Source organism: Pseudonaja textilis, chromosome 1, assembly GCF_049901715.1.
Source record: "Pseudonaja textilis isolate UNSWEBS1 chromosome 1, rPseTex1.2, whole genome shotgun sequence".
Classification (NCBI taxonomy): domain Eukaryota; kingdom Metazoa; phylum Chordata; class Lepidosauria; order Squamata; family Elapidae; genus Pseudonaja; species Pseudonaja textilis.
Window position 1 is genome coordinate 197,525,258 of NC_141990.1, and position 576,716 is coordinate 198,101,973.

The 576,716-nt window shown below is 38.8% G+C and overlaps 4 protein-coding genes, 1 long non-coding RNA gene and 1 pseudogene across 20 annotated transcripts; 2 read left to right on the plus strand and 4 right to left on the minus strand.

Moving 5' to 3' along the window:
- Window positions 1-118,725: 118,725 nt before the first annotated feature.
- On the minus strand, window positions 118,726-125,292 carry LOC113434197 (dual specificity mitogen-activated protein kinase kinase 2 pseudogene; annotated as a pseudogene).
- Window positions 125,293-231,958: 106,666 nt separating this feature from the next.
- Window positions 231,959-245,171, minus strand: ARL6IP6 (ARF like GTPase 6 interacting protein 6). Of its 3 annotated transcripts, none has more exons than XM_026697218.2 (5): window positions 244,950-245,171; window positions 244,737-244,851; window positions 241,368-241,418; window positions 240,308-240,440; window positions 231,959-233,304 (listed from the first exon to the last, which is right to left on the minus strand). In XM_026697218.2, exons 1-5 carry the CDS (start codon window positions 244,974-244,976, stop codon window positions 233,211-233,213), a joined length of 420 nt encoding a protein of 139 aa, XP_026553003.1. In that variant the 5' UTR covers window positions 244,977-245,171; the 3' UTR covers window positions 231,959-233,210. The 3 variants fall into 3 exon arrangements, with proteins under 3 accessions (XP_026553003.1, XP_087776329.1, XP_026553002.1); XM_087920203.1 differs by having other exon boundaries at window positions 241,368-241,412; window positions 244,689-244,851; XM_026697217.2 differs by having other exon boundaries at window positions 244,689-244,851.
- Window positions 245,172-245,344: 173 nt separating this feature from the next.
- On the plus strand, window positions 245,345-282,282 carry PRPF40A (pre-mRNA processing factor 40A). Of its 3 annotated transcripts, XM_026697216.2 has the most exons (27): window positions 245,345-246,215; window positions 249,153-249,290; window positions 252,084-252,164; window positions 256,279-256,309; window positions 257,813-257,835; window positions 262,325-262,399; window positions 262,489-262,599; window positions 262,887-263,007; window positions 264,878-264,902; window positions 265,656-265,952; window positions 267,168-267,276; window positions 267,939-268,003; window positions 268,106-268,270; window positions 269,281-269,389; window positions 269,834-269,984; window positions 271,293-271,426; window positions 271,804-271,918; window positions 272,067-272,158; window positions 272,331-272,447; window positions 274,017-274,154; window positions 276,243-276,338; window positions 277,305-277,391; window positions 277,487-277,583; window positions 277,693-277,754; window positions 278,753-278,881; window positions 279,382-279,444; window positions 281,035-282,282. In XM_026697216.2, the coding sequence occupies exons 1-27, from the start codon at window positions 245,787-245,789 to the stop codon at window positions 281,125-281,127; spliced, it is 3,153 nt and encodes a 1,050-aa protein (XP_026553001.1). In that variant the 5' UTR covers window positions 245,345-245,786; the 3' UTR covers window positions 281,128-282,282. The 3 variants fall into 3 exon arrangements, with proteins under 3 accessions (XP_026553001.1, XP_087776327.1, XP_087776326.1); XM_087920201.1 differs by lacking the exons at window positions 245,345-246,215; window positions 249,153-249,290 and adding an exon at window positions 250,811-250,940; XM_087920200.1 differs by lacking the exons at window positions 245,345-246,215; window positions 249,153-249,290 and adding an exon at window positions 251,271-251,516.
- A 12,208-nt stretch (window positions 282,283-294,490) lies between these two features.
- Window positions 294,491-485,887, minus strand: FMNL2 (formin like 2). 9 transcript variants are annotated; one of them, XM_087920207.1, is made up of 28 exons: window positions 485,080-485,887; window positions 371,561-371,644; window positions 358,672-358,752; window positions 357,611-357,687; window positions 354,465-354,548; window positions 352,439-352,591; window positions 344,958-345,066; window positions 343,509-343,585; window positions 343,026-343,119; window positions 336,339-336,413; window positions 334,028-334,138; window positions 328,848-328,997; window positions 326,244-326,345; window positions 325,198-325,489; window positions 323,070-323,261; window positions 317,460-317,480; window positions 314,404-314,528; window positions 313,664-313,863; window positions 312,533-312,767; window positions 311,473-311,541; window positions 311,280-311,360; window positions 309,577-309,706; window positions 308,007-308,170; window positions 306,607-306,708; window positions 305,319-305,417; window positions 303,679-303,802; window positions 300,166-300,212; window positions 294,491-297,037 (listed from the first exon to the last, which is right to left on the minus strand). In XM_087920207.1, exons 1-28 carry the CDS (start codon window positions 485,194-485,196, stop codon window positions 296,999-297,001), a joined length of 3,234 nt encoding a protein of 1,077 aa, XP_087776333.1. In that variant the 5' UTR covers window positions 485,197-485,887; the 3' UTR covers window positions 294,491-296,998. The 9 variants fall into 9 exon arrangements, with proteins under 9 accessions (XP_087776333.1, XP_087776331.1, XP_026553005.1 ...); XM_087920205.1 differs by having other exon boundaries at window positions 300,119-300,212; XM_087920206.1 differs by lacking the exon at window positions 300,166-300,212 and adding an exon at window positions 302,071-302,204 and having other exon boundaries at window positions 296,963-297,037.
- Window positions 485,888-505,772: 19,885 nt separating this feature from the next.
- LOC148127987 (uncharacterized) lies at window positions 505,773-544,084 on the minus strand. Its single transcript, XR_015741277.1, has 3 exons — window positions 544,071-544,084; window positions 534,580-534,627; window positions 505,773-506,234 (listed from the first exon to the last, which is right to left on the minus strand). It is a non-coding gene; the product is annotated as an uncharacterized LOC148127987 (long non-coding RNA).
- A 607-nt stretch (window positions 544,085-544,691) lies between these two features.
- On the plus strand, window positions 544,692-567,031 carry STAM2 (signal transducing adaptor molecule 2). 4 transcript variants are annotated; one of them, XM_026697224.2, is made up of 14 exons: window positions 544,692-544,942; window positions 551,193-551,277; window positions 552,791-552,866; window positions 553,144-553,239; window positions 554,911-555,057; window positions 556,123-556,192; window positions 558,189-558,309; window positions 559,687-559,781; window positions 560,822-560,898; window positions 561,059-561,146; window positions 561,354-561,408; window positions 561,904-562,054; window positions 564,512-564,663; window positions 564,760-567,031. In XM_026697224.2, exons 1-14 carry the CDS (start codon window positions 544,903-544,905, stop codon window positions 564,980-564,982), a joined length of 1,476 nt encoding a protein of 491 aa, XP_026553009.1. In that variant the 5' UTR covers window positions 544,692-544,902; the 3' UTR covers window positions 564,983-567,031. The 4 variants fall into 4 exon arrangements, with proteins under 4 accessions (XP_026553009.1, XP_026553008.1, XP_087776337.1 ...); XM_026697223.2 differs by having other exon boundaries at window positions 544,716-544,942; window positions 558,117-558,309; XM_087920211.1 differs by lacking the exon at window positions 544,692-544,942 and adding an exon at window positions 550,214-550,445 and having other exon boundaries at window positions 558,117-558,309.
- The last annotated feature ends 9,685 nt before the right edge of the window (window positions 567,032-576,716 follow it).

Below are 576,716 nucleotides of genomic sequence, written 5' to 3' on the forward strand. Positions count from 1 at the left end.
CAACGTTGAGTCTATCATGACTGAACTGCTGGCAGTCATCAGAATTAGCCTGCAATACTGCATTCTAACTATTGTGCCACCACAGCTCTTAACGATTTATGATAGTTGCAGTATCCCAGAATCATGTGACTGCTTTTTGTGACTTTCTGGCAAGTACAATCAATGGAAAAGCCAGATTCACTTAACAACTGAGTTATTAAACAACTACAGTGATTCACTTAACAACTGTGGCAAGAAAGGTCGTAAAATGAGACAAAACTCACTTAATAATTGTCTTGCCTAGCAACCAAAATTTTGGGCTCAATTGTAGTCATAAGTTGAGGAATGCCTGTTTATTTATCTTGATTTTCTCAAAAGTGTACAACCATGGAGAATGACGTTGGAGGTGGAAATTATGCAGGAAATGACTGGGAAATATCAATGATATTTTTGGATTCACTGATATACCATTCCATGCACAGATCAACAATATACTCTGTATATTATTAGTTCCCATACACTGACAGTACTACTCATTCTTGCTGGCTTTTGGCTGATTGAATTTTCAGTCCAGAACACATGCTCCTCTGCAACATAACATTTGCAGGAGCCCTGGTAGTGCAGTGATTAGAATGCAGTATTGGAGGCTAACTCTGCCCACAGTCTGGAGTTCGATCCTGAGCTCAACTCAGCCTTCCGTCCTTCTGAGATTGGAAAAAAAGAAGACCCAGATTGTTGGGGGCAATATGCAAACACTGTAAACTGTCCAGAGGGCACTATAGAGTATTATGGGACAGTATGTAAATCTAAGTGTTAATTGCTATTGCTATTAGTTAGGCTTTAAAATGATTAACTTTTGTTTAAAGATGAAGCTGAACTTACCTAACAAACAGATTGTTCCCTTTAACTTCACAGCTAGAAAAGAAATCAAAGGGAAAGCATTCAGTAAGATTGGAGGTCATTAAAGGTAAAGCAGCAAAATTAGCATTTCAGTTAAATCCAATGTAATTGGATGGAAATCTTATACATTTGAACCCATCAAGATAATGTACATGTGACTAAATGTACCTTGTTGTGCCAGCACAAACCTATACAAGTTTATTCAGAAATAAGTCTGAATTTTGCAAAGTTGAGTCCCAAGATGTATGCTACTAGTGATGTGACAGTGTAGATTAGCTTAGTGAGGAAACCAGTGGATTCATACCTGTTTTAGCTTTGATTTTTGAATAAGCTACAACTTGTAGTGACACATAAATCATAATTTACAGACATGATGGTTGAACTTATTCATCAGACTAAACCATCAAGCAGTTTGTTTGGTTTGGGTTTTTTGTGTGTGCTGTGTGAATTAGTCAATGCACAACTTTCCCTCAGCTAATTTAGTTTTCTTTTTTCAGCAGTGGCCACAGAAGTGCCTCCAGAAAACTTTTAAGCTTGGGGCTACTATCACTTCCAATCTGATTGTTCATTCTATAGCAATTGATGTTCAGGGAACACAAAGCATTTGAACCTAAGGATTCCCTCTATTTATTATGAAATTTATTTGCTGCCCATCCCATGTCCAACAATTCTGGACAGTTTACATCAAAAGTATTTTTTTAAAAAACATTAAAACCATTAATTATAAAATAAAACAACAGATAAATTTAGCATTGTAAATAGCCATTAATTCAACCATCTTCATGACTTTCTCTTGCCCCTTTTAAATTTTCCTAAACCAGTGATCTTGTAAAAGAATATATGAATCTCACACACTAATCAATAGATACTTGCTTGAATCTGCTTTGAATGTATTACTAACCCATTTGGGTGTGTGTGTGTGTATGTGACGCAAAGTTGTAATGTTGTGAGACAAAGTGTCATCTCTCTCCCCACCCCCCACCCCATGCTATTCATAACGTCAAAACCATTTAACAAAAAAGGAAGCTTAATTTTATTACATGTGTCAGTGAAACTGAAGAGGAGGAATTGTTTTGGCTTTCCTGAATATAGTTATTACCCGGTACAGACACAGAAGCAGTTAGTTATAGACAAAGCACAACATTTTTTTCTCCAAGACAAACCTAAACAACTACATTCTTTCCTAATGTATTTTATAAAATTTCATGTTTTCCACAATGTTTCGCCACATCATCATCTAATTTTGGAAATCTTGGTGCGATTTATAGGGAACCAGTAAAAATAATCTACAGTGAAAGAAAATAGCTGACCTAGACAACTCGGGGTTGGTGGGGGAATGGTGAACCAGCAGGCATTTTACCTAAGGGTCTCAATTGAAGATCAATTGATTGATTAAGGCATCACGTTGATGTCAACTCTTAAAGACCTCATAGGTTTTCTTAATGACAATCTGTCCCTAATCTCATCTTTTAGGGTTTCTGATGGTGCAGTCGTTGCCACTGAACTGTAACTGAATCCATCCAGATATGTGTTTCAAGTGTGCGGTTTTTCAGTGATGCAAAGGAGTAGGCAGATCTTGTGATCAGAAAGTTATGCATAGAATCCACACCATGTGCTGTTAGTCCTATAAAAGTAAAAGTATGCGAATAAATTATTGCACCTTATATAAAATCTACACACTGGGGGGGGGGGCGAAACAGCACCTACTAGGTCAACCTATACTTATCCTTGTCAGAGTATTGAAATAACTTGGACTAACCCTCACTGCTGCCAATGTAAACAACATTCATTTATAGGAACCATATTTTTATTCCCACTTTAGAAATACAGGCTTTTAAACTAACTAACCATTCAGAAATCAGCCATGCTTCTAAAAAAAAGGTAGCCCTCAATTTACAATTATCCCTTTAGTGACAACTTGAAGATACAACCGAGTGAAAAGAGTGACTTATGGCCAATCCTCGCACGTACGACCGTCACAGCAACCCCATGGTCATGTGATCACATTTGGGGGCTTAGCAGTTGGCATGTATTTAGGACAGTGGCAGCCTTCCCAGCCTGTTTCAACAAGCCAAGTCAATCTGGGGAATCCAGATTCACTTAATATGTGTTTGATTCATTTAACAACTGCGGAGATTCCCTGAGCCACTGGGGGTGGGGGGGGAAGGTAGTAAAATCAAGTGTGATTCACTTAATCCCTTGCTTAGCAATGGAAATCCGAGTGCAAAATTGTGGCTGTTTAAGTTGAGGTTTACTTGTACTACTATCTCTATTTATGGTTATTAAAATTATAGCGACCGGGGGAGTCTTTTGGGGACAGGAAAGAAAGGTTTAAAAAGAAAAAAAAAAAACAAGGCATAGGAGAATAGCCTAATGAAAAGGAGTCTGACTTCTTGCCAGGCTGTCAGTTATTCAAAGCATAAAATTGGCTTGCAATGAGAAGCTGCTGAAAGATCTTTTGGACTGAGCTGGAGATGAATGCTGAGAATCTAGAAGGGGTTCCGAAAGAAGAATACAGTCGCCTCTGTTTGTGTTATCGGTGATTATCAGAGCATCACTCCTTCAAACAATGCATGCAGCGCAAAGCTTCGAACCTCTTGAAATTGCAAATGAAGAGTGAGAAAGCCAGTATTGCTTTAACCTATGATTTTGGGATGTTTGTGAGGCAATGAATAGGAAAGAGGCGAGAAAAGCAATCAAACAGCATGTGCATCGCCATCCATTTCTTCCAGGGCTCTGTCTGTGCACATATTTCTGCTCTTCTTAGCTTCTTTTTTTCTCTCTTAAACCTCTGAATACTAGTGGAAAAACTGCTGCTGGAAAAATGTTATAAATGCTGGATGCTGGTGGAAAATTTACTGTTTTATAACATTTCCAACTTGACTTCAGTTAGTCTCCAAGTTTTTGCCCTTTTTTGAGAAAAAGAATGAAAAGAGATTTGTTTCCACCCATCCCAGAATAAAAATAACCACACCACCTGTCACTGTTTAGTCATGAAAATGGAAGAAATCATTTCATTATAAGACAAAGACAAATGAAAAAGGAGACAGAGGAGAGAGTCAGGATGCCATTCTAGAGGAAGTAAAATGTAAAAAGACGTGCATTATCTTTTGGTACAGTTATCCTGAACTGTAAATGGCATAGTATCATTTAGGAAGGCTAAATGTTCTTTAATGCCACAGGAGTAATAAACTAGCCATGCTTTCGGTAAGGAAAAGAAGAGGTATCAAAAATGTAGTATCAGTGTATCCAAGCAGTAGAAATCCTTCCCATGAGAAAGGAGGGAGGGAGGGAGGGAGGGAGGAAGGAAGGAAGGAAGGAAGGAAGGAAGGAAGGAAGGAAGGAAGGAAGGAAGGAAGGAAGGAAGGAAGGAAGGAAGGAAAAGGGAGAGGGAAGGAAGAAAGGAAATGTAAAACAGTTTGCAGGCATTTTTTTATTTTTATTTTTGTAAACTATCAAATTGCCAGATGACATTAGAGCAGAATTGTAATCTACTGTTGTTTAAATTGGAAAACTTTGCTATGAAAATGATTCAAAGACTGTTTATAATTACAGTGGCAGTTTGCCGTTTCTCCTCCACAGCCCAGAGATTAATCTTGTTTGTTGCTGCTGCTGCTATTATTATTATTATTGATGTTGTTGTTGTTGTTGTTGTTGTTGTTTAGCATCTATTTATAATTTAGTGACTGATAACGGGAAGTAATGAGGCTGGTGCAAATTCATTCTCTTTTTCTCTTAGTCACTCACTCCCCCAGGATGCCAAAAACCTTTCCCTTTTGATATACCAGATTGTTAACAAAACTGAAAGTCACTGTAAATTTTGGAAAATAAACATGTGCTACATAAAGATGTCATTTCAATCAACCAGATGAAATTAATTCATAATATAATCAACGCATCTACCATCACAACTGAAAGGAAAAATTAAAAGAAGTGGATATTTCTTGGTTTTCGAAATATCTGTGGTTTGTGATAGTAATAATAGGGAGAAAATGCTAGGGAAAAAGTAGTGTCCTTGGTGTTCTCTAAGCTTTCTTGCAGACGTTTCATTACCAAACTAGGTAGCATCATCAGTGCAAGGACACCCCCACACACACACAGTTCAACTCTGAGCTACAATACTGTCATCTACCTGTAGGGGGAAAGTGTTTATCTCACAGTAGGATTTGTTTCTTTCAGCCATTCAACTGGCCCATTAAGCTTCAGCTGACTTTTTGCATGGAATGTGTCGTATCACCAATACGGACAAAAGACATGAGGCAGTGACTTGAGTTCAGCTCATTTATTAGTAGGAAACACAAGTGAAGTCAGTGGGGAAAAGCCGTGGCTTAAATGGATCTGGTGCCAGGCACGGCAGCCAATGACAACCGTTCGAATCGCCCGCGATCGGCTCAGCCAATCACGGTCGATTCCGAACGGCCAATCAGTGCCGCGCGCTCGACCAATCCGGTGGCTGAGCACTTTGACCAATCCGGGCTGCCGGATTTCAAGAATGGAAATGTCCATACAGAACACCCCTCCCCTCTTGGTCCGGTCCTACGTAACGTAGTCCCGTAAGTAGGCGGGGCTCCGTACTTGCCGACTGGACCTGCGCAGATCAGTTGTTTCCTGGCTGCCGGCTGGTTCAGTTGGGATCTTTGTCGCTCTCCGCCTCGATGATGGAAACACCTGGAAGGGTGAGTCGGGCCTCTCGCCGTAGCTCCCTCCTGGTCTACCCGGGCTGGTTGAGCTGCTGGCTCCGCTGCTCCCGCTCAGGCTTTCCGGGCTGGTTGAGCTGGCTTGGCTGCTCCCACTCGGGCTTCCTGGGTCGGTTGAGCTGGCTTGGCTGCTCCTGCTTGGGCTTCCCGGGCTGGTTGAGCTGGCTCGGCTGCTGCTTCCAGGCGAGGCTTCGAGTGGGTCACTCTCTGGTGCTTCGGATGGTGAGTACTGTTGGTTCCTTTTTGGGTGGTTTTGTCTTTCTTGTTCTTTGGGGCTTTCCCTCCCCTCTTGGTTGGTGTCTTGGCAGTTCCCCTCTGTTTCTGGTGCTTGCGTGTCGGTTGTATTTCCCGCGGTGGTTCTCGACCTTAACTGGTCGATGTGCCGTTTCCATGCTCGCCCGTCAGTAGTTAGTAGTCGGTACGAATGGGGACCCGTTACCTGGGTTATTGTTGCCGGTATCCAGAGAGGGTCCCCGGTGAGGTTTTTTGCGTAGACGGTGTCTCCAGGTGCGAATGTCTGGTGCTTGCTGGTGGAGTCGGGGGGCTTCTCTGGGTTGTATGTGGGGTGCAGGTGGTTGAGTGGTGATCGCAGTTTTCTTCCCATCAGCAGCTCCGCTGGGCTCTTGTTTGTTGTTGTATTCGGGGTTATGTGCTGTATGAGTAGCATCCTGTTGATCTTGTCCTGTATGTCCCCGGTTTCGATTTTTTGGATGGTCCTTTTCGTGAATTGGACCATTTTCTTCGCCCTTCCGTTCGCCGCCGGGTGAGCTGGTGCCGTTAATGCGTGTCGGATCCCTCGTTCCGCTAGGAATCTTTCGAAGGGTAGTGCGGTGAACTGGGGGCCGTTGTCCGATACGATGACAACTGAGAGGCCATGGGTTGCGAAGAGTTTGCTGAGCTCTTTGATGATGGCTTCTGTGGTGGTTGTCCTCATGTTGCTTACCTCCAGCCAGTTGGAGTAAGCGTCTACCGTCACCAGGAAGGTGTGTCCCCTGGTAGATCCCGCGAAATCTATATGAATCCGGGACCATGGCCCTCTGGGGGTTTCCCATTCTAGGATCGGGGCGGTGGGGGGGCTTGGTCTGGATTCTTGGCACTGCTTGCAGGAGGCCACCCAGGCTTCGATTTCTTTGTCCATCCCTGGCCACCAGGCATGACTTCTGGCCAGGGCTTTTGTCCTAACGATGCCAGGGTGCCCCTCATGCAACATGCCCAGGACTTTTTTTTGCAGTTTCTCCGGAACTATGACTCTATCCCCCCATAGTAGACAACCCTTTTGCGTGAAAAGTTCTGTTTGGCAATTCCGGAAAGCTCTGAATTGTTCATCCTCGTCCCTTTCCGGCCACCCTTTTTCCACCCATCTTAGAACCCGCGCCAGACGTTTGTCTTTATTTGTTGCCAGGGCAATGTCTGACGCGGTTAGGGGGAGGTTGGGTAAAGTCTCTATGCTCAGGGTGGATGTGGTGGGTGCTGGGTCAGCATCCAGGGTGGGCAATGGCATGCGGCTCAGTGCATCCGCGTGTGGGATTGACTTACCGGGGCGGTGGTTTAGCCGGTAATTGTGGGCGGCGAGGAATTCGGACCACCTTGTCATCCTTGGAGATAGGATGTTTGGGGTGGCCCTGTCCCCCACCAGTATTCCGAGCAACGGTTTGTGATCTGTGATGATGGAGAAAGTCCTGCCGTAAAGGTATTCGTGGAACTTCTTTACGGCTGCGATGATTGCCAGGGCCTCTTTATCCAGTTGGCTGTAATTCCTTTCTGGTTTTGAAAGAGTCCTTGAAAAGAAAGCGATGGGTGCTTCTTTTCCGTCGGCGAGGGTGTGGCTGAGGACGGCTCCGACGCCGAAGGGGGATGCGTCTCAAGTTACCGTGATGGGTAGTGTCTCGCTGTATTGGATGAGAACAGCGTCCGACGTGAGCAGGTCTTTTGTTTTGTTGAATGCGTCTTCTTCTCATCTTCCCCAAGTCCAGGTGGCTGCCTTATCGAGCAGCCTATGCAACGGTTCCGCCGTGGTTGCCTTTTGGGGCAGGAAAACATTATAGAAGTTAATCAACCCCAGGAACACTTGTAATTCGGTTTTGTTTCTGGGTCTTGGGGCTTCCTTGATGGCTTTGATTTTTCCCTCGGTTGGGTGGATTCCGTGCTGGTCTAGGAGGTACCCTAGGAATTCAACTCGTGTTGTGCGCAGTTGGCATTTCTCTCTCTTGACTTTTAGCCCTGCATCTTTGAACCTTTGCAGTACCTCCCTCAGGCGGCTTTCCAGTTGTTTTTGGTCGGCCGCTGATACCAGCACGTCATCAAAATAGGGCACTACCCCTCTTATTCCCTGGAGAAGCCTCTCCATTAAACTTTGGAACACCCCCGGGGCTACGCTGACTCCGAACTGGAGTCTCTTGCAGCGAAATGCTCCGCGGTGGGTGACTATGGTCTGCGCTTCCGCGGTTTCCTCGTCGACCGGCAGTTGCTGGTAAGCTTGGGCCAGGTCGAGTTTGGCGAAAACCTTGCCCCCCCCAGTGAGTGTAGAAGGTGCTGCACTACTGGGACGGGGTAGGAGCTTTGTTGCAGAGCACGATTGAGGGTGGCCTTATAGTCCCCACAGATTCTCACTGAGCCGTCTGGTTTCACTGGGGTGACTATAGGGGTCTCCCATCTAGCATGGTTCGAGTACTCCCTGTTCGATGAGCTTATTTAATTGCTCATCGATTTTGGGCTGGAGGGCAAAGGGTACTCGCCGGGGCTTGAGGCGGATTGGGGCAATGGTGGGGTCTAGGCTGAAGGTTATCAGGGCCCCTCGGTACTTGCCTAGGCTGCCATCGAAGACCTCTTGGAAATCCCGCATGAGCTGCTCCTCCCAGTCTGCCTCGGCGACGTGGTTGGTGCCGGTCACCTCTATTCCCAATGGTGTGAACCATTGGAGTCCCAGGAGGCTGGGGCGGTCCTTCTTGACGACGGTCAGGGGGAGTATTTCGGTGTGCCCTTTAAACGTGACTTTGAAATGTCCGATTCCTACCACGGGGGTGCGGTTCCCTTGGTAGTCCTTGAGGATGAGTTTCTGGCTTTCCAGCTCGCGCCGCTGTATGGAGGGCACTAGACACTTGATTTCCCGCCATGCGACCATGGATAGGTAGGACCCAGAGTCCACTTCCATCTTGCAGGGGCGGTCTTCAATGGCAACCTCCACGTGGACCTTTCGGCCATCCCAGTTGGAGGAATGGCCGACGATGATCATCTGGTGTGTTTCCTCGTGTTGGCGGGTCTCGTTGAAACGGCGGCTCCTTGCTTCCCGGCTCCATCGGCTCTCGGGGTTTCGGCCTCGGTTTCTCGGTGGGGGTGCTGTCGCGTCTCCTTGGGCTGCAGTCTCGGCGCCGGGGGCTGTAGTTCTGCTTGAAACGGCAGACCTTGGCGATGTGGCCCCGCTTGTCGCAATGCCGGCATATCGCATCAAAGAACCGGCATTCCGACTGCGGGTGTTCGCCGCCACAACCGGCACACTGGAACTTCGATTTGCGGCTCCGCTGCTCGCGCCGGTCGTGCCCTGCCTGCAATCGGTGGATGTCTTCCTCGTCGTCCTCGGATTCGGAGGGGGAGTCGAGATCGCCGTGGTGTGTAGATGCAGTCGCTCTGCGGTCGGTCTCGGGTAGTCTCTTGGGGGTCGGAGCCATCTCGGTCGTGGCTGGGCGCTCCGCGGTGCTGGTTTGCCACATTCGGGCCGCTGATCTCCGGGTCGCTTCTGCTGCGGCGGCCTCGGCGAGGGCGTCAGTGAGGGAAATGTCCCCCCTTGTCATGAGCCAGCTCTGTAAGACGGAGTCCTTGAGGCCGAGGATGACGCAGTCTTGCAGGGCTTCGTCGAGGTTGGTGAACCTGCACAGGCCCCCGAGATCCCTGAGATCAGCCATGAAATCACTGATACTCTCGCCCTCTCTTTGATCGCGTCGGTAGAATTCGTGCCGGCGGATAAGGGTAGGCACGGCTGGCGCGTAGTGACTTCGCAACAGGGGTTCGAGATCGGCCCAGTCCATGGTCTTCACGTCGAGGGGCTTGGCGAGGGCTTTTGCCATTTTAAACACTGCGGGCCCGCAGTGAGTCAGGAAGACGGCCCGTTTCTTCTGCCCATTCGCGTCCTTGAGATTGCTGCTCTCCAAGAACATGAGGAATCTATCTATGTAGGATTCCCAGTCCTCAGCAGCTTGGTTGAAGGGAGCGGGTGGCACGTTGCCGCTGGCCATGTTGCCGGTTGCGGTTCTGTGAGCCACGTGCGGTGTGGGACTCGTTTCAAAATCCCACCCTCGTCGCCAGTGTCGTATCGCCAATACGGACAAAAGACACGAGGCAGTGACTTGAGTTCAGCTCATTTATTAGTAGGAAACACAAGTGAAGTCAGTGGGGAAAAGCCGCGGCTTAAATGGATCTGGTGCCAGGCGCGGCGGCCAATGACAACCGTTCGAATCGCCCGCGATCAGCTCAGCCAATCGCGGTCGATTCCGAACGGCCAATCAGTGCCGCGCGCTCGACCAATCCGGTGGCTGCGCGCTTTGACCAATCCGGGCTGCCGGATTTCGAGAATGGAAATGTCCATACAGAACAGAATGGCTTAACCGTGATTTCCAGGAGCCTTCCTATGAGGGTGAGTTTTACCATAGGGACAGCTCCTTCCTACAGATGATGACAACTGTCAGTGCTCATCAGTTAAAGCAGTTCTTCTCAAAGTGCTTAGAGCAAAAGTAAACGTATTTCAGACACAGAATCCAAGAGACATTGCCTCTTTAAATCTTTTTGCTGGCAATTCTTCAACAGGTACCTGTTCTTTGACAGCTGATGGAAAGAAAATCCTTGATTGCAGGTTTCAGGTGTACCATGGGGGCAACAATAAAGAACAGAGCAGTCACCGGGCATTTCTATCACTGAGGGCTGTGAGAATAACTTTAAGGAACAGAAAGAAGAACAGCCACCAAGATAATGGTCAGAGAAATTAAACCTGAGTCCAAACTAAAAATGTAATTTGAGAAAACATCCGACTTGACCTCCCCATACCACCACCACCCATCATTCCCTTGAAGATAAAGGCAGAGAGTGGGAAGGCATTTTTAGATTGTCAAGGTTCTGTTAGTATAACCCTATAATAAATATTAGTATTAGTTGGTTTCCTAACCTGGTCTACCTCAAAGGGCTGATACTACATTGCCTTTTCCTACCTTGGAGACTCTCAGAAGCATATCTAAAGGAATCTCCAGCATCTTTGACCCTCTTGTAGTAAACAATTTCTTGTAGTACACAATAAACAACATGAACCTTCTAGTGTGCAACACTTCCATTAGCACAACTAACTTCCTGACTGTATCTTTGTTAAAATGTAAAGTTGTGCAGAAATGAGATGAATTCTATTGTTCAGTTCAATTGCTTCAGCCAAAACAGTTTCGTAATTGTAATATTGGGTTGGCTGCCCATTCAAGAAATGAAAACCTGCGTCTTGAGGAATTGAAAATCAAGAATTATTGAGAAAGGGTGAAAAACTATACGCCTGTCAACATTTCTCCCTTTCACATCACCCAAACTAACATTTTATTAATTTTATCATTGCTTTCCTGATCTAACTGATCCATCAGGCCACTGTTACATATATTTAATATGTATTTAAGCAGTTGATCCAAACCACATTCTTTACTAGCACTGATGATGTTGCTTAGTTTGGGTAATGAAACATTTGCAAGAAAGCAGCCAAGCTCAGAGATCACCAAGGTCTCCGCATTTTAACTTTGAACTACAAATATTCTTCTTTATTGGCAGTCAATCCATATAAAAAGGGCACGATCTGCTTTGTATTCATTATTTAATCTATCTATCAAGCCTTACATTACAGAGTAGCAAAAAGGCAATAATTCAACAACTCATTTTCTAGAAAGGGGAGCTCCGGATGAAGGGTCAAAATAGAATCCATTTGTGCATTTGTTCATTTGAATTGTATCTGCAAGCTCCTTTTGAGCCATGAAACTATCCTGTGGGGGCCTTTTCCCAACAGAGGTTTTCATTTCTCCCAAATTTGTTCCAGACAAGGGCTCTTCAAGTTTGCATATCAGGAGAGTAGGAGCAGCTACAGTAAAAGCAGCAGCATTATCTTGATACCACTCAAATATCCTGTTTTTCACGTGAGTTCCTGTCAGTGAAGAGCAGGGTCTCCAAACTTGGCAACTTTAAGACTTGTGGATGTCAGAGGAGGGCGGGGCTGGCCTCACGACGATATGGCGTGCTATCTTAAGGATTCGAGATCGCCGCCGATATCTTTGCTCCTGGATGGTCCAGATGGATCTAAACTGTCCTGAAGAGACGGTGAATGTAAAGAGCGCATCCTGTTGATCCCAGGGTTACCAGAAATTCCCTGGTAGATCCAGGAGAAGCTCTTTTTGCCAGTGGCAAAGAGGCAGCCATTAAAGCTGCTGAAGTTGGGACAGCTCCAAAATGGAAGAGAACGGAAAGAGAAAGTGTGCTGGTTTGGTGAGAGTTTTTCTTTATTTTAAGACTTGAAAGAACACCCTAAGGAAAAGAAAGAATTTGTAAAATCTAAGACAGAAGTGGTTAAGCGATGATTTTAAACAGGAAGTCAAAATTAATATTTCTTTTTTTTAGTGCTGGATTTTTCACTTTGAAACTGGACTGGTTTTCTTTTTTACCTTACTTTTTCTTTGTTGTCTTTTTTCCTTTTTTTTTCTTTATAATATTCTAGGCTAGAGACTCCCTTTCAGTTTTCTTTTTTCCTTTAAGTCTTTTCTTCATTTTTAATTAATTTTTTTATTACATTTTGTTTGGAAAAGGAAGGGGAAAGTGAGAGTGGAGGAAAATTTGTAACACTGCCAACTAGAGGCTTAGAAATATTGTTTCTTTTTTCTTTCTTTTCGACCAGACAAAGCTGTTTGATAAGATAGAGGGAAGAGCACGGGAGAGTGTTATTGCAGGTGCTCCTCTGGGTTTCTATCAGTGGCTGGAGTCTGTTGTTGAAACTTACAGAAAAGAAGAAAGAAGACAATAAGACTCTAGAGAAGAGAGTTATAAAATTGTCTGGAACTTAACAAAAAGCCTTGAATAACTAAATAAATGCAGTGTATTCCTTCTCTTTACTTTTCTTTTTTTTTTACGTTGGGCTATTCTCCACTTCAACAAACCCCCTCCTTACTAGTCTATTATTTTTGATAGTTATTTGGACCTTTGGCCTTTTGGAATTTGCTTTTTGTTCTCTTTTTGCTTTTGGAATCTATTTTTTATTTTTGCATCTTATTTTAAAGGGAAAATTTTAGTATTAATTTTTTCTTTTTCTTTTTAAGGGAGTAGTCTTTTTCTCTCCCTTTTTCTCTCCCTTTCCAGTTCTTTATTCACCTTCTATATTGGCTTTTTTTTGTGGCTCTTTTTTTCCCCTTTTTATTCTTGAGACCTTTTAATTGGATTAAGGTGTTGAAGAACCTGAAGAACTTTATTTCTTTTTTTCTCTTGCCACCCACAATACTTAACAAGTTTTCCATTTTCTGTTTATGGTTTTTTCTTCTCTTTTTTGGATTTTTCTCACTATTTAACCAATTGATTGGATTAAGGTCTACAAGAACCTGAAGAAATTTTTCTTTTACTCTGTTTCCTGTTTACCTCATTATTTTTACTTGAAATTACAATTGGTCATTACATGAGTGGATTAAGGTCTAGAAGAACCTGAAGATTTTGAATTGTTTGAAATGAGCAGGAAGCTAATCGGGACTGGTTCTTCAATTCCTACTTCTTCCTCTTCACCAATATAGACAATGTTACAACAAGAAAAACAACAGGAAAAGGTGACGCTGCAGATGATAATGCAAGGAATTCAAAACATACAAGCAAGAACAGAGAACACTGAAAAGAGAACAGAGAACATTGAACAAAGAACAGGGAAAACCAATGAAAAGGTGGAGAATATTCAACAAATGATGATGAAGTATGATTCCAAAAAATTGAAGAAGATAAACAAGAGATAAGAAAATTGGAGATATTGATGGCAGATTAACTGTGGTTGAACAAGATAAAAGTGGGATGCTGAGACGGGAGATGGACAGATCAGAATTTTATCTTAGATACCAAAACATAGAGGAAGAAAAGGGACAACACTTGGAAGAGATAATGACAGGAATCTTGGCTGAAGCTCTGGAAATAACCAAAGAGAAGATGATGGATCAAATAGATGAGGTCTTTCGAGTTTTCACAAGATACACAATGAGAAATAGTTTACCAAGAAAAGTTCACATTAGATTTACAAAGAAAGCTATTAAAATGCAAATATTGCAGGTCGCAAGAGAGAAAACATTGAAATATAAAGATAAGGAGATTGTGGTTCTAAAACAAGTACCCAGAAGAGTGAGAGATGAGAAGAGAGTATCGATTCTTGACTAAAATACTACTCAAAAAAGAGGTGAACTATAGATGATTGATACCAGAAGGTTTAATGTTTACATGGCAAGAACAGAGGCACAGAACTGATTCAATACAGAATACTTCAGAGGGAAGGAGGAGGAGACAGAAAAAGAAATGTCATTAATTGAATTCCAAGAGGACTGTCAAGCAGAAATTGAAAAAAAAGAAGGTGCAGTAGGCAGAAAGGTGGAAGCTAGAGAACATCGAGAGCCAAGATCAACTAGAGCTGCAAAACCTACTTATAAAGTATAATCATGGAAGAGAAAAAATTGATTACAATTATAATATAAATGGACTTAATTCAGCTGTTAAAAGAAGGAAAACTTTCCATAAACTAGAGAAATTAAAATTTCATATAATCTTCCTACAAGAAGTACATATTAAAAAACAATATGAACAATTGTTGATACAGCCAAAGCTAGGGAAAATATTTACTACTTTGGCACAATGCAAGAAAAGAGGAGTGGTTTTATATATCAAAGACACTATCCCAGCAAAATTGATCCACACAGATGATGATGGAAGACTTTTAATGGTGGAAATAACAGACAACAATATAAAAATGCTCCTAAGCAATCTATGCCCCAAATAAAAATCAAGAAGAATTTTATAGAAAACTACACATGAAAATAATTGATCTGGACTATGTTAATATCTGTATGATGGGAGACTTCAATGGAATTGTAGAATAAATTGGACTATAAAACACAGAAAACAGCAAAGCAAAGCAGAAAGACTCTCCCTAGATGCTTTTTCAAAATAATAGATGAAATAAATTTAAAAGATGCATGGAGAGCAAGAAACTCTAAGACCAAACAATATACCTTCTATTCAAATAGACATTCATCATGGTCCAGAATAGATATGATATGGATGTCAACAGAATTGATTACTAATCTCCTAGAAATAGATATTGAAACAAGTACCTGGGCAGATCACAACCCAATGACAATTAAATGGAAAGGACAAAGAAGAAGATCTAGATGGACGTTAAATAACACTATACTAAAAGAAAAAGACTTTACACAGATAATGGAGAAAGAACTGACTTTTTTCTTTAAAGAAAATAAAAAAGAAGACACATCAATGCAGAATGTATGGGATACATATGCCAGAGACTTGATAATAAACTACACAAGGAAAAGAAATAATACGAAAAGACTAGCCTCTAAGACATTAGGGGATGAGTATAAAGGACTTGAAAAAGAGTTACAGAAAATGCCACAGAAAAAGGACATTAAGTTAAAAATGGATACAATTAAACATAAAAGAAGATTAATGGAAAAAGAAGAATTAGCACAGAAAATCAGAGGTGCGAAGCAGAACTATTTTGAAGATGCAAATAAACCAGGTAGATGGTTAGCATATAAACTGAGAAAGGAGAAAGAATCAAGGAAAATATTGCAATTAATAGATGATCAAGGCCAAGTTTGCTATGGAAGTAAAGAGAAGAAGAAAATCATATGAGATTATCGTGGGAAACTATACACACAAGAGAATATTGATGATGGAAGAGTTAAACAGTACTTACAGAATGCTAACCTACCCTAGATACCTAAAGAGATTGAAATAATGTTAGAAAGCAATATAACGATGATGGAGTTAACGGAAGCACTCAAGAAGCAAAATAATGGAAAGGCACCAGGCCCAGATGGACTTCCAGAGGAATCTTATAAGACATTACAAGACTCGTCGAATCTTCCATTCTTAGAAGTTATGAATGAAGTTATGTCAAAGAAGAGGATACCAAATCATGGTCAGAAGCTTATATTACACTTGTCCCAAAGGAGGATGCCGACCCACTACAAATCAAGAACTATAGACCTATTTCCCTATTAACCTCAGATTATAAAATTTTTGCTTCAATATTGGCAGAAAGACTCAAAAAATACCTAAATAACTTTATTCATCCTGATCAAAATGGATTTCTGCCAAAGAGACAAATTAAAGACAACATGAGAATAATTTTGGATACTTTGGAATATTATGTTGCACATCCTGAAAAACAAATGGCTTTGATATTTTTAGATGCACAGAAGGCCTTTGACAATGTGAATTGGCGATTTATGTTATTACAGCTGGAGCAGATGGGCTTTGGTAAAAAAATTATCCTATGCAATAGAAGCTATATATCATAAGCAAACGGCAAAGGTAAAGATAGAGGGAGAACTGACGAATTCTATTGACATAAGAAAAGGAACAAGACGAGGCTGGCCACTGTCACCTCTGTTGTTTGTGTTAACTTTGGAAGTGCTAAATAGAAATATTAGAGAAAAAAAGGATATAAAAGGGATGAAAATTAAAAAGGAAGAATTTAAATTGCAAGCATTTGCGGATGATCTGGTTTTTATTTTAGAAGATCCATTAGAAACAGCATCAAAACTGATAGAAAAGATAGAGGTATATGGAAAGGTAGCTGGTCTGAAAATAAATAAAGATAAAACAAAGATTTTGACAAAGAATATGTTATTAAGACAAAAGGAAGAATTGGAGGATATTTTGAAAATTCAGGTCACAAATAAGATCAAGTATTTGGGGATACATTTGACAGCAAGATGTAGCACACTTAAAGAGAATAATTATATTAAACTCAAGCAACAGATAGCAACAGATTTGACGAAATGGGAAAACTTACAATTATCATTAATAGGGAGAATATCAACAATCAAGATGAATATATTACCCAGAATTTTATATTTGTTTCAAACAATTCCAATCAGGCTAGGGAAAGATTACTTTGAAGATTTAAATAAAATTGTTTTGAAATATATATGGCAGGGTAAGAAAACGAGAATAAAACTAAAACTTTTGCAAGAAGCTAGAATAAGAGGAGGATTCGGTTTGCCTAATTGGCAATTGTACAATCAAGCTATAAATCTGATGTAGGTTAGGGAATGTATAACATTAAGAAATACTAGATTGCTGACATAAGAAGAACATGATTTGTTGTTGGGGTGGCATGCCTTCCTATGGTACAAGGGAATTAAAACACAGGGGTACTTTAGAAGACATTATATACGGGAAGCTCTGTGGTTAAATTGGGAGAAGACTAAAAGGCAATGTTATTTGAAAATTCCAGTCTGGTTATCGACTATTGAAACACTTTCGTATCCTATAATATACAAAAAGGAACAAACAGTTAGATATGGTGAAATATTGAATGAAAGGGGTGAACTTAAATCTATACAAAAATTACAGGAACAAGGTATAAAGATGAATTGGTTTTCATATACGCAAATATGTTCTAGATATGACAAAGATTCTAAAACAGAAGGTTTCTATGATAAATTGACTGATTTAGATAAGATCTTGACAGGTACTGATGAAAAGGTGATTAAAAAATTCTACGGATATTTATTAGAAATTAAGCTAGAAGAAGAACAAGTCAAAGAAACAATGATTGCTTGAGGGGAAATTTTTGGATATGGGATTGATTTAGAGAAATGGCAAAAATTGTGGTCGCAAAATTATAAAATGACAATGTCAACAGCATATAAAGAAAAATTGTATAAGATGTTTTACAGGTGGCATCTACCCTCAACAAGAATAGCAAGAATGTTCAAGAACAAATCTGAAAAATGTTGGAAATGTCATCAGATACCTGGCTCATATTACCATATGTGGTGGACGTGCGTGGATGCTTAAAAATATTGGACTAAAATCCACACATGGTTAAAAAAAATGCCAAAAAAACACATAGACTTGAAACCAGAGATATTTTTATTGGGAATTTTTCCCGAAATATACAGTATGGAATTGAAATATTTGATTGTAAATGTATTAACAGCGGCTAGGATTGTATTTGCTAAAAACTGGAAAAATGAGAAAATACCAACGCAGGAGGAAGTTATTAAGAAAATAATGGAATGTGCTGAAATGAGTAGATTGACATTTGAAATCAGAGAACAAGAAGATAAACAATTTTATAAGATTTGGGATTTATTTTATCAATGGTTAGACATGGTAAATGGTAAAACATGGTAATGAAATATGTAAATTTTTAGAATATAAAGAATATATAAAGATGTATTATTTTTATCATAATTATAAATAAATATAGGATAGAGTTGGGATGATAATATGAATTGTCACAAAATAAATCAATTAAAATATGGATTATCTCACAAAACATTAATGAATAATAGTATAGTCAAATGATTGATTAATAATGATATCACTGTATTTAGGAATAGTTGATAGATAATATGAGAATATATACAAGTAATTGTAAGTGATAACTATGAAGTGGATGCACAAAACAATTTGTAAACCAACCGACACACTGTATGTATATATCTGGAAGATGGCTTGATGTTTTTATGTTGTGTTTGTCTATGTTTGTCTAAAAAAATAATAAAACTTAAAAAAAAAAAAGACTTGTGGATTTCAACTCCCAGAATTCCACAGCCAGCCATCTTTGGAGACCCCTGGTGAAGAGAGTCAAACCATCCTTTGCAAATTCTTTGCTCCAGCCATTCTAGCACACGTTAAACGTATTTGCTGGTGTTCCAGATCCATACAAAACAGTTTTCCATTAATTTACTATATGTTTCCTAAAATACATGCACCTGTATTTCTGTTTGCTTTGAAAGAAAAAAAGATTAGATATACTCTGTGAATAGCAGGCCTTTGATACAAAAGGACAAACAATTTCCTAACAGGAGGTTAAAAAAAGGTGGCTTATTTGATCTCCCATGCCCCATATTAGAAATTATTTTGCTCCAACCAGGGGCTCCTCAGGGGAGTGGACTTTAATATCTATAAGTTTAGAAGTTTGTTATAACGAATACTAACATTTTTAATGCCCATTAATTATAACTACCTGTAGCAGAGTTCAAAGGGTGATAGAAGTCATCAGTTTAGGAAGTTAGGAAATTATACTAACTCAATATGCTTGGATTCATTAATCCAGGACATTTGCCTGCTAAGAACTGCTGGAAAAATATTCATTCGCAATATCAAGTGTTTTTTTAGAACCTAGGAAGTTGAATCTGGACCCTAGGTAGGTTAAGAACCTTACAGTAAATTGAAATCACATTGAGTTAAGTATTTAGGTAGAATAATGCAAAGCTCTAACGATGCAAGCAATTCCTTCAGCAGAGATGGATAACACTGATGGGCAAATTATAATATTGTCCAAAAGCTCTGCCCCTTATAATCATTCTCAGATTGAGAATTTAGTGCACTAACTTTTATGATGCTTGGCATATTCATCAGTCTGTAAGAAATATATCAAAAAGAGGTGGATTATCTCCTTCATCTGCTATTAATGAAGCCAGAGAATAGCTCTAATGCACTAGCTGTGCAAAGAATTTGTTTAAATCATTGGGAAATTAAATGGTGTGAGATCAAGGTCTCAAATTAAGACATCATGTTTTAATTGGGTTTTAATTCTTTTGTAATGTTAATGTTAATATCCATTAACCATATCCATGGTTGCACATAATTAACAAGGGGCCTGATCAAGGACATAATAAATGGTAAGTATATTTCTCAAGGTGAAGCAATACAATTCCTTTAAGTCATAAGTTTTGCTCAGTAAGAGCTACTTTCTTGAAAATGTCCTTCAGAGTCTGATGGTTACATATTCAGACTGAGGATTAAGCTAGTGAATAAAGGCTTCACTCAGGTCCGCTTCCAAGGAGGGAAAAACAGTTTGTTCCTATTGGCTGAGCCGGCTGACAGCTCGCTATAAAAGGCGCGTTGTCGGCCACTCTTTCCTGGGTTTTGCTTGTTGCAAATAGTTTTATCGAAGATCTCTGTCTCTTCTATCAACACCCTATTCAACACTGATCATTTAAGGAAGTCAGCTCAAATGAACAATATGTTTTATCTATTTTGTACAAATAACTGTTTAATATAAAGAGGCCCAAATAAATACAGAAGCAGTCAATTCTTCTAATGCATAGCCCCAAATCAGCCTTTCTCTGTTAAATTAAAATATCTAATACACAGCACAGTTCTTTTGCCAGCATTTATAGAGATTTGGTTGGTTTTCAAAGAGAGTTTTCAAAGGAACCTAACTCTGTGTTTTAAACTGATCAGCCGAGCCATTTATAATGTGTCATGAGGATCTGCAATATTTTCCTTTGAGATTCCTCACTTGATGGAAAGCAGTGATGCCAGCATCTTTCCATTAATAGTGCCAGACTAAAGATATATTCTTGCTGCCTCAAGCAGCAGCAATCAGCAGCTCTTGTTAAAGCAACTTTTTAAAAGGCTGGCTGCCCTAGTCCCTTAGGCCAATATTTGCTTTTATTTACATTTATCCTCCATGTGTGGGGGCACAGCAATTGCTGCACTCTGTTTAATAAAAGCTAGGGGCTTTTATTCGCCGTGTATTAACATGCATTTATTAATATGTACCCAATAAACTGAGAACTGTACTTTCCATTAATATGTCTGTACGTCAAGCAGGACTGGAGCTTTATAGCCAATTTTCAATCAAATACACAATTTAGTATCCTGATCGTTTTTCCTTTCTTAAAATTTCTACATGCCCACAGAACATATAACTGCAGAAGATAATTGCAGACTTTATAACACAGTCAGGTTTTTCAAAAAGAGAATGTGGATGTAACATCCAATTTTTAAAAGCAAGAACTTTTTAAAAGGAGATAACTAACAACAATAGCAAGGAGTAAATCAGCATCCAAATTGGGGAGGGAGATTTTTATTCTGCCCTTTTTTTTCATGTACAGCTCAAGGTGGTGAACAAACCTAATATTTCTTTCTCTTACTTTTTCCCACAATAACCCTGTGAGGTGGATTGGGCTGAGGCAGAGTGAGAGGCCCAAGATCACCCAGCTGGCTTTGAACCTAAGGCAGGACTAGAATTCACAGTCTTATATTTCTATGCCAGCAGCTTAACCAATATACTTATGTCTCTATAGATATATGTACACACACTCATTATCATATACATACAAACAGCATGTCTATTTCCAGCAAAAGGATACAAGCGCACAAAGGACTGCTTACTCCAAAAAGGATCATGTTTCTTGTGTTCTCTCATAGATGTTCCTGAAATGACACCATGAAAAAGGCTTCTATTGCTGATCTTAATCCCCAGGCAGCTCTGTATAGGAACAAATAATCCTTAGAAATCCTTGGTACTAAGATATTTAAAGTTTTAAACCAAGAGTCAGCATTTTCACTTGGTCCAGAAATAAATATAAAGCCAACTGCGCCAATGTAAAGATTAGACATTATTATCTGGAGATATCAGATTAAATTCTTGTTCTAATTTGTTTTGGGGCAGTTATAAAACAAAGCGCCACGAAGGGGTCAAAGTTTCAACAAAGTTTGAGGTATACTAATCTATACTATAGCTATACTACAGTATATTCCATTAAGTCATGATTAATTTCTCACTCAAGGCTCAAACTATTCCTTTTTGGACATATGATGCAAAGACCTCGCTCTCTGGAGAAGGCTGTAATGTTGAGAAAGGTGGGAAGGAGGAAAAAAGGACAACCAGCAGGAACTCTGTTGCAGTGGTTATGAGTGAACATTTGGGAGATTTGAACAAACAGGTTAAGGATAGACTGTCATAGAGAAATTCTATCTGTGCGATCACTAGGAGGTGAACATGACTAGATGGCACACAATCAAATCAGAGTTTAAATATGCTCTTGAGAACTAGGATGTAATTGCTGGGGTTATACATAAAGCTAAACCACAAGCATTGTTTATAAAATGCAAAGGCTGGCTTCACCTATTGCGCTGTTCATATGCAAAGCAAATAAACCATATGGCGAAGGGTATGATCCCTGCCTGTAGAACTCCTACCCTCCACCTATGATACTCATCTCCACATGAAAGGACACCTGTCTGGCTTGAAGGAAAGCATTTGGCTACTGCATTTCAGGACAATAGCTCCTTCTGAATGTCTCCAAATACAGTTCTAGACTAGAGAAAACAGAAACTTAGAAAAAGAAAGTCAAGTCTTGCAATAGCACTGGGGTGAGAAGTAGCCTTCTGTGATATTCTGGTTAATTCATGGAACCACTTTCTTTTCTATTAACAATCAATAAAATCAATAAGTCAACAATCAACAATCAATAAATAAAAGAACACACATACACACACACACACACACACACACACACACACACATCTTGCTCTGCTATCTCATGGTGTTAGATGGGGAGGGATGTGCGAATAAAAGTATGTGAAGGCCATTTCAGCTGCATATCTAAAGCAGGTACCTACTGTAGCTTGGGCAGCAGTGATATATTGGAGATAGACGATCATTTTAGTAACAATGGCAATGACACTATTTCATACTGAGCAGAAGAAAGCAATGATAAATCACTCTTATCACCCATGGATAGAAAATTCTTGGAGAAAATCTCACAGCATTACTATTTGAGCCAGGCGCTGCCTATCCTGTACTTATGCATTTGGTTTTTCCTGCCTAAGTTCAGGATCTTATTCTTCTCCCCACTGAATTGCAACTTATTGGATAAGGCCCAATGTGCAAATCTGTCAAGATCCTTTGGAATCTTGAGTCTATCCTCCAAATTGTTAACAATTCCCTCCAGCTTGGTGTCATCTGCAAATTTGATGAACACCCCTTCCATCCCCTCATCTTAGCCATTTATGAAGATGTTGAAGAGCCCAGAACCTTGAGGTTCCTCACTGCATGCTTCCATCCACGTAGAAGTGGTTCCATTGAGGATCACAGGCAGAGGGCGGTTGGTTATGGATGGTGCTCTCTATCCCACATGGTTTTATTTTACCAAGAAGTAGGCTGTGGTGTACATCATCAAATGCTAGTCTAGTTTATCAAATATCACTGATTTCAAGAGTTGACCAATTATTTCTTAAAGGTATTGCCTTCTTTTTTTCATTTGTTTTATTTATATAACATGTAAAAATTCAATTTCAATCAAACAGTGTGTTGTCTGGATATAATTATTTTTAAGGAAATAATAAAAATGTTTACAATAATATTCAATTAAAGGTTTGCCTTCTATTCATAGATCTGTAGGACTACCTACTTTTTAATCATTCCTCCCCACTACCCAAGGGGCAAATTGGAGATTAAGTAGCCAAATATTGAAGAGAGGGAAAATAATAATAATTTAAAAAGCACTGAATCATCCTTGGGAGTGCATTTTTCATGGGTTTTCTCCTTTTTGACTAACTTTCCAATGTCCACATCTGCTGTAAATGTTGCTGCAAAATATTGGGTGTCAACATGATTTCAGGTCAGTAAGAACTCCTTAATTATGAAACTTCTCAGGAACATCTTATGTCACATCTTTTCATGCTTTCTTGTGAATTGGCTCACAATCAAAAGCTAAGTGTTGTTCAAACCCCTTTGTTCAAAAATACTGGCATTGAAGACGACACATTCTCCTTAGAGAAACTCACTTGGAGGCTTGGTTTGTCTGCTTTGCCTCGGAGAACGAAGCAGAAATGAAGAGATGATTATTGTGGACAGTATGGAACGACATTGTGCAATTATTAGAAGGAGGGTATAAAATGGTTAATGTAGCAGGCAGCTGGTGAAATTGTTGACATGGCTGTGTTCCCTTTTCCACCATGGACAATAGTTATGCTTGCTTTCAGTGATGTTGGCAAGCTTTGTATCTGATTGGCACCATGACAAAAGTGAATCTATTACATCATCCCTGTTTAGCTAGGATCGCTCCCTGAAGGTCAAAAAGTGGGGATGAACTGAGAAAAGGAAGAACTTAATGATGGTGGCAAATGCTCAGGAGTGAATCTTCTGAAAGGTTTAGTTGGAGTCTCTTCAGAGAATATAATTCACTGCAAACACTGTTTTTATGCCAGGCATTGAATGGTTCTTACATGTTTTTCCTTCAGAACCTTCTTCCAGGTCCCCTTCTTATTCCTTTTACAACAATCAGACGGAAAATAAGAGTCACAAGCATTGCTATTTTGATACATATTATCAGGGGTGGGCATCAAAAATCTCAGCAAAGGGTCCCCTGCCCAGTTGCTTGGTGGGCGTGGCCATAGTGGGTGTGGCCTAGTTGGCCTCCTGCACCGTGGCGAGGGTGGCAGGACATTTTTGCCCTCCCCACCTGTTATTCAGCAGGTTCTGACCAGTTCTGGATAACTGGTAGCAGGAATTTTGAGTAGTTTGGAGAACCAGTGATAACCTTCCCCAGGAGTGAGGTGGGAATGGAGATTTTGCAGTATCCTTCCCCTGCCAAGACCACCAAGCCACACCCACCAAGCCATGCCCTGCCACCAAGCCACGCCCACAGAACCAGTAGTAAAAAAATTTGAACCCCACCACTGCCCCCTGGTTCTGGAGGCTTTCCTTGAGTCTCCATGCAGGTGAAAACGGCCTCCCCAGGCTCTGGAGGCTTTCTGGAAGCCGAAAACAGGCCCGTTTCCAGCCTTCCTGAACTTCCGGGAGGCCCGTTTTTCGCCCTCCCCAAGCCTCCATGCGTACCCTACACTTACCTGCATCCGAAACGGGTCACGTGGGGACTCCTGGGAGGGGCAGGGAGGGTGGGACCAGCAGGAGAGTGATTTGGGGTTCTTCAAACTGTGCAGAATCTTTAGGTCGGGGCTCTCCCGAACCCCTGAGAACCGCAGCAGCCCACCCCTGCATACTATTTTTAATGAAGCAGATTGAACAGGACTAATCCAGACATCAGGGAACCTGAGGGCTGCTTAGGTGGCACTGATGGGATATAATGAGCAGATTGGTTTCTGGTTCACCCGTAAGATTGCTCCTGCCTGCGTAGGCAGAGCAAAGCTTTTCACTCCTTGTCACTTCGAGATGACAAGCACAAGGGTCAGCAGGATGAACAAGGTGGGAGGAAAATTCCTTTTTAGTGCTGAGAGGAAAGCATCCTATTCTTAGCAGAATGCAAATACACAATTATTGCTCCTAAAGTTGGCTGCAAGCTAAGACCTCCCTAGCCCAACTAAACATCATGTCCCTTCACCTATAAACACAGGCAGAGATATGCAAGTTGCCTTCTGATGCTAAAAAGTAAGGGTAGGATTTACTTTTCCTGTTTTTTAAAAAAACCATTATATAGGAGTTGTAAGTTGGACTCATACTGAATCTCCATCACCATGAAAAAACTCTGAGTGACCGTAGTAAAGCCTTTTAAAGATCTCACGCAGGCCTGGTTTAAAAAAAACCTTTTCATTCTGGCTTGATGAGAAATAGAAAACTTAATGATTTATAAAATGAAATTTAACATGTTCTTTATTATATCCTTTGCCCTCTTTGGAATTATTACTGTGTTTGAGTTAGAAAGGCAGAGTCTAACATATACTGTAAAATTGAACAAATGGCTTCTATTCTGTACCTATTTAGTCCATGTGTTCCTTTCAAGGTAAGCAATTACTGCGACATGCAAAAAGGAATAAGAAATAGTAAGACAAAAATTGAAATAAGAAAAGGAAATACACTGTAGTTAAATCTGTTTTGCACCCACAGGATTAACTATACTTCTCTACAGCTTTCTGTCTCTGCATACTGTACCTCAGCCAGGGAATTTTGGTGGGTGGGGTCTAGGAGAAGAGCCTTCTCTTCCATTGCTCCTCCATTTTGGATAATCTCCCCCCCTGAGGTCAGCTCCATTGGTCCTGACCTTCTGCTAGAGCTTAAAGACCTGGCTCTATCCGTTGGCTTGGATTTTACCCTGAAAATATACCCTTCTAGTATATTCATATACTATGTACATTGCCTTTTACTCTTAAATTAATAAAATATATGCAGCCATTACAAAGTTAAACAAAGGAAGCCAATTCAGCATAGAGGTAAAGGCACCAAACCAGAAACCAGGAGAGTTTTGAGTTCTAGTCATACCTGAGGTATGAAGGCCACCTTGGTGACAATGGGCCAGTCAACATACCTTAGAGCAGGAGTCTCCAACCTTGGCACCTTTAAGACTGGTGGACTTCAACTCCCAGAGTTCCTAAGCCATCAAAACAAAGCTGGCTGAGGAACTCTAGGAGTTGAGGTCTACCAGTCTTAAAGTTGCCAAAGTTGGAGACCCCTGCCTTAGAGAGTTTTGTTATGGGGAAAATAGAAGGAGGAAGAAGTATTATGTTGGGCTGCCTTGAGTTATTTATAAAAATAATAAAGACCAGATAAAAAAGTCTTTATTAAAAAGTGCCCTGTGATCCCAGGAAAAGCATAGTTTTTACAGCAAAACTATAAACTCAGTAGAGGACCTGTTGTGGCTGTTGAATTGGATTTTACTTGAGTGGGTGCTATCTGGCTCTTTTTATTTTTGCTTTAATGAATTTGTTGGCAGGATGAAGCATTTTCTTATTTTATGGGTATTGTTAATTTGTTGGCATGCAGAAGCTTTTCTATATAAAATATTCAGGACATAAAATAATACTAGAACTACATTTGTCATACCTAAATTGATTTTACCCTGAAAATCTCTTATTTGTTCTAATAGTTCAATTAAAATTCATGCTACATATCATTTATATTATTATGAAGATTTCCATTTATATTGGGAGGGTTTTCCCCAAGAACTTAAAGCAATTTACATTGGGATCTCCCCTAAATTTATTCTTATTTTTAATAGTAATTTTATTACGATTTATTATGACAGTGAAAACTAATAGAAGCCAGGCGCCATCGGCCAGGGAATCCTGGTGGACAAGACCTAGGAAAAAAGCCTTTTGGAACATTGTGTGCTCCCCGCAGAGGCGGTATCCAGCAAGTTCTGACCAGTTCTGGAGAACGGTAGTGGAAATTTTGGGTAGTTCAGAGAACCGGCAAATTCCACCTTTCTGACTGGAGATTTTACAGTATCCTTCCCCTGCCATGCCCACCAAGCCATGCCCACAGAACCGGTAGTAAAAAAATTGAATCCCACCTCTGGCGCCCCCCGCCGAGGATATCAGCTCCATCACTCCTGACCTTCCATAAGAGCTTAATGACTGGCTTTGTCAGTTGGCTTTGAGTTTTAATGGAGGGGAGGGATTCACATTGTGTGTGGTTGGCAGACTAATTAACAAATGCCACAGCCTACTCCTTCCCTATCTTTTATCTTAGTTGAGTAATTTATCTTTTTATATTATTTAGTTCACATTGTGTATAGGTTTTTGTACTATTTTATCTTTTTAATATTGTAAACCATCCAGAGTTATCCTGTGGTAAAATGGGTAATATTTAATAAACACTACTAAATAATAAAAGTTAGAAGAATAAAAGGAAAGAGTAAAAGGTACACAAAAGAACGAAAATAGTAAAGAAAAGGAAGAGAAACCTATAAGAATGACTTCACACCTTCATCACAACTATAAACAACTTTAGTAACTTTACTTTCTCTCAAAATACAACAAATGATCTCTTCTTCCTATATTCCATCTTTATCTATAAAGAAACCCATAAAACAACTTCCGGTTTGCAAGGCTTCAGCAGTGGCAGGGATTCGCGATTCCACGCGATCCCTGCTGCGCTCGCTGCCGAGGTGCCTCCGATCCATCTGGATTTGGAGGATATAGCTGCCCCTTAGAGGCAGCTGAAGATAGTGGGGATCCGGACAGGGGTTTGGGGGTGTTGCAGACCCCCTCCCCAGCCAGAAAAACCCCCTTTTCCCAAGGCAGTGGAGCAGTGGTCAGCAATGGCCGCCACAAAGAAGCCAGCAGCTGGACAAGATCGTGCAGGAGGAAGAAGGTGAAAGTTTTTTTTTTCTGGCTGAACTGGTCAAAGAGGAGCTTTTAAAGCCTGGAGATTTGCTTTTTTTATTGCTACATTGTTTCCCAGAAAGATTGTGCAAGCGGCGAGAAAGCTGTGAAAGGGAAAGTTATTTCTTCTCACTCTCCTTCCCTACAGAATAGCAGACGGAAATCTGGAAATCCAGCTTGGGCAAGAAGGTAAATAAACCTAAAAATAAAAGCCAAGGGGATAAAAGATTTTGGAACATTGGAACTAAAAATCCAAGCTTATTGCTATAAGTGGGAAGGAAGAGGTAAAAAACTTATTCTAAGACTCTATTGAAGAAGACTGCTTGAAGTTTTTAAGATTAGAAATTAATGACAATAAGGCTTCTAAAAAATCATTTTGAAATTGTTTAATTGAATCTCACCGCAGGAGGGGGGGGGGAGAAGAAGGAGAAGAAGAAGGAAGTGTTAACGGAATAGTTTGTGCTGATTTGGATTGTTTTGTGACTTTCTGACTTTGGGATTTTGGGGGGACTATTCCTTGAAGGACTAAAAACATTTGGGTTGCTCTTTTAAAAAATAAATAAATAAATAATAATAAAAAATGGCATTATCTGTGCAAGAATTACAAATAGAATTTCAAAAGCTACAGCAAGAGAAACAAGAAGGTAAGGGCTCTCTTGGATCTATCTTTTGTTTTTTGGAAATGGCGATTTCTACATACCAAGAAATACAAGAACAAGAGGACTGGGATGAAGAAGGAGAAGCCATCTTTAATGGACAAAAAATCATAACTGAAAAGAACAAGGGGGAAAAGAAAATGGAGAATTCAGAACCCAAAAAAAAACAACCAAGAAAGGGAAAAATAAGATGAAAAATCGATACAATGCCAGAAAGCAACAGAAAAGAGAAACACAACAGAGAGGGACAATTCAAAAAGTGGAATTTGAGACATGGGGGGGCAAAAAGGTCAAAAAGATCAGAATTGATAAGAAAGGAAGGGAAAAAGGAAAGAGAAGCCATAAAGGTTTAAAACAAGATGAAAAAAAAAGAGGCTTTTTTCAGAGATAAAGGGTAAAATTTAAATTAAAAAAATATGATTCTGCAAAAATACATAAGATTGTATTGTAGATATTAGCATTTGAAATTGAGTCAGAAAATTGAAATATTATATGAGTTAATAATGTATTAAAGGGAATATATAAAATGTTTAAGAGTAAATAATAGAGTTTAATTTTCTGTGGAATGTTGTTTTGATCATACTATAAACTTAAGCTTTACTTTTTGTTTTATTATGTTACTTTGTGCTAAGCAGAATCAGTATGGAAAGTATATATTATTTTAAGTATCAAATTTAGGGGAAAGATACAAGTTGTCATGCTTCAACCAGTGATTACAGGAGAAATATTGTATTGTAAAGAAAAAATAAATAGATAATTGAAGAAAACAGACAAAAGATACAGGTATAATTATTTAAAATGAGATAAAATAAATATAATAGAATTATGAGAGTGAATAGAGAAGAGAAAATATATAGAAAACACGGAATGTTAATTAAGATATGAGGTAGTGTATTGAGTGAGTATGAACTTGATTTATGTCTGTATAAAAAAGGTAACCTGGGGTAAGCCGCTTTCCCAAAAGAAGTTTTAGGTATTTTGTTCTGTGTTTTGTATGTCCATGTTTGAAATTTTAGAAGAATGTAAGAAGACTGTTGGAAGAGAATAATGAAATTGTAGATAAGACAGAAAATGTATATAATCTAAAGTAAAAGAAATATAATTTGAATAATAGAAGGAAAGGGAGAAACAAAGAGAAGCTGGACAGATAAGGTAAATATATATATTAAATTGTGTTTCTATGGAAATGTGATAATTTGGAATTATTCTGTCTTTAAATAAGGTGTTTTTATTGAAGTGTTTTATTGATTTCCTCAGAAAAGATCTCTTATGTTATTACATTCTATGCTTTGTTTGTGTATTGTTCTGTAAAATTAATAAAATTTGTTTAAAAAAAAAAAAAGAAACCCATAAAACATTGCCATTTCAGTCCTGACATTAGCAAAAGTCCATTAATGGTTACCAAAGATAACAAGATATCTAATTTTATCTTTCATCAAAGAAAACAACTTTATACTCCTTCCTTCTGTTTCTAATAATCTCAAACTTTAGTCCACTTAAATAGTGCTGAAGAGGTTCATTTCTTTTCAATTTTTTTCTTTTGTCCTGTGTCACAATTTTTTTAAAGCTTTAACAAGCCTTTTTTGTAAATCCAATATAGGAAAATTATCCAAACAGGTCACTTGCTTGGTTCGTTGCTTGTACAGTGTATCCCTTTTAATTATTAAGACATCAGCCATTTTGTTTTGTATGTCCACGACGTCTTTTTCCATGTTATTCTTGCAGCCTGACATTTTAAAATCCACTTTCAACTTAGTTTCAACTCAGATGGACATCACTGACTCTTCAGGTAGAACTTGTTCCTCTTTCATAATAGCTTTTAGATACAACGTATCCATAAAGGCAGGTACTATTAAAGTTAACCTCGGGATCTATTGTTCAAAAATATATTTCATTATGTCCAATGTTAACATATTGTTAATGTTGGATATATAAGGGTCTCCTGCTTAACAGGGGATTGGATGACTTTGTCCCAGGCGCTTTCTTGAAGCCAAATTAATTTACAGGATTCTTGTAATCAGCATCAATGAACAAACAAATGAACCAACAAACCAACCAACTAATCAGAATAGAGTTGGAAGGTCTTGAGCGGGGGGTGTTTTTGTTCCTAGGAAGCTTCCCTGAGGCACAGGAAGGCAAAAAATTAGCTCGGGGGCAGGCAGCACCCCCCTGTGCTCCATTTTTGGGCCTTCTGGGCCTCAGGGAAGCCTCTGGGAATGATTTTGCTACCAGAAGGCTTCCTTGGGGTCCAGGAAGGCAAAAAATGGAGCACAGGGGGACGCAGCTTCCCCTGCCATCCCCAGTGCTTCTTTTTGCCTCCTGGGCCTCAGGGAAGTCTGCTGGGTGAAGCAGTAAGACAGAGAGGGGGATCCCAGCACAGCTGATCATCAGAACAGCTGATCATCAGAACAGCTGATCATTGGGAGGGGAAAAAAAGAAATACTTAAGGAGTGACTGGGCAGGGGAAAATGCAGTCAGCGATGTCGCTCATGTACATGATGTTGTGCATGTGTGATAAGGACTGACTGGGTGGGGAGGGGAGGAGCAGGCAGAGAGGGGCCAGCCAGGGGCACAATTTGCCAGTTCTCCAAACTGCACAGAATCATAACAACCGGTTCTATGGAACCAGTCTGAACTGGTAGAATCCCACCCCTGCATCTTTTGTATATGCAAGCAATGTCATGACTCTCCTTTCATCCTATGCCACCTCCCCCAATTCCACCCATCCACCCCTGCAGATACCTCTGTCAAGAGGACTCTACAGGAGCTTGAATAGTAGAGACTCTGCTACTTATACTGAGTTGTGAGAATAACTTTGAGAGATAGGATAAAGAGCTCCAGTCTACTGTAAACAATGTTCTGATAACAAAAGTTCAAAACAAGAATGGGGATGAAGAAAGCATCTCAGAAAGAACCCTCCCTAGTTTTCTGTAAAGTAAAAGCAGAGGAGAGAAAAGTACTTTCAGGCTTGTAAGATTCTGTTAGTGTAACCTCACAATAAAGGGAGTCTTGGTACCCATGGTTTTAGTTTACTATCTGGATTTCCTCAAAGGGCTTACACTGCCAACCCAGGGTTTCTAGAGAAAAATCATCTGTGAATGTAATTATCACACAGATCTTGGGCATTGTACATTCTCAAAACGTGCTACTATTCTTCTAGTACTGCTGAAACAAACAACCTACCTCAGAGATTAAAGCCAATAAAATCTGAAAAAACACCTATTGTCCAGATGTTTTGTGGCCAAATTATTCTGCAATTTCTCAAAGACCAAAGCATAATATTGTTCTGGGAAGAATAGTAGTGCTGCCCAGAATGAAAATTTCTTTGCATTGCTACATAATGAAAAACCAAGTGATATATCTAAAATAATATCTTTTGGCACTGGGTGCTGGCTCCATATTAATCATTATTCCAGCCTTGTGGAAATTGAATTTCAATCTCTTCATTTAAGACCCAGGTTTTAATTGCAAAAATATTATTACGAACGCACTTGTTTTGACAGTGCTATTATCTTTCTCATATGAAGCAAAGACTTGTTCATTATTCCATGGCTTAGGAATTTTTATTTATTTATTTAATAAGGTTTGCAGATAATTTGCTAGCTCACCCTCATTTATTATTGCAGATAAATTTTCTTTAATTAATAGTCTTTTCTTTGATCAATGCATTTAACTTTTTGTAATTAACCAAATTCCATCAATCAATACAGACTGGTGTAATAATCTTATTGCAGATGTAAAAATAACTGCATGCACCAGACTGTAACTATTAGTAATCACACGTACACACAAAGATAAAAAAAGAACAAGCCCGCTCCATGACTGAAATAGAGATTTCTGCTATAAAGCAAAATTCTGCCTTCCTTTCTGCCCCTTAGGAGAACTTCTCAGCTGGTCTCTTGAAAAATCAGCAGACAAACAGTTGCACGTTTTATAGGGTTATGCATGCTTTGAAAATGACTCAAAGAAATGCTTTAGGATGTGAGAACCAGTACTATCCTCCTGATATTTATTAAAGCAATTCATCTTTTTTCAGGTTCTATGCAAGAGAGAGAGAGAGAGAGTGAGAGAGAAAGGAAGAAAGGGAGGGAGGGAGAGCGAGAGCGAGAGAGGCTGCTTTAATGAGCTCCTTGTGAAAGCAGTGACTTTTTTTGTTTTGTTTGCCGTTTTGAAACAACACATGCTACCTTTAACAAATACCAGGGAAGTGCTGGACTCTAAAGCATTTCTTCTGAATTATTTTCAGAATCACACAGACTTACTGTTTTCTTCTTCTGTCAACAAGTTTAAGGCATCATTTAAGCTGAAGACTGTTGATAATTAACAAATAAATAAGATTTGGGTGACTGAATACTGCTCTACTGTGCATCTCAAGGTCAGATGCATTCTATAAACTCTCAGTGAATTATCTTTATCTTTTCTTTGAATTGCTGTGGCACCTGACCTCTGGGACATCATTATTTCCCAAGGTGAAATTGGCTCCAACCTTGTAGATCTTCTGCAAGACCCTCAAAACTTGGATGTGCTATCAAGTCTGGGGTCGCAAGGAAGTGTTGAAGTTGTTAAATGATGGCTCTCTGTATAAGTGTAGGTGGTATTGACACTCCTTGTATTTTTTTTAAACAAGTTTTATTCAATTTTTCCAAAACAAAAAGAAATAAAAAAGCTCTTTTCGGTGTACAACATAATTCCGGATCACCACTTTTACATGCAAATATGACAGTAATTATCTATTCATTTTCTACATTCAACTTCCTATTTTATCCATTTTTAATTCTCCAACTCTTACGTAAGAAAAGGAATATATTAATCCTGTTCACTAATATTACTTTCATTCTAAATATCTTCTCAGTTCATTTCAATTTACTTTAAATATTTCTTAAACATTAACATTTCTTTTAAGCATGGCCTTTTCCATAATACTCTTTTCTCATTTAAGTCATTAATAATTCCCATACCTTCATACTTGTTAACTTTTAATTCTTTTACCTCTCAGGTTTGCAATTCCATCGCATACTCTTTCCATAAATTCTAAATTTATACAAGCTTTACACACAAAACATGGATTTCCCCTCCTCTTTTACTAATTTGGGAGTGTCACCTCAGTGGTTTGAATATACCTTAATTCCCTCATCTTAATTCCCAATATACATTTATTTTAATTATAATACTAATTCCCTAAAAAAGAACTACATAACATTGTACTTTTCAGTCAGATTTCGCAATATATTTTCCCCTTTTACTTCCAGAGTTTTATTTATAATACCAAAAGAAAAATAGCAGAAAGAAAAGCAATTAATCCATTTAGGTAGTCCTGGTCACTGATATTAATCTGATTTTAAACATCCTTGCAATTCATTTCAGTTATTTCAATATATATAATAAACATTAACCTTTTTTGTAACATTAAAAAGAAGAACATACATTCATCTATTAAAAAAAATATATCAATGCCTTTCCCCCTCTTAATGATCTATATTCCCCTATTATCTAAATAACTTGTAATTGCAAATACATTCCTATTACCCCTCATATCAATGCAGAATCCCCTTTCTTAATCATTAACCATTCATTATCCCTATGTATTCTAAATAAACAATTTTTCCCATTATTTTACAATTCCCATATTTCTTTCTTTCCTGTTCCTGTTCCTCATTACCTCTCTTCCCTTTTATTTTTCCAATCCTTTTCTCCCTCTGATTTATATCCCTCTCCCTCTTTATATCTTCCTTCCCCCTTTTATTTTTCTGCTGTTTCTTCCTGTCTTTCCCACTTTTACAGGTATTCCCCTTTTTAGCTACTTTTTGGAATGTCCTGTTTTTAACCCCCCCTTCTCTTTGTTGTATTCTTTGCATTGATTGTCTATTTAAAATGGCTTCTTCTTGATCTAACTCCTCCTTCTCTGAAGTTTCTTCTTCATGTTCTTCAATCGCCATTTCCATGGCTTTTAACACTGAGCAAAATGATTGACCTCTTGCATCTAGTAGTTCTTTCATATTTTTAAGCATCATTTTTCATTCCCACAGAGATATCATCACTGCACATTCTTGTATCTTATAATTTTAAAATCCACAAGGCAGCTTCTCTTTTTCTTTTTTCTTCTTCAGGCTTTCTGCATTCACAACTATTCCAACACTGGGTTTATACCAAAGTCACCAAATTAGTCCAACAGTTCATCTTTTCTTACCTTTTCTTTAATTCTAGTTCAGCTTTCACTTTCTGGGGTACTTATTTTGTTGTTTCAATATTTCCTTTTCATTGTATTGAATCAAGTTCATAGAGAAACAGAAGTTTTTTCTTTATATTTTCCAGTTTAATTTTTTGTCCACAAGATGGCACTCTCCATTATACAAAGTCCTCACCCTTTTTTCCCCTCCCCCTGTTTTATTGTTAGGGGCTTTCCAAGCCTCAATATTCCAAAATAATCAAGTCTCCAATTTGTTTTTTTTAATACTTTCTTTTTAATACTCTAAAATCCAGCTTTAGTTTATGCCTGTTTGTTGCCAATGTATTTTAATTCAATTTATTTAAGTTTCTTGTTCCAGTTTCTTCCTCTCCCAGTTCAAAGCCCCATTCAGCTGTCAAAGTTATTTGCTCTCTTTTTTTCCTTTCCTTTTTAATTCCACCATTTTCTTTTGTTTCTTAAAAATTCTTAAAGCATCAATCCTGGGGCACCTTTTATTTAGTTGTTGCACCAAATTGTCCCGGTTCTTATGTTGTCACATCTCCTTCTTCACTCCTGCACAAATCTTAGTCCAGCTGAGTCATCCTCTTCAGGGTGGCCATTTTGGACTGCTCGGTCATCTTTGGGGGGGGGAATGCCAAGCTCAGAGGGGAGAGATGCGGCTCCCCTCAACCTGGCTGGCAGCTTCCCCTTACTCCACCACCCCTCCAAGGCAGCTTCAGCCCCTAACCACAATGAGTGGTGCTCTCTGACCAAAGAGCACGGACCGAAGCCACGAACAGTCATGGTCCCCGGTCTGTCAGCGAGGAGGTCTTAACCGGAAGTCCCCCACTTCTTGTATTTTTGTTATTGTACTTCATAACAGTGGTTTTATCTGGCCTTTTAAGTGATTTTTTTTTAAAAAAAATCATAGGTTATAATTTTAGTTATGTTTTAGCTATGTATGCTGTCCAGAGTGACATGCAAGTGAGATGAGTGGTTCATATAAATTTAATAAATACATACATACATAAAGTTCAGCTTTATTTCAATCTTTGGTTTAAATAAGTCCTATATATGGCCTAAGATGAGAAGGTCAGCAACACAATAATCACTTGAGTCAATGGACTAGTGTTCCGCCATTGTCTGCTGAAGCAAATGTTCATTGATGTCCATTAAATAGTGAACAAGATTTATTTTTTGAGCCCAGCCACACACGCATGCATGAGAAAATCTATGCTACTGATACCAGTTTCAGGAGAAGCGGTGAACTTGGACTGATTCGTCAAACAATAGATTTAGGAGCAAGATCCACGATTGCCTTAAAATCAGGCAAAATGCAGATCTAGGAGACAACTGTGAAATCTGAAGTCTACTAAATCATGTAGTGTCATAAGATTGTCTTATTCTCCAAAGCAGCAGAAGGCCGGACAAGAACTAATGGGCAGAAGCTAGCCAAAGAGAGATCCAGCCTCGAACTAAGGAGAAATTTTCTGACAATGAGAATAATTAATCAATGGAATAACTTGCCTCCAAGAATTATGAATGGTCTATCACTGGAGGTTTTTAAAAATAGACAAGCATTTAACTGGGAAGATGTAAGATCTCCTGCCTTGAGCAGGGGGCTAGATTAGAAGACCACTGCCATCCCTTCCATGAGTCTATGTTCTATAATATATAAGCATTTAAAAAGATGCATCTTTAATTTCTTCCTTTAATTGAAGGAAGAATTGGTGATTGAAGAAAGGGAGTGGGGTGGAAACAGTATTGCAACTGAATGTGAAAATTTTCCTGCAGCACAGAACGTCCCCAATCCTACATTCGGAGGCAGACTTCACTGTACAAATGTATTTGTGCTGCAAAGGAAATGAAAACCTTAATTAAATGTTTTTAATTTCAGACTCCAGGATTCCATTTCCAAGTTAGCTTGCATTAACTGAAGTTGGATACAGGCTTTCTGTTTTCCAAGCAGATCGTATTTTTATTGCCCTGTGCTATAGCATCTAAATATACGAAAGAGACGCACACACCCATATCTAGAGATACCGAGATATAAATAATAGGGAGTAAATTGTTATACTGTAATATGCAAGTTGGTGGAACTCAGACTTATTTGATGCCACCATCTCTAGAGCTCAGAAACTGGGGAGGGACATCCTACTGAAATTGGCATTCTTCTCGTAGGATGATGAAAGATACATGTAAGAGAGAAAACCCTGGCTTCTTTAAACGCCATCACACATCAGTCGATCAATTTTCAAGTAAAATCTGTAAAAGTAAAAGACGAAGGATGGGAGGGGCACTTTCAGACTTGCAAGATTCTATTAACGTGAGCTTACAATAAAGATAGCGTGAGCGCTCATAGCTGTGCTTCTTGCCTGGACTACCTCATAAAGTTAACACCACAGGCAAGCATTTTACTTTTGATGCCAAGAAGCAGAATTCCCAGCTGCCCCCAACGCCATCCCCTTTCCCAAGAATTTAGATGTCTGCATTGATAGCATAAGTGATGGGGATGCAGTTGGCCCTCCTTCTGGTTTGGGTACAGAAGATTGCATGAAAATTGCGTGCAAAAGAAGATAGCAATAGTAAAAGCACTTAGACTTATACACTGTTTCACAATGCTTTACAGCCCTGTCTAAGCAGTTTACAGAATCAGCATATTTGACCCCAGTATTCTGGGTCCTCATTTTACCCACCTCGGAAAGATGGAAAGCTGAGTCAACCTTGAGCCAGTGAGAATCAAACTGCCAAATTGCAGTCAGCCGGCAGTCAGCAGAAGTAGCCTGCAATACTGTATTCTAACCACTGCGCCACTGTGGCTCTTCAAGGATGCATCTTTCCTTGAAACAAAATGATGAAGTAAGGCTGATCCATCTCACTTCAAGCTCCAAGACTGACCACATTGCCTTTGATACTGAATGTAACATACTGAGGACTGAGCCCACTTTGGACAAGCCTAGCATTTTATTTAACCAGATCCTTACAGTACTGTTATTTTGGTCATTCTCCTATTAGCAATTTCGAGCATCTTCTAGATTATTTAAATACAATGGTAAACCAACTACACAAGAGTCAGGCTTTGTTATCACTTCAATGGTGACTGGGTATTATTTTGAAGATGCTGTACATCTTCAGTGGACAGAGCCTATTGTTTTCTCCACAGATGCTAGCCTGTGGAGCAGCATGGTGCTTTAATTTACCCAACAACTCCGGTTAACTTAGTTAAAGCACCATGCTGTTTTGTGAAATGCTATCTGTAGATTGATTTAATGAAATTCCTACCTAATCATATTGCTTTGCTGAGGCTTTGTCTAGCCCTATAAAATATCATTTTATATTAAATTGGGAAATGCTCTGATGATTATTAAATAAAACTCACATCAAATAAATATAGTCATTCCTAACCCTTTCCCCATTTCTGTTTTCTCATCTTCCACCAGTTTTGAACCTCTTATCCTACATTCATCCTTCAAGCCCTACAAAGCATGCAAATCCTTTCTCATTCCATTTCCTTGGGACATTCAAATCTGCATTTAAAATTGACGCACGGAAGACAAAAAAAAATTGGTTCTCAGAACACTTTGTAGTCTTATACAACATTTACATTTTGTATAATTTAAAAGTTATAAGGAACATCTTGAACAGCAGTGTATCAGCTATGAATATAATTAATCTTCTGCTCTTTGTGAATCTATATTTATATTTTTGAATCTGATATTTCAAAAAGTGGTGAGGGAAAAAAAGTATTTCTCACAGTCTCTGGAATTCAGTTTTGCATAATTATTATTTCTTCTGTTCAGTTATATTTTACTTTTTCTCAGTGTTTTTCAAACTTGGCAACTTTAAGATGTGTAGACTTCAATTTTCAGAATTGGGCATGCTGGGTAGGGAATTCTGGAAGTTTATTTATTTATTTATCTAGCATCTGGCATAACATATGGCAGTAGAAAATATATTAATATTTGATCTAAATTAAAAACACATTAAAATTTGAATGTTAAAAAGATCTATATTCAGACACTAATGTCTATGCCATCTAATCTTTTTCTGTTTATCTGGAAAAAATCAAATACTGGACCATTATATATCCTTAGCTTACAATTGGTCACAATCAGTTGATCTACAATCTGATGTGACCCCCACAATCACACTGAGGGAAGGATGATATACACCATTTATACAGCATGCATCATGGCAAGCACCATGTAAGATGTGAATCCTTTTCAGGATTGTCCATTGCTGGTGCGGTAGCTCAAAATCTGGCACCTTTTATGTGGGATCATCTATGTATTGGATTGCTTGGGCATTCCTCAACCCAACTAGCTTTCCATTGGGAGTCTGTCAGGATTCCGGTACTAAACCCCATTTAATCATGAGTCTCAAGCCAAACTTCCAAAACTTTATTGGGAGTTAATAGGTCCGGCCTGCGTGCCGACTCTGAAGCACATCAATCATTGTCACCCTTGACCCTAGTTTTCCCCCATGCCCGGGTATATCGTAATTCGTATTCTCCAATGGGACACATCCATAGCCAAGAGTCATCAATCACGCTCTCCAGTTAGAATTTTGCACGGCAGAAACTTCGGTCACCTAGTTACTATCTTTGAAAACATTTATGGAATGCAGTTTCAGTCTGCATTGCTCCCCCCTCCTTTTCTGTTGGCAACTCTAAAAGACCATAGAAATATTTTATGAATTGACAGAGTCAATGTTAAAGTTGTGTTAAAGATGTTGTGCAAGTGCCAGTGGGGGCTTCTTAGATTTGAGCCTTCCAATGGATAATGTCATTGTGAACTGATAAGAGGCAGTTGTTCATAATTTTTCTGTATTTTCTCAATAGTATGGCTTGCTTTTACAGAGCTGCTATGTGGCGCAGAACAGGAAGTTAAAAAATAAGAGTGGTTTGACACATCCACTGATGTTTTGATACCTCATGAGTATCATTGAGTGTGAAGTCTACTGGTATGGCAGGTGTTAAGCCATAAAGGGACACAATATTTCAGTTCTAGTGCTGATGTTCTGAGGGTGGCAGCTAAAGCTCCCCGTTTAGTTCCACTTAATTTCTGGAATATGTTGTCACTAAGTATAATTTTTGCTGCCATGTTGTTTAGATGTATCTTATAGGAGAGAGCTCAGTGCCATGTTTCTCCAAGATACTTTGCATAAGAGTTGTAGGGGAATGAGTTGTTTAAGTAAGTCTTTGGGGCTTTGTTTGTTAGTTTGTTATTAAGATAGAAGCAGGTATTTACCATTTTGCTGCGACTAGGAATTCAGTCAGTGAAAAATTCACTGACTGAATTCACAATTCAGCCTTCAGTCAGTGAAAAATTTTCACACGCTCTTCAGTTCATTGGAGAAGAGACTGTCTGCCATCTCCATCTTGCACTCCATCTTGCACTGCTGTGGCCAAATCATCGAGGTAACCCAGCACTGATGATTTGTGGGAATTGAAATCCACATTCTGAAAGTTGCCAATGTTGAAAAACACTACTCTATACAGTTAAGGTTATAGATACCAGGGTGCTGTTCTATAATGTAATATTCCATACATGCAATGATAGTTCCTCACCTCTTTTCTGAAACCTCCTCATTTTTGCCCTTAAAGTAAGGCAGCTATATTACCACTGAAAGATTTATGGGCCCAGTTTAAAGTTAAGAAAAATGTTTGACAACAGAACAGTGTATTTAAGAGTAAGAGTATCTGGAACAAAAGCCTGAGTTCCGGGAAAGAAAAGAGACAATCCCCCACCCCATTCAAAGGGATAGGGAAATCATTTTGGAAAATGTCTGGCACAGATAAACACTATAGAACAAACCTAACAGAAAAAACACACTGAAATTCAGGCCTCCTAAAGCTAAATACATAGCAAAAGCTTTCCAGAAACACTTGAGAAGAATGTGTGGAGGATTTAAAAGGTTCAGAGTTGTTTACCAAAGGTGAAGGGCGCAGACAGGGAGCTGAAAGGGACTGCATATTAAGCCATTTGCTTTCAAATGAGTTGGGGTTGTGGGGTTGTTGTTGTTGTTTTGACGGATTGTCTGATTTTAGCTTCAACAGTTATGGGGGTGGGAAGAACCACTAAAGCAGAAACACTTACATAGTGAGCCTAGGCCATCTGGTACTCTAATGTAACAGAATTCCAAAGCATTGCATTGATTCTTACAGGTATTGTGTCAGGTCTAGTGCACTCTATATCACAACACCTGATTATTTATTCGACTTTTATCCCACTTTTATTACAAGTTGCTCAAGGCAACAGACATACCTTTAAACTTCTTCCTCCTCCTATTTTCCCCACAACAATCCTGTGAGGTAGTGTTCTGGCCTGCCACCGGTCAGCAGAGCTGGTGGCAATGAGGAGGTTGGGGAGGAACACGGGCCAGTCCTGCAATCTGGGGAAGGCTCTGACGAGTGCTCTGCGGCGGAGGCAGAGTTGAGGCCTGGGCCGCCTGACAGTTATCAGGTACCTTCGGAGTTGGAGATCAGTAGGAAAGAAGAACAGCTGGAGCCTGTTCCCAGTGTGCACATGCACAGTGCTGCCGGGAGAAGGGAACAGTTAAGGAACAAGGATCGACTCGGGAGTAAAGGCTCAGGCAGACGGTGAATGGACTCTCCCATAGGGAATAAAGAGAAGGAAAAGGGAAGTAGTGTTTGCAGGAGACAATTAGTTTAATTCATTAGGGTGAAAATCTATTCCTGACTTCTTGCCAAGTAATTGCTGCTACAGTGTGGCATTTGGAAGATATCGCCTGGCAACTCTCCAAGCTTGATAAAGGTCTATAGTGGTCTAGACCACTTGCCTGCCTTCACCCCAGCCTCCCATGTGGCCAAGCTCCCTGCCAAGCCTTTCTTCGCCATTCTCTGCTGCCTCCCACATGGCCCAACTACCTGCCTGCCTGGTAAGCCTTCCTTCACCTCTTTGCCAGTGCAAACGGCCTGCAGCTGCTGCCTCTTTGCCAGTATGATGGGCCTGCAGCCACTGCTACTTTGCTGGTGCGAGCAGCCTACAGCCGGTGCCCCTTTGCCTGCCTGAACTGGCAACGAGGCGGCAGCTTCAGGCCATTCACGCCGGCAAAGAGACAGCAGCTGCAGGCCGCTCATGCCAGCAAAGAGGCGACAGTGGCAGGCCAGTGACTCAAGACTAGCGTCTCGGAGATGTGCACCAACAAAGACTGGAAGTTGCCGCTCACTGTTTGCTGCTGCAAAAATCTTTTTAAATATCCTGACTGTCGGGCAGCAAGACCCAGCAAGACAAGAGGTATCAGAGAATCACTGTTGCTGTTACTGTACAAAAGTAAGTCTAAGGCTCCAGCCATCACCACCACCACTTCAGTCCACCTGTGCCGCCCCACCTTGCCTTGAGTGACATCGAGTTGGCCATGCCCACTCAGTCACATGACCCCTACCCAGCCACGCCTATCCAGCCATTAGGAAGTTTAGAAAGTTATGATGCCAGGGAAAATTCTATGCATTTTCATGTACAGTTTGCTCCACACAAGAGTTGTGCCATCCTTATTCTGTTCATACACAATCAGAAGTGGCACATCTTGAAGGCATATTTTATTCTTTATTTACTGTTTTTGAGAATTAAATACAAATGCCACCATTTTTGTTAACTTGATCATGGTTCCCCCCCTTTAAATATCAGGCTTTGAATTTTTTGTTTTCTTTCCCTGGATGATCATTTTCTTTTTATAACAGACTTTTTATCAATTTAAACTGTTTTCTCGTGAGGAATAATACCAGAAAATGTAGGCCTACCGCTTGAAATATATTTCTTTTAAATTACAGCAGGGGATCAGAAGCCATAGCCTTAGGACTGCAAAGTTTAATATGACCTCCCTCTTTCCAAAAGTAGCCATAAATAGCAGTAAGGCAAAGGAAGAAATTAAAAGTATATGAAATACAAAGAGAGTTATAAACAGTTATATTGACTGTAGTTAATTGAATTACAATATAATTACGTGTTAAATGGGTTGCAATCCAATTAAACCTATTTTGTTTTGTTTTTTTATCTTGCTCTGTCTATAAGACCTTGCTGTGGCCTTATCAACCTTTTGAGCCACAGCCTCTAGTAATCTTCTCAAAGGTCAAACATGGTGGCTGCCTTCAACAAACTTGCCACTCCTGACTTATATAATTGGCTGTCACATTGCACAAACATAATGCCACTCTGTTCCTGGACATTCTGCAAATAAGGACTAGAAATTGATTTGGATTTTAATGCCTCCTGCAGCTGTGCTTACAATTCTGAAGCCTGTTGAGGTTAATAGTAAGGTCAATGCCTTCTGAGACCCCGTAATTTGAGCAATTTTTATTGGGAGGTGATTTACCAAACTCTGGGACTTTGGATTGATTTACATACCCATAAGGCATCCACTAAACACTACATAACATGAGGCTGGGCCTTGTCAGAACTAATGCCACAAGTATTATATGTCTCTGCAAGTGGGATAGAGCTTCTCAGTTCAATCAGCCCTAAATAATCAATGCAAAGGCCATGCTTCAAAAAAACATTTCGTTACTGGAAAATACACACATAAACAAATAAGCTTGTAACCAACATATTAAATGGCCTTATTCTGATTTGCTTGGTAAATGAAATTTTGTATTATTGTCCTCAAGAATTTGCAAGGTCAGTAAAAAACTTTGATGTGAAATTACAAGTGCTTTCTGGCAACTATTAAAACTATAGTCCAAGACTATCTTCTTACTCATTTAGCAGACAACACATTTGAAGTGGCTCTGACAAAATGTGTAGCACTTCAATTGAAAATCAAGTATAGAATAAGAACAAGCCTGAGATTTCTTGGTATCCCCAACTTAATATAAATTGACCAGAGGAATTGAAACTGCTTTAAGTATTTTACAGCATTTGCTTATCTGTCCAATTACAATGTCTCTGATATTTTTAGCCAAGAATGCCACATCTCCTCATGTGTAGATTGAATTTGACCACAAAGTTATAGTTTCTTTTGTTGCCTACTTTTTTTATGGAATCTAAGGAATTATGTCTAGGATCTTCTGCATTTACAAAATGTGCTCTGGGGTTGTTACATTCCTTCTCATCAATAAAGAATGATATGCAATCCTAGGTTCAGGTCTCTTGTTCAGATGTAGTTCTCCCTACAACGAATCTTGCTTATTATGTGACTCTTTTGGGACACCCTCATAAATAATATGTTAGAAAGTGAATCTCACTGTTGTTACTTTAATAGCTATCCATATAATAGAATAACGAGGAGTAATCCCATTAATTTGCATATCAAAACTTCTGGAACCAAATTGAGTAAATTCAGGGTACACTAAAACCAAAAAGGCTTTTAAAAATAAATACTGCTTGGATTGTTGTAAGCTCACACACCATTCCTTCACTTTCAGATGTCAGTATATACTGATATTCCTTCTGCTGATAAGGTTCACCATAATTTATAATGAAAAATTCTTGATGAGTAAAGGATTAATGGTCCTCCTGAAGATACCTGTCACCATTCCAACCAAATTCTCTGTCCTGAATTCAGCACTGAAAGACAAAGTCCATCCAAGTAAGAATTTATTAGAAAAGTCATGTTGGCACATCTGGGGAAAATCCAAATCTGAATTCCTGCATTTCCTCCCCTACACTAAAACTCACACCCTGACCCTATTGATGACCCTTAAGTCACACCCTCCAATCGACCTCAATTCTGAACTTCCTCCAAGTCTAGTCACACCCCTCTAAACTCCAGTGACCTGGCCTTGAGCTCCAGCGAAATAATGTTGTTGTGGCTATCCTCCCTTTTCACTACTCTCCCGTTTTCCCACAGCATGCCCATCCCCCCCTTGTGGCAGCCCTAAATCTGAATCAAGATGGATCCAGGGCTGACAATACCATTAGTTGCTGAGGTCCTTTTTGTTGTGTCAGTCACAATTTGTGGAATGCCTTGCCCCAGAGATGCCTCGCTCTCCTTCTTTGTCTATGTTCAGACCTTATGGAAACAACTGAGAAGCTACCTATGATCAGGAAAAGCAGAACACACATAATGATTCATGCCTTGCAACACACTGCACAGGTTGATGATGACCTCTTGTTCTTGGTGTTGTTCCCCCCCCCCCAAGTGATTAAGGAGCTTCTTTCCACATCAGGGACAAATAGAAATCAATGGGGCCAGCTTGTTTCTCTCTGTTTTTCAGAATTCCTGAAGAAGTCTTCTCAGGACTTAGAAAAAGCTGTCCAATGACATCTTTATGATCTTAGTTTTAAATTGTGTTTAAGTGTTTTAGTGTTGTTTTCAATCTGTTATGATGGCTTCAATGTTCACTTTACATTTTTATGATGTTGCTGATGATTTATTTTGATATGTTACAAGCTGCCTTGATGGCTTCAGCCCAAAATGAATACAAGGAATTAAATAAAAGCTGCAATAACATCTTGAGAGGAAAAAGTCATCTGTTCACATACCTTTGCATGAACATAGTTTTCCTTTTGAGGGCATCTTCCCAATGTGACAATCACATTGCCCTTGGGGCCAAGGACCCATTTATTTCTACACAAATGGAGTGTAGTACAATTAGCCTTTTGCTATACTGAGTCATGTGCCAATCTACTTGGCTTCGAAGAAGGAATAGGAAAGACTTGGTCTTGTTCTTCTTTTTAAAAAAATCAATAAGCAAAATTGTAGGCTGTGAATCTGTTTTCCCAACTCCTAGTCCAAAACACACGGACAGCATTGGACCAGGAAGGGTTGGAAGGACCTTATATAGCCTGTCGAGACCATGTTAAGAAAATATGGAAGCAAACCAAAGCATCTTTGTATGTTGGAGTAAATAATAATTAAAAAAAACACATACACAAAGAAAAAATGCAGTTGTTGAATCTCAGATAAGCACAATATAGCTAGAAAAAAAAGTTAATCCCTTAATTCCCCAAGGATAAAAAAAATCTAAAAGCCTGATATGCGTCTTCTTGTGATGTCATTACCTTACTGTTTTATCCTATGTATGCCTGTTACTGAAATTTCTTTTTAGAAGAGTTGTCCTTGTGTTATTGAACATTTGTCTACTCTTATTCTAAGTCATTTTATAAGTTAACATGTGTGAACGTTTAGTAAGTGTCAATTAAATCATGCTGTCATCTGTTAAGAAATCTCTCATAAATCACTAGGTAATTGTTGCAATTGCAGTAATAGCACTTAAACTTGTATATTGCCCCATAGTGCCTTACAACACTCTCTGGGTAGCTTACAATGTCAGCATATTGCTCCCAACAATCTGCGTCCTCATTTTATCAACCTTAGAAGGATGGAAGGCTGAGTTAAACTTAACTCCCATCAGGATTTAACTTCAGACTGTGGGCATAGTTTGCCTTCAATACTGCATTCTGACCACTAGGCCACCACAGTTCTAGATTCATGAAAGAGGAATTTTCTGGATTTGCTAAAAATCATTGTGAGGGATATGACAACAAGGTATTTTTGCATTCAGTGTTCTTTTGTAAACAGAGAGGAGCAATAGAATGGTGTCTATTGAATAAAAATTCATCACCAAGATTCTCCAATGCAATTTTATTTGAAGGTTAAGGTGCACAGACGGCTGGCTCTAAGCCAGTTTTTAAAAATCCTGTCCAGTTGGAGACACTTTGGCAACAGCGTGCAATGTATTCAGCCCAGACTGCAGGCTACCACTTATTTCCATTAGGCAGCTCCCCTGTTTTGTGACCTCCTACCTTTCTTTCCAGAAAAGTAACTGGCAAAACTGATTGCAGGCAAATCTTCCGGGACATAGAAACATTTATATGCATGAGCGTGTAGCTCATAGATTATTTGGAAGCAGGGAAATGCCTCTTTCTGCCTCAAGTACCTGGGAAATTTGGTGGAATGCTGGAATTGTACTTCTTTTTAAAAAAAAAAAATAGAGAAAAGGTAGATGAAGGAAACTAAGAAAGAAACATAATAATTTAGCTTTATTATTCTTTATTGGCCAGGTATGATTGGACACACAAGGAATTTGTCTTTGGTGCATATGCTCTCAGTGTACAATAAAAAGAAAAAGATACAACACTTAGAGATAGTCATAGGTTACTAATAAGCAATCAAATCATATTAGGAAACAAATGAAAGAACATAAATTATAAAGATACAAGCAACACGGTTATAGTCATAAGTGGGAACAAATAGGTACTAGGAAGTGTTATTATAATCTAGTAATAGAGGAATAATAGTAATACAGCCTTAGTAAACAATTTGACAGTGTTGTGGGAATTAGTTGTTTAGCAGAGTGATGGCCTTCAGGGAAAAACTGTCCTTGTGTCTAGTTGTTCTGGTGTGTAATACCCTATAGTATTGTTTTGAAGATAGAAGTTGAAACAATTTATGTCCAGGATTTGAGACGTCTGTAAATATTTTCACAGCCCTCTTTTTGACTCATGCAGTATAATTAAGAATAAAACATTTCTTTGGGATTTCAAACAAGCTATGATTGACTAATGAACCAGCATTACACTGACTATGCCATGCAACAGTCAGAACAAAGGTCTGAAAGAGGGTTTCCCTCAGAGGTGATATTCGGCAGGTTCTGACCAGTTCTGGAGAACCGGTAGTGGAAATTTTGAGTAGTTTGGAGAACCGGCAAATACCACCTCTGACTGGCCCCGCCCCCATCTATTCACTGCCTCCCGAGTCCCAGTTGATTGTCTGGGTCTTCTTTTGTTGCCCTGCACAGGAGAACAGAGCTGGAAAGAAGGTTAGTGGGGTGAGGAGGGAATAGAGATTTTATAGTATCCTTCCCTTGTCATGCCCACCAAGCTACCCCCAACAAGCTATGCCCACAGAAGCAGTAGTAAAAAAATTTGCATCCCACCACTGGTTTCTCTAACTGTGAGGGGCACATTCTTCAGGTAGGTACAGACAAACTCCAGGGGAGATGTGGAAAACCTTTTAGATACACTTTTCCAATAACATTATCTTTCACAAAGTTTCATTTTATTAGTTTTGTTGTTCATTTGTGTTCATTTTCATGTTTGGATTTTTAGGGGAAGTATGTACATTAAGATTACAGTCAGGAGAGGTATGAGGGGAAAAGGTTGAAGAACCCTTGGTCTAAAACACGGGTGTCAAACTCGATCGGGTCACGTGACATCACGTGACGTACAGTATCGCTATGTTTTTTGCCTTTGCAGAGACAGGGTGGGCGTGGCCTGTGTGTGATGCACACGGGCCGCCAGTTTGACAGCTCCGGTCTGAAAGGTACTAGAACTAAGCACTGGCTCAGATGAAGGAGTGGACTTCACGCTGCAATGTCATCAGCTAACTGCTGAGATTAGCCTACCACAAGATGAATCCCAAACAGGCAGGAGTACTTGGGATCAGATAGTCTCCAAGGTGCTTCTTCAAAAGGCCACTGGACTTCCTTTGTTTTTCCTTGAAGATGTTTCACTTCCCATCCAAGAAGCTTCACGGAGAACATATATCTTCATTTGGATGAGAAGCGAAACGTCTTCAAGGAAAAACAAAGAAAGTCCAGTGGCCCTTTGAAAAAGCACCTTTGGGACAACCATGACCTGGATGACTGAGAATCTCCATAGACTTTGTGATCAGATAACAGGAAAAGATGCACTTGGGAAACAAAGTGGACAAATGCACTCTGGGGTCACTTGGAAGCTGGAGGAGAGATCAACAGAAGGCAACAACATCCATTTCTGGTCCCTATACAGACAGTTGCCTGCTCATTCTGCAGACAGGGCAACTGGGAAACAGGGATGAAGCTCATCCAATGCACCCTTTGGGGCCTTGATAAAGTAGCTTCCGGAATGGAGACTGAGGAAACATGCTTATTCTACCACAGTCTCAATTATCAATCCCAAAAAGCCTGCAGTATTTCCTGGGGCCGAGGGAATCCCATATGCGTGAGGCTCTTTATTTTCCCATCCAATAAGTACTTTTTACTGCCCTCAACTTCCTTTGGATTCTTCTTAGACGCTTCCAAACAAAGCCCTGGCTACAGCCACCCGCCATTTTAACTTGCACATAATGGCTTGCATGGGACAGAGATTCTTCTCAATAAAGATTAAGAGGCTTTTCATTCTTTTGAAATTAACGAAAACAATATTGCAAGAAGATATTTGAGGGCATAGTGGGATCCCTAAGCAGCACATTGTCCTAACCTGGAACAATAATTTTTACTTAACATGGTTTCTAACTAAATCATATTGTATTTATGACATAGTAGGTGTAACTCTCCTATTTTTGTGAATATGACATGAAACAAAGTCCCCCTAGCAAAAGTTTTATCTCATTTTCGAGCAACTGCACAGTGGACTACCACAAAATCATTTCAGATATATGTAAAAAGGAGCCTTGTGTCAAAATTTAACAGTGCTGAACAAATCCAGGCACATCCATCTGAATCTTCGCCATAATGAAATGAAAAATACATATACCTACTGAGAAAAATTAGGACCACAGTCTTGCAAATTTCCATTCATATCAGTACACCGCTTATATGGCACCATGCTATGCGAGCCAGCTGCTTCTTTCTGGGTGGGGAGAAGAGAAGCGAGAGGTGGTCAGATCTAATCCTTTTGTTTGATAAGCATCTGAACAAATTCCACTCTTGTCGTCTTTTTATTGCTATCTTGATGTAAGACCTGAACCATCTATCTTGAGGTGGATTTAGCGTGAAAGATTCTTAAACTGAGTGCACAGAATGTTCTCTTCCACTTCTGAAGTCTTTTCTCCTTTCATCTCTTAGGAGGGCTCTGAGAGTTGGCAAGAAGCTTGTCATTTGCTCTGGATTAAGGAACACCTTCAGACGCTTCTCTCGTTAAATAGGACGTTGAATACTCCCCCTGGGAACATATCCTTTTTGACAAGCCTCAAAGCCTGTATGTGCTAAAGCCACAATCTGGCTCCCCGGTTCTTAAATCAAGGTGACTTATATTTTCTTTGTCTAAGATGTTCTAATCCAGTACGTTGCTCAGACACACATTGTTAATATATGTGTGAGTGCAAATATGGGCACGTTCTTCTATAGGTGGCTTTCCTCTGTTGTTTGTTATTTAAACCATTTTATCTTACGGGCATTCAAATGATGCATCTGGCTAAAATGCCCAGCAATCATTCTGAAAGTGTGAGTGTTGTTCTTTTTAAAAACAGACTTCTGTTTTGAATTTCTCTCTATAAGAATACATTGGAGATTGAATATGTGTACCAATAAGAGCCTTGTAACAGAGCTATGAAGTGTATTATTACCTACTTTCAGCGAAATGTTTACATTAATTCAACCAATCCGCATGTGGTTTCTAATTGGATTTGTCAACTTGTTCTGAATTCTATCCTTAGATAGAAGCCAGCTTCATTGCATTCAACAAGGCCTCCAAGAAGCAACTGCGGAACTGCAGCCTGAAGATCAGATGGGAGAGAACTTCTAAATGGTCATAATTTGATTTTCTGTTGGATTAAGATATGTGCTATTTTCTAGGAAAAAGAAAATCCATTTCAATTCAACCTCTTAAGCACTCTAAGAGAGAGACTTGATAATCACAAAGCACACCTACATTCGCTGCCATTATTATGAGCTAATCTAATCAATTAAATATATAAATGATTTCATGTGAAAGAGTATTTGTCACTGGCTCTTTTTGTTTTGCTGCTGTTATTCTGGTACTGTTATCATCTACACAATAATATCAGCAACAACACAACAGAGAAATGCAGTGGACCAACATTAAACACGCTCTGTCTAATTACTTAATAAGATTTAATCTGTTTCTTTCCTGGAGATGAAAGATAAATGACGTGTTTCAGTTTAGATTTCCTTTTAGATTACCATACTTGTCCCATGTGACATAGATGAATAATGCAACGTTTTCCACTACCCTAACAAAATACAAATCACCCTAGGGCAAAGGCAAATCAATTCTGTGTCGTTCCATTTAAAACATACCCATGCGCAGAATGTTTTACTTTCACCACCGTCGTAATTTAGCCATATTTAGATTGATATTTGGACAGGAGGGAGGAAAGGTTATCATTGTTCATATGCAAGTATTTAGTAATTAATTTCTCTAGAGCCTTCCCAGTTTACGTACTGGTAAGTTCCTATGAACCATACAGGGCGGAACAGAAGCAAAACACGGGGAGAGGAAGATTTCTGAAGTCATTAGCTATTTGTGCATTATTAGGAATGGTTAGTTTGACACCTAAGTGCTGATGGTGGCTTCATTGCTTTCAAATCTTCTCATGAAGCTAGCAACATACAAGGCACTTTTCTTTAAGTAAGACAAGGATGATGCAGAAACCTGCCCAACAAACACAACACCACGTGTTGAAGCAACAATCATATCCAGCTAAATAATGAAACCACTGCAAGAAAAACAACCGAGAACCCAGCAGTTCAAGCACAAACTACATATATTCTCTACGATTGGAGCACAATAATTGCTGATCAAGGTCCCGGGAGAACTGCTCTGATTCATTTCTATTTCCCCCATACAACTTTTCTTTTATACTGATCATGATGAATGGTAGAAAAGTTAAATATAACTTTACTTCTAGCCAAGATTTAGTGTTCCTGTCTCGGCTTGATGACAAACACATAAAGGGCCCAAGACACCTACGGACCTAATGATTTTTAATTTGAGAGATACCAAACTGTGATTAGTAGGATTCATATGTACGTTATAGGTGGATGATATTCTTTTCTTTCGAACAAAGCAAACTATTTAAACTGATTAAATAAAATTAATCAATCTATCCACTGCAGAGAGGCTGGACCTGTTAGCTCGGTCTGACTCTGGTCATTGATAGAACCGGATGGTTTTCAGAGTGAGTTGGGGCTTGATCCTGCAGATCTGCCACATGGCCATCCAGGGGTTGGCTGCTGCGGGTTCGCAGGGGCTCGGGAGAGCCCCTAGCTAAGATTCTGTGCAGTTCGGGAAACCCCCAAATCCCACTCCTGGCTGGCCCCGCCCTGCCTACCCCCTCCCCTCCCAGGAGTCCCAAGCGGTTCGTTTTGGATGCAGGTAAGTGCAGGGCATTCGCAGAGGCTTGGGAGGGTGAAAAACGGGCCTCCCGGAAGTTTGAGAATGCCAAAAATGGGCCTGTTTCTAGCTTCCAGAGAGGCTCCGGAGCCCAGGGAAGCTGTTTTCACCCTCCCAGAGGCTCAAGGAAAGCCTCCGGAGCCCAGGAAGGGCAAAAACACCCCCCCGCTGTGGTGCAGGAAGCTGACTAGGCCACGCCCACCATGGCCACGCCACCCAGCAACCAGTCAGAGAAGCCATTGCTAAAAATTTTGAAGCTCACCCCTGGGCCCATCTGAGGCCTCAGTCACTGCTTGGAATAGAAGGGCAGCAAGATCAGATTATGCCTATATGACCTTTCCCCTCTCATGGAAGCCATAACTCTCATGGAATGTTGAACGGGGGATTGTACTAGAAAACCTCCCGCATCCCTTCCAAATCTGTTATTCTGTTATTCCCAATGATTTACAGAAAGCTGAGGGAGTTGAAAAGAGAGAAGATTGCTGGTGCTCTATTTACATTTACTCGTGCCTAGTCATCTCCTAGCTCCACTATCGCAATGTACTCTATGCGGAATTACCCTTGAAGTGTATCCAGTCCACAGCTCCTGCAAAAGGCAACAATGGGGGAAGTTATGTGTGTTTCTTATAGAACACATGTTACACCTCTGCTCCATGAGATACCTTGATTAATTTGTTTCTGGGTCCAATTCAATAAGCTGGTTTAAAGTTCTACATGGCATTAAACTGGGTTATCTCTCCCAGCAGGTAGATCTTTCCATCCTACCATATCTAGTAGAGTTGCCAAGCGATGGGTTCTGTCATTTAGAGAGCTACATTTGGCAGGCTGCAAGTAGAGGGCCTTCTCAGCTGTGGCACCTTCAATGTGGACTATTCTCTTCCCTGAGGTTAGATTGGCAGCATCTCTCCTGACTTCCTGAAAATCCCTTAAGACCTGGTTGTGCCATCGTGTCTGGGAACTGGCAGATAAGTAAAATGACTCCATTACTACTGAAATCTCCTCACCATTTTTTCTCTTTTCTAACTGTATCTTTATTGTTTTCAATAATTATTATTGTAATTGGTGTATTACTGTTTTTTTTAGCTTTGTTGTACACCACCTGTTTGTTTTGTGAGATGGACTGCTGTATAAACTTGAATACAATAAATAACTTTAGTCAGCTGACAGGTTTGCTAAACACTTTCCCAATTTACAGCGCAAACCTTTTAAGTTACACAGATATTGCCTCAAGTGGCTAAATCTTATATATGCAGTATGGGCGGAGAGGGGAGAGATAAGGGTTCCTAACAATCCCTTTTTCTTGCCATGGTATAGACCAGGGATAATCACTTGCCAATAGAGGCCTTGGGAAGGGTTTTCATTTTCATCCATGAAGCGTCCTTTAAAATCCTACATACTTTGGGCAGAGACAGTTGTCATTTTAATCCTTTAACCTTCCTAAAAACCTTTAAACTATCATAACAGAGACAAATAACAGAGCTATAAACTTCAAGTATAAGCGCTCCAGTTGTATCCCATTGTGTCTCCTGTCATTCTTGCAATTTTTTTGAAGAGATCCGTATACCATTTTTAGCTAGGTTATCATTCAAATTATCTGATTTCAAGCTATTTAGGCCATCAGTGCAGTGATGGTATAAAAACTGATGTTGCATGTTCTTAATTCTCTAATTAAAAAAGGATACTCAGAAAAGAAACCCAATGAATTTTAGTTGGTATGTTCCCGAGTGGTGAAAGTCGCCTTTACTCTTGCTTACTTGCTAAGTCTCCTGAGATGGCATTGAGAAGAAAATTCAGTCCTAACCATTTATGATCTTCAAGAAGCTTCTTCAGTTCATTAACTGAAGAACCTTCTTGGGTGAGAAGCAAAATGTCTTCAAGAAAAAACAAAAGCCAGTTGCCTTTTGAAAAAGTACCTTTGGGACAATCATGAAGAATCGATCAAGAAAAGATTGGACTGCCATTTGTCAGAAATGATGTAGGGTCTCCCGCTTGGGTGGGGGGTTGGACTAGATGACCTATAAGGTCCCTTCCAGCTCTGATTATCTATTATCTGTTATCTGGATGACTGAGAATGTCCTTAGACAGATAGCTTTACTGGAATCTTACGTGTTCCTGGATCAATTCAAAGAGCTTATTCTGGTGTTTAAATGTATGTTTAATGGACATTGAATCATCCTATCTAAAGTAATTGAAGTGTGAAGGACTGGAGCCAAATCTATTTTCTCTAGCAAAGTTCTTAGCACTTAAGGATTTCTTAAACACATCAGCAGTAGTGTCTAGCAATCACTGCTATATGAACAAATACAAATCACAATGCCTTCTGCATCTCTTCTTTCAAGAGTAGTTCAACCCTATTTAATGCCAGTGGAGTCATTTCACTGAGATATGATGAAGTACTAATAAATAATATTTTTTACTTACACATAAATCCTTGATTTTTGTTAGCTATGTGTCAGGAATTTTCATCTTAAAATATGATATGGGGAAGCAGGCTGAAAGCCAGAAGATATGAGGTTACCATGGTTCAGAAAAAAAGAAAGAAAACCTCTTCCATTTTATATTGCCTACTATCCAGAGGTGGTATTCAGCAGGTTCTGACCAGTTCTGGAGAACCGGTAGCAGAAATTTTGAGTAGTTCAGAGAACCAGCAAATACCACCTCTGACTGGCCCCACCCCCACCTATTCTCTGCCACCTGAGTCCCAACTGATTGGCTGGGTCTTGTTTTGTTGTCCTACACAGGAGAACAGAGCTGGAAAGCAGGTTAGTGGGGTGGGAAGGGAAGGGAATGGGGATTATGCAGTATCCTTCCCTCAGGAGTGGGGAGGGAATAGGGATTTTGCAGTATCCTTTCCCTGCCACGCCCACCAAGCCATGCCATGCCAACTAAGCCATGCCCACAGAACTGGTAGTAAAAAAAAATTGAATCCCACCACTGCTACTATTCAAAAATAAATGGGGAGAGGATCAGATATTTCGCTGTGAGTACAACTACAAGAAAGATTATGGGAAAATGTGCTAACTACCATTTAGTCAACTAAATAAGAATTTCTAAGGAAGAGTTGGATAGCCCGTTTTATTTTCAAAGTACATGTGAAGATTATGTACATAGAGAAATGCAGTAGTTCAAGCTGAATTTTCTAACTCTGTTAAATATTTAAAAATTAAATACAGATCAAATATTCATGGAATTCCATGTCTTCGTTTATTTGATAAATCCACTTACAGAGCCTCAGTCAAGATTACAACTCTAGGCTATTTGCAAAGTACAGATAAATGTGGCTAAAGCAACAAGGAAAGACAAATCAAATCGCTGACCAATAAAAGTTCTGAACCCACACTGGAGGAAAAACAAAATCATAAAAAATATTACAAAGGAGTAGAGTCACAAGCCCCCCTGCCCCAGGGCCTGATGAAAAAAAATAGGTCTCAATGGATTTCTGAAAAACAACAGGAACGTAGCTGTGAGGACTTTAAAGGAAAACAATGTTCCAAAGTACAAGGCAGCATCAGAAATTATCTATTTCCAGGGTCCCATCAACTGGCATTGCTTCATTTATGATACCTGGAGCATCTGGTCCTGCCAGATCTTACTGTAGAAGCAGAAGCAACCAATCCTGTAAATATCCAAGCATAAAAGGCTTTAGAGGTGACAATCATCACCTGAAATTGCACCCAGATGCCAACAGGGGTTAGTGCAACTTATGAAATAAAGAAAAATTATGCAGATGCATAACTATTCGCTTTGCTGCATTCTGGACCAACTGTAGCATTCAAATAGTCTAAGGGTACCTCCATGTAGAATGTATCACCTGGCTTAACCACAAGAAGGTCTCCCCATCCAGAAAATAACAATTCTGGATCATTCTTCTAGATATATCAGCAATGTGAGCAAGGCTAATTTTCCAGTTCTGTAATCTCTTTGTTCAGTTTATATCTGACCACCTCTAAAATGGATCTGGGATAATCACTTATTGTAGGATTAGTTAAGGAGCTTGTTAGTAGACAGCCTGCAAGGATATTGGAATAAGGGAGAGGGCAAGTCAGAAGTGTGTGTGTAAGAGAGAAAAAAATGACATTTTAGAATTTGGATAGGATAATAAAAGATGTAACATTGTGGGAAAACAAAGCATGCATGCAAACCTAGAGTCAAGGAACATGAAGATCAAGAGGCTCTACTTGACACAGCTTTGTCCTGAAGAAAAGAAGCTTAAAAAACACTAAAAAATGAAATAATCAGCTTAGCAGAGCAAACTGAGGAAATATAAAGGAATCAGAGCCAGAGGTAGTATTCAGCAGGTTCTGGCCAGTTCTGGACAACTGGTAGCGGAAATTTTGAGTAGTTTGGAGAACCGGAAAATCCCACCTCTGACTGGCCCCACCCCCATCTATTCTCTGCCTCCCGAGTCCCAGCTGATCAGCTGGGTCTTCTTTTGTTGTTCTGCACAGGAGAACAGAGCTGGAAAGCAGGTTAGTGGAGTGGGGAGGGAATGGGGATTTTGCAGTATCTTTCCCCTGCCACACCCACCAAGCCACACCCACAGAACAGATAGTAATTTTTTCTGAATTCCACCACTGAATCAGAGCCAGACAATTAAAATGAAATAGAAAGACTACTCAAGAGCAGCCAAGAAAGACAAAAGAAACAGTCAGGAAAATGGCAGAAAGATTTATTTATTTATTTGTCAATCGCTTACAAAATAATAGGTATAAGTATAAACATGAGTAAGAATACAGAAAATAGGTACAATTAAATGGGGACGATAGGACAGGGACGGGAGGCACGATGGTGCACTTATGCACGCCCCTTACAGACCTCTTAGGAATGGGGTGAGGTCAATAGTGGATAGTTTGAGGTTAAAGGAGTGGGGGTTAGAGGATGTAACAACAGAGTCAGGTAGTGCATTCCAGGCATTGACCACTCTGTTGCTGAAGTCGTACTTTCTGCAATCAAGTTTGGAGTGGTTAACACTGAGTTTGTATCTTTTGTGTGCTCTTATATTATTGCGGTTGAAGCTGAAGTAGTCATTGACTTGTAGAACATTGCAGCAGATAATTTTGTGTACTACGCTTAAGTCCAACCATAGGCGATGTAGTTCAAGATTGTCCAAGCCCAAAATTTCAATTCTGGTGATATAGGGTATTCTGTTGCGAGCAGAGGAGTATAATACACTTCTCGTGAAATACTTCAGGACTTGCTCAATTGTATTAATGTCTGATATACAGTGTGGATTCCAGACCGATGAGCTGTATTCGAATATTGGTCTAGCAAAGGTTTTGTATGCCCTAGTTAGCAATTCAATATTTCCAGAGGAGAAGCTTCATAAGATTAGATTTACAACTCTTAATGCCTTGTTGGCAATGCTGTTACAGTGAGCTCTAGTGCTTAGATCATTAGATATGAGTACTCCTAGGTCCTTGACAGAGTGAGGGTCATCAATGAGGTCATATCCGCCGGGTTTGTATTTGGTGTACAGATTTTTTTTACCAATGTGATTACAGAGTGATTACTTGTGAGTTGGTGGTAAAGGTTACTACATGAAGTGGTTTCTTCCCCCTTGCTGGAGATTCTCACACAGATAGTCATGGTAGTGAATCCTGCAGTGTGCAAGAATTTGGATATGAGGATCTCTTTGGTCACTTCCAACTCTGTAGTTCTATAGGTCATCTCGGAAAGCACATTGGGACTGGCAGAGAGGAGGCACTGAGATAGCAGGGGACAAATGGCACGGGAGGGGATGGACAGAAATTGGCACCAGAGGTACATGTCTCCCTATCTGAGTGATTGTTGTTTAGGGCTTTTTCTTTATTACTGATTCAGGGGTTTAAATTATGTGTTCTGTTGCTTTACTGGTTAGGAAGAGTTTGTCCTTGTCTGGTCTCAGAGGTGTGAGTTAATCAAGTTTTCTGTTTGAACACACAGTTAATCTCTCCATTTTTAAACTGCAGGAGAGGATTATCCAATGGATGAGAATAAATTCGTAGGAGCTAGAATAGGTTTTGCTTGGCAGATCTCAATGGAACAGCAACTTTTGAAGATAGAAATGGAAGGGTTACAGGCTGTGCTAAAATTACATTTCATGGTTATATTTTATTAAGCAGGTCTATGTAGTTTTTTGAACTGAGGACTAATTACAGACTTTCTACAAAGCTGTTACTAAATATCCAAGTGAAAATCAGTTGAAGGCTGCTGTTGTTTTCCATCCTGGTTTTTTTTTTTCCAGAAAACCAGGAATACTTTGTTGTATACAAGACAAACTACAAGTGTCAACGAACTTCCAGGTTCCCTTGTTGTGCCATTCTGTTATTGACTGTAAACCCAGACAGTGCATTACAAACATTTTCCACAATATAGTCCATTACTATGGATGTATGCCTCTTTGCTGACAGCTGTCAGAGATCTAATGCTTCCAATCGCTAAAAGTGTACTTTGGTTATATCATGTTAAAAGCATGAATTATTCCTGCCAAATTTAAGGAAGCCTTTCCTCAAATCCAGGTTCTCTCCTCAACTTATGCACTTTTTGTAGTACAATCCTCACTCTGCGACTCAAAGGAGAAGTTTGCTCTTGGTCAAAAGCAGGTGACACGGTTCTTCAAATCTGAAGGGCAAAGAACGCTTTAAAGCAGGCGTCCCCAACCACCGATACTATGGGCCAGGACTGGTCCATGCATGGCCTGTTAGGAACTGAGCTGTGCTAGCAAGCAAAGCTTCATCTGTGTGTGCATGGGATCTAGGTTGCACATGAAACCATTCTTCCCCCTCCCGCTGTCCGTGGAAGACCATTTTTCTTCCAAAGCTGGTCCCTGGTGCCAGAAAGGTTGGGGAATGTTGCTTTAGAGCACATAGATTTGTTTCTTTCTCTTTTTTTCCCCAGTTTTTTTGCTGCAGGTGTTAAAGCTGGATGAACAATCTTGGGGACAGATACAGCTGCTTTAAGAAGTTTCTGGCAAATGCCATATAAATGCTCCTATGTACTCTTGAATATCTTTGATGATCCACGTTTGAAGGGCTTCGCTGCCCTTGTGTGGCTTAGCCTTTGAGGAAGGGTCACAGAGTTTGCCGAAGGTCCTGTGTCGACTCCTTGATCTTCTTTATTTTTCCATTTGTTTTTCAGCTCAAATTTTTTTTTTTGTTTAGACTTTTTAATGGCCAATGAGGACGAGAAGACAAGATAAAATAAAGCTGTGACGGCAATCCCCTAAAACAGAGCAGGCAGTGAAATAAAATAGAGTAAAATACAGAGCTTGGAAAACTCTGCAACTTAATTTGACAGCTTTGCTTTCCCCACTCAATGGTAATAAACATCCTTTATTGCAGTGACCGACCAGAATTAGATTAATAGTCCAATTAGGTAGATGTATACTACAATGTTTGATAACACGCCCTATTCTGAAAAGGTGCTGAGGGTTGGAAGAAGAAGAAAGGTGCTAGTAATGACAAACCCAATTCTGGTCTTTCAAAAAAATGAGATCAGAAGGCTCAGAGCATAAATTGCAAATCATTTGGATGGTGTTGGGGAAAGGACAATACTTCAGCATAACTACAGCTATAACAACTTCAGTAATTTATGAACAGAGCCCAACCCCCAACCCCCAAAAGGCTTAAGTAGTCTGATTGCATAAGAATCTAACAACTGAGTCATAGAACTCTGGAAAAGTGGAACAGTTTCAAAACGCCATGTAAGAAGTTTTATATCAAAATATATTGTATTCTTTACACTGTTGGAAGAAATGTCCATCTGGGTTCAGTTCCAAGTGGGTAGAAAGATGCTGGAAATGATGGAGGCTGTTTGGAAAGATGGTTTAATGATGGACAGAACTACATGGTTCGAGGTCCTGAGCAATTGAGCACATATACCCTCACTTGGGCTTTGAACTTGCTTCCTGTTCCTGTGAAAGAAATGTATTCTGATTGGTTGTCAGACTCCCATGCAGGGGTAACTTTGTAGGTTGTCTTGAGTCCCAGGCTTGGCTGAATCTTGCTGGGGGACGATGTAATAGAGAGGGCTGTGTTCTGAAAGGGTGTAGGGAAATTCCTATTATGGCTTAATGGCTTTGTCCTGATTGGATCTTGAGTGAGGGCTAATCCTATTATCCTGGAGCTGAAGGCCTTTTGTCTTGTGGATAGGATGGCCCAGTCTTTCTGGAGCTATTAACAAAGGTGGGGGCTGCTTTCCAAGAGCATTTTTCTCCTTTTCTCATCCAGGGAGGCAGAGGTGATATTCAGCAGGTTCTGACCAGTTCTGGAGAACCAGTAGTGGAATTTTTGAATAGTTCAGAGAACCAGCAAATACCACCTCTGACTGGAGATTTTACAGTATCCTTCCCCTGCCATACCCACCAAGCCACGCCCGCAGAACCGGTAGTAAAAAATTTTTGAATCCCACCACTGCAGGGAGGTAAAATATTCTGCCTTTTTAATATTTCCTAGAATATTTCATTCTTCTATGAGAGAGGTAGGTGCTAACTTTCTACAATACTGTTTCCATCTTCCCTTAAAACGTGAACAGAATCCACAATGGACTGAGAATCAGTGTCTCTACTAGATAACTGACAGTTGAGCCAAAACTAAATAAATCAAGTAAAAATCAGATAAGTTAATCAAGTAAAAATAGCAAACAGCCCAAATTATTTTTCTGACAACCGGAATTCTCAAAAACTGTGGAAGCCTAATATAGTTACCTCTGTGTTAGGCCAGATCTTTGGCTTTCCCTATACTAATTTATGAGCTGTTGTAGCTTCATTTCTTTGCAATGAATCTGAAGGAAATAATTCCCCATTGTCCTCTGCAAGATAATTAGATAATATTTAATGTCTAGACATCCTGGTTAAGTGCAACTGGGAATGTAGCGAATGACTTTTCTGTCTCTAATTTCTGGACATTTGTTTTCTTTTAGCAAACGTCATGGAGGGTGTTGGTTGCTACTTATTTTAAGAGCAAAACCTATTAAAAGATGCACAAGGCTCCCTAATTGTAAACCTGTGGTTGCTACAATCAACAAACTGAAAGACGATTCTGGTTTCTATGTGTGCCTGTTTTCCACCCTATCTGTGTAATAAGTGTCCCGACTGGAGCTAACAGTTAAGGCAAACATGATACACAAACTATTTTTTAGCACATAATTAGTTATTGGCACTGGCCAAAGCTATTACAGCATTTGCAGAGCAAATATTCTTTTTTATTTCAGGGCAGCCATGATGCCACAATTACTCTGACCTCTTTATGTACTAATCTATGCAAACTGCACTATAATGCCCACATTGTTTGTGTGACTCTGTGCGTGTGTGTGTGTGTGTGTGTGTGTAATCCTTAGCAAACATTCCATAAAATGGTCAAATAACAATCCTAAGTATTCAATAATAAAATGCTTTTAAGTTTTCAGAGTAAACCAAGTGAGATTTTCAGCCATTTTTTTTCTACAGCAATCATGTTCAAGTTTTCATTCATGGGAGGTAAACATGCTCTAACCTGTGGGTTATTTACACATCCGTTTCAAGAGGATACAATGCAACAGCAAACTTTCCTGGGCCAAGCAATAAAAGATCTTACCAAATCAGAGGAATTAATAGAGAAGCATCAGAAGGAGAAAGCTTCATCCAATCATGGCATTGGCCACATAGTGACTTGCATTCACACCAGGGGGCAATGTTCCTGTGAACATGTAGGCAACCAGAAGAAAGATAAGATCTAGCAAAGGTGTCCAACTTTAAGACTTCTGGTCAAGGTTGGATACCCCGATTTACAACCTTAATTGAAATAATCCTTAAAGTTACCTATTAGATATGGGACAATAGGATCAGTCATTTTTGCTATCTCAGACTCAAAGTTCATTCCTTGAGCGTCCCCATCTAAGGCAAAGAGTGTGGTCTTGAAGTTGAATCCTCTTAAGTGGGCCTTAAAGACTGTTTGTTTTTCCTTTCTTTTTTTTTAATAGAAAAAGCATTAGAAATTTGCAGAGAAACCAAACGTAAGCTGAATGTACTTGGGTTTTTTAATGCTTTGGTTGAAAGCTCACAAAAAGATTGCTTTTTCAGACATTCAAAAATCCCCGAATGATTTGCAGAAAGAGTCAGGCCAGAGAGAATCAGTATATCAACTGGCTCTCAAAAAAACAGAAAAAGAGAATGAATGAATGAATATAAATGAATAACAAAACAGATTAGCCAGCTTGAGATTCCTTCTAATTCTTTTAATAATGGCATTAACTATTAAATGGCTATCTTTAAAATTACTATATTATTTGTAATGGTAACCATATCATGTTGTGAGATTTACATTTAGACATTCCTGACATTGTATCATCCAGCTAATTAACCTCAACAATGTTCTTAAGGGATAAGAAAGGAGAATGGGAAAGGGATAATGTTTTTAATGAAGAATATTTTATTCATACATTTCATTTGGCTGCTGTGAACATAAGAACTCTCTCAAGGCATTCATCACCAAGCCAATCTTTACAGCATATTTAATTTTATGTGGCAATTTAATGAAGGATAAAATAAGTATAGGATGTCAATCACGTATAATAGCTTTGAAACAACAGGATATTGCCATATATTTTCTCCACTGAATTTTTAACCTTACCAATAGCATGTTTCTGAAGAAAAAGAAAATTGCTTTGGGTATCCCTAATGTGCGTTAGCTTTTGGCCATCCATGTGCTGCTAAAATATCTCCTCCCAGTGAAGGAATGCAAAAACCAGAAATGTTAAGAAGATTATATCCCAAATGAAGACAAATATACATATCCCAGGATAATGTTGCAGGACCCAATCTGGGTCAGTCACTGGGATCAGAAGTTTAGTCTTCCAAGTGCAGAAAACTAAACCTCTAGCCTGGATGATCCGGCCAAATTGGATCCTCCATATTTTCAGGATTCCTTGAGGTTGGATCATTTTAGTAGCAATCCAAAAACGCAGTCCCCCCCATTCTTTCTCTCTCACACACACACACAGACATAAACACCCACAAACACACCCGCACACACTAATATCGATGAAGCAGACGCAGAGATTTAAATGAGACGCATAATTTATTTGCATTAAAAATCTAATCATCTAAAAACCTGTCTGAGAGAAGGGAGGCCCCTGCTAAATAGCAATTGAGCCCAAATTTTCTGAAACCTTGCTGTTAAGTGAATCCCTGCGGTTGTTACATCAGTAACATGGTTGTGAAGTAAATCTAGCTTCCCCACTGACTTCGCTTGTCAGAAGATTACAAAAGGTGGTTACATGACCTTGGGACACGGCAACCGTCATAAATATGAATCAGTTGTTAAGTGTTAGAATTTTTATCACGTGACCATGGGGATGCTGCAACAGTCCATAAGGGTCATAAATCACTTGTTTCAGTGCTTTTATAACTTCAAACGTAGGTCACTCAATGAATGTAGTAGCTATTTCTTCCTATGTATCAAATTCACCATTAAAAATATTTCCCCAAAATAACATCTTAGAATTCTTTTATTGGCCAAGTGTGATTGGACACATAAGGAATTTGTCTTGGTGCAAATGCTTTCAGTGTACATAAAAGAAAAGATACATTCGTCAAGAGTTCAGAATCATAAGGTATAACACTTAATAATAGTCATAGGGTACAATAAGCAATCAAATCATACTAGGAAACAGTCAATATAAATTGTAAGGATACAAGCGACAAAGTTACAGTCATACAGTCACAAGTGGGAGGGGATGGGCGATACGGAGTGATGAGAAGATTAATAGTAATAGTAGTGAAGACTTTGTAATAGTTGAACAGTGTTGAGGGAATTATCTGTTTAACAGAGTGATGGCTTTCAGGGGAAAAACTGTTCTTGTGTCTAGTTGTTCTGGTGTGCAGTGCTCTATAGCATCATTTTGAGGGTAGGAGTTGAAACAGTTTATGTCTGGGATGTGAGGGGTCTGTAAATATTTTCACAGCCCTCTTTTTGACTCGTGCAGTGTACAGGTCCTTAATGGAAGGCAGGTTGGTAGTAATTGTTTTTTCCGCAGTCCTAATTATCCTCTGAAGTCCCTGTCTGTCCTGTTGGGTTGCAGAACCAAACCAGACAGTTATAGATGTGCACATTGCAGACTCAATAATTCTTCTGTATCCTCTTTCCAAAATGTATGCATTTTAAACAGATAGGCAACCCTAGGGACACAAATCGCAAGCAGCCTTATCTTTTGTTTAAAAAAAAAGAAAAGATTGTTGGTTTTAGGAAACATTCTTACTTTTGTCTTTTGGTTACATCTTGAGAGCTCCAAAACATGAGCTATACGTATTGTTTCACCACAGCCCAAGTAGTCATTTATTTTCATCCCAACGATGATGACCGCACGACTTCCAAATATAAACAGATGCCTGTCCCAATTTAAAACTTCATATCCCATCCACCCTCCACAGGATTCTAGGCCATTCGCAGCAATAATCAAAACATTTCACTAAAGACAAAAAGGTAGAATGTAAAACAGCAGAGTTAAACACTGGGGTAGCAAGAGAAAAATATTAATAATAATGAAACTGCATTTGATAAAATAGCAAGAAAAAAATCTATTCCTAAAGAAAGACCCTCTTATCTTGCAGAGGGGAAAAAAAAGACTGGTAAAAGCAGGTTAGAGCAGGAAAATGTTTCTAACGATGAATAGCAATTATAGCAATTGCTGTACACACACACACACACACACACACACACACACACACACACACACACACACTGACTGGGGGGAACATTACTTTTAAAGCCAGATAAATCAAAGGAAATTGCATAAAAGGAGTATTACTTGGTGAAATATGTGAACTCAGTTGCCTATTTTTAGATGGAAGAGGGGTAGAGGAGGGAAACAGCCAGGAAGATAGAGAGGAAACTAAAGTAATCAGAATAAGAAAACAGACCAGTTTTTATTGATCTATAATCATAAGCAGGAAAAGTAATAATGTAAATAATACCTAGTGAAAAGTCAGTTAATAAAGGGCAGACTATTCCCCCAAGCGATGTTCCCCTTTATTGGAGGAAAAAGATGTTTATGCCATAAGGATTTTGCTGGACTAGCTTTGTATCTCAAAAACAATAATGGATGGTATCCCACAGTGGTGGGATTCAAAATTTTTTACTACTGGTTCGGTGGGTGTGGCTTGGTGGGCATGGCAGAGGAAGGATACTGCAAAATCTCCATTCTCTCTCCATCCCACTAACCTGCTTTCCAGCTCCATTGTCCTGTGCAGGGCAACAAAAGAAGGCCCAGCCGATCAGCTAGGACTCGGGAGGCAGAGAACAGAAGGGGCGGGGCCAGTCAGAGGTGGTATTTGCTGGTTCTCCAAACTACTCAAAATTTCTGCTACCAGTTCTCCAGCAATGGTCAAAACCTGCTGAATACCACCTCTGGTATCCCATCATCAGGACTAAAGCCAACACAGTACACAGAATGGGATAGGACAGTATAAAATTTTGTGAAAGCCCTTATAGTATTTCATATGAGCACCTTAACATTGACTACCTTGACTTAGTTAAATGTGTTTTGCAATTATAGCCAATACACACATGTCAGGAGCAGTGGTGGGATTCAAAATTTTTTACTACTGGTTCTGTGGGCGTGGCTTAGTGGGCATGGCAGGGGAAGGATACTGCAAAATCTCCAGTCAGAGGTGGGATTTGCTGGTTCTCCAAACTACTCAAAATTTCTGCTACCGGTTCTCCAGAACTAGTCAGAACCTGCTGAGTACCACCTCTGGTCAGGAGGCTAGGGAGTTATTCCCTGTACCTTTCTATCTGTTATCTGCACTAAACGTTTCTTGACAGAGTTTTATGCGGAGCTGGATATCTTCCATAAGAAGCTGAAGAGTCCATCAGAATCCTAAGCTCCATTAAAACAGAGTCAACTGTAGTTCAAAACTGACTAAAAGAGGAATGTTTTAACTACATGAAGAAATAGACAATTGCAGAATCCAGTCTGGGTCATTCACTGGGATAATCTTCTGAGATTTCTGACTCATGCTGGAGCCCATCTTCAAGGAACTTCTCTCTAGCAGAGTGTGTCATAAGTTCGAAAGCTTGAAAGATTAAACCCTGGTCCTGATGAAAGACCCAGATTGGATCCTACAACATTATCCTGGGACATGTCTATTCACCTTCATTCAAAAGAGACAATTGCCAATTCTCCTCTGACATCTCAGGGCTTCTATATCTGGGTTGCCCAAATCCAGACAGTTACTAGAAGGAAGCAAAGGGATATAGAAATCCTACTTCTTTGCTCCAAACTAGGAATCAGGCAGAGCTTCTGCAAGTCAAGGATGGACTTCTTTATGGATTGAGTTGTGTCATTGCTTACTTTAAATTAGTGTTATTTTGATATATCCATAATACTGTGTAAGTACAGTACCTCTGTTAATGTTCTGCTGGCACAGAAGACTTTATTGTCTGAATATTCCAAAACTCTAAACACCGAGCATGGCATCGTACCATTAAAAAGATTTCTGAATGCCCTATCCTAATCCTTTTTAAATAAATCTAAGGATATTTAAAACAAAAGCAAGAACAGAACATTCTGTGTCATTCTTTAAAAGATACTGCCAATTAATTCACTTCACTTACAAGGGTCTTCCTGGAACAGAAGCTCAAGATTTTGGATATTTTTACTCCTTCTATAAAAACCCATCAAACATGATGACATTAATCTAATACCAAGTACTCAGTCAACAGATTTACAGGAAACTATATCTCATGCACCATCCTTAAATATTGAATTTCTGAGGTGAGACAATGAAAAATAAATTCCTACCTATTATTGGTTAAGTGTGACACAGTGGTAGGATTCAATTTTTTTTTACTACTGGTTCAGTGGGTGTGGCTTGATGGGTGTGGCAGGGGAAGGATACTGCAAAATCTCCATTCCCTCCCCACCAAACACTAACCTGCTTTCCAGCTCCGTTCTCCTGTGCAGGGCAACAAAAGAAGACCCAGCCAATCAGCTGGGAGTCAGGAGGCAGAGAATACATGGGGGTGGGGCCAGTCAGAGGTGGTATTTGCCAGTTCTCTGAACTACTCAAAATTTCCGCTACCGGTTCTCCAGAACTGGTCAGAACCTGCGGAATGCCACCTCTGGTGTGAGAATATAAGGAGAATGTAGAACAGATGGTGAAGCTTTCATTCTTTGTCATACAGGGTTAAAGACTGCTTTGTCATACAGGGTTAAAGACTGCTACATTGCTTACAGTACAGAGGGCAAGATTTTTCAAGCACTAGTTGCATTTTTCGAAAACAGAGCTGAAGTAGAGAAGTCATGGTAGCCACCTTATTTATTTATGTATTTATTTCAGCTGTGCAAACTATTGGAGGAGGACTTTCATTAAGGTCTATGACAATTCGCCGCAGCCAACTTGCCATGACCAACTTGCTGCAGAACAATTCGCTGTGGCCAGCTCACCACTGGGCAACTTGCCAAGGGACAAGAGTAATAGAATCATTAAAGAAAGGATACAAAAGGAGGGACAGAATGAAATGTGAATGGCAAACATTTTAAAAAATTAAATTTATTTTAAATAATTAAATAGAATTGTTACATTGTCCCGCAGCGAGTTGTCCCATGCCGAGTTGGCCATGGTGAGTTGTCCCGCTGCAAGATGGCTATAATGAGTCTACTGTGAGGAGTTGGCCATGGCAAGTTGGCTGGAGCAAGTTGTCCCATTCCCCTTTCATCAGAGGCCTTTTCCTGGTTCTCCTTTATTCTCTTTCCCGCCCCCAAGGAACTTATGTAAAGAAAAATTAGAGGTTGCAATATTATGTACCCTACCTTGAGTTGTATAAAATAAAGTCAGGATAAGAATAAAAGAAATAGTGGTTTTTTTAAAGAACATTGCATAGCCAATGGAGCCTAGTTAATAGGAATAAGTTGACATATTTTCTTGAAACGCAAGTTATTAAGTGACTCAAAAGTTATACAAAGAAATTTAACACCTTCACCTTGCTTTTGAATGCATTCAGATAATTTTAGAGACGGGAAATAGGTTTCTAATCCTACTCCTAATACTCTCTATGGTGGAACTCCAAGGAGAAAAAGAGCTCCATTGCTAATTTTATATTGCATTTATTTTGTTTATATGTTTATTTATAGCCCATCTTTATTATGTTTACAAATCCCTCAAGGCGGCGAACATATCCAATACACCTTCCTCTTATGTATCCCACAACAACCACTCTGTGAGATTGTTGTAATGACGAGGCAGTCCAGGTGTTTGATCATGATCAAATGAATCATGATGAACTTTATTGGAGTCTAGTCTTACATTTATACACATTTTTAGTAATCCTCTAACATTGGTTAACTTTAGTTTCTGCTCAACTTTAGTTACTGTTTAGCATAGTAATTAACACAATTAATTATCTCTAGTTAAAGTCTAACATATGTTTACTTCCTCTCTCTAATCCTTCTTTACTTTAGTGATTTTGTTTGCCTGAGTTGTATTTGCTTTGGAACCTTCATTACCTGAGGTTTTCCATCAAGATAATAATATTCCTGCAATTACAACTCTACATGAGATAAGTTGGGCTGAGAAATAATGACTGGCCCTGAACCTGTAGAAATAAGAGGGTTGAAGTCTCAAAGCTCTTTTCCCAGAAGCTCCTCCTTACTCTAGTTCCAACTTTTTTTGGGGGGGGGGGTGTTCTTTAGATGAGGCCCCTGGCAACCGCCAAGACTAATCCATGAAGTTTTCTTGACAAGATTTCAACAAGGACTTGCCATTGTCTCCTTCCTAGGGCTAAGAGAGAAGGACTGGCTCAAAATCACCCAGATGGCTTTATGCCAAAGGCAAAACTAGAACTCACCAACTTGCAGTTTGTAACCTGATGCTTTGACCACTAGACAGACTGGCTGATTTGGTGTGGTTGTTCTGGTTTACCTGTTTGGACATTATAGCCATCATATTTTCATCCAAGAAGATCCCATCAGTTGATGTCTTCCCTATAATCTCAGCATCTGCGATAGTAATCCAGGAAATGCTGTGCCTTACTGGAAAGTAAACACACACACAAAAACTGATAAAAAGGAAATTAAAATCTATAGTAATACCTCGTGACCTTGACAAGGCATGTAATTAGGGAAAATTGCTCCCCTCATTTGGGGGAATAGATCAATCTCACCAGAAGTGGACAATGCTGACTTTATTTTTTTTAAAAACAGGAAAAAAGAAACCTTTTTAATTTTAAATAGCCAAATACAAAATTTGTGATGGCGAACTAGAGAAAAATGTAGAGCAGATAAAATTTCAGGGAGGTGGGGGGAAAAATCTTCAAATAATCTCCAATGGGAAAAAAAAACATAAAGGAAAATATAAAGTTTTGACAAAACACCATCTGATGCTCCTAGTTTAGAGGCAACTTTATTGTAAAGCAGTGCCAGCTGCAGGAAATCATGCAATTTACCGAATATGTACAGAGAACATAAATACTACAGATAATAAAACCTTAACTAGCAGACACAGAGAAAGAAATAATGCAGATCTTAACTAATCTTTTCCTATTCCTCTAGGGAACAGGCTAGCCTTGAATCAAACTCCTTTTTAAATTCAACTAGACAGTCCATACTCTGTTAGATTATTGTTTCAGGGATATTTCTCTATCTAAACAGAGCAATAAAATTACCGGGGGTGGGGCCAAAGCAGTGGGAGTAGGAATAACTTCTGATTTCCTGCCAGCTTCCCCATTAATTTTCCTTATAGGAATCTGGCTGGGAGTATTGAAAATTCCCTTCCCTATTCCTATCTTTCCCTTTTCCTTCCCTTCCCAGCTGGCTGTTGCTGAGGGAGGGAGGGAGGGAGGGAGGGATTGCAAGACTGGCTGGGAAACTGTCACAGAATATTGAAAATGAAGATCGCATGACCACAACAGCAGCCAATAGCACTGAAACAGCCACAACTTTTCCAAATTTTATTCTCCTGGGAGTCACGAGTGCCAGATTTTGGAGCCAGATTTTAGCCCATTTGTGGCATTTTGGTTCAAAAGGTGTTGCCTATAATGCACCATTTTGCCTCTCTGAAATCTCAGCTTGATATTTTCAGCCATTTCTCTATCTTCCTATCAAGATGCTTTTGAATGTTCTGTCTTCTAATATACTAACAAGTCCACTCAAAATTTTGTTATCAAAAAAGTGAGATAAGATTCCTTCTGCCTCTTTATCAAATTGATAATATAATGAACATAAAATACCCATGACTGATCCTTGCTTGTTGATAAAATTCTGCCAATTTAATAAGAGCTACTGATTAGCATTCTTTGGACATGATTTTCACACCAAGGCTATATCTATGAAACGGCAATGTCATTCAGTTCATACTTGACTGGCTTACTCATCAACATGTCATATGAAACTTTGTCAAATTAGCATTCTCACTATTGAAAAAGTTACTTGATTAAAATTTGAGATAAAATTAGTCTGTTAATGACAAATTCATACCAGCCTTACCAAATTACTGCATTTTCAAGATCTTATTTGTCATTCCCATTATGATCTGTTTAGATCTTTCCAGGTAAATAATTTGAGACTGACAATCTGAGACGAATTGAACTGTGCTTTGCTGGATCCTCCTTTTCTCTCTTTTTGAACGAGGGGAAACATTTGCCCTCCAATCTGTGGCACTTCACCAACTCTCACAAGGGTTTGCTTGCACCATCACTTAGTTCCTTCAGCACTCTAAGAAGCAGTTCACCTAATCGTGGAGATTTGTACTCATTTGAAATGAAAAGTTGTTTCCTGACTATGTTTCTAAATCTCAGGCTTCGAACCTGACCTTTTATCCTACTCTTTACCAGGGGAGGGCTTCAAAAATTTTAGCAACAAGTTATCTGCCCATTTGCTGGGTGGGCGTGGCCATGGTGGGCGTGGCCTAGTCGGCCCCCTGCACCTCGGGGGGGCATTTTTGCCCTCCCTGGGCTCCTGAGGCTCTCTGAAAGCCAGAAACGGGCCCATTTCTGGCCTTCCTGAACTTCCAGGAGGCCCGTTTTTCTCCCTCCCTGAACCTCCACACAGACCCTGCACTTACCTGCATCCAAAACGAGCCGTGTGGGGACTTCTGGGAGGGGCGGGATGGGTTGGTGGGGCCAGCCAGGAGTGGGATTTGGAGGTTCTCCAAACTGTGGAGAATCTTAGCTAGAGGATCTCCCAAACCCCTGCAAACCGCCCCCCCCGCAGTGGTCCACCCCTGCTTTTTACACTTACTGATGGACTGCATACCAAAATAGCAGTTCTTCCTCTTACCATTTTGCCTCCTTCACTGAGCATTTTTTTATTTTCTTTTATTTTGAACATATCTAACACTTTTGTTACTCTTCACAAAGTCTGCTAACCTCAGCCCATTCTGACTTTCCTACAGTTCAAGGCAACCTACCTTTCTTGGTCAGCTAGCCCTCTTTCTATTTTCTGTATCATACTTTATTTTCAGGCTTCGCTAAGTCATATTGGTTTCTTCTGCTGTTTTCCATTTGTGTTCTTGCGCAGAACATTTACAGTTGTGTGTTTATCTTCTTTAGGTTCCCCCACCCATCCTGAATTCCTATTAGTTTCTCTTGCCCCAGGTCTATTAATTATTGCTTTTTGGAGGGGCCAAAGTAAATGGTACACATTTAGTTTTTCCTTAGATTCCAGAGTTTTAGCTGAACACGTCACTATCTCCTATCCAGCTAGTTTACTTACTTTCTCAACTAAGTCTTTTCTACTGATTAGTATCAAGTCAAGGATAGCTTTCTCACTTGTGCCCCTCACCACTTTCTAAATGAAAAATGTGTCAGCAAGACATGTGAAGACTTCTCTGGAAGGACTATCCTGGGTAGAGTTTATCTCTCAACAGAAATCAGGATGCTGAAATTTTTCCTGACTGCAGTCTTTTTAAAATATATGTGCAATTTGCTTTTGCAAAGTATAATCCCCATGTTCTGCTTAGTTGAGTCATGCTTGTGTTGGTTCCTCTACCTATTTTAACTTGGGTGCTCTCTACGGCACTCACTTGAATTTCTAAGCAGGAATGGATATTTTTAATATGTGCAACTCCTATTCCCTTTCTACTGCTTCTGTTCTTTTTGAGCAAACAGTATTGATAAGCCTATTGCAGTCATGGGTATCGACCTAGATGTGTCTTAATTAAGTCTCATTTTTATTTTCTGTACAATGAGGTCAAGCTTACTACATCCCATATCTTGAGCTGAAGATTTCTTACCTTCATTTAGACTGTCTTATTCAGAATTGTTTAGTCTGACTGTCTACAACTCTCCATAACATTAACAGGGCCATAACTCTGTGGCCGAGCATATTTCCACTAGTTCTATGACAAAAACTGCCTTCCAATTTCCCAAAAGCATTCTTTCTTCCCAAAAGAGGCATTTATTTTTCTACATTCTTTATGAGTTGTAGATAGGATGCTGGTTTTGTAAGCAATTTTTTTCCCTCTCAACTACACATCTTTTCACTGCTCTGCAGCAAGGCTAAATTCAGATCCAGATTCAAAGAACAAAAGATGATTTAGGGTATACATGAACATGTACATTTCACCCTCACTGCTATCTCCTTAAAATAACTACGTCCTTTCCGGGGGCAGCACGGTTACTGCTGCATGAACCCAAGAAAATATCCGGCTGCTTTGAGTTGCTGAGAGGCATGCAATGTAACTCATCTGTTCTCTTTATGACAGGGGTCCCCAACCACTGATCTGCAGATTGCTACTGGTCTGTGGCCGGTTGGCAACCGAGCTATGCAAGCAGCAGGCAAGAGCAGAAAGCTCCAAGGAGTGGTGCATGTATGAAACCATCCCCTCCTCCTCAGTGGTGGGATTCAAATTTTTTACTAATGGTTCTGTGGGTGTGGCTTGGTGGGCATGGCAGGGGAAGGATACGTAAAATCTCCAGTCAGAGGTGGAATTTGCCGGTTCTCCAAACTACTCAAAATTTCCGCTACCGGTTCTCCAGAACTGGTCAGAACCTGCTCAATACCACCTCTGCTCCTCCTGCCATTGCTCCTGCTGGTCCGTGGAGCTGGAAAGGTTAACCACACTTCAAACAAAATTGCCTAATACCAGGAAGCCAAGTGGACAGAAACCCCACGTGGTTTCCTCTGCTGTTTTCATGTTTTGTCATGCATAATCATTGCAAAGGTAGGGAAGGCAATAGTCTGATCCTGGCAAAAAATAAGGCAAAATCCAAAACCATACTAAGCCTTTTTGTTTTGTTTTTGTTTTTCACAAAACCAGATTTTCCCCCGAACAACTCCCCTCTCAGTCCCAAAGCACTCTACAGCTGTTCTGGAATATTATCCATCCATTAAAAATATATATTTGAGGTTAAGATGAAGGTGGGTGAGAAGAAATAAGTCCTCTTTATTGTCTTGGGGAAAACATTTCAACCAACCTGGGGAGACATGATTGCAGTGTTCCAATATTTGAGGGGCTGCTACAGAGAGGAAGGGGATCAAGCTATTTTCTAAGGCACCCAAAGACCAGACAAGGAATAATGGATAGAAACTGATCAAGGAGAGATTCGATCTAGAAATAAGAAGAAATTTTCTGACAACAATCAACCAATGGAACAGCTTGCCCTCGTAAGTTGTGGGAGCTTCGTTACTGGAGGCTTTTAAGAAATGATTGGACTGCCAACTGTCAGAAATGGTGTAGGGTCTCCTGTTTGGGTGAGGGGGGGTTGGACTAGATGGCCTACAAGGTCCCTTCCAACTCTGTTAATCTGTAATCTGTTGAGAACACCATGAGCTAATTGGAAACACCCACATATTCCTTTGGTCTGTTGTTTACGATTAGGTCATATACATTTGAACGGCATATTTTATACTCTATTCATATATTTTATCACTGAGGTATAGGATTTTGTTTTATGCAATTTTTCACCTTCTTGGAAAGAAACTGATTGTATGAATCTGATTTTGTTCATAGAGTTTTCTCACATTACATTATGTTGTATTTGCGAATGGTGGGAAATTTCTTGCTCCCCTCCTCCCCTCCGCTGCCATTGCCTTGATAGGCTGCTCAAGAAGTGATTACATATTACATTCCCCTCTCTCTCTTTCTCTCTTTCTGTCGTGTGTCATGCCCAAAGCAGAGAGAAATGAAAAAATAAGTTATAACTTCCCTAACAATTTAATTAAAAATCTGATGCCAGCTGCTGTGTTATTAAAAACCATTTTAATTAACACAACTAGTCCCTCAAAACCTGTCTCTGCAAAGCTCTTCAGGGAGTGAGTCCCTTTTCCCTCCCCTTCCAAATAAAACCTGACTCACAAGACAGAAAAGCTGCATTCAGCGCATCATTTTGTTCCCATCAAGTTTATGCTGGGAGGAAAAATGTGAAGATAGGACTGATCACTTTCTCTTGGCATGTTTTTCCATACCATCTATCACAGCAAGCCAGAATGTTATTAGAATTGCTTTAGCAGGGTGCGCACCTGTGGTAAAATGTGAGGTAAAATGGCAGCTGAATTCAAAATCATGGAAGTAACTGTGGCTATAACTCAAAGGAAAATAGAATAGTTGTTGGAGATGGTTTATTAGACATAAATTTTAAATGGTAAAATGCACTCATGTGACGCTTTTGCAGCTTACGACTATCAACATCCACAACCTCGAACAGATTTATATGGATTATTTGTAAAACTAATTATAAAGTTTGGGGGAGTTCTAGTGAGGATTAATGGCAAATTTGATGCCCTGAAGGAACAAATTTTGGCCAGTGAAGTCTCTCCGGAAAAAAAGAGAGATTGTGAGATCTCCCATTTGCACTTCAGATAGCTGCTCCTTGTGGGTAGACTGCAAGAACTTTTGTTGTCAGCTTGTGAGTCAAGTGGCTGGAAGTTGAGGGATTTAAATCAGAGCTCATGGTGGTAATCCAATCTTTATGGACATGAGGTTCACTGTGCTTAATTTCTTAATCACTTTCAGAAATGGTTTCTTAGCTGTTTTGTAGCTATTAGAAATCTTTGGAATGACCTGTTTTATAGCATCAAATAATAACACCAAATCAATATCATGGCACATTATGTTGAAAGAAGGAAGAGGTGGTTTACAAGTAATTTCAGAGTTCCATTACTCCTATAATAAGCTTTCAACACATACTTTTCTTTCCACTTGGAAATGATAGTTCCCATCATCAGTTCTATATGAAGAACAAGAAAACTAATGGCTATGTGTTATTATGCATATCAAATAATAAAACATGGCAATGAGTTTAATCATCTCCTAAGAGAGAGACATCTATTCCACCACACTTGGTTGACATCTCCTTCCATCATTCCACCACACTTGGTTGACATCTGCAGAGAGAAAAGATTCTTGGAAGCTGACTATTATTTAGCATATGATGAGAACATGGCAGAAGAGAAGTAAATGTATACACACAGTCCATGTAATTATATCTAAAACATCTATGCGGGTATGGCAGTGGCCTCATAACTGGATGCTCAATTCAGCTATCCAGGTAATCGCCTCTGACATTGCTTCATGCAGATCTTCTAGTGAACCAGAGAACACACATTGTGGGCTATCTTGCAAATTGATGATCACTGGCAACAAACAATGGAAGACACTGAAAGAATAAGAACCCCCAGAAATAGTGAGATATTTGTTTGTTGTCTTGCTAACAAATGCTGAAATCAACAATCCATGACAATTGTGGAACCAGTTCAAAATGTAGTGTCTGAAGATTTCATCCAAATCAAAAGGAGAGTTATAAGTGATGTTAATATTTTGATTAGTGAGAAGAATTAGTGAGAACAAGCTCTTCTGTATTTCCAGGACAAACATGAGAACTTCAGGAATACACTTGAAGGCATAACTTTCGAAAAACAACAAATGGTACAAGTAGTCAAAATGGTATGATGATCTGCAATACAACAAGGACAACAATCAGGATTTTCTACTAGACAAAAGAGCTTATTGAATAAATAACCAAACAGCAGTCTATGAATATGTGTGTAACTGCTTCCAATCTTTCTTTGATAATTTTAATTGATGCACCAGGAGGAAATGGAAATCACCAATTTGATCCTCTATAGTTAGGAGACATGGAGATGTTGTTATTACTATGCTATCATCTGGTATTGCAGCAACATTGGTGCCTGATGGTAGAACAGTGTATTCAAGATTCAAGATACCCCTCAAAGTGAATGAAAATGCTCTTTGTAATTTCCAAAAACCCTCTGATATTGCAAATCTGTTTTGACACGCAAGACCTTTTGTCTGGGATCAGAGCCTCATGACTAGGAGAGAGAGCTTTGAAGCCATAGACCAGACTCTTCTAAAAAATGCGGCTTTATGGGGACATTTAACCATTTACTGTAGGGATTTCTGCTAGCTTCTATCAGTTATGAAAAGAGAAAATGATGCTGACGTGAAAAATTCATGCATCAAAAAAGAAGCTTTGTCACATTTCAGTTGAAGAGAAACATGCGACTGAGTGAGAGGGAAGGAAGACATTCTGAGTTCTTATTTGATGTTGGAGAAAACAAAATTCAGAAAGATCAAAATATTGAAAAAGAATTACTTCAAGAGACGATTCTGCAAGCAAGATCTATGGAAGAATGTATAGATTTTATTTACACCTGACATTCAACAATCCTGTAGAGCTGTTTTCAAAGAATTCTGTTTTGGTCCCTCAGTTAAATGATAAAAATCAATTTCACATGCATTAGACATATCCCTGGAATGATGAAATGTTTCTTTAATGCTGTCAGTGAAGGAATTAAGGCCATCTTCCAACAGAATTCCTTGATTCACTTGAACTGTCTGGATTGCCACCATATAAATTAGAATTGCTCTCCCATCATTTTAATGAGGAATTTGGATCTGCCAAGACTTTGCAGTGAATACAGGCTGCAAAATGACCACAGAAGAACTCTACAAGAATCTCATTGTGGCAAAGATAGTGAATTTTTTAAAAACAACATTTTTTTCATGATTTCAAGAATTATACTCAAGTTATCAGAAGGTGAAGATGTTCCTGTTTAGCAGCCATAGTTCCCCACACAGTCATTCTTTTATTTCACTATACATAAGTGTAAGACGAAACCATGGAGATTGCATAGATTTTATCTGAAGAAACCAGTAGTCATGAAACCATGGTCAACAATATGCTGCTTTAAGCTGAGGGGGGGAAAACGAAAATATTGAAGTATTCTTAAAGAATGACAGATCAACTACAAATGTTTTCATGAAAAGCATTCTTTGTTAAATGAAAAGAACCCATACTTGTCTTGCGGTGGATCTTTCTTCTTTAAAAAAATATTTTCTTTAATTTTAAAACCCAAACAATGACAACCTATCTGTGGTCATTCGGTTTCTCTGTTTAGGTAAGGAAATATCTCTGAGTTGCAGGTTGTCTAGTTTACAGAATATATCACTGAGTAGCACTTGGTTATAGTAACAACGAAGCCCCTGGGAAAAATGTTCAGAGGTCATGACATATCTACCATATATATATATACAAAGATCAAAACCATACAGGCCATGGTTTTCTCTGTGACATTCTACAAAAGTGAAAGTTGGACTTTGAAGAAACAAGAAAGAGTATTGATGCTTTTGAACTTTGGTGTTGTCAAGTATTTCTGAGAGTAACATGGATAGCCAAGAAAACAAGCACGTGGATCATAGAACAACTCAAGAGTTCTCATTAGAGATACAAATACTCAAATTATCATCAGCAGAAGTACTAGTTATGAAACTTTTATCCTCATAACAGAGCATAGTGATTAGATTGCTGGAAAAATATAAGATTCAAGCAATAAGCAGGAGTATTGCAGCAAACTGATTTTCATACTGCAAATGAGAAACCACATTTATTGTTCCCTCCTGTGGTTTTAAAATGAATTATCTGTTATTAGCTTTTTTTTTATTTAGTACATAAATATGTTTGAAGATAGGAATAAATAGCCTGCATCCCTACAGTATGTATGACCTGAAATTCTCTTTTCGATGCTTCAGTTTCCTGTCATTTTGAAGTGGGAAACATATGAAAAGTGTCGTATAAACCCTGAAACAGCAATAAAAGGGGTGGGGCAGAAATCCTTAGAAGTACCACAAAATCCTGCTCCGGCCACATTCACTTGCACTCTATCAGTGCAATAGAAAGAATAAATGACTATTACACTGTATCAGTCTGCTTAATTGTAAAATTATTTATTGATTAAGGTGACTGATATCCTTCTATGAACTATGATATGGTTTTTTCAGTGTTTCTTTTTCTTTTCCATGTACAAATAGTCCCTGAAGTTTTGACCACAACTGAACACAAAATTTCCATTGCTAAACAAGACAGCTGTTAGTTGTGCCTCATTTTATGATCTTTCTTGCCATAGTTGTTAAGTGAATCACTACAGTTGTTAAGTTAGTAACACAATTATTAAATGAATCTCACTTCCCCACTGACTTTGCTTGTCAGAAGGTCACGAAAGGGGATCATATGACTCAGGACACTGCAACCGTCATAAATACATGCCAGTTGCCAAGTGCCCAAATTTGATCATGTGACCATGGGGGGTGCTGCAATGGACATAAGTGTGAAAAATGGTCATAAGTCACTTTTCTCAATGCCTTTGAGCAATCACTAGATGAATAGTTTTAAATTGAGGGTTACCTGTATAAAAATAAAATAATAATAATATTAAAGGGGATGTTTTATTCCAATTGTTTGAAATATAAAACAACTCAGTTTAATTTACTTGCAGCAATTCAATTCATGCGAGTGAACTGTGTATTTTTCTTTAAAAAGAGTTAGAAATGAATAATGAAACCTCAGTCCTCACAAGTTAAACAGTTATACTTTAACCTCAAATGTTATACCTTTTGTGTGACAGTTTAGCGTTTTATATTCCTTTTCATAAATCCAAGAGCACTATTTTAAATACCAACCATTTAGCAAAGCTATTAACACTTTTAGTCATTTCCAAAACAAAATCTAAGTAAAAACATGACGCATGTACCACATTCCATCTTTTAGACCAAGTTTCTAAAATGAGAAACAGCATAATAGAGAAACCTGGCTCAGATCAGGGCCATGGACATTAAAGTGAAGTTGAGCAATGTTTCTCATTCATCCAAATATTAAATATTATAGCTCCATAACACAAGTGGCAATTCTTACTGAAGCCAAGAGTTTTTCTCATTTCCGTTCACAAGCAGAACAAGAATCAAATTATATTTGAAATTTGATTAGGCAGCGTGTTGTATCATTAGATTAAGGTAATTTTAAAATCAGACAGCATAAAAAATAGATCCACAGGGATTAAATCGAGCCAGAATTCAGCACCAAGATACGGAACTTAAGTCTGTAAGTTGCAAGTTCTCACTTCTGGTCCATTAATTTATTTTAAGTGCAAATCAAAATGGCTGCAATGTTTAGTTTGTTTTTGTTTTACATGCAAAATGTTCCTCCCAATGTCATTGGGGAGAGTAAGAGGAATTGCATGGGGAAGAAACCTTGTATGAGCAATGTAGTATGGAAAATTGGATCATTCTACGTCGAATCCCTATTACTGAGTGTAAAGCCAACTCAGTATCAAAGACTATGTCTAGTTCATTAATTTTCCTTTATAATAATAAATAGCTACCACTCCCTTTTATTGAATATAGAATGGAGAGGAAGCAGAGGTGGTATTCAGCAGGTTCTGACCAGTTCTGGAGAATCAGTAGTGGAAATTTTAAGTAGTTCAGAGAACTGGCAAATACCACTCCTGACTGGTCCCGCCCCCATCTCTTCTCTGCCTCCTGAGTCCCAGCTGATTGGCTGGGTCTTCTTTTGCACAGGAGAACGGAGCTGGAAAGCAGGTTAGTGGGGTGGGGAGGGAATGGGGATTTTGCAGTAACCTTCTCCCTGGAGTGGGGAGGGAATGAAGATTTTGCAGTATCCTTCCCCTGCCACGCCCACCAAGCCACGCCCACAGAACCAGTAGTAAAAAAAATTTGAATCCCATCACTGAGAGGAAGAGTATTGAAGGATGGAAATGAGACCTCCTCTTTGATCCTAAGACATCAATAATGAAGAAAGCTTCATTATTTGCACAGCCTTGCCTTGTTGTCATGCAAGAATGTGAAACAATGGTAGAAAAGGAGACCATCCATAAGTGGCACATAAGATAAGATAACCTTTATTGTCATTTTTGTGGGCATATTGGCACACATTAAAAATGAAATTCTGTTGCCTGCTCTCAAAGTGTACACATACATAACACCCATTTGGACATGCTATACATACATACATACATACATACATACATACATACAGTACATACATACATACATATGTATATACCTACATCCTAACATATACATAAGCATTAATCACTGTCCATCTTGAATACACAATAGAAAGAGGAAGCATGAACTACATATAGAAATTCCCAGTCTTCACATGAAACCATCATAGAATAGGAATGTGAAAGATTTCTCTGAAATTCTGGAGAGGTGCTTTGAATAAAAATGGGCGAGATGGAGATATAGGCTGACCTTACATAAAGCACTTCCGATTTTTAGACCGAGAGTTGAGAATCTGAAGGTTCATAACTGTAAGAATTGCATTCCAAAACATCTGGAGACTATCAGGTTGCTGATTTTTCAACAGGCCACCCTTACTCATGCAATAGTGATTAACTCATAATAGACCTGTTTTCTTGCACAACATGATTTAAATGAATCTCTGCTGTTTTTTAATTAAATCGTAACAAGAGTTCTTTTCTTTTGCGTAATCATTCCTATACTTCATTTCATCATTTTCTCCTGTTTGGTTTTGCATTGCTTAACTACTGCTTCTGTTTACAAAATTTACAATTCAGTCGCCTTTTCTCAGTAAAGATTTAAAGAAACACTACCATACTTTAGAGAGAAAAGTGTCCAGAATATTAAACTATTGGTCAGGCACCTGCTTTTCTCAGTATTCCTGTAGCTGATTTTTGAAGACACCACAGAACTTGAAACACAACTCAAATCATAAAATGATTTCAGAAAAGGTTTTGGAATATCTAGACATGTGATGGCAAACCTATGGCATGCGTGCCAAAGGTGGCATGCAGAGCCCTCTCTCTGGGCACACGAACTATCGCCCCAGCTGAACTTCACCATGCATGTGCCCACCAGTGGTGGGATTCAAATTTTTTTACTACCGGTTCTGTGGGCATGGCTTGGTGGGCGTAGCAGAGGAAGGATACTGTAAAATCTCCAGTCAAAGGTGGCATTTGCCAGTTTTCCAAACTACTCAAAATTTCCGCTACCGGTTCTCCAGAACTAGTCAGAACCTACTGAATACCACCTCTGCCACACAACCTCCTTCCACCATCCAGCTGGTCTTCACATGCATGGGAGTTGCATGTGCATGCGAAGGGGGCCTGGGTGTACATGTGGGAGTTGCACACGCATGCGCGGGGATGGGATGAATGTGCGGGAGTCACGTGCCCATGTGTGGGGGTTGCACACACATGTGTGGGAGAATGGGGGTTCGCATGTATGCACAGGGTGCAGGGGGTCACGTGTGTGAGGGTCATGGGGTTGTGCATGTGGGGGGCGTGCACGATGCATTTGGGGGATGCGCATGCACGCTTTGGGCATTTGCTGCCAAAAAGGTTGGCCATCACTGATCTAGACATTTTCTGAGAGAAGCAAAGCAGAAAGTTTTCCATAGTTGACTATTCAGTCAGAAGGACACAGATGTCTTTACACTTTAATATTTGATATAACTGAAAAGATTTCCATGAAATTATAACTTCTTTTTATGGTATATTAGATTTTCAAATGGGGTATCAGAGAAAAGAGAATATCCAGTTAGACATTCCAGCTTCAGAGCAGAAACTGGCACTAGGTAAATATCTAAGACTATTCTCTACTCTCGCTTTCTCCCTTCTTATCCCACACAGGAACTAAAAAAGGAAACGATGCTCACTGACATGCAGGCTCTTTCCCTTTCTTTTTTTAATTCCTGGGCTATGAAAGTATGGGTCTGTGGCAACCTTATATTCACAGCAGAAACTCAGGAAGGAAATAAATATTGCCAAAGATTGCCAAGCAGCTGGAGTACTTGGCTGAATGTAGTTTGCTGCTGTTGCAGCCCAGTTAGCTTGCTGGGTCAATGGATGTTCAGTTTCTGTGTGCTTGGCCAGCCCAACAGCTTTTTTTTAAAAAAATAAAAAATTTAAAAAATCAGCAAAAAGCAATAACCAGCTGTATCCCATTATTTAAAATGGGAACAGATGGTGAAGAGCCCCTGCAGTTGACAGAGAATGAAGAAAGAGCAGCTGCAACTTCCAACAGTTTCCTTGTGTAACAGCAGAATGGCAAAGGCAATGTGGCATGGAGGGGGACTACCATGACCTTATCATCCCTCACAGATGATGAGGTCATTGCCAATTTGCTGTGTGAGGCGTCCTTCTCCTCATTCTGCTATAATACTCAGAGTAGCTTAGAATCACCAACATAAAAGGGATGACAGAATGGAATGCAACAACTTTGAACAAAGATTTAAAACCATGGGGAGGGTTACCGTTCATGAACAGAGTGCATGTTTTGCCTGGAGTTCATCGCAAGATTATTGCTGGTAACTTCTAGGATGTGTGGAAAAGTATGTTGTTTAAAATGCTAGAAAAGTCATGAGCCAATGGGATTGGAATAAGACAGTTTCATACGTGCTACCCTGCTTTTTTCATATGATACCTTCAAGGTCAAAGAGGAAAGATTTCCTCATACGATGCACAAAGAAATGAATGTGATAGAAAAATCTCTCATAAAATCTCTCATTTTCCTAGTGGAAAAAAATGTGATCAGTTTTTGGAGAAGAGAGCTATAATAAGAGCCTTGGATAATTAAACGAAGTGCAGTGTGCTCGTTTTACTTTTTCTAAGTTGTGCTATCCCTCCTCACCAGCTTTATTGTATTTCATTTTATCTTTTTTTTTCTTGTAATAACTATTTGGGTTTTTGGCTTTGTTGGAGCTTGTCTTTGGTTTTCTTTTTTTCTTTGGAAGTCCAATCTCTACGTTTGATTTTTATTTTAAAGGGAAAGACTTTAAGTATTAATTAATGTGGTTTTTTTAAGGGAATAGCCTTTTTTTTCCTTTCCTGGTATTTTTGTTTTTTCATCTACTTTTCTGGTTTATTCTTATGCACTCTTTTCTATTTGAGACCTTTCAATTGGATTAAGGTGTTGAAGAACCTGAATAATTTTTCCTTTTCCTTTTTTTTTCCCAAGCCTTTTTCTTCATCTAACTATTGATTGGATTAAGGTATACAAGGACTTGAAGAAATTTTGTCCTCCCTTTTTTAAAAAAAAATCATTATTATTGGGCTTCTTTTTTCTACTATTTTTATTTTGAACTATAATTGGTTACCTCACAATTGGATTAAAGTTTAGAAGAACCTGAAGATTTTGAACTGTTTAAAATGAGTAGGAAATTTACAGCTTCTGGTTCTTTAACTTCTACTTCTTCCTCTCCACCATCTGGAGGACAACGTTCAATACAGACAATGTTAAAGCAAGAAAAAGAACAAGAAAAAGTGACTCTGCAGATGATTATGCAAGGAATTCAAAATATTCAAGCAAGATCAGAGAATATTGAACAAAGAACAGAGAACATTGAACAAAGAACAGAGAACATTGAACAAAGAACAGAGAACATTGAACAAAGAACAGGGAAAACTGATGAAAAAGTGGAGAACATCCAACAAATGATGTTGAAGTATGATGAGAGATTCCAAAAAATTGAAGAAGAAGATAAACAAAGAGACAAGAAGATTGGAGATATTGATAATAGATTAACGGTGGTTGAACAATATAAAAGTGGTATGTTGAAATGGGAGATGGATAGATCAGAATTCTATCTTAGATTCCAAAATGTAGAGGAAGAAAAAGGACAAAACCTAGCTGAGATAATGATAGAAATACTGGCTGAATCTTTGGAAATAACTCAAGAGAAGATGATGGATGGAATAGATGAGGTTTTTCGAGTTTTCACAAGACATGTGGTGAGAAATAGCTTACCAAGAGAAGTTCGCATTGGATTTACAAAGAAAGCCATTAAAACACAAATATTCCAAGTGGCAAAAGAGAAAACTTTGAAATATAAAGACAAGGAGATTGTGGTCTTGAAACAAATACCCAGAAGAGTGAGAGAGATGAGAAGAGAATACCAATTCCTGACTAAAATGCTACTTTAAAAAGAGGTGAATTATAGATGGCTAATTCCAGAAGGATTAATGTTCACATGGCAAGAACAGAGACATAGAATTGACTCAATTGAGAAAGCGGAATTATTTTATACATAATTTTTTGGAGGGAAAGAGGAAGAGGCAGAAAAAGAGATCTCACTAATTGAATTCCAAGAGGACTGCCAAATGGCGACTGAAAAAGAAGAAGGTGCAGTAGGTGGAAAGGTGGAAGCCAAAGGACAATGTGAACTAAGATCTACGAGAGCTGCTAAACTTAACTACAAGATATAACCATGGAAGAGAAAAAATTGCTTACAATTAATATAAATGAACTTAACTCAGCCGTTAAAAGAAGGAAAACCTTTCATAAATTACAGAAATTAAAATTTGATATAATTTATCTACAAGAAGTACATATTAAAAAACAATATGAAGAATTGTTGATACAGCCAAAATTAGGGAAAATATTTACTTCCTTGACACAATGTAAGAAAACAGGAGTGGTTTTATATATTAAAGAGACCGCCCCAGCAAAATTGATTTATACCTATGATGATGGAAGAATACTAATGGTGGAAATAATGGACAATAATACGAAAACACTCCTGATTGCAATCTATGCTCCGAATGACAAACAAGAAGAATTCTACATATGAAAATAATTGAACTAAACTATGCTAATATAGTTATGATGGGAGATTTTAATGGAATTGTAGACAATAAATTGGACTATACAGCACAGAAAACAATAAAGCAAAACAGAAAGACTCTCCCTAAATCTTTTTTTAAAATGGTAGATGAAATAAACTTAAAAGATACATGGAGAGAAAGAAATGCTAAAACTAAACAATACACCTTCTATTGAAATAGACACTTATCCTGGTCCAGAATAGATATGATATGGATGTCAACAGAATTAATAACTAATATTCAAGAAATAAATATTGAAACAAGTACTTGGGCAGATTACAATCCAATGACAATTAAATGGAAAGGACAAAAAAGAAGATCTAGATGGACATTAAATAATACTATTTTAAAGGAAAAAGACTTCACACAGTGGATGGAGAAAGAATTGGATTTTTACTTTAGAGAAAACAAAAAAGAAGACATTATATACGGGAGTCTCTGTGGTTAAACTGGGAGAAGATTAAAAGACAACGTTATTTGAAAATTCCAGTCTGGCTATTGACTATTGAAGCATTTTCTTATCCTATAATATACAAAAAGGAACAAACAGTTAGATATGGTGAAATATTGAATGAAAGGGGTGAAATCAAATCTATACAAAAACTAGAGGAACAAGGTATAAAGATGAATTGGTTTTCATATGCACAAATACATCCAAGGTATGATAAAGATTCTAAAATGGAAGGTTCCTATGATAAATTGACTGATTTAGATAAGATTTTGACAGGTACTGATGAAAAGGTGATTAAAAAACTGTATGGATATTTATTAGAAATTAAATTAGAAGAAGAACAAGTTAAAGAAACTATGATTGCTTGGGGGAAGAATTTTGGATTTGGGATCGATTTAGAGAAATGGCAAAAATTGTGGTCTTAAAATTATAAAATGACAATGTCAACAGCATATAAAGAAAATTTGTATAACATGTTTTACAGGTGGCATTTCCCCTTGACAAGAATAGCAAGAATGTTCAAGAATAAATCTGAAAAATGTTGGAAATGTCATCAGACACCTGGCTCATATTACCATATGTGGTGGACTTGTGCGGATGCTAAAAAATACTGGACTAAAATCCACATGTGGTTGGAAAAAATGACAAAAAAACATATAGACTTGAAACCAGAGATATTTTTATTGGGAATTTTACCTGAAATATATAGATAGTAAAGATTTGAAATACCTGATTGTAAATATATTAACAGCGGCTAGGATTGTATTTGCTAAAAACTGGAAAAATGAGAAAATACCATCACAGGAGGAAATCATTAAGAAAATATTGGAATGTGCTGAAATGAGTAGATTGACATTTGAAATTAGAGAACAAGAGGATAAACAATTTTATAAAATTTGGGATCTTTTCTATCAATGGTTAGACAATAAAATACAGTAATGAAATATGTAGACTTTTAGAAAATAATAAATATATAAAGATGTACTTCTTTCTTATTATATCTACAAAATGATTTTAGGATAGATTTGGGATGATAATATGAACTGTTACAAAATAAACTAAGTAAATTATGATTATCCTGTAAAACATGAATGAATAAAAGTATAGTCAAATAATTGATTAATAATGATACTAAGGTATTTAATTTTTGATTGAAAATATGAGATTATATGCAATGTAATTGTAATTGAAGACTACGAAATGGAAGCACAAAACAATTTGTAAACCAACCGGCACACTGTATGTACACATATGGAAGATAGCTTGATGTTTTTATTTTTGTTTGTTTATGTTTGTTTTTAAAAACCAATAAAAAATTTAAAAAAAAAATCTCTCATAAAGAGGGAGCTGTGCAACAAGAAGCCTATTTAAATATTTTTTTCAGATTTAATATAATGAAATAAAGTTTTGGTAGAATGAAATAAAAATACTGTTAGCATTACAAAATAACAAACTATGGCTGCCCTACAAGTTTAATAAATTATTATTAGCACCAAATTGTGCAGAAGAGATTACACCCGTACCACTGCTAAGAGTAGAGAAGTTTTGTTTCATTTAAAAGAAATGCATAAGAAATTGGTTCTTTGTTGAAATACAAGCCAGAGAAAACATTGGCAGGAGCCACCATTTTCTGTCCCACTGCTCATACTTCTAATCAGGTTATTACTAAAGAAATTTCTTTTAATAAAATTCTCTTTGCAATCATTTTTAACCTTGAACATTATGTCCCAGAATCCATTTTCTTTGAAGCTGATGGAGAAAACAGATTGAGGATCTGTTCTAATATGTAAAAGATGCGAGTCTCTTATTAGCTTCAGAAACATGTTCTATATCTAATATTTATTCCCATTTTCCTATTTTCAGGTGGCAAACAATCAGACAAGTTAATTTTTTAAAGGTTGCCACAATAATTTAGCACTCAACCTGTCTTCAGAAAATCAAATACATGGGCTTTCATATAAGTAATTGCAGAACTGTTCATAGATATCATTGGGTGGGACTGAAACACAGGATTAGGTTGGATTTGATTCTAACTTTTAACCAGGTTAAGTGACTTTCTAAGCATTCCTACGGCCATCTCCTATTTCTTGCTACTGTCTCAAATTTCTCTCTATATATTATCCTATAGTCCAAGGGTCTTCAAACGTGGCAAGTTTAAGACTTGTGGACTTCAACTCCCAGAATTCCTGAGCTAACATGACTGGAGGAGGAATTCTGGGAGTTGAAGTCCACAAGTCTTAAAGCTGTCAAGTTTGAAGACCCCAGCTATAATCTATTTTTTCCTCCACCATTACAGGTAGTCTTACAGTCACATGTCACAATGGTTGTTTGGTGGAACAACTCACTTAATGATTCCCCCATCTCTGCTCTCCTAAGTGAATCATTCAATGAACCTGTGGGTCATTAAATGGAACACAGAGTGACTTAGTGATGAGGGAAGTCTTTGGAGGCCAAGCACAGGCCAAGACTGTCTGCCCTAGGTCTCTCAAGGCCTCCCTTACCCTAAAGCTCTCCCCTGGTCTTAAGTATGATTCCAATCCTATTCAGGCTATACATCTTCCTCCTCATTTACCATTCGAAGAGCTCTGAGACCGTCCAGATTGTTGGAATGGATTGCTTCTTCACACAGCCAAATGACACAATTCCAGAAGTGATTAGCATTTTATCTTGTCCACAAAACAGTGGACACTTCTAGGTCACTGCCATGAGGACAAATTGCTCCATTTTGCTACTTAAATAGGTTGGCAAAACTTCTGCAGCTCTGTGAAGACTTTGTTAAGGCAGTGAAATCGAGTAGTTTGTCTCATGGCTACCATTTTGTCTCCAATCACAAGTGGACAAAATGGTGGCCATTTCTGACTCACCGCTGCATTGCCCAAGGACACTTGGCCTGCCCTCCTTTCCCAATAGGAGGCCTGGGAGAGCTTTAACGGATAAGTGCAATGGGTGATGGCCATGTGGGGAGCAGGCCCAAGTGCTGCAAGATCTTGGGGTGGAATGTGGGGGAGAGAAGTGAAGGGTGGTGCAGTTCCTGTGATTGTTCATAAGGACAAAAGACTGTGGGGGTGCTACAACCAACATAACTTTGAAACGAGGTCATATATACCTTTTGGAGAAGTCCGTCATAACCTTGTTCATTAAATGATTGTTCATGGATATGATAGGATGGGACTCTAAAACACAGGACCATGTTTTGAGGACTATCTCTATTCATTTATTTATACATACATGTGTGGTTCCTAATAAATGGGGAGAGAATAAGCAGGGATGGGATCCGACAGGGTTAACTACTGGTTTGGTGATTTACAAGGATCAGTGATTTACTATGTGCTTCCCTGCACGCTGCCGGCAGGCGCCTGTAAATCATCAGCAGCCTGGTGCCTGGGCAGCTGAGCAGCACTGCATGCCGAGAAGCAGCCTTTGAAAAAGTACTATTTTCCAGCTTTTTTAACTGCAGCTGTGCCTCGCACAGCAGCTGAGGTTAAAAAAGCAGGAAATAATGGTCAGATAAGAGCCCGGATGGGTGGGTGGGCAAAAACATCAGCTGATATAGAACTGGTTCTATGTCTGCTGCTCTTCAGAGCTACCAGTTCTACAGAAGTGGACAGAACTGGTAGAAACCCACCCCTGAGAATAAGCCATGGAAAAGAGATGGGAAAAATGGACAAGTTGGCAAATGTGCAGGCAAATATTACATTCTTTTCTGAACAGAGACATCCATAGAATCCAGAGGCTCTGTCCAAGTGATGAAATGGGTAATGGGATAACACTCAACACTCTACCCATGTTCATGTGACATTGTGATGCACATACAAAATGGTTGGAGTCAATGTTATCACTCAATGATATATCATTAACCTTTGTTGTCCCCAGTGCAGACACCCACAGTTTTGGAGGTGGTCATAATAAAGTGACCATATGTAGAATTAGTCCATTCTGTCATTAATTCATGATACAGATTTAATCTTGACTATCATTCAAAAATGTACGAAGTGAAGCTATAAACATAGCCTTCATGATTGCTCTATGTATTAAAAACTGGGATAATTTTTTTAAAAAAATATTTAATAACTAACAAATAGATTTTATTTGAATCAGAGTCGGTGATAGAAGAATTGTCTCAATACCAATAAACCTAAGATTATCATTCACACCAAGTTTGAAAAGCTTGTGATACCCAGCAGATCTATGTGTATCTGCAGGTATCATATTTAGATCAGTGTTTTCCTCTATAGCAATGTATCAATAATTGATGTTTTTATTGTTATTGTTTTATATTGCAAAGTACCAATGCACATTTGTGAAAATCTTTGAGGGGTTTTGATTACCATTTTTCCACTATTTGTTGTCATGTTTTTAATAACACGGTCATTTTATGTTTTATAGCAACTTAAAAAGCTGTCAAATACTATTCTGGTTATTGATCCATCTCTTCAAGTATTGTCAACATTGACTGACAGTATCTCTACAGAGTGTCAGATAGCAATTCTTCTAGTCACATTTTATATCACACAAACAGCTTGCCTCTGACTATCTATTCTTTTAAATATCTCTCCTTCTGCAAAACTATATACAGATGCTGTGCCATTTATATAAGGATAATTATTATTTAAATGTTAGCTAAATATTATTGAACAGAAATAGTAACACTCACAGCGGCTCTCAATTAGCTTGGACACCTCTTGTTCTGCAGCATGAGATATTATTCTCCTATGTTTTTCCCCAAAGCAATTAATTCATAAGAAACACCAGTTGTTGCTACACAGATACTGCTTTTGCAATTAAGAAATTAAGTGAAAAAGTTAATATCATTTCTGATATCCTTTCTCCGGGAAAGTGAAGGGGGTCATTGAATTTTCTGGCAGGGAGTAGATGTGGAAAATCTTTTTAGTGCTTTCAAAATCATAGTAAATATCAAATTAGGAACGGGAGGAGGTAAAGGAGATCATCTCAGAGGGCCATGCTTCTAAAGATTGCGAGTGCAACTGCTGGAACCAATCTAATTTCATTGCTAAATTAAACACGTTGATTGCCTCTGGAGTCTCTCTGGGCCTGAGGAAAGGAGTGCCTTTTTCCTTAACTGTCAAAATGGCAATCTATAGCACATCATAATCAAGGGATGACACATTCTTTAGCATGATTTGTTTACAGAATACTGGTTCTCCAGAACTTAACTATTTCAACAAAGCATCCAGAAGTGCTATTCAGCAGGTTCTAACCAGTTCTGGAGAACTGGTAGTGGAAATTTTGAGTAGTTCAGAGAACCAGCAAATACTACCTCTGTCTGGCCCCGCCCCTATCTATTCTCTGCCTCCCAAGTCCCAGCTGATTGGCTGGGTCTTCTTTTGTTGCCCTGCACAGGAGAACGGAGTTGGAAAGCAAGTCGGTGGGGTGGGGAGGGAATGGAAATTGTGCAGTAGCTTTCCCCCAAGAGTGGGGAGGAAATGGAGATTTTACAGTATCCTTCCCCTGCCAACACCCACCAAGCCACATCACACCCACCAAGCCACACCCACAGAACCAGTAGTAAAAAAATTTTAATCCCACCACTGAAAACATTCCTTTGATATTCAGTTTATGTATAATAAGGTTTCCAAGTTTGGAACAAAGACTCTCATTAGAAAGCAACCAGCTCTGTAGAAAAGTATCTGAAATTCCCTGTCTGCGGGGACGAGCAAAGGGCCAGGAAGGGTAGCTCACATATTTTGTGGATTTTGTTCATGCAGCTGTATCAACAAGATAAAATTACAAAGTTTCTAATGTATCCATTCTGCACTGGCAAGTGTTTAAGACTCTGCCACCAGAGGACATTTTCATTTCTAGATCTGAATCAGAAATATGGCAGGTATCTCTTATTTCCAATGAAAACAGTGCTGCTGTTTTAATAAACCTTCACTGTAAAGATTTTTCTTCCTGATGGATTATGCTTAAAAACAGGCAACGATTTTTTGGGGCAGGCTCAGAGAGAGAAAATACTACAGTTGCTCTAAAAACAGGTTGGGGCATCTATGACTCTCCAGGTGTTACCAATCAACCAGTAAACTTAGTTGCAATTAGCATTTATATGCATGTAACGATGTTTGATCATGATGCAAACTCTTTAATGACATAAATATTAAAAACACCACTGGCTATAGCAAACCTCCTTCCCAGGCAGAAGGAAATCAACAACTAGCAGATGACCTGAATGTGTTTTACTGCAGGTTTGAAAGGAAACTACAGCCACCTATCTCCACAACCCACATCTCAAACACACCAACAACAGCTCAGCCCCCTACAACTGATCCCAACCCATTGGGTTCACAACCTCTGGTGATCACAGAAAAAGAAGTGCAAGATCTATTTCACAGACAAAAACCAGGAAAAGCACCGGGGCCAGACAAGATAACTCCTTCTTGCTTAAAAGTCTGTGCTGACCAATTGGCCCCCATCTTCACTCGAATCTTCAATAAATCGCTATATTGTGCTATGTTCCTTCTTGCTTCAAATGCTCTACTATCATCCTAGTGCCAAAGAAGCCCTCCATCAGGGAACTGAATGACTGCAGACCAGTTGCTCTAACATCTGTAGTTATGAAAATCTTTGAAAGGCTTGTGCTGTCCCACCTGAAAACCATCACGGATCCGCTGTTAGATCCCATGCAGTTTGCATACCGAGTAAATAGATCGACAGATGATGCTGTTAACATGGCTCTGCATGACATCCTACAACACCTTGAATCTCCAAATACCTATGCAAGGGTCCTCTTTGTAGACTTCAGTTCAGCATTCAATACCATCATTCCAGACATTCTCCCAACTAAACTAATCCAGCTAGCGTAACCTGAACACACTTATAAGTGGATCATAAGCAGTGGTGGGATTCAAATTTTTACTACCAATTCTGTGGGGGTGGCTTGGTGGGCATGCAGGGGAAGGATACTGTAAAATCTCCAGTCAGATGTGGTATTTGCCTGATTCTCTGAACTATTCAAAATTTCCATTACCGGTTCTCCAGAACTGGTCAGAACCTGCTGAATACCACCTCTGATCATAAGCTTCCTAACAAACAGCAGGTGAAGCTAGGCAGAATCACATCTGATACCTGTACAATTAGCACACACACACATACACACACCAGGCTGTGTGCTTTATCCACTTCTCTTCTCCCTATATACCAATGACTGCATCTCAAACAATCCATCTATTAAAATACTGAAGTTTGCAGATGATACAACAGTGATTGGTCTCATTCAAGACAACGACGAATCCACATACAGACAGGAGGTTGTACAACTTGCCTCATGGTGTAACTGGAACAATCTGGAACTGAACACACTTAAAAGCATAGAAATGGTGGTAGACTATAGGAGAAACCCTCCCATTCTACCACCCCTTACAATACTGGACAACACAGTATCAACAGTAAGACCTTCAAATTTCTAGGTTCTATCATATCTCAAGACCTAAAATGGACACCTAACATCAAAAACATCATCAAAAAAACACAACAAAGAATGTTCTTTCTGCACCAACTCAGAAATCTCAAACTGCCCAAGGAGCTGCTGATACAGTTCTACAGAGGAATGATTGAGTCTGTCATCTGCACCTCTATAAACTGTCTGGTTTGGTTCTGCAACCCAACAAGACAGACACAGACTCCAGAGAGTTATTAGGACTGCAGAAAAAACAATTACTACCAACCTGCCTTCAATCGAGGACCTGTATATTGCACAAGTCAAAAAGAGGGCTATGAAAATATTTACAGACCCCTCACATTCTGGACATAAACTGTTTCAACTCCTACCCTCAAAATGATGCTATAGAGCACTGCACACCAGAACAACTAGACACAAGGACAGTCCACACTTTCCAACTATTTACAAAGTCTACATTACTATTGCTATCAATCTTCTCATCACTCCTTATCACCCATCCCCTCCCACTTGTAACTGTATGACTGTAACTTTGTTGCTTGTATCCTTACGATCTATACTGACTGTTTCCTAGTATGATTTGATTGCTTATTGTATCCTATGACTATTGTTAAGTGTTGTACCTGATGATTCGTGATTCTTCATGAATGTATCTTTTCTTTTATTGTACACTGAAAGCGTTTGCACCAAGACAAATTCCTTGTGTGTCCATTCACACTTGGCCAATAAAGAATTCTATTCTATTCTATTCTATATTGTGGTAATTGTTCAATCCTTAAATAAATGCTCATCAAAACTGATTCATTTATAACTATTTTACATAGACACACACATGACAAATCATCACATTTAAATTGGGCAGATTACTTCAAAATAGTTTCCATCTGATGTGTTAGTAACAACATCTGATGTGCAGAGATTTTATATTTCAAATATGCTGTTTAAATAATAATTGATCAACTGAATTGTCAAAGAGAAATTAACTATGATATGTCTCCTGGCAAAGTGTGAGTTTGTATTTTATCTCAAGAGTGATAGAATCAATGTGGGATATAATCTGTAGTTCCACAATAAAATGTATCAGATGAACAGAAATGATTGTTTTTAATTGCAAAGATATGACTAAAATTAATTTAGATAAAAAGAATATCAGCTTCTCCATTCTTCTGAATCCAGTTTAAAACTCATCCAAGATTGACCACAGCTGGATTTACAATGTTCCTAAAGGCTTACAAAAATATTTAACTCGCACTCTCAAGTGTATTGTGTGTATAACAGTTGTATATAAAGTAATGGAGGTATTTATATATCTAAGTTGAAATCCTACGATTATGAGGATTTAAGTCCTACACACATTATAATGTTGGCCTTGGTTTTGACAATTTTCATATACAGTATACATTGACACTTTTTTTCCTTCGGTCAATTATATCCAGTACTCAGAAACATCCTGGATAAGTTTCTGCAGATTTTTTGACAAGGTTTTTAAAGAAGTGGGTTGCCATTGCCTAGGGCTGAGAGAGTAACTAGCCCAAGATTACACAGCTAGCTTTGTGCCTAAGGCAGGACCAGGACTCACAGGCTCCTAGTTCCTAGCCTAGGGCCTTAACTATTACACAAAATTGGCTTGTAAAGAACCATCAGTTCTGTATTTGTCCTCCTCTCTTTTGGCCAACAACTGAGCAGAAAGGAGAGCCAACCAATAAGATGTGAGAATAAGGAAGATAATCTTGGAAATATGCAAGAGCCATCAACTAAACAAAAGGACCTGAAACATAGTTTAAGTCTATAACTAAGACATAATAGTTAGAAGCACTTCAGGCACTCTTCCTAATTCACTGGAATATACAAGAATACAACCCAACCCAACTTGCATCGTTCTGTTTTTATAGACTATCTCAATAAAAAATATTCTTTGCTTTCCTGTGGAACAGATTTTCTAGTCTAGTCTAAGTAGTGAGAGAAGAGAAGAGAAGAGAAGAGAAGAGAAGAGAAGAGAAGAGAAGAGAAGAGAAGAGAAGAGAAGAGAAGAGAAGAGAAGAGAAGAGATGAGATATTGGCAGGAGACATGGGGTGCTTTTAAACGGCTTTTCCCAATTCACTAAAAATAATGGGAATTTACAGAAACGTTGCACGATGAAAAGTGCAACATAGTCTAATTAAGCTGTTTATCTGGAACAAACATTTTGCTAAAAGCCCACACAAGATTATTAAGAAATTAATATTTAACATTTTGCTAAAAGCCCACACAAGATTATTAAGAAATTATTTTATTGGTCCAAATTGTATAATCACAGTCAGCAAGAAGAAAGATGGGTGAAAAATCAATAAGTCTCAAAACTGGCACAAGAATTCAACCTAATGTTTGCTTCACTGCTAACCAGCAGATTCAATTTGTCTTCCTATGATCTACCAAGTTCTGCAGTTGCTCCTTCTTTCAAGTCATCCAAGGACGGGTATATTATTCAATTCAATCAAGCTTCAGACAACAGAATACTCTCAAAAGAATGAACAAAATCGGGTATCACTCACAGTATGACTTTGTTCACTTTCCTGCGGGTTCTACAAAAATTGAAAGTCCCCAAAATCTTAGTGGGAGGAGAGGTCCCTCTTTTTCCTAAGGTAAATTGTTGCTCCATTAACAGAAAAGTTAAATGAAAGACTGTTACTTTTTGCAATCCCGGAAGCTGATTATATTTCCCATTTCTACTTATTTCTACTGTGCATAGTAGCAAACTCACTGAGGAGGCTGCCCTGGCAGAAAAAGTAAAATGTGGCCATAGATGTAAGGCATTTAAAATAAGATGATTGTTAAAATCAATTTGTTTAGATAAAACTCCACATAAGCACTTAGCTTGCATAGATAAGAATGAAAAGGACAATACAGATGGAAGCCTCCCTAGAAAGCTGCACTTTCTACATCTCTACCTGTCAACCTTTGGGTCAGCTAAATTGTATTCATGTATTGCAGAAGAAAGTAGACAAGACAAGAAATGTCCATTTTGCATGTCATGTTGCCCCATAATTAAAGCATTTTAATGATATCTCTATGACATTTAAGTGCTGGATTTCTACTGCTCCACTAAATGTGGAGTCTGACCTGTGAATGATTAAAAGAAAAATTTGGTAGGTAATTTGACATTGCAGGAGATTAAAAAGAAGATAACGCTTCCACTGAGCTCTAATGTTTAATATGACAGAAAGTGAAAGCTCTTAATTTGAGAGGAACTAATCATAAATGAAATAAGAATTATAAAATTCTTGGTGCTCTCTGAGCTTGGTTATTTGCTTGCAATATGATGATGTTACTGAGTTAGGCAATGAAATGTCTGCAAATAAACAACCAAGTTGAGAGAGGAGCAAGAACTTTAAAGTTCAACCCTCAGCTATGTATATTTTCTTCTATTGAAATCAAAATTAGTTTTTGTCCTGGCTTTATTTGCTCTTTGCAATGTAGGAACAAAGGTCAAGGCAACCTTTAGCTTGGAAAAAATACTGAATTAAAAGAGGAGGCTCTGGTTTCCAGTATGCTTCTGGGTTCAATTCAAGGTGCTGGTTGTTACCTATAAAGTACTTCTTGAGGCTTTGTCTCTTCTCAGTTGTCTCTACCTCTCCTATCAGGTCTGGCAGGGGTTGCTTGCTACCAGTTCTGTCTGTCACAGAGTCTCACCTAGAAAGGGAATCTTTTCTGCCATGATACCTGTTTTTGGAACATCATCCTCTTTAAGACTAGGTTGGCCCTGATCCTGTTCACTTTCATAAGGCCTTAAAGAAGTGGCTATGCCACTGGGTATGGGAGTCGGGACCTGTTTGACAGAGCCCATGAGATGGTTACATTGATGGGTGTTTGTAGTTTTATCTCAGCTGTGTTTATTCCTAAGGTGGCTTTTAATTAGTTGCCCAGAGACACTATGACAAGGCGGGCCGTGATAGAAAAGTCAATAAATAAATAAGGGATGGAGACCACAAGAAAAAGAGCATTACTGATACCGCCCCACAATGCCAAATTCTAGTGGAGAGTAGATGGCCCTTTAAATAAATAAATAAAAACAGCTTGGTGAGTCTAAACAGAATTACCTAATCCCTGGCAGCCAATAAGAGGAAAAGGTGAGAAAAGTTATGTCAGATTTTGGTGGGAAAGTCCTCTCTGGCTCCACAGAAGGCTGGTGGGGAAGGAGAAACCAGTTTTTAGTGAAGGGATGATGGCCACCAGCAGGGTTTATCTTCCAACTGCTGGTCACCCACAAGCACAATTACCTCCGGACTGAAGGGCCTCAGAAGAGGACTGGTTTAACCCTGAAGGCACCTTTTTTCCTCATTAAAGTATAAGAATGGCAAGTATACAGTATAAGGATGGGGAGAAGTATAGATTATTTTGTTAAATGTTTTAATATTTTATTAAAATATTTAATATGTTTTATTGTTATTATTAATTTCTTTCATTAAATTTATTTTAAAATACTTTTAATAGAGCAAAAAGAAAACAGAATCCCATCATTGTTTCCAAACGGTTTTTTCCCCTCCTCCAGCGATGCTTAAACGTACTTGAAATATAAAAAGCAAGGGTGGTATTTTGTCAGAGCAATCTCATCAGAGTGTACAGTTAACAATAAAAGAAAAAGATGACAAACAAACCAATTAATGAAGAATGATAGACTGAACTTTATAAATTTAACACTAGTAATTTAGGGAGAGGGTCATGATCAGCTTTGAAGAACTGCTCTTTGAAATGTTATTATCTATAAAATGATGTGAGGAACAGCTGTTGCAGTAATGCCTTGTTGCACTTTCCAAACTAATTGCAGACACTGGAAGAAATTAATTTCTTAGACAATTTAAGAGGATGTAATACACTTCAATAATTAGAATCAGATGGGATCTTTGATTTGCTCTTAGACTCAAAAGAAGTAGCATCTTCTGATAGTTTGGTACTAATTAAGATGATCGGCCACCTTCAATTTCGCAAGAGTGCTGTATGAGGGGGAGTTATTTTATTTATTTGTTTGTCGAACATGTACAAGAAAACAAGTATAGGTATGAACATAAACATGAACAAAGGAAATAAATACAGCTAAAAAGGGACAGTAAGACAGGGACGGTAGGCACGCTGATGCACTTATGCACACCCCCTTTAAGGAACCAGCGATATCGAGCAGGAGGGAAATCAGGAGATTCAGGCAGTTCAATTGAGTATGAAGATTTATTGCAGGCTTAAGCTGTGTATAAGAATCTGAACTACTAACGGTCAAAGGAAATCAGTGGATTAAGAATAGAAAAAAAATCAAGGCGGGCTGGACTTAGATATCTTGTGGGACGCTCTGGGACTCAGGATGTGTTTGATTCCACCCTTGGGGTCAGCCTGGACATCTCCTAGAAGCAGCCCCTGAAGGAAAAAAAAATATGTTCATAAAACAAAATAAAAACTTATTACAAAAAAAAAGAAAAAGAAAAAAAAAACAAGAGTCATCTACAACAGGGGCCCCTGACCTTTTGGGCACCAGGGACCAGTTTTGTGGGTAGAGGTTTTTCTGTGGACTGGAGAGGACATGGTCTTGCATGTTGCCTGCATCCTGCATGTGCACAGATGGACCTTTGCTTATTGGCATGGCCTGCTTTGTGGTGCGTCACCATTGGTGGGACTCAACTCATTTAACAACCGGTTCGTCCTAATGACCAAGTGGGCATGGCTGGGGGGAGGGTGTCATATGACTGAGTGGGCATGGCCAACTCGATGTCACAGCAAGGTGGGGGCTCTTCAATTATGTTAATCAAGTGACGGAGGAGTTCTTGGATTTAGAGCTGGATTGAAACCTTGAGGAAAGCAGAGCACACTGGGAAATTTTGGGAGTTGAAATCCATATATCCTAAAGTTGCCAAGGTTAAGTAATGCTGATTTAACCAAAGTAGATTCAGCACTTTAATATATCCTTTTCCTGAGGAGTCTCTCTCCCCCATCAGCTGTAATTGGTGAATTGGGCAAGGGAATTATTACTGTATTACCTGGTTATGATTTTTAATTGCTTTTACATGTCTTACTATACCAGACCCAGTCATCTGCCTTGAGCGGGTTTTTTTTTCCCCTCAGCCAGACAAACAGCTGTTTTCTTTAGCCATACCTTAGCTCAGCTCTGGAGAAAGAGGAACTTGTGTGTATACTCCATGTACTTCCTGTGTTTCTCTATAAGATATAAATCTAGATTTACACATCGTGAGGAAATAGCCACTCTCTGTGTCCATGGGCATTCCCAGAAATCCCTAGGGGTAGCAAAAGATATAACACTCACACTTGCTTCTTGAAACTAGGATATCTGGCTAATGATCATAAGAAATGGATGAGTACAAGTAACTGTCACAGCCAGAAATGTAGGCTAATACAGCAATGCTTTTTTTAGACATTATCATTCTTGGTGTAGATTCATGGAGTGTTTTCCCATTGGAAAAATGCATTTTGGGTGTATTCGCTCAGCTGCCTGTTCAAACATTTAAGTCTTCCCTTATCCTGGCATCCTGAAATGGTCAAATCCAATAAATGCTTTGCTACTTGAGTCTCCTGATTGTATAAATTAGGCTGAGGTGACACAAAACCTGATTTGTGAGAAATTGCCTTATTTAGATTTGATCAACGCGAGAGTCTTAATCATGGCAACTCTTTGTTTCTTTAATTTGTTTTCTTGCATTTCCATCATGAGCAAAAACTAGTCTGACACACTGTTGCTCTACCAATGCTGAAAGTGTTGACAGTGGTGTACACATAATAAAACAAGAAAGTTTCATGAAGGGCGAGATGTTCTGTTAGCATGATGTGTGTGCAAATGTGACATCTTTTGTCTCTTCTGCCAGAAAGGTTGTTGAATTTTGGGGTGATGGGAATTTTTGAATATTTAGATTCCCTTTTCATCTAGCTTCTAGCATCTGAAGTGGTTTTCTCTTCATTGTTAATTTATCTTTTTCATTAGTGAGCATGATGTCCAATCTTCCAGAGTGGACAGATTTGTTTGCTCCTACAAACATGCTTCCTTCAAAAATAAGTGCCAAATTAGATTTTATTTTTTACCAGCAGTTAATACACAGGGAATATTTGACAATGTGGATTCCACTTTCTGAAATGCTTCTTGATCTGCCTTAAGCTACCATGCGAATAGCCAACTGAGATGCTACTGGAATGGGAGTGACACTAGCTGAGCCACTGACCTATAGAATATATTTCATTCAGGGACAGATTTGATGGAACAAGTCACCACCGACAGTGAATAGATTACTGATTGGCTGTCCTTGACATTTACAAAGTGGCAGCAGTGTAGAAATTATAGTTATAGTTATATAGTTATAATTATGTACTGTTGGAAGGAAAACCCATCTGGTTCAATCCCAAGCTAGGAGAAAGGTACTGGAAACAAAATGGAGGCTGAAGGCTGATTGGAAAGAAAGGTTCTCTTTGAAGAAGCAGAACCACCAACTACATGTGATTCTGGACAGCTGACAAAATGGAGTTGAGAGTGGGTGGGTTTTATACCTTCTTTGGGCTTTGTATTTGAGCTTCCTGTTCCTGTGCAAGAACATGACTGTTATGTCCCTGGAACTCTAGGAGTTCCCACTCAGGTCCGTTCACATTGCGGGGGCGGTTTTCCCCCTCGCTCATTGGTTGGCTCTCCCCAGCAGCCAGCTATAAAAGCAGGCTGCGGGGTCCAACCAGTTGCTGATCGCTGCGAGCCAGTTCCAGGCTTGGCAAGCACGGTCAGTCCTTTATTGCTATAATAAAGTATTTGTTGCACTCATGCTCTGGTTCAGCCTCTCATTACCCAACTTAACACTGGCGACGAGGGTGGGATGGCTACCAGAAGCACCATGCAACCGCTGAGTCACTAGCCGCTGATCCGCAGCCAGAGAGAGCGATCGGCCGGCGATAAGAGCAACGCTGATCAGAGAGAGAGCGGTCAGCAAGCAATGAGAGCGAACGCTGAGCCGCCGGCAGAGAAAGCGGTCAGCAAGCAACGAGAAGCGAACGCTGATCCGCAGCCAGAGAAAGCGGTCAGCCATAAACGAAAGTGAGAAGCGTCTGTAGCCGCTTGTTAGCCCAGCTACAGGAAAAGTGAAGCGCTGCGAGCCGCAGCCGCTCGTTGTTTAGGCGCGAAATTCAAACGGCTGTCATTTGAATTTCAAACCTAAAAGGTACAGCGTGGTGCTGTAAGTCAAGTCACTGACGCCCACGCAGGCGCGAATTTCAAAACACTGCCAACGGCTGCCAGCCTAACCTTGTGCTAGCCCAGAGAGAGAGACAGGATTGTGAACAAGCCTCTCCAGAGCTGAAATCACTTGCCTGCCACAGGCACTAGAAACCCTTTTGCTGCTGCCCCAGAGAGATTTCACCCACAGATTGTACAACCGATTTCATCACTATGAATTCCAATCCAGTCTTCCGAGCGTTCAAACCGGATGAGGAGAAGTGGGAATCATACAAGAACCGCTTTAACCATTACATCGACGCAATTGGACTGGCTGATGCTGGGGAGCACCGGAAAAAATCATATTTCCTGATCTACTGTGGAGCCATCGTCTTTGACACTGCCACAGCTCTCGTGGCTCCACGTGAGTTAAAAAAACGTTCCATGGTCTGAATTGTTAGAAATCCTTACTAACCACTATTCTCCCAGACCTTCACAGATTGCCAGGCGATTCACCTTCCGTATGAGGAAGCAATCAGACAAAGAGACCATCAACCAGTACATGGCCGCCCTCAGGACAGCAGCACTCCATTGTGGGTTTGGGACCTACCTGGAGGATATGCTCCTCGATCAACTAGTCTGCGGGGTCAAGGATCTCCACCTCCAAAGGCGCCTACTCGCTAAGAAGGACCTCAACCTCGCACAAGCCGTCGAGGAGGCCCTGGCAGCAGAACTGGCAGCACACTCAGCCGCCGAAATCCATGGCCCAACTCCCAAGCTAACGACAGTTCCAGTCCACTCCGAGGAGGTGGTAGCAGAGGAAGCCCCTAGTGATGAAAACGACATCCACCGCCTCACCAACGCCAGGCATCCGCAGGTAGGAGCCAAGCATGAAAACATCGGTCCACCCAAGCACATCACCCTGTGCCTAGCCTGTGGTGGATCTCATCCGAGGGCCGCCTGCAAATTCAAAGGAGCCACCTGCAACACCTGCCACAAAAGGGGGCACATCGCGAGAGTCTGCCAAGCCCCTCAAAACTCAGCACAAAGACACCCCCCCTTCTCACACTCTGGACCTCAGAGGCAAGTATTGAACTGTCGCACTCACCACCATGCCAAGCGCACTTGCCATACCATTAGTAAAATCTCTCTCTCCGTTTTGTTAGAAGGTAAACCGTGCCGCATGGAGGTTGACACAGGGTCAGCGCTCTCAATTATCTCGTGGAGCACCCTCAAGAGGCTACAGCCCAGCCTATCAACAAGCCGGCTCCAGAAGTGCCAGTTTAGCCTGAAGGACTACCAGGGGAGGATCATTCCTGTAATCGGCAGAGGCAAGTTCCTTGTCAATTTTAAAGCTTTCAAAGGTCACCTACCTCTAGTGGTAGTTAACGGCAATCTCCCCACACTCTTGGGGCTCGATTGGTTTCCCCATCTCGGCCTAGGGCTAACAGGAGTCCATGCTGTCTCAGCCTCTGACACTGACTCCTTATTCGCTGATTACTCAGATGTATTCAGCGATGAGCTGGGGTGTTATAAGAGTACCCCTATCTCATTCTCAGTCGACCCCCAGGCAGTCCCAATCAGGCTAAAACCGCGTAGAGTCCCATTCGCTATTCGGCCAAAACTAGATGCAGAATTGGATAAACTATTAAAACAAGGGGTCATTGAGCCAACAGATTTTGCCAAATGGGAGACGCCCATTGTCACACCCCTCAAAAAAGACGGTAGCCTGAGAATTTGCTCGGACTACAAGACCACAATTAATAAGTTTTTACAAGTTAGCGCTTACCCAGTGCCCGTCATTCAGCATTTATTACACACTTTTGAACCTGGCAGCATTTTTGCCAAATTGGACATGTCTCAAGCGTATCAACAGTTCCCTGTTGACAGCCAAACAGCGGAACTCCAGACCATTGTCACCCACAGGGGTGCTTTCCGGTGCAAGCGTCTCCAATTTGGCGTAAGTGTTGCCCCAGGCATTTTTCAATCCCTCATGGAGCGGATTTTGCAGGGCCTCCCTGGTGTAGTACCCTACTTCGACGACATCTTAGTCTCGGCCAGGGACAGACCCCAACTCTTCCAGAGAGTTCGAGCAGTATTAGAGAGGTTCAGACAGCATGGCCTCAAATTAAAAAAAGAAAAATGTGCCATTGCCACTAGACAGGTGGACTTTCTGGGTTATAAAATTGACGCCTCAGGCATTCACCCCCTGGAGTCCAAGGTTAAGGCAATTCATGAGGCACCCACTCCAACCTCCAAAACTGAACTGCAGGCCTTCTTGGGGCTATTGAACTTTTACGCGTCCTTCCTGCCCCATAAAGCATCAGTGGCAGAACCCCTACACAGACTGTTGGATAAAAAATCGCCTTGGCACTGGGGTCACAAAGAAGACTCCGCTTTTCGCGCCGTCAAATCACTACTCACGTCAGAGGCGGTACTTATTCAGTTCGATCCCAACCTTCCATTAGTGCTAGCAGCAGACGCATCCCCTTTTGGAATTGGGGCAGTATTAAGCCACAGGCTCCCCAATGGCTCCGAGGCTCCCATTGCTTTTTTCTCCAGGACGCTCTCTGCAACAGAGCGAAATTATAGCCAGATCGATAAGGAAGCTCTAGCAGCTGTTGCAGCAGTGAAGAAATTTCACGAATTTCTTTTTGGCCACTTTTTCGAGTTGGTCATGGATCACAAGCCTCTCCTGGGTCTACTAGCTGGGGACAAACAGACCCCTCAAGTCCTTTCTCCTAGAATGACGAGATGGACCCTTTTCCTAGCGGCATACTCGTATAGACTCATACACCGCCCAGGTAAAACATTGTCCCACGCTGACGCCCTCAGCCGCTGCCCCTTGCCGGCTCCAGCTGAAGACCCTGCTCCAGTCCACGCTCTTTTTGAGGTCACACAATTGGACCTCCCCATCACTGCCCTTGACATTGCTGCTAAAACCAAGGCAGACAAAACAATCGCCCAGGTACTGGACTGGGTGAGGAGGGGGTGGCCGGGCAGTGATGTTGAAAACAAATTTACACCTTTCAAGACCCGCCTGCAGGAATTATCCAGTTTGCAGGGCTGTTTGCTGTGGGGCACTCGAGTGGTCATCCTGACCTCACTGCGTACCCGAGTTCTGGAGGCGTTGCACGAGGGGCACCCTGGCATCGTCATAATGAAGGCATTAGCACGCAGTTACGTATGGTGGCCGGGCCTCGACGAGGACATCATCAGATGGGTAAGCTCCTGCAATCCCTGCCAGGAATCCCGTCCAGCCCCTCCTATTGCCACCCCTACTAAGTGGGAAAGCGCCAGCGCTCCGTGGTCCAGAATTCACATCGACCTAGCCGGCCCATTGCATGGGAAAATGTTCCTAGTGGTTGTGGATTCCTACTCTAAATGGATTGACGTGGCACAGCTATCCACGACCACTACACTAGCAATCACCAAGGTATTAACCCGCCTGTTTGTAACACACGGGCTGCCTGACTCCATTGTTTCCGACAATGGCCCACAGTTCGCATCAACTGAGTTCAGCCGTTTCGCTGCCAACCTGGGCATCCGCCACATTTTCACGGCCCCATTTCATCCTGCCAGTAACGGATTGGCTGAAAGGGCCGTCAGGACCACTAAAGAAGCCCTAGCTAGGTTCAGCAAGGATGACTGGCACCACAAACTCTCGCGTTTCCTGATGAGCCAGCACTCAACTCCGTGCTCAGTCACCAATAAGTCCCCAGCTGAGCTCCTGATGGGCAGGCGCCTGAGGACTGTATTGGACAGACTTCACCCACATTACTGCCCTGACTCTCCCCTCGCTTCCACATCGGGGGTTAGACATTTTATCTTACAGGAACCCGTATTCGCGAGGAACTTCGCTGGAGACCCTCTGTGGATCCCGGGCGAGATCGTGGCCATCACCGGACCCAGGTCATATCGAGTCAGACTGGAGGATGGCCGAGTATGGAGAAGGCACCTGGACCAGCTGCGAAGGCGTCACAGCACCCTCGTCAGCAGTGACCCAGAATTACAAACCGGAGCGGGGCCTCAGCATCAACCCCACATCAACATCAATCCCAGTGACCTGCTCACACCAGCAGCTGTTCCAGGGTATCCGAACACGGACAGCGGCGTCCAGATGGCTGACCAGTCCGAACCAGTCAACGGGAGCACATCCCCAGTAACCAGCCCTACGAGTCCCGGGCCGACCCGAACCGAGGGGCGCGTTAGTGACACTCTACCGGTTCTGCCTTCCCCTACAGACTCTGAACTGACAGACAACCCACCAGAGTTGCGCCGTTCCGGGCACCAGCATAAACCTCCTGCCTACCTCAAAGACTATGTGTGTTCGCATCTGGGGGGAAGGGGTGTTATGTCCCTGGAACTCTAGGAGTTCCCACTCAGGTCCGTTCACATTGCGGGGCGGTTTTCCCCTCGCTCATTGGTTGGCTCTCCCCAGCAGCCAGCTATAAAAGCAGGCTGCGGGGTCCAACCAGTTGCTGATCGCTGCGAGCCAGTTCCAGGCTTGGCAAGCACGGTCAGTCCTTTATTGCTATAATAAAGTATTTGTTGCACTCATGCTCTGGTTCAGCCTCTCATTACCCAACTTAACAATGACCTTTAATATTCTATTGGCTGTTGACATATTCCTATCGGGTCATGGCTGGCTCTATAGGCAAAAGGGGAAATGCAAATCCTAGGTGCTTGTCTGAGCTAATTTTGTTTGTTGCTTATCTGAATTTTTGTCTTGACCCAGTCTTTCTGAATGGATTGCCATTCAGAATTATTCAGAATAATTATAGCATTTACTGATTGCAGGACAACACGTGAGCAGCCATAAACCCACTCCTCCACACAATAACAAGCAAACATTTTCATACCTTATACTGAAAAGTATAAGTAACATTTTATTTTGTTTTGTTTTTAAAAAGATCTTAGATTGCTGGGGTTTTTGTTTTATAGTGCCTAATTAGCTTGAAAGGTATCTTTACTTTTCTTGTGATCCTCTAATAAAGTGTTTCTCAACCACAGCAATTTTAACAGGTGTGGACTTCAACTCCCAGAACTGGAATGCTGGCTGGGGAACTCTGGCAGTTGAAGTCCACCCATTGCTCTAGTACAGGGGTGTCAAACACAAGACCGGATATGGCCCACAATGTGGTCAGATCCAGGCCACACAGCCAATTGTCCTGGAAATGGTAAGGGACTAGCCCGTATCACTTTGGCCTGGGCCATCCCATCCCATTAAGTGTGCAGGCAGGCAGGAGACAGTGGGTGCATGCACGCACAGGCCCAACCACACCATCCTGGTAGGTGCATGTTTGTGCCCACTGCCTTCTACCTGCACATGCGTTGTGGGCCGGTCCCTTACCATTTCCAGGACAGCCGTGCTTACCGGCCTTTCAGGTGTGTGCATTGGGGGAGGCGTCTGGCAACAGGAGTTCCGCAGCTGGCCCTCCAAAAAGCAGGTGTGGTGGTGGCAGCACCGGCAGCAGGCAAAGTCATGGAAGAGGCACGTGATGCAGATCACTGGATGCACCTGCTCCATCCTATGTGGTGCATCCATCAGGCTGGATTGCATGCCTCTCCCCTGCACCTCTGCCTTCAGCTACTGCCACTGCCACCAGCCAAGACACCATCGGCCTATCTATTCCTCCCATCTGTTTTGGCTTGTGTTGGAGAGCAGGTCACCACTGGTCACCTCCTCAGTCCCCTCATGGGTCTTGCCCTTGGCCTGCATGCGGAGCATGTTCCCCTTGCTCATCTGACACACTTCGGCACTGCTGTGGGACGCTGCCATCACTGAGGCCACCAGCAGCTTGTGCAGATCCATTAGGCTGTAGCTGTCACTGCCTGGAGCACCAGGCCCACCCAGCACAGAGGCAAAGTGGTCAGCTAGAAAGGCTGAGTAGAGGTGGTAGAGCATATCCAGCAGAGAAGGCAAAAGATGGCCACCGCAAGTGGGGAAAGCCAAATCTCCATTGGCATCATGGCCACCACTGTCAGCCAGGATCACGTGCCTCCCCCCATCTCTGCTGCGTCTGGCAGCCATGGCACTGATAGGGATCTGGCTTTCCCAGCTGACAGTGGCTTTCCCTGCAGAGTATGGCTGGACCTGGCCATGCACTACCATCTCTATTTGGCCTTTCTAGCTGGCTGCTTTTCCTCCTTCAGCCTTTGCGGATCTGCTGAGCGGTGGCGATGGCAGCCCACAGCGGGCCCAAGTTGCATCAGGTGCGTGAAGGAAATGCACTCCATACACAGGCCAAGGACAAGACCCGCAAGGGGGCTGAGAAGATGACCAGTGGTGACCTGCTCTTCAACCACAAGCCAAAACAGACAGTGAGATGGAGTAAGCATGTCCAGCAGTCCACATGGACAGCCAGCCCAGTGGTGGCAGTGGTCTCTGGAGCTGCAGCATGCGCTAGCTAAGGAGTTGGTGGCCTGTGGCTATAGCTGGAAACCATCCTCCCCTCGCACAAAAAGGGCGGCGAACTTATGGTAGCCGATGGTTTCCTGCTGTAGCTGCCCTGCCCCCTGCCTCACCTCACCTCATCCCACAGAATGGGTCTTCTGCCCCCCCCAGCTCCCCACTGGAGACTGCTGGATTCCCTCCCCAACCCAACCGGTCCCCACAGGCATCACCCGCATGAGTGATGTCAAACCTGCCACAGACCTGGACCATGCCGTCAGTTGCCTTGACTATATCCCTCCTGACGCCCAACCCTCAGAAGATAACTACAATGCTGATCTTCCCTCAGTGAAATTGAGTTTGACACCCCTGCTCTAGCAGAATAGAGATAAATTATTTCTTTGGGCTATTTGGGAGCTGGGATGAAACTCTTGTACTTCAAATGACTAGAAAACAATGAAACGATACACCAGTGGACTTTTTAAAAAAGTAATAAAGTGTGCTGCTCAAGGAAAGAAACACAGCATTAAAAAAAAAACTGCCAAGTTTCAAACTAGTGAAGATCCACATGCCTGGTAAATCTTGCAACCACGGCTAAGAAAGACCTAAAACATAAATTGCAGCAACCCTTATTAAGGAAAAGCTGAGAAAATGAAAGAAAGATATTTTTCTTATTATTTTAAATCTGTTTATTGCTGGTTCACGTTCATATATTTTCATTTAAATACTTCAACCTTTGGAAATAAAAATGTACACATATTTAAACAAGCACACACACCTGAAAGTATATGTGTCCAGTAAGACCCACCTACCAAAATGAAAACAATTAGCATTTGGTTTCCTGGCCTAGAAAATTGGAAAGGCCGAACGGCATTGGATTTGACCAACCCTTTCTTAGGGGTCCAATAAAGGAGAATGTTTGTAACTCAGGGTTATAACTGTGGGCTCCTTGGTGTTCTCTGAGTTGTTTTCTTGCAGACATTTTATTATCCAAACTAAGTAACATCATCAGTGCGAGTGTGCTTTCTTAACTAAGAACTTTCTTAAACAACCTTAAAATGCAGCACTACAATGGGATAATAACATCAAGCCTCAACCGTTTACTTTTACATAACAGTATAAACTAGTAATTCCTATCTAATTGGTAAAACCCAAAATCAAAGTTCCATCTCAAGCACAAAGTCCAGAAGTGACTATTTGACTTTCAAGATGTATTCAATTTATAATGCCCAGCATTCCCAGTGAACATCTGCTAGCTAGGAAGTATGGAAGACCAAGGAATGTTGAGAAGGTATTTTCTCCTAAGAAAGATGTACAAATTGTGGTTGTTAATTTGTACTATATGTGAATCTATTTGAACTTCAAAAAAACCAGGTTGTAAATCACTTTAAAAATACATTTTATTTAATAACTATAATAATAACAGAGGCTGCGATGGCTCAGCAGTTAAAGATTCAGAGCTTGTCAGCAGGAAAGTTGACTACTTGGGTTCACCAATGTGCAACAGGATGAGCTCTTGTTACTTGCTCCAGTCCTGTCCATCTATCAGTCCGAAAGCATACAAATGCAAGTAGGGCATAAGGATGCAAGTAGATAAATAGGTACCACTTCAGTGGGAAAGTAACAGTGTTCCATGCACTTTTGGTGTATAGTCATGCTTGCCATATGATATGACCATGGAAATGTCGTCGGACAATGCTGGCTCTCTTGGCTAAAAAAAATTGAGGTAAGCATCCCTTTCTAGAGTCAGACATGATTGGACAGAGGAAACTTTTACCTTTACCTTATAATAAAAACATGAGAGACAGCTTGGTGTTATAGTTTAAGACACTGACTTAGAGATCAAGAGACTAGGAATTCTAGTCTTGCCTAGAATCCAAAGCCAACTGGATTATTTTGGCCCAGTCACTTTTTCCCAGCCCTAGGAAGAAAGCAATGGCAAACCACTTCTGAAAATCTTGCCAAGAAAACTGCTTGGACATATTCAAGCTATCACCAACAGTCACTCAATAATGACTTGAAGGCACATACATACAAAAGCAGTAATGTGGCAACAATAAATTAAAGGAGGACACAATTCTTATTAATATTTTTTTCTCAGCCAATTATACTTGTTTACAATTGGTTCTTGGATCAGTACTCAGTTTTGGCTTTAAAGATTATAAAAATGTCTATGGAACTTCTCAGAAGAGAGTAGGGATAGCTCATAGACACCAACGGAAGCCACAAAAGGAACAACTATTAAGATATAAGTGTGTAGGAAAGAAGGATATAGAGAGTGATGAATACCACCTCTGATTATAATTCATTCCTGTTAAGTATGGTCGGTGGGTCCCATAAGAACGAGGGTTGAGTAGTGAACAAACAGCTCTTTATTTAACAGGAAGAATTCTGAGACAAAAACCCTAGCGCGCGGCAGCTCTTCTTATAGAGCTGGCCGTGGCTAGGCAGCCAATGACAGTTCTTTGAGTTTGCCGCGCTTGGTTTTAGCCAATCGCGGCAAACCCTATACGAGCTAATCAAGGGTGTTTAAGATGTCCAATCACGGTCCGGCTTTTCTGGACCAATAGGAATGCAGGTCTTCAAGCCAGCTAATATGGAACAATTCCCATTAACAAGTAACAATATAAGCAATCACCATTAACTATACTTACTGCTTTTCTTCCATCTAAGCTCACTGATCACAACATCATAGTCTGGATCCTCAGAAACATTAAAATCATTTTCCCCACAAGCCAACATTTCTCAACAGTTATCTTAAGAACTTCCACCAGAATTAGGTGAATTCTCCAAATCAATAATTCCCTTTTTAAGCCCAGTAAGCCTTTTGCTCCCTTCGCAACATGTTTTTTTTTTATTTACACGAAGCACAAATTACAGGTTGCGATTGGTCTTCCAGCCCAAGCCCTGATGTCCTCCTACCTGGTTTACTGGTCCATGTTAATATGTACAAGCCACTGCTGAGCTTGGTAAATATCTCAAAGTTCCAGGAAAACTATTATGCAGCCTGGCCTTGAGTACTATCTAGTTTCAGCATCTTACTTTATGTTACTAAAATGCTATTAATCTTTAATTTGAGCTTTATGCTGTATATTCTGTGTTATTGTTCTGGGATACATTAGAAAAAAAGATATTTGTCTCAATCCTGAGTGTTTCGTACACATCATTGGTACTTTTCTGATCCTTTTGTAGTTCTGCAAAGTCTATCGGCTTGATGCAGCAGGCAAGACCTATTCAGAATATTGAACTATGAAGATTTTAAACTAGTCTATATTTAATGAGCTATCTATATTAGATAAGATTAGCCACGATCCCCATCTATACTCCCAGACATATACTACTGTAGGAGATTCTCATATGTACAGTATCTCTGTAAAATTGCATCAGTGACTTGTATCACTTATTTATATAGTAATTTTAGAGCTTTAGAACTCTCCACACTATGACTTTCAAACTGTAATTTATATGCTGATAATCCCGGTTACTGCTCTGTTGCTTGGAGTTAGCCGTACATTATTTGCACAAAAGTAAATGAAACGCCCTGTAAGTTATAAAGCAAAAAGAGATTTAAATTGCCTGACAGCTAAGTTGGCAAGTGAGAACTGTTTCTCTCTGGCCTAGGAGAAATTATTGATTTTCATTGGTTTTGTGTCATACAGGCTATAACTGTTGTTTTATACAGCCGTACTTTTTAAATAACTTCTTAGAATCCAGCACAAGCTTTCATTAGAATTGTCTGTTCAGAATATGTCCAATAAAATAAATGCACACTTCATATCAAAGCTAAATACATCTTTCCCCAGGCAAAAGTGAGTCTGCTTTGGCACTACATGTTCGTGGACCCAGGCTTTCTCAAACACCTTTAAATTCAGAGTGCTACACTGCAGTCCTACAACACAATATAATCTAATAAAGCCCAGTTGATGTATTCAAAGGCTTAGCCAAACAATGCCCTACCATTATATTATAATGGTAGATACAATTCTTCTCATGACATCACCAACACTTTACCTGAAATAATTAACAATGATCAGATCAAAAGATACCTAACACCAAAAGTCTACTTTTATTTTTGTAAAACTGTGCATTTTTAAAATAATCCTATTTCTTTGCTGAAAAAAAAAAGAATTAGTATTATAATTATAGAATTGGAAGAACTGAATGAATCTCATTCCACCTATTGACCATGCAGTGGATGGGAGACTATTGCTTTTTAGGTAAATGCTTCCACCACTGAACTACTGAACTACTTTTACTACTAGGAACTTTCTCTTAAAATCCTGTCTCACAAATAGGGTATTACAAATAATCAGTGGTGGGATTCAAATTGGTTTACCACGATGGGCGTGGCTTGGCGGGCATGCTTTGCACGTGCATGCGTGCTTTGTGCATGCATGTGGCAAACACACGCTTTGCGCGCACACATGCAGAGGCTTTCCTATTGACCTTTCCCTGCACTCTCCCTGTGTCTTTAACAGCTGATGCATGGCAATCCGCTGTGCCCCGCAATGCAGCTGAGCTTCAAAAGCAGGAAATAAAGGTCAGTATGGAAACAGGGCAAGTGGGTGGGCCCAGCAGCTGATCGTTGGAGTGAACTGATTGGCTCCCAGATGATCTTTGGAGTTACTGGTTTGGCCCGGTTTGAATCCCACCCCTGCAACTAATTTAACTTCTTGTTGAGTTAAGACATATCAATAAGTCAAATTGTAAAGCACACAAAAAGTACGTAACAGATATAAGCTTTCTAAACTCTTTATTCACTAATGTATTGACAGGTGCACAGAGACATGTACCAACATATACACATAAATATACACTTATACAAACCCCTGCTATGAGAAATTAGATCACAACTATGTCCCTATTATGAGAAGTAAAATATAATAAGTCTACTGCATATCTGGGGTTTATTCTTATTTGTGCATTTTTCTAAGTAATTAAATGGTTCCTCTGTGATTATTCAGTTCTGGGTTAACATTCTACTTTAAATGAGGTGGACAAAATTGCCATGCTAATATCCCAAATAACAATGAAGTTTCCCACCATTTTGACTTAGGAAACACATAAAGCAAACTGTCATATAAAGTGCAAGATAAGTAAGTTTAATGCAGTTAAGGAGCACAGAAAACTGAATTCTGCCTGCCTGATGAAAACCAGACTCTGTCTATCTATCTGATGAAACCTCACCCATTTTCTGCCTTGGTTGCACCCACAAAGTGCAATCTCCAACCTTCAGAAAACAGATAACCCCTGTTACAAATTGAATTGTGATTGTTATTATTATTTCTTTTAAATCTGTTTCAGCCATCCCAAGCTACTTGAATTAAAGAAAAAGCTAATTGTAACTGTCCATGAAAGAAAGAAAAAAGTCTATCCTAAGAATATGGAAAAGGAAGCACAGCCAAGGAATCAGATTTATTCTGGGTTTTTTTTTTTTAAGTGGCAGATTATGTAGATCTATTGGTAATAAATGCTATAAATAGACTTAATGTTTTGCTTTACAGAATTATTCACTGAGTACATTTTAGCAGATGCCTATTATCAATCGATCTGGAAGGCAATTCTTCACTTACTTCACACAGAAATTCACTTCAAATAAGAATCAGACAAAAGTAAATCTAAGTGGCAGTAGATTATTTGATTTAAAAATTGTACATTATGCTCGAATGCTACCAATGACAAATTCATAATTGTCACCTAAACTTGGATCATACCAGGAGGCAGTATGGCTTTTCATGCTGACTGAGTCTTTCCCTCTCTTATTATGTAGTTTTTTGGACATAAAGAACCTAAAATAATATTAATTATGTTGCATGTTAATACAATATTTCCTTCCTGGGCACAAGTTCATTAAGATCTAAAGTATACTGATAATCTCTAAGACCAAAGATTAGTTGTGATTAATAAGTAGGTTTGTTAGGAATATAAGTCACCTAACAGGTATTTGGGTTAGAAATATATAAACCAGGATAAACACTTTAAAACTGTATCTTTAAGAAAATGCAAAACTGTAATTAGGTGTGATTTCTCAAACGGCCATAAAATGGAGCCAGAAATCTGGGTTGTTTCAGTCTGAGTCTCAGAAGAGAGTGTGAGTGTATCTCCGTTTCCTTCTGTTGGACAATATTGCCATTTCAATTTCTCCTGAAATTGAAAGAGCTCTCAGTGGCTTACATACATCATCTCAAAGCCCCTTTTTTAGTAGGTTTGAACTTTCTCCTCTTAGCATTCTCCATAACTGTGCTACAATAATTTACAGCCCTTGGGAATAGTGAGATTAGACACTGTTTAACACCATATTTCTTTTAGAAAATGAAATAAAGTTTGTAATTAGAATTGTTATCAAGTTTATCTGAAATTCAGCAAAAAGACCTACACTTGCTGAGTTACTTTGTTACTGCAAACTTTGTGCACTGTTTATTTACTACAACTATCTCAATGAAATCTTAAAATATCACAGTCAAAATCTATTGCCAAACCTATCAGTGGGCACATCCATGTACCTACATAGGACAAGAAAAAATGCATAGTGATGAAATCTAATAGAACTGCACAACTCACAAATGTTGAGCAGAAGGACATATCTATATTGTTGAGACAAATATTTATATTGTCCTTGTGACAAATATCCAAATCAGATTTTCTCCAGAGAAAAATAATCCCCAAAACTATAATATCTCCTACTTTAAGATGTTTATGACTTGGCACTGCATACTGCCACTTTTATGTGCTCCTTATACTATATCTTTTGCTATTAAAAGGATGCTTATATAGGAATAAGAGTGATAAGGCTCAACTTAGGTTATTGAAACTCTATTGTATCAGACAGAGAGAACCAAAGGAAGCACAGCTGAGAAATCAGCTCCATCTGTCTTCTCCTTCCATGTAGTGATTTCATTCTATTTTATTCTATCTACGGTAATTCCTTTTATTTTCAGATTGGATCCTGCAACATTATCCTGGGACACGGATATAGGTAATCCTTGACCTACATCAGTTTGTTTAGTCAGTGTTCAAAGTTACAATAGCACTAAAACAAGGTGATTTATGACAATTTTTCACATTTATGACCATTGCAATATCCCCATAGTCACGTGATCAGAATTCAGACGCTTGGCAACTGCTTCGTGTTTATGATGATTACACTGTTCCAGGATCATGTGATCAACATCTGCAACCTTCTGACAAATAAAATCAATGAGGAAGCCAGATTCATTTAACAACCATGTTACTAACTTAACCGCAGTGATTCACTTAACAACTGTGGCAGGAAAGGTCATAAAATTGGGCGAAACTCACATATCAAATGTCTCACTTTGCCACATAATTTTTGGGCTCAATTGTGGCCCTAAGTCAAGGACTAACTGTATTTGCTTTCATTCATGATTTCATTCTACCTGATTGTAATAGAAAGAGTGAAAAAGCCTGGACCACTTCTCTTCTGTCTGACTTAGCAGACAGAAGCAGCATTTTATTCTTTCTTGAGCTGGTTCTACTTTCTTATAAGGTCTATGTAATAATCAATTTAAAAATACATTTAAATTTTTTCTAAGTTGGAATCCCCAAAATTTTTTAAAAGCATTATAAAAATGCTTTTAAAAAGTAACATCTTCCAGAATTTTATATAAATGTAATAACATATGGACTGGTTTTCATAAGAGTAAATTTATTGACCTAAAACAAAAGCTCTTATGATTGTATTTCCTCTGGCTGCTTTCTCAATTGACATAATATTTCATTTCCTTCTATCTTCCTTTTGCTCCCTCTTAGTCTTTATTATTATTTTTCTGTCAATTCAAACAGAACAAATTAACATAATGTAATGATGAGGAGATTCCTTAATTTGTTTTTTTTATCACCCAATAAGATGTTTGTTATATATATTTTTGCTTCTAAATTCAGAGGCTTCTTCCATTCTTTATTGCTTAGGATTTGATATCAAATTGTTCTACATTACTCACTAATTTATACTCAGTTGGTTTTGTGAACAACCTCATAATGTGAAAAAATAGATTTTGATGTAAAAATGTTTGTTGTAAGAAAGAAATCAGTGAGATTTGAAATATTGGTTATTTTTGCTATAACATTTCAAAAAGATGTGAAAGTATATAATTAAATACTATACTCAGGAAAGTTACTGAAAACAGAACTATTAGGAACTGAAGTTTGATGAAGGTTGTAAAAACACTTAGAGGCAATTAAAAGACCACACTATAATGGATAAGTAGCCAAGGAGAAATTTGTTTTGTGAGAGTTACACTGTAGTACTAGAGGTTTTGTGAGTTTAAAGAGTTTACAGTAGCCAATTGTCCTAAACCTGGATAATAAATTACTGATGATGAAGCTTTTCTTACTCTTCTAACTTGACCAAATGTATTAGTAAATGAAGAAGACCTACTCAACGATACATTACTGTCTTTTTAAGAGAACAAGTGGTAAAACTGTTTCATTCTATTATTAGCTCTTGGGTTGTGGTTAAGATAATTTAAGACTTAAAATAATGCTATCACTGTGACTCTTACATAGTTTATGGAAACTAAAAAATGTTGTGTTCATTTTAATTGCCTGATTCATAAATAGCTGTTGCCTTTTTTAATTAACTGAATATCTTTCATATAAACAGCATGAATCCAAAATTAGCTGTATCATATTTCCACTGAAATTAATGAGTATAAGGACATAACTAACTTGACCACTGATGACAATAGGATAAATATTTAGCTAATGTAGCCTTGATCATCTATTATAACCCAGTATAGTTACAATGGATTACATTCCACAGGACAACTCTTGATCATCTCATGGCTTGACTTCAGCAATGCACTATATATGGGGCTACCTTCAACTCCACCACAAAACTCCACCTGATACTGAATGCAGTAGTTCAGAGAGTAATAGGTCTACTTCAGTATGTCCATGTAACATTTTGTTTTGCAAGCTCCACTGGCTGCCAGTTTCATTACAGGTCTAATTCAAGATGCTGGTCATTACCTATAAAATGCTATATGGCATAGGTCCTTGTTACTTGGGGATCGCCTATCTCCCATAGTATTCACCCAACCAATTTGATCTTGAAAGGTTGGTGTGATCTATGTTTCTTTCATTAAACGATGTCAGGACACTGGGAGTGCGGCTTCTCTGTACCTCTGAAATGAGGTTCCTTCCAAGATCTGGCTGGGCCCCATGATGCTGTTGTTTAGAAGGGCTGTGAAGACCTGGTTCTTCACTCAAGCCTTTGGGAAGGAAGAGGGGATACCTTGCCTTTGTTTCTATCTGATCTGTTGTTCTTACCATTGGAATTGGAATTTCTTTTAATTTTTCCATTTTAAAAAATGGGCTAAAATTGAGTCTAATCATATAGTGAGTCATCTTGTGACCTCAACTACTTACAATCAAAATTTCAAACTGGACTGTGATTAAGTCAAGGACCACCTGTAACAACTTTCCTGAATTTGCCTATGATGATGCCTCCTCTGATCCCTTTAAAGGTTATCCTTTTAAAAAGTACAAATAAAAAGTTTACCAACTTGTAGCTCCTTTGTATTTTCTTTAATTCAATTTCTATACCCCTCCATACCACATTTGTAATATGGGCAGCTCACATAATTAAAAACAACCAAATAACAATTAATACATAATTAGTAACATTTATTGATAATTATTAATAAGTATACATTTTAAAGTAGAACAATATGATCAGTTTAATATGGTCTGCTCAGAAAGCCCCAAGTAGCAGATGTGATTTCTGGATACATTTCAAGAGCAAGGAATCCTGTAAAACAGAGGTGGTATTCAGCAGGTTCTGACCAGTTCTGGAGAACCAGTAACGGAAATTTTGAGTAGTTCGGAGAACCGGAAAATCCCACCTCTGACTGGAGATTTACCAGTATCCGTCCCCTGTCACGCCCACCAAGCCACGCCCACAGAACCAGTAGTAAAAAAAATTTGAATCCCACCACTGCTGTAAAAAGTTATATGCCAATGCCCCTGAGATGTAACCCACTCACTATCACTTTCCGCAATCTGCCCTTATAGATGATTTGGAATTGCCTCAGTCCCAGGAATCCAGATGAATTAGCTAGATAACGGTATATCAGCACAGGGTATCCACTAAAGCCAATAATTTTTTTTGCTTGTTCTCATTTCAAAATTGGAATTTTGTGAGACTTTGCTGTGACTTCACTGTTGAGTCAGCTGGCTTCACCATTGTGGTGTTGACTTGATTCCTATACAGTGCATTTTACCTTTAAATGGGAAAAAATAGAAAATATTGTGGAAACCTATTAGACATTCTGCAAATAGTATGTATTTGTGTGTGTGTTCTCAGCTTCTAACTGCTTTCTTTAAAAGTTTCAGGGTTTTTTTGTTTTTAAAAAATACTCTGCTTGTTCTCCTAAACAACTCATGTGTATCTTAACCTGTCAAGAAATCTCAAATATTCCTGAGAGGGCATAACTTTCCATTAGTTTAAAAAAAAAACTCCTGAAAGCATAAACGCTCATGCTTTTCACAATAAATATTTTTTTAAAAAACCTTTATCTTAAATAAAGGAGATTATTGCCTTCTTTGAACAGATCATATCCAAAACAGTGGTTTCATGAAAAGGATTGTTTAAATAAATTGTCAAAATTCAAAATATTTAAATGAAAGAAAGTCAACAATTTTAAGTAAAACCTATGATGGGATAAAGCAAAGAATCAAAAGGTAGACTCTGGGAAATGAAAAAGGATTGCAAGAAAGTTTCTGACTATCTTAATTACATATTGCTTATCTAATGAATTACTGAATTACTACCAAAATAATTAGATTATTCCTGCTTTATATATGAAATATAGGGTATAATAACAGGAAGGATCTCATTTCAAATTTGCCACTCATTTCAGATTGCTATTTAGAGTGGCTGCTTCCTTTTGTCAAATGGACAAAGCGACCATTACTCCGCACTACAGCAGGAAAAGAAATCTGTGTTCACATAGTTCCAAAATGATGCTGTCTGACCCCTTCAGCTGGGAAAGGCCAGTACATTCCCAAGCCTTTAAATCAAAGTCAACAATTTCAGCAGGTTCTGACCAGTTCTGGAGAACCCGTAGCGGAAATTTTGAGTAGTTCAGAGAACCGGCCAATACCACCTCTGACTGGAAATTTTACAGTATCCTTCCCCTGCCATGTCCACCAAGCCACGCCCACAGAACCAGTAGTAAAAAAAAAAATTGAATCCCACCACTGCTTTAAATATTGGACTTTTTTAAAGAAACAAAATATTTTCCAAATTTCTTCTTCAGATTATATGCCTGTTACCAAAACTGAAATCTATTCAATCCTTGCAACGAATTCACATCAAGCTGATGCACCACTATCTGCCCATTATTCATTTCCTGATTGGCTGTGTGAAATTCTGTAGCCTGGGATAATTTACAATGTGGTAATGCAATGCAATAAATTCTATAAAGCACTTTATCTGTCAAGCTTCTCAAAGGCACTGTACAAATAAGATTTAAAAGAAAACCCTTGTTTTAAATTTTATAAGGAATCAAGTACCACAGAAGGGAGGGGGGAACCCCACAGTGAAAGTTGACATGAATGATATGTTATTTTAGTATCAATTGCTCTATTATTTTTGTATCACTTCAGTGCTTCTTTGAAGTGCCTAATTCATAAGTTCTATCATTAAGGAACTGCAGTCATCCACCATAGCCTTTCTTAAACCTACACATATAAATATGTCAATAAGCTCATGTGGCATGCAGAGCTCAAGACAGATTCAGATCCTCTCAGGCTATAAAAAGAACTTCTTGTCAATAGGCCTTGTTGAGTCTCAGAGGAAAAAGAGAAACAGAGGAAAAAAGATGGGTTGGTAGCTAGACAGAGAGGACCAACACTCTAGTCTTTCTGATTTGAGACATTCAAGCTTCTATTCCAAGGATTCCATTGTTTGGTTGACCAATATGTGTAGAGCAGGGGACAACTCACAAACTATGTTATCTTGCATAGCCGGCCGGCAAAATCCACCTCTTCCACCTCGGCGTGCTTGATGAAGGTGTGATTCATCAGAATCTTTAGATCTGCCCGTTCAGCAGGCTTTTTAATTAAGCATTTATTTACAAACTTGGGTGAATTCTTGGGTGATAAACCCCAGTCAGCAGTTTTGGAAATGGCTCGTTCACAATTTAGTCAAACAATTCAAAAATGGCTATGGAGGGGTGGCTGTCCATCCCGTGACCACCAACAGGGCGTCCTGGGGGCCTGGGCTGCGGAGAGATGCTGTGGGTCTTCCCTTTGGCCCCATCAACTATGGGACGACCAAAGATCACTTCCAGTTCCTTGCCATTGGGCAGGGGGATGGGATACCATCCGATGGACAGCTCCACCAGGGAGAGGCCCATGCTCCAGATGTCCAACTGAATGGAATAATGAGTGCCTTGTAAACGTTTAAGAGACATATAGGACTGGGTGCTCACAAAGGAATTGGATCTAGAGAATTATCTAGAGCATCTAGATGCTAATACAATGTAACAAAGCATTGACTCAGTGGGTGATTTTTCATTTTGCTTCAAGAAAGCCCTGAAAGAAGCATGTTAAGGTTCTGACAAGATTAATTCAGTTTTTTTCATTTTTAATAACCAAGGACTCAAAAAAAATTCCAAAGACATCAGTACATTACTACCATTACCACCATAAATTTAGCTATTCAGAATATACATTAAGAGGGTGGGCAATGCATCATATCTCTTGGTTTAAAAAAGTACATCTATAGCCATGTTATATTACTTTCTTGATGTTACTCTTTATTTTTGCATAGCACTTACTTATTTACAGATAGACTCGGGTTATAACTGTAAAGGAGATTGCCCATTACAGTTGTAATTCATAATGGTCATAAAGTATGTCAGTCATGTGACCAACCTAATTTTAAGACTTTTTTTTTTTTTTTTGCAGAAGTCAGTATCAAGCTCATAGTTTGGTATGAGGCTGGTTTTACCAAAACAGGAAGTAACTACGGTACCAGTTTTCAGTAACCATAGGATACTGCAAACAGCTGTAAATGCAGCCTGATTGCCAAACACCAGAAGTATGGTCATGTGACCATGGGGGGGCGAACAACCACCAGAACTTTGAATCTGGGTCATAAATAGACCCCAGGTAGTTCCAGCACAACTTTGAATGGGCCGTGAGTGATTGCTCATTACTACCTATATACTTGAAAAAAATACTATTACCCTAGTGTATAAAAGAATATTTTTGTTGAAACTAGTAATAGTTTCTGTATGATATTACACATATTCTGAAACATACTGTGAAAAGCATGCATTAGTTAGAATGTATACATAATCCTGAATTTGGGCACGCTCTAGACATACAGGTTACTTTTTTTTCAGAATTCTTCCGCTGATATGGTTATTGCTGAGAATTTTGGGAATCAAAGTTTACACATCTGGGAAAGTTGGGAAAATAGGAGAAGATGGATATAATAAGTACCACCAGTATTCCTACTAAAAAAGAAAAAACTGTAAACATTTGTTGAGTTCATTTTTAAATGGATATATTTTTAAATAATAATTTTATTAAGGTAAAAAACTAATATAAACAAAAAAAGTAAAAAAGAATGAAAAATAGTGCCAAAAATAAAAGAAAAAATAGAAAGCAAAGAAATAATTAGAAAATAGTAGAGAAAAAGAAAAGGAATATATTAAGAAACAGCAAACAATTTCAGTAACCTGGCATCTTCTCTACAAATGCAATAAAAGACCTCTTCTTCCCATATCTCATCTCTTATCAATAAACAGATTCCTAAAGCCTCATCATTCAATCTTCATTAGCCAAACACTCTAGCAGACTCCCTACTTCGGTGGGTCACCAGCCATCAGTTTAGTGATCCCAATAATTCTCTATGGTGGATTACAAGCATGACGTTGCAATGGAATCGTTTTATTATTTATCCCTTCCTACAAGATCAGCATGTTAGCCATATTATCTTTGAGATATGGTCAGTAAATAGAAACAATTTGGTTTACTGGACCAAAGGTTTCAGGCTTATTCTTCTCCCTAACACCACTCAAAATCAATTCAGTTAATTGTGAATGTTTTCTTATAAGGGCACATCAAGCAGTTCACCTAGAAGACGGGCAAAGTTTGGTAGTGAATGCAGTTCACATGTGTGTAAAGGGTGTCCCTTATCCTACCACAGAGTCGTATCTCATTAGTGTTGTTAGGCATTAGAGGAATGATATAGTCAGGTTATGGGGTCCTAAAGCATTTTATATATTTATGAAATTTATATGCCACTCATCTCACTGATACAGAAACTCCAGGCCATATCAGTATAATATAATAAATACAATATAATAAATTATGTTCTATAATTTCTGTATCCAACAATTATTTCATTCAGAAGGGAAATAATAAGATGGCTTTTTATTCCATCACTTGATTTAAAAAAAACGCTTTGCCTCTTTGGGAGAATAAGATGCTACATATTTTACCGTATGTTAGAATTTCCTCCATGTATAAATATGGTTTTCTTGGATAGAGACCATTAAGATCCTGAATCAGTGTTTGCTGGCTCACAGCCCCTGAATTTTAATAAAAGGCTCTGTCAAACATCTTTTGGATTAATTTTTTCTAAAGGGAATTCTAAACGTTTGAGTTATCTTTCAAATATAAAAGGCTTCTGTATGAAATTCCTTTCTTGCATTCATTAATGAACCACAAATATATTTTCTTATGTTGCAGAACATTTCAACCACCAGATTTTGTTACCTAAAGTATATGATGATGCTGTCTGTCCTTGCAGCAATTAAAGCTGTCACTGCAACTACTCTGGATAAGATTGGATTAGCTTTCTTCATTACACCTGAAAACTGACGACTAGGTTGGAGGGGTAGAACAGCCAGTGAATTTGCCTCTCACTAGGGTCTGCTGTCTGAGCAACCATCTCCCTTTGCCTGCAGGATGATAAAGCCAGCATGGAAATTGCACGGATCAGCAAAATGAGCCAAAGTTAAGTTACTTGGGGACTATGAACTTATATTCCATAAAGTTATGACAGTTTTTATTTGCAGCTGTCTCATTAGAAAGACTTCTCCATTAGACAAGTTTAATTGTGCATTTAAACATGACAGTAAATTACAAAGGAAATTAGGTTGCCTGGTAAAAATCAACAAAGTTTATTACTTTTCTAAAGTTTGCTTTTAAGTGGTGTTTCTGCATCGGTTCCCAATGTGAGCCATTGTCATAATATATAATATTTCATTTATCATGGAAGCCAAAGCATGGTAGTCTTGGAAACAATAGTTAAACTCCCTTCTAATCTCTTTTGGAAATTGCTTTTGAGCTAATAGGAGTCTTTGCATCCTCAATTCTTACAGCCCTGGGAGAATTGCCTTCAGTCTTTAGTGAAAGAAGTTTAAAATACAAATTTAAAGATTTAAGGACTTTTTTCTATAATAAACAGAAAAAGGGTGGTCAAAATGTTGATTTTTATCATATAACTAACAGACTAGGTGTCCAGATAAATTTGAAATAAGATTTTAGAAATAATTATAAGGGTCCTTCCTGTGGGAGGAAAAATGCTTTTGTTTTAAATTCTTTATAAAAAAAACCAAGGGACTTTGAAGGCTGGATACTGGAGTGGAATAGAAGGAACTTAATATTATAATTAAATGAGAGCACTTATATTTGAAACAAAATGTTTTAATATTGGACATATTGAAGGATATTTTTAAATGGATCCAGAAGTTAATTTTAAGATGTGCCTGTCTCTACAGAGAGGCTATCTTTTAAAGATGTCATGAAAGAAGAACAGGTTTTACCAAGCAAGACTGAGACTTATCTGAAAGTGGATTTAGAAACCACAGGTTATTAGAATGATATGGAAAAATATGCTACACTAGCCACACACAAAAAACTGCTTGCTGTCTTAATAATTAAAAGAAATATAAAAATAATAAACCAATTGAGTGACCTGGATGATCTTCCCTATATCAGATTTATAGAAGAGGCTTTTTAAAGCTTTGAAGAATTTGTAAGAAGAGACAAAGAAAAAAATGAAAAGAAATTAAATTTTAAAACAGGAGTAAAGATCAATCTTGTTAGAAATTTTAAAAAAGGAAAATAAAGATGGTTTATTTGATCAAAATTAAAATAGAGATCTTACTATTTCTGGCAACCCTCAATGGCCTTTTATTGATCAGGACTGAAATTACACAGTTTTTAAAGGATCCGTTTATAGATAAAAGATGAGATATGAGAAGAAGAGATCATTTGTTGTATTTTACGAGAAGGTGATAAGTTACTAAAATTGTTTATATTTGTTGCGATTAAGGGGGAAATAATTTCTTTATATATTTAATTTCTTTATATATTTCATTTCTTTTTATTTACTATATGTACTATTTTTCTTTCTTTTCTATTTTTTTCCTGTTTTCTTTCTAGCATCTTTTTCGTTTTCTTTTTTTAGTTATTTTTTTAGGGGCGCAGTGACTTAGCAGTTAAAGTGCTGGGCTTATCAGTCTGGAAGGTTGGCAATTCAAGATCCAAGCACCACAAGATGAGTTAAGCTCCTGCCCTTGCCCAAGCTCCTGCCAACATAGCAATTTGAAAAAAATGCATATACAAGTAGATAAATAGATATCACTTTGGTGGGAAGATTCCATGTGCCTCAGCATATAGTCATGCTGGCCACATGACCATGAAAGAGTCTTCGAACAGTGTTGGCTCCCTCAGTTAGGAAATGGAGATGAGCACTACCCCATAGAATCAGACATGACTGGACAGGGGAAACTGTTACCTTTATCTATTAATTTTTTAATTGTTGTGGTCACAATTTTTAATAAAGTTACTATTTTTTTTTAAAAAAAAAAAGCTTAATATTTTTTTCTGAAATGGTCAACAAATTGATTAATATAAATTTAATAAATTATTATATGCTTATCCTGCCTTTTTTTTAAATATAAACACACCTCCTGCCTCTCATTATTCCCATAACAACAAGCCTGTGAGGCTGATTGGGCTAAAATTGACTGGCCCCAAGCATCCTACTGGCTTTCACGCCACAAGAAGACAACAGTTCACATCTCTAGGTCAGCACCTTAAGCACCACAAACTGGTTCTCTATGACAGATAAATAAATAAAATGCAGTTTATTGTTTAAAAATAGAAAGACAATAAGGTATTCTTCTACTGAATTTATTTCTCCAAGCCTCCATGCCTCCTAATCTCTAAAAGCAGTTTTAGGAAATGTCCGACAGCCAAGTCAGACGAAGCAAAAATACAGAATGCCTCCACAGAGCACCTTATGCTTTCCTAGCTGCCAAACAAGGAAAAAGGGATTTTCTATCAAAGAATGTGTTTGTCTCAGACTTAGTGGGTTAAATGAAAAGAAAGAAAATAAGTGTTGAACTTATCATTCCTATTAGAGCCCATGCTCCGGAGGGAATATAAGATTTATATCGGTGCCTTAAGCTTGATCTTGCCCGTACAGCTTTGAAAGGATTTGATTTATATTAGAAACTTCACAGCACGTATTATCAACAAAATGTAAATATAACTGAGTATTTTATGAATACAGTTGGAAAGGTAAGTTGTGAAGAAAAGTAGTTTTGATTTTAGTAGAAGAGTAGTTGTGCCAAGTGCAATTCAAAAACTGAAGTATTGAAAACACTCCATAAATCAGCCAGTACCCTACAAATTAATTGACAACTGCTCCCATTATTTTCATCCCATCACTTGGAGTCAAAAAGTTTCAAACACGTTGAAGGTTCTCTGCTGGTTAAAAAAAAACCCTGTCATACATCTATTTTCTGAGAGAAACAGATAAATGATAGGGACTATAAGGAAATTTCTTCCTGATCTTTGGCCATTACAGATAGTCTTGTTTAACATCCACAATGGTCATTCAGTTACTACAATGCTAAACAAGGGCTACTTACAATCATACAGTAGTTGTGGCTACTGCAGCATCCCCACAATGATATGATTGCAATTCATGCGCTAGGCAACTGACTCACAGTTACAACACCATAGCTTCCCATCTTCTGGAGTCCATTTAAGCTCTCGCCGACTGCTTCAGTGACTCCATTCCGCCACCTCACTCTCTGAATCTAAAGCATACAATAATATATAAGTAGCATTGCCAAAGAAATATTTAAAGAGGAACCAAACACATGAACAAAAAGGCTGCAGATAGTCCTGACTGCAAGAGTGAAAGGCAAACATCTAGTTCCAGCCTGGTAGCCAGGAAAAGGGCGTTTTAAAGTCAGGTTGCCTTAACAGAGAAGGTTCTCTGCTATCCATGGAACCCTGAGCAGATCCTAAATTTCAGTATTCAATAGGCTGTTCCACAACTACCAGAGACTTAAGCCAACAAAAGCCTTTAAGTCCTCAGTGAAACCTTGCAGTCAGGCCATAGGCAACCAGAGCAGGTTTTTTAAGACCAGCGTTATGTGGTGGTGATCCCACTGTCCTACTGCCACAGTCTGTACTTGCCACAGCTTTTGCATAATCTTTAAGGCATTTAGGCACATTGTGGTAATCAAAACCCATTCCTCAGTAGTATGTATGTTATCAATGGAATGGGCTACCATGGGCAAGATATTTTTGTCTCACTCGGCCATCATTCCAGCTGTGGAATCACGGCTACCTGGAATCACAGGGTCAGTGCACTTTTAACTATCAATGCCATGAGAGTCTGGAGGGACAGAGATCAACCCGTGAGTATACCAAAGCTGCAGAATTGTATCTTATTTAGAGTCAGAAGCTTTCTGACGTCTCATATTCTTGAGCCACCAATTCATGGTGCCTCCATTCAACTTCAGTTTATTAACTCTCATCCAGGCAATTTCAGGCTCCAGATGCTATTTCAATATCTGCCTCGCAAGAAAAATGTCATCACACAAATCAGCTGGTGTGACTTTGGGAAAATCACTCTCTCTCTCAGCCCAACCCACTTCAAAGGGTTGTTCTTATGGGGAAAATAGGAGGAGGAAGGTGTATTAGAGAGGTTTGCCACCTTGACTTATTTATAAAAATAATAAAGGCAGGATACAAACAAACAAATAAATAAAACTATCCTATTTTGTAGTCCAAGAAATACAATCATTTAATCAAACATTCATTAGTCTGTCTCTAAGAAACCACTGCCTGAGAAGAGGAGGTATGATCATACAATCTTCTCAGTGTAATATATATGCCACACCATTGAGGAATGGGTTTCATATAATAATTACCAATGCAAGTAGTATACGTAAACCAAGATATCAAGGTTAAGTAATGGCATGAACATTAATGAGGAAAAATAATGATAAACAATGCAATGGTTAAACTTAATCCATTAATGTGGAATCCATGCTTATGGACAATGGTCATTTCTATACGGTTGGAATATTTTTAGGCATGAGAAGGTTGGGCTACTGACCATAGCCTCAGAAGGTCCATATTTTAAGTATAAATGATATAAACAGTGCTGCCCTAGGCATATTTATTTTGAAGTGGTCCCCGGGGTACCATAGAGCATTTTCTTAGATAAATTTTGTGCCTACTATGAGATTTCATAACTATCACTAATATCAAGACCTGTTTGAGGGTACAAATGTCTGAAGTAACAAAAGAGCATCTCTTGTAATCATGCATCTCTGTATTTGGGAATATGGAACAGACACAATATGAACCATCTGCTGCTGAGCATCTGGTCAATATTTGGACCAATTCCATTTTAAACAAGTGTAATGTCTTTTTTTTTAATCCCAAGCTATTAATCACAACATTTTCTATACAATAAAATCTGTTTTTGTTTGTTTTCAAAACTGAATTTTTGAAAAAGATATATTTAGAACTGCATTTGCTATTTTTCTAATGAGTAATCCTTTAGAACTGGTGCTGTGTGATCAATCCTAATTAACTATTTTTAGAGCTTTTCACACTTTGCTATTCTTGTCACTGCAAAGTGAGCCAAAGTGAACACTGTCATATAAAAAGAGGGGTTTTAAAGCATTACTTTCTGATTAATCAAAATTGCATGTCATAATTCATTGAGCTTCACCAAATAAATCTGATCCAAATGTAAAAACATGAAATCTTTAAACTTTTAAATAACTCGAGGTAAGATGTAATAGAGTCATATTTCTGTTATATGGCCTTGACGATTTGTGAATTTTCCACTTGTGAAATATTTACCAGACCATTTTTCATAGCATTATGCAATGTGCTTTCAACTTCATGTGTCAGTATATCCAATGGAAAAAACAAAATATCATCAAAAGAACAAAATCACTATTGTGCTTTAAACCTAGCAATTATCTAGGATTAATATCAATACAATTGAAGAGGAGAAGGAGAAAAATGGTATGCCGGGGAACAGGAAAAATTAATTTACAGACACTTTGTGGGGGGAGGGGAGAGAATAGAAACTTCCTTCCTAATCACAATTTTGTCCATTAATGTTTTGATGCAGAGAAAAGGAGACTAATGATTCCTCTCTTCATGCTGTGAACCTGGGTTAGTGCATAGTATTAAGTGCGATCCAGTTAACTGTCAATTAAGCAAACCACAATTATGAGAAATCTCTCAGGGATGCATCCAATCTTAAAAGCTCTGCCCCCATCAAAAAAAGACATATGACTCTGTATGTATGCCAGTTTGGAAAGAGACTCTATAATATGCATCACCACCAAAACTGGAAGAGAGTTGCCCTGAATTTAGAAATATTCTGCAGATTAGCTTTTTAGCGTAGACCATGGAATAGTGTTTCAACTTCTGTAGCAAGAGTGTTAACGGACTTCAAACTACAATTTATACAGCAAAATATAATATTTTGAATTTATCCAAATTTGTTACATTTGTTTAGAAAAGGACTGTCAAAAGCAGCACTTTATTGAAAAAGTAATAAGGATAACATGTCTTGAAAATATGTTTTTATAATTTATTACATTTACTACGCTTGGGGGAAGAAAATACTGGATTATATAAATATGACTGTGCAACAAAACCTACAATTTTCAGACGATAATATTTCCTTGAATATACCCAGTACTTGGAATTTGACAACTGGGCAAAGTACATGAATTCTACATACCCTTGGTATGGTCAAAAGATTGATATTGCATCACTGGAAAGATAAATGATGGCCTCATTCACTCAGTGGGTTGCACTTGCCACATTTGAGCTGATTGCCAAGACTAGAGCATGGGGGTCAAACTTGCAGCATCATGTTGCCATCATGTGACATTTCACATTTTTCCCTTCACAGAGCTGGGGTAGGTGTGGCCTGCGCATGACGCATCTGGCCCGTGGGCCACCAATTTGACATCCCTTGTCTAGAGACTTAGACTTTGTATGGACAAGTATAATGAAATATTGAACACATTTATGCAAAATACAGTAGGCTAAAAAAGAACTATAGTTGTACAAATGTATTAGAAATACATATTTTGGAGGGGTTCATCTTAAAAAGCAATAGAAATAAATAGAATAAAAGATTAGCTTTGTAAATACAATTAGTCCTTAACTTATGACCGCAGCTGAATCCAACATTTCTTTTTTTTTTTGAAAATTTTATTGATTTTTTAAAAACAAAGAACATAAAAACATCTTTTTTTGAAAGCAGCCTGATCCCGGGTTACATCTCTTCATGCAGACACAAATTCAAGTTCATGTTCATTTTTGTATTCCATTCCATTTTACATTTTCTATATAATTTCTCCTCTCTTTCAACTTTCTTAGTTTTATTTTATTTATATCATCTCAATTTAAATCATCATGCTTATATTCTTTGTCTGTCCTGTTTCAGCTATCTATTATCTTTTCTCATTAAGCAAAATTTCTCCTGTGATCACTAACTGAAGTATGACGCCTTTATATCTTTCCCCTAAAATTATAACACTTAATGTAATACATAATTTCCGTTCGGATTCTGTTTGGTACATTCTAAAATTACACAATGTATTTTTTTAAAAAAGAAAAAAAATTGTAAATATATAACATAATTAAAACAACAATCCATACCAATTCAATTCTATCATTAATATTAATATTCATTTAAATCTTGAACATTTTACACATTACTTTTCAAATAAGTATCCTACTTCTATGGAAGCACTTATACTTCCCTCCCACTTCACTTATATTTTATAAAACATTGAGTAGTTAAAATGTTCCCATTCCTTCCTAATTCAATTCTCTCATTTATTTCATTTATTTTCACTAAATTACACAGACTATTTTATTCCTCTTTTTAATCATATGTTGTTTCGAATGTCCTAACATTATTTCTATTACAAATATAACAATACAATCTTATGTACCTTTACAGAATCCCATTTTTCAGTTAAATTTTCACCCATTATCTCTGAATAAATCCTGTTTCTTTACATCTAGCTCCAGATCTTTGTAAGTTCTCTTCCCTTTCTTCTTCTCCTCTCTCCCCTTTTTACCCCTGTCTCTCCACCTCCATTTCCCTCTTCTGTATTCCCCCTTTCTGTTATTTTCCAACATTATATCCCCTTTTCACATTATTTTTCCCTTTTTGGCTGTTTTTTTAGGTCTTAAATTCTCCATTCTCTTTCCCCGTGTTCCCCTTTCTTCCCCAAATAGAATTACTTGTTCATTAAAAATGGCTTCTTCTTTATCCCAATCTTCTTGTTGCGCATTCCTTTCTTGCTGTTTCTTGTAAACACCAATCGCCATTTCTAAGAATTGAGAAGTAGAGCCAAAAGAGCTCTTCCCTTCTTGTTCCTCTTCTTTATATTTTTTAAATTCGATTTTCAGTTCATTCAGTCCATCCAGAAGTAATGCCATTGTAGAATGTTTTTTTAAGCCAATTATTTTTAGTCAATCAGTCAAATATGATTTCCAAAAGTCCCAAAGTCACCAAACAATCCAAATGCACACAAGCTGTTTCTTTTAACACTTTCTTCTTTTTTCACTTTCTCTTCTTGGGGTTTCTATTTCATTGCAAAATTCCAGTTAAAATGTATCCTTTAGAAGTCTTGTTAAGATTTAACTTTAAGTTCTTTTAAATTCCAAGCAGTCTCCTCCTTCCAAGTCCTGCTCTTATTCTTTTCCTCTCCCTTCCCACTTATAACAAAAAAAAGAAGCTTTTTTAATATTCAGAAATCTTTATTGTCCCTTTGGCATTTAATTAGTGCCAAAGTGGATTTTTCCGATTTCTTTATTCAGATCTTCTCGTTATCAGCGTGAAGAAGGAGAGTGGAAAAAAAACTTTCCCTTTTCACTTTCGTTCGCTACTTCTGACTCTTCTTTGGGAGCGATGTATCTTTTGCAAAAATTAAATTCCAGGGTACCTTAATTGTTGCTTTTTGTCCTGGGCAGCCAAAACCTTTCACTTCTTAACTTCCTCCTGCACTTTCTTTTCCGGCTGAGTGCTTCTTTGAGGCGGCCATTTCTGACCGCTGCTCTTACTGCCTTCGGAAAAGGGAGTTTAGCCAGCCTAGGAGGAAAGGTGCAGCTTCCCTCAACCCTGCCAGGTCTCCCGTATCTTCACCACCTCTATGGGGTGGCTTAGCCCCGAAGCCGGCTGGCTCGGGGCACTCCAGCAGCGAGCGCAGGCAGAAACCGCACACGATCGCGGATTCCTGCCTGCTGCCGAAGCGCTACAAACCGGAACTCCCCAACTGAATCCAAAATTTTTGTTGCTGAGCGAAACATTTATTAGATAAATTTTGCCCCATTTTACAACTTTTCTTGCCACAGTTGTTCAGTGAATCACTGCAGTTGTTAAATTAGTAACACGGTTGCTAAGTGAATCTGGCTTCCCCATTGACTTTGCTTATCAGAAGGTCGCAAAAGGTGATCACATGATCTCAGGACACTGCAATAGCCATAAATATGGGTCAGTTGCCAGGGATTTCAATTTTGATGATATGATCATGGGGAAGTGTGAAAAACAATCATAAATCACTTTTTTCAGTGCTGTTGTAATTTTGAATGGTCGCTGATGTAAATCGAGAATTACCTGTAACACTTTTGATTTTTTTTTTTTCAGAAGGGAAAAGCAGTAGGAACATGCAGCTTCATAAGACTGGGGTTTTTAAAAAAACACTTAAATGTTTATTCCAGTCATATAGAGCACTACACACCAGAACAACTAGACACAAGGACAGTTTTTTCCCAAAAGCCATCACTCTGCTAAAAAAATAATTCCATCAACACTGTTCAACTGTCTGCACTGCTATTACTGTTAATCTTCTCATCACTCCTTATCACCCATCCCCTCCCACTTGTGACTGTATGGCTGTAACTTTGTCGATTGTATCCTTACAGTGTATATTGTATCCTTACTGTTTCCTACTATGATTTGATTGCTTATTGTACCCTATGACTATTAAGGGTTGTACCGTATGATTCTTGTCTCTTGATGAATGTATCTTTTCTTTTATGTACACTGAGAGCATTTGCACCAAGACAAATTCCTTTTGAGTCCAATCACACTTGGCCAATAAAGAATTCTATCTATCTTTTATGAAATAGAAGTGTCAAAGGACTACCTATTCATCACCTTTTGTCCAAACAAAGCAGTACAAGCAGCAAGGAATATCTTTTGTTTTGACAACTTTAATCTGTAAGGGCAAGGGAGAAGAAGGGAAAGATTACATAAGCTTATAAGCTGTAGGAAATACAGTTGACATATTGAATTCAACACCATGACCAAAAGAAATACCCTAACTATAAGAAATATTCATAAATTGAGGAGCATTTGTTTTTAAACACTACACATCTTCTTTTATTGCCAGATTATTTGCTACTGCCCAATAAATGCAAGTTGGGTTTTAGTGGGTTACCTTATCGCAGGAAATAACTATGAAGTGAATTTATTACTTTGCTCACTCACAGATATGTTATATGTAAGAGTGCAGAAATTAAATGTTTCCAGTGCTAAATTAAAAAGTGGGAGAGAGAATACTGATAACAATGCATTTCTAACATAATGTCTTTGAAAATAACTATGTATCTTATTCTTCCCATACCATAAAAAAGCATGCCAACCTAGTTGAAGGCCATGCCCTTCTAAAGTTAATAGTCTTTTATGTTTCAAATTGATCCATTTTTCCACCCATGTACAGTAAGTACCGAGGCCTGGTAGTACAATTCCCAATCTGGCAGCCCAAAGCCTCCTCTTTTTTTGGAGTCTTGCAACATTTTCAAACCTATTCTTTCTTTTTTCCTTAGCCAGATATATCTTAATATTATTTTATTTAATTTCTCAAAATATTTTCCCCAATTGTATTGGAATTGTTTGGAATAAATAGAATAGCCTTGGTAGAATATTCATTTTTATGGTAGCTATTCTTCCTGTTAATGACAGTTGCAAATCTTTCCATTTCTCCAAATCTAGTTTAAGTTGTTGCGTCAGTTTCATATAATTATCCTCTTTAATTGTTGTACATTTTGCTGTTAGCTGTATTCCTAAGTATTTCACTTTTTTTACTATCTGCAATCAATTCTTTCCATCAACTCTCTTTTTTGTGTATCGGTAAGATTTTTAATTTAAATCCTTGTCTTGTTTTTGTTACTTTCAATCCAGCAACTTCCCCATACTCTTCTATCTTTCTTATTAACTTCGGTCCTGTTTCTAATGAGTCTTCTAATATAAAGACGAAGTCATCTGCAAATGCCTGTAGCTTGTATTTCTCTTTTTTTTTTATTTCCATTCCTTTTATTTTTTTAACCAACTTTTTGTTGATCTTAACATTTAATACCAGCTTTTTAGACTTCTACTTACTGTTCCCTTATTGCTTCCACAAGCAAGCCTTCAAATCTATATTTTTAAAATCTGCAAGAATCCAAACGCTAAATGATGTTATGCTGTCCATATTTTTGTTAAGAGCAGTTTGTACTATAAATATAACTTATTGCAATTTTGAAAAATACAAATATGTGTATAATATATCCTGCATGTATAAGTGTTTCAAAAGCAATTAATTTTTAAATTACATGAAGCAAGCTCACTACATCTTTTCTTGCTTGTTTACAGGATTTTAAAAAATTAAAAAAATGACAATGGGTATTTTGTTTTAATTTAGAGTTGCACAGCATTCTGACTAAAAAGCTTTTAAAAGTCTACCCTGGCAAGATTTTTTAAACTCAAATAACCAATATTTATGCCTGCAGTGTTTAAAAAAAAAAATACCAAAAGGATATCTAAAGGCCTGTGACAGTTAAAAGCTCTTCCTTCAAATTCTACAACAAAAAGTGGCATGTTTATCCATCAAAGCAGAAATGTTTCTTTGTATCTAAAAAAAGAGCAAAAATGGATCAGTGCCATTCAACTGATGCCAGAAAAGTGATGGAAATACATAGATTACTTACTTATTAACAGGATTGGCTTGTTCCTCCCAAGACATTCTTTTCTATTTTGCCTCAGTGATTTGCTCTTTAAATTTGTCCTCTTACTGAGTTGATAGAATTGTCTAGAATAATAGGTTGCTAGATTCGTCTACTATTCTCCTAAGGCAGGGGTAGGCTGCTGGAGGTTTCGAGGGGTTCAGGAGAGCCCCTAGCTAAGATTCTGTGCAGTTTTGAGAACCCCCAAATCCTATCCTGGCTGGCCCTGCCCACTCCACCCTACCCCTCCCAGGAGTCCACACGCATTTTGGATGTTGGTAAGCGCAGGGCACATGCAGTGGCTTGGGAAGGCCAGAAATGGGCCTGTTTCCAGCTTCCAGAGAGCTTCCGGAGCCCAGAGAGGCCATGTTTACCCTCCCGGAAGCAGCCTTGGTGTTCTCTAAGCTTGTTTACTTGCAGATGTGTTATTATCTAAGTAGATAACATCACAAATGTGACAAAATGTGGGCTTGCTCCCTGTTTATATACAGCAGCTTGATCTCCCAGTTTTGGTGGAGGAGTGGTTTTCTTCTTGGTAATTCCTTGATTAAGGCATTGTTTTCTGCTTAATTGTTTGCCTAGTGCAGGGGTAGGGAAACTTGGCTCTTTTATCACTAATGGACTTCAACTCCCAGAATTCCTGAGTGAGCCATAAAAGGTTCCCCATCCCTGGCCCACTGCTTTTTCAGTTGTAGGGGAAATCAATTTGTCCTACGTTTGTATATTAAACAGTCCCATTCAAGTCAAAAATTGATTTCCCCCACACCTGGAAAAACCAGTAGGCCAGGAATGGGGAACCTTTTATGGCTCACTCAGGAATTCTGGGAGTTTCCCTACCCCTGACCTAATGTTTATCCCTGCTTATTTGGATGCTGGCTGCTGAAGATGATACATTATAGTCTTTTTATTTTTATTTTTTTCTTAGCTTTTTTTAATACCTCTTTTGAATTATGTATATTTATAGTCTATCTCATAGTCTCTGTTGATGACTCTGTACACCAAGCTTCCTGGAATTTTTGGATTTGGATTGGTCTAAAATGCTAATCATTTTCTGGTCGAAATTGTGGTTGAGTCTGTCCATGTGCTGTAAGATTAAAGAGCTTTCATTGTGTCTGCTGACTGCTATTTAGTGTTCATGATGCGCTCTACTAGTCTATATAAACAGAGAATAAACCCCACACTTATTCTTTGCACTTGAACTATTCAGATTAATAGTATATTCAGATGAGCCAGCCAGCCAGCCAGAGACAGACACACACACACACAAACGCACACACAAAGAATCCACAAGGGTAAATTTGAGCCATGTTTGATGAAACCAGCGGTTGCCTGATCTGCCATTCAAACAATTACTTCTTTGCACTTAAGTGTAATGAAATCCTGTAGTTACCTGAGCCAGAAAGAGAGACAGAAACAGAGAGAAGACCCCAATGGTAAACTCAGACCAAATTTGATGAAACCAGTTATTGCATAATCTGCCACTCAAAACATCTACTTCTTTGAATTCAAAAGTATGCAGACGTCTACCTCATGTTTCTATACTAACTGGATACCTTATAAGCATTACTTTAAAGCAGTTGTGCAAAGGTCTAATGACTATTTTCTAATGAATCAATCTTAGGAGCCTGTTAGATTGTTGCCAAGGGAAATAAATCCCTTCCTATTCTGATATTTAATCTTTATATGAATGGAGGTTTAAAACTTTTTTAATCCCTGCATGACAGAATGTTGAATTAGCAGGTTTTATTCTTATGCATTAATAACTAAAGTGTTTATTTTACAAGAAAAGCTTGTTCAGGGAAGAGAACAAATAGCAACATAAAAATGATTAAACCAACTTGACCTTAATTCTAAAATGGACCATCATCTGTGGTATAACAAATCCAAAATATATATTCTAGTCCTCCATAGCAAAACTTTCTTTCTTTCTTTCCATCTATCTATCTATCTATCTATCTATCTATCTATCTATCTATCTATCTATCTATCTCTATCTATCTATCTATCTATCTATCTATCTATCTATCTATCTATCTATCTACCTATCTATCTATCTACAATGGACAAACACACATACATAGATGCACACACACACAAAACTATAGAAAGGTAAAGTCTGCAGGCAGAAATATATTCATAATGGATGAAGAAGTAAACCCTGTAACTACAAAGTAAGATTTCCTTTTAGCCACTTTTATCTCTCCAGTCATAAAGAGGGAGATATAGCAATGAGAGCTCCCTATAAGGGCTTTCCCTAAAAATTCAGAACTTCTGCTTAAAATACTAAATTATTTAGTGATAAATTTCTGAAATCATCAAATGTAATCCATCATCAAGCAACATTTTAACTTATTCTATTGTCCTCATTTCCAATTTAGATTCTAACGTTCATGTTTAGATCTGCTCTCTAGTGACCAAAATCATTCAAAGTACTATCAATAATTTATTAAAAAGTATTATCTGTATTTAGTCTCACAGATCCACTTTTCCCAAGAAATCATCCTTTTAAAGGAGAACTGTTGAAACATAATTACATACATCCCATATTTCACTACCATTTACTTTCTCTCGCTTCAATATGTTAAGTATTTCCATCCCTAATTCAAATTTTGAAACATAACATGTTTCATGAATATTGTTCCCATTTCTAAACATCCCTCTGTATTATTTTGTATGGCCTACCAGTGCTTAGATGCTAGAAACATGCTCCCAAATTAAATGGTACAAGAAAGGAAAATTATGCAGTTGAATGAGTCTCATCCTTTTGCCAAACATATGTAAATTAAGATAGCATATTGTTTACTATATGGCACAGAAGTAGTACATTTAAGTAAGCCAAATATTTTTTTAATTGCTACTAAGCTACTTCATGGTTATTTCAGGATCTAAAATGTACAACAAGTACTTGTAACTGGTTAATTTAATACAATGGTATTAAGTCTTAAGTAACAACCATACAGATCATATTGCCATGCCATGATAAAAAGTCAATTTATTTATTTATTATTTATTTAAATAAGTAAAAAAAGCAATCAATCCACATGTAGAGCATATCAACATGTCTTCAATCCAGGATCTTAAGTTGTAAAAGATGACATTTAATTTCATTGTATGAGAAGCAACGATAATAAAGTAAAGTAAACTAAAAAAACATGAACATGTCTTCGAACAATAGTATAGGAGACAGGGAAAGTCTGTCTCTAGAAACTATTATATTTATAATATAACACCATTTTATTTGCATTTTTTTGTATTGTATTTGCTGGCTTGTTTTCATTTATGTTTTTGTACATAGTTGTGTTTTAATGGTATTCATATATTTTAAATACTTGTAGTTTTAAGAAAAGTAACAAAATATATAATTTAAAATAAAAACCTAGAGCAAGTACAAAATGTATGAGTCAGAATCCCTTGCAGCATATATTTCTTCTAGGATAAAAAAGCTGAAACCAATCTTTATTATACATTGTCTGGCGTATCCAACATTCTTGAAGAATAACATTTTTAATTTGACCTTAACATCATATGATACTAATTTAACATTTTCTAAAAACCCAGCTCTTTGATATGTTAAAACAAAATATTCCAGCTCATTATTCTAAACTATCTGCAAATTATCCATATCTACCATTGTCTGTGAATAAAAATTAATTATAACTTCAGGAACTGCAAAAAAATTTCCAGTTGCATTAGGAACTTTAGACACAGCTAATTTATCTGGTCCAAACTATACTGTCAAAAGTTGCTTTAATGGCATATATTGCTATTGAGCACTCTCAGTAAGTCCAATTTGTTTTAATAAAACACCAAATGCTTTGAAAAATAGATTGGAAATAAGATGCCCTCAAGTATTATCTCCTGTTATTCACACTGAACTCCAGAAAAATGATTTGTCAGAAATTTAAAGATTAGATTATTCCACAGTAACTTTATTGTGAGAGCATGGATGAAGTTTAAATCTTCTTTCCAAAGTATTTTGAATAGGTTTTTCCTATTTTACTACACTGAATCGTGACTAAAACTGGAATCAAGGCTTCACAAATATATTAAAGAAATAAGGTCATAACTTCCTAGTTTTAGTCAAAATAGTTTTTAAACAAATTATTAGAATTTCCAAAAGTAATCTTATATATATATATATATATATATATATATATATATATATATATATATATATATATATATATATATAAAGTGTGTGTGTGTGTGTGTGTGTGTGCGCGCGCGCGCGCGTGTGTGTGCATTTGTGTGTTTGTGTGTGTTCCAGTATAACTCTGGAAGGCCATGAGCAATTTTAACCAAACATGGTACACAGTTGACTTACCCTCTGGAAAAAAATATTGTGAAGGTAAGACACCCCTAACACCCCTCGGTGGTGTGTGTGTGTGTTGCAGCATAACTCTGGAATGCCTAGGCTGCTAAAATGAAAAGAAATGAATTATATCTATAGTGTCAAATCACAGTACTTTTGACAGTGATAGTGTGCATTTTGGATTCAAGTTCTGTTAAGATACAGCCTGTTGTGCCTTAAAATGGCTTCTACTGTACAGCACAGTGGAATTGCCATGGTAACGGCTTCACAATTCTCCACAAGGGGGCTCCCTCTGGTAAGGGGGATTGGTTCTTAAAACAACAACAACAACAAACACCCTAGGCCCTCAGCTTCAAGCAAAGAGGGCAAGTTGTCAGGGGAAGTGCCTGCTAATGCAGATAATCACCTCAAAGGCTGTTCCCTGTAGAATTTTTCCAAGGCTGTTAGCCAGGGCAATTAGTTCTCTAATTTTCACCACAGTGGTTGAGGTAACAGGGCCAGGTACAAGTGTCTTTTTCTTACATTTACTGTATTGTATTCCACAATAATATATTTCATTGCTGTAATGATGCCACCAAGGAAACGTCAGTTGATTGGCCAAGTGCAATCAAACGCAAAAAAAATGAAACACCAGTGTAGACAAGAAACTCCCAAGGAGAAGAATAGAAGTCTTGCGATACAGCACGAGAGAACTACTACATCTAGAGCTTCAGAGACAATACAACAGCGTGATTCCCAACTACAGGACAAGTCTATCGATACCATCCTATGAGATTGTCAATTTCCCACCAGAGTTCCTAAATTCACTTGATCCGGCAGGATTACCACCACATCGTCTTTTACTTAAAGTGGGAGCTCCAATTATTTTACTAAGAAACCTCAACCTGCCAAAACTTTGCAATGGCACAAGGCTGTGTGTAAAGAAGATGCTGGGCAATGTAATGGAAGTGACTATCTTAACAGGAAGAGAGAGGGTGAAACAGTTTTTATCCCACGAATACCACTCATTCTGATGGATCTTCCTTTTAACTTTAAGAGACTGTGATTTCCAGTAAGACTTGCATTCTCCATCACGATCAAAAAGTCACAGGGTCAGTCTATTAAATACTGAGGAGTGGATTTGAGATCACCATGTTTCTCCCACGGACAACTTTATATTGCTTGCTCAAGGGTGGGTTCACCCATGAATTTATTTATTCTTGCTCCTGAAGGTGAAAATAAAAGTGTTTATAATCAAGTTTTGTGTTAAATTAATATTAGAGTGAATTTGGGAAACATTTCACTTTATAATTTGTATACTCTACTTATACTTTTAAAACCCTGTAAATAAAATTACTTTGATTTGACACTATAGATATAATTTATTCCTTTTCCTGTCTAATACAGGATTGAGATAAATAAATACCCTGGCAACACTGGGTTATCCGCTAGTAGATTTATAAAAATATAAAGCCAGTGCTATAACTGAAATTTGGGGAAAACTGCCATCTTAGTATTACTACAGTTAATGACACAAGACATCTAATAATATGCATCTACTTTGGAATATTTATTTTACAGGCATTTATTCCTACCTGGGGAGATTTTTAACCATTTATTTATATAAATCTAGCATAAATAATTAATACCTAACCAACAAAGAAAATTTTCTAGACATAATAATTCCAAGATATTTAAATGAACCCATTTTTAAATGTCAATGCACATTTTAACAACCAATAAGAAATATATGGAATTTATTCCAATTGTAATGTAACCTAAAACTTTGCCAAAGTATGGTGTAATATCAGGGGTGGGATTCTACCAGTTCACATCTATTCACTAGAACCAGTTGTTAATGTTCTAAGCAATTTGGAGAACCGGTTGTTAGAAGAAATTACTGGCCTAATTTTGTAGGGAAGGCAGAAAGGAAGCATTCTGGTGTTGCTTACAGAAACTTTCTCTCTGTTAACCCTTATTACATTCTTGGCAGGAACATCTCTGTCATCATCTGTCTCAGGAACATCTCTGGAGTTGTTTTTCCCCTCCTTTGCTGGTACTTTGCTTGTGTGGAGTGACCATTCAAAGTTACAGTGGCACTGAAAAAAGTTACTTATGACCATTCTTCACACTTACGACTGTTGCAGCATCTCCACAGTCATGAGAGGCCAGGCGAGGAGATGCATGTCTCGATGTGAGTGATATTGAGTTGGCCCCACCCAGCCAATAAAATGACCACAAAGCCATGCCCACCAACTTAGCCATGCCCACAGAACTGGTTGTTAAAAAATTTGAATCCCACCCCTGTGAAATATGCATACATTTTGATAAAGAATAACAGTAAGTATTAGTGAATGATAAAGTACCAGCATATTATAATTTATATTTCATTCTAACAACTCATATAACTGAAATATGTTTTGACTGTTTAATAAAATAGAGTAATGTTGCCATTGCAAATTAAATAAAGGAAGTGCAAATGGCACATCCATAACTTTTGAGTAGCATCTTAACAGATAAAGAATCAATTCAGTTTATGGTAACTTTTGCTAATGGGTTAACATACTACATTTCAATCTCAATAACAAAACTAAAAAGTAAACCTAACTCAACCAAAATACATTTCCAAAATTTGATCTACATCATGCTGTTTTAGCATCCAGTTAGAAAACCACCACCAAATCTGATCCATCAAAGTCTGAACCTAAACCAACTAACAATCCAATATAGTCTAATCTAATATAGATTACTCTTTAATAAAGCCAGATTGTGCCAGAGGAGCTGTTGGAGACGATATAGTTTACAACCTATGAGACATTGTTGTGACCATATTTTTTATATCTCCATTGGGTAATAACTTTACATCTCCAGTGGATAATAACTTTCAAATTCCATGGAATTTTTTCCTAGTTCCAAATTTTAGATACAAAAAATTCATTTTAAGAAAGAGAATTATTTTATTTATATTCTGTTTTTCCATATGAATTGGTTGTGTATTTGATCAGGGTTTTTTTTTTGTTTTCTTTATGAATTAGTTACAGTTTATTGTGTTTTATTTTATACTTCACCTTTACTATACTTATTTTTTTCTTTTGTTATAGATTAAAAAGCAATGGCATATTTAAAAATAATTAATTGCAATGTTATTTAGAACTACTTCTTAAAAACAAAGGATAGCATGACCAAATCCTAATTTGATGAGAAACATGTGGAATCAAGATGTCTATATTCCAGAGTTACTTTGAATATACTGCACATGTACAAAAAGCAGAAGGAATCACATCTAGATACAAAAACCAATTGCCTAAGCCAGTCTAACTCAACCTGAATGCCCTCCAAAGGGATGGATTTGAGCTCCTGGCATTCCCCAACTATTGCTGAAAATTCTGAGAGTTGAAATCCACGCCAAAATGTCATGCCATTTTTGGAAACACTAGATTTAGATTCATAACCAGAATGAGCTTGCCTTTGGAGATACTGTATGCCAATTAGCTTTAGGGAGATGAAGTTAGTTGTGTATTTAGAAAAAGGACTTAACAGTTACAATAGATACAGCAATGTAAAGTAGAACATTACTAGAACATTTGGATAACCCAATCATCCTCAATTTTCCATTATTTTCAATGTCTTTAGAATAGAAAACAGGGATGACATGGCATATAGATATTTACTACCTAGTATATTTTTGGATGGTGCATTTCTTGCCCTGATATGGAATAAACTCTTAATGGACTCACTGTCACTTGCAAATATCTCAAGTGGAGAAATGTGACATATCCAGCAGAAGTTGTCAGATAGCAACACCTTCTTCTTGAAAGCGGCATGTAAATTACATATCTGGATTGTCAATAAAAATGCAAATTCTCTGGTCAGACTGTCACCATAGTAATCCTGCATTCTAACCAAGTAGTCCTCTCTTGTCTTAAAAAAAATCAGGAAGGAAATCTGATGATAAGTCTCGATGTTAGTCATATAAAAGAGTCAAAGAGTAGATTTGTTGTCATTAAAAATAAATAAATATGGGGAGGAAATAAGGCCTAAAAACATGGATCTGATTTTATTTTATTTTTTAAATTTTCCATTTTTTTCTTTAATAAAATAGAGAGGGAAAATTAAGAGAAAATATCTTCAAAATAAAATAGAAAAAAACAAGATAAATTGTATTTAGCTCCATTTAGATAATTTTTATGTAACCGTTGCAACTGTCCTCTCTAATTTATGCCTATAGGCAACTGATGCATGAAACACGAGTAACATCAGCTCTTCCAATCCACTGGATAATTGGGACCATGGATTTGTTCTTTCAAATGTTGAAGAACTAATCTGCTCATAATAATTAGTGACACAAGGAATCCATTTCCATAGTCCAGCTGTCAATTTCCATGTAGCAGTTGTGTAGTTCAAAACAGTGCATATTTGAAAATATTAAACTTCATTTCAAAGCCAAAAGTAATATATGTAATTAATTCTTCTCACAATTTAATAACTTTAGGATACTGAAAAAAACATATTTTAATGAAGAATTATTCTGGATGCATCTCCAAGCAACAGAGTGATTCCTGTTTATAAAACACAATAAGGGTTCAATACGTCTGAAGAAAAATGTTGCTGACATGGCTTTTGCTATTAATAGCAAAAGCCAAGTTCTGACATGGCTTTTGCTATTAAGGTTAAAAGATTTTTCCCATTATTTAGGTAAAATGGGTCTCTAATTCCTTACTCTATTCAGTCTTTAAAATCTGCATATTAAATTGACTTATTTATCACAGATATTTATAAAGACTGGTGATAACTTTGTTCTGGTAGGAATGAATTATTGCTTCTAATAACTTAGATGTCTCTGAGGTTGAAAATGCTACTAGTTTGAAAAAAGATGCCAATAAATGTTGTAACTGCAAACATTGCCAGTGGATGGCAACTGACAAATTTTAACACAGGAAATGTGCCTAACCTCATGTACAGTTCCCAGCATCTCTCCAGATCTTCCATAAACAAAAATTAAATAAATTTATTCAATTAATTATTGCATGTATAAATATTCTAAAGTGCTTAGGAGGAGAATTTTTACTAAATAAAGACATCTGAACTTACTATGATGGTATAATTTCACTTGGCGGAAGCTTAAATCCTTATCTTTAAATGCCAATTGTCTTTTTTTAAAGTTTTTTGGAATAAATCAAAATAGTGCATTGAATTTTTGAAAAATATTTTAGTCGTGTGTGTGTGTGTGTGTGTGTGTGTGTGTGTGTTGTATGTATGTGTGAATATTTTATATATATATGGCATTCGGCTTTGTTCGAGTATTTTCCCACGTCATTGTAGTTGTGCTTTTAAAGTTGTAGCAATATTTCACAGAATCTCATCTGCCATCATCAGGCTTCTGTATATGTAAGTACCATGAAAACTTGAAAATATATATATATATATATATATATATATATATATATATATATATATATATATATATATATATATAAATATAAATATAAATATAAATATAATATATATATATATTCCTTGCAAAATATAAAGTTTTAAGAGTATTTATTCTACCTCAAGGAGAAATATTTATTAACTCCCATGCATCAATAATCAGTGTTACTATTAGAGAAACAGAAAAAGAAACTTGGAATAAGAATATCCAAAAATTGGTGTTCTTTTAATTAAAGTATGAATAATCAAGTCTTAACCTACAGCACAGTACCAACTTAGACGAATTAATAGAATATCCTGTATTTTGGGACTTTAAACAGATATAACAAAGCTGAAACTGAAGTATGAGATTTAGAGATAAACAATAAAATATCATCAGCATAATACCAGTATAAATTTAAACATTTTATTGGGTTATAAGATAAAATACAAAAGTAAGTTGGGAGACACTGGAGGGCTGGAGATGTGGAGGGACTGGGATAGAAAAGAAGAAATGTTGACTTCCGACTCCTTCTGTTTCAGTACATTAAAGCATTAACATCAAATCACATTTTTTTGTTTTTCCATAGTAATATAAACTAGCCATTTCTATAAAAACATATCAATCTAATCAGTAAAACCCAAAATCAAAGTTTCATTTTTTTTTTCCACTTCTAGCACAAAGTTCAGAAGTGGTCTCCATGTGGAAACAAAAATACTTATATTCTTTTGTTTAACCAAAATGGTCAATTTAGCCATTTCTGTCAACTCCATCTGTAGCCATTCGTCCATACTGGGAATCAAAATGTCCAGGAGGTTCCATTTTTGTGCATACAATATTCTTGCTGCTGTCATATGTAACATCAACAATTTTTTTCTGCAGGTCTTTTTCCATTAAACCCAAAAGAAAAGTTTCTGGTTTCATTTTTATTTTTGTTTTAAGAATTTTCTGTATTATAATATTAATCTTACTCCAAAATTTCTTTGCTTTATTACAGGTCCACCATAATGATAAAAAGTTCCTTTTTTGCTTTTACACTTCCAACATTCATTTGAAAAACCTTTGTACATTCTAGATAACTTATCCAGCATTAAATACCAGTGATAGATCATCTTATAAAATTTTTCTTTTAAATTATAGTTTAGTGTAAAGCTTAAACCTTTCATCCACATGTTTTCCCACTGTTCAAGCATCACATTATATCTAAAATGTAGGAAGAACTTACTTCTCCTTCTTCATAAAGGAGATGGGGGGGGAAACATAAGAGATGTTTAGTTTTATTTCTTAAATATGTGTAAGAAGTGAAATTGACAGATGAGTTCACTCCTTCGATGATGAGGTATATACACTCTGCAGCTCAGGACCATTTCTAACTTTTTTACTGGATATATTGAATATATTCTAGGTTTCAGACCTGGCACAGAAAATATAGTGAAAATACATGTCAAGGTTAAATAATATACTGTGGCATGTCAAAATGACCAATATGACATTTCTATTTCCAAAATACTGAATTAAGACAAATAAATTCCAGGAAAAAAAAACATTTTTTCTTGTGTACGAGCAGAATGCAATTGACGTCAAAAACCTGCAAATACTAAAATAGCTGTTGGTCACATTTGAAAATGGAAATCAGACACAATGTTAGCAATCCTTTTTTTTCCAAGTGTCTCAGCTAGTCTCCTAATGCGAACACCCAAGTAGACTCAATCTGTCAGAGACAACTGCCAGATTAAACATTCTGATTCTAAAGAAATAAGGACAAATGTCCAGATATCTAAATAGAGATAAGTGAAATAACAAAAAAAATACACTGACATCATTTTATTATCCACCTAGCTGTCATGCCCCTGTTGGCATCTGATTTGGAGGGAGAGGCTGAGCAGCTGACAGGGAGTGGGAGTATGGCTCTGTTGGCCAGGGAGTGGGCGTGTTGTGGAAGAAACTGGGGAGGGGCAAAGGAGGGCTGGGCAGAGCAGGAGAGAGGTAGCGCAAGGGAGAGAGAATTCGGAGGAAGACCCAGGCCCACCCCTCTTCATCCTAGGGCACGCAGGGAGGAACAGAGAAGGGAGCAACATGAGTTGTGTGGCTTAAATTAGATCTTCACCTGCACAATGTTGGTTAAACAAAGATTTATCAAGGCATTTTTTCCAAAGTACTTCAAGCACAGCAACATGGCAAGCTTTGTGAATATATATGGTTTCCATACGTTAGTCCAGGTTGACTCTGGCATTGTTATACAGGAAAGAAATGGCTGTTGACTTTCAACAGTCTTATTTCAAGCAATGTCAGTGTTGTAGATTGAGCAATGAGAGGCTAGACCAGGGCATGGATGCAACAAGACTTTATTTGGGAAATAAAGGACTGGACGTGTTAGCTCTGCCTGGAGCAGGCTTCCAACGAACAGTGGCTGACCGAACCCTGCAGCTGGCTTTTATAGCCGGCTGTCGAGGGTAGCCAGCCAATGAGGGGCAGCAAACGCCCCCGCAGCATGAACGGACCTGGGTGGGAACTTTGGCAAGTTCCAGGGACATAACAGTCAGGAAGATGTACTTGAACATTTTAAAAGCAAGATTTCTTCTTCAAGGCCTGAAGAAAATAAAATTTGTCATAGAGACCTGTCTAAAATTCTAAATAATCTGAAAATTGGAATTAAACAGGAAACAGTGTAGAGTTTCTGCACTGAAGAGACAAAACAAATCTCCTAATGGGAGGAAACAGACCTGAATGCAAAACATTTACAACAGCAACTGATTATTCAAAAGACTATGACATTTATTGCTACTGTTCTGAATAACCAGCTTTGGCCTACTACTTCTGAATACCAGTAGGCCTGCAAATTGCAACATTTCAGCAAACAGAGCCAGCCGAACTATTGTAAAAAGATTTCACACAATAGAAATGATGGTTTAAAGCATTATTATGACAGTAAGAATTTTAGAAAGGGGCCTGTTATTCCAGAAACCAATGTGGATACTATTTTAGATTCAAAATACAGTTCTGGCAATATAATAATAGATGGTGGTTCTGAAAATTACTGTGTCCTATAATTCAGGAAAATACAGAAGTTGAATCAACTGCCATTTCATCTGGTGATTCTATGATTCTTCCACTAGAGATACATATTGACTAATGTCTAATGAACTAATGTTCAGTTAAAAATATCATTCAACCTTACAGGAGAAGACCTATTCTTAGTGATAGTTTCTATACTTAGATAAATGATTTCACAAAATATCAACTAACCTGGAAAAATGGAACTTCTCCATTATTTTGAGAGTATAAACGCAGTTTAGAATATTTTCAGGACAGCAGCTGAGCATAGGTTTAGAACTTCTGGTTGATTTTTTTTCCAAAATTCCATACAATGAACCAAACAGATCATATCAGTAATACAAAAATAACAAGAGAATTTAAATTATGAAAAGCAACAGTAATCACAAGTGTCCCTAATTCAAAGAACAATTTTATCTTCCCAAAGAAAATAAGTAGTTTCTTCAATATACACTAGCATTATTTTATAGAAACCCAGGTTCAGAAAGAATGAGTACACCAGAATCAGTTCTCCCGTGCTAGATAATTCATTAGAAGAGGAACTCCTCACAAGTCCTTTGGATCCTCAATCCAAAGCAAATTTGTTCCTCTGGAGCTAGTGACAGAAACTGAAGCCAGTGAAACTACTTTAATTTATTTTTGCAAATTTGCTCCTGTGCTGATGGACACTAATGTTTCATTGCCCGTTAAAGAGCCGGTTTGATGTAGTGGTGAAGCTGTTGAACTAGAAGCTGGGAGATTGTCAGTTCCATTTTTTTTTCCCTTAAGTACAGATGCCAGTAGGGTGATTTCATTTATTATATCAATTTTGAGGCCATCTCACTCCTTCTGCTTTTGGGCAGTTTACACATCAAAAATAAAATAAAACAAAAAACATCAAAGAGGAGGGGAAAGATACCTAACTGAAACCAAAATCCTAAAATCAAGTAGCCAATAACCAACAAGAAGGCTCATTCCCCATTCTAGTCTGGAGCTTGGGAGAATAATCAGGTCTTAGGCAGTTTACAGAGGTCAGGCTGATGGGATCAGTATGAATCGCTTGAAGAAGATATTATTCCACATGAAAACACACTTTTTATGCCCCCATTAGGTGACATTGCTTAATATAGGTAATCTTCTTATGATTACACTTGGAACCAGAATCTCAGTTGTTTAGCGAACATTCTAAATTAAGTGGTCATTAAGGAAGGTGTCCACATGATCACATTGCTCCCTGATTGCAATCCTGGGTCTCAATTGTGATTGTTGAGCAGCCACACAGGTTGTTAGGTGGACAGAGTGAAAGAGCTACCTACTAAGGCAGGGTGCAGAAAGACAGCTTGAATAGCTGGCATCTGAATTTCGTTTCTGTAGCTCATTGCAGGAATTCCCGCTCCCCTCTGTGCACAAAAGAGAACTTCTGTGTGGGGCTGGAGAAACGAAGCTTAAATACCAAAGATCCAAGCTTTGTTTTTGCAACCCAATGAAGTATTCTTCCTCTCCTCCTGCACAGAGGAAAAATAAAATCCTCTGGCAGGGAGCAGCCACTTGCAACCTTTCTTGTTAGCTTCACCACTGATTTTCTGGGGAAGCCAGCCCAGGAAATTGCAAATGGGGATCATGTGATTGCAGAATGCATGGCAACCGGTTATAAGTACAAACAGATTGCCAAGCACCTAGATCATGATCTTGTAACTGTGGGAGGAGACCAGTTCTTCAGTTCTGACTCAATGGTGGGGAATGGAAGGATTTATACTCCTTGCATAAATCCGGTCCAGCTGTCTGCAAGGAATATAAATCCTTCCATTCCCCACTGTCCTATCAGAGCTGAAGAAGCTTCTTGGATGAGAAGTGGAATGTCTTCAAAGAAAAAAACCCAGAAAGCCCAGTTGCCTCTTCAAAAAAGCACCTTTGGGATAACCTTTACAAGCTTTTACAACGCTGAATAGTCATTAAACAACCAGTTTAAGTTATGGGATACCTGTAGATAGGAACTGGAGTGTGCTACTTTGGCTCGGTCAGTTTCTTTCAGCTTAACCCATCTCACAGTTTAGTTGCTGTTTAGGGTGGGGGAAGAGATGGAAAAATTATATTCACCTAGAGTTGCATAAGTAAAAGCAGAATATAAATCTAATAAAAATAATAGTTGCTGAACAACTAACCAAACAAGAGTTGACAACTAAACCTCAACTGACAATGATACCTCAATTAACCTTGATAAAAGAACAAGTCTGAGCATATATCTCTCATTCCAAGCAAGGATGTGCCTCCCTGAATGAAGCAAATATAGTACAGCACTCAGGATAAAGACATACTGAATCATATCCACTATCACGAACATCATCATCTCTTTTTTCTGAAAAGCATCATGCAAACAAATATTAATCACAAAATTGTCAATGACAATCTAACCGAGAACATAGACTATAAAAGCAACAAGTGAAACAAAATTCATTTGATAGGTGGAAAAAAATCAAGACGTTTAAAAAACCCTTTTTAATCTGTACTATAAACCCCACACATTTTATTCAAAATTGTATATACAATCCCAAATAATTAAATAAAGTCTTTTTAGGAATGGTCAGACAGAGAAATTGGGGTCACATATAATCTCAGGCCACTTTTTGCTGAAGAATTACTGAACGTTTATGACAAGGTTTCTAGCCTTTTGTGATGGAAAAGGCATAAAAGATACAATGCAAGCTCTAAAATAAAATTAATTAAAACTCCACTCCTGAACATCTGAGGGAAAAAGAACAATGAGCATGACACTCTTTCGTCCACTTTGCATCTTATTTCTCCTCACTGTAGCTCCATCTGCCTTAAACATTGTTAAATGTATTCCCGCCCTCTCTCCGCACCCTACAGACACATTTATGCTAAATGCTCTTTTATTTTTTTACGTTTTCTCAAGGGCATTCAAATAATAAAGGGAGGAAACAGCTCTCATGTCCATCATCTCAGGCAGCTTCAAGTTTACCCCACACTCCACTCCTTCAACCAACCTGATCATGCAAAATTCCAACAGGCACTATAGCCCAATGTGGGAGGGAGGGAAAGCGGGGGAGAAGCCACTGGCAGTGCTATTCTTATGCCACCTTCTCCTTACTTCTGCTTCTAATGCACACACTGCTCTGAAGTTTTAGTGTCGACTACATTTTATATGAAACCAAACATGCCAACCCTATCCTGAATTGTGCATTCCAAATTGTAAAGGAAAGAAAAAGCAAGGGGTTCCTACACATATGTCTTTGTTTTTATTTTATTTTATTTTATTTGTAACGTGTATATATAGGCAGTATTCAAAAATAATCAATGCCTTCAGTGCCAGCTCAGAAGCTCAGATGCTCAAAAGGAAAAATTAGCATATCTTTTACTGGATTAAAAAACTAACATCAGACGCATAACACAGGGAGCTTGCACCAGTATTTAAACACTTGAATGATGTTACTGGTACTTTATTGTTTGCATAAGTATAAGCAATCAGTGACTAATCAAGAGTTAGTAGAATAACTTCATATTCTTCATAGAATATCCAGCAATAGTGAGAATGCTGGCAGCATAGATGAAAAGGGATCTATGTCAGGATGTTCCTTTGTGGATACACAGATATGCACAACCTGAGTACCCAGACTTTTAAAGCCATGAGTTTTAGCTTTCAGATACAAGTCAAATTTGTTACAGCATACAATTGTCCTTATGTCAAAAAAAAGGAGCAAATGTTGAAATAATATAACCAAGGATGTTAAGTTTGAGCAATGAGAGGCTGAACCAGAGCATGAGTGCAACAATACTTTATTATAACAATAAAGGGCTGACCGTGCTTGCCACGCCAGGAACTGGCTCGCAGCAATCAGCAACTGGTTGGACCCCGCAGCCTGCTTTTATAGCTGGCTGCTGGGGAGAACCAGCCGTTCTGAGGAGCGGCCATATATTGATTGAGCTCAAATCCTCCTGGCAAATCTGCAGAGGGCCTGGGGAATAGTGGTTAGTGAGAATTTCAAGAACTCAGACCACGGGAACGTTTTTCAACTCAGTGAGTGGACCTATCAGACGGTGGCTCCGAGATTAGGAAATACGATTTTTTTCCGATGCTCCCCGCATCCGCCAGGCCAACTGCATCATATAATGATTGAAGCGTTCTTATCGATTCCCACTTCTCCTGGGTTTGAACGCCGGAAAGACTGGATTGGAACTCATGGTGCTGGGACCTGTTGAACAACCTGAGGAAAATCTCTCTGGGGCAGCACAATGTTTTAGTGCCGTGGTGGGCAAGTGATTTCCAGCTCAGAGAGGCTGTTTGCAATCCTCTCTTTCTCTGGGTTAACCATCGTTAGGTTGTTAGCCATTGATGGCGTTTGATTCGCGCCTGGGGCCAGTGACTGGCTACAGCGCTGTGTGTACCTTTAGGTTTGAAATTCAAATGACAACCTGAATTTTTGATACTGATCGCGAGCCTCACTTTCCTGTCTGGGCTACAAGTGGCTACAGACGCTTCAACTCTCGACTGACTGCTCTCTGGCTGAGGATCAGCGTCGCTTATCGCTGCTGGCGCTTCTGTCAGAGGATCAGCTTGCTTTTGTTTGCTCTTTTGTTGTCATCCTGGCTGCAGATGCGCTGCGGTTATGGTGCTTCTGGTAGCCATCCCATCCTCGTCACCAGTGTTAAGTTTGAGCAATGAGTGAACTGAGGCAACAATACTTTTATAACAATAAAGGACTGACCCCGCAGAACTGGCTCGAGCAATCAGCAACTGGTTGGACCCCGCAGCCTGCTTTTATAGCTGGCTGCTGGGGAGAACCAGCCAATGAGGAAAGGGGAAGAACGCCCACTCAAAGTGAGTGGACCTGAGTGAGAACTCCTAGAGTTCTCAGGACATAACAAAGGACAACTAAAGTTTAATGATTAATTTAAATTCAATTTATTACAGGTAAGGGAGAGGAAATCCAATTTATTTGATGCAGGCCCTACCCAGTAATTTTCAGACTCGGGGCCCAGCAGGGCATTCAAAGATTGAGCACAGCACTCTTGATCTAGAAAAAGATGTACAGCCCATGCCTTAGGGGCTGACCATTAAGTAAAATAGCACACAAGAAAACAGCTTCTGCCCATGGTTCTAATATGCAAGAAGAAATTTTTTGCTGGTTCTAGCAAAAAATTCATAGCCTTAAGAACGCCTTTTTCATCCTTTGGAAGGAAATAGTCCTATTTTTTTCAACTATAAGCACAATAGTTGATCTGGACAGATCAGGTAAAAATATTTTTGTTCTTTTGATACAGAATTTGAGATAAGAGTAATAGATAAATCCAAAAGTCTAGTAATTTTAGAAAGAACCTAAGAGGTGGAAAGTCTTCAGTACATATCTGTTGCCTAGTATCTGCATCTTCAAATGGGGATTGCATGGTAGAAAAACAACCCCAGGTCCAAAATCACCAAATAGCTATTTAATTGTGCCAAGTGAAGAATCAAGAGCTAGTAGATTATTCCCTATAGAAAAGTCCAGAAGTAGTGAGAATATTGGCAGGAAAAAAGGATGTCATAGAATGGCCTTCCATGAGGCATATGTATATATCCAATGATCACATCTGAAAAATATCATCTTGACCGACTTGAGTAATGGGAAATCAGATACGTGTATGTGAATCATTTTTTTCATAATGAGAATTATACGAATAAAATAAAATTGTCCATCCCATTTGCGGAAAGAATTGGGTAGAAGAAATGCAGGCCTTGGACTAGTTTCAGATTTCCATTTACTTAGATTTACTAATAAGACTGCAGTATGTTTAGGGTGAACTTTTCATAATCCCAGGTATTGATAGGGAACTCTGTAGGAGTTAATAATTTTCCTTTATTAATCACAAGATGTACCTTAGCAAGCAGAGAAATTATCTGCAGGGTTTGTGAAAAGATAAAGTTCAGCCTATTAGCACAGAGTCTAGCTGCAATTATATGAACAAATAGAACAGGGATGTGTAAATAGAAGTCCAAGTGCATCTTAAAGCGCTGGATGGGGAAGTGAAATGGGCCTGTCATTATGGCACTGTCTTTTCTGGAAAATGAATGCTAAAACAGAGGATGACTAAGAATTAAATGGGAGCTAAATTGGAGTAAATGGATACTAATGGTTTGGATCAGCTCCCTCCCTCCTCAGAATTAATGAAGCTAATTTACTCATTAGGCTCTTAGTATATTGTTATGGTAAGGACATGTAACTTTCTGTAGACCATATTTGCTCTTAATCTCTGAGATGCTCACTGGGGTGTGTTCTCCAAAATGTAGATAAACACAAAATGAGCTGGGCTAAAAAAATATGTTGAATTTCATTTAATTTTACATCTAATGTTAATTAATTTGTAAGTACAACTATTTAATTATCTTCCCTCTTGGCCATATTAAAAATAGTAATTTAGTAACATTTTAGAATGTATTATCTCAGGCTTTGGGAGAGATTCATAAAGTTCAGGAGTTTCAGATATGGCTTATTGCTATCCCCACCTAAATCTATATAATCAGCCCAGTGTGGCCCATTGTATGCCTGCACTTACAAAAATATATTTAACAGGCAGAAAAGTGAGAGACATAATTCTAACAAACTTTAATTGGGCTCATCCTTGTAGACTTGGCTTGGCTTTCAGAATGGTCACCTTATTGATCTGTAGTACAAACAAAGTTGTGTTCACTCACAAACATCATCAGCTAGCTGAAGAAAGAACCAATGAATAATAGGAACAGAACCTAGTCAATCATGGTAGAACCTCAATAGTGAATGACATAAGTAGCTGGAGTGACTTATGAGCAAGACAGCTTGGCTTGTTCATTGCCTTCCTTCTTTTACATTTTCAGAGAAAAGAGTCATGACACTTCAAATCAGATTAGTCCCAGAACATGACATAATTACAAATTCTCCAAATTATAATTTATCATACATAAAAGTTCTTGACGGAAAAAGAAAACCAAGGACAAATATTTTTCTAGAGGACCATAGCTTAGTTTGACTACCTTAATGGTTTTAAAAGAAAAGTGAATTTGTGATTATTTCAAATTGTTCAGGTACTCTTTGAAGATTTTGAACAAAAAGGACCATTTTTTGATAGTTTGCTCAAACAGATAGATTATTGGAGCAAAAAAAATCCAATTGTTTGTGAATATAAATCTGAAGGAGAATCTAGATATTTTAACTGATGTAAACCTATTTGGGAAAATTTATTTTCTCAGATATTAAGATGAAAATAATAACTATAATAAAACCAGGTACTTTTCTAAGGATGGACACCCCATATCTGTGTATACCTCTCCAATGCCCCATTTAAAACCTCCACCAGTTTGAATACATAATTATTAATTGATGATAACTCCCTAAATCTAATGGTGTTAGGAAATTAGACTAAGCAGACAAACAGTAATCTAAAATAAAATATTAGATAACTGAGAAAATTTAATTGTAAAACATGGATAAGATTGATGGTTGTTGGCAATACAATCTCGGAAAATATATTTAGGATACTGAAGGAGCAACAAAGAATTATAAAAGATATGACTAGTACAACTACCGCTATTATGAAAACAGAAAGAAAAATGGCATCAACAGTAACACTATCTACCCCCACAGTAACATCAACCCAAAAAAGATTGAAGGGATGTTGGCGTCAGAAAAATCCATGACCCAAACCAATATGCAGTCAGTTCAAACTACATTATTAGCTATTCAAAGCACAATGTTGGCAATGCAGGAGTCAGTGTCTAAAAATCATACAGAAAGTAAAGCAGAAAGAGAAACAATGAAAGAAGAATTTAAAAATGAGCTAGGAGAAATGAGAAGTGAAGTGAAGAATCTGGATGGAAAGATAGGCCAGATACAGGAATTGATTAAAATAAATGAAGAGAAGATTAAAGAGATTGAAAAATTAGCTGACCAAATGGAAAAGAAGTTGGAAGGCATGGAACAAAAAATTATGCAACAGAACAAAGAGACAAATGAGACCCTGATTCATCTTGAGTTGGATAAGGCCTCCTACTATCTAAGGTTCCAGAACGTAGTGGAAGAGAGGGGTGAGAATTTACTATTGGTGATGGCAAAGATATTGGCAGAGCTTTTGAATAGAGATGAGAAGGAGATGGTGAATGGGCTGGATGATGTATATAGAGTGTATACAAGTTATGAGAGACGTCACAGATTACCCCAAGAAGTGCATATTAGATTCACAAGGAGGCGAGTGAAAGATATAATTTATAGAATTACAAGAGATGAAGGAATAAAATATAAAGACAGAGAAGTGATTGTTCTAAAGCAGATTCCAAGAAGAGTTCGCGAGCAGAGGAGAGATTATCGATTTCTCACGCATTATCTAAATTTTAAAAATATACCTTTTAGATGGATCATTCCAGAGGGCATCTTAGTAATATGGAAGGAGAAAAGAGTGAGAATAGATAGTCTGTCTAAAGCTCAAGGATTTTTTGATCAAATAGGAGGAATAGAAGAAGAATCGAGTAGCAGAGATGATCATGAGGCTTCAAGTCAAGAAGAGTTACAACTTAGAAGCAGGGGGAGAGATAGGGAGAAGAAGGAGGTGAAGAGATACCTGGAAGAGAAGAAATAGGGGTGAGGACTAGAAGTCAAACAACAAGTAAAAATACGGAAAGATAGAAGTGAGAAGGGAAATGGATAAAGGAGTGAATTTAATATCTATAAATATTAATGGGTTAAATGATCCAGTTAAGAGGAAAAGAGTATTTTTTAAGTTAGAAAAACAAAGAGCTGATATGATTTCTATTCAAGAGGTTCATATTAAGACACGTAATCAAGGATATTTAGTGAATAAAAAACTGGGGAAAATGTATTCAGCATTGGCAGAAGAGAAAAAAAGAGGATAGTACTATATATAAAAGAGAACATAGCTTCAAAATTGATTTATAAAGATGAATTGGGAAGAATAGTAATGATAGAGGTGGTAATACAAAATAAAAAGACATTATTAGAGGGGATATATGCCCCCAATAAAAATCAAAGTGAATTTTACAAAATTTTATATGAGAAGTTAATAGAATTTGGTAACTCGAGAATTTGTATCATAGGAGATTACAATGTAATAACAAACAATAGCCAAGATTATGCCTGTGGACAAAGACAACATAAGAAACGGAATACATTGCCTAAGAAATTTCTAGAGATGGTTGAAGAATTAGAACTTGTGGATGTGTGGAGGAAGAGAAACCCAGGAATATCACAGTCTACTTTCTACTCCAGCCCACACAAATCGTGGTCCAGGATCGATATGGCTTGGGTAAATAGTGAGTTATGTAAGGAGATTCAGGATATAAAGATTTTGGCTAATACGTGGGCTGATCATAATCCGGTATAATATGGAAAAATAGTCTCTATAAAAAAGGTAGATGGACACTCAATTCACAACTATTGAAGGAGGAAGAATATATTCAAAAAGTTAGGGAAGAACTGACCAGCTTTTTCAAATTTAATAAGAAACAGGATACCTCATTGCAGAATCTATGGGATACTATGAAGGCATATCTAAGGGGAACATCGATAGCTTTTACAGCAAGTAGAAATAAGGAAAGAGAGAGGAAGCGGAAAGCTCTAATAAAAAGAATAGAGAAAATGGAAAATAAGCAAATGGAAACCCCGGGGGAACGAGCAAATTAGAAATGAATTAGCGCTAGTTAAACATGAAATGAATATTTTAGACCAAGAGAATTAATTAAAAAATATTATATACAAAACAAAATTATTTTGAGCACGCAAATAAATCTGGTAGGTGGCTGGCATATAAATTAAGAAAAGAAAACCAGAAAAGAACGATATATCAATTAGAGGATAAAAATGGAATAATAGAGACAGACCTGGAGAAAAAAAAGGAAATCGCAAGAGAATATTTTGAGGATCTTTATAAACAAGAGGATCTTTATAAACAAGACTTAAATAAAATAGAAGAATATTTGAATGAAGGAACTCTGTACCCTTTATTGGATGATAAAAAAGAGCTGCTTAATAGAGTGATAACTTTAGATGAATTAAAGGCAGCAATTCAAAACAAAAAAGAAACAAAACACCAGGGCCAGATGGGGTAACAAATGAATTATATAAAGAGATAGGTGCCACACTAGAGAGTATGCTATTAGAGGTCTGCAATGAGGTATTATTGGAAGCAAAAATTCCAGAATCATGGAAGGAAGCTTACATAACATTGATTCCGAAAGAGGGTGCAGATGCCAACCAAATAAAGAATTATAGAAAGATTATAAAATTTTTATGGCAATAATGGCAAAAAGATTAAAGAAAGTACTTAGCAACAAAATTCATTCGGATCAAAATGGCTTTCTTCCCATGAGGCAGATTAGATATAATACAAGAATAATAATAGACATATTAGAATATTATGAAAAACATCCAGGAAACCAAGTGGCCTTGGTCTTCCTGGATGCGCAGAAAGCTTTCGATAATTTAAATTGGGACTTTATGAAGAAACAGATTAACTTGATGGACTTTGGAGGTAATTTTGTAAAAATGTTAAATGCAATTTATGCTATGCAAAAGGCTAACGTATTATTAAATGGAGAAATTACTAAATCATTAAAGATAAGGAAGGGTGTCAGACAGGGATGCCCTCTTTCACCTCTGCTTTTCATAACAATTTTAGAAACTTTGTTGGATAGAATTAGATTAAATAAAAAAATCAAAGGAACCAAATTTAAAAGTCAAGAGTATAAATTACAGGCCTTCGCAGATGATATGGTATTTGTCATAGAAGACCCAATAGACTCGGGGCCAGTTTACTAAATGAAATAGATAAATTCAGTAAACTAGCAGGATTAAAAATTAATAAGGAAAAAACTAAAATGCTAATTAAAAATTTACCAAATAGTAAACACAAAAAATTGGAAGAAAAGATGGGATTACAAATTGTAAATAAGATCAAATATTTAGGCATCTGGTTAAGAGCTAGAACATTAAATCTGCGGGAGGACAAGTATACCCAATTACTGAAAAAGATTGAAAAGGATTTGGAAAATTGGAATAAGATGCAAATTTCATTATTAGGCAGAATAGCAACAATCAAAATGAATGTTCTACCCAAAATACGATATCTATTTCAAACAATTCCGATATTATTGGATAAAAAAATATTTAAAGAATTAGATAAAATTGTGATGAAATTTATTTGGGCAGAGAAAAAAATGAGAATAAAAAAATACATTTACAAGATAACAAAAGCAGATGTGGATTTGGACTCCCTGCCTGGGAGATCTATTATAAAGCAGTGGCATTAGTATGGATAAAAGATTGGATCAATTTGTGGAACAATAGAATTCTAAAATTGGAGGGCCACGACTTACAATTAGGGTGGCACGCATTTTTGTGGAACCCAAATAGCCAAAACAATCTATACTTTACTAGACATGGATTCTGAAAGTCATTAATTAAAATTTGGGCTGACATCAGAAGAAATTATTATCCCAAAATTCCGAGGTGGTTTTCAATGATGGAGGCAGTGTTCCACTTAAATACGATGGATATCAAGTAAAAAACTGAAGTACCATCAAATATTACATAAAGAGGGAAGAATTAAAATGATACAGGAACTTGAAGCTCTAGGGATAGTCATTGATAATTGGTCATATTTCCAAGTAAAATTGAGATATAATAAAGATGTAAAGGAATATGGAATTGAGGCAAAAGATACGCATTTAGACAAAATATTCTCAAGTTCTGAGAAAGGGTTGATTTCTAAACTATATAATTATATATTAGAACATGAAACAGCTGAGAGAATCGTGAAAGGACCTATGTTAGCCTGGAAAAAATTTTTTGATCACAGTATAGATCTGGATGACTGGGAAGAAATTTGGCAAAAAAATCTCGTACTAACTAAATCAGTGGCACATAAGGAGAATTTGTACAAAATGATGTATAGATGGCATCTGGCACCCTCTAGATTGGCCAAAATATTCCCAACAGCAAACCCATGCTGTTGGAAATGCAAAGGTAAATTTGGTACTTATTTCCATCTAGGGTGGACCTGTCCTGAGACAAAGAAATATTGGTTAAAAATAAAAGAGTGGATAGAAGAAATTATAGAGTGTGGGCTGGAGTGGAAATCTGAACTGTTCTTGTTGGGAATGATTAAAGGGGATTATACCACTAAAGTAAGATATCTGACCATCCACTTATTGACAGCGGCACGGATTTCATTAGCACAATATTGGAAGAATCCAAATGTACCACCGATACATATTACTATTCAAAAAATGTATGAGTGTGCCCAATTGGAGACGCTCACGCTCAAAATCAATGGGAAGGAGGACACAGATTATTATAGGATATGGGACAAATGGTACAACTGGGTAAACCATAAAGGGAAAACACGTAAATGAACCCTAGAAACAAATTATATGCAACTGTCTTTATGAAATGTACAAGAATAACAAAGGTGTTAAATATTCTTTTCTTTTATATAATTATTACTATATTCACTATATTTTATTATTTAAAAAGTATGAAATATATTATTATTTATTATGAATTAATAAATAGTTATAATCCAATGAGAAGATTAGTAAAGTATTGCAAGTTATGTAGTCAAATCTGAGACGTATTAGTTATGATTATCAGGATGTATCAAATTTGATATCAAATGTAAAGAGGAATGTGCTATGTACACACTATTGGTTTTGTATTTTCAAATGTTTTTAATTCTTGTAAATAAAGTTTAAAATTTTTGTGTGTATGTATGTATATGTATATGTATGTATGTATGTATGTATATATATTTGTGTGTGTCTGTGTGTGTGTGTGTGTGTGTGTGTGTGTGTGTATGTATGTATGTATATATCCTCCAACATACCAAAGACATACCATTAAAATTCAATGGCAAAAAGATAGATTTTCAGGGGAACTTTTGCCCTTTAGTATTAAGGGTGAAAATAGTAGCAGGAAGGCAGCAGGAGTCAATCCCTGAAAAATAACTAAAACGTGTACTTGAGCTCATTGCTTTAACACTGAAAACTGGCTGCATTAATTAGGACAGTTTCGTGGGATTTGGCCAGTTAGGTTTAAGAGTGAGAACAGAAGTCTTTTCCCTCCTAAAGGCCTTCTGGCCCCATTCTTCGATCAAACCAAAAGCACAAAATCAATTTATATAGACGGAGTCAAGTGAATTCTTCATTGATAATAGCTGGAATCAGAAGAAGGATAGAAAAGAGGGAAGAAGCAATAAAGTCTCTTAGGTGGTCAAAGTTAAGGGTTCTGCTAGTGGTATCATCATGAAAGCCACCAACCTTTCTACCTTGATTTTCCTTGTTTTTTTCTCAAGACAACATATACAGTATACAATTCTCTTATCTAGTTGTTCCAAACAACAATCCTGTGAGGCAGGTTGCATTAACAGATGGTGACTGGCCCAAAGTCCCCCAGGGAGTTCTCCATCAAATAAAATGTGGATTTGGGTCTCTCCAGTCCAAAGCCAGCACTTTAACTATGACATTACACTGGCTGGCATCAATCCTACATGAATGACAAATGAACAGAGAGCAATATATGTCTCCGTGGATGCTTTCAGAAAGGCAGTTTTCGCAGCTTTTAATTTTAAAAAAGTATTTTTGTGCAAGTCTGTGGTCGTTTCCTCTTTCGTGCATTTTCTGTGGTAAGAAAAAAAAAAGGGGGAGAAAGTGGTCGGAAAATATGAAAGGGTTCCAAAGGCAGATGGCATTAAACACTGTAAAATTCTGTGAATCAGACAGAAAGCCTCAACTAGAAGTGCTCCATTTTAAAATAAAATGTCTGGGATCATAAGCTATTTCAATTAAGAACGATAATGGAAAGAAAGGTTGACTTTTGCTTCTCTTTCCCTCCCACCCCAAGTTCTGCAACCAGCATCTCACCAAAACACACACACACACACACACACACACACACACAATTTCAGGAGACAGGAGGAAAGAATTCACCTGCTGAGAGAGCAGGAAATGGAGCTCAAAATCTAACTCAGAACAAGTCTCAGTGTCCCCCCCAAGGATTCTTCACGCCCCTTTGGGAAAGTGCTCTGGCTTTCCAAGAAAATATTTTTGGGATACAAGAGAACATACAGAAGAGGATGGCAAAGATGCCATCTGTACTCATCCTTTTGTGAGGATGTTTAAACAGAAACCATCTAAGAGTGAATTATGGAGGCAGCTAAATTTATAGCAGTGTCAGTTATTTTAATTTGTTATTTTGTTTATTATGTATTTACTAGCTTTATATCGCTCTTTATTGGGGAGCACAACTAATGTTCCTACCTCCAATTTTCCCCACACTGTGGACGTCTGAGCTATGAGAAAATGAATACAAATTTCCCAGTTTAATAAGCTTAACCGTTACCTCATACCTATACTCACATTTTATATGGCTATAAGGAAAGAACATATGTTATGCTTTTGTTTTATATTCATTGATTCTGTGCGATTCTATTCTTTTTCCACCCAGTTACTTCATCTGTAAAAGCATGTTCAAATCATGCTCAGAAATCTTAAAATTCTATTAAATGTTCCTAATGTTGCATATATACTTCTAAGAAAATAATGTACATGCGATTTCTGAGCAGGTATTTTGTTTTAGATGCCCTGTTGTTATCAGAATTATATTATTTTGAAAGCCTGTTGCACTTGTTTTATGTTTTTACTTCTCTTCCTTAATCATCCGATTTACAATTATCGACTTGGCAAAAATCTGGTCACATAAGCATTTCAGTGAAAGAAGGTCAGGTCACAATTTTATTGTTAATAAGCCATAGGGCACTTTGTAGAAGAGCGAGCTAAATTGTCCTTGTTGTTTTCATTTGGTATTATGTCACATTTTCATAAGAAGCAGTCTTTCAGGTGAGCTCTGCAACCCACCTCACCTCACTGTCACTATTGCTCCTTGAATTGATTTTCTTCCAGTTCTAACAGCTTCATGAGGACACACAACCTTTCCCCACCTCCCCCCAAATTGTGATACTGGAGCTCCATGGAATTTTGAGGCCAAGCCAATCATTTCCCCATTAGTAGGATCTCCTGGGCTATAGTAGGGTAGAAGGCCATTTGTTAGCTTGCTTATCACAATGAAAACTACCACAACGAAAGAAAGATACTAAGTAAGATAGATTTTAAGAGATATATTTTTCACTTCCCCATCAGTTGGCTGAAGAAGTGCTGGTTGGTTGATCTGGAGTTATTCCTAGGCCCGTATAAAAAGTGATTCTGGGTATTTGGGAACACAGGAAAGTTTTAATGGCAGCTCTACAAAGCTTAGATATCCAAGTTACTTTTTTTAAAAAAAAATCCACACATACACACACGAACAAAAAGCATCAATTACTAGGGAAACAAAAACTACATTTTAAATTCAAATATAATTTCATATTTATACACATGCTACACACACACATACATACATACATATATTCATATATATTTGAAATTCAATGAAGTGTGAAATATAAGGGATAAAAACTAAAGGATCTAATTTAAATCTAAGGGATAATATGTTCTGATTGCCTAATTAATCTGCATAGTGTAAAATCATATTAAGTCAGAAAAAGTTCAGTTTTCAAGCACCTTTCATGCAAATATTCTCCAATTAGCAAACTGCCTCCCCTTACCTATGTAAGTTCATATATCTATATCATATATCATATTTATTGAGTTCATATATCTTTTTTTTTCTTTAAAATTCAAAGGAGGTATTGGCAATGATATTTCAAAATGGGGGGGGGGGGATATTTCTTCCTCCAGTTTTATCCCCACAGTGAATCTTAACCATTACACAGGTCTTGTCCTGAGAAATGCAAAATCAAAACTCTATCCCATCCAGGTGAGAACTAAATCAGAAATGGCAAAAGTTCAAAGTAAACTTTAGTTTAGTTTTACATTACTATATTAAATTTCAGAGGGAAAAATGTAATGGACAACTTTTGTATTTCACAGGAACCCTATTTCACATGAGTGACATCACTGAGCTGGCCCTCAATAGGTACAGCACAAGTATCTGCAGTGGGAATTCAGTGCATGCATGCAAAGGTTTCCATGTAATCAGAATGCTGCAAGATTGATTTTGTACCAGTTTTCCTGCTGTGGACAATATCACTGTAGTCATGGAGACAGCTCTTCAGTGATGTCACCAGTGGGACTTCAAAGGGGGAGGGGTTGCCCAACGTTCTTCATCTGTTTATTTATATTCACAAAATCTGACATGAACATGGTTAAATGCGGAGTCAGTTTTGCCTAAAAAGCCCCAAAAGCCATTTACTGTCTAAATGTAAATAATGATGGAATGTATCAAATGCTTATATCTTCATAAAGCACATATCCTCTCTGTCAAACAGTATGCTTTTTTATGGTGAGATGCTGACATTTAATGGAAAGCATTGTATTTGCTTGTCTAGTTTTTAAAAAATCGATGATTGATTGCAATACTGTTTTGTCTCCCCTGTGCTGTATCTTATTTAATTTAAAAGTTCATTTTTTCATGCTATTTATGATGGAGGAGGGGAAGGACAAGGCATCCATTTTGTCCTTATAATAATTCTCAGGAATGTTGTTTTGTTGCCTGAGGCAAAGATCAGGACTCTGTCCATCAATCCCACCTCTGCAAGTTAACTTGTCTCCTAAACGTTGCTTCAGTAATAATGATCATCCTCCATCAAATCTGATGAGAGGATCTGAATTAGAAATATAGGTCTGGTTGTTTGCAATAACAAACATTGTCTTTTGAAAATGGGCAGAGAACTATCATTGCCAATACCTCCACTGGAGCTGTTTTTAAAGTGGACATGCTAGAATTATTTTACCAAAGGCATTTTGCTTGCATGTTGTCTCACTAAATGCACACACAATTTATACCCTACCCTGACAGTAGTTCAAGAGAGTTTGGCTAGGATTTAAAGGAACTTTGGGCTCCATTTAGCATTCTCTAGTTGAGCTACTAATTGCCACATTTCCAAAGTACAAAGAATAATCACCCATAATAACCAACTTGCTTCAGCAGAATCAGACAAGTCTGGCATTTTTATTTTTTAAAAAATGTATTGATTACCTACAATAGTGTCCTGTGCAATTTGCCTAACCTTCTCCAAAGCAAACTGAATATCTGAAATATTGTCTTTCATTCAAGAAAGAAGGCACAACCTTCCCATGTCCAAACAAGCTATAGAATAGACTAAACAGAAGCCAAGATATCGCCCTTGAGACTTTTCAGAAATTGAAGATAACTGTCTTTAAATAGTTAGTGTATCCTATCCAGCTATCATCTATTTTTTACTCTCCCATCCCATTTCATCTATTTATTTCTCTTGCTTATAAGTCTAAGAGTAAAGACTATTTATTTTGTAAGCCATCTAGGGAGGCCCCCTTTTCCTTTAAACTAGAACGCTCATTTAAAATCCGATGAAAGAAAGAAAGAAAGAAAGAAAGAAAGAAAGAAAGAAAGAAAGAAAGAAAGAAAGAAAGAAAGAAAGAAAGAAAGAAAGAAAGAAAGAAAGACAGACTTCAATTTCTAGGTAAACTTGCAATCCATAAAACAATAGAGACAAATGAAAATAATGTAAGCCTGTATTAATAATCATAATAACACTAACAGAAAACACTTAAGATAGTAGACTTTACGGTAGATCCTGACTGCAACTATTAAAAGATATCTGGTACTGAAAGCAGTTCCCCCTCTCCCTCCTGGCTTCTTTTCCAAAGTGAATGAATTCCAAATTATTGCAAAGACACTTTTTCATCTCTCTCCATAATGTGCTTCTCCTACCTCAGAGCATGTTCCCCCTGCAGATTCTCATGTGTGGTAGTGTGTTCTTTGTACAAAGAACAGTAATACATTCCATAATTTCTAATTTATTTGGATATTCAATTGTAATCTCAAACCTAGGGCTATCATATCAAGATTATAAAAATCTGGATGATGATTTGACAAGATACAAAGATACAGAACACTATAAATTTTTGCTGTAATTTAGTGATTATCCAGTTTTTTGCAGCCATGATAGGTACCACTACACAATTCTATACTTGGAGAGAAACTCTGATGGGTTTTGTTCTGACTGCAATACACAGCAAGTTTTAGCAAAAGATCTTCTGCCACCTTTAGTTTTTAGAAATGTTCTGCAAAAAATCCAGAATGTTATTTAAAAAAAAACTGGAGTGAAAATAGAACACCATCAAAGAAAAGGAAAGTGTTGTTTCTCCCATTTTTTAAATTTCCTGTCAAATGAAAGTAATCTAAAAGCATTATGGTCATTTTATTTACTTGAGAGAGTGGGGTAAATCTGTCCATTACATTAGTGCTCTGAAGGTGATGTCATCAGTTCTATTCTTTAAAAAGCACTACCCTGTATTTTTTTCCAACTTACTATTAATTTTTGTAAAGATGGCAAACATAAGATAATAGAATTATGTCTGACCATGTTTGTTGTAAAGAAGATAGATTATTGCAAATGTTCACCATGGTTAATGAACATTGTTAAATAAACTTGATTCATATTTACAATAACATGACCCAGTGATTTTTTTCATCTGATTTTTTGATAGTTTCCTCCTCAAAATATACTAAATATAGAAAATATACTTTCAGGATGATGCCAATCTTTATGCTTCTTTTTTTAAAACTCAGATTAATAGGGAAATGAGAAAATGCATTTAGAATTGCACACAGAAAAACTGGTATAAAACAGAAAAAGAACAGTTCATGACTGAATGTTGCAATGCTAAGTTGGAAAAAACTATAAAACAATGCTTCAAGCAAGGAAATGCATTTTTACAATAGCTCTGGATCCTTCCAAAATTATTTGGAAGCACAGCCAGAACCTCTTTCCTATTCATTAAAAAAAGTCTAACGTTTTTATATTTCCAAGCTAGTATGAAAATAAACGATGCCATTGCTTCAAAAGTTGCATTAACTTTAATGAGTTGATTCTTTAAAACAGGCTCATGCTGGAGCCTGAAAAATCAGTTTCCTTTAAAGAACAGGTGATGTGTGGTGTGAAATATTTTGAAATGTGCACAACCTTAAGTTTTGCCACTGTCGCACTGCTATATTGTATAGTATATGGTACAGAATCATCATTTCACATTGAGGAATTTATAATAAATATATCATTTATTATAGACAATGTCTGGTAATTTGCAGAGATGGTGCTCTATATCTTTAAGAATTCAATCAACATTGCCTTTACTTCAGAATGAAGACGTCAAAGATCAAGGATATGTGACACAGCAGAGAAGAATAGAAGGAAATTAACGAAAATTCCTAACTGATCACAAACCCTTCAACATTGTTCTTGATTTGATTCAATGCTGTTGTTGCTGGGTTTTGATACAGTACAGTTCATCCCAGGTTGGCAAGCCAGAGCCCATAAGCTACACTAAGTTGATAAGCCCCCCCTTTTTTGTAAGGGAGTTTTCCTGTCCAAACTGTATATTAAAATTCATGGGCAAATGGCTAAATACAGTAATTAGAAGCACGAGTTTGTTCTGGCATTTTTCAGAAAGAAAAGGGTGAAATAGATGCATTTAATCTTTCCTTTCCATCTTGTCCACGTTAGCTGTAAAATAGGGTACTGTGGTCCTAGCACTTCTAGAGGTATATAATGTGCACTTCCTGGTGGCAGAAGGCTATGGAAATACACACATCTGATATCTGTATTCTGAATCAGTGGTCGTCAACCAGTGGTCCAGGGACCACTGGTAGTCCGTGAGAAAATTTTGGTGGTCTGCAGAGAAATGTCTCTCCAAAGCAGCCCCCAAAGCAATTAATCCAGGCTGTGCAGGAACACAAGGCTATGCTGCCCACATGGCCCACCTACCCGCTGGCCCACACCCTTCAGCCAAGCGCAAAGCTTGAGTAGAGCCACGCGAGCTGGAACTGGAAGGTAAGGCCAATGGCAGGGGAGGGAAATCCGCCCCAGGGTGGCTTGCTTACGTTGGTGGGAAAGTCGGTCCCATATTCCAGAGCTGCAGCAGTCACAGGACTGGCCCTTTGGTCATCCCGGAGCAGTTCCTCCAAGTCCATGGCAGGCCGGTGCACCCGGGTGAAGGAGCAACTGCTCTGAGATGACCAAAGGCTAAGTCCTGTGACTACTGAAGCTCTGGAATATGGGACCGACTTTCTCACCAACGTCAGCAAGCCACCGTCAGTCAAAATTTATAGTAGTGGTCTGTGGGATTTAAAATTATGATTTTGATGGTCCCTGAGGTCCAAAAGGTTGGCGACCCCTGTTCTAAATACCTTTTCCAATCTGATCTTACCCAAAGGTTTTAGATTGTAAAACTTATCACTTTCAGTTAGGGTGGACGATGCTAATGAAACTCAGTATAAAACAAAAAATCAGCAATCAGGCTGTTTGGCAAATCTAGCTAAATTGTGTAGGATTAAGTTATTGGTAATATAAACAGCCACATTACTTTTATCATATCAGTCCCGCAAATTCTATGATATGGACTTGTCCAATCCACAATGCTATCATACAATCTTCTACAATTGACTGCACATTAAAAAAAAAAGATCATTGAAATTTCATCTTTTAGTAACATAATGAGATTTCAATGTTATCATGCAAAATTTCACAAAAGATCACAAAACCTTAGCTATTCATTTTATTTTAATGGATACAGACACATTATCATGCCCTTGGTAGACTCTGACTCTGAGGGAGAGGAGAAACAGCTGACAGGGAGTGGAGGTGTGGCTTCAGAGGTTGTGGAGGAGGCTGGGGAAGGGCAGAGGCTGGCTGGGCAGTCAGAGGAAGAACCAGGGCCATCCTCTCTGCAACCTAGGACACGCAGGGAGGAATGGAAAAGGAAACAACTTGGCTTACGAGAGAGGTAGCGGCCATGATCCTCCTCATTGGTTGCAGCTGGGGAGACTAGTATATAAGAGAGAGGATTATAACACAATGTTGCCAGAAGCAAAGTGTGCATTATTTTGGGTTAAAGTTATCTTGGCTGACATCTTTTCAACAGACTGTGACTTGTTATCTCCTTGAATTTGGTAATTACTTATCCTGGTCCATTGTGGAAATTTCATCATTAAGTTTGGATTATATTGCTTTCTTTTGAAGACTATTTTTGAGTACATTTTATCTCCAACTGAGAATTGTTGAACAGTGGGGCCAAGTTGGAGGCATTAAAGGTTATTTATTGACGTTTTGGATTTTGTTACATTTGGGTTATACTCTGGGTCATCACATACATTTTGAAGACTGGTAGGCATCAAATTATTGAACTCTTCTACATACCATATTTTTAAAAAAAATTTTTAGGAAGTAGTTTACACTGATTAGCCTTTTTAAAGCATGTATTATGCCCTGTTCACAGAGAAAAAGGATGACATGAAGGGGTGGGATTCTACCAGTTCACACCAAATCTCAAGAACCAGTTGTTAACATTCTAAGCAGTTCGGAGAACTGGTTGTTAGAAGAAATTACTGGCCTAATCCTGTAAGGAAGGCAGGAAGGAAACATCCTGGTGTTGCTTACAGAAACTGCCTCTCCGTTAACTCTTATTACATTCTTGGCAGGACTAGACTTCCTGTCTCAGGAACTTGTCTGGAGTTTTTTTCCCCTCCTTTGCTGGTACTGTGTTTGTGTGGAATGACCATTTAAAGTTACAATGGCACTGAAAAAAGTAACTTATGACCATTTTTCACCCTTACAACTGCTTCAGCATCCCCACAGTCATGAGAGGCCAGGCAAGGAGATGCGTGTCTCGATGTAGAATATAGAATGGACCACATCCAGCCAATAACATGACCACCAAGCCATGACCACCCAGTCATATGACCACCAAGCCACACCCACCACCTAAGCCACACCCACAGAATCGGTTGTTAAAAATTTTGAATCCCACCCTTGATGACATGTATATTCTGAATGTAGCAGGAAACAAAATAGTCCAATTTATTCCATTGTAGTAAATAAGAGTTCCATTAAGTTCTGATTTCTCTGCCAGGAAAAAAAAAATTTACATCTATGAGCAAAGTTAGTACTACCAGTCCAGGACTCACATTTTGCATACCAATGAAATGCCTTTGTGTTTGTTTCTTTTAAATTCCAGTTTAATATGTTCTTTGAAAATGCTTTCCCTCACTTGTTACCTATAAGATATTTTGGGCTTTCAAACCCTTGGATTTGTACCTTACACTCTGAGAGTTGTAATCTGAATACATCTGGTTAACACTAATTTGAGGCTGGTTGATCTGGAGTACTATAGATTGGTAAAGTGCGGTTCTAATCAGGAATGTTTTGTCCGGTGGTGGGTTTCAAAATAGTTTACCACTGGTTCGGTGGCCGTGGCTTGGTGGAAGCGCTTTGTGCGTGCACCAAATGCACACTTTGCATAGGCGCAGAGGCTTTTCGACTCACCTCCTGCAATCCTGCACTCTCCCTGTCGCTTCAGCAGCTGACACGCCGCAATCTGCTCTGCCATGCAAAGCAGCTGCACTCCAAAAGCAGGGAACAAAGGTCAGTAGGGGAACCGAGGCGGGCGGGTGGGCCCAACAGCAGCTCCTCAGAGAGAACCGGTTTAGTTTCTGTTGATCTTCAGCACTACTGGTACGGCAGAACCGGGCAGAACTGGTAGAATACCACCACTGGTTTCCTCCTACAAGTTAGATTTCAAAAATAGAAATCATAACATGTTTCACGTTAACTTTAGGATCCCCAAATTAGGGTAGTGGGGGTGCATCAGTTATGAGGAGCGCTCATTTCTCTTCCCTTAGAATGCAGTATTGCATTTGCAGGCAAATTCTGCTGGCTTCTGACTGCCAGCTGTTTGGCAGTTCGATTCTCACTGGCTCAAGGTTGACTCAGCCTTCCATCCTTCTGAGGTTGATAAAATGAGGAGCCAGATTGTTGGGGACAATAGGCTGACTCTGTAAAACAGCTTAGAGGGGGCTGTAAAGCACGATGGAGCAGTATGTAAGTCTAAGTGCTATTGCTAGTGCTATTCCTTCTCAGGTTCCTCCACTACCTATATTTCATTAAATTCAAGTAACCCTCAATTTATGACCACAACTGAGCTCAAATGTCTGTTGCTAAGCAAGACAATTAAGTGAATTTTGCCCCATTTTATGACCTTTCTTGCAATAGTTGTTAAGGGAATCATTGCAGTTATTAAGTTAGTAACACAATTGTTAAGTGTATCTGGCTTCTGTTATATATTGCATACTTGTAGTACTGCATTCTGATTGGTCCGCCAATGCTGCCTATTGATTGGTCCATCCTGAATACTTGAATACTGTTTTGTAATTGGTCCGCCTGACGGCGGGAAGTTTAAGGAGCCGTCATTGGCCGCGAGCCACGAGCAGCCGCTATAAAAGAGGCTGCCGTGGCTCCGGTTTGGTTGAAGTTACTGAGAGCAAATAAAGAGCTGAATTCACACTGGCCTCGAGTCAGATCTTTTCCCGTGACAGAACAGCTTCTCTATTGACTTAGCTTGTCAGAAGGTCACATAAGGTGATTTCATGACCCTGGGACACTGCAACTGTCATAGCCATAAATCAGTGCCAAGCCTCTGAATTTTGATCACGTGGCCATGGGAATGCTGCAACAGTCATAAGTGTGAAAACCAGTCATAAGTCATTTTTGTCAGTGCCGTTGTAACTTCAAATGATCACTAAATAAACTGTTATAAATTGAGGACTACCTGTACTAAAAGTGGGTTTCTACGAGATATCTAGTGTAGCCCAAGTAACTTTCTACTCATGAAATGATTTATTTTTTTCCTTTCCCTCTTCTAAATATGCTCCATAAGGTTCTTTTTGAAATAAATATCAGGCCCATGACATATAAGAAAAATGGATCTCCACTGGAGATCCATTTTCTTGCAGAAAATGACTTTAATGCCATGCCTTCCTTTTTTAAAGGCAAAGACTTTAAAATTGTGGTTACAAATGGAATATAATATTATAGATAGATAGATAGATAGATAGATAGATAGATAGATAGATAGATAGATAGATAGATAGATAGATCCACTTCTTAAACAACATAATACCTTTGTAGTCCCTCTGAATAGAGCTGTAGGAAGACTTGTTTTCATCTGTAGGAAGACTTGTTGGATTCAAATTTTCATTATTAGGAGAAAAAATCTAATTCATTTAACGTGATGCTTGGAGTAGCAGCACTAAACTGAATATACGGATGAAACTCAAAAAATTAGAATATCGTGCAAAAGTTCATTTATTTCAGTAATGCAACTTAAAAGGTGAAACTAATATATTAGACTCATTACATGCAAAGAAAGATAGGTCAAGCCGTGCTGTGTCGTAATTGAGATGATTATGGCTTACAGCTCATGAAAACCCCAAATCCACACTCTTAGAAAATTAGAATATTATATACAATCAATAAAACAAGGATTGTACATAGAACAATATCGGACTTCTGAAAAGTATAAGTATGCATATGTACTCAGTGTATGGGCCAGATCTAAGCACTCTGCAGGCCGGATCCAACTCCCTGGTCTTGAGTTTGACACCCCTGTTTTAGAGGTGTGTATTGGAAGAGATGCTCTCACAAGTATCAGGATGCTAAGTGTCCTCAATACTAGGTACCAATGTGCCCATATTTCTTTTAACTTTCAGCAGACTTCCTGTCCTTTTCTAGTTAGCTGTCCTGTGGAAAATGCAAAGGCCCAGCCTCCAGAAACATCTACGGCTGTACTTTTGAATTCCACGTAGGTGCCATAGATACTCTCAGAAAACAAAACTGGTGGGAGACTACAACTGGGCATTTGTAGTAGGGCCAGTAGTGGTCTCTAGAAGAGACAACATTCAATAAGAGGTTGAAAGTTGCTGTCTTTAGAAATTACAGACAATGTCAGGGAGCAACATCACCACTTGCTTTCTGATAATTTTATATTTTATGAGTGGCAGCATCTACTGTGTATTCATTATGTGAATGGGCAAGCCCTGTGGCCCATTCCTTTCTTCACTGCCTGCCCTTGCTTCTGGCTTCTACTCATTCATGGAAGAAAATTGTCAAATGATTATTTCTATCTCTTTGGACCCGCTTTCACTCCAGCTGCCAGCTTTATAGTCTCATGCTATGCCTAAATGAGCATGCCAGCCTTAAGCACTTCCTTCTCTCAGGCATTTAAAAAAAAAAACCTTGCCGAATAACCAACAGCAAAAGGTGCCAATTCATCTCCACAATACTTGCCTAATGCTCAGAATTACAGAGCTGATGGAGGGAAGAAGAATGTCAAATAAGACGTCATATCCCAAAAGGTATAAAAGAGACATTTTCAGCCAAGGGGCAGCAAACAAAATGAAAGAGTGAATAGAATAATGGAAACAAGGAACAAAAGAAATATCTCTCTTGCCATTCACTTTGATTGATCCACGGAGTAGCTCAAATGGTAAGTCTGATGCTGCAAAATCCAGATACACAGGGCTTCTAAGGCATCCTGCTAAATAAGGGTAGCTTGGTGTATTTTTTTCTCTTTGAATCCATAACTGAATTAATTATTCTGGAAAAGACAAGAAGTTTGACCCTCTTAATAAAACAGGCTACAGAATGGGCAATGAAGGATCATTTGCTGCCCTTTTCTTATGCAGTGGTGGAGATCTTATAACCTTACCTCAACTGTTTGCTTGACCACGCTTTCCAGCATTCCTCACCATTCCTCATCAATGCCGTTGAACTTCAGTGATGTTTATCCCTGGGCTTGCTGGGATTGTAACTGAAGTTCAACGGCATTGGAGGACAATATTGATACCCATTTAGCTTTCCAGCAGGCCATGAAGAGGTGGCTCTTTCCCCCAGATGTTGGGTTAAGAATGCTGTTTAGTCTGGTGCCTGAGAGGCGAAAAGTACTTTGGTTTTCAGTTATGCTTTTATGGATTGTGGTGAGCTGCCTAGAACCATTATATGAGATAGGCATCCATGTCACAACTGAAAATAAATACATAAATAGATAAACATCTTCCCACCTTTGTTATAACAGCTAGAAACAATCTGCAATATAATGAGATCCACATGACATGTTAAAATATATTGACTTTCCCCACTTGATTCATTATCACAAATCAGGATCTTTGCACATGCACACTTAAGAAGCTACTTCTTAAGCTGGAATGTAGCTCTGTGTATGTATAAAAGCCTCAATCTCTGCATAGAATCGTTGGTTCTGGCTAAGAGCATTTTTATTCATGCCAGGTTTGCTACCATTGTAAAATAACAACAGAATAACAGAAAAAGACAATGTAGGATGTAGACAAAAAGGGGAAGGCTGAAAACAACATGAGCCTCCTTTTTTACACTCCCACATCCACAATGTGGACTCAGATTTGATTTCAGTGCAGCATTAATCATAGAGAAAACGTGTCTACATAGGTGATCATTAGGAGTGGACAATGACTTGATAGACATAGTCAATCATTCACAGCATTACATTGATGATTATAATTGGTTAAAATGCATCGTTCAAAAGCTTAGACAGAGTGAGGGCAGTGTTTATTATCTCTCTCTGACATACCCTCCTTTTTCATGAGCAAAATTCAACATTGATGAATTGTTACATTTAGAAAGCAAATATATTTTGCCTGATTGCTTTTCTTAATAATCAGAAATATGACTTCCTTTTTCTAACCAATATATGAAGATAAAAATTGTTTTTTGTCATAACTTATAGTCCAAGATAAAAAGGACTGACCATATTCATTATTTTAATATTAATTCTCTATTCTTGTCATATTCTTATCATATTAGTATACATATTATTTCTATTACTATAATATTTCTCTCTTCTTTACAGATTCAATTCTAGTAACATATTTTCTGTATTTCAATAATCTAATAATTATTTCTAGCTTTGATATTTTTTCTCAAGCCATTGATAAAATAATTCCCATATCTGATAATATTCAGTTTGTTCCTTCTCTTTAATTGCAAGTTTTAATCTGTTCATTTCTGCACATAATAGTATTTTATTAGATCCGCTTCTGTCGGATGTAAAAGTAGTTACTATTAACAGTACCTATTAAACAATTCAGCAGCTTATATCAAGGAACCCATTCATGCCTGTGTACCTGGGCCTATTACAGAGTTAAGCTAGCACTATTCTGTGGCTATAGGATCAGCAATATGAACAGCAACCATGTGGGAAATTAAGATCCTTCTGTCGCCATAGCAGATACACTTGCCAAACATATTACTTTTCCTCTGCAGTCCTTTGTGGACAGTAAATGAAAAGAAATGGAGGACATCCAGTCTGCAGCGCTTTGGGGTAGGCAGGAATCCGTGACTGAGCGTGGTTTCTGCCTGTGCTCACTGCCCGAGTGCCCTGAGCCACTCGGCTTCAGGGCTAGCCACCTCCGTAGAAGGTGGCGAAGACAGGGGGGATCTGGCAGGGTCGTGAGATATCGCACCTCTCTTCCCTAGCCGGCTAAACCCCCTTTTCCGAAGGCAGCTGAGCGGCGGTCAGAAATGGCCGCCACAGAGAAGCGCTCAGCCGGAAAAAGAAAGTGCAGGAGAAGCTGTGAAGAAGTGAAAGTGTTTTTTGCTGACCAGGATAAAGCAACAGCAGGCCGGATCCAACTCCTGGTCTTGAGTTTGACACCCCTGTTTTAGAGGCGTGTATTGGAAGAGATGCTCTCACAAGTATCAGGATGCTAAGTGTCCCTCAATACTAGGTACCAATGTGCCCATTGATGTTTCTTTTAACTTTCAGCAGGCTTCCTGTCCTTTTCTAGTTAGCTGTCCTGTGGAAAATGCAAAGGTCCAGCCTCCAGAAACATCTACAGCTGTACTTTTGAATTCCACGTAGGTGCCATAGATACTCTCAGAAAACAAAAATGGTGGGAGACTACAACTGGGCATTTGTAGTAGGGCCAGTAGTGGTCTCTAGAAGAGACAACACTCAATAAGAGGTTGAAAGTTGCTGTCTTTACAGACGATTTCAGGGGGCAACATCACCACTTGCTTTCTGATAATTTTATATTTTATGAGTGGCAGCATCTACTGTGTATTCATTATGTGAATGGACAAGCCCTGTGGCCCATTCCTTTCTTCACTGCCTGCCCTTGCTTCTGGCTTCTACTCATTCATGGAAGAAAATTGTCAAATGATTATTTCTATCTCTTTGGACCCGCTTTCACTCCAGCTGCCAGCTTTATAGTCTCATGCTATGCCTAAATGAGCATGCCAGCCTTAAGCACTTTCTTCTCTTAGGCATTTAAAAAAAAAACCCTTGCCGAATAACCAACAGCAAAAGGTGCCAATTCATCTCCACAATACTTGCCTAATGCTCAGAATTACAGAGCTGATGGAGGGAAGAAGAATGTCAAATAAGACGTCATATCCCAAAAGGTATAAAAGAGACATTTTCAGCCAAGGGCAGCAAACAAAATGAAAGAGTGAATAGAATAATGGAAACAAGGAACAAAAGAAATATCTCTCTTGCCATTCACTTTGATTGATCCACGGAGTAGCTCAAATGGTAAGTCTGATGCTGCAAAATCCAGATACACAGGGCTTCTAAGGCATCCTGCTAAATAAGGGTAGCTTGGTGTATTTTTTTCTCTTTGAATCCATAACTGAATTAATTATTCTGGAAAAGACAAGAAGTTTGACCCTCTTAATAGAACAGGCTACAGAATGGGCAATGAAGGATCATTTGCTGCCCTTTTCTTATGCAGTGGTGGAGATCTTATAACCTTACCTCAACTGTTTGCTTGACCACGCTTTCCAGCATTCCTCACCATTCCTCATCAATGCCGTTGAACTTCAGTGATGTTTATCACTGGGCTTGCTGGGATTGTAACTGAAGTTCAACGGCACTGGAGGACAATATTGATACCCATTTAGCTTTCCAGCAGGCCATGAAGAGGTGGCTCTTTCCCCCAGATGTTGGGTTATGACTAGAATGCTGTTTAGTCTGGTGCCTGAGAGGCGAAAAGTACTTTGGTTTTCAGTTATGCTTTTATGGATTGTGGTGAGCTGCCTAGAACCATTATATGAGATAGGCATCCATGTCACAACTGAAAATAAATACATAAATAGATAAACATCTTCCCACCTTTGTTATAACAGCTAGAAACAATCTGCAATATAATGAGATCCACATGACATGTTAAAATATATTGACTTTCCCCACTTGATTCATTATCACAAAGCAGGATCTTTGCACATGCACACTTTTAGACATAAGAAGCTACTTCTTAAGCTAGAATGTAGCTCTGTGTATGTATAAAAGCCTCAATCTCTGCAAAGAATCGTTGGTTCTGGCTAAGAGCATTTTTATTCATGCCAGGTTTGCTACCATTGTAAAATAACAACAGAATAACAGAAAAAGACAATGTAGAATGTAGGCAAAAAGGGGAAGGCTGAAAACAACATGAGCCTCCTTTTTTACACTCCCACATCCATAATGTGGACTCAGATTTGATTTCAGTGCAGCATTAATCATAGAGAAAACGTGTCTACATAGGTGATCATTAGGAGTGGACAATGACTTGATAGACATAGCCAATCATTCACAGCATTACATTGATGATTATAATTGGTTAAAATGCATCGTTCAAAAGCTTAGACAGACTGAGGGCAATGTTTATTATCTCTCTCTGACATATCCTCCTTTTTCATGAGCAAAATTCAACATTGATGAATTGTTACATTTAGAAAGCAAATATATTTTGCCTGATTGCTTTTCTTAATAATCAGAAATATGACTTCCTTTTTCTAACCAATATATGAAGATAAAAATTGTTTTTTGTCATAACTTATAGTCCAAGATAAAAAGGACTGACCATATTCATTATTTTAATATTAATTCTCTATTCTTGTCATATTCTTATCATATTAGTATACATATTATTTCTATTACTATAATATTTCTCTTCTTTACAGATTCAATTCTAGTAACATATTTTCTGTATTTCAATAATCTAATAATTATTTCTAGCTTTGATATTTTTTCTCAAGCCATTGATAAAATAATTCCCATATCTGATAATATTCAGTTTGTTCCTTCTCTTTAATTGCAAGTTTTAATCTGTTCATTTCTGCACATAATAGTATTTTATTAGATCCGCTTCTGTCGGATGTAAAAGTAGTTACTATTAACAGTAGCTATTAAAAAATTCAGCAGCTTATATCAAGGAACCCATTCATGCCTGTGTACCTGGGCCTATTACAGAGTTAAGCTAGCACTATTCTGTGGCTATAGGATCAGCAATATGAACAGCAACCATGTGGGAAATTAAGATCCTTCTGTCGCCATAGCAGATACACTTGCCAAACATATTACTTTTCCTCTGCAGTCCTTTGTGGACAGTAAATGAAAAGAAATGGAGGACATCCGGTCTGCAGCGCTTCGGGGTAGGCAGGAATCCGTGACTGAGCGTGGTTTCTGCCTGTGCTCACTGCCCGAGTGCCCTGAGCCACTCGGCTTCAGGGCTAGCCACCTCCGTAGAAGGTGGCGAAGACAGGGGGGATCTGGCAGGGTCGTGAGATATCGCACCTCTCTTCCCTAGCCGGCTAAACCCCCTTTTCCGAAGGCAGCTGAGCGGCGGTCAGAAATGGCCGCCACAGAGAAGCGCTCAGCCGGAAAAAGAAAGTGCAGGAGAAGCTGTGAAGAAGTGAAAGTGTTTTTTGCTGACCAGGATAAAGCAACAGCGAAAGTACCCTGGAACTTAAAATTTGCCAAAGATACATCATTTCCAGAGATTTACAAGTGGCGAATGGAAGTTTAAAAGGGAAAGTTTTTCTTTCTTTTCACTCTCCTTCCTAACGTGACAGCGAATAGAACCGCAAGAGAAATTGGAAAACCCGCATTGGAGGTAATTAAATGCTAAAAGGATAAGGATTTCTGAACATTTTTTTAATTAAAACCTTTTTTGCTGTAAGTGGGAAGGGAGAGGGGGGGAAATTGGAGCAGAATTTGAAAGTAAGGGGGAGATTGCCTAGAATTTTAAAGAGCTATTAAATATTAACAAGACTTCTAAAAGATACATTTCAACTGGAACTTTGTGACTAAACAGTAACCCCAGAAAGAGAAAGGGAAGAAAGAAGAAAGTACTAAAAGAAACAGCTTATTTGGATTGTTTGGTGATTTTGGAACTTTTGGGAACTATCTTTGATTAAAAGCACTTGGGTGGTTGTTTTGGAAAAACTTTTTCTCTCTACAATGGCATCACATGTGGATGAATTGAAAATTGAATACCAAAAATACAAAAAAGAAGAACAAGAAGGGAAAGATTCTCTTGGCATTCTTTTTCAATTTTTAGAAATGGCGGTTTGCACTTATGAAAAACCGACTGAGCAACAGGATGACTGGGATAAAGAAGAAGCCATCTTTGATGAACAAGTGATTCTATTTGTGGAAGGAAAGGAGAAAGAGGAAAAGAAAAAGGGGACTTTAAGATTTGAAAAAACAACCAAAAAAGAGAAAAATAAGGTGAAAAGTGGATACAACGTTAGAAAACAACAGAAAGGGGGAAAGCAAAAGAAGAAAAGGGAGGTGGGGAGAAAAGGGGGTAAAAAGGGCAAGGAGAAGAATAAGCAAGGGAGAAAGGAAGGGATGAGAAGCCTCAATGGTGGGGAGCAAGATGTAAAGAAACAAAATTCTTTTAGAGACAATGGGTAAACTTAATTGAAAAAGGGATTCTGCAAAGGTACATAAGATTGTATTCTTATATTTGTATTCAGAAATAATGTTAGAAAATTGGAAACAACATGTAATAAAAAATGGGATAAAATATTTAGTGTAATTTAGTGAAATTTTTGTGAAGAAAAAGAAGGTAATGAAATAAATGAGAGAATTGAAGTAGGAGAAATGGGAACATTTTAATGAAATAATGATTTAAAATATGTGATGTGAGGGGGAAATAACTATGGAAAGTATAAGTGTTCCCATAAAAGTATGATATTTAATTGAAAAGTAATGTGTAAAGTGTTTAAGATATAAATGAATATTAATATTAATGATTAGATTTGTATTGGCATTAATAGTTGTTTTAATTATATCATATACATATAAAAAAAAATTTCTATAAAAAACATTGTGTAATTTTAGAATGTACTAAACAGAATCCCAATGAAAGTTATGTATTATATTAAGTATTATAAATTTAGGGGAAAGAGTTAAAGGCGTCATACTCCAATCAGTGTACAGGAGAAGTTTTGTTTAAGGAGAAAAGATAAATGGATAGCTGGAAACAGAACAGACAAAGAATAATAAGTGTTATGATTTGAACTGAGATGAGATAAATAAAATAAAACTAAGAAAGTTAAAAGAGGTGAGAAGATATATAGAAAATTGAAAATGGTAATAAGATATGGAATGGTATATAAAATGAATATGAATTTGAATTTGTGTCTGTACGAAGAGTTGTAACCCGGGATCAAGCAGCTTTTAGAAAAGATGTTCTATGTTTTTATATTTTATGTTTTGTTTGTTTGTGTATTGTCTTTGAAAATCAATAAAATTGTTTTTTAAAAAAAGAAAAGAAATAGAAAGAAACTTGTAGAGAAACAAAAACAATTCTGGTGAACAAGTGGCAACTTTTCTCAAAGATTGCCAACAGCTTTAAAAAAATAATGTCCCAGGAAACATGTACTAGTCATAAAAGAAGAAAGGGGGAAAAGCAAAGCGCTGACTCTGTATTTTGAGCATTAAAAAATAAAATGGAATTATGGCTATTATTTTATTTTATTTCTGTAATTTTATTTAGTGAGTTACAATTTTTCTGTGTCTCTCAGCAATTACCCATAGCCTTTGACTTATGACCATGATAAAACCTGCTCATTAGTCATAAGTTGTGGCAGTTGTAAATTGGATCACTCACATGACCAACCCGATTTTATGAACCTTTTTTTTTTGTTTTGTGGCTGTCATTAAGCAAACACAGCAGTTGTTAAAGTTTGCTAGGGGGCATTTTTTGCCGAAAACCAGAAGTAAAAACAAGTTTTTAGCAAAAACATAGTAAAATGCGCCCAAATTGCAGTCATATAACCATGGGGGAAGGACGGCTTTCAGGAACTTGGGAACCAGATCTTAAACACTTTTGGGCAGGGGTGGGATTCAAATTTCTTAACAACCAGTTCTGTGGGTGTGGCCTAATTTGTGGGTGTGACTTGGTGGTTATGTAACTGGGTGGATGTGGCTTGCTGACTGGGCATGGCTTGGTGGTCATGTGGTTAGGTGGGCATAGCTTGTATGTAAATATTATAAATATTTATGCAAATATTGATTTTTTTTATTTAAAAAGAGCAACTTTTACCCCAGATCAGGCAAAGCAGGCATGCAGATTGAATTGCTCACAGAATCACTTAGAGATCTATCTATCTGCAATCAACTACCTCAGTCTGTCACTGAAAAGCTTCAGTCCTAAGGAAGGTTCAGCTCTGCTTTTAGATTAGCTAGAAAGCAAGAAATCCAAGAATTTCCTACTTTCTAGCTAATCTAAATCTCCTGGCAGAGCAGAACAGCTGATGGTCGGAAAAAAAGAAAGGAAAAATAGCAACTTACCAAAGCAGGCAAGTTGGGTGGCTCGCATGCCAGGTAAAGAGTGAGTGGGCGGGGAGGGGCGGGATCAGCCAGTGGAGCGATTTGCCAGTTCTCCGAACTGGAGACAATCGTGGGTGCAGCAATTGCAAGAAATCATCAGCTGTGCCGCCTGGGCAGCTGAAAAGCACTGCGTGCAAGTGTGCAGCATTTGAAAATCCTCTTGTTTCCTGCTTTTTCAACCTCAGCTGTGCCATGCAAAGCAGCTGAAGAGGGAAAATCAGGGAATAAAGGACAGCCTAGAGCCCGGGCAGGTGAGTGGGCCAAACCCCAAACTGGTTCGGTGTCAGCTGCTCTTCACAGCTACAGGTTCTATAGAACCGAGCCGAACCGGTAGCATCCCACCCCTGCTTTTGAGGGAGTCCATTGTAACTTCAAACGGTCACTAAACAACCAGTTCTAAGTTGAGGACTAGCTGTATAAAAACAAATTTCCCTCCATTTAAAACATGGATTGACAATAAAAGTAAAATTAAGCATCAAGCAATAGGAAAACAAATGGTGGGAACAGAAGAATCGGGTTGGGAAACATGAGAAAAGGAAGATCAAGATTTTATTCTCCCAAATTGCAAAGCCGAGTGAAATTGATATATTCCAATACATTCAATTGACATTCAATTGACAATCCAAGGCACACTCCTGGAGAAGCCATTCAGAGAAGCACTTGTCATCTGGCAACTAAGAAATAACCACAATTGACTAGCTCAGCTGAGAAAGATCTCCAAGAGAGTGAACAATTTGCTTAATGGCAGCTGAAGAACTTTTCAAATATGATAAAAGTTTTTTTTTTTAAGTTTGTTTAGCAACTTGTGTTTTTGTTGCCTACAATTGAATTCTGGGATACAGAATGTTAAGCTACTTAACATTTGTATGCATTATTTCTTACCTGTTTTTGTTTCAGAGGCAAGATGAGGAGAAAAGAAGAACTTACCAGGCAGACTGAAAATCAGGACCACCATTAAGCATTTGTTTTAAATCTCTCCATAAATTATGGATATTCCTGAAAATCATGAAGATCGGTTCCCAATTGAACTGAGATTTTTTTTTTAAAAAGAAGAAATTAAGGAACAAGAGAATAAAATAAAAAATGAGCTCAAAAGAGAAAGAACTGGAAGAGAAACAATCTTAAACTACATACAAAAACAGCAAGTTAAAGGGTTTGCTGACCTGGATAGAATATCTTAGGATTCTATACCAAACAAGGCATATGCAAAGACAGAAGAAGGCCAAAAAAACCAAGGAAGAGAGGAGGAGGAGGAGGAGGAGGAGGTGGTGGTGGTGGAGGAGGAGATAGATAGATTTACAGTAGTCATCAGTTAATGCCACTATTGGGACCAGGACCTTGATTGCTAAGTAAAGCAGTCACTAAGTGGAAAATCACAAGACTACAACCATGCTTACAATTTTACTTCAGCTTTCCTTTGTCTTCGCTCCCAAGAACCAGCAAGACCCAAAACCCAAAGCCACTCAGTCTTTGTTCAACAACATTTTCTTTATTCTCCTGAAACAGTTTTTGTTTTGTGGACACAAACAGGTCTGCTTCACCAGTGATATGGCTGGTGATGCAGTCAGCGGTTGGGAGTTGGCCAGCTCTTATTGGACACATTAAGCTGCCCTCCATGCACTGGGAACTGCCTACATGGTTATTTGGCCTGGGCCACAGAAAAGACAAAATGCCAATCTTTCACAGAAGTATCTCTCCGACTAGCACCCTGAGAGCCATTTTAATAGCACCCCTCAAGTCTTACCAAGATTACTTGTAAAAGTGACTTAGCACTGTTTATAGCAGGGGTCTTCAAACATGACAGCTTTAAGACTTGTGGACTTCAACTCCCAGAATTCCTCCTCCAGTCATGTTAGCTCAGGAATTCTAGGAGTTGAAGTCCACAAGTCTTAAACTTGCCAAGTTTGAAGACCTTTGGTTTATAGACACAACACTTGTGATCTGATTTTTAAATATAGGACCAACAATGTCTTGACAAAACATTAGTGTTGCGCCACACAAAAGGACAAACTAGAAATAGACCTGGGTTTGTCATCATTGGGTCCATTACAGTTTTTTTGCTATTTCTGTTAAGAAGAGATGCCCACAAGGTCATACTTTTGACTATTTTTACAATTTGAAGGAATGACGTTTTGCCTATTCCATTTCAGTTTTGGCAAGACTAGATACTGCTTTACCTGAGCTCAGAAATAGACTCCTTGGTAGCATTGACCAGCAGATTGAGGGCCATCCACCCTCCACTTTTCACCTTTTCACTTTTCATTAAAGGTTTATACCTGTAGCTTCTCAGTTGATTTATCTGACAATCCACTTGTTTTCAAGTTTATCCATGGTATTCTCAGAAGTATTTTCTAATTGTTTTTGACATAACATGGCCAAGGAAAGTACTCATCAAAAGACCTGGAATATAGTCCTCAAAAATCTGAATTTGACCTTACTTCAGGGGAGCAAACTCAAGAAAAGAAACTAACTGAATATTGTACCACAGCTGTATCAAGCTACTTGGGTCAGATAATTTGACAGCAACAGGAGTTGGATCTCAAAAAGTGAAGAACAATAATTGCCTTTGTCTGACTGTTAAGGGCAGTATAAGAAACATAAGCCTTTGTACAGTCAGAGATGCAAAATACTATCCCCCAATATTTGAAGCATGTGAACTTTGAATGCTGACAAGAGTAAGGAACAAAAGCATTGAGTGCACATTTGGTGACTGATATTCTCCTTTGTACTCCTATTTCTGTAGCTAGCATGTGTGCACAGAAATTTGTCTTTGATAGATTTTTGTCAAAAATTACCCTTTCTCCATACCGCCTGTCTTAACAAAGGACATTTGATAATAGATCATAAGAATTAGTTAGAGTCTTGAATTGTTAGAAAAGAAGAGCTTGTATGAGTCCTTTTAAGAAGTTGCAAAATAGAAGGGCGCCAACAAAAGACACAAAAGAAGCTCAGTGATACTGCAGTGGAAAGGGCAAAAGTCACAAAAGAGAAAGAATAGATAGAATTTCAAAAATGAAGAAGAAGGGAGCTGACCTTCAGGATTTCACAGCTAGGCTTGAGACAACTCCAAATACAGAGAGGTATCCAGGCAGTTTTTTTTTTTTTTAATTTAGAACATGGGGGATTAAAAAGATATTGAAAATAATCACTTGCAGGTATGTGCCCTTCAAAAAATTCAATCTGCCAATGTAGGGATCTCAATAATGTCCTTACGTCACCCTGATACAGTGCAGCTTGTGGTTGCTTAGTAACAAGAAAAAGAAGTCAGAGATCTGTGTGGTATTTTCCTGATGCCCAAGGCTCCCTTTTTTTCTCACCAACAAGGGCCAGCCAACCTGTGGGATGGGTTCTGGCATTTTCAAAGTGGGAAGGAATGACCCTGAAACCCTGCTGCCAGGCACGGGTGATGATTCTTATTATAGGAACCAAAGATTGACTTGGTATAAAGTAATGATCTACATTCTGAGGCCAGCATGGAGGGCACAAAATATATGATCTATTATATATACTGTACATAATATGTGGCGTTCGCAATAGACTGAAGCCGAAGTCTTCACTCCGGTCCGTGTTTCCAGCGGGAACACGGACCGTTCCTATTGGCTGATGCCGTTTGACAGCCGGCTATAAAAGGGAGCTGTCAAATGGCATCAGCTGTTGCCCGCCAGCTGGCTGCCTTCTTAGCGGGGTAGCCGCGGCAACCCTTTATTGTTTCAATAAAGTAACAGCTGAAGTTCGCTCTGAGTTTGCCTCAGGTTATTCCGCCACTCTACAACACTGGTGACGAGGGCGGAATCCCTATAAGAGGCAACCGGGCAAAGAATCGCTGAGCGAAGTCACTACAAAAAGAGCCGAAGTCACTACCGAGCTGATTGTCATTTTAAGAGCTACTGTCACTATTCGTGAGCGCGAATTTCAACTTTCTTTGAAAGACATGGCACCGCTGAGTCGAGATGACTTCAAACCCTGCATTGCTGCCTTTCAGACTGACAGTGGAAACATGGGAGTCCTACAGAAACCAATTTGACTGTTTCCTGGATGCCATAGACCTTGCTGACATTTCTGACCATAGGAAAAAGTCCTACTTTTTAAGTTTTTGCGGAGCCACAGTGTTTGACACTGCTATGGCATTATTGGGTCCATGTTCAGTTAAGACTGTTCCTTGGGAAGAATTGCAGGAAATTCTTTCCAACCACTATTCCCCTAAGCCATCCCAAATTGCCAGGCGTCATGCTTTTAGGAGACGGATTCAGGCTGAGGGAGAGACTATTAGTGGGTACATGGCTGCCCTACGAACAGCCGCCTTGCATTGAGGGTTTAGAGACTATGTGGAAGACATGCTATTAGACCAACTAGTTAGTGGAGTCAGGGATTTAAGGCTACAAAGGCGTCTACTGGCTAAAAGAGATTTAACCCTTAAAATAGCAATTGAAGAGTCTCAAGCTGCTGAACTATCTGCGCTTTCAGCAGCAGAAATTCAGGGAAATCCAATTAGCCAGAGTAGCTCAGCCATCCATTACAATGAAGCCTCCACAGAAGAAGGCTATGAAGAGGCTAATGATGTAAATTGCCTCAGGCAGCAAAAAAAAAAAACAGTCAAAGGGAGAACAGGCCAAACCCCAATCTACCTCCACGGCATCAGCCCATTTGTCTAAGCTGTGGGGGAAACCACCTCAGGGCATCCTGCAAGTTCAGGAATGCCATTTCTCTGAAATGCCAAAGAAAGGGTCATTTAGCCAGGGTCTGTCAAATAGGAAAGACTTTTGCCCAAAAGCCTCAGACAACCCAACATTTCCAAAAACAAGTTGAAGACTGTTTTACCTGCTATCAAGCCAAGCTGACTCACAAAGGCTCTAACAAAATTAGTGTTTTTGTCTCTATAGAAGGAAAACCTTGCAGGATAGAAGTTGACACAGGCTCAGCACTGTCCATCATCTCCTGGAGCACCTTAAAAAAGCTACTTCCCAGAATGACTAAGAAGAAGCTTCTCAGCTGCCAGTTAACCCTACGTAACTACCAAGGCAGAACCATCCCAGTCATCAGAAAAGGCAAGTTTTTGGTACAATTTCAACATTTTAAAGGTCACTTGCCTTTAGTGGTAGTGGATAGTGCCCTCCCTAGCCTGTTGGGGTTATAATGGTTCCTGCCCTTGGCCTCCATATAAGCGGAATCCACTCTATTACAAATGCTGAAGTGGATACCTTGTTTAATGACTATGCTGATGTGTTCAGCGAGGGGCTGGGCTGTTATTCAGGAACCCCAATATCTTTCAACTTGGACCCTCAGGCAGTACCAATTCTTTTAAAGCCTCGAAGGGTACCATTTGCAATCCGCCCCAAATTAGACATTGAGCTGGACAAATTAATTAAACAAGGTGTATTGGAGCCTGTGGACTTTGCAAAATGGGAAACCCCAATAGTGACACCCCTGAAGAAAGATGTGGGCATGAGAATCTGCGCTGATTACAAAACATCATTGAACAGATATTTACAAATCAGCACCTGTCCAGTCCCTGTTATCCAGCACCTTCTACATTCTTTTGAGCCAGGAACCATTTTCGCAAAATTAGACATGTCACAGGCCTATCAACAGTTCCCTGTTGATGACACAGCCGCTGAACTACAAACTATTGTAACGCACAGGGGCGCTTTCAAATGTAGGCGCCTCCAATTTGGCATAAGTGTAGCCCCAGGAATTTTCCAATCCTTAATGGAAAGACTTTTTCAAGGATTACCGGGCGTAGTTCCGTACTTTGATGACATTTTAATATCTGCTCCTGACAAGCCTCAGTTACTGCAAAGAGTCAGAGGAGTCCTCGATCGTTTCAGACAGCATGGCCTTAAGTTAAAGAAAGACAGGTGCACTATTGCCACCCCACAGGTAGAATTTTTGGGATACAGAATTGATGCCTCTGGTATTCACCCAATTGAATCCAAAGTAAGGGCTATTCACGAGGCACCCACGCCAACTAACAAAACTGAGCTCCAGGCCTGTTTAGGACTTCTTAACTTTTACACTTCATTCTTGCCTCACAAAGCTTCCGTTGCAGAGCCTCTGCACAGACTCTTGGACAAGCAATCCCCCTGGCATTGGGGACCTAGGGAAGCCCATGCCTTCCACGCTGTCAAATCATTACTTACATCCAATGCTGTCCTGATACAATTTAATGAACATTTACCTTTAGCTTTAGCAGCAGATGCTTTTCCTTTTGGCATAGGTGCTGTTTTAAGTCATAGGCAGCCTAACGGTTCTGAGGCACCCATTGCCTTTTTCTCCAGAACTTTTTCCCCAGCTGAGCGCAATTACAGCCAAATTGACAAGGAGGCTTTGGCTGCAGTTGCTTCTGTCAAAAAATTCCATGAGTTTCTATATGAACACTATTTTGAGTTGATCACGGATCACAAGCCTCTGTTAGGACTTCTGTCTGGCAAAAGCAAACTCCTCAGATTTTGTCTCCAAGAATGACCAGGTGGACCTTATTTCTGGCTGCCTATTCCTATACACTGATTCATCATCCTGGCAAGAGTCTATGCCACGCTGATGCTCTCAGTCGCTGCCCAGTGCCTGTTCCTGTGGAAGATCCTGCACCAACTAATGCTGTTTTCCAGTGATCTCAAACTCCCCATAACTGCCCCTGATATCGTTGCCCACTCTTCCAGGAACAAGGTAATCACCCAAGTTCTTGACTAGGTGGGAAGGGGGTGGCCAGCAATTCCTTATGCCCCTGAATTCCTGTCTTTCAAAATTCGCCAGTCTATCCTTGCAAGTCTGTTTCCTTTGGGGAACTAGGGTAGTTATCCCTTCTAAGTTGCAAGACTCAGTTTTAAAGGTCCTGCATTAAGGCCATCCTGGCATTGTCAGGATGAAGGCCCTGGCTTGCAGTTATGTATGGTGGGCAGGCATGGATGCTCAGATTACAAGTTCGGTGAATGCTTGTCAGCCATGCCAAGCTACCAGACCTTCTCCATCCACATCCACTCCAGGTAGGTGGGAAGATTCTGGGGCCCCTTGGTCCCGGGTGCATATTGTTCTGGCTGGCCCTGTTCATGGGCGTACATTCCTGGTAATGGTGGATTCTTTTTCTAAATGGGTAGAACTGATGACCACCACAACATCACAAGCTGTCACTAAGGCTCTATCAAGGATATTTGCTACCCATGGCCTCCCTAACACCATTGTGTCTGATAACGACCCCCAGTTTACTTCCTGTGAGTTTGAGGTTTTCCTAGACAACCTAGGAATAAGGCATGCACTTACAGCTCCTTTTCATCCTGCCAGTAATGGCCTGGCTGAAAGGGCAGTCAGATCAGTTAAGGAGGCCCTGGCAAGGTTTGGGCCTATAGATTGGCACTCTAGGCTTGCTAAGTACCTCCTGACCCAGCACACAACCCCCTGTGCCACCACTAATAAGTCTCCAGCTGAACTTCTCATGGGTAGATGCCTGAGGAACATCCTAGACAGACTCCATCCACATTATGCCCCAGTCACACCCCTAGGGTCAAAAAGCCAGGCAAGGGAGTTCTCTTAGAATGACTAGGTCTATGTTTGGAACTATGCGGGACACCCTTTGTGGATGCCTGGGCAAACTGTGGCAGTAACTGGTCCTAAGTCTTACAGGGTCCTACTGCAAGACGGGTGCATCTGGCACCGCCATATCGACCAGCTTAGAAGGCGTTGGGGTGCGTTTGCAGATGGCCCTCAAGACATTCCTGCAACAGAGAAACTGCCGGCGCCTACAGAAACTTCCCTCGGATCCGACAAAAACGTAAGCCTACTTGAACTGCCATCGGTCCCTCGCTCAGAGATGCCTGAAGCCAAGACGCCAGCTTCGTTGGCACCAGAAGTTGCCCAGCAAGCAGAGAAGTTCCTTCCAGCAGCAGCTTCGTTGGGACTTAGAAGATCTGGCCGCCTGCGCGAGCACCCGAGTTATCTAAAGGACTACACATGCTCCGTTCTGGGGGAAAGGAGTGTGGCATTCGCAATAGACTAAGCCGAAGTCTTCACTCCGGTCCGTGTTTCCAGTGGGAACATGGACCGTTCCTATTGGCTGATGCCGTTTGACAGCCGGCTATAAAAGGGAGCTGTCAAACGGCATCAGCTGCAGCCGCGGCAACCCTTTATTGTTACAATAAAGTAACAGCTGAAGTTCGCTCCGAGTTTGCCTCAGGTTATTCCACCGCTCTACAACATAATAGATGCTAGTTCTTTTTTTTCCAATAAAACCTCTTCCCTTTAGGTCCTTTTGGTTTCCTTTATTTGGAGAAAAGTTTGCTGACTATTTTGTAACTTTTAGGTTGGTCATAATAAAAACATGATGCTGTCCATCTTTTGAATTAAAAAAAAATACTGGACTGACTGCAAAGCTCATCAATTTGCTTTTCTGTCATGTGTTAAATCACACCTTGAATTAATCTTATTAAATTCAGTTTATTCCATTCCTTGCTGATGGACAAAATCATTTAAGAGACAGAATCATTTTGCTTAAGAGTAGAAACTTTTTGGACAAATATCAGCTTGTTAAAAGTTCTTTCAAATTCAAAACTACAACGGTACGCTTGGATTTTGCTTCAGAAATTCGTGTGTGTGAACAGCTTGTTCCCATTTCAAGTCACAGTCCTTTGCAATCACAGTTGGTTATTCAATAAATTACCTTAACGCAGCCAAAGCCACATCATGAGCTCAGCTAGGAAAGAAGCAGCATGAAAAGATCAAATTTAAATAATGGTTCTCACAGCACTGAGTTTGCTCCTTGACTGTAGAGTTGGGAAGACAAATAATAGAACTGGGCCTGCATTTAAAAAAAAGCATGACAAAAGAAACTGTTTAAAAATGCATTAATGGCACACCATTACAAAACAGTGGAGAAAGCCCCTGTCCAAAATGCTAGATAAAATAATTGGGTACCTTAGTTTTAATAACAAACATGATAGAGGAGTAAATGTTAAAAGCATGCAGTCAGACGTTATAGATCAGTTCCTATTTTATTTTTTTTTAATGTGATGCAGTCAAGTCAATGCAATTGATTAGCTACTCTCTCGCATTACTGGGTGACAGAGTCATGACAGAGTCACTAAAGAATCAATACCAACCTCTAGGGAAGGATAGCTGAGGACTAAAAAAATGCCTTGAACCTCCCTCGATGGCTCTCCTGGGACACAACCCCTGGGAAAGCAGCATCAAGTTTGCACTCATAATGCTCCGAAAGCAAAAGCTCTGAAAGGGGGAATGACAAGAGTACCAGATCAAGCATCTTGCAAACACCCAAGTGCCCTGATCTCCCAGGAGGCCACTACACCCGCCTGAATCATGGCACACCTAGAATCAGTGTGGTTGATCGATTATAAAATGAGGATGAGAAGAAGAAGAAAATAAACAAAGAACTAAAACTATGGAGTCCTTGGTAATCTCTGAGCTTGGCTGTTTGCTCACAGGACTCCACAGTTTATATATTTATTATTTTATTTATTTATTTATTATTTGTCAAAAGCTTACAATACAACAGAAACAAGAATAAACATAAGCTTTAATACAAGAAATAGGAACAAATAATTGGGAACAATAGGACAGGGACGGTAGGGACGATTGGCGCTTATGCACACCCCTTACAGACCTCCTAGGAATGGGGTGAGGTCAATTGACGTTAGTTTGAGGGTAAAGGAGTGGCGGTTTGAGCAGGTGACAACAGAAGTGCAGGTAGCGAGTTTCAGACCTTGACCACTCTGTTGCTGAAATCGTACTTCCTGCAATCAATTTTGGAGTGGTTTACATTTAGTTTATATCTGTTGTGTGCTCTTGTGTTGTTGTTGATAAAGCTGAAATATTCATTAACTGGTAAGATATTGTAACATATGATTTTAATTCATGAGTTCAACCCTGAGCTACATATATTCTCTTCTATTGAAAGGAGTAAAAATCCCACTTTCAAACCAAAATACAGGAAGCCAATGGATGTTTAACTCTGGCCATAGATCTGTCAGGGGAATTTCCCCATCCATCCTGAGATGAACTATGTATCCAGAAATTCCTCATTCCACCTCACCTCTAAACTTAAACATGCTTTGGACCTGCCTCACTTTTTCTAGCTACAGAATGGGGACAATAATACCTACTTATCTTACCAGGCTATTGCAAGCTGTATAAAATGGGACTATGCAGTACTTTAAAAGGATCTTGACAAGGTCTCAATGGACTATATTGCTCTAGAAAGAAATCCTATTTTTTTAAAAAGCAGGATCAAGCAATAGGGATAAAAAAAAGATACAATAGAAACATATTTGTCTTAACTGTATGCTTTCAGTTGCACACTTGGTTAAAACGTGCAGTATTACTAGCATTTAAAGCCTGAAGATAGTGCTTGACCAAAGTTCAGCGCTACATTTTTGTAAATTTACATATTCTGTAAACACACATTATGAAAAAATGGTAATTCGGTGATATTTTTCTGCCGTTTTGAATAGCTAGCCTCCAGTCAGAGATTAGGAAAATTGAATTATCTGCCCCACTGAAATACCACGTGCTACCCAACAGGCAAAGAAAAGATGGTGAAGCAAAAAATCATTCAGGGAGGATTAGATTAACATTTATGCTACTCTCCTCCTCCCACACAATGCACCATTCTTGAAAAATGCCGCCACAGGCTATTATTAAACATGAAACATTTACTAGCATAATGAATAAATACGGTACTTATGAACTCCAGTAATGATGATGATGATCTTTACAGTGCATTTAGAAAATATTCCATCAGCACCAGGAAAAGCTTCTGACAACAAGATGAAAGTGATTCTTAAACATTAACAAAGGATAGCTGCAAACAGGCTTCGTTTCTCTTTGTGCACCCGACCATCTTCACCACAAAGTTGTCAGAGACCATTTCAGTTGCCAGTTATACATCTTAAGAGAACAATGCTTCCCACTGCCAAGCTCTTAATATTTCCATCCTTTCATTCAAGTTATCAGAACCAAAATCTTTCTGTGAACATGCAGGTCTGATTGGCCAGGATGTGACTTTCAACCAAGAAACTTAACCGATTGTTTGTTCTATCTTTTAAATATCAGCCTGTGTCCTTCATGATGAGCATCACAAGAAGCTAAATGGATTTGTTATTAACAAGATTTTCTCAACCACACCATATTTATATACTTAGCAGTGGTCAAAACTGCTACGTTCTGATCAATGTCTACAACCCCCACCCCCAAGACAAAGGGATCTTCCTCAAACATCCTTTGCATTCCCTAAAATCTATTTTTTTTATCTGCACAATCCCACAGCACCATCTGTGTTCAGCAGCTAAGCTGTTTATTTCTATTCCAGAGTGACGGATGTAAAACAGTACTATAAGTAAACTTTTTGCAGAACTTGTGAGCCATCCAATCAGTGGTGGGATTGGTGGGCATGGCATGGCTTGGTGGGCATGGCAGAGGAAGGATTCTGTAAAATCTCCATTCCCTCTCCACTCCTTACTGCAAAATCCCATTCCCTCCCCACCCTACTAACCTGCTTTCCAGCTCCGTTCTCCTGTGTAGGGCAACAAAAGAAGACCCAGCCGATCAGCTGGGACTTGGGAGGCAGAGAATAGATGGGGGCAGGGCCAGTCAGAGGGGATATTTGCCAGTTCTCTGAACTACTCAAAATGTCCGCTACCCGTTCTCCAGAATTGGTCAGAACCTGCTGAATACCAGCTCTGCATCTGATTCTCCAATGGGTGAGAACTCTTGCTTCTTCCTAGTTATTGGCCCCTAACCAGTCTCCCTCCCTCCCCATAAAGGCTCAGCTATGGTGTTTTTCAGATCTTTTCCATGAAAGTAAGACATAATAGCTTGGTGGTTTTACAACTCCCTTTCACTGAAATTGCTCAATCTCCAGAGTACTGAATCTTTACAGAAAAAAAAATGAATGGGAGGGCAGAGTATTGATTGAATGCTGTTATTTGTGCCATCTCATCAATTGCAGACAGCAATTATTGTCTCCTCGGTATTTTGAAGTTAGCAGCACTGAATTTCATCACCAGTGAACTTAAAACTTCTTTTGAGGTACTGGGTAGCAGAAATGCTGGAAGCATTGAAAAGCTCCAATAGGAGATTTCCATTTTATCAAAAACAGGCCACCACTTTACATGATTCAAAATAGGCCAAGAAATATTCACACACTACTCAGGTATGTCATTTTTCAAGGTATAATGCATTGTCTAGGTCATAATAGGCAGGAAGATTTGTCTATCACTTCTGTAAGGAAACCATCACCACTATTTTGTAAGTCAATTTTCCTGTCTTCTCCCTCCCTCCATTTTACCCTTTAAGTACAATTTCTCAAATGCGTACGTTACAAGAATATTGTTTGTTTCATTTTTCTTTCCAAATACATCATATCTAGGACAGGATTGTCCAATAGATCAAGATATCACTGCATATAAAAATGCTCACACTCTCACTGAGCAATACAATAAGACAGAGGTATAGGTAAAAACAATCTTGGTGTAAAGAAAATCAACATAATATATACATTAAATCTCATTTACAAATGGCAAATAAAGTGATGGAATATCGTGTGTTTGTCCAGTGAGCATTCAAAATTAACTTTGTCTGAGTCAATGATCATCTAATTGAAGGTCATGTGTGTTAGATCTGAGAGGATGGTTCAAGAACGGAGGCAAGACTCAGATAGCAACAACAGCTCTTTATTAGTGACTTCAGATCTGAGCAACTAATCCCAGCCGCAGCAACCCCTTATATAGGGCTGGCTGCAGCTAGGCAGCCAATGAAGGCGATTTGAGTTTGCAGGGCCAATCGCAGCAGCCCGTTTACTGGCCAATCGCATCAGTCTATGGTGACCAATCACGATTGGCTATCAGCAGGCCAATCAGGTTTGCAGGCTTTGAGCCTGCTAGTCCGGAGCAATGTGCTTTGACAACAAAAATACCTTTACTGTCTGCCTTCTCAAATGCCACTGAATTGGGGATGGTAGAGATTTCATATTGTGGCAAGAATAGCCACCGACAACGCAGACAGCCCGCAAACACCGCAAAAAGTCACTAATAAAAAAACCAGAGGGGGGGGGAAACCTCAAGCAATAAACAAACAGGAAAAGAAAATCCTAAAACACAAACCGAACACCCCCAAGCCAAAATAAACCAGCAATACTCACCGGTAGACGATGAACCATTGGCAGACGAACAACCCGGAGCTTCACCTGGAAGGAGCAGCCAAGCCAGTTCAACCAGCCTGGAAAGACCAGACGGGAACAGCGGAACTGGCAGCTCAACCAGCCCGGGTAGACCGGGAGGGAGCTACCGCAGTAGGCCCGGCTCACCCTTCCAGGCGGTTCCATCAAGAGGGATGAGAGAGGAGAGGAGTCCATCCAAACCGGTCGAAAACCAAACATCAACTGAACCACGCAGGTCAAATAGGCAGGTACGAAGCCCCGCCTATTTGCGCGACTACATGACCACATTACATAGGACTGAACCAAGAGGGGAGGGGTGTTCTATATTAACATACTCCAAAAGCTGAAATCTGATTGGTCCACACAGACCGCATCCCGATTGGTCTACTGAACGGCCGTGATTGGCTTCCTAAGAATCAACCGCAATTGGCCAAGCCGATTGCGGGAGATTCAAAGTCCTGACATTGGCCGAAAAGCCGCGAGCAATCCCTATATGAAGGGCTGCCGCGGCTCCAAGATCTTGTACAGATCTTAACATAAAATACAGAGCTTGAAGTGCACTGGTCTCGCGTCTCTTTTGTACCCGATCTAACAATTACACTTGCGACAAAGGGAATGGTGGTCATTTAATGTTTTATAGTAGCTATTTGCTCTGTATCTCTCCTTTGGCACACACACACACCCACTAGAATGTGCAGCACTAGCTGCAAGAAAGATAAAGTCTTACATCTTCATTCTTATGGCTATCACATTTTATACTATCAGTTCATTCTCTGTTTAATAATAGACTAGCCAAACTAGAAAAATCTGATCTTAAGATCCCTAATGCCCAAAGTAATTTACCATTAACCTCCCTATTGTTTCCCTATTGCCCCTTAGTTATGACAACTACTGCTAATGCACACAGACGTACACTTAGCTCTTATTGTTAACAAAATGGATAAAGGAGGCTACCACTTTGTCTGCTTTAAGCAGGGCCAGTCTCAGAGTGCACAGATGGTAAATGCCAGTTCTGCCTTCAAAAAGCGACAGGCTGCCAGTCAATAAGGAGACAGCAGGCACAGCAATGCAATCAATCCATTGCTTTCAAAGACACCCAGACACTCTGACTTCAGTGGAAGACTGTTATTAAATGAAGTAGGCCTTAACTAAAAAGAGAAAAAGATTTTTCTCTCCACAAAATGCCTGCTACACTTTGTTTCCTTGAGGATTCTTGGTAACAAGCACTAATTTGATTTATTAGAAAGGCTGAAAAGCACAGATTCAAACCATCATAACTCTCCTGCATCGTTCAAGAATGCTCAGACTCAAGCATAGTATTTACGATGCAATGATGAAAATCAGCATTGAAAGGAAAAAAGTGTGCACTGTTTTGCCTTGTAATATGCATTTTTTTGGCTTGTTTCTAAGTTAAAAAGCTTCATAACTGCAATCCAACTGTTGTATTCCTGAGGAGGCTGGCAGGTACTAGAGAAATAGTCTAAGAAAGAATTAAGAAGCCATACCCACCAACCAGTGGTGGGATTCAAATATTTTTACTACCAGTTCTGTGGCCATAGCTTGGTGGGTGTGGCAGGGGAAGGATACTGTAAAATCTCTAGTCAGGGGTGGTATTTGCAAGTTCTCTGAACTACTCAAAATTTCTGCTACTGGTTCTCCAGAACTGGTCAGAACCTGCTAAATACCACCTCTTCCACCAACACTTTTAACAATTATGCCACCTTCCCCAACTTGGCCATCTTCATATATACCAGAACAATAACTAGGCAAGGAATTGGTGATGTTGTCCCAACACACCAGACAGGATACCAAGATAGATAAGACTGCATTGATCATGTCTTGGAGGAAGAGTTGTCACAGCATGGGACAAGTACACACCACAACTCAAAAGAGAATCCAGTTTAGAACTTGAAACTAATTGGTCCTTCCTGCTCCTGTTTAACAATTTAAGATTGTTTTGAAAATGATTTCATGCAATGAATTGGATTTGTGGTAATTGCCATTATTTAAATATTATATGCATGATTTTTTGCAGTATAAATTTTATTTCACCGTCTAATGAAATGTGTAGAAGACATGGTTAATTAAGCAATAAAGAAAAGCCATAAATAAGGTAAAACCCACTCTGGAAAAATACCTGAGGTAGGCAACAATTTTACAATCAACAATTCCTCATAATATTTATGCAGCAATTAATCATTAGGAAACTTGTTCATTAATTAACTGCTGATTTTAACACCAGATGCGCTATTATTTTGTGGGGGGGAACCCTTTTAATTAAAATATATTATAGCCACCACAAATAAGAAAATATGATTCTGCTATTACATATATTATAATCCACACAGAGGTGGTATTCAGCAGGGTCTGACCAGTTCTGGAGAACTGGCAGCAGAAATTTTGAGGAGTTCAGAGAACTGGCAAATATCACCTCTGACTGGAGATTTTACAGTATCCTTTCCCTGCCATGCCCACCAAACCATGCCCACAGAACCAGTAGTAAAAAAAAAATGAATCCTACCACACCTATATATGTGTGAGTGTGCGTATGTGTGCAATTTTCTCAAGACTAATTTAGTCTATACATATACAAATATACTCCTATTGCTAGGCCAAATTACTGTTGAGAAAAATCTAGATTTCCTTGTAAATATAAGAAATGAGTAATAATTTATAATCAGGGTGCCTACAGAATAGAATAGAATAGAATAGAATAGAATAGAATAGAATAGAATAGAATAGAATAGAATAGAATTCTTTATTGGCCAAGTGTAATTGTTCACACAAGGAATTTGTCTTGGTGCATATGCTCTCAGTATACATAAAGAAAAGATACATTCATTAAGAATCAAGAATCATAATGTACAACACTTAATGATAGTCATAGGGTACAATCAACAATCAAATCATACTAGGAAACAATCAGTATAATTCGTAAGGATACAAGCGACAAAGTTACAGTCTTACACTCACAAGTGGGAGGGGATGGGTGATAAGGAGTGATGTGAAGATTAACAGTAATAGATAGTAGTGCACATTTTGTAAATAGTTGGGCAGTGTTGAGGGAATTATTTGTTTAGCAGAGTGATGGTTTTGGGGGGAAAACTGTTCTTATGTCTAGTTGTTCTGGTGTGCAGTGGTTAGACAGCTACTCTCTCTCTAGAATAATCATCAATCTTTGGGGTGGGGGGAGATTACTGAGAACTTTTCTTCCAGGCAGTTTGTGAATTTGTCAATGTCGTAATAAGAAAGCAGTGCAAAAGAGAAGAATCCCACACATTCTTACTGCAGAAGATGAATTTTGGGGGCTGAAAGCCATATTTTATTTTTCTACTCTGCATGAAAAGTACAGAGATGGCTGGTGACATTATGACCTGGTAGATTTGTGTGTGTGTGTGTGTGTGTCTGTCTGTCTGTCTGTCTGTCTGTGTCTGTGTGTGGTGTTTGGGCTTAGAGAGCATATTAATGCTTTAAGTCTCCTTGAAGTAGCACTGGTATCTTAAGCATTCCAGAGATTTCAGGCATCCATTCTACTCTTTAAATCCCTTCAAATGGACAAAAGGAGGTTTGGAGAAATCAAGATATTTTGTGAGCTGCAGTGGATTTCCTAAGCATTGGCAAAGCTTAGGGCAGCCATTTGATTCACTCAAATCGGCCTCCCTCGAGCAAAACAGAACTCAAATATTAGTCCCATTTACTCTGGTGAACTCTAGGGACACTAATGGGTTGCTGGCAGGATCATATGAGGCATTCAGTGCATGAGTTTAGTCAGTTACTTTACTGGGATTTTGAACCTATTTTCCCTCCTCTGCTTGCTGGTTACTTTGTATTCCTCTCTTCAAATAAAGATATTACTAAATATAAGAGAAGAATTCAGAGAAGAATTCAGAGATATGAATTCTTCTGATTTTGCACTGTCTATTTTCCAGGAAATTTTTCCACAGTCTTTCTTGGCTTCTCACTTAATAGAATCTTGAACAATACATACACATAAAGAAAATGCAAGGGATATAGTACTGGATGCTGCAAATTACAATCAATTTTTACTGTATAGCTTTATTCCATTATTCCAAACATTAAATGCAATTACAGACATGAATATAAAGAGAAGCATCCTCCCTTGCTCTCTGCTGATGATCAATGGCGTTTTTCCACAGACCACGAAAATCAGAATAATATTGTCTTTTATACTACCTTTATAAAAGGTCACACAAAAATGGAAAATAATATAAGTTGTACTTTAGCTCTTCAAGTTATTTTTCATGTTGCAATGTCATAAATATCTGTCACAGGTATCAGGGGATTTTTAGTCTTAAAAAAAGGTTGTCTCTTGGTCCAAAGTAAAATGATACCTACAGGATAAGAATAGATAATGTACTACCCAGTCAGACTTTTTGACTTATAATGCCCAGAGTCCTTTGCCATTGATCTTGCTGGAGTGTCTGAAACATCAAGGTCAAGTTTACCCCTGCCATAAGACAAGATAAATAGCCTCAAGTGAATTCATCTTATAGTTGCTGGGAATGACATCCTAAGGACCTCGATCGCCTTCTTCACCTGTGGATAGGGGGGAAAAAACTCGATTGATTTTTGTCTGTTTGATTTCAGTCCTTCAGCAGTAGTAATGATTTTTTTAAAAAGAACATATGGAAGACTAAAAGAAAACAGGAAGTCTCTACCATTAATTACTTTAAAAGCCCATTGTTAATCTCATTAATATAAATAAGTCCAAGCATACTGAATTTCTATCAGCACAGCAGTACTATTATTCATCTCCCTCAGCTTCTTATATTAAATAACACGTCACCTTTTCCATATAGATGCTATTTAGTCCAGACTTTTAGTAAACCAGCAGTCTTCCTTGTTGTTCTTCTTATTCTGAGTCCCAATTCAATTTATTTATTTTTTTGCCATTGTTCAATGACACATTCAGGTACTGCTTTAATCTGGGGTGACATGATTAATGCTTGTAACAGGAGGGCATTGTTTTATTTAATCTACAGGGGATTGCTTTATTTAATGCATGGTGAAGGATGGAATTTTAAAAAAAATATTTACATTCTTTTCCTGCCCAGCCCTCAATATCTGTATCTGCTCTGTATCAGAAGATGTAAAAGGAATGGAGCAGAAAGAGTAAGCACTTAGTAACTTTTGCTTTTCTTCCTTAGTCTTCCTTAGTCAGGAATACAAAACATCCCATTCTTTTTTTTTAAAAAAAAACAAATTTTATTAGCTTTTACAAAACAATACACAAACAAACAAAGCATAGAATATAATAACATAAAGGATTTTTTCTGGAAAGACCAATAGAACATCTTATTTAAAAACAGAATAAATCCAAATTATCACATACAAACACAATTTAATATATATATTTACATTATTTGTTCAACTTCATATCTTATCCCAGCTTCTCTTTATTTCTCCCTTTCATTCTATTATTCAAATTATATTTCTTACTAAAAAAAAATTATTCCTTTTCAAGGACAATACACAAACAAAACATAAAACATAAAAACATAAAACATCTTTTCTGAAAGTTGCTTGATCCCGGGTTAAAACTCTTCGTACAGACACAAATTCAAAAACCATATTCATTTTATATACCATTCCATATCTTATTGCCATTTTCAATTTTCTATATAGCTTCTTCCCTCTTTTAACTTTCTTAGTTTTATTTTATTTATCTCATCTCAGTTCAAATCATAATACTTGTCATTCTTTGTCTGTTCTATTTCCAGCTATCCATTCATCTTTTCTCTTTGAACAAAACTTCTCCTGTACACTGATTGGAGTATGACGCCTTTAACTCTTTCCCCTAACTTAATAATACTTAATATAACACATAACTTGTGTTGGGATTCTGTTTAGTATATTCTAAAATTACACAATGTATTTTATAAGAAAAAACAACAACAACAACAAAGGAACAAATTTATAGGTATATAATGTAGCTAGGGCCCCTATCAATGCCATTAAAAAATTAATCATACATATTAATACTCATTTATATCTTAAGCATTTTATTCTAAATATACATATAAAAACACAATCTTATGTACCTTACAGAATCCCTTTTTCAATTAAATTTACCCATTGTCTCTAAATGAATTTTGTTTCTTTAAATCTTGCTTCCCATCATTGAGGCTTCTCACCCCTTCCTTTCTCCCTTGCTTATTCTTCTCCTTACCCTTTTTACCCCTTTGTCTCTCCACCTCCCTTTTCTTCTTCTGCTTTTCCCCTTTCTGTTGTTTTCTAACCTTATATCCACCTTTCAACTCATTTTTCTCTTTTTTGGTTGTTTTTTCAAGTCTTAAAGTCCCCTTTTTCTTTTCCTCTTTCTCCTCCTCCCCAAATAGAATCACTTGTTCATCAAAGATGGCTTCTTCTTTATCCCAATCATCCTGCTGCACAGTCAATTTTTCATAAGTACATACCGCCATTTCTAGAAATTGAAAAAGAGTGCCCAAAGTATCTTTCCCTTCTTGTTCTTCTTTTTTGTATTTTTGATATTCAATTTTTAATTCATCCACAAACGATGCCATTATAAAGAGAAAATTTTTTTCCAAAACAACCACCCAAGTGCTTTTAATCAAGAATAATTCCCAAAGGTTCCAAAGTCACCAAACAATCCAAATAAACTATTTCTTTTAGCACTTTTTTCTTTCTTCCATTTCTCTTTCTGGGGTTGCTGTTTAATCACAAAGTTCCAATTAAGATATATCTTTTTGAAGTCTTATTAATGTTCAATAGCTCTTTAAAATTCTAGGCAGTCTCCTCCTTGTTTTCAAATTCTACTCCAATTCTTTTCCTCTCCCTTCCCACTTACAGCAAAAAAGATTTTTCTTTAAATATTCAGAAATCCATATCCCTTTAGCATTAGCATTTAGCCTTTAGCATACCTCCAATGCGGGTTTTCCAATTTCTCATAAAGTTCTATCACTGTTACGTTTGGAAGGAGAGTGAAAAGAAAAAAAGTTTTCCCTTTAATTTCCATTCGCCGCTTAGCACAGTCTGGAAACGATGTATCTTTAGTAAGTTTTAAGTTCCAGGGTACTTTCACTGTTACTTTATCCCGGTCAGCAAAGATCACTTTCATTTCTTCACAGCTCCTCCTGCACTTTCTTTTTCTGGCTGAGCTCTTCTATGTGGCGGCCATTGCTGACCGCCGCTCAGCTGCCTTTGGAAAAGGGGGTTTAGCCGGCTAGGGAAGAGAGGTGCGATATCTCTCGACCCTGCCAGAGCCCCCCTGTCTTCGCCACCTTCTATGGAGGTGGCTTAGCCACGAAGCCGAATGGCTCGGGGCACTCGGGCAGTGAACACAGGCAGAAACCACGTACAGTCGCGGATTCCTGCCTGCTCTGAAGCGCTGCAGACCGGAAATCCAAAACATCCCTTTCTTGAGTGAAAAGGCTTTCCTATCACCACATATAACAGCAGGGTTCTAAAGTACCGGTAGCTCTGAAGAGCAGCAGACATCGAACCGGTTCTGTGTTTGCTGCTGTTTGGCCCACCTGTCCGCCCAGGCTCTTACCTATCCTTTATTTCCTGCTTTTTCAACCTCAACTGCTTTGCTTTGAAAAAGGAGGGGAAAAAGAGGCTTTTCTAACACTGTGCACCTGCGTGCAGTGCTTTTCCGCTGTCTGGGTGGCACAGCCTAAGGTTGTTTTACACACATGCACAGCACACGCAAAACATAGTCACCGAACCAGTAGTAACAGCGGTTGAATCCCACCCCTGAGTAGGAGGTTGCTGACACCACTACATTTAATCCTTTGTTTTTGCTTTCTAGATGTGGCAAACTTCAATCTAATTGGAAGGGGAGAAATGGCAATTTTCCTTTTTCCCCTCCTTCCTTTCCTCCTCCCATTCTCATTGACTTCCCTCTTAAAAGAGAACAAGCTACTGCAACAAACCTGCAAATGGATTTGATTTGATTTGGCTTATTCTCAAGAAAATGTTTCTAAGCTTGCAGCCCACCCAGTGTGAGGACCAGCTGTCTATCAGGTGAGAGAGCAAGAATATACAACATCATTCTCCCGCTACCCCTATAATGTTGGGAAGGAAATCTCTGTTTTTGCTCTGCATCTAAAGTTGTGTTTTTTCCTCTCTACTGTGCAAGTAAGGCCATCAAGAATCCCAAAGCAATTCCTCCAAATTATCTTCAAATATTACTGCATTGATGATTTCATGGATAGAAGATTACTTGAGAATACCAGACCTATAGGTAGACTGGGAAGTAAAACAAAAATAAATCGGGAGAAATCAAAGAAAATTGTTTTCACCCTGTTACCAAAAGTCCTTAAAGGATATTGACATGAACTCACCAGGAGTCAAGTTTTAATCTTAACAAGAATTTTTTTAATGTTTAACTTTTTCTCTCTTAATTATTATAAATCAATAGCTGTGTTGCTTTGAGTCTGTGTACTTCTCATGTACTTTTTCCTATTCTAATCTTTTTTATTATCAGTATGTTGATGATATCTAAAAAGAAAATGCAGTTGGGAGGACAGAACACTCTTTATTTCTTTTTCTAATTTTCCACTCAAAAGCTGACACCCTCAAACTGCTTTCCTAAGAGAACCAGAAATTTATGAAGAACAATTTTTAACTAAGAACTTTGAAATTAAGCCCCTTTCTTCATATGCGCTAGCAATATGTTGAAAGTGATTTTAATAATCCTTAAAGTGTGAAAAGAAATTATGAGCAACAGCTCTTTTGATTGAAGAGTTTCGAGTGAGAGTTGAATTTCAAATACTGTAATGAGAATAGAAACACTGAATTCTTATCTGTCAGATCCACTATATCACATCTCCACCAAATGGGTTCTGCTGACACTGGTTAGCAATGTCAATCAACATAAAGATTGCAACTGTGTTGGTTTTAGTTTATTTAACCTATTCCCTATTATATTCTGCTGAAGTTGTAAACTAAGACTATTGAGAATAAACTAAAACTGCCAGTAATGAAAAGCCTCTCCAAATATAGGCTGAACATACACCAATAAAAATGTGGCACAAATGAACAGCATCAAAGTTATAAACTTGGTTCAAGCAGAAACCATAGGTTCCACCTGATAGGGAGAGGATTTTGCAATTCAGGATTCAGCTTTAGATTATTTTCTAGCAATTGAAAGATTTAAAAGGCATGGCAGTGGCCTAATGCCATAGTCACTATTTCAAAGGCAAAGGCAAACATAACATGCAGAAATGTATATGGATGACCCTGCTTACAACCTTTTAAATCAAACGTATCTTTTCCTGGGGTAGCTGTGGGTTGCATGGGTCAGTACATAATCCCAGGAAAAAAGGCAGCTACTTTCAGGAGTCGCATGAGTGCTACCTATGTTACCCTCCACCAGTGGTGCGATTCAAATTTTTTTACTTCCGGTTCTGTGGGCGTTGCTTGGTGGATGCGACTTGGTGGGCGGGACATTCCCTCCCCACTCCTCGGGGAAGGTTACTGCAAAATCCCAATTCCCTCCCCACTCCACTAACCTGCTTTCCAGCTCCTTTCTCCTATGCAGGGCAACAGAAGAAGACCCAGCCGATCAGCTGGGACTCGGGAGGCAGAGAATAGATGGGGGTGGGGCCAGTCAGAGGTTCTACAAACTACTCAAAATTTCCACTACTGGTTCTCCAGAACTGGTCAGAACCTGCTGAATACCACCTCTGGCCTGCACACTCTGAACTACTTTTTGCCTTCTAGTCTAAGGCTTTTGCACAGCCTTATCCTTGTGTTTTGAGTTGAGGTGTAAATGAACATAGATGTGTTAAGCCTCTACAATAACATGTCTCTTGTTTCCTATGTATTGGTGAAAAACCGCAACAAAATTATGTTTTGGTTTGCTACTGAATTCTGAGGGTGCAGTTAAGGGATGAGGAGGATTCTGGGATTGCAGAATAAGAGGCAGCCAAATATAGGCCATGGCCTGTGGGTTTCTTCTCAGGCCCCAAGTTTTGGCCTGAGCCACCAAAGTTACCAGATGGCCTTTGGGCTCTAGAAATTCTCCTTTAGTTTTACGTTCTTTGAAGAGTTCTTATTGTATAAATACAGAAAAAACAACAACCCATGGGCTCATTTGCTTAATAACTGAATCAACCATGGATTGACAATGAATCCTAAATCAAAGTTATTGAGTTCAGCCAATTAATAAAAAGATAGGTCTAAATCCTTAAAAGAGTTTAGTCTCTTTAAGGCCTGTATTATACTATATTCCTCTGGTCAATTAATTGTTCTTGTGTTGTGCTACATGACCTGAAACATGAACTGGTATTTTCAACTTCCATGTTCTATACAAGGTTCTACAGAGACATCCAAAGGTTCTCTAGACATTCCAACTTCAGAGTTATTTCGGGGTTCAAGCATAAGAGTGGAAAGAGGACAGTAACGGATGGAGAAAGTATAGTTTTCTTGAAAATGTCTATGATGGGTCACCCTGATATTGTCATTGCAAAGAGGAGGAGAATAAATGGTAGGAAGTCAGGATAAAATTGACAGTCTCCTTGTAGCAGTTCAGTTTGTGGGCTAAAAATAAGGCTTCTGGATAATTATTGAGTAATCTAGGATTGGATGCTGCCACAAAAGATGAATCAGTGGACTGGGAGAGAGATGACGGGATTATTAGTACAGGGAAAAGAGGTGTTGTCTGAATGCCATCTGGACCCACTGGAGGAATTTAAAAAAAATACTTCTAAACACAGAAAAAAAGCATTATTAAAGGAGTCAGTCATTTAAAGTATGATAGATGGTTTAAAAGATCCAGGGTAATATCACTTTCATCTGGAACAAAGGCTATCATATTGCATATACCCTTCGGATACAGTTTTAAGGTATTTTGGTGGCAATGCATCAAATACAACACAAAGGTTGTAATGGTTGTTGGGTACATTTGTTTCTTTGTCCTTGTTCAAGAACTTCCACTCCCAAATCTCCAGCTCGATCCTAACAACATATGGCATTTGATTTCCAAAATCTCTGAATGTCAGAAAATATACCATGTCATCAGCATATGGTGGCAGCTTTAGATGAAGTCTGAGCTATGTGAATCTCCCCAGTCAATAGAAATGACTCATTGCCAGAGATAATTTATTGTGCCATCTCAGGTCATTCAGTCCAGCGGAACACTGAAAATGCAAAATAAGATAAATATAACATGAGTATGTCAGAGAGAAAGATTGATGGGAGGCATAGAACATGTCTTAATGGAGCAGCAAAAAGACCATCATCTGGCAGACAGTACCTTAGGGAAAAAGATAAACTTAATGGCAAACAGACGTGTGGCAACATGGAAAAAGATGTGTCGTGCTGTTTCCCCAACCCAGAAAATTAGGCCAGAAGAATCACTTATAAAATAGGCTTCAGTAATAATAATGATAGGTCTGGTGTTAACGGGGCACAGAAGAGAGCCTTCCCAATGAAAAGCAGGAGTCATTTTAAAAGCAAGATGTCAGTGCTAAGATTGCCTATAATCATGCCCTCTGAAAGTTTCTCCTTTCTTAATCTTGTTATTGGGGAGCAAATAGTAGAGTATTATTGCAGGCAAACGCTCAGGCCTGAATTCTACCATAACAAATAGATTGTAAGGACTAATCTTAAACTCAAATAAAACAGGGAGGGAGGGAGGAGGGAGGGAGGAAGGAAGGAAGGAAGGAAGGAAGGAAGGAAGGAAGGAAGGAAGGAAGGAAGGAAGGAAGGAAGGGACTTTGAATGAGAAGGCAATTTGTATCTGCAAACATGCTGCAGGTAATGATATTGTATCCCACAGTAAATAAATAAAAGAGGATAAAGTAAATAAAGAGAGGATTTATCCTTAGTTTGTATAATAGCCAGCATTGTTCAGAGTGTAAGCCTGAACAGGAGCTCTATTTCATATTGGCTAGGAATCTTGTGGAGCTATGAAAATTTGTGTTGAGCTTTTTGCCAAGTATGCAATGCAGAATTTATGTATGTTACCATCTTGTTCTGGAACATAGCTTGTTTCACTCAGAGAACCTTGCTCTGGGTTTCTTCAACCTGTATTTCCCTCTAACCAAGTAAAGGTTACACATTCCTATCATGTCAAATTCATTTTCCATATTCAGGATATGATACTAACTGAAAGCAATGCTAAAAAAAGAGTGGGTAAATTTTCCTCAAATCATGTCCAGATCCTATTGACTAGACTCAAAAGACTACATGAATTAGGTAATATTAATCTATACATTGACTACCGTGCAGATTGTATCAAAAGCAAGAGCCACAACCCACGTCACAATAACCACCACCCAAACATCCAATGTTAGGGATGCACGCTCCTTACTTCCTCCAGACCAGCTACTTCATATCTTAAATGCAAACTACTCAATGCAAGAAGCCTCGCAAATAAAATGCATAAATTCCTCATCTTACTAAGCACAGCCACATTCAACATTACATTTGTCTGTGAGACATGTTTGAATGCATCTTTCCCAGACTCCATTACCACTGTAAGAGAATATCAAGTTTATCGGTCTGATTGTGAAACCATAGAGGAGGTAGAGTTGCTATAGTCTATAAAAAGGTCTTCTGCAATAGCTCAAACTCAATTTATGGCCTACAAATACAGGAACCATTTTCAAACAGTGACCATAACATGATTGACTTTTCTCTAAATCTACACTGTTAGAAATATAAGTCATCTAACAGATTTGGGTTGGAAATATATAAGCCAGGATAGACATTTTAATACTGTATCTTTAAGAGAATCCTAAAAATGTAATTGGGTGTGGTTTCTCAAATGGCCATAAGATGGAGCCAGAAACCAGGGTTGTTTAGTCTGAGTCTCTGTTTCCCTTCTGTTGCAGAGTATTGCCATTCCTTCTAATTGACTGATATTCTTGGATTTGATGTAAGTCTGATACTGAACTGTTTTTTGATACTGGACTTAGTTATTGGATTATCCCTGGACTGAAAACTGACTGATTTTACCTGTGAATGACTTTGGACTATGTATGAACTTTGCTTAAAAGTTTCTGGAAGTAAAAACCTACATTTACTGTACAGTGTATCTGTGTGCTGTGTGTGTATTATTCAAACACTACTCTCAATACATCTCCCTGTATGCGCTCATTCTCCTAACGGGGAATTACCTCAACACTGGTTATGGGCCCAGGCCATACCAGGCTCAGATAACTGAGAGTTAGTGTGAATACACAGTACTGAATACAGACAGCTGTTTACTGTTTAATTGTGGGTTACTATCCTGGTAAAGATAGCACAAGAGACTTCAACAAGTCTATCACTGATAACCCGGTTGGATAGAACAAACTATGTTTCCTGGTCTATGAAGTGCAGTCTACTTCTGCATAGAGAAGGGTTATAAAATGTAGTTCAAGACCCATCGGATATAAATGCTTTGGATCCAGCTAATGAGGATGATGCCAAGAAGCTTGCTGACTTTAAACAGAACAACGAACAAGCTCTTTATATAATTGGACTAACACTGAGTGACCAGCAGCCAGCCCATATTCATGGAGAAGAGTCTGCTGCTAAGTATTGGGAGAATTTGAAGAGGATTTATGTTCGTAACAGTGTAGGTGCACACATATATCTTACACGTAAACTGTTTAGAGCACGTCTTCTGAAAGGTGGAGATATGTTAGCTCATTTGAACTTCATGAAAATAACTTTTCAAGAGCTACATGAAAAAGAACTGATATTTTCAGAGCTGCATCAAGTTCACATCATTCTTTCCTCATTGGATGAAAGTTATGATGATAACGTATCTTTACTGGAAGTCCTGCCCAGAGATAAACTGTCATTGACTGACATAACTGGAAGGTTGTTAGAAGAAGCAAGAAGATGGCTGGATAGGGACCAACTGAGGAAGGAACAACCACAAGAAGAAGATTTGTCTTCAACTGCCTATACCGTTAGGAAATGTTTTTCTTGTGGTGCTAGGGGACATATAGCTAAATTCTGTAAGAAGGGAAAACAACAGAATACTGGCAAACACCAGAAGGCCAAGAAGAATGTTAGTTTAGCTATGTCTAGCAATTCAACTGTAAACCATGATTTGTGAGTTGTTGACAGTGGAGCATCGCAATGCATTACTAAAGATAAGGAAAGGTTTGTAAAGATGTCTATGAGTAAACAACATGTATCATTGGCAAATGGATGGAAGATGAAGACTTCTGATAAAGGTACTGCATATTGTTCTTGTATAAACGAACTTTTAACTATGTTATATGTACCTAAACTAAAATTTAATTTATTATCAGTAAGGACTTTAGTTAATCTTGGTTATGTAGTAACTTTTAGGGGAGATAACTGTATAATAGAGAAAGAGGGTAAAAGTGTTAATGCTAATTTAGAGAATAATTTATATGTAATACATGATGATCAGTTGAGGATGGCTAACTCAGTTTATAACAATGTTAAGCCACATGATGAATGTATACATTTACTGCATAGATGCGTGGGGCACATTAATTTCAAAATGCTCAAACAAGCTGTTGAATTGTCAGAGGGAGTAAAATTGAAACCCTGTAGCAAGTATTTAAACTGTAATGCCTGTAGCCAAGAGAAGAGCAAGGTTACTCCTGCAAACAGACTTAATGGGTTTCAGACCAAAGAACCTTTAGAGGTTGTGTTTGCTGACATAATTGGTCCTAAGAAACCTAGTTTGGGAGGTGCCTGCTATATTTTGAGTATTATGGACCATTACTCACGATATTTATTTATTTTTTTTATTTTTTTATTTTATTTGATTTGTCAATTGTTTACAAGATAATAAGTATAACTGTATACATAGTTATGAATACATGAAATGGGTACATATAAGAAAAATAAAAGAAAAATAAAAGAAACAATAGGACAGGGACGGTAGGCACGTTGGTGCGCTTATGCACGCCCCCTAGAGACCTCTTAGGAAAGGGGTGAGGTCAATAGTAGACAGTCTAAGGTTAAAGTTTTTGGGGTTTGGGGAAGAAACTACAGAGTCAGGTAGAGTATTCCAGACATCGATCACTCTGTTGCTGAAGTCGTATTTCCTGCAATCAAGCTTGGTGCGGTTAACCTTGAGTTTGTATCTGTTGTGTGCTCTTGTGTTGTTATGGTTGAAGCTGAAGTATTCATTGACAGGTAGGACATTGCAATGTATGATTTTATATACAATGCTTAAATCAGACCGAAGACGGCGTAATTCAAGGTTTTCTAGTTCTAGAATTTCAAGTCTGGTGGCATAAGGTATTCTACAACGAGTAGAGGAGTGGAGAACTCTTCTTGTGAAATATTTCTGGACTTTCTCAATTGTGCTAATATCAGATACATAATGTGGGTTCCAGACTGATGAGCTGTTTTCAAGTATTGGTCTAGCAAATGTTTTGTATGCTCTAGTTAGTAGTGTGATATTACCAGAGAAAAAGCTATGTAGGATTAGGTTAACAACTCTTAATGCCTTTTTGGCTATGTAGTTGCAGTGGGCTCTAGCACTTAGAACATTAGAGGTGAGTATTCCAAGGTCCTTGACAGAGCTTGGATCATCAACAAGATCTTGACTATTCAGCTTGTATTTTATTTTCTGATTTTTTTTGGCCAATATGTAAGACAGAGCATTTATTTGTTGAGATTTGAAGTTGCCATTTGTTTGACCATTCTGATACATAGTCGAGGTCTTTTTGAAGGGTAGCAGTATTGTCTGTGGTATTGAACAGCTTTACATCATCAGCGAAAAGAACGCAGTTGCTCTTAATATGATCACAGAGGTCATTTATGTAGAGTATGAAGAGAGTTGGTCCTAGAACACTTGCCTTGGGGGACACCACTATTGACAGGTACAGAATTTGATAGGACGCTCCCAATTTTGACCATTTGTTGTCTGTTTGACAGGAATGCTTCTATCCAGTTATGCAGTTGTCCAGAGATACCATAGGATTTTATTTTTAGTAGTAGTTTGTCATGTACCACTGAATCAAAGGCTTTACAGAAGTCTATGTAGATTGCATCTATTGTTTTGCCCTGATCAAGTTGTGTAGTCCATATGTTTTTGCAGTGTAAGAGTTGCAGATGTGGTTTCTGCTATCTCACGAAAAACAAAACAGAAACATTCCAACATTTCTTTAACTGGCTAAGGTTTGCTGAGAGAAAAATGAAAAGTAAAGTAATTACTTTAGTTACTGATAATGGGACTGAGTTTGTTAACAAAAGATTCCAAACTATGTTGAAATTGGCTGGTGTTGAGCATAAACGTTCTGCACCTTACAGACCACAACATAACTTGTTTGTAGAACAAAGAGGGCAAACATTACAAGCCATGGCTCTCACTATGTTATCTGATTCAGGTTTACCTGAAACACTGTGAGGTGAGGCAATAATGTGTAGCAACCATGTGTTAAACAATGTAGTTAACACAACAACTGGAGAATTGCCATTCACTCGTTGGCATGGCAGAAAGCCAAATTTAAGTTACCTACACACATTTGGAGCTCCAGCATGGGTGCATATTCCCTCACAAGTAAGACTGAAAGGGCAACATAGAGCTAAGAAGTTATTTTTTGTGGGTTATGAGGCCAACCATAGATCATTTAGATTCTGGGATCAAAGCACAGCTCATGTTTATTGTAGTGCTAGTGCAAAATTTCTTGAACCCGTTGGGGGGAATAAACTGGAACAGGAATCCAGCAATGATATTATTATTGACAGCCAAATAGTCCCTAAAGATGAAATAAGTAAACCACAAATAGCCATTAAAGAGGAAGAACAGGAGGAAATAGTAGAACAGGCAAAGGAAGGAGTAGTAGAACAGGAGCAGGTGGCACAGGTGAGTCCACCAGTAAGCCCTGTATTACCAAGACATTCAACCCAAGTAACATGACCACCTGATAGATATCAGGCTAGTGTTGTATGCCAAGTGAATACAGTTCCAAGTAACTATAGTGAACTAAAACTGTATCCTGCTAAGGATCAGGCAGCTTGGCAGAAAGCAATGGATAAGGAACTGGAATCATTAAAAAAGTTGGAGGTATACGAAAATGTTAAGTTACCACCAGGTAAACATGCCACAGGATGTAAATGGATTTATAAACTGAAGACAGGTGTAGATGGGACTGTTACCCATAAAGCCAGGTTATTAGCACAAGGGTTCAATCAGACAGCAAACGACTACGATAAGGTGTTTGCACCTAGTCTGAAGGCTATTACATTAAGGGCAGCATTAGTGTGGGCAACTAAGGAGAAAAATATTATAAATCATTTGGATGTAGAGACCGCATATCTGCATGCACCGTTGGAACACACTATATATTTAAAGAAACCTTTAGGTATAAAAGATGATAATACAACTGATTGCTGGAGATTGAAAAAGAGTCTTTATGGTTTGAAGCAATCAGGATATGAGTGGAACCAATGTACAGTTAAAGAATTAACTAAGATAGGTTTTGTAGCTGGCATGGCTGATCCATGTTTGTTCAAAAGAGAAAGTAATGGTGTAATTTCATTGTTGCTATTGTTTACTGATGACATAGCATTAATCCCCAAAACTGAACAAGAAGCTACTAAAATAATATCACTGTTAGAAAAGAAATTTAAGATAAAAGAGTTAGGAGAAATAAAACAATATCTTGGTTTAAAGGTAGATAGAACTAGGGGAGGATACAAGATCTCACAGGCAGATAAAATTAACCAATTACTAAAAAGTTTTAAAATGGAACTTTGTAAGCCGGCTAAAAACCAATGAGCCAGGAGTTTAGCCACAGTGATGTTCAAAGTCCTATTTTTGATAAGAACATTTATCAATCCTTGATTGGTAGTTTATCTTATCTCAGTAATTGGTCATGGCCAGTTATAGCATACAATGTTAATCAATTAGCGAGATTTAACACTGAGCCGAATGAAAGGCACTGGTAAGCTACTAAACGTGGGTTAAGATATCTGAAACAAACAATGCACTATGCATTGTATTTGAAGCCTGAAGATGAACTAAGTTTAACTTCATATGCTGATGCAAGTTTTGCTACAGACATAAATACATGAAAATCTACATCGGGTACTGCAGTATTATTGGGAAAGGTATTGATTGGATGGAGGTCTATTAGACAGAAACATCTAAGTTTGTCAACAATGGAGGCTGAATTCTCATGTTTGTCTTTATTATGTATGGATTTAGTTTTGTATAAGCAACTACTAATTGACATGGAGATTGATGTAATAGATTCTATTGTTGTTTGTGAAGATAACCAATCAGCAATACAGATGGCTTCAAATATTGCTGTTAAAACAAGAGCGAAACACACAGATTTAAGATATTTAAATGTGAGACAATGTGTGCAAAGTAAAATGATTAAGCTAGAATATTGTATGTCAGAAAACAATATAGTAGATCATTTTACAAAGGCCCAAGGCTCTATAATGCATAAGGCGTGCTGTGAGGATTATGGACTTAAAATGTAAGGTTGTATATATTGTCCTACCCAAAAGGGGAGAATGTTAGGAATATAAGTCACCTAACAGTTATTTGGATTGGAAATATATAAACTAGGACAGACATTTTAATACTATGTCTTCAAGAGCATGCTAAAACTGTAATTGGGTGTGGTTCCGCAAATGTCCATAAGATGGAGCCAGAAACCTGGATTGTTTAGTCTCTGTTTCTTCTGTTGGAGAGAGTTGCCGTTTCCCCTAAATGACTGTTACTGATCATTGATGTAAGTCTGTTACTGAACTGTTTTTTGATACTGGACTTTGATATTTGGATTATTCCTGAACTGAACACTGACTGCCTTACCTGTGAATGACTTGGACTACTTATCTTGGACTGTGCTTAAACATTTATTGGAAGTAAAAACCTACATTTACTGTACAGTGTATCTGTGTGGTGTGTGTGTGTTATTCAAACACTACTCTCAATACATCTCCCTGTATGCGCTCATTCTCCTAACAGGGAATTACCTCAACAACCACCATCAATGCTAACGTCCTTCAAAAAGACCTTGATTATGTGTCTGAATGATCTAACAATTGGCAACTCCGAATCTCGACCAATAAATGCTCTGTCCTACACATTGGTAAAAAAAATCTATATACCAAATAAAAGCTAGGTGGATATGACCTTTTGATGGCCCTCACTCTGTCAAGGACCTTGGAGTTTTCATATGGAATGACCTTAGCATCAAAGCTCACTGCAACAGTAATGCCAAAAAGGCTTTAAGAATTGTAAATCTAATTTTACGAAGCTTCTCCTCTGATAATACTGATTTGCAATCTAGGGCATTCAAAACCTTTGCTAGACCAATACTTGAATACAGCTCTGCTGTCTGGAATCTGCACTGTATATCAGACATAAATACAATTGAGCGAGTCCAGAAGTATTTTACCAGAAGAGTACTACATTCCTCTGTTCGCAACAGAATACCCTACACCACCAGACTTGAGATTTTAGGCTTAGAAACCTTGAACTACGCTACTTAAGATTGAACTTAAGCATGGTACATAAAATCATATGTTACAACGTCTTACCAGTTAATGAATATTTCAGCTTTAACCACAACAACACAAGAGCACACAACAGATATAAACTTAATGTAAACCACTTCAAACTTGATTGCAGGAAGTACGATTTCAGCAACAGAGTGGTCAATGTCTGGGATTCACTACCTGATTCTGTTGTCACCTGCTCAAACCCCAACTTACCCTCAAACTAACCTCTATTGACCTCACCCCATTCCTAAGAGGGGTCTGCATAAGTGCACAATCGTAAAATAAAAATAAATAGATAGACATGTCCATTTTAGATTAGGACAATTCATTTGGTTTTCCATTGAACATCTTTTAAATATAGCTGATTATTTTTTTCTAGTACTGCTACATAATCAACTTATCCTCTGCCATTTTGCAGCAGAACATGTATCAAAATATTACCATTCATTAATGTGTTAGTAGACGTGTAATATGTATTTCAGTCATCACCATTCATTCAATGAATAAAATTATTACACAGTTCAAGCAAATTCCCATTTTCTCTCACAATCTCTCTTTCCCTCTTTTTATATGACCTGGATATACTCATAACAAACATTATAATTATGACTGCTTTTTGAATCTCACAAAAGATCAAAATGCAATGTTTTAAAAGCCTGATAATTACAAATTTGTTAGGTTCCAGGCATCTTTTTCCCCATTAAGACAAATTATGGGAAAATTCAAAAGTACCAAACAAAGCAGCACCTGTGGCATTAATTACTGAACAACTAAACGTTCAGCAATCTCATGGCTTTTGACTCTACTGTTTTACAAAAATAAAATATTTAGAACAATCACCAGATCTGCAAATTGAGAAGGCTGCTTTAGATCCTGTAAATTTAAAAAAACAAAAACAGATGTTACGTGCATGGCTCTATTCCCCTGCCTTCATTTCAATATTCCCTCCCCTAATTTTTAATGTTTTATATTATTTTTCTTGGCAATTATGGCTAAAATATTTATGAACCTCAGGACAGCTAATTTGTCAAATTTATGGTCATCATCAGACTGAGACCCAGAGTCATAATACTGAAAATGTAAGAGATTTCATTTAACATTTCCTGGCTTTATACAACTGGTAGCACTTTCTTGCCTTATGGCTAATCAATATGATGTAATTTAGTACTTTACTTTTCTCTGAAGAGAATAACATTGAGCTGGCAAATTGCAGCCTTTGCTTTTCATGGAGATTCTCTGCAATCCACTTCTCCCCACCACACAACACACACACACACACACACACACACATAGACAAAAAGGAAGACAAGTGGCAAAATCTGTGTCACCACAGAATGACATCATGAATTTCTCCCCTTAGGTACTTGTGTGTGACACATAATAATACAAGTGCAAAAGGGCAGAAAGCGTGTTACAACACGATGTCATTTTCACTATCATTATGGTTAGGCCGTCCCCAAACAACTAAGCCAGTATTTATCAGATTTCAGAAGCACCATTTTGACCTCCTTTGGGAGGTGGGTTTAACAGTAGTAATATTGTTTCCATTTTTCCATCTGCCCACCTCTCCTGAATGAAACCCTGGCCTACAGAGCAGACGATTTTTCACTCTGGGTGGGTGTAAAGAATGAGAATGGGAGCAATCTTCCTCTGAGGGGACTCCTGCTCTTACCCCAACCAACACACCACCACCCAAAATTAGCCACATCTAGTGAAGTGATAACATCCACAAAGGGCCCTCTATGTCAACCCCTTCAACATCAGGAATAACAGCTTTTCAAAATGTTTCCATTTTGTTTATCAGAATGAAAGCTTTTTCTTTTTTTAAAAAAGGCACTTGCTAATCCATATTGATTCAGTATTTTTAAAAAAGGTCTCCTCAGAAATTCACTGAAGAAAAACAATTACAAACTCATTCTCTTTCCCGGATGCCTCTTTGTCCTATCTGCAGTGAAATCTTAAATTCAGTAAATTGAGTTTCCAAGAACCTCGCAGCCTTGGATGCCAGATCTGCTCTTCCAAGTGAAGCAACATATACCGCCATTATTAATCACATTAAGACAGTAAAACAGGTGCCATTGGAAACAAGAAAAAGCAAAGAAATCAGCATGAATGTTTTGTGGAAATAGCCCTGCTGTGCCTCGGCCTTCAAGAACAATTGTTCCTGATTATGGAATCAGTGTCACTAGGCAACAGTGCATCTGATTTGAACATTGCCATCTTATCCAGGAAAAGGCAGATTGGTTCAGGTAAGAAGATGCATCTTATTTGTCAAATGACCCATGTTGTTGTTTTATGTGAAGATTGCTACTAACGATACTTCAAGGTAAGATCTATATGGGATTTTATTGTTTTTCTAGTTCAATGTTATAATGCACAACTAGAAACAAAACAGGTATAGTCCTCCCTGATCATTTCCTGAAGCATCTGAATGCTGATTGCATGAGATGATTTATATTGATTTCTCTACCAATGGTATCCCATTCCCATCATTTGACTCTTTGGGAATGGAAGTCTACATGTTTGAGGTCTAATATGAGCCCAGAAATAGCAATTCATGACAAAAATGAATATCTAAATCAAAGCTATCAAGCCATGCCTTTAAAGTATTTTCTTACCTGAAAACAGCTTTGCATAAGTGGGGTTGGTCAGTATAAATTTACCACTGACTGTACATGGAAGAGTGAAAGTTAAACAAGTTTTGGACAACTATTGCGTGTAGAAGACTAAGGAGATAGACTTGAAGATGAAATACAAAGGCTATGTTGAAAATACCAACTTAATCATGAAAGAGGTGAAAAGGAAGCCCAAGATTGCCCTGCTGTGATTCTTTTCTACACAAGAGGAAAAAGTGAGAGAAACTCTGTCAAACTTTCAAGATGTTATTATAATCTCCAAATATAAAATTCCAGTAGTCTTTGCAGAAACATGTTTCTTGACATGTTGGCCTACCTCAAAGGGCTGACAATGAGGATGGCTATGATATTTGAAGTGCTGTGTATGGATGACTTCTTGAAGTTGTAGAACACATCCTGATGAAAGGATACCAAGTTTTCCATATTGTAAGGAAGATACAGTTTTATTTAGTTTTGTCCTACTGCATTCACACGTTGCTGTAATCAGAAATTCGGAAGATGCAAGATCCAAAAGACACCTATTTGTATAAACGAGTCCTTCAAAAGGCTGGTTGTTGTGATTGTTCTACAAAGGACACCAGAGTCAGAAGTAGATTTTTCTATCTCTACTTTCCTGAAACTTCTATAAGGACTAATTCCAGATAATCTATAAGAATCTATATCAGGGGTTTCAAACTCACAACCCACAGGCCAGATGCATCACGCGCTGACCACGCCCATGCCCTGTTTAGTGAAGGGAGGGGGAAGTCACAGTAGGTCACATGACACCATTGTACCTACACGAGTTTGACACCCGTGATCTACATCAAATACAATCCATGATAATGGAGCACTACAAGATCATAGGCATGCTTAACTCTCCACACTACATTCCTCCTTATTAAGATACAGTGCTATTTATAAATCTCATGTGATGTAGTGGCTTTTGTGTATGAATAAAGCAATAGCTCATCACAAACAACACGGTTCACTGTGTCCAACGTGATTGTGATGCTGCTAGAACTATTACCAAATGTGAATTTACTTCAAATGTAGGTAATTCAATCATTCACAGTTGAGTCCTGAACACTTTAGTTTATACTATAGGGACAAATGTTTGTCACAATCACGTTTGTCACGATTGTGTCTCCTTCTATTTTGTATGTGTGCCATCCAAGGAAAAGATCTAAGTTGCATTCAAGCAGAGGCTATAAGCAGAATCCTCTTTTGTGGACTGAAGATTGACAATAGTAATTAAGGTAACTAAATCCCCTGTAGTTACTAGTTGAAGCATTTATCTTCCCAAACCATGCTCAGAGCTTTCTTGTCAATTTGTGCATATTTTTTCCTCTAAATATGGATTTTCACTGGGCATGGTCTGCACATGAGACTTGTATTGATTTTATAGCAGATGGAACAGTTGCTATGGCTTCCCTGAAAAGAAAAGAAAAGAAAAGAAAAGAAAATACAACTAGGTAAGCATATTGAGCATTATTTTTTCTAAAGTTCTTTACCTTCCCATCCAGAATGACATTTCCCAGGTTCCTTGGGGACAAGTGGTTCCTGGGGACATGAAATTGTGGAAAGGAAACTTCACGAGGACAGTGGTATCACCCAAGCAGGAAAAGCCCAATGGGAACATCAAGCCAGCCATAAAACAAACTTACTCAAACCTACTCATACCTTCCTGCAAATGCCACAAATGGCCCCTTGGGAAGGTTAACCATACTTATGCCATCCTTACAGAGACAACACAGGAGAGCCTTCCAAACCCTAGACTCAGAGTCTTCCAAAGTCTCCCTTCCAACAAAGACAGAATACATCTCATTGGCAATATCCTTGGTAGGGGTACCTGGATTGGCAGTGCGAAATTCTAAAAATTTGAATAGACTAGCATGTACCCTGGCAAAAAGCTTGAATTCGACCTCCCATGCCCTGGATGCCCTTAACAGAGAACTGAAGGAGGTCAGAGAAGCCACCTTGGAGAATAGGGCAGCAATAGACTTCCTTCACTTGAAGCATAATTATGGCTGCAAAACATTCCAAGGGATGTGTTGCTTCAATCTGGACGAAACCTCAGAACTTGTAAGGAAGGACATCCACCACCTGAAAGAGCTATCTCAGAATATTGGTCAGGAGCAATCATTCCTGGACTTTTCATGGCTCTTCTGATGGATGTCAGATTTCCATTGGCTCAAAATCCTTATAACAACCACAGTCACCATATGTGTCTTTGGAGCCCTCATGTGTTGCCTCTGTTGATGCATACCACCCTGCCTTAGCTGCCTAAAGACCTGTATTCCCTCTCAGAAGAGAAAATTAAAGGGGAGACAGGCGGCCATGATAATGATCCATATTGATCATGAATACCAAGTAAATCCAGACATTCAATCAAAGACCACCCTCTAAAAAAAAATGAAGGATTGTGGAAAGGAAACTTCACAAGGACAGTGGTGTCACCCAAGCAGGAAAAGCCCAAAGGGAACATCAAGCCAGCCATAAAACAAACTTGCATAGGAAAAGGAATCAAATAAAAGGTATTAAAGAAGCCCCTTAGACAAAAGTCCAAATAATTAAGAAAACTAGGGAAACAAGAAAAGAAAACCCTTCCAAATCAGCAAAACAAACAAAAGACACAAAATATATTGCAAAGGAGACAGACAGGAGATTTCCACAAAACAAATATAAGAAAACATTAGGACGAAACTGATAATCCAATTAAACCACCCCGCGGAGTTTACCCTCCGGCGGAAATGAAGACAACCCCTGACAGGATTTAAAACATTAAGAAATACAAACACAAGCACTCACACACAAAAGGAGAAAAAAAGTATAAAAATCAGGGGTTTATTATACAAAGCTAGCTAGCCCCAGGAACGCAGACTTCTTGCTATCTCTTGCCTTCCTGAAAAATAAAAAGAACCAGCTTTCAAGCAGTTGTCTGTATCCTTGCACTGGAGCTCTCCCAGCAGGAAAATCGAATCCTCAGAAGAAAGGCATTTTCCAGCCTTTCAACAAAATGATTAGTATACAGCCTGGTTAAGATTGTGGTGCATATAATCCAAGAGTTCTATCAGAGTTTTCCATCCAACCAGAAGTGCTTATCAATCCATTATTGTTCCAATGACGGGTTAAGTTGCTCTGATGGACAGGAATGGTGTAATGAACTCAGGATGAAAGGTGTTTATTTTTGTTGTTGTTGTTTCTGCATGCCAAAATCATGTTCAGATATAAAATCTTATTTTTGAACATTTTTGAATCAATTGCTCATCTGGAAAATGCACCTCGTTTTCATTAACCAAGCTGTTTCAAATAGACAATGTGATGGGAAGTGGGAGATCTCCTAAGCTAACCCTTTTTTGAAAAAGAGAAAGAGTCTAAATCTCATACCCTCTGATTTACCGGAGGGAGGGAGGGAGGGAGAGAGGGAGGGAGGAAGGAAGGAGGAAGGAAGGAAGGAAGGAAGGAAGGAAGGAAGGAAGGAAGGAAGGAAGGAAGGAAGGAGAGAGAGAAAGAAAGTGAAAGAGAGAGCAAAAGAAAGGAAAAGAGAGAGAAAGAAAGAGAAAGAAAGAAAGAAAGAAAGAAAGAAAGAAAGAAAGAAAGAAAGAAAGAAAGAAAGAAAGAAAGAAAGAAAGAAAGAAAGAAAGAGAAAAGTCTTTACATGGCAACCAGGAGATCAGTTGAATATTTTACTGCTTCCTTTTTATTAATTGTGTGAATTTAGTTTTGTGCAGCAATGAAAAACAAATTGTTTTAGAGAAATTTCCTTTTCCTATTACCTCAGTTCTATATCCCCTCTGTTTTGGCAATTTAGTACTGCAGAGACTAAAATTAGTCTCCAGTCATATATAAATGTCTGTTGCCAGATGTCCATAATAAGAGTCATTTTTGGAGCAGCTTTCCCCAGCTGCTTTTTTTACAGTCATGACTTCTGATGATTACATTCTTTCTCACTACTGGGATTTTTTTAAAAATTAAAATGTCCATTGAATTAATAAATACCTAAACTAGCTTGCCTATGATTTTATCTCCCTGTTCTTTACTTGCAAGTTCCTTTCTTGGAACTCATAGCTATTGGTTAAACGCAGTGGTGATATTATCAGTTTACTTAATAACTCTGAAATGGCTTCATTAAAAATCAGCTGGAGTATGAGTAGTCCTGTTGCAGATTTTAATTACTGACTTCAATTAAGGCAATATGAGGTTATGGATGAGATACATTTCACGTACTACTTGTAGGTAAGAGATCAAACACCTCCCAAATTTGGAGAGATGATTTCCAATAATTATTGCCGTTCATTCATTCATAGACATCTGAACCTTAAATATATAGTTATGGATAAATGTTCAGGTTAGCATTCTTGGGTGCAAGATATTGACCATATATTGTTCCAGCTACTAAAAGTACTCTCACCTGTTATATTATGCAGTTTTTATAAATGGATAAATCATTGCTGTGAACTCCACCAAGACTGTATTTTATTTCTTCTGCTGTCTCTTTGTAGACCTAGCCAATAATATTTAAAAGGAGGGGGAATGCCCATGTCAAATTTTTGGCATTGTTAACCAATATATTGCATCAAGAGAAAATCAAGTGAGGCCAGCAATCTTTTAGGCAACACATAACAAGAAGCAGAAAGGAGCAAGGAGTTGAAAGACTACCTTCCCTTCCCTTTACATAAACTAGAAAAAAAATAAATAGCAATAATGCTTGCAATTAATTTCAGTTCAATGAATGTGTTGGGTGAATGTGTCGTGTTTATTTTTAGATGAAATGAATGGAATTAATTAGAAATTGGTTCATTTAAAAATAAAGACAACGCATAAATATATATTTAATGCAAATGTAATTTAACATTAAAAATTGAAATATAGTAAACTGAATTTCATGTGAGAAGAGAAGAGGGTATTATTCAAAGGGGAAAAAACATTTGAACCACAAGATAAGATGATAGCTGGAAGATGACTATGAAATTTACGACAGACAACAATTCATGAAAGCAGCTGAGGGCAGGAGCAGCATGAAACCTTACTGGAAGTAAATGAAAGGGGAGACAAAAGACACCACAACAAACTGAGGAGAAGTTGGTAAAGAATGTCAGCATTTTTACTGTGACCTCTTTGTCTTAAAATATACATCTCCCAAATGAACATTTAGATGAATTTTCGACAGTATCAAAAATCAACTCAGATTAGGTTCACCCTGCAATTTGACAGAACAACCAGGAAAAGCCTCAGGGCTAGAATGGTAGCACTTTACAAAAGTTATAGAGAATCCCAAGCAACTGCTGAGTGAAGTCTTGAATGACTGCCTAAATAGCAACAGCATTTAGATTTATATACCGCATCCTAGTGCTTTATAGCACTCTCTAAGCAGTTTACAGTGTCAGCATATTGCACCCCAACAATCTGGGTCCTCATTTTACTAATCTCAGAAGGACGGAAGACTGAATCAACCTTGAGCTGGTCAGGATCAAACTTGTGGCTATGGGCAAAGTTATCTTGCAATACCGCTTTCTAACCATTGTACCACCGTGGCTCCTATGCATGATATGAACATACAAATGATGGTCCTGAACTATGGAAAACTTTGTTTCTAATATTCAAACAAGACAACCTAGAAAAACCTGTTAACTACCACCAAATCTCTCTTCTCTCTTTAGTTTACAAGTTCTTACTCAAGTTATACTGAACAAAATAGAGGAAAAACTTAGATGAACATCATTCATGAGAGTAACCTAGTTTTTGCAAAGGATACTTAAGCACACAATTAACCTGCTGATAGAACAAATAAAAAATATTCACACATTGATTATGAAAAAGCATTTGACATAGAAATACATGCAAAGGTAAATGCTTAAAAACAGTCAAGGCCTATGAAATCAGACTTGACACAAATTTGACATCATTCATTTTCAATTCACCAATAACACCATCATAATCCATCATAATAACCAGGAAGCCAAACAGAGTCTAAACAACTTCAATAGAGCAGCTGACCTGAAAGTTAACAGAAAATCAGCTGTAGCTTCCAATGTGAATGGCTGGTTGAAGATGTCTTTGTAAATGAGCAGAGACAACAACCATTGTGAAGAATGAATGATCAGCAAGTAGACCAGACCTTCAAGCTCTCAGGAGAATAAGAGAATAACAAGTGCCCATGAGTGCTCTGAATGGCAGAGACTAAAACAGCATTTTCCTGTAGGTCTGAGTGCCAGGAGCCAAGGGAGATGACATCTTTGTTCTCAGCAGCAACTGAGCTTTAATAAGGACACAAAACCAGTCAAACTCACTTTCTAATCACATTCAGAAATGTTAAGTTCAATCACTTTATACATATTAGAGAAAACCACAAAATGGCAAGCTTAATTTTACACCTGGTGAGATACACCTCTTTTTTTTTTGGATTTAAATTTTTTTAAACAGAGACTTAAGAATTAAAAGGATGGTTCAGTGGCTAAGACACTGAGCTTGTCAATCAGAAAGGTCGGCAGTTCAAATCCCTAGCGCCACGTAACGGAGTGAGCTCCTGTTACTTGTCCCAGCTTCTGCCAACCCAGCAGTTCGAAAACATGTAAAAATACAACTAGAAAAATAAGGAATACTTTGGTGGGAAGATAACAGCGTTCCATGCATCTTTGGCATTTAGTCATGCTGGCCACATGACCACAGAGACGTCTTCAGACAGCGCTGGCTCTTCAGTTTTGTAATGGAGAGGAGCACCACCCCCTGGAACCAGAAACGACGAGCACGTATTTGCGAGGGAAACCTTTACCTTTAGCAATTGTGGCTTGATGGTTGAAAATGGACAGTAGAGGGAACCAAAGAACTAGACAGAAAAAAATTTAAAACAATTAAGCCAGCTATAATTAAAATAATGTAAGTGTTATGATTGTGAAAAGCAAAAAAGGATATTTGATCCGATACACATCCTTTTTGTAAGTAATTTTGGTTATTTAAAAATTAAATAAAAATATTTTTTCTTTTAATGAATGTGCATTATTGGTTCAAATGGCCACTAAGTTGCTAGGACGTACATAAAATATTTATTTAAGATCTACTTAATAAATGGAACTATTAAGTGTTTCTTTTGGCCTAGGAGCACTATGTAAAAAATATTGAGACACTAAATATCCTATGAGCCAAACAAGTTTGGGAACATAATAATACACCTTCACAGCATCACCTCCAAACTCTGTTAGAAAACACCTTTTTTTTTTTTTTTTGCAATCTCCTACATGCATTCAATTCAAATAGAAATTTTTATGAAAAGTGTTGCCATTGGCCATTAGGACGAGTATATATACTAGGTATTAAAACTCTCGTGTCTTTTTGTAATCTTTAATTGTGTGAAACAGTGCATCGTGGGGCAACAATTTTTAAATCAAGCTATCTCAAATGGGCTAATTTTAAAAATGCATCCAAAATCTGGGATCTGTGGAATTGAAATCTCAAAGATCTTCAGACCAGTTCCATTCATAAGTTTATTGTTGCTGCTGCATTACCACAGTTAGCTATGTTCAAGTGAGTGATTTTTACTACACGTCTCAGAAATCTGTAGGTTGCATGGAGCAAGGAAAGGTAGAAGGGGTGTATCCCCCACCCTCTTTTCTATCTTCCTCTGGCCCCTATGCCCAATCGGTTGGTGGGAAGGGCTGACTGGCAAGTGACAACTGGTTGTGTTGAAACCAAGGCTGAAAATTGAAATATCCTACCCATAGGAATACTAAGGATCTCTCTATCTTCGTTGTATGATGTTTCGATCAAATGTTATCTAGCATTTTCAGTTAGACATTACCTACTAAATGTATTTTCATGTAGAAGAGAAGGTGCCATTTTTCTTATTACCCTTTTTATATCAATGAAAATATCAAAAGCCCAAGGTAGAAATCTCTTCCATGTCAAAGGAACAATGCTTGTGTGGGTATGTACTTGTGACAAACCAAAAAGTGCAGGTGGATTTACTTTTGGCTTCATAATAAAATACAATTTGCATTTCAGCATAGCTTAGACCCCAAAACCCTAGAGGGCAGAAATTCATAATGAAAAAGCAAATGCTTTGCTGTCTGCTTAAGCTTTGGATATTGGGAAAATATCATTTCTAAGGGCAACCCGGAAGATTCATTTATATTGTAGAAATCACATTTCCTACAGAATCAATTCGTTGTTAGTTTGTACTAGTATAGAAGCATATTTAAACCTGCATTTTCCTTCTTTGAAAAGAATAGCGAATGATTGCCTTAAAATAATCCCAAGCAAGAATGACAGTTGGAATATAAAAGACAACAAAAACAACATTTATTCTCATTTAATTTGCAAAATGTGCCACGCAAAGCAATGGAAACTGTCAAAATATATCATTTGTTCCATTTCACAAGTTTTCCAAAACAATCAGCGTGTGCTCACATGTGTGCAATTACTGAAATGCAAATTAAAAGTAGTAACAAGGTTTAAAATCCAAATAATGTTAAAGTTGCGTTACCTAATCCTTATCATGTCAAAAATAATACAAAAAATAGCAATCCCTTAAAAGCTTAATCAGTATTTGTACTCCTGGGAAACATGGGATTCCAAAGTGTTTCATTCCAAACCATGTTTTTGGGCAACATATGAAAAAGCCATCTTTATAACATTTTAGCTGTACAGGTATTTATCTGTTTTTGCAATAATGTCTTGCAAGACTGTGATCTGTTTTGTGTATACCTGCTTTAAAAAGCATATCGGTTTTCAGTTTGCAACTCAGCTAATGTCGGAGTTTCTCGAAAGGTTAAATATTTATGTTCTTTCCTCTTCCTCAATTAAATTTGTAGAAGTGAAATAAACAAGCTATTCTTTGGCTGCAGAAAGTCCACGCTGATCAGATTTTTCCATTTGCAGAGCTTTATTTCTTGGCCTCGTTGTTTGACACTCTAGGTGCTAATTCAGATTTTCCAGGTATATATTTCACTCCAAAAAAGCATCATTATAGCTACTGCTGTTAAATTGCTGTCAACAGAAATAAACCATGAACAACATGAAAAAAAAAAGTTTAATCAGTGTTCCATACTGCCTCCTATGTTGTTTTAATGTTTTAAATATCTTCTTACAAAATCAAATTAAAAGTTTGCATGTAAATTGATTTTGTTAACAGAGCATAATTAAATTCATCCACCACTGTAACAGTTTATATCAACTTCCTCCAGATGTTTACATACTGTATATCAGATTTCTAGGCAAACACAATTTAGTAGTTATCTCAGCTGTCCTCTGGAGATATAAAATAATGGATTTTGCAACTACGATATACTTACAAACTCAAAGTATATGCAAAAGAAAGTATGAAAATAGATTTCATTAAGATCCTAAATTATGTTATATTTTCCTTAAGGTGTAAAAAGTCTGCATTTAATTAACATTTTTATTTAAGGAAAGATAATGTGTTATCTTAAAGAGTGATATACTTCTTTTTAATTGTAAAACAACCAGTGAATTTCCCATGGTTGTCATTTGCCAATTTGTCTTCCGGTCGGAGTGGATAAATCAATGGCACCAGCACTTAAGATTGATAGAAAAAAAGTAGGATTTCAAAGTAGTCTGAAGTGGAATAAACTGGCATCTACTGAATCTATGAAAAAGATTTAGTTTTAGTTTCTCCTGAAAAAAACAGAAGGGCAGTTTGTCCTGTCAGACATTTCTGATTGAGGATATTTTGAAAGAGCCAAGGAGATCACAATAAGCATGGGCAAACCATCAAAAATATGTGTGCTGAAGCGCAAGTAAATATAAAAGTAATAGTAATACAGTCCCAAAGGTGCTTTTCCAAAGGGCACTGGACTTTCCTGGTTTTTTTTTCCTTGAAGACATTTTGCTTTTCATCCAAGAAGCTTCTTTAGTTCTAACTTTAGAAACATTTTCAAGGAAAAAAACAAGAAAGCCCAGTGCCTGTTAGAAAAGCACCTTTGGGACATCCGTGACCGGGATAATTGAGAACCTCCATAGGCATAGTAGTACTAGCAATAATAACAATAGTAAAGCTTCACATATATACAGATAGGGTGACTGGGAAAGCATTTAGAGATTATGATAAAATTACATATTATGCACCTCTTTCATGTTACTAAGAAAAGGCTTCTAAGATATTCATATGATATTAAATATAAGAAAATCATAGCTAGACAGCTATACATCTTTTGAGTAATGTATTTCAGGAACATTAATGTTAACAATGCCTCATTTTAGATAGTCCAAGAGAAATCAGTGGGTTTAAGAGAACTTCTATACGAATTATACGTTCACTAGCACTTGATTTAAGTCTATAAGTCATGGTAGCAGCGAATCACATGAGGGTTATTAATAGTAGATATCTTTTGTGTTTGGTTCAAAAGTAAAATTTAAGAGAATGAGATGGGGTAATCATATTTAAAAAGTCCATTATATCTGTTTTCCATTAATTCTTCTTATAAGACTCTGGGCAGAAGCAAGATGTTGTTTACAGAACATGCAGCTGGTATTAATACATTTTCCTTTTGCTTTCTTTAAGTTGCCAAGAGCAACACCTAGCACCATAAAATGTGTAAGATATGAGATAGGTACAGATAAACAATTGGGAAATAAATGCCAATCTATATACTTGGCTAACCAATTCTATTTCGTTAGTATTTCATTTAACAGAACTGCTATGAAAACTAAAGCCACAAAGCAATTTTCATTTTCTTCTAGCTTTAAAGAAATCCCCAGAATATTGAAAATGTGCTAGCTTTGACTATTTTTTTAACAAGTCTACAGGATCTTAAGAAAAGGTCTACTGTACCAGCTAAGGCTATTCAGAATAGGCATCACATATTAGAAAATGCTTATTTTTCTTACATGGTAATTTGAAATATGGAGGGTCCGTTGCCTGTAGTGGTTAAAGGCCCCAGCTAGAAACTGGAAGGCCATGAATTCTATGAATAAGATGTTTAAGTTGGTTACTAATTTTGGATGTTTTTTTTTACATTCCAGAAATGAAAAGATACAGAAAACATGGATCCTATTTCTTTTTCTTTTTTTCTTTTCATTTTTCTTCTTTTATGATTATACTATAATATAGGATTATTTTTTAATTATACAAATAACTAGTACATTTTGTTGCTCTGGTTTGTTAAACCTCACAATTTTTTAAAAAAATGATGACTTATTAATTATACCTTATCAATGTGGGTTTTTTCTTTTTTACAAAGTTAAGTTTTTAGTGTCTTCACAGAACCCTGGTTATTGTGTAGATTGGAAAAATAATAACTCAATAGCTTAAGTAAACAGACATAAAATACTGATACAAGATACTGCTAATCCTCATCTTACGGCCACTATTGAGCTCAACATTTCTGTTGCTAAGCAAGACAGTTGAGTTTTGCTCCATTTTACCACCTTTCTTGCCACAATTGTTAAATGAATCACTGCAGTTTTTAAGTTAGTAAGATGGTTGTTAAGTGAATCTGGCTTTGCTTGTCAGAAGGTTGCAAAAGGTGATCACATGACCCCAGGACATTGCAACTGTCATAAATATGACAGTTGCAATGTCCTATGTATCAGTTGCCAAGCGTCTGAATTTTGATCACGTCACTGTGGGGATGTTGCAATGGTCGTAAGTGTGAAAAACTGTCACAAGTCCCTTTTTTCAGTGCCACTGTAAGTTCAAATACAAAATGAATACTTGTTGTAAGTCAAGGACAACCTGTATTCAAAGCCTTATTTCACTGATTACATGACACTTTGGCTCCAAGACTAGTATACATCCCCTATGAACCAGCTAAGGCTAAATGGCATGAGTTCAAATTCCATCTTAGCCACGAAAGCTGGCTGGAGGATGATCTTGGGCCAGACTCTCTCTTTCTACCCAACTCACCTCACAGGGTTGTTGCTGTGGGAAGAATAGGAAGATGATGCATTGGATATGTTCTCCTCCTTGAGTTGTAAAAAGAATAAAGGCGAGATTTAAATAATTAATATATTGTTATTGTTGTTATTGTTAATAATAATAATAATAATAATAATAATAATAATAATAATTGTTCTGTATTAACATTCTTGAAGACTCGCATTCCGATTGGTCCACCCGAACCGCAACGTGATTGGTTGACTGAACTCCTGTGATTGGAGCGCTAAGAATCTGCCGCGATTGGCCGAGCCGATCGTGGGAGATTCAAAGCTGCCATTGGCCGCCGAGCCGCCGGCCAGCTGTATAAAGCCAAGTGGCTCGCAAGCCTTTTCTGTTCCTTTCTCAAACTCACAATAAAGAGCTGAATGTTCACTCCCGAGTCTCGCCTCTCAATGCGAACCGATCTACCCGATCTAACAATAATAATAATAGCTTCCTAGTTTGAGGTGTTGTACCCAGGATTGGGAAGATTTAATTTGAAATACACCTTTACTTATGAAAGTTCCCCAAGTGACTTTGGCCCAATCATCCTCTCTCATTCCTACCTTATAAGGATGTGACATTAAGCCTGGAGGAGGGAGTATGATCTGAGCCCTTGGATAAAATGCAGTATGTAAATTTAATGAGGAAAGAGCAGCTGGCTTTCTCCTGTCCTAGTCTGACACTGAATGCTATTACGATATCTTTCAGAGCAGGCATTTCAAGAGCTGAATAAAAGGTCTGCCTGGTTCTCCAGCCACGGAGGACTAGTTTTCTCCAAGCAATGGCTTGGAGAATGGTGCTTCACTCCAACTCTGGCAGTCTTTCCCTTTCTTTGAATACATCTCAAGTGTAGATTGTTGAGGAATCCATGTAGGCAGCATGGGAGCATATCCAAGTCTCACATTGCTCATCCCAGTACCGAAGTAGTAGGTAGAAAACTGATGGTCTGCCTCAGGTCCCCCAGAGATAAATATTTGGGTGAGACAGGATTATGCTGCCATGAATGCTGAGCCAAGTACACCTCTTAGGCAAAATCTTGGTGAAAGGAACAGACCACAATTACTTTAGTGGCAATTATGTCACTTCTGCCTTTAGGCATTTTTTTTTCAGTGGCTTTGGCTTTTTCTCCCTTTTTCATAATTCAAGGCTTCATCCCTTTCAGTTCCTCATTACACTGAAGAAGCAGAAAGCATTCTGAGCACAAATGTTGTACTGCTGCAAATAAAATTGAAGGGAAGAACAGATAAATCATAGCTGAACATCTAATTTCTATCACAGGCGTCACTCCAGTAAAGTGGTGAGCTTTCAAGATAAGCCATTTTGCAAATCTGAGAGGAAAAAAAAACCATTTTAAAAAGCAAGAACTTTAATAATTATCTTAAACCAGAATCCCAAAGCTACATTAGCCAAATAGCATATGCTACAGAATAAAAAGACTAAGCAATGAACCCCTGTCAGGTCACAAGCATTTTGCCGAACTGTTTGGCTAAACATGTTTATCCCTAACATGACAGAGGAAGTGCTTGTTCTAGAAAGAGGACAATGGGGTAGATAAGGAGTCTTTTCATCTTTGCTTTATAAAATAAATCATATTAAAAAAAAACACATTTCTACTTCTTTTCTTCTCTAAGGAAGCAGGGAGCAAATTGAGGTGTTCCAAAATGTATTGGTCATCATTCCTTACTATTGTGTTAGATGAAACTTATGGAATAGGTAGTGCAAAACATCTACAGAACAGATGTCCACCTTTGTTTTATAGTATGGATGCAGTCAGCAATCTGTAGATCATATTATGACCCAACCAGCATTTAATTTGCAGGCCTCTAGCATGTTAAAAGAGTATGAAATTTGAAAACAAAATACCTAATTTTCAGCTCTGCTATAAATTATGTTAGCCATAATACTGAATATTTTTCTCCAAAAATGATTCTGCAAAGTTAAAGTGAGCTGTTCAAAACATGTAAACCACACTGTTTAGATTCTACCTACGTAACGCCCTTTGTATTAACGAAAGTAAGAGACTGAGAATGAATGGTTAGAACTTTTGAGTATATAGTTTTTTTGCATTGCCACCTAGGAAAGCTTTGATTTTACTTCATTTATATGCTTCCTTTCATTCAGAACTTTAGAGTAGTGTATAAAATAACCCCCCCCCTTTTTTTGCCACAATACTGTGAGTGGACACTGGTCCCAAATCACCTAGTATGCTTCTGTGGCTAAGGCTACCCTAAAATCTATGATTCCCTCCTCTTAGCCCAAACTTTAGCCATAATCATGTATCGGTTCTAAAATGGCTTGGACTCTGGGTTAATGCAAACAACCGTCTGCAGCCTCCTTTTAAAATGCAGGTTGATTTGCTTCTACCTTGTTCACTGCAGACTCCTTTCCCAACAGCAGCAAAGGAGGAATAACATGAAGAGCAACAATGCTGCAAAGCCCCCTTCTGCAACCTCCCAGATACTTTGAAGGCCAAAGGTAAACAGCCACCAATCTTATAACCCAAGTAGCATAATAATAAAATGCCCAATTAAGCCCTAGAAGCATTATACAAAACTCCCGCTCAAGATGTAAATGTAACTTTATAATGAACTAAATGCCATATGGTTTTATGAGGTGGGACTGGTATAGGTGAAAGGGTTTGCCTTCCAGCCGATCTTGATTCCTGGCATTACATGGACAATTCCATGCAGTTTTCTTAAATTGAATATTTTTCAGGTGTGGTTTGCTATGGACGTCTTCCTAAGGGTGAGGGAGAATGACCGTCCTAATCAATCAGTTGGCTTTGTGCCCAAGGTGGGACTAGAACTCCCACGTTGCCACGTTTTTAGGCTGGTATTACAGCACACTAAACTGTCTCCCAAAAGCCACAGATACTATGGTATTAATAAATCCTAACATACGTTTATTAAGTTATTCAGCCAGACTCACTCACTATTTAAATATAAAATAGGTTCTATGTGGACAATTGGGCATTTTAATGTTTCTAGGTCAATAAAGTAATAAAAAAGGCAGAACAGAGCTCAATTGTATTTCCTAGAAAAGTAATTATCTACACTATTCCAAATATGTTTCAGAATATGCTTTGATACACACATCCAAAGGAATTCATGCAAGTTTATAATCTGAATTTTACAAAAACCCAATACTTTAAAATAAAAGCTTTTTCTCCAAGCAAGTATGTATACTTAACCAAGATTAAAAGTACATAATAAATCTATAGAAAACATTTCTAACATATGTTTTGTTTGAATGGAAATAATTGATTCATGAACATTATTTTATTCAGATATTAAGTATTACCCATAGTGTCTGCTTTACTTATATAGGCTATATAAATGCCTTTTCTTTTCTTGTGTGAATTTATTTGGAAAAAAAGATAGGAAGAGCTGCTCTAAACCTATTTTATTTCAAACTTTTCTCTACCGCATTCTCTACCATAAAAAACATATCTATAGTGGCACTGATACAAATACAATATAACATAGAAGATATCAAGTACACATACACACACACACAAAGTCCAAAGAGAAAGAAAAAATATTTTTTTAAAAAATCTCAAAATGTGGATTTCATTTTTTTAAGCAAGTGCGGATTAAGGTGCTTTAAAATCTTTAGACTTCCTACCAATTGAGGAAGGACTAACCTGAAAGTCTTGCATATTTGTTCTTCGATATCTATCCAAGGACAGTCCTACGTCTCTTCTTCTCTATTCCTTCAGCACACTACACAAAATTTGATTACGTTTCTTTAGGGTTTTCTGGTTGCCAGCAAAGTGTCCAGGTAACACTGAAAGTGTTTCAGAAGTGGATGGTATGAATTGTCCTTCATACAACCCTTCATAAAATATTCTTCTTTAACTAACATTTTTCATGGAATCTGTTAACATTTAATTATCTACATAATTACTGAAAGCTCCCGATTCCTGTCACTGCAGTTCGGTTTTCTTCATGCAACATGGATCAGGAAAGCAAAGAGCTGCAAAACTAATTGTCCTGGGTTTTCTAATCATGAATCACACTTATATACCTTTCCACAAGCAATTCAGTGTGGTGTTCAGGATTCTTTCTCCTCCAACAGTTGTATTATCCTCTAACAAGAACTATCTCGAGAGCTAAACCCATGCAGGCATTATCAATCTACAGCTCTGTTGGGAGGTAATCCCCATTCCCACTGACATCATTTGACTGTCTCTATACATACTGGATTCCACAAAAACTAAACTCTGCTTTTGTGTGGAAGCCGGATTGCGTTCCAGCAAATAAGAGGTTCTTGCTGAATTTGCAAGTGCTGCAAGGAAGCAAACGTCATGAGAATTATGGGGCAGAAGAGAATTTGAACAAGCAATTTCTGAGCTCGACAGATTCACCGCTGTTCCAAAACTACACAGAAAGATTCAAGGTTGCACTGAGAGCCAGTTTGGGGTAGTGGTTAAGGCGCCAGGCTAGGAACCAAGAGAATGAGTTCTAATGCAGCCTTAGGCATGAAAATCAGTCGGGTGATTTTTGGACCAATCATTCTCTCTCAGCCCAACCCACCTCACAAGGTTGTTGTTCTGGGGAAAATTGAAAGGACAAAGTAGTATTAGGTATGTTTGCTGCCTTGGGCTATTTATAAAAAAGAACAAAGGTGGGACGAAAATCAAACAAACAAACTATAGATATTTGAACTTGGGTCTTCCAGTTCAAGTTCAACCCTTTCATAACTACACTACGATTGTTGCACATGCAAAGAGCTGGCCAGATTGAGAATTAAGCTTAAAAAGCAATGCCTTCCTTCAGAGAGATAAGGATGCATCAAGAAAAGGATGCAATTTCACAATGAGCTATGATAAAATTTAATCAAACAATTTAAATAAAAAACATGCATATTCTGTAATGAAAAAAAAACTGCAGAAAGATAGAGAGGGGCGGGAAGAGAAAATAATCAAAGAAATACAAAAGCCCAATTGTAGCTCCACTGCATTCCAAGATTGCACTGCCAAGGCTAAGTGGCAAAATGGTCAAATTTTGGAAGCATAATTTCTAGCAATAGAAGTAAAAAAAAAAAACTTCTATAGTAAAGTAAAGCACTTCTATTTTTGCCTAACACCTAATCCCAAATTATGCTGCTGAAGTTTGATTCCAACAGCACAATTTGGATCATTTTGGTGAGAACATTAGAGTACTTTTAAAAGAGCAGAAATGGGAAACTGATTCCAACTGAGAGGCTTCACTTGCCATTCCTACATCTAACCTCCAAAACATTAACTAAAGACCCATCCATGGCTCTTTCTGAGCCCACAGCCAGTCAGTCCTCCAGCTGTGAGAGGAAAAATTGAATTAAGAATAGTTGAAAATAATTCAATTATTTGCTCATCAGAAAATTAAAACAGATGATAAATGTTACAATTGTGCTTTGCTATTCATCAAATGGATTTCTATTCTGCTTTCTCAATACAAATGTTTTTGCAAGCTGTGTTACCAGTTTTGTGGAGAAAAACATACCAACAAAGAAGTATAGGACAAAGGATTTTTTTAAAAAAATAATTTTTACTGTATAATCAAAATGTAATATCATATGACATTGCTTAAGAACCAGAAAGAAATTAAACTAACATTTTAGATCCAAACTTATTGATGGAAGAATAATCGATAAGAGGGGTGAGACTTTCAGTTACTGCAGATACTGATATGTCCCTGCTGAAATTTTGTTCCTGATAGTTGATGAATCTCTAGCACAGACTTTTTGGTGAGTCCAAGTTATAAGGGGAAAAGACCTTACATCCATCAAATGAAAACTGGTTTCAACCAAATATGTTTTCAACCCTTCCCTATGATGAAAGAGAATAAACAGGTTTATACTGAATTTTATTTCTCTACAAAACCCTTAATCGCTCAGTGTGTTTTTCTGTTGTTCTAATGTGCAACAGGATCTTTTGCCATAGTATTTTAGAAATACAGAATCATAATTCAACAAATACATGATTTTTTTTATGTGTCAACATGTTTTAATAAGAACATGTACATTTTTACTTATTGTAAATAATTGACTTCCATTTTGCCATTTTGCCTCATCAATTGTAAATACATTAATGTTTAATTATTTGCAAATACTACAAAATGCCAATTTATCAATATTTATCCAAGAACACCAAGCTATTTAGACAATGATTTTCATTATTTCCAGTAATTTCTAGACCATGGAAGTCTAGAAATGAGGCTGCTCTAATACAAATTATTTGAGGCATAAAGGCTGGGAAGGCAGAAGGTTTAATACTGCATACTGAATACACACATGGGAAAAATATCACTTCAAATTATTGTATCAATGAAAAAAATACCTTTCAAAGCAATTTAAGTTCGATACATGACCCCCATTAATCAGCACTATATAAAAAAACTAATTCCAGTAAATAAAACATTTTGAATTACTTAGTATAAAGAACAAATCCAATTAGTTGTTGCTATATATGAGGCATAACAAGATAAAAACTTATTTTAAATTTATTTAATGGTATACAAAAAAATACTGAAGGAAGATCTTCAGAATTAAACATCACTGTTCAATCTTAGATGAAGTTGTCAAATGGAATCTGAAAATGGTTCCTTAATGCTTGGGTTGACTTTCCTTGTCAAATTCCATCAGTTCATGTGTTTTAGTATTTTTCCTTAGCAATATTAAGCAAAACAAATAAAGGAAGTGTGGCAAATACCATCTTGTGTACAATGGCTGCCTGGTTGATTTTTAGGGCTATATTCTGAGACACAGATTTAAAAGTAGATTATAAAAGATACCAGGCTATAGTGAAAGCTGCCACAATTCCATTCAATATAGCCATACTATAGCCCATGTGAAAAGAATGTCCTGTCAGTCGCCTGAAAAGAAAAGAAGATCAATTAATTGATTAACAGATTAGAGAGGATAGATATTTCATGCCATGAAACATTTTACATAGATAAGCTGGCTTTGTTTTAATGCTTACGAAATGCTAATATGTATCTGCCTCTGAACACAGTAATACCACCTAGTGAGCTGCCCTTTTCAGTGTTCATAAATTTTAATTCGTTCTCAGTATTTTAATTTTGCACACAAATATATAATATATTCTGATAGTAAGAATAACAATGAATTCAAACTCAACTGATTGAATTCTGATTGGTCTATCAAGTTCTATTATATATGGATTTTACATCTTTTTCACAATATATTTACACTTTCTGGAATTCTCAAGGAAAAAAAAAGAATTTTATACATTGGGTTGTAAAAAATTATGCTACAATACACTCTGCTGGCCAACTCCTGAAATTGCTTAATTTGTTGCCTTCACACATGTGAACACTGCCTCTAATACAAAAGGCAACAAAAGGCGATTTCTATTAGATAAAAGCAATCTATTGAACCTATTTAAAAATAAATTTGTGGTTCATTCATTCTTGATCCTTATTTTCTTGCTTTATCACACCCTTAAGTACTTCATGATTTACCCAGTTCTCATAATAGTCATGTTCATTTCTTCTGACAAATACAATCCCTTGCAATACACCATATATTAAACACATATTTTTCTGCCATCATTTCCACTTTTTTTCCATCCAGTTTCCCTTCTTTAAGGCACACAAATTAATCAGCTTATTCTGTTGTTTGTTTGTTTTTTTGCAATTTATTTATAAACGATAGCCATTTTTTATCAAATGTAATTGTGCAGCCTTCAATAAATTTATTTTTAGATTCATAGTTTTTTTAAAAAAATACTTAAATTTCAAAGAAAAAATAAAATATGTAATAAAAATTAGGAAAAAAAAGAATCAAAAAGAGGAGACATTTAAAATTGTGAGAAAAGAAAGAAAAAATAAAAAACACTGACTTTCTTCAGTAGAGATACAAATATATAACTGGTAAATCATCTCTTATTCTAAGTTAACCATAATATAACCAACATCTAACCCTAATAGCACTTACAATATTTTTACAATATTAAACAAACCTAATTATCCAGTCATTAATTAAAATATACTTATTCATCATTATCAAGTAAGATTATAAAAATAATCTGTAATTTAAAAATAAGTCTAAATAAAATCTTAAAATAACCGAAACAGTTAATTTCTATGTGTCTATCAATTCATTTTTCCAAATCCGCTCTTTAGTCTCCAATTCTTACATTTCTTTCATCTATCTGTATTATAGTGCCTCATTGATATAATCCTAACAAAATACTAAGTTTCACATTTCCTCCATTCTATTCAGTCATCGTAGCAAAAAATATATAATCTCAATGACACATCTGTCTCTACATTTTTACAAAAAATTCATTCAAACATAAGATTCAGATTTCATGATGCTTCATGAAAGCTAAGCTGCTCTGCAAATCATTCAATTTCTCACACATACCATGACATACCGGCATGTCATCTGCATACAGGCCTGAATATAATGCTGTGAATATACAGGCATTCACTTTTTTAACCAGGATTCTTCTAACGATTCAAGCATTTCCTATATACATTTATCCAAAAATACATTAAATTGAGGAGACATTGCACAACACAGACTTGTTCTTTAAGTAGCATTGAACCATTTGCTAAGCATTTCATTAAACTTTATGTCTGATTATTCCTTTCACGTACTTCTCTTACCAGCCTTCAAAAACAATCCATTTTGTCATACTTTTCTAAATCAGCAAGTGTACAATAAACCGACCTGCTATGTAGAATAGTCTGCTTACACCCCATCCTTGCTTATATCCTATCCTACCATAAAACTATATTTCATTCCTTAAATTTCGCTCACTGTAAGCTATCATAGTCTTTCAATCAGATTTATGCTAAATAGCTTTCCAAACACCCTTAAACAATTGTGCCCAAAATTTCTGTTGCTTGTTAACTGAATTTTGTCCCATTTTATGACTGGTTTTTTTTTTTTTTTTGCCACAGTGAATCACCACAGTTGTTAAGTTAGTAATATGGTTGTTAAGTGAATCTGGCTTCCCTATTGACTTTGCTTGTCAGAAGGTCACACAAAGGGATCGCATGACCCTGGGACACTGCAAATCGTCATAAATATGAACCAGTCACCAAGAATCTGAATGTTGCTCACATGACAGTGGGGAAAGTGCAACATTTGTAAGCGTGAAAAATGGACACGTCACTTTTTCCAGTGCCGTTGTAACTTTGAACGGACACTAACTAAACAAACTTGTAAATCGAGGACTACCTGTTTATTGACATGTTAACATTTAACACAATATCTTAACATTTCTCCAGTTAAAGGATTACACCCGCAGCATTACCAGTTTTCAACATCCTCATAGCATTATCACTTTTAATTCTTCCATATTCTTCAACTGAGTCTACAGTATTCGTTTCAATCTGACATCATTAGCCTTTCCACAAAAAAAATTCTAAAACTCTCCTCAACGATCTCTTAGCTTCAGTTCATCCCATATAATTTTTTCACTTTAATTTTTAATTCTATGGCTCCAGTTGGACACCGCTTCTTTAGTTTTATTAATCCAATTCAAAAACCACTTTTATTCCCCACCCCACCCCCCCAAAATTGCTGTTTTTCTGTCTATTTTGATGCTAATCATTCTTTGATCTCTTTGGCCACACCACTAAAATGCATCTTTCTCACCTTTTTTTTTTGCAGCAATATTTCACATATTCATAGCCTCTTTTACCTCCTCCTTCCATTAAACTTTTTTTTTTACATCTGCCCCATCAATACAGTTCCACTTATTTTGCTGGGTCTTTGCAACCTAATTCTTTTTTGCAACAGTCCAAGCAGCTTCTTTGTGTACATTCATTTTCCATTCAAGCTGTTGAGAAATAAAGCTAACTTCTAATATTATTTCATACAGAGTTTGTATTGCCTCTTCCTGCAGTCATTTTATGTTGACTCTAGTTTCTTTTACTTTTTTCCTTTTCTTCAATTATTTTTCCCAAAGATCCATTCTTGACACTAGCAAATAACAACCTGTTCCCACATTCAGAAACTCATCACCCTTCTAGCTTTAGTTTATTCTCTTAAAGCGTGGATGTCAAACTCAAAAGACTTGCAGGCAGATCTGGCCCACACAGCTGCCCTGGAGCCATTGAGACCACCCCGCTGCCTCGCCCCCACCTCCCGGATGTGCGCTGATCTACAACTGGCGGCGGCCATTCCAGGCTGAAACCTGCTCAGCCTTAGATCCATTGCCCCACCCCCTCCCTGTCTCCTAGGCACGTGCACAATAGGTGGCCAGCTCGCAGGACCTGGTGTCCCTGGGGAACACCTTGCCCCACAGGTTGACTTTGTTCTGAACGCTCCCCTTTCATTTAGGATGCCGGTGCATGTCTGGGGGGACTGGGCAGAGTTCCAGGTCAGACGTAAGGCTGACCACAAGTTTTAGATCAGCGCTCAGTCGGCCTGGGCCAGACCAAAGTGACACAGGCTGGTCCTTCACTATTTCTAGGGCAGCTCCACAGGCCAGGGGGAGAGTTTGGCAGTGCTGCTGGTGGCTGTGCCACCAGCGGCCATGGATTTCCCATGCGGGTGGCTGGGGCAGTCCCAGTGAAAGGGAAGCCTTGCAGGATTGCGAGGCCAGGTTCAGAAAATGACAAGGGGAAGGGGAGACACTGGCAGCATTTTCTTTTTACTGGGACAACCCCTGCCCGCCCCCCCCATTGGAAAGCTCATGCACAGCACCTGCCCCTGGTGCCTGGAGACTCTCACATCCTTTGGACCTGCCAGGCAGGCGTTCCACCGGCAAAGCTGGTCTGGGTTTTCCAATGTGTGGATGGAGGAAAGGCTGCCAGAGCCTCGCCCCACGTCTTGCGCTCTGAGGTGGTGGTCACGGCCAGGGCAAGGCTGTGAGCCGTTGCATCTGGAGGAGGTTGAGGGCGAGTTTGGGGCAAGCTAGTGAGACTGTGCCCTGGACCGGCACTTGAATGGGTAGATCAGAGCGAGACTGAAGCTTGGATGTCTGTCAAGGGAGCCTCTGGGCACATGCAGCGTGTCCCTTGCTTGCTTTGCCTAGGTCAGAGTCTGCAGCCAAGAAGCCAGACATGGCTTTCCAACAGGGGGTAGTCCCAATGAAAGGGAAGCCTCAGGGACTGTGAGGCCAGGCCAACAAGTGGGGCATGGAGGCTCCGGTGCAGGCACAGTGTTGATCTATTCTACAATCTGGTGGCGGCCATCTGATCTTGAATGCAGTCAGTTTTAGATCTGACTCAAGAAGTCACCCCGCCGCCCCCTAGGTGTGCTCATAGGAAGCGGAAAGCATGCACAAGGCCTGGTGTCCCTGGGGACCATCTTGCCCCGCAGGCTGACTACATTCTGAGCATTCCCTTTTCATCCGGGATGCACACACTCGCCGTCTCCTGTGTGCAGGCCCAGGAAATGGGGCTTAATAGCAGGATGGTCTCTCACTGGCTCCACGCCGGCCACACGGGTCGGATCTGTATTTAGGCCTGGGTGGCTGCCACGAGTTGTAGATCAGCATTGTACCGCACCAGCGCCTCCATGCCATGCTCGTTGACCTGGCCTCACAGCCCCCTTTCACTAGGACCACTCTGCCCCTGCATGGGAAAGCCTCAGCTGGCAGCAGTGCTGCCAATCCCCCACCCACCCACCTTCGTCCCTTCCTGAGTGCAGAGGAAGATTGGGACGGCATGCAAAGTGTTTGCAAGCCGACATGGTTTTGGAAAATTGGGAGAGAATGTGGGGATCAAATTACAAACTAATTACATCCACAGCATACAAGGAAAACCAATACAAAATGTATTGAAGGTGCCACAGATGACACCTTCCTCCCGCTAGATTGGCAAAAATGTTTAACTCAGACCGAAATTGTTGGAAATGTGGAAAAGAAAAAGGCACTTATTTTCATACCTGGTGGACATGCCAGGAAGTGAAAAAATATTGGAATACAATTAGACAATGGATAGAAGAAATCGTGAATCAGAAAATTGAATTTAATCCGGAAACATTTTTATTAGGTATAATCACACAAAAATGCAATAAAACAGATAGATATGTTACATATATTAACAGCTGCAAGGATTCTGTATGCACAACTCTGGAAGGAAGAAAGGGTTCCACTGGAAGGCATGGTTATAAAAAAAATAAGATTGTATAGAGATGGACAGGCTAACGATGAAAATAAAAGACAGAGAAGATTCAGTTTATTATAGGGCCTGGGATGCCTGGTATGAGTGGTTTAGAAATAAAAATAAAATAAAATGGCAATTAGGAAAAGAATGAGGGAATATGTAAATATGTAAATATACCATGGAGAAGATTGAGATGTAAGGATAAAAGATATTGATTATAGTAGGAGTAAGATGTAATGGTAAAGGAATAAGTAAATACGTATACTGAAAAATGTGAGAAGATGCAAAAGATGTCTTGATGTTGATAACAATGTATAAAGTTTTATTTTATGTTTTTAAAATTTGGAAACTTCATAAAATTTATTTAAAAAAAAAGATTTGGGGGCAGTGAAATCCCTTGCTTTGAACCACCCATCAGCTTGCAAATGCTTTTCATACTGTAGCAGTCTCAGCGCGAAGAGTATTTATGAGCCAATGAGACTTTGAGGCAGCAAAATCACTTTGCCTGAAACCTCCCATCAGCTTGGCTCTTCGCGCCAAGACTGGAACAGTGTGAAAGGTGTTTTCAAGCTGATGGGAGGCTTCAAATAAGGCAATTTCACTGCCCCAAAATCTTCTTGTCTTGCAAATGTTCTTCGGCCAGATCTGATACAAACCTCAATTTGCAAAGAACCAAGGTCTAAACTACTGTAGTGAGAAATGAGTTGCACAAGATCTTGCGCTACTGATCTCATGTGATCTTGCACTACAGCACTGCATGAACCACAGGGCATTGGTGCTTGTACGCTGCTGAGGAGGATGCCTGGGGAGTCGAACAGTACTGCATGGTCTGCAAGGGGGAGGGAAGTGAAAATGGGAAGTTGTTGCAGGCAATGGGCAGGCAGCAGTGGGCAGAGACTTCCCATTTTGACCTCTTCCCACTGGCATTGTCTCTGCACCTGGACTCCAGCCTAAAACCAAATGGGAAGTTCGGCTGCCCTCCCACTGCACCCCAGCACCATTCAACACACACACCCAGGCACGCTCCCCAGCTGTGCACAAGCATCCTTCTAACCCTAACCCCAGGCTTTGGCACTCACCTTGGATCACCCCTCCCAGTCTTGTCTGACCCAACACAGGTGCCCCTTGACATGAGCAGCGTTGAGTTGGCCATGCCCATCCAGCCACATGACCACCCAGCCACACCCACTGGTCCTTTGACTACAACCATAATGCTGAGCCGGACTTCAATGAAATTGAGTTTGACACTCCTATCTTAAATAATCAAACAAATCATGTTTTAATATTTATAGTCATTCCTTTATCCTTCATATTAATAAGCTTACTATTAAACCTCATGATATCAGTAATTCTCTTCTCATTAATCCTATCACAATTCTCCTGCATTCTTGGCCCAACTGAAATTTCTATACCCTCTCATGTTATTTTTATCAATCCATTTATGAAATTGAATCATTTAATCTTACTTTTTCTTTTTCCCTTCAATTGTTAATTCATGCTTGTTACTTTTTTTCCTCTTACAACCCAAGTCACAATTTTCCAGTTATAGTCATCACTTAGGTGAGCCAGTAGATAATGTTCTCCACTGCGCATTATGATTTTTGCCAATCAAAATTTTTACATAAAGTCCTTTCATAACAATAAAAAATATACATTAACCAAGAAAACTCCTCAATATTGCAAGAGATCATGTAAAAATGTAGCATGCATATTGTATCAATTTCTTATGGCAGATTTCTAAGCCCAATATCCATTCACATTTGATTCTTTCTAAATTGATACTCACTTAAACCGTGCAGGTGAGAGTGGAGTAGGAGGAAACATTCCTGGTTCGAATGAATCAAAATAGATAACTGTCCAGGAAAAACTGCAACACGACAGCCCAGTCATCATGGCTAGAACAAGAAGACTCCAAAATCCTGATGGAAGAAAAACACAACTGTAAATAATGAAGACTAGAAAGATTTAGATGTAAATACATATACTGATTCAGAGGATTTTAAAGACTAATATGCAACTGAAACAAAAAGGTTATTTTCTTGGGATAGTTGGACAAACAGCTGGAAAAAAAGTCATGGATCTTTGTTTTTATATAAGATAACTGAAGTGAAAGATTTGGCACCACTCAGAATGGAGGTCAGTAATGATGATGGAACTTGCAGAAATGGTTACATTTATTTCATGGATTAGAGAAAAGCCATCTATGTTTACTGCTGAATGGAAACTCCTGATGGGGTTTTTCTGTTTCTGTTTGCATGAAACAGAAAAAAAATGAACCGATGATTTATGATAAGAAAAATAGATTGCAGAAAAAAAGATTTTTTTTGACAATTATAGAATAAGAGATAATTTTGTATTTGAATTGCTGTAAAGAAAATAAGAAACTACTTCTAATTCCTTTCATTCATTCTTTTTGCACGTTTAGCTTTTACAGGTAGTCCCCAGGTTATGAGCATTCCCTTAACGAACGTTCAGAGTTACACAATAAGGGCCCTCTAGCTTTATGAACAAGTTCCGAAACTACGAATCTTACAGCAGCACAGCAGTTGTTTGCCTGTATGAACAACTCCAGAGACTCTGCAACATTCATCCTGAACTTTGCCAACCAAAATGGAGGTATTAGGGTTGCAGGCACGCACACACACGCACACACTTTCGGCACAAAATGAGAAAAAGGTTAGCCATCACTATTGTAGTTATTTTAATGATACAGCAGCATACATTAATTCATGAATAAATTGCAAAATGCATTCCATTTTATGAATTACATTTCTGTCAAAAGGAATACCCACCAAATATAAGGAAATTGTAACAATTCCAAAACGAAGTTACAAAATAAGCCTCACCTAAAATGCTGGTTTCCATACTATCCATTTTCTCTTCTTCATGTCCTGGATCTGTAAATAAAAAGTTTATTTTTACTTTAAATTTTAAAAATTTAAAGAGAACTTAGTCAGGGCCCAACCAGCTAGGCCATCCATACCCTGACATCTGTCTCGCATTGTGGCCACAGCACTGGTGCCTAGCTCAACTTCCTGCTCCGTTGTGGTCATGAGCAAGCAGAAGTGTGCTGGATGTGGGCTCCTGCTGGACATGGCTACCAGTGCTGCCACCGTGAGGCAGTTGTCAGGGCGTGGATAGCCTAGCTGCAAGGGTCCTGAAATAAGCTGGTGCGGGGCAGCTCCACCCCCTCCCCCACGTGCCTTGGCGGCACTGCGAGCAACCACTTGGCCTGGATGGGTGTGCAGGCTCTTAAGTGGTACTTATTTTGTGGGTAGGGCTTATATTAACCACATGTGTAAAAATCATGCTATGGCATATTTTCAGGTCTTGTTTTGGAGAACACATGGTATGGGTCTGGGTAATACTTTTTTTTTTTGAGAGCAAGAAACAGAATTTCATTTTTAATGTTTGCCAATGTGCTCAGAATAAAAAAAAATGACAATAAAGCTTATGTCAATCTTAAAAGATGTCAACATTAATTTCCTTAGGAAACAGCTAAGAATTTATCCCTAGCATAAGTTTTTGGCCATCATTCCAAGTAGACTTAACCCTAACCATAGATTAATTTTCATTTGCAAATGGATTTTCTGACATATTTAACTGTGGTCCATAAAGAACAAGTACAAATGAAAACCTGTCAACTTTGTTCCATTTCAAAAGTTGTAGAAATCTACTCTAGCAAAAAATTTTGCACCAGGCTCTAAGCAGACCTAAATCTGACACTAACTTTTCTTTCATTTTAATTGGAAATGTGATTTTCCCATGTATTTTGCAAGGGGCCAGGAAGAGCAGTAGAGCAAAAGATGTCCCTTAGGAAATCTCTAAGAATATATTCTGAACAGTAATTTACAACCATGACTCTAAGTAAACCTAACACTAACTGACTCCCTGACCATAGATTATTTTTCAATACTACTAGGATTTTCCCACGTATTTTCCAATGATCCACAAACAATTCAGAACGTAAAGATGTCAACTATACCTTCCTTAACAAACCTTACTTTTTGGCCATGACGCCATGTAAACTGAACAATAAACCCTAGATTCATATTTCATTGAAATTCACATTTTCCCATGTATTTTACTGTGCTCCACAACAAATCCAAATGAAAAGCTGTCATGTTTCCTTTCCTTTAAAAACCTTGAAGAATCTATTCCTAGCGTTAGTTTAGGGCCATGAGACCTAACCCTAACCCTAGCCCTAAATTCATTTTAATTCAAATGGGATTTTCCCATGTATTTTACTGTGGTCCACAAACAACGCACAATGAAAAACTGTCAACTTTCCTTTCCTTTAAAAATCTTGAAGAATCTATTCCTAGTGTTACTTTTGAGCCATGACACCAAGTAGACCTAACCCTAACCCTACTCCTAAAACAAATCCAAACAAAAAGATGTCAACTTTCCTTTCCTTCAAAAATCTCAAAGAATCTATTCCTACCATTAGTTTTGGGCCTTAACACTAAGTAGACCTAACCCTAGCCCTAGCCCTAAATTCACTTTAATTCAAAGGGGATTTTCCCATATATTCTACTGTGGTCCACAAACAACTCACAACAAAAAGCTGCCCGCTTTCCTGTCCTTCAAAAACTTCGAGAAACTATTCCTAGCATTACTTCTTGGGCTTGACACCAAGTAGACCTAACTCTAACCCTAACTATAGCCCTAAGCATGAATTCATTTTAATTCAAATAGGATTTTCCCATGTATTTTACTGTGCTCCTCAAACAAATAGTAAGGAAAATCTTTCCACGTTCCTTTCCTTCAAAAACTTTGAAGAACCTATTCCTAGCATTAGTTCTTGGGCATGACACCAAGTAGATCTCACCCTAAACCTAGCCCTAACCCTAAATTAATTTTAATTCAATGGGATTTTCCCATGTATTTTACTGTGCTCCACAAATAAATCCAAATGAAAAGCTGTCAACTTTACTTTCCTTAAAAAAACTTTGAAGAACCTATTCCTAGCATTAGTTCTTGGGCATGACACCAAATAGACCTAACCCTAACCCTAGCCCTGACCCTAAATTCACTTTAATTCAACTGGGATTTTTCCATGTATTTTACTGTCACCCACAAACTAATCTGAATGAAAAGCTGTCAACTTTTCTTTCCTTCAGAAACCCCGAAGAATCTATTCCTAATATTAGTTTTGGGCCATGACACCATGTTGACGTAACCGTAGCCCTAACCCTAAATTCATTTTAATTCAAATGGGATTTTTCCATGTATTTATTGAGGTCCATAAACAACTCATAACAAATGTATTTAGGGATAGGGTTAGGTCTAACTGGTGTCCTGCCACAAAACTAACGCTTGGAATAGATTGCTCAAGGATTTTGAAGAAAAGGAAAATTGACAGCTGTTTGTTCAGATTTGTTTGTGGACCACAGTAAAATACATGGGAAAATCCCACTTGAATTAAAATGAATTTAGGATAGGATTAGGGTTAGGTTTACTTGGTGTCAGGGCCCAAAATTAATGCTAGAAATAAATTCCTCAAGGTTTTTGAAGAAAAAGAAAGTTGACAGCTTTTCGTTCTGCGTTTTCTGTGGACCACAGTAAAATACATGGGAAAACCTCATTTGAATTAAAATGAATTTAGGGTTAGGGCTGCGGTTACGTCAACATGGTGTCATGGCCCAAAACTAATTTACTTGGTGTCCTGATCCAAAACTAATGCTAGGAATATATTTATTGAGGTTTCTGAAGTAAAGCCAAGTTGATAGCTTTTCATTTGGATTTGTTTGCGGACCACAGTAAAATACATGAGAAAATCCCACTGCCAATGAAAATCAATCTAGCGTTATGCTTAGGTCTATGGTTAGTTATGGTTGGAAGCTAATGCTAGAAACAGATTCCTAGTGGTTTTAGAATAAAAGCAAAATTGACAACTCTGCATTTGGAGTCGTTTGTGGGCCGCTGTAAAATATACGGGGAAAATCCCATTGCCAAGAAACGGAAACTTAGATCTTCTTGGCGTCCTGGCCAAACATTAATGCTAGGGATAGATCTTTGGAGGTTTTCCTAAGGAAAGCAACTTTGACAGGTTCTCTTTCCGAGGGTTTTTGGGGGAGGTGGGTGGGGACACTCCAAGGAAATACATGGGAAAATCCAATCTTTAGTTAAACTGTATTTAGGATTAGGGTTAAGGTTATGTCTACCTTGCCCTCTTTCGGGAAGGTGAACCACTCTCTCCCGCCCTGCCTCACCTCGCAGCGCCGGGCAAACGATGGCTATCAGGAGGGCCAGCAAGGCAACCACCGCAAGGCAACAGAGCACCGAACAGGTCCTGCTCGGCCACTTACTCCCCGCGGCTTCGGGACCCTGCCAAAAAAATAAATCAATCAATTTCAATTCAAAGCCCTCCCTTAAACCCCGCCTGACATCTCAACCAGCCCCCTTTCACCTCTTCCGTAACTAACCGCAACAACTGCATGGCGTGTCTCCATGGCAGTGGAATATTCGCTTTTTAGAGGGCAGAAAGGATGGCTGAGGAAACCCTTAAAGAGAGCCCTTGAATAAGTCACACATACACACACACACCGAGGAAGAAACCTATCGCCGCGACAGCAGCAGCAGCGGAAGCAATAAAGCCCCGCTGGGTTTCCCGAACGCCGCCGCTCGCCTAGCCACGCCCACCGTCCCAGCTCGGAACTCCCAGGCTGCCCTGTTCCATTTAGGAAAACTCTGCGTAGGCGCGTGGCTCGGGCTCTACCTTCCCTTCGTCGCCACGTTCCTTTATTTTATTTTTTTTCCCGCCTTGTTTTACGCCCAGAAATGGTACCTCTTGGCTTCCGTAGCTCTCCGCCCATTAACCTCCGTCATTCGTAAGCGAGTTGCTTTCCCAGCGTCCTCCGCGGTGCGCGCGTCTCCTCTCTCTCTCTCTCTCTCTCTTTCCCCCTCTTTCCCCCTCCTCGCCTCCATTCCGGCTTCCCCCTCCCCCCGACGCACAGACACACACACACACTCCGATCTTGGCCACTCGGCCGCCTTCGGCGAGAGGAGAAGCAGAAGCCCCTCCCCTACCGGCGTGAGGTTTTGTTCTTTCCTCCTCTTGGCCGCGTGCGCGGTGATCCCACCTCGCAGACTTCCGACCAGTAACCCCTCCTCCTCGCCCCCCACACGCTCGCGTCCTCCCTGGTCCGGTCTCTCTTCCCTTCTTCTCTCTTCGGTTTCCGGCTAACGGTCTCCCCCCTCGGATCCCGGCGGAACTAAGCCGAGCTGGCTCGACGGAGCCAGGCCTGCGCCGGGGGAAAGCGATGTCAGGTGGAGACTCGGCGGCCGCCGCGGCCTCTCCTCAGCCGTTGCCCTTCTCGCTGCCCAAGCCTCCTCCCCTGATGCAGCTCAACCCCGGCGAAGGCGTGCGCCCTGTGGGAGCCCCCGGACCGGAACAGTCGCCGAAAAGCGCTCGCATGGGAGGCCGGCCGGACTGGCCTGCCGGGAAACCCGTCAGTCTTCTAGCACCTCTCCTTCCGCCGCGCGGGGAACCCGAACCGCTCCTTCCCTTCGGGCCGGCCTCTCGCCAGCCTCTCCGCGGGAGACTCCTCGGCAGGGGCGGCGGCGGCGGTGGCGGCGGGAACAGTGCGGGCAGCGGGAGCCTCCTCAACCCTGCGATGAGGCTGGGAGCCGGCGGGGGAGGAACCGGCGGCGGCGGTGGCGGCGGCGGCATGGGCCGAGAGTCTGTTATGGTAGGTGGACAGGCGATTTTTTTGGGGGGGGAGGGTGAGGGAAAGGTGGGGGTGGGAAGCGAAAGTTAAGTTTTACGCTTTTGCTTCGGTCCCAGATTTCATAACCGTGAAGTGTGTTTTTTTTTAAAAAAAAAACACCTCCCTCTTGGCCTCCTCATTTGAAGATGAGGGAGTCTCTGCATCCCGACTGAATTAGTCTTGACTCTTGTTGGCGCCTCTCTGCCTTGCCTGCAGTTTTCCCTCAGAGGGTGCATATAGGTGCACGTATTTGAACGGTAACGGTACCCTGGCGGTCTTCGGGCACCGGTTTTTAGACCGTTTGGCATCCAGCCGGAATGGGAGATTTAACCAATGCCTGAATGCTGGATGAACGTTGAACTTGTGGCTTCATATCTATGGAGATTCTCGGACATCCAGGTCGTGGTTGTCCTAGAGGTGCTTTTTTTTTTTTTTCCCTCAAGACTTCCTGGTTTTCCTTTGAAGACGTTTTTTGCTTCTCATCCAAGAAGCTTCTTCAGCTCTTGAGGTGAAGGAGCTTCTTGGATGACAAGCGAAAGGTGCAAAAGCGCCTTGATAAATCAGTCTGTCAAATGGGCTTTCTTTTCCCCTGCATCTAGAAAGGAATACCGGAAAGGCCTGATATCTATGGAGTTCATATTTTTCATATGTTAAGTTCATATTTTTTCCACCATTCCAGAGAATGGCGAGACTTAATCTTTGCAGCAGTGCATACGGTAGGGAATCAACAGGAATAGGAATATTATATTATATTATCATCTCCCAATCAGCATTGTTGATTGTGTGCTGTCACGCTGGTTTCAACTTCTAGCAACCACATCCATGCCTTGATTGTCTGTTCCTAACTTGGTGTTTTCAGGTCTTCTTAGTGCTAGTGTTCCTGAGTCCATCCACCTTGTTGCTGGTCATCTTTTTCTCCTTCCTTCTAACTTTCCCAGCACTAGATCCTTTTCCAGAGAGATAAGTCTTCAGATTTGTTAGCTTTATAGTAATTGCATTATAAAGAGGATTTAACAAATTGAAACTATTTGGCATGATTATTTGGAACACCAAGCCAGAATTCTGAAGGACTACAGTTTAGGATGAATTTATTTATATTTTATTTATAAATATTTGTTTATTTTATTCATTTATTAATCCGAGCAATCCATTGACTTTCATTTTCCTCTTTCACTGTTCACCTGCAACTCCTGATTTTTCCTCTGCATTGTAAAGCACCAAAAAAAAAAAATCCTGTAGTTTTTAATACTGCCTTAAAAGGGGACAGTAAGCCAAGAACCTTGATTTGAGTCATAAAACAAGTGAATCCATTTTATTTAGTGCTTTAGTTACAGGAGGAAAAGTATGAGGTTTCAGTGGCAAGTCAATATTCATTATTGTGGTTCCATGTGAATGTTACCAATATATGTGAAGCATTTGCACAGTTGTAACTTCATGTTTCATAAGTTGCCAAGTCTTATCACTATTTTCAAACAAAGTAGGTCAATGACAATATTATTTACAGGAATACTTAATAAAGTTTTTATCATTAGTGCTTAATTCCTAAGAAAAATTATACTACTTATACTCAAATCTGCCTAATATACATGTTATTTTCTCTTTGAAGACTTGCCGTCCAAGTCTTTCCTGTTTGAAGATTTGCTACCCAAATTATTTCTTGAAATAATTAAGAATGTAATGAAGATAAACTTTTCAGAGCAGATTATGAATATACATAGGTTAATATGTTTTATTCCTTTTACAATTCTAAAGATAGTTGAAAAAAATCAAGCCATTATTCTATCCCCCTCCCAAAATGTCATTAAAATTTTAAAATAGCAAAATAACATCTGCTTATCAAAAGTATTTCAATATGATTGCAGAACCTTAAAGATGAGTGACTTGAAATACATAGTTTCCTGTATGTGGCACTTGAAAAAACTGACTTGCAGATTACCCTAATAATGATTTGAGAAAATAATACAAGCAAAAGATGTTTTAGATGATCTTTAGTCAGAGTTATGCACAAGGAGATAGCCAAATGCAATTGGTTAGGGTCTAAAAGTCATAAATCACTAACAAGCTAATGGCTAGGGTACCCGATAGAATTTATTTTTAGTAAAACTCATGTCTGCCTCAGTATTTGAACTGAACAGTCTATGTTAGCTGACGAATTCATATGTTTTAAATTCTATACAACTAAAACTTAAGAAACATGCAAGCAGTTTTCATTTTTCCCCATACTTTAACATTTACTTTTTAAATATATTTAAACCTATAAATTTAAATTAATTAAAGGTATAATTGCTTTAGATCTGACAGTGCAAATCTGGATGGCCATAAATAACGGCGTTTTATTTAAATTGTTTAGAGCTACCCAATTCAGTGGACTCTGTTGGAGGCAATGAACTGCTGTATGCATATTTCAGCTACCATTTTATGAGAAAACAGAATCAGATTTTACAACTCAGATTTTCAGAAGAATGTTTTCTGACATTCTCATCTGGCAGAAAATATATTTGAGACTGGATCATTTGAAATCTGATGTACAATGTTTCAATCACAGAATGTCTTGTTCAAACACAGAGCAGTAGTGTTTGAATGCAAAATAAACTGTGGTAACATTTTGAAGCATTTCAAAGTCAAAATAGATTGAAACCTTTTGTGCATCCCTAATACTTTCTATACTTTTTTTCTTGGAGACTTGTCATATGACAAATACAAATAATAATTGCAATAATAAAATAGCAAGTTTTTAAACTATCATGAGTTGTAATGTCCATAAAGGGAAAAAAATAAAACTTTTATATATTGACAATATTGGTGATATTGTAACAGTTTAAAACATCGTGCTCTTTGAGAGTCCTGATTAACCAGATTTGGAAGATAGCTTGTTTCTGTTTCACTTGTTTTCCTAAAATCCTCAACTGTGTTTTTCAGATGGGACATCCAGGCATGCCTCACTATCCACCCATGGGAATGCATCCTATGGGCCAAAGGCCGCCCAACATGCCTCCAGTATCTCATGGGATGATGCCTCAAATGATGCCTCCAATGGGAGGACCACAAATGGGACAGGTAAATGAGCTTCTGTGATTTTGTTTTATATATAATAATTTAAAATGGAACAGTACTGTAATTTCTATCTTTTAAAAACTTTCCATAGGTCATTAGGAATTGGCACTGATTCATATCAGTACAATCTTCTTAATCTCTTTTTCTCATTATTCCTGACTTAAATGATTTCAGAAGATATTTTTTTTCTTAAACAGATCAGTTACCTTTCTGCATAATATTTGGGATAGGAAAGTATGTTGGCCTTACATTCCTTACTATTAGGTTGAATCCTTCTCCACAATATATTTCTCCTGTATGTCAATAAGTAGTTTAGCCTTTTCAGATCTGGGCTTTTATTTTCACTTTTCGTAGTGTCCTTAGCTCTTTGTGTTCAGTGTGATATAGCAGAATTTTAAAAAATACCCTTTGCTTATCACTCTAGATAGTAATCCCAGTACTATACTGTCCATACTTAAACTAATTCAAACCTTGAATTTTAAAGTCACTCTTAGTACTAGTCCTGCACTAATATAAAAAGCTTTCATCTTTTTTTATGAATAAAGGCCATTTTGTCCTCATAGCATTAAAAATCGTGTAAGTCCTTTGCATTCTGGACAGCATCATAATTTGTTAGGTGCACATAGTTTAAACAAGGTTGAATGATGAATAGGAAACATGAAAGTAATTTGAGCAGTTCAGCTACTTATCTTATTACTCATTAATTGCAAAGCCCCTAATTATCATCCTATTTAACATAGCTGATTGAATTCCCTAGGCTATTGCTTTGTATTAAATTGTTGTTCTGCTCACATTACTGTTGTCTGGCATATTTTACTACTTGGCCATCAGGAGGAATTCATAGAACGCAAATGGGCAATTTTCTTGCACATACTGCTAGAAATGAATTCCAAGAAATCTAAGGCAAGCTGTATATGTGTTTGCCACAAAATATGGAGAATTACATCTTTGATATGAGGCTATTGTCCCATTCATTTAAACAACCTAAGTACTTTCTTCAGGAAATATTATTTTTCTGTTTAAGGAAAAAAACTAACAAATCTTTAGAAGCTCTTTTTTATTGCTTTTGGGCGCTACTGTATTCTACTTATCCAGTTTATTTTATCATATTTCACAGTTTATTCTTATTTAAACAATGTTTTTTTCCTATTGATATTGGTATTTCCTTTCTCCAGGCACTGATTTATGCATATCTTGAGGTGTGCATCAAGTGATGTGTCATAAAATTAAGGATGTCTCCAAGTACTTAAAACAGGATTACCATTCAGAGACAGTGGGTTATAAATCCATGTGTTAAGAGCCACCACATAGTTGATAAACCCTGGAGCTTTGTGGCTTTCCTAAAACCTGGATTTGTCAAGCGTAAATGTTTTCTTTTATGGGGCTAGAATATAATTGGTGGCCTGTATTCTGAAAGTGTTTCTAAAACTATTTGGATGGAGATATTTAGGGAGCAACTCTTGGTTGGAACACACTTATTTGGAAGCAGCAGTGGGGCAAGACTCCTTTCTTCTCCTGCTTCTACAGGATGGTGGGGAATGGGAGGGCCACTCCCATTCTTTCTTCTCTTCCTCACGCTTCCAAGAAAACCTTGTGGATTGAGGGTGGAGCAGTAGCCCTACCAAATACCTCTCCCTCCACACAAGATGGAAGGTAAGAGGGAGCAATAACCTGATGCTCCCTGAAGATACATGGGAATGGGGTTATTTGGCCAACCCTTCAGGGATTGTCATTACATATTTGGGGGTTGATTTCCCTAGCACTATTTGTGGGAACTGCCAACAAAATTGGCTGAATACGGCCAATTAATTATTTGTCGCCATTCTCTAAGTCCCCAATGAGGACTGATGAAAATTTCACAAAACTTCTGCCTTTCTTTCAGAATATTTTTTCTGGTTAACGGCCATGTGCATACACAAGGAAATTAGTTCTATATGATAAATGCCCAAGCTGGCTTGTATTAGACCCTTGTGTGTATTGTCTTGCGCCATCATTGTCATCGTAAGAATTATCCCTCGCTATATTTACACTGATTTAAGGAAAAAGGAAAATGATATGGTTTTAATTGGTTACAGTAGTTTGCATCCTTGTTGCATGCCTTTCTCCGCTTTTTAACAGTTCATGTTTTTGAACCCTGCAGTCATAATTCTTAAACTTTATAGTTCTCTTCATCTTGGAACATCTTTGCAGCATAACTCTTACTCCAGCCCTGTGAGACAAGTTCTTCAGGTATTATCCTCTGTTCATAGATGAGGTAAATGAGCCCTCAAGACTAATAGAGTTTACATAGGTCACAGGGAATTGGTTTGGGAATTAGAGGTTTTAGAGTTTTAAATGGATTGGGCCCCATTCCTTCAATGACTTGCAAGTAGTCTAAACGTTTGGGGTTTTTAAAAATAAGACACAAGCATATGGGCCCATATTCTTGTTTATCTTTCTGCTATCCCTCCATACCAGTCTGCTTCTTTCTTCATGTTTTGTCTTGGGTTCCCTTTTGAAAGACAATCAAGAGTAGATGAACAATAGTGTCCGTATTTGTTGGCCCTCAGCAATTAATATTTTGACTACTTTAATGCTTCTGATCATTTAGAGTTTTAATACTATTTATTTGGAACATCATCAGACAATTGCTGGATTCCTTTGTTAAACTTATATACCCTTTTATAACTCTATTGTTATGCCCCAGTTTACCTGTTTGGGAACAGGGTTAAACAATATCCTCCCATCAACAAAAAATAGTTACAGGTGTAGTGTGTCTAGTTTTAAACATATACAATAATCATACTTTGATTGTAGATGCCTGGAATGATGCAGTCAGTGATGCCTGGAATGATGGCACCCCATATGTCTCATGGCCCCATGCAGCCAACAGGACCGGTAAATATTCTGTTTATAATTTTAAAGTATTTGCTCTCAGCTGTACTGATTTCTGTATCCTTTTCCTGTACCTTTTCCCCAATATACAGTTCAGCATCTTTTTTATATTAGAACAGTTCCTGAACTTGAGCCACTTTATTGCAAATTATTTCAAATTTATATAATAAAAAATGCTAATAGTTCAGAATTTTTTATTAGAGTCAGAATATGATTATTTCATGTTTCATTATAAGGTAGCCTGAAGTGTTTAATAGACTGCATAATTATAAAATTCATAAATATTTGAATTTAATTGTTTTATCTTTTTGTCAAGAAATGAAAATGCAAACTAATAATTTCATTTTCCTCATCACCTTATGTTCTAGAGATGCTATAGAGAAAAACTTGATTAACTCATAGGGTATGAATAACTTAATTTTGGATGAGATAGACTAACATTCCTAGTTTAAATCTGGAAGGAGTTGAAGAAAAGAACAGGTAGTCCTCGACCTATGACCACAATTAAGCTGAAAAATTCTTTTGCTAAGTGAGACATTTGTTAAGTGAGTTTTGCCCCATTTCTTGCCACGGCTGTTAGGGGAATCACTGCAGTTGTTAAGTTAATGTAATGGTTGTTAAGTAATCTGACTTCCCCATTGACTTTGCTTGTCAAAAGGTTGCAAAAAGTGATCACATGACCCTGGGACACTGCAACTTTCATAAATATGAATTAGATGCCAAGTGTCTGAATTTTGATCACCGCGGCCATGGGGATGCTATACTGGTCATAAGTGTGAAATTGGTCATAAATCACTTTTGCAATGTTATAACTTTGGTCACTAAACAAACTGTTGTAAGTCGAGGACTATCTGTATCTAGATTGCGAATAGGAGGTAGGGAACAGCATTCCCTTTGTCATTTAAATTCTATGTCCAAACCTCTACTTTATAGGTACACGTGAAAAATGCATATTTGATTACTCTGTTTTACTAAAATGACTAGTTTAGCTTTAATAGTTATGCAAAATTAACTTGTCTCAATTCCTGATGATTTCATAGTAGATCCAGATTTCCCTGATAGTCTCTTATTGAAGTATTAACCAATGCAAACTCTTTTAACTTGAGAAGGTCAACTCTGTTACAATCTCAAAACCAAATTGATGCCAAATTCATGATGTGAACAGAGGCTGAAATTGGGCATGGACTGTGTATGGCAAATAAGTGAAAAAGAATTATAGGTATTATTTGTAAAATAGACTTCCTGATTATTCTTCATTATAGTCTCTTTTCTTTTACTTAATCAGTGTTTTAGATTGTTACTCTATGTTGTCTGATAGCTCATACAACATTTCTGTTGCAAGATGCTTCTCTTCAGCTTTCTTTCTCTCGTTGAATCTTTTATGTTTCAGGGGTTTATTTTACCTATTTTCTCTATATTGTCTCTTTACATTGTGTTATATTTTTGCTGTGTGCCTGAGCATCATTAATAATCTTGATTCACATGGCTAAATAAATAGACTACAGTATATTAATTTCTGCACTTGCTAGTGAGAAAAGAAAATTCCCTCTTACAGACAGTAAAAAAATAGTGAACCAGTGAAGAGGAATCAAAGCGTTTCCTATAGAATCTTTTTTTTTTATTTGTCTAGTTTCCACCATCTTATCCAAATCAAATATCCTAGAAAAGAATCAAAACTGAATTACTTATATTTTCTCCCTATATGCTTCCTCAATTGCTTTTCATTTTTATTGGCAGTAGCCTATGATTTTTTTAGACATGCAAGCATTTATTTTCTTTCTTTTGGTCTCCATTTTCAGTTAATTATGAAATAATGCTAATTCTCCACAAAAAGCATTACAAAAATCTATGCATTCTTTTTTGTTCTATACACTAAAATGTACATTATTATCCTGTAATCTGGTTTTTTAAAATAATTTTCTGATCTCTTTCATCTTTAATATCTTAACTGTCTTTTTTAAAAAATTGAATTTTTACCTGAGAGGTCTCTTGGAAGAAAGGCAGCATATATATAAAAATAATATCTCTTTATCACCAGGGGTGGGATTCAACCGGTGTTACTACCGGTTAGGTGATTGTGCGCGTGTGTAAAAATCCTTAAGCTGTGCTGCCTGGATAGCTGAAAAGTGCTCACGCAAGTGCGCAGCATTTGAAAAGGCACTTCTTTCCTGCTTTTTCAACCTCAGCTATGTCGCGCAAAGCAGCTGAGGTTGAAAAAGCAGGAAATAAAGGACAGGTATGTGGGCGGGTGGGCCAAACAGCAGCAGACACAGAACCGGTTCGGTGCTTGTTGCTCTTCAGAGCTACCGGTTCTATAGAGCCGGGCAGAACCAGTAGCATCCCACCCCGGATTATCACTGAGACTCTCCCTTGCCATCTCCATTTCTAGTGGCTTTGCAAGTTCTTCATATTAGCTTTGTGGGAGTGGCTTTTACTCTTGTTCTGAAACAACTGCATTAGTTTTTGGTCAAAATTGAAAGCACTACCTCTAAATTTTATAAATTTAGGAAAGTCTTCTGAGATTATTAAGATGGAAATATAATATATTGTTTTCTATGTGGCTCCTTGGTACTAACTCAGCAAGCTGACTAAAACTGCCTATATAAATGACATATGAGGATGTCTTAATCTTTCCTCTTCCCAGTAATAGATGATTGAGAGAAATAGATAATTGCTAAGAGAAAATAGTAATTTATTATATTTACAGTATATGCTGCCCAACTCCTATCAACTGGGTGGAATACAAGTTGTCGGAAACTTTAAAATAAGAAGGGGAGGGGAAGAGATTTTTTAAAAAAAGGGTAAACTTGACAGGATCACAAAAACAGATGAGAACAAAGGAAAACAACCCATGGAGTTTGAAGAAAGTTTCAGTCACCCTTGTCAAGTCTTCAAGACCCTTCAAATACCAACAGCTGGAGACTGTTTGGATCTTAAGGGAACCCCATTCTAGATGGCAGATGCTGCTTTAAAGAAGGTGCACTTACAGTGCCCTGATAAATGGCATTGCTTAGTCAAGGGAACCTGACATGTGCCAATCCTGCCAGATCAAATTGGCTGGGTAGATAATATGGAGATAGGCAGTCCCTCAAGCAACTAAGTCTCATATCACATCTTGAATCAAATAATGCATCAATGGAATCAGTGGAAACTTTCAGGTGGACTTCAAGTTCCCCATATAGAGCGCATTACAGTAGTTAAGCCATGAGGTGATCAGGACATGAATGAATAAACATTCCAGGCTTTCATCCTTTTCTATTATGTAACTATTTCTAATCTTGCATGATTGTACACAAAACACATTCCTAAGATCCAAATATGCGGAACCTGCATGAAATGGTAGTGACTGTTTATTTCCCCAAAATAAATAATACTTAACATGTATTTTTTTAAAATAGTGTCCTTTGAGCTAAGCTTCAGAGCCGGTGACCATAGACTATATCAGTGTAGGTTTTTTCCACAATACAGATAGTCCTCGCTTAAAGACCACTCATTTAGCAAACTTTTGAAGTTAATAGTGGTGCTGGAAAAGCTGGCTTACAACCAGTCGTCACACTTAAGAAGTGTCAAAGTGCCCCACAGTCGTGTGATCATAATTTGAGATCCTGGAAATTGGTGCACATTTATAATGATCACAGTTTCCTGCAGATTGCCATATACAACCATCCTCAACCAGCTTCTGTAAAGCAAAAGTCAAAGGAGAACTGGAAATGAGTTGCAAATAACAGAAAAGTTTGTAAAATTGCGTTCAGTTGCACTATACCTTACTTAATAATGAGATCACTCAACAACAAAAATTTTGGCCCCTGTTGGTTGTATGCTGAGGTCTGTCCATACTTTGCTTGTTTTCTTCCTAGCCAGTATTGTCTGGTTTTGAAAAGCTAAGCAAGTTTGGATCTGGTCAGTACTTGGTCAGGAAATGACCGGAAAATACAAGCACAAAAAACTGGAGTTGGAAGTAAAAAAAAAAAAAACTGGCAAGGATAAACCACTTCCATGTTATTACCAAATATATATATATAAATAAGTCTGTATTGTCATCTCAAAATAGCTTTTATCTGCGGCATGAAATAGTTACATATATATTTATATATATATTTATATTTGTTTTTTACAGCCAGGAGTGAATAGCATGGATTCGCAAATCAGTATGTATGAATAATTAGTTATTTGTTAAGTAATTTAAGCTGTTACAAGAAATATTATTTTTAATTAAAAATAAATTTTGCCATTAATTTAATTATCAAAGAAATTTTGAAAATGCCTGTTTTTATAGTGGAACAAATTAACTTTATGGTCTTTAGAAATAATATTTTTAGATTAAAAGTCCAGCTAGAAAAATACATCCTTACAAGAGAAAATGCTAACAATTGTTAGGGGAAAGAATTCTAACAACAGAGTGGTCAGGATTGTGTCAGCCCACCAGTTATATTTCTATTTATTTTTTCATTCATCACATTTCTATACTGTCCATCTCACCTAAGTGTCCAGGTGGTTATATTAAAAGCACGTCAGAAAATATCAAAGCATAAGTAAGAATTTATTTGTACCCTCCCTGGCTTATGTGGAGCCTCTTGCACAGCCCTTTTCACCTTCCACAGCCAGCACCTCAAATGTACCTCCTTGCATCTTTGCCATCCTGCATACCTGACCCAAATAGTACCTTTTGCACACCCCTTCATACTTTCCTTGACCCTCTTGCATGCCCGGACCATCCTCTCATGAAGCCTCTCTTATGCACCCTCTTGCTCCTTCCCCCACCATGCAGCAACCACTTATCTTTTGGATTTGCTTGTGGAGCACAGTAAAATACATGGGAAAATCCCTTTGAATTAAAATAAATTAATGGTTAGGGCTAGGGTTAGGGTTATGTCTACTTGATGTCATGGCTGAAAAGTAACACTAGGACTAGATTCTTCAAGGTCTTTGAAGGAAAGGAAAGTTGACAGCTTTTCATTCGGATTTGTTTGTGGACCACAGTTAAATACATGGGAAATCCCATTGAATTAAAATAAATTTAGGGTTAGGTCTACTTGGTGTCATGGCAGAAAAGTAACACTAGGAATAAATTCTTCAAGGTTTTTGAAGGAAAGGAAAGTTGACAGCTTTTCATTCAGGTTTATTTGTGGAGCATAGTGAACTTTAATTTTTGCTAAACAGTAAAAATATATTTGTAGAGCACAGTGGGTTAATTCATGCAACATGCAAAAGTGAATCTAACCAACGCAGCTGACTTTGTACGATACATGAATGTAATAGCCGTTCTGGAAGAGAAGTACTAGAATATTGGCATGAATGATGCTTTCTAGGAAATTAGGTAGTTAAAATGTGATCTGGCTGATTGCATGTAACACATAACTAATTTCTGAACACCTACGAACGCCTTTTTATTTTTTATTATTTCTGCCTTTCATTTTAAGTGTAAGCTACCCAGAGTCTAAATTGTATTAATTAAATGTGGCCTCTGCCAAAATACACATTCATGACATTCTGCCTGAAGTAGTTCCTGGAAAGTAAGCTGTTAAATATAGGACTTGTGTGCCAATATATTTTAATAAACTTGAAAGTTTTTTGAATCACATTAAGTAAATCAGGAAGGGTTTGTTTTAGTATTTCCATAAAATTGGTTTCTCAATTTTTTTTCTGCATAGGTTTAGCTCCCCCTGGGACTCAGGTAAGAAAAAACATTTTGTTTTCTTGGTAATTCAGTCATTTCTAGCCACTTACCTGCCTGTGGGCCTAGAACGTGCAACTTTCTGCTGGCTTCCATGGACTCTGGTTGTAATGGTTACTTGCTTAATAACCATGGGATTCTGTTAATATCAACTGGGGCTGCAGGGAATGCCTTCACTAAGCAATGTGTCCACGCCTTATGGCCATATTGCTTAGCAATGGAAATTCCAGTGCTTAATTTTGCCAAAGTCTTAGAACACTCATAGTTAAATATAAAGTTTGAATATGATAAGTAATGCAGGTAAAATACAATAACTTGGCTTCAGAACTCATAATTTGTATCATATAGATAATTATCACTTATGTAATTTTGAACTAGATAGGATCTTTGTGTGCATTCGTTTTATTCAAAAGCTTACATTAAATTACATTTAATATATAGTAAACATTTTCCTTTGATGGGATTCATTAAAAAATGCTTAATTATGACAGGATCATGCCCAGTGGTGGTATTCAGCCGGTTCGCACCACATTGGGCAAACCCCTAGCAAGAATTTGGCGTGGGTCGCCGAACTGGTAGTAAGTTCTGGCTGGCCACACACCCCCAGTCGCCCTCCCACCCGATGCTCACCCCGCCCGCCTGCCTGACATTCACCTAAGGTATTTCTTTTTTTTCCCTCCCGACAATTAGCTGTAGATACGATCAGCTGTGCCGGGATTCCCCTTGCTGAAGCCCAGGAAGGCAAAAAATGGAGGGAGGAGCTCAGGAACCCCCTCCTCCATTTTTTGCCTTTCAGAGCCCCAGAGGAGCCTTAGGTGAGCAAAAATCCTCCCCCGAGGCTCCTCTGAGGCTAGGAAGCTCCCAAAACGGAGCTTGAGGGGTGCTGCATGCTGCTCCCATGCTCTGTTCCTTTTCTTCCAGAGCCCCAGAGGAGCCTTAGGTGAGCAAAAACACACCACCAGAGACTCCTCTGAGGCTAGGAAGCTCCCCAAAACGGGTGGAGGCTGCAAAAATAAAAAGCCATGCCTACCCAGTCACATGGCCACGCCCACCAAGCCATGCCCACAGAACTGGTGGTAAAAGTTTTTGAATCCTGATCATGCCTGATGTTTCAGCTAGTTCTGATATAGCCAAACCAGAACTACTTTGGAGTATTAATGAACCACGGTTAAAAACTAGCTGTATTTTTTAAGTAACCTACAGGATGGTCAAAATCTACATGTTATCAGGTGTGTTAAAATGCAAATCCTGCTGTACACATATGCAAATTGGACAGGGCTTGGATCCCAATGCCATGCCTGCTATTTTGTAGATTTTTGAGCCTTTCCTCTAATATACTGTACTTAACTATTTTGTACTTTGTTGTTTATTTGGTAAATCTTTATGCCATGTGTCTCCCAGAGATTCTTGTCATAAAAACAGAATGAAATGCTTCTTAACCTGTTGTAACTATTCTGGAACAAGAATGAGAAACAAGTTTCGTAAACTTGAGGCTTGGTCAGAATTGTGACTGAATTAGGCTACATTTCCTCAGTTTGCAAGTTCCCTAACTGTTAATATAGTAATGATTAGGAATTACTTCTCAGAGCATGTAAGAACATAATATATTTAGCTCCAGTCAGGGCGTTATGAATATATTGGAAAATATTTTTGTAATGCAAATTTGCACAAAAACACAATTTTTAAGTTATAAAATGTTTTTGTTATTTATTGAATCCTTAAGAATTTTCAAGGGTATGAATGTACAGCAATGTTCAATTTATGACCAAAGTTGAGCCCGAAATTTTGGTTGCTAAGCAGTGCAATGAGTCATCATATGGCTGGACCCCATTTTATAACGAGTTTACTGTAGTCATTTAGTGAATCATGGTTGTTCAGTGAATCATGTGCTTAAGCAAATCCAGCTTCCCCAATTAATTTTGTTTATCAGAAGCAAGCTGGGAAAACCATTCATCATGATTATGTGAATGCAGGATGTTGCAATCCTTGTAAATGATTGCCAATTTCCAGGTACCCGAACTGTAATCAAAAGACTGCAGGGATGGTGTAGCAATTGTGACTTTGAGGACAGGTTGTAAGCTACTTATTCCATAACTTAGAACCATCATTAAACCAATGGTCATAAGTCGAGAACTCTATCTGTAACCATTTTCATAAGCAATCTCTATAGTCTCCATTTTTCCTTATAGGGAAAGTATATAAAAGGGTTCCTACAATGAGCTTTGACTCCTTGTAATCATATTAATATGTTGATGAATTTTCTTGGCTTTATTGTGGAAGCGATTTTTCATTATCGTCTTCTTGAGTGTATTTTTCAACTTTTATTTCCTACATCTGATGACTCTGATAAGGTTTCTGACATCAGAATTGGTTTTGTGCTGCCCCCTGCTGTAGACGAATGTGGCTTATAGAAAGGCTTCAAAAGGGACAGCAAGTACTGTCTTGAAATCTCAAATTTCATGACCTCACATCTGAAAAGTATTTATCTTTAGTATAAATTTATTTTTCCATGTCTGCATTACTTTAATGAGTTTTTATTTTATTTTAGACATAGCTATTTGCATATAGCTATGCAATCACCTGTTATAAAATAATTAAGATCATATTCTATTCACTTCTCCATTGCTATCAGCACATTTGAGTCTTAGGTTTGATTATTGCAATCAGTGATTTCATTTCTATATAATGCAGATTTATGTTTAAAAAGCACATTAAACTATAGTTAATGAAGCTATTTTAGTAAGCATTATTACATTTAATAGAGGCAGGGGTTTCCTATTCATCATTGTTGTAACCTAAGTAGTTTTCATTTCTGAATAACTGCCATTTACAATTGGGTTATATTTCATTGTGCATAGACATAGCTTCAAACTTACCATCTCTTCTATAGATTCGAATCAGAAACAAGATACATCATAAAAATATTGATTAGCAGCAGAAATGACGATAGCATCTTACGAGCTTGAAATGAAATTTATATTAAACATGTCAGAGAATGTTCAGTAAGGTTTTATTCCAATTGCTTTGCTTTTTGAAATCCAATTGAGAAGTTGGACCATTAACACATACAATTTGGTCTTATCTGATTGGCACAAACTGCCACCATCAATTTATTAATATGACTGAGTAAATAACTATGTAATAAACAAGCATGCATCCCTCTTGATTACATCCATAGCTTTTAGAATCTATCGTGTTTCTCATATAATAAGGCCGGGTCTTTTTTTTTTTTTTTTTGAGCCCCCCAAAAATGGCTAGGACGTCTTTTTGGGGGGGTGACTTAATTTTCCCCCACTTGCATCTTTGGGCGGGCGGGCGGCGATGGCTTGGATGTTGACCTTGGCGTTGGTGGGGCACTTCGTATTGGGGTCAACGCAGGCAGCACCATATCCGGGTGTGCAACAAAAGTACTTCCTAACAGCAAGCCCCCCCCCCCCCCACCATTCCCCCCATTTCGCATGTTTTAATATAGGCCTTAATTTGGGGGGGAGGGGCTTAATTTCATTTCATGCCTATAAAACATGCTGGGACTTCCTATTGGGGGAGGCCGTATTGTTGGAGAAACAGGGTATCAAGAAACCAGATTATGAACTTTTCAGCCATGGGACTTTTAAAAGCATTGTAAGAAATATTGTGTTTCTCTGAAAATATGACCTGCCCTGAAAGTAAGCCCTAGCTTGATTTTTACATATGCGCCCAATATAGGCCCTCCCTTCCCCCAAATAAGCCCTAGTTAGGACCCTGTCTACTCTTGCACCTGGTTACAGGGGGTGTGGCAAGTCGCACGGGCATAAATCAAGCAAGGGTGGAGATGGGGAGTTGAACTGCTTACCTTCAGACAGTTGCAGCCAGGCCTCGCACACACCCCAACACCTGCCTTGCTGGCTCACTTCTTCGGCCGTTTGCCACCACTTGGATACATTGCCCCCGCCCTCGTTTCACTGTCAGGTCTTCAGGAAAGGCCTCTGCAGCCAATAACAGCACTCCAGATCAATCCTGAAGGCCTTTGACAGCAAAACAGAGGCTGGGACGATACATAAATCAATCCAGACCTCAGCCACAGAGGCCTTTCCTGAAGGCCTCTGACAGCGAAATGGAGGCTGGGGGTAATGTTGCACAAGTGGCAACAAGCAGCCACAGAAGAAGTGGTCTGGCAGTGGGGTCCTGCTGGGCAGAGCTGTTGATGCCGCTGCTGCTAAGTGAGTCAGTGGAAAACATTCTCCGAAAATAAGACCTGGTGCCTTTTTTGGTGGCAAAAAAATATATATATAGGACTGGGTCTTACTTTTGGGGAAATACGGGACATTGGTTTATAGTGACATTTTTTTTGTTATTATCTGATGAAGGCTTAAAAAGTAATATGATCAAAACCTTTGCTTTCTAAACTACAGAAATAAAATTAAGGAACAAGAGTATCCCTTTTATCTCTTGAATAAAAACATAACTGTATTTCACTGGATTAAATTTTATTTCATATTTTTTTATTCAGCCTACGCCTCCAGTTTGTGCAGTGCAACAAGCCACTCCAACCAATAACTCTACTAATGAAGAGCCCTCAAAACAGGTATCATGTTTTTCTCTTAACAGTTTTGTCATGCTCCATCTTAAAATCCCAAGAAAGAAATTTTCTATAGAATGTTCTATTTTCCACAGAAATCTACGTGGTCAGAGCATAAGTCACCAGATGGAAGAACATACTATTACAATACTGAGACCAAGCAGTCTACCTGGGAGAAGCCAGATGATCTTAAAACCCCTGCAGAGGTAAAAGAATTGAGAATATTTAACGACCCATGTCTCATTGAATTAAAAAGAAATATTTACTATTAAGAAAAATGTTCCTTTCGATGTGCAGTTCTAATATCCTAGCCTTCATATTAATGCTGCAGTAGGCAGAGGATGCCAAAAGAGTTTTATTTCATAACAGGAATTGTGTGTAACTTGTATCTTTGCATTTTGCATCTTCATCCAAAGATTCTAAAAACATTTTATTACATTCCTTTCTGTATTATAGAATGGTTTAAGATATTGTGTTGTTTCCCCTTTCTTAGCAATTGTTGTCAAAATGCCCATGGAAAGAATACAAATCTGATTCTGGAAAGCCTTATTACTACAACTCTCAAACAAAGGAATCACGTTGGGCAAAACCCAAAGAACTTGAAGATCTTGAAGGTAATTATCATGATGTTTTATCTTCAACATAAGCTACTATATAGATAGCAGCGGCAATTCCAGTTAGTAAAGATAGGAAATTCAGACCATATAATGAAATAATCTAAGATATTTTAAAAGTTTTAGTTAGAGGAATAGTTGGACAAATTATTGTTGACAAGAGATAAAAGGATACAGTCAGTCAGCAATTCTCAGACAGCAATTCTAAAGGATCTTAGGCAGTGATCTGTTTTTAGCATTTGGGATTGGAATTAGTAGGAAGTTCCAAAATTGTACAGAAATTATTACGGGTTTATACTCTCTAGCTCATACATTGGTGTTAAGATGAAAAGATCCAAGATGTGCATTCTTTAAATATAATGTTCATTAAAAAGTTGGATTATAAGTAAAAACTAATGCAAACTAAACTTAGAAAAAGAGAAAAGAATAGAAAAAGAATGAAAATGCAAGAAAAAAGAAAAGGATAAAATGAAGAAAAAGAAAAGAAATATATAAAGAAGTGACTTCCAATATTCATCACAGGTGTTAACAAAGGCATTAACAAATTTACTAATTCTTTACCCCTATATGGTTACAAATGTCTATTCATCTAATCCCTTATCTGTGACCAAATTCATAAAACATCAGTCCTGGTCTCAGCAAACAAAGCAATTAAAAGGTTGCCAGAACTTTGCAAAACAATGTTTTATTTTAACCTTAATCAAATAAACCATTTTACATTCCTTTCCGTTATGTCTAATAGTCTTAATCTTTAATCCAATCAAATATTATAGGACTTTATTTCTCTTTAATTCTTTTTTATCCCATTACACAGATTTCTGTATGATGAGATAAAGTCTGTTTTGGTACTTTCTGTGCTATGTCAGATTACATTTGTTCCACATCTGTCATTCTTTCGTTAACACCTCATTATTAAAACTGTTGATGTTGTCTAATTTTTTAATGTTTGTGATGTTATAACATTTGTGTCATTTTGTAAGTCCCACTATTAACTGACATCTAGAACAAGCTTGTATTTTTTCCCTTCTACTTAGAATATTTGGTCCCTTTTAGTGTCTAGCATCTTAAAATTATAAAGTAACTTAATCTTTGATATGATTTACAATAGCCAGGAGATAAGTCTGTTTCTGATGAGAAGTTATTTTATAGTTAATTCCAAAATTTTATGGTGAAAATCAATATTTCGAATTCGTTAAATTCCTTAAGTTGTGTATAACTTTAATATATCAACATCTTACTTAGCTTTTTGCTGTCTATTTTAAATTCTTTTTTAAGTTCTTAAACTTTTAATTATATTTTCTTTTATTCAGAACTAAAGATAAATTTACCCAATGAGTTTTCAAATGTTGTTCCAAAGGTCTCTAATAGCTTTACGTTAATTAATAGGTAATTTTCAAAAGTGATTAGACAGCAGGGCTTGCAAATTTAGGGTCATAATGCTCAACTATGGTTGTGAACAAAATGGTTAATCCTTTTGTTCCCTGGCATTCAGACCTGTGGAAAATCACTGTCCTGTGGTCTCCTTGTGATCTCTTGTCCTCTTTATCTAGAGAGGTTCCAGAATACTAGTTTACTCACTGGTTTTTTGGTCTTTGCCATGATCATTGGCTTTGTTTTTGTGAAAACGTCTTCAATTCTCCATTCCCCTGAAAGTCTGACATCTGTACATTTTTGAAATATCTTTTGTGTTCTGTGGTCTGAAAAAGTTATTAATTCATTCATGAAACGCTATTGACATATAGGCTATATCATTTTCACTTAAAAATCACTTCTCATGTGATTTTTCACATGCAAAATGTTTTAGGGTCCATCTCTAAAATGATATATCTTAAATATCTTAAATATATAAATATTTTTTATTTTTTTACAGCAATGATTAAAGCAGAAGAAAACAGGTATGCTTACAAACGCTTTTCTTAAAGATGTGTCTATATTTAAACTAAAATGCAGACAAAACTGATGAACAGATTAATTCATTTTAAAAACCTTTTTGGAAGCAGAAAAAGTAGAGATTAAATACAATATCTCAGAAAGTACTTAGGTAATTATATATTTAGCATCAAGGTTGAGACCAGCATTTCGAATTACATTCAGAAAAAAATTGACAAACTTAACCGAGTTTGAAACAATGCTAGTACTATATCATTCCTGGTTTGTAGTCCAGCAGCTGAATTTTACACAGTTTTAGCTTCTCAACATGCTGATATTAAATGTTCAATAACTGTTGATATAAACAACAGAATATGCAGAATATGATTCTTATTAATGTCTTGAATAGATTTTGAAGTGTTAAGTATATTAATTGGCAACTCTATTAATAACTAATAGCCATGTTTACTAAATTAAAAGTGCAGGGTTGATATTCTATTTATAACTGCAGATACATGGAATTATATGTAACTGCTGCTAAGAAGAATTCTATATCAGCCTGTATTTCATTAGACTTTTAGTAGAAATTTTAAGGCATTAATGCTGTCAAACGCTATGCCTCGCCTATTCTGAAGGAGATACAGAAAGATAGAGGCTGATGGTATCCCTATCTTGTAAATCAGTTACAAATTGGGCTTTTTACAGATGTGCAGTGGAAAATATGATTTTTGTGAAATTGGCAGGATTTTTAGAACCAAAAATGATTTCTATTTCTATAGCAAATCAGAAGAATCTGTTCCAGTTTCATCTTCTGCGGTTGCACCAGGGATTCCAGCTGCTGTTGCCAGTGTTCCTGAAACACCAGTACCTGTACCATCAGCCCCCGTTGCTCCTGCGATGGCCTCAGCTCCAGAAACAGAGCCTTCTGCTGTGGCTCCAGTTATAGAAAATGATGCTGGGGTAGCTCCTTCAGCAGACGAAGTGGTACAGCCAGCGGCTCCTTCTGTTGTACAAGAACAGAGCATGGAGGTTATCACAAACTCTGTGGAAGAAACGCCAAAGCAAGAATCCTCGGAGTAAGTAATAGTTCTTAATACTCATCTGCTATTATATTTCAAGAGAATATTTCATAGTTTGGGATAAAAAAAACAGGTTTCGTTTCTTTAAAAAATGGAAGGAGAAAAGACAAGTACTGGGTTTTCCTTTTAGTTAATAACTTCTAGTTCCTTTGGGGCCTTGTCATCTTAAATTGTGCAGTAGGAAAAGACAACCACAATGGTTAAATAGGTTATCTTCTAATTTCTTTTCCATTTCCTGTAACAAAGATAAGAAAGGAGAAGTTTCCAGAATATCTTTCACATATTTTTCCTGCTAGAGAACCTTCTTGTGAAACCTGGAATCTTTTTCCTGGAGGCTTGTTTTTCCAACTCTGGGTGTTATACATGGTGTTTCTTTATATTGCAATTTCTGTCCCGAACTTCATCTCATTTCTGATAGACTGCATATCCTGTGCGGAGAGCACTTGCTAGGCACATTCCATTTTGCAATAGCCTGAAGAATTGGTTACATTTAATTTATACTAAATTAAATGATTAAATCTTTTGAATAGTGATTTTTTATGGCAAGAATATGTAATTTGGGTTGTCTCGGGGGCCTCTTTAAGCTTTGCATAACATCGAGAACTGCACTGCAAAAGTGGGAGGAGCCAAAACTCAAAGGGGGCTGATTTTGGAAGATAGGTTTAAGGGACACTAACTTTCTTAATTAAGGGTGCTCATTTTAAGGCAGGGGTGTCAAACTTGATTTCATTGAGGGCTGCATCAGGGTTATGTTTGATCACGGGGGTTGGGGTGGCCATGATGGGAGTGGCCAGCTCAACTTCACTCGTCGTGGACTGGGGAGGCCCGAGTACTTTGCCAGTGAAAACGGAGCTCAAGAGGGCCACCCACAGCCCTCCGGAGCTCAGTTTTCGCTGGCAGAGGCACCACGGGCTGGTCCTTCGCTGTCTCCAGGGTGGTCCCACGGGCCAGATCTAAGCACCCCACAGGCTGGATTTGGCCTGCAGGCCTTGAGTTTGACACCCCTGTATTAAGGGACATCTAGTTTATCAGTTGTCTAAGTAAATGATGCATGTCAAATGTATTAATGTATTTGGAACTAACCCAAGACGGTTAGCTTATCTCGTTATTTTTTAAAAGGCATCAGCCTAATATTTATGATTACTGCCTCAGTAAGTATTCTATTTAATTAATGCTATTTGTTAAAGTAACCAACTTTTTTTAAATTGATAGTGTTGTACCCAAAAAGGAAGAAGAGGAAGCCCAACCAGTGAAAAAAACTTATACTTGGAATACAAAAGAAGAAGCCAAGCAAGCATTTAAAGAACTATTGAAAGAAAAGGTTTTTATACTGAGTCAACTATTTTTTAAATGTCAAGAATTACAAATACAATTGATTAGGAGAGTTGCTGATTTTTGTAAGAACTTGAGTAACATTCATGCAAAAGTAAATACTAAAAACTTTATTTAAACAGGTGGATTTTTATAAAAATCCATGGGAGAAAGAAGTTTCATTTTTGCTTATATGTTTTGAAAGTTTTAGGCAGATTAGTTGAGGTAAAAAAGAGGATTAGGTGTGTTTAAAATTTTGAATATTCTACTTAATCGTTATGATTTCATTCTTGGTGATTGCTGAAACATAACTGCTGAATCAAAAAGATGTTTTCTGAGTGATAGTTTTAATACCTTTAAAAAAACAGGAATTGGGAAATAAGTATTCTTGGACTTGCTTTTTCTATAAATGTGAAGAATGCTATGACATCATGGTGATATAAGTGTGCTATACATGATATTTGTCATCACTATTATAGAACTTTTTGAGGGAAAATATATTAATTATATTGGGTAAAAAATATCCTGATTGTAAAACAACAAGCTAGATAACTTAATTTCCTTTAGATAACAGAAAATTACATAAGATGGAGCAGTTCTTTTTTAGCTCCTCACTTGTGAAAACAAAATGTCAGTTCCAGAGCTTGTGTGATTTATCTTCTGTCTTCACAGCGCGTGCCATCCATTGCCTCTTGGGAACAAGCTATGAAAATGATCATTAATGATCCAAGATACAGGTATCACTATATTATTTTAAACGATTCTTTGCAAAAATGACTATTTTTTAATAAGCTGGATATAAAAGGGCTAATTTTAGTTGGTGTTTCCTCAATTTGCAGTGCTTTGGCAAAATTAAGTGAGAAGAAACAAGCCTTTAATGTTTACAAAGTCCAGACAGAGAAGGAAGAAAAAGAAGAAGCAAGATTAAAATACAAAGAAGCAAAAGAATCTTTTCAGCGTTTCCTTGAAAATCATGAAAAAATGACATCAACAACCAGATACAAGTAAGATTAGCTAATATACAGCCCAATGCTAAAATCTTAGTATCGTGACTGAGATCTTTCCTTAGGAACTCTATGTCTACACACAAATTGCAATAACTACGTAAGATAGGCTGGTGGGAATGACAGTTCTGGTAGTCCTGGGGTTACTATGGCAATTGGGACAAAAATATGTGCTACCAAATGATGCAGTCATAAAGCAAGTCATTGCATGTCTCCATTGCTTAACAGCTGAAATTTTGGTACTTCTGGTTTCTCTGTAGGAATGCAGGATTCATTAAATGAAAACCTCTGTGTATATGGGAAGCAGGAGCCACAAGCAAGCAGACTTTGGTGTGGGGAGGCAGATAAGGGCTACAAGCTTGTGGGGAGGGGGGAGATGAGTGTCAGGGAGCATGAGGCTTGCTGTTGCATAAAGCTAGAGATGGTAGATCTTACCAATGACAGCCTTCAGCAATCTGCCCACTGCTGCTGTCCCCAGGCCTCAGTTTCAGGCCAAGCAGTGAGAGTGCTATCATGTTGGTAAATGAATATTTTCAGTATTAGTTGACAAGGAAATTGAAGGAAAATACTTGGATTGAATTAGAGTAGAGATCCCCAAGCCCCAGGCTATGGCCCACAACTGAGCCTTGAGCTGTTTGAAACAAGCTGTGAAACGGGAGTGAGTGGGTGGTAAGCGCACACGCGCATCCCCACTTGCACAAGCAGCAATGTGCATGCACGCTCCATTCACATGGAACCATCACCCCACCCCACTCCCAGCCAGTTTGCAAAGCTAAAAGGTTGGGGAACTCTGAATTAGAGGTAGAGAAATTGGGAAGAACAATAATACAAATACTAGTGGTTGACATTTCAGAATACTTTTCAGATCTGTGTTAACTGCATATGGAAGAAAAAATAACTAGTTTAGATAATAGAAGGAATAAGATGCTGGTAGCTATCAAGGGAGAAGGAAGTCAAAAGAAAATGTTTTTAATAGATTTACTATATAATTTTTGTATTCCTGTATGTAGAAAAGCTGAACAAATGTTTGGAGAGCTGGAAGTCTGGAATGCAATTTCTGAACGTGATCGCCTTGAAATTTATGAAGATGTTCTATTCTTCCTGGCAAAAAAAGAAAAGGTAATTGATTCTAACAAAAACAAAACAAAACAAAAATCCGTGTTGTACTCTGAGATAATAAGGTCAATTTTTAAACAATATATTTGAGATTTGGAGAGTAAATTTCTGTCATGGTTGCTATAAAAATGCCTAATGTTTGTAATTGTTGACTGATAAAATTTGTTTATTAAATAATTAACAAATGAATAAAGAGAAAACTTGATGTTCTAGTGTCGGAATTTTCTAGAAAGGAGTCAAATTTGAAAGTCTGGTAGTTTCTTGCTAAGATTAACACTTATCATCTTTCCCTGCAAAGTGTGATTTTTATAGAATTGAAAGTTCAGGCCAAACCACAGAAATAGGATACAGTTGTTCAATATTTGTGCATGTCTGTCATATCAACTATGGTCAATGCTGCATTTTAGGAAAACATCACTATATTTTATATGTCTGTCTTTTTTTCAGGAACAAGCCAAACAGCTAAGGAAGAGGAACTGGGAGGCATTAAAAAACATTCTGGACAATATGGCTAATGTCACCTACTCTACCACTTGGTCAGAGGCTCAGCAGTATCTGATGGACAATCCTACATTTGCAGAAGATGAAGAACTTCAGAGTAAGGATAATTGTGTTTTACGTTTCTGTAAAAAAAATAAACTTTTGAGTGTAATTGATAATAGCAACTCATCTATTAAAACTGTTAAATCAAAATAATAATTGAAGGCTTCTGCCATTCCAGAATAAGTTTACCATTCCATATAACCACACTCTCAAAATCCTCTCCAAGGAGCTGGGATTTACCTACCATGGATTTGGACAGTGTGGTAAGATTTGTGTAGGATAGAATACTGGGAACATGTTTCCCTACCCCGTAAATCTGCCTCTTTCAGATTGTGAAGATATATAATTGGAATCCATATATAGAGATATAATTTTAAACAAGATATGAATAAACACATTTATTTTACTAAGAAATTATTTTGCTCTGAATTATAATTAGCATAGGGCAAGTATAGAAATGAATAGTGCATATGTCGAGTTTCCAAGAGGAATCGTGAAGAAACCTTGCCAGTACATATGAATAAAACAACTAGGTAGGCATTTTCAGTATATTGTCATTCAGTTTTTAGAACCTCTGTGTCACATAATTTTTGCTTTCATAATGGTATAAAACCATTTTTTTTCATTACCGTCCTAAAAAAAGACCCCTAGGTTGGGAACATAGGCTTTAAATTAGAGATGAGGTTATAGAATAAATTGCTAGTTTATAATTTCGGAATCTCACTTTTAATCCTGAAGCCAGTTGGTTAAGAAACCCAGTCTTCAAGTTTAAGGCTGAAAGCTATTTTTATTTTGTATACCTCTTAATTGTGCTTTCTAGCTAAAATGGCTTCTGATGTGGGTTTTTTGCTAAAATTATTATATTCTGAAATCCATTTGTAAAGAAGTGACCTTTTGTTTGTTTGTTTGTTTGCCTAAGACATTTTCTTTTAAGATAGTTGTTCCTGACAAATTAGTTTATTTTAAATACATAGAAACAATAAAAATGAATTATGCCACATTTTGATACAGATCCTTCTGTATTCATCAGCCGTTGCAAGTGCGTGAATCAAAACTTAAAAGACTCTATTGTATATTATATCAGTTGTGCTGAATGTTGAGCAAGGGCCATTATGAAATTAGGCCACTTTGGGGACACTTGGAATTATCAATTTCAGGGTCAGAGACTTTTGTGTAGCTCTATATTGCAGTGTTTCCGCACCCGATTTAGTGTGACATAACATTAACTAGTTTAATATTTACAGCGATGAACAAGAAGAAAAAGTCTTGTGTTTGAAACTTGGAGAAGATCACAAACCAAAAGGATTTATATTTTAAGAGGCATATTATTTAAATTTATAAAAATGTATTCCTGTTTTTGTAGATATGGATAAGGAGGATGCCTTGATCTGTTTTGAAGAACACATAAGAGCACTGGAAAAAGAGGAAGAAGAGGAGAAACAGAAAGGCCTACTCAGAGAAAGGCGACGACAGCGAAAAAACAGAGAATCTTTTCAGGTTACTGAGAAAATGTTAACTTCTATTTAATACCATCTGAAGAGCTTTCAGCTATTTTGAGTATCGGCTAGGTAAAAAAAAAATTAGCAACTGTTCTGATTCTGAATGCAGAAGCTAATCTTCCCAAGTCTTGTGCGATTTCTAAGCATTGTGAACATTTCAACGATTTCCCTTCTTTGACCGTAGAAAATTTCTTCCAAGATTAAGAGCTGGAGGAGGGATGCTGAGCAAGAGAGATTTTAGTACATTGGAAGAGCTGACTGATTTGTCTTTCACATCAGAAGTTCTTTATGCTTCTTTGGGATTGTAAAACAGGACAGTGTCTGGCTTTTTAAAATTTAATTACAAGATTCCTCATTTTCTACTTTTCCCCCCAGATATTTTTGGATGAATTGCATGAACATGGTCAGCTACACTCAATGTCATCCTGGATGGAGTTATATCCAACTATTAGTTCTGATATTAGGTTTACTAATATGCTTGGTCAGCCTGGTAAGTGTACCCTCTCTTGCTTGGGCTAAGTAATGTTTTAATAATGTGTATGAATTTTTTTGTTATTTCTTACAGTACATTGCTAAGAAATAGAGATATGAGTAAAGAGAACTTTTGACCTATATAAAGTCTCCCCCCCCCCCCTTAGGTTCAACAGCACTGGATCTTTTCAAGTTTTATGTTGAAGATTTAAAAGCCCGCTACCATGATGAAAAGAAGATAATCAAAGATATCTTAAAGGTGAAGTAATGTACATTCTTAAATTGGGGGGAAAGCAGAGTTGCTAATTCAAATTTATTGCATTTATTTCGAAATCTAGATCTAGTTTTAAAAATAGTAGTATTGCATTACAAGTATTTGTTTCTGTGGGATTCCTATATTTTCCAGTATTATCAAAACCATTATATTTCAGGATAAAGGATTTGTAGTTGAAGTGAGTACTCCTTTTGAAGACTTTGTAACGGTCATCAGTTCAACTAAAAGAGCTACTACATTAGATGCTGGAAATATCAAACTGGCTTTCAATAGCGTAAGTTTTTTTTAATATATCAATAAATGTTAACACCATTTCATATGAATAACATTATTAAATGTTATTAGTCTGCAGTGTCTATATATATACACACACACACACACACACACACACACATACATACATACACACACATGCATACATATACATATGTGTGTGTGTGTATACATGTATGTATGTATGTATGGTATTCAGCTTTGTTCGGGTATTTTCCCACGTCATTATAGTTGTGCTTTTAAAGTTGTAGCAATATTTCGGCAGAATCTCATCTACCATCATCAGGCTTCTATATTGTGTTCGTCTGTGAGTCAGACTTTCACAGCCGTTTCAGTTTTAAATTGGGGGCTGAAACTGAAACGGCTGTGAAAGTCTGACTCACAGACGAACACAATACAGAAGCCTGATGATGGTAGATGAGATTCTGCCGAAACATTGCTACAACTTTAAAAGCACAATTCCCATGTAAGATTAAGAGTATCTTGACGGCGACGTTTCGGCGAGGTCCCACTCGCCATCCTCAGGCTGGTGTTTTGGGCCAGTGCAAGCAGTGTGTGATTGGAGCTGCCATCTCTCTATAAATACCGGGGCTGGTGTGCTGGGCTGCGCTGCTGCCTCTTGATTGATTGATGGAGTTGATTTTGGCATAATGGGCTGTGTGATGGACTTGTGAGTTTTGTTGTGGAGATATCCTGGATCTTGTGCTGTAATCTACAAATATATATATATATATATATATATATATATATATATATATATATATATATATATATATATATATATGATTTAGCAGTTCCAATTTTTTGTGTGTGTGTATGTGTGTGTGGCCCAAACAGCAGCGACACACACACACACAAACACAAAATTAGTACTGTTGAATCTAAAGTATAAATTGTGATGACATACACATTCAGGGGGCTATTTAGGCAATGCCAGATCTTGGTTTGAAATTGAAATTCTAATGCCGAGAGTTCAGAGGGCATCCAATTCCAGGGGTGGGATTCAACCAGCGTTACTACCAGTTTGGTGACTAGGTTTTGCGTGTAAAAACCCTTGAGCTGTGCCACCCGGACAGCTGGAAAGCGCTGCGTGCAAGTGCGCAGCATTTGAAAAGCCTCTTTTTTCCTGCTTTTTCAACCTCAGCTGTGCCGCGCAAAGCAGCTGAGGTTGAAAAAGCAGGAAGTAAAGGACAGGTAAGAGCCCGGGCGGGCAGGTGGGCCAAACCGGTTCTGTGTCTGCTGCTCTTCAGAGCTACCGGTTCTTTAGAACCGGGCAAAACTGGTAGCATCCTACTCCTGGCCAATTCAGATACTAGTCTAATGACCAGGGCAATGGTCTCTGTTTTGTCTGAAGAGCTAAATTAAAGTTTGCATAGATCTGTAGACCAGAATTTAATCTGAGATTTATTCCTGCGATGCCAAACCATTATTTTGTAGATATACCTGAACAACTTCTATGTATGGCAAATGATAAGAAAAGTGTTTTGCAATGATACTGCATTATAGCTGTTTTTCCCTCTTTTCCTGCAACAATCCTTTCTTCTAATGGCCCTTTGAATTTTTGATGCAGCTGTTAGAAAAAGCAGAAGCCCGTGAACGGGAGAGAGAGAAAGAAGAAGCTCGCAAAATGAAACGAAAAGAGTCTGCTTTTAAAAGCATGTTGAAGCAAGCAACGCCTCCCATTGAATTGGATGCAGTCTGGGAAGATGTAAGTATGTCCTACAACATTTTGATTTTTTTCTTTTATTTTAAAAATTAAGGAACTTTTGGCAACTATTTTAATTGTTTAACCTATTACTGGGAAATGACCTTCAAGAAATGTAGTGTAATTAGTAGCAAATCTTTTCCAAAGAAAAGAGGAATGATAATAGCAATATGATCAAAGAGTGTAATTTAAGTACACTGCTCAAAAAAATAAAGGGAACATAAAAATAAGACATCCTAGATCTGAATGAATGAAATATTCTTATTAAATACTTTGTTCATTACATAGTTGAATGTGCTGACAACAAAATCACACAAAAATTATCAATGGAAATTTAGCAACCCATGGAGGTCTGGATTTAGAGTTACACTCAAAATTAAAGTGGAAAAAAACACTACAGGCTGATCCAACTTTGATGTACTGTCCGTAAAACAAGTCAAAATGAGGCTCAGTAGTGTGTGTGGCCTCCATGTGCCTGTATGACCTCCCTACAACGTCTGGGCATGCTTCTGATGAGGTGGCGGATGGTCTCCTGAGGGATCTCCTCCCACATCTGGACTAAAGCATCCCCCAACTCCTGGACAGTCTGTGGTGCAACGTGGCGTTGGTGGATGGAGCGAGACATGATGTCTCAGATGTTCTCAATTGGATTCAGGTCTGGGGAACGGGCGGGCCAGTCCATAGCATCAGTGCCTTCGTCTTGCAGAAACTGCTGACACACTCCAGCCACATGAGGTCGAGCATTGTCCTTGCATTAGGAGGAACCCAGGGCCAACCGCACCAGCATAGGGTCTCACAAGGGATCTGAGCGTCTCATCTCGGTACCTAATGGCAGTCAGGCTACCCCTGGCGAGCACATGGAGGGCTGTGCGACCCCCTAAAGAATTGCCACCCCACACCATTACTGACCCACTGCTAAACTGGTCATGCTGGAGGATGTTGCAGGCAGCAAAACGTTCTCCACAGCGTCTCCAGACCCTGTCATGTCTGTCACATGTGCTCAGTGTGAACCTGCTTTCATCTGTGAAGAGCACAGGGCGCCAGTGGTGAATTTGCCAATCTTGGTGTTCTCTGGACGCCAAACGTCCTGCACGGTGTTGGGCTGTAAGCACAACCCCCACCTGTGGATGTCGGGCCCTCATACCACCCTCATTGAGTCTGTTTCTGACCGTTTGGGCAGCCACATGCACATTTGTGGCCCACTGGACGTCATGTTGCAGGGCTCTGGCAGTGCTCCTCCTGTCCCTCCTTGCACAAAGGCGGAGGTAGCGGTCCTAATGCTGGGTTGTTGCCCTCCTACGGCCTCCTCCACGTCTCCTGATGTACTGGCCTGTCTCCTGGTAGTGCTTCCATGCTCTGGACACTACGCTGACAGACACAGCAAACCTTCTTGCCACAGTTTGCACTGATGTGCCATCCTGGATGAGCTGCACTACCTGAGCCACTTGTGTGGGTTGTAGACTCCGACTCCATGCTACCACTAGAGTGAAAGCACTGCCAGCATTCAAAAGTGACCAAACCATCAGCCAGGAAGCATAGGAACTGAGAAGTGGTCTGTGGTCACCACCTGCAGAACCACTCCTTTATTGGGGATGTTTTGCTAACTGCCTATGCTTTCCACCTGTTGTCTATTCCATTTGCACAACAGCATGTGAAATTGATTGTCAATCACAGAAGTGTGATTGGCTTGGAGTTACATTGTATTGTTTAAGTGTTCCCTTTATTTTTTTGAGAAGTGTATTTTAAGGAATAATTCAGAGAAACAATAATGAAATGGAGAAATTCTCAGTGGAGTTTTTATATAAAAGGATGACGGGTGTGTTTCGAAAGATTTTTTTTATTAGTCTTAGGTTTAATAATCATAGAATAATATTGTTACTGCTATTGCTGGAAACAAAATTTTGTTGCTGATGTAATATTAATACTACTTTATGAATTGCTGTCTAAATTCTTAACCTGAATTAATGTCATACAAATGAATTCATGCCTCCATTTTCACCAAGGAATCCTTGTGTACGATACAGTTACAGTAATAAGAAATCACGAACTGCAAAAAATCTATGATTACCTTATGATTCCTTTTTGATATAGATTCGAGAAAGATTTGTAAAAGAGCCAGCATTTGAAGACATCACTTTAGAATCGGAGAGAAAACGAATATTTAAGGATTTCATTTATTTACTGGAGGTAATGTCTGACATATCATTTAAACACAATATTTTCTAATAGATTTGTACAGATTCTCAAAGAATAGTTACTTTAATGTTCACTGAAGGGTATTATAGCTATGTTGACACAGCTGAAACCGGTAGTTGTGAGAAAGATCTTCAAAGGGCAGCTGCGGTACACATCCAGAAAAATGTGGGGGATAAAGGGAAGAAAAAGATGGGCCTGCCAATTGCAGCCAGTGTGCTGCTTCATGGTGCCAGGAAACCATAGCATATTTCTTAAGAATTTCCCAGTCTTTTATTCTCATGCATGATTTTTCCCCAACATTTTGATAGTACTTTATATTTTTTTACAATAATGTTATCATGCACCATATAGTGACTGGGATCATTTTAAACCCTAGGGATATATGTCAGTTTGAGCACACTACTGATTATTGATCTTCATGAGCCACCAGGGTTGTGCAAATCCTTGGAAAAAAGTGCTTTAGAATTCACTTGGCACACCTGTTCTTCAGCCATTAAAACTGCTGTGTCTTTTTCTGCACAGGCACAACTATCTCAGAAATTGCTCTTGGTAATTTATGGTTGTGTACAATCACTTCTCAGCGCCCCACCCCCACCCCCTCCACCTTCATTCCCTTCAAATTATAAGAAGATACCAGCTAGATTTAATCCTCATCCTGCAAAGATTGCTGAGGAAAGGGTCTAAGGAGAAATTCGTGGCAGGCTGTGGCAGTATGGTAGTGCTGAAATTTGTTCAAGCAAAGTAGTAGTTCTTCAGTCTCTCTCCTAGTAGATTTGCTGAGACTTTTGGGGGGGGTTGGAGTGGGGGAGGAATGCAAGACTGAAATAAGACCACAAGGGAGGTTTCCAAAAGCTTCCCGTTACTGCCTCTGTGTGATTTAGGCATGTAAGAAAGCAGCACTTTCATTACTAGATATTGCTTTTTAAAGCAATAATTCTGATTCTTTTGATATTGCAGCACGAGTGTCAGCATCATCATTCAAAGAACAAGAAGCACTCTAAAAAATCAAAGAAGCATCATAGAAAGAGGTCTCGCTCTCGTTCGGTAAGGCCTTTGATAGCATGCTGCCGGGAACTCATCTCAAAAGTTATCTTTAAAAGCTCTGGTATGTTAAGCATACTTTTTTATTTCTTTAAAAGGGCTCAGAATCGGAAGATGACGATAGCCATTCAAAGAAAAAGAGGCAACGCTCAGACTCGCGCTCAGTTTCTGAACGGTCCTCCAGTGCAGAATCTGGTATTTTTATTTTTTTTTCTCTAAATCTTCTCTAGGGGAAAAAAAAAGTAGTGCTAAATTTCAACAGCCTGATTTCCCTTTCATTTCCTAATTTGTTTTGCGTTAATAGAGAGAAGCTACAAGAAGTCAAAGAAACACAAAAAGAAAAGCAAAAAGAGGAGACACAAGTCTGTGAGTATTTCTGTTTCGCATCTTTCGGTTGCAACACCGATTTTCAGTATCTTACAATCTTTTAAGTTGTAAATAACGGTTATGCATCTGTCTCACAGCTAGTTAGTCTGATCAGCAAATGTATGTCTTTATACATGCAATTTATATAACTCCCTGTGGTGGTGCTAAGTAGCATGCAAAGATTAAAACCCAAAAAGTCATAACATGACTAGTAAACCGATACTTTAAAAACATGAATGTATCATGTGCCTGGGTTAGAAAAACCATTAGTGCTTTAGTGACTAAAAGAAATTACAAAGCATTCAAACAAGCACGTGTAACTTCTTGATTTAATTTCCTGTGCAAATATTTAAGTCTTTAAAGCCTTAGGAAAGGCAACGAGGGCCAAGATCATCCCATAGGGCAGGTACAGTAAGAGAGAAGGGATGACAGGATCTGGAATATGCCAACTCTGTTCATTCTGATGGGGTGACAGAGACAGGCGGCCTAATACTGATAGATTATACCGTAACCAAGGATTAGGGTTTGTTTTTAAATGAGAACTTAAATGAGAATTCAATTCAGTCTTGTAGGCCCATTTGCAACAGCATTGCTGCATATTTAGGTTAACTGGAACTGGGCCGTGGAAGTTGGTTGGCCAACTTCAAGCTTTACCTTTTATTTTTCTCCTCCTTTTGTGAACTAGAATGTCATTGTGCCAGTGCTTGATATGTCAGATTATTGAGCAAAGGGGGAAAGCCAAAATTTGTACTCTAGTTGGCTTGACTTGGTATCTACTGTTAAGATAAGCTTCAGGGTTTTATGTAATTCTGAAGAATTAGTGGAAGTTGGAAGGTTTAACCCAACACAGTTTTACAGCATTAGTTTGGAGCACAAGAAAATTATGTAGACAGAGTATATTGCCGAAGAGTTCACATTTTAGAAAAATCTTGGAGTGGTATACTAGATTGCAATTTATTGCTTCTTTTGATTTATATTCTTCATTTTATTTTGGACAGGATTCTCCGGAATCGGATGTGGATCGAGAAAGAGACAAAAAAGAGAGAGAAAATGAAAAAGAAAGAAGTAGACAAAGATCTGAATCTAAGCATAAATCGCCACCTAAGAAGAGACCTAACAAAGATTCTGTAAGTTTGTTTTATCTTACCAAGTTCAGTATATTAATAACTGCAACATTTCTGAATTATACATGGTTTCTGGAATTCTATCTATTTCCATTCCACATCCACAGTTTACTTTGATCACACATGAGCATCCCATGGAGCACATAACAATCTTTGACAGTCTTTGATGTGGCTTGCTGCATGTGCCTTGCTCAGAGTATGATCATGTGCACACACACGCGCGCGCACACACACACACAGTGAGAGAGAGAGATTCATTTCTAGTAAGTTGGAGAAAATGTATGAATGATGCTGGGGAGAAGGTTTGGAGCAATCAGCCTGCTTGCTGATCCCTGCATGCAAATCATTCTCAACACAATCTGCCAAATAAGTGTTTAAAAGACTGGTAACACAGCAGATCCTCTCTTCAAACTCCCTAAAACACATCATCATCACCCTTTTTGATGGGCTGGATAAAGTGCAATTTGCATAAGGAAGGTCATTCTGGCGTGTTTTCTTCCCAGCACAATCCTGCAACCAACAGTGTTCGATTACAAGAAACATCAGAAGAAGCAGATCAGATTCGGGTAAGACCAGATATATTGCATTTGGTGTGGTATGGTATGGATGGGGGTGGGGCATGAGAACAAAAAGAAGTAAGGTTTGCACATACCTTTTATGAAACGCAATTTTTGAAAGATCTCAGAATATCTAATTCAGTATGTTTGAACTGTCAGTCTTTGGAGACTCAATTAAATCTGTTCAGATCGGAGAGGAGGAGGAGTAGATAAGGTTAGTTTATACAAGCATTTGCCAAAAAATGAAATTCCTGTAACATCTTTTATGCCAACACATATTAAGTGACACATATTATTCATCTGAATGGTAGTACAAATGTTTATTATATCCTTCTAATTAATATATTTTTGACATGTAGAATGGCACTTGAAAATAACGAAAGAAAATTAAGATTACAGATGACCTAGATGAAAACAGGACATGACCTCAGGAAGTTTTACTTAGGCTATTGGATATGTAATTATCAGAAACAATGTTTACTTGAATATATGAATGCCTTTGTAAAGTTAACTTAGAGTAGTAGTTGGGGATATGGGAAGGATAGTTTGCAGTGTGAAAGTTATTTGTGCAAAAATATTTTTTTAAAAAAATAAATAATGCTGGCAGAACCTGGTTAGGTGAAAGCACCCAGCTGATCTTCAAGTTGATCTAGATAGCCAATTACAATTAGTCCCAGTTAATACATAAATAGGAGTTTATCTGAAGGGTCGATAGTTTTAAATTGATAGTTCCAATTACCATTTTTTCCCAATTGATAATTCTAACTTTTCTTAAGTCTTGGATTGAGGATTCAAAGATCACTTGATCTGTTTCATCTGGCTGTGAAGTATTGAAAAACTTGATACACTTGTCTTAGATGACTAAATGAGAATCTTAAGCAAGTTGTTTTTTAAATATTAAAAATGGATATTTAATAATAGTTAAAGGGTCAATAAATCTTCATCTGAGAGAACATAACAGTTTAGTGCTATTATGCCAGCAATGTTCCTGGATGGATTATTTGCAAAAAATACTTTGTGATTTGCCTTGGGGAGCATGCCAAGGAATATCATTATTTTTTTAAAGAAAAACTTTTGGATTGAATGAATCAGTTGTCCGTCAACATGAGTCTGCTTAATGGAATTGATTCTTCTATTAATGTTATCACAGTGATAGGTATTTTGAGTGCCAATTTGAGTAGGTGCATTTGAAGATGAGTAGGAAAATAGCATTAGACTACTCAACAGTGTTAGACACAGCTCTAAAATAGCTTCTTAAGTTCTGGTTGTACCTAGATAATCTCTTCACACTCTCCATTTGCATAACAGGAAAATACATTTAGTTTAGCACAGAATTTTAGAGAAATAATTTTCCAGTGGATCTGTTTTTTTCATCATCAAACCAGTATGAAATCTGTATGACCTGCTGGCAGCCAAATTGCATTTCTTAATATGGAATTTGTATGGAGCATAAGAGGTGCCGTCCAATAAAATCAGTCCTGGAAGATGGGCGTTACAGGGTGGGCTGGGCCAGAGAAGCAGCTGGTCCCTGATCTAAAGGAATTGAATCCCTGACTGTATTCAAAGGTGAACCAAACATTTGTCATTATCTGTTTGCAGGGTAATTGGGATACCTCTGGTAGTGAATTAAGTGAAGGTGAGCTTGAAAAACAAAGGAGGACCCTCTTGGAACAACTGGATGAAGATCAATAAGAAATATTTATACCAAATATGTTTACAAATTTGATTTAATAAAGATATAGATGACTAATTTCAGGAAATGGATTCCAATGTTCTGAGTTACAGTGGCATAATTGTCGCTCTTCGGTTCTCTTGCATAACTAAACATTTGACACAGGTAGCAGTTTGGCAAAGACGGTGAACATTCAGGATTCAACCTGAAATCCTATTTCTTATCATCTAGATAGCCTGTATATATCCCCCCCCATGTACCTTTCCATTCTTCAGACAGCACATTAGGATGAGCAGAAAAGCTTTTTTAAAAAAAAAACCCTTTAAAATAGTGGCTTGGAAAAGTATTTAAGCATTTCAGGCCTCTCATCTCTAAAATGGCTCACACTCAAAAGCCATTAACTTCTTTTCCTTGTCAAAGAAGGTCCAAGAAGCTCGGTAATTTTCTTGCAGTTCCAATTGGGTTGGGTTGTTACTACTTTTCAAAGAGGAGAGGAAGAGGGAAGATGCTTTTTTTTCTTGTTTTGATTTATGGTAATCCAGGAACCGGTGTTAGGTTTTTGAGAGTTACCTTTCTGGCCAAATTGATGATGGTGATTTCTATTGAACACTGACCGTAGGTTGAAACGTATACAAGAGTTTTTACTCAGAGCTTAATTTTTAGTGTTAAGTTTTAAAACTGTGAAAACTAGACGATTGATGGAAATCCTATTAGGCCCTTAATTATAAATTTGGTAAAATATACTTATGAAATATCATAGCTATTACTTTTATTAGAGAAGAAAAATCTGGAATATTTAAAAATAAAATTGGTAGAGGGCATTGTTTTAGCAAATCACAAAATCAGACTGTAAATTAATTACAATATGTTGCCTTAAGGACTTTCCGAAGAATGTACCACCAAATTTTCAAAAGCAGTTGCAATACTCTTGTTTAGAAAATCAATGTTGTTGTAATATTTTTCATTTAAGATATGTTGATCTGATGTTTAAAACTTGTTTTCCTTTTGTTCGGTTCTCTTCCTTTGTACTAAATAACTTCTATCTGACGTTGATTTGATGAAGTACTATCCATTCATTCAGGAGTATTGACTACTGTGGTACAGACTAAAATCTTTCTGATTTGAATATTTTTGTACATTTTTATCTCTTATTAAACCTTGTCTTCTAGTGTGTACTAGTATTTTTCTGTTTTATAAAAACTTATGTAAAGTTGACACATAACAATTTTACATTCTCTCACTTGTTACTTTGAAGAGTGCATGTAGAAATACATTTCTCTAGTATAATCGTTCTAACATATGTTTAATCATAGCAACAGAAAAGGCCTCTCCGGGATATATCATAGCATTAACATGGAATATTTTATGTGATTATTTAAATATAATGATGTTATTTCAAAGTTGATTTTTTCACTAGAGTAATTATAAGTCTTGATATTTCTTCAACTTCCTAAGAAATAAGACTTTTAGAATCAGTTGCATACAGTCAGTCATTCTGATTACATATATTAATTTACGTAAAAGTTTGAACCAATGGTCACACGAAAGGTAAAAAACATCAGGCACTTCTGCTACAACCTCCTTCAAGACAATGTGAAATGTGAATGAAAACGAACTCCTTTTTCCAGCAGATGTCTCTCCTGCAGTTCAATTGCTTTGACAACTGTTCATGATATGCTCCAAACTCATCTTTGCTTAAGATGTAATCCGATCATTTAGTGACAATTTTATTTTTTCCATTGCTTCAAATAAAATCATAGTGCCATATTCAGAAAAGGACAAGGTACTCGGAAATATATTGTTGCAGAATGATGCTGTCAGTTTCTAGTGATAAGTTGTAATTATTCTCCAGGTTATGTATGGATCATTGATGTAGAACATGATGGAATCATAATATATATTTTGCTAAACTTGTTAAAAAAAAACCTATTTTGAAAAACTAAGTGTTGTCAGCTAGTTTAAAATTCCATAGTAGTAGTGAACAAGAGACGGACAAAAAAACCAGCCTCCCATTATACTAGATGGCAGATTGTGACTAAAATACTCAGGTTTATATTGAGACTAGAATCCTACCCAGGACAACAGGTCAGCTGCTCTCTCCCCCACCCCCATGCAGTAGTATTTATGTAAAATACTTTTTATTACTTTGCATAATTTACATGAAGGGACATGTTTCTAAGCAAATATTAATTTTTAAAGCATTGTCTTTATTTTTCCATTAAAAATAAAATGCTATAAATATATCACTGTTTCTTAATATTTATCCAAATCTATGCAGGGTACATGGTAACTCAAATTTTCAGTTTATGGAGATGTAGAAATGTGTTTTTGTCTTTCCATTTGTAAAATGTCTTCTAATCTTCCTTCAAAAGAGGTGAGCAATATATAGCAGAGCTTTTTCCTTTGTCGTACATGGAAGTTCTGCTGTTGGCTCAAGGACATTCTTAAAGGGAATTATTCCTCTTGCTACGAAGCCAGGCAGGATCACTTATGACAGTCAGCTTGCCAGTTCTTTTTATCCTGTCTCTGCCCACAAGCAAATTCACAGAAAAACTTGATATAACTTTGAACTTTCTTCCCTATGATGCCTGTAATCAGGAAGTTCTACACTCTCCCTGGACACATCAAGGAAAGCTGGTGATTGGGCTTGCATTCTTGGACATGGCCCTTTAAGAGAAGCAAGGGCTTGATGGACCCAAATTGCTCTCCTACTTGCCCCAAAGGCCCTTTTTTCACAGGTGCACAATAGATAGGATGTTAGGTGTCTGAGAGCAATGGGATTCACAGGAGTCAGTCTCTGGGAATCGAGGAACTCAGAGATTGAAGGACATTGGGACATTTCTTCTGACACCACATCAGGGGAGGCATCCAGACCTCTAGTAGTTCAGGCTTATGTTTGTCCCCTTGGACCCCACGATGCCCTCAATGTTCTGATGCCCTAGCCATTCAAGGAACCCGATGCACGGTAAAGGTCATGGTGGCCACCATCCTGAAGAGATCCAAGAGAGAGACTGGCTTTTTGTTTAAATCTCTTCGGTAGTTAGCAATGTTATTTGAGAAGAAAAATAAACAATGACTCCGAGGATGCTTGGCATAATTCCTTGAGTGTAAAGTCAGGCTTTTATCATCAAGGAGAAGGGAAAGTTATTGATGGAAGAATGGAGTCTTAAAAGAGCTCAATCCACTTTCCATTGGCCCACTTTCCCATTCTGGGTAACCCCAGTATTTCTTGTATTATATTATAGCACTTTGATCCCAGACGAATTGAGTCAGGAAGATTAAAAAAAATTATGTGGCAGGCAAACAGGCCCTGGCTCTAGCCATGTTCAAGTCTGGTAGATGCTCCTGTAGCCTTGTGATGCCACTAATTGCAAGAGAACAGCTAATAACTCCAAGGATTTCTACAATTGATGGAATGGCATTCTTTGAGAGAACTCATGAGACTAATATTTTGATATTCAAAGAAGTGAGGGTCATATCTGTATTTAGCCAATAATTTGGGGGGGAGATGACTTCTAGTGACATGAACTAATGACAAGCTGCCAAGGCAAACTGGCCAAGATGGGAATCTCCACTGTCCTAATCTAGGGCCAGTTCTACAAAATTCTCCGTGCCAAGAGACTTATGTTTAAAATCTGGAACAAGGCTAAGTCCATTTGCCTCCAAGAGCAGCAATGTTAGAAAGAATATATGTATTTGTCCTCTTTGTAATGGAACGATGGGATTAGTGCCTTCCCTCATTGTCACTCCTTTTTCACCCCCTACCTAAAATTAGCTACAAAAGTATCTGGCCCCCGCTTTGGTAACCTACCAGCTGTATTTTTAATTACTGGTATCCATGTGACTGAGCAAGAAAAGTGCATATTCAAGTAAAATTGTGATGTTCTAGTGTAATGGGTTTCTGTGCTCTAACATGGTGATGGTGAACCTGTGACACATTCGTCACAGATGAAGCTGCATTTTCAGTGACATGTCAGCATTCACCAGCATCAAACAACTATTCTCAAAAGCATGCCCCATTCTTTTGTGATTTTTGGAGGTTGCAGAGGCTGTCCAAGAATGGGATGTCTTCTCACACGGCCTCTGGCCCCTCCAGAAGGTACATGAGAGGGCCGTGCAACTGCCTTTGAAAATTGTCTGAGGATGGTGCGTGCTTTTGCATGGTTTTTGGAGGCTGTGGAAGCTGATGAACATTGAATTACGTGAATGTTCCTTTTCCTCTGTGGCGTAGAGAGTCCAGATAGATTAGGTAGTGTCAGGTCCTGCTCTGGTGGACTGAGTCTGCTCGAAAACTGAAGCTCCGCCCTATGCCATGGCCACACCCCAACTTTCAACGAAGCACTTGGAAGACTGGACGCGATTCTGGAGTTGTGAGATAAAAAGAACACATTATTGCTCCCCCAACCCGCACCCAGACCAGACGAACCAGGATGGGCCTGGACTCTACGCCACAGAAGAAAAGGAATATTCAGGTAATCCAATGTTCGTTTTCTTGTCTGTGGCTACGAGAGTCCAGAGAGATTGGAACATACCAAAGCTGGCCTGTGCCAGGGAGGGGCAAGAGTCTGGTCCTATTCACATCGGTGCTCATGCACACTTGGTAGAACCCTTCTGCCAAAAGCTGCATCAGCTGATACAAAGGCATCCAGGCAATAATGCCAAATGAAGGGAGATGGTGAAGACCATGTGGCCGCTCTGCAGATCTCCTCAATGGGCGCTTGAGTAGGCCATGCTGCCGTAGTTGCTGCACTTTTAGTAGAGTGATCCGTCACTCGAGGCACCGGAAAAGACCTGCTCTGATAAGCCTTGGCAATGCAGGCCCGAATCCATCTACCCACAGTCATAAGAGACACCTTTAACCCTAACGTGCTCTGTTGGAATGACACAAACAATGTCTCCGACTTGCCGGTAGGATGTGTCCTCCAGATGTATATCCTTAAGGCTCTATGTACATCCAGAGTGTGCCACACCCGTTCCAAAATATGGGAAGGACCTTGGGACAAAAATTTGGGAGAATGAGTTTCTGAGCCCTGTGGAACCTAGAGTTAATTTTAGGGATGAAAGATGGATCTAACCATAAAACAATTCTATCTGGATAGAAGACACACAAATCCTCCATAACTGAAAGGGCGGCCATCTCTGAGATCCTTCTAGCCGACATGATGGCTACAAGAAAAGCCACCTTGAGTGACAGGAGGTATAAATTAATGTATCTAAGCAGTTCAAATGGTTCCGTCATTAAAGCCCTTAAAATTTTAGGAAGATCCCAAGTAGGGAATATATGAATCACCAGAGGCCTAAGGTTGGTGGCTCCTTTCAGAAACCTCCGAATGGTTTGGTTTTGAGACAGGGAACCCTTCCTATGTAAGTACAAAACTGAAGAAAGGGAGGCCACCTGTCTGCATAATGCGTTTGCTGAGTTCCCCTTGTCAAGGCCCTCTTGTAAAAAATCCAGAATATTGGCCACAGAGGCCAAAGTGGGGGGAATCCTATTCTTGATACACCACTAGCAGAAGACCTTCCATGTGGCTTGATAGATCTGGTTGGTAGAAGGCCTCCTCACTGATAGAACTGGTATGGATAGTCTGATCTGAAATATTCTGCCTCCTCATTGAGCTCTGCTCAACCACCATGCGGTCAGGTGGACCCACTGAGGTTCCGGGTGGGTTACTTCTCCTTGAAGAGACACTTTGTGAGAAGGGATTCTCCATGGAAGAGTGATTGATAGGTTCACCAGATCCGCAAACCAGGGGCATCTGGGCCAATAAGGAGCCAGAAGTATGACCTCTGCCTTCTCCTCCAGTATCTTTCTGACTACTGCTGGCAACAACGGAAGAGGAGGGAAGGCATACAGGAGACCCTGAGGCCACCTGTTTCTGAGAGCATTGGTCCCCTCTTCCCCTTGATTCATGAACCTGGTGAAAAACCTGGAAAATTGGGCATTGGATGGAGAGGCAAACAGGTCCACCACCGGAAGTCCGAACCTTCGAACCAGCTCCTGAAATAAAAGAGGAGGAATACTCCAATCTGAGGGGTCAATTTTGGCCCTGCTAAGCCAGTCTGCTTGCACATTATCCACTCCGGAGATTTTCCACCCTGATTGACAGGAGATTCCTTTCTGCCCAAAGGCCCAGGCACTCAGCCTCTAACATTAATGCCTTAGATCTGGTGCCACCCTGTCAACATGAGCCTTGGTGGTTACATTATCTGTTAAAATTAGGACGTGTGTGATGTATGTTGTTTCTAATTTTTTTGAGAGCCCATCAAACCACTCTCATTTCTAACCAATTAATGCTCTTTCCCCTCTCTAAGGCATACCACTGGCCTTGCACCAAGACTGCAGATGAGCCCCCCCTCCCCAGCTGGAGAGACTGGCATCGGTAGTGATAACCATATGGGATGGCTCTTTGAATAATTGTCCTGCATTCAAAACATGAGTAGACCACCATGACAAGGACTGTTTGACCAATACTGGGACTGAGACCTGAGAGATGAGTGACTTCTGCCCGCCTTTTGGTGGGATAAAAGAAACCACTGTAGTTTTCAAGAATGAAGTCTGGCCCAAGGTACAATGGAAATGCAGGAAATCATCTTCCCTAAGAGTTGTAAGAGAAGACTCAACAGGGATGGACATCTGTGCCCTAAATTACCTCCCTCATCATGAATTGTAAACTATCTGTTCCTGAGAGAGGAATACCTTACAAGTCAATGTGTCAATCTTTGCTCCTAGATGCAATAAACATCTAGTTGGTGAGAAATGACTCTTCTTGTTGTTAATAGAAAAGCCATGATCTTGTAGCAGGGAAATTGTATGAAGATCCTTTAGGGACCAGTCATGTGAGGATGATTGGATCAAAATATCATCCAGGTAACATTGCACACTTATAGGGATGGTTCTCAAGCGAGCTGCCAAGGCAGCTGAAATCTTAGTGAACATCCTTGGTGCAGAGGATAGCCCAAATGGCATTGCCCTATACTGGAAGTGTGTGCCTTCATAGCTGAAGTGTAAATACTCTCTGTGTGTCTGACAAATTCTAATGTGAAGGTAAGCTTCTGTTAAGTCAATTGAGGTCAGGAAGTCACCCTCCCTGACGCTCGCCAAAATAGACTGCAGTAAATGCATCCTGAAACGCTTGTACATCAAAAATTTATTGAGCCTTTTTAAATCCAGAATGGCTCTCCACCCACCAGAAGCCTTGGGAACCACAAACAGACGGGAGTAGAATCCTTTACCCTGTTGATTGACTGGGACCAACTGGATGGCTCTAATATCTAATAGATGTTGGATGACCTGTTCCATCAGTTTCCTGCGAGATGCCTCCTTGGAAACTAGGCAAGGCACATAAAATCTGGGGGGGGTGGCTGTGATCTAAATTCTAGAAATAATCTGTGTCTAATTGTCTTCAAAACCCAAGTGTCGGATGAAGTCGTCTCCTACTGAGCAGCAAAATTGGATAACCTGCCCCCAATGGGAGAACTACTGCTACATTCAGTGGGAGCGCCGGAATAAGCAACTTACTCCCCCATGAAAGGGCCACTTGCCTGAAAATTGGGGTCTGTCTCTGGCTGCTCTTTCTTGGGGGTGTTCCTGACCCTTGAAGGGCTGTCTCTGAGACCCTTGAGCCCCAGAGCTGCCCTCTGCTCTGAAAGATGACCTACAGATATATGGAGCAGCCCTGAAACTGGAGCGCCTTGCCAGGGAGGGAAGATATTTGTTCTTATCCCTGGTCTCCAGCAGATGGGGATCCCAGACTTCCCCAAACAATTTATCCCCTTTGATGGTGGAAGTTGCCACTTTCTATTTCCATCGTCCATCAGCTTGCCAGTTCTTAAGCCAGATCATTATGCAGGCTGCTGTAGAAGTGGCGATGGCCTTAGAGACAACCCTGGCACTGTTTAGGGTTGCATCCGCAGTGAATTCAGCCGCAGCCACCAGTTTGTGAATGTCTTGGTGCACTCTGATATCTGTGGCGGAAACCCTCTCTTGCAGCTGGTGCAGCCACCATAAGGAAGACCTCATAAAGAAAGAGGTGGCTGAAGCAGCCTTTACCACCCAGGCAGCCGCCAGGTGGGTACGTTGGAGGGATTGCTTGATCCTCTTGTCCTCCGCCTTCAATGCCTCCTCTGGATCAGTGGGGTTTGAAGAGGAAGAAATCAAAGCTGCCATTGGGCCATCCACAGATGGTACCTGTAAAGAACTGTTGAGTTCAGGCCCCACAGTAAAGTAGCAGCGTTCGTTGGCCGATAATATGGCAGATGTTCCCGGGAATTCCATTTGTTTCCTGATTACATTCAAGAATAATCTGGAAACTGGAACCATTTTGGGCTGAACTGTAGGTTCATCAAAAAAATTGGTCTGGGGGGGCCACACTATCACCTTCCACTTCTGCTCCTGCCCCCAACTGGGCTGTCTTCCTGGCCTTAAACAATAATGCCTGGAACTTTTGAGCATCAAAGAGACCTGTGAATGAGGGTTTCTCTGGGGCCATATCTTCATCAGCAGAGAAGTCCAACTCCCTCTTGTCATCTTCAGGTATCTTATAGGTCAGGGGTCACCAACGTTTTGGATCTCAGGAACCACCAAACTCATAATTTTAAATCCTGGGGACCACTAATATGAATTTTGACTGATGGTGGCTTGCTGACGTTGGTGGGAGAGAGAGAGATCTGAACTAACTTCTCCCTTCCTCCCTCCCTCTCTCTCTCTCACATACACACAGAAGCAGGGGTGGGATTCAAATTTTTTAACAACTGGTTCTGTGGGCGTTGCCTAATTTGTGGGTGTGGCTTGGTAGTCATGCGACCGGCTGGGCATGGCTTGTATGTAAATATTATAAATATTTATATAAATATTGGGTTTTTTTATTAAAAAAGAGCAATTTTTACCCAAAATCAGGCAAAGCAGGCAGGCAGATTGAGTTGCTCACAGAATAACAGATTCATTCAGAGATCTGTGAGATCGGCTATCTGAGCCTGTCACATAAAATTTGCTTGCAAGAAAACTCACAAAATTAACTCACAACACACCATGTACGTAAATATTGAATTTTTTATTTTTAAAAAAGCAACTTTTACCCAAAATCAGGCAGAGCAAGCAGGCAGATTGAGTTGCTCACAGAATCACAGATTCACTTAGAGATCAATGATTCTGCCATCGGCTACCTGCACTGAATAATAGAAGCTTCAGTCCTAAGGAAGATTCGGCTCTTACTAATCTTAAAAGCAGAGCCAAAGATCTAAAGATAAGCTAGAAAGCAAGAAATCCAACAATTTCCTGCTTTCTAGCTAATCTAAGTCTCCCGGCACAGCAGAACAGCTGATGGTTGGAAAAAGAAAAAATAGCAACTTAGCAGGCAAGTTAGCCAGGAGTGAGTGGGCGGGGAGGGCTATGTGGGTGGCTCAGCCTTGTGTTCCTATGCAGCCTGGATTGCTTTGGGGGTGCTCTGGGGGTGCCATTTCTCTGCGGACCACCAAAATTTTCTTGCAGACTACTAGTGGGCCGTGGCCCACCGGTTGGCGACAGCTGTTATAGATAATGCTATGTATGGAAGGGTCAGGAGGATTCCTGTCCCTTAAGGATTCTCTGCTTCTCCCATGAAAGGACCCTTCTGAGTGTTCTGACACCACTGATTCAGGCCTTCTCATTACTTGGAGACCTTCCGCAATCCCTCCTCTTATGGCTTTGGAGATAATAGCTTCCAGATGCGCAGGCACAGCTTCTTCATCCTCTTCAGGATTGCGCAGGCCAGCGGCTGTAGGTGTAAAAGTCGCCTCAGCCATAGATCTAGCCTTCTTGGGAGGAGGAGACAACAGTTCTTCCAGGCCTGCCGTTTGGGAATCACCTTCATCCTCTCCATGTTCCTCTAAAGGTATTGGATCACCAATAGCTGAAGAATTGTCAGGTGACCAGGCTTGTGGGCAAGATACACCAGCAAAAGTAGAAGGCCCAGTCTCCATTTGCAAAACTGGAGTTTGAACAGCAGAATCTGAGTCCTCGGGGAATGGTTATCTTCTGCTCCTCCCACCAGCCACATGGTGGTATTTTTCCACCTGTTTTCCAGGTGCCTTTTGTCTTTTTAAGGCATCTTGCTCCTCCCTGGAAAGTCTTTTGGGTTCAGGGGACTTTCTCTTCTGCTTGCCCCTGGATTTGCCTCTAGAAGTAGAGGGACTATGTTCTTTTTCCTGTGCCTTATCTGACATCTCACAGGGAGATTAGGCTATACAAAAGAAACAGCCAGAGGGTGGATGGATCCTGCTGGGTGAGGGATGAGGTGTTAAGAACACAATTACAAATAAATCTTACTTAGTAAGGCCCCATCCAGAATAAAATTTGGTCTTCTTATCTGTAAGCCAGCAAAGCCTGACCTGTGTAGGTCAATTGCTGTGCTGCAGCCATGCCCTGCCAGTCACCACAGAAAATTCTTGCAAAGGTCAAGACATTGCAAAGGTCTACAGGCGCCCACGCGATCACCTCAGTGTTGGAGCTGGAAACACAACACTGGCACTGTGGTCAATTGCGCCCTCAGCTGGGGACTATCCTGCTGCCTCTTCTCTGCTCCAACTGCTGCCCCACGGCTGGACCTCCCAGCTGGGATCGGGCCGATTGCCCGATCTAGAGGCTGCTTTGCAATTGCTCCCTGAGCCGCTGCTGTAAGCTGCTATGCTTTGCGCTATGCAGTCAAGGCGATCCGATAGAAATGAAACCGAAATCCCAAGCCGCTCCTGTTGCTGTTACGCTGCTGTGCAAAACAGCTGTTTGACCTTATCGGGCCGATTGCCTGGAGCTCACCACGTGGTCATGGCTCCGCATGCTAGGGCGACTTCCCCAAGCGTGATCTCCAAGCCCTGGGGGGCTAAAAAGCCTCACTCACTTGGCTCCATGCTCTTCCAAGCCTCTTCTTGCAGTTTAAAACTTTTTTCCCCTGATCTTCAAGGCTCCACTTGTTATTCAAATGGAGCTCCACGACTCAGGTCCTGTCCTGGCTGGACTGAGTCGAAAACTGGGGCATGGCCACAGCATAAGGCGGAGCTTCAGTTTTTGAGCAGACTCAATCCACCAGAGCAGGACTTGACACTACCCAATCTATCTGGACTCTCATAACCAGGCAGGAAAATAAGAGCATTCTGCAAAGCTGCTTCAAGAAAGAAGGCCTGGCGTAACCTTGAGTAGCCTGCAAGAGCTTGTGCCCAGAAAGAATACCACATGAAGATAAGCACTGTGTAGCAAATCCTGGAGGATTCTGGGCTGTGGGGCTAATTGCACCATTCCCCAACACACACACACACACACCTTGGGAAATAGTGCAAGGTGGACTTTGTGAGTGGCAGTGGTGGCACAAGTGCTGAAGCCAAGGCCTAGACCACTACTTCAGGCACCGCCCCAGTGATGCTGCCAAGTTCCACTATTCAGTGTAGCTAGACTGAGGGTAGAGATAGTTTCTCTTGTGGGGGGGAGTGTGTGCTACTCCAGCAGTCAAGACAGGTAAGCATTGTCCCAATTTTTGACTTGCCAAGCCAAAAAGATTTGCCATCCATGTTCTAGCACATCAGTATCTACTACAGAGCCCTACAGAAATGACTATTATTTTTTTCTCCTTCCAATCATGTCCGATTCTTGGAGATTGCCAGGACTGCAGTTTTCTTGGCAAGATTTTTCAGAAGTGGCTTACCATTATATCCTTCCTAGAAACAGTGACTGGCCCAAGGCCACCCAGCTAATTTCATGTCCAAGGTGAGACCAGTACTCAAGGCCTCACAGTTATAAGTCTGATGCCTTAACCACTGCATCAAACTGGTACTTGGTGTGTCTAATATCCCACAGTAACACCCAAGCCTATGTAATCTCTTTGTTCTTTTTGTCAGTGCCACATTCTTCTGGCAAAATCATCTTGGACAAGCATTATTTGGGCTTCTGAGATGCCAATAGAGGCTGAGTCCTGTGAATTAGGTCATCAGTCCTTTCTTAGCATTCAAGTCTATACCAATAGATGATTTATAGTCATTATCCTCCTATTCACACACAGTTCTAAGATGGCTTCTCATCTCATCTAATTTAGAAATCCCTTTCAAGGGATAAATATATTAGATGAGGTGTCACCTGGCTACCTTAGCCTAATGGACAGAGAACAGTGGTTTCTAGTTATGCTTCAGTTTTAATTGGAATGAAAATGGTCCAACCTCGTTTAAAAAGTAACTTCTGACCTTTGCTGAGGTGATTGTTTCTCAGGCTTCTTAGTGTTTCTGACTAGTGGAACCTGGAAGAACCACCAGCACTAAAGGTTTGGGTGGAATTAAAAATCACTGACCTTTCTTTTTCTCTGTCAGCAGGGAGGTTTAGCTACCTTTTGTTTGCTTTGTAGATTTTCTACAAATTTAATTGTGAAACAATCTATTCCTCCATTGAGTTCCATCATTTCTCATTTATCAACATTTATATAATTTAGAAATCTGGGCACGCCGATGGATTGCAACTGATGTTTGTGTGCATGTTTTCTGGATCTAGTTTCCATTCTTCATGTTGCAAGATTTTGGACACAATATAGGTGTAAGTTGGCTGTAGCTTCATTAAGTGAAGATACTTTGAACTTGATGGTAGATGTACTTTACTTTTTCCTATAACAGAGAACTGCTAAGTCCACCAGGAAGCAATGCTTTAATACATGAACAAGTGGTAACAAACGAACAAGTGCTCATTTTCAACAATCCTCCAATTCATCATTTTATAGGATTTATACTTGAAGATTATCATTGGGCATCTTAAATCTCTAAATTCAATCTAAATTCAAATACTCTAAAGGAAGAAACAGTACACATTTCAGAAGTGCAGTTCTTTGTGGGGGTATATTGTAGGAAGTCTAACTCACTACTTCTGCAACTATTTAAATATAGGAGGTTGGCTTACTGCTTGTCACTCTCCAATGAACCTCTATTCCAGCCTGTAGAGTGCTACAGTTCATACTACACCAATGATTTTCCTTTTATTTTATATTTTTTAGTCCAACCATTATTATTTTTATAAATAACTCAAGGTGGTGAACATACCTAATACTCCTATTTTCTCCATAACAACCACCACTCTATCAGGTGAGCTGGGCTGAGAGTGATTGGCCCAAAGTCACCCAGCTGGCTTTCATGTCTAAGGCCAGGACTAGAACTCACCATCTCCTGGTTTCTAGCCTGGGTGATGCCCTGAGCAATCCATAACTATAGCTGTAGCTATCTCAGTCCCATCTATCTGCTCTCATAGCCTACTGCATTAGGAGTACAATCTTCTTTTTCCCTTATAGGTTTTCAACTGCCAATAAGGATTTAGCAAGAGGGAAATGCTCTACTATACCTGTTGGATCATATTGTGGAAGTTGAACCATCCATTAAAAGACAATGTAGTTGTGTAAATAGTTTATTCAGTCGTATGCCATGAACAGATCAGAAAAGTAACATGAATTGCTTTTATAAAACACCTATAATATTGCTAAGAAGCAGATCTATCTACTAGATAAAAGATCCCAAGAGAACATGCCAATATTGCAGACTATTTAGTCATATTGAAATATTTCAGTATGCTATAAAATCTCTTGCACCTGTTTATGGGACCTTAAATGATATTGCTGAGCTGGATTTTGCCCAAATCAAAAATGTTCATCTTTCATAATGGAAAAGATGTAATAATGGCATGTTCTCTTTTGCATGTCAAATATACATTGCTGGATTCTGTCAGCATGTTGGCAGTTGTTTAAAATAAATTTTCTGTAAAGAGACAAGCAAAGATTAATGAAACAACGTTTGAGCCCCAGACCGTCCATTTAGTTAAATATAAAAACAAAACAAAACTATAAGTTAAGAACATTCAGATTGTATAGCACAGGTTGATGCATTTTTAAACAATATTTACAGTATTACCCGAGACTAGAGTGGGAATTAAAGAGAAGTGTAAAAACCATAAAAAAGCACCAATTTTGTAGCAAAATATCTGTACATTTAGAAACATTATATAACTACACATTATCAAAGGAATATGGGACCTTGACCAGTGGTTCACAGAAGCACAATATTAAAAAAAAAAAAAGAATTAAGTGGTTAAATACTATACAATAAATTTTACAATTAACATAATGATGCAGTGCTACTAGCAACGGGAAGAATGCAGGCAAGATGATTCTCTTAACTTCCAGTTTTTTTTTATTTTGGAGGGGGGAAAAATCAAGGGTCCTGCTTTGAAGCAATATTGATAAAATAGGACATTAAAGCTAGCTTAAAGTTTAACATGTGAGCATCCCAATCCCAAAATAGGATTTTCTAAGCATTAATCATCTGAATTTTCCACGTGTACCTAGGAGAAGGTGTGGCAGACCCTGGGGTGGAGTTAAAAGAGGGGTCAGAATCCATATGGAGCCACAAGTGAACTAAGTCCAACCTCTTTTGAATTCTATTGGCCCTTCTATAACTCCAAGCAGGTGCTAACTATTAGTTAAAAATATTCCTGTGCATGGCCACGAGTAATATAATAAATCAATTTAATTGGACCTGATCTTTTGTGCCTGACAGTATCCTGCTCACTGCATTACATTCAACAGTTGTGTAACCTGAATGTTAACCAAAGGCAAAACAGTGCAGAAACATTTAGAAATGGATTGATGTAAAGCATAAATGGAAGTGAACTACACAATTTCCTTGATATGGGATCCCACAGCCTTCCCGTACTGTTACCCTAACCTTGTTCGGAGGGCGCTGCCTTTTCACCATTTTGAGAATTGAGCGGTTTGTGATCCTTATGAATTTTAATACTGACTATTGAGAAGTTAATACCTTAGTGCTAATTAATAAATAACATTGTTACCCCAGGGTTAGGGTTAAGGTTATGCTTGCCACTACTTAAAAAACACAACAAGTGTGTTTGCGGTGTGCCTATCCTCTTCGGCTGTATCACCTCGTTTTATTTACCTTTACCAACAACTGTGTATACTAGGCAGAAGTTGAAAACAGGCAAGTGTGTATTAAATCTAAATCCCATATTATTCCCACATTGTATTTACAGCAGAATTCCCTCTAGCTTTAAATCTTGTCAACTGTATTCACATCTCCCTTAACGTTGGCTTAATGGATATTTCCCCTCAGCCTTAAAGTGAACTACATGTTCTTAAAGGGTCCAAGTTATTTTAATGTCTTTTGCTCCTTTATATATGATAAATTCCTTCTCCATGCATACATGTACACGTATGTGTGTGCATATATACACCCACATGTATATAAACACACACATACTCATCTATATAATGCTAGTAAGTGCAGCTGAAGCTCAAAGTTAACTCGTCAAAGTGTTCAGGAATGTACTGAAAATATTAAAAAAAATCTACAGCAGCTCTTATCAGAATATTCCCTATTTACAACTTGTTATGAAATAAAAAAAGTCCATTGAAGGCTATTTACTGAACTGTATGTAACAATAACAAAAAAAAAATACATTATGTATTTTACATTTTGGTTAAGAACACTGAAGAAATTTTATTGGTGTAAAAAGTTACCCAATTAAAAAAAGAGTCCTATTGCTTTCAATAATTTGAGTAGGTCCTTGAAATTTAGGCACTTGGTAGCTACAGTTATATGGCCAGCCCATTTCTTTCTTTCTTTCTTTTTTTTGCTTAATTTTTTTTATTTTTCATTCCTATGAATTTTTAGTCCTTACTGAGCCCTTCAGAAGACTAGTTAAAGGAATTCCGAACAAGGCCATAATTAAAATGGCAACCTAAACAGAGTCCGCCTGGTGAGGAAGCAATCAAGGGCACTTTCTACTGGTTTACAGGCACGGTTTCTCCCATCTGGCTCACATAGCCAGTTCAGCACCATTGACAGCACGCAGGTTCTGATCGTCAACACGTCGCCGGACGCTTCTCCTCACCGCATCGGCTCGTCGGTAGGGTTGGTTTCTAAGATCTGTGGGAGGAAAAACAATGGAGGAGTCAGAAGCCGGCCACCCCCTGCATTTGGATCCAGAAAGGGAGGGTCCTGCTGGCAGCCCATCAAAGCAGCTTGAAGCCAAGGAGGAAAAGGGACCACTTAGATTCAGAGAGAACTGAGCAAAGAGCACAGAAGGGCCTATCTTTACTTACTGCTAAAAAAAAGAGAAGGAGAATTTTTCTTTCCTTCTTTTTTTCTTTCTTTTTTTCTCTTTCTCCCTTCTCCCTTCCTTCCTTCCTGCCTGCCTGCAAGCCTATGATGGGGACAGAAGCTTCTGATCCCTTGATCAGAGGTCTCCAATCTTGGCAACTTTAAGACTTGTGGACTTCAACTCCCAGAATTCTCCAGCCAGCAGAGCTGGCTGGAGAATTCTGGGAGTTGAAGTCCACAAGTCTTAAAGTTGCCAAGGTTGGAGACCTCTGCCCTTGATGGCAGCTCCTCTTTGCTATTTATGAAGCAGCTGTAGGAGGTCTTTCTCTTTCTGTCCTTGCCTCTCCTCCCCTCTCCTTCCCTTCCTTGCTTCTCCTTCCTAAATATCTCCACAGCTTGAAGGCTTTTGTCAACTCTTTCCTCGCAGAGTAGATCACTCTCTAGAAGAAAGGTCTTCCATCCCAGGATCAGCCATGGAACCTCAATCCAAATCTTCACTCATGATCTCCCTCAGGAAGAAGGAAGGAAAGGGCAGCTGTTCCCACCATCCCAAAAGGGAGAGGAGAAAAGGAAGGTGGCTAGTGGGGACAGCTGTGACTCAGGGTTAAACCTCCCCTGAAATCTGGGATTCTGATGATTTCTTCCAAAATTCCTCCTCCTCCTCCTCCTCTTTCTCCTCTCCCTCCTGCTCCCATTTTCTATTTCTCAAGGGAGGGAATTTCCCATGCTGTTCAGTCTAAAGCTATATAGAGATACCACAACAGAAACAAAAGTGAAAAACAGGCACTACTCTTTCTCTTTCTATACCTTGTCCCAAAGATCCTTTCATCCATACGTCCTATCTTCCCAAGCTACATCAAATTTCCCAGCTAATTTGGCTCTGCCATTCCCAATTCTAACAGGGGGAACAAGAGAAACAAAGCAATCAATGAAAATAAAAATCAGGGGCTAATAAAGGCTCTGGTTGCTTCCTGACAGTATTATTAAGAGCAAAACAGGTAATCTAGAAGCTGATAAAAGTGATGGCTTGCCATTTTTATTCCCTCCCTATGCCCCAAGGGATCCAGAGTGAACCCTCTGCTGAAAAAGAACGTTTGGTTGAATTCAAATGACTTGCTAGTACATCTTGTCTCAGGTTAAGGAAGAAGAGTGGGGAATTCAGTAGAGGGCCCTCAAGCCATACGGGGACATTCCTAGTAATGATGTCACTTGGCAGTTTTAGTGGCAACTTATAACCTGCCACCACCTTCAGCCAGGATGACTTCTGACCTCTCAGTCTAGCCTACAACCCTGTTCTTCCTGATGGACTTTGAGCTAACCAGTCCAGGCCCTGCTTAATTTCTGATGTCTGGAAGATATTGTCACCTGCTGAAATGTGACCTAATATGATTAGTAACCCCAAAGCCAAGGTCTTCTTAAGACCATTCACAACTGAAGCAAACCAAGCAGGTAGTGAAGGATGGAGCACACCCTTCCTTTTATTTTCGACCAACAAGATTTCCTAATAATTTTTTCTACACACAAAAGAACTGCCTGCATATATAAAAGCCTGTTCTCTGATATCTGCACTGCTGGATTTTTAAGTCCAAGATGGAGGAGATGCATTTCAGGACGCATTTGAGAAGAAGGAAAAAAACGTTCTTTTCTACAGAACGTTAACGTTGGACTTTTTTCACTAAGCTGCCTTTCCTACCCTTCACCCTTAGAAATCTGCTTTCATATATTTTGCTCGGCTCTTGAAAGCCCCTACTGTAACTGAACCTACAAACTGAAACAGCAAGAATGTAATAATGCCTCAGTCTTGGACAAAAGGATTCAGAAGGAGCAGCCAAGTTCTGTGGAAGAGGCATTCAACTGGTGACAATCCCAAAATCTCCCCAAAGTTTACATAGGCTACCAACTTCCCTAAGAAAAAGATAAATGGTTTTATTGCCAGGAAGCAGGTCCAGACTATTTTACTTGCTGGCCCAAGTAGAAGAGGATCACTAATCAACAAATCTGCAGGCAAATCTTTGTCCCTCAAATGTTTCACACTTTTCTTTATTGCACAATAGCATTCTCTCTGACCTTGGTGGTCCTGCATGTTAAAAACAGCCACAACCTGATCTGCAAATATTTTAAAGGGGCGGGTGCTTTCCCACCCACCCCGCCCACTTAATGCTTATCCCAGAAAGTTCATGAGTTCGACCTCTATACCCTGGGATTCCCTTGGGGGGGGGGCATTTGAGGCATGCAGTTCCTGCTCCCCCTTGTGCTGGTCCCAATCCCTTCTTGAGTTCACAAACATCCATAGAGCTTCAGATCAGGTTATGGGCGGGGCAGGGGGGAGAGGAAGTTACTTTGGAGGCATTTAAGCCGTCTTGAAAAGTCTTTCACCCACTTTGGTGTGACGTGTCATCACGTCACAACTATCCCCAAGGAGGTACCAAAAGTGCTTTTTCAAGAGGCAACTGGACTTTCTGGTTTTATTTTGAAGACGTTTCCCTTCTCATCCAAGAAGCTTCTTCAGCTCAGAAGAAGCATTTTGCCCATTGGAGCATTTCGCAAAGCAAGAGTTCTGCTGTTTAAAAAAAGTGGCCCACCTCTCTAAGTGTAACTCAGCTGCTGGGATCTGGGAGAAAGTTGGCTGCCATCTTTTATGCCCCTCTTCCCTCCCTCTGCCCCTAATATAGGTCGAGACATAAAGCACAGGCAAAGCACCCCTCTTTTTGAAAGCAAGGCAGAAAGGCGTCTACAAGTGAAGAAACCCCACATATGACACAGACAAACGGCAGAAGAGCTAAATGGCCCAGCAATGCTCCTAGGCCTTAATTGGACACAGCTCTTTTCTGTTCCTGGGATCTATCTTGCAGCAATTTTGTGTGGCATTCAGAGAGAGGAGGAAGCTAAATAAAAAGTGATGCTTGCCAGCTCTGTGTATCCTCCACCACCGATGTGCTAGAAGAAATCCTTACCCTCGAGTGAACATTTGGAAATTTAGTGATATTATTCTTCTTTAAGGCTAAACAAGAAGGGGAAAAAAAAACACAGAATGAAGGTTAAGTTTAAAATGGGATGGAACATGAAGAGCAACTCAAGTCAGTGCCCCAAAACAAAGCAAAACAAAACCAAAAACCACACCCTATTTTAAAGGTTCAGCATGTTAGCGCAAAAAAAAAACAAAAAAAGCAAGAATGAGTGAAGCCAAAAAGTAAAGAAGATTAAACAGAGAAAAATACAGGCCACCCTAACCATTAGCTAATTAAACTCCAAGCTGCTTTGAACACTGGCTCCAGAACGACCAGGCAACCTTTTCATTGGAAAGAGCAAGCAGGATTTGGACTGATAACATCACCTTCTTTTATACCTTCTGACTTTATATCAAGGGCAACAACATTAACAGATTCATTCAACTTCCACTTTATAACAGTTAACGTCAAAAGATTTCAGCGCGTCCAGTTCCATGGCAATCGGCTTGGGATATTTGTTATCCAGAGACAATTTGAGATATGCTGTCACCAGCTTTGCTTTTTCAAGCAGAATGGTCTTTGACTTTCTCCTCCACCATTCTTAATCCTTGGAGAGCTAGCCTGAGATTGGTTTAACGTTCATGTATAGATCTTCTTACTTCTTAGCTCAAAACTCAAGGCCGCTTGCAACTGGGGGGGTTAACCTGGTTCCCGATGTTGATTTTAAAGGTTGGTTTTAAATCTCCCCAGTTATCAAACCCAAAACAGCTACTGTGTTTTCTTCTGAAGATAGTATTCCTATTGTAGGCCTACGGAGGTTACATTGGCATGGAACTGAATCTAGCACAGCTATGGATCTGACATGATACAAATGGAGGGAGGGAAAAGGTTCTGACATGCAAACACCAACATGCAAGCAGTGAGTTGAATGACAAATATGAAAAAAAAAAACGTTTTTGCAGATCGCAAACCAAGTTTCCCCCTCCCAAAATTTAACTTTTCTTTAGAGGTGCACAGCATTTGTCTCCAAAGGGGGCTGCACTGATTCTGATCCAGCGTGGGCATCTTGCGGTAGCTAACCTTTCTTGAGCTCCCAAGAAAGCCATCAAGAGTTAGGAAAATACTGAGAAACAGGTGCCCCAGGAACAAGCCCTTAACTTCCTATTTTCCTGGCCCTTAGAGCAGGTGCCGTGTGAGCTCCGGAAAAGACACATTGAGGGAACTTCTACTAGATCTGAAGCATCTCCGCCCACTTCGGATCCAAATACTGCACAACTTCTAATTTACAACCACATTACAAACACAGCTTCTTTCCAGATAAAGGCTTAATACGAAGACTTACGCAACAGTGATTAATCTGCTAAGATCAAAAAGAACCCAAAGTAGAAGAGCATACAAAAAAAAAACCCCAAATGGAATCATCTGTCATGATTATCGCTACACCCTCAACAGTGGCCTGTAAATTGAGTGGAGTTGCTGGAAGCACAGCTGTTGCTGGTCTTAAGGACATTCACGGATTTCCCATATTGGCTGTTCTGTGACAGTTATAACTAGACCAGGAGTGTCCAACTTTGGCAACTTTCAAGCTTGTGTATTTCCAACTCCCAGAATTCCCCAACCAGCCATGCCGGAGAATTCTGGGAGGTGAAGTCCACAAGTCTTAGAGTTGCCAACATTGGATACCCCTGATCTAGACCCTGAAATGGATGGAGTGGAACAAGCTTTCACGTGGTGGGTGGAGAAGGGAGCAAACTGTTACTGGCAGACAGGAACGTGCAAGGAGATGATGGTCAAGGAGAGGATCGTGTGAAACGTGATTCCACGAGGGATGCCAGACATCACAAAACCCCATTCAACACCTCCCACCCCCCATTGCCATAACGTGGAGAAATGTCAAAAACCTACAGCAACCTTTTTTTTTTTAAAGAGGATCAGCTGTGAAAGGGGAATAGTTTAGTAATGGAATTCCTCTGTGAGAACAGGTTCGCAGAAAAACCGAGAGCCACGCTTGGCCGTTCGGGCAGTAAAGGGCACCGTCTTCAGCACTGCATGAAAATAACAGCCAGACAAGACAGAAGACAGTAAGAAGCAAAGATCTCTTGCATTAGTACATAGTTAGTGTTTTATTAAAGGCACCCCGCAGCAGACGATCTCTTGATTAACCACAATAAGGGTTGTGTAGCTGGGTTATTGTCAGAACACTTTTCCCGGCAGCCCCGGGATTTTTATATGCTGCTTCGTCTCAGCACAGCTTCCCTTTGCGGGTTGATGTTCCCTCTCCCTGCTCACCATAAATTGGGCTGAATCAAGGGAACTCCCAGGGCACTTTCACGTTTAAAGCCAGTTTGACTTTACAGAGCCCCCCTGGGAAGTTCTTGCCATTCTAGTGAAGTCTTTGCAGAACAGGGTGTTTAGCCTCTGTATGCCTAGATGTCTTTACTTATTATTGTGTGGCTATAGTAATAAATATTTCTTGGGCTTTCCTTTACTCATAAAGGGTAGTGCCAAATACAACATTCAGAAAAAGCGGCTGAATTACTGCGAATGTAAAGAAAGAAAGAAAAAAAGATAATCTGAAGAAATAAAAAGCTTCATCCATTCTGCTGTGACAATAGAAAGCAGGCAAATCAAACTGCAGCAAGTAATGGGGCCTGTTTCAGGAATCTTATGGTGTCTGTCCAAGCTGTCTTTGTCTTATCTGTTACAAATTACATCCAGCCATTGGATCCCTATTGGGTTCAGTTATGAACTGCAAATAAGAGGGTGCGTAACGTTTGTTGCAGGAAGAATACGCGATTCCAAAGTTTCGTGCAATTCAGCATTTTGAATGAAACCATGCCCTCCGTTACTCCTTTACAGATAGTTCTCACTAACTATCACGTTTAAAAATTGTTCAAAGTTAAGAGGGTGTTAAAAAAAAAAAAGCAAGCTGGGTGACCAATCCTTACGTTTGTAGTCGCAGGATTGTTATGTCTGTGCTTTGCAAGTGGCTTGCGACAAGCAGAGTTAACGGAGAAGTTAACGGAAGTAAAATCGTAAATCGTGGTCACGTGATGTTTTGCTTAGCAATAAAGTCGCCAGTGCTAATTGTCGTCGTTAAGCGAGAACTACCTGTAAGGTGGTGGCTATTAATGTTAGGAGCATTTTTACAGTAATGCGGCCTTTTTAGGACAAAGTTAAAACACTAACTGATTTGCAAACAAATGAAACCCATTCCAAGTTTTCTCTAGCATGCCTCTGATGAACTAAAACATACAGCAAGACTGTTCGATCTATGGCTTTAGTTGTTATGACAATGTGAATACATACATAATGAAGTATCATTTGAGACTGCTGCCATTAAACAGGCCTAAAAGCCTGAAATTTGGCCAACTTAATTTAATGGTTCATCAATTAATGTTCCTACTTGTTACTGTTTACAAAGCCCTAACCAAGCAATTAGAAGAGAACATTAGAATAGTGTGTGTGTGTGTGTGTTTGAAACAGGCTCTTTGGAGTATGAGGGGGAGGGGGCTTTACCTGTGATGATATCTTCAATAGCGCCATCTTTTCCTTCATAAACATGCCTGTTGTCCTTGATCTGTCGTCGTCTTAGCTCTGCAATGAGTTCTTGTTGCTGTCGCTTAGTTTTATGAGATGGAGACTGGAAGAGAGTAACACAGGGTTGCAAAGTCAAATAATGATCAGCGTGTGCAAAGAGGCAGTAGCGCTCCTTCTCTACTAATAGAAACACAATTGGATTGGAAAGTAATACAGATAGTCCCTGACTTATGACCACAATGGAGCATGATCTACTCCAGTGATAAGCTACTCGATGTCTTCCTGATACTTCAGATTTAAATTTGCCCCAACCAACATGAGCAATGACAAAGCGTGGATCGGCACTGAATGGCCATGGGATTGCTACCCAAAGTCTTTCCCAGGATCTCAAAAGGCAGATATTGAATCATGGATACTCGGCATGCAAAGCATGCATTTCTCCCAATTGTGGGCATTTTTTTTTTGAATCTTCAGCCTGATCTGTAACTTAATATTCTGCTTTAGTAAATTCTTACAAAGTATTTCCTAAGCCTGCCACCCAATTTCTACATTCCTTGGAAGCAAACAAAATAACAAATATGAGTTGATCCTGGAAAATGAAATACCGTTGTTCAAAAATGCCATAAAGCCAATGATTTCAACAAGGCAAAAAAAAAAAAAGATTTCTGGTCATTTTATGATTAATGCACACACACACATGAACGCTGTAATTATATAGTTCATAATGTTTTTTAATCCCATCAACAAACCGGAAAGCAATCTTGCCACACTTCCAAATGCTTTTATGCAATAAGATGGTTCTTCTCTACTCTCTCTATAGTATATATAACATACTGTATAGAGATAACTCTATATAAGCGCTATATAAGTGCTATAGAGATACATTATATTTATACATCATTCAAAAGAGACCATTAAAAAGTAGTCAGCATCCAACTAAGCAAGAGTTAATTCCAGACAAACAGTCGAGAAGAAAACAATACTCTAATAAGCACGAAATCCACCCTGCTACTGAAACTGGCAGGACAAGCTACTGCACAAAAACTGGAAGCAAACCCCACACTCACTTGCACTGATGATGTAACTGCGTTGGATAATGAGATGTAAGGAGTAATCGGAATAGAATAGGATAGGAATGTGAAACTCTTGTAAATTCCATAAAAGCTTCTTGAATGTTGGTTACAATATTTTGGGAGGAATGGAGCAGGGGACTTTGGGTACAGAATAACCCAAACTTCCCAAAATTCTGACTTACCACGAACAAGTCTTATAGCACATGTAAATTAAACTGGTATCTCTGGTTTCTTTCAAACAAGCCCAAAGCTGAAAGCTAAGAAAAAGCCATGGCTTTAGACCTAAGAACAGACATCAGAGTTCCTGCTTCGTACATCATAACAAATCATAGGCAGACTTTCTATTTTTAAGTAGCAATAATAAGTTTCCAAATAATAAAATGCTGCTACTAGCAAGAAGAACCTAGCAGGAACAATAAACAAGGTCCATCTAAGTTTATTACAGAACTTGTGGATTCTGGTTTATTGTAATGTGCAAGTGTTCTCAGGGATTGCGACTTTAACAATTTCATCAACAATTGTCAAATGCTTGCTTGTTTTTGTTACCTTTTGGTCTTGTTGTTCCAGCAATGCTTCCTGCTCCAGCAGTTTTTCCATTAATGCCTGTTCTTGCTTTTTTCTCAGTTCATTCTCCTCTTCTGCTTGCTGTTAAGAAAAACAAACATACACCGGTAAGAGCTACAGAAATTTCAAATATACAAGAGACTGATTCATTCAGCAAAAGGCATATCTATTAGTACAAATTTAATTCAGACATGCTGCTTATCCAGTGAGACAGAACCCAATTTATAGCATTATCTATAAACTCTTTTAAAAGCCCTTAAGCTATAAGAGACCTAATTGATCATTTGCATGACATCTCAAACCAGAACCCCTAAATGCTGAACGCAGAGGAAAGCACGTGCCATAGAGATGACAGAGGTTCTTCTTTGGGTTCTTCTTCTTTATAAGGAAGGATCCCTGATTACTCAGGTTCTTCACTGGTTCCATCTTTGTATGTTCAAATTGGCAGCTCCTTTCAACTTCCCAATACAGGAAGGCTGCACATTTGCACATACTGTAAGTAAGTATATATTAAGGTAGACCACGGATCGTGAAGACAAAAGGAACAGCACGTATGCTATGATTCTACAGGAGTTTCCCCCAACCAAGACCCAAATCAGGGAAATCAATAGTTTGGAGGTGACTACAGAATCACCCACAAATGAATAAAAGAAGGATCATACTGGGTCTCACTGCTTTCACATGATTGCTGCTAACTATCTCGGCTAACCAAATGCTTCTGAAAACTGGAAGCTAAAAGATAGATCAAATGAAAGAGCACTGAACTCATTACTAGATTCACTGTGACTAGTGCAACAGTTTTGAGAATTCATAAAATTGCCACTTTCAGCATAGTGCCTTTTAGACTATTTGATTACAAGTATCTAGATCTCTAGGGTCAAACTTGCGTCGTTACATGACGCATCATGACTTTTTTTCCCTTCACTAGATTGGCCATGGCCATGGCCAGCCCATAATGCATCTGGTCCGCGGGCCGCAAGTTTGACAGCCCTGCTCTGCTCTGGACAACTGGACATTGTGGGATAGGTGGTCGAAAACTTATCAAGCGGCTTCTAGACCAGAGCTGTATTTATTTCAAACTCCCTATGGAATAAATTCCTTACTGAAGGAATATAGAAACAAATGTACTCATTTCTGTTCTAGTCATTGTGTTTTCAAAATAGGCTCCCTATCCATTTTTTAAGCCTGCTTCGCACAAAGAAATTTCAGAACCAGAATCTGAGGATGTGTTCAGATTATAATATGATCAGGGCTGGTGGCTTTGGTTTACCTTGTAGGCTTTCACAAATCGCACAAAGACTGGGAAGAAGACTGATGGAGGAGTTGTCTTGGGATTTTCTCCAAAATATTTCACAGCATCATCAAAGGCATCCTGTAAGAGAGGAACTTTTATTTATTTCCCCACTGAAGCAACTACTTTTGTCTTTTGTATTCAAATGGCAATTCATTATGGCATATGTATCTCATTTTGTCACAATAAAGTACAGCTTCATACAATGCAATAAATACTGACAGGAGAACAAATGTTTTTACGCATTTCTAATACAAAATTGTATCCTTCCAGGTAGCGTATATAATCTTTTACACAACCTCTCTATCCTCTGAGATATTCCCTCTGCTATCACTACCAAACAAGAGCCTTCCTGTGAAGTTACAGCCTGTTTCAGGAAATAGCAATTCTCCTTTGGAAATTTTTAAATCAGGACTTAACAATTTATCCACCAGGGATGTTGTAATGGAGCAGAGAATTGGATTAGATTTACAAAGGACTTTCCAACTCTATGAATCTACTTGTTACAGTTGGCTGCTTTTTCTATTATTACTTGATCTCCATGCCTTGGAGAATCATTGTAGCATGATGTGACTTTCATCAAGAGATGCATTTTCAATTGGCATACATTACTATTGCTTACATGTAGGATTTCAATCTACTTCTAAAGTTCTTTTGCTCGGTATGAAGCATCCCAGTTATTACTACCTTGCTTTCTTCTAGAACAGAAGTCTTCAAACTGGACAGCTTTAAGACTGGTGGACTTCAACTCCCAGAACTCCTCCTCCAGTCATGTTAGCTCAAGAATTCTGGGGGTTGAAGTCCACAAGTCTTAAACTTGCCAAGTTTGAAGACCCCTCCTCTATGGCAATCTTTTTGGCTTTGCAGACCAGCGGCGGGGGTGGGTGGGTGTTCCATGTGTGCAGCTTCATTTGCATGAGTGGATACACACACTCACCTACTATTTCCGCAGTCTGGTTCTGAAAGGCTCAAGGCCCGATAGGGGGCTGCAACCGGGCGGTTGGGGATCCCTGCTCTAAGAGGTGCCACATTTCAAATATTTCCTTTCAAGTTCTGAGGAATGAAGGGAAACCTACAGTTTACTCTGATCCACTGTTCTCTCCTCATATAACCTGGTAATACTTACCCTCATATAACTTGATAATAATATTAGGTTTAGGCTGAGTCAGAAAGACTAGTCCATAGTTACCTCATAAGAGGGAACTTCAACCAAGGTCTTTGTCAGGCACTATAATTACTATGTCACACCTGCACTTAGAAAATAAGTTGAGCTTCTGTCTTCACTGAAGAGATAATTTTCAGATTCAAAAGGTGAAAGATTCCTTTGCTCTCAGATCTGGACAGCTAAATCTGAACAAGAGACAAAGTCTATGGAATACCTGGGCTATTTTTGCATCATCCTGCAACTTCTTCAGTTTCCCTTCGTTGTTCTGGATGAATTCCTTCAGCATGGTATTGTGATCGTGCATAGTATACTCTCGCTTTGTTAAGTCCAGACCTCTTTGGAGTTCCTTTACATCTAGTAGGACATTTTCAAGGGATACTAGAAGAGGAGAAAAATACAATAAGGTTACATTAGAGAGCGCATGTCTCTAATTCAGATAGCATCTAAAATCCAGTAAGGAATGTTATACAGTAAGGCATGAAAATTTACCTGCTTAAGATAAGTATGTTTCATAAGAGATGTACCTTAAATATAACTTATACTATAACGTTATCATTACCGCACTGAATTAATGAAAGATCAACTGCATTCAAAACATTATATATGTTACAAACAGAAAATCACAAGAACCAAAGAGGCAGCGGACAAAAAAATGTGCCAAATGACATAAAAACAGAAATAACTTATAAGAAGTGTATTTCTGGGACTCTGTACCAGCAGTGTGCTACTTTTCATCAATTTCTGCACAAGTAAAACTTTTTGGGTCCAAGGATTGTGACAGCAAATATTTTCACCTAGCATTGATGAAGTAAGCTCTTATGGGGCACAGTTTTTCTGGGATATATATAGCTGGGTATTGGAGTGACATACATTCAGAATTATGAAAAAGCACAGCCAATTTACCCGGAAAAGCATTGGCAAATCAGGAATGTATAAATCTCATTAATCTGCATCGGCTTTTGGAACTGCAGTGCAAGGGCCATATAATATGTTTTAAAGAGTGGATGAGAATTTAAATATTTGATAGGAAAATACAATGTTTTATTTCTTATAGATGACATTATTAGGAAACCTTGGTGATTTCTGGAGCTTGGCTGTTTTCTTGCAAACATTTCATTACCAAGTTATCTAGCGCTCGTGATGTTACCCAGTTTGGGTATTGAAACATCTCCAAGAAAACAACCAAGCTCAGAGAACATCAAGAACCCCTCATTTTAACCCTGAGTTACAAATATTCTCCTTTATTGGAACAACATTACTTTTAATGATTAATTTCTGACAGAACTATTACATTTTAATATACACAGGGCATCTCAATTGATTTCCAGATTTTTAAAAAATGGGATGAACATGTATAAAAGGGATCCAAGAGCAATTATTCTGTGATACCTAGACTGGGCTACAATATCCACTCTCATGTAGGCAAACCAGGATGACACAAGAGAGACCAGGAGGGAGGATTAATTGCTGGTAGACACAGAGTCTGGTGGATGCGGAAGGTTGCACCTGTTGAATATGCACCAATGTTATAAAGAAATAGGTCTTGCAGTGAAACTAAGAAGGCGGTCTGATTGCTAAGAACAGAAGGAATCAGATTTAAAATCAGGATGACTTTGTGATCTCCCATGCTCAAACGGTCTTAAGAGTCCATCTGCCTTTTACAAACTTGTGTAGCTCCCAAGCTAATTAATAGCTTCACCGGGGGCTCCCTTCTCACGAGTTATCGTTGCATTAAGACAGGCATACATTTTCCACACTTAATAAGTAACAAATGGCCATCTTACCTGCAGCAGCTTTCTCTACATAGTGAAGTTCATTGTAAAAAAGGCAAACCTGCTGGTATTTCTCTTTTACAACATTGGATATATAGTGCAATAGGGTTTGTTTTCTGTCTGTTGATTTTGTATCCAACAACTGCAAATAAAGCAGAAAGAGACGTGTTAGGAATACAATAATCATATAATTCTAAGATAAAATCACAGATTTCCGGGAAAGACAATTCTCCACCTTGTCTTCTCTCCAGCAGCAAATTATCACTTTTTTTCAAAAACCACTCCAAGAGGATCAGGGAAGTGAGGACTTTTCTGACAACTACAGAGTCCAACCAGAATGATGATATGCGAGAACCTTCCTTCCATGAACATAGCTATTTAAAAACCAAGCCTGATTAGAAGTAAATTACTCCTCTTGCTTATTCTTCTGTACTCCATCCTACAACTGCCTTTGTAACTTATTGGAAGTTTTCTCTTCTATGAGACATCTTCAAATACCTTAACGTATTGTTCAAGTCACAGTCTACCTGTTTTAGGTGAAACAGAATACTAAGGAAAACAGCCTCTGACAACTTTTTGTAGAATTTATAGAATTCTTTATTGGCCCAGTGTGATTGGACACACAAGCAACGTGTCTCTGGTTCATAAGCTTTCAGTCTACATACAAGCAACATGTAATGAATCATGATCATAATCATAAAATACAATCATCATAAACCATAAGATACAAACTCGGTGATAATCATAGGATATTAAATAAGCAAACAACATAAATCATAATAGGATATTAAAGAAAGGCAATCAACATAAATCATGAGATACAAAAAACAAGGTTGTAGTTATAAGAAGCTAAGGGAATAGGTAATAGGAAAGATGAAAAGATGTGAAGGATAACAGGTAAGACAGCCCTACTAGATGATTCGACATCTTAGGGCATATACAGTATTGTGGGAATTAGTCGTTTAGCAGAATGATAGCATTGGGGCCGGGGAGGTGGGGATGACTGTCTTTGTGTTGGTTGTTTTGGTGTGTAATGCCCTATAGCACCACCCTGAGGGAATTAAATAATCAATTAATCAGTTGAAATACTGTCCAACTAAATGTGTTATATTAGAAATATTTTCAAAACAAGAAATTGAGTTTAAATGGAAGCCAGCATGTAGAAGAATTAACCAAAAATTAGCTTGTTGGGGTCTGTCCGCTTTTATTATAACCATCACTCAAATTTATTGGAAATTAACATCAGAACAAATACAAAGAAAGAGTATAATGAACAAGGAGTACCAAAGATACAAGGATATTCTGCTTATTTTTGGTTCTCTTTTAATGAATAGCCCAACCAACCTGATAGGAATGATTTGCTTATTAGTCATATTCTTCTTAGAACATGGTTATTTTTCGGTTTTAATTTTTAAAAAATTGTAACATGTCCAGAAGATGAAGTTAATTTTTTAAATTCTACCATTCCTTTTTACAGAATTTTTAATACTGAAAAATATATCCAACCTCCGTATCAGGCACATTTACTTGTATGTAAATGACTTTAGTTTCTGATGGCTTTTAGACAAATGTCAGTTTTCTAATGGCTTTTAGACATTCCTGATGGCTTTTAGACAAATGTCGGTTTTCCCTTCCTATGAGGGAGCTGGGTGAAGCTGGATGAAGCTGGATAAACGAATGGGAATGTTTGTAGGTAAGTAAAGGTCCCTACTTACCAGATCTAAACTTTGAAGTTTAAACCCATAGACAGCTCCTCGTTTACTGCTATTCATATAATTGCCCAGAGCCAAGATTATCTATAGGTATCATAAGAGAGGGAAAAAATTAATTTCAGCTAAAGTTGAAATTTGCTACTTGATATGAAACACAAATATAAGGCTCAAAAGACAGCAGCAAAATTAGACTTACCTCTAAGATTTTTTTGAGTTTCTGAGAAGACTTTATGGAGACAGATGCTGCAATGATTGCATGTAATTGCTAAAGGCAAAAACAGGAAATAGGGTGAACATCCTTAAAAACTCAGCAAGTGCAAATTAAAACAGAACACTTGGAGATTTCTGCAAGAGGGAATGAATTTCAAGTAAACCACTTTTCAAGGTAGAGTTAAGCAATATATTAAAGATCCCTTATGTTTCGTTTCTTCTTCCTTACGTTTCTTCTTGTCCATTCTTATTCCAACTTTCAAGACTTTAACAAGAAAGAAGGGGGCAGGAAACACACAATGCAAATACTGCAGAACCTCTCACACAAGAAACCATATCCAATCAAGCAACCATTAGTCAGGCACAATCAAGTTGGACTGCATAGTAACTTCACTGAAAAATGCCTGCTGACTTGACATATTGCTAGTAATGATTGTAGCTTTTCCAAGCACAGTCTCTATAATCTTTTTCAAACCATGCTTTGAACCATCCATGCTTCTTGGATATTGTTTTGCCCCTTCTACTTCTCTAAAAATTTCTAGTTTTCCCACTTCATCATGTACACATATCACACGTCTCAGGATCTGACGTATCTGATGTAAGCAGTGATATCTAATGCAATTGTCTCAACGCAGCTATATTTGTGACTAAGAGTGGCTAGAGATGAACAGGAAAGCAGGAAATAACATCAGACCATCTCCAATAAAATGTTTTCTAAACTACCTGCTCAAAAATGAACGCTAACAAATATATGGGTAGTTCTCGTTTTGCAACTGCATCACACAGTGACTTTTCAGAGTTCTAATGGTGATTAAAAAATGAAATTATGTGATGAGTTCCTGCATTTGCAGGTCTATAAAGCCAAGGAAAGCTGAAATATGATTGTAAAATTGTAATGTTTCATTATGTGTCTGTTTCGCTTCATGATTCAAGTCCTGGATCCAACTGTGGTCACTAAATGAGGATTACCTGTAAGCCTAACTCTGAGAATTAAGATGCAGTCCTTTCCCTTTGTAAAACAGAGCTCTGATCCACATCTCACTCACCGGTGTGAGCATCTGTATGCTTTCAGTAAAGTTGCCAACGAATGCCATGATGGTCATTTTCTGCATCAGCCTTTCTATTTTGCTGAACTGCATCATAAACCGATCCTCATCTGACAGATTCTCAAAGGGCTTCCTTTCCCGCTCGTAAAGCCGCAACACTTTCACTTCGTTTTCCGTTGGCAGGAATCTCATCAGACATTCAACAAAATCTACTGGCAGAGTCTTCAAATCAAACCTGACAATACAACACAAATGCAATACACTTCAGTTCTACAAAATGAACAACAGAAGTACATCTTTAAATGTTTTGCCTGAGGTACAACATAACCACAGTTTTCATCAACTTTTCAAATTACTGAAGTTACTGTGGGTCCCCACATTTCCCAAATATTCCCCTTTGAAATATTTGTAAAACTTAAATGTGGTAAGCTGAACTATAGAAGTGTTTTCTGGAAAGAGATCTGGCTAAATTCCACATGCCTGGAAAGACTGCAAAGAAATTCAGGAAGCTAAGCTCATAAATGGCTCTTAAGATAAGCATTGTGCTGAAGTAGGATTTGCAAGTGACATTCAGATACAATAATGGACCATTTAATCACTAATTGGTAGCCAGCTGAACATTTGAAGATGCAACCTATGCACAGTAATAATGAATCACATATGCACAATGCCATTCTACATTTGTTCAAGATACTTGGACTACATTCAAATAATATGCAAAGAACTACACTCTTTTCATTTCCCTAATAGCTACCATATTTCTTTCAAATTGGTATTTAACTTGCCACTAAGAATGGAAATTTTGCATGACAAGCATTATAGATGAATCCATACGATGTTCTTCGAAACAAAACAAAAAATACCAATTGAACATTAGCGCAAAACAGGTCACTTTTCTTCTTGCTTTTGTGACATGTGTATATTGGCCCTCTGCAGCTTAACACGTAAGTGTATCCCAAGGAATTTAAGGAGCTGAATCCACAAACGGTATGTGCCGACTTGGAGCCTTAGTGTTAAAAAAAACCACAAACGAATATAAAACAAGCAAACCTTCTTGGATCTATTCTAGTTGCACAAACACTGCTTGGCAGTTCATATATTTAAAATTGTGTACAAAATCTTTTCACTTACGCTTGAATAGCTTTACATATTTCATCGGCAGTCTTTCCAGCTTTTCTTAGGGTGATAGCAAGATTTTTAGCCCTATTTGCCTCCAGAAGCGTGACTTTGTTTGATCCTTTCTGAGTTATTTGCTTGCTTGAAGAAAGGTCGATGGCTGGCCCTTGGGCTTTTGTCTTGAATATTTCTTCAAATTCATCCACGTTTAAATCCTAAAAGAGACTTTTTTTAGAAAGGACAACCTGGGAAACAAAAATCTTACAGAATGCATCTGTAAAGAACAAAAGGGGTCCAATTATACCATCATCTGTACAACTCAAAGTAAAAACACCAAGACTCTCAATTCCTCGTCAAATACACTTATCACCTGTCATGTGAATTTAGGTCACACTTCTGCATCACAGGAGAAAACAAAGATGACTTCGGAAGCGAAACAAAAACGAAAATGAAAGCTGGCTCCAAGTTTTCAGTTAGAAATAAACCTAACATTAACTAGACCCAAAGGAAAACATCCAAGTTTCCAAACAAAGATGCAGGTGTGGGCAGAAGAACATAAACTTAAAGTCAGTCCATCAAATCGGGTATTTTCTTTAGATAACAATGAAACACTTAAAATCTGCTAAATAGCATATGATAAAATGTGCAATAGCGAATCAAAACCATTCAACTTCAATAGGAGGCATAATTCCTATTAATTCTCTTGGAGCCCCTCTCCTCTAGAAATTCAAAACCACAATGTTCAAGGCTCGTACCTCCAAGATCCTTTCATCATCAATTTCATTGAAGACAGTCCCATTAATCTGGTTGGGTTTCAGAGCTACCCAGTTAAATACTGGCATGCGGAACTTGGTCTTAATTGGCTTCTTGATTTTCACAGCTTAAAAGAAGAGAACAGTGCAATTAGACATTTCAGAAGTCCTAATCAAAACCCTTTTTAATCATTACAGTTACTACTGGGGAGTGGGGAGGTGGCATTTTAACACTGAAAAACATCTAGCCAAAATTTTAAAAAATATACTAACTATCCATAATGATTAGGCACTCCTGGAAAATTAAAAAAAAAAAAAGACCAGAGGGAGAAAGATTTCAAGTCAGTAACTGACTACTGATATGATAATTCATATCAAAATTTGGCAACACTGATATATAAAAAAATAATTGTATACTTTTTTCCTACTAGCTATCCTGAACCGCAATCTAATGCCCACTTTTACCTAAAAATAAATCCAGATAAATTCAAGAGAACTTCTTATTAGATATGCACAGGGTTGCATATTGGAATACACAAATAGCTTACTCACTGCAAAGTAGACTTCCTGCCCATGTGATTTTAGTCCATTCTCATTCTGACCCCCTTACAATTAAAGCTCCAAACACAATGCCTTTTGGGGGAGGAGATTAATCTCATTGTCTGAGGAAGAATTATAATCCATTTATTTAAAAGTTATAGACATTCCATCTAAACCTTTTAGTCTTGGCTAAATTAAGATTGATAGGAAGGGATAAGGGCTGCTGCAAAGCATTTAGAAGCTGTAAACTGTGATTGTCCCGGTGTTTTAAGAATAAGCCCCACATAAACATTACTTGTTTTCTAGGGAACAATCTAGGGATTGACATTTTCAGACTGATTAGGGATTCAGACATGTAATTACAATGATTGAGCAGCACATTATGCAAATGTGACATATAAAGACTTAAGCCTATTATGACACTAATTGTGTTAAAGACACACATTTGCAAAGATAGAAATGGAATTGTAGGATTCCTCCCATCTCTTTAAACAGGAAGGAACTTACATGTCCAGTTCAGATATTTTCAGATGAACCTTGAAATGGGGACCTTCAGAATTAGAGACATTATCCTACCCATGTAAATGGTACCTGAAATTTGACGGGTCTATTAGGGAAAAAGTATTGCTGCCAAATTTAAATAAGCCAGGATTTTGTATTCTAAATGGTGTAAAGAACACCTGTCAGTCTCAGAACTAACCGTCCTTCATGCTGATCTCTCTCTCTCTCTCTCTCTCTCTCTCTCTCTCTCTCTCACACACACACACACACACACACACACACACACATCTAAACTCAAGTAGGGTGAGTTTGATACTCAGCCACACCTTCACCATTTCTGTGGAAAATGCAGGGATAGGAAGAATAGGAAAATGGACCAAGCTCATGCACAGACTAAGGGGTTTCTGGTTTTTGCCACAATTCTTTTTAGGATGAGGGTGGTGGAACCCAGCTACATAATCTTTTTAACATTAAGGGGATGTGTGTAAGATCTGAAACAACTAAAAGCAGTTCTTTCCTCGCCTATCTGCTAAGATTAACTCAACTCCCTCTTGAAGGTATTTTTGCCTGAAGGAGAATGAGTCTGTATTCTATAGCATAATACTTCAAAATTTCTCTTTTATTAGGGTTTTTTTTTAAAAAAAAACTGATATTTGATATTTCATTCCAAGAAAGAACTAATATTTCTCAGGATTTGAAGTGGTTCTTAAACAGCAAGTTGCGTGCTGGTGTTAGGACAATAACAACACTCTGTAAGCACTTGTAAAAAGGCAAGTCTATGAGGGCAGCATTCTTAACTTTCTCATGGAGTGTGCTCTTCAAAATTCTTGTTTCTATAACCTTACAAACACTGCAAAATGAAAAGTCCCAGCTAATGCCCCTTTGATAAGAGAAATAAAGCTTGGGCAAATCATGGTTTCTAAGTTCAAGGCTTTCCTATTGAATAAAAACAAACTACCCTAACCCAGATGAGATGCTATTAGGCAATCTAATAGCAATGGCTCCCTAAGAAAAAAAATCTACCTGTTTAAAGTGGAGATGCCAAGAATTCATTCTGGGATCTTGGAATACCGAGATAATTATATTATGAGCATATGCAAAACAATTTAGAAAAATCCTTGATCATAGTACATGTCAACATTGTATTAAACATGATATTAATATTTCTAGTCTATTTATAATAGAATAGTAAATATATCCATAATTCTATTATATATTATTACACCATCGACCTCAGACATAAATAGCATTGTTGTAATATTAAATTTTATGTGTAGATTAGATGCAAGACCAATTATGTCTATAGAGGGCAGACAAAGTAAATAAGTTAAAGAAGCCAGTAAAGCAAACAACCTGCAGGAATGATTTGTTTCACAAAGAAAATATGCATATGTTTTGATCACGAGACAACATGAAGATAATGGCTTTATAAAGTTTACAGTATGGATAATATTTTACATAATGCAGACCATCTTGTGCTTTTAGATAAGACCAAAAAACACCACAATGTGGTTTTTTAAAATGGCAAAATCACACGCATACCCACAAAGGATGTTGCGTTTCAAATCTGAAGCTAAAAAGTATTTCAGAAGGTTTACTGGGCACCTTCTGGTCCAACTGTCACCTCCTTAAAGAAACAGCCTGTTTTCCTGGGCTCCCTCTATAGCTATGTAAAGGCATATCAGACCTAAGGAGGCACTTTAAGGGTGTCACAAGGTGCTTTGGAGTGAGTGCTAATGCTCTGCTGATGACCCTTAACTCAGAAACGTGCTTTTTTTGGAATTGCACGACTCCTGTGTAAGCCCAGCAGAAACCCCTGCTTTTATAAAGAGGTGCTGACAGGAAGATCACACGTGCCCACACCGAACTGCCTTTTCGGCTTTTTATCTGAAACAGAGCATATCCATAATGACAACATATGTGCATGCATGTACATTACATACACATGCAAAGCGCGACAGGACAGAAAAGAGAGGTATTAGAAAACAAGATAAAATACTTAACAAGAAGGAACCTACAGAAAAGCTTGATTGGCCCATCTTAAAGTGAAGCAAAGGGAATAAAGAAGAAAAGGGTTAACAGTAATCAAAACTAGAAGACGTTTAACTTTTTATTTATTTAAACAAAACAGTGAAATGACTTACTATTATTTATTACTATTTTTCTAGCTAGAAATAAGGGTATTCATTGTTATTTAATTTCCCCCTGTCTTGTAATCTGGTTAACAGGAGTACAAGCAAATAAAAAACCAAAATACAAAACACAGAAAACATAAATTTAAGTATGTATTACATCCAATTAACAATTACAAACCTGTTGTATCTCTTTGGGTTTTTTTTAATACCACAAAATTGGCTCAGAGGTGGCTGCTAAAGGTATATAAAGGTGTGTGTGTGTAGAGACCTTTTTGTGTTTAATCTACCTTCATCTGTAAGGCAAAGATAGGGAATCAGACCAAGCCCATCATTCTTGACCATTAGCCACTTAGCCAGAGTTTAATGGCAGTTAAAATAACTTTTGGAGGGCTCCAGCACCTTACCCATCCACTCAGGTTTAGGACAAAGTGTATTTTCTTGCGTCACAGTATCTTAATATGTTACCCTAACACTCAGTGACGCATGGGCCTCTCAAGAATCTTCTTCTGATGTCACCTAAGCAGGCAACATAAGAAAACCATCCACTCTTTTTTTCCTTTTGCAGTTAAAAACATTTAGCTTAAATAATAGAACAGCAATTAAGCTCCATCAGATGACCCAGTCCTGCTACCAATGTCTACCCTAAACAACCCTCTTTTATGCACAGGCCTTGGAAAAGAGAAGACTCAAATATTTTGAATAAAGTTCTTAATAGGTGTCATTTTCAAAAATGCAAGTGTTCCATCTATACCCAAAAGGAGGCAGCAACATTTATAAATTCTTGGAGCCCTTTTCATATTAATGAGCTTTTGCCCCAGGAACTGAATAGATTTCAATGGGCCAGTCTGAGTTATACTTTGGTCTATTCCAAGTCACAGTGGTCACAAAGAAACGGTATTAATTATAGCAAGACAAAACAGCATTGACAAGATGGCTGGTCATCAGATTTAAAGGAGGGCTGTGACTAACCATTAAACCAAGGCAATGACTGCAAGCTGGTGTGGGGGACTGGAATAGGGTGAATAGAATTACCCAGACAGTAAGATGGGTTTTTTTTTTCTTCAGAACCTGGAATTGAATGTCTATTGCCAAATGCATAGATACTATCAGAAGGTGAACAAGTCTAGATGTTAGATAAAGTCCAAGAGAAAGCATTTACTAAGAGAACATATACTTGGCTAGCTGAAGTTCCAGTGGTGCCAAATTAATATCCCAATAGAGCAGAGGCACCCAAATATTTTTACTTAAGAATATTACAAGATAAAATCAAACGTGTGAGTTACATGTCTAAGGAAAAAAAAACAGAACTAGGTCCTACTACAACCTTTAATTTTCTTTAAGAGGAAAACGGCGCAGGCAGAACTAATGAAAAGTACGGATCGTTTGTCTATTTTCAAAATATATTGGGAAAGGATGCCAAAGTTTTCTCAATGTAATTCTTTCATGGCACCAATCTATACAGTACAGTCTATATTTACTCATTTGATTCTCTCCATTCACAAACAGCATCGTTTTCGAAGTGCATAGCTTAGGAGCATTTGGTATAAGTTAGTGACCTTTAAATTATTCAGCTGATTCTAACAACACTGCGAGCACAATTTACCTTTAGAGGACTAAATTTCTGGCAGGGAAATTAGCATACCCTTCATCTATTGTATCATCAATAGGTAAGTGGTTGTATTGTATCATCATATAGTAAGCATCCATTACATTTTTGTAATAATACTGAACAGAAAATGGAAAATGGATAGATAGCATTCTCGAACCAAACATACTCCACAGATAATCTGTTTTTTTTCCTCTGTAATAGATTTTGTTGTTGAAATAAATAATAGAAGCAGCAAATGGGGTGGAGGAATGGGAGGGTCGCAAGTTGACTACACCACTGTCCCTCTCCCTCTTTCCTTCCCCCCCCTCCTGTTCTTAACATTCCTTAAGAAGACAAAGTGAGAAAAGACAAGGGAAAGTCAACTTTTATCTAGCCTAAATCAGGTAGGAAAATTCAACGATACTGATACAGTATAACCTGGATGGACCACAATAGGTAAATCGGTGTTTGCATTATCATGAATAGCAGGAAAGCTTCTGAAATGTGAATATGTATTCTGAAATTGAGCCTGGAATGCTGATTGGGCAGTGTTCTGGTATAGTCATCTGGGAAATATCCTTTGTAGATAAAGTTTTGAAATTTTGTAAAATGAAACTGTATTAGGGCAGGGGTTCCCAACCCGCAGTCCATGGCATGCCAGAAACCGGTCCATGCAAAAAAAGGGAAGCCACATATGCAGGATGCAGGTAGCATATGAAACCAGTGAAAAAAACCACTGTCCATGGAACCAAAAGAACCCTGGGGCCCAAAAGGTTGGGGACTGCTGTTTTAGGGCATTAAAAAAAAAGGTCCTGCTTAAGCTTAATAGCATATGTGAGCATATTTTTCCAGTTTGCACAGGCAGAAATAGAATAAGACATTCTTTTTTCTGGTGCATTAAAGTTTTTGAGAACTGTGAGAGTTCACATGTAGTTTTTCTCCATCTCTTCCTGACTTCAAATACAGCCACGTGCATGACAGTGTGGCACATAGACTTGCTTATGATGTGTGTGTGTGTGTATGTGTGTGTTTTCTGAGGTTTTCGCGGGTATTTGTATGTGGATCTTTGGTTATTCGGGTTTTCTCCCGCATAAAATTGGAAGTAACTTGGTGACGTTTCGACAAAGTCTCATTCATCATCTTCAGGCTTGTGTCTTCGGCTTTGTGCTTCTCAGAGTAATGTGAGTTTGCAGCTGCTTCTGCCTTTTAACTGCTAGTGGGGTGTGACTTGATTGGGTGGGGGCTTGGCTGTGTTCTGATTGGGTGGGGGTGTGTTTTCATTGGCTGGGGGTTGGCTGTGTTCTGATTGGCTGGGGATTGGCTGTGTTCTGATTGGCTGGGGGTGTGTTCTGTTCAAGTGGGGGCTTGGTTGTGCTCAGGTTAGTCTTAGTTGCCAGGGGATTTGAGCTGGTGAGATGTGGTCCTGTTGTTTGGCTTCGCGTTCGTGGTCGTGCCACATCTTCATGGTGGGCGTCTGTTCGCTTCATGTAAGGGTCGGAGGGGTTTGAAGCAGGTAGCGATGCAGCTGCGGTACGGCTTCTGGTCCGTGGTCGTGTCTCATCATCTGTGTGGGTGTGAGTCTGCTTTTTGCGTGGAAGTGTGGTGGTAGCATCTTGTGTGGCTCTCGTGGGTGTGGGTCTGGTGTCATTCTTCATGTCATTCTTCATACCTCCCACCTACCAGCCATTTGGAAACCCACCCTCATTAACAAATAAGTACCTAACATGAAGAATGACATGACCACATTTTCGCGGATACTTACATGTATGGTATTCAGCTTTGTTCGGGTATTTTCCCACGTCATTATAGTTGTGCTTTTAAAGTTGTAGCAACGTTTCAGATGAACACAATACAGAAGCCTGTTGATGGCAGATGAGATTCTGCTGAAACGTTGCTACAACTTTAAAAGCACAACTATAATGATGTGGGAAAATACCCGAACAAAGCTGAATACCATACATGTAAGTATCTGCGAAAACTTAACACACATCTATCTATCTATCTATCTATCTATCTATCTATCTATCTATCTATCTATCTATCTTTGGCTATTCGGGTTTTCTCCCGAGTAAAATTGGAAGTATCTAGGCGACGTTTCGATGAAGTCTCATTCATCAACTTCAGGCTTGTGTCTTTGGCACAAGCCTGAAGATGATGAATGAGACTTCATCAAAACGTCGCCTAGATATTTCCAATTTTACATGGGAGAAAACCCGAATAGCCAAAGATCCATATAAAATACCCATGCAGAACCTCAGAAAACAAATATATGTATATATATATATATATATATATATATATATATATATATATATATATATATATATGTGTGTGTGTGTGTGTGTGTGTATATATATATATATATATATATATATATATATATATATTATATGTGTATATATATATATATATATATATATATATATATATATATTTGTTTTCTGAGGTTCGTGTTTATATGTGGATCTTGTTGTTGTTCTCGGATTCGATTGTTTCAATGAAGTCTCATTCATCATCTTCAGGCTTCTGTCTCGGCTCTGTGCTTCTCAGAGTAATGGAGATTGCAGCTGCTTCCTCCTTTAACTGCCAGTGGGGGTGGGACTTGATTGGGTGGGGGCTTGGCTGTGTTCTGATTGGGTGGGGGTGTGTTCTCATTGGTAGGGGGTTTGGCTGTGTTCTGATTGGTTGGGGGGTTAGCCGTGTTCTGATTGGTTGGAGGCCTGTTCTGTTCAGGTGGGGGCTTGGTTGTGCTCAGGTTAGTCTTAGTTGCTGGGGGATTTGAGCTGGAGAGTTGTGATCTGGCTGTTTGGCTTCAAGTTCGTGGTCCTGCTGCATCTTCATAGTGGGTGTCGGTTTGCTTCATGTATGGCTCATGTCCTGTGGCTTTGAAATTGATTTTAAAAATACCAGAATTATCGCCAAAACCGAACACTTCAACAGCAGAATAATCAGAGAAGCCATAGAGATAGAAAAACGCCCACACAGCATGAACAAACGAGATGACACCTCCCGCCTTCCAGCCATTTGGAAACCCGCCCTCATGAACAGACGAATACCTAACATGAAGAAGGACACCGGACCCACACCCATAAGAGCCACACAAGATGCCACCACCACACTTCCATGTAGAAAACAGACTCCCACCCATTCAGAAAATGAGAAACGACCATGGACCAGAAGCTGCACTGCAGCTGCATCACTACCCACTTCAAACCCCTCTGAGCCATACATGAAGCAAACCGACACCCACTATGAAGATGCAGCAGGACCACGAACTTGAAGCCAAACAGCCAGATCACAACTCTCCAGCTCAAATCCCCAGCAACTAAGACTAACCTGAGCACAACCAAGCCCCCACCTGAACAGAACAGGCCTCCAACCAATCAGAACACGGCTAACCCCCAACCAATCAGAACACAGCCAAACCCCTACCAATGAGAACACACACCCACCCAATCAGAACACAGCCAAGCCCCCACCCAATCAAGTCCCACCCCACTGGCAGTTAAAAGGAGGAAGCAGCTGCAATCTCCATTACTCTGAGAAGCACAGAGCCGGAGACAGAAGCCTGAAGATGATGAATGAGACTTCATCGAAACGTTGCCTAGATACTTCGAATCTTACGCGGGAGAAAACCCGAACAACCAAAGATCCACATATATATATATATATATATATATATATATATATATATATATATATATATATATATATATATAGTATAAATGCAGAAAATCTAGTTAAAAATTTAAGATATTGTTGGACCACATTAGTAGCTGTCAAGGGCCACAACCCATGGGGCCGTGGTTAGACATGCCTGATTAAGACTCTATGTCTTTCCCAGTAAGACTGCATCTTCAGCCTCAAAACCTTGCTCACGTGTCATGCTTTCTGTTGCTTCTTACCTGCTAATCCTGAGTTGAACACAACGGTAGGAGAGGCCATTCCTGGAAGTGGGGGCGCTAATGGTGGAGGTGGGATAGGAGGAGCTGGTACTGGTTCTGCAGCTGGACCAGGAAGAGGAGGTGGTGGGGGAGGAGGAGGAGGTGGTGGCGGCGGCGGCGGAGGCATTGATGCTGCCATGGGACCATTTTGCACTGTGAAATGAAAAATATATAACAGTCTTTGAAAACATTTCCTTACGTATTTCACTGAGTGAGGGAACTGTTTCTCTGCTCCTCAACAGAAACAGTAAGTGTTCCCTGAACCCCATACATTCATGATGGAGTCCTTTTCATTGTCTTGTTAACAGAGTGGAAAAAAGTCCAGATGGATGCTAGTTTGATTGATCTCCAAATGACAAATGTAACACATTGAACTTAATCCACCCAATGGCTTGCCTTGCCCATTCTGGAGAGACATGTGTTCAAAGTTAAATGAACAGAACAACCAAAGGGAAGAGGGCCTTTAACATGCTTGGCTCCAGTTTTCAACTTTCTGAAACCAGCACAAGAAAGAGTGGGAAGCAGTGTTTTATTCATGATTGTGTTGTTGCATTGACACTTACTACTTTTAGAATTCCCCAATAAACTGCAGCTGAAGACATTCAATGGCATTTTGGGATTAGGTTGTCCATAGAGCACATCCTTCAAATTATTATACTAACATAAAAAGATACCATGTTTTCTAGACCAACTTAAGCCTCAAATCAAACCGAGCATAGACAAAATACAACTTCTTTTTCTCTGAAATTAATTCAGCTTCAGCACAATGTAAATGGCCTCAGATCCAATGTTACCCGTCTTGATTAACCCATTCAGATTGATACCACTTTATAAATTTGGCTTACAGTTTATCTTCAGAAAGAAGAACTACATGAAAATAACACCTATGGATTTGGCCTATCGTATCTGGGCAAAGCAACGCTAGTTCGGATCATCTGAAGAATATAGTAATCATTTCAGGTCAAGTACACCTCTCTCCTCTTTAATATTACAGCATTTCTAGATAATTCATTACCTATCCAAGTGGCAAGAAAGAAATACTATCGTTGCTGTTGTACGATAAACTGTGAATGCAGTCCAGGGCGGACTAAATTCAGCCGGAACTCATTCTTAAGGATAGTTGGTTGAAAGTAGACCTCAAAGGTTTGAAGAAGTACTTGGAAGTAACAGCAAGGGAATGGGTACACTTAACATAACCATTTTCTTCAAAGAGACTAGCATGCTTGAGAATGCTTCAAAACTGCTAGCATGCTGGGAATGATGTTTTTGCTATGGGAAGTCATTGAATATTATTTAATGAACCCATCATCCTGACCTTATTACGTCGGGCAAGTTCTATTCAGATCCCCTTTCCCAAAGAGGTACATCTGGCAAGACCCAGAAGATCTTTCTCCCCGATGGCTCCCTCCCTCTGTTTGGAATACCATCCCTGCAGAGATTTGACTCTTTCGCATGGCTCTGAAGACCTGGTTTTGCCAGCGGGCCTGGGGAACCCAGAGTGGGATGGAGCAGGGGTTTTGATGAAAAAGTGCTTCCGGTGAGCTTTTCTGGGTAGAAAGCAGCGTTTGGGTGCTGAAAGAATCCTCGTGCCGTAGTTTCATCGGGGGCGGCTTCGAACAAAACTAAGGCGCGAGGATTCTTTCAGCACACATGGCAAGGCGAGCCGAGCGACCGTCCCTGAGCCGTCCCAAAGCCCATCGACACAGGTATAAAGGAGGAGTTGAAGGTGGCAGGGAGAAGCGGGGGACGGCTGGCTGGCCAGTAGCTCAGCTCGCCTTGCCATGCGTGCTGATGCCGGTACCGGGCCGCGGATGATTTTGTGATGCCGGTACCGGGCCATGGATGATTTTGTGATGCCGGTACTGGGCTGCGGCACAAAAAAGGTTGGGGGCCACTGGGATGGAGCACATCCAGAGGCTTGTTTGATTGCTTGTTGTCACCATTAGGGTGGAGGGTTATTGTTTTTACTCTTCGTATATTGGGTTTTTATTTTTTTTGTAAGCCACCTGGAGTCACTGAAAGTGAGTGGGTAACCATACAGATTCTCTGAGTAAAGAAACAAATTCAATTCTCAGTCAGCCCATTTTACCTGTTTCTGATTCTGTTGCTATCTGTGGCAGAGGTGGAAGTGGCCCTGGAGACCCTGCGTTGGCAGTAGACCCTCCAGAAATGCCAACTGAACCTTCTGATCCTGCTGGTGACACCCCGACAGGAAGGATGTTGATGTCACCATCTCCTTTCTTCTGAATTTTAATGGACCCTTGCTTTTCCAGTTCATGGATCTTCTTCTCTAGTGTTGACTGCCGCTGAATGGCTTCCTCCTTTTCTTTGACCATTTTTCTTAGCGTGTGGACTTGTGTATTTGCATCTTTGTATATTTCCTGCAAAGGAACCCCCAGGAAAAAGAAGAAGAATTCATTTCATTTGAAAGACAGGGCAGTGTCAAAAGAAAACATGGGATTTCCAATACCTGGGAACCTATTGTAATGATGGTTTTCTTTCTATATAAGTTAATGAAAAACATATTCATCTCAAGTAAATGCACAGGTATGTATGCTGACAAACAACTTTAGCTAGGTGAATCAAAGGAAATTGCCCTTCCTTCTGTTGGTTCTACTATAATTGTCCCCTCTTCTCCCACTTTTTTAGATATGGCTACGCACAAAGTATATGAAAATGTTCTGTAATTAAGTGTATCCATCTAGAATCTGGAAAGCAAGTAAATGCAGTGTACGATATTCCAGAACTAAGATCCAAAGGGATTTATGTGAACTCTAAATTTAATGCTTCCTGTTTTAAAAATAAAACCTCATACTGTGTCAAAGTGTCTAGATCAAAGGGAAACACACAGCTAATAAGCCGAGAGACATGAAAGAAGACCTTTATATACTCCTTGGAGTTACAAATTACCATCATGCTGCAAGGCACAGACATATGTATACTTTTTCCATGCCAGCAATTGTAAAATGGCAGATAAGATATGCTTAGATAAAGGAATAAAAATATTTAGATTTTAATGGCACAATGCAAGTAGTATGACGTTCAACTATAAGCAATTGGAAATGCAAAGATACGTCTAGAAGCAAAGTTTGAGAAGCTATTAAACATTAATATCTGAACTTTTAGAAAACTTACTCGTACAACATCCAGTTCTTTGTTTCTTTGCATAAGTTGTTTTTCCAGTTCCACAATTTTCGCCATAGCTTCATTTTCTGTGTCTTGAAGTTTTTCTGATAACTAGGTATTATTAAAATGAGAGATTAGTTGGTAAGAAAAGTCTCACAATGAACTCTGATACGGGGACCTTCAGAATTACAGACATTATCCCACTCATGTAAATAGTACCTGAAATTTGACATGTCTATTAGGAAAAAAGTATTGCTGCCAAATGTAAACAAGCCAGGATTTGGAATTCTAGATGGTAAAAGAACATGCATCAGTCTCAGTACTTCATACTGATGTATCACAACACACACAAATCTAAACTTGGGTAGGGTGAGTGTGATACTCAGGCACACTTTTACCATTTCTGGGGAAGATGCACTATCATCACTTTAGTACAATTGTACTTTTGGTACCATTTTGTTCTTAGTTCAAATTCCCAGAAAAATCTCATAGGCCAGGAGAAAGATATGATTTCTGTTTTGTTAACTAATTTAATTTTTTTTTTTAAATGTTGCTCTTAATATTTTTCTTGGGTCTGAAAGCTACCTTTGAGATATTTTTTTCTCTGAAAGACATAAATGGCTCAATTTCTCAAACTAACTTTCTTAATGTGGGCTACATTTCAGCTACATATATTCTGTAATAAGGAGAATAGCACGAATGGAGCAAAATATGTAACTTTACTACAGAAATTGATTTTCTTTGATTATATACTACAGAGTATAAAGATTCCATTTAATTTTCCATTGATTCATTCTGTGGTGTTCAGTGCAGTCACTGCATTGTCACTTTTCTCATTCTTTGGACAACTGCAGATACAAACTGAAGAAGATCCAGCCACAGTTTAATTATATACTTAAATAAATAATGTATAGCCAATTGGTTGGAATTAAGCCAGGATATGAAGCTGTGGTTTGGAGCTGGCTTCTGCACCCTGCCTTGTTTGGAATCAGTAACAGCTTCCAGGCAAGGGCAACCAAATGTTTACTGTGACTTCTTGGTGTATATCACTGCATGCATGCTGGTTTGGTTCATTTTGCAGGAATAGAATTAGATTCACATAACTGTTATGCTTCAGCAATGTGCTGAGCACCAGTGTTGGGATTCACATTTTTTTACCACCAATTCGCGGGGTGCGTGTGACTCGGTGGGTGCACTTTGCACACGTGCAGAGCATTTCTTACTGACCTTCTCCTGCAATGCTGCACTCTCCCTGTGTTGTAAACAGCTGATGCATGGCAATCTCCTATGCCATGCGAAGCAGCTGAGCTTCAAAACCAGGAAATAAAGGTCAATATAGAGCCAGGGCGGGTAGGCAGGCCCAGTAGCTGATTGTCGGAGTGAACTGGTTCGCTTACAGATGATCCTCAGAGCTACCGGTTTGGCCAAACCGGTAGAATACCACCCCTGCTAAGCACACATACATATACATACGTACGCTTTGCCCTTTAACCTTGGTCTCCATAAGATCAAATAATAAAATTCAGATCCATCCATTCTATTCCCATTTAATCTCTATTACTGAACAAAGTCAAATGCACAAAATATACTGTGTTATTTGAGTGCATACTTTTAAACTATGATATAGTTGAGTATGTTCTATAAACTATGGGTTTATATTCAATTAGTAGAAACAAGTGACATGATAACAGCTTTGACGGTTCAGTTATTCTTCCAAGTGACTGCACCTGAGATTGTAAAACTGAATTCGCCAGAGCTATATTTGAATCATTGTCCTAGTAAGAAAAGAAGAGTTTATATAATATATGAAACAGGTTTTAATCGGTAGTATTAAATTTTAATGGGTGCAAAACTGCAGGATGAGAAAATTAGGAATGTCCAAATATTTCCCCTCCGTTCCACCATCATAAGAACATAAAAGACAGGCTGAATCAAATATCTCTCTAGTCCTATTTTCACATTGACCACAAAGACCCAGAGTCTGGGTGAAATAGCAGCCATCCATCTTCATTCCACATGCACTGGGATTTGAGGCAGTGCTATTTTTGATAATCATGGGAATATATTGGTCAATGCTATGATTGTCTTTCTAATTTTATCTAATAAAGGGTTTCCAATAATCATTATAACTTCTGCAACCACAGCTAGCAGTTCAACTATGCGCTCTTGAAAAATTGCTTTCTTCATGGACTAGATGAAAACTGTTGTTTAAATGAAGTGGAAGTCTGAGATAAAATTTCCTTTTCTACAGCTTAGTTTTTTCTAATTCTTTTTAAAAAAGGAAGCAATAATTATCACAAAGTAAGCAAAAATGTTTTATCAGAAGAAACAGGTGTATAATAAAAATACATTTGTAATCACAACCTAATGTTTAGAGCCAATGGTTCTTATTATATCTATCTATCTATCTATCTATCTATCTATCTATCTATCTATCTATCTATCTATCTGTCTGTCTGTCTCTCTGTCCGTCTATCTATCTATCTATTTATCTATCTATCTACATGCGCACACACATGCACACTTAAATATTTTCCCAAATGAAAATAATCTATATCATTTTTCATGCATCCCCATAATAAACATTTTCAAAGAATTAGAACTGATACTAACATGAGATATATTTTCTTCCAATTCTTCAACTCTTTCTAAGGCAGCATTCTTGGTCTCAGCATCTTCAAGCAAAGCTCCCACATCAAAGACATTGTCCAGGTAAGCCTGTATTTGCACTTGTAGCTTATCACTTTCAGTGTGTTTCAGCTTCTAGAAGGTCAACAGCAAATTAATCAATCAATTAAAAAGCCCTATCAAATGAACCTGGCAGCACCCAACTTTTCAACTTTGCCGCACGTTGATGTGATTAATCAAATGTATTTAATTTCTTACTATGGAATTTCTATCCCACTATATCCTAATAACTCTAGGATGCAAACTGAATATAGATTAGCATTTGTATATTAAATTGAGAGACAACTCCATAGGTTCACTTAAAAAGGGGAGGGGATATTGCAAGTTAAGTCCTTTTTCTTCTAGCAATAATTCAGATATTTGGATTTCTGCCCAGAAGTATAGAAACACATCAAGTTCCTACAATTCAAGGCAATATGTTTATAGAGAACATCAAGGTTTTAGAAGATAGGAATTTTGAAGAGAATTTTATAAAATGTGTAAGATTGATCTATACTTCAGAGAAAAAAAACCAATAATTGTTACTGGAAATCTAACAACTTCCTATGAAATATAAAAAGGAAAAGACAGGAATGCCCATTTCTCCTCTGTAGTTTATTTTGGTTCTTCATATACTGAATAGCGTACAAGAACCAGTTGAAAGGATTGTGAAAGAAAAGGTTTCAAATGAAACTTAAGGGCTTTTGCAGATGATTTGGTATTGGTTCTGCAAGTTCCCTTAAAGAGAATTGAAATATTAATGGCCAAATTAAAATAATTTCTTCTCATGCAGGAATTTAACATCAGAAGTAAGATATTATGTAACATAAATATTCTTGTCATAGTAGGTAGCAGTATTTCTGATGATTTTATATAATAAAAAAGCGGAAACACAGCAAGAGCAGCTGACCTCTTAAGCAATAAAACTTTAGTTTTTGTTTCGTGCTACATGTTCCTATGAACTGATACAACAGGATAAGAAATATAAGAGCCATTTCAGATGGAGAAACAGGATATATAAAAGCTTAAATGTGGACATTATCAGCTAATTCCTAACAGGTATAACAAGAGAAAATCTTTGAGCTGTATCCAATTGTACATCTGCTTCCAATTTTCTGTTGCCCCTCCAAAGCCTGATTTAGCACGAGCAATTGATCGATGGTTGGATCAACCTCCCAGAATATCAACTGTTCCAGGCAGTGGGGATCGCTACCGCCAATCACCACCACCCCGTTTTCTGCCTCTGAGCATCCCGTTTTCGGCCCATTCCAGGCAGCAGGGATTTGACGGCGACAATTGGCAACGGCGATCCCCACCACCTGAAACGGGACATGCAGAGGCTGAAAATGGGGCATGTGGAGGCAGTGATAGGCGGGGATCCCCGCCGCCTGGAACGAGCCAAAAACGGGATGTGCGGAGACTGAAAAGGGGGTGTGCAGAGGCCAAAAGTGGATGCCAAAAACGGGACATGCAGATGCCGAAAACAGGGCACACGGAGGCCGAAAATGGCCCAATGAGTGGGCGGGGCTTTGGCAATATTCGCTCCATAAGACATTTCCAGTCACTTTTAGAAGACACAGAAGGGCATCTTATGGAGCAAAATATACAATAATTATATCCTTGAGTTCACATAGTGCCAATGAACCAACTGATGGAAGGCAGAAAAAAATGTAGATATCTAAAACATAAATATTAAGCTAGAACCACAAAGACTAGACTTGAAAAGGACTCAAAGAAACATCAACAAAATAAAGGAAAGGATTCTGTAAAGCAAATTTCCTCTAGCAAGGAAAAGTCCTGACTTTCTGATGATTTGGCAGGTGGTTTAAGAACTGCAGGCACCCCAAACCTCCTACCAACAGAACTGATCTCGTAGGTGAGCAGGGCATAAATAAGACTGTGCTATCACTCTGTGGAACTACTGCAGCCAAATAAAATCCTTGAAATTCCAAAAATGCACATAGAAGCAGCTCTTTTTAATGAAACACATAACAAAAAGAACAGCAATCAATACTACTTCATGAGAAACTAGTTGACTGAAGCAAATATCCAGGAGGGGAAAAAAAGAAGAAGGAACATTCTTTCAGCCACATTTAGGGGAGAAGTTTGTCTGAGTTCACAACGTATAATTCAGCTACAGATTGTCTCAAAGAGAACTACAGAAGTGTGGAGAAACATCTAATGTGTGTGGCACAGAGACCATCATGACAACAGATTATCAGGGAGTCTTTGAGATAGGCCTCTATTATGCCAAAGTCTTACACCAGCTTAAATTTATTGCACAACAATTTTATTTATTTGTTGGATGTATATCTATCTGCTGTTTTTCCAAAAACTGAAGGCAGCTATAATACTGTTCTTCTGAACCCAGTTTCTCAAGTCCTGTTTCTGACAAGATGAAAAAAGAAAATAACTAATAGCATGAATCATATAATATTACATGATGGAATATTTTCCTCTTTGAACTGTAGACTTTACGTTTATCTTAATCTTCACAAGCAATGCCTGAAAAACAAAGGTCAAGCTGTCTTAGGGTAGTTTCTGTGACAAAATAATTCACCAAATGATTCACCAAAAGATGTTTAGATAAACTATGCAAACTTTCTATTATGAATCATTCACTTAAAACCATGTAAGTGTAAAATGGAGATCCAGATCAAAATCCACATTCTTTTAAGAAAACAAAAAGAAGGATTTGCCAATCCCTCTCTAGGCTGCAGTTCAGAATTACAGCACATACTTTTTCTAGAGAGGGTCCCATTCCCAGATACAAATTATCAGCATGTACTAGGATGGGAGAACAACCTCATTTGAAACCCTGGTTAGCCACTGTCAGTTAATGCTCCCTTTATGTGCCAGGCTTCCAACTCTGAAATTCCCAACCAGTATGCCAAAGTATATGCTATCATAACATTTCATTTAGAAGTCAGGTCCACCAAATCTGGAGAGCAACCAGGTTGCAAAAGACTAAAATAAAAAATATGAGGGAAGTGATGTGGGGAGAGAAATGATGAAGGACATAATGAGAAAGATCAATATATTCTACTTATGTTGTATTATGTGGCTTTCAAATGAATGAATGAACTTCTGAAGTTACGTGTACCTCTTTTTTTTTCATCACAAGCAAAAAATCCAGAAATGATATCCCAATAAAAAATCATAATTAAATATATTCTCCTCTTTGAATAAAACAATCAATTTAACCATTCCTGCTTCGTATTCCTTGCTGTGGAAATAATATGTATTTCTATTTGCACTTACTAATCTTTATAAACTTTCACCATGTATATTAACAACATTCACTGTATTCTTTCAGATTCTTTAACCTTAAAGGTAAAAACACTTTTATCATCCATTATAAAACACTAAACTTTTCTTTAAAAACATTTCTGAAATCAAAACTTTCTAATACATCTTTTTTATCTTCCTCTGAACATGCATACTTTAAAATTCACTATTACATTTTTATTAAATCACTCCCTCCAAGCTACCCTCATAGAGTAATTTTTCTTCTTCTTATATATATACTAACTCTAAACTTTTAAAAAACTTTTTATCACTTTGATATTTGTAATTGAAAGAATGTCTTAATCTAAAGTTTTAAAAAGTATTTTCCTTCATATATAATGCTTAAGTGATTTCTAAAGTTTGTAATATATTATTGAAAGTATATTTGAGAGTATCTGTGTTAAGACAAAGTTAATTAAGTTATGAGTTCCTCTTGACTGTCGTTTCTCAGTCACAGCCGTATTGTATTTGCCTATATTACTGCTTATTATTATTCCCTCTAAATCACTGCTACCAAGAAGGCAGTTATCAACTGAGTTTTGTAGCTCAACAACAGGGACAGCAATGAGCGAAATGCTCAGAAGACAATGACTGAGCATGTTCTAACACTTCTTTCTGAAAAGAATGATCAGCACAAGAAGCATGGGGAATTACTAGTACTCTTGAAATGTAGCCAACTACATCAGCAGCAATCAGCGAAGAGGAGATGCACGTAATACATAGTTCCCTACAACACAAGTCTGTGCAACATATGGTTTCATTCACTTCTCTTGGCACTGTAAATGGGTGGCGAGTCACTTCCTTATAAAATGCAGAGACCCACTCTGTAAGTTCACAGATGGAGTAAAAACACTGAACATTCAACACATAAAAAAGAGCACCAGTTACCCAGATGAGTGATCCATAGGACGTGAAGAGGTATCACAGCATCAATGAGAAAGGAACAACAGAAAATAAGGAGCCCATAATGATGATTTTTGAAGAAGGAGAAATCATATAGCTTGTCCACTATTGTAACTGCTTTTTAACAGCAATATTTTTTTTAAAAAGGCAGCTTAAAACAAGTATCTGATAGAATATAAGATATAATACTGCACAAGGTGCATCCTTTTTACTAATGCAAAAATTTAAACAACTATTTAAAACTCCATCCTCCACTCTTTGTAAGAACAGGAAAGTGTGGTATGTGATTTTAGAGTTGTCTGTTTATGGGATTATTTTTATAATATGATTGTATTTAAGAATGGTCAACACTTGGCAATTGCTGAAAATAATTCAGGTAGTCCTCGACTTACAATAGTTCATTTAGTGACTGTTCAAAGTTACAATGGCACTGAAAAAAGTGACTTATGACCATTTTCATGGTTATGACCTTTGCAGCATCCCCATAATCATAGGATCAAAATTCAGAAGCTTGGCAACTGATTCATATTTATGACAGTTGCAATGTCCTGGAGTCATGTGATCACCTTTTGTGACCTTCTGACAAGCAAAGCCAATGGGGAAGCCAGATGCACTTAACAACTGGGTTACTAACTTATCAACTGCAATGGTTCACTTAACAACTGTGTCAAGGAAGGTCGTAAAATGGGGCAAAACTCCCTTAAGAAATATCTCACTTAATAGAAATTTTGGGCTCGATTGTGATCCTAAGTCGAGGACTACCTGGAATAATGTAAAAACAAAAGGCCTCCCTGTGGTTCTTAATATGGCAAGTGCCAATTATCTCTCTGTATGATCAGATCCGAGTGCAATGCCTAATAGTCTCAATAGTCTAAATATCACAATAGTCCCCATTTCTAAAGGACACAGAATAATCCAAAGCTGAATGTACTTACATCCAGATATTCATCAAGGCCTAGCTTTGTAAATTCATACTGGAGATGAACTCTGAAATTCATATCTTCTACCGAGTGTACTACTATGTTAATGAACTGCATGCACGCCACCTGCCAAGAGAAAAAAATTGTCATAATAAGATGCCCTATATATTTTTTTGATCTCACCACAACTCCAAGGTTACATCTAAGATTTAGGCAAGGATAGAGAGAAGCAAAATTATACAAATGCAGTTAAAGAATCCTTGCAGAAATAATATTTATCTAGGCTGTGCCCGGATCCAGATTCCAAGCTACCTGATCCCATAAAAAGACTTGTTTGGTTTTAAGGGCTCCCTGAAAAGTGTTATGCGCAATTCATCGCTTTCCAAATGATATTTTGCTCTTCCAGTTGGAATTACTGTATGGCTGTAATTCCACGTTGGAAAGTGGATTCCTGAGCAAAGGGCGAATCAAATCCATTCAATATATCCCATAATGGAGATGTATTCAACAAGACCTTCTCCTAGGAACCTTCTGATGTCCATTAATCATTACATTTTATGAAGTACAAGTGAAACACCATGTGTGTTTTATAATTCTGCAGCAACACTGAACAAATGATAACTAATACTCGCAGGAATAATTCAAAGTTCTAAACCTCAGGCGCTTCGACCTAAATATATTCAGCTGAGCAAGACAGCAGGGTCCAAAAAAAAAAAATCAAGAAGCATAGCCCTGAGGTAAAAATCATTGGAAAAAAAAACATTTTTCTATTTCTCTAACTATAGGACAGCTGTAGAGAACAATGGAAATGAGGCATGACAGAATAATTCAAAAGTTTCTATAAGTCAGGATGTTACTTTTCTTGACGCAGTAAGCAATGACAGGTCTTTAAACTTCCTGTCATCAAAGCTCGCATTTCATTTTGCTAGCTTTGGCTGCAAATCTGAAACCTGACTTGATGCAAACCACTACAGCAAAAAATGGTCTTGATCAAGTAAGTAGCTACTGGGGGAGCGGGGTGGCGCTATGGTCAAATCCAGATTTCCACACTAATCATACACCTCAGTAAGGAGTAGGGGCTATTGGCTACTGAAGCAAAGTATCTGGAGTGTTTTAAAAGCACTCTGTCAAGCTCACTGGCTTGACAAGAACAGCTGGGTCTCTTCAAGATCTCCTTCTGTTCTTTGTATCATGAAAAGAGCTGTCCAGGATTCATGTCTGGCTAAAAACAGTTTAAAGAGATCATTTCACTGACATGTCACCCTAATTGCTCAAGTTTCTGCAATATGAAAGAACCCCCAGAAAAAAATTAGAAACTAAAATGGTTACATAATGAAAGAGGGCTCAGGAGATTATAATACAATGTTCTAGATTTTTCTGGCATACAGCACGTTTGCTTCATACCTACACATGAACTTACCATAGTATCCAAGCATGTGCCATTAATTCTCAACCATACCTTCCACAAAACCATTGCATTGAATCACAGCAAGGAAGGTAAATGAAATTGATAAATCAATCAAGATATGCAAATGATAACTTAAACCCAAGATGCCAGTTTCCTAATTCTTCTATATATTGTAAAAATATATCTCAATGGTAATTTAAAGCCTTTATTTTGCAAATAACAGCATAATGTGCTGTTCTTAAGAATGCCAGGATTATTCACCTTGTCTTATTTTAGGCACTATACTGCTGGGAGAAATGTAACTACTTAGATTTCTTTGCTCCCAATTTTCCACCAACTATTACAAAGAAAGGCAAGGGAATATCCCAGCAAACTACTGAATAGGTTCTGAAGTTTAATCTAATACAAAGATAATAATGTCAAGTCTCCTTCAAGTTGATTTTTACTCCAAGTGACTTCGTGGATTTGTCTATGTAATGTTCTTAGCAGCAATATTCTTCTATGATGTTTTTTGTCTTTCCGATCTAGCTTACAACCCTGCTATTTATTCCCTTGAGGTCTCCCCTCCAAGTGTTAACACCACGGTTAGTGCTTAGCTTCTTTGTTCAGAAAAGGTTGGCTGGATGCTTGGCTGAAGAAAGACAAATATTCACATGCTTAATACTTCTTGAAGTATGACAGAAGGACATTCATTTTCATTCTTCTACTCCAAATGCTCTTTCTTCCCCTTCCCCTGTTTTTAGGCCCATTTAGTCACCGTTCCATTGATAGCAGAGTTCATATTGTGTATTAGAATTGTGTTCCTCTCGCTTCAAAAGAGAACTTGATAACCTGGGGGCGGGAAAGGAATATGGCCCAGAATATGAAAGCTGAGGGAGAAGTCACACATTTGTAAACAAAATGTATGCACACACCTACCATGAAATCTATATTATTATCTTCATTTCGAAAATGTTCCATCAACTTCTCAAACCGCTGTTTTTCCCCACAAACCTGAAAAGAAATTGCAGAGTGATTCTACTATGCATCAATTCATTAGGAAACATGCTATAACATCATCAAACCATTTTAACATAGAAATATACAGAATTAAAAGGAATGTTGCCCTGGACAAATAGATATTGACAACTGGTTCATCCATTAAGGCTAGGAAGCGATAAAAGGAAACCAGGCCACCAAAGAACATGATCCCTGGACACCATCAAAGCTGACACCAGCCAGAGCAGAAAAACTCAGAGAAGTAGTGCATGATCGGACGGTGTGGCAAGATCTGGCCCATAGAATCGCCAAGAGCTGGACCTGACTGAATGGATAACATCATCATCAAACTATAGTCCAGTTCCAAAAGAAAAAGCCTTCAATTCACATACTTAGTAATATTTTTTTTACTTAAATTCGCATTTATTCGGATTAACTTTAAGTCCAAGGGAGAAACAAAATATCATTTGCAACTGTTGACTATGTTACAAGAGAACATAAGGAATTATCATCTAAAAATGCCATTTCAGACCAGTGTCTTTAAATATCCCAATATTTGTCAAAACATTCTCAAGTGTATGGTTTGTAACCCTTTTAGAAACCAGTATTTATTTATTTACTTACTTACTCCAATTTAGATGCTGTTCCAATCACACTGACTTTGATAAGCCCGTACACAAGACAAAACAAAAAACAAAAAACAGGAAAACAATCCAATAACAACGGTGCCTCTCAATTACTTTTGTGCACCTCTGTATGTTTTTAATAAAACAAAAACAATAAACAGGGAAGCAAACATCCTTTGTACATCGTACATTTACATGCATAGACAGAAAGCAGCTTTTTACATATACAGTACGTTTTGCATTCCAAAATGAGTTTCCAGGCTGTATCCACACATATTCCCTTGCCGTATGGAAGAGATGAGAAGCTTTAGTGTCCATCTTCGACTACTTATAATAGAGACGGGGGGGGGCAGTGGGTGGGACAGAAAAATGAACCCCATCTCATTTTCTGTCTCTTGTAAGTGTCATCCAATGCCCCTGTGCTGTTTTTTTATTGCCTAGTTCAACACCATTCTGATGTTGTTGACTACCCCTGATTATTTTTTTAGAATTCTTTTTAGAGATTATAGATTTTTATTTTAGTGTTCATTTTAACTGTAGGTACTTAGGAAACCATTCTTAACCCTGGCTTTAACAAATATATTATTTCATCAATTGCTGAGTAAAATAGGAGAAAGAAAATTAACCATTTTTCCCAATAAAATTAAGTTTCCGGGCATAAGGTCCCTGCTGTTCTTATTAGACTCCAGAATTCAGCATGAAATAATTTATTTGTTCCAAAATAATTGGATTATCATATGTATTACAACTTCTAGAAATTATTATATGCATAATTAATTATTAGACTGAACTGTAACCTTAAACACAACATTTTCCTTCCTTCAGTTTATTTTATTTATTTACTTACTTACTTATTTACTCAGTTGTATATATTTTGACATGTATTTAAGTATACTAAATTGAGAGCAAAATTTCAATGCAAGTTCCTTTTTAGTAAATATGTTTGGAATTGGAATCTTAATGAAAACAGAATTACAATTGCCTATTTAAATATGGCACATAATATTTTCAATAAGTTCTTTTTCACAAGAGATATAGACCAACATGCACCTGCCAAAAATAATATAAGGAGTAATAATACCTGGTATGAATTGCTTTTATATTTGGGCAAAACAACTGTTGTGATTGTTAAGTGTGCTGAATGATGTGGAATGAGATTTTGTGTGAATGTGGCAATCTGATACTGCAATTTGAAATACTTGGATCATGTGTGTGTCATAAAGAAATAGGAGACCAAATGGGCAGCCATGCTTCAATACTTTTCCCTAGCTGTTACTAACAATACCTGAAGGTGGGGAAGAAATCCCAACATATGAAAGTGTTAAAATGACCCATTGTTAAATTGCTTATTTAAACATTTACTAAATATTTTCTCTATCTCTCTGTCCCTCCTTCCCTACCCTTCCCCCCACTGGTGATTTCACAATAATCCCTTTTTATTCTTAACATAATGGTCTGGTGTAATCCGCCAATTTTACTCCAGGGGTGGGCTGTTTCGAGAGAATGTTTCTTATAGATTGCCATGAAGTCCTAACAGTTTGTTGAAGCAACAAAAGTCCAATTTTCTTGACATTTCTGCTTAGGCAAAGAGTAATTTACTAGGCTGAAAACCTTTTCTGTTTTAATTGATTTTTTTCAAAAGAAAAATAAATTGGCCATATCAATTACAGATTACAACTTCAGAAATTGGCTCAGGTCTTATGTACTGGTTCTAAAATCCTAAAATTAAATATCTACACTTAATGATCCACAAAGATAAAGCTCGTTGGCAGTAAATTCTTCTCCTGACTTACACTTCATAGTTTAAATCTCTATTCATCTCTGTATCAATCCCAGATTCAAGAATATCCTTTTATGTGCTTTGGGAGAAGCAAGAAGGAAAAACTAAGAGCTAAAATCCATGAGCTGATCTTCGGAAACTTACTATCACTGACTCAACATCCTGATGCTTCACAATGTTAATGGTATCTGGGTCATCTCTGACCATTTCAGTGTAATTTTCTTCCAAGCAGTTATATTGAGAATGGCAACCACTTATTTCTACCTTTATCTTATCTGAAGATAAAATGGGTTGATGGGCACCACAAGGTCATGAAAAACAGAAAAGGGCCACTTCATAAAACATACTGATCTAATTTATATCTTTGAACATTTTTACTTTATGTCAGATACAATGGACAGAATTTTCAAAAAATCAAAAGTTGATAAAGAAGCTAAACAGAGCTGTGTATACGAAATAATGTACTAAAATGCCCCTAACTGATACCTATCGCAATGACTGTTTTCACACATTATACTTAACCACAGAGGCTGATTAGTTGGCTTATGCACAGATTCCTCAATCATGAAGCTAGGAATCATCATTTATTTACAATTACGTTAACCAAATATAGAACAAACGATATTTTGGTCTGGAGTTAATCAGAAGATATAGACATACCATAGCTTATTTTACATCAACTTTAGTAAGTAATCAATCTTTACTCCTTGTGTTTCAGGACTGGAAACAACTCAAGGAACAAAAATCCAAGCGTTCTGATTAACACAAAAATTCCAGGGAATATTTTTATATATAATAACACTGGGGCAGCAAAACTGTTCTCCATTCTTTACTTTTTCTCTGCTGCAGAATGGAAAAATACTTGCCTGTTTTGTGAAGGACATGCAGTCGGAATATGTTGTCAATCTTTTTTTAACTCTCAACTTTTCTATCTTTCCAATTAGCTTAAATATATTTTTGTCTTTTATTTAGAATTTGTTAAAAATTAAAATACGCTTATTATTTGTTTATAAAACTACCATGGAATGGATTACTGATGCTCCTGATTTGAAAAAAAAAAGCGGGGGGGAAGCATTGGCTACAGGCAGGTGTATTTGTGTATTTATGCATTTAACATGTTATACCCCCTTCAAGTAGAAGTCATAGGGGTTTTATTGGAGGGTGCGAGGTTTCTATCAGGGAGAAATTATTTTATTAATGATATTTTATTTTAAAAATAATCCAAATTTAAATTTCTGAATTAAATAATGTATAAAAATATTACAGTTAGCAATATTATATGGGACTGGATATCATCTTCACTAAAAAGGTTTACCACTGGAAGAAGAATATTTTTATTAATTAAAAAAAATCAAAATTGAACTTATATAAGCCCAGATATTCATGAAAAAAAAGAATATAATGTATTGTGAAGTTTCAGCAGGGTTGATTACGATGATATAAAACAAAAATGAACTCATGTCACAATATTTAAGATAACTGCAATATTTTTGTAATTTATTTATCCCAGGATGTTTTAAAGGGAGGATTAAATTAGATTAAACTACTAGAACCAGTTCCAAATGTCTGCTTGACTTCCTGCCTATTCAGTTGTTCATAAATAAAAAGTTAATAGGTCTTCATTTATCATTCTAATAAAGTAAAGACCTTTCCTGTTCTTTTGACGCTCTATGGATAACAATACTGATGTGTAATAAATGTAAGTCTGTGATAGGGGAGAACATATATTAATAGACACATATATTAAACATATATTAATAGACACTTTTTTCAATCACAATATATTTAGATGCCTTTCTGGGCGAGCTATATTCCTGCAATAAATGTAAAGTTCTTCCTAAACATTTGTAGGACAACCAGATGTCTTTTCTCGAGAAACTCCTCTCTCTTCTATGTCATCAATATTATAATTTTCCAGCACTTAAACTGAAAAAAAATTGTTACGGAGGAAATGATCCTCCAGCACTCTATTCCTACCCTGCCATTAGGACAATGTGCTGGCTACAACACTCAGTTACTGAATATTGTCCAATACAGTGAGAAGTGAGAAAGAAGAAATAACAGCATCTGCATGAATTTTATTCACAGGCAGGCATTGACAGAAGAAAATCTGCCCATTACAGTTGAATGTGGTAGTCGTTTTTGGCAAAAATGTTGTAGAATGTGGTCACATGACCACAGGATGCTGCAAACGGCTGTTAATGCAGCCCTGTGGCCAAGAGCCCAAAGTTCACTCACATGACTGTAGAGGGAGATGTCTGACCATCAGAACTTTGGAACCGGGTCCCCTGTTTCAGGTTCGCCATAAGTCCAAATGGTCACTAAATCACCTATCATAACACAGTTGTATTCTCTCAATAAACAGAGGGATCCCGACTTCCGGTCTGAGCTTCTTCAGGGACAGACTGAAATCTTGTCTCTCCGAGGCTTCGATCTGTGCTCGCTGCTGGAGCGCCCCGAGCCGGCTGGTTTTGGGGCTAAGCCACCCCGTAGAGGTGGTGAAGAGGGGGGAGACTGCCAGCAGGGTTGAGGAGAGCCGCATCTCTCCTCCTCAGCTGGCCATTACTCCCTTTCCCGAAGGCAGTTGCAGCGGTGGTCAGAAATGGCCACCACAAAGAAGAATTTGACCGGAAAAGAATGTGCAGGAGGAAGATAAGAAGAGAAAGTTTGGGTTGATTGGGTCAAGCAGCAAAAGCAACAAATAAGGTACCCTGGAATTGAAGCTGTTAAAAAACAATAACATTGTTCCCTAAGAAAATTTTTAAACTGCAAAAGAGAGAGAGAAGGGAAAAGATTTGGTTTTCTCCTTTTCCTATACTGCCAGCTAAGAGACTTAAGCAAGAATTTGGAAAAAAAATCCACTTTGACATCAATAGGCATTTAATGCTGAAAATAAAAAGTCAAAGGAATAATAAAGATTTCTGGATAATTAAAAGCTTTTGAAAACAGGAAAGGAGAGAGGAAGAATAAAAGGGCAGGATCTGGAAGGGAGGAGACTGCCTGGAATTAAAAAAGAATTTACAGCAAAATCTCAACAAGACTTCCAAAAGATACATTCTAACTGAAATATCGCAACAAAAACTCCAGGAAGAGAAAGTCGAAAAAGAAAAAAGAAGATATAACTCGGGACTATTTGGATTACTTGATGATTTCTGGATTCTTGGTTATTGTTTTGAATGACTAAAATCAATCGGGTGGTTGTTTAAAACTTTTTTAAATGGCTCCACTTTTAGAAGAACTGAAAATGGAACTTAAAAAGTACAAAGAAGATGCACAAGAAGGGAGAGGTTCTTTTGGCTTCATATTTCAGTTTTTAGAAACGGAGATTTGGAATTATGAGAAACAAAAAGAAATGTCTGCAGAACAAGAAGTTTGCGACAAAGAAGAAGCCATCTTTAATGAACAAGTAATCTTAGATGGGGGGAAAAAAGGAAAGAGGGGAAAGAGAATGGAAAGTTTAAGATTGGGAAAAACAACTCCCCCCCAAAAAAATAGAGTGAAAAATAAGTATAAAATCAGAAAGCAACAGAAGAGGGAAATGCAGAAGACAGAATTAGAACTAGAGAGACAAGGGGGTAAAAAGGGGAGGGAGAAGATGAGAGGGAAGAAAGAAAGGAAAAGAAGTTATAAAGGACAGAAGCAAAATATAGAGAAACAGTCACCTGTAGTCACCTACATAGCTTTTCCCAATGGTTTTTGCACCAATCATCTGTGCTATCTTAAAAGTAAATAAGTGTAGAAGTGGGCAATTAGGACTCTAGCTCTGAAACAGAAATTAGACAACATTTATAATGACATGTTCATCTGTTTCTAATCAGCAGTCCTGAATAATTTAATTTTAGCATTTAAAGTGAATGGGAAAAAAACCAAAGCCAAATACTGGAATATATATTTCTCTTCTGAAATTGTCTTTTCATTTTGGTTGCAAAGTGGGTCAAAAGAGGGGTGAACGACTGAGAGAAGATTGATCAAGAGCTGGCATATGAAAGATAGTGAGATATAAACCTTTTTTTTATAAACAAATGTGCATTACGAAGCAAAGTAACTTCACTTTCATCAGGATGCCTTTTTTTGGGACTGTGTTTAAACTGGGTTTCCATATGTCCAACATGAAGAACTACTTGTTTTAGAGGCAAAGGTCAACCACCAAGCTGCCACAGACCTTAACCAGAGAACTTGTGCTAAGTAGGAAGCTCCCTCTGTCACAACTGAATGATTTACCTCTTTAAAATTGTCAAAGGCAGACAAAATGATTTCGTGCCCTCCTCGTACGAGACAAACAGCTGCCAGCAGTTCTAAGACCAACGCCTTTGTTCTGTGCAGAAAAGGGAGAGAAAACCCATTAGAACAACGTGATGACTCAGCTTTTGAAAGAGAGACCCAGCGACACCTGAAAACAATATTCTGAATGTTGCTCTTTCAAAGGCCGATCCTGCCAACACCTTAAAAAAAAAAAAGAGATTTACAAATTATTCAGTACTTTCTTAAGCCCTGCACTAAAGTCTCCTGAAGTTTTTACATGAATGCAAATAGAACTTACAAAATCATTCCTAGGCCTATTAATGTCTAGAAAGTACAAAGTTTTGAAATTACAGCTATCAGAAACAGAACGGCATATAAATATAAAGTTCTTGCAGAATGATTTTTTAATTAAAAAAAAACCAATAGCCATATTTAAAAAATGAGGACAAGAGAGACTTTTACCTGGGATTCTTGTTGTTCAGACTTAGTGCAATTTCGTTAACGGCATGGGGGTGCGACATAACCATATTGAAGCCATACTAAAATAAAAAAACAAATTCAGCTGTTGCAACGTTTTTTTTTCTAAAAATGTAAAAAAAAATAAAAAGCAACTCTGGGCAATTTAGCATACATTCATGGTGATACCTCTGCATCCATAAAGACTGGAATGTGTGAAAGGTATATACCCAATCTGTTACCATGTTTCGTATCTTTACTTAGCTTTGTCCTCTTTATACAGAACAAGCAAAATCAATTATTGCTATGGCCAATAAGTATATATTAAATGACTTATTTTTAAAACACTGCAATGAATAGACACAGCAGTCATCACACGTCCCTTTCTTTCCTCAAAAAACAAGCAGCTTTCCCTGCTACTGCCTATCATGACTGTGATGGGGATGGACACTTGCTTCCTCCCTAACACCCAAAATAGCACTCTGATTGAGCACATCTACTTTGCTTCAACTATTTAGAAGTGGGTTCTCCCCGCCCTGCACATATTTCTGCTCTGAGGCCTGAAATGATGCATAAAGCTGGTCCTTGCTTAACAATGCTTGTCCAGCGACTGAACTCACGACACTGCCATGGTCCCACAGTCATTTGATCATTTGCTGCCAACTTTGCTGACTTTCCACAAGCAAAGTCAGTGGGGAAGCTGGCAGAAGAAGATCGCAAATGGGGACCACGTTAACGCTGTGTGTAAATGACGGCACGGGATTAACTTAACAACCACAACTAGATGTGCCAGAATTTCCAGCAGTTAACAAACCAATCATGTAAATTTGCACTTTACGGCCACATTGAACAGATGTGGAAATTCTGGTCCCGATTACCATCATTAACGGAGAATTACCTGTATACAGGTAGTCCTTGATTTACAACAGTTCATTTAGTGACAGTTCAAACTTACAACGGCACTGACAAAAGTGACTTATGACCGTTTTTCACACACGACCACTGCAGTGTCCCCATGGTCACATAATCAAAACTCAGACACCTGGCAACAGACTCATATTTATGACTGCTGCAGTATCGCAGAGTCACCTGATCCCCTTTTGTGACCTTCTGACACAAAAGCAAGGTCAACGGGGAAGCCAGATTCACTTAACAACTGGGTTACTAACTTAATCACTGCAGTGATTTACTTAACAACTGTGACAAGAAAGGTCGTAAAATGGGGAAACCTCACTTCCCAAATGTCTCACTTAGCAACATACATTTTGGGCTCAATTGTAGTTGTCAGTCAAGGAGTACCTGTATATATTTTTTCATGTGTCATAGAAATTCCTATTTTTAATAAAAGAAAACTTAAAGAGAGGGGTTTTTTTCCCCTTTGACTGCGAGAAGAAACCACATTATGGCCATGTTTCAGAATCTTCACCCACCAAAGAATTTCTAAAATTCAGCTACCTGATAATTCATGATGGCACGTAAACACATGATGCAGACATGAACATCATCCTTTTTACTCACTAATCTTGAATTTTTAAGAGTTCTTCTGCTCGGTAAGGTGTTATACCTATCAACAAAAAATAATTAGGTCAGCTACTTGGTTTTAATCATTTTTTTAAAAAAAATCAGACTTTTTTAAAGCTCTATAATCATCCGCAAACTTTTGCAAATAACCTCCTAATTAAGGACAATGCTGATAATCAATCTTCATAATAACCAATAGTGTTAATTACATTGTTCTTCTGTGGACTTTCAACTGCTGAAAAAATGCATTCCTCAGCAAAGTAAATTTTCTATCAGACCGACACTGCAGTGAAGATCTTTTCCAATAATCATAACTGCAATATACTGTTTTATTATAGATGAAGAATTCGAAGGGCTTTGAGATTAGCACCGAGGTGCTAGAATACAATGATTCCCGGTTTTCCATTTCTGTGGAAGTCTTGCCCTCCACTATCTTTTTGAGATTAAGGAGAGAGATTTCTTTGCAAAAGGAAATTGAGTTCAAAAAGGCATGAACTTATTTGCCTTTTACTTTACTTTTAACATGGTGTCTGTCAGATCTTGGCAATCTGTCAGTGTGCACAATATACATAATTAATCACCGTTGTGCTGCTTAGTATCCATCAAAACCATGTTTGTTCAGAGTACCTTTATCTGTCAGTCTCTAAGAATCACTCATCCTTCAACTACACACTGCAGAACAAGCCAGCACTGTTTTACTATTACTTGCTATTTTTAATTGGTTATTAGCCTTCTTGAGCCACATGGGTGGCCACATAAACTGAAATAAATAAATATTCTTATTGAGAATATTTTACCAATCTATTCCATAATACAATCGACCCTATCTGGTCTCAAAAAAAAAGATAAGCAAGGCTAGTATTTGGAAGAGAGATCACCAGGAAAGCTAGACAAGGAGGTTGAAAAAAAAAATCTGGTAAAAGACAATATCTATCCACATTTTTGTTATATACTAAGACCTTAAGAGTTGACATGATAAAAATAACTTTCTACATAAAAAATAAATCTGATGCAGGATTTAATTCTAATTGGAAACCATTCCTAGCTCCTAATATTATAGAGATGGATGGATGGATGGATGGATGGATGGATGGATGGATGGATGGATGGATGGATGGATGGATGGACATGCTCCAAACCAAACTATCTACAGAATTACTGGTATTACATACCTACTAATCTAATTTGCTGCTTACTGTTTATATGTTTGTTAGTACTTTTATACTGTGCTAACCAAATCAGTTTAACATTTAATGGGGGTATTTATTATTATATTTTGTTTCCTTAATTTCTGTATCTTTTTAGTATCTTCAGTGTCTTTTCATTTTATTTATACTCCTGATATATTAAATGAATTAATTTTAAAATGAGGGTGGGAGAGAAATTAGGAATTGAAAGTGAGTTTTACTACTTTTACTATTGCTATGCCCATGACTCATCAAGGGTTGATTCTTTTTATCTTCTCCATATCATCCATGTTCCCATAATAACAGATATAATGCCATGTCCATTGTGATGAAACTATTCCAGCAGATATTTCAGTCTCTTAAAAATACCCCTTCATAGTCATATTTTAAATGCATCGTCCTAGGCAAGAATCAGAAAATGTTTCAAAGCACTCTTTTTATTCTGTTCTCTTCCAAATGCTGTTTCTTGGGGAGGAATTCATTCCCAGAGATTCCAAGATAGTGGGAATTCTGGGAGTTGAAGTCCACACATTTTGAAGTGGCCAAATCTGAAAAACACTGGGTTAGGAGTTCAACTGCATGTATGGGCTGCACTGCCCTCTCCTTCAAACAGTGCTTTGGGTCTATGCTCCAATGGGTTCCATCTGCTAATTGATTTCCCATTCATGGAAAACATGCTTTGTGTGCGCGAGAGTCCTGGCAAGCGCTTTTCCAAAACAACTTCTGACCTAATTCCAGCACAATGGAGCTCATTACATCCCAAGCCATTAGAAAAATAATACTTCTATTAGCACGTTTATCTTTAGTGTCAAACAATGAGGTACCATTCAACCTTGCCAAACAAAAGCAAATTAATCTAAAATGGGCTTAGCTTTCATATTTCACACAGAAGATAAATATTAGCCATTGTACTAACTTATTTTGTAATGTAGTTCAGATGACCAGGAAGCAAGCCTTACAAAGGAGTACAAAGCCAAGGCATATTGACATGGGTAGAATGAGCAATGTTTCAACCTCTAGACTGAAATCTTTAGAAGAAGAAGAATACTAATGAATATACAAAATGATCCCAATACTGCAAATTTCCACTGGCAGCCAGTATCATGCAATCTCAAAAATCAGCCCAAATATTACAGCCTTTGGGCTCAAAAGATCTGCTTGTAAGCACTTTATATTCTGGCCTTTCCAACTCAGTGGTTGCCATAATCTAGCAGATGACAAGGCAGTTCATGTCCTTTACACTTGGTTGAACACGGAATAAAAAAAAAATGCAGCAAAACTAATTTCAAAGTCTACTTCCAGAAGTGTTTGGAGAACTGCAATTGACACGGGCATTGGAATTACCCCTGCAGTTTTACAAGAAAAGTCACTGTTTTCCTCAAATGACATCGCTGCTTGCAATGCTAATAATGAAAAAAAGAAAAAAAGAAAAAAAAACAGGGCACCGTGTGTTAGCTGTGACTTAAATTTGCAGTAAATAGAAACCGCAAGCAATTGGGATCTTGTTTTGGCCTAAGATAAATGAGACTGTATTCTCTTCACTGAACATCCATTAAAGTGAGAAAAACACATCCTGGAGAATAAATCTTATACCTGAGGTACACAAATAGGCTGTGCATCTTAGAACAATACAACCCAGCACAATGAGAAAATAAACCATTTCCAACTCTTAACGTTAACCATCTGGATCAGGTTATATTTTTCTTTGCAAAAACATGCATGCATGTATTTGAAATACTGAACAATTTCTATCAGTTGCCCTATCTATGTGGTGCTTTAATGCAACCAGAAACAATTAAAAACAGGAGCAATGGTGTATGTTTGCCATCTTGAATTATTCTAAAGAAATAAAGGCCAGATAAGACAGATAGATAAAAATAAAAATAAAATTTGAATGTAAAAACAAAAATTAGAACTCTGCTGGACTGTAAACTGAAGCAATGCCAAAAGGCAGTTAGGTGAAGAGGAACTCTGGAGGCACTTGAAGTACAGGTCAATGAATTATTTGGATGGCATTTGATGTGGATAAGTGTGATGGAGAAAGGGATCCCAACCGAGTGGGCCTGCTTAAATAATGAGATAAATAGATATGACGTGAGAAAAAAAAGGAAAAAACAGTGAACCTGAGAAAGAATGGGAAAGGAATAGAAACTGAAACTAATACTGAAAGTAGATAAAGTTTTCAGAAAGAAGGAATAGGAAAACCAAGACCAGAAAGAGTGAATTTAGATACTATTAGTCTGCATCTGAATGTTGCTTTTCAACAACAAATACAGATTCACAAATATTGAAAACATGTGTTGGCCATACAACTGATTTATTGCTTTTTAAAAATATTTCATAAAAATGCAGCATTCCAAAACCACAAGTACTGTTCAAATAGATTTCCTAAGAATTATTAAATATTCTAAAAGTTAGTTTAACCCCAGAGAAAACGGTTCAAATAGCCAATCAGAAATGTTAAGCTATACTTTAAATAATGCAGCTTTCTTTTCCAAATTCTTCACTCAATTCCATAGCTCAGTTTAAATGAATACACTTCTTACAAAGTATTCCTCTACAGACATCTGCTTTAAGCCCATTGATATATAACTTGATCAGGGTGGCATTCAAAAATCCCAGCCACCAGTTCGCTGCCCAGTTGCTGGGTGGGCGTCGCCATGGTGGGCATGGCCTACCGGAACTTATGGGAGGGCCATTTTTTGCCTACTCGAGGGTCCAGAGGCTTCCCTTGGGCATCTGGGAGGGCAAAAATGGCCTCACCCAGGCTCTGGAGGCCCTATGGAAGCCAGAAACAGGCCCGTTTCGCGACTTCTGAGTGGGCCCTTTTTCGCCTTGTCAAGCAGCCGGAGGCTTCCCTTGGGTCTCTGGGAGGGCAAAAATGGCCTCCCTGGGCTCTGGAGACCCTCTGGAAGCCATAAACAGGCCTGTTTCACGACTTCTGATACTTCGAGGGGGCCCTTTTTTGCCTTCCTCAGAGCCTGGAGGTTTCCCTTGGGCCTCTGGGAGGGCGAAAATGGCCTCCCCTGGGCTCTGGAGGCCCACCGGAAGCTGGAAACAGGCCCGTTTCCAGACTTCTGGAAGGCCCGGTTTCCCCCCTCCTGGAGCCTCTGTGCAGATCCTGCACGTACCTGCATCGAAAATGGGCACATGGAGACTCCTGGAAGGGGAAGGGAAGGATGGGCAGGCCAGCCTGTCAGTTCAAATACCTTTTGGGCAAACCAGATACAAATTTAAGATCCCATTCTCCGGAATCCATCTGACCCGGTAGAATCCCACCCCTGAATCTGACCGTCTGTGGTTTACATGTGGGAAAAAAAAAAACAGAGTTACTTTACTTTTATTCTGCTACTACACATTCTCATTTACTCTTGGAAGTTTTTAAAATAGGAGCAGTGAACTTAAAATGATGTGACATTTAATACCTACCACCTTCTGTGCGTGCATATGTATGTAACACACGCATACATCTTTATATCAGTGTTGACTTCTGGCAGGTTCCTGAACAAGTCTCTTCAGTTTACTGGCAAGGTTTTTTGGAACCGGTTGCCCATGGCCTCCTTCTCAGGGCTGAGAGAGGGGGACTCACCCAAGGTCACCTGGATGGCTTTGTGCCTATGATAAGTCTAGAGTCTCACAGTATCCTGGTTTCTAAGTGGATGCCTTAACCACTATACCTACCTGGGCCCCATCTATATCCCATATGTATTTGAAAAGCAATGCCTCCACTGAATTAAAAAATTGTTGAGTTTGGGTATTAAGTTCCAAATCAACCTTGTAAAGTTGCACCACCATTAAAAACCCAACTAATCAAAAGCAGTTTTTTGTGTAGATCAGCATTTTCACACTGTTTTGGCTGTGTTTAAATATCCCCACAATGTCGGGAAGTGCTTCTAAGCAAACATGCACATATTGATGAAGAGGATAGGCCACAATTAGCACAATGACCTTCACATGAGTCAAGCAAAGCTCAAGTTAGCTACAGGACCACATTCATATGAATTCGATAAATGTATTACCAAAAGCGTGCTATAAATACAATTGGGGGAAAATATAGTAGCAAACCTGGAACAGGAAACAGCCATTTCTTACATATAACACTGGTGCTTTTATACCAAGAATCCATGGAGCTGAAAGCATGAACATTATATAATACTGTGTTTCTCCAACAATACGGCCTCCACCAATAGGAAGGCCCAGCATGATTTCTAGGCATGAGGTGAAATTAAGCCCCGCCCCCAAAATTTAGGCCTATTTAATCCATGCGCTTCCCCACCATTTCTCACATTGTTCGTTAAAACTACACGAGGTGAAGAGAAATGGGGGGGGGGAAGGGGGGAGAGAAAAGTTGCCTTTAGGAGCGCCCTGCATGTACCCCAGGCGAGAATACCACAATCTACTACCGGTAGAACATCGGCTGATAGAAGCTCCCCGAAGGCAGAGTCACCAGCCGCTTCTATCATCTAGTAGAAGCGGCCTCGGGGCGAATGCCCATGTGCACTCCCCTCACCACAAAGCCCTTTCTATTGGCCAATGGAAGCTCCCCAAAGGCAGAGTCACCAGCCACTTCGGGGCGAGGCGTGGCTGCCTGTGGAGCGCTCCTGACAGGAGCACCCCACGCACATTCCCCTCACCACAAAGCCATTTCTATCAGCTGATGGAAGCTCCCCAAAGGCAGAGTCACCAGCTGCTTCTATCAGCTGGTAGAAGCAGCCTCAGGGCAAGTGCCCCCCACACACTCCCTTCATCCCGAGACCGCTTCTTCTGGCCGATAGAAGCGGCTGCTAACTCTGCCTTTGGGGAGCTTCCACTGGCCGATAGAAATGGCTTCGTGGTGAGGGGAGTGCATGTGGGCGGGCGCTCGCCTCGAGGCTGCTTCTACCGGCTGATAGATTTCCTCCCCCACGCGCACCCCCACCTAGAGTGGCCCATGTGCAGTCAACGCTCCACGAGACCGCTTCTACCGGCTGATAGGAGTGGCTGGTGACTCTGCCTTCAGGGAGCTTCCATCAGCCAATAGAAGTGGCCTTGTGGAGAGGTGACTGCGCATGGAGCACTCTAGGTTGGGGTGCGTGTGGGGGAGGAAATTAAGTCACCCCCGAAAAGACGTCCTAGCTGTTTTGGGGGGGCTCAAAAAAATATAAGACCCGGCCTTATTTTATGAGGAACACAGCAGATGATTTTTTTTAATGTGACTGTGACTGTGACATCATGAATCATTGAAAGAGAAAGGGAAGCCAAAACCTAACATCCAGGCCCTGGCTATTGTGGGAGGATTGTGGGAGCCACAAAAGGATTGCTGTCGAAGTCACATGAAATTGACACGCTAAAAGTTGCCTACCCCATCCTTTGTGAGGATCAATAAAATGTTGCTACAATACAGCCAACTACAGATCAAAAATTACTACTTTATATGATAGCTACAGGACTATGAGTTGCAATGAACAAATGGGACCCTTTAAGATGAACTCAATCTTAATGAAATTCCTGTATGTTAAGTTATTGAATAGTATGTTCCTTCTCTAGCATTGAAGCTGCAATCCCATAAGCTTATATCAAGACTAATTCTTAAGGAGATAATAGCGATCACATGCATGGGTTTATGTTCAGAACTGTGGATTTACAACATATTTATATACAATCATGGACCACACACCCCTCCCCACCAAAATGAAGCAGATTTCTATGAGGATCCAGTTTGGTGCAATAGTTAAAGCACCCAGCTAGAAACTGGAAGACCGTGAGTTATAGTTCAAGTTTCTTAGGCGCAAAACCAGCTTGGTGACTTTGGGCCAGTCACCCTGTGTTGGTACGCAAGGGGAAATTCTCTTGTCATTGCTCTGCCCAATCAACTAAGTTTGTGTAGTTCAGGGGTCTTCAAACTTGACAGCTTTAAGACTTGTGGACTTTAATTCTCAGAATTCCTCCTCCAGTCATGTTAGCTCAGGAATTATGTGAGTTCAAGTCCACAAGTCTTAAACTTGCCAAGTTTGAAGACCCTTGATATAGTGTAAAGATAAATGATTTCACTGCAGGTAAGGAGCATTTTGATGGTTTGGCAACAGGTTATACCGACCATTGATATCAAGACATCATCAAGATGGGAAGCACTAAAGTTGCCCAGTTAAGGGAAGAAATGTAAAGGCTTGAAAAACTTATTTTGCCTTTTAAGTTCTACAAAATGCAAGAAAACAAAATTCAAAGTCAATTTTATTTCTTCCATCTTACCTTAGAGTAGAATGCCTGCTGGAACAGGAAATACTATTGCCAATTGGAGAAGGTAAGTTGCTTCCTCGATGGAGATCTTCAATCGATCGACTCCATGGTTTAGATTTATCCACTGAATTTTCCATATTATTTTCCAAGCTTTCAAAGTCAAACCTGAAAAGAAATAGACACTTCATATGCCAATGAGGAGGAGGAGACTGCATTTTTTCCCCTGCTACAGAACTCAGAAATGTCCCAATAGATAACATCAATAAAGGGGTAGAGAACCATATGAATACATTTTCCTTTGGGCTGAAACTCAGTTCTGGTTTCACAACAAACCTGGACCTTGAAATGGGGGGAATAAAAGGCGGTCAGGAGGAAAGTCATACAACTTTACAGGGACCTAATTTCAAGTTTGTTTAAATTCTTGGAAGACAAAACAAGCTTCCCATATTATAATATAGATGAAATGTCAAGAATGCATTTTCTTTTAAAGATAAATAAATGATGTATTCTAATTACTTTCAACTGTCAATATGCAATGGAAATGTTTTTTTTTCCAATATGTTGGCCAAGGCGAAATTCCAAACATATGTAATACATTACTGTAATCATGACTGTAATATTCTATTGTTTGGTTTATTTCTCAAACCTTGTCTAATATACTGCTGGTTGAAAGGAGAATCATGCCATCCTCTTCCACAGACTTTGAGGCTATTTCTCATACTTAGTATGTGAGGAAGAATGGACAGTAAGAAAGGCTACTTACTTTTATCTGAGTGGCCAGTTCACACAGAACCTTACAACATAATATGGTTTGTTGGTTTTTTTGTTCACTATGATGTGCAAAACTCATCTGCATGATTTGTAAACCATGGCTTCTTTTTGCAGACAGATTCACGCATCACATCAAAGAATCCCAAACAAACCCTATTATTGTTCAGCTTTATGTGAGAATGCAGCTGTTGTTTTTAAAGTCACTTGCTTTTCTGTCATGTGCCATTCTTCTTACCTCGTTTACTCCGTTAGCACAGGTTAGGTCCTTACTTACACAGCTGTAGAAGAACTTTTTAAGGTTTCCACCCTAAAACGAACTTTATACTTTTTTGCATCTTGAAATGTTTTGATCATGATCAAGAAGACGTGCAAGTGAAGCAGAAGCTTCTCATTTGCACGTGCTCTTTCCCCTCAATGCAGGGAAGGAAAAGGGGGCTCTGAAGCCACCTTCTACAAGTAGGGCTTCATTCTGAAGTCTATGTCACTTTCCATCAATGGGACGGCAAAGCAGAGGGATTTCTTATGAGGATCTTATGGGCAGTCTTCTTGCTTCCTCTCACTGGTGACTGAGGAAATTTAAGTATTAAGAAAAAGCAGGCAAAGAGGAAGAAGCATGACCATTGCGGGCTTCTCGTTCTGTTGCAGCGCACAATGTGGACATTACCAGTTTTGTCCACAATCACACCTGGACCTCAACACAGCAAGATATGTAATCTCCAAATTGGAGCAGACAAACATCAGCCCAGTTGTAGATCATACGCTTTGTAAGCGGGAAGTCCTACATTTTATTCTTGGCATCTTCAGTTAAAGGGAACTCAGAAAGGAGAAGATGGACTTCAGGAAACTTAACAGAAGCCACTTGGAATAAGGCAACTTCCTATATGCCTCATAAGCAACCCCTCATAACAATCCCCTATCTATGCTTTTGTTTTTTTCTATTGCTGCATGTGCATTTGAGTTGACTTTCAATGCACATCTGAAGACTTGGCCATGGGCGCAGTAGATCTCAGCACTTAATAATGATTTATCATGCTTCCCAATGCTTCCGGAACTGATACTACCATTTATTGTCCCTGAAGTAAGCAGCGCAATTGGCATAACAGAGAACAGAGACTTTATGACAGCCATCTTAGGAAGACAGACATATAATTATTTGAATAACAGGGTTTTATACCAACTGTGTTCACCATTTACTGAAACAGGATGCACTAATAATATATTTCTCCTTCTGCCCAGATTGTGAATGTGTGGATCATATTATACTTACGTGACTGCATACTGTGCAAAAGACAAATATTCCACCAAAACATCTAGGCCTTTGTTGTCTTCATTCAAAAATTCCCTGACCCACCTGGAAAAACAATCATCAAAAGAGATCACTGTATTTATATCTGTACATAAACCAAATATTACAGGACCCAAAAAGGTATTCATTTCTTACTCAGAAACTTGAGAAAGATAAAAGATTAAGAGCCATATTTTCAGAGTGAACGTCAGGTTTATCTTTAGTGTGACTGTTTCATGCAGACTTTGAAAATATTATTAGAGGTCAGCAAACTGGTTAATTATTTTAATCAGTAATCTGCAGTTAGATCCATCGTTTAAGACTGGTGAAAATTTAATAATTCCAAGTTCTAACCAAGGACCTAAGGAATTATTAAGGTACTGACAAAGGATATATATGGGCAGCTCCAAGCAGGGTGACATTTTATAAAATTAGGGTGTTTATTATTATGGTTCATCACACAGTCAGCCAGATATTCAGACTGAATTTGGCATTGTTATCTACCTATCATCACAGGATATAAGATATTCTGGGTAAAGCTGCCTGTTGCAATTGACTGATAGTGATTTTTGTCAATGCCAATGGTGTTCAAGTGGTGCTTCAGTTATTTTGGGATTGCACTCAAGGCACCTATGACTATTTTGCTTCCTTTTGCCACAGTTGTTCCAGTTCTATTTGCAACTCTTTGTACTTTACTATCTTCTCCAGTTTTCTCTCTTCTATTCTGATGTCTCCAGGTACTGCCATATCCACCATCCCGACTTTTTTGTCACTGTTATCAACAATTGTTTTATCTCGGGTAGTGTGTGGCACTGTGCCTGTCTGTTTGAATTCTGAAGTCTCGGAACACTTTAGCTTCTTCATTTTCCAATTTTTCATGCACCAAGCAGCACATACAGCTGAAACAAAGTAACTCAAGTAACTGAACTATGCCAAAATAAAACCATACACGGATTTTGTATTTTCAGGAGCGTTTTTGCAGGGGGAATGGGACCCAAACTAAAACAAATAAACTCTTGTAGTCCATTCTATCATTCAATTATTTAACAGAATCAAATTCTTAATATTCCATTTGGATTCCAGCTGAATAATGCCAACTGGCTTTCAACTTGATGGTCAGCCTTTTGAGGATGACCAGATTAGAAAACAGACTACACCAGAAGATTAGTGCTATACTTTATTGAGTAAGGCTATAGCAATAGCAATAGCACTTAGACTTATAGCCTGCTTCATAGTGCTTTACAGCCCTCTCTAAGTAGTTTAGAGTGTCAGCATATTGCCCCCAAAATTTTGGATCCTCATTTTACCCACTTCGGAAGGATGGAAGGATGAGTCAACCTTGAGCCTGGTGGGATTTGAACTGCCAAATTGCAGGCAGCTGACAGTCAGCAGAAGTAGCCTGTAGTACCGCACTCTAACCAGTGCACCACCAAGGCTCTGTAATAGAACATGGGGGGCACAATGTCTCAGCAGTTAAAGACACTGAGCTTATCAGCTGGAAAGTTGACAGCCTGGGTTCAAGCCCGGGTGAGTTCCTGTTCCTGCATCTTCCCCATTTAACAGTTCAAAAGTATGCAAATGTGAATAGATTAATAGGTACCATTTTAGTGGGAAGGTAACAGCATTCTGTGCACCTTTGGCATATAGCCATGCTTGCCACATGACCACAGAAATTGTCTTCAGACAACACTAGCTCCTTCGACTAAGAAATGGAGATGAGTACCCCTGCCCTAGAGTCAGACATGTATAGTCAGGGAGGAGCCAAATGGAGGCTCTTCTGTTATTTCCCCATTACTCAAAACATGTTTTTGTGCAACTTGGTTGCTTTCTGAACAGTTTCTCAAAGTCATTTCCATGGCTCACTACCAACATAACTAAATGCCTACTTAAGATTTCCAAATAGTATTTGGTTTACCAATAAGGCAATCTTTCCTGCAACAGCTCACCTGCCTTGAAAAGTAACCTTGCATATAAGATCAGGAAAACAGCATTCGTTCTGAAGAAGGCACATGACACTTAGATCTTTTTATTGTACAAGTCACATAGCCATTTGTCATCTACTGACATACTATGTTTTATGCAATGCCAATGAAAAAAATCTGTAAGTGAAAGTTACAGATTGCTAATTCTTGCTCACCGTTCAAAGTATCAAATGCAAAAACGAAACAAAAAAAATGGAATGCTCTTCTATCTTATTTTTAAAGGAAACCATGAGGAACATCATGACATACCTAAAATGTGAGAAAGAGTTCACTATGTGTAGAAAATCACTATCTCTACTCTCCAGTTAGTTATGTGCAAAAGCACTATAGGTAACATGCAATTACGTTGCTCAGCTAACAGTTACATTTAAACCTTTTCCTAAGGAGACACATATGATGTCTAAATCCTAATGAATTTGGCAGATGTAATCTCTAATAAAAAGTCACGGCTTATAATTGCCATCAAAATGCCTGGTGTTTTGAAAGAGTCAGCAGTTTGGGGGGAAAAATAAAAGTAAAGGAGAAAGATTGACTGCTGTAAAGTATTTGGCTTAGCAAATACTGCTGAAAGCTGGAATTTAATTGATGGCAAAACCGTTGCAATTGCTTACAGATTTCCTTGGCTTCTTATCTCCAAAATATTACCTAAATCTTCACTCACTGCCAATTATCTCTTGGAAATGTTGGCCTAGCATCGGTATTTCATGGTCAATTTAACTTCACTGAAAAGGTAGAAGGGGAGGAAGGAGGCAGAACCACAACTTTCAAACAAAAACAGTTTCTGAGATCTACTTGGGAGATGGTAAAGTACAATTCGTTTTGGAGCAACCCTGCATTTGTTGAAATTGCTTTTTCCTTAATTTTCCTCCCACTGAGAAGCCCAAAGCTTCTGTTAAAACTAAGGTACCTCCCTAAGCCACAGTGCCTTGGGGATGAACCTATTCTATTCAACAGATGTCACTTTCCAAGCTGAACTCAAAGAACTCTGGCTTCTTTGAAGTCAATCACGGGACTCTCATTTAATACCATGATTGACTTCAAAAAAACCGAATAATGACAGTGACAATAGTTTTCTGTGTCACTGTGTTGGTTATGCCCCAAATCACTTCCCCAAATACCATTGCTTTTTTTTAAAGAAAAACTTACCCAATATGATTAGTCCTTAAAGAAATTTCTAGTTCCCGTAAAACTTGTGTAGATTCTTGAACTCTTCTCCTAAATTTCTAGAATTTATAAGAAAGGGGGGAAAAAACAATTCTTATATGATGTCTAGATTAATGAGGATGATAATTAGCTTAATCCTTATTGATTTTTCTTCTTTCTATTATGAAATAAATCAAACGCCCTTCAAGATATCAAGAACAGTATGTTTTAAAAATGATAAATACTTTTCTGAGTCTGTTTTTTTTAAGTACAAACACATCTGTCCCCAGACACAAATAATTTTGCCCAATCAAATTTCTCAGTATTCTCTCCTGAAGATAACACAAAAGGTCTTCCATAGTTGACCATTTTCCCCATGATTTGTACACATACATTATGGTAATATTTCCCAGGATGATATAAACTCAAGGCCTATGGGCACATCTGGCCCGCAGGGTGCTTAAGTCTGGCCCATGTGGCCAGCCTGGAAATAGCAAAGGACCGGGCCAGCATGCCTCTGGCAGCCAAAATGGGGTACAGACACCCGACCCACCCCCGCATGTTATGAAGCAGGAAACATATGGAAAACATACAATGTAATTTCCAAATAAAATGTTTTTTTTAAAAAAATAGTATAAATCCAGATTCTCAAAAACTCAAGGATTTTTTTTTTTTAAAAAAATTAAAAATCTGCAGACTACTTCATTTCTCTGCATCTCAAAATTTTTTAATGTGGCTTACAGTCACCTCAAACATTGCCTAACTTTTGTTTATATGGTTATATTGGAGCTGTGGACTTGTTGATAAAGAATCTTAGAATTATTATCCACAGAACACCATCCCTGACAAAGCCTCAAAAAAGATGGTCCTTATAACTAATCTCAATAGAACGGTGGCACTTTCAGCAAAGTGCCTGGAAAACAACCATAGCTTTCAAAATCTGCAAGAGCTTTATTTTCCTCCTCCTTTTTGGTAAACAGAGAAAGCTTTTCTGCTTGATGTGGCAAAAATGACCATCTTTAAGCAAGAGAGAGAAACTAACCCTCCCCCCTCAAATCTCTTACCTTCCTAGTTACAGCTGGATCAAGATAGCCTTTTAATTTCTGTATATATGTATGAGGTGGATTCTTGACTTGAAATCTTTCCTGTAAGTAAAAAAAGTCATCATTAGCCCCTAGTTACCAAATATAGTAACTAATATCTATATAAAGAAGCATGTAAAAATGCTTCATTGCTTTTGTTATATCTTTATTTAATTAATATTTTCTTTATTTGTGTACTAGAAACAAAGGCCAAATACTTCAAAATCATCCACTATTTTTTTTTAAAAAGGAGCTATACAAATTCACTACACTACCATCTCCCGTGCTCATCAACAAATAGGATAAATTGTTGTATTCTGTTCAAAGAAAAAGATGATGTATGTTACTGAGGCTATCAGATTGAATTTATGAGCACAGCTGATGATAATATAGTTTATTGTCATCTTGTTATCATGGAAAGGAACTATTTTACATCAACTCTTCTGTATACATGGTGACCAAGAATGTGGGGATGGGAGAAGTATTCCTTGACTTACAACCACAATGGAGCCCCTAAATTCCCATAGCTAAGCAGGACAGTTGTTAAGTGTGTTTTGCATGCCCCATTTTACAACTTTTTTGCCACTGTTGCTAAGCGAATCACTGCAGTTTTAAAGTGTATCATGTGGTCATTATCATGTGAATCTGGCTTCCCCCATTGACTTCGCTTGTCAGAAGCCAGCTGGGAAGGTTACAAATGGTGATAAAATGTTAACCCCAGGATTATGCAACTGTCATAAATATATGTCAGTTGCCAAGCAACCAAATTACATGACCACGGGGATGCTGCAATGGTCCTAAATGTGAAAACTGGTCGTAAGTCATTTTTTTCAGTGGCGTTATAACACTGAATGGTCACTCAACACATGGTTGCAAGTATAGGAGTACATGTAGTCTGACACATCTGCAGTAAATTATGTTCACAAAGACTGCATTCCACCAAACCTGATTTTTTATTCATTTATACAATTAGTTGTTCATACATTTATACAAGTATATATATATATTTTAATTTCAAAGGGAATCTACCTATCAACTGAACAAACGCAAGAAGAAGATAGAGAGCTCCTTTCCTGGAATCTCCTTCTGAGATTCAGGAAATGGAGCAAAATGAGAACCTTTTAGGTGTTGCCCCTCTTGGAGATCCAAATAAATCCTCTTCTCCTAAAAGGAGAACTCACCCCAGCCATCACACCCGGCCGGCTCACCCCAGTTGACTTGCTAAGGCCAACTCACTGTGGGAAGATTTATCACAGCCAATTCACTACGGGACAACTTGCCGCGAGACAATTCCATGTGGGATAACTCAAGAGAGGGACAAGTAAAATTGCTGTTCACCCCAACCTTGAGGACCTCTAACTTGAGAAGGTTCAAACCTAAAGTAAGACAAGGCCTTCTGTAATTCATTTGTCCCTCTCTCTTGAGTTACCCTGCTTTGAATTGTCCCATGGCGAGTTGGCCATGATGAGTTATCCAGTGGCAAACTGGCTGGATCAAGTCGTCCTAGACTCCTCCTAGATAAGGTTGTTGAAACAGAACTGCCCAGGAGAACCTTTGAGCATAATAATGTTGTCCGCAGAGGGCTTAATAACAACAATATCATTTTTAAAATTATTTCTTTCTTTGCATTTGTATTGTTGTTTTTTTCCATGTCTATTGTCATTTTAAATTGTAAACTGAAGAGATAAATATATCTCTTAAAATATATTCCAGTAAAGCAGAAGAGGGTACTTAATAGTACCCTCAGAAGTGTGGCAATGTAGAAATGTAGTAAATAAACTAACTATGGTCTACTGACTCTAATGTTAAAACTAATGGACTTCTAATATTTTCCCAAGGCTCACATTTTTTTTAGGATGCTTAATTTTCAAAACATGAGAAATGCATTTTCATTTCTTCGAAATCTGAGCTTCTTGCTACTTTAAAATCTGTTAATTTTTAAAAAATATACAATGCAATAACAAGGCAATCCCGATTCTCTGTCAATGTATGTCTCTTTCCAATATTGCTTTGTAGTTAAATACCTGGCAATTACATCATAGAAATTGGGTGTTCAGTAAACTACATGAAAAGAGAAGACCATAAAAAGAAAGTGCCATTAAAGTGAAATAAGGAAATTGGAAAAAAATCATCAATGATAGAACTATTCAAAGTTCAAATGGTTAATCATTTATCTTTATGTATACAGTTTCATTATGAAAACAAACCTTGCACCTATTCTTTCTCAAATGATGCCAATGCTGGAATATACACAGCACCATAACTTTTTTTCTTTTCTTTTCTGTCTTTAAAATCTATTCTGGAAAAACAGAAGAGGGTACTTAATAGTTTCCTTCCTGAAAATAACCCAGCAGTATCTTTTCTTTATTCTCCGAAAAAATATATATTTATCCTTCAGATGTGGGTCCTAACGTGAATACGGGGATATTTTGGAATGGGAAAAGAGGAAACCTTCGCCGACTCCTTTTCCGTTCTGAATTGTTTCCTTCTGAATACAGCTTGACCGCTTGCAGTGTCATTTCTGTTTTGCTATCACAATGTGGATGTATATAGCTGAGATGACAATTCAGAGCAAGGAGCTATCATTCATAAGCAGCTTATTTCTGCAGGAGAAGCAAGATTTACCTTATCTGTAAAAGGAGGAAAGACGAGCCCCAATTCTTTCACAAAACTATCGTTTAAAGGCATCTTAGGAACTCGGGGTGGCTGTTAAACTTGTTAAATCACTTCAAGGCTGTGGAATTGCAATTGTGTTTACTGAAGTCCCAGATCATTGATGGTGTGTGAAAAAAAACAGAAAATGCCTACTTTAAATCCGCTGGCATCTCTTTCTCTCCCTCTCCCTCTCACACCCAGAGAGAAAGAAGTCATTAAAAAATAATAAAAATTGAATTGAATTATTTAAATTTATTATTTAATAAATAAATGTTTATGTAATTGTAAATTATTTTTTAAAACATCTATCCAAGGCAGCTCTAGAGGCCTTGAAAATTTGAAGAATGCTCTTGGGTGGCCTTGCAGTCTCCAAAGAGAGAGGAAAAGCACACCCGTTCTCACACAATTTTTTGGGGGGGTTCCAGAGACCATGTGAGAGCTAGGCCCTCCTGCACAGTTTTCAGAGGGTAAAGAGGCCTGGTGTATCACCTGTTCCGTGACACACATGTCATAGATTCTCCCCCACAAATCCTACCCATTCTATTCCTTGACAGGATTCAAAACGTTGAATCGGTAGCTGGTTGCTCATGCAACAGGGCTCTAAGCCCTGTTGGTCTGTTAGAGCAATATTTTAAAATCATCCTTAATGCCATTACAGACTCACAAATGATTGTGATGCTTCATTGCTTTAACCTCTCGTAAACACCTATAAATCAATGTTTGAGGAACTGAGGCGTAATTTTTGGGAATATAAAGCTCACTAAATTCCAGAACTTGCTTCTAAATAAATCGACATAGGATTGAACACTGAATTCTACATTCAATTACTTTGCTCCTACTCAACAAACATATTCGTGATGATGCTCATGAAAGCTTTAGAAAGGCTATATACTTGAACTAACTCCTACAGTACATTTTGCTTTCTTATCCCTCAATGGATAAGGATTTCTAAAAACACATTTTCCTTGTTTTACCTTAATGCCATATTTATAAATTATAATCTGATTCCCAGCATCATATGCCGATTCATACATTGGATTTTCTTCTGTGCAATATTTTAAATTCCTGATTAATTTCCGTAGATTTGCATTATATCACAGCACAACAGTATATTTAACTAGATCCTGTTTTCTGTGTCAGTGAAGAATCTGGCATCTTAATATACTTATTTCTATTTAACTTAAAATTAACATTACGCCTTCTGAATATTTATAACCCTATGAAAAAGGAAACAGAATGCTCAATTATTTCCTTAAAGAAATGAATCACAAATTACACAACTTTTAATACCTATTTCTGCTGATTTCTCTTATGTTATCTTTATTATTATGTGAAAATATTTATGCAAACATTTTAATGCAAATAATTTGCAGAATGTGGGCTGTATGAATTAAGATTGCAACTTAGCATTAAGGCATGTGAACTAGTTTGTGAGATATGTCAATTTGCATCAAAATGTGACTATGTGAAATACTTACTAATTAATATTTATACCATCATAAAGACAACTCTACTTTCTTTTGATTTCTTACAAAATGCATATAACTGTTTTCAAATGATTTACAGCATGTGTAGATGTGTGTGTTTCTTAGAAAAAAAAAAAATAACAGCATAACACTTCCTGAATATCAGGTTTGGGGAATCGAAACCAGTATGTGGGAAATAAAACTATCCAGAAAGAGATGTCACTGATTTCTTTCTACTCATATATAAAATAACATACTGAAAAATGGCATTTATTGTATATTTCAGGTATGTTCTTTCATCTCAGGGGCTATGTAACACAAAGAACACTTTCCTGATTAATAGTAACCAGGATTTGTATCAACAGCTTTTAAAAGCTTCTCATAAGAGAATTGGAGCGCACTATTAATAAAACTCATATTAAAGTCAGTATTCAGAATGACTGCTGACTTATAGCCATGGTTAAAGACAGTAGATAAAATCTGTATGTAAGAAAGAAGAGACAGCATATCTAAGCAGATGGAAGTGATAAATGTTTTGAAAATCATCTTTATTTTAACCATTTCGTTTACTTTTTTTCAAACATGCTCTTCAGTTCGAAGCAAAAGACTAACAAAAGGAAGCACCCAACTTGCATTGTGCTGAAACATGAAAACACTATGTTATTATCCCTAAAATCAACTGGAGAAGAAAACCTTGTGAGGTCTCTTGATCATCTTTGTTCTACGGTGATTGCTTGCATGCTTTAGCTATCAGCAGAATGGTAGTCTCTTGGATGCATCACACAACAGATTTCCTTTCCAGAGAAACTGGAGAGTTGTAACTTGCTGCGTTGAAATCTGTCCAAATGTGCTTTTTTCAAAACTGGATTTTCTTTGTTTTGCTTGAAGGCGTTTCGCTTCTCATCCAAGCAGCTTTTTTCAGTTCATTCTGCAGAACTGAAGAAGCTTCTTCGGTGAGAAGCAAAACATTTTCAAGCAAAACAAAGGAAGTCTGGTTGCCTTTTGAAAAAGCACCTTTGGGAAAACCATGACCTGGATGACTGAGATACGCCAGAGATACTGTGCATGAATGCCAGAGGCATGAGGCTGTCAAAAGAAGTGCTGCTGGCCATAACCATAAATATCCATCTACTCTTCCATTTGCCCACTAGGGTAAGCATCTATGAAGAACTGAAGGACCCTTCACCCGAATCAGAGCAAATTCTGAATGATAGAAGCCAATCATGGGGAAAAACTTTGACAGTTTTGTACTACATTCTCTGATTTCTGACTAACTATGTGGGAAATCGTTCACTGAATCATAAACCAGGCAAGCATGAGTTGTAAAATGTAATAGTCAGTTATAAACCCATATAACACAGAATTATTCTCCTGCCAACATCCCGAGTGCAGACAGATCAAAAATTAATGACTGCAGAGAATCTATTACTCTGCTGGGAATATAATTTCCTCCTATTTATTCACAACAGTCAGCAAGCAATTTCCTCAATTTTTACTTTAACAACTCGAGCACTTCACAACTCAGCTTCCTTTCTTTCTTTTCTACAAACAAATGAATAATTTTTGAAGGCCCAGGCTTTGGGAAGAATATTTTAATAGATATATGCTCTTAGAGATTAGAATTGCTTTCAGATAAGAGATATGCTCTGCCACGAAAGCCCCCAACTTGCTTGTCGGAGCTAATCCACTTTGAAAATGGCTCTACTACCTGCAGAAGAGTAGTTTAAGGACTTCCCATCAGGTGAAATTGGAAAGGTAACATCTGGGCTAGCCAAGTAAAAGAATAGCAGGGATATACTGTATAACAATAGAAACCTAGTTTATTCAGTGTATGATGGAGGTCCCAAGACCATGGAACTTATTAACTTCTGAATTTCCCATGCTTGAAATTCAGACATGAATAAAATGGAGCAAATGTATATTGGAAAGAGATGTATCTTCTTATTGCTGGTTTCTAAATTTCCAAGGATTTCAAGCAAACCTGTTAGTGTAGGCATTCATCAACTGTTCACAGTTCACAGTTATAACCCTGATGAATACATAAGCTTTGTGATCAATGTCTGCATTTATCACCTTCATATCATTTCTCAGCCACATGTTCACCATTACAGTTGGTCAGCGTGTATTGTCCTATGTAAGATCATAAGCACTGTTGTGGTCACATGATTTTTTTTTCACTTAATGACCACTTTAACAATCGAGTGACCAGTCCCAAATGTGACAGCTAAACAAGGACAACTTGTTTGTGCTTTTGATAGATTCATGTATCAAGCTAATGCAGAATGTAAACTGCCTGGTTTGGGTTTGTGTGAACTCTACCATAACAGCTTTTCATATGCCAGATCTATGACTCAGTCAACAAGCTACAATTAAAACAAACCAAGGTTAATGTCAAGGAAACCATTTTGATTAAAAAGCCTCATGTATTTAAATCAGGGAGCGTTTATCTTCTCAATCTTATGGAAAACAACTGAACACAAGACACTGTTTGAAATGTCAACAAAGCTTTGAATTGTCATCTTTGCACAAGAGATCACACCTTTCCCAATTTGATGCCTTGGACTACAACACACATCCCTACTCAAGACATTTGAGAAAGCTGAAATAGATGGAGATTCTTTACAATATTTGGGGCAGCAAAAATTGGGATTATTAGAATTAGTGGACAAATGAAATAGGTATTTGTTCATTTGTGTCTGGAGACTATGCTCCCTATTAAGCAAAGGTTCTAGGTTCAAGAAGGGAATTCTACCAAACCTTGAGTTGATTTAGCAAAGTTTGATTCCTAATGTCATAGCCACATTGAGCTTTGAGATTGCCTTTATTTTTTCAAATACTAAGCAGGGACAATGCTCCTTACATCACCCAATATGGTTCAATGCTGCCGTTTACTTTGGTTTAGGACACTGGAGAAGGTCGTACAAAGGTACTGAGACAAGTGTCCCTATTTAGTTATCTTTTTTAACATTAGAACATTTTATTTTTCAGTTGCCCTTTTCCTCTAGTCAAACCAAAATATTTTTCTCTCTGTCTTTTCAGATTGGTATTTTCTTCAGTGCAATCATGATTTAAGGAGAAGATCTAAATTCCCTATTTATTTGAGGTCCTTAGAAAACATTAAGCCTCTGTCCAGTTTTTCCCACAAGCACCGAAATTATCTGTTCTGCGGTGAGGCCCACTTTTTGATTTATCATCCTTGATTGCTTCTGAACAACCCGGTGCCCAAGTCTGAGCACCTTGAGGCTTTCATCATAGTGTGAGTTTTAATTAAAAGCTATTAAAGTAAAAACTAAGAGTGGCTGAGTCCTACAATATTTTTTTCCAATTGCTTATGACTAACTACAAATGATACTGCTTTGCTCTAGAGCAAGATTTATATTTATGATTTAACATTTAACATTTATGTTTCTTTTCCTCTCCCAACTCAATCAGTTTACACGCCCATAGTTTACCACTCTTTCCAGGGCATCTTATTTTCACCTCTTATTTGACAAACTTTATTCATTTTTATTTTTGTCTTTATCCATATATAAGAAGAGACATATATATTACCCTATGCCAATTGATAAATAAAGTAAATCTTCTCTTCTCTAAATGTAACGTGCTATATTATACAGTGGCATCTTGGTACACTCAACTGCTAGGAAAGAAAGAAAGAACCATCTTTATCACTTTGGTTAAGTTCAGTGATTCTCAATTTGGAAAATCCACAAAATAGATTGGACCTAGAAATATTGTAAGAAAGGACATATGGCAACGTTAGTGGAGTCTTACAACTAACATAAACAATAGAATATAATGACACAATACCCATATGCGTATAATTATTCTTCTAGAAAAATAAGGGTATTTTCTTTCTATCATGTTTTGAAAGTGATTGAAAGGTCAAGAACGAATGCTGTACAACAGAAGCTCTTGGATCAAAACAGTCCACTTCCCCAATGTGATTGTCTGGTTAAATGTCCTGGGATTTCTTCCGTTTAGTAGATGTCTGGATTTTTGCACCTCTCAGACAATTCTCTTATTTACTCACATTTTTAATATAACTTTTAAACCAGTCCATAAACCTCAATCAGATCAATGGCATGTCTGTTCTCTTTCTCTTTAAAATTGCATTTCAGTGCTTCGGTCTTCCATTAGAGGGTGTGAAAGGGCTGTGTGATGGGTTCCAAAGCCCCCTTCCCCAGCCCCCTTAGCAAGCTATTGGCTGAATAACCAAGAGGATGGACCAGCCAATCACAAAGTCCCTAAGGGAAAGGTCACATGAGTCCTGAAACAAGAATACCCCTTAATCACATGATTACATGCTCTCTCATCCATCTCTGTTTCAGCTGCTAAGGCCTATTAGCACACTGCTATTAACAATAAGGAAGATCAATCTTTTACTTATTTTTTGGGGGCGGGGGAGAGACAAGGCATTTGAAGAATGGAGATGCTTGCTTGGATGTTAGTTGATTACCTATAGAGTGGCACTAAAAAGAGGGGGGAGGGAGCTCCTTCATTTCATACCAGAGTCATTAAAAGATATAGAGTTTATTAAAAAAAATAGGAAGGTTAAGTATTTGCATATTCTGAAAGCCTGCAGGCTCTACACATCTTCTATAATGTCTGGATTTTCTAACAAACATCATAAAGTTTCTCCTTCAAGTCAAGCTTAACTCTGCAATTTCAGGGACACATCCATATACTTTTCTTGGAATCCAGATTGCAATGGGTTGCCTTTTGCCTTGTTCTTTCACCTCCCAGTCTGGCTTGCAGTCCCCTAGGGCTTAATGGAGGTCTCCCATCCATAAATTAATCAGAGTTGACACTGCTTAACTTTCAAGATCAGTGGAATATTGTTTTTAATAGCATTAACAATTGTTTGGGGTTATGAGGTCTTGGAATGAAAAATATTAACTGTGTTGAAATGGAGACTTTCATTTTCATTCTTCAGATCTTAAAAATATAACATTGAGTTAGATCCATTCACAGAGTCCAACTCCATTTTCATCATGGGTGTTCTCATCATCTCTCCTTGCTTGCACATCACACTTCTACACTGAGGAGGATCATTGTGGAAAAGGGTTGACTGAAGCATCTGAGTGAAGGCATGACCAGAATATTTCTGCCAATTCAAAACCTAAATTTATATGCAATCCATATCTGTCATATTAGAAACTAGATTTTTCACACCTATTTCCAAAGAGACTTTTTATAAGGTTCCAGTTTCTTTTGTTCAGTCATTTTAAAAGCCACGGTACTAATTTATTTACCAAATCCACCCCTTTTGACCTCCTTTCCTGATTTCACAGAGATTCCAGGCCACAATCCAAAAGCCATTTGAAAAGCCTGTCAAAGCCAAACAGGATCGTGTCAGGACTGGGTGCAAACCGTACATCAATTTGGGGGGAAACAGCTTGAGCCATATGCTGTACTTGCACTGCTGGACCTATAAAAACATCACGCACCAAATGCTTCATCTAAATCTCTTTGTGAAGTTTCTGTTCCACCGCTGCTCTTTATTCCCACCAGTAAATAATTCAAAAGGAGTCAATAGGTCAGCCACAAACAGGCTGCAGGAGAGGAGGAAAATTCCAGTGTGTTGTAGAAGAAGCCTTAAAACAGAAGACGCTGAGGAGACGGGTGCTTTGATTTCTGCCTCACCAGAAATGATGAGGAAACTGAAAGCAAGAATTGGGACTTTCTATTCCAATCGAGAAGATTCGCTGGACCAATGTAGTTATCATATTATCCCATTCCCATTAGGTCAGGGGTCCCCAAACTTGGCAACTTTAAGACTTATGGACTTCAACTCCCTCAGCCAGCTTTGCTTTGCTTTGCTTTGAAGTCCACAAGTCTTAAAGTTGCCAGGTTTGGAGACCTCTGCATTAGGTCTTCCCAATCCTGCCATCAGTGTATCTACTGACTCGGAAATTCCCGACCTGTAATCTGAAATGGATTGTAAATGAATGCAATTAAGCTTAGCCTCATAAGTGACATTGTCCAGGCCCCAACCGTACACAGGTATCCTAGTCCTCGGCTTATGATCACAATTGAGCCCAAAATTTCCATTGCTAGGCAAGACAATTGTTACAGGGAGTTTTGTTAGATTTTATGACTTTTCTTGCCATGGTTGTTAAATGAATCACTGCAGTTGAGTTAGCAACACGGCTGTTAAGGTGGATCTGGCTTCCCTATTGACTTTGCTTGTCAGAAGGCCACAAAAGGTGATCACATGACCCCGGGACACTGAAACCACCATAAGTACATGTCAGTTGTCAAACATCCAAATGTTGATCACACAACCATGGGGATGCTACAATGGTTGTGTGAAAAACAGTCGTAAGTCACTTTTATTCATGCTGTTGTAACTTCAAATGGTCACTAACTGAATGGTTGCAAGTTAAGGACTACCTGTAGTTTATTTATTTATTTTGTTTTTTATATAATTCTTGCATTCTTCTTGAATCCTACTGGCTGATGGTGTAAGGTGTAAGGAAAAATACAACTCATATAGATTTTTTTACTCTAAAGATGCTGGCTATTGATAAACATGCCCAAGGAAATGAATTACATAAAGCAGGTTGAACTATTTGCCACTGTGTCTCAGTAAACCACTTTATATTTGTAAGCCATACAATGGTTTAAATGTTCTGCATAGGATACTCAATAAACATAAGCTGATAGTTCTGCAGTTCTAAAACTATTTGACAATCTCTCTCCAGCACATATAGAGGATACCCCACAGAGCAGCAATTTTTAGTTAGTAAATTCTGGTTGCGTCTTTGTAACTTCTGAAAAACTTTCTGGTCAGTTTCAAACGTGCTAAACATGAAGCAAACATGCCCAGTCTAGTCCTCTTTTATTAAGTAACAGTCCTCCCAAGATTAACGATTTCTTCTTTTTAGATAATATTTTTTAAATATTTGCTTTGCTTCTCTAAAGCTGGAAATAAAAATTGAGGTATTCTCTTCTAAGAGCTTCTTTAATTAACGAACAATGACCAAAACATAAACTCATTTCCTTCCAAAAAAATTACTTCATTTTTTTTTAACCTAGATTGAATGTATCTCATCTAAAATCAGTTCCATAAGTCCTAGAAAATCAAAAAGTGACTAGAAGTAGTCTTTGTTTAGTGATCACCATTGGGACCGGCAACTTGTTAAGTAAGTTGCTAAGTGAAACATCACGATTTTGTGATTTTACTTTAGCTTTACTTCACAGAACTGTGAAGGTCGTATATGTGAGGGCTGGTTGCGACGGTCATCACCACTGTAACTGTGAATAGTCACTAAACAAGACAGTTGTTAAATGAGAGCTACCTATATTAAAACCTGCCACTTTCTTGCCTATGTTCTGGAACACTTAAATTAAGCATGGTGGCTTAACCTTTGCAGAAATCTGATAGACAAGAGTTCCAGGTTGTTTTCCACAGCAAACAACCTCACCAAGTAACTGAATGAACTAAAATTTGTTGTGATCGTATCATTTTTAGAGGCAAGGTCACTGGGTCAAGAAAGAAGAAAAAGTGAAACCCTGTGCTGCATGTTTGGAATGTTAATTCATTTCTATTCTATGTCACCCAGAGAGAATGCCAGGAGGGTAAAAAAAAGACCCCCAGACCCAAATCCAGAACAAAACACCCTAACATATTTAAATACATAGATAGGAAGGATGCTATGAATTAGGGCTTCAGCTCTGAGCTGCTCTGAACTTGAAGTGATGCAGTTCAGGTGGATTTTAGAAAACGAAGCCTTACATGTTATTTCAACTATTTTCTCCCCTGCTCTTTTCTGACCAATCGGCATCAACGTCTTGAGCATGACTTATTCTGCAGCTTCTGAGCCTCTTTTCCAAAGGGACAGCTACTTTTTTTGGCCTAGGACCAAGATGGTCTTTAAGGGCTAATCGTAACGATGGCAACTATGATGATTACAGAGTAAGCCCACTTGTGATGCTTGCTTTAGGGTGGGAAAAACTGAATAAGAAACACAACCAGCTCATCTTAGGCAAAGAGTAAAGGCACATTTTCTAAATGGTGTCGGTATACCCCAAAGTGCTGTAGAGATTCTCGGTCATCCAGGTCATGGTTGTCCCAAAGGTGCTTTTTCTGGAGGCAACTGGACTTTCTTGTTTTTTTCTTTTGAAGACGTTTCGCTTCTCATCCAAGAAGCTTCTTCAGGGGAATGGGAGGATTTAAGGATCAAGAAATATGCAAGGAATATAAATCCTTCCATTCCCCACTATCCTGTCAGAGCTGAAGAAGCTTCTTGGATGAAAAGCAAAACGTCTTCAAAAGAAAAAAAAACAAGAAAGTCCAGTTGCCTCCAGAAAAAGCATCTTTGGAACAAAGTGCTGTGTGTGTGTGTGTGTGTGTGTGTGTGTGTGTGTGTGTGTGTAGAGAAAGAGAGATGGGGAGGAAGCTTTTAAGCCAAGCAGAAATCAAAGATATTTCTGTGTTGATTTTTAAAGAAATTTCAAAAAGTTCCACAATTGGAGAGGTACAGATCTTATCAGGAAAGTGCATGACTCATAAGCATAAAGTTCTGGATTCTGTCCCTGGAATCGCCAATTATTGGCAATAGGAAGAAAACGCTCCTTGCTTTCCAGTCAACAGGAAGCAATTATCTGCCTCAAGAGACAGATCTCCTTGGACCTGGTACGAGGCAGCTTCCCATGTTCCTGTTATCACAACCTTGGAACGGTGTTTGTAAAATCAGCTTAGGAGACTCTGTACCTTAAAAGTGCCTTTTGGCTGCTACACTTACCTGATCACAGATCAGCTCCCATTTCTTCTCATTGTCATATTGTCGGAGTAGCCTTGCTTTATCAGGAGGCAAGTTCATGGCATTCTGTGAAAAAAAAACAGAAAGCAAACCTGGGTGACCACAACAGGCTGAGAGAGATTGAGAGAGGTTACATATGAATAAGTGTAAATAAGCAGAACAACATGGTTTGCAATTATGTGATATTTTTTTAAAAGAAATGTCATAGTTAACAGAGTTTATCCAAAGCTTTCCGAGCCAAAAATTGCAAAAGAGCAATGATAGATTCTTTCCTCTCCCCACCCTCTAATATAAGATATGACTCATGTTGAACAATGTCAAGGTTGAGAGGTTTTTCACGTACGGTAAAACTAGAGAATGAAATTGTGGGTAATTCAAGAAGAGTTTGTTTTTCGTCTCTCCTATCTTATATTACTGCTACATAAAATGCCCAATAACAAATGCATGCTTTTATCTACTTGGAAATGCAAGACTGAAATCCATGCACAATTCATAGTTAAAGAAGCATAAGATATGGTTTGCCACCAATGTATACAACATTTAAAAAGAGAGCCACATAAATCTGTTGCAGCAAGCGAGGAAAAGGGCTGGCAGTGTCTCAGAGGTAAACAGATTTACTGTGATATACTGTACATTTGTGGATGAGATTCTATTTTAGCCAAAATAAATTAGTGCTCCAAATGGAACCAACTTAAACAACTCTTATATAGTATCAAGGCTATCAAAGTTGAAAATTTAATGAAAATACACAGCGATGTGCACATTTGCTCAAGATGGGTACAAAGAACATTATAGAGCACATGGAAGAACAAGTGTTGTTAACGGAAACTGTATCCCATAGAGTTCCAAAATAACTGCCATCAGAGAAGGACAAGCCTTGTTCTTTATTAGAAAACAAAAGCCTATCATAGCAAATAAAAAAGAAACGATAGAGAAAAATGAGACTAGATATACCATATGTTGGGATCTACACATACACTTCTACAACAGAATTGCACAAAAAAATTCAATAGCAGAAATAAAGTCAGAAGGACAGTTAGTCAAACAGACATTTCCTTTATATATAGTTATGCCTTGAATTTACTGGGAGGAATGAGAATTGGAGACTACGATCAGACAGGGTTATATAAAATTTTGCATGGTTCACTACAAAAGATAGGAACGATTCTCCCTGCTTTCCTTCTGTTCCATTGGTCTGCATCAACCTGGGGCTCTAAAAATAATTGCTACAATTTGTAATAAAATATGCATGAATGAAATAGGATGGCAAATTAGGAGAGTTAACACAAAGTGCTCCCCTCTCCCCCCCCTCCATCTACCATGTTTTCCTGAAAACAAGACCAGATCTTACATTAATTTTTGCTCCAAAACATACATTAGGGTTTATTTTCTGGTTAGGTCTGATTTTAGGGAAAATATAGTACTAAATGCATCCATCTGGCTGATCATCATAACGGGGGCTTATTATTGGGATAGGACCTATATTACAAGCATCCTAAAAAATCAAATAAGGATTCTTTTCTGGATGGGTCTTATTTTGGGGGGAACAAGGTATCTATCTATCTATCTATCTACCTACCTACCTACCTATCTAATCTAAGTATTTCTATCAGAAACTCCAGATTCTGAAGAATTTTCTGTTTAAATATTTTTTCCTAGGAAGACAAAGCAGGAAAGGGCTATTCTATTTTTTTTTTTCAAATCTACTCATGAATTCTGTAAAACATTTAATTGATTCCTGCTATGTTTTCATACTGAACCAACAAATTAAATTGTAGCTCTGGAACCGGTTTCTTCAAGGATGAAACCTGATGATCTCCAGATGTTTTACATACATGTGACGTAGTCGCTGACCACTAGCCAAGTACAGAAAATGTGTAGTCCAAATTATATTAAGGGTAACAAGTTCACTATTCCTAATTTAACTATGTGATATATACTATATACAGCACTGCACAGAATTAAGTCTTTTACATTTCAAGATGTCACTAAATGTACACTTTTTCCTTAGGTCAATTTTTTTCTTCCAAAGAGAAATCTTATTACTATATAAATTGAGAATAAATTTATTCAAATTTTTAACCAAAATATCATGAAAATGCATCATCCATCAATACGCTGACCCTTTAAAAATTTCCATGTGTTTGTCCACGAAATATACACACACACACACATATACAAGCATTTTTTAAAAGCCAAGAGAAAATAAAAACCTACATATGGATCATGCAAACCTTACTTCTCTATTAATTGTGCTAATTCTTCTCCTGCAATGCTGGCAAAGGAATAACTGTGGGACTACATTTAAAATCTCACCAAAGAAATCTAAGCATTAACATGAGAACCATATTAGTCTATTGCAAGAAGGGGATTATGTTCTGATTTTGAAAGGCCACTATATACAAACTGAGGTTAACAACTTAAATCCTTGACTTCTAATCTATTGTCCATAATGATATGGATCCTCTCATGTGAAAGCAACATAATGAATGTAATATATTGACTGAAAAGCATCACTAATGAAATATTTAAAAGGAAATGATAGCAGGGGAAAAGTGCCCATTCTTAATCAATACCTTCAGAACAGCTCCAAATTGTATATTTCATACGTGCAACCCCCTGTATCACTTCTGCCCTCTCCCTCTTCAGTAACGCTGGACTTTTGGCAGAAATATAGCCACTCCAGATCCAAAGTCTTTTGTGTGGTTATGCTGTCTTCTTTTTCCCAATTTATCTGAAAACAGGTAGCTTCCTATCCATATTCTACTAGTACTGAATAAAATTTGCAGGACTATATCACCATGTGTGAAGAGTCACAAAAGTTCTAATTTGTTATGCCTGTAGTATGGCACTCCTGGCCCCAAACTGCAACCTCAGCTGGCATGGCCAATGGTCAGCTGTAGTCCTTCCCGTTTTCCATTCAAACACTATGCCCTCACTTTTACAACCGGCCATTTTCCAAGATGTGGAAAGCAACAATGTCCATCCTCAACCAGCAACACCACTAAGAATCTTCTCATGTGGAAATTATGATGAGCACTTTAGTGTAGATAAGAATTCAAAAGGGCCACAGCTGCCCCCCCCACACACACATGGTCTAAATTAATTAAGAAGTTAAGTACACTAGAATAGCAGCCTCTGATAACATAACAAATAGCAGTTCATTTAAAACTAAAAAAGCCAAAGGAAACATTTTGAAATAAATCTCCTGCCCTTTGCAATGTCGGGGAATGCACAGTTCATAGAAATTTTAGACAGATATAAGAAGAAGCAGAATGAAAGCAGAATAATCAATGTATTCTACTTTAGATAGTAAAGTATCTCACTTCTGAGAAATTGATAGTATCTCACTTCTGAGAAATTGACTCCGCATCTGTGATTTTCTGGTGTAGATGCAATTTTATTTTAAAAGAATCCATGTGTGTGTGTGTGTGTGTGTGTGTGTGTGTGCATGTGTGTTCAAGTGAGTAATAGCATTTTTTAATCTGCCTTTCATCTAAGACAGGGCTGTCAAACTCATGGCCCATGGGCCGGATGCATCACACGCTGGCCATGCCCACGTCCGGTTTAACGAAGGGGGAAAAAGTCCCGATATGTCACGTGATGCCACCGTGATGCCATCAGTTTGACACCCCTGATCTAAGATATCAGGATGGCGCAACAGGTGTAAACTCCAAAACTGGCTGAAGTCCAAAGCGGACTGAAATATATGTATAATCAAACCATAAAACAATATTATGCTAATAGGTATAGAGATCAGAAAGCCAGATCATTACAACAACTGTTCCATCTTTCATATTATTATATTTCTTTTATGTAGAGTTTGTACAAAGGTGGTTTATTGCTTGGGGGTGAGAGTGGGAAATCTCCTTCATTGGGTATCTGAGTACAACTCTATTACAACATTCCTGAAATTGCCAGAATAGTGAAATTCCATAGTGACAGAACTAAAGCTGCAAGATGAATTATGACCAATGAGTCTCCAGAATTTTTGTTAGCGATTTAAGCCAATACAGGCTGAAGATGGTCTTTGAATAATCCTTTTCGCAAAACATCTCCTTAGGTGAGAAGTTGAGGAGAAAAGATTCGCTGGCAGTTCTTATAAAACATAAAGGAACCTTCAAAACTGGTTCTACCATTTGCCTACTTGGCTGGGAATTAGCAGTACTTTTTCAGAGAATCACTTGCTTCAGATTTTTTTTGTTAGAAATGGATGGGTTCCCTTTTAGTGATTATAAAACTACCAGCAAATTTGGATCCTCTCCCCTTCACTTTGCAGCGTTGCCTTCTTAACTTATGTCCCACAAGTTTATTCCTTTGAATTGTACCAGGAAAGTTTTTGCATGTCTTCCTGTACAATGCTAAATGAGTCATATTTTAGCCTGAAGATGTCTGTGACTTGTCCTCCTTCCTGTAATTCTACTGCTTGGAACTGAGTAACACTAGGAGTCATACTGCACTGAGCTGTAATCATCTTGATCTAAAAGATAACTGGGCAGTATCTAGTGTACAAAGCCTTCTCTTTCCCTCACTAAAAAGAAGAAAAGTGACGGGACTTCTTTTGATGGTACTGCATGTTACTTTCTCAGGTTTAAGAAATGTTCATCCTGACCCTGAGATTCATAAGGCCACCCAGGCAACCATGTCACAAGTTTTATTTATTTTAAAAAGTAAGAGAGATTAGGAGCATACACAGGAAACAGACAAGATGATGGTCGCTCCATCCTGGTCTGCAGCTTTTAGGTATATTGGTGTCTCACTCATATACAAAGTGTGGGAGAGATTCAATTGTGAAACCATGATGCCATCTTGCCTGTTTGATCCTCCCCCATTAATACAGGTGATATAAATACATAAGATTCTTTCAATGTGTACCTATACATCGGAAATAAAAATATGAGCCCAGCATACTGAGCAGTAATTAATCCCAATTTGCTTCTACAAGATAGAAACATATTTCTAAAGCAGCAATTATAAATTAGAAGAGTGTTCTAAAAGGTCACATAGACTTATGTTCTTCTGAGGATCAAGAATCCAATCTCACAATTACTGATTTTGCCTCAGTTTTACATGGGAGAAAGGGGCCCCTCGATCCACTAGGACAGGGGTCTTCAAACTTAACAGCTTTAAGATTTGTGGACTTCAACTCCCAGAATTCATCCTCCAGGCATGTTAGCTCAGGAATTCTGGGAAATGAAGTCCACAAGTCTTAAACTTGCCAAGTTTGAAGACCCTTGCACTAGGAAGACATGCTTCTTAAGTTATATATTTATTATGTTTATTTATTTAATTTTATTGGCTGTCCAACTCCAATGGATTATTTTTGGGTTTCTCAAAAGTCTATTCTGCAACAGCCAAAAAGAGTCTGACCCTCACAAAGCAGAAGGGATGGAAGCTTATAGGAAACGAAGATTTTGACTTTTATGAGATCTGGGAGCATGATATGGAATTTGGTTATAGTAGTTACTGCTCATTTGAAATTTGACGGACAGGATAACATTGGGGAAAAAGAAAGATGCAACTAGTTAAATACTCCTGTCCTCCCAGCAAGGAGGTTAAGAAGTCCCCAGATAAATAACATTGCCTATACAAAGGTATGGCGGAAAGCAAGGGGGAAAGGACCTGCTCACTTCATAAACTCAGCCTTCATAGTTTTGTATTAATTTCACACCCTTTGGAAACAGAAAGAGAAATTCAGCCCCACATTTGTAATCCCATCTGTTTTGTTAAATTGCTAGGTTTTTTTCCTCCCCTCTGATCTACTTAAATTTTAGATAAAAGGGCAGGAAAGGATTACATCCTTAATGATCACCTGATTGTCTGAGAATTGCTCACTCTATCAATCCAGTGTATGACTCATATATTCTTTCTGGTGTTTTCCACTTTCCTATCTGAGTCCATTCCTTAGCTTTTTCAGTTGAAAATAGCTTCCCTTCAGGCCACTGTTCTTGTTGGACTCTGTTCTGTTATTTACAAACAGCCATTTTCCATTCCAATTGCTAAGTGATATGATAGGTGGAAGATCAACAACAGTAAAGGATGCCTACCTCTTCCAAGCCTCCTGACCCCAATTCTTTCAATCTTGTTATTTTGTACTTGATTGTGTCTTCCTCTTGTTTTTAGTTTTTTTTTAATACTTTCTCGCCCATGGCCGAGAGACCTTGCTTTTAATCTTTTGTTGGACTGTATTCCTGAGATACACAAAGTTTCAAGGACAGATAGAAGTATTGCTACTGACAATCAAGTCATTAACACACCTTGAATTATATGGTCTCAGAAGTTAATATACTAGGCTATTAAAAGAGATTCTCCTCACTATATTGCCAGAACTCACTTAGATACAAGGAAAAGGAACTGACACTGATATATCAGTGAAACACTGATATATCTCTCAATCAGTATTAAGTATAAGGTTCTAGTGAATAGCTCCTTGTTGGAGCATGTACATTAATTTCTTCAAAGAAATCAAACTTGCTTCTGCATTTGTGATTGTGTTTGTTTGTTTTACCTCTCAAGCAAAAAAATTATGAATTTACATAACATTAGCCAGCTTTGTTTTTTGCTGTTTTGACTTGAAATACTATACTTCCAAACTATATCTTATGCCTGAACAATGGCGCCTATCACTTAGTAGCATTATTACTGGCACAAAACCACCTTCAATTTGTTATGTGAGGAAAAAAAAGAGCACTAGGTTTCCGATAAAGCTTAGGTCCATTGGTCTGTATTATATTGTTATGTAAGCCTTATATGACTCAATTTAAAATTCAGTTGAACAGAATTCTCTTATACAGCCTTAGCCGCAGGGTTTTCTGCATCCTCTAATTTCAAGTATTTTTTGAAAAACATGACAACATCCAGTTATTTAAAAGAACTGAATCATATCGCTGAATGTCTGAAGATTCTCAGTTATCCACGTCATGGTTGCCTCAGAAGTACTTTTTTTCAAAAGACAAATGGACTTCTTTTCCTTGAAGACATTTTAATTCTCATCCAAGAAGCTTCTTCAGCTTCAGAGATGAAGATGCTTCTTGGATGAGAATTTCTTCACTATAAGCAGTGACATCATTCATTAAAACACCAAAGAAGCATTAATATCTAAAATTAAAAGGCTTAATTTTACACCTAGGCTAGAAACAGAGAGAGCTTCTAAGGAACTAGGAGGTATTTCACCGTTGTATTTGTATGGTCTGAGAATATATACAGAATGCATGTAGTCTGGAGATATATACAATTGTGCGTGTGGTCTGGGAAAACCAACCAACCAATCAAACTTTATTCTGTCATATAGTACAAAAAACTCAAAAGACACTGTTAAATTAGAATAAAAAGGAAAAATATAATTGTTCTAAAATATCTTAAAAGGATCAGAGGAATACTACTGTTGGTTGTACAAACTATTGAATAGTATTTGGCTGTAATCAAGGAAATAAAATCAGATTGATCCAGTAACAACAACTTAAGATAAAACAAGTGACCAGGCTACTTTGTAAATAATTGGAAATAATACTCCCTGGCGAGCAGGACAGGGTGATGCAGAACATGTGTGGAAGGGATAAGGCAGAACAACGTGTTCCACAGTTTCAATTATTCCTCCACCGCATGGACACAAGTCTGTGTTCAAAGGGAACCTTTTGGTATCTCCCTTCAGTAAAAGCTGTTGAGCGAGCACTGAATCTGGCTATGGATAAAGCCTTTCTGAATTTGGGGGATCATTATGTGCTAAGATATCTAGCTGATTGGAGAACTGTGCAGAATAATGTTTCTGGGGAGAACTGGAAAGTCTGCTTGCAGCTCTAAATTGAAGGTCTGCAATTTAAGATCAGCCAGTGAGCATTCATAGGACCCCAGCATATATTGTGTGAGATCAACCAGGCTGGACAAAATCCAAAATACACAGCATTAAACCAAGACAAGAACAGCGGCATCAACTGCCACAGTAAGTCCACTCAGCTTGCAACTAATCAAAGCAAAAACATCAATCAGGGTTTACCTGGAAAAAGATAAGCCCTAAAGTAAAGAGTATATAATTGTCCTAAAGAATTCACCCCACCCCACTTCTACAGAAAGATTAAATTCACACACACAACTTACACTATTCTTTTTTTTTTTAATAAAAAATTTATTTGGGTTTTCACAAAACATAATACAAGTAAAATTTCTTTTTTTGAGAATAGCATGGTCCCGGGTTATCACTTCTCCATACAGACACAAATTTAATTTCATATTCATCTTTGTGTTCTATTCCATATCTTATTACTATTTTAACTCAATAATTTTCTCAATAATTTTTCCCTTCCCTTAGTTTTCTCAATCTTACTTTTAATTATCTCATTCCTTTCTAAATTCAATTATATGTCTTTTTCTAAGTTTCGATATCTTTCTAGTCATTATATTTATACTTTTGTCTGTCCTGTTTCAACTTCATATTTTCTTTTCTCATTAAACAAAAGTTTTCCCTGTAGTTACTAATTGGAGTATGACACCTTTGTATCTTTTAATTTTTATCCATTCAACTCTTATTTAAACTTCAGTTTATGCCTTTACAATTATAACATTCAATATAACACATAATTTCCAGTTGAATTCTGCTTGGTACATTCTTAAAATATGCACTAAGTTCTTAAAGAGAATATATATATATATATATATATATATATATATATATATATATATATATATATATATATATATATATATATATATATATATATATATATATATATATATAATAAAATACTTATTCTATTGCAATTCAGCTCTATCATTAATGTTAGTTATATTCTTTGATATCTTTAACATTTCTTTTCAATAGGGTATCATACTTCTAGGAACACTTATAATATTTCCATAATTTTTTTCATGTTTCTTTCATATTCCTCTTCACTTAAATTTTTATAACACATTTATAATAATTAAAATGTTCCCCTCCTTTCCTAATTTCATTCTCTCATTCTCTTTATTTCATTTATTTATTAAACATTCCATTATATTACAATGAGTATTTTATGTATCATTTTAATCACACTTGTTTCATATTTTCAAAGTTCATTTCTATTTCTAATATAACAATACTATCTTATGTAGCCTTGCAGAATTCCCCCTTTCAATTAAGTTTTCACCAATTATCTCTGTGTCTTCTAAATAGGCTTATACCCTTAATCCTTGTACGTTTTCCCTGTTTCTCTATGTCCTGTTGCTGTCCTTTATAATTTCTTTTCCTTTCCCTCTTCCCCTTCTTCTTCTCCCTTCCCTTTTTGAGCCCTTCTCTCTCTAATTCTGATTGTCTCTTCTGTAATCCTCTCTTCTGTTTCTTCCTAATGTTGTAATTACTTTTCAAACTATTCTTTTGGGGGGTTGTTTTTTCAAATCTTAAATTTTTCACTTTCTTTCCCCCTTTCCTTTCTTTTCCCCACATAGAAATACTCATTGAAGATGGCTTCTTCTTTGTCCCGCCCTTCCTGTTCTACAGACATTTCTTGCTGTTTCTCATAGTTCAGAATCTCCATTTCTAAAAATTGAAATATGAAGCCAAAAGAACGTCTTCTTTCTTGTGCATCTTCTTTCTGTTTTTTAAGTTCCATTCTCAATTCTTCCAAGAGTGATACCATTTTAAAAACTTTTAAACAACCACCCAATTAATTTTAGTCCTTTAGATTCGATAGCCAAAAATCCAAAAATCACCAAGTAATCCAAATAATCCAAAGCTGTTTCTTCTTGCTTTTTTTTCCACTTTCTCTTCCTGGGGTTCTCTTATCTTGTTACAAAGTTTCACTTAAAATGTATCTTTTAGGAATCTTGTTAAAGTTTCACTGTTAATTCCTTTCACTTCCAGGTGGTCTCCTCCATTTTTCCAGATCCCACCCTTTTGCTTTTTTCCTTCTTTTAAAAGTTTTGGAGAATCCAGAAATCTTTATTATCCCTTTGACATTTTATTTTCAGCTTAAATACCTGTTAATGTTAAAGTGGATTTTTGCTGGTTTCGTGCTTAAATCTCTTAGTTGCCAATATAGGGAAGAAAAGAAAAGAAAAAACAAATCCTTTTCCTTCCCTCTCTCATTCGCCGCTTCAAAGTCTTCTTTGGGAACAATGTTGTTCTTTATAATTCTAATTCCAGGGTACCTTATACTGTTGCTTTTTCAGTTCGACCCGGTCAGCCAAAACTTTCTCTTCTTATCTTCCTCCTGCACATTCTTTTCCGGTCAAGTTCTTCTTTGAGGTGGCCATTTCTGAACACCGCTGCAACCACCTTCGGTAAAGGGAGTAATGGCCAGCTGGGGAGGAGAGACGTGACTCTCCTCGACCCTGCTGGCAGTCTCCCCACTCTTCACCACCTCTATGGGGTGGCTTAGCCCCAAAACCTGCTGGCTCAGGGCGCTCCAGCGGCGAGCACAGATCGAAACTGCACGATCGGAGATTTCGGTGTGTCACCGAAGAAGCTCAAACCAGAAGCCGCCCCCAACTTACACTATTCTTAAGGCTCCTTGCAGAGGATTTATTCTTGAAAGAGTCCTAAGAAGGGCTTCACTTTTGTAAATAAACTTGACTGAAGGGCAAACATCTCGATGGACTGAAGGAAATCCATTCATGTCAACCTTTCCTGCCAGAGAATGCTGGCAATGAATGAACAGACTGGATATATTTTCCCAGATTAAAATCATCCCATGAAGGACTTTCTGTGTTTTTTCAGGTAGCACCACGATGATGGATAAAAAGGCAAAGGCAGCTGCTTTTCCATTGAGCTGTCTCGAGCGTCCAGGTTGGGAGGAGCTCCAGTCTCGGCTCTTACAGGCTGAGCTTGAAATTGAGGAACGCCCCTCACTGTCACGTGGTCCTCGGGCGCTCCCCAGTTTTTGCTCAGCCTCGTGGCAAACAGGCTGTTTTCCCTTGCTCCGGTCGTTCAGCATTCTAGGCCTCTCCTTCTCATCGCTTTCTACTGAATCACCGGCAGGCAGCGCAGGACTTCAGGTTTGAACTCCCCAGGAGTGTTTTTAACATCCGAACTGTTTCCTTAAGGGAGAAAAAGAGTGCTTGAGCGCTGCCCCCCCACCGCTCGTTTGCCGCCTAATCGCTCCGCGCGAGCCGCTCGTTCTGCCTATCTCTCCTCGCTTTAGCCGCCGTTCCCCCCACGACGCCATTTAGCCCAGGGAACGCTTCCTGGTTCTCCCAAAGGGTCAATTTCTCTATTTTTCCTGGGAGTTTACCGCCGCTGGGGCTGCCTCCATTACTTGCGGCCTCCATCTTGGGCCCCCTGTGGCGTCCGCCATCTTGGGTGTGCCCTGGGCGGCCGCCATCTTGTGAGTGGCCGCATGGCCGTTTGCCATTACTAGAGGCCTTTTTACAGGCCGCAGCCTTAACTGACTATTAGGCAGCCTGGGACTCCCACGTCTCAGCCTGTCTTTCATTCTACCGACAGGCCTCCTGCAGAAATAGGGCCCGTTGGCCCTGCAGCTTTTTCCCCAGCAGGCAAAGTAGCAGCTCTGCCCCCCACCCCTTCCCGGTCCGCCCGGCAGGGCAGCTGCCTGGCGTTCACCTTCTGGCTGATTGGTCTCTGGGCTAGGCCCTGGTTCATACCAAACCTCTATTTTAAACAGAGAAAAAAATTTTTGACTAAAAGGGGCGTGGAACGTGCGCTTGGATTCCCGGCCTCCACGTAGGCCGCATCCAGACCTGGTTTCAGCTTACATTATTCCCTTCCGCCTGCGGCCCCAGGGTCATTGGTTTTTATCAGAGGCCTACCAGTAGGCCGCATTGTTTCCCTGACTCCTGGGCAGATCCTGGGACTGCTCAAATACCTTGCAATCCTGCCTAGGTCCCTTCCCGGTTCGCCCGGCAGGGACAGCTTGGCGTTCATTCTGGCTGATTGGCCCCGGGCTAGAGCCCTACTTCCCAACACGTTGCAGAACAATTCTGTTGCCTTGACAAAAAGGGGTGCAATACGAGCACTGGGAGTTCCAGCCTCTGCTTAGGCTGTACCCAGACCCGTTAACCGCCTCGCATTAACCAGAAAATTTTTTTCCTTTTTTCTCTCCTCTCCAGATGGCAGACGACAATACCTCTCGTGGCACTTCTCTGAAGGCCAAGGCTAAATCCCACCACCTGCGCAAACAGGCACAGGAACCATCCAAAGCTTCCCAAAGGGATGCCCTCAGGCGACACAGGGCCCTCGAAAGGGAAATTGACAGACGCTCTCATGAGTCAAGCTCTGTGCCCGGGACCCTTCCGCTCCATCAACCTCCACCCATCCTCCTCTCCCCTCCTCTCCTGCTTCTGCTTCTTCCCCACAGCCTGGACAGGCCCCTGAGGTCACCTTGCCCACCACTGCTGTAGAACTGCGCCCGGAGGAGTCTCACCCACCCCCATGGCGGAAATACCCGAAAACCTAATGCAGGCTATGGAACTGGCCATCCGGCAAAGGGTAGCGCAACAGATGCAGCAGCTGGCCGGTCTGGCTCCTCGGCCTGCGGCCCCCGAGGCCCTAGGATCAGCAGCCTCGCTTGGTCAGGCAACTCCCCAAGGGGACTTAACCTTACCTTTGGAGATGGAGGGGATGGAGGCCCAAGAACCCGGGGACCCTTCCCTCTTTGGGGACGAGCAGGACCTTGACATGGGGTCCCTCATAGGCAGCGAACTCTTTTCGGGAACAGGCCCCTAGAGGGGACATGTCAGAGGACGAGGGCCTCTCTCCAGGCCAGCCGCGTTTTTAGGGCTCTTTAAACCGCACCTATTTAGGTCCCTCCTGTTCAAAGCCAGGACTACCTCGGGCCTGAACCCCCTCCCCACCAGCGGCGGCAGGGGTTCCTCCTGACTCTCTCTTCTCTCAGCCCGTGGTGGAAACTGAGGTGATCCCTGTCCCGCCCATATTCTCAGACATGGTCTCTAGGCAGCTGGCCTCCTCGGGGCCCCCTCCCCCCAACGCCCAGGACAAGCGGTTTTTAACCTGGAACCGCAGTTTTCCACCCTGCTCGATCCCCTCCCCGTGGACGCAGCCCATGGTGGCCTGGCTTCCCGCTCTACTCCCAGCGACTCACTCGATGCTCTCCAGCCCGAGGACAAGCGAGCTGAACTGGCCCTGTGCCGCGCTCACCTCTCTGACGCCTGGGCAGTCAGGGCCTCCACTGCCGCGTCTTTTTCACCAGGTCTTCCATCAAGTGGCTCCAGCAGCTCAAGCAGCATGTTCCCGCAGCCAATCTCAGGGCGCACCAGGACATTGCCAAGATCCTGGCCGCGGCCGAGTTTTCAGACGCCACCTTCCAGGCGGCAAAGTTCTCCACCAGGGCCATTTCGTCCCAGGTTACCGCCCGCCGTCTACTTTGGCTCCGCCACTGGCAAGCGGACGTTAAAAACAAGACTAAGCTAGCATCAGCCCCCATCTCTGGGGGAAGTTATTTGGACCGGTTCTCGACCCATTCCTGGCGAGACCGGAACAAGCGCAAGTACCTCCCTTCCCTCTCTAGGAGGTCTGACTTCAGAGGTTCCTCTCCCTCTCCTCGCCAGGGTTCTTCCCATTCCTCCTCCTTTTCCAGATACTACCGATCCTCTCCCTACAGATCTCCCTACCGGCGGAGCGGATGGGTCCGGAGGTAACTCTTCCAGGAAGCCCTCCCGGGGATCCGGAGAGGTTCGTTCCGTCGTTCCCGATAATGCAGTCGTCCCCAGGCGCTTGCTTTTAAAAAAAAAAAAGGAGAGAGGAAGGGTGCGAGAAGGCCAATCTCTACTCCGACCTCTAACCCCTGTCTGCAACAGGCTCCTACCCCAGGAGCACTCTTGTCCCCCTCACCCTGCCCTGGGCGACTGGTCGAGCAACACATCTACCCCCATCCAATGCTAGCTGGGGCCCCTCCTTGCGCTCCCGGTCCTCACACAGATCTCTAGCCTTCACTACTACTTTTATCCCCAGACAAGGCAGCTCTCGGCCAGCTGGGCCCTTGAGTAAAGTCGTCCGTCTCGCCATTGGGCGGAACCGAACCTGGCTCCCCGGGGCAGGCCACTGTTCGGGAACTCGCTACGTCCAGGCAATTGGTTCCCGGGGCCTTCCTGATCCTAGCAGAGGGGCCCCTCCTCCCCTCCTCCTCTCTGTCCCAGAGTTCTCCCAGGGAATTCCCAACACAGGTCGACCTTCCCAGTCTCTTGAATCACGGTTCCAGTGCACATCTGTTGGCCTCCTTGGCGGGACTGCCTTCTGGACAGCTCCGCCTCTTTAGGCCCCTTGTTGAGACATTCCAACCTCCAGGGGTTCCTCCTGTTGGGCATGCCTTCCAGCGGGTCTTCAGGGTCCCAGGAGAGATTCTATACCAGACGGGGCCCCACCCGCAGGACTAGCCAAGCTTTGGTATGTCCCAACCTGGGCGCCGAGACAGCTCAATGGAAAAGGGCGTTGGTTCTTACCTGATATGCTTCTTTTCATGGAGCTGTCGAGCGTCCAGCCCCACCCGTAGAGCCGTCTGGTGGGAAACCTGGCTGTTCGACCGAGCAATCTAATATATTTCTTTTTCCTGAGTGTGATGAGAACAGGACCTTCCTTCTCGTCTGCGCAAAAACCTGGGGAGCGCCCGAGGACCACGTGACAGTGAGGGGCGTTCCTCAATTTCAAGCTCAGCCTGTAAGAGCCGAGACTGGAGCTCCTCCCAACCTGGACGCTCTCGACAGCTCCATGAAAAGAAGCGTATCAGGTAAGAACCAACGCCCCTTCTCATCCTTTGTTTTGATACACATATAGGCTCAACAGAGTCACAACGCACTCTATGGTATCTGTATTGGCCTGGGCACATCCATGTTCAATGGAGATAGGGAATAGGATATGCAAAGGTTGAATTATCTTAGGGACAACAGAATAACTGCCCGTATGTTATGTTTACAATCTTGTCATAATTTTATATTATACACTGTAAGTTCCTCAAACCACGCCTTGAACTTTACCTCTTTGCAATCAATTCTTTGACTTATTGAATATATCTGAACTATAAACTGCTTCAGTCATCCCTACTCTAAATGGGTTGTATTTAAAACAATCCAGTTTCTCAATGCTCTCCTTTTTTCCCATTTTTAAAACTCAGGGGGAGGCAAATGTTCTACAGGTGTAGTTTTCCTCAACACAGAAATGTATTGGTATGAGTTTGAACCCTCTGAAATGTCAAAGGTTTTTGCCCTAATGACAAAAATAGTGGCTCATCGTCATGGTGCAAGTTCTACTCCTTTTTGTACATATGTGCAACTTCACAATGCATGTTCAAAAGGGATGGAGGTTATGCTCTGATTGTGCAATGCTGCTCTCTTCATTTGCTCCTGCTTGTCTTGCCCCTACACATATTCCTGAGTTACTGTCTTTATTGAAAACACTGTTGAAACTACAGAGAAGCCCTTTTAGGAATGTGGCTACCCTAACTGTAATCTCTGTCAAGCCAAAAGCAGTGTAATATTACAGGTAGTCCTTGACTTAACAACCAATTGCTTAGCAATCGTTCAACATCACAGCATCACTGAAAAAAGTAACTTACAACTTGCTCTCACCCTTACGAGCGTTGAAGCAACCCCATCAATGGTCACATAATCAAAATTTGGGCTCTAGCAACCGGCATGTATTTAGGATGGTGGAAACATCCTGGGATCATGTGATCGCAATATGCAATCTTCGCAGCCAACTTCCCACAAGCGAAGTCACTGGGGGAAGTCAGCTTTGCTTAATGAACATATGATATTCTTAATTGCCATGATTCACTTAGCAACTATGGCAAAAAACATTGTAAAAATTGGGCGTGACTCACTTAATTATTTTGCTTAGAAACAGCAATTCTGGTCTCAGTTGTGGTCATAAGCTGAGGACTACCTTCAAACGATATGCCATCCAAAGGAGCATTTTACTTCTGCTCTCAAATGACACAGTTAATCACTCAAACAGCAAAGAATTAGAGTGTCAAGCCTTGCCAAGTCCACAAATACAGCTTCTTTCTGCTTTCACCTTTCTATCATGTGAAATGACGTGCTGCATTTATACACTGATAAGGGAACAATAAAATGCTTGTTGGCTGTTTGGTAGTGTAGGATGTGACTTGGCTAACAGCATAGGTTGCTTGGTTTGTCTTTGAAATGGACCTATTATCCAATCATTCATTGCTTATTAGATTGTCCCTTTCCACTGAAATTTAAAAATAAAGTTAATAACAAGCTTGAATCAACTCATGATGTTAGATTTACTTCAGTTCTAATTATGAGTTAGACAGCAGTTCCTTAAGTGTCAGCATGGAATTTTCAGTGCCTTCTTCTGATTTGTAAAAGGAAGAGCAGATAGGAGAAAATGTATAAGCTCACAGTTTACGCAACTGGAAATTATAATCCCAATTACATCTATTTCTGGCAATTGTATCACTTTAGCTATAGCAAAATAGTTCCCTTTTCCTTTATTCCAGATTATGTGTTTAAACTGGGGGTTGATTCCTCACCTTTCATGTATCTATTTTATTTCAGTAGCTATCAAGAGAACAGAACAAGTTCTTTCTTTCAATTTCTGTTTTCTCCAGACACATGTCCAATATTATTGATCTTCATTAGAGACCAATAAATCAATTATCTAGATCAGGGGTGTCAAACTCACGTCATCACGGCCTCATCACATGACATATTGGGACTTTTTTTCCCCTTCGCTAAACCGGGGGCAGGTCCAGCACGTGACGCATGCGGCCCATGGGCTGTGAATTTGACATCCCTGATCTAGATAGTCCTATTATTTGTTATTATGTACCATCAAATATTTGTCAACTTTTAGTGACCGCAAGGACTTTATGTCCTTTATGTCAATTTAGATGAACACTATAAACATTATGGGAATTGAAATCTAGCACTTTGGAAGGGCTCCTGGATAGCAAAGGATGACTACCCCCTCAGAAAAGGAATTCAAACTCATTGTAACTCATCTACTACAGCTTGGATAAGGCACCATCTTATCATGCTCCAACTGTTAGTTACTCTGATCTAATATTAGTAAATATTGCAGGCCTACCTAAATACATTCCTCTAATCAGTCATATAAAGATATGCAAGAGTTATTTAACAATGAAATCATCCATTCACATTCTGGTAAACTGATATGAATGACTGTTCAGTGCCAATTATCGCATACTGAAATGAGTAAATGCTTCTGTTTGAAAATGAATGATCCTGTTTGAAAATGAAATGATTCTGTTTGAAAAATGTTAAGAAAGTAACTGACTCTAACCAGTTTTAACTTCCTGAAATTAAATTATAAAATGCTGTAAGGACCATCATGAACACAGCTTCTTCCGCCTTTTTTTTTTTTTTTTTGCAAGGGTAGTTATATATTCCTGGAACAGTTACTAAAAGGAGAGATAGTGTTTCTTCCAGGCAAACTAAATAGACATTATATAAGACTGATAAAATCTGACACAACTTTTAATTTCTCAATAGGTAGCTATAGGACCACCTTAATTTGAGTCAAACACCTCACCTCAGTTACCAAAGTCCCATTTTCTTTGATTTTCCAACCTCTATTGTTCAATTGTTGAAAGATGGTAATCTGCCATATCTTACAGCAGCCCAGAGGTGGTATTCAGCAGGTTCTGACGAGTTCTGGAGAACTGGTAACGGAAATTTTCAGTAGTTCAGAATACCACCTCTGACCGGCCCCACCTCCATCTATTCTTTGCCTCCCAAGTCCCAGCTGATCGGTTGGGTCTTCTTTTGTTGCCCTGCACAGGACAACGGGGCTGGAAAGCAGGTTAGTGGGGTGGGGAGGGAATGGAGATTTTGCAGTATCCTTTTCCTGGAGTGGGGTGGGAATGGGGATTTTATGATATCCTTCCCCTGCCACGCCCACCAAGCCAAGCCATGCCCACCAAGCCATGCCCATAGAACCAGTAGTGAAAAAATTTGAATCCCACCACTGCAGCAGCCTCTATAAAACTGATTAAAGTTAGACCTGACATGTACTTGATTGGAAACTGCGGGGATTTACATAAAAACTGAGACATTAAAAAGAAAGGAAGGAAGGAAGGAAGGAAGGAAGGAAGGAAGGAAGGAAGGAAGGAAGGAAGGAAGGAAGGAAGGAAGGAAGGAAAAGGAAAGAAAGAAAAAAAGATACTCTGGAAGAAGAGAACTTAAAGCATTTTTATATTGTTACTAATAACATCAAGTTCAGTTCCAAATAATTCTCTTTTCATTAGGCTCTAGCAGCAAGAAACAAGGTCATATGCCCAAAGTATGCAAGGCTTGTGGAATAAACTGCAACTGGCTATATTTGCCTAATAAGCCAAAGCACAGTAAACCACCTTTCTGCTTAGCACAAATCAAGCCAATATATCTGTGATTTGCTAGTTTTTTTGCTAAACTACCATAGAATTTCTTTCCACGTCCCTCTTAATGTATTTGTTTGTTGTATCTTATTTGCCAGCTAGTATATGTGAAAGCTTACATTTACTCTCAAAAAACACTGACAAAAGTCAGAACATAAACTATGTTCCTAATATAAATAAATAATAAATAAAACGAAGATAACAAACTGTTTGAAGTATCCAATAGTTTTTAATTGATTGCAAGAATTACAGGGCTTAAGTTGCTAGGAAAAACTCTGTCTAATGAGGCTACATTCCTGAAAACTGTCACATCCAGCCATTTATCTATGGGTTATTGCATACCAACAGTAGGTGGTTTTGAAGCAAACTGTGAATAGAACTAACCAATCTTCTTTCCACACCTCTACCCCACCACCAAAACTTCCTTGATTCCATTCCTCTGCCTCATTGATAAGAAAAGTGAGGGAATAAATTGCTTGCTTGCCATGGGTAAAAATCACACTGTGCCCCACAAATGGCCACAAGGAACCATGGTTCTCTTCCCATGTGTATTAGTTCATTTGTTTGCGTGAAAAGCAAAGTATGAGGCTAGATTAAGAATAGGACAACCAGAGGAATAGAACTGGACATCTCAAGTAGATTCATGCTCTTTTGCAAACTGTAAAACTGTTTCCATACTACCAGAATCAAAATAAATCAAAATGATATACCCACACAAGACTAGCATTTAAACATAACACTATGTTGAAACTGTATTTAAGCAGTCTTGAAAAGTTTTGAAGGATCTATCTATACCATGCACAGAGACTTCAATGCAAGAATGCGCAAATCTTACGCTCTACCCAGTTGCATCTAGTATACTAGACACAGCTTCCCATTTTTTCAATACTAAATTAATCTCAATGAGAGTAAAAATCTAAGCCAGAGGAACATGACCTCATGTTAACCGAACTTGAACACCCACTCACTATTTTGTGAATGTAAACACTTTGTTTCCCACAAAGACATACTGTGCTGCCTTGCAAGTGGGAGAAAGCTACAAGTATGCTGATAAAGGCTAAATCATTCATATACCCATCTAAACTCATCATTTTAAAGTCCGCCTCCACAATTAGATAAGAGCTTATCAGCAGCGGAAAGTACAATGCTGAAATCTGGCCATACAAAGCTGACATCATGAATAGTCTTGTTTTGCTGCTGGTTACTTTTTTCCCTTCTCAAAAATAAGAATATTAGCTAAGATTTGAACAAACAGGATCAACTGCTGCAACTTAAAGCTTTATGTGTTACCAGGTGCCAGTTCAAGTACCTATTAAAATGTACACTTTTAAATTTGCTTTGAATTTGAATTTCCTGAGATCTGCCATCAACGTGTGAGTCCCACCATCTGTCAGAAATGTAGACGAAGGATGTGGAAATTCTCTTCCATGAGTGTTTTTGTTTCTTTTTTAAATTGTTTTGTCTGTTTAATTGTTGAAGGACAGTAGTAATCTGTTATGTTTGGCTAACATGCTACATCTTATGGTAGCACCCATAAGTGAAATTTGACTAAGGTTGGAACTGATGTATATGTGATGGAAAACTGCAAGAATTTAGCTAAAACTGACAAGTGAAAAAGAAAAAAAAATACTGGTAGAAGAGAATTGTAAGCTTTTTGTTTTACATTGTTATTAATAACATCTAACTCAGTTCTAAATAAATCTCTTTTCATTAGTCTGTAGTGGCAGCTGACACAGCCGGAATCACTTATCCAAAGTTGTGACTGTTTATCTAACGCTTGTAGAATAAACTACCACTGCTTAGAGTAGGAACCAGAAGAAGCCAGTTGGTTACTGATACAAAAGGCAGGCTGTGATTATTCATTGGAAATAATCACAGCCTGGATTATAAGGAAATGCACTCTCTTCTTTCTCAGAGGTGTTTTATTTCAGTCAGATTGCATTACTAGTAAAAAATGTTCTGGATATTCTAAAGGCCACAAGTAACTTATCCAAATGAGAAAAGTAAAATGGCAGATATTTTTTTTAAAGCATAAAGAGTTTAGCTATAAGTAGAGAATACTGATAAAAAGATGAATATAAAAAATGAGACAGATTGGCAAGATAGCCAAGGTTTGTAGTGACCAGGTGGGAAGGAAGGAAGGAAGGAAGGAAGGAAGGAAGGAAGGGAGGGAGGGAGGGAGGGAGGAAGGAAGGAAGGAAGGAAGGAAGGAAGGAAGGAAGGAAGGAAGGAAGGAAGGAAGGAAGGAAGGAAGGAAGGGATCTTTTTATCAAAATGATAAAAGCAGCATTACAAGCTTTTCCCCTTTCATTATTCTGACTATTCTCTTCCTCCCTCTGCACACCTCTGAGGAAAGTCTGAATGACTCAGTGACAAAGAATACTAAGAACAAAAGCAGCTTCTCCAGGTAAGTTGAAGTAGAAGACAAAAAGTAGTAGCTCCGCTAAACAGAGCTAAACAAGTAAAAAGTCTTCAAAGGAAAACCAGAAGTCCAAATGCCTCTTCTTTAAAAAAACACCTTTGAGACAACCATGACCTGCGGTGACTGAGAATCTCCACAGACATTACGCTACACAGTCGCTTATACATTATCTTTGTGACATCAAGGGGAATGAATGGAATGATACCAGAATTCAATGTAAGCAAACAACTATATGTTTTAAAAAAAAACAAATAATAATGTTCAAAGAAACTGCAGACTAGACCACTGTAATAAATGTCAGGAAAAAAATGAGAACAGCATGCGTTTGTCAAGAAAATGTTCTATTGCTCTGTTTTTTCATTTATAGAATATATTGTGGAAACATGCTGGATATAATTTATGCTGGTTAGCATCCGGAAGATCCTCCCCTGCCTTTTTAATTTTAATTATTTTCTTGTTTTAAATTGCCTTTTATTATAATATTTATATACATGGTGGTGCAGTGGTTAGAATGCAGTATTGCAGCTAATTCTGTAGACTGCCAACTGCCAGCAGTTCAAATCTCACCAGGCTCAAGATTGACTCAGCCTTCCATCCTTCCGAGGTCAGTAAAATGAGAACCGAGATTGTTGGGGGCAATTTGCTGACTTTGTAAACCGCTTAGAGAAGGCTGTAAAGGACTATGGAACAGTATATAACTCTAAATGCTATTGTTATATACAGCATTTATATTTTTATATCTACTTGTACACTGCCCAGTCACTCTATAAGGAAGATATGTTGCTTTTAAATGTGATATATAAATAAAATAGATATATAAAATGATATAATGGAAATCCAGAATTTAGAAAAGGGTATGCCATATCAGATGTTCTCAATTTTCAGCAGAAACTCTTCACTTTCCCTAAAAATGTTCTTAAAAAGTAGTTCAGTGGCACAAATGATTTTTTTTTTCAAATCTAAAGAAAAAAAAACTGGCTGATTTACATATTCACACTTTTTTATGAGCTAAATTTTAGGCTTGCGAGTTTTCACAGTTAACTCGTCACTCTGCCACTTTGACAGAGGGGGAAATTAGCAAGAGGATTTTCTTATTGCAGAGACCCCAATAAATTTCCGTTTGTATCCTAACACTACTCGCAGCCATGAGGTCAGGATTATTATGGTAACCAGAGTAGCTCAAATTTGGTACAGTTTCATATTTTAAAAACACACAGATAGTCCTCGACTTACAACCATTCATTGAATATCTGCTTAAAGTTACAATGGCGCTGAAAAAAGTGACTTATGACCAGTTCTCACACGTATGATCGTTGCGGCATTCCTACAGTCACCTCATCAAACTTCAGGTGCTTGGTAACTGGCATGTATTTACAATGGTTGCAGCGCTCCAGAGTCCTGAGATTGTCACTTACAACCTTCTATACGGAGCTTCTGATAAGCAATGAAGGAAGCCAGATTCACTTAACGACCGCGTGATTCACTTAATGACATAGTGATCCACTTAACCATGGCAAAAAGTCACGAAACTATGGCGGTGCAGTGGTTTAGAATGCAGCATTGCAGGCTAACTCTGCCTACTGCCGGGAGTTCAATTCTGACAGGCTCAAAGTTGACTCAGCCTTCCAACCTTCTGAGGTTGCTAAAATGAGGAGCCAAATTGTTGGGGACAGTATTTCTAAACGCTGGTGCTAAAACTATGAAAAAAATCACTTCACAATTGCCTTGCTTATCAACAGAAATTTTGGGCTCAGGTGTAATCGTGAGTCGAGGATTACCTGTATTGTTGAAATCAGTTTAGGAAACCATGTTTGGTAAAGCCACAGAACGTGGAAGACCATTCAGGCTCATCTTGCCCAATTTTCTTTCAGTATAAGAATCCAAATTAAAAGCATCCCTGATAGAGGGGGTGGCCATCCTCTGTTTGAATCCAACCAACAAAAGGAAGCACATTGGGCTTATGTAGAGCAGTTTGTATTTTGGCCTTGACAAAAGATGCTTTGGGCTATGGGGACCATAATTTTCTTTGTCAATAGTTTCATTTTCCTCAACCAACTTGCAGTAGTCAGAAGAGAGGAACATAGCCATGTAGCCACTTGATTTCTAGAAGCAAGGATAATGCCGAGTCACTTTGAAGAAAAGGAAGCATCTGAAGATCTGCACCACCCTAGAATCCAGTGGTGTCCTGGTAACTGAAATGCTACAGACTGGGATCATCTGTCTATCTATCTTTTATGGGTTTTACCTACCATATGAAACCAGGATCCTGGATGTCTTATAGAGCTTAGATGTAAAACGCAACAGAGGCAGTCTTTGATTTATAACTGTTCATTTAATGATGGTTCAAAATGATGATAGCATTGGAAAAAGTGGCATGACTTATCCTTCACATTACAACCTTTGCAGAACACCTGTGGTCACGTGATCACAATTCAGGAGTTTGGCAACAGTTGCAAAATTTTGTGGTGATATGATTGTCATTTATAACCTTCCCAGTTGTCTTCCAATAAGAGAAGTCAATTGGAGAAGTTAGATTTGCTTTAATGACTGCATTTCTTAATAACCACATGATTTAATTAAGAACCATAGTAAAAAAGAGTTGTAAAATCAGATTGATGTGATGACTCAATCATACTGATTAATCACAAAACAGTGTGATGACTCACTTAATGATTGCATCACTTAGTGACTGAACTGCCGGTCCCAATTGTGGTCATACATTGAAGACTACCTCTATAAGTCAGTACAATAATTAATTGTGTGAATTAAATATTAGCTTTCCACTTACTCTCATGCAATGATGGTGAAAAAAACCCTACCATTTGCTAATTCCATTCATAAATCAATATGTGCATTGGTTATTGCTGAAAAGTCAACATCTTTCTGACAAATTCCCGCTCCAAGATTTCTTGCATTAAATGAATGGCTCTAACAGTGAAAGGCAAATATTCTTAACCCTACAGCATTTTGTGTTTTTCAAACTTGGTATTAGGCTTAAGTTTGCATTTTAGAAATGTCAGAAGCTTCATTAATTCACTTTACTCGTTAATTACAAAATTTATGTATTTGGAAGAAAGAGCTCTTGCATAAAAGATTCATAGTTCTTTTCAGAACAGCACAATGGTGGAGGTGAGGATGATGGCATTGAATCATTCAAAGTGGACGATAACACTTGATAAATACGCTTTCTGTTAAAAGAAAAATACACATAATCTAAAAATATTATGGACACCCTGAAAACAAGGTAGTTATGTGAGAATATTTACAGTGGCCAAATAAATGCCTATTCATATCTTATATTTTCTTTCAGTTGCTGTATGTGATTCACAAGTCAACTAAGGCTCTACACCAGGGGTGTCAAACTCGCAGTCTGTGGCCCGTATGCGTCACCCACGGGCCATGCCCACCCCTGGTTTAGCAAAGGGGGAAAAGTCATGATACATCAGGAGACAACAACGTGACACCACAAGTTTGACACCTCTGTTCTACACCATGGACTTCTCCCATCCAATAAGACTGTTACATACAAGATCTTCATTATCAAAAGCTGCACAGCTCGAACCAATTTTCCTTAAAAAAAAAAAAAAGTCTGAACTTTCACTCAGAATCAGACAGCTGATCCATACAGCAATTTTCTCAGCACATACAAAATTGCTAAAAACATGCCTTTATTATAACCTTTGTTTCCTTCCTTCTGGACTCATCTGAAACAACCCAGAATGAAATGCCTCAACATTTCTAACCTTATGGTGATTTTCAAATGTGCTGTGTCACAAACCCCCTTGAACTTCTACAATTCTTCCCTTGTGGTGTGCTGCGGTTATTTTCATTGGCAAGTTTTGCGATATATATCTCAAGGCAAAGGGCTTCCCTAATACTCCTTCCACCTTCTATATTCTCCACAACAACAATCTTGTGAGGTGGTTGGACTGGCAGAGTAACTGGCCACAAGACACCCAGCTGGCTTTCATAGCTAAGGTGGAATTTGAACTTGCGTTCCCTTGCTTTCTAAATCAGGTGCCTGAATTAAAAGTTTAATATCACTAAAAATCATAGAGAATGCACAAGGAGAGTTTCCCAAGAAAACAGTATGCCCTTTCTGTTGAGCAGCCATGCTGAATATCGCTATGCAGATTCTTTATGCAGATTCTATTGTCAGCTATTTAAGTACTATTCTGTCCCTGCTCTACCCTATCTTTGCTAATAATGGAGTATGATAAAGAGACAGGACAGGGCATTACAAGCAGCGTGAAGGACAAACACAATTCCCATGTAACGCACCTATATAAGGTGTCCTGCCTAGTCAAACAGCTTAAAAGCAACACCTTGAATAGTCCAAGAAGAGTGTGATTCAGCTAATAATGGCATCAGTAGCCAAAATGGCTCAAAAGAGGAAGTACTTTATGAAGTGAAACTCCCACTGTAACAAACAGGACCAAACAACACCCAGCATTTCAGCCTGAAGGCGTGAAAGTTTTTCTCTATGTACTATCAAGGGGACTTTCCTCTAATTACATCTGCAAATGCTCTCTCTTGCATAGAACTTGGAAACCAAATGAAAAGAATTTGTTTTTTTCCATGGTCTTCTGTACAAGAGATAAATAAATCACAGGGACTCTGTATACTTGCTCTGAATGATGACATTGGTAACTTCCAAAAAAGCTAGGTCCATGAAATTCTAGATCAGCTGAGATATCAACAGAAATTTAAACTGATCTCTTTTGACCCTGAAAATCAACATTGCTTGTCCTTTCATATTCCTAAAGACAAATGTGTTTTGCAAGCCATAAGGTAGGTGATTCATTTCTGGAAATACATCTTTATGTATCTAATAACAGTAAAATAATACTGAAATCCATGAAATGTATTGTAAAATACAGAATTGCCAGATCATTCCTTGAATCTGAAAGTTTGAGTAAATAACATAGGAACATTCTGTATGATGAAAGATTACTTTACTTTAGATTGGAAGGAACCAATCAAGAGAATGCTTCACAATATTGTTACCATATATTCTTGTATATGAATTTTTCAGATCTTATCTATCTATCTTTGATCAAGTGCTTGAGGATCCTATGATATAAAATCATAATGATATTACCACAGAACTAAAGCACCACAAATATACTAGGGAAGCATATACATATGATCTCAGGAGCCAGGGTGTATCATAGTCTAGATACTACCACAAAGAATGCCTCCTGACAGGCACCCTTCGGCTGTTACAGATGTCATTATAAATTTAACACACTACAGAAAGCTATACAAAGAGAAGCAATAGTGGAATCCCAATACTTGCCATGAAAAGTATCGTGGATTATGAAGCAAATATTCAATTTATTGATCACAAAAACAAGTACAATGCAAATCATATCAATATATGCTTAATTATGCAAAGCTAATTTTTATGAAAGAATTCTGTAGACCCATAAAATCTTAAAGATAAATCACTAATTCCATTTGATCAACAACCAATCATTAATCCAAACTGTTCACATACAGCTGACACTAGCATTAATCTGCTCAGTATCAAATATGCATTTAAATTAACCACAACCTTGGAGTCATACAAGAGTTGCATATAATTAAAATGCAAGAACAACAGAATCAATTTAATTCCAAATCACACTAGAAGATATAAACCTATAATTACTAAGAGATTTAATTGCTAACTGGAATAATTTCATACTACGTTTCCCCTATAATTGCAAACAACTTGAAGGGCTGCAAACATGGAGCTCCAATTGTGATGATAATCTTTTCTTTAGCAACAAAGGAAAAAAAGAGAGAAAACTAATACTCGTGTATTAAACTTACTGATAGTATCATAGGAGTATTACTGTTCTTAAGGATGGCCAATGCCCAAGCAGAAAAGAAATAATATAGTGTTGGGAGGACCAATGATTCCATGAGCTTTTTATGGAATTCATCAAGGTGAAGTATGCACTTTGTATCAGGCAAAGTGGCGTTCAGTTATCTGAAAAGCAGACAATGCACCTGAGGGAATATGCTAGGAAGAAGAAGAACAACACAAGGTGAAGGATAAATGGGAACTGCAATTCAACTCCTGGATACAAACTTTAATCTACAGCGGGAAAGTCATAGGTTCTACCTTCATTAGGTGGGCTGGTGCAATACATGAAAAGACATAGCAGCTCAGATAATTCAGTATCACTGCCTATAGCAAGGGTCTTTAAACTTGACAGCTTTAAGACTTGTGGACTTCAACTCCCAGAATTCCTCCTCCAGTCATGTTAGCTCAGGAATTCTGGGAGTTGAAGTCCGCAAATCTTACGCTGAAAGCTTACGCTGAATATTGAACCGTTAAACTAGCAAACCTTCACACACCAGCACTATCTGCTTTACTAGAAGCCAAGGATAGAATGATAGGCCTTCTCATAACTGAAAGACAATTCTCCTGTTTTTATAGAAGGCAAAGCAGCTGTTTCACAAGTAAAAGATAAGATAGATAAGCCAATAAGAGTAATCAGTGGTGTCTACAGTGATGTTAACATGAGCATGATGATGTAACCACTCAATGCTACAATTATGAATGTGTCAGAACATAGGATGACATTGGGGTGGGTTGTATTATCCTGCAGTATTATCCCTCCCCCCACACACAAGGTTTATGAATGTTTTTGCAGGCAAAGTTTTATAATGTGATGGTTGATGATAGAAGTATTGTCCAAGGGATAGAAATGGAATAAGTAAAAATAGTTCTAATACCCCACATTCAAGTAGATATACTACATTCATAAGTCCATATGTACTTATCTGGAAGGGCTCAAAATATGCTACTGATAGATTTGTGTAAGTTGGTTGACCATTTAAAAGAAATTATTAACAAATGCACTGAGAAATCTCAAAAGCTTTCTATTCATTGTGACATCAGATTTGTATTATAAGTGAAAGCAGGGAGTCTAACAATAAATTCTATGAATGTAGAATGCAATGCAGTACCACACCTGAAAAACTGTTCTGGAAAGTTTCTGCTTAATAGCATGGATCACAGTAACATGTTACTTACTGGGCTTCATAAAATGTTGATTGGGAGATGAAGAGTGACAGTCCCAACAGGAAAAGAGCCATCCAGAAGCAGAGGATGAATTTGCTGGCTTGCAAGTTTCCTTCATTTTAAAGTGAGGAAGGAACAATTCAAGAAGTAGTTCCAAATTAGCAGGAACCCAGAGCTTTCAGAAGTCAGCATCACATCAGCATTTGTTCACAATTCTTACTGACCAATGGAGGCATTCATGTGCCACCAAAAGAGGAGAGAGAGAGAGAGAGAGAGAGAGAGAGAGAGAGAGAGAGAGAAGAGAGAGAGAGAGAAATCACCTTCTTGAACTATTCAGTAACTGTGCTGATTAACAGTTCTAATTTGCCAAGGCACAACTTTTGAGATAAAACCACAGTCAAGTTCAATTTTCTAACAAAGATTCAGGTCTTCTTATCATTGCAGTTCACTGAAAAAAGAATCAGTGAGGGAAAAAAGTAAAACCCAAGCACAAAACCTTTATTCAGAGTTGCTATAGTTATCTCTCTAGACAATGAACAATGTATGTGAGCTAGGCAATATATTTTGACTGCATAAATTTGGGTTGGAGAAGGGAATTAGCATGATAATACCTACTGTGTAGAAATTCTGTGTTATAGCTTGATTCATTTGTCTATTTGCTCTACTCTCAGAGCTCTTATTAAAACAGAAAGCAATGACCGCATGCCTTATGGTATAATCAGAGTGGCACTCTTAAGAAGCGTTGAATAAGAAGTGGAATAAGGCACCAGGATTTAGAGCTATGAATTATTCTGCCAACTTCCCTTTGCTATGCTAACAAGAATTTATGAATGTCCTTGATTTAGACATAGAAAATCAAAATGCCAGAATTTCACCAGGTATTCTGGATCAATAGTGCTCCAGCTTTTGAATTTTAAAACACATCAACTGGTTGATCAAAGACAGAAATGGTCTACGTTTACCAAAAATATTTACATATTTACATCCAAGATGTTGTTTCATTGTTTATTTGTTATGATAAATTTTAATTACATAAATATTGCAAAATTACTACTACTAATAATTTATATTTACACTTATATATGTAAAATCTGAAGAGAAAAAACAATTTCATCACCAAGAAAAAAATGATATAAATTTTATTAACTTGTAAACTTGCCTATTGCTATGCTCAAACTCCCGGTGGTTAAAAAATATTTACCGTAAATAAACAATTAGAGCATTCACAATAAATCAAATCAATATAATTAAAGAATCAAACATAAAAAGATAACATCACACAAAAACTGCAGCAGTATCCAAACAGACCAAAAAACAGATAGCATCTTCCTATTCTCCAAGCTCTTATTCTCTGGAAAAGCTTTGTTTGTAATATTTCTAGAAAGCAACCAAGTGTGGATACCTCTAATCTCCATAAGGAAGTTGTTCCAGAAGACAGATGTCCATTAATGATAGGCCTCAACATTTCAAGGAAGTAGACGTCAAGAACTAGTAGTAGCAGCTTCTCCAAGTGTCATGGTAATTCTAGTTGAAGAAGGCCTCTGCAAGTACCAAGATGTTAAGCCTTATATGGTTCCATAAATTAACTGCACCCAGAAGTCTAATGGAAGCAATGCAGGCTTTTAGGACCAGTTGGTGTGCTCGTGGTGATGAGCATTAACTGCACCAACTGCAACTTTTGGTCTTCAAAATACAACACATTGTAATAATCCAAACAAGTACTAATGAAAACTTGTTACTATATCAAGGTTGTCCTGCTGGCGCCTTAGCTATAGCTGAGAAAAGTTACCTCTTGCCCATCCGGCAATAGCTATGAGCTCAGGAGGACCACAGGCTCTGGATCTGCTCCTTTGAGCTGTAGAAGGCTCCTTTGCCATCAGAAGGAAATGCTAAAGTCTGCTGCAGAGTCAGTTCGCAAAGAACAACTCTATCCTGATTAGCTTTCACTTTACACTTCACAATTTCATCCCATCCAAATTCCAACAACCTCCGGGTACTGGGACAAGATATCATCTCTAGTAGGGCCTGGGGAAGGCAATGTACAGATTTGCTGTGAAGATGACATTCTAATAAGTCTGTTAAATTAACAGCAAACCCTATTAAGATTAACAGGCCAGAAAAACTGCATTGGAGATCTTTTCCTCCATAGCAAGGATGACAGTGAAATACTACTAAAGGGGGCCTTATGAATTTTAATTAGGGAACTGAAAGGTAGAGGTGTGGCAGACGGTCCCTTTAACACAAAAGCAGACACCCACAAATGTGAAATTAATTTGCTAGCTTGCAGGTTTCGTGTTGATCATATCACACTCCAAACATATGGACGAGCTTCCCCAGCAATTTCAGGTCAACATGAAGAAGCAGAGGAAAAGGACTGCACCTTGCAATGCCCCACCAAAAAAAAATTGCTCTTTTGTCTTTCACAACCACCAACCGAAACTACTTCCTAAAGAAGTGGGACCCTAATAAAACAGCACAAATTCTAATAGGAAAAGAGAGGCACAGTCTCTGATGTAAGTCTCTCAAAAGCCATCTTCTGGAGTATAGCGGTGTGTGAGAAAGACCTTGGGAGACCAAGTCAAGAGAAGTGTTTGATAAGAGATAGAATAAGGAGCTAGATAGCAGTAAGCTCAAAAGAAACTTTACCTAGTTCTTCTGGCTATAAGGAGACTGGGAGGATTGTATCTTCAGACTCGCGCGTTGTACAATAAAATAAAATTATAAAGCAAACAACAGCCAATGACTTAACAGCCAGCCATCAACACCCCAATCGACATCTAAAAAGCTACATACAACAGGCACTACATAAATACCACACACAGAACAGCCCAAAGCACACAAAGAAGTTCCCTGAGGTTGGGCTCCAGCCTACGTCTGAAAGCTCTTAAGACAAAACCTCTGGTCCCGCTGACTGACTCAGATTGGATCCTGCAACCTTATCCTGGGATGTGTATATTCACATTCGTTTGTGAAAGTAAAATTGGTTGATGTTGCCAAGTTTGGAGACCTCTGATCTGGTTCATCCTGTGAGGCATTTGGCTTAGCGTTGTCTGAGTTCTAATGTAGCAACCTGCACTGGAAACAGTTAATACAAAGTAGACATTTTTCTAAGCTCTGATTAGTATATTGATTAGACAGGAGATTAAAGATACTGTATTAGAATTCCAGTACTTTACTTGCAAATGAGAAGCCTGTATATAGGCAATTTAAGGCAGCGATTTCAAGTTCTTTCTCTTGTACTTTTTCAAAATAAGGGTTGGTCTCTTTTGCGAAGCTTGATGTACACCTTATTCAATAAATCATAATCAAACCATGGCTTACATGAACGCAACTCTGTACTTATTTATTAATACAATTTATAGACTGAAGACTATTAACAATTCTAATTAAGAATAAAAAAAAAATTACAAAACACAAAGATGGAATCAGGAACAGACTCAGAATGTAGAGAGTAAGGAAGATGACCTTGATGAAGACACGCAAGCTTTATCAACGCTAAAAAAGGAGAAACATTATCTTAGGCCCATAGCAAACAGATAATACCTGGAAGAGATTCGAACACATGCTTCCCTAATTCACAGGAGTATAAGAAGGGGGAGGAGATACAACTCAATCAAATTTACAAATGTCTATTAATATAGACCACTCTCAATGTAAGTATCGTAGCCTTTCTGTGCAGTTGAATTCCTGCTCTGGTCTACCCGACAAAAAAACAGAAAATAATGAAGAGAATATCCAGTTCTATTTTAATAGCTTCCTGAATGTTATCAGAGTGGGGGATCATCCAGGATTATTAAAGTGCTTTCTATATTCATTTGAAAAGTACTGCTTCTTGACTGAGGCTTAATGTCACTTCATACTTGGTATCTGTCTGCCACCAATAAATTACTAATGATATTATTATTATTGTATTTGTATTTAAGTGAAATACATGCTTTTCCTATTTTAAGGTGGAATATTATCAGCCAGCTGTAGGGGACTTGTTATAGCATCCCCGTACTGCAAGCAAATAAAAGTTGCAGCACTACATTCACAGCAGCTCTTCCTTTTATTTCTAGTTCAAAAGTCACTCTCCAACATCAGTAATTGGTGTGCATGCTGTTCCCACCTTGTCCTTCATCATTACACCAGCTTTGCCCCTGAGGATTTTACTCACAATAGAAATAAAGAGAAGCAGCACAAGTTACTAAATTGTGCCCCAAGGATTTCAAGCCTTGTCACGTCTCTTCTGAATAAGCTCCATTAATAAGAGAATCCCACTTGAAGGGTTGTGAAATCTGACCACAAGACAAAAATTCGCCAGTGTCTTAAGACAGCATACAACAAACACATGGTCAGTCATTTTGCTGCAGTATTATTCACCACAACTAAAACGGTCTTGTTGAAACAGAAGAAGGCTTTATTAAGGGGCCTGTGTCCTTTGTTGAAAAGAAAAAAAGGTTATTTCATTTCCTAAATGATACCCAGGAAACCCTTGATTTCTGTTTGTCTTTATCCTGATATTTGCTTATGCAATTCTCACTTTTGCTTTAAACAGAAAAGCAAAACATACCTATCTCTCTGCTTTTTCCACCGTCATAATACCTTTGAGAATGTGTGCAGGACTAATTGCCATTTTTCAAAAGAGATGCAGAACTGGGGAGGGGGAATAGTAAATGAACAAACAACCAGAATGAAAGCCAATTGATGCATATTTGTTTTGCATTTTTTCTGAAAACAGGATTATTGTGGCGGTCCTAACTTCCTCAGTTTCTCTGGAGACAGAACCCTTGAAAATTAAAACCTCGAATTCTGTAAAGATTTCTCCATGAATTCCCTGGATTATTTTATTTTAGTCAGTTCATCATAAACAATTTTGAAAGATAATTGCCCTTGAAGCAGTTTATTAAAAAATAAAATCATATCCAGCAGCAAAGATAAACAGTAAAATATATACATATTTAAACATTTTAGAAAACCAGATTAAAATAAAACAAAAGACATTAAAGCCTAATGTCTGTTGGGAAGTGGAAGATTTTACTTTAGATTCTAAATATAGACAAAGAGGATGTGTTAATGGTTACTTTTCTTTAAAAAAACCCTGAATGTTGGAATGTTTAAGTTCAAAAAAGGGGAAACCTGGAAACTATTTTAAGAATTTGAGTATGGCAAGAACACCATGTCTTAACCTATATTAACCTTATTTGGAAGAAATGTTCATTTCGAAAAAATACACACACAATTGTTGTTAAGCTATGTCCCAAGCTACAAAACCAGGCAAGAGTGTGCGAGAGTGTTTCTTTTCCCCTAATGAGAAAGTCCCTTGGGAAGTACTGAAATCAGCATTCTTCAGAGCTGCTAAAGAAAAGACATCTCTGTTAAATCAAGCCTCTTAGCTTCTCCAACTGAGAATTAAATCCCTCAGATGGAAATTAGGTTAAGCAGTTCATCAGCTCTTCACTGAGGAGCAAAGTATGACTCAGAATGAAAATAGTACACAAGCTAACAAAGTCACAAAGGGAAACACAATAGTCTGTCACTAAACTTCCTCTTACAAAAGCCAATTTGGTACAATGGTTAAGCCTCCAGTCTAGAAATGGGGAGATGGTGAGTTCTAATCCCGGCCTTATGAACAGAGCCAGTTGGGCGACCTTGGGTAAGTGTCAGGTGCAAAACACCCACACATGAAGGTGCAATTAAAATCATTATTGCGAAAAAGCCTATGCATAGGAATTAGTGTAGGGGTGGGGGTTATTGTTTTTTCAATTTTAATTTATTTTTATTTTCTATACTGGGTTTTCATTGCTTGTGAGCTGCCTGCAGTCACTGTAAGCAAGTAGGAGGCCATAAACGTTTCCTAAATAAATAAAATAAATAAATGTTCTCAATTAACAGCTAGCACCTGATTGGAGTTAGGTAAGGATCGATGGAATTCAAGAAGGGTTGAACTTAGTCCGCTTGTGGCTATGTAGGGATTCTAGACTGATCCCTCCTTTAACTCTGCCCTCAAGTTCTGCCATTCCTTTTATAGTCACTTTCTCTCAGCCCTAGAAAGGAGGCAGCGGCAAATCACTTCTGCAAAACCTTGCCAAGAAAACTGCAGGGACTTGGCCATGCAACCTTTGTGAACCAGATATAATTGAGTAGAAGAAGAAGAAAACACTCCCCTTATAAATAGGGCTTCCATTACATTAACAGCTAAAAGTATTTCCTGAAATCAAAGAACAGTTCTGAATATACGTTTTGTATATACAAAATTGTCCTCTTGATCAAGGTGAGTAAAAACTCTCACCGCATTATAACCAGCTCTAGGGGGAGGCTACTATGACAATAACACAAATGAAAATGATGAAGTCCATTAAAAAAACAGAGAGACCACCAAGTCGGTAATCTTTGAGAAGATAACTGTAAATTACCTTTTCAAACAGATTGATATTACAATGTCCACAATTTCCAATGTTGCAGTTCAGTACTTTTGGGGACCCTTCCTGGTTTTAGTTTCATCTCCAAAATGATGTTTTTCCTCAATCTTATCCAGCCCCAATTCCCCAACCCATCTTTGGGGAAGATGCCATGTCTTCTCCAGGCCTCCATCTGAAATGGTCAGCATGGGATCCAGAGCAAAAAGAAAAGCACAAAAGGTTTTTCTGTTGTGAATATCTGAATGGATATTAAGTGTCTGGAACAGCAGCCGGAAGTACTAAATGAAAGTAAGAGAAAGTAGGCAAACTAGAAAGAGTGAGCAATTCAGACTTCCAATTTGTTTGCCCTCGGTATGTTATCAAGCTGAAATGGATGAGGAGTAACATACAATATCTCTGGAAAAAAAAAACATATAGCAGAGGAATCAATTTCTAAGTATTTTCAAGAGGTATTTTTTTTAAAAAAGGATCCCATAAAAATATGTTATTATATATAGCCCTTTTAATTAAAACAGCAATTTCCCTAATAGCAAAGGAAACAAGGTGTGGATGCCATGAAGCTTGTATAGAAAATGAATAAGAATTACAATAAGTAGGCATGCCAAATTTATTCTAGGTAAATTGATTAATCGTGTTAATCATATCCTACAATTACCTGATTCACACATTATACTAAGTCCAAATCAAACCATGTAATTGATTAATATGTTAGTTGGCTTTTCCTGAGACCCCTTTGTAACTAAGAGACTTGCAATAAGGCTGGTCATTTCAAATTAACCTTGTTTGATTCTTTTTTTTTTTTTTTGATCACTAGGTATGGTATTGTTGCTCATTACAATATTGTCTCCTTGAAATGTAAAAGTCACAAAGCAGCAAGGCCAAGCACAGAGAGGAACGTGCAGATTAAAACTGGTCTGAAAAGCAATAGTCTAGAACTATTCCATATTCGAATACCTCCAACTGGGGTGTTTTGATAGCTGTTGGTGCTGGTATTCATAGATAAACACCTCTGTCATTTGGGAAAAGCAGCACCACAGTAACCAACAGCGCTCCCCCCTCCCTAATTTACTGTAAAATATTTGACCTCTCACTATGACTGTGCCTGGCACAAATCTCCGTGTGTTAATAATACAGAGGGAAGGTTAAAAAGATGAACAGCAGTGCAAAACGCTTCATGCCACTGAAAAAAAATTGAGGAAGGTCAGCCTATGCTATAAGGCTCTTTTGAACAGACAGCAAGCAGCCGCCGCCTCTGCGGCACCAGCCCAGATCCAGTGGCTGAATGATCAGCACCCTTCAGCAACATAAGCACATTTCCAGATGACAGGACTTCTCTAAATTTCTAGGTTTTGATTCTTGATAAAAGGAAAGCGAAAAAGGAGACAGTTCCTCACCTCACTGTTGGGAATGCTAGCGGTACAGATGAGCAACTACAAGTGTAAATGTTTGAATCTGCCCAAATGAGTAATTGGGATTCCTGGAGACCTCCTCCATCCAATTTTAAAGAAGCAATGAATGCTATTTTTAGGTTCATTGAACCAAAAGAATATCAGCAAGGAGATAAAAGAACAATGAGATGCTCAACCAATGCAAAGCAATGGAGGCCAGGTGATTTAAAGATGATTCCCATTACCCACTCCAGCAGTGGTTAGACTAATGGAAGAAGGAGGGGAAACTATAGAAGGGGATCATTTTATAAAACTTGAGAATGGCACAGAGAGACCTACATTTATTCAAGTGTATGATTATATTAATTTAAGCAATCTCCTCTTATCACAGTGACAGCATAAAGAGCTCCAATGGTGATCTATATCTCTCAGGCTGGAGGTTACGCTTTGCATTCCATTAAGTTAAACGAATTGAATGGAATGTTTGAAAACTATAAGATGGTGCTAACCAATCAGAAACCGTCTAGTCAACTTGGCATATAGGATTTTGAATATCCCCATTGAAAGCTGCGTGCATAAACCTTGTTTGAGGGGGAAAGGCTCCAAAATTATACTTTGCCCAGAGCTCAAAGTTATCTGTAACTCTTTTTTCAGGGCTTGGTTTCTTTTTTTTAGTCACATTCACGGTACAAGTAGTTCTCAACTTACGATCAAAATTAAGCCCAAATGTTGACCATGGGAATGCTGCAATGGTCATAGGTGTGAAAAATGGTCACAAGTCACTTTTTAAAGTGCCCGTTGTAATTTTGAAAAGTCACTAAACAAATAGCTGTAAGTCGATAATTATCTGTACAGTGGTTGCTACAGTGGTGAGAATAGGCAGCAGAATGGTTGCAGGTGACTAAATTAAATGAATAAACCAAAAGCTAAAACATAGCACGGCACATTTGCAAATCTCTTCACCATGGAACTGTAGAAGTTAGCACTCACCTCTCTCCTAGAAAATTGAAATATCCTAGGAAATATTAAAAAGGCAGAACATTTCCTCTAAAAAGAGTAGAAACTCAGAAGCAGAAACTCACCTCAGAAGCAGAAGCTTACCCCTACCTTTGTTAATGGGTGGGCCATTAAGGCCTGGGCCAGAATACTTTACATAACAAAGATCTCCAGGTAAAGCTATAGCAATTGCCAAAAGCCCCTTTCAGTGCATCATCATCATCCAGCAAAGCTCAACCAAGCCTGGAACTCACGACAGCCTACAGAGTTGCCCCTGCATGACCCCATGGGTGTCTGACAACCAATCAGAGTACAAGCTCCAATTCAAATCCCAACAAAGGTTATAAAACCCAGGCACTCTCAGCACCTCAGCCTTTTTTTTATCTCTTCCTTCACCTTGAAGCATGTGATCATCCTTCCTTTTCATTCTGGAGCTCCAGGCCATGTGGTCCTCCTGTCCACCATTAAACCTTCCAAACAGCCTTCATGTTTCCAGTATCTCTTTCCCCACTTGGAACTGAACCCAGAAGGATATTTCTTCCAACCAAACCTAACCCCCCATATTTGCAAACCAAGCAACTATTCGTTTTTTCTTTCCTTCCACTAAGTCCTTGCCATCAACTGGAGAACGATTTTCAACCATCATGCAATATTTTCATTGTACAGTCACTATCCAGACTGGGCAGTCTAGCATACAACAATAATAAAGTGAGGTCCTATTACTAAGAACAATGGGCCAGAAATTATCCTTAGATGGCGCCATTCTTTGCAACCCAATTGAACCCCATTCTTGGCTTTCTTCACAGAGACTCCAGCTCATGTTACATAGCAACCCATGCAATAAATTTCTGCAACTCAGCCTCTCTGGAGCCTACAGGCTAAGACACTTCCTCTTCCATTTTTTGCAGCAAATCTTATTGACACTGATTAGCGCCTGCTTACATAAAGTTGTCCAATTGCTCATGAAAGACAAGTCATTAACACACATAATCCTTTTCACAACTTGGGCATTTCATTAGCAACAGCTAATGAAACATATTCGCACACCATCAGGAAACTGCTATGGCAAGTCAGTTTCTACTTAGAAAACCACATTGTAGAAAAACGAAATGGGTAGTAAGAAAGACAGGGAGGATGGCAATGGGAGATTTTATTGGATGATCAAACAATAATACTATGCTACGTTCAGGTCGTCAGGACACACATTTTTTTTTCCCTTACAGATTTTTCAAAGCCAAAATTTGCTCCTCGGTACTCCTTTCTTTTTTTGTGATTTGAATACTGCAATGGGAGATGTTGGACCTAGAGCAAACCGAAAAGGCTTTTTAAAAACTCCCTAAAATCAGCCTGTTACCTGGGGTCAAAATATAAAACACAATTAATAACAATGTTTGTTACATCTGCTTAGCCAAAGTGAGATTGAAGTGATAATGTTAATGGCAGAGAAAGAGAAGAGAGAGAGAGACCTTTGCCTAAATTCTAAGGAATGATTAGAGGTCCAGGTGGATATGACTACAGATACCAATAATTCAAACAGTAGGGTGGGTTGTGGGGAATTTTAGCAGTTACTAAACAACCTGTGAACCTTTGAATCCGTAGGAAGTTAGCACCCACCCCTCTCCTAGAAAAATGAAATATCCTACGAAATATTTAAAAGGCAGAATATTTCCCCTAAAAAGAAAAGTAGAAACTCAGAGAGGCAGAAATTCAGCCCCTCCACCTTTGGCCTAGGCCAGTCTATTTTACATAACAAAGAACTCCAGGTAGAACTATAATAGGAATTGCCCCAAACCCTTTCATTCAATCATCATCCAGCAAGGCTCAACCAAGCCTGGAACTCAGGACAGCCTACGGAGTTGCCCTTGCATGGCCCCATGGGAGTCTGACAACCAATCAGAATACAAGCTCAAATTCAAATCCCAACAGAGGACATAAAAACAAGGGATTCTCAGCCTCTCTTCCCTTTTCACCCAGGAGCTCCAAGGATCCTGTCCACCATTAAACCATCTTTCCAAATAGCCTCCATGTTTCCAGTGTCTTTTTCCCCACTTCGAACTGAATGAACCCAGAAGGATAATTCTTCTAACAATTCCTCACTTTAGAGATATTTCCTTAGCTAAACAGGAGCAAAAAAGCAGTGGAAGCAGCAGTGACTTCTGACTTCACTGCTGGCTTTCCCATTGACTTTCCTCATAGGAAGCTGTCACGGAGGATTGGAAATGATGCTCACAGGGCTTACCGCAGCAGGACGGTCACAACTTCACCAAATTTCAATCCCATGGGAGTCATAGGTTCTGGATTTTGGATGCATTTTATAGGTTAGTCCCTTTAGGGTACGTTGATTCAAAAATGCCAGTGGCACCATTGCGCCCAGTTGAAGGTTAAAAACAACCTAACAGATACAGTACAAGAGTTTTAGTAATATATAGATAGTCTAGTATCAAGTTGCCTATCCCTGCCTTAAGATTTCCTAAGCAATTACTTATAGTCAGTTCAAAGTGAGCACACATTAAACTATCCAGGTAATAAATAATCCTACGAAGATTCACATTCCACTCATTGCTTGTGAAATTTTGGGAAGATGGGTCGAGGAGAATGGAAGAAGTTAGAAATAAACCATACCATTTTCTTGGCAGAATTATGGAAGCATTTGCCATTAACGATCAATATTTCTTGCTGTTGTTGTTCTTTATACTCCAAGTGGTTGGAATGTTTCCTTATATTAATACTCTGAAAATGATATCCCATGCTTTTCTTGGATTACATTAAATGGACTTTATTTCCTACGAACAGTTTCAGCAATGCAAAAATTGGTGGAAAATACAATATGCAAAAGTAATGGCATTGATTCAACATGCCACTTGTGCAATTCAAGAGGCAAGAGAAACCAGCATTAAAAATAAAATAAAAATCAACATGGAACTTGTTGTAGCTTTTCAATTTACACAGCACTGATCTGCAAACAATTGAGGAATGCACTCAAACACATACAAGAATCCCGAATAACTTTAAGCTATCACAGCTGTGCTGTTTCATTTTCCTTTTTTGCTGAACAGTAATGTCATTTGGCGGCAATATTGTTTTTTTTCTCTTCTCCTGCTCTAACCACACAAACATAAAAACCCAAACTGCCCAATTATTGACTCCTAATGATACTTCTGTTAATCAAACCAGGGCTTCCCATTATTTCAAGGAAACACCCCTTTATTGCTAAAAAGAGGTAGGCAGACAGGCAGGCAACAAAACTGTCCCCTCAAGTGTCATGTGGCCAAGCATCTGTTGCCTTCATTGTACACTTGTCAAATATTCCTCCCAAGTGGTTATTTTACCAGAGCTACAGGGCAACCACCAGCTGCTTCGGGAAGAGTGCAAATGCTGATAAGGATTCTTCAGCATACAGTTAAAATTTAGTTCGCTAGATTGTATTAAATTATATAATTTTTTAATGTTATATCCCAAATGGACCCCACAGTTTACATTTGCAAAGTCTTGAAGTAAACATCACTTGTTATGTGAATAGGAACATCCTTTTCCCTTTTAAACTGAAGATCAGAATGCAGCAGTTGTGACCGAGGACAACCGCTGCATTTACGAGTGTCAATGCTTTCCTACAAAATCCCTCCTGGATTCCACAAACAGGCACCATCAGTTCACAAAATACAGGTAGTCCTTGACTTATGGCCACAACTGAGACCTACATGTCTGTTGTTAAGTGAGACATTTGTTGAGTTTTGCCCCATTTTACGACCTTTCTTGCCTTGGTTGTTAAGTGAATAACTGCAGTTGATAAACTAGTAACCCGGTTGTTAAGTGAATCAAGCTTCCCCATTGACGTTGCTTGTCAGAAGTTGGCAAAAGGGGATTGCATGACCTTAGGACATAGCAACGGTCATAAGTATGAATCAGCTGCCAAGCATCTCAATTTCGGTCACATGATCATGAGGAATGCTGCAAAGATCGTAACTGTGAAAAACGGGTCATAAGACATTTTTTCAGTGCAATTGTAACTTTGAACCATCACTAAATGAACTGTTGTAAGTCAAGGACTACCTGTACCAGTTTCTCTTCACAGTTGCACTGCGAGTTGATTCTTCGGGGGGGAGGGGGCGGAAAGGTATTTGATATGCTGTGATGCTAATAAAGTTATACTTGTAGAGTATGATCTGTGACGGCTCTTTCACGCTTTCAAGTCATCTCTTGAGAACTGGGCAATTACTGAAGTGACAAATCACTAACATGTGTGAAATAATCACAACCTCACATGGAAAGACCTCAGGTCCATCCCAGATGAAATACAGATAAGTCATTATTTTCAATTTTACTTCCCCCCCAAAAAAAATATGATTATGTGTATGCATAACAATAAATGAAATAAAATTCAATAATGTCTGAGAAAAAAAAAGAAAAAAGAAGATGTAACTTCTTTTTTCATCATCCTGTTTTTAGGGACATGTCTAAGTTAAAATTCCTACTTCGGCAAGAAAATTATGAATCGCACTGATAAACATAAAATTATGTTTATGTTTAATTGTTTTGAAGAAAATTACAATATATACCTATTGTAATATTACACCTCAATAATAAACAATGGTAAACCTTTTCTGTGTATGACTGTATGGGAAGATGTATAGTAATATATTCAATAAGTAAGTCAATGAGTTATTTTTCTCATATGTTCACACATGGTATTAATTTACAAATAAGCATTCATTCCTTTAAACAGATGTAAGACAGCTATAAAAAGTGCTCTCAGACTACTTGATTCCCTAGACATTAGAAAAAGGTTGACCCTGTTTCATTAAAATACATTTATCTTAATATTCAGGAAATTTATGGTTATATTATATGTTTGGCATCCCATCCCTGGAATTCAAGAATTTTGGGTACCATAAATCCTTAGCAGGCACAAGAGAATGCTGCACAACCCTGTTTTCCATAGAGCTGTCTCGAGTGTCCAGGTTGGGGGGAGGAGCTCCAGTCTCGGCTCTCACAGGCTGAGCTTGAGATTGAGGCACGCCTCTCACCATCACGTGGTCCTCCGGGCGCGCCCCAGTTTTTTGCTCAGCCTCGTGGCAGTCAGGCTGGTTTTCTTTTTGCTCCTGGTCGTTCTAGCACCTCGTGTTTTCTTTTTTTTGATCAACTTGGACTCTCAGACAGCGCAGGAAACTGAGGTTTGAGCTCCCTAGGGAGCCTTTTTCTTCTAAGGGGAATTGTTTCACTATCCTTTTAAGGGAGAATCCAGCGCTTCGAGTGCTGCCCCCCTCCGATTGCTGCCTTTTCGCTCCGTGCGAAGCTGCATCGTTCTTTCCTGCCTGTTTTTGTTCTTTGGCCGTTTCCCCCCACGAACGCCCTCTAACCCAGGGAGATGCTTCCCTGCCTCTCCCAGGTACTTCTTTGTGGCCTCCGGGCCTTTTAACTTCTCCTGGGTGATAGCCGCCGCTGGGGATTGCCTCGTCATTGCGCCCTCCATTTTGGGCTCCTGTGGCGTCAGCCATCTTGGGAGTGGCAGGAGTCGCCGCCATCTTGTGTGTGGCCGCATGGCCGGGCGCCATTTTTCAGAGGCCTATAACAGGGTTTTTCTTAATGTTTTATAGGCAGACTCCAGACTGCCTATATCCTTGCCTGTTTGCACTTAGTTTCTATCAGGCTAACCAGGGTTAGTTGGCTCTGTAGCCCTTCCCCCAGCAGGCGAGTTAGCAGCTCTGCCATCCCCCTTCCCGGTCCGTCCGGCAGGGGTAGCTGCCTGGCGTTCAACTTTTGGCTAATTGGCTTCTGGGCTAGGCCCTGCTGTGCAACAGCCTCCTATTTTAAATACAAAAAAATTTTTTGATCAAAGGGGTGCGAAACGTGCGCTAGGATACCCGGCCTCTACGTAGGCCGCATCCAAACGTGCAACTGTCCGAGGACCCGTGATGGCACTTTACTTTAAAATTTTTGGTTGGTAGCCCCAGGGACGCCTGCCACTGCTCGAGGCCTACCTGCAGGCCGCATTGTGTTTGATTCCTGGGCAGATCCTTGGAATGTCCAAATCCCTGCTGGTACCTTGCAATCCTGCCTTGGTACTCCTCTAGATATAGGAGTCTACTGGCTACACAGTCTCTCCCCAGCAAGGGAGGTAGCAGCTCCGCCATCCCCTTCCCCGGTCCGCCCGGCAGGGGCGGTTTTTGGCATCCATCTTTGGCAATTGGCTTCTGGGCTAGGCCCTACTTCTCAACAACGTGCAAAGCACCTCTGTTGCCCTTGACCTAGGGGGTGCGAAACAGTACTGGGTTTCCGGCCCTGCTTAGGCTGTGTCCAGCCTTGTTAATCACCTCACGTTAATCAAGAACTTTTCCTCCTTTCTCCTCTCCAGATGGCAGACGACAATGCATCTCGTGGCACTTCACTGAAGGCCAAGGCTAAGTCTCACCACCTGCGCAAACAAGCACAGGAAACATCCAAAGCCTCTCAAAGGGATGCCCTTAGGCGACACAGGGCCCTTGAAAAGGAGATTGACAGACGCTCTAAGGAGTCAAGCTCTGTGCCTCTGGACCCTTCCAATCCCACTCCCTCTACCTCCACCCATCCTCCCTCCTCCCCTGCTTCTGCCTCTTCATCGCAGCCTGGACAGGCCCCTGAGGCCACCTTCCCCCGCTGCTGCAGGTCTGCGCCCGGAGGAGCCTCACCCACCCCCACAGTGGAAATCCCGAAAATCTCAAATGAGCGATGGAGCTGGCCATCCGGCACGGGATAGCACAACAGTTTCAGCAGCTGACCGGTCTGGCCCCTAGGCCTGAGGCCCCGAGGCTCGAGGATCAGCAACTTCGCATGGTCAGGTAGCTCTCCACGGGACTTGACCCTGCCCTTGGAGATGGAGGAGATGGAGGCCCAGGAACTCGGGACCCTACCCTCTTTGGGGACGAGGAGGATCTCGAATTGGGGTCTGTCGTAGACAGTGAACTCCTCTCGGGAGCAGGCCCCCAGAAGGGGACATGTCGGAGGACGAGGGCCTCTCTCCAGGCCAGCCCGCGTTTCTGGGGCTGTTTAAACCACATCTATTTAGGTCCCTCCTGTTCAAGGCCAGGAATACCTCGGCCTGAACCCTCCCCCCACCCAACCCAGCGGCATCGGGGTTCCTCCCGACTCCATTTTCTCCCAGCCTGTGGTGGAAACCCAAGTGATTCCTGTCCCACCCATATCCTCTGACATGGTCTCAAGGCAGCTAGCCTCCTCGGGCTTCCTCCTCCTCCCAACGCCCAGGACAAGCGGTTTTTCAATCTTGAACCGCAGTTCTCTACCTTGCTCGATCCCCCCTGTGGACGAGCCCGTAGTAGGTCTGGCCTCCCGCTCAACTCCCAGCGAGTCCTCAAGCTCTCCAGCCCGAGGACAAACGAGCTGAACTGGCCCTGCGCCGCGCTCATCTCTCTGATGCCTGGGCGGTCAGGGCCTCCACGGCCGCGTCTTTTTCACCAGAACCTCCATCAAGTGGCTCCAGCAGCTCAAGCAGCACGTCCCCCGCAGCTAATCTCAGAGCGCACCAGGATATTGCCAAGATCCTGGCCGCAGCCGAGTTCTCTGCAGACGCCACCTTCCAGGCTGCAAAATTCTCCACCAGGGCCATCTCGTCCCAGGTTACTGCCCGTCGCTTCTCTGGCTCCGCCACTGGCAGGCGGACGTAAAAAACAAGGCTAAGCTAGCATCAGCCCCCATCTCTGGGGGAAGTTATTTGGACCGGTTCTCGACCCATTTCTGGCGAGACCCGCAACAAGCTAAATATCTCCCTTCTCTTGCTAGGAGGTCTGATTTCAGAGGTTCCTCTCCCTCTTCTCTGCCAAGGTTCTTCCCGCTCTTCCTCCTTCCCCAGGTACTACCAATCATCTCCCTACAGGCCTCCTGACCGATCGGAACCAGACAGGTCCGGAGGCACCTCGCCCAGGAAGCCCTCCCGGGATCCGGGAGAGGTTCGCTCCGTCGTTCCCGATAATGCAGTCGCCCCCAGGTGGCTGCCCCTCCCAAAAAAAGAAAGAAAGAAAGAAACAAGTATAAAAACGAGGAGAAGGAGAGCGAGAAAGCCAATCCTCTTCAGGCTTCTCGCCTAGTCTGGCTCCACTCTGACACTTAACTCCTGCAAAATCTCTTTCTCTTCAGCCTTGCCCAAACCGTTGGGGAAGCCTAATCCTCATATCTGCCTTACCTCTCCATACCAAGACTCCCGGTAGACCATACGGCTCCCGGACGCAGGCTCATAGTCTGGAGCACCCTTGTCCTCCTCACCTTGCCCCAGGGCATCTGGCTGGCAACACATTTATCCCCACCCCATGTTAGCTGGGGTTCCTTCTCTGGGCCCCTGCCCACAGCCTCATAATCCAGATACACGGACCCCTTGCCCTGGTCCTCACTACTACCCTTAGTTCCCTCTGGGGCGGTCCTCGGTCAGTTGGCTCTTGAGCAGGGCCGACCGCCTCGCTCTGGGCGGAACCAAACTTGGTCCCCACTAGCACAGGTCACAGTTTGGGAACTCCTTACGCCTCCCCTCCATCACTCTGACCTGGAGTTCTCTCAGGGGGTTCCCAACAGGGTCTATCCCATAACACCCTAGGGCGTCCCATCGCCACCCCGCAACGGTGACCCTCCGGTTATTGAGGGCGCCTCCCCTCACTCTGGCTAGGTCTTCTCAGGGGAACTTCCATCCTCGCCTCTGCCCGGGCTCCTCGTGCCGGGTCCCTAACAAGGTTTTGGCCGCTCTACCTAGTCTCCTTGCCCCACGGTCTCAGTAAGCATCCGTGGCATCCCGGCAGGGCTACCTTTAGACAGCCCCGTCTCCTTCATCAGGCCCTCTCGTTGAGGCATTCCAACCTCCGAGGGGTTCTCCTGTTGGGCGTGCCCTCCAGCGGGTCATCAGGGTTCCAGGAGAGGTCCCATTCCAGACGGAGCCCGCCCGCAGGACTAGCCAAGCTTTGGTATGTCCCAACCTGGACACTCGAGACAGCTCTATGGAAAAGGGCGTTGGTTCTTACCTGATACGCTTCTTTTCGTAGAGCTGTTGAGAGTGTCCAGCCCCACCCGTAGGCCGTCTGGTGGGAAACCCTGCTGTTCGACCGAGCAAACTAATATTTTTTCCTGAGTAAGATGAGAACAGGACCTTCCTTCTCGTCTTCGCAAAACTGGGGCGCGCCCGGAGGACCACGTGATGGTGAGAGGCGTGCCTCAATCTCAAGCTCAGCCTGTGAGAGCCGAGACTGGAGCTCCTCCCCCCAACCTGGACACTCTCAACAGCTCTACGAAAAGAAGCGTATCAGGTAAGAACCAACGCCCCTTTTATTTTAAAGATATTGAGAAATTTAAGATGTATGAACTTTACTTTCATTTCATACATTATTTCATACATTACTTTCAAAAAGAGATTAGATGTTCATAGGACTCACATGCACACATACAAACAACCGGGCCGCAGTAAAATATTTGGGTTATCCAGCTTAAGCTGGTTACTACCTCCCATTGTAAGATTGCCTCGCATGACTGTGCCAGGACAAATGAGTGGAACAGGAATTAGATATATCATGCTAAACAACTAAGAGGAAGAACAAATTAAATAAATGAACAGGATTAATAACAAAAAAAATTATGGCAACAGCTGCTCTTCTGAGTTATTCTAGGACATTTCCCCCTGCCCCCCCCCCACACACACACTCTGTTGTGGCACCCCAAAGATTAACTAAGATTTTGTGGAAGAAGCTTTATAGAGATTATTTCATCTAACGCAAGTCTATTTCACTTCATTTCAAACTTCTTTTAAAAGTTCTGATCTACAACAAGAACATGCGTAAAATGCTTGTTGGCCGCGTACTACCCACTGGAGCTAGCCACAAAACCTTTTTACCTCTCTGGGTGCTTTTGCGATGAAATACTATCTTTGACCATTGTTATACAATTTGACTGGGATCCAGATGAAAATACAGTGAAAATACTTTACATTGTTTTGCAGCAAGTCGAGTCCAGCAAATATTAAGTTGCAATGGAATGTATTTAAAAAGGGGTTTGTATTTAGTGGCAGCACCACCGCACTTCGAACTGGTAGAATATTGTGTCATGGGCTATGGAGCAATCTTCTCTGGGAATTTTGCTGAAACTCTTTCCTTATCATTGTTAAAGATCAAGCAGAGAGTTTTTTTGGCAGACAGAGTTCAGGCACAGGAAATCCCTTCTCAGTACAGTGGGCTAAGCAAGATTATCTTTTTTTATGGACTGTCCAATTTTGTGACTACTTTAACTTATTCAGGGTTTAAAATAAACAGCCACAGGGATGAGTCTGGAGATAGAATGTCCAAATTCAAAGTTCCTTTGAGCCAGTAAGCATATGGGGTGGTCTTTGGCAAGGATACATTTCAAGAGAGGGTGTGGTTCTCATTTGAAAGAGAAGAAAACAAAGGGAAGAGGGGTAATAATGTCCCCTTGCTGCTATGAGTGAACAAAAGTAGACCTTTCACTATACAACCTAACCATGCAGAGATAGGCCCTTCCTTAGTAGCAGCTTCTTGCTTCATCTCACCATTTCCAAGAAATAGCACTGACAAAATAAGATGTATAGTTGCCATAAAGAAAGAAGGGTATAAAAAAAACCCATATTCTTATATACCAACTATTTTAGAACAGGGGTCTCCAACTTGGCAACTTTAAGACTTGTGAGCGTCAACTCCCAGTTTTTGGAAGTTGAAGTCCACAAGCATTAAGTTGCCAAGTTTGGAAACCCCTTGCTTTAGAACAAGGGTCTTCAAACTTGGCAAGTTTAAGACTTGTGGACTTCAACTCCCAAAATTACTGAGCTAACATGACTGGAGGAGGAATTCTGGGAGTTGAAGTCCACAAGTCTTAAAGTTGTCAACTTTGAAGACCCCTGCTTTGGGATAACAATTATCTGTCTTTCCCAGCAGAGATAAGGAGATGGTAGTTGAGACCAGCAGAAGAGAGGTGAAGATAAGAATGTCAGAGGGAGGGAGAGAGGGAGAGGGGGAGAGACAGAGACAGAGAGAGGTGCAGAGAGACCTACATACTTTAAATCGTTGCTTCAACCCTACAACAACATATACTGTTGGGAAACTCTGATTCTTGTTTTAAAAAATGGATGCTACATCATATAGTATCTTCCACATCAGGGATTATCTTCTAAGTAATCATGTTGAACCTTGCCTAGCAACTTTATTCACAAGTAATGACTACAAAGTAAGATGCCAAGTGCTCGTTCATAAAACATAAAACCCCACCCAGATACACAGACATATCAGCAACCACTTCATAGGATTTCAGTCTGGCTCCTACAGAGGCCTGCTGTTTCCATGACTTTCTTCCCAAACCAAAAGAGAGTTAGTAATAATAGCTGTGATGTGATGTCTCAAGTCTTGACTGAATCATCCCACAGCAGATCAGAAAGGGAGGAGAAAATACAGAGACTTCCATGGGCAAGGCCTGACTGCAGAATGAACAACATACAGATTTCAGAAAGCAGAAGATACATCAGCTCACAGCCTCATTGGTTTGTACTCCATGATGAAAGGCACCGCCTGGTATGACTCTTCTTTTACAACTTCAGGGCATTCCTGGAATGGTATTTCAACTTTATCAATGATTACTCAGCAGCAGAGTAGTCAACCTGTCTGGTCCATAAGTATAAAAAACACACCACTAGAGAAAGCTCAAGTATTCTTACAACATTTCCCTATTTCAAGGTCCTAAATGCAAATTAGTAGAGGTTGTTCTACTTTACTTTTCACAAACAGGTACAAGTGATCTTTGACTTAACAACCATTCATTTAGCAACTGTCTGAAGTTAGAAGAGTGCTGAAAAGTGACTTATGGCCATTTTTAACACTTATAGCAGCATCCCCATGGTCAGGTGATCAAAATTTGGATGCTTCACAACTGGCATGTATTAATAATGACTGCAATGTCCTGGGGCACGTGGTCATCTTTTGTGACCCTCTGACAAGCAAATTCATTGGATTAGCCAGATTCACTTGACATGTTACTAAACTTAATAACTGTAAAATTCACTTAACAAATGTCACAAGGTCATAATATGAGGAAAATTTCACTTAATAGTGGTCTCGCTTAGCAGTGGAAATTTTGGGTTCAATTGTAGTTGTAATTTGAGGACTATCTGTATATTATATATTTCTATGCAGCCCAAGACAATTCCTCTTCACTCAATGCAGTCCAGGCAGGCCAAAAGATTGGACGACCATGATATAAATCTTACTTTAAAAATGACAAATATGTGGCACTTAAATAAGGAAACTGTGAATTTATGTCTACTAAATTAAATACAGTTAACAATTAAATGAATTAATTCTATTCTCAATTTCTCATTGCAATAGTCAATGCCAGGTTCATCTACTGGAGCCCATGCTATGTCCTACCAATCTGAACCAAGCCCTAACATCCATTCCAGTTCCCAGTTTTGTGCCTAATTAAATATGTGTAGGTCCTATTCTGATTACAGCTACACTACATCTAAATCACTTTGGATAAATCCATACTTCTATACTGTTCTATTCATACAACTGTTATTAACCAAAGCAATATGCAGATATAACATGTCATGTGAAAGATGGAGGTTCAGATTCTGGAACTGGAAATACAGAATGTGGACTGTCATTCTGATTACATCATTTCCACCCCTTACACAACCCCCAGCCCACCAATGAATCAAGCAAAACCAGAAAAAGAGGGAAAATATAAAGAGGAAAACAAAAGCGTGCAGAAGCTTATGAACATTAGTCAATAGTCCCATGATCATTGCCTGGCATGGTTTATTATACTTATAGGAGCAACTTCCCTGTATCTGGTAAATTGCATTTTCTGGGATTTTCTAATCTAGCACTAGTACTTTCCAGACAGAGTAATAATTAATAAGCTCTGAGTGAAGAAAACCGCTATGTCTCTTAAAATAAACTTCAATTGATGTTACTCACTGGGCACATTTAGTTTGGAAGCTCCAAGACCATCTGACCTTGCATATAAAATCTGGGCATGAATGTGACCTCCAAGGATAAAACTGAACCTTTGCAAAAGGAACTTTAAATTATTATTTTATAGTCCTCGTTTCTCATTAGCTTTCCATTCTGTCAAAATGGGGTCATTTTATTGTTTGGATTTCCAATAAATAACTAATGAAAATTACGAGATGCCTGCTTTTAAAATGGGGTAAAAAATAGAATATTTTAGTACCAGTGGGAACTCTTCCACTTTGCTAATTTCCCTCTGCAGGGGTGCATTGAGAAGCTAGCCATAAAATGCCTGTCTTTACAATCTGATCAAAACAAAAAAAAGAGTGAGGAGGGAGAAGGAGCCCAATATTTCCACAGACTTAATTGGCTGAGAGAAAGGGGGGAGAAAAGGCTGAAAGCGAAGTCGTTTTTGTGGAAATAGGACCTGATCTCAATTGAATGTAACCCCAATTAAACTATTCCTCAAGTAAAATAGCCTGTGTTAGAAGATCCAGTTTAATGTTTTGGAAAATTCCCAAGTTACACTGATTGATCAAAGGAAACTCTTCCCACTTCTCACCTGGAGACTTCTTGGATTGGTCTTTAATTATTAAATATATCTCCCACTTTTATGTTGTACACTTCAAGGCATTTTGCATAATGCTCCCTCCTCCGATGTTCCTCTCATCAAGGTTCTTGTGGGAGTCTTGAGCTGAGAAAAAATATCTGCCCCTAAGTCACCCAACCAAATGTCTAAGAACAGACCAGAACTCACAATCTTCTGGTTTTTTTTATCTCTAACAGCCCAACCACAATCTTACAAAGGATTGCAAGGGAGTCATGCAAACACAACCACCCAGCAACTACTTCCAGACTCTGAGGCCCACCCTGCAATAATTGAGAAATTTCCTACCAATTTTTTTTCTTGGCGTGAGTTTAGAAGAAGAGATGAAGTTTACCAAAGAGTAGCAACAACACAAAATCAAATGAGCAAAAGATGAGGGGATAATATGTCCGTTTTTAAAAAGAGAACTTGGATGCTTTCGCTGAGGATTCTTGATTCTGGTGTGTATGTATGGAACTACAAAGTTATTTTTCCTCCTGGTTGAAGATAACAGAACTTGCTATCCAATAAATCGAGAAAGTACTAAATTGGAAGGATTGCACACTCCCAATTTGTCACCTGTCATATATTGGCTGACAGTGAGTCTATGCTCCAACACATCTGGAGACATCAGATTAGAAGAGCCTAAATAGAAGCATCCTCAATTGTGGTTTTGATGTGGAGACTGTCAACAGGAAGAATCTGGAAATGATTAGGCAAAGTTCTTTATAAAAAAAGAACAGATACGGTCCTTTTCTTTTCCAGTTTCTGTTATTTCCTATCCCAAATCCCTTTTCATTTTGTTGTGATTCACTTTTAAAAAACTAAACGGCATTCATTCTCTACATTTTGGCAAGAGACAACATATTGTGTTGTAAAATTATTTCCCTGACATATATGGTACATTTATTGTCATACTGGAAGACAAAATGGAAAGAAAAATGTACTGAATATAAAATGTTCTGTTTAACAGGAATAACTGCAAATTAAGTGTGCTGTAATAAACACCATAAATACATTTTTTAAAACAAAGTTTAGTTTGCCAATATAATATGAGAAGTCATATGCATGCATGCGCAATTCCCCCCTCATGTGCCGCATCTCTGCACATGCACATGCAATTCCTCCTCATGCAATGTGTCTGCACAGGCGTGCGCGATCTGCTCACACGCTGTCTGTCTCTGCATCTCCATGCACGCGTGTGCATCTCCCACGCACCCCCCGTCTCCTGTGCATGCATGTCAGATACCCGACAATCAGCTGTCGGGAGGCAGCATGCGCATGCGCAGTGGAGTTCTTCCAGATGACCTCTCGCGTGCTGGGGGAAATGGCTCTGTGTTCCGGTCTTCCGGCATGCGTGCCATAGGTTCGCCAACATGGACTTATATACTGCTTCATAGAACTTTACAGCCCTCTCTAAGTGGTTTACAGAGTCAGCCTATTGTCCCCAACAATCTGAGTCCTCATTTTACCCAACCTCGGAAGGATGGAAAGCTGAGTCAACCTTGAGCTGTTGAGAATCGAACTGCCGAACTACTGGCAGCCAGCAGTCAGCAGAAGTAGCCTGCAGTATGGCATTCTAACCACTGCGCCAGCACAGCTCTTGGTGTTATGTTCACCAGCTTGAGCTGTTTATGAAAACAATAAAGGCAATGTTAATAATTAATGAAATAAATTTAATATAAACACAATGCACAGAATAATTCTGCCCCACATGGACATCCATCTTGGAAACTGATTTGGCAGGATAGAGAGGAGAAAGGAAAATTAAGAGAAAGCTCATCCAGGAAGAAATAACTGCTACAAAGTTAAAGTCAGAGGAATAAAAGGCATTTTGAAAGGGCATGGTTAATAGACACATGTCAAGTCTAAATGCTGTTAATCTTGGACCAGGCCTAGATGGGGTGACAGAAAGAAGCAGAATGTTCCAACTTCAGGCATTTTACATTTGCTTCAGTATAAGGAGGTACAATAGGAGCAATCTTAATCTGTATAGCTCCAGTGTTAGAACAAGGAAGAAATAATTTCCAATGATCTATGAAGTCAGGATTTGGCACCACTCCCAAGTGTGTGGAAAATGTTAGGCTATGGGGGAAAACTAAAGCAAATGACCATGACAAGATGATTCTCAATACCGCTCCAAAAAAGAGATAGACTCCATATTCATAAAACAACAGTCCATAAAGCCTCTGATATATTATCTTTGCGTATAGAATAAAAGCCAAGTAGATCTTGATCATTTATACAGGCCGCTGCTGCAAGAGACCTCAGGCACTCTGGAAATTACTTGATGCAGCTATCAAAGAAACTTTAAATTGTGGCTCATGAAACTTTTTTCTCCCCCCCCACCCTTTTTTTTGGGGGGGGGGGTAGCTCAGGAGCTCTTTGAGTTAAGCATCAACGGCAGAAGAAAAAAGTTGCATTAAGCCTCAAAGGGGTTTAAAATACTTGGGAAAGTTTAAATGCTGCCCCAACTACCCAAACCCCCCACCCCACCCCACCCCACCAAAAACCCAAACCCCACCAGGTCACCTATAGCCAGCTACCAAACAGTTGGCCTGTCCTGGTTTAAAATGATGCAGGGAAACCTTCAACACACCATGAAGGACACAAACCTAAGAGCAGAGGCTCTAAACAACAAGTTTCCGATTATTAGAGTCCCTCTGGGTCATGATGTGCCCTTAAGAGTTCTGCTGATAAGTGAAGAAGTAGCGGAAGGGGGGAAATTAGCACCTCCATACCTTGTATCATCCCTTTCTTACATGCCTGACAATCCCATTTAGCACCTTCTAACCATATACATTTTCAACACCAGATAAGGAGACTTGCTGTCAACAACTAGTATCTGCTAAACCTCACCATCCAGCTGCAAATGGAAAGCTTGTTAATTACGTAAGATCAAGAGTATGCTGGAGTAAAGCAGGCATCCAGAGACAAAGCTGGAGATGGCAGGGAGCCCTCCTTAGATACTACAAGAATCTGCCTTTTTCTTTACACGAAGTCTTATAGTGTAGCATTCAGCAGGATTGGCCACTTCTGCTCAACTACGCAAACAACAAGGCTAATCACTACTCTGGCAAAGGCAACACCTGAGACCAAGCGTTGAATGGATCAATATAAGGGAAAACTGCAACTGGAGGGTAGCTAGGAGAACTTCACAAACTTTCCATAATTCACTCTGAGCCATCATTATATATTTCTTTAAACAGTTTTCTATCCAGGTTCAGGATGACTTCCAAGGCAAAGAGATTAATGCATTGTTAACCATTCAAGAATGGGTTGACTGCATCATCCAACTTAACAGAAACAACCCCAATACAATTAGCCTTTGTTTTTAAGGTTGTTAGAATATACTTTTTCCAGACACTGGAATTAATTAATTTAATTAATATGATACAGACGCTGTAGAACAGATAGATCTCATGTATTCTTCATTACTGTTCATTGCACCTCAACTGGATTTCCACTCATCCAATTTTCTCCACTAATTATTGCTTGCTTTTCAGCCTCTCAGGGATTTCCCATCTTTAATCTGAAGACCTATTTTGCACTTTTGGCATTTCCTCCTGCTTTAGAGAAGAGCGGTAGTAGAGCATATGCCTTATATGCAAAAAAAATTTCCCTAGGTTGTATTCTTCAGTTTCTCCAGACATAACAAAGCCTGAAACACTGGAAAGCTTCCATCAGTCATTATGCACTGTACGAACATGTTATTTATTTAAATCTAGTTTATTAAAACAAACTATGAGTAAAAGTTTACTAGTCAAACCACTATTGCCTGAGTTTGCACATTGCTATAAACCATGGACAATGCTGAAACAAATAAGCAAAGATCTGATTTAGTATAAGATAATAAAGTATATATTAAATATATATACTTTAGTATATATATTGAAAAAACCTCTCATCTTTTTACAAAGTAAATATTCTCTCGACATAAATTAAACTACCAATGGCTACTAATGCTTTTTCAACTTACCAAACTCACCTACAGTCCTGCAATTTCCTGGTTTCCTCTCTGAGTACTAACCAGATCCCCCTCTGATGTGATTTTTGAAATCAGCTACAATAAGCTGTCTGTTTGTCATCTGCTAAGTTCTCTCCTCTTTTACTCCTGGCTTTTTTCAAGGGCAGAAAATTATATGCTGAGATAACACCCCGCTTCTTGATGGTAGAAACATACATATGAGATTCCAGTTGCTTCTCCCAAATGTCGAAAGTTGCTTAAATTTATTTCTGTTTAAGTTTAAGTACAGGTAGTCTTTGACTTACGACCACAGTTGGGATCAGAATTTATGCTGCTAAGCAAGGCAGTGGTTCAGAAAATTGCACCTGGTTTTATACCTTTTTTGCCACAGTTAAGCAAATCATTCCAATCCTTGTCTGTTGACTTTGCTTGTCAGAAGCTGGCTAGGAAGGGTCACAAACAATGATCACGTGACCCTGGAATGCTGCAACCATTGTAAATGCATGTCACTTGCCAAGCGCCCGAATTTTAATCATATGACTGGGGAGGTGCTGCAACGGTCATACATGTGAGGACCAGTGGTAAGTTACTTTTTTCAGTGCCACTGTAACTTTGGAATGGTTATTAAACTAAGGGTTGTAAGTCGAGGACTGTATGATCACTGAAACTACCTCTGTCATTATTGATAAGCTGGGCATACTGTACAACTTTATAGAAAAATACAGAATTACCCTACAGGTAGCCCTCAACCTGCAACAATTGAGCCCAGACTTTATGACGTTAAGTGGGACATTTGTTAAGTTAAGTTTTGTCCCATTTTATGACCTTTCTCACCACCTTTGTTAAATGAATCACTGCATTTCTTTAATCGTTAACACGGTTGTTAAATGAATCTGGCCTCCCCGCTGACTCTGCTTGTCAGAAGGTCACAAAAGGGGGAACGGTCATAAGTCACTTATTTCAATGCCGTTGTAGGATTCAATTTTCTTTTACTAATGGTTCTGTGGGCGTGGCTTGGTGGGTGTGGCAGAGGAAGGATACTGCAAAATCTACATTCCCTTCCCACTCCAGGAGAAGGATACGGTAAAATACCCATTCCCTCCCCACCCACTAACCTGATTTCCAGCTCCGTTCTCCTGTGCAGGGCAACAAAAGAAGACCCAGCCGGGAGGCAGAGAATAGATGGGGGCAGGGCTAGTCAGAGGTGGTATTCCAAACTACTCAAAATTTCCGCTAATGGTTCTGCAGAACTGGTCAGAACCTGCTGAATACCACCTCTGGTTGTAACTTCAAACAGTCACTGAAATGAACTGTTGTAAGTCAAGGACTGTCTGTATTCCACTCAGAAATTAGCTCTGTGAATTTTCCAGACTCCAGAGAAGCTTTCTATAACAAAATCAGTGAGCCAAGGAACATTTATTCTGTCTCACAAAAACACCAGGAATGAGAAACAAAAACATGATGAGCTGTTGCACCCATACAGATCTGAAATTTGGCTGTAGCTAAGTATGAAGCCAATAATTATTACATTACTCCCACTGTGCCTCCATATCCCCGGGGATGGCATTTCCTTTACTAAACAGCCTACCCAACAGAAGGAACAGCAGAAACCTATAAAAATAGTATTTCATAGTTCAGAAGCGCTATAAACGTCTTGAGGAAAATATATCGAACAAACCCCAGTATCATTGAGAATCTAATCAATGTTTTTAATTTTAGATGAAGAACTAACACTATAAGTATTAAACATATAGTAAGATCAAAGTAAGAATAGTAAAGGAAAATTCATAGCAAGGAAACCAGAACTCCTACAACTTAAGATTTAACTAAATGGTTTCCAAAAGTTATGTGCATGTTCTGTCTTTCCTCCAATAGTCTACATTTTATCCTCATCCTTCCTTCCTATCAATCTATTTTTAATTATCTATAATTCCTGTGAGTTTCCATGTCCACATGAGTCTGCCTGTAGTTCTTTAACTCTTTCAGGTCCTTCTTTCTTTCCCTTGTTATTCTCTTTCCTCCCACCAAATGTTTTTAAAAATGCTCAGTTTAATGAGTATAGCCTGGTGGCTTGTCATAGAAGGGAAAATGATTGTTGCAGCAAGAAACCTTGCATTTTCCTATGTAACTTTAGTAAAAACAAAAATCAGGCTGAATAAGCATTTCATAATTGAAAATGAACAAATTTAAAAAGGAAAAAAAAGCTACTCTAGTCCTTCAGTATTTCTTATCGTCCTTTTGACCCTCAGTCAAGTAATACAAAAAGAAGAGGTTGGCATCTGCATACTTACAGGCACCAGGTCCACCTTTTTAAAGGGCCTCTGTGACCCCCAAAACTGCTCTGTTGTTATAACTCTCAAAATCTTCAGGAATGCGGCAGTCTTCTGACATTTATGACTGGGGTAAAGCCACATTACATCAGAAGAGGATGCCAAGCTGCTCCAGCAGTAACAAGTCAGCTAGAACCGATTTAAGAATGTTATCTTAGAAATAGATATTGAGCTGCTTTGGGAAAAAGTAATACTGTTTTTTGGGGGATTCTCCAGCCCCAACTGCAATGCCATCCATCATGCTGAGTCTTCATGGCACATTCCAGACTTGTCAACCTGATTAGTTCATGTATGAAAAGCCTTTAAAAGGTGAAAAAGGACACATAAATGTGTGTTCCTCAGTGTTGATTCCTGGCAACTCCTTGGACAAGTCCCTACAGTTTTCTTGGCAAGATTTTCAGAAGTAGTTTTGCCTTGCCAGCTTCCTAGGGCTGAAAGAGACTGCCTGGCCCTTGGTCACTCTACAGGTTTTGTGCCTAAGGCAGGACTATAGTTTTCCCCCATCTCCCAGTTCTAGTTCAGTACCTTAACTAACTATGAATTGATTCTCACTGTGGCTTGAAAGTGGGTCTCTTTTTCATATCATGAATCTTCTGGTAAACAGCATCCTTTAAAAGAAGCAGACTCTAGGCTTCCTATCCAAGTTAATTTAGGTCAGGATTAAAAGCTTTGTATTTCTCTGGAGATTTACTCTTCTGATGCCAAAATTCAGTATATTTGACATTTTTATTAAAAAAATCAGCATGCCTGAAACACCTATCTAAAATTACATGCCAATCTACTGTAGGGCTTAGGATATACGTTTCTGCCACTGTGCTTTTTTCCTTGAGTACCAACTGGGCAACAAAAATCCCACTTGATGGCATAACATGTCCTAGAAGTTCAATAGCTGGCAACTCAAGAGAGGGATGGTAAATTCCACTCCCCACTACAGAGACCTCTTAGAATTCAGCATCAGCTGAAGAATTATACATTTACTAAGACTTTTAGTAGAACTAACGTTGCTACCACATTTAATGGGTTATTGCTCTCCTTTACAAAGCTGCTGTGCTGTTTATTCATTTATTTGCAGAATTTATAGGCTGCTCCAATCAGTCCAATTTGAAGTAACGGTAACTTCTGCCATTACCCTCGGTGTATTGACTTATATTGTTGCACTGGGATTGCTTTTTCAAAAAAGCCAACTAAATCCCATCTGGATGAAGCAGGCAGCCTGAATGAATTAGTGAAATTATCATGTTCCCACCACCCATGGAATGAGGTAAATTTTACAATATTACTATAATCAATGGAAAAGAAGATGTATTAAAAGATGTATTTAATACAGCCGTGAGATCCTTTCACTGGTTGGTTTTTGTAAGTTTATCAGTTAGTGCTCTAGCACTGTTGATGCAAATTGGCCAACCGAATGGCAGTTATCCACTTTTTAGTCAGAATAATATACATGGTAAGTTAAAGATGACTAATTCACTTCTATTCAGAAATGCTATGTCAATTTTTAATTCAGAGTGGGTATTCCAATTTTCTAAACAGATCCATAAGATCCTATGATCGTAAGCCACCTAGAATTACAAAAGCCCACATATTAATCTATGTAAACAAATGAGTAATAAGATTTTTTTCCCCTAAGGAAAGCCTCTTCAGATGAAATTAAAACACAAAGCATTGGGGAGAACAAGTTAACAACATCCCACTATTTACTCCTTCAAACACCAGTTGTTTGAAGAGGAAATGCAGAGATATGGGCAGAAAACAATTCTCTCTGTATCCAGAGAGTATCAGCAATCAATCTAACACAACTGGGACTAAAGAACATGGAGGCGTAAGAGCACCGGCATCCACAGTACAGGAATGGAACAAAAGATAGATAAAATCTTACTGATCCAATGATAGCTGCAACCAGATGACTTTTGAATACTATTCAAAAAAGAATAAGGTAAGGTCCAGCCAGTTTAAAAACAAGCATGGGTTGGGTTGTTCCTTCTGATTAAAAGCATGCAGAGAAAAACAACTCCCTGAAATTTAAAAGATCTTGGATTCCTTTTTCTTAGCTAACCAGTCTCTAATTATCCTCCTGAGGAGAAAATTATGTCTCTAAATTTTTTTTGCAAGATTTCCATTTTTTTAACATCAACTGAAATGCTCAATGCCATGCAGTACAGCTTGCTAATTAAAGCAGAAGATGGTTACTCTTAATTTGGTGAGTTTGCCACAGATACCTACCAAATCAGTTCTTTAGTGATAGTCCAAAAGACTTTTTCACCACCTCAATTTATGCACTTCAACAGCTAAGGTCACTTTAGGTACTGTTTTATCACTGTTGTTTATGTGCTTGGAACAGCAAAACAGGAGACAGGAAAAGCTGGAGTCTAAAATGACCCTGAAAATATTTTGTTATTTCAGTTTTGTTTGCATTGCACATCCCTAACATAATGTGGTCAGTTTGGCTAGAGATACTCTTGAGTGATTAGCATAGCAGACAATTTATTATCCTGATGACTACACATGGGCCTAAATTACAACAAAACCAGGAAACCGTGGAATCATAGAGTCAAGTGCTATCATACCAAGGACATAATCAAGCAGCTTGGGTATCAAGGGATGCAGCATCTGGGTTCAGACATCAAATTCAACAAGAAGTCTTCAAAACCACTTTGTGTGTCAAGAATTTGCCCAGGAAATTAAGCCTAGATGTACAGGTTATCTTGCTACTGCATTGCCAGAGACTACTAATATACAGGCTTACCCGATGGTAACTCCCAAGTGAACTTCCAAATGAAAAAAATTAAGCAGGATCAGTTCTGCTTAGTGTCAAAATGGCACTAAGCCACCAGCGTATTTAAGAACTGGAGGCTAGATGGGAAATCTTAAAACAAAAAAAAACATAAAAAGATTACATTAAAACTGGCCCAACAGATAACACAGATGTATTGTGTCAAGGAGACTTGACTTTACTAACTATATTTCTAGGCTGAATTTCAAATATGTCATTTTTAAGGGGGAGGGAGGCAAACGTAAGAATTATGCGATAGGAATTCAGCATTAAAGAGCACTTTTTTACTTGACCTAGGAGTCGTTCAAACAGTGGTTTTGCCCACCTGGAGCTGTTTTTGTACATCTTGCCAAATCTTGAGTTTCCAAGAGGGAACATAACAATTAAGGTCACCTGACTTTCAGCCATAGCTTTTTAGGTAATAGGTATGTTTTATCCCAGAAAGAGGTATCTGGCAGAGAGCCAGTCTGATGTAGTAGTGAGGGCCTTGGGTTAAGACCAAAGAAACCCAGATTCAACAATACCATGTTTTGGGGCCAATTATACTCACCTCACAAGGTTGTTGTGTGGGTAAAAATACTAGTATGCCACCTGGATCTCCTGGAAAAAGTAAGATATAAATCTAACAATTAAATAATAGATTCAAAACAAATACATCATCACACAGAATTGTTATGAACCCCACATGAATAAGATATTACATAATCTCCTTGAGATACATCAGCTCATGCTGCCCCCAGAATTTGGAGTCAAAATGAACTGTACAAATAAAGTCAGACACTTTACAACATAACTATCAAATACTCCTCTTACAAGTACAGCCTGTAAATCTAAAACTACTTGAGAGGTGTTCTCTATATTGAAAATTTATGTTAGCATTACTGATTGAAATATCTAATCTAACTTACTTAAAATTCCATGTTGCATACAAGTATTTGGATCACAACGCCCACCTATATAATCATATGGCTGGCAGAGAACAAACTAAGGAAGTTATTTTTCATAGGTTTAGGTTGATAATGTCAGCATGGTTTCAATCTGGACACTGTCCAGATTCTTTTTTTTTTCATCTCCGCACATTGTAGGCATTGCTAACAAAAATCAGACACCGCTTATGTCCTTATGCATACTTTGCTAACAGATTTGTATCCATTGTATGATGACTGGAAGATCAGTTTAAATGGTTACATCGGCTTAGACTTTCCAAAGGCTAAGTTGCAAAGCTGACTGTGAAAGCATCTGCCAGTCATTCACGGTGACTGATTATGAAAGCATCTCAAAGCATAAAGGTCTGTGATTTCAGGAAGATGAAACAAAAGGTGGTGATTAGATAGTATACGGTTCGTTAAAGTACTATCACAAAAAAGGGGGAAATCAGTTTATTCACCTGCAACTAAATCATTGTCCTAGTCTATCATTAAAGACAGTTACAGTTAATACTGGCTACTTCCAGACCACAGGTTTCCAAAGCTGTCGATCCTTAGACTTATTCCATCTTGTCCTTCAAACCAGATTTCTGCAGTCCGTTAAAAATGGGGAAGAAACCGTGTGGAAAAGATGAGAGAAAGGGCTCCAAAATAACACACACACACACACACACACACACACACACACACACACACACTCAACAATCCCTCGGTCATAGAAGCTCTCAGGCTGACCATGGGCCAATTGTTCTCAATCTACCTCATGGGTTTCTTGATGGGGAGGGGATAGATATAGAAGGAGAGAGCGCTCAATCGACGGTTTCAACAAAAAGGTTGCTATATAAATCTAAGAAATAAACATAGTCTCAGGGCCGCAAACAAATTCTGCACATGAAGATTTTATGGAAAACCCTTGGTCAATTTGAAAGATTCTGAACTAAAGCAAATTGTCTCCAAATTATTTTAGCCCTTCTGAATTCAGGACAACTCTGCTGGGCTACAGCAAGCAAGAAGCAGAAAAGATGATGAAAGTTTTATGTGTGCTTAGCTATGGAGAAACTCTTACGTTAAACTATGCCAGTCAACTTTTTACTAAGCTAGGACATTTTAAAACCACAGCCTGTTGAATATGCCATAGAGACTTGTTTACACACCACCACCACCACCACAACAACCAGGCAATAGTTAAACCCATCATGCTAAACCCAAAACAAAACATCTTTGTTGATATGTGAATCATATCAGGTTATCAGAAAGCACAGTTCTAGCTTAAACTTTGCTTCAACATCCTAGCTTTTGGCATAAAGAAGTATTTTCATATCTAGGAGAATGAATCATTTCAATAACTTGAATTATAGGTAGTCCTTACAAACACAATTTTCCACTGGTAAGGAAAGACAATTGTCAAGTGAGTTTGAGCCATTTTATGACCTTTCTTGCTATAGCTGTTAAGTGAATCATTGCAGTTGTTAAGTTAGGTACACATGACCCCAGGACACAGCAATCATCATAAATACATGCCAATTGTCAAGCATCCGAATTTTGATCATATGACCATGGGAACGCTGCAACTGTCTAAAGTGTGAAAAACGGTTGTAAGTTATTTTTTCAGTGGCATTGTAACTTTGAACAGTCACTAAACAAATGGTTGAAAGTTAAGGACTACCTATAATTCAACACAGGCACAGATGGAAGTAGACTCCTAGGCCACCAGCCAAACTTCCTGCATCTAGACTGAGTATCTGCACTTAGGGATACATCAGTCTAGCCCCCAATCCTAAATGTTTACTCTGTGGCTAAAGATTTGCAAAGTCAAGGAAAAACTACAGTATCTGTTTCAGGACTCAGAATACCACAGCACTAACTTGGCATACTGGAGCAATCCATTAGATACCCAATAAAAAAGAATAAGACGCATCTTTCAGAAGCTCATTTTGGCACTGAAACCAAACCTTTGAAATACGTTTGATTTTCTTAAAATCTCAGCAAAGACTTCCAGTCGATAATTGTGCTTACAGTGAGGAATGTAACTCAGCAAAAGCGGGAAACTGTCACTGATGCATGTTTTAATTTACACAGTACTCACAACAAGAATGAAGAGTTCAAGAAGAAACGGTAAAATTTTTACACTGAGTTGTGTAAAAATGCATTCTTAAAAGAAAGATGCAAGATAATTTGTTTCATCCATATAAAAGGATCTGTTTTAACAAATTTGAACAGCTTATGATCAAAGGCAATACAAATGAAAATTGTGGGTCTATTAGACATTATGTTAAGTTATGGCATGTTTAACACTGGTTTAATGAAAGAATGCCAATTGACTAATTTCACCCAACATGCTAAACAATAAACCATCATTTAAAAAGTATAGTTGCAAGGTTTTCAATCATGCCAAACCAAAATCTTATAATTATGACAAGTTATGATGAATGAACCTAATATACACTGAATACCAGTGACTATGGGACAACCAGGAGGACAAAGAATATTCAATCCAAATTAAAATATATTGTGTGTGTGTGTGTGTGTGTGTATAGAAGCCTGATGATGGCAGATGAGATTCTGCCGAAACGTTGCTACAACTTTAAAAGCACAACTACAATGACGTGGGAAAATACCCGAACAAAGCTGAATGCCATACATGTAAGTACCCACGAAAACTTAAGAATATATATATATTATTCAGCTTTGACTTTCACAGCCATTTCTGTTTTAAATTTGGTGCTAGCCTACTGCTGTGCCAGAATGGTTTTTTCTTCATCCTGATTGGTTGGGAGTCTTGGTCGGTGTTTATTGGTCTTGGAGTTTGCTGTGTTCTGCTTGATTGGTGTTTCTAATATCTTCTGTCTGTTTTGTAGCGTTTTTTTTGTCTTGATTGGCTGGCAACATTGTGTTTCCTGTATTGGAGGCTTTTAGTGTGGCTTGGCTTCGAGGAAACAGACGGCTATCATTTATTAGGAAGCTAGGTTTCATCTGGGTGCCTGGTTGGGGTGTGTTTGAGCTGGAGGTATCGGGGGGGGTCTGTTTGTGCCCAGGTGTTTGCTTGGCTTGTGGTGTGGAGATTTTTTTGTTTGAGAGTGCAGGCTTCCAGATAATTGACAGTCTGGTGGAGTCATCTCTTCTATTCATGCTTTCAAGTCTTTTTTCAATCTCTATGGCTTCTCTGATAATTCTGTAGCTGGGGTTTTCTATAGTGGCTAGGGTTTTGGTGCCATTCAAGTATGACCTGTGGCTTTCATGTGTTGGACTAGTGAGGAAGTGTGTTCCAGCTTTTTTTACTGCATTTTTGTGTTCATCCAGGCAGGTACTTATTCTTCTATTGGTCTGTCCGATATATGTGGCAGGGCATGATGTGCAGGGGACTTCATATATCCCTTGGTTTTCCAGGTCAACCAATCAGGATGAAGAAAAAGCCATTCTGGCACAGCAGTAGGCTGAGATTCTGTCGAAACGTTGCTACAACTTTAAAAGCACAACTATAATGACGTGGGAAAATACCCAAACAAAGCTGAATACCATACATGCACACCTACGCATACACATGACTTGGCACTAGCATTGTGCGAGCCCCATGTGGTCACTACCATAGCCATGCAAGGACTACCATTGCCACAAGCATGTTACTGTCACCGCGAGCATCACACTCGTGCTCGTGATCCTGTTCGCTCATGCCCTTCCCCGTTCCGGGCCACCAGAAATATCCATTAATTTTACTCTATGATGGATGCCAAAACAAGACCACCTCACAAAATGCACTTGTGCTAAGTCTGGTTATAGATTAAGAGGTTGCCATTCTGCAAGCCATAGTTACACAAGATTTGATTTAATATTGTGTGTGAACCCAACCAAGCACACTCTAAACCACAAATTACTGAACTATGTGTTTTAATCAAATTCATTCCCAATGTTACAAATAATGCTTGAAAACCTTACAGTATAAGATCCTGGAATGAAAACCTGAGCACATGGCTACTGCCACAAACAAAACATCTGAAGAGCTTCATTATTTCCATGTAGCTTCCAAAGCTACTACAGCCCTTTTGCTTTCCTTGACTTCCATCTTCTGCTCCAAACTTTCATGACAGCACTAGTGAGGAAAAGGAAAAAGAAAGCACAAATATCTTGCTTTTCAGCCTAGATTCTGCCATTTATATGGGCAGAAAAACGTTCTGTCTCAAAGCAGCTGGCCCTTAAACACTATTTGAAAATATCTTAACTGAATAGGATTGAAATACAACTCAGGTTTCTTAAGGCCAAAAAATCACCACTTTCCTGAAAGGTAGACTTTATTCAAAGGCACAGGGAGCACTTCATATCATGGGTCCAGGACAGTGGTGGGATTCAGATTTTTTTTAGTACCGGTTCTGTGGGCGTGGCTTGGTGGGTGTGGCAGGGGAAAGATACTGTAAAATCTCCATCCCCACCCCACTCCTGGGGGAAGGTTACCACAAAATCTCCATTCCCTCCTCACCCTACTAACCTCCTTTCCAGCTCCATTCTCCTGTGCAGGGCAACAAAAGAAGACCCAGACCATCAGCTGGGACTTGGGAGGCAGAGAATAGATGGGGGCAGGCCCAGTCAGAGGGGGTATTTGCCGGTTCTCTGAACTACTCAAAATTTACGCTACCGGTTCTCCAGAAGTGGTCAGAACCTTCTGAATACCACCTCTGGTCCAGGGTATTTGAGCAGCTATCTTGCCCCAACGCAATGGGCCTGGCTCACTTGTCCTAGTAGAAAAGGCCTACTTCAGATACCATCTGCCAAAAAATTTTGGCCGTTGAGATCTAGGAGAAGAGCTTTTTCTGCTGTGGCCCCTGCTCTTTGGAATATTCCCTCATCAGAAGTAAGGTCAGATCCCACACTCCTGGTTTTCCAGAATAGCCTGAAAATAGCTTGGATCTGCCAGCTGATAAGGGCACTCTATGCTGGGGGTAGAGAAAAGATTCCCTACCTCCATCTGTCCTCTTGACTTTTTATTTAATCTTTCTTAACTTTAAATTGTTTTTATTATCTGTTTATTTTTATTTATTAAATTTTTACGCCACCTACCTCTCCTACAAGGTGACTCTGGGCAGTCACCCAGGTTATTATAAGCCTGCAGTCCCCAACCTTTCTGGCTCTTTCCAGTGACGGTGGTGGGAGACAGAAGAGGAGAGGGCTTCGAGTGCATGCCCAAAGCTTATGCAAACAGAGTTTCATTGTACTTGCTAGCCGCTTGTGTTGTGGGGGGGGGGGGGGGGAACCCCTGCTGTTAAGACATTCAGACTTGCTGTAGCGGTGAGGTGGCAGAATATAAATTTAATAAATGAATTCAGTCTAGATTAATACTGCTTATTTCAAATTGTCACACCCATAAATAAAATCAGCCTACTCGGTTTCTGGAGGAAGCCAAGAAAGCTTAATTGCAAACATATGGCAGCTGTTGTAAAGGGTTTACCTAGACTTATTTGGTCTTCATATTGGCTATTTCCGTTCCAATTCTGGCATTGGGAAGTGTCTAAAACTAAAGATTTCATTCACAATTTTATTATGGAAGTTTTCCACAACCTGGCCTGCCCACCCGCTGGCCCCCACCCTTTGGCGGAGCGCAAACTTTACCTTGAGTAGAGCCGTGCAAGCTGGAACTGGAAGATAAGACCAATGGCAGAGGAGCTGCTCCGGGATGACCAAAGGGCCAGTCTTATGACTACTGCAACTCTGGAATATGGGACTAACTTTCCCACCAATGTCAGTAAGTCACTGTCAGTCAAAATTCATATTAGTGGTCCACGGGATTTAAAATTATAAGTTTGGTGGTCCCTGAGGTCCAAAAGGTTGGCAACCCCTGGTTTAAACTGCAGTAGTGACTACAATTAAGACTTCTCTGGAATAGTGATTTGCAAGTGCTGTCTGCAATATGGCCATTTAATTTATTGAATCCAAAACTAAGAAAGATTCAAGAAAAAAATCTTATAATAAACTAAAATTCAAGGTGGTTGGCAAATTAAAAAAAAAAGAACAACATTTTAACTCTATGAGAAACTTTCTTGTTTGGAGATGAAGAAACTCAGTCCTCCCAATGATCCCTATATCCTTTCTCTCCGATATCTCTTAGTCTGATCAAGTCACAAGTAGTTTTATCCAGCCGACCCAATGAGAACTACAACCAATTCTTCCTATCTGTCATTCCTAAGCTGAAGTGCATACTGAAGTTAATTATTGTTATGGCTGTATAAGCAATGCATGATTCAGGCTCTAAATTTCTGGATGTTTCTGGGTATAAAAATATTTTTACAAATAAAATACAATCACAAACATTATTGCCAGTTCATTCCTATCTATATAAATTTCCTGCATGCAGTTAATCATTTTTGCACAAGTGGCCAAAAAAAATATATCCCCCAGAAACATATTACATGTACAGTAAGAGTGACAGAAACATTTTTTTTCTCACATCAAAATATTATCACCTTCATGTGTATAAAGGATCAAAAGCAGGCTGCTACAGCTGGGTAAACATACTGTATATTACATTACAGCTGGGCAAATAAATATCAGTTTTATAATACTGGGCTAGTTCAGACATAATGTAATGTTAAATTACACATTAGCATTAAAAGTAATATACAAAATATAGCCCGCACTATTCTTCTAGTTTCATTTCTAATTAATCAAAGGTTGCTTTTGTTTTGAACCAGGATAAATCAAAATTATTTGGTTTTAGAGGAAACATATCCAATTCAGGCCATAGTTTATTAGATTGACTTGTTTAAATTAACTGCAATCAAATATAATCTCTTTGTACTGTATCAACATCAGAGGAAGAAAGGGAAGGGATGAAGCTTTTTCTCGTAATACTAACAATGGTTTAGTGTTATTTCCAAACATATTTTTTAAAAAAACTTTTGGGAAGTCATCAATTACAGAGCATGTCCCATGTGAAGCTATTTGGTGTATTACATAATTTTTCTAAAATTACAAAATTACTATAAATGCATTATTTTATAACTATTGTATCATAATTATTCTAGGCACGAGATGGTAACTTTTTCTAACTCAATTTCTTATTTTCCATCATTCCATTGTCATTCTGTCTTACAGGTGTAAATTAGAAAAATTTATGGCATCTCGAAAACCATCTGCTGACTTCATAAGAATTGTTTGAAATGACTACAATTATTTAATCATCCCAAAGTGAACTTCTAAAGACAGATTTAAATAATAAAGCCAAATTAATCTTGATTTTAGTCCCAAAAAGAATTATTCCTCATAATTATTTCAATACAAAAATAAACTAATTCAGATGGGTTCTTCAACTACTCTAGTGGCTGAAAAATGAAAACCCAATTGGAATACAAGCATCTGTAATCCTGACCATGTCTCATCAGAAGCAAGTCCCACATAGTCTAAGGGTTTTATTCCCATGTATTAGATTACAAAGAAATTGTAAGGATATATTTTACTCCCACATAGCAGAGTACAATGCACTCCTAAGAACATCAATGTGGGAATATTGCTTAGACGTGCTTAGAATGTATAAATCAGCAAATGAGCAACGAAACACTTGTGAAAAGCCGGTCTCAACATGTTGTTCCTATGTTCACCAAAGCATTATATGGTAATCAAATTCACTTTGGTGAAAGCAATCTTTTTGTTAATACAATCCTGTCGTTTCTTTGGAAAGGAGATACCTTATAAAAATTTCAAATTGTAATAGTATAACTATTATATAATCATATAGTTATATAATCATATAATAATATATGCAGAGGCTTCACATCAGTTTTCTATACTCATTTGTCTGAATTGCACATGTTTCATGTTTCAGCTACGAATGTTTTTATAGGTTATCTCTGTCTGAGGTTATTTTATGGAGGGGAGATCGTTTCCCCTATTGCCCAAAATTCAAACATTCCCCCATCTTTCAAGACCTGAAATGTACACCAGAGAGCAAACACTAAATCAGGGTATCTCAAGAGACCTCACATGAATTGTATTAAAAATCAGCGCTCTGGCAAGGAAATACAGAAAATATAGAACAAAATGCAATTATGAAATATACCAGGGCAGCTTTACAGCTGACAGTGAAATATTTCCCAAGCATGACACATGCTTGAAAAGCCAAGTTTTAGCAAAATTAAGTGGCTCTTTCCTCCCTGTAACTATTCAAGGTTTTTCCAGACAGAAGTGACTGTATGAAGACTTATCTAAAAGCACATAAAAATAATGCTTCCCTATAAAAATGAAATAAGACTCCCCTGGATACACATTGAGTTCTTTTTCAGGCATTCTTTTTTCCTTCTATTTATAATTATTTTATCCAGCATATTCATGTGTGTGTATAGACATCCCATGTCTCCTCAATCCTTAATCATTTCTTCTTTTTCCTCTACTGCAGATTCTAGGTTGATTCTGCAAATTAGGTCTTTGGCTTCAAGTCTTTAGCTCCATTAGCAAGAAAAGGAATGAAGTAGAAATTACAGTCTTATGTTGCAAGGAATTCTAAGGCAGTCCATGAAGTATTTCAAAACTATGGATTGCGTTTAAACACTCTACTAAGAATAGTTCAGATTAAGTATGGTATGGTAAAAAACAAAAGAAGTAAAAAAAAACCTCTTTCCAATGTACCTTGGCATATGAATTAAAGGCTTGGCCAGGGGGCACATAACAAACCAGAAATAAGCCATGACAAAACATGGCATTACCTTCAGGCACCTGCCGAAAACAAAGTTTATTTTATTTACTAAAATCACAATTGCATATGATAAGCAAAAAAGTAAACACCCTACTTTCTAATTTAGCAAATCATATTAATAATTCTTCCTTGAGAAAGGACAAAATTTCAAAACTTTTCAAAGAATTCTAAGACTAAGTAGCACAATCAATGATTACTCCAACTACACATATCATTACAAAAAGTAGTCTCTCTCCTTTCTCTCTCTCTCTCTCTTTCTCTCTCTCTCTCTCTCTCTCACACACACACACACACACAAACAGGGGTGGGATTCTACCGGTTAGGGCCAGTTCAGCCAAACAGGTAGTTCCAAAGATCAGCTGGGAGCGAACCGGTTCACTCCAACAATCAGCTGCTGGACCTACCCACCAGCCCCGGCTCCATACTGACCTTTATTTCCTGCTTTTGACACTCAGCTGCATGGCGCAGCACAGTAGATTGCCACACATCAGCTGTTGAACAGACAGAGAGAGTGCAGGAGGTCAGTAGGAATGTCTCTGCGCATGCGTGCAAAGTGCTTGTTTGCCCCACACGTAAAGTGCGCCCACCAAGCCAAGCCCACCAAACCGGCGGTAAACCAATTTCGATCCCACCCCTACACACACACACACACACACCTTTTTCTATTAATCAAAACATGTGTCTGTAATTATTTTCACACATTTTCAGATCCACAACCATCTCAAGACAGGGTGCCTGCTGTTTTAATCAGCCCAAGAAAATGGCCTTTCCAAATGCACTAACAAAATCTTTTTAAAAGGGATCTTCCTCATGGCTGCTGGGCTCAACAATAGAGCCACTTTTAAAACTTGTAGTTTTCTAATGGCCGGAGATTGGGAGACGGTTTTAAAGAAATATGAGACCACAAAATGCACAAATAAAGGTTTCTTTAAAACAATACACAGAAAAAGACGCCAAACGTCTAGTACTAGTTATTCTGACTACATCCAGTTGTTCACTCTTCAAGGACGCACCATGGGGGTGGGCAAAACTTCAGGATAAACATATCTAACCACAGCTTTGTGCAAAACTAAAACAGTCAAATAACTCTTTAATGCAAGAATTTGAGTATCAGAAATATACACTGCTTAAAAAAATAAAGGGAACACAAAAATAAGACATCCTAGATCTGAATGAATGAAATATTCTTATTAAATTCTTTGTTCATTACATAGTTGAATGTGCTGACAACAAAATCACACAAAAATTATCAATGGAAATCAAATTTAGCAACCCATGGAGGTCTGGATTTGGAGTTACACTCAAAATTAAAGTGGAAAAAACACTACAGGCTGATCCAACTTTGATATAACATCCTTAAAACAAGTCAAAATGAGGCTTAGTAGTGTGCGTGGCCTCCATGTGCCTGTATGACCTCCCTACAACACCTGGGCATGCTTCTGATGAGGTGGCGGATGGGCTCCTGAGGGATCTCCTCCCGTACCTGGACTAAAGCATCCCCCAACTCCTGGAGAGTCTGCGGTGCAACATGGTGTTGGTGGATGGAGCGAGACATAATATTCCAGATGTGCTCAATTGGATTCAGGTCTGGGGAACGGGCAGGCCAGTCCATAGCATCAATGCCTTCATCTTGCAGGAACTGCTGACACACTCCAGCCACATGAGGTCTAACATTGTCTTGCATTAGGAAGAACCCAGGGCCAACCGCACCAGCATAGGGTCTCACAAGGGGTCTGAGGATCTCATCTCGGTACCTCAAGGCAGTCAGGCTACCCTAGCGAGCACATGGAGGGCTGTGCAGCCCCCTAAAGAAATGCCACCCCATACCATTACTGACCCACTGCCAAACCGGTCATGTTGGAGGATGTTGCAGGCAGCAGAACCTTCTCCACGGCGTCTCCAGACCCTGTCACATCTGTCACATGTGCTCAGTGTGAACCTGCTTTCATCTGTGAAGAGCACAGGGCGCCAGTGGTGAATTTGCCAATCTTGGTGTTCTCTGGCAAATGCCAAACGTCCTGCATGGTGTTGGGCTGTAAGCACAACCCCCACCTGTGGATGTTGGGCCCTCATACCACCCTCATTGAGTCTGTTTCTGACCATTTGGGCAGCTACATGCACATTTGTGGCCCACTGGAGGTCATTTTGCAGGACTCTGGCAGTGCTCCTCCTGTCCCTCCTTGCACAAAGGCGGAGGTAGCGGTCCTAATGCTGGGTTGTTGCCCTCCTACGGCCTCCGCCATATCTCCTGATGTACTGGCCTGTCTCCTGGTAGTGCTTCCATGCTCTGGACACTACACTGACAGACACAGCAAACCTTCTTGCCACAGCTCACATTGACGTGCCATCCTGGATGAGCTGCACTAGCTGAGCCACCTGTATGGGTTGTAAATTCCGTCTCATGCTACCACTAGAGTGAAAGCACCGCCAGCATTCAAAAGTGACCAAACCATCAGCCAGGAAGCATAGGAACTGAGAAGTGGTCTGTGGTCACCACCTGCAGAACCACTCCTTTATTGGGGATGTCTTGCTAACTGCCTATGCTTTCCACCTGTTGTCTATTCCATTTGCACAACAGCATGTGAAATTGTCAATCAGTGTTGCTACCTAAGTGGACAGTTTGGATTCACAGAAGTGTGATTGACTTGGAGTTACATTGTGTACATTGTGTTGTTTAAATGTTCCCTTTATTTTTTTGAGCAATGTATCTACTATCACAATAGAGATAAAAGTCTGCCTTAGATCCAACCTACTGACTTTATGGACACAACCGTGCAATATTTTTGGTCAGCCTATGGTAGTAGCCTGAAACTGTGTTTTTCTGGCACTTTTTCTTTTAATTTCCTGGTCTAGCTTTAGTCCAGCATTTTCCTGGTTATTTCCTCTCCAACTATTAATCAAAATCAGCTTCAGACTCAATTCTGTGCAACAGAATAGCAAGTCTGCTTCTTTATTAATATTTGTTTTTCCAGGAAACATTGAAATCAATGCAATAAACTACTTCTGTTTATCTTCATTTTTCTTTCTTCCTTTTAGCAATTTTATTTATATTTAAAATGGATTGGCTACCGAGTGACAATTTTATTTAGAATAAAAACCCAAATAATTTAAGAAAAGTGAGAATCCTTTTGTCACTGCAGCAATTCAGACTTTGGCACTTTACTGAAGCTCATGCAAAAGTCTACAAGAAGATTCTGGACAAACTCAATTAATGGGCATGTTTGTTAAATCCATGTCATAATGTCATGGCATAGGCACAAAACGGGCAGAGTTTGCATCGTGATGCACATTTTATTATTTGTTCCACCTCAGCAGACTCCCATGTTTAACAGCCATGTGCTCGTTATATTCGACGAGACAGCAAAACTATAGTGGGATGGGCGGACTATAAATTTAATAAACAAATAAAACAGAAAACTGTTTCTGATTTTCCTAGCGTGCACTTCACCAAATCCTTGGTTCTGCATTCTGTACCTATTATCGTTCTATGGAGGAATCATCAACATGGATTATATATGCCTGGCCCCTGCTTCTCTAAACTTCAGAGCAGAACAAAACACAGCCTTGTGCCTAAACAAAGCATGCAGCTAGTTTCTTCCTCTTGCGTTTTACAAATGATAGTGAACTGGGCAAGGGGCAGGTAGAGGCGATATCTAAAACAGGCAAAATGAATCGGCTGCTGCATCTTTCAATCTTCACACAGATTCTGAACTATTTTAAGAGAAGGAGAGAGAAGAAAACCAAGTAGTAGGCTAAATCCTCGGGTTGTATTTTAAGAAACAAGTTTAACTGCTGCCAACTGCTGTACTTGTACCTTTTATATCTGCACCCCAGATGGTAACTTAGGAAATCCTCTGAGCACATTTTAAAGACTCTTTAAACACACACACAAAAGATGTTAGCGCTCATCACCATGCACAAGGTTCCCTTTTATTTCTTTCCTGAACTCTTAACGTTTTTCTTCATTTTAGGCCATAAATAGCTGCTAGGACAATGGAAATATTTATCATTATGCATTACATTTTTATCCTGCCTTTATTATTTTTATAAATAGCTCAAGGCAGTGAACATTAGATAATACTCCTTCTTCCTTCTATTTACCCCACAACAACAGCCCTGTGAGGTGGGTTGAGCTGAGAGGAAGTGACTGGCCCAAGGTCACAAAACTGGTTTTCATGCCTAGGATGGGACCAGAACTCAATCTTCTGGTTTCAAGGCCAGCACATTCTCCACTACACCAAATAAAAGAAAGCAGGAAAATCAATGAGGACTCATATAGAAGGCAAATTGGTGATGGTTCAGACATGGAGCAACCCACTCTGCAGCCATGATGACTCTCATATGTTGCTTTGAATGCCACAAAAGGTTCCAGAGCTTGGAAACCCAGTTGACACAGCTGTCATTTCTCTAAATCACAGGTAAAAGTAGGGTGTGGCGTGTCTAGTGGCCATACCTATAACAAATGTTCAATCAGAGGATTTGGGGCAGACTCGTAGTGAACTAGTTGGGCTCAGTGGGAAAGGAAGATGAAAACCAAGCGAAGATTTATAGACAGCTGGAGCTTACTCAGAGCTCCAGAAGTTCCATTTTCTCTAACTAACAGTTCTACAAAGCTGCTGGAGGAAAGTAGAAGAAAGGTAAAGTAATGCTCATTAAGGGGCTGGAATTGTGAGAAGCAAGGCAATAGACTTATAATCGAAAATCTATAATAAAATATGTACCTACTTCCCACTCCAGGTAACATGTCCCCGGGATACGATCCTGGAATTGGTTTTAAAAAGTCATCTGAATAACCAGGAATGTCTTTTTTACAGTGGCCTACTGATTTATGTCCCCTCTTCCTTGATAAACTGGATCTTATACTGTACACTTAGTCCTTGACTTATAACCAATCAAAGTTACGACAGTTATCCTTTATCTATGAGGATACTATCTACTTGTTTAACTCAATGATGACGGTAGATAGCATTTTTAAAATGTTTTTATTGGGGTGTTACCTAGCTGCTGCTGCTATGTTAATAGCTTTGCTTATTGTTGTATGTGGTAAAGGGAGCTATAGTTCAGGAAAGTTTAGGCCTTTTTAAACAAAATTTTCTAGTCTAATAGGCTGTTCTCCGACTCCTATTTGTAAGACCTAGGTCAGTGCTGGCAAACCTTTTTGTTGTGGTGTGCCGAAAGTGTGTGCACACGTGCCAGCACCCACAATGCAATGTGCCCCGCACCCCCTGCACATGCACACGCACCCCCCCTTACCTGCACTGTGCATGCACATGCCTCCCAGCTCATTTTCAGCCCGTTTGGGGCCATTTTCACCCTCTCGGGGCCTCGAGAGAAGTCTCTGCAGCCTTTGGAGGCTGAAAAATGGGGCCGTTTCGGCACTTCTGGTATTTTTGGAAGACCTGTTTTTTGGCCTCCAAAGGCTGCAAAGGCTTCCCTTGAGCTCCTGGGAGGGTGAAAAAGGCCTCAAACAGGCCAAAAATCAGCTGAGAGGCGTGCGCAATGCAGGTAAGTTTGGCTGGGGTTTGCGTGCCCGCACAAATGACTCTGTGTGCCACCTGTGGCCCGCGTGCTATAGGTTCGCCATCATGGACCTAGGTAAAGCAGATCGGTGGCTAAGAAAAAAAGAAAGAAAGAAAGAAAAATTGAAAAACAGATCCAGAGATTTACAGTCAAAGTCTGAGATGGGTTCTTAGGTATAGCAAGAAACACAGAAAAAATAAAAACCAGCCTTGAGGATTAAAACTACTTCCTCATTTTTTTTAAAAAAAAAAAACCCTTCCATTACTAAAGAATCTTCTTTCTCAAGTTATCGGATCTTTTACAGAATTACAATTACAGAAAATGGCGTAGAAGGAGAAAGACAGCCTCCTGTTTGCGTTGAAAAGGACATGAAACGTGGCTGAGAAGCATCTCTATTCAACAGCGCTATTCCTTCTAGCCAGCCTTCGACTAACACTGTTGTTCCCCCTCCCCACTCTGATCACAGCATGACACAATTGTTCTTTGTCTTCAGGACAATGTAATCAACCAGGCATTTGTTGGATCACTCTGTGTGTGTGCATATGTATGGGAGTGCACATGATTAATAAGGGATGTTTTTCTGTCCCCTTGCTGTGGTCACTTTAGGGATTTCACCAGGTAGGGCAAGAAAGCAATCACTGTCCTTATTATCTATATTCAGATTTGAAACCTTTGACATCAAATGTAGAAACTCCATGAATAGCAGCTGCTCAAAGGCATTTCCCACATGAGTTGCCAACAATCGTTCAAAGTGTTGAATGATACTTGCTAGCTGTATTTTTCAAAAACATTGCATTAGAGCCTAATGTTGCTTTTAGAAACTGTTCAGGAAAATATTGCCTTTGGCCTCAAATGGACTCAGCACCTACTCAAATAAGGAAGGTTACTCCATTAGAATGATTCCACTGCTGCTTCTTCCAACCACTTTCCATTGTGCTGCTGGTGTCTGCTAAATAAGTGGTTCCTTATAGAAAATAAACTGCATCAAAACAACACATAGGAAAGAGGTTCATGGTAGCTTGATTTGGCATACACCTGGCCAGGAATTCATTCATTCCAGGAGGACTCCATGGTCTTGTCCCCATACCTACTCAATGGTATAACAAGCAAATCAAGACTACATGAGCTGCCTATGTACACTTACTTGACATAAAGCATCATTGAGCTGACAAATAAACATGTAAATGAGCTAAATATACCTAACAACGTAAACAGAAAGGACTTAAGGAAGTTTAATCACAAGGGCTACTTTGTGTACTTGCAGGTACTGAGTAGTTAAAGGTATTCTCAGCCAGTAAAATTTGTCTTTTAAATTATATTTCTCCGGAGCTTCTCCAGATAAGGAAAAGCTCTTCCACAGTGTTATCCCTGCTCTTCATTTTTTTCCAATTGGAAGCCAGCTATACCAATGTTAAATTCTCAAGAAGAGAGGGTTGCTTCTTTATGTAGAAAACCCCACAAAAGAACATAGCTGAAATAAAGAATTCTGCTTCAAAAATCTGTGAACTTTGGTTATACTTAGAAAAAAGCAAATCTGCTAAGAAAAATGCAATTTTCAGCATATCATATTCTTACAGTTTAAAATGACAAAAGAATTTTTTATCCATTACCTGCACTAAGACTAGCTGCCAGAGAAGCCATTAGAAAATATTACACAACTTTCAGAAGAGGTCTCTTCTTACACATGGAACAAGCAGAGTTCTATATTATATTAGGCAGTTTAGGAAATATGTGCAAGAGATTACAGACAGAAAAATAAAAATGTATGATAACACAACTGATCTTTTCAAATGTAACAAAAATGATTTGACTTATTTATTTACTCAATTTTTATGGCCGCCCATCTCAAAGAAGTAAACTCTGGGAGGCAAAAATCATATAACCAATTAAAGAACAATTACAATTTCAATATAAAAATGAAAATTAAACACACATGACAATGAAGTATTATAATTCATAGTATAACCCAGGAAACAGGACCCTTCACACACTCAGGATCTCAGGCATAGCACATAATTGGGTTCCAGAGTTCCAACTACCCACCCACCCCCCACAGTCATATGACCACATTTTTGGTCATATGACCATTTTTGGTCATATGACCACATTTTTGGTGTTCAACAACGGGCCCACAATTACAGCCTTTTGTAGCATCCCATAGCCACACAATGCCAATTTATATTTTCACTGAAAATTGGTGTTTACTTTGCATTGAGTTGGGTCAGTCATGTGATGACTTACTTTACAATTGTCACAATTTACAATTGTAATGGGCACTTTCTATTATGATCATAAGTTGAGGACTAACTGTATGGCGAAAAAAAGTATTATTTCATTTCTTCTCCCCCTACTCCTCAACTATGATATGCGTCAGTGCCTGAAAAGTACAATATACCTTGCTTAGTCTTCTGTTGTTAGATTTTATGTTTTTCCATTTGTATCTATGTGTTGGCTATCCATAGATATTTCATTTTGGGTAGATGCCTATGCAGTGTCAATTAAAGAGGGACAGTGTTTTGTGAGAACTAGGTTTAGTAGGAAAGAGAACACAATTTTCATTTCCCATTCCAAATTGTCCCCGTAGATCAGTCTCCCCCAGAAAGAACATGGTGCTCACAAGGTTAGGATACTGGGCCATCGGCAGGCTTGTGTTTGAGACCCAGTTGCTGCCTGGGATGGTGTGAGCTCCTGTCACCCACTCCAGCTTCTGCCAACCCAGCAGTTTGAAAGTGGGTGATTAGATAAATGAGTACCACTTTGTTGGGCAACTTAATGGAAACATGGGCAACCCCCAGGCAATGGTGATATCACCATTTAATCCTTTCAACCTGGAAATGGTTCGGTGGTCCTGACCCATCTCCTGCCCGTTATGGAAGAAGGAAGATAAAAGTAAGTCTCATGCCTTTGCAGGACACCGTATTGGGAAAGTCAAATCTGGACCAAATATTAATTGGTGAATTATTTACTTGGGAGAGGCTAAACAAAAGGAGGAAGGGTAGGAGACATACCCATTCTTACAATGGCAGAGACAACAGACAATGGCTGCAACAAATGACTGTCACCCTCTTAATGAGGGTCTTACTTTCCAGCAGGGACAAGATGCTGGAACCAACACTGTACTGCCCTGTGAAAAAGTAACAATACTCCAGTGTTTTCTTCCCCTTTGGGAATTAACATAAGACGTTCAGTTTGCAAGCCCTTGTTTGCCAAAGGGAAGAAAGGGTTTCAATTCTTCCTTGCGCTTTTGTTTCAATTGCTCACAACTGTCACTGCAAATCTTTTCTCTTGTCTTGGATCCAGTGATTAAGAACCTATTGTGTCAGGCGACGAGCCAGAATTCTACTTCTGCCCGGAGCCTTCTGCCAAGGCAGCAACCAGTGCCAGGTACTCTATGAAATCTCTTGGGCAAACAATACTCCCACATGGCTGAAAGAGCAGAGAAGATGCTAGCTGTCATTCCTGGCTCCTAGGAATCCCTAACTAGCCCAGTTCCCCTTTCTCATGGAGAAAAGAAACATCATCAGGTCAAACTCTAGTGAATCTTTTCCACTAAAATAAAAAAAAGTATTTATTGCAACAAAATCTTCCATCCAACTGATAACAAATTAGGACTCTATAGAGCATGGCAAAGAATTATCTTGAAAAGTACGTCAGCCCATGCAAAGCATTTCTCCTCAATGCATTAAAGCAGTACATCCTCTAGGCTTGTACAACCATTTTGTTGAGTAAAAGTTGAATAATCTGAGAAATCTTGACTGGAAAAACAAATAATGGAATTTTTTCATAATATTTTTCATAAAGTTCTGTGAAGAGAATCTTTGTTGCTTGTCAATACCTGTTTCAAGCAACAGAAATGCAACTTTACACATAAGCATTGTTGGATAAATAACATCTGAATCAAATAAACTACTGTATATAACAGTCAAGGCAATCCAGTGAGCCTAAAAATGCTAGGAGATATTGTGAAGAACAAAGTGGAAAAAGGTATCCCCAAAAAATTCAAGGAAAAGAAGATCCACATGGATTTTAGGACATGCTGTCATGATAACAAAAGAAAGAGGATGAAAGAAAAGGAAAAAAAGAAAAATGTGTAACAACAGAACCCAGACTATCAATATAATGGAAGAAAGAACATACATACATACATACATACATACATACATACATACATACGAAATAGATGGAAATAACAAAAAGGACAAAGAGTCTTTAAAATATAAAAATTCACTGGTAAGGTTAGCATAGTCAATATATTCAAGGAAAATATCTGATATAGTCAAACAATATTAAAAAGATGAAAAGACTGAATTGAAACATTGCAAACAAGATCAGATATATCAAGGAACCAACTGCAGTAAAAACTGAAGTACGGCATAGAAAACAAACAGCAGTCTATCCATAAAAATATCAGATATAAATAAAATCACCCGCAGAAATGTTAAAAACTGAAAAAAATACTAACAGTTCTACATCAACAAATTTGGAATAAGGCTGCAAGGTCCCAAGACTGGAATACTTGCACTGCAAAATGGAAAAGCAAGAAAAAGCATGAATTACTAAGCTATTGCCCAAATACTTCATAAAACCAACATTTTTGCTACAGCCTGACCAAGACATATCAACCTAGGCAGAGAGATAAACTCAAGAGAATTTATACTTGAGGGCAAGCAAGTGAAGGTGGTTTAATAATTTTATTTTCTTGGCTCAGGAACAGGTAAAAAAGGGCAGTGTGCCGGAAAAGTAACAAAAGGCAATACTAGAGAAACAGGCAAACTCGTGAAAGAAAAGGATATCATTAGACCCGACCCCCCCAAAAAACAGAAAACTTAAAGCAATATTCTTTCCAGCCGTTGTAATATATGGCTGTAAAAACTGGGCAGTGAAAAAGAGAGAAAGGGCATAGATACATCTTTTGAATTATGGATTTTGCTGTGGCCTGCAAAGAAGCAATTAATCAGTTCTACATCACAAATGGCTGATTTCCTTGAGGCAGAGATGAGGAAGCAAAAACTTAACACAATTGGGCATATGATTTGGTGAATCTTAAATGATTATATTTTTTAAAAAATGGGGATAGGAGAAGGGTAAGACATTACTTAAAATGGATGGGTCAGGTCAAGATTACCAGAATGTTCTTGAGAGACTTACAAATTAGTATCAGTAGGTATAATTGAAAGCTGGTGGGATGATTCCCATGACTGAAATATAGCAATTAAAGTATAAAATGTGTTCATGAGCAAAAGAATGGAAAAAAGAATTGTACAGAATACCCCTGCTCAGATATAAAAATAAAAGAATTTTGCAATCCTGTTTTTTTAAAAAATGAACACACTGTTTTAAGGGAAAGTAAATCTCAGCTTTGTCAATATGTATCTTGGCTTCTAACAAAGGAATTATTATATACTCGGGATAATGAAAGTAGATCATGTGGCAGTAGAAGCTAATGGGACAAAAGAACACCAAGATTGATAGGAATTCCTAAGATTTTAAAATGTATAATTGCAAAAACATTTCAATGAGGTAAAAAATAGAGGAAAGTAGAAGATGCTTAAGTAGTTAAACAGCTTACTAAACAGCCGAAAAGTCACCAAATTGATCCTCTTTGTAGAACTGTAGAGCCGGGGGTTAGGGGAGTGAAAGTTCAGAACGAGTTGAGGTTAAAGAAGGATGCTAAGACCTAAAAGAGCTTTAGATACAAGTAATCCTTAATCTATGACCATTTGGTGTTACAACAGCCTCAAAATGGGCATTGGTAAATTTACCTGTGAACGCCCTTTCTACCTATGTTGCGAGAGAGCCCAGGATGGGTAGACTCCTTCTTATGATGTCATTAAGCTGAGTCTGTACTTGTATATAAAAAGTCAGCCCCCGGGAGAATCCCCAGCTTTGGCGAAGATACTTGACAGACTGAAGAAGTGTCTCTGAAAGCAAACAATCCAATACATTAACATGCCTTACCATCTCTGGACGAGCCAAGGGAGGGGCTGGGCTCTCTTGCAGCATAGATAGAAAGGGCGTTCACAGGTAAATTTACCAATGCCCATTCTCCTCCATGCTGCAGCGAGAGCCCAGGATGGGACATAACAAAGCTTGCATGTCCATGGGCAGATCCTTGTCCGGCCAATCACTCTGATGGTGGAACCACTCGCTGAAGAACCCATCTGCCGAAGGCCACCATCGCCAAGGCAAAGGAATCCAGACAGTAGTGTCTGATGACGGGGGATGGGGATGTCCATGTGGTCACTCTGCAAATCTCTTCCAAGGATGACTGGGTGGCCCAGGCGGCTGAAGTGGCCGCACTTCTGGTAGAGTGCACCATTAGAGCTCAGGGTACCAGAAGAGCCACTGCTTTCTAGGCTTGTGTAATGCACGTCCGGACCCACCTGCTAATAGTAGGGGAAGAGGCCTTGCTCCCCAAGTGAGAAGGTGAAAAGGAGACAAACATGGCTTCTGTCTTTCTAAAAGGGGAAGTGCGCTTGATGTAAATTCTAAGAGTCCTTCTGAGTATGCCACTTGCGCTTTAAGTCATGGTGTGGAAGAAGACAAAAGTCAGGTAATACAATATCGTGGAACCAAGTGTTAACCTTTGGGATAAAGGAGTGGTCCAGACAGAGAACAACCCTATCACTGTGAAAGATGCCAAGATCCTGCCTGATAGAAAGGGCGGTCAGTTCCGACACCCTTCTGGCCGAAGTGATAGAAATGAGGAAAACTACCTTTAGAGTTAGGAATTGGAGAGACACTGTTCTAAGGGGTTCAAAGGGGGGCTTCGTAAGGGCATTAAGAACCAAGTGAAGGTCCCATGAAGGATACCTGTGCACCACAGGAGGGTGTAGGTTGGAAGCACCTTTCAAAAATCTCCTGACCAAGGGGTGATGGGACAACGAAGGAAGCGAACACCATGAAAGAACTGAGGAGAGCCGCTACTGGCGATATTAGGTATTGGGGGCTAAACCTTTCTCCAAGCCATCCTAAAGGAATTTAAGAACCACTGCCAACTGGGCTGAGGAAGGAGAGAGACCCTCCTTGAGGCACCATTGGGAGAAAACCCTCCAGGTGGCATCATAGAGGCGCCTCATAGAAGGTTTGCGAGACACCTGGATGGTGAGAAGGAGGTAAAGGAGGCTAATCTCCTCTGGGAGATCAGCCTCCCTTAGCCGCTGCTGCTCAAGAGCCACACGATCAACTTGAGCCACTGGGGCTCCAGATGGATCAGGGCCCCTTGGTGCAGGGAGATGAGATGGGCTGGGATCCTCCAAGGGGAAACCACAGACAGGTTGACCAGGGCTTCCTTGGCCAATAAGGTGCCAGGAGAATTAGCTCTGTTCGTTCCGCTAACAGCTTCCGTATGACCGCGAGAATGATGGGAAGAGGGGGAAAGGCATCGAGGAGACCCACGGGCCATTTGCAACAAAGAACATTGGTCCCCTCCGCTCCCTGGCAAGGAAACCTGGTGAAGAATCTGTTGACTTGGGCATTTTGAGAAATGGAGAAGAGATCTACCTCCAGAGTTCTAAATCTGAGGGAAAGATCCCTGAATAGGGCTGGAGGAATGGACCATTCTGCCTGGTCGGCTTGGGAATTGTCAACTCTCGAAATGTGATCCGCTGAGATCGACAGCAGGTGTCCATAACCCCAAATGTTCTGCCTCCCTCATAAGTGCCTTTGATCTCATTCCCCCCGTCTGTTGATATGTGCCTTTGCGGCCATATTGTCCGTCAACATGAGAACATGGGAGCCAGTCACCGAGGCTCTGAAATGCTTGAGAACCAGAGAGATAGCTCTGAGCTCTAACCAATTTATGGGATGAGTGCTGTCTGATCTGGACCAAACCCCTTGAGCTATCTGACCCTCCATATGGGAGCCCCAACCCAGAATGCTGGCATCTGTGGTGATTACTAGCCTGTCTGGTTCCTTGAATTGGAGCCCCTTCCAGAGGGACAGGGAGAGCCACCAATTGAGGGACCGCCGGGCCTGTTGAGAGAGCAGGACCTTGATTGATGAGTGGCTGGTCCCTGCTCGTTGAAAGGGGAGCAGGAACCATTGGAGCAATCGGCAGTGAAGCCGTGCGCACGGGACGATGGCAATACAGGAGACCATCTTCCCCAGTAATTTGGACAGCAGCGACAGTGGAACAGTCTGTTGTTGTTGAATCTGGATGATGATCTCTGCAAGGCTTCTTCCATGATCTGGAGACAGGAAAACCTGGCACAAAGTCGTGTCGATTACTGCTTCCAAGTGTAGCAGTTTGGTCATGGGTGAGAGATGGCTCTTCTTGGTGTTGATGGAAAATCCACGGCTTTGGAGGCGAGACAGGGTAATTTGTATGTTCCGATGGGCTGAGTGGATGGAGGAGTACATGTCGTCCAAGTAGCATTGGATCCTCACTGGAATGAAACGGAGCGAAGCCACAAATGCTGCTAGAATCTTTGTGAGGAGCCTTGGAGCCGATGAGAGGCCGAAGGGAAGGGCTCGATACTGGAAGTGGGCATTCTGGTAACAGAAATGGAGAAACTGGCAATGATGAGGCTAGATGGGGATGTGGAGGTAAGCCTCCATGAGATCAATGGAAGAGAGGAGGTCGCCCTCCTGAACACTCTCTAAAATAGAATGCGGTGTCCTCATTTTAAATCGCCTGTATTTGACAAATTGATTGAGAAATTTTAGGTCAAGGATGGCTCGCCACCCCCGCCCCCAAGGCTTTGGGAACAACAAAAAGATGAAAGTAAAATCCACATCCCCGTTGTAAGGTGGGAACTGGTTGAATAGCTCTTATGTCGAGTAGGTTTTGAATGGCCCAATTCATAAGGGCTCTCTTTGAAGTGTCCCATGAAACAGGACAAATCAAAAAAATTTCTGGGAGTGACAATAGTAATTCCAATTGTAGCCCTGCCCTAACAGTGTTGAGCACCCAGGCATCTGTCGTTGACTCCTCCCATTTGGAGGCAAAGAAGGCTAAGCGTCCTCCAATGGGTGGGGAGAACAAGGTATTACTTAGAGCAACGGAAGGCACAACACCTCCCCCCCCCCCAAAGAGCCATTTACCAGCAGAAGGTTGTTGTCTGCCAGGTGGTTCTTGATGTTGGTCTTGGCATTGAGAATATGCCCTCTGTGGCTGAGGAAAGCGGGAGGTGGACACCGCCCAAAAGGCAGGTGGGCGATAAGGAGCTGGATGACAGTCAGCTTTTTTCCCCAAGGAGGAAAGAATTTTACGTTTATCTCTGGTCTCGATGAGATACAACTCTAGAGCCTCGCTGAAAAGCTTGTCTCCTGCGCAGGGGGCAGAGGCCAGATTCCATTTGCGGTGTGACTCCGTCTACCAATTTTGGAGCCACAGAAGCCTTCTTGCCGCCAACCAAGATGCCATGGCCCTTGATGCGAATTTGGCAGAATTGAGGATGGCATCCGCAGTGAATTCTGCCGCTGCTATAATTTTGTTAAGGTCCTGATGAGATCTGAGGTTAGAGGCAGGCAATCGGTCCTGCAGTTGGTGTATCCATCATAGAGATGCCCTCGTGAAAAACAATGCAGTGGTCGAAGCCCAAACAGCCCACGCAGCTGCTTGGTGGTTGTGCTTGAGGGTCTGTTCAGAACGCTTGTCCTCTGGTTTAAGGATATCCTCTGGCTCGGTGGGAGTGCCAGGAGAGGAGAATGATGCCACAACCAGAGTGTCTACTGAAGGCACTGGCTAGGGATTGGCTAAACACTGTAGAACCACTTGTCCAAAGATGATGGACGAGGACCTGCCGAAGGGGAAGCGCACTTTTCCTTGACCAGTCGAGAAACAAAAGGGGAGAAGGCAAAACCTCCGTGTGTACTACTGGCTTGGAGAAGAGTGAGTCTCCTTGCCCAGAGGGTTCCCCTTGTGGTTCAGGTGCTGCTTCCTCAGGTGACAGTTTGGCAATGACCAGGGCCTTGCAAAGTAGGAGTTTAAAGAGGGCGGGTTTAAAGACTAATGCAGAGGAGGGCTGATCTGGAGGAGAGTCTTCTTCTGAAAGATTGCGATCAAAGATTTCGCCCTCTTCGTGCTCTGAACGAGAGGAGCAGCTGTGTTCAGATGGGGAGGCACCCTCTTCCCCTTCATACTCCTCCCATTCTGCCTGTGAAGAATGGACCCTGAGGTCTTGGGGTCTGTGGAAATCTCGTTGCGGAGGTAAGGAAGTCATAGACTGAGAAGGGAGAAGTGCCTGAACCCTTTCCAGAGGCTGAAGAATCTGATGAAAACCTTCAGCCAATCCCTGTCTAATGGCTAAGGAAACAACATCTTGGATCTCCCTGGGTCTGTTATCAAAGATAGTGGAGAGCCGAAGGCCAGCTCCAGTGGGCGTGAAGGTGACTTCCGGCCTGATCTGGGAGGCCTGAACTTCTGGCATAGGGCCCAGAAGTTTGCTGGAAATATGGCCCAAACCTGCTGAAATCTTGAGGTTGTTCCTCAAATGCCTCAGGGGACCAGACGGGGGGGGGTCCAAAGGCTCCATGAAAAACTTCTCCTCCCCGGGGGGGCTTCTCTGGAAACCCTGATGTTCGGCTGGCTGGGAAACCTGTTGCAGTTGCCCTCTCATTTGTTGAATAGTCTTGTTAAATTGTCTCTCTAGAGCTGCATGTCTGTGTTTCTCTGCCTTCAACTCAGTCTGAGTTGTCTTCTTAGGGGCTAGAGCCTTAGCTCTGATTTTTGCAGCCACTTCCCTTTGAACAGTACATTGTCTGCGTCTTTTCCTTTTAGTGGGTTGGAGGGCCTGCTCCACTGGGGGGGAAAGCTCTGCATGAGCACTGTCCTGATCCATTTTAAAATAAGCAAGGGTCAAGCATTGAGAGAATGGCTCTCAAAAGTGCTTAAGGGTGGCAGAGGGTCTTTGGAGCCCTAAAAATGGCTGCCAGGCCACTTAAAATGGCCGCTCATCTTGTGTCTGAAGAGACTACACTCGTCGATGGCTCTGATAAGTGAATTTCGAACCTTAGGCTATTGCAAGCGATCAGATCAGCCAGAGAAGGAAGAGATCACCTCCCAAGCAATCAGCTGGCTGGCTCTGTTATCAGTTTGCAGATCAGTTTTACGATTGGGCAAACTGCGGCTATGGCGAAGGTCTCAGATGCTTCCCTTCTTGCCTAGCAGCGCTTGGGAAAAAGTTTATCCCAACGTTGCAGGAGAACGGAGCCCCGCTCTGCAGCTGCCCAGATCCCCGGGAGCTGATTGAAGCAAGGGTAGCTTCTGTAGAAAATCGCTGAATAAAACGCTAACTCTTTCAGAGACACAGCTTGTGACTAAAAGAAGCAGAGTCAAAGCTGGGAATTCTCCCGGCGACTAGCTTTTTATATACAAATACAGACTCAGCTTAATGATGTCATAAGAAGGAGTCTACCCATCCTGGGCTCTGAAAGCCAGCATGGAGAACAGGTACTTTATGGCTCGAAAGCACTTCTGGCTACTGTAAAACATCATCCTTCCCTTTGTGTCACATGACCACATTGTAGGTGTTTAGCAACCTTCATGATCAATAGCAGTGCCCCACAGTCATGCAATCATAATTTGCGATGTTTTTTGACAGTTTCCTGCATTTTTTGCTGGTTTCTGATTTATTTATTTTTATTTTGCTGGTTTCTGGCAAAAACTACCATTTTGAAAGAATAGGCCCACTTAATGACCTCTTTAATGATAAGATGATTCACTTAACAACTGCCATGACAAATGTCCCCCCAAAATGGATCTGATCATATGTATACCTCAATTTACAACTGTAAATTTACAACTGCACAATGACTTACAACAGATTTTAATATAATAAGCCCTCATTCTGAGGGATGAGATAGGAGTTGCAATATTTACTTGGATTCCATCTAGACTCTCAATGTCTTTCAATAAGTAAGCAAAATTATGCATACATAAATTGCTATTTAATCTCCACTGTTATTCTGAGCATCTTTCATGGCTTATTCCAAAGTATCTCAGGGAGTAAAGAAGCATCTGCAAACCATTTAGTGCTGGTACTACCCATGGCTATACATTTAATGGCTTTACTCAAAAGGTTTAACTCAATTACATTTGAAAATTTGCAGTTGACAGTTCTGAGAACCAGGGAATTTGCATTTTGCAATGAAACATTTCACCAGATAACTGGAAAAGTGCCTGCAATACAAATCCATTTATTCCAAAGAGCCTCACTGTCTCTAACCTCCTTTCTTTCTTTTTTCTTTTTGTTCCAATGGTTCTGCCATTATTGGTTTTAGGACTGCAGCCATATGTATATTTTACATTTAAATTGAGACGTAGGTATCAGAGACATCTTCACTGTACAGTACTTGGCAAAAAAAAAATTGCTCCTAATCTCCCCATCCACCCCCCATCCCTTTTTCGCATTCTACCACTCCTTAGAAATGCTTGATTCTTCATCTGTGTATCTTGCCAAGTCATGTCAGAATACCATGGCAACCCAGTTTGAACATGTAACTATGTCGCATCTGAAAAAGCAGGCCAACTGCAAACACTGACAGAACATTTCCAGTGTTCACTTGGTTCCAGTTACCAGACCACCAAAAACAAGCAGCAGCTGATGAATCAGGAGGGTGAGTTTAAACATCCCATCCTTCTATTTATGAAAAGTAAATATCTATCTAATCAACGTTTTCTAAGTTAGAGGAAATATTTTAGGTCTGCTTAGGCTGTGATCTGGAAGAAGAAATGCACATTTTAATTGTTTTGTTTGGAAATGAAAAAAAAAAACTTTTATTTTCTCAAGCAAAATTACAACTAATCTTTTGTTTAAAAAAATCTGTTATCCTTAAATGGTAGTTTTGGACTTATCCTGCCTGTGAAACACAATTGATAATTGCTGACAGTGAGAAGCAATTCAAAATAAAATCTATAATCTTCTACTTATTCCTCTCCAGTTCTATTAAATAAAGAATTATGATTAACACAACTTTAGGCACCCATTTGAAGTTAAAATAAACAATTATGAAGATATACCTCCCATTACTTTCCTTTTTCTGGTAGTCTTTCTAAACAGGTAAAAAAAAAGAAAAAAATAACCTGAGCAAATAGCCATGTGGATATTTGCATGCTGGACAGCTGCTAGTTTAAAATGGGAAATATCTGGCTGAAACAAGATATTTAACCTTGAACTAATAAAGGGAAAGGAGGAAAGTCTTTCCATAATGCCACCCATTCTTCTCATGTCCTGAATTTGTTATGAATGAGCCCAAAAATGTTGTTTTGGCTTGACTGGTTCTTCTCGGAATATATAGCCATTTGTGAAAACAAAAGTACACCTTCTTTGAGTTCTATGGTTTTATGTAGCAGGACAGTAAATATTATCTGATCCTAAGCACTTCTTAAAAGTAGGTAAATACAACTTCAAATGAACAAATGGGGCAAAACTCACTTAATAAATGTCTCACATAAAAGCAGAAATTTTGGCCTCGGTTATGCCCAAAATCCCAGTACAGGATTACCTGTACTGATTTTCAAACTGGGTGAGGGCTCCATGAAAGAAGCCTAAGGGCCATCAGTTATCCAGTTCTCATGCAGCGTTATACTCTTTATCCTGGTCATGAGGAAATTCCTGTAGAAGCACTGTCAAAATCATGGTTTCAAATTCTATTTCATGTTTACTGCACCCTATAAGTGTTACGAGCAATCCACATTATCAGATCTTTTGTATGTTACATATATAATATTTAGCAAGACAAGGAAGGAATGTTTTGGGGTAAAAGATATATTTCAGCAGCATTATGAAGCAGGCCTAAATTCCACAATAAAAATAGGGAACCGGGTCATTATAGTATACATCCGTGGACATCTCTGTGGAAGTGCTCCTGGTCTGTTAGTTTGCATTTGGTTTGAAATATAAAATTGTCCTGTGCATAATAAATAAATCTTCACAAAATGGAAGTCTTCCCTATTAGCTCCAAAACTGTGAAAGAACAAGAAATATTTGAAACCTTAACAAATGTTTATTTGCACTTTCTGACATTAAAAACATATCTGCTTCCTGCTATGCTAAATTTCATCAAAATTCTCTTCTGGCTAGCCACTCTCACCCTCATAACCTCATAGCCCCTGACCCTATTCAGTCAATACATTCATTTTAAAATATCTCCTTGCTCAAGATGGTCCCATATCTCAGGTCTCAAGCAACTCAATTCAATATTGTTTTTCCTTTATGTTAATTTTTAAAAAATATATCCACATGGGCTAAGTAGATCTGATTCTATCGCCTCATTTTCAGGGGCTGCCAAAAACACACTGGATCCCAATTCCAGTTTTCTCTAAAGACAGCTTTCTGAGCTACAAGATAAATCCCCAAGCATCCATGGCATTAATCCAACTATGTAGTCTCTGAAGTAATAAAAAGACCATTTTCACTTTGAGCATTTTCAAGGCTCAACCCAATGGAGAAAGAGACAAGGAGCACAATTCAATTTAAACATCTGTGAAGCAAACCTGTGTTTCTTTACATTACTCAACACTGAGCAGGATTTGAGCTGAATTCCCTATAAGCAATGGGATGAATATAGGTAGTCTTTTGACTTACCACCAGAATTGAAGCCAGAATTACACTCCTAAATTGTTATCGTACTTTGAGGCATGACGTGACCAGATTTGAAATTAGAACCCATTTTTTTTACAACTGCCATTAAGTAAATGAACACCATGGTCATTACGTAAACCCATCTTTTCCCAATGGGCATTTGTTGATGAAAACCAGAAATATACACAGGAAATTGGGCTTGGCATGTTAAAAGTTTGGAAAGTGCCTAGCTTGACTCTGCTGGTACGTCACCCTCTTCCAACAAAAAGAGAAATGATTCTCTATCTCCCCCTCATCTAGGCATATTCCTGAACAGTGGCACTACGCAGAAGCACCAAGGCTGAAACAGCGGCCTATGCCTTAACTTCACCCTTACTACCATGGCTGCCACTCAAAAAAACTGCCTCACGCCATTCCCGTGATGCAACATTCCCCAGGACAAGGGTGGGCAATTATAGCTAGCCTAGGAATTCTGGGAATTGAAATCCATAGGTCATAAAAGCTGCCATCCCTGACCCAGGATCTGTCACATGTCTTTTACTTCCAGGCAACGTTCTCTTTGAGAACATTGAAGGTGTCCTCTCTGTTTCAAACAGACACCTGAGGCCACCCTGAGGCTCCTCTGGATCACACTAGGCCTTCATTCTTAAAGCAATTTTGGAGAATGTTCTTTTGCGGCCTCCAAAATGTGTACAAAAGCACATCCTGTTCTTATGCAACTTTGAAAATCACACGAGAACAGGGCATGCTTTCCAGAATAGTTGCCGGGTGTTGGTAAACACCAGTGTGTCACCCAAAACAGCACGGCATGTCATCTTTGAAACACGTATCATAGGTTTACCACTGTTGGTAAAGCCCCTTCCCTGTACACATGGTTGACTGGCATGGGCAGAACAACTATAGCACTTTTCCCATGAAAAGACTTCCAAATCAACCAACCCATGTTTTTTTCCCTCCCCAACAAAAAAAGTCATTTGCAAATCAATAGCATTGCCTTACAGGATTTAATTTTGCACACACAGTCACAGACACAATGCTCATTGAGTTTTAATTCTAAGCTTTGCACAAATCTTGTTCTTATTTGTCTGCCTGATGCCCAAGGATGCCCAGTAGTTGTATCAGTTAAACTCAGGCAGTTGTCACAGTTCGTGCGCTGCTTTCTGGTCAGGTCTGTTGTCTCTTCACAGTGGAACACGCGTGTTTCAACTTCAGTTCAAAGAATTACAATTAAATCACTCTTCCGTTTCCACTGGTTCTTTTCTCCCTGCCACATTACAGTACTTTTATTTCATGAAGAACAATAAATAGGTATCTCTAAACGTCTTTGCTTTGCAAGTTTACTTTATGTTCAGCGCTAGCTTTAAGTTAGTGATGTTGTCATGCCTATCATTTAATTTAAGCATGATTAAAATAGTAACCTTGTTCGAATAGGGAACCTCACCCCCTCCATAAATGTTTATGAGACTCTTGATCTCCATTTTATTTTATATTTTATTTCACAATTATAAAACTGCAGCCTGTGTGTTATTGCAGCCAACACTTCTACAAACTTGAGGGGGAGGGGAGGGGGGAGAAGAGATATGTTATAACAAACTGACGAGAGGTGACAGGAAACATTGTGAGACAAGCATTATTCATAGGTGAGTGCTGTGAAGGTTACTTAGAAGGCAAAATTCTCTACATAGCTAGCACATTGAAATAATTAGGTCTGTGAGAGAGGAGACCTGGTAGCCTTGGATGTCTCACTCATGCTACATATGTGAAGTCTATGGTTAATTGCTTTCCATGTTATATAAATAAATTTAAGTAGTCCTTACATGTTGCAGAATGGCTGTTTTTCAGAAGACAAACAGACTGAGGATGGCCTTTATCAATCCAGCCTGCTAGCCGGGGGATTACAGAAAATTTAACCTATCTGGATCCTTGCTACTCTCTTGAGCTTGGTTATTTTTTTGCGGATGCTTCATTACCCAAACTAGGTGACATCATCAGTGTTAATAAGGAATGGGGTTTCCTCTCAGTTTATACTGGTATATATATCAAGATGATATAACCTATCATCTGGAAGGGATTTGCAAAAATGTTAGCTTGTTAGTCCCTCAACATAGTAAAGGTATGAGGGTGAAGGTTCGTTCTTCGAGCCTGTGGGCTGGTTTCCAAACGTTTCGTTAACAGGCTAGGTAACATCTTCAGTGGAGTTTAGGGGATGCCAATGTCAATGTTTAAAGGTATGTTTTGGCTTCATTTAAGCCCAATTGTTGCTAATCCAGTAATCTGTTATTTAAAGTGGTCGACCAGATATCTCTGGAAAGCAGGTGACAAGTAAAATAGGACACCACTGCTTGTGTCCTCCAGCATTCACAAGCCTATTGTTTCAATACAAGATATATAATTGATATAATTGAGAGCACTGGGCTAGAAAGAGGGCCAGCATGAGTTCTAGTCCTGCTTTAGCCATGAAAGCCAGTCCCTCTCTTTCAGCCCAACACACCTCACTGGGTTGGAGGAAAATAGAAGGGAAAAGATGTGTTGGGTATGTTTATCACCTTGAGTTATTTGTAAAAATAATGAAAGTGGGATATAAATACAGTAAATAAATCTATGCTCATATTATCTTTAACAGGACGAGCGAATTAACCTATTGACACCTATCCTCTCTGCCGCATACACACATGTGCACTGAAAGCACAGGCCATTTAATCTGGACATCCTGTTAAAAAGAAATCTCTTTGGCTCTGCTCATTTTAATAAAACTATTCCAAAGTAAACTATTAAATGACTGCATTTAACTCCACGGATCTTTAGAGATGGAGACCTAACAGAGATTGAATCGCAGCACTACTGAAGGATATCAAGAGCAAAACATATCAGTGACTATCAGACAAGCATTGCAGAATAACTGTTATAACTTTCCCTCAAAAGACAGAATAGTATATTTGAATTAATCTCTTTATTATTATCAATTGCCTAAGTCCTGAATAGTATCTATGTTGTTGATTATAAAATTATAGGTGTCGCAATATATGTCTCTGCTATATATTTCAAAATCTCTGAAGTAATTTCAATCCTTGTAAAATGTTTCAAACAATTAATCTGCTTAGTAAAACTCAATAAGCAGATTTAATGGGCAAAGTCAATTCTTACCCTTTGACTTTTTGAAGGAATTCAGTGTTCACCTTTGGCAGGCAGAAAATTCATCAGTTAAAAGGAGATTTTCTTATTATCTAGTAATTATGATGTATAGGTTGAAAAACAAATAAGCTGACATTAGCAAATTGAACACTGGAGGAAAATACCCTCTGTTTGTTTCATCTTCCATTTGATGTGCGTGCTTAAGTGCTCTTTTTTTTTGAAGGGCTACATCATTAACTTAACACCCTCAGTTCTGGTCACAGCATCTAATTAAGTCTGACTGGCCTCAACCGAGTTCTGCTGGTTAATATTTGGATCGAAAACCACTAGGAAATCTCAAGGCCGTGGGATATACTGGGAAGCTGAAAAAATATCCATCCCATAAGCAGCAATGGAATTGCTGGATTCCATTCCATTCCAGTGAAAGAATTATTTTAGAAAAAAACAAGGGGCTATCTCCTCTAATTACCAGGAGCTGAAGTCAAAGAGTAACAACTCCTTCAGTAAGCAGAGCAAAGGGAAGGAAGGGGGGCAAGAAATCATTCAGTGACTGGCGAGATTGAAACTTGGAACCATTTTTTTTTCATTTGTTTAAATATTTATATTCCAAGCTTTGTTTTGTAGAAACAAAATTGCAAAACCAATCTCATGCCATCTAAAATCATTATAGCTCAAAATGAGCTGCCTCACCCCATATAGTGTAACAAAAGATGCACCAGAATCCAGCTATACAAGTTCTGGACAACTGTGGACAAAGCAAGTGTCAGGATTCTGGCGATTGCCCTAATTAATTTCTAAAGTTGCAGGTCTTCATTTTAGTTGAGGCTAGGCATGAACACTAGTTGTTTATTTAGAAATAAATATAATTTGGAAAATCCATGCTTTTGCTCAGTTTTAGCAATTCAATATCTTGGACTGAAAGCTAATGTCTGGACCACAGTCTGTTCTGACCCAGGCTTCGTTCCAATCAAGAAAAGACACACTGTGTGTAAAAGTAAACCTTTTTTAATGAGACGCTGGAAATTATTTGCATTCCAAGCCAAAACTCATTAAACACAATTGTCTGAGATAAGAGCATGCCTTTCAGGGTTGTAAAAGGCTGCCAAGAAACAGACGTCGACAGAAGTTCCAACAAAGACAAACCAGAGTCTGAAGGGCTGTAATAAGAAATCAGAACCTAATGAACTTCTTTGCTTCCTGCAAAGAGCATATCGCCAAGGGCTGGCTTTTATCCCTTATGGGAGGGGCAATCACTCCCAGCCTTATTCCCGAGTCGCTCCTGCTACTTCAGCTGCTTTCTCCTTCTAGCAGCCCTGTGCACACGCGCACTGGGAACAGGCTCCCCAGGGTCCTTTGCTTCACTGGTGCCAGACTCCAAAGACTCCAAAGGCAGCACCCCACTCTCAGATAGTCCTGGCCCCATCCCTGCATCAGATGCAGGACCCTCGTCCAAGTCCTCGCCAGACTCCCTGACTGGTTCCCTTTCGTCCTCACTGTCTGATATCTCAGCCGTCCACACCGGCTTCCGGCGAACCCGCAGTCACTCAGTGAAGTGCCATGGCTAAAGGAAAGTTAGAACTCAGAGTTCCCTATTGCCAAGTCAACATCTTACTACTAGACCACTTTAGCCCTTATAATTAAGGATATCCAATCATCATTTTTTTATTGACCATTTATCGGGTCCTTAAGCAATAGCTCTAGCTCTTTACTACTCAGCAAGCAAATACACCTGCCCAGTCTGACATAAATCAACACAAGCTGGGAAAGTAGATATTGCTCTGAATGAAAGTAGCAGAATTATTACTGGATGCCTTAAACCTGCCCCTCTAAATAAGATCTATCACTTAGCCAGCATTGTCCCATCTGTGGTTCACAGAGAAGCAGCAGCATAAAGAGACTCAAATCATCAATATTTACACAACACCTATGGCCTATGATGAATTCATTAGAAACTAAAATCCAGGAAATGCTTTCTTAGATTGTCGGAAAACTGAAGAATTTGAAACAGAAAAACAGTAGCTTTGTATGGAAAGCTTACAAAGAACCAAGACTGGATGGAATCAATGGCGGAGATGGCATCTAGGTCTGACAAAGCACAGCTACAAGAAGTTCCAGAGTCATTCTGAACAAATGGGGCTACCCACTTCTGCTTTTTGCAATTGTGGTGACATGCAGACAACAATACAAATGTATACCTGTCAGTAAACACTTGAGGCAGCACGATAGAATACAATTAATATTGCTAGTTTCTGGGCAAGATTTGTTTAATCTGTACATATTTTGCATTTTATATCTTAAATTTTATGTCATATAGCATGCCTTGTTTTAAAGTGATACTTCTGACGTGAATAAATAAACAAACCTGACTTTTATTCCTTGCATTCCCCTTCAAATTAAATCCAAGAGTATACTAGTAGTTATCACCACATTAACTGTTGAAAAGTCAGTTTCTGCTCTGCTCTGCCCTTTTAGGGCAACATTCATAAGCAACTTAATTTTTTTTAAAAAAAAAAAATCCAAACTATCCTCCACTTTAAGTGAAAATTCTCTCCATCCACTCAGTCCCACTTAACCCAGAACTGAAGATAATACCTATAAACAAACAAAACACAAAGAAATATCCAGGTAACATATAATACAACTGCCAATGAATAATGGTTAGCTCAGATGGGCAAAGAATAATACTATATGGATGTCAGGCTCCCAAAACCAAGGAAGACATGAAAAGGTTCTTTTAAGAAATTTTATTTATTGTTCCTTGCCCATAAACAGAAATCTTGCCAAACTAAAGCAAATTACTTATATCATGAAACATGTGTACTGAGAACTCCTAGGATGGAGCGGCTCTGACTCTTTTCCACCCACTCAAAGTATCTTTCACTCCTCTTGAATGCATTCCCTTCCTGCTGGGAATACAGAGTACATTCCACCACAATTGGATGTTTTTGAGGACTCTGAAGTGTTTTGTTTTTATTAACTTTTTTTAAAGAGGGTGACTGTGTGTAACGGCTGTTTGTAAGCTCAGAAGATACCATCGTATGCTTTTTAGATGGATGGACTAGAAGACTCTGGTTGGGTTGATGGTTAGCCTCATTTTGTGATTCAGGTACCAGAATGAGTTCTGGAGAAGGGAATCAACGGACCTCTGGTGGATCACAGCAGGAATATTTTTCAATGTCTACATGAAGCCATTAGAAGGTCTTCCATCAGAATGGGGTCAGGTATCATCACTATGCAGATGATATTTAGCTTTGTATCAAAATCCTTGGTTATGATGTTGTCCCAGTCCAGGAGGCTGTTGGAATCTGAACCTGAACAGGATGAGGAACAAGCTTAAAATGAATCCCAGCGAATCCAAGTGGGTGTGTCCAGTTCACAGACTGGCAATTTTCCATCCTTAATTCTGAATGGGGTTGTATTTCCTCGGACATAGTTGCTGTGCAGTTTGTTGGTTTTCCTGGACTCACAGCTCAAAGAACAGATGGATCAGCTGTGACCAGGAAGGCTTTTGTGCAGTTTCATTTTGTGTACTTAATCATGCTGTTTCCTCAAGATCATGTCCTGGTTACTTCACATGTGGACTATTACCATGAGCTCTGCATGAGGCCTCACTGGTAGAACACTCAGAAGCTACAGATGGTCCAGAACACAGCAGCATAAATGGTTATTATCCACAAAGCTCTACATAGCATAGGACATAGCAATTTGACATTGTTTCTATTCTATAAGGCCTAATAGATTTGGCCTTATAGAATAGTCCCATTTATAAAAGTACCATTTTATGGGACCTAGCAGGCATGTTGCCTTCTGTGTCATGGCATCTGCCCCCTGCAATATGTTCCTTGAATAGCGTCCTTGAAGATTCAAACAGCCCCAACCATGTTTGTCTTAAAACGAGTAAGCATTATCCTCTATTTAAGTCAGAACTAGTGAAATTGAGGTGTATGAATAGTAGTAACTAGGGAAAAAAAGAACGTTACATGAGGTTGTTTTTTTTACTACTGCCAAATTTAGGTTCACATATGTGTGGGAGGTGCTGTTCATATATAGTGTAATTTCTTGGTAGATTATGGAACCAATAAATACAAATGAAAACCTATTCTGAAGAACCTGGGAGGACGCTATTAAATCTACAAGGCCTAGAGGAAGTAAACCACAGAAATGAGTTGTAAGAAACCAGACAAGTCTACACTTCACATTTTCAAATATTCATAATTAGAAGACATAATTAGGAAAAGAAGATTGGAATTTTAGTACAGTTTTCAAGAAAAACTGGATTACTGGGTTGATAATGTTTCTTATTTGGCATACTGTGTTTAGAAACTAGCACAGTGCCTGAGACGCGATTAAATTTTTCAAAGATAATCCTTAATTATCTATGAAGTTTTCCATAGATAATCTAATCCAGGATCAGCATATATCTTGATCTGTCTGGAATTGTTCTACCTATAAAACATCAGTATTACTCCAGGTTCATAACAGAGTGCTAAACCATGGCTTTCAAATCAAACCACTTTTTCACACATGGTCATTTTTTTGAGTTGCTTTAATTCAAAGTACATATATATCTTTTGCAATAGGCTCTGGAAAATGACATTTTTATGCCAAGCCACTGCATTTTTTCACACTATATAGCTTTAACTTAATCATTTGGCAATTTCATATCGAAGTGCAAGCAGTTTAACATGGTTTTCTCATAGAATATGATGACCCTATTGTAATGTTTTATATTAATTTTCAGGAAGTCTTTGGATTGCAATTGCAGCAGACAGAATGAAACCACCAAGCAGTTTTATTGTTAAGATTGTTGATGTTAAATTCAGGAAATAAAGATTAAAATATCCATACAACCTAGAACAGGGAGTCAAACTCGCGGCCCATGGGCCGGATGTGTCATGTGCTGGCCATGCTCACCCCCATTTTAGCGAAGGGGGGGAAGTTGCAATACATCATGTGACAACAATGTGATGCTGTGAGTTTGACACCCCTGGCCTAGAAGCTCATTTGATTGTCATGGTTATGTACTACAGTATCTATATCTCAGAGTTTGGGAAACTTCACACTAGCCTCTTCATGTTTTAAAACTGCCTATTATTTTATAGGATAGCCTCTAATACTTTGCTACCACTCATTCAAGTCAAGCCTGGCATACATGAGATATGGAAAGTGCTGCTCATGTGTATTAGCAGGCATTCTTCTCCAAACAATTCAAGTCTTTCTATGCACTGAAAAAGATCTACATCTATCTACATCTTCCCAAGTTTCTGCTGAATCTTTTCCACCCCAGATGAAGCCAAGAACCACAGATAAGAATGACGGCCATCATGGCATGATAATTTCTAGTGGTGACTACAGACATGATCAACAGTGTTAAACTTGTGGGACTTTGGGGTTTATGATAGCCACTATGTATCTTAAATTAACTCATCTTATTTTTACATGACCTGTGAGAGATTATCACTTGCACCAGCAATATCCAAAGAACGTAGTAACTTAAGGAACACGTAATATATTTCACATTGGAAAGACATCTGGAACAAATTTATTTTGTTTCTTTCTTCCTCCAAAGATCAGCATATACCACACATGCTCCTAGACAAGCATCTGCCAAAAAAACCCCGACCAGATGGATAGGAAGAAAGATAAAAGGAAACAGGACTTTATTTGCAAATATTAAGAGAAAGGCGCAAAGGGATCTCCTAACACAAGGGCCAATTGCCAGCAAAATCTGTTGAGAAAAGCAATCAGCAAATCAAGTAGAAGTCGTTTTTTCTTGGGTCATCCTCTGCAGCTTAAAGAGAAATGGCAGTGAAAATGATAGCAACCAAGCAACAAGATCAGAGGAGGTGAGCAAAGCTTAAGTGGTTGAGGGGTGGGGAGAATAAGGGCTTAATTAACGCAGTACATCTTAAGACTCTTAATCAATGTTAAGAAAAAAGAAGGGGGGAAAAACCCTTACAACTAAATATTTCTACAGCAATAGATTGTAATTGCATGCTGCTCTCCTGCCCACCCCTGAAAGGAACTAAGGTACATCACTTTCATGGAAAAGAACATCTGCCCGGATCAAAACAAGAGAACAATGAAGAGAATAATAAATATGAAAGGGGGAATGGGGAGGAACAGGATAAAGGTCACTAGGAAAATATGTCATCAAGAATCAAGGGTTTTTTGTTGTTTTTACAAAGTTTGATCTGAAACACATCTTGGCCTTACTTTGTAATGCAGACTTGCAAATATTAGGCTTTCATTTTATACACAGTGGATACATGCTAATAAATAGTAGCCAGCCATCAGGAGCCTGATAACACTTTTTCCACTAACACGTTAACAGGCAATGTGTTTCATCAGCTGCAGCTCTATCAGCTGCATAGAAGGGCCTGACTGATGTAGGATTAAATTGGGGTCAGGCAGGGGAAGAAAAGAGGCACTTATGACCGGTTGGTTATGCAGATGCAAGTTGCATGTGAGACAGATTACAAGTGCCTCATCAATTAACAATGGTAATGGTTAAAGACCCATTACAAAACTTGATTACAGACCTCAAGGAAGCTGTTCTGGGAGGAGGGGACGCCAAAACTGTATCAGCCTTAGGGATCAAGAGAAGGCAAACATCATATATATCACTTTGGCTCACTCAGAAGTCCTTAATAAATACAATGCAACACATTGCCATTGCTAAGTGATGAGGTACTTGTAATCTGTTTCCCGTGTAACTTGTAAAATGCACATTAGCCATCCTTTGTCCTCTTTCTTTGCTTCATCTAAATTTAAATCCTACATCAGATTAAGCACTATATGATGAAGTGAGCTACAGTTCAAGAAAGCTTAAACAGTTTACTATCTATTCGTTAGAAAAGATGCTACCTCCTGATTTGTGGGCTTCCATCTCTACAATTTAAATGCTGAATCTTGCAAGTTATTTTTTGTTTATTCAAAAAAACTAAAGCTGGGGTCAATACATTAATCCTTAGAGCAAGGCTCACGGGCTGAATTTGGCCTGCAATGCAGCTGAATCCGGCCTGCAGCACTATCCTAGTCTACCCAGTAAGGGACCAGGCCAGCGTGGCTTCAGTCCAGTCTACCTGAAGAGGAAACATACTAGCAGTTTGGGGTGTGGCGTCAAGCTGGCCACACCTACCCAATTGGCCATGCCTGCCTGGTGCCCCCCACCCCCGGTCAACCAAAGTCCTGATGTGGCCCTCAATGAAATTGAGTTTGACACCCCCGCCTTAGAGGAACAGCAAGACAGAAGGCAAAACTATCCTATTAATGATGAGATCGCTGGAAAAGGAACCAACCGCTTGGCGCTTCAGATTATCTTCACCCATAATTGCAGGCAACTGGCCTATCCCATTTTCTACCAAGAAGATTGCAAAAGAAGAATGAAGGGGGGTTTATTTTGATGGTTTTACCATCCATGGCATCAGCAGGGGAATTTGGGGCAATTCGAAAAAGTAAAGCTGGCTGCTATGACCATGCCCCCAAAGCCCTGCCCCCTTTTTTCTATGCTTCATATATCTGACACACATTAAAAGGGGGAGAGTTTCAACCGCTATTGTGGCTGCCATCTTTTTTTTTTTTTTTGAACCTTTGGTGTAATCCTCCCAGCAATACCTGAAAGCACAACAATGATCAAAGCTGTGCTCATGATCCACATTAAGGAATAAGACATCAATTTGAAGACAGGGGAGAATGTAAAATAAGGGTGCTGAAACCCTACCAGGGTTTCCTTCTCCCGAACCAACAATGCAAAACAAAAAACCCACCACTACCAAGAAATAAGGCTCCTCTTAAATGCCTATGAAGGCAGACATCTTCAGCCAGGTGGGTGGGGGACGGGGAAAGAGGCGCATGATGTTTCCAAGCAGAGATTTTTCTCTTCTCATTTACAATATACGAACAATTAATTGCCTCCACTAAAGGTCACCTTTATCACTATTTAAAACTATTTGTCTGGATCTTGTCGGCTTTTAATTATCTCACCCATGTCATGATTGCAAATTTGCCACTGAACTCTGCTTGAACAGCGGAGGCCCTTGCAGGATAATTAACTTCTGTATCATTAACCTGCAAAAATCAATGCTGTTCACCTTTACTCAGCACGCCCACCAAGATGCGCAGGGGTAGCCCAAGTTTGGATGCAGGGAAACGGGAGGAAGCCCTCCTCTGCCTACTCCTCATCCTACATTTTACGTAGCTTGTTTTCAAGCCTTCCAGAGGCACCAGGAAAAACATTTCCTCTCCCACTGAAATCGGACCATGTGAACTCTTACACATATTGCAAAACACACCCACCCCAAAACGGCTTGCATTTCAGTTTATGGCAGGAATCCCATGCTTGAGAACGGACGAGGCCCACCCAGATTCTGGCCTGTAAGTGACTCCTTCTGGATTTCTACACAGATAACACACCCAGCAGTTAGCTAACACCGTAATTATGAAGTCAGGAGGAATTTCATTTGGAATGTATGTGAAGCGAAAGCTAATTAAGGAATAACTTGCCTCTTTGAATTCAGAGTAAGCAGAACCAGCAAAGCACTTCAGTTGTTACGATAACCTCTGCCGTGGCCAATACAGGTAGGCCTTGATTTACAACACGGGTGTCAAACTCATCACGACACGTTGCTATCATGTGATGTATCGTGACATTTTTTTAGAATAAATCAGATTCCACTTGAATTTCTCCTTGGGCCGTCTTCCCCACCCCACTTCCAAAACAGCCTTGAATTCTAAGATTCATGGCTAACTTCTGGCCATAGCCGGTAGTCTCTCCCAGCTTTGCAATGAAACCTCAGTCTTCACCTCCAAACAAAATCCTGGACTTCAGTTTTGCTATTGCCAAGGCATCTTCGTTTCCGCTGCTTCTTCCAATCCTTTGAAAAAGAAGGCCAGTTCTCTTCACAGGGTGAATAAGTCCTTCCAGCAAGGCAGTTCCCCGACCCCCCAAAATGGAAAAAGCATCTGTCGATCAAGAGTCCTTTGCCCTACTAAGCCATGGAAACAGCTTTTTCCCTCCCCTCCAAAGTGAGATTAAGGACACCCAGGCCAATTTGCAGAGCTCTCATTCGAAACACATTCATACGCATTTCTTTCTTGAGATTTGTGGTTTCCGAAAGCAGCTTCCATCCTACAAAACAGCAAAGGAGCTAACGGAACACACAAAGCGCACTTCACAGAATAGTTAGCATGCCGTATGAAGAGGGAAAAGTTAGGAGTCGTAACCATCTCCAGTTTTAAACAGTTTCACTAATAACTCATTTTGTCACTAGTGTCTACACTGCACATCGTTTTTAAAAGACAGAACAGAATCCAAACATTACTTGGCCGCTCAGAGTCCCCTTGAACTGGCAGATGGGTAAAATTTAAATTTAATAAATAAAGACATTTCAAAACAATATCAGTTCATCAATTACTATAAAAATCTGTAGCAACAAGTAAGAATTATATACAGATAAACACACAATTGAGCCCCAAAATTCTGTTGTTGTGAGGCATTTAAGTGACTTTTGCCCCCATTCCTTGCCACAGTTTTTCAACAAACCACTGCTGTTGTTAAATTAGTAACACGGTCATTATGAATCTGGCTTCTCCACTGACTTTGCTTGACAGAAGGTTGCAAAATGACCCATGGGACACCATAACCGTCATAAATATGAGTCAGCTGCCAAGCATCCAAATGTTTATCACATGACCATGGGAATGCCACAATGGTCATAAGTGTGAAAATGGTTATGAGTCACTTTTTTCAGTGCCGTTGTAACTTTGAACAGTCACTAAAGGAACTGTTGTAAGTTGAGGACTTCCTGTATTTCTAAACCCTATAAAACTTGTGAAGGGTCTGGGCTCTTTTTCCTATTTCACACACAGAATTTCCTCCTTTCTCTGATTTTGGACTGAAAGTCTCCATGTGATTTCTGCTGGATGCAGGTGAAGGAATTGCAAAAGCTGTTAATATTGTTCTGAGAAGTCAACTCTTGCAAGAGTGCTACAGCTTTTATCACCTTCTCTCTCCCTCACTTTCACACAGTTCTCTAGATCAAGATCCAAAGGCTCAGGATACTCTGATCTTATGATTATAATATGCTAACGAGGTGTATAAAAAGAATGTACGTGAGGGCGTATATATGTGCAAGAGAAAGTGACAAGACAGTCTGTATCAAGAATGTAGTAATAATTGCTGTGTCAAGGGTACTTTACTTGATTGGGCAAGAAAATGTCATATCCTTGAGATAACTTGAACACTTTACATAAACAAAGCTACATAGTTATCAAAATATATACCGAAACAGATTATGCTCATCAGGAGGAAAGGCTCCAGCAGTAGTTTCCATTTAGGGTACCCTATTCTGATTTCCAATTGCTGTTTGATAGTGCAATGATTGTAAAAGGTGACTTTGCACTCTTTTGCTGTTCATTTCCACCCCCTTACCATCAGCCCAAATCTTGCAGCTGGTTCTGTTGGATGAAGCTGGAACTTCTTTTTGCTGCTCAAAACTCATTTCAACCCTAACCCTCCTATTATATGTAATTCTCCAAAGAGAATTTTAGGAAACGAGGAGGAATCTATGGTGTGCTTATAATTTAACACTTCCCAATTAGCCATTTTCATCAATGAGTGTGGACAAATCAAACAGAAAGCACTCTCCCCCAAGCCTCCTTCCAAAACAACTGACTTCTCAATACTCAATTCCATTATGAAAGAAAATGAAGAATTTTGCAGGTGAATTAGGTCTTTCTACAAAGCAAGTGTATTGCCAAAATGCTTCCCCTATGCAGCAGTGACCATGTAAGAAATACATGAATTATTTTATGCCTTCAGCACATGTAATATAATAACACCATAACATTAAACATGGTAATTGTTCAATATATAATTGTTTCTGCACTGTTTGCTTTTACTGTTGCAAAAAGCTAAAAGATATGTCTTGCACCAATATTCTCTGAGAGAGATAATTTCACTCCTTGGTGGGAGAAGAAACACCGTCCGTACTAATTTTCAAAGGGGCAGGATAGGCCAACATTTGGGTGCTGAGGGTACATCTGGAACTTGGAGAGCACAACTGCCATGGATGACTAACCTACCTCCAAAAGGGAATAAAGTGTTCTCAGTCCAGAAGGAGAACCACACGACTCTCTGGATGCTTCTAACATCCCCTTGGCACTTCTGGGGCACCCAATATATTCCTTGAAAGATGCTAATGACAGCTGCTTTGTTTTGAAACCTGCCAACTTCCCCATTTATCTTTTTAATTAAAGTAAATATTTTTTTCGGTACAACCGAACACCACCTACTATATATGACAAAGAAAAATCAGAGGGGCAATGTGAGTTCCACTTTTTTATCCAAATTCAAATCAGCCCCCCCAAACTGTGCACTGTAGTGTATTTCGCACAACCTGTATGAGGAAATAAAATGGTAACCAGAGAGGTAGTCTAGTTAGGGTTTCATTTTAAAATTGCTATCCCCGCTGCATGGACAATGACAATATAAATCAGAGGTGCCAAACTCAATCACATCACGGGTCGTATTGGGACATATTGGGATTGTTTTTCCCTTTGCAGAGCCGGGGTGGGTGTGGCCTGTGTGGGTCATACGTGGCCCCTGATGTAAGTGATATAGCTTGAAAGAAGGTCCAAACCAGGCATGATTATAGAAGACTCAATCCGAGGTTATAGTCTGTGCTCAAATTTTGGTTCGTTCATAATGAGTTATTGAAAAAGTATGGTTTAGCATGAACTTACATTTAAGGAGGAAGGTATTTTATATCTTCCTCTAGCGCTTTTCTGTTATATCTGAACCTAGCTCAGGAAAAAGATAAGAAATTAGTCCTGTCAAGACATAATTTGTTAATTTAAAAAAAAAAAAACCAAGGCTGTTTTAAATGAAGACTGCAGACTAGTAAAAGTAATGTCCACTCCCAAAGCCATTTTATAGGAAATCAGCAGAGCTATCTCCTCTAATCATGCTCTAAGGTTTTGTGATGTACTAAACAATTATTCTTTTCACAGGACAATTCACACTCAAGAGAGCCTCAAGGCATAGCTATTGACCTCCCTCACTGTGTTAAATGACTGTAAATCCTACCAAATGACATTATTAACTCTTCTTATGTCAATTTCTGGAGAAACACTAAACTAAATAGTGGCCTTCTCATAAATGGAACATAATTTTCTTGACATGCCTTCCCGAGAACACTGGTTTATAGTTCACTCCCAGAATTATCACTGGCATCATAGTGCAGAGTCAGCATGAAAGTAAAACTCATGTCTATATTTGAAATTACAATGTTAGTATGTTCGGGTTTGCTTGGTTTTTTTAAAAAAAATTGCCTTTGACCAATGCAGACATTTAGAATATAGCCACCTGCAAAAGAAAGTTCCTTGAACCCAACTTGAATATACAACAACACAATATTAGTGGCATTAACCCCCTTGGTCTCTGCTCTCTTCCCATCCATCTTTTTTTTTTTAATCGTATCGGTGAGTTCTCATGTTCTTTTTCATTCTTTACTGTTCTATTATTTTACTTCTATTTGGTTGATACTGTTCTCCTATCTTTTTATTGTTGTAAGCTACCTGCGAGATAGGAAACAAATAAATTTAATAAATAAATATCAAGAGAAAGAAATAGCAAGCCTATTTAGCCCAGCACAAGTAAAACAAACACAAACACGCACAGAAAAGCAAGTTCCATGGCTCCTTTTAATAATGTCAAATCAAACACAGGTAGTCTTTCAACTTATATTCACAGTTATGACAGAAACTTGCTAAGTGAGGCAGTCGCAAAATGAGATGTCATGGGATTACACTGCTTAGTGATTCCAATACCTGCAATCCTGGTTGCCTTCCTTAATCAAGAATCATGAATTGTTAACTGAGTACCTATGGGAAGACAAGGATTCCTAATTCCGCAAAGTCACCCTTGCCCTCTGGAATTGAATAATCTTTGTAATGCAGAGTTTCCAATTAATTTCAACCTCTCACTTTCCAAGACCGAATGACAGATTAGCTCCTCTGTCAATCAAGACTCAATACATTACACCCATTATTTTGGCATGGAAGATGCCATCACTAAGCACACAGAGAACTGAAAATTTCATTACTACTGAACAGTGTTCATTTTCTGGCTCTATTCCATTCTATGGCCAGAATCTCACACATCACTTTAAACCATGCTGTAGTTTTTATTGTAGCTGGTAAACCGCTTGTTTATGGTATTCGTGGGACACCAGCAATAGCTGGTCCTGAGCCCTTAGATTGTAGTCCTCAAAGTAGCTTTTGCTGAAAACTGGCAGCATGAACTCTTGTCCTTTGGAAGCTGAAAACACTGCATGTATAAGCTGAAAAATAGAATGGGTAAGTCTTAAAAGCAAAGAAACAAAGCAAATATCTCTTGGGGGGGGGGGGGACGACCCTGATTTTTAAAAATCAGATTTTAAATGTTTTGCAAAAATATATTACACAGTTCAAAAAATACAATCATCATCATAACTTCTAAATATATATTATTTTACTGGCCAGTGAAAAAATGAAAGATAAAGTTCTGATAGTTAACCTACCTCTTAAAGCAGTGGCCCCCAACCTTTTTTGTGCCACAGCCCGGTACCGGCATCACAAAATCATCCGCGGCCCGGTACCGGCATCAGCACGCATGGCAAGGCGAGCCGAGCGACCGGCCAGCCAGCCATTCCCCGCTTCTCCCCGCCACCTTCAACTCCTCCTTTGTACCTGTGTCGATGGGCTTCGGGACGGCTTCGGGACGGTCGCTCGGCTCGCCTTGCCATGCATGCTGAAAGAATCCTCGCGCCTTAGTTTTGTTCGAAACCGCCCCCCCTTCAATGAAACTAAGGCGCGAGGATTCTTTCAGCACCCAAACGCTGCTTTCTACCTGGAAAAGCTCACCGGAAGCACTTTTTCATCAAAACAAGATGGCGGCACCCAGCAAACCAGCGGTACCAGTCCGGGGACCGGTGGTTGGGGACCCCTGTCTTAAAGTACAAAAACTCAAAAGTTCTTGGGAAAAAAGCAAAACCATGCAAAAATATACCCATTCCCCAAAAGAATCCTAAAAAGGGGCAAATTCACACAAAACTTAAACATATCACACACACACACACATTTCAGCTACTCAGATTTTAAACATTAAATTAAACATCCATACAGTCATACTGATCACTTTTTCTGTTCTACTGATAAACAGCAAATTCAAAAGCCAACAGCAAAATGCATCAAGACTTCAAATCAAAGAGTAGCTTCCAACAAAGCTAAATTAATCTTTTGGCAGTGCTCCAAGATCAATTAATTTAAATTCATTCATATAAATTAATAAACTCAATATATATATATATATATATATATATATATAAAATATATAACTTCAATATATAATCTCACATTACATGAACACTTTTACTTGATGGTTCTCTATGTTGCAAAATTTCATCAAATGGTTTGAGTAAATCGTGTAGTAAATTTCACGGTTAGTACATCACGTGAACAAAACCTATGACTTCGTTCATCATACTTATGAATCCAGCCATTGGACTACTAATCAATTAAGAGAAGCCATCACAAGTAAAGTAGTGTGAGTACTTGCCAAATTCTAGAAGAATTAAAATATCCTCCCAGAGAGACATGTCTTCTCAAACCCTCTTTGGGTAGAATAGATAAATTAATTAAATATAGTAGCCTATCTTTAATTAGTTGGCTAATTAACTATTCCAACTGCACTACCTCTCCTGTAGAAATTATACCAATTATGGTTAGGCTCAGAAGGCGTCTCTTCACAAGTTACCAAAAGCAAGAGAGAAGGTGGTGTCCCTGAAGCTACGGTGTCAATATATCACATGAATTCAGGCACCTGCCTCCCATTATGCAATGCACGCATACAAAGTCTATGTTGAGTCTTTTGCCAGATAGGCCTGGGCATCTGTTCACTTTATGTCAGAATTTTAAAACCAAAACCAAAACATCACCCAGCTAGAGAATTTGTAGATTTAGACTTTTAAAAGCATGCACATGAGAACTAATCACCTTAATAATCTGATCTCTGCTTGATAACCTGGTTCTGGATTTTTTTCCCTCCAACATCGACTCTACATTCAATAGCCACTTGCATAATACAATGTTCCTGCCAAAGAGGAAATGGTATTCTTCATCTGAAAAACATCCCTAATGTGCGAGTCAGTAATCGCTTAATATCAGCAGCAGCACATTATTAGACTACACAATCCTTTCCACAACCTCAGCCCTGGCCTCCTCCTCCTCCTCTGGCCACGTGTCTTTCTTCAGAAACATTACATTTTATTACAAGTTATGGGGAGGGAGGACACCCATTTGGAAATCCAGCCTCATCCGCTATATTCTCTGGGGTCCCAGACCAAAAGGTTTTGTGCACAAGCCAGAAGAGCAAGAACAATTCAGACACCCTCCTTCTCCCAGCTTCTTTCTTAAAAACGCAAATAGAAGAATGACAAACACACAGAGGAAACATTCAGAACAAGGAATGATGTAAGATCCAGTGATGTGTTTCTGGCTGCACAAGGCCATTCTGAAGAAGGCTGGCAAGATCTATACAAGCCTCATTCACAGATGCGAGCAGACATTATTTTTTATACGCATGCAAGGTATTTGGACAGAAGCATTCCCTCTTCGTCTTTCTGGGAGGGGGTAGTAAGGAGGAAATCATAAATGAAGGTGCCATTCCATCAGTCTCCAGAATTAAATTAGTTTGGGGGCCCAAGTCATATTCTGCAAAGTCTAACTCATAAGATGTTGAGGTTATTTCACAATGAAAGAAATGGCATTCTGCACATATGTAATTTGTTTTTCAACGTAGTTTAACCCGAGTGTGGGTTGAACTAGAATATCTCCAAAGTCCATTTCCAACCATACATTCTTAGGCAAGATAATGATAAGTAAGCCTGGAAGATTTACTAGCAAATCATCTCTCAAACAGTCAGTCAGTCAGTCCACAGATTCATAATGCATCCCGAGAATGACAAATCCTATTCCTAACCTGATTTGCAAAAAAGCACAAGGGCTTGACTGTGATTAGTACTCAAGATTGGAAACCATCAGGAGTTACCAGAACTAGAGGCAGTGTGGAAAAGTGAAAAAGCAATTGCAAACCACTTTGATAGCGTTGCCCCAAAAAGCGGGGGGGAAAACTGAACATGCCATTAAGTCACGAAGAGACAAGCTCAACAAAGAGATGATTTACTTTAGCCAGGGATACAAAAACTTGCTTTGAGAAGAATTTTGACATGCATAAAGGAAGAGATAACAAGACCCCAAAGGTCTAGCTAAAGCAAAACTTACATATAGAGTAAAAAAAAAAATCCCTGTGAAATACAGCTAAATTTAATAATTTAACCTTACAGAACTTTTTTTTTTCATTCTGACATGGACCCAGCTCAGCTTTTTTGTTTCTCACTCTTTTTCACAGGCAATACCAATTTTGGAGCTCCAAGCATCTTCTCCTGGCTGATTTAGAAATTCCCTCACGATAAAAAGAAGAAAGCGGAGTGTGCTGCTGCTGCTACTGCTGGTACTTTCTCGCTTCAAACACAGCTTAAATTAGTCAGAAACAAAGCAACATTCTGCAGGCTTTGTTAATTGGAAAAGATACAGCCAGAATTGCTTGGGAAAAGATATATCACCATTCCTCTTCAGATACAAGTATGAAAAATAAAAGGTCAGGCAATGCAGGTCAGCGAAACTGGGGAAGCACTAGCAGGATTTTTTTCTTTCTTTTCCAATTTAGGTCGCTCAACCTTTTTGATTACCAAAAATGAGAGCTTTGACATTTCAGTCATAAGTAGTGTTGGAAAAACACAAATTACTCTGACTGCTGGATGCCTTCACGGTTATTCAACATTCTAATATTCTTCCACAAAGCATAGATTGTCAAAGAAAAGCGGTGCCAGGAAAATCTCTATCAATTCCACCAGCTCAGTTTTTGTAGAAAAAAAACAGGCATCCACAACCCTACCACCATGCGGATCTGTTCCTTTATGACATTGACTGGGAGTAAAGAAAGAAAGAAAAAATTGAAAAGCATCTGTAGCTTCCACAATGCTGCACATTGTAGTAAGCCCTGGTTCAATCCAAAACTGGACCATTTACATGGTGGCTTAGGATAATGCAAAAAACTTGTCATTTATTCCATCGCTCCTCTTCAATAATTTCTAATACTTCATTTCAAAAGTTCTTTGAAATGCCAAGGGAATTTCTTAAACGGGTCAGTTTCTATTGTGTATTCAAAGCAATTAATGCTTGTAACTAGATCCAACAACCAACTGCTTTGTGAACAGAATTCCGAACATACTTTTGGGTAACACAACAGTTATCCTACCTGGATCAAGAAGAAATCCATGTTACCCAGGGAACAAGGGCAGGTGCCTACTCCAACCCAGGAAAACTAGTAACCGAGTCTGATTAACTCTAGTAATAAATAAGCCACCACGAGATGTGGTGAAGCTACAAACTACAGTAGTTAAGCTACAGCTACTAGATCAGTAATTATACTACAAATGGTTAAGCTTCCTTAGGTTCCTATATAGTGCTAAACCCTATTGGTTTAAAAACCAAAAAGGTTTTGTATCTACATGCTGTAGCTTAGCCACTGATTTAAAGAAAAAAACCATTTAAGTGAAGTCTTTTCTGGATTTTAATGGCTTGCCATGCACTTACTTGCCATCAGTTATCCAGATTTCAGGAGTGTTCTTTTTCCTCAGCTTTATGTAGACATCATGAAGATCAAACTAGGTCCTCTGGCATGAAAAGCCCCAACTTCACCTGTTCTTTTTCCTATCCTTTTTAATGATTTTGGCAACAAAATGATTAATGTTATTTTCATACAGCATCTCTTGTAGAACAGTTCTTCTCTGGCTGATATCCTAAACCTCTTATCACGTAATACCAAATGCTTTTAACATTTTTCCTTGGCTAGCTACCCAGGAGTATCTAGAGATACCTTTCTGACGCATTGGCTGCATTTTTTAAGACAGACTGTCGTCACCTGTTTTAGTAAACAGAAACCCTCTTTACATTTTTTATTTTCAGATTTACTTGACTTTACAGATTTACCTGGTTTTTTTAACTTTTAGAATTTCTGTAAAGATATACTTTACATTTTACTTATTACATTTTTACTCTTTATTTTTACTTTCTGGGTGTAGAATTTGTAATCTATGACTATTTATTTATACCCATCCAACTGAGATTTATTCACTAAAGCCATACATAGCTTTAAGCAACAGGTGAAGCTCTTGCTGATGTTGCTTGACTCTAGAATAGCAAGATGCGTAGCTATTATAGTTTGTAAATCACTATTATGTCTAAGTTTATTATTTATTTATTATTAATGGCTATGACACTGAGCTTGTCGATCAGAAAGGTTGGCAGTTCGAATCCCTAGCTGCGCGTAATGGAGTGAGCTCCCATTATTTGTCCCAGCTTCTGCCACCCTAGCAGTTTGAAAGCATATAAAAATGCAAGTAGAAAAATAGGGAGGTAACATGGTGGGAAAATAACAGCATTCCGTGTGCCTTCGGGGTTTAATCATGCCAGCCACAGGACCATGGAGACGTCTTCGGACAGCACTGGTCTTCAGCTTTGTAATGGAGATGAGAACCGCCCCCGAGCCGGAAATGACTAGCACATATGTGCTAGGGGAACCTTTACCTTTACCGTTATTATGTCTTTTTGACTTCACATGTGGGATTTCTAGCCAACTCTGTCTTATTCAACAGGTAATGGTTAAGCAAATCAGATCTAACAAATTTATGCATATTATCTTTCAAACTTTATGTCCAAATACAGTTCAAAGGTCTACCCGCACTCAATCATAGATATTATTACAAGTTTCAGAGCTCCCAGTAAGTCATAATTTGTTTGATCACAGATGACTCAATATCACAACTGGCTATACAGTACATTGTCATAAATCATGAATACAAATCATAATGGCTGGGTTCATACAACATGTTAGGTCACAATAATTAGTACAACTCATGAGTCCAGTTCTATGAGTCAAATTTCTTATACATTTTTGTAAAATATAATGAGCACCAAGTAACTAATCATAACTTAACCTGGCACCTTGCACAAAGCAAACCCATGCAGTTATTTAATGGCTCAGTGTTTGATTATGTTAACTGAGTAAACTGTAGTTCAACAAACATGTCACAGAAACCTTGCCATCTCAAAGTTCAATAATTATATAGATTACACACATCCTGGAAGTTTGTAGGCTCTTGTCAAGGCCTTTGGATTTTTCATATATTTAAAGAGCATGTTGAAAACACCAATTTATTTTGAGGTGGCGGATCCCCATAAAAGAGAAAGGTGTTTCCAAACCAAGACACATAAGCCATGCAGCAGCTATCAAAAAAATAGTCTGATACAGACATGTATGAGCAATGAAAGACTTCAATGATAATACATCATATGTCAGTACATGTTTTATCACTGTTACATCATACTATATAATATGATGCTCTAGAACAGGAACAGATAGAGGATCTGAGACGTCAGGATGAAAGTAGGCATAAGAAATACCTTTATCTCTCAATCCACCTCCAAGAGTGGCCACCTATTTTATCATCTCAACATCTTACGAAGTAGGTTAGGACTGAAAAACTGGGGCCCAAAATCACCCAGAAAGTTTCATGATCAATTGTGGATTTGAACTTGGGTTTTCTTAATTCTAAGTTCATTACAGTGTACCACCCAGGCTCTTCTGCTTCATCAAATGCATGACATTAGACATTAGCTCATTATTGTTTCCATTTAAAGAACAATTTACTCTGTTGCATAGTTAATTGTTCCTCTTTTTTTTTTTGCCTAATTTTACAAGACAGCATCTAGCTGGATAAAACTGCAAAACCAAGAGTGTTGCAAATACAGACCAGAAGTAAATGAAGTTTTTAAGGCACTTTTTTTGTCTTGCTGGATATGCACTCAAGAGTTGATGCCTCCCTACTCCAACAGTATTTGTGCTTTGACAAACCAGTATGCTAAAGATTTTTAAGCTATTGTAACCTTACTGAGGACAAAATCTCCAGCCCAAAGTTTTTGTGAATTGATACATCTCTCCTCTAAAATAAGTATACAGACTGACTTCAGAAGCCATTTAAAAAAACCTTTTATCGATCTCAACTGAAAGCATAATATTGCTTGCACATTCTACACAAACGAACGCCAATGGATATAATATATAGTTTTCATATTGTATAACAAAGTTAAATTCACAAAAAAGGTATCAAGCATAATAGCAAATTAAGTTCTTCAGCATTTTAAGGAAATGCTGAGATTCCTTAGCATACATACTGGGATTTACAAAATACATAAAACCCTGTGCCAAATGCTATGAAGTTATGGCACTCAAAAGGGGAAGCAATCTGTGGACTAAACATCACATCAATCATATACCCAGCATCATCTACTGGAAATGTGGATCTGATGAGGGGAAAATACAGTCTCCATGTTATATAGGAAGACCCAGTTAAGACCCTTAAATGTTTCTGAAGCAAAAGTGACTCAAGGGCAACCGAGGTGTAGATGCTGTCAATATGCAGTTTCTCTTGATCATTCAAGAAATAACAAGGAAAGCCCCAAACCTAGTGCATTTCCAGCGCACTACAACTATATTTCTATAAAATGCAATCCTTTTGTGTACTTTCACTTGAAATCAGTGCTACCAAGATCAGTCACGCTTGTTTGGGAGTAAAGCGGCATATAGGATAGGATCCCTCCCCCTGACCAGATTTAAAAACTTCATAGCCAACAAGGGACCCGGATTCAAAGAGGGAATTGATTTTTGTCCCCTCGACTGCTCCAGGTTTTCCCGACCGCTTTTCCTCTACCCCCCCTGCTTGCAAATGAGATGCAGATCTTTGCTGGGAACGAACCAGCAGGAGGAAGCGAATGGCCGCCTGGAAGGCAATAATAACTTTAAGCGGAGCCCCGGATCTTGCCCGGATCGTTCAAGACTTTTCGGAAGCCTCCAAGGGGCTTCACCGTCCGTTTTGAAGAAAGCCTACGGCGGAGAAAGCACCGCAGGCTCCCCCGGTTCCTTCGCGCATACATCCCCTTCGCACGGGGGGACGGACAGCGACTCTCTCTGCGCGAAGCTCGCCCCTGGCTCCACTCCGCTTCAAACAATGGATCAGCTGCTGCTGCTGCTGCTGCTGCTGCTGCAGAGACAGGCGATTTCCTATGCACCGTTCCGAGCCCCCTTTCCTCTCTCCGCCCCCCAGCCACCCCTTTGGACTGACCAAATAAAAGCCCATCTAAAAGATCGCGACGGGATGGGGACCCCACCGCTCCCCCCTCGCCGCTACCTGCCGAGCCTGCCTGGCGCACGCTGGCTAAAGAAGGCTGGGAGTGGGGGGCAAAGGGAGAGGGAGAGAAGGGCCGACGGAAACCCCCCCGTTTTCCGCCTCCATTGGACTGTCTGCGCCGCGCTGGACCGGGATGGGGGAAAAGTGGGGTGTGTGTGTGTGTGTGTGTGAAGGCAACAACAAGCCCCCTCGGTCCGCCACTCACCAGCACGACGGCGAATCTCTCTTCCAGCTCGCCCGGGTCGGGCATCGGGAGCTTGAGGGGTAGATTGTGCGCCCTGAAGTCCGTCTGCTGAGAGTCCATGCTCCCCGCATTGCCCATGGCGACGGCCCTTCCTCGAGGAAGGGGAGCGGGCGGCGGTGGGGGGGCGGAGGGGATCGGTCCACCTCTCTCGCCCCGGGTTTTTCAAGCTCCAAACCGTTGCCAAGCTCCGCGCGCTGGAGCCGACTCCTTTCCCCCACCCCACCCCCGGGCTTGCTCCGGTACTCCTTCCCCGCCCAGTCAGTCAGGCTGCGCTCTTCCTCTCCTCTCCACGCGCCGATTTTCCCCCAGCGCCCCACGCGCGCAACGCGCCCCCCCCTCCCCAATTTTTTTTTTTTTTTTTGTGTTAAGAATTAGAGCCGCGGGGAGACGAGGCGCGCAGATCTCTGTCTCCCTCTAGGACCGGCCTTGGAAATGCCCGCCCTCCGCCTCCCCAGCACAATCGGAGTCCCTTTCTCCCAGCTCTCGTGCGGGGAACCCGGGAGCTTAGCGGCAGCGGCAGCATGTTGCATGCTTTTGACTCCAAGGAACCCGGGCTGGAAACCGCATGGCTGGGGCGGAGCGGTCCTCCTTAACAAGCCCGCTGGTTGGCCTCTGGACGGTCGGCCGGCCGGCTGCAGCCAGAGCCGGCCTCGCCCGCCCCGCGCAGCTCCCCTACCAAGCGCAACCCGCAGAAGAGAACCAGCCGCCACACGCCACAGGCACCGCGCACCGTAGCACAAAGCCCCCTCTGCTTCAGACCACCTCCTCCGGAGCTTCTCCACGCCCCTGCCCCGGGGAGAGCTGGGAAGCGTAGTCCGAGTCTTTTCCGAGGGAATCGCGTCTTGTCGGCATGCCGGCCTCTCTCTACCTTCGCCCTCCCCCGGCATAAATATAACGAAATGTTGGGTTGTTTTGGGGTTTGAAGGAGCGGGCTCTCCACTCCTGCCAGCTGCGAGCAGAAATATGATTTGCGTTGCACTGAGGAAAAAACGAGCTTTGGGATCTGGACATGAACAGCAGAGCATTGTCTTCCGCAAAAGATTGAGGTTGTCCTGAGTTGAGATGCTGGCAGAGCTTTATCCAAGGTCTGTGCGTCCCCAAAAGCAAATTCCTGAATCCACCCAACAAACTACCAAGCCATCAGTCCTGGTTTACAAATAAACTACCTTTGGGTTTAGCGTACTGGGTGAACGGGTCATGGCATGTCCCGAAAGGACAGTCGATTTATTCTTTATGTATCTGTTGGAATTCTGCCAGCAGTTTAGAAGATCATCAGACCACATTAAATCATCCATGGTACAAAATAATAAAAATAAATAATTGTAACCCTAATGCCTGAAAAAAGGTACTGTTTGTAAGATTTTTGCTACATAGTTGTCAAAAAGCCTTGAGTGGCCTTTGAAATCAAGAACAGCAGGGATACACTTGACTGCTTACCTCACTTTTCACAATTATTTCTCTCCCATCCCCCATCCCAGGAAATATTTTTCATGGTAATAATATCTCTTTCTTTTCAACAGATATTTAAAAAAGAAAATCCAAAGAGGAATTTCTAGCCAATACATGAGAGACTTCTAAAAAAATAAGGATGCATTGGTTATTCTGGTTTCACAGAAATAAACCTGCTTTATCACCAAGTGGATATTTACCAGGAATCTACACTAAAAGATAGTGTATTTTATATAATGTTCTTAAAATGTACCCATAATCTTCCTTGAGTACAGCTTAGTAATATGTGAAATGGCAGCTGTGAATAGGATTGAGTTGAATTTTCTTGCTGAAATAACACAGTGGTTTTCATAAAAACATAGAAAACTGATGGCAGAAAAAGATTGAGTGATCCATCAAGTCTGCCTTCGAGATTTTTTGTTTATTTTTGTTTTCTTTTTAATTTATTTTTGTTATTTATTTATATTTTATTATTATTTCACTTAGAAATGTTTGTAGTCCCAATCAGTAAATACCTTTTCTCTTCTTGCCTTTGCTGATCTGGTTGTTTGGCCTTGTTTATCAAAGAGCAGAATTAGAGAAAGTTTTCCTTGGAAGACCTGCTATTCTTTGGGTAAAACGGAGCCATCATTTCATAACATTCATTTTAACTAGACTTAACGGCTGTTTCTTGGAGATTTTGTTCCTTCCTTGTATACACATCCCTTTTGAGCTTATGACATTGACACCATACAAAAAGGTGACACTTGCAATAAAACACTCTCCCCCTTCTTACCAATTCTGATCTCCACTGAGGATTGTTTATAAATTCTTCCACCAGATGAAAATCCTGACATATTTTGGTTGCGCCTTCCCAATCATTTCCCAATACATTGAGGATATATCACATTTTCTAATCAATACGGGTACTCTTTGAGTTATCACCATAATTGAGCCCTGCTATTATAGTCGGAAGTTGTGAGGGTTGCAGGTCATCACATGACCTGATCTGCTTTTACAACCTTTTTTGCTGAGATTGTTAAGTGAACCCTGCATTCTTTAAACCAACCCATTGTTTATTTTGGACTATTTTTTTGCTTGAAAACCAGAAATAAACACAGTTTTTTGCAAAAATAATTGTAAACCGCAGGGAGCTAAATGTAGACTGATTGCCAAGCAGCCAAAATGTGATCATATAAGCAGGGGAGCGATGTTAGAACTTCAAAAGTAGGTTGTAAGTAGCTTTTGGAGAAAGGGTGGGTTCTTTCAGAACTCTGAATGGTCAAGAAGCAACCAGTCATAAGGAGGACTGTTTATACGGCTTTTGAAAGTGCTGGTGTGAAACTACAGGAGTTGGAACTACAGCAAAATTGAAAGATGTGGTTTGGGAAAGACTCTCCTGGTTCATGCTTTGAGTTCAGATTCTGAAATGGTCATATGTTGTTTTTCTAAGTAGTCCAAGCAAAGCCTTTGAACCATTACAGGTAGTCCTCAACTTACAACAGTTCACTTTGTGGCTGATCAAAATTACAACAGCACTGAAAAAAGTGACTTATGATTGCTTTTAACAGTTATGACCTTTGCAGCATCCTCATGATCATGTGATCAAAATCCAGATGCTTGGCAACTGGTTCATATTTATGACCGTTGTTGTGTCCCAAGGTCATGTGACCACCTTTTGTGACCTTCTGACAAGCAAAGTCAATGAGGCAGCCAGTTTCACTTAACAATTGGGTTATTAACTTAACAACTGCAGTGATTCACTTAACAACTGAGATAAGAAAGGTCGTAAAATGGGACAAAACTCGCTGAACAAATGTCTCACTTAACAACAGAGATTTGGGACTGAATTGTGGTCATAAGTTGAAGACTATCTGTATTCATAACTGAGAACTACACACAGGCAAGAAAGATGGATGTTTCTTCTAGTAAAGCATCACAATACTTTGCCTTGAATAGAATTTGGAATAAAGTGGAAAGTAAGAACCAATGTTTCCTTATTTAAGGAAAAAGCATTTTTAATTTATCTGTAAATTAATTTATCTTTTAATTTATCTCTAAAGTATCCTTGTTCTTGCTAAGGACAAAACTGCAGAAGATGCCATAAAAACATTGCACCTCATTTATTACTTTTATTAGTCAGACAAGATTAAAATATTTCTAATAGATCTGTTAATTAAATCGATATATCTGTTATTAGATTTTTTTTCACATTTTAATCAATTCAAGACAGCAATGATACCTAATCCCCCACCCATTATTTTCTGCACAACACAACCCTGGGATTTAGGGTGGGCCCCAAATTGTCCAACATCTTAGCCCTACGTCAAACTGGCTCTCTGATGCAGGCAAGAGAACTTCCTAGTTCTTATTGAAAAGTAGATCCCAGGTCTCTTTTGTATAAAAAAGCTGTGCCCTTACAGTGAATGCAAAAAGGGGAACTTCCAATGTTTGGCCTTCTGTCTCAACTCACGTATACAGATAGTCCTCGACTTACAACCACAACTGACTCCAAATTTCCATGGTTAAGTGAGTTTTGCTCCCTTTCTTGGCACGGTTAAGTGAATCACTGCAGTTGCTAGTAACGTTAAGTGAATAGCAATAGCACTTAGACTTATATACCACTTCACAGTGGTTTTACAGCCCTCTCTAAAGCGGTTTTACAGAGTCAGCATATTGATCCCAACAATTTGGCTTCCCCACTCACTTTGCTTGCCAGAAGTTCGCAAAAGGAAATTACATGACCCCAGGAAACTACAACTGTCATAAATATGAACCAGTTGCCACACGTCCAAATTTTGATCGTGCAGATGTTGTAAGTGTGAAAACCGGTCATAACTTTTTTCAGTGCCATTGTAACTTCACTAAATGAGTGGTTTAAATTGAAGGCTACCTGTATGTATTTGTGCATGCATTTGTGATGCACATAAAAGGAGTGACGTTCCATCTGAACAGTCCTGCTCGCTTGATGTTTGATTTCTCTTCCTTTCCCAAGCATTTTTATAATTTTGCATTCGATTTTATCTCAACTTCTTGGTCTACGATGGAGCAATCAATTTTATGTATCATATATTGTTTATTAATTTAACATTATTCTATTAACTACATTGTAATGTGTTGCTGTTTTTCTGACATTTTTAGATTTCCCTTTAATGCCTCAAGGAACCATGAAATCTGTTCAGAAAATTCCACTTACTGAGCATATTAGAAACGTAACTCATAACGTTCAGATCGGTGCAAAAATCCCCAAAATGAAATAGTTAAACTATGTATCAAGGAGTAAGAATTAGTGGACGTTGCAAACATATGTCAGGGAATTGTGCAGCAGCTGTTAGAAGTCGGAGACACTAACACAAACTTGTCGTTTTTATTGTCATCATCCAGAAAGAGGAAACACAAGAATATCATGAGATAAATTAGGTAAGTCAGGAACACAAGAATATCATGAGGTAAATTAAAGAGTATACAGAACACACAGAAGAAAAAGGCGGGAGGGGGGGGAGGAAACTCCCCCTTTGTATTTACAGCAACCAATCATAATGCTGGTTGCCTCGTGCATGAGTCAGCACTCTCTAACTAATCTACTACAACTGTGTGTTCTGGCCCATTGTACACTTTACTATTCCAGCTACTAAATTCAATAGCCTAACAACATATATATCTTTTTTTTTGCAGAGATGTAATTATAAGCACACCACAAGCAAGTCAGTTCCTTTGAATTCAAGGGAGCTTAATTCTACTTGTTGAGACTGGGATAAAAGAGATCTGTAACTTTTTAAATTTATTATAGATAACAGCTACAGGCAAGCATCAGAAAAATCTCTTCAATACATATCATTAAATTTATCATCAAATAGCTGTCAGGAAAACCTCTTTGATGTGTGTGTGTGTGTGTGTGTGTGTGTGTGTGTGTGTGTGTGTGTAGCAAAAAAAAAGTGAAAATGATACATCTTCTTGAAACATTGATACATCTTGAAACCAAATAATATATAGTAAATATATTAAAGCAGGGAAACATGAGAGACAGTGTGAATTTCTATGTGGATGAACTATGTCCTTTATAATAGATTGGTGATGCAGTCATCCCTTAATCATTTTAATTTCAAAGTTTTCATGAAGAAGAGAAGGAATATAATACAACCCTTTATTTGCACAGTTTATTTACAGTAGACAGTTTATTTGGACAATTTAAAAACACTTTATTTGGGCCACCTCCCTTCACCCCAAATGATTCAATTCCTAATTAATGCCTAGCCTAAATACTTTAAATACCTTAAGATATATTATAAGTGAAACTTGACAATGTTTGAAGTTGTTTTAATCATATTTTGGCTATTTGTATTGCTCTGTGAGTTACTTTTACTCTCCTGTCATCATCATCACGTCTATGTATCAGTATGACTTAGCAGTATAACAGTATGACACACTTCAACCTCAAGGCTATTATTTCTGGGCTGCATAAATCTGGATGATCACTAGGTGGCAGCAATGAATATTTCAGTATCCTTTGAGCAGTTGAAATCTGGCAGCCTTTTACAATAGTACTAATTTAAAATGGTGATAAAGTCAACTTTTAAAATTTTTGCATTCGGTACTGTATTCTGTTCTCAACAGGTCAGTGCACCAGTGAATGTACCAATGAAACCAACTATAATGGTATTGCAGCAAAATTTATGCCTGCCTGCCTGCCTGCCTGCCTGCCTTCCTTCCTTCCTTCCTTCCCTCCTTCCTTCCTTCCTTCCTTCCTTCCTTCCTTCCTTCCATCCTTCCTTCCTTCCTCTCTCTCTTTCTTTCTCTCTCTTTCTCTCTCTTTCTTCTTCCTTCCCTCCTTCCTTCCCTAAATATACTTTTATATTTTGCAAAAAAAATATCCCACTCTCCAAAAAAAAAACCCAAACCAAAAATGGCCTGACTGGGGTTACAACTACCCTGTGCTAGTGGAGAAAACAAATCTCACCTGCTTTGTTTATAAATAAAAAGCTTTCATACACAGGGACAAGGAATAGAAACTTAAGCAGATACAATGGAGATGTTGTCATAAGAATAGTTTTTATTTTTGCTTTGTGCCTATTCCTGCCCTCTTCATTGCTTCTTGAAGGACTGATATCTGTATAAATATTCTGTTCAATTAATTAGCCATTAGCTGTGGTTCAGAAGATACCCTGGATTGTTACGATAACTTACAGAAGGCTGTAAAAGTATGCAGATTTCATATTTGACTACCAGTAGTTAAATATTTAGAAGATGCATGACATTTCATTGCCTCAAAAACTCTACCATGATTTTTCTGTCTCTCTCTTTATAAATGGAGCTACTGTAGTTTTCGTTCTAGCTAATTTATGAAAAGCAGTTGGTAGAGCAGATGATTTCCTATCACAAACCATTCATAAACATTATGGAGATTGAATTAGGCCAATGAGAAACAGCTCCACCCCCCACCCCACCCCGCCAATTAGAAGACATTTAATCTCTAGTTGTCGAGGAGTACCCAATAAAACCAGAATAATTTAAACAATAACAATTACCTATTAAATATTATCTACTGCATTTTTAAAGAACAAAACTTCATGAGCACAGACCTCTTAAGTCTTCTGAAAGATGTCTTCTTCAAAGTGAATAATTTCAGTTTCAAGGCTTCACATTTTTTTTCCTTTGTGTCTTTGACTTATTTTTTATTTGTGGTGACTGCCTGGAGATTTCCAAAGTGAGTTTGATATTGTCTTATTTCTATGACTTAGAAAGACTATGCCGAAGTCACCCAGCTGGCTTTGTGCTTAAAGCAGGAACAGAATTCTCAATCTCCATGTTTTTAACATGGTGCCTTAAACTATTTAAGCCACTACACCAAACATATTCTCCAAACCTGCTTGAAAAAAAATCTAAATCAGTTTTTTACATTCCTTCAAAACTACGGTTACTCCTCGACTTACAACCAGTTACTTAACAACCACAGTTATGATGTACTTTAGAAAAAGTTACTTATGATACATCACAACTGCCACACCATCTACCTCAGTTATATTTATTGCATTTTGAAAGCTTGGTAACTTATTCACATTTATGATCAGTTGCAGCATCCTGCAGTCTCATAATCATGTTTTGCTTCCCCCCTGTTTTTGGCAAAAAAATAAAAATAAAATACTGATTGGATAATCTGGATTTGGACTTATGACCACATGATTTGCTTAACAACTGTGATGACTTGCTTATCGATTGTCGTAAAAATAGTCATAAAATTGAGTCTGGACACCCAGGTGCCCTGACATGACCAAAATTCCAGGCTCAATTGTAATTGTAATTTTCTTATAGAAACTTAAATTTCTATAAGAAATTTTAAATTTCTTATAGAGTTTGGGATCATCACTTACAATTTAGAGATTTGCTTATAATATAATTTCTTTTCAGATCTATTCCTTACTCATTATTCTGTGGTGAATTTACAATGTGCAATAACCTGACCAAAACAAACAAATAAATCACTTCGAGAATCTGAGCTGCTTTTGTTACATTTAGGCAAGTGATTTATCTGTATGTTTTGTCATAACAGATCTATACCTGTATACACATGTTTCTTGTGCAATAGCAGACTTTGCCAGATGGAGGATGATAGGGGCTTGTGTGTTGTAAGCAGATAGTAATAGATCAACCTAAGTTAATACTTTAGTAGTCTGAGCACTGCATTATATAATTTCCTTTTCAAATAGATATTAACCAACAGGCTTCAACTGTGATTTAACTTAGTCAGCATCAGTAAAATGCCTCTGAATGATTTAAGCTTCTATCCTCAATTGATAAATAATGTATCTCTATGCATGTCTACTCAGAAAAAAAATAATCCATAAATTGTAATAGGACTTACTCCCAAATGTACAAAATTGTCTCACACAATTAATAGAGTTGCCATAGACAAGATGGAGATAACTTGTGACTAAAGAGGGCTTGCCCACATATTGGATATTCCAAGGTTAGGCAACATTTGGTATCAGTGGGTTACTATTTATTTATTTAGAAAATTTATATATCACTTTTGGCAGTGGGCAGGGCAGCAGTGCAGAATAGCAGTCCTGTATCTCGTTGCAAGCCATCTGGACTGGAGCAGGCTGTTATAACACATTTAGTGACATAAATAAATGTGGGCAGAGAGAAAAAATCTACAGGGATTTCCAGAGTTCCAGAGTGGGAACTTGGGTGATTTCCTTTATATTTAACTGATAGGTTGCAGTTTTCTTGTGTTTTCTGTTCCCTGTCTTTGAACCGGCAGGTTGCCCTCTGTTGCTAGATATAATGACAAATATACAAATAAATATTTGCATTATTTTATAAAGTTTGAAAATGTTGCAGATGAAAGACAGGTTGGCTTATATGTACCTCAAACACAAGTGCTCATGGGGAAAGGAACAATGTCAGAATTTTGAAAGGGGGGGTCGTGGAGAACTTTTGGAGGTCTGTCATACTTTGGAATGGCCACTAAGCTACCAATCATAACTCAAGGACTACCTGTAGATCAATAACTTGACTTAGAATGTTGATTAAAAATCACAGTTCAGTTATTGATGTAATTCAGTAGCCAAAGCTTCATCAGCTGTTTTGTATGAGATATAGCAGCCATGCTGTACCTGATTGTTGTTACGTAGCTCCTCCTTTGAGAAACAGTAGGTGCACAAAGCAGAGAGTCTCCATCTAGAGTTTCTTGAGTAGTACCGGTAGTCCTCGATTTACACCATTCATTTAGTAAGCGTTCAAAGTTACAACGGCACTGAAAAAAATGACTCGTTTTTCACAAATTATGACCTTTGCAGCATCCCCGTGATCATGTGATCAAAAATCAGTTGCTTGACAACCGATTCATATTTATGACTGTTGCTATGTCCCGGGGTCACGTGATCACATTTTGCAACCTTCTGACAAGCAAAGTCAATGGGAAAGCCAGATTCACTTAACAATCCTGCTTCTAACTTAACAACTGCAATGATTCACTGAACCACTGTGGCAAGAAAGGTCATAAAATGGGGTAAAACTCACTTAACATTTCACTTAACAACAGAAATTTGGGGCTCAATTGTGATCGTAAATCGAGGACCACCTGTATAACTGAACTGGGAACTCTAACCAACAGGGCCAGATTAAGTCCAACTGAGGGTTTAAGTACTGCCCAACAATGATGCCCCTCAATGGAAACAAAACTCTCACACCATGATATCTGACAACAACTTCAAACCAAACTTTTAAACCTTAGCCACAACCATGTCCAAAAAGGCATTGTTTTTAACAATGTGGATCAACAAGGCAGATAAGGACAATTACAAAAAAAATACGATAGTACAGCAATGAAAAATTACCTGCCTGACAGTCAGGAGCACATGCTCTATGGTCCCCCCATTCCCTTGGTTTCCCAAGCACGCATGTGCTTATTTTGCTTAACGGTTAATCCTGGCTATTGGCCAGAAAAGGTCAGGATTTCTTCTTGATTTTAAATCTGATTTAATGATGAGCTTTAAGGCTGCTGATCATTATATATGTAGTGGCCAATTTAATTCACAGTACCTCAGGACAGGCCTTTTTTCTATTTTTCTTTCAAAGAGAAATTTTTAGTGCAAGAATTATTTTGCACCTATGATGATGATGATGATGATGAAATATATTCAGTCCCATACAACTGACATTAACATAATTTAGTTTTTAGCAGCTCATTTATCCAAAATGATCTTATATTTTATTACTGAGAAAAAAATGCATAGCATTTCCCAATTCTTTTTATAGGCAAACATGAAATATGCTTAGGACAGGAAGAAGACACAATGATTCATAATATGTCACTATATTTAAAGCATGGAAACAAGACAAACTGCTTGCCTTTATGTTCATTCTTGCCAAATTCCTGAAACTAAAAATGAATATATTCTTTACTGGCCACATTCAAACATTTCATACTGCCAAAAGGTAGTTTATTTCTGCTTAGGATTATAGATGATCAGCCATTCACATAATGTGAATTTTTGTTCAATTACCATTGTCTAAATGTATTCCTAAACCAGAATTTGTTAACATCATGTAATATGTCATAGTATAAACTATGATTTAGAAATGGCAATGGCTGGGATTATTCCACAAACTAAGCCAAAATCAAATATACACAATGGCAGATTGTAGTGAATGAACCTTGTTTATTCAACAAAACATGTTTGGCACAAGCGACAATCATACACTGAGATATGTTTCTCTAAACAATAATTCAGTGATTAGCATTCCATCAGAAACCCTTAACAGTTTTTTTAAAAAATCCAGTTTATATTTGCCTTTTATTTCTATGAGCCAACTGAAAGGTAATTGAAGAATTTTCCTTCATGCAGCGGGTTTAGGACCAGTGATATTACTCTAGCTGAGCATTATAGGTTTTTCACTGCTGTGATATGATTACTTAGCTCACTGTTCAGGTTCCTGCTGATGCCATCTGTCAAAAGATAATAAAAAGTAGGTTTGGCAACTTGCATGTAGGATGGCTTGTTTTTCTCCCTTTTTCTTGGACAAGAATGGTCTTGTCTTTTATCACAGCATCTTCTCTTTGTGACTGTTGAAGATCCAGAACTAGACAAGTAAGCGGGCACCTTAAAACATTGACTGTCGCTCTCTGGATGTTTCTCTAATCTTGTCTTCGTTCTCATTTTTTAAAGTCACTCCCATCTCTATAAGTATTTTCTCACTGGGGAAATAGGCTATCGACATACACATTCTGTCCTCAGTTGCATGGAACAAATACTGTTTTCTTCAAAAGCTCATGTGATCTGCTTGGTTCTCTCGCCAACATCATTTTGGCAAGGGGAGGAAGAGAGAGAGGTCATTTGCTCAGACATTTATCACTCAATTGGGGTATACATCAAGCACATTCAAAAGTCAGTTAATCTCTTATTTCATGGATAAAGTGGTTCTCTGTTCTGCTGTCCTTGCAATACATTTTGTGCCCAGGGAACAAACCAAAGACCACACGTTCTGGTACTCAGCTCTTTCCAAAGCAGTCTCTAGAACCTGCTGCAAAACTTATGCAATGAGCTCTTTATCCACAAAAGCTTTTGCCACCATAGATATGGTTACCCTTAAAACGGTGCATGTTGTGTTGGTTGTTTGCAAAAGATTAGCATTTTTCTTACAGTAGTAAAAAGTAGCTAAGCCACCATCAATCCTCAAATAAACTGTCATTTAAATAAAGTCTCTTTTAAATTGAGAACTCAGTTGTTGGAAATTTCATGACCATGTGTAAGTATTTGCCTTGGTAGCATGGTGTTATTTGTTGCCATCTTGACCTCCCCAAACTAGCCTACAGCTGTCATAAAATCTGAAAGTCTCTCAGCCTTGCTAGTACCTACTGACACCAATCTTCCTTATAGTAACACTAATTATTCTGATTCTTCTAATAAAATATCAAGAGCTGATGCTGAACTCTGCTATACAATTTACTGAAAGTCCTTATTCTTATCTTGTCTCATTTGTCTGCTAAAATTTTATCCACACTAACAGAGACACACCCAAACACACACCCATGTACCATCTAAATCTTTACTTCGTGCTGTGTTGATTCTGTTCTTTTTATTTGAGGGTCTTCAACTAAGTCTTAACTTCCAGTGATTCCCTGGACTTGTCCCCATGTTTTTCTTGGCAGCATTTTTGAAGTGGCATTGCCTCCTTCCTACAGCTGAGACAGAATGATTAGCCCAAAGCCACTCATTCAATTTTGTGTCTAAACAAGAGCAGGACTCGCAGTGTTCTGATTTCTGTCTTGATACTTTTTAACCATGGCACCAAACTGGCTCCCACATTTTGTCTAGTTCTATGCAAAAAAATAAATAAATATGAAAATCTGCTCAGTCTCTATGAAGATAAGATGAAAAGCTCTCAGACTGGCTTTCCCTTTAAAAGATCTGAAGCCCAGGAACTAGGAAGTATACATTGGATGAGTTTGTGCAAATGAAGAAACAGTCCAGTCCCACAGAGCAGCTATAGAGTCATTGTGTGTGAGTTGGGCAGCCATATAAATCTACTCAATTAATATTGTTTTTTTTATTTTAAAAAATGGGTTGCATTGTATTTCCAGAAAGACCTTGGCTCCTCCTTTTCCTCTCTGGTTGTGACAGATCTCGTTGGTCAGCCCAGTAGGGAGGCACCATGTGGCTTCCTCACAGCAGCTGGTCTTCTTCTGCTTTAGAACTACCCTTTTGGCTAGTGATGGAGGGAGTCATCACGCTCATGCCACATGCCTCCCCTTGGTGTCCCCATCTGCATGGCTCTTTTACTCTCCTGCAATATCTCTCTGTCATGTGCCCAGATGTTAGCACTGGCTGCAAACCACTTCCAGCTGTAAGCAAGATAAGTTTCTTTCAAACATGATGTACACGTAGCAGCGCCTCTTGAGAGTTGGGCTAGAATTATTTCTTCCAAATCACCCATTCCTTTGAACGATTTAGCAGAAACAGAAAAGACATGTCAGTACCAGATGATACTCTTGGCACCAACATCAAAAGAAAGAAAAGGTTTCTTGCTTTATTTTTAAAGAGCAGCGACCTCATGTTTTGCCATTCAGTTGCATTGGATCCTGTGAAGGGGTGAAGCCATTAATAATGTAATTCATGTATGTGCGCTCTCACACACACACACATATACATATGAGAGGGGGGAGGGCGACGGGAAGAGAGAAAGAGAAACGAGATGGGGGGGGGAGAGAGAGAGAGTTTATATTCTGGCTTTCATTCACGAGCTTGCTCCCTCTTTATTTTCCTCATAATAGTAACCCTGTGAAGTAGACTAGACTGAGAGAGGGCGAGTGGTCTTAAGTCACCCTGTGAACTAAGTTTGGTGGCTCAGTAGGAACTAGAATCCAAGACTTTAAATGTTACACTCAGATTAGCAAGATCGGGACAAAAACTTAATAGTCCAATATTGTGAAACTGGCATAAGGTGGAATGAGAGAAGGAGAAGGATATTTTTTTTTTTCCCTCAGGGGAAGGAAGATGACAGAATATGGCGGCATTAAGGGTTGGGAGACAGCAGAGGAAAGCAGTGGTGGTAGGACGAGGCAGGAGATAGAGGAAAAGTTCAAGGGCTGGCAGTGGCAATGTATACTGGTGCCAGGAGAATCTGTGAGATGTCTAGGATAATAGGGCTACCTGGATGCAAGATTGGGACTGATTCTTTGTAGTGTCTCCCCTTTAAAAAGGAAGTAGTGCCACCTTAAATTACAGTACAAGGATTTAAAGCCAAGAAGGCCAGGGAAAAAGAGAATGATGACGTCAAGGCTCATATTGTATATAGTGTCAGCATGGTGGAATTTATTGTAGGGTAAGCTGCTTGGAGAAATCAAATTAGTTATTAAGAGAGAGCTGCCTAATAAAAAATGCATTAAATTTGCTGTTAAAAAATTAACTATATGTTTAATTCACCCGGTGACTCATATTCAAGACACAAGAGGATATTTTTCAAATCATGTTAGACAATGATACAGAACAATAAATAGTACAGAGAAGAAAGGAAAAGCCATAATACAGGCGCTTAACATTTTCACGAATAAACTATTAAATTCTATGTGTCTGAGAGCAGGGGAATTCATATTTTTCCTGGCCTGATACCAAAAATGTATCAGTATAGATTCCAAGTGAACATTTTAGGGAGGAAATCTCATCATTGGTAAACTAAAACTAGAAAACATTTTCCTTGTAACCCCCTCCACCCCACCCCAAACTGCCCTAAAGAATCCCACAGATACAAATGAGTTTTGCAAAGAGTAGAATACTTTAAGTTAGACATTCCTGGAAGCAGAATGTTACCCTGCCTAAAATTGCCCTCCACAAAAGATGGAGAGTTTCTAGAAATTTAGAAGCAGCTCAAACAAAACCTAGTTGTTTTTTCCCCCATGGTTTTAGCATTTTTAAAAAATACAGTTACATTGCTGGTGGTGGTAGTGGTGGTAGCATGCAGCAATAATTTGCTGCACTCTCAGTATTGTGGGACCCTAGGGAGAATATGAACAAGTCCACCGCTGATTCCTAGATCAACAGTCGGGTGCCCAGGACAAGCCACAATCTGTAATAGTATATGGGAAGAGCTTGGGAGACAGGAAGAAGAGCCACAGATGAGACAATCATCTCACAAAAGTTATCTCAGCCCACAGGAGGAAAAGGTGCATAGGACGCATCTCAAAAAAGACCCTCCCCAATTTTCCAGAAAGTAAAAATAAAGAAGGGGAGGAATGAGATCAGACTTACAAGATTCTGTTATTGTATCCTAATTGGGTGTGCTTCTTGTCTGGATTACCTAGAAGAGCTGACAGCTACATCAGTATATCATTGCACAATGATGAAATCATTTGCATCTAATGTTGCCGGATTATATAATGTCTGTATTTATAACCTATTTTGGTTCATGTGCCCAATGACATCATGACTTAACATTTTGGTTTTTATGCTACAGAGAGGAAGGAGTCTTTGCTTTTCCTATGGCAGCAAATGTTATTTTGTACTCTTGTCTGTTTTTATACTATATTATTTCAGACCTCTGCCATGGAAATGTTCTATGAACAGTATTTCACAGAATTATGCCATTCTTTTTAAACTCAAATTATTATCTGTCCTACTCCAGACTTAAAAGGTTTTTAAGAGAGATTGTTCTGAATTATTTAACTTTGGTTGAGGTGGAAGACAAATATTTAAAACAGATAGAAATACTGAGTCTAAGGTAGTTACATCTTCTAGACCAATGTGTTTTCAAACTTGCCAATGCTTTAAATGTGTGGACTTCAAGTCTAGAATTGTGGTCCACACACCTTAAAGTTTCCAAGTTTGAAAAGTACTGTTTTAGTATTTGGTGTAGTTGTCTGAAGAGAGAATACCATGTAATGTTTAGCGCATAGCATGATATACTGCACTAAACATCCATTGCAAATGGCAACTGCTAGTAGAATTAGACTGACTTAGAAAAAGCTAAACACAGCCGTACCAGGTAAGAACCTGGATAGGAGGCCACTAAGAAGTCCCAGGATTGTAGGTTACACCCAGGAAATCCCAGGAGAAGTCAACATCAAGCTATTTCCATATTCTTGCAAGAAAATGTCATGAATTTACCAGGATTTGTCTTTTTACCTCTTTAATATAGAAAAACAACATAATTGGTGTCATTTTTCTAAATAAACTATTCAGACTTTAATGCAGAAATGTTGGAAATTAGAAAATTAAAACCCATCAGGCCCACCGCAGCCAACAATGCTTTACTTCAATACATTTAACATCAACCAAACTTTGCATAGGAAATGAAGGGAACTGTTTCCTAATCACATTCAGTTTTCTAACAGTGGACTCTTTCTCTGGATGACAAAATAGGGCTATTCAAACACAAAGCTGAGATGGAAGAGACCCATCTTTGTAGAAATATAAACTGACTTTAAGAGAAAAGAAATGAGCCCCCAAGGTATAAGAGAGAAAAAGCAGAAGTGTCATATTGAGAACTAACTGAGCTTCAAGGCTGCAAAATTCTGCCTGAATATGGAAATGGAAGGAAACAAGAAGAGGCAAGCAGCCATGATACTGATGATTCTGGAACAAAATATAGATGGCCTGACCCTTAATAAGAATATCCCATCCCGTGGCATTCCATTGAAAACCCAAATATCATCCTTACGTTCAGGTTGTCCTCATTTTCCAACTGTGACTTATGATGGTTTTTCACATTTAATGACTGTTGCAGCATCCCCATGGTCACATGATCAAAATTCAGATGCTTTGCAATTGGCCTGTATCTATCACGGCTGCAGTGTCCCAGCAGGGCCACGTTTTGCGACCTGACAAGCAAAGTCAGATTCACTTAACAACTTTGTCACTAACTTAACATCTGCAGTGATTGACTGAACACCTGTGACAAGAAAGGTCATAAAACGGGGCAAAACTCACTTAATAACTAACTTGCATAGCAGTGGAATTGTTGGACTCAGTTGTAAATTGAGGACTGCCTGGAGTATCCTTAAATCCTCATTTGGAAAAAGGATGGAAAATCCTTTGTTATGTCATCACCTTGAATATTTCACTGGAGAAAACTAGACAGTCTTTTTGTCAGAAAGACTCCTTCACCATTTTAATCTGATGCTCATTGTCTCTATAATCATCCCCTTTTTGACTGTCACCTCCTGCCAAAGGTTACATTCATTTAGGAAAACAATATCAAACTGGCTTCTGTGGTTGGTGAGTCTCCAAATTAACCAATGAATTTCCATTGATTAATGGTGTCTTGAATCCCTACATTTTCGAATGCATAATTCCATGCGACTCGAGTCCAATGGAATCCGGTAAGAAGGGATATAAATAGAAAATAAAATACTTGCACACAAGTGTATTGTGTTTGCAAATCAAAGAAGTGCAGCATCTTTTTTTAAAAAGAACCCTACAGTAAAAGATGTAATTGACGATGTCTTACTCAGAGCCCCAAGAATACCTAAAATAAAAAATGTCCTGGGTAGCCTTTTAGTCCTCTTTTGCTATGCTTTCTTCCAGTCAGCAGTTGTCTTTTAAAAAAATAAAATAAAATAAAAAGTTACTGCCCAGGCTGAATGAAACATCCTTCCTTTGCTTTCCATCCCTGCTCACAGCACTGCAAAGCTTCCCTTCCCTCTATTTTTTAAGAGGATGTTTAAGTTACAAGCTGGAAACATTGCTGTGTTGTTTCTATAAAGCTGACCTATCAGTTCTTCCTTGCTACAAAGTTCCCCTGGAGCTAGAGAGGAAGTAGGAATGAAAGAGCAACTTTTTCCCTATTACTCTGCTTGTAGCATAAGAGCTATGATGATGGAAAGAAGGGGGAAAAAGAAACAAGAACGGATCTGCTTTAGTGTCAAAGGAGATATATGTGTTCCGCCCCACAAAAAAAGACCAGGTCTTGTATTAATTTTTGCTTCAAAAGATGCATTAGGGCTTATTTTCCAGTTAGGTCTTATTTTTGAGGAAATATGGTACTAAATGTGCCTGTCTGCCTGATGATCTTAACTGGGGCTTATTTTTGGGGTAGGGCTTATATTACAAGCATCCTGGAAAATCATGCTAGGACTCATTTCCCAGTTGGGTCTTATTTTGGGGAAAACATGGTAGAGTGGAGAGGAAAGAATGTGACGGCAGCTATGTATTGTGTTGGAAAGCCAAGAAGAGGCATGGGGACTGGTCAGAAGGGAACAACTCCCCCCAAAGGAAAAAGCAGGCACTGGTGGAGTAGTCCAATTAGTCAGTGAGCCTTGCCTTCTTTGCACAAATAAGAAAGGCAAGATGTAGGGGAAAGACCAATCAGTTCAAAGTCTGAACTTTGAACATCAGCCCTGATGTATTATCAGCTCACTGAAATTTGGACTGGATTTCTGAAGTTGGCTTAAGAAAATTGGAAGCAGCCTGGCAGACAAGCAGCTTACGTTGCTGTGCAGAATTATCCTAAAACTGGGGAGACCAAAATCTAAATCTATTCTCAGTGGAGAAAGTTCTTGACTTTGTGTCCAACCTATCTGGGGGAAATGTTAGAGGGCAGGGTGAATATTATATACATCATCTTGAGTTCCTGGATGTAGGATACCACTGATTGAGTGAAGCCAGTTGGCTCCTTAACCCCTCCCTAGATAGGCATAACCTTCTTTGAGTTTTGATAGATTCTCATAGATCCCAACCACTTAATTTCAAGAACAACTGGGCAGTCAGACATGTGATTCTGATGTGATCAGAGATAGGGCAGCCTTGTTTCTGATGCATCACAAGAGTGACCAGTTTTCCCTTCCAGAGAACTTTTTAAATGTCTGAGAAACAGCATTACGGTTTTTGGGAGTCCTTTGCAGTCATCTGGATTCAGATACAGTAGACTTATGCAACATGTTAAACTATAAAACTATAGTTTATATAGTTTTACAAACTATAAAACAAATAACATTTTAGGCTAGGACAACATGCTAGATGGGGCATTTTCTGCCTGAACATTTTTCTTTTTTTCTTTGCTATACTATGGACTTGGCTTGATGTTAAATACAGTAAACAGTGACTTAACTGAATTAATAGGTAGTGTTTGCATTATTTTTGATAGAGATTCTTAAACTATCTTATATTGAGGCAATATAATGAAGGTAATTCTATCTCCCTAAACACTAATTCCAGATATATGTTTCAGAATAAAACAAGAGTATGGGGGATTAGGACCATTCTCTCTTATACACACATGTACTTTTTCATTTATTCTTTTTGCCTAAATTTTTCAAATTAAAGTCATGCATGGTTTTTCAAATCCAATTGCCAGCCCAAAGGACAGTTATCTTGATTTTTTTCCCCATTCATCTTGCACTGTGATAGTGAAATCCCCCCATTTTCAAATAATTGCTCTGTCTGCATATGTGCATGCATGTGCTTCTCTTGCCAGATTCTGGGTTCCCACATAGCACTGAGCCACGATGTTATTTTAATTGTGTGATCCAATGTCTCTGTATCTATGAAGGAGTGGAATGCTATATGACAGTGATGGCTAACCTTTTCAGCTTGGTGTGTCGAAAATTGGGAAAAAGTGTAGCCTTCCTCAGGTTGTGTGTCACTTCAAGAAATATCAATAATTTGGTTTATGACGGACTGGGCTGGGGTGATCACACAGGGCTGTGAAACTCGTCTCCCTGGTCTCAGGGCTGCAGGTTCAGGATGTGGGGATCGGAAGGCCACCTTACAGGGCTGTGAACCTCATGGATCTCCTTTCCTCCTGTAGCATTCCTGAGGTAATGAAACTGACAAACCTCAGTTTATGGCGGTTAAAACTGGTTCTCTGCTGCAAAGATCTTGTGGCAGCGGTGACACCACGCCTCCACGCAACAAGCAGGGAGCAGGGATTGGAGCAGAGCACAGGAAGCCTCTAAATGTGCAGGTTTTCCCCACACCAACAGGCGTGTCAGTCAAAGTGCCTCCTCACGAGTGACACGCGTGTCATAGGTTAGCCATCACTGCTAAATGATTTAGGCATGCAGTACTGTATAAGTGTTCATGGGCTTGTGAAAATATAAGTCTGTGCTCCAACCTCGCCTACTTTTGCTAACTTTGCTGCTAGATTTGACATGTAGTTCCCAGAATGCAAGTCTCTGTGAAAATTTTCCACACATGAAGAGCTTCATTAGCTACTTTGTTGTTCATGCCTATTTCACAGGAATTTTCCCAGACTGGCATTTGCACCTGGACCAGTCTAGAGAAGGTTCAATGGCTTCCAGGAAGGGGGAGTTGGGCCTTGCCCTCTTGTGCCTACATAAGGATTCCAGGCTAATTCCCCACTTGACTCTTCCCCCTGGGTCAGCCAGTCTCTCTCTGCCACTGTTCCTGGAGTAAGCAAAAGGTCTGAAGAATCTGGCATTGAGTTGAGTGGAAGAGTGAAATGACCGGTTAGCCTTGATTCCCTTGTGGGGAGGAAGAGGCTGAATGGAGATTCTCCCTAAACTTCGCAGTATTTATCTCATGGTTAAACAATGTGTGCTTGAGTCTGGCAAGATTTGTGTCTATAGGCGAGCAACAATATACCACTCTGATCAGCTCATTTGTGTAGTTTCTTGTGCTTGACAGAAATTTTCAGAGCTCACCGTCCCTTTGATCCTGAGGGTATTCAGAGGATGTAAATTTATTCAAAAGTGAGCTCAAAAGGAAATTATGACATTTCTGCACAGTGGCTGTGTAATGTAATTTACATAACATTTTTTTTATGAAGTTGACAGATCCCAACCCACAATTTACAGGTTCATATTTATTTGTTTCAACCTGTTCTTATCCTGCAAGGCCTTCAAAGGTGATCTATTTATGTCTTAAACTAGAACCCCTATAAAACTGGGGTTGATTTCTTCTAAGTGAGGTCTTGTTTCTGATCTTAAAAGCAACATGCACATTTCAGTGAAAGATGATGGAACAAAGACCTTGGTGCTATGCAAAAAAATTGTACCATTCATCAGCAGAAGGCGCTAAGATGGATCATCTATTGGTAGGTTCTCTCATTGGGATATTTGTAAGAGGATTGGTAATTCCATCTTATTAACTGATGCTATACCTATTTAGTTTCTCAAATTCCAGATTATCATCTTAGTTGTTAATCCCTTCCTAAGAAATTGCTCATTGTCATGATGGAATAAACAGGAATTTTTTAAAAATTAAATTCATAGCACGTAAAAGGACACAGTAAATAAAGATGACTGTTGACATGTATTTATGGTTTAGTACAGCACTGGCAACCATCTTGCTAATGTATGTCAGACCAAGTAATGTCATTTTCTGATTTGCTTCATTTGAGATGTATCAATGATGGAAAACGGCCATACCTCTAATGTCATCGGTATTATGCCAGAAGACCATTCTGGAAAGTCGTGGATTCCACTGCATCATATTCAAGTTAGTTCGGGACTTCTAGAATGTTGCAAGTTGATGACAAGGGAAAATCTTGGATAAATTGTGGGAATAGCACAAATGTGACAGTTCCTAGAAGAATGGTGTGCAGAAGCTCTTCAAAAGAGGAAAAAATGCTTCCCAGCTGTATGCCAGAGGCAGCTGCTGAACTGAGTCCAGGAATCACATCATGGGCCCGTGCAGCCACTGAGCAAGGAAGGAGTCAGAATGTATTAAGAAAGCCATTGTTGCTCAGGAAAAATCCTAGCTTAGACAAAAATCTATTATCACAGAAGCCTAGAGAATAAACAATTCAAAAGTGTTATTGTGTGTTTTCCATAGTAACAAATAAATGAAACTCCTACATAACCAAATCCAGCGACTGCTAGTGAGTTAATCTTTCAAATACCATTATCCATGCATATTGTATACTGATTTTTATTAATGGGAAGCCTGGATGAGTGAAGCTTATCCTAGAATGGCAGCCATGAGCACCAATGTGCCCAAAACATACCATGTTGCTTGCCAGGTATTCCTAACCTTTTATAATTAAACAGGAAATTAACATGCTACAAACAGAATTTAAAATTCAAATTTGACTTCGGATCCTACGTAAACTGCAGAGGCAATCTTATTAAATAAGACAATGGTGAATATAACCTAGAGTTTCATTTCAAAAAATTCCCACATCTCAGAAACAAAAACGGGGAAGTAACTTTAAGTTATATATAGCATCCTGAAAGGCTGAAGGTTTGAAGGAGGAACAACCTCACTAGTTTTGCTTTCTGGTTAATGTTTGTGATTGACCCCATCAGTTTCCACCACCTGGGAAAGTGTTCATAAAATGCTTTCACATGTGTTCACTGGTCCGGAAAGACTGGGCATGTTTGAACTAATCCAAAAGTCTTGCTGTTGGGCCTTTTGAAGTCTCGCCAGGTTTCTAATAGTCCCCTTATTTTTGTAGTCCAGGTCAATGTTTCTTAATCTTGGCAGCTTGAAGATGTATGGAGTTCAAGTCCCAGAATTCCCCATACATGCTGGCTGAGGAATTCAAGAAGCTGAAGTCTACACATGTCCACATGCATCCAAGTGAATAACATGAACAAATTTATCCTGATCCTATTTCTGGTAGGATTCACTATTTTTAATCAATCAATTCATTTAATTAATTTAAAGGGCATAATGTACGTTCTGTCATATTGTTAGTTATGGATATAATTATAGACAGTTTTCAACTTACAACCTTATGTTTCACAACCGTTCAGAGTTACAAAGGTACTGAAAAAAAGTGACTTATAAGATCCTCACACTTATGGCTGCTGCATCATCCCCACAGTCACATGATCAAAATTCAGGCACTTGGCAAACCATCATTTTTTTTACCTTCCCAGCAGGCTGTGAACAAGAATAGTTAATGGAGGAAGCTGGATTTAGCTTATTGACAGCATTATTCTGTCATTATTCTACATTATTCATAATGTAATCTGCAACTCTTACACTGCAAAAACATATGGACTACACAACTTGATCAGGGCAAAACAATAGATGCAATCTACATAGACTTCTGTAAAGCCTTTGATTCAGTGGTACATGACAAACTACTCCTAAAAATAAAATCCTATGGTATCTCTGGACAACTGCATAACTGGATAGAAGCATTCCTGTCAAACAGACAACAAATGGTCAAAATTGGGAGCGTCCTATCAAATTCTGTACCTGTCAATAGTGGTGTCCCCCAAGGCAGTGTTCTAGGACCAACTCTCTTCATACTCTACATAAATGACCTCTGTGATCATATTAAGAGCAACTGCGTTCTTTTCGCTGATGATGTAAAGCTGTTCAATACCACAGACAATACTGCTACCCTTCAAAAAGATCTTGACTGTGTATCAGAATGGTCAAACAAATGGCAACTTCAAATCTCAACAAATAAATGCTCTGTCTTACATATTGGCAAAAAAAATCCGAAAATAAAATACAAGCTGAATAGTCAAGATCTTGTTGATGATCCAAGCTCTGTAAAGGACCTTGGAATACTCACCTCTAATGATCTAAGTGCTAGAGCCCACTGCAACTACATAGCCAAAAAGGCATTAAGAGTTGTTAACCTAATCTTACGTAGCTTTTTCTCTGGTAATATCACACTACTAACTAGAGCATACAAAACATTTGCTAGACCAATACTGAATACAGCTCATCAGTCTGGAACCCACATTACGTATCTGATATTAGCACAATTGAGAAAGTCCAGAAATATTTCACAAGAAGAGTTCTCCACTCCTCTACTCGTTGTAGAATACCTTATGCCACCAGACTTGAAATTCTAGAACTAGAAAACCTTGAATTACGCCGTCTTCGGTCTGATTTAAGCATGGTATATAAAATCATACATTGCAATGTCCTACCTGTCAATGAATACTTCAGCTTCAACCATAACAACACAAGAGCACACAACAGATACAAACTCAAGGTTAACCGCACCAAGCTTGATTGCAGGAAATACGACTTCAGCAACAGAGTGGTCAATGTCTGGAATACTCTACCCGACTCTGTAGTTTCTTCCCCGAACCCCAAAAACTTTAACCTTAGACTGTCTACTATTGACCTCACCCCTTTCCTAAGAGGTCTGTAGGGGGCGTGCATAAGCGCACCAACGTGCCTACCGTCCCTGTCCTATTGTTTCTTTTATTTTTCTTTTATTTTTCTTATATGTACCCATTTCATGTATTCATAACTATGTATACACTTATACTTATTATCTTGTAAACAATTGACAAATAAAATAAAATAAAATAAATAAAAAATAAATAAATTATTCACTTATCAGCTGAAGTGCTTCGCTTAACCATGACGAAAAGGTCATAAACTTGGGCGTGACTCACTTAACAACCACCTTTCTTAGCAACAAAGTTCTGGAACCAATTGTGGTCATAAGTTAAGGATTATTTGTATTGCTCCTGATAGGAAGATGGTATTGAGTCTATCACTGACACTGACCATGCTATTTATGAAATAATGACTTCAACATGATACCATATGGAATAATACTGGGCAAGAGAGTGTATTACTAAAAAAATCATTTAGGAGAGCAATTTTCCACACATGAGGGCTGTTATTCCAGATTTGCCAGCTCAATTTTTCTCTGTCTGGTTCTCTCTGTCTCAATCCGGATGCCACCAGCAATGGTTCTGGCTCTGATAGGTTGGATGACCTCAGACTCGACACCAAACAGATATCCAACTTAAAACAAGGAAAATTGAATGCATTGTTGTCTAGCTGCATGCTCACTTTCTTGAAAACAGAAGAACGGCTTTCTGCTGTTAATTCTTCTAGTGCTTCCTGTAGTTTTAACCTCCCAGGGCCCTTTTTGCTTTCGTTCCATGTTGAATGCCAGACCTCAAAAAGGTTGGAAACCATTTTTCATCTGTAATGTAAGGGAGGCCACAAATAAAAATTGTATTGTCATTAACTAAGCAAACTTCATTTGCTTGAAGTGAGAAAGTGGCAGGGGTTAATCAAAGTCCTAAATTCTAAAATAAAAACCTTTCAAATATGTGTCATGATATAATTTAGATACAATGTCCAAAAATCTATGGTACATCTGTATTTCAAACATACATGATTTTGAAGTTAATTGTAAGTCTGCTGCCAATTAAAGAACTCTAAGCACACTTGATGCTGGAGGTTGAAAGTTTTCACACGGTACTAGTTTCCATGAGTCACTGGGAAGGTATTAAACGCATTTGAAATTATTTTTTATCAATAGCATACCTGACACATACCTGGGTTAAGGCTGGTTGTACTGCTAAATATGTTTTCCTAAAAATATTAGAAAAAACAGCGTTTTCTTTCTTGTTTAGATTGTGCTATGGAAATAGTGTTGCCTGTCATGTATTAGTCATGGTTACTGCTGAGTATCTGCGACCTGGATTTCTATACATTTTACAATTCAAACAGCAATAAAAAAAGATATAAGAAATTTGATCATTTAAAATATCTACATAAATGTGCTTAGCATGAGTGTTGGATAGTAATTAAAGCAGAAACTGTTGCCCCCTCAGATCACGCAGAGTAAATTTCTCACAATCCTTTGTCCCCAAAGGTGCTTCTCTAAAAGGCAACTGGACTTTGTTTTTCCTTGAAGATATTTTGCTTCTCCTCCAAGAAACTTCTTCAGTTCACTTCTGCAGAATAACAGAGTTGGAAGGGACCTTGGAGGTCTTCTAGTCCAACCCCCTGCTCAGCCAGGAAACCCTATACTATTTCAGACAAAAGATTGTCCAATCTCTTCTTAAAAACTTCCAGTGTTGGAGCATTGACAACTTCTGGAGGCAAGTTGCTCCACTGATGAATGGTTCTAACTGCCAAGAAACTTCTCCAGAATTAAAGAAGCTTCTTGGAGAAGAAGCAAAATGCCTTCAAGGCAAAACAAAGCCCAGTGGCCTTTTGAAAAAGCACCGTGACCTGAATCTCCATAGTGACAATCCTTTGCTACTGACCAGGTTTGCTGGAGCTAAGTCCCAAATGTTGGGAAGTAACAAGATGACTTACCCTGGGTTATAGTGTTAGGCTTGGTTTAAATTTCCTGAATTCATTGAGTGATAGAAGTGGTTTCTTCCCCAAATCCCAAAAAACTTTAACCTTAGACTGTCTCCTATTGACCTCACCCCTTTCCTAAGAGGTCTGTAGGGGGCGTGCATAAGCGCACCAACATGCCTACCGTCCCTGTCCTATTGTTTCTTTTTCTTTTTTTCTTTTTCTTATAAGTACCCATCTCATGTATTCAAAACTATGTTTATTCTTATACCTGTATCTTGCAAGTGATTGACAAATCAAATAAATAAATAAAAATAAACATTAAAAAGTCAATACTTCTGTCTCAATACAATTTACCTTCCAAGATTGTGGGGAACATATTTGAAGAAGGGAGCAGATCGTTCTCGACTTACAATTATTCATCTGGTGACCATTTGAAAACAGTGAAAAAAGCAACTTATGACCATTTTTAACACAACCGTTGCAGCCTCCCCATGGTCATATGTACAAAATTCAGATGCTGGCAACTGGTTCATATTTATGACACTTGCAGCATCTCAGCGACCTTCTGACAAGCACAATCAAATGGAGAAGCCATAATTCATGTAACAATCATGTTGCAAACTTAACAGCTGCAATGATTCATTTAACCATGTGGCAAGAAAGGTCATAAAATGGGTAATAACCGTCTTGTTTAGCAACCTAGGTTTTGGGCTCAGTTGTGGTTGTAAGTTGAGGACTGAGGTGGTATTCAGGTTCTGACTAGTTCTGGAGAACTGGTAGTGGAAATTTTGAGTAGTTCGGAGAACCGGCCAATACCACCTCTGACTGTCCCTGCCCCCATCTATTCTCTGCCTCCAGAGTCCCAGCTGATTGGCTGGGTCTTCTTTTGTTGCCCTATACAGGAGAATGGAGCTGGAAAGCAGGTTAGTGGGGTGGGGAGGGAATGGAGATTTTGCAGTATCCTTCCACTGTCATGCCCACCAAGCCATGCCACACCCACCAAGCCACACCCACAAAACCAGTAGTAAAAATTTTTGAATCCCACCACTGCTTGAGGACTACCTGTAAACACTGCCTTGAGCTCCTGCAGGAAAGATAGCTACTTCACAGGAATTTCATGAGGAAAAAGAGGGAAGGTTAGTTAAAAATCACACCGGCCTGGAATTCCCCTTTAGAAATGTAGAATAAGAATGTAAAGAATAAAACTCTCTCTCTATAAATATATATTTAAATATTCGCAGCTGCATCTTAAAAGCTGAAAAACAGCAGCAACCAGGATGTCTTTATTATTTATTTATTTATTTTAATCCTGCTTTTATTATTATTATTATTATTTAATAAACCACTCAAGTTAGAGAACATACCTAATAGTCTTTCTGCTTCCTATTTTCCCCACAGCAACAACCCTTGTGAGGTGGGTTGAGCTGAGAGATTGTGACGGACCCAAAGTCACCCAGCTGGCTTTCATGGCTAAGGTGGGAAAGGGACTCAGAGTCTTCTAGTCTTTCAAAGATTTGCAACAATCCAATTAGGTGTTCAGATATACCTTTTAACAAGTGATAGAGAAGGAATTTAATTTACCTTCCTCTAATATTACTACCCAAGCATCATGGGCTTAACTATCTCTGACCGTGCAAACAAAAGAGACTGCTTGATATTAGGTTTATCTACTAGGCCTTCCCATTAACTAAACTAGAAAATGCTTCAGCAACAGAAAATAAAAATAGGATTGTGCATTTAAATCTTCTTATTGTTTCAATAGCTTCCTTCTTTTAGGGCTTCCTCTCAATTTCCTTGGGAGATTAAATCACAGTTCTGCTATTCTGGCAGGCGAGGACCATCTGCTTCAATCGGCTGTAAATTACAAGAACAGAAGTCTGCCTTGAGCTAATGAATTCTATAAACAGCTATCCAGTAAAAAGTCATCTTGAAAGGAATTCTATTATTTTTTTTTCTCTCAGTGTTACAACTAGAAGTGAAGGAACTTGGTTGTAAAAGGGATGAGGAAGATTTAATTTGAATGCATCTCCTTTTAGTTACTTATATGCATCTGTTTTATGGTGGCCCATTACCAATAGCCAGGAACTGACTGGAAAAACTGCTTTGTTTCTTAACAAGAATCGGATTCCTGAAGTATGCAAAATCTGGGCCACACACTTTCAGTTCAGAAATGAGCAGCTAAATGATTGATTAATAGATGAACTGTTGTTTCCCCTATTATCAGCCCGCTAGGTTGTTTTTATAACCTGTTTAGTGTAGCAATTAAGGCATCAGGCTAAAACCAGGAGACTGTAAGTTCTAGCCCTGTCTGAGGCATGAAGCCATCTGGATGACCAATCTCTCTCTCAGCCCTTGGAAGGAGACAATAGCAAACCACTTTCAAAGTTTTGTGAAGAAAATTGCGGGGACTTCTCCAGGCAGTTGATGAGAGTCAGCATTTAGTTGAAGGAACAGCAACAAGAAAAATGCTTGAACATGAATAGAAATGCCTTCAATGCCTACATTATTTATTCTTTGAAGATATGAGAAATGGGTCCCAGACAGGGGTGGGATTCAAAAATCCCAGCAACTGGTTCTCTGCCCAGTTGCTGGGTGGGTATGGCCTACCGAAACTCCCCAGAATCCGGAGGCTTCCCTCGGGCCTCTGGGAGGCAAAAATGGCCACCCCCAGGGCTCCAGACGGCTGCCGGAAGCCAGAAATAGGCCTGTTTCTGGACTTCTGAAACTTCCGGTTTGGCCTGTTTTTTGCCCTCCTAGAGCCTCTATGCTTACCTGCATCCAAAAAGGGCTGCATGGAGACTCCTGGGAGGGGAGGGGTGGAGTGGGCGGGGCCAGCCAGCCGGTTCAACTACTGGTTCGGCAAACCAGATGTAAATATAACATCCGGTTCGCCCAAACCAGGCTGAACCGGCTGAATCCCAGAGTATAATTCATTAGTGTAATTGTGGGGAGAGGTCATTTAATGCAGCGGTCCCCAACCCTTTTTGTACCAGGGACCAGTTTCACGCAGGGAACACTTTTTCAAGGACCGGTTAGGGTTATTTATTTATTTATTTATTTATTATTTATTTATTTATTTATTTATTTTTATTTTTTATTTTATTTACTATTACACTATCAACTCACCAAAATTAACCAGTGTTGGAGGATTACTAAAAAGGTGTATAAATGCAAGACTAGAGTCCAATAAAGTCATCATGATTCAGTTGATCATGATCAAACAAAAATATACGTTTGGCAAAAATATATGTTTTCTCCAAAAGCGTTTTGTAAGGTAACAATCCGCAATTCAGATTTTACATTTAGGATGGGTTTGATCTCCCATATGGTCTTCAGCTTTCCACAACCTCAACAATTGAAAGGTGTGTGGGGAATTCAGAGAGTCCAAGTCCACACATTTTAAAGTTGTTGAGGTTCAGAAATCCAGGCACATAAGGAATTCCGGGGATTCGTTCCAAATACCTGGAGAGCCCACTTCTTTCCGGATCTCTCTCGCCCCATTTCACTGCAACCCCTTGGCAAGCAGAGCATTGTCTAGAATTCTTCCAGCTGAAATAAGACTTTCAATTACCTGGGAATAAATCCATATTAAACCAGTCAAACTTTTAGTAGATATTCACTGTGTAGCTTGGCTAAAGCAACATTCTGCCCTGTGTGTTTTAGGATTCTCGTCTCTTTCGCTCTCTTCTCTTTTCCTCTCCCAGTTGTTTTGGGTGGCGACTGCCTTCGCCTCCACCCAGCGTCTTCTGTCGCACACCCTCATCCTCCCCCGGCTGACAGCTCCGCTGACGACGACGACGAGCCATGGCCCCGGCGCCCCTCCAGCACCCTGGACAAGTGCAGGGCTGCTTTCGGGGGCTCCCGTGAGGGTCTGGATCAGGATCTGAGCCCCTTCATTCCACCCCACTCCAGCTTTCGGCTCACTCACACGCCTCTCTCTCACTCTCGCTCCCTTTCCCCAGGTGGAAAGAGGCGCTTTATGGCGGAGCCGCTGAGGCGAGCTTTCTTACCACCCCGCGTTCCTTTCTCCCTCAGGCCGCCAACTGGAGCTGCTGAGGGCAGACTTCCCTCGCCCATTTTTTTCACAGCCAAACAGATAGAAATACGGCCAGATTTCTTGTATTTGGCCAGAAAAACGGCCAGGTGGCAACCCTGTTCAACGTCCCCTTTTTCTCCAGCCATGCACGGCATGGAGCTGACATTTTTGGTTGAGGCTGAGGGACGGCGTCAAAACTAGCACTTGATCCAGCACGTTGAAACAAGATGGCGCCCAAGTAAAGTAGGCAGCCCGGTCCAAAATGATCCATGGACCGGTACCGGTCCAGGGACCAGCGGTTGGGGACCCCTGATTTAATGAACAGACTCATAAGAAGAGAGTCAATTAGCTTACAAACACTGGGCTGGAGACCCTGAGTTCTAGTCCTGACTTAGGCATAAAGCCAGTTGGGTACCTCTGAACCAGTGACTTTCTCTCGGGCCAAGTAAGAAGGCAAACCACTTTCAGAATCTTGCCTTGAAAACTACAGATACCACAAGCAAAAAATGAATCAAAGGTGCACATGCACACATGAACACAGACAATCACAGATACAAGAACCCACGCACTCACACAAAAGGATGAATTGCTTACTTCCGAAAGAGAGTTGTAAGACTATCCCCTGCTATATGGGATGCACATAATTTTGTTTATAAAAATCAGGGATTTCTGCAAATGAGCAGTTACGGAGTTGCCGTGATTCCTAAAGATGTTGCATGTAAACACCAGAAATTATATGTCATGTGTGCCATAAGCAGCCTTTGTACTCTGGAGCTTTACAGATGTCAACAGTTCCTATGATTCCCAGAATGAAACGATCCAATTAGGGAAAACCAGCAAAGGCCAATAAAGGTTCAAAAGAAATTGTTTGCAGTCTCTCATATTAATCAAAGTAGGAGGGTTCTTATTTCTTACGTAAGAATTCAGGGGGATAAGCTTTTTCACCGGAATCATAACCTCTCCCTGGAACCTCTCATTTCAATAATTGCATTTAATGATCTGGAAAAGAGTCAATAGAATTTCCCTCCATGCCCCCCCCCCCCACGTCCCCCAGGGAGCCTAAAGGAAAATCTGTGAATATTGTATAATTAATGCCTAAGACAGTTATTGTGCTTTGTGGTTTCATTTACATAATTTGAAGTGATGCAATGCCATACCTAAAGGTGATAATTAAGCAACTCTCATCGTTTTTATCTTCACCGTTGGTTGCATAATACGCTACATAAAACAGAAAATCTATCTGTGATTCAACTGTTGTGTTCCTTCAGTGGGATAGCAAAGCATTCCCAGATAATCTAAGAACAGGTTTAACAGACTTCTTTATTTTAACGAAAGATAAAGAACTCCAAATAATAAAGATATGATTTGGCAAATTGCAAGGAAGCTATAAAAAAAAAGGAAGCACAATTCCATAGGTATTGGGACAAGGAGGAAAGTGATGAAAATAGTGTCAAATCATGACAAGTTGACACACAAACTACAACATAAATACTTGCTTCAAACATTAGGACAGAGTTGGCATCGTGACATCAGAAAAACATATTATTGCTTCATTTCATCACTTCAATGAGAACTGGTTTTGCTGCAGATTTCTATGGCCTGTTGATTTAGATAGGGAATACTGAAATCTATTATTGGAAGTCTGAAATAAGGCAAGTTAATCTTAAAAGGTTTAGCTTCGGTTGGATTAGGAATAAAAGAGCAAATGATGAAAAACATAGTTTTAAGATGAGGTATATCTAGCTAGCTATCCAGCTGTTATCAATTTATTTGCATATTTACAGGTAGTCTGTTCTGACCCAACTCCCCAAACACAACAAACCCTCTGAAGTTAATTCTTTTTTTCCATATTTCTCACTTATATTTTTATAAATCATTACTAATAATTAAAAATGTTCCCTTTTAATTCTCTCAAACATTTTAATTCATTTATTTATTAACAAACATCCCACTGCATTACAATAAATATTTTATCCATCATCATATTTTCTAAAGTTATTTCTATTTGTAATATAACAAAGCTATCTTATGTACCTTTGCAGAATCCCTTTTACAATTAAATTTTCACCCATTATCTCTAAACAAACTTATGGTTACAATCCTTATATCTTTTCCCTGTTTCTCCATTTCTTGTTTCTGACTTTTACAACTTCTTTTCCTTGCCTTCTTTCCCCTCTTCTTCTCCCTCCCTTTTTTACCCCCTCGTCTCTCTACTTCTAACTCTCTCATCTGTAATCCCCTCTTCTGTTGCTTTCTAATATTATACTTATCTTTCAAATTGTTCTTCTTTTTGGTTGTTTTTTCTAATCTTAAACCTTTCACTCTCTTTCCCCCCTTTTCTTTTTTCCTCCCACTTAAAATTATTTGATCATTAAAGATGGCTTCTTCTTTGTCCCAATCTTCTTGTTCTGCAAGCGTTTCTTGTTGCTTCTCATAGTTCCAGATCTCCATTTCTAAGAATTGAAACACGAAGCCAAAAGAACTTCTCCCTTCTTGTGCATCTTCTTTCCATTTTTTAAGTTCCATTTTCAGTTCTTCTAAGAGTGATACCATTTTAAAAACTTTTAAACAACCACCCGATTAATTTTAGTCATCTAGGTGCAAAAAACCAAAAATCACTAAGTAATCCAAATAATCCAAGGCTGTTTCTACTTGCTTCTTTTTTCCACTTTTTCTTCCTGGGGTTCTATTATTTTGTTACCAAGTTTCCATTAAAATGTATCTTTGAGGAATCTTGTTAAAATTTCACTGTAAGTTCCTTTTAATTACAGCTCCATGCCTTAATTCCAGGCAGTCTCCTCCATTTTTCCAGATCCTGCCCTTCTATTCTTTTTTTTCTTCTTTCCAGCTTTTAAAAACTTTTAAATGTCCAGAAATCTTTATTTATCCCTTTGACTATTATTTTCAGCTTAGATGCCTATTAATGTCAAAGTGGATATTTTTTTCAGTTTCTTGCTTAAGTCTCTTAGCTGTCAGTATAAGGAAGGGAAGAAAAAAACCTAATCCTTTCCGTTCTCTCTCTCCTTCGCAGCTTCAAAATCTTCTTTGGGAACAATGTTGTCAAGTTTAAATTCCAGGGTACCTTATTTGTTGTTTTTACTGTTTGACTCGGTCAACCAAAACTTTCTCTTCTTATCTTCCTCCTGCACATTCTTTTCCGGTTGAGTTCTTCTTTGTGGTGGCCATTTCTGACCACCGCTACAACCGCCTTCAGGAAAGGGAGTAATGGCCAGCTGGGGAAGAGAGATGCAACTCTCCTCAACCCTGCAGGCAGTCTCCTCCCTCTTCACCACCTCTATGGGGTGGCTTAGCCCCGAAACCAGCCGGCTTGGGGCGCTCCAGCGGCGAGCACGTATTGAAGCTTCAGAAAGACGAGATTTCGGTCTGTCGCCGAAGAAGCTCAAACCGGAAGTTTATAAGTGTTCCCAAGGAAGTATGATATTCAATTGAAAAGAAATGTTAAAGATGTTAAGATTTTAATGCATATTAATGATAGAATTGAATTGGAATGGAATGTGTTTTATTTACATATATATATATAAAATTTTTTCTTTTTAAGAATATAGTGTCTATTTTAAGAATGTACCAAGCAGAATTCGATTGGAAGTTATGTATTATATTGAATGCTATAATCTTAAAGCTATACATTGAAGCTTAAATAAGAGCTTGAATGGATAAAATTAGAGGATATAAAGGTGTCATACTTTATTTGGTAACTACAGGGAAAAATTCGTTTAATAAGAAAAGATAACGTGAAATTGTAACAGGACAGACAAAAGTATAAATATAATGATTTGAATTGAGATAATCAAAAGAAAGTTGAGAAAATTAGAAGAGGGGAAAAACTATGTAGAAAATATAAAATGGTAATAAGATATGGAACAGAATATAAAAATGAGCATGAAATTGAGTTTTGTGTTTGTATGAAGAAGTGATAACCTGGGACCATGCTATTTTCAAAAAAGATGTTTTATTTGTATTTTGTTTTTGTGAAAACCCAAATAAAATTTTCAAAAAAAAAAACCCTCTGAAGTTAACTGAAAAATTCCTTTGTTAGAAGCGCTAGCAGCCCCAACAAAAACTTTCTCTCTCACCGCAGGCTAACAAATCCGTCCAGCAGGGAGAGGAATAGTTGTCTGCCACATCTATTCATCTCCGCCTCCTGCCTTTTATCCCCAAAGCTAGGGTGGTGCTTCACTAGCAGCGATGGCTCTTCCTTCCCAAGGATTGGCTCATGGATTTCCACTGCTCTCCTCTCCTCTCCTTTCCGTGCATCTGCATGTCAGGCACTGGACCCAGTTCCTCCTCTTCCTCATCAGCCACCTGTTGACTCTCCATCGGAGGGCTGACGGATGGCCCAGGCTCCGCCTCTCTCTCTCTGTCTCTCTGACAGCTCCATTCCCTCTTCCCCTTCGGAGCTCTCAGATTGCCTTGATGCTGGCCCTGACTCCCACGTCTCCTCCTCCACTGATTTGGTTGCTAGAGGAGCCGGCGATCGACAGGCCACAACATAATCCTTGACTTACAACCATTCATTTAGTGACCATACAAAGTTATGACAACACTGAAAAAAAGCAACTTATGACCATTTTTCACACTTATGACCATTGTAGCATCCCCATGATCATTGGTCAAAATTCAGATGCTTGTTAATGGATTCATATTTATGAAGATTGCAGTGCATGCGATCACCCTTTGCAACCTTCTGACAAGCAACGTCAATGGGCGAGGCAGATTCACTTACTATCCATGTTACTGACTTAACTATTGCAGTGATTCACTTAACAACTGTGGCAAGAAAGGGCATAAAACAGTGCAGAATTCATTTAAGAACTATTTCGGTTAGGAACAGGAATTTTGGACTATTTGTGATTGTAAATTGAGAACCACCTGTTTATTTTTGGGACTACCGGCATTCCTATAAGGTGCATTCATGCACACCCCTGGAATGCTTCCTTTAGATCAGTGGTCCTCAATCTTTCTGGATACATGTACCACCACCACTATCAGCAGCAGAGGGGGTGGCAGATCCTTTCACACACACAACCTAGCTCCCACCATGCACAAATGAAGTTTCATGTCCTCACCCACCTCTTACGTGGCCTGGTACTGGTCCATGGCAGGGGTGGGCTGCTGGAGGTTCGCAGGGGTTCGGGAGAGCCCCTAGCTAACATTCTGTGCAGTTCGAACCCCCAAATCCCACTCCTGGCTGGCCTACCCCATCCCTCCCAGGAGTCCCCACACAGCCATTTTGGATGCAGGTAAGTGCAGGATTCGCGCAGAGCAGGGGTGGGATTCTACCAGTTCGGACCAGTTCTATAGAACCAGTTGTTACGATTCTGCGGAGTTCAGAGAACTGGCAAATCACACCACTGGCTGGCCCCTCCCCTCCCCACCCACCCTACCCAGGAAGCTTCCCTGAGGCCCAGTCAAGAGTGGTATTCAGGGGGTTGGTGGAGAGAGAAGTGGCCTGAGAGCAGAGCTGAACCTTCTTTAGGATTGAAGCTTCTATTTTTCAGTGCAGACTCAGGCAGCAGATTGCAGAAAGGTAGATCTCTGAGTGAATCTGTGATTCTGCAAGCAGCTCAATCTGCCTACCTGCTTTGCCTGATTTTGGGTAAAAGTTGCTTTTTAAAAAAAATAAAAAATTCAATCTTTACATATATATTTACAATATTTACATACCACCAAGCCACCCCCACAAATTAGGCCATACCCACAGAACCGGTTGTTAAAAAATTTGAATCCCACTCCTGGTGCAGAGTCTCAAAGAGGTTGAAAAACGAGCCTCCTGGAAGTTCGAGAAGGCTGGGAATGGGCCCATTTCTGGCTTCCAGAGAGCCTCCAGAGCCTGGGGAGGCTGTTTGCCCCCTCTTAGAGGCTCAAGGAAAACCTCCGGAGCCTGGGGAGGGCAAAAACTCCTCCCCACAGGTGGAGAAGGCTGACTAGGCCATGCCGCCAATGCCATGTCCACCCAGCAACCGGGCAGAGAACCCATTGCTAAAATTTTTGAAGCCCACCCCTGGTCCATGGCCCGGGGTTGAGAGACCCCTGCTTTATATAATCGTGATATTGACAACCCCTTTGTCTCATTAAGTAGCTTTATGGCTTCAAAATAAAATGGCTATCAGGGTGTTGTAAAGCATTCCAGTATCATTTTTTCCCAATTCCATTCTGAAAGAAATCCACATTTAAGGATTACCTTCAAAAAGTTTGGATCGAAATAAGAAAAGACAAAAAGCTGTTTTAGATATACAGCATTATTTTTTTTTTTAAACAAATTTTATTAGATTTTAAAGACAAACAAAACATAAAACATAAGAACATAAAACCTCTTTTCTGAAAGTTATTTGTAAATTTTAACAGAGCAAATAAACATTATTTTATGCAACATTGATACATTTCCTTATAAACACATACATATCCTTTCAAATTTCTCATTATTTCTCCCTTTACTTTTCTTCAATTATATTTCTTTTCTATATTTATCTGTTTTATATGTTTTTATTCATTATACTTATATTTTCCTCTGACTTGTTTTATTCTCTTCTATCTTTTATTCTCAATTATCCTCTTCTAACATTCCTCCAAGGTTTTATTAACTCAATCAAGCATAAACGCACACAAAAATTTTTTAAAAGACCAACAAAACATAAGACATAGAAACACAAAACCTCCTTTCTGAAGGCTACTTGTAGATTTTGACAAAACAAATAAGACATTCTTTTATAAAACATAATTCCAAATTATCATTTGTACATATCTTTTCCAAATTTCTCATTGTTTCTCCCTCCAAGGTTTTATTAATTCTCAATCAAACATAACTAACCAAGACACAAAACATAAAACAAAAACTTCTTTTTGGAAAGTGGCTTAGCCCCGGGTTACATCTTTTTTTACAGACCTAAATCAAATTCATGCTCACCTTATATACCATTCTTATCTTATTTACCATTCTATATTTTCTATATAACTTCTCTCTTCTTTTCACTCTCTTAATTATATTTTGTTTATTTCATCTTATTTTAAAATCATTATACTTGTATCTTTTGTCCGTTCTTTTCCAATTATCTATTTATCTCTTCTCTTTAACAAAAAATTTCCCCTATAATCACTTTTAAAGTGTGACGCCTTTCTATCTTTCCCCTGAATTGACACTTAAAATAATACATAATTTCCATTCTGATTCTGCTTAGTACATTCTACATGTTGCATTTTAAAATAGAAAAATAATAAATTTGTAATGTAGTTAAGTATATAATTTCCATTCTAATTCTAATTAGAATGTTAGCATATTATTTTAAAATACAAAGATGAAATAGTAAATTTATAATAACATCAAGACAATAACAAATTAAACTATAACTAAACATTAATCATTTTACACATTCTCTTTAATATCTTATTGAATATTGAAATCTATAGTTATTAAACATTTTAATATTTTAATATTTTGTTAAATCTTATAGTATTCCAATACACTATTTCAAATGCAAATACTACAATACTATCTTATGTACTCTTGCAGAATCTTTCTTTAATTATACTTTACCCTTTATCTCTGAAAAAAATCTGCTTTTTTGCATCTTGTTTCAAGTCTTTGTGGCTTTTTTTCCCTCCCTTTCTTCTCTTGTCTGGCCTTTTTGCCACCCCCATCTCCTAACCTCCGACTTTTTAACTTCCTCTCTCTGTTGTCTTTCTCTTTTCTGTTGCTTTCTAACATTGTATCTTTTTTTCACCTTATTTTTCTCTTTCTTGGTTGTTTGGAACTTTCTTGGAACTTCCGGTTGCAAGGCTTCGGCGGCGGCAGGAATCCACGATCCTGCAGGTCCCTGCTGCACTCGCTGCCGAGGTACCCCCGATCCAATTGGATTTGGGGGTTGTTGCTACCCCAAAGGGGTAGCGGAAAATAGAGGAGATTCGGGCAGGGGTCTGGGGACATTGCAACCCCTTTCCCCAGCCGGCTAGACTCCTTTTTCCTGAGGTGGTGGAGCGGCTGTCAGTAATGGCAGCCACAAGGAGATCTTCAACCGGACAAGATTTGTGCAGGAGGAAGAGTTAGAAAGAGAAAGTTTTCTGGCTGAACCAGGACACTAAGATACATTTAAACACCCTGGAAATTTGACTCTTGGATTGATACATTTGTTTCCAAAAGAAGCTGTCAAAGTGGCGAACGAAAATGCGAAAGGGAAAGTTCACTCCCCTTCCTTACGGAGATAGCAAACGGACATTGAAAAACCTGCTTGTTTACAGAAGGTAAAAATAAGCTCTTTGTTATAAGTGGGAAGGGAGAGGACTAAAAAATCTTTAAGAATCTGTTGGAGGAGACGCCTTCAAGATTATAAGATCAGAAATTAACTATAATAAGGCTTTAAAATATACTTTGGGATCATGCCCCAGGAGGAGAAAGTGTAAAGAGAAGAAGAGGAAATATTTTGTGTCTGTCTAGATTGTTTGATAACTTTGGAATGCTTGGAAACTACTTTAAGACTAAAAACACTTGGGTTGTTCTTAAAAAATAAAAGAAGAAGAAGAAAAAGTTTTACAATGGCACTATCTGTGTATGAATTAAAAATGGAATATGAAAAATTAAAGGAAGGAGAACAAGAAGGCAAGGATTCATTGGGAGCTGTCTTCCACTTTTTAGAAATGGCGATTTCTACTTATCAGCAACTACATGGGGAAGGAGGAGGAGGAGGAGGAGGAGGAGGAGGAGGAGGAGGAGGAGGAGGAGGAGGAAGAAGCCATCTTTAATGGACAAAAAAGTTCAACTAAGAAAGAAAATAGGAAGAGGGGAAGGAAAATTGAGAATTTAAGATTTAATAAAACAACCAAGAAAGAGATATACAACATTATTGTGCTCCTTGGGCTGGCACCTCCTGGTCTGTCCAAAAATTAAAATGACAGATGTTTGCTGTGATTCCCAATAGCAGCTCCCTTTTTAGGGTTCTGGCACCAGGTTCAAAAGGGCATCCATCTGACATCAGCACCTGTTCTCTGTGAGCTTATGATGGACTGCATTAGCTCTGCAGTGTCCATTAAATGACTGCTAAATGATTAAATGATTTAAATGATTGTTTTCAAATTCCATGGAGCGCTCTTCTGCTATATGGTAGAAAAGTTAAAATGCCTTAGAATAGCATGCTGCTAGGTAAAGTCGATCCAGGAGGAGAATTGATGACAAGACAGATTCACTCCAGAGCAAGTGTTAACTCTTCCTAGACCTCCAGAGCATTTTCTGTATTCACCTATACAATTCCAAACAGTCTGGAGATGGGTATCGAAAGGTCAACTTTTAGGCTGAGTTTGTTCATACAATAGTTGCAATGAACTTTGAGACGTATTTGGTGGGAATGAAAGATTAGACATCTTCTGTAACAACGCTCAAAGTTAGACTAGTCTAAAAGTTTCAGTTGTAAGACTGCTGTGAATTTGTTAAAATTAAAATCTGTTATGCTATGTGCCTCATAAGTAATTTTAAATAGCTCTGCGATCTTGCTTTAAAATGTTGAACCAACCAAGAAAAATGTCGAGCTCTGGTGACACAGTGGTTAAAAAGTGCAGTATTGCTGGAAAACTCTGCCTACAGCCTGGAATTTGATCCTGGCCATCCCTCAGAGGTTGTCAATATGAGGACCCAAATTTTGAGGGACAATAGGCAGCTGCATTGTAAACTACCCAGAGATTGCTGTAAAATACTATGGGGTGGTATAGCCTAAATGCTATAGCAATGCTAAATGCTAAAATATTATATTCCTTGGATCTTTTGTGATACTTCATTAATTTTTTTAAAAATTAAATTTTAAAAAGTTTTTTTTGGGGGGGGGGGAATTAATTTCTTGTGTTATAGAACTATTCTTCGACCTGTGACTACAATTGGGACTGGAACTTACATGTTTAAGTGATACAGTTACTAAGTGAGTCATGCTCAATTTTATGACTATTTTTGTTGCAGTTGTTAACCAAATCTTACAATTTGCCAATCTGGTTTTCCCCCATTGACTTTGTGGCAAACTGGCTGGGAAGATCATAAATTGTGATTACTTACTTGATCCTTGAGTTCTATATGGTTTTTTTGAGGACATATTGTGAAACTGGCTGCTGAAGTGGGTGCAGGGGGACATAACTGAATACAAATTTGCCCCAATGTTATCCAGTGTTCTCTTTAACCTCCTTCCTGTAGACTATTCTCAACTTTCCTGACTTACTTTTTTTTTTCTTTTTCGGGACAATGGGGACGCTTCCAAATGAAACCCTGAGCTGCTGACGCCCATCATTTTTATGTTCTAAACAATAAACTCTTTAACTTAATAAAATGTTTTAAGTATGTAAACATTAATGCCCTAAAGGCACTCATGGAAAGAAAGATCCTTGACTTTGTTTCATAGCTTGTGTGTGTGTGTGTGTGTATTTAAGTAAAATGAGGTCATCAGGATCAGGGCAATAAGGCAAAAGTCCAAGGGAACTTTAAAACTTATGAGCTTCATACTGGGGACTCAAGCTATAAATTCAATCTAACACTACACAAAACACTTCCACACATTCTTGCTATGTCTCATACGACTCAACTGCAGGAGTAGCTTCTAGTGTTTTCCTACAAGAGATGTGATTCTAAGCCCAACTGGAAATAAATTCTATTAAATCTACCGGGTAATACTGAAGCACTACAACTTAAAGTTATTGCAGGTTAGAGCCTCAAGCAGTTCTCAGAAATGCTGTACATTTTTGAGGGTGACACTCCAATTATGGCATTCTCTCCTGGGGAAATTTTGGCTACCCACCCCCTCCCCTTGTGTAATTTTAAAAGTGAACTTAAGACATGTTTAGTCACCTGGCACTTGCAGGATAACAACTGCTTCAGGACCAGAAGTCCTGCTTTTATTGTCATACAGCCATACTCTGCACTTAATTGCTTTTGCTCCTCTATTTGTGCTGGCTTGTTTGACTGCGGATTGCTTTGTTTAATCACTTTTATAGAAGATTGCTTCGTTTTGTTGATTTTGCTTCTCCGCACTGATCCACGTTTCTTCAGAAGACTAGAACAGAACAGTATAAAAGCAAGACAATAGCAGTAACACAATTAGAAGGAAGTTTCAAGGTCAACTAGTCCAACCCCTGCTCTTGCAGGAGACCTAAACTATTTTGCAAAGCAAAGCAAGAAAAAAGCAAAGCCAAGATTCCACTTCTGCTCAAGGGAGCGACCAATTTCAGCTCTGAGGTATCCTCACATTTTCAAACCATTCTTTCTGAACTGGGTGAAAGACTAAAACCATCAACCTGTCTGTTTCAGTTCAGGCAACCTGGACACCTGTCAATTGCAATTCTCAACACAGACTAAACCATGTTTTGATCTGGACTGGAATACGGATCCAGCAATACTGGTTTAGTAGCCCTTTTCATTTTGGCTAAAGCAGAGGTCTCAACTCCCAGAAGCCCACAAGTCTTAAATTGGTCAAGGTTGGAGACCCCGGGGCTAAAGCATGGTTCCATGCCAGGGGTCCCCAAACTCGACAATTTTAAGACCTGTGGACTTCAACTCCCAGAATTCTCCAGCTGTCATAGTTGGGAGTTGAAGTCCACAAGTCTTAAAAGTTCGGAGACCTCTGTTCCATGCAATGTGTGGGAACCCAATTTGTATAGTTGTCAAGCAGCTATCAGATATTACCTTTCAAAGCATTTTTTGCAGTTATGTGGGCTTGCAATGCAAATCTGGCTGACTTCAAAGACTATCAACAGGAAATGATGAAATTAGGATGGTGCAAGGCAGATAAAGATCAAAGAGAGGCAGGAATATGCCAGGGGCTTCAGGCAACAAAACAAGGATCTCCCCAAAGATAGTCCAGCTAGTCATCAGAAGGCAATCTTGTTCCCTCTGCATACAGTTGAACAAAGGCATGCCACTGTGATTCCAGCTGACTGTTAAGAAATCACCTTAAGAGTCATGGAAACATGTGCATATTCAATACATTCTAAAAATCAAAGGGGCAGGCAAACGTTGATTCAAGATTTTTTTGTTGTAACTGGGGACTCCATGTCTTGGAGCTATCAGTGCGTATAATATTTCTCCCTGAAGCTGTGTTGACAGCAAAAATTCATTTGTAGATTATAAGACTTCAAGTGCTTTGATCCCAAAGGCTTAATAATTTTTTTTTTTTAAAAAACCACAGTTTTACTGCATTAGGAATGGGAAGTGTTGAAACGTGTTGCTTCGTGCATGTCGTTGAAAAAAAAAAAAAAAGAATTCTCTCACACGTTTGTCGTAGTGCCCGTACTTCTAAATTAGACAGGCAGCATTTTAACCATGGTTTTTGCACCTAGAGTGCCCACCACGTTGGGTTGACCTAAAAGTATGTTTAAACTATCCTTTCTCCAAAGAGAAAAAGGGGCTGAAAGGGGAAAAGGGAAAGGAGACCAAAACATTATTGTATGCTGATCAGACAAGAACCTCCCTCTAGCAATTGCTGATCTCCAGTTGGTTCTTCAAAAACATCTATAATTTTCAGCATTCAGAAGAAGGTATACTCATTCCCGTTTCCAAGAGGGTCTTCCCAGGGCATGTAGTTCCTTTCCACCATCCAAAGTAATACTTTCAAGGGAAATAAACCCTGTGATTTAATACCCCTGACTACAGTATTATTTCGCACAAGATAAATATCTCAGCCTATATTGATTTTCTCCAGGAGAGAAGTGGAAAAACTAAAACCCAAAGAAAGATACCAAGAAGCCTATGCAGTGGTGGGATTCAAATTTTTTTACTACCGGTTCTGTGAGCAGGGCTTGGTGAGTGTGGCTTGGTGGAAGTGGCAGGGGATGGATACTGTAAAATTTCCATTCCCATCTGACTCCTGGGGGAAGGTTATTGCAAAATCCCCATTCCCTCCCCACTCCACTAACCTGCTTTCCAGCTCCGTTCTCCTGTGCAGGACAACAAAAGAAGACCCAGCCAATCAGCTGGGACTCCATGGGAGGCAGAGAATAGATGGGGGCAGGGACAGTCAGAAGTGGTATTTGCTGGTTCTCCGAACTACTCAAAATTTCCGCTACCGCTTCTGCAGAACTGGTCAGAACCTTCTGAATACCACCTCTGGGCTTATGGAGAGACTATAGTGTATACTGCCAAGTTATCCCCCAAGAACTCAAATGTTAAAGTGTTGACTTCCTATCAAAATATATAACCTGTCCTTCAAATTAGGCTCATTGTCATAGAAGCTAGCCATTGTGGTCTCAAATTCTAAGAAGATGCCAGAGAAGATCAGGGAAATTATAAACCAAAGAGCCCATTGATAGAAATGGTAATCAACAATAATGACAACAACAAAGACTGACTGAAGGAAAATCAGGAGAAATTCCTTAGAGGCAAATCCTGCCTTACTAATCTTTTGATAGATGAACATAAGTAACACTGTCAATGTTTATATACTTGTATTTTCAAAAAAAAAAAAAGATAATCTATCCCCCCATCAAAGATTCTTTTGTTGACTTCTGGTTTGAAGGGCTTCTGCAACAGACAGAAATCCGTGATCATGCATGGTTTCTGTCTGGGTTTGCCGCTGGAGCGCCCCAAGCTGGCTGGTTTCAGGGCTAAGCCACCCTGTAGAGGTGGTGAAGAGGGGAGAGACTGCCAGCAGGGTCGAGGAGAGCCGCATCTCTCCTCCTCAGCTGGCCATTACTCCCTTTCCCGAAGGCGGTTGCAGCGGTGGTCAGAAATGGCCACCACAAAGAAGAACTTGACCGGAAAAGAATGTGCAGGAGGAAGATAAGAAGTGAAAGTTTTGGCTGACCGGGTTAAATTGTAAAAGCAACAACCAAGGTATCCTGGACTTTAAATTTACAAAAAATAACATCTCTCCCAAAGAAGAGTCGGAAGCAGGGAAGGAAAGTGAAAAAGGTTTGGGTTTTTTTTTCTTCTCTCTCCTTCCCTATACTGACAACTAAGAGACTTAAATAAGAAATTGGAAAAATCCGCTTTGACATCAATAGGCAATTAAGCTGAAAATAAAACAAAATGCCAAAGGGATAATAAAGATTTTTGGACATTAAAAACTTTCTTTTTCATAAGCAGGAAGGGAGAGAAAAAGAATAAGGGCAGGATCTGGAAGAGGGAGGAGACTGCCTGGAACTAAAAAGAATCTACAGTAAAACTTCAACAAGACTTCTAAAAGATACATTTGAACTGAAACTTTGCAGCTAAATAGTAACCCCAGGAAGAGAAAGTGAAAAAAAAGAGCAAAAAAGAAACAGCTTGTGTCTATTTGGATTATTTGGTGATCTTTGGATTTTTGGTTATTATATTTGAATGACTAAAATCAATCGGGTGGTTGTTTAAAAATTTATACAACGGCACCACTTCTGGATGAATTGAAAATGGAACTTAAAAAGTACAAAGAAGATGCACCAGAAGGGAGAGGTTCTTTTGGCTTCGTTTTTCAATTCTTAGAAATGGAGATTTGGAACTATGAGAAACAACAAGACTGCAAAACAAGAAGACTGGGACAAAGAAGAAACCATCTTTAATGAACAAGTAATTTTATGTGGGGAAGAAAAAGGAAAGGGGGGAAAGAGAATGGAGAATTTAAGACTTAAAAAAACAACCAAAGAAAAGAAAAATAATTCGAAAAATAAGTATAATACTGGAAAGCAACAGAAAAGGGGAATACAGAAGAGAGAAATAAAGGTAGAGAGACAAGGGGGTAAAAAGGGGAGAGAGAAGAAGAGAGGGAAGAAGGAAAGGAAGAGAAGTTACAAAGGACCGGGGCAAGATATAGAGAAACAGGACCTATTTAGGGATAATGGGTGAAAATCTAACTGAAAAAGGGATTCTGTAAAGGTACATAAGATTGTATTGTTATATTAGTAATAGAAATAACTTTAGAAAATTGGAAACAATGTATGATCAAAATGAGGAATAAAATAGTTAGTGTAATTTAATGAAATGTTTATGGATAAAATAAGTGAAATAAAATAAATGAGAAAATTGAATTAGGAAGGAATGAGAACATTTTAATTAGTTAATGTTTTATAAAATATAAGTGAAGAGGGGGGTGGAATTAACTATGGAAAGCTTATAATTGTTCCCATAGAAGTATGATATTTAATTGAAAAGTAAAGTTAAAGATGTTAAGACTTTAATGAATATTAATATTAATGATAGAATTGATTTGGAATGGAATGTTGTTTTAATTATATACATTTATAACTTTTTTCTTTTTTTAAGAATACAGTGTGTATTTTAAGAATGTACCAAGCAGAATCCGAATGGAAGTTATGTATTATATTGAATGTTACAACTTTAGGGAAAAGATATAAAGGCGTCATACTCCAATCAGTAACTACAGGAGAAATTTTGTTTAATGAGAAAAGATAATAGATAATTGAAACAGGACAGACAAAAAATATAAATACAATGATTTGAATTGAGATAATTAAAATAAAACTGAGAAAATTAAAAGAGGGGAGAAGCTATGCAGAAAATGTAAAATAGTAATAAGATATGGAATAGAATATAAAAATGAGCATGAACCTGAATTTGTGTCTGTACGAAGAAATGTAACCCGGGATTATGCTACTTTCAAAAGAGATGTTTTATTTGTATTTTTTTTCTCTTTGTGAAAACTCAAATAATATTTACACACACACAAAATATTCTTTTGTTGTTGTTGTTATCTTGACAACAATGACTTGATGGAGCAGGGAGAGTTTATTTTCCAAGAATGGTTCAACATAGAACATATCAAATCAAATCAAGCCATTTTTATCAAAGGCCAGCATATAATCCAGAGAAGTTAACTGATGTGTGACCTTCCATAGTAATCATATAGGGCAGGGGTGTCAAACTGGTAGCCCACGGGCTGGTTGCCTCATGCACAGGCCACGCTTACCCCAGCTCCGCAAGGGGGTAAAATGTCATGATACGTCACGTGACAATAAAGTGCTGTGGCAGGTTTGACACACACACACCCCCGTGATGTAGGGAGATAGGAGTTTTCTACTATTGCACAGTGTGATAATTTTGACAAGGAAGAATGCTCGTGTCTGCAAAGAACTAGTAAGGAGAGGGGAACATAGTGCCCATTTCAAATATTTGTCAAAATGCATCTTTCCCTGCTGACATACAAAAAAGCGATTATCTAAAGAAATGTAAAACCATATTTGATTTCAACCCCCACCCCCCCGGGCTCTTCTCCAAAGGTGTCATCTTAGAAAGGAGGGAGTGCAACCTGCTTTGATCTGCCAAAGAATGTCCAACATGGATGGTTTTATTGAGTTGTGTATCTTACAGGATCAAAAAATGCTGTCATGTTAAAAGCCTTGGCTATCTGTGCTTATTGAAGACATTCCAGCCTAAGTAGATGCCATGGGGTTGAGGACAAGACTCGTGGAGTAAGAGCTGTCATTCACTTGGGGGGGAATGGAGCCAAAACTTAATTTGTAGTTGGAATGCAGTAGGGTTGACAGGTCTCAGGCAGGTTCTGACAGCATTGCTCCCTGCCACCCTTTCTCTGCAAAAGTGGTGCTGCGAATCTGCAGGTGCTTCTCACAACTCAGCCTTGGCTGAATTCAGGCAGCTGTTCCCCAAGGAGAAATGCATGTGTGATGCAGAACCTGCTTGTTAGAGCTTGTGTAAAGGCTTCAAATGCACACAATCCTTCTGGGAATTTCATTTTACTGGTTTCCTGTAAACCTATCCCATGAGAAGTTAGTGCTGTGGAAGTTCAGTACAGCATATGAGAAGCAAGCTAAGGCAAAGAACCATAATTGTACATTCTTTGGCAAAACCAAGTGTACTTGGTCATCAAACATCTCTGCACATTGTGCTAGTTGCTTCTCATGAAGCAGCAAAAAACAATCTGGGAGTCTGAGGTACTCAGTCTTCAGTGTGGCCCTTAGAACTCTCTTCAAAAGTTATTGCTGAATTGTAATTCGTAATGTGGAAGGCGAGGGAATCCAATCTGCAGAGAATATATCAATTGTACTGAACTGATTTAAAAGGAAAGTTTAATATGATGTAATTTAATGTTTGCCATGGCCCCATCATTTTGTTGAACTTTGGCTCTCTCGGCAGACCTCTAAATCTGTCAGTTGGGGTAACAGTTGAAACTGAGGAATATTTTGCCTTTGAGAGGGCCAAAGTTCAACAAAATGATCTCTACATAATCTATAGTTGATCTCTACATAAAACGATCTTTACAATGATCTATAGTTCTAAAAAGTTCTGTTCTTTTCCAATGAGAAGTACATTAAGGAGGGCGGGGTGGGGATTCCAGTTACAAAAAACAGTTGCAAATTACTTCTTCTCCAGAGTTGGGTAGATCCTGGAAGTAAATGCTAGTTTCTGAGGGGGTGGGGGATGTAAATTACAGTCATGTGACCGTGGGATTCTCGAAATTGTGGTAAATTTGGGCCATTTCTTGAGCACTCAAAATGCAGTCATGTGATTGTGGGGAGGATGTTGTGACTTTAAATCTGGGCCATAAGTCCTTTTTGCGGGGTCCACTGTAACTTTGAACAGTTGCTAAGTCAAGGACTACCTATTTTTCACCTAACTTATTCCTCAAGAACCTCCCTTTGTTATGTTTGCTGCAAGTTTTTCATTCACTGTGATTGCAGTAATGGAGTACTGTACCAACACCACACATTCTCCCATTATCTAGTCACTCTGACTAAAGAGAAGCTGGAACCATTTGCACGAAAGCTTGTGAAATGAGGAGAAGGGATCTCCTGTTTTATCCATTCAAAATCTAGGAAAAATGAGGGAGAAGGAACATAACAACCTGCACCAGGAATTTTACCTCTTGGTGTAACAGCTATAGCCGGATACCCAAGAGCATAGCTAAAGCTGGAGATCTAGGACAGGATCTATAGGCTGATACGTTTGTATCAAATGCCCTGCTACTTAATGGGCTTAATGAATAAAGCTTCTTATAGCACAACATATGCCTTAAATTTGTATTTGGGTAACATTGCTTCAACTTCCTCAAGGGTGGTCATTAGTTGGACTTCATCTCTACACAGCTGGGAAATAATATTGTTCCTCTCTTCTAATTATCTACAAGGAAGAGGACCCTTTTCTTCATTCAGTCCAACAATCAGGAATAGGTTATGTGCCTAATTTATTAACTGATCAGGTTCACTGATTACTGAGATGGTGGAATGGCATTGTGTAATTATGCAACTTCAGGTAAAATGCCATTCAGAATCTCAGCCTTGTGCGCTGCTGACTCCACTCCAAGTACACTCATGGACTTGAACCTATTTTCCTCAGATGCCTTGGCTATGCTGGTATTTATTTATTTGTTTATTTAATTTATAAGCTACACCATCCAAAGTGACTCTGGGCAGTTAGCTGGGTTGCTGGTGGAGCAGAAACATTCGTGATCCTCCCAAAGTGCTTCTGTGATGTCCTTTCTGGATGAGACCGCTTGCTCCTGAAATCCTAGGTAATCTTTCCTTCAGGGGTTTGATAAAGTAATTCACCAGTCTGCTTTTAGGTAAAATAGGCTTCACAAGGAACTGGGCACTGTACCAATAGCTTAAACCTTAAGACTTTCAGGGGACCTTTTCGGAACAATACTGCCACCTATAGGGCATGCGCATACGAATCTATTCAAAATATGGTAATAGGTCAAAGTAGGCAATACTGTACTGTAAATTTAGTAGCATTTTCATGACTAAGCAACTTTATTAGGACATTTGTTTTTGTAGCTCACTTTATCAAAGGCATATAGCGGGTCAAAGTAGGGTTCCTGGAGAATCTAATCTGGCAGGGGAGGGATTATAGCTCCAACAAGTTCATAATAACTTAATTCAAGGCATTAATGAAGTAATCAGAAAAACTGAGTAGCCATTTCTCATTGCATAGTGCTGTCCATTCTTCTGGTTTATCATTCTTAATATAAATGTATCTCTATTTCATTTGTATTATAGTTATTGAACCTCACACAGTCCAGTATGGTGTCACAGTAACCTATATGAGAGCTGGTGTGATATAGTAGTTGAGGTGATGGACATGGTTTTCTGTTGTTCGCCATCCTTTCAGGGATTTGGAGAATATTATTGCCTTCCCCCCTCATTTTTTTTTCTTTTAAATTTTCTCTCATGGATCTTAGTTTCTAGTGGTTCCCTTCTCTGAAGCTGTTCCCAATTTTGACTGAAACCTGCTAAAAGTACAGAACCCGGAAAAGGCCACAATATTTGAGATGGGGTCTGACCAACATAGAATAAAGCGAACTTTCTAGTATTATTATTTTGTCATAGCTTTAAATTGCATTTTAATTTTTGGCATTTACATAACAATACTGGTTCATTTTCAGATTGCACTCAACTGCTATACCACATTTCCCCCCCACAAGCATTAAGTCTCAAGCCAGGTATCCCCTATCCTATACCCAAATTCGGTTTTTAAGTGAAACAGTTGCATTTATCTCATCTATATTTTAATTCCAATAATTTCAGTCCGTTTCTCTACCCCACAATTTTGAATTTTATCTTTATTATTTAGCCTTAGCTATTCTACTCAGTGTTCTATTGGCAGCAAATCTGATAAATATTCTCTTCAGCACCTATCTAAGTCATTAATAAAAATATTGAATAATACAAAAACAAGAGATAAACCCTTGATTCCTCTCTCCAATGAGGCAGAGTGATGCGCAACCATTGAGCATTCAATAAGAATTTTGTTACCTCTATACCTACTTAACTGTTACACCATCAAATTCACACTTAATTAGCTTGATAATCAAAATATCATGAGCTACTTTGTCATACTTACTATTATTTACTAGATATACTGTATGCTTTCTTGAAATTTAGATATACTATACTACTCAAATACTTCAAGAGAAAGATGTATGTATGTATGCATGCATGCATGCATGTACGTATGTATCAAACTTCTAAACCACCAATCTGCCTTGTAGAGGTTTGTCTAATTTGGACTGATCACCCCACTGCAAATCAGAGTGACCAAGGGATGCTGTAATAATTCTAAATTCAGACTTTCCATAAGTGAGGGCAACTGGTTTCCAGCATATACATCTTGCTAGAAGAAAAAAATTGCCATCAATTTACCCTTACGTGTTCAAGTAGCACTTCTAACCTTGTCTTTTATAGGAGGCACTAGAACCATGTAAGAGAAGAGAAAGTGATGAAAATTGACATCCTGCTTCTTATAAAAAGAGTTGAAGTTGTCAAAAAATGCAACAAACAATAAAAGGGTTTTTAAAATATATATTCTTAATAAAAGGAAGAGTCAGAAGATCAGCTACTCAGAGACAGTTAATGTTAGCAACCAAGAAAAAGCAGAGCTACACCATCTTTGAGTACCACCCTAATTATCTCACTAAACAGATGTGCGTGCTCAAATATTTTGCTGTGGTATTAAGTCATATATTCTAAGTTGTGTAACTCCCCCAGTGGTGGGATTCAAAATTTTTTGCTACTGGTTCTTTGGGTATGGCTTGGTGGGCATGGCATGGCTTGGTGGGCGTGACAGGGGAAGGATACTGTAAAATCTCTATTCCCTCCCACTCCAGGGAAGGTTATTGCAAAATCCCATTCCCTCCCTACCTCACTAACCTGCTTTCCAGCTCTATTCTCCTGTTGCAGGGCAACAAAAGAAGACCCAGCCGATCAGCTGGGACTCGGGAGGCAGAAAATAGATGGGGACAGGGCTAGTCAGAGGTGGGATTTACCGATTCTCTGAACGACTCAAAATTTCTGGTACTGGTTCTCCAGAACTGGTCAGAACCTGCTGAATACCACATCTGAAGTCCCAACCTGTTTTAGGTCTTATTTTGGCAACCGTAGATATCTGATAAGTATAGATGGTGTCCCGGATGCAAGTGAGGTCACAAGTGACTTGGGTCTCAAGTTGGGAACTGGACTAGTTCAGGTTCCTTAAGATGTGGTGGATGGGACTTCCGGTGATGAGATATGGATGAATGGAGGTGCTGAAGCTCGCTCTGGGTTTCACACTATCTCCCCTTGCTGTTGGAGTGACCCTTAGGGGTGCACACATCTTGTAGCGAAGCATGCCAGTGTGGGGAGACTCAAGTCGCGGTGTGGAAAAGGTGATTCTCATCACGACATAGAGAAACCCTGTGGAGACCAACATCAAGAGACTGTCAGTAATGGTGGTCCTAAAGTCTTGATCGTTGCGTACAAGAGGAAGCGAGTGAGTGACAAGTCTATGGTGAACAAAGAGTGCGAGTGAAAGAATTTGTGATCCTGAGTGAGCATTGAATATTGGAGAACCTTAGTCGGAGCGAAGCCTGAAAACAGCGGCCAAAGCAGATACGAGCAGCGGTGAAAGTGAAAGGGCTCGTGAGACGAAAGAGGGTAAAGACATGAGCGATCGGATGGAGAAGAGAATTGGAGGGATCTGAGAGTCTGATAATAATTGGGGGAGAAAAAAAAAGAAGAAAGAAAGAACAACAAACTTAATTTAAGGGAACTTTGAAAGATTTAAGAGAATTAGAGGGATCTGAGAGTCTGACAATAATTGGGGGAGAAAAAAGAAGAAAGAACAACAAACTTAATTTAAGGGAACTTTGAAAGATTTGAATTGTGGATTTTGGGGAAAATTGGAAGGATGATTTGAGTTGCAGGGAGATTTGAAGTAAGGAATTAAATAGTCTTATTACAACTTTAAATGTTCCACGGATGAAACTGAATAATTTACTGATCTCTTTTTGGATTAATGGACTGGAGCTGCAGTAAGCAGAGAAGATTTATTAAAGAAAGAGAGTATATGAATTTAAAGATTGACTTGTAAGACTTTTAAACGAAAGGAGAAACGGCTACAGCAGAAAGTGCTGTGAGACAGTGAAATCAGGGACATTACTCAGCAAGTCTGTGCTTCCGGTGTGCTCGGTGAAGGAATCTCGAAGAACTGAACAATTACATTAAGACACTTTAAGCCTTTAAACTTTGCGGATTGCAATAATTATTTCTTGACACTAATTCAACTGATTTTTGAATGTGTTAAATGTAATTTATGTATGATTTAATTGATACATTAGTAAATATTGAAGTTTATATTTGGTTATATCACAAAAAAGGGAGGTGATAATGAATTATTTAAGTATAGATATTTGATTGTATTGAATTAAATAATTGTGATTAATTGTGATTACTACAGATTAACTAATTAATTATTGCATTGTAAGGTTGATAGATTTCCATTTAGAAATATCCAGGTATCTGATTTAGAAATTAGCTTTAAAATTGTCCTGGAGAATATATATTTTGATAAGAGGTTCACCCTGTAAAATGTCATATTAATTAGTGTAGTGGCCATATATAGCTGATACTTCTTAATAGTGAATGTTACTTTGGGACAACATATTTAGTATAATACAAAAATAAAAACAAATTTTACAAGAAATGACCTCTATCACTAACACAACGCTTAAAACTGGAAAGAAGACTTCTTCAATACAAACAACTGCGATACCATCAGCCTCAGTGATGGCACAAAAGACAATTGAAGAAACTCTACCTGGAGAGAAACAACCTGTCATCACAAATGCTACTATCCAATTGACCCTTCTTACTTTACAAAAATCCATGCTGAAGCTTCAGAAAATAATGGTGAAAAATCATACCGAAATAAGAGCTGATACAAATGAATTAAAGGAAGAGATGGGGAACTTAAAGGCAGAAATGAAATTAGACATCTTAAAGTTGGATCAAAAAATTGAAACAATACAGCATGCACTAGAAAGGAATGAATTAACAATAAAGGAGGTTGAGAAAAGGATGGAACAAATGGAAAAGAAGCTGGAAATGGTTAGTGAGCAATTAAGAAATGTGAGTAAAGAAATCGACGACTCCTTGGTATATCTGGAAATGGACAAGGCTGCAGCATATCTGAGATTCCAAAATATAGTGGAATCTAAAGAAGAGGATTTAGAACAAATGATGGCAGGAATATTAGCAGACCTATTGGAAAAAGATAAGGACGATATTCTGAAAGAGTTAGATGAAGTATATAGAGTGAGCACAAATTACGCAAGATGACATAAACATCCAAAAGAAGTCCATGTGAGATTTGCCAGAAGAAAAGTTCGAGATATTATATATAAAATTTCTAGAGAAGAAACAATTACATATAAAGGAACATAAATCTTGGTGCTTAAACAAATCCCAAGAAGAGTGAGAGAGCAGAGGCGAGATTATAAATTCTTGGTGAACCAATTAAACCAAAAAGGCATCGTATTCAGATGGCTAATTCCAGAGGGAATGCTAATCACATGGGAAGAAAAATTAAAGTAGACTCCGTGGAAAAAGCCCAAGAATTCTATGAACGATTGGTAGGCCCTGAAGAATCAAATAGTAGAGACGAATTAGAAATGACGACCAAGACGACCAAGACTATCACAAAAATAGAGATGGGAATTATAGGAATTCGAAAAATAAACAACACCAAGAAAAAGAAGTACCGAAGATGTACAATCAGCCGCAAAGGGAGACAGGAGTAATTACAAGACAAAGAGCAAGAGTCAATTAGGTGATGGACGAAGAAAAGAAAATATTATCGATTAACACAAATGGCCTAAACTCTAGGATAAAAAGGAAAAGAATATTAACAAAATTAATTAAACAAAATGCAGATGTAATATGTTTACAGGAAACTCATATACAGAAGGAAGAAGAAAAATATCTAGAATGCCCCAAGCTAGGAAATTTGTATATGTCACCAACAGATTTTAGGAAAAAGAAAGGGATAGCAGTATATGTGAAAGATGACATGAAAGCAGAGCCAATTTGGACAGACCCCAATGGAAGAATTCTGGTGTTACAAATTTGGATTAAATCAATCCCAATTCTACTAGTGGTAATTTATGCCTCTAACGATACCCAAAAGGAATTTTTTAAACAGTTACATGGAAAAATAGTGGAATTAGAAAAAAGGAATATTTGTATCTTGGGGGATTTCAATGCTATTGTGGACCACCAGAAAGATCGCAGTAGTGGGGCAGGGGAAAGAAGAAAAAAGAGAATTACCGAAAACATGTGAGGAAATGATGATTGAACTAAAATTGATAGACATGTGGAGGAAATTAAACCCTGAGAAAAAGCAATTTACATTTTACTCTAATCCTCACCAATCATGGACATGAATTGATATGGTGTAGATGAATGGTGAGTTAGTAAATGAATTAAAAGAGATTGAAATTTTACCAAACGAATGGGCAGATCACAATCCAATTCAGATATGTGGAAAGGTAGGAAGAAACCAAGGAAAAGGTGGACTCTAAATACACAGCTAATTAAAGAGAATAGACTTGAGGAGGAATTAGATTATTTTTTAAAAGAAAATAATAATGAGGCAACCATGAAACAGAATATTTGGGATACAATGAAGGCAATAATAAGAGGCACAACGATATCATACACCGCTAAAAGAAATAAAGAAAAATCTGCCCAACAAAATAAATTAGAACAAAGAATCAAAGAATGAGAAATTCAGCTGCAAAACACCCCAAAAGATTGTAAATTGAAAAAACAGATGATAACTAAACATAAATTAAATTTAATTGAACAAGAAGGAATGGCTTCAAAGTTGAATACAGCCAGACAGATATTTTTTGAACAGGCCAATAAACCAGGAAGATGGTTGGCCTACAAACTTAAAAAAGAAAAACAAAAAAGATTGATCTACCAATTAATAGATGAGAACGGGGATGCCCAATAAGGAATAGAACAGAAAAAAGAAATTGCATGTAAATTTTTTGAATATCTTTATAAAAAGAAGGGGGTAAATGAGGACATGATAAGAAACTATTTGGGTATTACTAAAGATAAAATAATCAAGGAGGAGATGAAGGAAATATTAACTAGAGACATTACGTGGCCCGAGTTAAAAACAGCAATAGAAAACCAAAAGAACAATAAAACGCCAGGACCTGATGGAATACCAGGGGAACTTTATAAGAAAATAGGAGAACAAGTAGGATCTCTCATGGTGGAAGTATATAATGAGGTCCTACTTGCGGTAAGAATGCTGGATTCATGGAAAGAGACATTGATATCGTTGATTCCGAAAGAAGATTCAGATTTACGACTTATACAAAATTATAGACCAATTTCCCTGTTAAATACTGATTTTAAAATATTTACCACAATTATAGCAAATAGATTAAAAAATATATTGAATGAATATATACATAAAGACCAAAATGGATTTCTTTCCAATAGACAAATTAGGAATAATTTAAGAATAGTACTAAATGTTTTGGAATACTACGAAGCCCACCTGGAAAAACAAATAGCCCTTGTATTCTTGGATGCACAGAAGGCCTTTGACAATCTAAATTGGCAATTCCTAATCCAACAAATTTACAGTATGAATTTAGGCACTAACTTTGAAAATATTGTGACAATTTATGATTCACAAAAGGTGAATATTGTAATTAATAGAGAGTACACGCGCTCAATAAAAATAGAGAAAGGAGTTAGGCAGGGATGTCCACTATCTCCCCTGCTCTTCATATTATCTTTGGAAACATTGCTTACACGAATTAGACAGAATCCAGGAATAAAAGGACTACAAATTAAGAAAAAAGAACATAAACTTCAGTCATTAGCGGATGACATGGTATTTTTCATAGAAGAACCAACAGAAACAGGTCAAGAACTGTTGAAAGAGTTATATCAATTTGGGAAAGTTGCAGGACTTAAAATTAATAGGGAAAAAATGAAATTAATAACTAAAAATTTAACAGAAAACAAAAACTAAAATTGGAAAGGATGATGGGATTACAAATAGTGGAAAAAAGTTAAATACTTAGGAATTTGGTTGATGGCTCAATGCAAAACGCTAATGGAAAATAATTATAATAAATTATTGCAGCAAGTCAAAAAAGATTTAGAGATATGGGTTAAATTGCAAATCTCCTTATTAGGGAGGATTGCCACTATAAAAATGAACATTCTGCCCAAATGTATTTACTTATTCCAAACAATACCAATAAAAATACACAAAAATTACTTTGTGGAACTTAACAAGATAATCACCAAATTTATTTGGCAAGGGAAAAAACCGAGGATAAACCTAAAGGCAATGAAAGATATGAAGAGCAAGGGACATATGGCACTCCCAAATTGGGAATTATACTATAGTGCAGCCTCCTTACTTTGATTGAAAGAATGGGTAAATTTGTCAAATAAAAGAATCTTATTTCTAGAAGGCCATGACTTAGAGGGGATGGCACACATTTTTATGGGACACTGGAAAAATTAAGCAGAAGTATTTCCACAGACATATAATTAGAGATTCTTTATTGGCTAATTGGAACAAAATATAAAAAAAACATCATCTAAAAATCCCAATCTGGATCTCAGCGATGGAGGCGATGATACATCCAAATAATCTAGATCTTAATAAAATGATAAAATACAAAGACTTTCTTGATGCGCAAGGAACTTTAAAATCATGGCAAGATCTCCAAGAAGAAGGGCTACAACTAGACCAGTGGACTTACCTGCAAATCCAAAATAGATATAGCCAGGACAAGAAAAATTTTGGAATTTATGGTAAGCTACAACAATTAGATAAAATCCTATTAGGCCCAGATAAAAAAAAATATAACTAATTTTATAATTATTTATTAGAGATAGAATTAGAAGAGGAAGTAGTCAAAGGCAACATGATAGCTTGGAGTAGAAATATAGGACGTAGTATTATATTATTAGAATGGGAAAAGGTCTGGACAAGGAATAATAAAATTACAAAATCAGCAACATATAAAGAAAATGCTTATAAAATGTTTTATAGATGGCATCTCTCGCCCTCGAGAATAGCAAAAATGTCTCCTAACATGAATCCAAATTGCTGGAAATGTAAAAAGAAACATGGAACATTCTTTCACATGTGGTGGTCCTGCACTGAAGCCCAAAAATACTCGCATAGAATAAAAAAATGATCAGAGGAAATACTGGTGGAGCAAATTGAATTAAAACCAGAATTCTTCTTATTGGGGATATTTAATAGACAAATTTCTTAAAAAGTCAAATATATAATACTGCACATTCTTACTGCAGCCAGAATAACCTTTGCACGGTGTTGGAAACAAGCAGATATTCCAACAGAGGAAATGGTCATTCAGAAAATAAGAGCCTGTGCAGAGATGGATAAGTTAACCTTTGCACTTAAGGAAAAAGAAACATCAGAATACTATAGAAGCTGGGAATGCTGGTATGAATGGATAGAACAAAAATAGAAAATATATTAGAATATAACGTAAAATGTAAAAGAGGTAGTAATTATATATTCACAATAAGATGTATTTGTAAATATATCACCAATATTGATAACAAACAAGAAACCATAGACTGTCGAGAATAGAATTGCTAGTGGGTTTTTTTAATCGGTTTTTTTCCTTTTTCTTTTTTTTTTCTGTGTGTTGTGTAGGTGTTTGACATTTTAGTTGTATAATCAATAAAGTTTGTTTTTTTTAAAAAAAGATGTGGTGGATGACAGCTTGAGTACAACTTTGGCTGACAATTTTCAGGGACAGTGAGCAGTAACCTGATTGCAATCTCAGGTGAAGAAGTTGCAAATAAGATAAGGCTGAGTATATAAGCTGTTGAGCTATTAAATGGCTAAGGAAATGGCACATCAATAAGAAACCCATCAAGGAGTTTCAGTCCCTACTCACTGGAACTTTTGATCTTAAAATCAAAACAACTAAAACAACATCTACATTTTTGTCGGGAAGTTGCCCCATAAGGCCTATGAACAAAGATGACAAGAACTAGGATCTGTTCTTTTGTTCCAGGGTATAGAATAACAAGAGTAGTGAATGTAAATTACAGAAAAGCAGATTCCAACTGAATTTTAGAAAATACTTCATAGCAGCCAGAGGAATTTCTCAGTGGTGCTCATTATCCAAAAAGGTACTCAACTTCAGTTCATTAGCTGGGTTCAAATGGAGACTAGCCACTAGACAACACTTGACTGAGATACTTGAATCTGTATATCTGCATTAAGGAGGTGGGGGAGTTTATGGCTGAATGTCATCTTCCAACATTGTGAATTTATAGCATACAACTTTCCCACAATTTCCTCAGTCAAAACATTGGAAAGTTGCTCAATCAAAAAAATGACATAAGGATTTGGCAAACCTTGTTCTTGACAAATCCATGATGCCTCCTACTAATTACATCATTTTCAAAATGTTTACAGATTGTTACAATGTTCTCTTGAATCTTTTAAGATATTGATTACAGATTGTCTGAATTCATCTTTGTTTTTCTGAAGACGGGAAAGGTTGCCTTCCTTCAGTCTTCTGCCCATTCTCCAATATTGTTAAAAAGATAATAAAGGTTTAGCCCAATCAGCAGCAATTTCTTCATAGCCCTAGAAGGCAATATGGCTATTTCTGGAAATTTAAACTTATTCAAAGTAAATTTACCTATGATTTGTTCCCATACACTGATCAATCTGTTTGTTTTTATAAAGTTTTATTTTTTTAAATAAGAGCCCGTTAGAGTTGGGGCCTATAATAAATTTAAATGAATGTCAGCAGTTGACAGAGCACTCAAATTAGTGGGAAATAATACTTAAGGTCTTGCTAGATGACCTGTTCGTTAACAGAAGAACACTAATGATATTTAAAAAAAATAAACAGGCAACAAATGTGAGGATTATACAAGATGCATTTGAAGAAGTAAAATGACAAGACAATATCTTCTCTCTCTTGGTGGGGAAAATGAAAAAAATATATTGCAGAAATCTGTAAAAGTATGTAAAAGAAACTTTGGATCATACATTGGAATCTTACTAGGATTTCAGATTTGTAAAATGGAACTTACCAAATTGTATGCACAGAGTACATTAATTAATTGAAGTATTAATTAAAATGAATTTGACTGCCCCAAAGGTGCTTTTTCAAGAGGCAACTGGACTTTGTTTTTTTCTTTGAAGCCATTTTGCTTCTCATCCCTCACAGGCGCACATAGGACAATCAATGAAGTGAGGAAGTGTCCCTTTGAGTACTGGTCAATGCTATCAAAAAACAACAAAAAACAACCCAGAACCATAACTGAACCAATCTGTGCTTTTAACAGATGATATCTGATATTTACTGCTGCCAAAAGAAGACCTCAAACAGGATGGGGAACTTCACAACTTAGAATATATATGATTTAATACCACAGCAAAGTATTTGATTCCTGCCTCCTTGCAGACAGGAATATAAATCCTTCCATTCCCCACTATCCAGTCACAGCTTGAAGTGATGAGAAGCAAAACGCCTTCAAAAGAAAAAAAAACCACCACCACCAAGTCCAGTTGCCTCCTGAAAAAGCACATTTGGGACAACCATGACTGAGAATCTTCGCAGGCTATTGGCAGTCATGCACTATTAGAAGACGTGAAAGACCAGGTTAGGCACAGACCATCAGGGTGAAAATGTGCCTAATGTGGCCACAAGGAATCGAAAGAACTTGATGGCATATAATCAATCATTCATTTAGGAATAAATGACCGCTGCTTTAGCATTAGACAAAATATGAACGCTCTCAAATATTAATAACAATTCCGACATGAATACCTTGAAACCGTGCCTGGAACAAGCGCGCATGCGCATCTTTCCCTCGCCCCCCCATCCATTTCCTCCCCTTTCTCAGCCCCACCTCCCCGCGCCTACTTGAAATCCCATTTGACTCGCGACAAAGAGACAGGAAAATGACGCAGGCAAAATCTGACTGGCACTAGATCTAGAAAAGTTAGAACTACAGAATTTATTACAAGTGTTCACAAACACTTCCAGGTCCTGTTCCCCGTTATTTTTTTTATCGGCGCAAATCGGAGCCATACATCGTTATTCCCCGACTCGTCTTTTTGTTTCGGTCTAAGAAAACAACTTCGACGCCATTTTTGTTTTCTTCAATTTCTAACTCTATGCACGTTTTTCCCGCCCCGAGGACCCCCATATTTTTGCCTACACCGTTGCCTGTTCCTTACACCGAAGGGTCTCTATTCAGTGGGGTCCACATATACACACACCGCCGATGCTGGCTGCTGAAATAAGAAACTATCAAAGGAAACTCTTCGCGGTTTGTTCTTATCAGGAATTGCCCGCATTTCGGGTTTTCTTCGAATCCGGCGATAGGGTCAGGCGGCTGCGAGAGACGGCAGGGGAAGACAGAGAGGGCGCGCCGGGGTCCTTCGCGATGTCGGAAGAGGAAGTGGAGGAGAGAAGGGGCGTGGCCGCGTCGAGGGCGGGGACTGCTGCGAAGTGAGTCGCGTCCTGAGGTGGGACGGCTGCCGAACCGGACCGCGCCAGGTTGACACCCCCCCCCCCATTCCTGCCGCCTCGGGGTGTAGCCGTTAACGTTCGTGTTGCTGCTGCTGCCGCCGCTGCCGCCGCCGCCAACGTTGTCATGCCTCTCTTCGCCCCCAACCCCTTCGAGCAGGATGTGGGTGAGTGGAACGGGATTTTTCTGCCTGGCAGAAGAACAGCAGCGGCAGCCGCATTAAAGGCTCCGGGCACGGCCTCGGGCCGGTTCTTCCCCCCCCGCCTCGCTCACCCCATTTCCCTCCGCCGAAGACGGGCCCGAGGTGGGGAGGGGTCTGCTTCTCAGTCCCGTCCCAAGACTGTCCTCTCGACAAGGAGGTCGTCCCGTGAGGATCTGAGGTTGAGGCCCCCTTTGCGGGAGACGAAGTGGCGCAAGAGGCCCCCGATACCTGGAGGGAATAATATGGGCTTGTCTCCCCTCCCCTTCTTTTCCTTAAGAGCCTCCAGTGATTTTGCGAAATACTCTCCTCCGGCTGGGCAAACCTGATTCTCGTCCTCTTCGCCAGGTCAAACCTGAGAGCAAACGATTTGTCCGAGATTAAATTTAAGGGTTTAATTATAATCTGGTCTATTGTTTAAAAGGCAATCGGCTGGGGGTTGGGGGCGGGAATCCACAGGCCCACCCAATCTGTATTATTCACAGTCATATTGCCAGAATTACGGACACTTTTTAAAGTGAGGGGAAGGAAAATTCAGAAACTAAAGCCAAGTGATTTAATATCAAAAGAAGTCAACTTTTGATTGTGTGTGTGTATGTATACACACACACACACACACACACACACACACACAATAAATATATATATATAAATCTATATATCTATATATCTATATCTATCTATCTATCTATCTATACACACACACACATATACATACGCACACAGAGAACTAAGTACAGTGAGCTTTTTTTAATGTTAATAAGAGAAGGAATGGCTGCATTTCATTAAACGATGGTTTCATAGAAAGGAATTTAATTTTCATTCCCAACAACTTAACACCCTTTGGTGATTTTTTTTTGGTCAGCACAGGTTTATAAGGCAGGAAATGGTCTTTAAAATATAACCATACAACTGGAATTAGGAGAGGTGGCCAGTTATGTTGACGATTCAAAGACCAGTTTTGTTTGGTAGGAATAGAAGTTAAGTTCTTAAAGGGTCTTAATTGATTGCTGTCTTGATTTCACTATATAGTGAAATCTATATAGAGCTGTTGCTTGGTTAAACCTCAAAAACAAAGATCTTTCTTCCAAAACCTAATGATACAAGATTTCCAGGTACTGAAGTTTAACTTCTTAGATTTGTTTACCCTCTTTGCTGTTTTATACCTTTATTTCAGCTTCTCTTGCTTAGTTGAATTCATGAGAACTGGATCTAAAAGTGAAATAATTCATGATTTTTCAAATTATTTAAAGCTGTGTATTACTGAAGGGGGGTTAGTAAGAACAGCAGTAGAGATGACAAGACACTTTTCTTATTTGTGATAGTACAGCTGTAAGTCATCTGCATGTTGCAGGATGACATTTCTGATGGGTGAGGGAAATATCCTGTTAAAACTCAGTTGGGTTTACAATATTTTATATTTATAAGTATATAAGGCTTAATAAATTATGTGCTTGAAGATTTGAGTCTTATTTGTACTGTACATTATTGTCATGAATTTTTCAAGAAATATATTTTTTATCTCTAAAAATACTTGATCAATTTTTTTTAAATGTCATTAAAACAATTAAAGCTTTTAAAAATTGTACAAGAATGTTCAGAAAAATCAACACAAAATACTTGCAAAAATTAAAAGTCATCTTTGAGTTATCCAAAAAAGACATAACCAAGAAAACATTTTTCTTCAGAAGATACAGTAGATTGATATTTTAGTATTACAGCTGAGAAAGTTGACTTGCCAGTGTTTGCCTCTAGGGGTGAATGTTCCTCATGGGAAAAGAACAGAGACACATAACTGACATATAATATTAAGTTGTAATGTGGCTTAATATTGCCTTTGGTTTAGCCTCACACTGAAAGCCCCCAAGAAGGAGCTATTATTACAAATTACAGTGGCTGAATTTGCAAATATATTTGCATATATTTTTACCCTGCAAGAAGCCTTAAAATAATGTTTAGGTTCCTCCATAAGAAATGCATTAAAAAAAAAATCACATGCACACACATGCACAAAAACTGCACAATGAAATTCATTTCTGCCCTATCCATGTTTTTCCACAAGTAGCAAGGCAATACTGAATCCTGGCATGTAAAAAATCCCATCAGTGTGGATGCTAGCCTCGCACTGTGTATAACATCAAAAAAATGATTAGATTTTTCAATCACAATCTCTCATGGAACCACTAGCGACCTCTTGCGGAATTGTAGTTGAGAAAAACTGGCTTAGAGCCTAGAATATTGGAAGATTATTCTTCAATGTGTGCAGATGTTAGATTGTATAAGCATTCAAAAGAGATTTTAAATTGAGTAGCTGGGAAATTAGCTGCAATTTAATAAAAATTTACGGGCTTTATATTAAGTTTCTGTCAGAAGCAATTATGTTTATGTTAGCTGAAGCTTCCAGAAACTTAACACAAGTCCCTACTCAGATTTATATACTATGACTAACCTTTTATTAATGAGAAAACATTTACTATCAGAACCATTTTTTTTCTCATGAGAACTTAAATTCTGAAAATGGTAATGTTTTGTTGATGAAAATTGCAATCCTGTGCATACTTCCTCAGATTTTATTGATGTAAATTGTTTAACTGCTGTTTTAATTTATGGTGACAAGATGTTTTTAATTTCAAGATGTACAAATCATATTTTTAAATATTTCATCAAGAGAGAGTATAGAGTCAAATGTTAAACTTTTTTATATCTATAAATGTTTATAATATATTTAATTCTAGCACAATGCACCTTATATATCTTTAGAAGTGCTCTTGCATGTTTTGTCAAAATAAATGTTTTAAAAGTAGACATTTTAATCAAAAAGTCAAAGATAAAATTTACAAAGGTTCTTATAGAGATCTAGCCCCCTGCAGAAATCTACTATTATAGCATCTTTAGCAAATGACCACCCATACAGCACGAAGAAGGGTCTACTAAGACCTTCCTGATGTTCACCTCAAATCTTCCTTATAATTTAAATCCACTATTGCTTCTCTTCCTGAACAGATTTGCAAGGTGCTTCCTAAATATATTTTTCTTAGTTCTTCTGTGTTGTACCCTACTACTTGCCAAGAGGCCCTCATCTTGGAAATGTGTTTCACGATCAAACCATTCCCTATGGTACGATATGCATGCCACTTGTTTGCTTCCAGTATTCTTCTCTGTTTTCTTGGAGTGAATAAAATATCACTTGTATCCTCAGCATCATCTTCTTGAAGCTTTACCATACAGTATCTTCAAGATTGTATCATTTATTCCCATATGGATTAGTGATGAGGGATAATGGTTAGTAGACATCAAGTAGTGGGAGCCTTGTATATGTATGCTATTTTTTAAATGCCATCCAGTCTTAAGGACTACATGGTTAAGAATATGATAAAATTACACCTGTAAAAAAAGCAAAAGAGACAAAAGCCCAAATATACATAAAGTTAAAAAATAGAATACATAAAATGTCAACAATTGGCACAGAGAAGTAACTATGGTAAAGTTATTGTTGTATTTTTAATCTGCTGTCAGTTCTCCTGGATAAACCAGACTTCCATGACTAGATGAGCTAAATCTACTTTATTGTAAGACTACATTAACACAATTTTGCAAATCTGAAAGTACAAAAGTCCCACCCCAGTTTTAATGGCTTCATCCATTAGGTTGGGTTCTTTCTAAGTTTCTTAATCTGACTATTATACCACTGAGAGCTCCTGCCTCTTTTGTCTGATTGTTTCCTGGGCAGCATTTCCTCAAGATTATTTACCCATTCCATTACCCTTGTCCTTTATATAGGTCAGCTATATATAGGTCAACTCAAGGCAGTGTACATATGTAATACTCTGTGCCTCCTATTTCCCCACAACAACAATATTGTGAGGTGGGTTACACTGAGAGAGTAACTGGCCCAAAGTCACTTAGCTGGCTTTGATGCCCAGGGACGCCTAAAACTCACAGCCTCTTGGTTTCTCAACCATTACCATAACCACTACACCAAACTCAATAAAAGTTCAGACCTTCTCACAGGAAGATACCAAGGTTGCAAAACATCTGAGACAAATAACAGACTTATTCTTAATTAACTCCTTGCAGACCTATTACCTCTCTCCTCCCCAGCAGTTTCAATATATGTTAAAGAGAAGTAGAAGAAAGCAGAGCCCTTATCCACTTCCTAGACTAAGGTTGTCCTTCCATCACATTTGAAACTGGCCCTTCAGGAAGGAAGGCAACTATTGCAAGATAAGGGCTCCCACAATCGTACTAAAGTCCAATGACAGATCAAGAAGGACCGTGTTTGTATTTCCCAATTTCTCAATAGGTTGCACATTAGTCATGCTTATGGGCAACCTATTGAGAAATTGGGATTTGGGTCTGTAAATCCAAATAATCCCCTACCTTTAGGTCTCAGTGGAGCTGAGAGCTATTCTCCTTACACTTGCCCCCAGAAAGAGCTGAATTGTAGGCAGATCTGAAATGTTCCGGAACAAATAAAACAGAAGTGATATAACAGCCCCCTCAAAGAAAGAAGCATTGTTTATCACTTGACTGCAACTTTCTGCCACCTCATAAGAGGCGTCTACTATTCATCAAAGCAGGATATGATGGAAGTGACTCTAAAGAAAGCCCCCAGGGGTTCAAAGCCCTTCACAGGTTCAAAATGATCCCAGGTCACAAGACAAAAGCCCCAGTCACTTCTACTGGTACTGTCCTGTTGGATTCAAACACTCTTTCATTACAACTTGAATGTGAATCCCAGAAAGAAGCTCACACTGTATAAAACACCCTGAAGCTTGTAGTAACTCCTCCAATATAAATTGAAAAGCTCTGGAATATATTCTGAAGCTCCAAAGAAAAAGACTTATCTTGGCTAGTGTTTGTTTTTCGTACCAAATTCTTCCATTTTCTCAGCCTGGCTTTGTTTGGTTTTCTACAGGCTTCTTGGTGCTATTATCCCTCTATAAGCACTTCTGTATTTGATCAAGAATTCCTCATCTTCCCTGATAAATTGGGGAATGGACAGGTTCACTTCTGCACTTATTCGCTTTTCTTCCAGGAAAGCAATCGACTTAGACCTGCTGCATGTGTAGTTCTTGTCTTCTCCAGGGAGGAAAGCACACATGTCCTCAACAAGTCGTGAGAGCAATTCTCTTCGTCTACGCGTTCCTCAGATAAACAGGGAGGGAGTGGAAAAAAATCTCGTTAAGATTCTCAGTTATATTCCACAAAATAGCCATACGGAACATTCGACGAATTGTCCCTGCCATTGGCTTTTAAGAGGAACCATCCAGTGGACTTTGTCACCAATTTTTTGTTTGCTTTCCCTATTTGCTCACTCGGTAATTTTGATCTTTCTGAAATGGATATTTTCACTTGATCTTTATTACTAAGGAGTGAATGAAGTTCAGTACATCTGAAGGGCATTGAGTTGGGGAAAGTTGTTTTACAAAATGTGAGAATGGATTGGAGAATGGATCAATTCAGCTTGGTAAGATAAAGCTGATATATATGAAGTTCAGTGTAAATGGACTTTGATTTTTTTACATGAGCCGCTTTTTTAGTCACCATTATAAAAGGCTCATGTGTTAACTTATTTGTTTCAGTGACTTGCTTGCTTTCAATCTACAAAATACTACTTAAAATGAGTTGATGTAAATCTTTCTTTGCTGTTATACTTAGCCTGATAAATATATTTTGAATTTTTTTATGCTAATACACCCCCAAATACAACTAATGTTGATAATATGAATAACTTGCTTTGTCACTTGATAGTGTACTGTATTCACAAAGTGGAAATATTGTGCTTATCTTTAATTTCCTATGTGAGAATGAATGCTGGTATATGTTCATACTTCAATCTGTCGATGCCACATAAATCAATTGTCAGATTGAGAAAAAAAATAAGACAGTTATTAAACATTTGTAGACTTCTAAGAGGTAAAATTTGAACATTCATATTTCTTCAATATGAAGAAAACATGTTTTTTTTCAGACTCCAATCTGTTATAGCTTACTATTCATTTGAATGAATAGTAATGTTGGGATTATTTTTCCACTGCACTGAAGTAAATCTGTCCAATTTTAAACATAGTCAGAATGCACAACAACCTTGCTTGTAAATTTAGGATTCTAGCAGGATAGTGAAAGTACTTTTTGAGTTAGCAAACATTTCGGACAGAAGATGCTTGTATCCTGCCTGAAAGGCTGTTGATTTTTGTGTTATTTTTGTCCACAGAAAAGGCTACAAATGAGTGCAACACTGTTGAAGATTGGGCAGTTATTATGGATATTTGTGACAAGGTTGGAAGCACTCCTAATGGGTAAGACCCACCAGCATCTTGAATGTCATTTTGTAAATACTCTGATTAATTTGTGCCTTCTGCCTAGATCTGTCATTTTAAACTTATATGCATATTTATATATGTGCTTACTTACAAACATTCATATACATACCAACACATATACTCCCAGACACAGAGTGATTATGCTATATTATCTTGTTTAAAAGGTTGTGGGGAGAAGTAGATCCACTTTATATCAAATCAAAATGTGTACCTTAAAACTAGGTCACGTTAGAAGATGTCCAGAACAGAAAGTAGCTTTCGTATGTGTTATGAAGAAGGACAACCAGTCAGTCCTAAGGGGAACATAAATAAAAACAGCAAACTTTTCTGGCAATCATTAGTTCTATTCTCAGAAACTGGTTGTTATTAATTTCCACTGTTAAGCAGTTTTTCTGTTTTTTTTTAAAAAGGCTCATGAAATGCTCGAAGTTAGACTGGACTAAAAATAGTAAACTATGGATGGTTGAAAGACACCAGCGACTGCTTTTATTTGAATAATAAAAAAGTATTTCAAGTAGTAATTAGCATGCCAGGACTGTTTTGCTCGTAATTGTGTTTGTGTGTGGTTCTATAGGCTATTGCTGTCTAAACTAGACACATGAAACATTTCCAGGTGATTAGGCCCTTTCACATTACCTTTTATATCAACATGTAGGAAGGTGACAGGTTTGCCTCTTGTTGATTGCTGCTATAATGTCTATGTTCATATGGACCCAGTAAAAAAATTAGAACTCAGCCATTTGTGAATCCCTAGGCACATAGAACCTGTTACTATACTCTGTACACATGCATTCAATCAGTGCTGAGACAGCAGGTATGATTCTGCTGCCATTCCCTGCATTACTGTTAGTCTTTTAGGATAGGCTAGTTAAGGAAAGCTGTCCTTCTTGACAGCTACCAGCAGCAGTGTTACTCCTCCCTCCCTCTCCGCCCCTTCTAGAGTGGCAACTTTAATTTTCTTTTTTTGCACTATCTTGTTTCCCCAGACTGAGCTCGTATTTTGCTGGCTGCTACACTCCTTCATCAGAACCATTTCCATGACACTCTACAGTAGATATTGGAGCCACATCAATTGTCTTGTTATAGCAGCTGTTGCGTTTTTTAAACTATTGTTTATGCCTTGGTTTATATGTGAATTCAGTTACAATTCAATTATTGAACAAACTGATGTGGGAACCCTGACCAAATCAGAAACTGAAAAATGGCCTTAATAAACCATGATTCAAGCTGAAGCGTTGAAATACTTAAATAATTGAAAGCTACCTATTTTATCCTGGACATATTCTCTTAGAGAGAGGTCTATTGAACTGTGGCTTGCTTTGCAGGATATGATTGGGTTTTGAGGTTGAAGTATTAGAAGTGGATCTTTTGTGTCACTAATAATAAAATGATGCCCCAAAGCTCTTTCTTCAATGTCTTCTTTCTGGGACTTTTTGTTCTCTTTTAAGTTACTAAAATAAGAGACTGACACAGATATTATTTTATCTAGAGCAAAAGACTGCCTCAAAGCCATTTTAAAGAGAGTAAATCATAAAGTACCCCATGTTGCACTGCAGGCACTAACTGTAAGTATGCACTTAATTTATTCAAGGGTGAAACTTATTATGTTCTTAATAAAACAATCCTTGTGAACTTTAAAAAAAAATTAAACTATTGATATTGATGACTAAAATAATATTTATCTTATTTATTTCTCTGTATTACTGGCCTGTTTTATTCCTATCCGGCTCTAGTGGAGAGGGATTGATTAGGATTAATATCTTTATAATTGTTTATATGGGCAGCTTTTTGCAATTTATTGTGAATGGTCTCATTTATTCAATTCTATTTTCATTTTGTTAGCTGTTAGGAGCCTGTGTATCAAATTGTGGAAAAATTTTTCACTTAGAAATCTGCTCGCGTGACTTTGCCAGTGAAGTGCGTGTCATAATAAACAAGGTGAGGTTTTTAGATGTGTCATATTTATAGAAAATAAATAAAATGTACTGATTGTTTCACTGCACTTATGTTTTGCATTTCTAATATTAACTTAGAATATAGAAATGAAATAAAGAAACAATATGGTGTTGATATAGAGAAGGTAAAGCTGTACAAAATTATGGTGTTATACTCAGGAGATTTGCTTTAATCATGACTACTACAAAGAACATTTGATTTTTGCAGTATCTGAACTGACAGCTTCCGCAGAGGAACAACAGATTGCAAAGAAAGGTCGAATATTCTCCTATGCTGTGTTACAGTTAAAACAGCAGGAACATGTCATAATCATTTGAACAGTGAATTATGAAAGTGACGCAGATACATCATCCGTGTTTAGGATAGTACTGTCAATGGGGAAAGTCGGATTCACTTATGAGCCACAAAGTTTATTTAATTGTAGTGATTTACTTAATACCATGGTGAGAAAGGTTGTAAAATGAGGCATGGCTCACTTTACTGCCTTGCTTAGCAATGGAAAAAAGTCAAAGAACAGCTATAGATAAAAACAGAACCCAGAGTCATTTAGTGAGGTGGGAAGAGATTATGGACTGTTTAGAGACAACATTTGTCAACATTTAGACTGCAGAAGGTCAGCCAAAAAGATAGGGCTAAGCAGGGCAATGCTGGGTCTCAATCTGCACTCACTAAGGTTTGTTGGCTGTTTCAAGAATCGTACACAGGTGTTGGAACTAAACAGTTGGTTAGATCCAGAGCTACTCACATCACTCCTTGTCCTCAAATATAGCATGCCTTATGGTGTCACTTGGGAGATTGTGGAGTTGCTATGACCTGAAGGGGCTTCCCAGAAACCTGCAGCCTCTCAATTCCTTCCTCTCCAATTAGTTCTTTCTAGAGACTTACTGCTGATAAGTCAGTATGGCCATGTGGGGGATGTGGCTTATATTAACAGCTGAATTGTATTATCTGTAAAAAAGACTCTGAATAACTTGAAATGTCAAGTTATTGTTTGGGTCCAGATTGCTGAAAAGAGGAAGGAGAATTTTTTTAAAAAAAACTATTTGTGCTGAAGCATGAGGTTACCCAGTTCATGCATCTGAACTGAGAACAGGTAGGAACAGTCTCTTCCTGGAGCCAACCTGAGATAGACTGGCTATTTCTGGAGCCTAGGAACTGGCTGCCAAGTTGGTGGGCAGTTCCTTTATATAGGCCTACCAAGAGCTTTATTTATTTCTGTATTCATGTTTACGTCCTGCCTTTTCTTCAAGAGCTCCGGGCAGCATACACAGGAGCTTCTTCCAATATTTCCCCACAACATTAATTTTATGGGGCAAGTTGGGCAAAAAAGAGAGCAAAGGGACCAGATCCATTTTCCTGTGGCTGAAGATGGACTTGAACATGGGCCTCTCTAATGCTAGTTCAACTCTTTAATCACTACATTACATTAGCTCTCATTGGTTTTTATATTGTGAAGCTAAGTCTTTTAATCTCTGTGTTAAAATACATGTCATCATACAATGGTCAGCTATCTCTAATATCATTTTTTAAAAAATTTTCTGTTAAACATGTCAGATTGTAGGTTTTCTTTGGACAATCAACTTTTTTGGCAGTTTGTTTTGTCAATTATTTGAAGCTAATTTTGCTTCCGCCTATTGTGCTTTCCTTTTTTAGGCACACCCTAAAGTATGTGACAAATTAAAAGCTTTAATGGTAGAATGGTCAGAAGAATTTCAGAAGGACCCCCAGTTCAGCTTAATATCAGCCACCATTAAATCTCTTAAGGAAGAAGGGGTTGTGTTTCCTACAGCTGGGACACAGGTAAGAGGTTAGAATTCATTTATGCCTACAAAAGTTTGGGGTTTTAGTGCTAACAGGAGAATGACTAAATTTAACTTTTGAATGTGACCTCTATCCACATTCAGTTATCCACATTTTAATGGCATCCACCAATACAAATTTTTCCACAAGCACTCCCCACACAGGTACTACAGAGCTGAGAGATGCTCTGTGGTGCACAGGGCAAACGGGCCTTGGGATGAGTAGGCGCTCATAATACATTATTATGCCTACTATATAATATACACAATATGTATGTAAGATTATTTGCTTCATAAACACTTTTAACATTGATTGGAGTCTTTGCAGAGTTGGATTATACTCTCTGTTGAAGTGAGAATGATTACTATAGAATATTAATCCTGCTTTTGAAAATGCACAGAAACAGTTTTCAGATCTAAAACGCAGTTGTATCAAATGAAGCACTAAAATGCTTATAATATTTGTGTTGCTTAGACAAGGAGGTGTTCTGTACCAAATCCAAATGTATAAGAGCAGGTATACCGCAGCTTTAAAAACAAGGACATATGGTCTATCCATATTTGGGTTGTTTGAATGGACCTGGCAAGTATCCACAGCCATTTGCTGTGAGAAAATGACTTAATCTAATAGGCAGCAGTCTTTCTCCAGGACCAGCTCAGCCTATTACTCGATTTGTTTTTGTTTCATGACCAGCTCAAGGTTGACTCAGCTTCCTTCCATCCTTCTGAGGTTGGTAAAATGAGGATCCAGATTGTTGTGGGCAATAGGCTGACGTTGTAAACTGGTCAGAGCGTGCTGTAAAATACTATGGAGTGATAGATAAGTCTTAAGTGCTATTGCTGTTATTATTAATAGTCAATATGTGACTTTGGTTCATTCCCCAAAATGATAACTTCTCTAAGCACCTGTTGGGTATGATTCCTATGTTTTCTGACTTTCAACAATTAAAAAAAATACTTACCACAAGGTAAGCTAAAATAATAGCAGTATTGTTTTCAAAGTGCAGGCAAATATAGAACTTTTCCCACTTGAAGCAGCATGTTTATATTGCAAGTATATTTACAGAGTCCCTCAGCTGCTGCCAAGAATGGTGCATCATCAGGCAAAAACAAAGAAGAAGAAGATATAGCTAAAGGTAAAACTTTAGTCATCAGTTCTTGAGTGATAACAATATTTTACATGTTTCTAAGTTTGTACTTGGGAACATGCTTGATGGTTAAAATGTGTGACATTCTCAGTTGAATACAAATTCAACTTGAATCTTTGCTATATGGCCAGTAGTAGCAAAGGAAAGTTTGAACAATTGTATTTTTTTAAACTTTGTGAAGGAAGCAAGGAAGCTATAAAGGAAACAGATGTATATCTCAGCAAATGCATTTTTAAAATGCTTTTGATCTGCTTGGAATTCTAAGGATGTTTGCCATTTCTTAAAACAATTTTCCAAAAGTATTACCATTTTATATTACAACTTGCCAGTTTCTGATTCTGCTATTTTTAAATATTTTGCACATGTTTGGAGTTACTAGATGCTCATAACCCTAGCTAACAAATAATAAGTATAATTATTTGAGTTGGATTTGATTTCATTTACACAATATAAATTGTATATGGATTTCCTCAAACCCGTTTTTAAAGAATTTTTGGCTTACGCTTTGTGTATTGATTGAGTTTCTTGTTGTTGCCTGGTTTTGAATCTTTTCATCTTTTTGGTTTGTTCACAATTCATAAGCTAGAAACTCTCATCACAGAAAATTTCAGTCATATTGACCCTATTAATTAGCAGCATTAATGCTCTAAGAACTATGTGTGATTTAATCATGCTATTAATAGCTGTGTGTGACTCTGGTCACTGAGAATTCACACCAACATGATGACACTTAAATCAGTCAGACTGCCATGGCGATTTTGTTCAAATCCTGCTTTTGGAAGAATGTCCATATATATTTGGATGGGACCATATAATAAACAGGTTCAGTCAGTCTCTAAGCAGTTTACAGGAGATGGTTAACCTATGCCTTATTTAATAGTTACTATACGAACGTCTGTATTTTACTACAGTACTTTAAGGTGGTGAATTTGTATATAAAATTATAACAACTTGTTATAACTATATACAAGGCTGCAACCTGTTTTGTCTTCCTCCTCCTAGTTATACTGTAACAACTCACTTCTTGCCTGGACAGCTTCAATTTTCAATTTATAATAGTGGTGATAACTGTGAAGCATTTTGAGAAATTACCATCTTGTTTCCCACAGTCAACAGAGCTTGGATGTACTGAGTGGCTAGATTCAGTCATCATGCTAAGTTTAACTGGTTTATTGAGTAAAAGACATGGCTGTATTCACATAGCTTGCTAAACTAAAACTAAGAAAACTGCACGACAGCTTTCTTAGGTTTTTTGGAGCATGTTTACAAGTAGAGTTTTTGGAATGTCCCAATTATTTTCTAATCTCAGCATTGGGATGTACCTCCATTCACAGATCAATTCATCCAGAATTGGCTATATGTACTGATAGTCCTCGAGTTATGACCACAATTGAGTCCAAAATGTATGTTTCTAAGTGAAACATTTGTTAACTTTCCCCTATTTTAGATCTTTCTTGCCACAGTTGTTAAGTGAATCATTACGGTTGTTAAGTTACTAATGTGATTGTTAAGTGAATCTGGCTTCCCCGTTGACTTTGCTTGCCAGAAAGTCGATCACGTGACCTTGGGAAACTGCAACTGTCATAAATATGAGCCTGTTGCCAAGCATCTGAATTTTGATCACATGACCATGGGGATGCTGCAACAGTCGTAAGTGTGAAAAACAGTCATAAGTCACCTTGTCAATGTTGTAACTTTGAACAGTCACTAAATGAACTGTTGTAAGTCGAGGACTACTTGTACAAAGTTCTGAATGAGCATCTTTGCATATTTTTGATGCCCTAAGCTAAAATCAAATGAAAAGACACTTAACTTGAAACATTTTAAAAAGCTTTGTGCTACATCATGCCACGCAAGTAATTCACATAATTTTAACTGGCATAAAATGTGCTTCTGTTCTTCAAATTTGTAGCTATTGAATTATCTTTGCAAGAACAGAAGCAGCAGCAGCAAACCGAGACAAAATCTTTATACCCATCTGTAGACGTTCAGCATAGCCATCAAAAGCTCTCAAGAAAAGTGCGAGCCTTGTATGATTTTGAGGCAGTCGAGGATAATGAACTTACCTTTAAGAGTGGCGATATTATTGTTGTTTTGGATGACAGGTATGTTTGTATTTTTATTATTTGTATTCAGATAGGGATTCATTGCAGTTAAATATGTCTTTTAATATGCTACCTGCACTTTGAACAACTGCCTCAGTGATTATTTCCAAACTTTTTTATGAACAAGGTTGATTCAGTTCAATAAACTACAATTTATTTACTATTCAGAAAATTTCCATAACCATCATTTTCAGTAAAAATGCACTCTCCTTATTTGAGTATAAAGTCAGTGCAGATTCTTCAGCACTCAGATGTGGCTTCATTGTTAGTTAGGATATACCATATAAAATTATTTTGTTAGGCCTTTTTTTCCAGAATAACTTTTACGGAAAAATAGAATAATGATCTTAGAACCAACCTGATGACAGTCAAGTTGATGTATTTGTAAAGTTATTAGAGACCGAAGACATTGCAATTTAATTATTGTTTATGGCTGCTTGGAGAATATTTTTGCCAGAGGTTCAGAACAATTATCAGCAGCTTTTGCAATTATATTATTCCACCAGCTCATATTCCCTATTAATTGAACTTTTTGCCTTTGAACTTTTAGAGAGAGGTTACTATTCTGATTTTTAACTTATTTTAACTATTAGCAAATAGAATAGAAAGTATGCTGATCAGTATATCCTTGAGCATTATTTTTATGAAATTTTTGTTAAAATGAAAATCCAGCTTAAATTTTAGTCTTTCAAAATGATTATTTTTTAATTTGCCTTGTCTGTAAAACGTTATCAATTTTTTAAAAAGGGTATAGGAAGCACTCTTGTTCATGTATAGTTGGTACTGTTTGTGCATTTAAATCGTGACCTACACCTTGTAATAAAGATAAAAGGCCCAAGATTAAAAACTATTGTAATTGCTATAACTCTATCCCACTTCCAAAGTCTATTTAGAAAATTATTGCCCTTAATTGTTTTGGATGAATTGGGTCTTTCTGAGCCAGATGAAGTTTCAAAGAGAAAAAAAATAGGCATTGCTAAGAGCTCTTTCTCATTAGTTTGTATTTCCTAATGGATAGCTTCTCATCGACATCTTTATAGCCATAACTTTCCCCACCCTTGTGTCCTCTAGATGAATTGGAATTATAACTCTCAGAATCCTTGGAATTACAGTCCCAGCATATATTGAATACATTAAATTGAGAAGATGACATGCATCCTTTTTTTAATCTTGTAAAAATGAAATGACAGCCATTTTGGTGAAGTAGTGATACACTAGGTTAGAAACCAGTAGACTGTGCATTCTAGTTCCACCTTAAGCACAAAGGCAGCCGGGTGATCAATGATTTTATGCTGAGGGTGGAAGAACAAAAATCTTAACAACAGGTTTTTCTTTTCATATGTGTGTTAAAATATCCTTTTTTTTTAAATTGTGCAGTGATGCCAATTGGTGGAAAGGAGAACATCACAGAGGAATAGGATTATTCCCTTCTAACTTTGTGACCCCTAATTTAAATGATGAGCCTGAGACAGGTAAATTTAACAGAAATTTGATTTTCAGGTATCATATATGTAATATCATCCCATTCTTGTTCAGGAAACTACTAAAAAAACTGAATGATTTGTCCAAAGCTGCTAAGAATGCTGGATGGTTTTCTGCCTTGTAATGCCCACTCCTGTTCTAATTGTTAACTCACTGTTACTTAATGTTCAATAATCAGAAGGTCTTGCACTTGCTGAGAAGTAATTTGTCTCATGTCTGTTAATGGTGTATTGTTCTGGAGCTGCATATGGAGATGATACAAATTGTATTCATGACGAAAGTTTATTCTTAAATGTCATGTTCATGATCTAGTGTTTTTACTGTTGCCAGACAAAAGTATTCTAATATCATGAGTCAGACACTGCTATAATCATGATTTGAAGAGTAATTTGCTCTGAATTATGCATTTAGAGACAAAGTGCTTTTATATTTTAGAAGAAATATTTTGAAATCACACAAACAGAATTTAAAACTTATTTTCTCTGTGTTTATATATTCTTCACCAGGGATTTCCAGCCATTTGGGTTAATGAAAAATATCCCAAACTACCAAAACATGTATTGAATATCCATGGATTGATTAGGTTATTAACCCAAACATCTCAAGCATCAGGGTTATTAAACTATGAAATGCCTTCCAGCCTTTATATGATCTTTATCCTGATATTTATTTCAGTCTCTAACTTTACCCTGTGTTGCATAATGTATGCTACCCAAAAGTGTTTTTTTGCCTCTGGAACCCCTAGGGTTTCTTGCCACACGCTACTTTACAAAGATACCCAAACTAGATTAAAAACATTTAAACAAGTACTGAACACGATCCCTTTTGTATTAGCTGTCTTAACTAAAAAGCTCCATTTCCAAAGTTTGCTCTTCTTGCTGTTTGTTTGTACGCAGTAATCTAAATTGTTAATAATTCGAGTTGTTAGATCTGTCTTCAAATCTGAACATGGGTTATATTGACAAAAATTGATTGTATGCTGAGAAGCTAGATTTGGAGGAAGACTAACGTTGTCATGGTCTTTACGCAGTGCCTATAGACAAGGATGCTTCTGAAGACACTACTGAAATTACAAAACCTGAGCCAGAGCCAGTGTACATTGATGAGGTATGCCTTGGCTTTCCACCAGCATAATACATTTTAGGCAGCTTTTTCTTTGAAGAAGCTACCATGTCCCCTTGTCACAAAATGAAGTTGGTACTGGGTTTTGAGAATTTGAACTCACAATTTGAATATCTTTCTAAATATATATTTCTCCATCTTCCAGAATAAGATGGATAAGACACTGCAGTTACTTCAGAGCATAGATCCAACAGATCCTAAATCTGATTCTCCTGAACTTCTGGATTTAGAAGGTATCACTACTGCTAAATATGATTTTTTTTAAAAATCGTAATTCAGAGCTATTGTCGTTTTCATGTTTTTCATTTGCTAACTCAAGCCTGGAAGGCAGGTGAAATTCTCTTTTCTTTTTGCATGCTAGGCCGATTATCCATGCATTGCATTCACCTTTTATTTATGAGCAATTAACTGATCAGATGTTTGTATTTTACTGTTCATAGATGTCTGTCAACAGATGGGTCCCATGATAGATGAAAAGCTAGAAGAAATTGATAGGTAAGGCAGTTGTGTAATGCTTACAAGTAAAAAAAAATGCAATTTATATTTAAATAGTACAGAATATGAGCAAAAAATAAGATGGGTCATCAAACAGCTTCGAAAATTCAGATATCCTACATAGTGTAATAATTGTGAAAACTAAGCCCAAAGGACTAAGTGTCGCATGTCATATGCAGACTGGCATGTGACATATTTAGGAGTTAATAATTTATTTCCAAGAATCTTTCATGTCTAGGCTGAAGTTTCACTGGGGGTGCTCGATGCTCTCTGAGTTTGGTTGTTTCCTTGCTGATGTTTCATTCATTTCATCATCATGCTAGCACTTGGGTAATGAAATGTCAGCAAGAGAACAGCCAAGCTCAGAGCGTACTGAGAATTCCTCATTTGACCCCTGAGCTGCAAATATTCTTCCTTAGGAAGCTTTTTTTTTACTCAAATTAAGCAAAACCAATTGACCGGTGATAACTGAAACTGCTTCATTCACTCGAATAGGAAACATTCAGAATTGTCCGAACTAAATGTGAAAGTGATGGAAGCTTTGGAACTCTACAATAAATTAATGAATGAAGCTCCTATGTATTCTACATACTCAAAGATACAAACGGCACAGTATGCACCCACGGCAGCCAATGTTCCAGTGCAGGTGGGTATCTTATTTTGACTACTACTTACTAGAAGGATTCCCTTCACATACAGTATAATGGTTGCTGCCATGCGCACAAGAACAGATCGCTGCAATATGAAGGACTTGAATTTCCACAAAGATTTTAAATGTCTACTGCAGAACGTGGTCAGCAAATGCTTAAAACAGATGTAGATCCTACTTCTTAGAATCAATGAGTGTGGAGCAGTGTTGCAATTGCAGCTTTTCCATGAACCTTCAATGCAAAGAATTCTGTTTGTTGAAAGCAGCATTTCATGATATTTGTCAGTTCTGTCTTCTCCAGAACCCTTCAAAACAGTTCTCGTAAAAAGAAGGTATTGCAAAACCTTGTATGCAGTGGGGGTTTTGTGAGTCTCAGTTAGGATTTAATTAAACATGTCTCCATCCAAACTTAATACATGAGTGAACAGAGTTGCTTTTCCAGTATGACTCAGATGGCATATGTAAGACTTGCTGGGATAATGGGCAAAATCTTGGGCCCTATCCTCCCAAACACTCACTCTCCTTCATAAATGACATCTCCACATTCATATATCAGTGCACTTTGAGTTGCTTTATGGACTTTCAGTGAGACTGTAATTGAGAGTTGTTCCTGTGCTGAGTTAACATATCTCACAATTTGACATGCACCACTACTCTGCATCTACATCCCCCTTTGATTTATTTAATTTGTGTTTTTCCTAAAAGAATTGCTGGGGGATGGAGTTTGAGGGAAGAAAAGTTAGAAGCGCAATTAAACGAAAAAGTGGTTGCGTATTTTAGATGGATTTTACATAATACAGTATGAAAAGAATAGTTACTATGGTAACTGCCACATCAAAGATAGTGCATTCATCTGTTATATTTTCCATGAGCTCTTTGAAATGATTGACAGTATTTAGGATGTGAGGGGAAATAATGAGCATTAGATGAATATCTAATATTCTCTCACTTCAAGGTAATATTGTATTCAGTTGAAGACTAAAGAACAATAAGGGAACATCTACATTTAAAGGAGCAGATATTTTTATAATTTTTAATCTCAGCTTACACACTGTTGAATCCCAAAACAATTATTTTCTGTAAAAATGCTTTCTATATTACTTCAGTATTTTCTTCTTTCTATATTCGTTCATTCATTTAAACAGTTTTAAGTCTATCTTTAGAAAAAAATCTCTTAAAGCAGAATATAGCATTTAAAGCCACAGTTGTGATATAAATAACATTTTATTAAAACCTTATAAACATAATAAAAACATTCATTGCTAATAAATCAAGCATTTATTTAACTCTGTTATAAATTCTGGACTGATAAAAGATATTTTTTGCGAAAACAGCCATATAATCTGACCATATGAGATTATCTTCATTTAGGGTGAAAATATGCTCACATTTTCTTCATAAAATGATAGGCCAAAAGTCCTCTTTTTAGGACTATCGGATTTAGTACATTTTTTAAATGAAGTACTCTAATTTATATAACGTTTATGTCATTCTAATACATTTTGGAAAACATACATAATTGTCTTGCCATCCATGTTGTTCTGATAATCCTGTGACATTGGTCTGAGATACAAAAATTGCCCTATGCTTATTTTATAAGCTTTAATAATGTCCTGATGTAAACTTATTACTTCCAGTATAGCAGAAATATAAAGCAAGCTGCTTGAAATCTGTTGTAATGGACAATGGCATTTCTTCTTGGGCTAAAATCATATTCAATCTTATCTGGCATATTGAAGGTTGCATTAGAAATGAGCAGAGTTTGAGCAAGAAGAAACTAGCATCACTTAATTTTCTCAACTGAGTTACCTTTTTCATTACTTAATTTCCAAAGTGGGTATGGGTACATGCATGCTACAGCTAGGTAAATCTGATAAGCCCTTGATAAAGATAGTAGCCACAAAACAGCCACAACAAAGCTTCAGTTCTATTAATTAAGAATACAAAAGCTATAGTGACATTGAAATAGTGAAAGCAGGATGCAGTGATCTGTTTGCAAATTTTGCTTCAGGCCACATAGCTCAGTGGAAAGTAAGAAAAGGTATGGGTCCTTTACAGTGCACCGACTTTGCCACAAGCATGACCCCTGTCACGCCACCCTCCAGCCTCTGTTTGAGTAATCATTTTCTTAAACCCCTGCAGATGATTCTTGCAAGCTCTGAAGGTTCATGGATTCATTCAGTGATAAAACTATTTCACTTCTCACGTAGTAGAAAGTTCTTTCCCCTCTTCCCATCTCTTCCATCTTCAAATCAGTTTCAGAAAGTCATCATCTGTCTGTACCTAGCAAGATTTGAAAGATTATTTTGGTAATAAAAAATAGGCTCCGTCCGCATGATACTGATGTACTTTTTAGGTTCTTGTATTAATGACTACTGGAAGAGTTACTGCTCCTTCCTTTTTAGAACTATCCTTGTGCTTCAGAAGGTCAGTTCTGTTCTGTTCCTTTTGCAGTCCTATCCCATCCATCCTCACGGTGGGAATTATGTGGTCCATGGTATGCCTCAAAGCTACAATCCAGGAAACGATCAGATTGGTCCACTGAGGTCTTTGCCTCCAACCGTGAATTCCTCAGTAACCTCTCAGCCCGCTCCGACCTACATGAGGTAACCCATTAGCAAGTTTTATCTAACCAGCTTTATCCCCATCTCTCCATTATGCTTGTGGGGTTCGCTGAGCCTAATGTCTTTATTGTATTTCAGCCCTGGTCTAGATTCTGTGTCAGGTTCTACTTACATGAGCCAGAATTCTTGCCTCCCGCCCGCTGGTCCCGTTTCTTATGCCCAGCCGATGGGCATGCCGGTGGATATGCTAGCCTACCAGAACACTGCATCCAGTTTGCCTCAGGGTCCGTGCTATCCAGCAGTTCCCCCTCATTCACTTCCACAGCAGCAAACGAATTATCACCAGCAGCCTCTCCTGTGAAAATGCAGAGTTGGAACCTGGGAGCCATTGTGGATGTTGCTGACCCGTAATCTTTTAAATTGTCCTTCCATTGATTTAAAAAAGATACTTCTGCTGAAGGGAACAGACAACTAAGCAATTTCAAAGTAAATGTTAATTCAGGCTTAACTGTTTTTCTGCATAGCTGTTTAAACTAGGTGAGCTGCGGTTGTGTTTTTTTTAAAAAAAGCTTTCCAATCCTGACTTCTGTAATATTCTGTGTGTGTCTCCTCGCTATTTATAAAAATGCCACTTCAATTTTTCCCTTGTAAGAGAAGCTTGAAAACAAAGCTGATATATGCAACTCCCCCTGTTTGTTCTTTCGAGACTTTGGGAACATAGTAATTGTTTTTTAATGGAAGCCTTACATTTGAAGTGCTTTCTTTGAAATTCAGTTTGATTAGTTAGTTTGGATTTTGGTTTACACCCTTTTGAGATCATAATCTTAACAAGATTGCCTTTTGAGATTATACAGTAGAGTCGTTATGAACCTGAGAGGATAACTTACACACACACACACACACACACACACACACACACACCACAACGTCAGAGAAGTTAATATTCTCTATCTGAAGATGGAGAATTTAAAGAGTGCATTTGTAACTTCATAGATTTCCTAAAACAAATGGACCTGATCAAATCTGGATCCGTCTTTTCTCTCTGTTCTCATTCCCTGGCATTGCTGAATGTTTACCTATATGAAGGAGAAGCTGATAATTATGCTGTACTGTAGTCACAGCAAGGATTTACGTGCAGAGTTTTTTTAACCTTAACTGGTAAAATACGCATTGTATAAGAGTGTGCAAAAAAGGGATATGGCAATGGTATTTTTCTATTTTTGAGAGATCAAAAAGAGTTCCTGTCCAGGTTTTTAAAAAGAAAAATTTTCTGTTCGGAATACTTGCTCATTTCTTGCTACTCATGGATTTTATCCTATTAATAACAGGATTATTCTAAGGGAGGGAAAATAGATCTTGCATACACTATAGTTGGAAATGGGAATGGACACATTATTAAAATAAGTTGAAATGTATAAGTCAATGCAAGGAAATTATTGGCATTTTATACTATGCTCTAATGAGTTGTTCTGCAGTATCTGATGCCTGTTGTATCTATCATCAAATGAGCTCCATTTTTCACTTCCAATATTGGTGCTAAGTAAGCTATTTACATTTCTGGTAATACAGTGGTCTAGACCACAGTGTCTTTGAGAAGGCAGTTTCAGAAAAATGTTGTTCATCTCTTTCTATCAACAAAAACACTTGTGTTTTCCTTTTGGGTGTTGGTTTCATTTTAAACGTCTCAAAAATGTTTTAATTTTAAAGGCTGCTTTTTAAAATCCCGATTTAGAACCAAGTCAGGGTTTTCTCATTCAGCTCCAACATTTTATAAAACAAAATGAGGATTTTGAATAGTGCATTGCTCTTCCATGTTGATACATTATTAGATGGTCCATTTATATTGATCACAATCTTTGATACTACTTTAAGCGGTACCCAATATCTGACTGTGATGTTGAGTTGAAACAGTCTTTTTTCACTGCATTTTGCCCTTTATATATAATGTATAAATAATAAATGTGTATATATATCCACTGGTCTGAGATTTTATACACAGCTATATATACTAATTCTCTCAAATCACTGAAGTTTTATAGGTAGCTGCATTTGGCTCTATTGTTAATTGGTGTATCTTAAAATGCATTTATGCAGGCTGTAAATATGTATAAATTCTGATGTTCAATTGGTGTATTTAATGTTTCGGTGTCAGTAGGGATCATGTTTCTTCCCTTTTCTAAACTAAAATATTTATTGTTAAGGCATGATTATAATGATGCTACCAAAGGAATTAACAACGTATTTCCATAGTTAGGGCCCAGACTTTCATTTGCATCAGTGAGTATGTAGCCATTGATTTGAATGGAATTTCAACTATTCTGCAGACGTATACCTATTTTTATATTAAGAGTAAACAATACTTGCTTTGCTTGACATACATTAACTAAATAAATAGAAATTCTTTACAGTTCGTAATGAGTGTTGTTTTGTAATTTGTTTTGTGGGCGTTCAATTAAGGTTCAATTTATGTTTAGAAATAATTTGCTATCTTAAATTTGTATTTGAAAAGTTGCCCAAGATAATTGTCCAAGCTATATCACCATACGTTTCAATTTTTTTTCCCTTCAGAGATTCATTCTTAAATAGCCTTGTGGTTTCAAAAACTATGGAGTCCAAAGATTTTCATATTTCCATTTGCCATGCCCCACTCCCTTTTAGAGTTGCAAGATTTTTAAATATCCCTTATTACAGCGATCCCCAACCTTTTGGGCACCAGGGACCGGTTTGGTGGAAAGAGGTTTATCTGCAGACTGGAGGGGGCGTGGTTTTGCATGTTGCCTGCTTCCTGGGGAGGGGGCTTCGCTTGTTTGCGTGGACTGGTTTCTGGCATGCCACGGACCGGTGCCGGTCTACGGATGGGGGTTGGGGACCCCTGCCTTATTACTTTCGGTGCTGACTTGGTTTTCCAGAAAATAAAAGAGTCTAGAAGTGCAATACTTCTTTTATTATGTATCAGTGCTGCTCCGTAATCGATTTAAAGGGAACCAGTGGTGGAATTACATCCTCTCCCCCCCCTCCAACTTCATACAAGCCCTTCATTGCTATTGCTTATTAGATTGGGGAGACATGGAGGATGAGTACAAAGAGGAAAGCGGAAGGATACCAGAATTACATAGAATCATAGGGCTGGAAGCGATGTTGGAGGTCTCCTAGCCCAACCTCCCACCCCCACCAAGCTGGGAGATGTTATATTATCTAGGACAAGTAGATATCCAATCATTTTTTGAAGCGCTGGGGCACCTCCAACTCTGGGAGGCCAACTCTTCCATTGATGAATTGATTGCTGTCAGGAAGTTTTTCCTTAGTTCCAGGTTGGATCTCGCTTTATCGAGTGTCCACCCATTGCTTCTTGTCCTGCCCTTAGTTGCTTTAAAGAGTAAGTTGACCCTCTCGGTGACTGTCCCTTAAATACCAGAAGGCAATTGTCATGCCACCCGTTTGTTGGACTAGACATCCTTAATTTCCTTAACCATTCCTCATATGATTTTGCTGTTCTTCCTTGCATTTTTTTCCCCCAGAGTTTCAGCATCTTTTTGGCACTGTGGCGACCTAGACTGAACACAGTGTCCCAAGCGTGGCCTCTCTAGCACCAGGCTTAGTAGGTTGTGTTTTTGTAAAAGGTATTGTTAATGTAATGCCTGAATATAACCCATAATTTCTCAAAAATGTGCCAGGATATCAGGAAGTTGTTTATTTGTTTGCTTTTGTAATAAACTTATGTAGAAAACTTACGTAACTCCTCATAACACTGAATTAAATTTACTTTGAAATTGCATTTTAAGTGGTGGAAAAAGGGATTCTACTACAGAAAGTTGGGATCAGTGAAATGCATTCTGAAGATTAATGCATTTAATTATTAATCTGAAGATTAATAAAACATTATTATTATGGTTACTTGTTCAAGATGAGATTTAATCATTTCTTTCCTGCAACAAATTACATTTTGAATATTTCTGTACAATATTTTTCAGGCAACCTCTGGTATTAACTGTGCAATCCATTACTTTAGAATATCTTGTCTCCAACTTATTTGCACACACTTGTGCAAATAAAACTTTTTCAACAAATTCTTTAGTTGTCTTTAGTTGTTTTTTATATTGTGGTAGTGCTGTGGGTAGAATGCAATACTGCAGGCTACTTCTGACTGCCAGCATTTCAGTCTGACCGGATCAAGGTTGACTCAGCCTTCCATCTTTCCAAGGTTGGTAAAATGAGGACACAGATTGTTGGGGCAATAGTCTGACTCTGTAAACTACTTAGAGCTGTAAAGCACTGTGAAGCGGTATATAAGCCTAAGTGCTATTGCTATTACTTCATGGTTGATCCCCAGTAACTTAAATTTGTTTGTTTCTTGGAATGGAAGCTGGCTTTTTTTCAGGCTAGCTCCAGGAGGAAATTGCCTTCTCCTATTGTTATTGCATTACATTGGACAGGTGAGAGGGACAGAGTGTCTTTTGTGGAAATCAAAATGGCGACTATGTACAATTCCAAGTCTCTGGCCAACTGCATTCACAATTGATATTAGAAATGGGCCCTTAGCACTCCAAGGGTAGCTGATACGGATGCCAGATGACCTTTTCATTCAGTTTAGGTTTTTTTTTTTTTCCTACATATTTGGGTATCTTCAACTGCAGGGATTGTAAAGAAAATTATATGCTGAAACCAAATATCGCCACAAGCCTTTTCAGTTTGACACAGCATGATTTGGAACAAAGAGCAGTTATATAAACAGTCGTTGCCTTTTACAGCTAATTGCTTCTCCTGGAAAATTGTTTGAGTAGCCCCAAAACTGGAAAATATAGAACCTTGTGGTACACGATGCTAAAGGTGATGATTGAGAGTTAGTGGAAAGGCCCAAGAGATGTGCAAACTGTTTTTAAAATGGAACAGTTGTGAATTTGAAAAGAGCTGTTTTGACCTGATTGGAAGTGTTCCAATGCTCCTCCAAGCTTAAAATATCTTACTTTGCACTTAAAACACACAGTGGGGTTTAAAAGATTTCTGCTGAGGCCAGAACAGCCTGTTTTGGAGTTGGGGCTGTTCACATTTCAAATATTTTGCAAATTCTAGATAATTCCACCTTCACAAGCAAGGTTCCTTCAATTCTTGCAATCACTTAGATGTCATTCTCAAATTCCAGATTTACAGCATACATAAATAGTCTCAGTCCATATGTGTGGTAATAATAGGCTATGTATGAGCCCACTGATCCAGAAAGGAGTTATAGTTTTCCTTCCAATATAATATGGTCCTTCGGCTTTGTAGATAATTATAGTAGTGGTTAGACTATATCAGATTCTTCAATATCAGCAAGCTGTATATATGTGGATATCAACTCCCAATATTTTCAACAATGACTACATTGGTTGGGAATTCTAGTTTATGTCTGCATCTGAAGCCTGTCTGCTTGGAAAGACTGGGTTACATACAGAAGGCTATTTGGGACAATAATAATGCTGTATTTATATTGCTGATTATGTTTTATCACTGTGCCCCTGTGGATAAATGCAGTCGCAGCATATTTCTCTTATTAACTTCATACTGACATTGTGGTGTTGAGACATCAATCGCTGATATGTCTTTTCTAAAAAAAAAAATAGGAAAGTGGGAGAATGACAAGGAATCAAGGAAGCAAAAAGTTCAGAATATTAGCAGTCATTAAGACAAAATATTACTTAGAACATAACACAAGCTGAGGATACCTTATGACCCAGTTAAGAGTGGGAAATAAAAGGATTATGTAATTTGCCCTCCTTATAAGGCTTGGAAGCAAACTTCCTGTGAGTCATTCTTCCTCTGTAATTCACAAGGTCCTATACTGTCAATTACTTATTTGCCTTGATGGCATCACTTGAATCTTTGGGTGTTTTAGCATCTTTAACAGAAGAAAAGAACCCCTATAATCTTATTGGGATTGCTGAATCTCCGAAATTATCTTGTACCATTTTGGAATACTCAGATTCTGACAATCTGGCATCCTCTTAAGAGAGATGGAATGAAAGTAGATCAGAGAGAATAAAAATTTATGATGTGTAAAGTTGGTTTGAAGTCAATAAAGGTTTTGAATAGTTATTTCTCACCTGATTTCTAAATGGAATGAAACAAAGTCAGATAATAAAAACATGAAACTTCAACTTCAAAGGACGTCCTATATCTTAAAAAAAAAAAAGATGAGATACTTTTTGATGCTTGTGTATGGAGATTTTCAGTCATCCAGGTCATGGTTATCCCAAAGGTGCTTTTTCAAGAGACAACTTTCTGATATTTTTATTCAAGATGTTGAAGAGCTGAAGAAGCTTCTTGGATGAGAAGTGAAATGTCTTCAAAGAAAAACCAGAAAGTACATTTGCCTCTTGAAAAAACACCTTTGAGACATTTTTTTGTGCTTGCAATGTTCATTATCTGTTAACCCTTCTGTTTTACACACGACTTTGTTTAATACTTCAGAACTGATAGCAATCTATCGTTTTATTTCCAGAAGGAAAATTCCTCTGACAAATTACAGTATTCAGAACTATTACCAATTCTTTTTATATGGCTGCTTTCATAATCAAAATAATTCAGATAAGAGATACAGTATTATGTTTTCTCATGACAGAATTTCTTTACTCTTTTGACCTCTTGTCATCACTGTTGCTTTATCATTGTTGTTGAGGTAATTCCCCGTTAGGAGAATGAGTGCACACAGGGAGATGTAGTGAGAGTGATGTTGAATAACACACAACCAGCACACAGATACACTGAATAGTAAAATTTAGGTTTTTACTTCCAGTAAATGGTTAAGCAAAGTCCAACAAACAGTCCAAGTCATTCACGGTTAAAGCAGTCAGTTTTCAGTCCAGGGATAATCCAAATAACAAAGTCCAGGATCATAAACAGTTCAATAACAGACTTACAGCAATCCAAGAATGACGATCAGCAACAGTCAACAGGGAAAAATTCAGGAACCAAAAACAGCGAACTTCAGAACATCGACCAACTAGCAACTAGCAACAACAGGACTACAGGTTTCTGGCTCCATGTTATGGCCGTTTGAGGAACCACACCCAATTACAATTTTAGCATTCCCTTAAAGAGACAGTATTAAATGTCTATCCTGGTTTATATATTTCCAACCCAACTGTTAGGTGACTATCAATTCCTAACAATTGTATATCTGCTAATTTTATGGGCATCAGATCTATGTCTGGATGAGATGAACTAAACTTCAGATATTTTGTTCTAATGTATCCTAACAAAGCAAGAAATAAGGAATATTATGGCTTAACCCCTTTACCAGCAGTGGTTAGAGGAATTCTGAGTAAGGTTAATCTCTATGTAGTTCTGCTCTCCACTTATTGAAGTGCTGTGAATTCCATAGTCAGGAGGGAGAATGGCTTAGAATAAAGGAGTTCCCACAGCATTTCGGACTGCTAATTTGTCTTTCTGTGCCCAGAGAATTTTTCTGATTTTTGTGTTCTTCATAGACCCAGCGGCGATTGATCAAATTTGATCATATTTTAATTGTTTGATCATTCTTTATCAGCTTCTCCCCTGACGGCCAATGCAGTCTCATCTGTTATTATCCTGCTGATGGAGAGACTACTCTGCCCTTTCGCAGTTTCTTTTCAATATACCGTGGTTTGAAAAAGACACAGTAACAAAAGAGGGAACATACGCGGTGTGTGGCTTCTAAATTTCTTTTGCTACATCTTTGTCAGTAATGGCCCTAGGAGGCATTTGTTGCAACTCTTTCGGTTGGCATGTTTCTGCTCTCCCCTTGTGTTTACTAGGAAGCATAGGGAGGCTATGTATACCCTCTCTGAAGAAAAGGGGGACTTAGAATGGCAATATTGTAAACTGTTAACCAACCGCCTCTCCCATTGGGGAGACTCTTTTCTGAAAGAACCCAGCCTGGTTTTGAACTGGTTTTTCTTTTGCCAGCAATTTTCACCTCACTAAATTTGTCCAGTTCTATTCTAGGGAAGTTATTATGCTGATAAAGACTGAACCAGTGGTGTCCATGATGTGTGTGTGGTGGGGGGGGGGGGGTGAGGCACATTAGAAAGTAAGCATTTCATGAAGTTTCACAGCCCTTTTGAACTGCACCATGAGGTTGCATATGTGGTTGGAAGCGACAAAATGTGTGACAACCCATCACAATGTGCGTTTTGTTCCTTTGACCCAACTGTCAGATTTCACAGATGCCTGACCTGAGACTCTTTGCATATGATTTCCATATTGTAGAAAGTGCAAAATGACATTGGATGCAGATATTTGTTGCAGCTATCTCAAGTATTAAGCTTGCTTTTAGCATTTGAGATTTTTAAGTGTAGGGGTTGAGCAGAATTAAGCCTAAGGGCAGGGTTAAACACATCATTAGTTTGTAATCACTGCACAGTCACAAGAGACCCAAGTCCAGTTCCCCCTCCTTGTGAATTCCATTGACCCTTATCTAGCACCAGTTTGCCTTGACCATTAGTAAGCCAGAATCTTGTGGATAGATAACATGCAATAAACTTATATTGCTTGGAGCTCTACTCCTATTCCTGGTTACTTGTGCCTGACATTAAGTTCCCCTAAGAATATTTAGCTTAAACCATTCTAGCCAAAGTTGGTCAATGTAGCATTTAAATTATCAAATGATAAAGAAATAAGCACCCTCCTCCTGTTTATGTATAATATTTTGGATGAAAAGTATATGATCAGCACATTTTCTTCATTATATATTGGTCAACCTCCCCCAGATTGGTACTTCCAGATACAATGTACTACAAATCCTATTATATAGAAATTTTTTAAGGATAGATCCAAAATAGCATTTTGCTTTCTCATAACTATGATAACTGTAATATTACAATTACATTTATGTTCATTATTAAAAAGTATTTCCAATTCATCCTATGAAATATTACAATTACATTTATGTTTATTATTAAAAAGAACTTCTAATTCATCCTATGGGAAGACATTTCTCCCATAAGATAGTTATAAAGGATGGAAAAGAAACATAGGGACATTGTAAGCACAAAACAAAAAATAAATATCAAATATCATTTTGGAACTATTAGTAAGAACTACCAGCAGCTAAAAACTATTTCATATTTTAGGTAGCTTGGAAAAAACTAACAGTGATAAAACTGTGGATGTATCTCCCTAGAAATGGAGTCTCAGATTAATGGATTCAATGCAGATATCCAGCTGATATCTCTTACTGGTGGAGCAATAAGCAACTTTGGAAGATCTTCATACTCAAAACACTAGATGAGGGGTGGGCAAATTTTTGGCTCGGGGCCACATTGACTTTTAAAATTTGACAGACGGGCCAGGTCAGCACAAGATTTTTTGGGAATTGCCCTTCCCCCCTTCCCCCCTTCTTCTCCTCCTTCCCCTCCCTCGGAGGCCCCCTGAGTCAGGAGTTGCTATCACCGGCGCAGCTCTGCATGGCTCCAGTCCCGCGTTGCCTCAGGAAGGGAAAGGCAAAAGGAAGAGGCGCGGTGGCGCTTTGCAACGGCAGCAGCGGCACCGGAGGCTCAGGCTCAGCGGCTCCTGGTTTTGCCTTTCCCTTCCCAAGGCAACGCGGGACTGGAGCCACGCGGAGCTGTGCCCTCGGTAGCAACTCCTGACAGCCCCAGCCGGACACCTGAGCGGAGCCCGGGCAGAGGGAAAGCAGTGGGCCTTCCCTGGGCGGCGACCTCGGCCCCGCCACCAGGGAAGTGGCTGCCCAGCTCCGTGTTGTGTGTGCGATTTTATGGCATGCGGCGCGGGGTCTCTTTTGGCCGGCCCCAATTTTTTTTTTAGAGGGGAATTTTTTTTTTTTCAGAGGTGGGCCGTATTAAAATGACCAACGGGCTGGATGTGGCCCACGGGCCGTAGTTTGCCCACCCCTGCACTAGATGCTAGTGGACCTTCAGTTACTCTGACTCAAATATGGCAGATACTGAATATCAAAAACAATTTAAATCAGATTCCAAAACCAACAGATAACCAGGAGAACCAGGACAAAATCGGTATAAGATTTGGATGTTTTATTCTTGTATGCAGTTAGCTACCACAGACTGAAACAATACTTTTGGAATTATTTTCAAGGCCACCCTGTGTAGATTGCATTACTATGATTATGGACATTTGTAAAATCTGTTCTGCAACTAACATTATGAAAGCAGTTCTTGCAAAGATGAAGAATTCACCTTTATATCAAATGCAGCCTTCAACAGAATGTACCCTGGTTAGCTCTTGTTCCAGATACTTGATTTCCATCTGCTTCCTATTTTATCGCTTTCCACCATCAAAATGTCAATATTCCATCCCCACTGAATATAATCAGCCTTCGTTGGACTATTTTTATTCTGTTCTGCCTTCTTTCGTCTTTAAGTTCCACCACCTCCAAAGATTTTTTGTGTACTTGGGGAACCTCCAAGTTTTCCTTTTAGGCACCAATAGCGCTGCTATGGCTACGGAAGCTTATGCATTCACACAATTGGTATAGAGATGGCAACTTGGAAAAACAAGCTGATTCAATGCAGTTTACTTCCACTTGAATATCCCAGGCAGTAAGTAAGCAGGAGACATTCTGTATCTCCTGCCTGAGGGAAGATTTGAGTGTGATGCTGCAGTAGGATAAACATATATATGCATTTCCACACTATTAATATATGTTTAATAGGAGCGTAGATATATGTTAGCCTCTATGTTTTAGCATCTAAAGAAGAAAACATCAAACCCCAAACTCCAACCTGACCTTACCACATTTGTGGTGTCTCCTTTCAGCCCTTTGTGTTCTACTGTTGCTATGCAACCTATTACTAGGATAATATTCAAATTGTCCCTTTTGTGGTGAATTTTATTCACCAGCTGCCCATTTATCAGCAGCAACTGTATTGCAAGATATGTGTGTTTTTATAGGATTTGTCCTTTAGCCTAGACACAGTCTAAGGATTGCTGGACGCTTCTTCCTTGAACTACGACTTGAATCTAAGTTAGTAAAATATTTCATGCCTCCTTGTTCTCCCTAGCTATGGACAATGGGAACAAAAATGCTGACTAACAAAACTTTTTAATGTTCTGCTTTTCAATGCATTACTTCTAGTATAGACATACATTGACCTATAATAGGAAATTGAATAAGGTGTAGTTTTTGGTGAATTTAAAAATGACAGCTTTTAGAAAACTAATGAATCTGTAATTAAATGAGCAGAAAAATGACTTTTAGAATGTAGTTAATTTTACCTCACTAAAATTAAGGTTATTATATACAAGTAGCTCTTGACTTACAACAGTTTTTAGTGACTGTTCAAAGTTGGCACTAAAAAATGACTTATGTCCTTTTTTCATACTTACCATTGCAGGATCCCCATGTTCAAAATTTGGATGCTTGGCAACTGGTTCAAATTTATGACAGTTGAAGTGTCCCAGAGTCATGTAATCAGCTTTTGCCTCATTCTGACAAGCAAAGTCAATGGGGAAGCCTGATTCATTTAACAACGTTACTAACTGTAATGATTCATTTAACAAATGTGGAAAGAAAGATTTTAAAATGAGGCAAAATTCACTTGACAAATGTTTCATTTAGCAACATAAATTTTGGGCTTAATCGACAATTATCTGTACAGTAATCCATTCAGCTTGCTAAAGTGCAGATAGCATAGTTTTAATAGCTTTTTGCTTAAAAGGTAAAGCAGAAAAATGCATATTAAGTTCAGTCACAGAGAAAAGAAGAATTCATCTTTAAAATTCTTTCTCCCGTCTGAGATAAGAGGCAATGGGAGATAATTTTAGAATTGGAAAGGGGTTTTTTTTCCAGATAGGAAGTCCTTTAAAAGTATTGCTTTTATTTATGCTGTTGGACAGTTCTTAAAACGCCCTAAGATTCAGGTTGCAATCATCTAATTTTCATTTGTTAACAAGGTTTTAATTTTCTATTGATCAATCAAAAACTTAATCACAGTGAATTATAACGTATTAATATATTTTGCCTAACAGCATAATTATAATTAGTAAGTAGCACTGGTCTTTTGGGGAGACCTCAAATCAAACATTGTCTAGGATTGTGAGCTAAATAGGATTGTAGTGGATTAAAGACCATCAAGAAATTCCACAGGGGAAGATTTAACAGG

Coding starts and splice junctions, on each gene's coding strand:
- ARL6IP6 (XM_026697217.2), bottom strand. CDS start 244,976: ATGGAGACACGCCATGCAGTTGTTGCG. Junction 244,852..244,949: donor CACGCCATGCAGTTGTTGCG/GTTAGTTACGGA, acceptor TTTTTTTGGCAG/GGTCCCGAAGCCGCGGGGAG. Junction 233,305..240,307: donor CTCTCACCTGCACGGTTTAA/GTGAGTATCAAT, acceptor TTTTCTTTTCAG/GCGACTGACAGGACATTCTT.
- PRPF40A (XM_026697216.2), top strand. CDS start 245,787: ATGTCAGGTGGAGACTCGGCGGCCGCCGCGGCCTCTCCTCAGCCGTTG. Junction 277,755..278,752: donor AAAAGAGGAGACACAAGTCT/GTGAGTATTTCT, acceptor TATTTTGGACAG/GATTCTCCGGAATCGGATGT. Junction 279,445..281,034: donor AAGAAGCAGATCAGATTCGG/GTAAGACCAGAT, acceptor ATCTGTTTGCAG/GGTAATTGGGATACCTCTGG.
- FMNL2 (XM_087920204.1), bottom strand. CDS start 485,196: ATGGGCAATGCGGGGAGCATGGACTCTCAGCAGACGGACTTCAGGGCG. Junction 336,414..343,025: donor CCTTTGACAATTTTAAAGAG/GTAAATCATTCA, acceptor ATTTCTTTTCAG/GTTTGTGGGGAAAAACAGCG. Junction 309,707..311,279: donor AACTTCAAAGTTTAGATCTG/GTAAGTAGGGAC, acceptor CTTTATTTGCAG/TTGTTGGATACAAAATCAAC.
- STAM2 (XM_026697223.2), top strand. CDS start 544,903: ATGCCTCTCTTCGCCCCCAACCCCTTCGAGCAGGATGTGG. Junction 561,409..561,903: donor AAGCTAGAAGAAATTGATAG/GTAAGGCAGTTG, acceptor TCACTCGAATAG/GAAACATTCAGAATTGTCCG. Junction 564,664..564,759: donor CCCGCTCCGACCTACATGAG/GTAACCCATTAG, acceptor ATTGTATTTCAG/CCCTGGTCTAGATTCTGTGT.